The sequence below is a fragment of the Nycticebus coucang genome, chromosome 4 (genome assembly GCF_027406575.1).
Source record: "Nycticebus coucang isolate mNycCou1 chromosome 4, mNycCou1.pri, whole genome shotgun sequence".
NCBI classification, from domain to species: Eukaryota; Metazoa; Chordata; class Mammalia; order Primates; family Lorisidae; genus Nycticebus; species Nycticebus coucang.
Window position 1 is genome coordinate 67,489,076 of NC_069783.1, and position 489,826 is coordinate 67,978,901.

The 489,826-nt window shown below is 41.5% G+C and overlaps 5 protein-coding genes and 2 pseudogenes across 6 annotated transcripts; 4 read left to right on the plus strand and 3 right to left on the minus strand.

Annotated features, from left to right (window-relative positions):
- Nucleotides 1–32,448: 32,448 nt before the first annotated feature.
- On the minus strand, nt 32,449–42,704 carry BMP10 (bone morphogenetic protein 10). Its single transcript, XM_053588980.1, has 2 exons — nt 42,213–42,704; nt 32,449–37,729 (listed from the first exon to the last, which is right to left on the minus strand). The coding sequence occupies exons 1-2, from the start codon at nt 42,544–42,546 to the stop codon at nt 36,795–36,797; spliced, it is 1,269 nt and encodes a 422-aa protein (XP_053444955.1). The 5' UTR covers nt 42,547–42,704; the 3' UTR covers nt 32,449–36,794.
- A 32,558-nt stretch (nt 42,705–75,262) lies between these two features.
- LOC128584322 (gastrokine-3-like) lies at nt 75,263–83,762 on the plus strand. Its single transcript, XM_053589341.1, has 6 exons — nt 75,263–75,412; nt 79,226–79,273; nt 79,439–79,573; nt 81,128–81,235; nt 82,301–82,442; nt 83,668–83,762. The coding sequence occupies exons 1-6, from the start codon at nt 75,263–75,265 to the stop codon at nt 83,760–83,762; spliced, it is 678 nt and encodes a 225-aa protein (XP_053445316.1).
- A 2,158-nt stretch (nt 83,763–85,920) lies between these two features.
- Nucleotides 85,921–93,433, minus strand: GKN2 (gastrokine 2). The gene is made up of 6 exons (XM_053588983.1): nt 93,340–93,433; nt 91,330–91,383; nt 90,421–90,558; nt 88,413–88,523; nt 87,591–87,750; nt 85,921–86,140 (listed from the first exon to the last, which is right to left on the minus strand). The coding sequence occupies exons 1-6, from the start codon at nt 93,349–93,351 to the stop codon at nt 86,058–86,060; spliced, it is 558 nt and encodes a 185-aa protein (XP_053444958.1). The 5' UTR covers nt 93,352–93,433; the 3' UTR covers nt 85,921–86,057.
- Nucleotides 93,434–107,607: 14,174 nt separating this feature from the next.
- GKN1 (gastrokine 1) lies at nt 107,608–113,844 on the plus strand. Its single transcript, XM_053588981.1, has 6 exons — nt 107,608–107,722; nt 109,712–109,765; nt 109,854–109,991; nt 111,767–111,877; nt 112,800–112,947; nt 113,595–113,844. Exons 1-6 carry the CDS (start codon nt 107,711–107,713, stop codon nt 113,687–113,689), a joined length of 558 nt encoding a protein of 185 aa, XP_053444956.1. The 5' UTR covers nt 107,608–107,710; the 3' UTR covers nt 113,690–113,844.
- Nucleotides 113,845–135,999: 22,155 nt separating this feature from the next.
- On the minus strand, nt 136,000–136,829 carry LOC128584756 (replication protein A 32 kDa subunit-like; annotated as a pseudogene).
- Nucleotides 136,830–141,349: 4,520 nt separating this feature from the next.
- Nucleotides 141,350–406,494, plus strand: ANTXR1 (ANTXR cell adhesion molecule 1). Its single transcript, XM_053588536.1, has 18 exons — nt 141,350–141,893; nt 171,579–171,650; nt 179,354–179,425; nt 202,160–202,241; nt 203,012–203,045; nt 204,238–204,317; nt 212,517–212,585; nt 214,329–214,409; nt 227,606–227,666; nt 249,397–249,495; nt 276,205–276,274; nt 278,025–278,103; nt 306,511–306,606; nt 324,181–324,222; nt 335,272–335,367; nt 335,868–336,035; nt 345,819–345,899; nt 402,523–406,494. The coding sequence occupies exons 1-18, from the start codon at nt 141,742–141,744 to the stop codon at nt 402,781–402,783; spliced, it is 1,695 nt and encodes a 564-aa protein (XP_053444511.1). The 5' UTR covers nt 141,350–141,741; the 3' UTR covers nt 402,784–406,494.
- On the plus strand, nt 390,092–390,701 carry LOC128583893 (fatty acid-binding protein 5-like; annotated as a pseudogene). The gene has a single exon (XR_008379578.1). The product of XR_008379578.1 is annotated as a fatty acid-binding protein 5-like (transcript).
- Nucleotides 406,495–489,826: the final 83,332 nt, after the last annotated feature.

Genomic DNA, 489,826 nt, shown 5'->3' on the forward strand with positions numbered 1-489,826 from the left:
TAGAATAACAGAACAGGAAGATACTCTTGAGTTTATCCAATCCAACCTGTTCATTTAATGGACAGGGAAACTGAGGCCCAGACATGTAGACAGAACATCCACTGCTCACACAGCAATGAGGAAGAGCATTGAAGGAGGTGATTTTTGAGGGCTTCTTTAACCTACCAGTCAGTGATTCTTGGCTTCTTTTCAAGGGTTCTTTCCCCAAAACTGCAGCCATGGTGTGAAACCCATTGGACAACAGTCGCTGAGTGCTTCCAGAACAGAGCTTAAGACCCACCTACTATGATGCAGTTTTTCACCTGCTTTGTATTACTGATACTTTTCTAAGATAGTGGTTCTAAGTCTTGACAGCACAAAAGAATCACCTTAGCATCTATTAAAAAGTTCTGATGCTCACATCTCACTCCATATCAACTTGAATCAGTATTTCTGGTTAAGGGCTTAAGTATTGTTAAATACTTCTAGAACTGCTAAGTTTGGCATTGATTCTACCAGCTTCCCTTTCCTGTCTCCCGTGGACTCAGACAGTTAGGTCCTCTGGTCCTCTGTACATGCTGGTTTATCATGTGTTCATTCTTCAGGAAAAGCCACGCCGAAGAGACAGTGAATAGAGAGATATGTTATATGCCCATTTTTCAGATGGAGGAAAGTGAGCCCAAAGATGTTCCAAAATTCTCAATATAACAGTAGCTTAGTCATGAACAAGGCCAGGGATTTTGAGACTTCCTTAATACGTGGGAATACTGATAACTTGATTTAAGGGTTGACGCTATCTATAGGCAAAGATGGTAAGCACTCCAGTTCCTGATTTTATTAAAGAGCCCTAAGAATAGCTCTGATTAAAACCATCGTCCTTTTGAACTAGTATTAGATCAAGAAATCCCTGCCTGTTTCCCTTAGACTAAATAGTGGTATTTCTGGAAGATAATCATGAATGCCATCTTTACATTAGTTATCTGATCCCTAGCCAAGAGCAGCGTAATGAAGCATTGAGAGCCTGGCTGGATAAGTTGTGTTGTGGGTGGATAGAGCAAGAGTATGGATGGTGCCAAGGAGCATTGCAGTGTGAGGCGCTGGCCACCTGAGATGGAGTGAGGGGGCAGAGATCAGGCCTGAAAAGTTGCAAAGGGGATTCAGATTGCTGGATGGAAGAATGGTTTGTCCCCAGGCACACCTGCCACCTACCTGGTCAAAGTTCCTTTCTGCTCTCTCTTCTTTTTATCAATCCTTCCAGCGGCTGAGACCCACAGTGTTACACTTTATCCTTCATCCTTGATCAGTATCAGTATCAATGTCATAACAATCACCACCATTAATAAGCAACAAATATCATTTATTTTCTGTCAGGCACTCTGCCAAGCATTCTGTACCTGTCACCTTTATTAAATCTCAAATCAACTCTTCTGATCACAGTCAAACCCATTTTCCTGGGGTCTGAATGCAGCAGAGCTCTGGTTTGAAGAACAATCTGTCCAGTTTGTCCAAGGTTATGTTGACCTTGTCTTCATGCAGGGAAGGAACCAAAGGAACATAGAAAAAGTGTCTTAGTAGAGATAGACTAAAACAAAATTTACATGGACTTTTTTAAAGTAAAGAAGCTTTGTGAGGGTTCAGGCAAGAAGTGCTAATTGTGCCTTTTCTGACTCATTACCAAGGTGGAGAATAGCTACAGGCAGCCACCTTCCCTATAGCCCCGGGTTACACCCACCTGCATGCCCTGGGAGTGCTAAGAGGCCACATACTTATGTATCTCCAGGTTCTGGCCTGGAGTCAAGTCAGCACCCCATGTTATCAGCTCTGCCCTCAAAAGACTTCTTGGGAATAACTCTACAAAGATTGAGATCTCCCCCAAACCTCTGGTTCTCAAGTAGGCATGTTGGATAAGTTTGAAGGATGCTCTGGCCAGGAGACCTTTGAGAGAGCCCACACAGTGGACTCGGAGTGAAGGGCCCAGTGTTGGTGGGAGGCAATAGTGTCAGGCATTCCCGGTCCCTTCCTCATCTTGAGATATGGCCCTGCGGAGGCTCACAGCCTCAGACAGCCTGTCCTGACAGGGGGCTTGCAGCTTCTGAGTAGAGGGCATCGGAATATCTTCAGCTTGTTTCACCTGGTCTGTTTCCCAAACACTTCTGGAGGGTCAGCCAGCAGAGGACGAGTCTCCATGTGACCACTTCGGAAAGGCCCATCTCCTTAGACAGATGACCGATCTTGTCCTCTGCTTCTTGTGTTTTATCATTGCCCACTTTTGGGTAAAGATACAAACCCCTCTTTCTCTTAGAAGTAACCCCTTCCCGGGTGGCAAATGAGGGCAGTGGTTTTCCATGAGTCCCTTTTCTAGGGCAGAGCTAGATGAGCACAGAGCCCTGCTGGCCTGGGGCTGGGCACAAACACAGTCTGAGGGAACTTGAACTGGATCAGCAGGACACAGGTGATCAGGATTAGGTATTGCATCTGTTTTAGGGCTAGATGTTAACCTTCCATGAACAACCAATCCCAATCCAAAAAAAGCTAACCTCACACTTCGCATGATGAGTTTACTCACCTGTTGAAATGCTGGTTATTAAGCAAAACCAATACCCTCGGAGCTCCAGCTCTCACCTTTAAGTTTCTCATCTGGAATGTCATTGTATTGAGCCTAATTATGCACACTTCAGTGGTTTGGCTTGGTGATCGTGCGTCCCATTCACTCAGTGGCAGTCATCATTGTGTGCCTCCATGACTCTTCTAAAAGTACTGGAATACATTTCAGATTCCATTCAGATACACTGAAATACAACTCCCAGAGAATTCTAGAGTTATTGGAAAAATGAAAATCATATGGCAGCTGCCACGCCAATCTTGACATAATTATGTTATTTTTACTTAGTGCAAGTAGATTGCACCTAAGATACAGCAAAATGTTATAACACTGATTCCTCCTCCTACAGTTAATGGCATTATAGAAGAGCTACACTTGACGAAAGCCACTTTCATTTTATTCATCTATTTTTTATTGTCCTTTCCTGGGTAGACATTTTTAAAAAATGTCTTTTTTTTTTTTTGAGCACTTTCTATTCCTTAAGCGTGGTTTTCTCTTCTTTACCTGCAATATCTTAATTAATTCTCATAGCAAACTATGAGATAGTTGCTACTATCATCCCCATTTCACAGGTAAGGAAACCATTTACCCAGGATGATGGTTAGTACCCTATTTCTGAGAGACAATATTTTTTTCATGTCAATACTTTTGAAATCCATTATGTATTTTATAATTAACTGGTTCGTTTAAAATGGAACCAATTACAAATTGGTAGTTACTTAAAACTGAGAAAATATAATAAGTGACCAAAGCTAGCACGGAAACCTGATTCTATTTCTGGATCATCCGATCACAATGGCTTGAGTGCCAAAGGAAACAGTCACCTGATATCTGAGTAATGATCCTAAAAATAATAAACCAGGCCACGTTTGAATAGAGGATGATGACATCCAGTGTTCCTATGTGTTTGATACTATTTACTCTGTTAGAACCACTAACCAGTTTGGTCACTTCCATTAGATTGATGTATTTATTTTTTGTTGAGAATCATCAATTAAACCCAGCATCATTTACAAAACCTCTGGCTTTTTGTTTCTCCAGTGAGGTTTTTTCACGGCACATTTAAATAGTCAGGAGCTGAGACATCAGCTGTCCACACCCGGGAGAATCTGACATTCCCAGAAGTCTGAGTGCACAGGGCTCGGGCTCCTGCTGTGCTTCTAAGGAGAGGCACCAAGTCCGTTGCCTTGACTTTTGTCCGACTGGGGAGAGACTCTCCCTACGGGTTATTGGTAATGACAACATGTATCTAGCATGAGAATTTTCTGCCCTCTGATGATCCCCTCATATTCCTCATAGAAATGTTTCCAACCCTTATCCTCAGAAGGCTTTTCTTTATATAATAGACTCTTCAAACAATGGATTCCCTGCTCAAATAAGGTCGTAAAATCCTGCTCCCCTCAAAATTCTCGAGATGGGGCAGCCAAATCATATTTGTAGCCTAATTATATTTGTAGCCTAATTCTTAAGTCTGTAAGATGAAAATCCCCTGTCAAAATTACCCTCAAAAATCAACAAAAATTGCTTGTAAGAGCCATAATGTATAGCTCTATGTGTATACTCTGGTTACTAAGGTATAATTATAAGGCGAGGTAAATAATGGGATCACGTATACAGACCACTGCATTGGCCACAGTGATGGCTGTTTTCTTCTTCTGGCATCCCCATTTAAATTATTATTGTAATTTTTCATCTACTGCATAGTTTAATTTATAGAATTTAAATCCATATTAAAAATGAAAGTAGTAATTATTGTATTAATAACAATACAATAATAATCACTAACATTTGCTGGGGCTAACTACTGCCTGCCAGACTCTTCTAAGCTTGATTTGTATGAACTGACTTAAGCCTAACAAAAACCCCAGGGCTAGATCCTATACGCATTGCCTTTTTACACCAAAGTTACTTGCTTCTGCTTTTGCTCCTGCCTTTGGTAACACAGTGACGCTGCAAACTGTCCTGCTCCCGAAGGAACACATTTTTCTGGCAGCTTCTGGGGTTGGGGATGGAGCTAGAGCACATTTAGGGCACTTTAAAAAAATCTCCAGTAATTAGGTGAATCATTCGTCTGATAAAATGGCTTTTTGGCAAATTTGTCTGTTTTCACATATTAACAGCCAAGCTGGGCCAATTTGAAACGTAGGGATTTACTGGAAACCACAGCAAAGTGAGGAGAGAGACAACAGTGTAATTGAAGTTTGCACCTGCCAAGAAAAGAAAGAATACCAGGCAAAATGGAGGTGCTTCCCGGGCCACCCAACTGAAGGGCACAGCCGGCAGAGAGGCGGGGTGGCCAGCAGTTAGAAACCCCACAGAGAGGGTCAGAGAGAGGCGAGGCTGAAGGCAGAGGGGCACGCATTGCACGGTGCCAGCTGTGCACACTGATGGCTCACCCAGGGAAAGGAGGCTTTTCCCCCAGGCACAGCCAGTCTAGAGTGGGCACAGCTTTCAGCTCACACCCAAGAGCCTCTCTCACAGACGTCCCAGGATAGCAGAATGAGGAAGCTCAGGCACCAGGCACGCCACCTCAAAAACTCAGGGACAAGAGGAGTTTCAGGGACTCTTAGCTCTGCAGACATTTTCCAAAGAACCATCTTAGGAAAGCTCTTGATTAGTGAATGGAGCCGTGATAAGGATGATGAGGATAATGATGGTTACTTACAGCAGAGAAGATCTCTTTGTAGATAAAGAAGTCACCATCAAAAATAGTAATGGAGAGAACGAATAGGCTGCGAATTGGAAGTACAGACTTCCAATTCTAAACTAACTCCCTTTCTCTAGTCCAGGTGGTCGATGACACTGATTAAGTTTGAACACAGGTATCACCTTGAAAGAACTGCACCAAAGTTTTGAGTATTAGCCAACTTCGAAATATGCTGTCCCTGTAATGGAACCATTGCCCTTCTCTGCCTCCTAAGCCTTCACCTGCCTGTACAAGCTTAGATACCTTCAGTGGGTGCAGTGAGTTCCTGAGGATGATCCATCCAGAGGCCCTGTGTGGGACCTGAGCCCCTACCACATGCACATCTGCACTCTGTCCCCATGGGAGGTGCTGTGCTAGCTGAGCATGTTCCTCTGCCAACGATTTCTCTCCTTCCCTGCAGCCCCAGGACAAACGCCAAGACAGTGCAGTAGCAGGAGCCAGCACCAGCTGCTTTATAGAGTGCCTTTTCTGTGCGTATTTTTGTGCCATTACTTGACTGGCAATATAAGTGTCGTGAGGCAGAGTCTCACTATGTCACCCTCGGTAGAGTGCTGGGGCATCACAGCTCACAACAACCTCAAACTCTTGGGCTTAAGTGATTCTCTTGCCTCAGCCTCCCGAGTAGCTGGGACTACAAGTGCCCACCACAACACCTGGCTATTTTTTTGTTGCAGTTGTCATTGTTGTTTAGCTGGCTCGTGCGGGGCTCGAACCCACCAGCCTTGATGCATGTGGCCAGTGCTGTAATCACTGTGCTACAGGCGCCGAGCCTAATTTTTTTTTTTTTTTGAGACAAGAGCTTCACTGTGTTGCCCCAGGTTACAGTGCCATGATGTCAGCCTAGTTCACAGCAACCTCAAATTTCTGAGTTCAAGTGATCCTCCTGCCTCAGCCTCCCCCTCCCACATAGCTGGGATTATTAGGCATCTGTCACAATACCCACCTAATTTTTTCTGTTTTTAGTAGAGATGGAGTCTTGCTCTTGCTCAGGCTGGTCTCAAACTCCTGAGCTCAAGAGATCCCCCTGCCTCAGCCTCCCAGAATGCTAGGATTATAAGTGTGGGCCCAGAAAATTTCCGTCTTTTGATTATGAACACTCCTCAGAAGGAGAAAGTAGCAGGAGGAAGGGGAGAGATGGCGGTAGGAATGAGCTAACTATAAACATCCCTCCTACTAAATGAGGCTTTGGGTCAACAATGAGGAGCCTTTTATAGAGGGCTGGGGGCAGCCAATGTTCCCCAAAAGTCCACAGAAAATGTCCAGTGTTTGGAGAAATGTCCCCATAAAAGTGGAGAGAGCATTTTTGTATGCTTCTTGGGAATCCAAAGACCTGACTGTTAAACCCAATGTTAAGGGGAGAAAAGATGAGAAATGGTGGTGGCCCGCTCCTGCCACTAGTGGGCGCTCTAGGTTCATGCCTCTCCATCAACCCAAGGAAAGGCTAGATCAGAGGGTGAGGATATTTTGATGGGGTTTGGAGCTAACAGTAAAGAGGATGAGGTCCAAAGTCTCTTCCCCGCAATGTTATCTTTTGGGAGCCCTCTTAACTCCACACAGCTAGTTGGGCAAAAGAGGCTTGCAGCCTTCCCTCACTTCTTCGATCCCTTAAACATCGTGAGTTTGGAAAATGGATCCAGAGGCTCAGGAAGCCTGGCAGCCTACTTGTAGGTTGCAAGCTACAGCCTGCCTGAGACATGGACAAAACAGCCTACTTGTAGGTTGCAAGCTACAGCCTGCCTGGGACATGGACAAAAGGCATCCATCTTAAACGCCCCAGGGCTTCAACCAGGACCTATTCCTAGGATTTGTAGCAATGCTTTTTTGAAACAATGAAGTGCTCTTTCTCAGAGAGGCCCCACTAAATATCTTCCCTGAAAACCAGGGTAAAAGAGGATGGTTACACAGGATATGGGAATCCTCCACCCCAGCCAGATGTACCTGGTTAACATGAACCTTGTTGTTTTTAATTTGATGATTCTGTACATACCAGTTTTCTTCCCCATCCGAGTCATTATTTGAGGAAGAGTGATGTTGGGTAGAATTGGATGTTTGCATTTGCCAAAGGAAACACCTGCCAAGAACCAAATAAAGATACATTCCTCCCTCAGGCCTGAGAACAAGGCCCATTTGGCAACATCCTGGCTCAACTTCACTGCACTTACCATTGTTTGTGACCATGCATTTATTGGTAAGATCATTTTACTAATGTTAATCTCACCCACTAACCTGCAAAGCTCATGGAGCACAGCCTGTGTGCCTGTGGGATTCCCTGTGTTAGACCCTTGCTCAGGAGAGCTATCGGCACATGGTACTTGACTAGTCCAGTGGTTTCCAAACTGCGTGCCAAGGCACCCCACACCAGGAGCTGCTGCACAATCAATCACAAGGCCACTGTGATATTTTATATTGTTTGAGAGAAACACAGCAATCTTTAATATCCCAGAACCCAGAAGCTACTATAAGCTTGAAGTAGTTCACAGCTTCAGTGTTGGTTTGCCTGCACTGCTTTCAATCACCTCCAGGCTTTTGCTGTTCCTGTGGTGAAATGCAAGGGCTGCACAAAAATCCACATGGAACAGGAAAGGAGGGTCATGGGGTCCACTCTCCCAAGGTCTGAGAAACCATGCAGTATCCAACAAAATCATGTCTCATCTGTAATTGCATTTACTTACAAATTAAATGGAAAATGGTATTGTTTTTCTTTCGGTTTATATATATTTTTATCAAACCCTTCTAAGTTATTAAGACATTAGTGCTTGCTAGATTGTTTTGACTTTACTTAATAAATGGCACAATTAGGTATTTCTTTTGTCCCAGGGGCAACACGAAAGGCTTATTAAGAAACTGAGGACACTGTGAACTGTGAGGGATTGTGAATTTCTGGCTTAGTCAATAGTTGCAGATCGATTGATGGACTCAGGATCACATGCCTTCAAGTATGTGATCACTTTGCCCACAAAGTAATTCAAAGTCCACAGAAAAACACCCTTACCAAAAAAAAGCATTGCCAAATTTTTGTTTTTCCTGGCAGAGAAGAGAGCTCTACCACTGAGATCTCCTTCTGAACACTCACCATTTACTAGTTATTGAACACTGACAATTAGCCAGGCCTCAATTTATTTATTTTTAGCACACCTCTTTTAATCCTCCCTTTTTTAACCAAAAAGCAGCCTTTTGAGGGAGGTTATTATTCATATTTATATTGTAGGAAAATAACCCAAGAGGATATACAAGATTCAGAAGTAGCTATCATTTTAACTCATCACACATTTATTGCTATTGCTAAAGTTTAAGCTTTAGCAATGTGCCAAATGTTGTTACATAGCAGCATACATGGATTTCAGTTAACACAGTCCTAACAAACTTGGTAATATTAGGATAATGACGACATCTCTCTCACTAAACAAACAAACAACGGAGGTTTGGTGACATCACATGATTGGCCCCAAGTCTCACCACTATTGCCAGTGGAATCAGGTTTTGGGATGAGGATGACTGTGTTCCTTGCTAATAATGTGGCAAAATGTAAGGAACTATTGGGCAAAACTTGGTCACTAGACAGAGACATCACTGAGAGGCATGAACTGGTATGAAAAGTGAGGCTCATTAAATTCATTAGAGTTAAGGTGCGTTTTGGGCCAGGTTTTGTACTACAATCCTGAATGAGCTGGAAGTTTCCAGGCACAGAAAGCCAAACTTCTTTCTCTGAGAGTAAGTGCTCCATTTTAGAGGAGTTTTGTAGCCATCAGGGAGAAATTGGACCTCTCAAAGCCAGGGTATTTCTTCTAAGGAGAGACATAATTGCTTTAAGGGAGGGATTGGTGTTGAAGTGATGGGGTGACCAGGTGAGCAGTGGACCAGGAGCCCTCTGTACTCCACCCCATCCCACTTTCTCTTCTACAATCATCTATATAGTGTGCTAAAGACCAGGTATACCAAGAAACACCATACAGAGATGGTTGTGTCTTCTCCATGCCATGGTGACAAGCAATACAAGAAAACTTCACAAAGTTCATGGAAAATAGAATTAAAAGATAAAAATTATAAACTTTGTTTTTGTTTTTTTTCTTTTCTTTTTTTTTTTTTTTTTTTGAGACACAGTCTGACTTTGTTGCCTTTGGTAAAGTGCCATGGCGGCATAGCTCACAGTAACCTCAAACTCTTGGGCTCAAGCGATTCTCTTGCCTCAGCCTCCCGAGTAGCTGGGACTATAGGTGCCTGCCACAACACCCGGCTGGTCTCAATCCTCTGAGTTCAGGCAATCCACCCACCTCGGCCTCCCAGAGTGCTAGGATTACAGGCATGAGCCACCATGCCCAGCCCTTTGTTTCTTGACATAAGCTCTATCACATTCAAAACAATTTTAGAAGCAATGATACCAGCCATTTTGTCCTTCCCTAAAGAACTGAGAGTCCACATCAGTGCCGTCTTTTTTCTTCTGTTAACTGAGGAAAAATGAGTGCCCTTTAAAGTTTTTTGTTTGTTTGTTTGTTTGTTTTTTTAAGATTAGGAAAGAAAATGAAGTCAAAGGGAGCCAAATCAGGACTATAAATTGGATACCTAATGATTTCTCAGCAAAACTCTGTAAAACAAGAGCCCTGAGCAGAAGCATTGTCACAGTGGAGAAGGACTCTCTGGGGCAGCTTTCCTGGGTCTTTTTCTGCGTAAGCTTTGGCTAGCTTTCTCAGAGCACTCTTATAATAAGCAAATAGTATCATTATTTGGTCTTTTAGACAGTCAAGCAAAATGCATTGAGCATCAAAAAAAAAAAAAAAAAACCCAAAAACTGTTGCCCTGACCTTTGCTGTTGATCTGTTGTTTGCTTTTGCTTTTACTGAACCACATGCACCCCTTGGTAGCCATTTCTGTGATTGTGCTTTGTTCCCTGGGATGTACAGGTAAAGCCATTTTTCATCCCCTCTGGTCTGGTCCCTTCCCTGTTAACACCTACAAGGGAATGCTCAAGGGTGCTACCAATAGTTCCAAAAGAAGGGATTTTGAAAGAGAATATGCTTTGGCTCAAAGCTCATGAAGAACCTGAACTCCAGGGCAGTGCCTGTGGCTCAAGGAGTAAGCCACCGACCCTACCTACCAGAGGTGGCAGGTTCAAACCCGGCCCTGGCCAAAAATTGCAAAAAAAAAAAAAACAAGAACCCAAACTCCCAGAGAAATATGTAGTCATTGTCACAAGGAGACACCATCACATTGAAAATCCTTTTGCAAAAATGTAATTGAGCACATAAACAAACTAAAAAATAAAGACCATATCATTCTCTCAATTGATGCAGAAAAAGCTTTTGATAATATCCAGCATCCCTTCATGATCAGAACACTTAGAAAATTGGTATAGAAGGGATATTTCTTAAACCGATAGAGGCCATCTACAGCAAACCCACAGCCAATATCGTATTGAATGCAGTTAAATGGAAATCATTTCCACTTAGATCAGGAAGCAGGCAAGGTTGCCCATTGTCTCCATTGCTCTTTAACATTGTAATGGAAGTTTTAGCCATTGCAATTAGGGAAGAAAAGGCGATCAAGGATGTCCACATAGGGTCAGAAGAGATCAAACTTTCACTCTTCGCAGATGATATGATCGTATATCTGGAAAACACTAGGGCTTCTACTACAAAACTCTTAGAAGTGATCAAGGAATATAGCAATCTCTCAGGCTACAAAATCAACACCCATAAATCTGTAGCCTTTATGTATACCAACAATCTCCAAGTCAAAAAAACAGTCAAGGACTCTATTCCTTTCACAGTAGTGCCAAAAAAGATGAAATATTTGGGAGTTTTTCTAATAAAGAGCGTGAAAGATCTCTATAAAGAGAACTATGAAACTTTAAGAAAAGAAATAGCTGAAGATGTTAACAAATGGAAAAAATACCATGCTCATGGCTGGGAAGAATCAACATCATTAAAATGTCTATACTACCCAAAGCAATATATAATTTTAATTCAATTCCTATCAAAGCTCCATTGTCATATTTTAAAGACCTTGAAAAAATAATACTTCGTTTTGGGCAGCGCCTGTGGCTCAAGGAGTAGGGCGCCGGTCCCATATGCCAGAGGTGGTGGGTTCAAACCTAGCCCTGGCCAAAAACCAAAAAAAAAATAATAATAATACTTTGTTTTATATGGAATCAGAAAAAACCTCGAATAGCCAAAACATTACTCAGAAATAAAAACAAAGCAGGAGGAATCACGCTACCAGACCTGAGACTGTACTATAAATCAATAGTGATCAAAACAGCATGGTATTGGCACAAAAACAGAGAAGTGGATGTCTGGAACAGAATAGAGAACCAAGAGATGAATCCAGCTACTTACCGTTATTTGATCTTTGACAAGCCAGTTAAAAACATTCAGTGGGGAAAAGATTCCCTATTTAACAAATGGTGCTGGGTGAACTGGCTGGCGATCTGTAAAAGACTGAAACTGGACCCACACCTTTCACATTAACTAAGATAGACTCTGCATAAAAGATTTAAACTTAAGACATGAAACTATAAAAATACTTGAAGAAAGTGCAGGGAAAACTCTTGAAGGAATTGGCCTGGGTGAATATTTTAGGAGGAGGACTGCAATTGAAGCAGTGTCAAAAATACATTACTGGGACCTGATCAAACTAAAAAGCTTCTGCACAGCCAAGAACATAGTAAGTAAAGCAAGCAGACAGCCCTCAGAATGGGAGAAAATATTTGCAGGTTATACCTCCAATAAAGGTTTAATAACCAGAATCCACGGAGAACTCAAACGTATTAGCAAGAAAAAAACAAATGATCCCATCTCAGAGTGGGCAAAGGACTTGAAGAGAAACTTCTCTAAAGAAGACAGATGCACGATCTGTAGACACATGAAAAAAAGCTCATCATCCTTAATCATCAGAGAAATGCAAATCAAAACTACTCTGAGATATCACCTAACCCCAGTAAGAGTAGCCCACATAACAAAATCCTAAAACCAGAGATGTTGGCGTGGACGCGGAGAAAAGGGCACACTTCTACACTGCTGGTGGGAATGCACACTAATACGTTCCTTTTGGAAGGATGTTTGGAGAATACTTAGAGATCTAAAAATAGACCTGCCATTCAATCCTATAATTTCTTTACTAGGTTTATACCCAGAAGACCAAAAATCACAACGTAACAAAGACATCTGTACCAGAATGTTTATTGCAGCCCAAGTCATAATTGCTAAGTCATGGAAGAAGCCCAAGTGCCCATTGACCCACAAATGGACTAGCAAATTGTGGTACATGTATACCATGGAATATTATGCAGCCTTAAAGAAAGATGGAGACCTTACCTCTTTCATGTTTACATGGATGGAGGTGGAACATATTCTTCTTAGCAAAGTATCTCAGGAATGGAAGAAAAAGTATCCAAAGTACTCAGCCCTACTATGAAGCTAATTTATAGCTTTCGTATGAAGGCTATAACCCAACTATAGCACAAGAATATGGGGAAGGGCCAAGGAAGGGGAAGGGAGGGGGGAAGTCAGGGTGGAGAGAGGGTAATAGGTGGGGCCACACCTACGGGGCATCTTAGAATGGGTATAGGCGAAACTTACTAAATGCAGAATACAAATGTCTACATACAATAACTAAGGAAAAGCCATGAAGGCTATGTTGAACAGTTTGATGAGAATGTTTCAGATTCTATATGAAACCAGCACATTGTACCCCTTGATTGCACTAATGTACACAGCTATGATTTAACAATAAAAAAAAGAAAGAAAGAAAGAAAATAAAAAGTCCTGCTAAGAAGGAGAAAAAAATAAATTCAAAACAGATAAATAAAAGACCTGCAAATTGTGATTATGCTATCAAAGAAATAAGAGCCAGATGTAGTAACTCATGCCTGTAATCCTGGGAGGCCAAGGCAGGAGAATCCCTTGAGCACAGGACAGCGAGATCAGTCTAAGCAAGAGCAAGACCATCTCTCCTAAACAGAAAAATTAACCAGGTGTTGTGGTGGTTGCCAGTAATCCCAGCACTGGAGGGTAAGGTAGAGGGATCACTTGAACTCAGGAGTTTGAGGTTCCTGTGAGCTAAGCTAATGCCATGGCACTGTAGCCTGGGCAACAGAGAGAGCCTCTGTCTAAAAGAAAAAAGGACAGAAAAAGAGAGCAAAAGAAGGAGAGGAAAAAGGGAAGGGAAGGGAAAGAAGGTGAAAAGGAAGGAAGGAAGAAGAAAGGAAAAAGGGAGGGGGGCGGGAAGTCCCAGAAGAGGTGTCAGGATTTTATACTAATTGTTAGCAGTTCACATCTCTGAATAGAGCTGTTAAAGAGTTGTATGTCCCCTGTTCCAGCTCAAACTTTGAAAAATTTGCTGTTGAGCAGATTGGTACTATTCTGGAATTTAAGAACTTTTCTTTAATAAATATTTCACAGATTCACCTGGTGTCAGCTGCTTCTCATCCCTTCCTGTCTCAACTCCATTGTCATCCCTCCTCTTCATCCTGCTCTGCAGTGTGGCAGCCAAAAGAGTTATACAGTGAGACTAGGAACTGTGGAGAATAAATTATTACCCCAAAAGATTCATCTCTTGTACAGAAGCCATGGGGTCTTCATTATTTCATAATAACCTATAGCTCTGAGCCCATGTAGGCCACTCTGCTATTATTTGCAGACAAACACTCTTGACTGAATCAGGTCCTTACCATCCTTAGCCCCTTTTGTGGGAGAAACTAAGACCCAAAGAAGACAGGTGACTTTGCCTTTAAGGCTGGTCAGTGGGGCTGGAGTCTCATGGGAAATGCACGGTCTGAGCTCCAGGCATGCTTTCTGGGTTCTGTACAACTTCTCTTACAGTATAGTATCAAAGACTGGCTGGGGAAATCAGAACTTTTTTTTAAGAGAGGAATTCTTATATTTTACTTCTGTCTTAACACCTCCCAGAAATAACTTTATTTCCTATCTTTTGCATTCTACCCTCACTGGAGTCACAAAATCACTTTCTCCACTTTCACCACAAATGATCTGTTCATCAATGTGTTTGACCTTGATTTTTCTACCACTTCTATTTGCCATCTTTTCTTCAGTCTGTCTATCTTCTCTTACTTTGTCCTCTTCTTGTTACTTTTATCTGGTTCTCTTGCTTTACCTGTCATCCAACTTTGCTTTACAAAAGGCTAGTAACCTGGCAGGTGGAAACAGAACCCAGAAAGCAAATAACAGTACTCTGAACTAAGAGTGACCCACACAGTGAAGACAGGTGATTCTCTGTGCCGACAGGAAGTCTAGAGATACGCAGTCTGCATGCCGCAGGGCAGCTCCAAATTGTCCAGCAGACTTTTCCCCAGCTCCCCTGCCAGGACCTCTTCACCTTTTGGCTTATCTCATGCTGGTCACCTCATTATTCTAACATGACCCCTTCATTTCCAGCCATTTGACTACGTTCAAAGTCAAGGAATAGAGGACAAATGTCTTCCTCCTTTTGAACCACTGTCCTTTCCTCTGGAAAAGGAATCATTCCCAGGAAACCTCCCCTGATTTCCTTTTGCTCAGAACACAGGCATGGCTACCCCTTGTGGGAAAGGCAGCCAAGGACACGCATAGCTGGCAAAGCCGGGAAGAACACTGTGGATTGTTCAGATCAGTCATGAGCCTTGCGAGTTTAGGGTGTGAACTAAATTGGGGCTGGGGTTCTCTTAGCAAAGAAGCATGAGTAAACAGGGATCTGTTTTTACCCACTTCATGATGTTGTCATGAGGATTAGATGAGGTGACACCCTTGGAACACTGCCTGGCACTTAGTAAGAACTTAGTAAGTGTTAGCTACTATTTTTTATTTTTATCTTAATCATTTTTGATCCTGTCTCATCACTGCTTGCTGCATATAGCACCCAGGAGTCTTAGATGTAACCATTTCATGTTCACTCTTGGGTGTCCTGTACTCTGTGCAACATAGACAAAGAGACTAATTTTTATGGGTAGGAGTGGATGAGATCCGCAGGAAGGACAATGGGCCCAGAGCGTGGGAAGGGAGCAAAGGATTTGGGAGCACTCTTTAACCAAACAGGACAGGAAGACTGCTAGTGACACTTGAAAAAGATTTTTGGACAGTAATATGGTCTGGAGACTGTGATATTACAGAGAGTCTGCATCGATCTCTTGGCCCCGTGGTTTTCTCCAAAGGAGTCCGGGAGCAGGGGGTGAAGACACCAGGAAGTCACATAAATCCAGATTTGGAGTCTTGCTTTCTGGGTGAGCTGAGAAGACAAGGAGATGAGGTGACTCGAGGATACAAGCCAGAGAGTGGACAGACTGATGGACAGTGGGTCTGTGACAGACATGGTAGCAGAACTTGGAGGGGCTGACAAATTAGGACTAAATGAGGAGCGTGGTCAAGGGGCCTAGTGTCTTTTTAAGCCCAACATCTGGTACAGGCAGTGAGAGTGAGAAATAAAGAGCTAGAAGAGCAGAAGCGCCGCTGAGTGCTGGAGGTGATCCTATTTCTGAAATTATCTCTTACACCATCCTTACCCGAGATCAAGTGCTTGTACTTTCCCAAACCAGGCCTTTTCATCAATGTCCTTGATGCACATCTTCCCTCTAAAGCTCTCCACAAGGAAATCAGGCAACTCTGGGAATCAGTGACCTCGGTGGAAAAAAGATGGACAAAAGACCTGAGTCACAGCAAGTGCCACTGAATCTGAAGAGTCGGTGACTTGCAGCTATCTCAGCTCCAGGAAGTAGCTTAGAAAAGATATCTTCTACTACCTGGCAGAAAGTGAGCTGCTGATGTTCTGGAGGGCCAAGTACCACTGTTTATAGATTAAAGCAGGATCAGCTAAGCACCTCCAACTGCTACTCTGATTCACTCAGGAAATAAATTGTTTAATTAAATGCTATTTATTGAGAACTTACCTGTTCCAGGTCCTGGCCAAGGCAACAGAGAGAGCAGGCAATGAGGGAGACCAACATGAGCCACACCTGCGGAGGTAGTGCACAGTCCAGCTGGAAAGACAGATGTTAATCCAGAGTGCTGACTGTTAACCAAAAAGGGCAGGGTCCAGTGGAGGATATACCTGGAAGGCTTAACCTACTCTAAGGGTTCAGGGAAGCCCGCCCTGGGGAAATGATAAGAAAATAAGAGACAAGATTAGGCAGGTAGGGAGTATTCACAATAGGTGAGATAGGGAGGAACTAAAATGTTGTTCCAGAGAGAGAAACAAAAGGTCCAATTTTCTTACTGATCTAATTTCAAATGTTCAATCTATTTTATTGAAACTTGGAAATATGTAGAAAGATTTTCATATGACCACAGTATAAAATAACCGCTTCTTGGAGATCCCTGGTTGTACCACTACCATGTTTTTTTGAAATATTCTCCCGACATATCTCTAATGTGAGAAGAGCCCATTGCAAGCTAACCTTTTAGGAAAAACACATTTTAGTTTTAACACTCATTTATTCGATTACCCATGCCAGGCACTGCTCTGGGAGCTGGGGATGCAGACACACATGTGACAAGGACACTGTCTTAGTACCAGCCTTAGTGTAAAACGGAAGCTCTAGGAAGCCGCCGCAGGTTGTTTCCTGTAACGTTCATGTGCCTTGTGAACGTGGCCAATCCAGGGGAGAACGTGGACCCCGATTTTAAGAATTCTGAGGTAAGTAGTAGAAAGGGTTTGCGAGCTCTCAACCCTCTATCCCCTATTCTGAAAGCACTTTCTGATCTCAGAAGTTCATTTAACTTCTCTGGCCTCAGCTTTCCATGTGGAAAATAAGAGGGTTGAATTATCTGAATTCTAAGGCTATTTCCAGCTCTACAAATGTACATACAGATTTGAATTCTGAGGCCATTCCCAACTTTAAAAATGCATAGATTTGTACACTGACAGGTTGGAAGAGACCCTAAAGCTTTCTTGCCAGTTACCCATTGACTAAACTGGCCATTAGTAGAATCTTAAGGAAAGAGCAGCAAGCGTCAGGACCACTTAGGAAGAAAAATGAGAAACACAGACTAAGAAGGCCCACTGGAGAGTGTTCATTCAGAGACACACAAACATAAGGAAGCTTTGCCATGAGGTGACCGCCCCTTATCTCTGCAGTCCTGATGGAATATACACATCTGTCGGAATTGTTCTTCAGAATCCGCAAGTCGGCTGGAAGACAAGTCACAAATAGGTCTACAATTAACCCAAGAATTAAATTCCTTTGCTGCCTTATCTTCCTACCACCCTCGTTTCTCCAGTGATGTGAAAGTAAAAATTGTCTGGAGCTAAAAGGGAGCTTCAGCAAAGAGCAGAGTGCACAAATGTTAAGCCCACTCTTTCTTTCCAGAAGAGAAGAAAGAAGACATGGCTTTGGTGTGAGCTGCCAAATTTAGAAGAGGCAGCACTCCACCAAGATTCGCTTCCAGAGCTTTGCACATGCTTACTGTGGAAGCGTCTTGTCAAGGATGGTCTCTCTCTATTTGGATCTGGAATTTATTTCTCAGTGGTCACTGGAAAATTAAAAATCACGGGAATTTATTTTAGCCTGTTTCTATGGGACTTCCATTGCCAAAGAAGACAGTATCAGGCAAACTGTATTGAATAATGTGTGGTCAACCCTTCCAGTTTCTGGTGTGGCAGCTCTGTTGGCCTCAGGGAAATTTTTTTGCCTTCCCTGGGAAAAGACATCAGGAAGCTTCTTGAGAGCTCTTTGCTGAAGCCATGAGAGTTATACTATAACACTTCCCTCTTCCATAACTAACAACTAATGAGTACCCATAAAAGAAAGATAAAATCAACTTCAAGGTCAGTCTTATAAGAAAAGAACAGAAAAATATCACAGAGAAAAGTGAACATTCTGTAGAAGGTGGTCCGGGGTTGCCAGTGAAGCCTCCTGCTCTCACTTACTAATGCTTTGCGCTGACATTCATCCTTCCTTATCCAATGACACACACAGTCCCAAGTACTTTGAAGGCATTAATACCTTTAATCCTTAAAGTAAGTGTGTAAGGCCAAAGTTTTTATATTTTTCACTTGGTAAATGAGGGAACTTGGGCTTAAAGTGGTGAAGTAACTGTCTAAGGTAATGGAGCCACAAGTGGCAAAGCTGAAATTCACACCCAGGCGGCTGACCCCAGCACCCAGGCTTTTACCCACTGAGCCACACACACTGCTGCTTCAGGAGCAGAAAGGAGGTGGGGCTGACGGAGGAATACATGGCCGCCCATAGCCTCCAAAGCTTGCTGAGCTAGGCAGCCCTTCATGCAGGGATGGGGAGTCTTTCCATGTGGGAAGGCTGCATTAATGTAGCTAGAAAGAAATAAGTCTGCATTCAAGAAACTTCAGTTAGATATGTCATATACACAAAAATGTGCCCTATCTAGTAAAAATCTAACTACTATGTACTTAATTTTAAAAAATGAAAACTATTCATTAATTTTAACATTAAATAACCTCTTAATGACTTTGTTGTGTCTGCTTTTTGTTGAAAAGCATTTGAATATTTGGTTGCAGCATGGAGGTTGCAGTTTCGGTTGGTCCTCTGGATGAGCATCGGTGGTTTGTGACCTTAAGGACATCCTGACTAGGGTGTGGTAGGAGAATGCAGATTTTGCAGCAGTAAGTGATTGAAAGCAAAGCATTTGGGGGCATGTTGCTGAAGGTGTGCATATTCTACTGCATGTTTTTATATTGCAATTGGATCTCTCTTAACATCAAACACTGACTTTAAAATGTCATCTACTAAGAGCTCAATCAATCACATCTGTAGTTCTTTAGATCCCTTGGTGGTGTCAACTAGGCAAGGCTGACCTGCTAACTTGAGTGTGATGTCTTGATTCTCAAAGTCACTGAACCTTGCATCATCTTCTCCCATGAATAGGTTTATAATAGCTGCGTGTTCTTCAAATGGTTCTCATAGATCATCCTGCTTATCAATGACCTTTGCTAACTGGGGAAAACGTTCACACAAACTTTACTTTTGAAGAAGTGTTTTGAAAAAAAGTTGATTTTTCTAAATGCTTGAGTTTTTTGCCATGTAGATATAGACTTAGTTTTACCTTGAAAAGAAATATTCCTGTTGTTTTGATTTGACATGATGTCACATAGAAATGCTGTATTCCTATAGAAATCGTTTGGCTAATACCTGTCCCTGTGATAGCCAATGCACTTCAGAATTGTACAGCAAATCCACACTGAATGTCTCATCTTTCAACTTTAGCCTGTTAAAACTGAGGATGCTGTGTTGCATTTTCAGGAAGCCAACAATACCTATAACTTGTTGCAAAGTGTCATATAAAGTAGTAGCTCTAGCACAGAGATACTGCTGATGAAGCAAGATACAATGAAAAGAAATAAGAGCATCTGGATCTGTTAGTACTTTTTTTATCTGTGCAATAAACTCTTTATGTTTTCCTCTCATGAAAAGTGCACCTCTGCACATACACTCACTACACTTACCAAATTCAGTGCAAATCTGTGACAGTAATCTTGAAAGTTGTTGAAAATATCTATTCTGTGCTCTGTTTGCAAGAATGCTCAAAGCAAGTAACTCTTTGCATAGAATAGAAAATTTTCAGTTATGACCTGAATGAAGTATAAAACCCGTGGAAGTCAGTACTATCAGTTGATGCATCCAAAGCGATTGAATAATATCTTTTGCTTTTGAAGTATTCCATGAACTTGTTCTGGTAAGTTGAAGGCTAATTCATACTGTTGGTCAGTTATGGTTCTCCTTGAAGAGGCAGTTGTTTGTACTTTGAAACGTTATCAGGGTCTCAGCATCCTACAACCTTGACAATGCGTTCTTTCAACCCATTTCTACATCACTGAATGGCTTCCCTTTTTTCCCTAGTACATAAGCTTCTTTATAAGTTGTTTCCATGGCATTATTTCCAGGTCTTATTGCTGCTCAATAGAATTTTCTTTACTTTTGCTTTTCATCTTTTAATTTCTGCAAGACAACCTTTTGTGCCTCTCCCTCTAATTTAAAAGGTTTGTGGTCCTTATGAGTGTTACACTCTTAATGAGCATTGAATTTCTTTAATGTTGATTTGCAGTAACACAAAGCAAGCAAATCATCTTATCTTTAACAGACAGAAGATAATATTGCACTTACTAATCCTCATTAAAATACTCTTTTCTTCCTTTAGTGTTCTTTTTGTCTTCTTCACCATGATGTACTGTTAAGCAGACAGAATTAAAAAATACTGTTGAGCTGTGCAACTGTTCACAAATTTCACTTAAAACAAACATAGCACCATTGTCTAAAGCTAATGACAGACTGGAGTACTTGACCCCATAAACTCTCACCAGCCTCTTGCAGTAGTGGCACCAGTCAGTGGGGTGAAGTTAGAACTAAATCATGAGTGTAGCAGCTATCAGTTGAGCCTTAATGACTTACCGATGTTCTAATTATGCCCTCAATTTGGGAGGATTATTTTGTCGAAATTTATTCTATTCTTTGATATTTAAAATATGTTCATTTTAAAAATAAAATAGAAATATAAAAGATATACAAAAATAAGTATTAATATAAATTAGAAGATTTACTCTAAAAATTTGGATTTAGTCAAAAGTCCTCACTTAAGGACCCAGAAGTCCACATGTGGCCTTAAGGCTGCAGGTTCCCCACTCCTGCCTTTGTGCTTTCTTTCCACATCTCTGGTGAGCCAAACAAGGGAATGTGCAAAACACTATCAACTACTAAAGATCTCAAAAATCCTTAATTTGCAAAAATGTGTCCAGTGGAATGTAATTCTTCTATGACTGTTTTCTCCTTCCTGCCCCACCCCTAGCTCTACTAATTTTGTTACTTTCCATGTAGTCACAAACATTTGTCCAAATCCAATGTATTTAAGAAGAGCTACAACACTAAATAGATATACACAAATGTGTGCACATACCCCACCCCCCAAGAAAAGAGAATTTAGAAACACGTTTCGTATTTTTGGAAGTGGTCATTTTTCTATTTTTTAATAGATTTGAAAAGAAACTTAAAATTCATTTAGTGGATAGGTCTCCACTAGAGGCAATATCACCCTCTAAAAGATTCTCTCCAGGGCTTTGGGTTTTGACCATAGTTGACAGTGGGTGTGGTACTACTTGTATATCGTGGGAGAGACCAGAAATATTAAGTATCTTACAAGGTGAAGGACAGTACCTCACAACAACAGCTGCTTCTGCCTAAAATTCCAATCATGCTCCCATTGATAAACATTGACTCCAGTTCAAAACTTCCATTTTATGATTGGGAAACTGAGTCACAGAAAGATTAAAGAACCTTCCTTAATGTCAATTAGCTAGTTCATAGCACAGCCTGAAGTTGAATCTAGGGTTATATAGTTCTAGAAAGGGTTCTGTGGACCAGAAGGTCCACAGAGGTCAAAATTATGTTGTTAACAAGACATTATTCGATTTTGTCACTATCATTCTCTCATGGAGTATATTGTGGGCTTTTCCAGAGGCCACATGATATGTGATGACACTGTGTAATAAAATATGTCAACATTTAGAAGGTCTGTAAACAAATATTTTGCAAATGACAAATATATGATGTTACAGAACCATGCTTTGGTGAAAGATCCATTAAAAGTGTAAGAGGAATCAATGGATTTCAATATAACCAAATACAAAGACTCCATTGAAATGATTTCAGATTTCATTTTGCAGTTGACCTGTAAGAAACTATCATCATTGAATTTTTGGCATGGTTATCAAAGAAGAACATCCATAATTATCTGAACATATCTTCCTTTTCAACTACAAATTGATAGAAGGCCAAATTTTCTTCACACACTTCAACCAAAACAGCATAATACAGTGGTTTGGATCCAAAGGCAGACAGGAGAATCTGTATGTTTTCTCCCATTAAGTCAGACATTGCTGAGACTTGCAAAACTGTAAAACAATGCCAGTCTTCTCATAATACAAATTTTGATTTTTTAAGACATATTTATTATCCCCCAAATGTTATTTATATTAATGTGCTATGAATTTGTTAATTTTAAATGAATTAATAAATATATATGTAAAATTTGTTTTAATTTCAAGTTCTGATATGGTAAATATTGATACATGTAAGCCCGATAAATAGAAGCTCTTTGAGGCCAATAATTTTAGGGGACAAAGGATTCTGAGAATAAAGCGTTTGAGAAGCCCTGCTTAACACCATACTCGAATAGCTACACCCAGGGTTTAGAAAACAAGGGATCTATTTTTTTAATTACTCTTTAGAGAAATTAGCTTGCAAACCACTGAAACAGAGCACCTCTTTGTTGAAAAAAATCCCATTTTAGTGTTGAGCTGTAGGAACAGTGCTAAGGTCAAGGGAAGTTCCTAACAGGCCTGCCGGGGACTTCAAGGAAGCCGTTGCCTCTACATCAACAGCAGCAGCATGAAACCCCAGAACCAGGGTACAAGGAAGCATCTAACGCAACCCCTGATCAGTCTTAACCAAGGAAGGCAGCTGAGAGTCAAATGGGAGGATAAGCCTGAAAGGAAACAATTCCAGCTCTGGACACTGTTGGCAGAACTGTGGGCTTAGTAGCAAAAGCCATTGTCCCAGACAGGAGGAATGTGATTCCCCCAGTGCTGGTAGTAACCTCAAGGTCAGAGAGGGTAAAGAGGTAGCTTCTGAGCCAAACTTGACTCACAGACGTGCATTATTTGTACTTCCCAGAATGTAAAACTTTCTGGAATCAGATGGAAAAGTCAAAAACTCTGTAAGTTCTATATTTGTAGTTTATACTAAAAACTGGAAAATCTGGCACACCTGGGTTTGAATTCCAGTGTAATAACAATTGTCCAGAACGGCACAGCTGCTGGAGCCCTGAGCGGTTCACTGCCCCTGGGCCATGTTGCTGGTTTATATTGTCTAGTTCCTGGGGTTGCCGTCCTTGCTCTAGGGAGTTCAGTGAGAACTCTGGGACCCTTTGGGGGTCTAAGAAGAAGACAGGGTCTAGGGCTGTATCAGTGGAAAACAAGAGGCATACAAGCTCAGAGTGGCCTAGAAGAGCCTGTAATCTGGCATTGGGATGTCGGTTGGTCTAATTTGCTTGAATCACAAGGGTTAGGGGCAAACATATCTATCTTCCCATTATTGATTTTAAGTTATTTGGCCAGTAACAAGGCCACTAATGGCTCAAAAGGGCTCAACTTAGCTGTCAGTGGTTGGTTAACTGCACCTATTTACTGGATATCAGAGTTGAGAATAACCAATATTTTCCATTCAGCATCTTGTGGTGCTGTGACCAAGAAAGGAGCAGTTATAATAAACTTCATAATGTATTCTACATTGGAGTCTCTTGCTCTGTTGCTGACTTTCTTATTTGGTTTATCAAGTCAGTTAAGGAAAGCCACTTCCTCGAGTGTCAGCTGTGGATCCAAAAACATCTCCCAAAGATAAGTCGTTGTCATGGAAAAAAACAACAAACCCAAAGGTGATAGATCATGGGACTTGGTTACTGTACTTGCCGTGTGAATCCACACTGCCTTCAACCTTCACTTAACTCCACACGCAGCTTTTCAACACCGTGTCCTGGCTTGCATCAAAAGCACTTTGCTTCTCACTTTGCAACTCCTCGAGCGAATAACATTCTACCACCTCACATGGATACGGACTTATTAAATAATATTGTTTGGCAGTATTTATTTATCAAAATCTGGCTTTACTCATATGCATACATAACATTTAGAAAACTATAATTCCAGGTCTAGTAAGACCTGGGATTTGTTTATTTTCTGCTTCATTAAAACAAGAAAGATTGAGGCTAAACTTCACTGAAAACATCTTAGTTGTAAGATATTGAGTCTTGATACTAGAAGGTGAGAAAATCTATTTTTTATGATTTGTTTATTTTCTGCTTCATTAAAACAAGAAAGATTGAGGCTAAACTTCACTGAAACATCTTGGTTGTAAGATGTTGACTCTTGATACTAGAAGGTGAGAAAATCTATTTTTTGTGATTAATCCTTTCACTGATTGGTAAGATGATTTTAGTTAAGTTACTTAATTCTTTTGAGTTCTTTGTTCAAAGAGCAAGAATTCCAAATATAGCTTTAAAATATACTAATAAATAAAAATAACTAACAGAGACCTACAGCTCTAATTTGAATACATTGTGTACCCAACATGAATCATCAAGTTTTAAAATTCGATCATGTTGTGACTTAAGGAAAATTGTTCTACTGAGGATATATTTGACATGCCACAAATATTCTTCAAAACGTGATTTGGTTGACTACTAATTCACTTTGAATGAATCTTAATTTTCTTAGCCAAGCTCTGGATGCTGGAATTAAAGAGAAGGAGGTGTTACTTCCAAAGGTATGCCTCAGAGAATTCGATATACGTTTCTGACGTTGGGAGGTGGGAAGTGGGCATGGAAGACTCAAGTCCAAGCCCCAGCCAGCAAGTCTGAGGTCAAGAGGGGTCTATCGACACGGTCTGGAGGAGGAGTGAAGAAGAGTTACTGCCGAGCAGGGGCTGACTTGTGCTTCCAGTTCATCAGACGAGTAACACAGGCACATTCCCCATGGGCCCTGTACTGTGCACAGAAGAAATCCATTCCATTTAGAGGTTTCCTAGATCCCAGGTTGGGAGTTGGGGAGGGTGCCGCGCCCACGGCATATAGCCGTAGTGAGGCAGTGCTGTCCGCGTTATAGAACGACGGGAAGGTGGTTTGTGCTCCCCGGAGCTTTGCCCCCAGCGCCCCCAGTATGCACAGCATCAGAAATGTTGCCTAGCATGCTCAGTTACCCGCTTAAGTTTAAAGATTGTGGCGTCTACTCATGTGTTTGTCATCCTGTACCAGAAGTCTGTTTGTTCTAATAAATTGTCAATATGTGCTTTCCTAAGAATGAGCACAATGCACTACTAATCCAGATAGAGCACAGCCTTGTGAGCTGCTAAACTCAGTAGCACCAACAATGAACATATAAAGATGTTTTCCCACCAGTGAGCTAAGACGATAAGCCCAAGGACATGAAATACAAATTATCTACATAAGTTACAAAGTCACTGAAACACATCCACCCACCATAAAGTCCTGTTCAGAACACCTTATTTCACCAATTGTCACACATAATAAAAATCAATAGGAAAAATAATACTTGTCAAAGAATTTACTCTAAATCAAAATTATAATTATCAATAACAATAAGATCAAATAGTAAATGTAAAATTAGTCAAGCATTAAACATAAAGAAGATGTCAAGCTGTTCTAAAAAGATAATAAGAAACTGAGATAGGACAAAGTGGGCAGAGTTGACTAATAACCACCACCCTCCGGAAGCAGAACGTTAAAACATAACAATGCATGATAAATCACACTTGTAAACGCAAAGATAACCCACGCACGTAAGCAAAAAGATTGCATTATGTAAGCTCTGTAAAAATGTATAAATACCAACATGTGTACCCAATAAATTTGCAGCTGCATACTCCAACCCGTAGTGTGTCAGACTGTCTTTCCTGCGCCGACCTCTCAACTTTCCTCGTTCCTTCTCCCTGCACTCCCTCGGACTGAAGGCCACCGACAGGGCGGTCCGTTGCAGGAGGGCACGTTTAAAGAAGTCTGAAATTCTTCAACACACCTCCCATGATGAAGTGGAGTCTAATTTCCCTCGCCTTGAGTGTGCACTGGCCTTGGAGACTCACTCCCACCACACAGGATGGAGAGGAAGAGATGCTGCGCTCCTTCCAAGGCTAGATAACATGTGAGGAAGGCAACACAGTTTCTGCCTCCCTCTTTTCCTCTCCCAAGCTCTCTTTCTCCCTCTCTGCCTCTGAGCACTGTTACTCTGAGCCACATGGAAAGGCAGCATGGAGGAAACAGACAGAGACCCAAGAAACCTCAACCCAGATGCCTTTGAGACAATGACGCTACCACCACCATCTGACTGTATGAGATCTCAAGGAAAAATCTCCTCCCTAGGCCCAACCAACCCCCAGATTCATGATCAAAATAAATGATTATTATTGTTCAAAGCTCTGTTTGGGTATGGTTTGTTGCACGGTGATAGATAATGATAATTGGACCCCATCCAACAAGACAGCCTAGACCAGAGAGGAATGATGAGACATTTGCACCAAAGAGCCTGGCCTGCACTGCTGGCTCCCTAGATATTGCAGGAGTTGCGACCAGCACTTGGGTTGCGTGAACCACAGACTGAGAGGTTCTCAAAGAACTCACAAGAGGAAGTAAAGCTTTAAACTTCTCCCAGGCCCAGATGGTGAGAAATTAGCCCAGCTTAGTCTTAGGAATGCACATCTTTTCTTCTTCCTTTGGCTGTTGTTTTGGGCCAGGCCAAAAATGACAGTTACTTTGCCAACAAACCATTTTAATAATTTGAGATGGAAGAACTGTTTCTAACTATTTGATATGCAAAGCCAAAAACCCACAAAGAAAAAGACTGACAGATTTGGCTAAATAAAAATGTAGAAATTTTGAACGGCAAAATATTTTTTAAAACATAAATGCAAGCAACAAACTAGGAAAACCCTCAATAGCATATAACAAAGGATTAACTGTACAGAATTTCAACAAATTGAAAGAAACATATAAACAATTAAGTAAAAGACAGGAACAGTTTAGTAACAGATAAAGACAACAAAGAGTTAATGGTACTTAGTAGCATCTGTAATAGCTTCCTGGGACGTTGTAACAACATATTACAAACTAAGCGGCCTTATCAGCAGAAATGTGTTGTCTCACAGTTTTAAATGGTAGACGTTCTAGACTAGGGTGTCCTATCCATGGGCCACGTGCTGATTTTGTGAGGACTCTTTTTGCTTATTTGTCTTACCTGTGGTGTTGGATATCACGAAAAGTATGAATGGACCTTTTTCCTCATCAGCTTTTGTTAGTGTTTGTGTATTTAATGTGTGGCTCAACACCCCTGTTCTTGCAATGTGTGGCAGAGGAAAATAAAGGTTGGACACTCAGATCAAGATGTCCAGCCAGGCTGGCTCCTTCCGAGGGCCGTGAGGGAGAACTGTCTGCCCTGCGGCTTCTGGTGGTTTGGCGGCCATCTTTGGTTCTCTCGGACTTGTAGGAGCATCACCCGATCTCTGCCTTTGTGTTCAATGGTGTTCTCAATGTGTTCACATCTGTCTCTGCTTCTAAATTTGCCCTTTTCATAAGAACACCTGTCATATTGGATTCGAGTCTAACTTCATGAACTTATTTTAGCTTGGTTATCTCTGTGAGGATGCTATTTCCAAACAAGGTCACATTCTAAGGTATTGAGGGTTAGTGCTTCCGCATACCTTTTGGGGTGTGACATAATTCAACCTCTAACAACATCCTCTAAGATAAATAATAGTACTGAATGTTGAAAACTGTATAGAAACAGCACTCTTATACACAGCTCATGGATTATAATTTGGTATAAAGTATTAAAAAGTCATTTGATAGTGTCTGTCAGAATTGTGTGTTTTGAATCTGCATAGCCTTTTCTCCAACGATTTCTTTTTTTATTATTATTAAATCATAGCTGTGTACATTAATACGATCATGGGGCACCATACACTGGTTTTATAGACCGCTTGACACATCTTCATCACACTGGTTAACATAGCCTTCCTGGCATTTTCTTATTTATTGTGTTAAGACATTTACATTCTACATTTACTAAGTTTCACGTATACCCTTATTAAGATGCACTGCAGGTGTAATCCCACCACTCAACCTCCCTACTCAGAAATAAAAACAAGTAGAAGGAATTACGCTACCTGACCTCAGACTATACTACAAATCGATAGTGATTAAAACAGCATGGTACTGGCACAAAAACAGAGAAGTAGATGTCTGGAACAGAATAGAGAACCAAGAGATGAATCTAGCTACTTACCGTTATTTGATCTTTGACAAGCCAATTAAAAACATTCAGTGGGGAAAAGATTCCCTATTCAACAAATGGTGCTGGGTGAACTGGCTGGCAACCTATAGAAGACTGAAACTGGACCCACACCTTTCACCATTAACTAAGATAGACTCTCACTGGATTAAAGATTTAAACTTAAAACATGAAACTATAAAAATACTAGAAGAGAGTGCAGGAAAAACCCTTGAAGAAATCGGTGTGGGCGAGTATTTTATGAGGAGGACCCCCCAGGCAATTGAAGCAGCTTCAAAAATACACTACTGGGACCTGATCAAACTAAAAAGCTTCTGCACAGCCAAGAACACAGTAAGTAAAGTAAGCAAACAGCCATCAGAATGGGAGAAGATATTTGCAGGTTATGTCTTCAACGATTTCAACTTTATGAAATCTAAAGTAAGAAAAGTCAACATAAAAAATAAATAAATAAAATAGAACCTTTGTGGGTAAGATTTTTAAGGCTCGGAGTAGGAGGGACTCCCAGGAAGGGTAATAGAAATGTCAGCAAGATCAGTTGGGAATCTTCTGAAGTTCTGGGGAAATATGCCTCTTCCCAGTTGATGCCAAACAGAAGAGAAAACCATCTCAAGGCGGGAGCCAGGGAGAGGGATGGGAGAGAGAAAGTCTGCAAAGACACAGCTGGCCCGGACACTGGGGGAGCCTTTGGGGCACAGAGAGCCCGCCAGCAGGGTCAGCATGATTCATTCTGCTCTCACACCCAGCACCTTCTTGCCTCCTGGCCTTGAGAGAAACTTCTGGGCAACCCTGATGATTGGCCATCAAAAGACCAAAGAGTGCCCCAGAGTCTCTGCAGGGCTGCCCAGGCTGTGCATGTGACTCCAGACTGTCCTTTCCATCACTCCTTGTCTGTCTCTACACAGTTTTTAGTGGGCTCCTAACCATGTTGAGAAAGGGCAATAAGAAAGAACAAGGAGAAAATTCTCAAGGAGGGAGTAGTGAAGGGCAGCTCAGAGGAGGAAAAGAAATCAAGCTAGAGGAGCCCCTGGGGGACAGAACAGCCCAGGGAGGCCCTGCATGGGGCTGTGAAGGGCCCCAGGGCCCCAGGCAAGAGCCCTGCTTGGTGTCTCCTCGCTGAGGTGTGGGGATTTCCAGTTTGCTGACAGGCAGACTTCATAAGAAAATGGAAGTAAAAGTTTGGAACTTTTGTGGGCTTAAGTAGAAGGCCTCCAGGCTGTCATATCTTATGGTCTTAGGCAGTGGCTAAGGAGCTGCCTTGGTTCCAGTCCCATTCCACCTCTACTTGGTGGTATAATTTCTAGTATGTGCCTATTCCCACTGTGCCTCAGTTTCTTCACACATAAAATGGGGACGATGACTGTGAGGTATTACTACTATTTTGAGAATTAGCAGGTTATCATGGTCAGGTGGATTTTCTCAAATCTCAAAGCTGCTCTTTAATAATGACCCCTCTAGACTTGATGTGTGATCGTCTGAATCACCCTTTAGGATGGAGGAGCAAACTGCTCTATCTCTCTATGGCTCCTTCCCATTCGTGTAATCTGAGCAAGACTTGTCTTAGGCTGCCAGATTTAGCAAATAAAAACATCCGATTAAATGTGAATGTCAGATAGGCAATGAACATTGCTTAGTATAAGTATACCTGTGCAATATTTGAGACATATTTATACTAAACAAATTATCCTTTTTTGAGAGAGAGAGAGAGGGAGTCTTGCTCTGTCACCCTGGATAGAGTGCCATGGGGTCATCATACCTCACAGCAACTTCAAACGCTTGGGCTCAGGGGATCCTCTTGCCTCAGCCTCTCCAGTAGCTGAGATTATAGGCACCTGTCACAACCCCTGGCTGGTTATTTATTTATTTTTGAAATTATTCATTATTTATCTCAGATTCAAATTTTACGGGGCATCCTGTAGTTTCTCTGGCAACTTGATACTTGATCCCAACTGCATAGAGCAAGTGAGCCTGGCACTTGGAAGCTAGAACCCTATGATGTGATTCAGGCATTTTCTGTTGTGCTTTTGCAGGAAGTTTTTCAAAAAGCAAAAAACTTCAAAGAATAAAACATGTGACAGTTGCAGCAAAAGATGTAACAGGAGCTGGTCTCATGTAAATATTATGTTAATTAAAGCAGATGGGTCTGGAGCATAAACAAAGTGATGCAGGGGGCTGGTTTGTGTTCCAGCTGGGTTTCTTATTATAGTAACTTAGTTCCCATCCTGTTAGCACTCTTCCCTTATCAAACACTGAACTGGGGTATAAGGAAGTTTAAATTACCAGTGATTGGAGATCTGTTTTTTAAACACTTGAAGCAGATGGTTTATTGCCTGAAAAGCATCCTTCCTTTTGGGGAATAGAGAGTTGAGCTTGGTTATTTCAGGAAAATGTTTCATTGCAGCTCATTTTTTAACATCGGGATTGCCACAGTGATGAACGCTTCCCCTTTGCCTGGGTTCCTTCTGTTGATGTGCCTACTGAGCAAAGATCTCATCATTTCTAATGCTGCCAGTGCATCTTAGACACAGCATCAAACAAAAGCCTGGTTAGTCTCCATAGAACTATTCACAGCTTTTCAAAAAGAGCCAATATCTGCAGAAGATTTTTTAAAATGAATGTCATTTGAGAGTCTACAATGGATAAATTTGGACACTACTGTCCAAGCACAGGGAGTTTAACAAAAAGAGAATGTGCTTGTTGCCTGTTTGGGGGAGGAAAGGGCATCTAGCATCCAAATTCAGAATCATATGCTGCATTTAATTGTCACATCTCTTCAATCTATTACAGTTCCTTAATTTTTCTTTGCCTTCCGTTGACTTTTTATTTAAGTCCGTTTTATAGAATGTTCTTCAAATAGGTTCATATGATGTTCCTTTTGATTGGTAAGGTCGTGTTACACATTTCATCAGGAATACTATTATCATATAGGGTCAGAACTAGATTTTCTAACAACCTTCCATACTGTGCAAGGAAGTTGGTGTTCTGTTGGTGAAAATGTTCTACCAAATCCTGACTTGACAGTGATGCTTCAAGTCTCCCATCAAAGAATCTTAGTCTAAACCGAGTGGCCTAAATTTTTATAAGATTCTCACAATCATACTGAAGGGTAAAAATAGATTGAGGTGCCCATGTATTTCTGGGCCTTCTTCTGGGGAGGAGATGAGCCACTTTAGGTCTGTGTGAATGGTCTGAGCAAGGTTAAGAGAGGGCAGGAACTGTTTCTTGTAACCTGACAGTTTGGGAGAGTGAGTTGGGAGATAATCACATAATCCATTTATAACTACCCAAGTTAACAAGCTCTCACCTTCTCCAAATAGGCCCCTCATTTACAAATAGTCACTTCTGTGCAAAAGTGGGCTCTCATCTGTGTGACCAGAGTCACATGACATTATTTTCCCACAATTCCACAAAGATCCATTCATTTAGGAGTACTATTAGAACTTGTAACATATTCTTAAATGAGTAATATGAGCTTTGAAAATATATTTTTTCTCTTACTTTTTAAACAAACTACCCACCCGCCTGGGAATAACTTGCAGTCACGGGTCTGCCCATTGCTGTGTCAGTAGAGAAGAAACCCCAGAACAAGGCATCTGGTAGGCCAGGTCAGATCACATGTGGAGAGCAGTTCCAGATCTGGCACTGTGAGAGGCATTCATAAATGAAAGTATGCATAGGAGAGCATAGCAAGGTTACTAAAGAATTCAAATTCAAGTTACAAGAATGGTTTTTCAGGTCTCTTAACCCAGCCCTGCGCTAAGTCCCATTTGCATTCCATTCCTCCATGACTACAACTCCATCTCACCTTGCTGGTGCTGACCAGGGTCAAGGGCTGGACTTCCTGCCGCATTGCCAGGTACAGCTGGCCAGCGAGGACACTGGAGGATGCCACACTAAAGGGATGCAGGCCGATTATCTGATGGAAAGAGTCTTATGCTACCTACTGCTCTCCCAATGCCCTTCAAATCCCATGTTCTGCCATAAGAATGAACTTCCTTCCAGAACAGTTAGCAGGGTCTGTCTGCTAACCAAGCCTGTTGCCCCAACCTCCCTTATCTAGAATTCAAAGAAAAAATATTGTCCAGTTATTGACAATGAGAAGCCAGTTTAATTTTCTACATATGGGATTCACACCAAGTCATATGAAATGGGAGAACCACATGATGACCAAATCCCACTCTTGAGTGAGATCGCTTAGAAGCTCAAAATGACTTATTGTTCCTTCAGGCCACTCACGTCAGGTTTTATCCCATCTAGATATACTGTGAAGCAGAAACATAAAAAAGAGAGAGAGGTGCAAAAAGGATTTCATCTCAGGGAAAAATAACTTGCAAATAATTTTCACCAAAATAATTTTTCCATTTTATTCAACAAGACAACTTTGAATGTACATATTTAGCTTATGAACACAGGGTACAACATTTGTTTCCACTTTCCTTTTATTCCTGTAGTCACTACATCAATTTGGTGAAGAAAGAACAGGTTTTACCCAAGAACATGAACACACTTCAGCTGATTTGGTGTGTCCACAGTGAGTGGATTGTCCACGTCCGTGGATGCTTGGCAGGTGGGCAGAGTGGTCACCCCACCACTGTTGGGAGAGGCGCTCACAAAACCAGTGTTTGAGTGTGATAGAAACATGTGGGTCACAACCACCAGTCGTTCCTTGATAGGGTTATTACCTTATGAGCACAAGTCCACATGCAGGAACACCTTTGTATGCTGCCATGGTACTGTGCTGTCTACTTCCCTTCCATGTCATATAAAAACTCAAATGTCCTTTTTTAGAAGCAAAAAATGCAGAGTCAGAGTAGCATTTCCTCTTTCACCACATGTGAGCTTGCAGACCTACAAAGAGCTACAACCCACAATGACTCTGAAAAGGTCTACCATCCTTAAAAAGAACACTGTCCCTTCTGTGTTCGAAACAAATCGCGAATCCTTTTTGCCCAAACTGTGCTGTACTTTATGGTTTGTTGAAAATTTGGTAAGAAGTAACATGTGACATTCCTTTATATGAAAACATCTTTTACATGAAGACTGTAAATCCTAAAGAATACCGATACATTTCATAATCATTCTGGAAAAGGTTTATATCATTAATTTCCCAAACCAAAAATTATTCAACAGGAATAAATTAGGCACTTTGAGGCTGACTCTTCTGGTAATTGTAATTTAACATTTTTGACATTTATAGGGGAGTTAATCCAGATGCAAATAGTTTTGTCAAATTGAGTCTCTGAATTGGTGGGTTGGTGAAGGCCATAGGGGATGGCCCTTCTTTGGGATGAAAACAGTGAATTCAATACTGCCCCTGTTCATTGAGTAGCACTCATGTCCCCTCATAGCCCGACAATATTTGCCTATTCTGACAAACTGACAATGTCACTTCATGGAACGTCATGGCAATTCATTGGTTAAATAATTTCTGGAACATCAACACTTCAGTTAAAACTCTGCTATTTACAAATCAGTAAATATACTCAGGGGCTCACAGCATGCCTACAAGACACAAATATACAAAATTATGGCAAGCTTATGGCAGACTCCTTAGAGTAACAGAATATTTTGACGCAAAAAGAGAGAGGGCTGAAAATACAGACTACGTACTGTAAGTGAGCTGTACTCTAAGGAAAGATTCTATTTGAAAAGCACAGAAGACTACCCTATCCAAGAGGGAAGCAAAGACATAAAAATAAACTATTTAGTATTCCACATTATATTACAAAAATAAATACATCAATCAATAAATAGCAGGAAGCTTAGAAATGTTTACATGAATATTTAGGTTGTTGGCTGCCCAAGTCCTTCTGCGACAATTTTCCTCGAGGGTCATGTAGGTTTATCAACTTCAATGATGATAATTCTGCCATAAAAAGAAGATTAGTGCAGAACATAGCAGAAGGTCTACGGCCAGAGAAGATGTTAGTAAGTTCTACTTTTCTAAAGACCTGACAATTTTATAGCTTCCTGTCAATGCAGTGAAGTGGAGGTGGTGCAGGCATGCTGGCCGGGGGTGTGGGGAACAAGGAGAACTCTCCTGCTGGTTATGTCTTTTCCTTTTTGATAAAAAGAAGGCAAGAAAAGAAAAATACAACTACTGACCATTTGAATGACCAATATGTGACTTTCTGTACTCCTTTTTCTAAGGAAGAAAAAGATCATAGAAATGTGGTTTACTGGTAACAGAGAAACATCTATAATAGCTAGATTCAGCCTAGCACCCCTTTGACAGACGAGTGATTGTAAGTGCTTGAGACAAGGTTTCTCCAAGCAGGCTGGGAAAGCCAGCAGCATGCACGGTGGAAAGCCAGAGCTGGCCCGTCCTTAGCTTCTAAAGTGTGCTACTGTCAGCAGTGTGCTGGAGCTCGTACGTGGCTCCTGAGAGCTGACTAAGTTTTCAGGACTCTTGCAAGCCATTTGGCATCACACAGGAAGCTTGAAATGGACATTTACATCATCGAAATCCACGAATTGGGGCTTTTTCCCCCACCCCAAGTTGCTGGTTGCAAGGTATTTACCAGCATACCACTCTCTTACATATTTCAAACACAAAGAAAAATTTGATCTAGCCAGAGCTATCCTGGTCAGCTGAGGTCTTATTTTATACCCTTTAAGAAGGGTAGAATAAGAAGTACCATGGAGTCTGTGAATGTACATTGAGTAGCATGGAGTATACAGAATGCACCACATTCCAGTGAGGATACTGAGCGTGGCTATCCCAAACCAGCCACACGGACACACATGCCCTCAGCACTCACAGACATCATGTTAATTGGAGGCTTTTCCACAAATGAGTGTTCTGAGTTGCCTGACCTTCTCAAATGATCAGTCGTTGTTTACCCACTGATGATCAAAATATGACTCCTCCGTGGGCAATCCCTAGGATTTTCCCTCTGGACACCAGTGAATAATAAATGTATGGGACTGAGGTCCAAACTGGGCAATAAGTCTTCAAAATAGCTTTCCCCACCTCCACTGTCTAGTGCAACATGAGTTTATAACCTTAAGTAGTTCTTAAAGGGAAGCTGATAGTTTCCCGGACTTGTTAAGGAAGCTTTCCTAAGGTAAGTGGGGTGAATGGGGACAATGTACTGAAAATCACATTCCCAAGTCCAGTGTGAGCCATCCAAGTTGCTGCCTGGAGACGCCAGAGAGGTTTGGGAACTTCTCTGCTCTGGCTCCTCCTATACAAACCTGGGATGTGTTTGGGGAAGCAGGTAGGGGTTCAGCCTGGAGCCACAGTCAATATGTCCTTCCACCCTGCCACCTGCTGGGCAGACCCACCAGTCCATTCCTGGCGGGAACACTTCTCAGCCCCCCAGTCCTGGCCAGATGCAAAATGAGAAGATGGGAAGGTTACTGGGTTTCCACCATGGAGCAAACTTAATTTCAAAATTCAGGCTTACCTTTCAAGTCATTTGTTCAGGTCTTTTCATTACTTCACTTGTTTAAATGGGACTCTGTTTCTTTTTTTTTTTTCTAATACTTAAGTGTTTTTCGTGAACAAAACATTTCATAAAGCATATCGTTAAAATAACATCAAATTTAATATCTGGGGTAAATTTTAAAAGTAGAACACTAACTTCTTTTACCCTAAGAACACAAGCTTTTAGGAGTCTCTTTGCAGCCCAGAGTATGAGCAACGAGGGCCGAGGAAGACAGGGGTCACAGGAAGGGGAGGAGGACGTGAGGCACCAGGACAGAGAAGGAAGCGGGGAGAGGAAGACGGCAGTGAGGAGGCAGGGAGAAGACTAACAAGTGAAGAAAAATACTAAGAGGCGAAGAGCCCAACAAACAGGTCCCGTGTGCCTTTCCTCCTCTTGGATTTTGATAATATATTTTATTTTGTACCAACGATTTAATTCTCCATTTAGCACTGCTTCTGATTTTACAGCTGCATCTGGGGATAGCATCTGTGTCCTTTCCCTCTCTCTCCTTCGAGAACTGTGCCATCCCTCCACCCCTGGTAGCAGTAACAGGGGATACACACAGCCTTGCTGTCCTATTGTCTCTGGAACACCTCACATCCTGAAGTCCCTCCTGCTTTCCTGTCCTCACCAGGCACTGCCCTCTGGTCCTCCAAGGGTTCGTTCTTTGCTGTTGTACCTCTAAGGACTTTTGAAGCCGTTTGGCATCAAATAACCCCTCCCTTGAAGCGACCTTTACCAGGTCTGAGCAATGGCAAACTCAACTGACAAAAGCTACATTTACCTTTCCAGAGTGTTTAGGGAAAGTAATACTTCCTTGGATGGTTAAAGTCCTGATGCAAATTATCTGGTCATAATCCTACTCAGAAGAGGTGACTGAGAACGCACTGTTGATCTTTAACATGTGCACGTTGAGTGAGTCATGTATGTATGTGAATTTAATCCTCCCCTAAAGAACCAAAAGATTTGCTTAAGTTCATGTATGTGCACATACACATACATAATATGTGTCTTCTGACACTGCATTTTGCTTAGGGATTGTTGTTTCCAAAAGGACATGGAGTTGGAATTGCCAGGAAATGGCAAGAACAAAGAGAAACAGATTGGAAGGGACTAGAGCAGATAGTAAAGTATGTATTTCCTGCAAGAAACTAACCTGTCCTTTTCCCTACGGCAGCTAGCCTGTACTGTCTGTACACCCTTATTAAATAATCTCATTAAATAGGAACACCAAATATACACATTTACAAGTATTAAATAAGCCACAGGACTCCTATCTACAGCCACATTCAGAGACAGCCATGCCTTCATATTTAAACTTGTAGGTGACAACACCTTTGTCTAAATAGAGGATGGAGATGGGCTCTAGCTTTGTGGGCACACAACAGGCTTTGGAAGCCTTCTGGGAATTCTTGAGGTGGACCAAGGCCTGGATGATCGCATGCTTCGTGGGCGTGAGGTGCTCTGCCAGGGGGTAGTTGCAAACACCACGGCACTCGTAGGCTTCATATCCAGGCGGAGCAATAATCCAGGAGTCCCACCCAATCTCCTTGAAGTCGATGTAGAGTGGGGTCCTCTTGCAGTAGTTTCCTTTGGCGTTCCTTCTGATGCGGGCTGTGGAGTCATAGATGATGTTCGACCTCATCTGCAATAAAGCCTCTTCCCCAGGTCCGCTGGAAAAGCCATCCAGGCCCAGGTTGTCCAGCTCCGGAAGTTGTTCGTGGGCGATCATTTCATTCAATTCCTCTTTCCGCTCCTTTTCACTGCTCTGGTCATCAGAAAACACAATGAGCAAAGGGTTATGTTTATTCTGGGTGCTCGTGTCTATTTCCAGCTGTCCCCTGCTGGGGTCCTCGGCTTCGTCGTGTCTGCTCTCAATGTGGACCTCCAGCTGGTGGATGGATGAGCCTGACTTTTGCCAACGCCTGACGGCATCTGTGATGTCAAAAGCTTCCCACTCACTGTTGGTCCCATAGATCTCCCCTGACACTAAGACCAGCATGTTTCTTTCACCCTCGTCCCCTCTGCTCTCCAGTACTTCAAAAATGGTAATTTTCCGGTCCACACCATCGTACATCATGCGATCTCTTTGCACCAGCGTATACAGCCTTAGTTCAGCCATGACGACCTCCTCATGGTGAGGAATGGACACGTTGAAGAGGAGAGGGTATTTTCGGAGCCCATTAAAACTGGCTGGTTGGAACAGATCTGGAAAAACAAAATTTGCCGAGGTCGTATTTGCAGTATGACTCAGAGAAAAACAGATGCTCATTTATGTAACAAGGTAGCCTGTCCATGCAGAAAGCTTAATACAGAGAGAATGAGGGCAGAGAATCAATGAAAACACACACAGTGTCAGCCTTCTGTGACTTAGAAAACCCTGAAAGGTCAATGGTAGAATGCCCAACTGAGTTAAGCCGCCAAGACTAAAATGGAAAATGAGGGCTAATGACTGGGATAAAATTCAGGCAGCCTTGCCTGAGTAGCTTATCAGCCACAGAATTAGAGAACTGAGAAGAATCTTGGAGATTTTATGGGAAAGTCCCCAGTGCTCTAAGCAGTGAAGAGCCTTCAGATGGGACATGTGGAGATATTCAGGGATGAGGACTCCATGGCTTTTTATTTTTGTGTTTGTAATGAGTGGATGGCTGGAGATCCCACATAACCACTGGGGCACTGGTCTTCCCACAAGACTTCCTTTCAGGCCAGGACTTGGTAAACTATAGTTCATAGGTCAAATTGGGCCTGCCACCTGCTTTTGGAAATAAAGTTTTATTGTAACACAGCCCCGTTCATTTCTGTACTGTGTATGGCCTGATTAAATAGTCACAACAAAGAACAAACTGCCTACAAAGTCTGAAATATCTACTATCTGTCTGGCCCTCTACAGAAAAAGTTTGCTGACCTCTGCTCTAGATAACAAAGTCTGACAAGGACTTTGACAACTATAAACCAAAAGGAACATAGCAGTTGATTTCTGGTTGTGTGGTCTTCTATAAGGAGAAATGGAAGATAATAAATCCAGCTTGGTTGCCTCAGTTTTACACCCTCTGGCACCTGGCATGGAGTTTGGTGCATTCAAATCACTGAAAAATGTTTATGAAACAACTTTTGAAAGGTCGTTTAGTCTTAGTAAATGCTATCATGTTGACTTCCTATCTGAGGATTGTACAGTGAGCACCAAGCTCCTACACACTTGCCTCAGGCAAGGGAAAGCCCTGAGGGCATTCCCATCAGCCTATCAAAAGGTTTCATTACACCAAACATGCAGCTGGGTTCTCTGCCCTCTGTCATCACTGGCGGCATTTCCCCAACTGTATTCCTAACTGTATTAATGATTTCAGTGGAGCCCCTGTTTTAGATTATAATCTTTTAATATTTCTTTTAGCTTGATCTGATCATTTTATACTTACTACCTCTCTTAGACTTGTCCTAAGCAACATGATTCATGGAAGAGGGAGAGTTGATTTGATACTTATGTGCATTTTTTAAAATCTACATTAATAAAAACATAGAATGATTTCACATGATTCATAGCTTTCTCTGGGTGCCATCTAAAATCATCTTACACATTGACACATAAACTTCACTTACTGTCAAGTTTAACTCACTGTCAAGGCTCTCAAGACCAACTATGTACAGGTCTTAACCACCTGATCCAGCCTTCTATTCATCCTCTACAGTAATTGGAACATTCAATTGCTCACTTAATATTTGTTGAACAATTAAATGGTTTCATAAACCCTCCTGTTCTGAATATACTGATATATTTACCACTTGCCAAAACATTCCTTTTTTTCCTATACTTTCCCTCTTTGGATATGTTCTTCTGACTCTTGGAAAGTTCTCACCTCTCCTCTACCTTTCCAGCTTTGTTCCCTCCCTGTGAAATTCTCCCTTCCTCACCTCTCCTCCTGAAAATTCACTCCGGAGTCACTTGAGCACTTACTCCCTGTATCTCACCTTTGACCCTTATCATTATATCCTTGTGTTTCACTTGTCTTTCTATTAATGGATTTTCCCAAACAGATTGCCATCATCCTGGTGGCTATCACCAAGACTTACTTCCTTCTATGTCTCTGTCCTACTATGATGCCTTAAGCAGAGGCAATGCTTTAAACACATATTGATTAGGTGAAGATTCTGGGAACCAGACTAAATTGAGTTATGGGCATGGCACATATGCTTAATATATCATTGACCTCTTGGATAAGAAAAATGGCTTGGGAGTCCCCCCACCATAAAAGTCAAAGAGACTTGACTCTCCTTGGACAGGGAACATGAGAAGACCAAAAATGGGAGAGTGAGATGATTGCTCCATGCATGAGAAATGTGTAGAATAAAACCACGCTGTGGAGGGAGGAAGGGAGGAATTACAAAGGCAAACAGGGAAACTTCTGATGGTAATGGATATGTTCACTATCTTGATTGTGGTGATGGTTTCAGTGGATGGTTTTATATGTCAAAACCTATCAAATTGTACACTTTAAATATGTGTTACTTTATGTGTGTCAATTATACCTTAATAAAGCTAATTAAAAAAATAAGTTCACTGTGAAATTAGGTGCATGTGCAAATGCAGTAAGTAATAGATGGAGGAGTAATATTTCTGGGCAAGAAAACTGAATTTTGTGGACAAATTTCACATGGCAGGTACTTTGCAAAAGTGTGGTCTTATTTGGTTCTTGCAATGACCCGATACTGTAGGCACTGATTTCATTTTACACCAGAAGAAATTGGCCTTGATTTGGAGAACTGACTTCCCCATACACAAGGAGAAGATGAAGCTGTGCTAGGAATTGAGGGCACATTTTCCCACTTCAGAGGTGACATTTGTTTTCCCCAAATCAGTTAGATTTGGAGAATTTTTGGCCTTTATTGCCTAGGGAGCGTCACTGAGAAGGGTAAACAGGTCAGAAGAGAGACAATAGCAGGGCAAAATTAGTCCTCAGGCTGCCCATTTCCAGTGGCAGACGGCAGAAGTGTGGGCAGCTGGGTTGCCCACATGTTACTGGCTTCTGCTTTCAGGTAACAACAAGCACAGTGAACTCCACACTATGGTCCAGATCATCCAAATCCTCCATAAGAAAAGTGAGAACTGGAAATGGTTCTGTTTTCCCAGGGGACGAAAGCAACATTTTCCCACCCATGCCTGAGCCAGATGCTGAGGGCTCAGTGCTGAGAAGTCTGAGGGAGGGTTCCTACAGGAGGAGGTTGTTCATTTTTGACTCATCTTCAAAAAAACCTGTAATCTCAGTTTGCCACTTCCATTAGAAATATGTTACCAAATAGAAATTTTGGTAGTTAACCAAATTGTAAAGGCAAGTGCTATTTTATAGACTGAACACCTACTCAACATTTACACCAGTCCTAGAACACGAAGTAACTCATTAACAGTCACTAAAATTTGTCCAGCACTTCATGACAACTGGAGCCCTTTTTTATCAGTAACTTCTTTTGAACACTCTGCCATGTAGATATTATTACCTCCAGTTTACAGATAAGGAAATTGCAGCTCAGAGAAATAAAGCTAATTATCTCCAACCACTAAGTCAACCAGCTTCTGAAATTCCAAATCTTGAGCTATTTCTTCCACTGCCTTTCTGCTTTTCAATAACATCTGGCAAACATCAATTTAAAAAAAAAAACCTCCCAAGCGGCGCCTGTGGCTTAAAAGAGTAGGGCACCGGCCCCATATGCCAGAGGTGGTGGGTTCAAACTCAGCCCCGGCCAAAAACTGCAAAAAAGGAAAAAAAAAACTCTCTATATCAGGTTAATGATCATAAAAGCATAATTGATAAGTATTAAAGAATTCATTTCTTTGGACTCACAGCCTCTACTATAATCTAGATACCTGGTATAAGATTTTTTTTTTATTTTGCCTACTTGCATCATATTAAGTGAAGGATTAACTTGATAACTCATTGAATTTAGTTACTGAATTTAAAGATTATGGGGGCAGCAAACACACTTTCCTCACCAATAATTTAGTTTGTGCATTGCTCTTCAAAAAGACAGAAATGATAAGCTGGACTATTAAAATTTTATGCACATTTCCTATAAACAGTGCTTCAAGGAGGTACATGTCACATAAAACCCAACACAACTTTAGGAAGAATCTCTAAAATAGGTTTCCATCCTGTATGGACATTTCTCAAACAAGGCCACAAAACAGAAACTCATCCAAAATTTGAACAAAATACAAATGATTTGTATTTTGCAAGATAAACTGGCTGGTTTTTTTTTTTTTTAATCATTTTTATCATTTCATTCTGAGCAAAAGTTGATAAATATGTTAGTCAATTAACAGCCAAAATGGAAATCGAGGCCTATCTGGAAAAGGGCAAAGATACTGCAGCAGACCAACATTAATTCTTTATATTACATGGTGTCTAAATTAAAATTTTAAAAAGACCCAATTGTGATGTCAAAATGACAGACATTTTGTGACTTTGGTTTAAAGAGGTTTTTGAGTATCTTTTGAGTTTCTAAAGTGACCGTATAAATGACATGGACCAAACGTGCTTTGAATTTGTGCGTCTTTGTATGCATACACCCTTAAATAGACACACACATGCTTATATAGATACACATACACTGATCCAGGTATGTCATTCCCAGGCATTATAAGTTTACTCTTTAATAAAAAAAAAGGCCAAGACAAATTTCATCAGCGAAAATATAAACTAACCTTCATTCCTGAAACTCCTAATGATGTTGGCAGAGGGCATGGAGGTCCTATCTGTTGCGAATTTGTTGTAGAGTTCCAGCATGTACTCTGGTGGATCAACCTTGGCTGAATCCTGCATGGGGATGTCAGACAGGTTCAATGTCTTCAGAAACTCATCCTTCATGCTCTGTAGCAGAGTGTTAAAGTCAACACCATCTTGCTCTGAGAAGACATCGTCAAAGAGGGGCATATCTTCTTCCAGAGGCGACTGCTCAAGGCTCATGATGGGGCTGCCAGAAACCGAGTGAGCCACCAGGCAGAGAAGAGCGCACAGCCGTCCGACTGGGGAACCCATGACTCCGCTCAAGCCCCCAGGCCAACCCGGGGAGATCTAGCTTTCCTGGGCTCTAAGTGGCAGTTTTATCTTGCAGGGCGTAAATGTCTCTTGTCACTGGAGACAAGTTTGGAAACTCTTTCTCTCTCTCCCTCCCCTTACTCACTCTTCCTCTCCCCCCAAAAGTCAGGTTGCAGTAATTGGATAACAAAATCCCCTATAGGGGGCCTAGCCTTTCTTATCTCCCTAGTGTAAACTTGTGCACCAGATTTTGTTTCTATCTTGCAATTCCTATTTCTTTTAATGAGCATTTTGTAAACATTTCCACATTCTGACACTGCTTGAGAGATAGGAACAATTTTCTCCTTGCAAAGACTCTGCTTCCCTCCCTTTTAATTCACTTCCTTTCAGCAGGAATGCCCAAACTCTGCTTTTATGGGGTTCAGTTTCACACATGAACATAATAGGTGTTAAGAATCAACATAATATACATAGTGGTGACACATATTAAAGTGAGTGATAGGACTTACATCCTTAAATAAGCATTTTGGAAACAAACAAAATTTCCAACAACTCCAAGTTAATAGATATAAATTAGTTTCTATAAATTTTTAGAAGTGTACATTTTTAGAAACAGGAAAATACAAACATCATGATCAATAGCCTTTTTCCTACAGATTCGATCTGCCTCAAATGGCCTTTGGGAAACAGGGCAAGTGCTTAATTATAATGGCTACTAAGATATATTAGGTGCTTCCTATGAATAGGCACTGTGTTGTTTTCACATATTATCTAATGGGCTCCTATAATAACCCTATTATTATCCCCATCACATCTACGGATCATTGAGTTTCCCTAGTTTGCTGGAGATCACAAAGCCACAAAGTGATGAGCCAAATTTGAATCAAGGCAGTCAGACTCTTAAGAGAAAAACAATCATACAGCTCGGCGGCCGTAACTCTGTGGTTAGGGGTCCAGGCACATACACTGGGGCTGGCGGGTTTGAACCTGGCCTGGGCCTGAACAATAATAACAACAACAAAAAAAAATAGCCAGGCATTGTGGCAGTGCCTGTAGTCCTATCTACTTGGGAGGCTGAGGGAGGAGAATCGCTAAAGCCCAAGAGTTAGAGGTTGTTGTAAGCTATGACACCACAACACTCTACCAAGGGCAACATAGTTAGTGAGACTCTGTCTTTAAAAAAAAAAAACATGTTCAAACAACTTTTCTTCAGGACAAGGGCATGTACCGTGAGGCTGAAAGGCTTTATCCAGAGGCAGGAAGGCAGTTTTTTGCAGCTAGATGTAGACCTCAGGGTTTTTACCTGTACAACGAACTGTTAATATGACCAAGATCTCTGTCAAATTCACCTTTATGACTAAATCAGATTGGTCATTGAAAGTCTTCAGCAAAAGCTCAGCCAAAAACATTACTGAGCAGGTAAAAAATGCCAAATGCTTTGGTCTGAAAAAAGAATAATAGAATTGATTGTACCAGTTCAGGAAAGACAGATCAGGTTCATCACATTTCCCACCCGTATTAGTGTCAGTGGCAGCTCTGATGGGCTCTGTGTGACTCTGGACATGTTTTTCCCTCTGAGGCGGTGGTACTGATAATTCCCTGCCTTGGTCAGCAATTATTCAGGCATCCTGGCACTGTTCAGAGGGCTGTATGAAGATATTTGCTACACTAGAATATTCTTTCAGTTTGTAAGTAAAATTTTCCTTTATTCTTCCTCATTGGTTAGCTACAATATGTCCACTTAGCTTTTTCCACCAGGCTTCCCAAGGTTTCTAAACATCTTTTGATTCTTTCTCCTCTTCAAATATAAGACTTCACAGCAATTTTTTTTTTTATTTATCAGGGAAAGAATTATATTCTGTTTAGTACTTGTTAATTTTCCACTTATTTAGTAATTGTTGATTTCAATCAATGTTCTGATTCGATTCAAGCTTCTGCTGCTGTAGTAAGAAGATCCTTGTAGAGGGGTCATAGATTAAACCCTGGGCAAGTCCGCAAGTGAGCAAGTGGGCCGTGCCATTCTTCAGGTGGTACATTGTAACCTGAGGTCTCTGACAGCAGAGCTGCAAGGCCTGCGTCCTCACACACCTGTTTATCCTCACACACACGCAGATGTCAGCGTACACTCCAGAACTCTGAATGGCAGGCATGTGTGTGTAACTGCCACAGGACAGCCGTGTAAGTGGCAGTACTTACAGCCCCTGAGCGTACAGGTTTCAGGGGTCAGGAGCAGAGACAAGCTGCCCACACCACATTCCAGTTCTCTGCATTCTCAGGCATAAAACCATGGAACAGAGACTTTAATGGCCTCCCTATCCTTGGTAATAGAGAAACTATGGGGTTAATTATCTGGACCTGCTTCTCCATCAAAATGTTTATATTTTCGGCTGATTAATAGAATAGGAAAGTGACTATACCTATTTCTCAGTATCTACAACATCTCAAAATGCGTGCTTAGTAAAAGATTCAAACCCCACACCTGTGCTGGGTGGATGAGGAAGGCCTGGGACACCTCACATTTTAGCTGCAAAGTCTCTTTACTTTTTTTTATTTCAAAACTTTAAGGGGGTACAAATGTTTTTACTACATGGCTTGAGTCGAGGCTGTAAGTGTGCTTGTAATCCTAGTAGTGTTCACTGTACTTGTTAAATGAGTTTTTGCCCTCCCCTTCTCCTCCTGCCCCCAACTTAGTTTCCAAAGAAATGACTTTTACTTCCCACATGTGTGCCCATCAGTTAGTTCCAATTTATTAAACAGTACATGTAGTGTTTGTTTTTCCATTCTTAAGATACTTTGCTTATGATAATGATCCTTAATTCCTTCCAAATTGCTGCAAAAGGTATTAATTCATCCCTTTTATGACTGAGTAGTATTCCATGGTGTACATACCCCACATTTTATTAAGCAGTTCATGAAATGATGTAAAGTTGGGTTGAGTCCATATCTTTGCAATTGTGAATTGTGATGCAATAAATATTTGAGCACAGGTGTCTTTTTGAATAAATGACTTTTTTTCTTTTGGATAGATATTCAGTAGTAGGACTACTAGATCTAATGGCAGTCTACTTTTAGTTCCTTGAGAAATCTCTGCGTTGTTTTCCTTAGGGATGGCACTAATTTGCAGTCCTACAGACAGTGTAGACATAAAAGCAGTCCTCTGCATCCACACCAGCATGTTGCTTTTGGCTTTTTCTTTCTTTCTTTTTTTTTTTTTAGTGTCATAACCTCATCATACTCACAGCAACCTCAAACTCTTGGCATCAAGTAGTACTTGGGATCAAGCAGTTCTCCTACCTCAGCCTCCCAAATAGCTGGGACTACAGGTACCTGCCATGATATTCAACTAGTTTTTTCTATTTTTTAGTAGAAACGGGGTCTCACTATTGCTCAGGCTGGTCTCAAACTCCTGAGCTCAAGCAATCCATACACCTCAGTCCCCCAGAGTGCTAGGATTAAAGGCATGAGCCACCACACCTGGGCTGTTTTTGGACTTTGTAATAAAAGCCATTCTGACTGAGGTAAGGTGATATCTCATTTTGTTTGCATTTTCCTGGTGGTTAGTGACATTGAGAATTTTTTCATGTTTGTTGGCCATTTATTTATCTTCTTTTGAAAAACTTCTGTTCATGTCCTTTGCCACTTTTTGAGATGTTTTGTTTTTTTCTTGCTCCTTTGAGTTCTTTGTAAATTCTGGATATTAGCCCTTTACTGGATGTGTAGTTTGCAAATAATTTCTCCCATTCTATAGGTTGTCTATTTGCTCTGTTCATTGTTTTCTTAGCTATACAGAAGTTTTTAACTTCATCAAGTTCCATTTATTTATTTTTGTTGTTGCCGTGATTGCCACTGGAGTCTTTTTCATAAATTCTTTGTCTAGGTCAACATCTAGAAGAGTTTTCCCTCTATTTTCTTCTAGAATTCTTATGGTTTAATACCTTATATCTACGTCTTTTGTCCATCTTGAATTCCTTTTGTGAGTGGTGAGGATGGGGGTCCTAGCTGCAGAGTCTCTTTATCCCTGTGTTTTTCTCTAAAAGCTTTTCCTGATGACTCTCATCTGACTCTAGAAGGTCCAATTATCTCCACATGCCTCTTCCTATTTTGATCTTTCTGGATACAATCTATTCTATTATTTTGCACTGATCCCAGTATTTTGGATCTCACTCACTCGAAATGCATTACAATTTATTCAGAGTGCACTGAGAGTCACTTTGCTGAGCCAAAAATGTAAAAGAAGCCATACATGTTGAAAGCAAAATGTTAACTATACATCATGCTTTTCAACCCCACTGCAAAATGCTCCAAAGCTTCTACAAAGTTTTGGGCCCGTTTTTCAGATAATTTCCACAACTCTGCTAACTTGAAGGCTCTAACATTGAACTTCATTGGGGTCTCCCTCTATCCCTGGGAGCCCCCTTCAGCATTACATTACTCTTGCTTCCTACTCAGTTGTCAAGACTTTGGGGTACACCTTCTTAAACTGGTTGTGATAAAAATATTTTGCAAGCTATACAACAGGCTTTTCCTATTTTAACTTATATATAAATTGAATCCTATTGTAGGTTTTCTTGTGTGACTTGCTTTTTTGTGCTCAGAATGTTTTTCAGAGCACACATATTGGTGCATGTAGCTGTAGTTTGTTGATTTTTACTATTGAATAGTTTGTCAGCTTTATAAATACATAAGGGTTTATTTGTCTATTATACTATAGATAGACACTAGGATTGTTTCTTTTTTCTCATTACATACAATCTTACTGTTATTTTCTGTTTAATAAATCCTCTAGAAAGTGCTATCCAATAGAACTTTCTGTTACAATGGAAATATCCTCTATCTGAACTGTCTAATGTAGTGGTCACTGTAACTGCATGTAGATATTCAGTATTTGGAAAGTCGCTAGTAAAACTGGGAAATTGAATTTTTTTATTTTATTTAATTTTAATTTACATTTCAATAGCTGCAAGTGGTTAGTAACTACTATATTAGATAGTGCAGACCTAGAGTTTATTTAATAAGAATAAGTATCAGAATAGAATTGCTGGTTACTAGTCAATAAAAACTCTAAAAGACAATTTTATGTAATACCAAATTATTTTCCCAAATGATTTCCCCATTTCCACTCTTGCCAACAAGAGTTGTTGTTCCACATCCTTGCCGACACTTGTATTGGTTGACTTTGTGGACTGGGATTGAGCCTTGGGGGCTCCCTCTTCTGCTCTCTCTCCCACTCATTCCTGAGACCTGCAGCAGAGAATGTAGACAATCCCCTCAACCAAAGATAGTCTGGACTGGGAATCGTTGTTTGAAGGTATTGTGTTGGCTTCCAAACTCTATGTTACATGGTTCGACCTATGTAGAGCACAGTAACTAGGAGCAGAAAAGTTTTATTAAAGGACAGGAAAGGAGACCTACTTAAATATAGCAACATTCCCAGTTCATAAATAAGAAGACAATAGAATAAAGATGTCACTAATTCCTGAGTCAATATATAAATTTAAGAAAACTTTAACCACCGTCCTAACAGGACATTTTAGACAACTTGAAAAGATTATCCTAAAATTTGTATGTAGGAGCAGAAGATTCAGAGTAGCTGGGATACTCTTGGACAACAGGTCTCAACCTGTAGGTCACGACTCACAGAAACTGTATTAAAGGGTTGCAGCATTAGGAAAGTTGAGAACAACTGCTCTTGGAAAAGAATTAGATAAGAGGATTTTCTTCCCAAATATTAAGATCTACTAAAAATCAATAATGACCAAGATAATGTGGCAGTGTCTTAGCAAGAGACCCATAGAATAGAAGAGAGCCTAAAAGAATACTAACACAAATGCAAAAGTATTGACATAGAATAGCTGCCATCGTAGATCAGTGAGGGAAATATCGACAATTCCATAAGTGATGCTGGAATCAGTCATTGGAAATATTGATCACCAACTTCATACTGTATGCAAAAATCAAACCCTGGTGGATTAAGGGCTTCATAAGAAAGGACTATTTTGAAGCTTTTCCTGGGAAAAGTCCTGAGATGAGGCCAACTTTTCCCCAAGAACTGGTACCTCATATGTTATCTCTAATCCTAGAGAATAATAAGAACCTAAGTTATTATCCTGTCCCTATTTCTCAAAGAGAGAGAGAGAAAGACATCCCATATTTTAAAAAGTACATGCAATGCTATTATCTATCAAATTCCAAAGAATCAAGAGTATTATGATTATTATTATTATTAGCTTTAGAAAAAGCATCACTAAGAGTCCCTTAGAATAGCGACGTCCTCAGTAGCATTTAAATAAAGATTGTTTCACCTACTCTCCTTTCAGAAACACATTTATGGCAAAGAGTGAGGCAACTTTGACACATTACAGACAATTACATTATCTGTGTTTTAAGTAACATATTCATAGTTCCTGATGCTAACAAAGTCATTTTTGCATGTGCTTCTTAAGCAAAAAATGTTAAAAATGAAAATGCTCACTGGCCTGGGCTATCCCAGCAGTGGAAGAGACTGCTCATCAGGGCACTCTCAGAAGCACCAGAGGTGTTTGACAGCTGTGCTGGGCAACAACACAGAGGCACAGACAAAGGCGCAGACCCAGCCAGGGCTCCCTGCCACCAGCTGAGATAAGTCAAGCCCTTTAACACCAGAGGCTGCAAAGGGTTTATTCCACACTCTCAGCAAGATAAGCTGCCATTCACGCCTCACAAGACACTCAGAGCTGGAAAGCAGCTCAGAGGAAAAAGAAGAGATACAAATAAATTCAATTATTTCAGGGAAGAAAACCAGCAGACTTCAAGTTGCTGGATTCCAGTTCTATGAGGAATCTTGAAGAGCATGTTCCTCAAAACACTGGGTTTTCCAAGTGAGCTAATGTGGACTGGGGAGAGGATAACCCCAGGGCCCCACACTGAGATGCACTATGTGTCTGCCACCTCGCACTGACTATCTGTAAAGTGGCATGTCTCCATTTTACAAATGAACCTGAGGTACAATGGGTTACATGAAATTGCTCCAACTTCACACTGCTGGAGGAACTTGGATCCCAACTCACACTCTTGTCATTGCCATTTCCTAGTTCTCTAAATACCCTTTTTTAGTCATACAGTCCAATAGTTGAATTCTAAGAAGAGGGACAGAGCATACTATTCTGACTACATAAACCCTGGATTATACACATAAATAGGGCACACTGGTGCCCATTTCTTAAAGGCTGAATGAACACTCCAATGTTTTTAGATTCCCTAGGACACATTTAACTTCAAATGTTTTGTCCTATTTACCCAGAAAAACAGGCAGAAGATAAGTTCCCTTTCTTTTTTCTTTCATTAAGAAGACACAGTCACCTTTATGTAGAATTCAGTGTGCAGCATTGTGAAAGAAAACACACATGCCCTTTTTGAGTGATTACCACTAGAACCTTGCCTAGAGACCTGCAAGGTCAAGGCAAACCACATTCGTTGGACTTGGAAATTTTATGGTATTGAAACTTGGTATTGAACTTGGAAAATGACCACAAGGTGAGGAATAATCAGAAGAAAAAGAAATGTGGTTTCATAAAAAAGATTCATCTCTGCCAATTAAATCTGTGCATGTCAGTGTCATAGTCTGAGACTGTATAATCCTAAAGAATGTATAATAGGAAAGTATTCCCTTGCTCCCAGTTTCATGATCCACTGAATTAAGCTCCATGACTCACAATTATCAATACTCAAAGCTTCAATGACTACCAGAGGTCAACTTTGCTGGCCTCCAACACAGTGGGAAGAAAGAAGGAACGAGGGGGAAATAACCAGGATTTACCTTATCAATGGGCACCCACTTTTCTGACTACTTTCACTTGACCAGTATAGAAAGTCTCATGCCGAAAGGGCTTCATGGAGAAGCCCTTTGTATGAGAGTGACAGCCTAAGTGCGTCATGACAGACCTGTTGCTGAGTGTCATGCATTTCTTTGTGAAATTAGCATCTAGAAGTGACCGCTCTTCATTCAGTGCCTGCACTGAACAAAGGGGAAAAGGAACTTGAAGCCATGAACATCCTCCAATTTTAGGTATGTTGGAATGGCAAGTCTATTTACAGAAACAACCTTTTGATTCCTGAACAGAAAGAGATGGTCACTTCTGCCTTAAAAGGCTAAGTTACCCCCAAGAAAATCTCTTTTTCTGTCTTCCCTTCAATGGAAAAGGTCAGGTTACAAGAGTCAAGTTCCAGTCTAATCACATGATGTCATAAGACAGTAATTCTGCTTAAGCAACTCTTACAAAGCAATGTGAATATATATAACTGGAAATTGACAAAGCGAATTTTAGATAAGTGCCTTCAGTTAAGCACGTCCCAATGCAATTTACATTGTGTGAAAGTTCAGGAAACCAAAGGCATTTATATGGTCCTTCACATGCTCTGCAAAATTACTAGTGAGTTATCTGTTAGAGCTATGTGTTTAGGACTCACTGGTTAATTATCCCTGGGTATTTTGTGCAGTTAGGCTTGACAACAGCACCTCAAAGGGATTCTAGTGAAGGATAACAGGATTCTTTAAATAGCCAACCAATAGCTACCTGGACCTTGGGTGGGTGAGTTATGGAAAAATGTAGAGCTATTTTTCAGGAGATTTCTCAGTCACTTAGATTCTACCATCCTTGCCACATAGCAATCAATGGCTTAGCTAAGATGAAACACTCGAGTGAATTTTGTATGATAAAATGTATGATAAAAAGAATTCCAAAATCTGCATCCCCGAGCTGTTACTCCAGTCACAAGAATGGTCATTCTCTATTGCAGGGTTGACATACTTGTGAGTTGTATCAGCTTCCCTGAGATAAGGTTAGAATGTCTGTCTTCTCAAATGCCACAGACAACTTGAGGGCAGGGGCTATATTCCATTCACATATCCCTGGAACTCAGGCTAAGGCTTGATACATAGCACATGCTTAATGAACCAGTAAACAAAGGTGCATATTTGGGACATGGTGCTGTCACGTCTTCATCTGCTTTTGCTATTATACTCCACAGAGAATTAAGCTTAAATATGTCCAAGGGAATCTACATTTAAAATCAAGATACCAACCTTCCTAAATGTCATCATCTTCCTCAAAATCGCAGGTGCAATCAAATCCCTAAGGGTATTTGCATCTTGCCCTTGCCATGCATCTTATTCTCCTGACTCTCCTTCTTTGGGGTCTCTTTGGAAAATATTAGCGTTCTGTCTCTGGCTGTCTTTTTTGGATAATGTTCTAGGAATACTGGCCAGGGCTTGGCTCATGGGGATCCTGGTCCTCCAAGTGGCTGATGAGACAAGAAGGGTCAGGGCATCCTCCCCAGCTAGGAAAGACATATCCCCTCAACCCGACAGTCCCTCCCTGAAGCCTCAAAGGGATTGTAGTGGGAGGAATGTCTCTGGACTCCTTTTTTTCCCTTCTGTGATTACTTTAGAGCTATCTTTCTTCTTAAATGGATTGAAGCATTGCTCTAGGAGAAAGAGATAAGAAGACACCTACTGCCCGCAGGTTCCAAGTCTTGAACTTGCTTAACGTCAAAGCAAAAGTGTCCCTCTGCCTGGTGTAGTCCAGCTCATCAGGAGACTACATTAGGTTTGGGGTAAAATCCTTGTACAAATAAAGTGATTTTGCCCGGGGCGTCCCCCTTCTCACATAAATGTTGCTCTCTGGGACTTGCGGTGGTGATGTCAGGCAGCTCTGGGAGCCAAGAATCTTGAGCCCCAGCCAGAGGCGACTTATCCTGGCTAATGAGTCATCATCCACCATCACGGGAACAAGTGTTCATTAAGCACCTAACATGTGTAATGCACAGTGGCACTAGGCTGGCAGGGAAAGGTATGGGAAAGGTATTTTGGCACTAACCAAAATAAAAATCATGATGAGAAGCTACCATCTGTTCAGGTCCTACTCTGTGCCAGCCACTGAGCCCCAACTTTATGCTCATTATCTTATTTATTCTCCTCCAAACCCTACGACGTAGAGGCTATCATTATCTCCATTTCACAGACGAAGATGCTAACGGGAGAGACAGGAAGAACATCTAAGATGGACGCCAGTTCTGTTCGACGCCCAAATATAGTCGTTCCGCTAAACATGCTCTGCTTCCCCCAGGGGGCTGATTCATTGCAGGGAGGACATGGCAGACAGAAAACAGTTGGGAGGAAAAGGACAAAGCATAAGAAAAGAAAAATCTTCATCTATAACATAGAGAGAGGGGAAAAGATGAGATGACTCCACATTTGAAGTGGTAGGAAAAGAAGTTGAGAAAAATCTTACCAACATGCTTAATTTCCTCTGAGATTTAAGAGGTAAAGTCTTCTGGTTATAAAAAAAATAAGTGCAAAGATGGAGAGGGAGAGTAATAATGATGATGATAATGATAATAATAATAGCAGCAAGTATAGAGTTACTTTGTGTCTGACAACACATTAATGGATTTATATGAGCACTTTTGATTCTCACAATGCCATAGGTTAACATTATTTTGCACTTGAGGAAACTGAGGTTCAAAGATACGAAATGATATGCCCGTTGCAGAACACACACTAAATCGCCCATCTGGGATTTTAACCCAGGAAGTCTGAGCCCAGAGACCAAGCTGCTGAAAAAACAGTGAGCAAAACTGATTAGGAACATTGAAAACGTGGCCTTTAATTTAGTATTCATTTAAGAGATAAGAACTGGGAAATTTGTGGTCTAAGAGATGATTTGGAGGAAATTTTTAGCTTAGCACATTTAAACCGAAAATGGGACAGCAAAGTCAAAACGTCCAGGAAATAAATACACTAAATCTCAAGTTCAAAAGAGAAACAAGGCGTCCAGGTATTAATAGTAACAATACGTCACATATATTTATGGCTTATTATGAGGTTTAAGATTTTTAACTTAGTGGTTCAATTCAAGACATGTGTTAATATAAATCCCAACAATTATAAGTATCAGTAAAAGATATCATTTCCTCCTTTAAAATTTTAAGCAGCTTTAGAATTTTAACCAATCTCTACAAGTGGGACTAGAGCCATTTTGATAGTCACTGAAGTCAATTCCACTTTGCAATTCAGCATATTGTAAAGTTCAGTAGTAAAGTACACGGTGTCTGAAGAACTGAAGGGATGATAGCAAGTGTTATGGGCTGCTCAGAATGTAAGCCGAGGATCTGGACGAAGAAAATAAATAATGGCACAAGAAGGAGTCACAATACAGCAGGAAAAAAATTCCTGCAGGGACTTTGTCCACAAGGCTCTCAACAAACCTTTTGGGATTCTCCTCTGTAATATCATTAATATCACATACCCCAGCACCAAAGTGGTATTCCCACTTCAGCTATCAATTCAATCAGTAGATAAATTTCTATTATTTTTATTCCCTGGAATTAAGAAAAACCTTCGACATTTTTCTTTTCACATTCATAGCTTAAAAATATCATTTAAAATGTATTGCTAGAATCAGATACAAACTAGTCTCTGCCTGTTGCCTGTTGTTCAGAGGGTGACCTGTGGTCAGAAGACCTTGAACTTTTTTCTGAGTAGGTGATTTTCTTAACTCCTGGAAGCATTACCTCTGTCACTTGTAAAGCAGAGATAAGACAGCTTTACATAATAAAGTTTAGTGCTAATAATCATTATTATGAAGCTAGAGATCCAGTAAACCGAAATCATTCATTCTTCCTTTTAGATAAATCTTGTTTTCAAAGTTAACATTTTCTTTCTTTTTTTTTTTTTTTTATTAAATCATAGCTGTGTACATTAATGTGATCATGGGGCACCATACACTGGTTTTATATACTAGTTGACATATTTTCATCACACTGGATAACATAGCCTTCCTGGCATTTTCTTAGTTATTGTGTTAAGACATTTATATTCTACATTTAGTAAGTTTCACATGTACCCTTGTAAGATGCACCGTAGGTGTGTCTTTTATCATGTGCTAATCTGCAAGCGATTCATACTTCGGAAGACTGCCTAGAAAAGTTTTTAACGATTAAACAAAAACACAATTAACTTTCATTTAATGGAAGACTTTCATTCACTGGAATTGTTCACTTGATTTGTGCTGGTGAATGTAGCTATTAGAACACACTGTAAACCCCCAGCTTACAAACGAGTGGACTTCTGCACACTCATTTGTTAGCCATTTGTTTGGAATTTAGAATACATTTTCTCCTCACATCATTCTGTTGATGGTTGGAGCCTCAGGCCAGTTCACAAAAGCACATTTAAACTATAATGAGGTTGCAGCACACAATACCAATACCAGGACCAACTATAACTAGAAACTAACTAAGATTACTGAGGGTCACATGATGTCATATATTTGAAACATGCTATGTGTCAAAAAATTTACACATAAGTTTTAAACATTTTAACTTAAAATATAGTATTTAAGTTTTGTAAATAAAGCTTATATTTCTAAAGAAAGAGAAAGGGAGATAGAAAGAGAGACAGAGAGAAGGAAGAGAGAAAGAAAGAGGGAGGAAGGAAGGAAGAAAAGAAGAGAGGGAGGCAGGGACGGAACATGCCGTGTAGGTAAAGGTCAAACCCTGAATTCCAATTTTGAATAAGTTCCCCTGAGTAGTAATGTACTAATCTCTGAAGAGTTTATTTTCATGTCATCTGATCTTCACAGCAGGACAGGTAAAATTATCCTTTTTATATAAATAGGGAAGCCAAAACCTCAAAAAGTGAAATGGCTCTTCCCAGCTAAAGCCTTTGGCAAGCATCCCTAACAGTGGTCATGAAAACTGGGGCTCAGGTCTAACAGTTAAATTAGGTCTAAGTTAAAGTGAATTAGGAAATAGGCAAGGAATTGTTTTCAAGTAGAAAATAAGCTGGATAGCTTTAGAAGAATAAATACTAGTATAAGGGGAAGTTCATTCTCTCCTATACTTGAGAACTTGTTATGTATTCTGCTCCCCAGAATATACACTTTAAACATGAAGGAAGAAATAGTGCCCTCGACCTGTAAGAAAGCACAGCTCTGAGAACGTCCGTCTGTCTGAGAGTGGGGAGCCTCGTGATTTGAGCAGATCCTGGCAGGAGAGAAAAAGTGATTTGATATCTCAAAATTAGGAAAGGAAGAGACTAAGCACAATGCAACCATTCCATAGCGGTTTTAGCTGTATAGTATTTACACATATATTAATACATATCACATCACCTTTAAACATCACATTCAAACCCATCAAGAAAATCTCAGTATCCACGTGAGCTGTGTTTTGAGGCATTTAGCCCAGCTTCTAGACCTCATTTTCTTCATTTCTCAGACTTTTGCCACATCAGCCTTTCAACAGAATACTGATCCCAAGCCCAGATGCACATATGTATTTGTATAACATTAGCCGTTACTTTGCTTTCTCAGTTGTCCTGATGTGTATATTTATGACCTAAGATAACCACTTATTTTATTGCTTTTTAGTCTTTAAAAGACTTTTTTGGTGGGAAACGGGGGAAATACCATTCAGTGGTTGCAATTGGGAAGTCATTCTATCAGGAATACAAAATATGGATTAAATTTCTTTGCCTCTTTTTCTCTTTACCTGTTCAATCAGATGGACCTCACTAAATCTCCACCTGAGGTTGTGGAGGCTGATGTGTTTCCCAAGAAGGACTTCACTAGTCAAAAGGAAGTCACTGAGACAATTACAGCGTAAGACTTTGAAAGGCCTTGGGTATAAGGTGACCTCTCTTCTCCACAGGTGAACTCCAGGGGAAATCCTTGCCTTTCACTTGGGCCTACAGAACAGCTGGTCTCTGAAGCGTTTCACTCTCTGTGACTCCAGGAGAGGGTTTTTCCACTTGTGTTGAACAATTTAATTTCTGACCTTCTCAGAGAATAGGGCTGCCCACACGGGACTCTGGAGGCAGGAGAACTTCAAGTTAGGATGGAAATTTGTGAATGGGAGAGGTATCAACCTGCAAACATACTGCTGTCCATGTGCCACATGGCTTTACAAGGCTATAAAGCAGGCCTTGCTGCAGTATATGGCCACAGATCCCTCCCTGGCTGCTTTCTGGTGATAAGATTCCACAAAGTATCTGTTTGAAATGTTATACATTCATTCATTGCCAGAATTGCAGAGGCTTTTTTCAGAGCAGTTGACATTTAGACCTCTGAATGGGATTCTTTCAGAATGGACCATGTATGGGGAAAATATGGACGCTAACAGCTGTTCCAGAGAAGGCAGAAATGAGGATCTCAGATTGGAAACTAATTTTAGTTGCACATGTTCATGTTCACCCCCTCCCACACCTCTATCTCTCCCCACCCATTGAAGGCACGCTCATGCGGCACGCAGTGCCTGATAGCACTCGGGGCATCTTCACCATGATCTTTCCAGAATGTTTTGGAAAAACTTAGCATTGCCCTTTGGTACTAAAGACTTAACAAGAACGACTTGTATCGTTCCATTGATAGTTGCAGAAACAGTTGTCAGCACGCATTTTGGAAGCAAAACTTATAATAGGGTGGTGGATCACAATGACAGAACTTTGGGAAAGAGGATTCATCACAAGATGGAGTCAAGTGGTTCACACGCTGGCATTTCATCAGTTGGTGACTGTTGTTAGTAAACTGGGAGGTATCTTACCAGCAGGTCACCTCTATCCAAAGACTGCCGGAACGATAGATGCAATAGAATTCTGACTGGAATGTATTAGTCAGGACAGGACTCGTTCGTATTTCAAATATTTCTTCTACTGCTATTGATTTCATATTGCTATTCAGTTTATCTTCTAACTTGTTTATGGTTGGAAACTGGAACTGTTTGGGCCACATTGGAATGACAGGAACTTAATATGGAAATGAGATTCTTGTCCAATGAGCTGAAGATTCTTGATGGGAATCAGAGATGACTGACCAAAGGGAGATGAATGGGCCTCCATTTTCCCAGGAGATGGAGACCACTGGGAGATATTGCAACATAAGGTAGATTGTTCAGAACCCTCTTGAATACAAAAGAAGATGCAGAAAAAATTTCCTATTTTTTATTAGCATTAACCTTTCCCTTCTCCTCTCCAGCTCATATATTCCTCTGATGTTTTAAGCATACACTAGGTGCTAAAAACTTGAATAAGAGCTTCTTCCTTATTTTCTCTCCAATCCCTTCAATATTCTATTTAATACAGTGTTTAACTGCATAGGCTTTTTGTGTCACATGGGCCTTTCTGTGTATCACACAATAAAACTGCTTATTTACCATATGAACTTGAACTGATTATTAAATCTTTCTAAGATTCTGTTTTCTTATATGTAAAACGAAAATCAGAATGCTACCTATCTCATGGAGTTGTTGTGATATTAAATCAAATGATGCCTATACAATATTTTAAGCCCAATGCTGGTAAATTGAGAGTTGTTCTTTTTCCTACTACACTGAAGCATTTGAAATTACTATGTGTCAGAATGGTAGGATATTGGTAACTTCATATGGGTCAACTTAACGTATGCATTGTTTTCTAGATGGTTTGATGATGGTTGCCATCACAGATAAAGAGACTGATCTCCTTAATAACGTAAATGAGGAAGGAACATAGTGCCCAAAGACTGGAGAACCAGGCCTATGACTGTAAGTTTATTTAAGCCAGAATTATCCTTGATATAATTGAGCACTTAACTTGTGGCTGTCAACATAGGAGATGGCTAATAAATATTAGAGTAACAGCTGACTACGGTGGCTCACACTTAATCTCAGCACTTTGGGAGAGCCAGGAGTTTTAGACCTTCCTGGGCAACATAGCAAGACCCAGTATCTACAAATAATTTTTAAAAATTAGCCATTGTGGCGTGCACCTGTAGTCTCAGCTATGCAGGAGGCTAAAGTGAGAGGATCACTTCAGCCCAAGAGACTGAGGTTACAGGGAGCTATAATCACACCACTGCACTCAAGCACAGGCAACAAAGCAGAACACTGTCTCTAAATAAATAAATATTGGAATAATGAATTCATCTATATGAAATATTTAAATTTGAAGAAATAGGCAACCATTTTTTAAATCACTCCATTTTCCTTGGTCATAAAATCCCATTTCTGATACCTAAAGTTAAGTTGACACATTCATCTCCAAAACATGCATAGAAAATATTTATGACTTAAGTTGACCTGGTTTGGGAACTACATCTATTATCTATAAACCTTTTTACTTCAAACCAGTTATTCTTGATGAATAATAAGTCTGTGCAGATCATAGCATGGGAATGGGTGTAAGTGTGGGAGTTTCAATTATATCTCTGCCTCTCTTCAAAAAATGGAAAGAGATCTGAGATCAGAAACAAAAGGAGCTAGAAGTTACAAATCTCTCTCTCTACAGTCAGAGATGAGAGCACCTGAGAGGCCAAAGGAAGCTTGGGATACCCACACACTAAGTAGCATACTGCTGAGTCTAAAAACCACATGTAATGTAATGATGGTTGAAACTCAGGTTTCTGGCGTGGGTCCAGAGGAGGCAATTTAAGGATGCTTGTTTTGATGCATGATCATTAGAAGGGCTCTCAGGCAAATCCAGTGAAAAACAACCTTGAAAATAAATATTATTTTAAAATATAAATTAGGAGGATGTTTACAAATCTATAGAAACGTTGGATTGTTGGTTGCAAGGAGATGGAGGGGGTGAGGGCTAAAGGGTGCAAGGTTTCTTTATATGATAATGAAAATGTCCTAAACTTGACTGGTGATGGTTGCACAACTCTGAATATACTAAAACTCATGAAGGGGCCTTCAGCCCCTTGCCTTTTACCAAACGCCTTCCTGTGGGCGCTGGGATGGCAAAGCTAAGGCTCCGGGGGAGTCTTCCTTCCCCTAGTCAGACCAGGGGTGGCAAAGCTCAGAGTGAACACTCATATTGTTGGCCACTTAATACAGGGCTCTTTACACCAATAAGTTACCTGAATGAATGGATGGAATGCTTGATCAGCAAAGGGGTGGTGCTCTTTATAACGTTTGTAAATGAGCATAAGAGATGCTGTCCATTTTTATACGAAGTTTGACTTTGTCATCCTGGGCAGAGTCCCTTTCCTTATCATAGCTCACAGCAATCTTAGTCTTTTGGGCTCAAGCGATTCTCCTGCCTCAGCCCCACCCCACCCCCCACTCCCCCACCAACCAAGTAGCTGGGACTACAGGCTCGGCCACAACAGCCTGGCTAGTTTTTCTATTTTTAGTAGAGACGTGAGAGTCTGGCTCTTGCTCAGGCTAGTCTCAGAATCATGAGCTCAAGCAATCTACCTGCTTCAGCATCCCAGAGTGCTAGGATTACAGGCATGAGCCACCATGCCCGGCCAACTTTTAGCTTCTCTAAAACTAAGTCTTAAGGAAGGCCAGGTTGAAAGAATAAAGGGAAACAGATGTGAAACATTTGGGAAAGGGGAGCACGCTCTCCTAATCCGCTGCACGTTCTTCCTGGAGACTCTCTCTGGCCGGCTGCGCTCTGCAGGGATCACACCCTCTCCATCACGGTGAACCGGCCACCCTGACACGTCCTGGGATCTGCTTCTCCTTCTAGCCTTTCAGCACCAAATACTGGACACACATTCCTTAGAGCCTGAGGCGGCCGCTGCCTCGTGCACCAAGTGGCCACACATTGCAGACGCGCAGCACAGTCCACCAGAGTGGGGAACGGGTTATCTCAGATCACATTCCTGCGGCAGCCACTTCCTCTCCTTATCAGGGAATCGGGGGTTTTATGAGGGCGGGTGGATGTAAGCCCTTCCAGTGCGCCAGCCGTCCTAATAAGCATGACTTCTGGGCAGTGCATCAGTGCAGAGAGGGGGTGCTTCCCTTGAGGGAGGCCTGAGGACAGAGCCGCTCAGTCAGGCCTGCATTCCCCCTCAGAGGCCAGCTGGATGCCTGGGTCTGCCAGACTGGGCCTGGCACGGTGCACACGTAGAGCGAGGCCTGGTCCCTGCCCTCGGACGATGTGGTTAAGTGCACAGAGAGCTGTGGGGATCCTGAGCTGTCCGACTGTAAGAAGATCCAGGGATTATCAGGTCTGACTCACAAGGAGACTGACCCTCAGGGGGTTAAGAATTTCTACTGGTTCTCCATGAATGGGTTGTGCAGCAAAAATTACAAAGCAGAGTTGATTCTCAGCCCCCACCCCCGAGAGTGTGAAGGCGGAGGAACACATCACAAAGAGATTTTCACAGGGTCCTTATTTGCAGTCTTTGTCGTTGAGCGAAGATGATCTACTTGAGAAAACCTTTTGGTGCGAAACTTTCAGGGTATCATTCCCAGATTTAGTCTCATCAATTTTAAGCCAGTTCTAAATCATCACTATTAAGAATATTAAAGTAATATAGACTGGGGTAGAAAAGCTCTCCTCTCTTTTATTTTGCAAAAAATAAATAAATTTGCTCATTCTATTCTCTTTCCATCCCTTCCTGAACAACTTAATCATTTCCCTACATCCATTAGGTGAAGCACAGAGAAGTAGGCACCCATGCCGGGGAGGACAGAGTGAGAGTGGGAGTTATGGGAGCCCAGAACAGGGGATGAGGGCTCAGAGCACGCAGGGAAGTGGCCAGGGAGGGACCGGAGCCCGCGTGTGGGGAGAAGGGCGTCCACGTGGGGAAGGAGAGCTAATGGTGTGGGGGATTGGTTGCATGCGGGATGATCAAATAAGTAAAAATAGTAAGGATAAGGGGAGTCAGGATCTTCACTGTCAGAGAAGGGAGCTACAAATATGGAACATGAGAGACTAAAATGAATCCTGGTATTGCATTTAATATGAAGATACTGGTGTGAGCTATGGTCTTCAATACATGGAGACATGAATACGTGTAATGAATGAATAACTTATTGAGATATAGATATATAATGTGGTACCTTTACATCTCTGTCTCTACATGTTCCTAAATATGTATCTATGTCAGACATACATATATTTCCTAGCTCTGTCCACTGAGAAGGCCCAGAGCAGAGATACACATCTCAAGCACAGATCTTGACTTCTGAATACCATTCTCTAGGAAAAGGAACCATTGCCCTTTGAAGAAATGGCTGATTCCAAGATTAGGGGAGGGAAATTGCAAGATGAGCTTGGAACATTTTGTACCAGACAATAGGAATTGCTCAAAGAATGTTGGGGGCATGTCATGAGGACACAGAAGTCCGAGTGAAGCATTCCCTTGGCCAAATGAGGGACAATTTGAGCATCAAAATAAATGTTAGTAATGGATTACAATCCAGTGAATAAAATAGGGCACCAGAAGTCCATATTAATATAAAAAGTACACAAAATAAGGTGAATAGTGCATGAAAAATTAGGGATTTACCTTCTCAAGTGTCTCTCAGCAAAATTCTTATTAAGTATAAAGAGAAAGAGTGTAACTACAGAGGAAAATCTTGGCCACAGCCAACTTAATCAAGTGATCAAAGTGAGTGCCATCAATATTTAGAACAAAACAACACCACATCCTGCCTGAGTAATGAGAACACGGTGTCTCCACAGTGATGTTCCTGGCAAGCATGACTCCAACCATGACAATACACTGACTCAAGGATCAATTTAGGCTTCTACAAAATAACTGGCCTGTCATTGTCAAACGTGACAAGGTCATTAATGTGAGGGAAAGACTGAGGAAGTGTTCCAAACTGGAGGGAACTGAAGACACGTGGAAAGAAAATGGATCATTTTTCTGTAAAGAACATTAGTGGGATAATTGGCAAAACCTGAGTGGGGGCTTGAGGATGATATAGCAACAACGTACCAATGTTCACTTCCCAATTGCCCTTGATTGTTTCCTGGTTATCTAAAAAAAAAAAAAAAAAAGTCCTGGTTTGTGGGAAATACAAAAATGGATTTAGAGGTAATGGACCAGGGTGGCAATTGACACTCAAATGGATCAGGAAAATAAAGCTCTTCCCTCCTACTTGCAACTTTTATATAAGTTTGTAATTGGGTAAAAATAGAAATAAGTTATGCATAAATATTATATAACTGGTGCTCATTTATTGACAAAATATACAATGTATTCTTCTTTATCTATATTAGCATGAGATTACTCAGTTTCTACAAAATGAGATCATTAAGGTGTGATGTTAATTTATATAATCAATATTGCACTGTTACTCTGAACAATGAAAGAAAGTCTCTAATTGGTAAGCATTCTAGCACTTGTCTTATTAATAAAGGTATAAAAAGTGATGACTTAAGTTGACTAGCATACTGTTTGGTTTTTTGTTTTGCGGGGGGTTGAAACAGAGTTTCACTCTGTCACACTGGATAAAAGGCCATGGTGTCATAGCTCACGGGCTCTCAGCAACCTCAGACTCCTGGGCTCAAGTGTGATCCTCTTGCCTCAGCCTCCTGAGTACCTGGGACTACACATGTACACCACAACACCCAGCTTTTTAAAGAGAAGGAACTAGCTGCCCATACCCCTTCTCTTTTTAGTAGAGGTAGGTCTCACTCTTGCTCAGGCTGGTATAGAACTCTTGAGCTCAGGCAATCCACCTGCCTCAGCCTCCCAGAGTGCTAGGATTACAGGTATCAGCCACTGCACCTGACCACTGTTTGGTTTTTAAAAGTAGACACCCTAACAGAAGGTAACACCTAAGCTGCTCAATTTTTGTCTTAATTCAGTGAGAGAATTGAAATAGACCTCTTGATCCAGGTGACACCCTTGATATGGGAAGAGGCTGGAACTATTACTAGGCCCCTCGAGAATCTCTTTCTCTATTTCATCCAACATTGAAATCTGGGGGGTAAGGGGGTGCATGTGCACGATTGGGGCAAGGGAGGAAGGGGTGTTGTGGGGGGACCCCAGCAAGGGCAGGCATTTGATAATGTCTTCTAGCTCTAAGACTCTCGCTTCTCAATTGTTTTCTTGTGGAGTGAGATCTGAATTCCCACCTGCAAGATACGTAATGTAGCGGATCTCAGACTCAATTTCTGAGTTCCTAACATAATCTTATAATTTCATGATACTGACTTTTATAATACAACTAGATAGAATGGAAAACAGAATCAATCACAAAATGAGACTTACAGCAAGTTAAGAAATGTTACCTGGGGCGGTGCCTGTGGCTCAGTGGGTAGGGCACCAGCCCCATATATCGAGGGTGGCAGGTTCAAACCTAGCCCCAGCCAGCTAAAACAGCAATGACAACTGCAACAACAACAACAACAACAAAATAAAAGCCGGCCTTGTGGTGGGCACCTGTAGTCTCAGCTACATGGGCGGCTGAGACAAGAGAATCACTTAAGCCCAAGAGTTGGAGATTGCTATGAACTGTGATGTCATAGCCTCTACTGGGGGTGACAAAGTGAGACTCTGACAAAAAAAAAAAAGAAATGTTATCTGCATCTCAGTTTCCTCATCCTTCAATGAATAACAACAATAATTAGAATTAAATGAGATGATATATGGCAAGAGGTTAGCTAGAGGTTGGATTCATAGGAAACATTGCCTAAATTGTCAGTGTTAAGTTTATTATTTGGCTTGAAAGGGGGCATAGAAATAGTAGCTGTGTGGCCTTCAATTCTTGAATTCTTTTTTCTACACAAGAATAAAACATACTTAATATTCTTGAAAGCCATCGTCCTCTACTGATGGAGGTGGCTAAAGCCGTCACCTTGATAGCGTGGAGTTGAGGGTGTGGTGGAGTGGTTTATTCTCACACTCATTTTCTCCTCATTCTTTGTGGGTCAGTTGCTGCAGAAGAAGTTGAGATGCCATCCTTAAGTGAAAGGAACTGGACAAAGACGTGTGGACCAGATGCCGAATCCAGCCAGACCCAGGCCAGGCAGGTGTCTGAGATGAAAGGCTGGAAGTCTGTGTAGGCCCTGGGGCGAGTCTGACACTTCAAGAGATGCTGGAGAAACTTTCAGCCACCCAGTTCCTGCTCCTGAGGGCAAGGCCTAGAGGGGCACTTAGCAGAGCTGCCCTGGGCAGTGACCAAGGGTGGACATTGAAGGGGAGGCACAGAGCTTCCCCCACCTGTAGCAGACCCTGATAAACTTGAGGATGTTTCTGAGAGTTGGCAATTCTATCTCCAGAGGGTCAGACCTCTTCAATTACATATTTGTGTCCCCATTTTGGATTGCTAAGGTAGTTTGCTAAGGGATGGTGTAGGGAATTGGATGAATAACAACAGGGCTTTATTTTATTTTCAAAAAAAAATTTTTTTATTTTTTTTTTTTTTTGAGGCAAAATCTCAAGCTGTTGCCCTGGGTAGAGTGCCGTGGTGTCTGTCACAGCTCACAGCACCCTCAAACTCTTGGGTTTAAGTGATTCTCTTGTCTCAGCCTCCCAAGTAGCTGGGACTATAGGTGCCCACCACAACGTTCGGCTATTTTTTGTTTGCCATTGTCATTGTCGTTTAGCCGGCCCGGGCTGGGTTCAAACCTGCCAGCCTTAGTGTTTATGGCCAGCGCCCTACCCACTGAGCTATCGGTGCCCTCATATTTTCAGGGTTTTTTGATTAGCGTAAGAGTTCCTACATATTAGGTTATATTGTTTGTATTTGTTAGGAAAAGTCTGAGTTTATTTGAGTCCTTCAACCAGGAGGTGTGCCATATACCCCTATATTGTATCTATTAGGTGGGGGCTTATTGGGCCCCTTCCCCAGTTTCCCCTTTCCCTCTTTCTTAAATTTAATGATGTTTTTCCTCTCCTGGGGGCATGTAGTTGTTTTGTTTTCTTTTGGGGTTTTTTTTGGTTTTGGGGGGGGGGGGTTTGCAGTTTTTGGCCGGAGCTGGGTTTGAAACCGCCACCTCTGGCACATAGGGCCAGCGCCCTACTCCTTTGAGCCATAGGCACCGCTCAGGCATGTAGTTTTTATCTACTTGTTTCTTAGTACTGAGTACATGGGTGTTTCTTAGTACTGAGTACATGGGATGCTTGTTTTTCTATTCTTGAGCTACTTTGCTAAGGAGAGACAGAGGGCTTTAACACACCATAAGCAGCAGCCCCTAATCTCAGAGTTGAGGTCTTCTTTCAGAGGCACAGTTTATTCACAGCTGTATCCTGGAGGGTGGGAATAAACACCCACCACCACCACCACTAAATCGATCCAGGTGAATCCAGGTTCTGTGAGTTTAAGAAGAAAATTCATGAAAGACAAAGGAGTGTGTACGTTTGTGAGATGGGTGAAGGACTCCTGTCCCTGCTTGTGTGTGTGCCCGCGTGACTCAAAGTGTGCAAACCTCCTACTGGTGTGCTGCCACCTCTCGCTCTCCTCTGCAGGCCTCCCTGAGTCACAGCTCTTCCTTCCTAAAGAATTGCCCCAATTTGCCTTATAAGGCAACACTGGGGCTTCTAACTTCTCTTCTTAAGGCTATAGGAAGTTGAAACAGCAGGTGCTGAGAGGCAAGCCCTCCCCCTCTCCATTTCCACAATGACTCAGCAAGATTCACGTTGGTGATTCTGAGCCCAAGGTGTGCTCAGCCTCCAGCAGCTTGTCCGTGCCCTGTGCTGCCAAATGCTGGACCCCAACATCCTTGCCTGCTCTATGCTGCCGAACGCTGGACCCCAACATCCTTGCCTGCTCTGCCTGAGCCCTGTTGTCTGGGGTCAACAGACAATACTGCCCCCAAGAGAGGTGTGGACAGACATGTCCTTGATGTCTTGTTGGTCAACCCACCCAAATGTCCCCAGAAGGTCCAGCCTGCTTCTGAAGCCCCCCAATATCCCATCCAACCCCAGTCACGCCATCCTAGAAACAATAACAACTCTGTCTTCATTTTCCCCACCTCTGACTAGAACAATGATTACCACGGTGAAGGGGCTGAGCTGCAGGAGAAATCTGAGCTCAATGAAGATGATGACATCAGGAAGAGAGGAAGGATCCATGTGAAACATACCAAATGGGAAAACACACAGGTTCGGCAGCCACCTAAATGATGAATGGAGATGAGAGGTTCATAGAAGCCGGGGCCAAGATTTTGAACACAGGAATGAGGGATGGTCCTGCACACGCTTTCCTGCCTGTGCTTTGGATTTTAATTTCCACTTACATTTGTATTCCTTTGGGGTAGTGTAGAGAAGAGAAGTCAGGACATGGGCTCTGTGTCCTCCTTATAAAGATGTCGTTTCACCTCTCTGGGCTTTCCTTTGTCATACACAAAATTGGGAAAAAATCACCTTTTTCTCCTATTCCAAGGGAAATAATGAAAATAAAATGTAAGTGAGGCAAAATTAGCATTACGGTGTTATCTGCAGATCGTGGCAACCTCATTGCACCCAGCAGATACATTCTCCTTTGCCTCGTATCTCTTACCGGGTCTGTCAAAAAGCACCTTTAAGGCCTGTTTCACTTTCCTGGCCCCTACACCCACCTTGTGGCTGCTTTAGGAACGGCACGCTCCAGCTAAGGCATGGTAAGCAGAGAGGGGAAAAAGAGACTTGGCAAACGTACAAACAGAAAATGATTCGTCACTTCTCCCTCAAATTAGTTAATAAATCAATGCATTGCCAATCAAAAGCCCCTAGACGAGATGATTCTAAAATTGTATGAAAAATAATAACAAGAATAGGCAAGACAAAGTTGATAAATAATAGAAAGACGGGGAAGAAAGAAAAACAATATTATAAAGTTATAGTTATGAAAACCGTGGTATTGTCACAGGTTAGATAAATAGGTCCATGTAAAACAATGAGAAGCCTAGAAGCACATCTGCGTATATAGGGGTCTTGCATATAATGAGGTGATATTTCAAGTCAATTCAATAAATGACTATCCATTAACACCTAAATCACATTCACAAAACTGAATCCTAAATGAATTATAGATCTACAATTTAAATATGTAACTACATAATATTAAAGAAAATATTTTGCACATACAAAAGGCTTTTAAACAAAAACTTTTTAATGGTCTTAAATAAAATGATCAATACAATTGATTACATCAAAACAAGAAAATTCTGTGAAATAAAAGACCATAGATAAAATTAAAACACGAGTGAAAGTCTGAGAGGAAAATTTTGCAACAAAATTACAGTATATGAAGAAACCCTATAAATTAGTTTTTTAAATGGCCCAATGAAAAAGAAGCAAAGCATGAAATTAATCCTTGTGAGAAAAGTGAATGGTCAGTAAACCTATGAAAAAGATGTAAATAATCACTAACAATCAGGAAAATTCAAATTAAGCAATGATGGTGTTTTGATCAATCTGATTAACAAAGATCGAAAATGGTTTTATAATGATCAGTGAGAGTCTGGGGGAAAGCTCACTTTCATTTACTACTGGTGAATAGGGAAATTACTCAATAAACTATGTTATAGAATAGAGAATGAAGAAAGGTTAAATAGATCTCCGTGTATAATGTAGTACCATCTGTAAACACACTAAGTGAAAACCATGTTGAAGTAAAATTATACTATTTATATAAAAAGTAGAAACTCTGCCAGTTTTGCATGGTTATGCATCAGCATGCATGTCTGTACATGTGTATGTGTGCTTAATAGAGTTTCTGTTAGACACCTGTCAAACAGAACATGGTGATCACCTTACAGGGGAGACTGTGATTGAGGAGGATGTCAAAAGAGATTTCTTTTATTTAGCCTTGTCTTTCAGATTTTAATGTTTTACAAGGGTGCATTATTTGTGTAATTATAAATTTACTTGAGGAAGAAAATTATTAATATGACAGGCGGTATTGTCCAAAAGTAGCCACAACAATATCTCCAACATCATCTTCTCATGGCCATATGAGCGTTCCATGCCCCATTAGCTTTCAAACATCAGAGCCAGCATCTAAAGCCAGACAATCTGATGACATCCAAGCTCAAGCCCATGACTACAATCCAACGTTGTTCTGATTAATTATCCTCACAATAATCCTATTATTTACCTAATACTGCTGGTATCCACAGTGCAAAAAATAAGGAAGCTGAATACAAAAATTACAAATTGCACAAGAAAGAAAGAAAGGGAGGGAGGAAGGGAGGGAGGAGAGAAGGAAAGATCTTATGGAAAAACATTTGATCTCATCACTAATCTTGAAAATAAAATCAAAACAAAGCTAAGACATGATGTTGTACCAACTAAATTACAAAACCAAAAATTAAAAGATAATAGTTGTTACTGTAAAATTTGTATACTCATACACCATGAGTAAAGTAAAAATGAATACAATACTTGAAACAGCCATTTAGTGGTGATGATACACATATATTACACTGTGCTTAAATATTTTGATTCGGAGTTCATTTTAAGGAAATAAATTCAAAGTTGTTTTTGCTTCACACAAAGATGTTCATTGCAATGTTACATGTAAAACTAGAAAAAGTTACTTTTTTCCATCAGAATATGAATGATTAGATGAAATATACAATAATAAAAAATTCAGGACACACTTTCATTTATTGAAACTGTGTTAAAAGATGTATTTACACAGGAAAATACCAGAGAGATTATACAAGAATGATCACAGTTGTAAGAGTGCTAAGATCAACTTCATTTTCAAGATGCTTATTAATCTTATTTTTTATTTTTTATCTTTTTAGACAGAGTCTTACTCTGTCACTTGGGGTAGACTGCTAGGGCATCTTTGTAGCTCATGGCAACCTCATGCTCTTGGGCTCAAGAGAGTCTCTTGCCTTGTCTCCCAAGTAGCTGGGACCATAGGCATATGCCACCATGCCCAGCTAGTTTTTCGATTTTTAATAGAGAATGGATCTTGCTCTTGCTCAGTGTGGTCTCAAGCTCTTGAGCTCAAGCGATCCACCTCCCTCAGCCTCCCAGAGTGCTAAGATTACAAGGGTAAGCCACTGCACTCAGCCTGTTATTAATATTTAAAAATTTATTTTTATAAGGACAAAACTATTTTGATAATGCTCCTCTGCCTTCCAACCTCTTTCTAGATCATAGTTTTTGCCTCAAAGAATCAGATCCAGAAAATCCCATCTTATAATCTAGCACAAAACAAGTTTCTTACTGCCCATCTTAAGGTATGATGGCAGCCAGCGGTAAGTCATCCCGGGCCACCCAGAAGCTTATGGCACTGCTTCTGTGCTCACCACAAGAAGAGTCAGGCCTGGAGTGTCCAGGATCCCTGCTGTGGGTATCTGACATTCTTTGTCATCCAGGCCTATCTACTGGCAGCTGAGGTCCTTGACAGTTGGTTAATTCTCAGCAGAGTTTAAAGCCAAAGTCTGCAGCTGAATTATTCTGTTATCCAGATTGAGGATTAACACCTCTACTGATCTAATGTAGAAACTGATGCTCAGAAATCCTCCTTGACAAGCTCTCTCTTTATCAAGAAACCACTCCGATCTCACCTACTTAGCGATTTGCAGTTAAGTGCTGGTATTAACAGAAATTGGGCAGATCCAGAGCCTGTCCCCTCTGCCCAGCCCCCAGAGAAGAGGAAGCAATAACCCAACCTCTCAATCCCCCAGGGCCTGGGGTGAATCTGACTAGACTTCCATGAAACTCAAACCCTGTTCCATAATCCTCCTCACCCACACTTCACTCTTACTGGTCTCTGTTTTGTTTTCCATAGGAGAGCTTGAAATGCTCTTACCTAGACCCTCTAGTGGCCTCCAATTACACAGAAAACAGGAGACACCTCTACCTCAGCCTATAAGGCTCTGCCCAGCCTGGCCCCTGCAGCCTCTCCAGAGCATTCACACTTGTACCACCTGTGCTGGGGCACTATCATCCTCCTCCACCAGAGTGACCAATTCTTCCTGCTTTGCCTGCCACTTTTCTTTTAGTGCTGAAAGTCCCACATCCTGGGAAACCTCACTGCGCCCTGCAAAACAAAACAATGAATCAGGCTATTTCCTGTCTCCAACCCACACTCCCAGCCCTCCCCATGCTCCTGGAAGATCTAAGACAAAAACCGCTTCTTAGAGGCGTGCATCTCCCTACCACTCCCCCACACCTGAAGTGGGTCCTGATTACTATTCCTCATGGTACTCTTTTCTCAAGATGCTTCTTAATTATTTGCTCCTTCAGGTGAACTATCTCTACAAAGAGAACTCCTTAGTGTTATGGAACACTAAGGAAAGAAATAACAAATGACACGAATAGAAAAAATGTATCATGCTCACGAATCAGTAGAATCAGCATAGTTAAAATGCCCATACTACCCAAAGTGATCTACAAATTCAATGCAATCCCCATCAAAATATCAATGTCATATTTCACAGACTTAGAAATAATAATTCTATACTTCATTTAGAACCAGGAAAAAAACCTTTAACAGCTAAAGCAATCCTAAGTGGAAAAAAAAAAAAAAAGTTCTGAAAGCATCACATTACCAGACTTCAAGCTGTGCTACAAGGCTATAGTAACCAAAACAGCATGGTATTAACTCAAAAATAAAGACATAGACCAATGGGACAGAGAACCCAGGTATAAAACCATCCACATACAGCCAACTAATTTTAGACAAAACAGACAATATACATAGGGAAAAATAAGCCCTAATCAATAAATGTTGCTAGAAAAAATGGATAGCCACATGCAGAAGAATGGAACAGGATCCATATCTCACACCACTCAAAAATTAATTCAAGATAGATAAAAGACTTCAGTTTAAGTCATGAAATCATAATAATTTAGAAGAAAATGTGATAAAAGCTCTTCTAGATATTAGCCTAGGCAAAGCATTTATGAAAAAAACTCCAGTGGCAATGACAGCAACAACAAAAATAAATAAATGGAACTTGATTAAATTAAAATGCTTCTGTAGGGCTAACAGAATAATCAATCAAGCAAATACAAGACCTACAGAATGGAAGAAAATATTTGGAAGCTGTATATCTGATAAAGAGCTAATAACTGGAATCTACAAAGAACTCAAGCAAGTCAGCAAGAAAAAAACAAGTAAGTTAAAAATGGGCAAAAGATGTGTATGGGAGGTAGACAGGCTGATTTCTCTGCAAGCATTCCAATTCAGGATAAAGCACAAAAGCGGGCCATTCCTGCAGTTCCTTATCCAGAATACTGAAGATGAAAGGAGCCGGAGGCAGCCCAGACAGGGTAATGTCATCAAGACCATCTTTGCATGGAACATCAGAAGGAAGGCAGGCTGAGCCTTTTGAACCCCCATCAGCAGTTAGATTGAGGAAGATGGTTTGTCTGCCCTGTGGCGATGAAATTTATTTTCCCCTCTCCCTTTCTGAATGCATTATCAGGCCATTGTTGACAATTTATTACCCTATGTTCTTCTATTCAACCTTCAGGGGAATTGAGGGGGCTTGGGATTTTTTTCCTATTTTTGAATTTTGACACCTTTGCATTTTTTCACTAATACTTTGTCTTAGAGATCAATAAAAGCTTTTTCAGAAATTGGAGTATTGTTGCATTGCCTCAATCTGCCACTCAGTGCATGAGACTTTATACGTTAAGTTGGTGTGAAGTCTCCTTCAGCGCCATCTCCTTTGTCTGGGTTGGGGTGCCCCCAGAACCCTGACAGATGTGAATCGAAAATTTTCAAAAGAAGATAGACAAATGGCTAACATATGAAAAATGCTCAACATCACTAATCATCAGGGCAATGCAAATTAAAACTACAATGAGACATCACCTTACCCCAGTTAGAATGGCTTTTTTTTTTTTTTTTTGTAGAGACAGAGTCTCACTTTATGGCCCTCGGTAGAGTGCCGTGGCCTCACACAGCTCACAGCAACCTCCAACTCCTGGGCCCAAGCGATTCTCCTGCCTCAGCCTCCCGAGTAGCTGGGACTACAGGCACCTGCCACAACGCCCGGCTATTTTTTGGTTGCAGTTTGGCCGGGACCGGGTTTGAACCCGCCACCCTCGGTATATGGGGCCAGCGCCCTACCGACTGAGCCACAGGCGCCGCCCTAGAATGGCTTTTAATAAAAATTTCAAAAACAATAGATGCTGTCATGGATGTGGAGAGAAAAGAATGCTTATACTCTATAGGTGGAACTGCAAATTAGTACAACCTCTACAGAAAACAGTATGGAGATTCCTCAAAGAACTAAAAATATACCTACCATGTGATCTAACAATCCCAGTACTGGGTACTTACCCAAAGGAAAGAAGTCATTTTATCAAAAGGCATCTGCATATAAATGTTTATTGCAGTCCAATTCACAATTGCAAACATGTGTAATTAACCCAAGTGTCCATTAGTTCATGAGTGGGTTAACAAAATATGGCATATATCTACCATGGAATACTACTCACCCACAAAAGGATAAATTAATGCATTCTGTGACAATTTGGATGGAACCAGAGACCATTATTCTAAGTGAAGTATCTCAAGAATGGAAAAACGAACACCACATGCTCTCACTATTAAATTGGAACTGACTGATGAGCACGTATGTGTACAAAAAGAAGTAAAAGTCATTGGAAATTCAGCAGAGGAACAGGGAGGAGGAAAGAGGCAATAAATGGATGGTGAGCTCACTTACAGCCCTGACTCAAGCATTACAAAAGCAATTCATGTAACCAAAAATAGTTGTACCCCCATAATATTTTGAAATTAAAAAAATTATTTTCTGACTCGGCATCTGTAGCTCAGCGGCTAGGGCGCCAGCTGCATTCACTGAAGCTGGCAGGTTCAAACCCTGCCTGGGCCTTCCAAAAAAACAATGACAACTACAACCAAAAAATTTCCAGGCATTGTGGCAGGTGCCTGTAGTCCCAGCTACTTGGGAGGCTGAGGCTAGAAAATCACTTAACTCCGAGAGTCAAGGTTGCTGCGATCTGTCACACCACAGCACTCTACCAAGGATGACATGGTGAGACTCTGTCTCAAAAATAAAATTTTATTTTCTCCTTTATTCATAATTATTTCCTGAGTATCTCCTTGGTACTATGTGCTGTATTATGGGCTAGGGATAAAGCAGGAACCAAAGTAGACAAATATCTAATCTGTCTATATAATTAGATATAAGGATAGGATATAAATCTTCACAAAGCTTATATCCAATGAAAGAGATGGGTATCATCAAATGAGAACATAGGTAAAACACATAGTGTGTTCATTGTGAGGTTGTGGTTGGTGTGAGAGAGAAAGATAACTCAGAAACAGTGGTAGGAACACCCGAGGTGGGGATGCAATTTGCGATTTTAGACACCGAGCCCAGGGAAGGCCTGGTTGAGGTCAGTTTTGATAAAGACCTTACAGATAGGGAGCATGGAACAAGAATTTTTGAGGGGAAATGTTCCTGACAGATAACAGAATATGCAAAGATCCTGAGCAAAGAACAGCAAAGAAGCCAGGGTGTGAGGAGCTGAGGCAGGAGAGGAGAAGTAGCAGAAAGTGAAGGCAGAGGAGAAGTAGAGCTCTGAGCCTGAGGGCCTTGTAGGTCATGTGGCTCATGTGGCTTTTATGCTGAGTGAGATGAGAGGGGCTGTAGGTGGGTTTGGGGTGGGGTGGTGACATGATCTGCCTTAGGATTTAACAGGGGTGCTCAGGCAAGCACCTGTTAGGGGTTTCTCAAAATATTCTGGATCTAAGATGAGGGTGGCTTAAATAAAGGCAGTAGCAGTAGAGTTGATGAGTTTAATCCTGGGTATATTTTAAAAACAGAACTGGAAAATTTGCTAATATGTTGAATATGGGTGGGAAAGAGGTGTGATGACTCCAGAGTCACTGGCATGAGGGAGGAGGGGGAGGTTCTTCCATTCACCAAATGGGAAAGGCTGTGAACAGCAGGTCTTTGGGAAGAGTTCAGGTTTGGACAGGTTGATTTTTACATAATTAGACATCAAGAAGAGCTAGACCCAGGAATCTAGAAGTCAGGAAAGAGACCTTGGCTAGAGATTTAAATTGAAAGTTGTCAGAGTAGAGATTATATTTAAAGCCATGATACTGGATGAAATTATGGGCGAGCTAAATATAAACATACAAGAGGAAAGACTCAGAGGCTTTCATTTGAGGTTGGGGAGATGAAACACCGAATAGCTACATGGTAGAGTAAAAGCAGGTAAATGAGGGGTCCTAGAGTCCCATTGAAGAGGTGGTGAGGGCTCTATTGTGTAGAAAGCTCCTGGTTTGTCAAAGTAGCAGGAGGGCTTGGAATTTTGGAATTGAGCACTGCATTTAGTGTTGTGAAGGTCATTAGATTTGTTTGGGGTGGTTTCAGTGAAGTGTTTGAGATTAGGTCTGATAGAAATGGGCGCAAGGGAAACGGGAATAGGTAGTACGGACTGCTCTTTCAAGAGATTTTGGTGCAAATGGAAGGAGAGAAAAGAGGGTCATTCTTAAGATAAGAAGTATTGTTGTCAGGAGAAGAATTTCTTTTTTGTTTTATATCTGTTCTGGTGGGATTTTTAAATTTTGTTAAAATGTGGAGATATAACATCAAGTATTTTTGCTCATAAAAATAATCCAGAAGAGGAGTGAAAATAGATAATGCAGAAAAGAGAAATTGATGGAAATGTGCATGAGCTGGAGAGAAGTAGGATTAGAACTGGAGCAGAGGAGGGCCTGAGCTAGGAGCACTGACAGCCTATCCTTACATATAGGAGAGAAGTTAGAGTCTGCACACACAGATGCTGGAAAGTGGGTAGACACAGTGGCAGGAGGTCTGGGAGCTCTTTCCCAATAGCTTCTATGCTCCCATTGAAATAAGGAGCAAAGTTCATTAAACAGTGACTCATTTGAAAAACATGAAACATTCTCAAGCACAGAGATGTTTAATGGAAGGAATTGGCTGCAAAGGGTTGGCAGGGCTGGAGAAGCCAATGGGAGATGAGGTTTTATGTATGAAGACCACTGACTTGCAGGCCACACCTCTGCTAATGCTGAGCAGTCTCTCCCCTCTGCAGGAGCCGGAAATGCCAACATGGCTGGAACCTGCAGATGTCTTCAGGCCACTGCCACTGCCAGAGCCAGAATCAGAGTGGCCTCTTCCTCTCCCTGCTTTCTAATCTGTGTCAGTGCCCCCTATTCCAAGGACCTCGCTAAAATACAGCTGTCAACTGCCTGCGGAAATGTAGTTTTGAGACTTCCTGCTCCCTGAAATACAAAAAAAGATCTTTGAAGGGCAGGGATGAAGCTAAGTTTCACAAACCACCCAAAATCATCATCTGAGAATGAGAACGGGGGAGAGATACTGGAGGTTTGGAAAGAGACAAAAAAGGGTGTGGTCGTTGTCTGGCAGAGTGAGGGTGTGATTGGATTTGAAGATCGGACTTGAAGAAGATAATTTAAGTAGTACTGTGAGTTTCAAGGCCACACTAGAGGAAAGTGAATGTGAATTTAAAAAGTTAGATCCCTCAGCATAGCTGTATGTTCTCCTCCAGCCACCAAGTAGGCAAGTACATATATGGTTTAATCAAGAGAATTTACAGAAGCAAAAGCAGAGCAAGGGAGTTGAGGGTGTGTTCAAGGCAGTGATTATAATAGCGGTAGGTAATTGGCCATAGAATTTAAGTCAGAAAGAAGTGAAGACATTGGGGAGGAGTTGGATGACAGAAAGTTTTATGTACTACATTCCTACCTTCTCCACAAAGTGAGAATTCCTTGTCATCAAGGACCAGCTCTATCTAGCTTACTGCTATATTCCTAACACCTAGAATTCTGCACCCAGTAAGAATACAATAAATATTTTATTGGATAAATGACCAATTGAATGAATAGATGAATGTGTTCAATGCCATATCCCCATGTCCCCTACTAGGAGGCTGTCAGCCATGTCTAATGAGTCCAATTCTATCCCCTCAGGACTATCATTGTGCCTGGCACATTGTAGACACTTAAATACATTTGGTAAATTGAAGTGAATTGAATCCGTTTGAAAAGCAGTAAAGGAAACATAGCAAACAAATTACGTTATAAAAGATACATAGAAGACTGGGTAGGGACTATAGATTCCCACCAGAAGGAAGAGAAATAAAGTAAGCCCTTGTGGTAATCAACAAAGCCAATAAAATCCCAGGTTCAAGTTTGATGAGAGTAGATATGCAATTCCCAACCTATCCAAGTTGAAGGAATGAACAGTATGGCAGGAGCCATTCTTAGTGTGGGTTGAGACTGTGTCGATGGTGGGGCAAAATGAATGAAGCCTGAGCCACAGTCCAGGCTCAGGGTTTGGAATGAAGGGATGATGGGCAAAGACCACCAACGCTTTCTCCTACCAGCTCCCAACCTATTCCAAGCAGGTGTATTACCAACTAGACTATCCTGCGGAAGAAGGAGGCCAGGTCAGCCCAGGGGAGCCTGGATGTACTGACAGGTGAGGAAAAGATAGATGGGGGTGTAGCCAGTGTTCCCTTGTTCAGTCTGGGAAGGTATAGCCCCAGAAAAAAAATCATGAAGTTGACAATCTTGTTTCATGAACTCTTGAAAGCTTGGTTTCTGACTCCCACTGAAGTCTTAAATCTGCTTTCCTGAAGGTGAGATTAAGTCCTCTAGCACTTCCTCACCTACTCCTCAAAACTGCTTACAGTTGGAATCAATTACAAATTTATGCTAAGTTAAACATCTCATTTTCCCCAGTTGACAGAAAGCTATTTGGGAGGAAAGACTTTGTCTTTTTTATCTTTCAGATCTCTGCAACCCCCATAAACTATTCTGGAAGATGCTCAAGGAATATTTGTTCAAAGCCTGAGCAAATTACTAAGTTAATGACTGGGATGCTTCAGTGCATCATTCCTCCTGTGGACCAAATTCCTATCTTGATAGCTGATGTTTAAATAATTTGTTTCTTCATTAGTTAAATGCAACTTGAAACTACAGTGAAATACCATCTCACTCCAACCAGGATGGCTACAGTAAAAAAATCACAAATGTTGGTAATTACAGTTTGATGATTTCTCATAAGGTCAAACATAAAATTGCCATGTAACCCAGCAATTTCACTCCTATGTATATACCCAAAATAACTGAAAACAAGTACCCAAACATATACATGTACACAAGGGTTCCTAGCAACACTATTCGCAATAGCCAAAAGGTGTAAACAACCAAAATGTCTATCCACATATGGAAGAGTAAACAAAACGTGGTGTACACAGGCAAAGGAATATTATTCAGCCATAAAAAGGAACAAAGTACTGATAGATGTTACCATATGGATGAACCTTAAAAACATTATACTAAGTAAAAGAATCTACATACAAAAAGGTATATTGTATTATTCCATTTATATGAAATTTCCAGGATAGGTAAATCCATCTGGACAGAAAGCAGATGATTGCTAGGGGCTGACGAATGAGGAAATGGTAATAACTACTCAATGGATAGGAAGTTTCCTATTTGGGTGGTGAAAATGTTTTGGAACTAGATGGAAATACTACTTGGTAAGTATAATAAATGCCAAGGAATTGTCACTTCAAATTGTTAATTTTATATTACATGAATTTAACCTCAATTTAAAAAAAAAAAATCAGTTATCTCTTACTGCATAACAAATTGCCCAAAACATGAACACAATTGACATGTACTACATTCCACAGTTTTGGGGGGGCAGGAATCCAGAGGCCTTAACTGGATCACTCTAGTTTCATCAAGATGTCTGGAAAGAATAGAGAACCCAGAAATGGAGCCACATACCTACAGCCAACTGACTTTGAGAAGTCAACAAAAACATTTACAGGACAAATTGAACTTAATAAACTAAAACTTCTTCACAGCAAAAGAAATAATCAAGAGAATGAATAGACAACTTGCAAAATGGGAGAAAATATTTGCAAACTATGCATCTGACAGGGGATGGATATCCAGAATTTATGAGAAACTCAAATCAACAACAGCAACAATAACAACAGACAATAAGCAACCTCATTAAAAAGTGGGCAACAGACATGAATTGATATTTTTCAAAAGAAGTCATACAATCGGCCAATAAGCATGTGAAAAAAATGAATTTTAAGTAAAGTTTCAGATATATTTAATATGTGGAGCAACTCTCCATCTCATCAATTAGCCTTTCCACACCATGCTATCATTCACAGAGCAGCTGTTTTCTTTTCCTTTGAAGATGTAGCTCCCCTTTTATTGCTGTCATTGCCTGTAGAATATTACATGGGTCATTGTGGGGATGAGGGAGGAAGGTCGTTCCTCTCAACTCCAGCTTGGGTTTGAATGCACCCGAGCTGGGTAAGCCCGCAGCAGACCAGTGGGAGAGATTTGCTGCTGCATTCCTCATCCTGGTCTATTCCAGCTCCCACCAATCTCTTTCGCTTTCTCCCCAATGCTGGAAATTCCCTCAACAGGCAAGGCAGGGCACACTGAGAAGAAATAATTAACTGCAGATATGGCAAGAATGAGTCCCATTTAATTAAGCACAATCTATTTCAAAATAAGGTGTAAATAAGTGGTATGTGATCTTTTATTCTCGGGCAAAGTGGGAAAATTTAGAAGAGAGTAAATCAGAAGGATATCAGTTTCCAGAAGGACTAGGTGGTGGTCCCCAGTGGTGGATGGAGAGAGGAAGGTACAGAAAAAGAACAGGGAGAACCTGAATTCTCACTTATTTTACAATTTGGCCTGGGATGGTCCTTCCCATGTGCAGATGGAGGAGTTGGTCAGGTGGCTAATATTCAGCCTAGGCACTGACAACAGGAGCAGAGTGAAACAAACGGCATTCCTGAGTGAGCCACAAAGCTTTACTTCCGGAGTGACCAGCACATCCCACACCAGCCAGGCTGAGCAACAGTCTCCTGATACACATCAGGGCCCCAAGGGCAGGAGCCATGGCCCGAGTTAGAGGCTATTTAAGGGAGCCTCCAGCAGGGCTTTGGGCCCTGAGCGTCTGAGCTCATCTGAAGCTAAGGAGGCGCACTGATCCTCGTTTCCATTCCAGGCTGCGTCTTCCATCCTTGTGATCTTCTCCCTGACTCCGGTGCTGATGGTGAGTGGGGGTGGGAAAGGTTCATTCTGTCTGGTCCTCCTTTAGCAGAAGTATTTTAAAAGGTGGTAAGTAAGGGTAACCCTCTCGACTTTCCTGTGGATACTACTGAAACCTGCAGGATGTGGGCAAATGTCAATCAGCTATTCTCACTGTTGCTTTCTCCAGCACCTCAGCGACAGTTATCTTCTGGATGGATCAGTGGGCACTCAAAGCGTCCATGTCAATGTCTTCCGAGGTATAGTCAGCATCCGAGACAACAATGTTTTGAGTGAATGGGATGCACTCTTCGACTACATAAATGTAAGATGTGAAACACGTTCATTGTTATGCCAAAGAAAGCCTTGTTTGGTCTGAAATGTAGCTTTTCTAGAGAAAAGAGGACACTGTCTGTACTTGCCTTCTCCGAGTTTAGGCTCTCAGTGGGTATGGATGTCTCTAGGGACCAGCTTCCTACAGTTGAGGTGACTTCTTTCCAAGCCAGGAATGTGGGAGGAACCTCAGCTGGTCCACAGGGATCCAAATCCCCGTGTGTTCCTGTGAGGTGTTTGGCTCCACCAAAGGGAGCTAAGAAGGCTATTTGAAGAGCCCCCATTACTTGTAACAGGTGTGCACTCTAAAAGTTATTTAGAAATCTGGGAGCAAATTGACCATCTCTTTCAGTAGTAAGATCTGGCACAAAGATGCCAGACTGGGAGGAAGAGACCACTTGGGTCCTTGGCCTGCTTCTCTGATAGACAAGCACCCTAACCCCGGAAACATCACCCAGCCTTTGCTGGCCGCAGTTTACTTGCAAAATAGCATCAATAGCTGCCTTGCCTACCTGATAGGACTCTAGAGAAGTAAGTAAGAGCCCACACTCCTTGCTCTGGCCCAGAAGGCCCTCTGCCCCTCCCCCACCCATCTCCATGGCATTCTCTCCGGCCACACTGGACATCTTGGGACAGACACCTCAGATGCAGACTTTCTCTTTGCTCCCATCTGCACCTGGCACACTCCCTTCCCTGACCACCTCCTTTGCTCTTCACCTAACCTACTCCTGAGAAGCTCCCTGAATCCTGTTACCAAGCACACAGTCTACACATAATCTAAAGATTTCCAACTCTGCTCTGTGCCATAGAAACTCTCCTTCAAACAAAATACTTCACAGTAGTCCCCAATGTGGAACAGAAGTAGTCAGTACTTTGGCAGTCGTAGGGGGGAGCAGGTGGCCCTGGTGCTCAGTCAGACAGAGCCAGAGAACCATTGCTGCAATCCAAGCTGACAGAGACTCCAATACAGTGGAGGGGTGGTCAGTGGCAGACCCAGGGCTGGAATCTGAATCCAGAGGTCCTAACAACACTGCCCATTCAGAGAGTTCTAGGTAGCTTGCACAATGCTCTCGCACCCTCTCACAAGCACTTGATAGCTTATCTCATCGTCTTATCTTCAGGACATTCTATGGGAGAGAGCTGTTGTTATTCCTGCTTTACAGATGAGGAAGCTGATGATCATGGAGCCCACTAAGGACCATGATGGCTGCTAAGTGGCAGAGCAGAGCCTGAAAGTCAGCCGTATTATTAGAGCTAATCCCCTTCCCCTCCTGTCCCACTTGTCCAGTAGCGGTGTGCAGAAAACCCTGGGATTCCTACCCTTGCCAGCAGCAGGGGACAGAGCCATGGGGCCCTAAGGAGCAGCAGGGCTCTGCAAGTGTAGCCAGTTCTGACATTGACCTTGCCTCTGATGCCTGGGATGGCTTTCCCCTGGGGTGCCCTACAGCACAGTCAGAAGCACAGCTGTGTGCCTGGATCTGATGAACGGTAGGTTCATTGGCATTGCAATTGAATGAACTACATGTTTCTGCTGTATCACTTTAAGTCCCTCTTAGCAGCTAAGCTATTTGGCAAGATGGCCTGTGTCCTGGCCAAGATGGACCAAGCAGCCTTCCCAAGTTTGGATGACATTAGGAAGGCCCTGGACACACAGGTAAGTGAGCCCAGCTTACTATGGTTCCCGTCTAGCTTGATCTTTTTCAACTCTGCATCCAACCGCCTATGACAAGGTTGCGCACTCAGGGAGACTTAGGTCATGCTGGTTCTTAAAGACCACAAGTCCCACCTTTGTACCAAGGACTCCAGGTATAGAGAATTAAACATCATACTTACTACAACAGCCACAAATATCATAACTCATCTGAGGACACCAGGTCCAACCAATGGCCCATCCAAGTCAAATCATAATTAAATCAATAAAAATTCCATGCAATGACCTCATTGTGATGTACTCCAGAAGGAGTTGAGCTATGTGTTTGTAAATACAAACTGTGGCATATAAACATTAGAGTGAATTAATAGAGGATTCACACACCCCTATCTTGTCTCCTTCCCTGCCCAGTCCCCAGTGCATCCATATGTATTGTAATGTCTCTGGTTGAAGATAAGCCCAGGACAGCTGAAGTTCTCTTCCCTTCGGCCTATGAAATGATAAGAGTAGTCCTATTAGTTATAAAAACAAGCACAGCAGAAAGTCCTTGGCTAGTGGTTGAAATATGCTGAAGTTTGCTTAAGTAACCTACAAAGGATGTTTGAGCAGAACTGATGTCCATGGTAAGAGGGTTTGCTGACTCTTGGGGGGGGGGAAGCATAAAAATAAAACACCTTAATCATTTTTTTAAAGAGAAAAGCCTCAAGCATCCCACCCTTGTTTTATTTAACAAGTAAAAACATAGTGTACATGCAACAAATGATCTCTAAACTATTGTATATTTTCATTTGAGATGAGATGGCACCAAAGGCCCTACAAGTTGTGACGTTGTGACCCTTACACATGGGCGTAATATCTGGAGTAATGTTGCCACCTTGTGGCAAGTAGGATATTGCGGCTAGAGAAGTGACTGAAGGGCAAGTTTAAGTTCGGAGCTACTTTTGTCATTTGGATCACCTACCTGCCCTGTGAACTTACCTGTGGGCCAGGGCCCCAGGAATTCATTTTTTTCTGCTTGCCTGCCAACTCTATGTGCTGTCTCACGCTGTTATGTGCCACCTTTTCCAGGCTTCCAAGCAGTACCCATCCACCCATGGCCTGACCTACTCTGTTATACCCATCCGGGTCAAGAACTTAGCCCAGTATGGAATGCCCATCAAGCACATGTGCAGAGAAGTTCCCACTTACTTTGCCCAGCAGAAAAAAGAAGGTGTGTTAATAGTTTAAGTAGAAACCCGAGACTATGCGTGAGTCAAGAGCTATCATAGAATTTTAGGTCATTAACAAATTTTAATGACAATTGTTACGTTTATTCTACTTTGTAACTGGGTATAAAAATAACATGGCGGAGGACATATGCCTCCTCAGAGGCAGACATGCTTTCCTGACACCAGAGCTCATGGAGATGAAGAGCAAAGTTAACTTAGCTTGATCAGAAGGTCAAAGTCAGTTATCTCATCACTGGGATTTGACAGTTGCTGGACACCCTCCCCTGACACAGAACTTCATCACCCCTGCTCAAGCAACATGGTGCCCAGCATCCACCACCAGAGGCCCATGGCTTTGGAGTCTTCGCTCCCTTTTCTCAAAATTCCCAGAGGTTGGAAGGCCAGACCCTAATAGTTATAAGCCCCACTGGGAAAGGAACACCTGCTGGGGAACAGGTGGGGGACGGTGATGAGTAGTTTGAGAAGCTGTCATGATCAGTAGTGAGTAGTTTGAGCAGCAGCCTATTGGAGAGGGGTTACTGACTCTATCCTCTGCCTGCTAGTCCAGATAGAGGATAGAGTCAATAACCCCTCCCCAAAAGGCTGCTGCCAGTCATTTACTTAGTCCAAAAAGCAAGGCTTCTTCATAATGGAAGGACCCAGCAAGAAAACAGGGAGAAATCAAGCAGCTGGAGGATTAGGAGGATGGTTAAGGGTCAGTAAAACAGAGAAGAGGTGATGTGGGGCCAGTCACTGCCAGGGCAGAGGTGGGGCAGGATCTTCCATTTTAGTCACAGCATCCCTTGCTAGAAGAGCTGTCCTGAGCACTGCCTCTGGTTTAGGTGCAGCTCACAATATGGAAATTCTACTTTAGGGTCTGTTTTTTTTGTTTGTTTTTTTTTTTTCTGAGACAGAGTTTGACTCTGTTGCCCTGGGAAGAATGCCATGGCATCATAGCTCACAGCAAACTCAGACTCTTGGACTTGAGTGATCCTCTTGCCTCAGCCTCCTGAGTAGCTGGGATTATAGGTGTACACCACTACTACTAACTAGTTTTTCTATTTTTAGAAGAGATGGGTTCTCACTCATGCTCAGGCTGGTCTCCAACTCCTGAGCTCGAGCAATCTACCCACTTTGGCCTCCCAGAGTGCTAGGATTACATATGCCTGGCCTCACTTTGGGGTCTAACATGATCTTTTTTTATAAAATGTTTCTTTCTTTTTAAAGGTGCTGCCCTGGCGATTAACCCTGATTTCTGTTTTGAAGTCCAACTTCTCTCCTTTATGGGACTCTCCATCTGTGGTGAGATCCTTGGGCTCTGACCCTCCAGGTCTGTTATGTGGAGTCTGGAGCCTCCAGGCCTGAGACTGGTATGGGGATCTGGTCCTCCTTGTGCCTGTGGGAAGCTGCTCTTTTCTGCCCTCTACCTTCTGCCTTTGGACCCAACACTCAGCTCTGCAATCTGGAAGAGTGGGCACACCTTTTCTCTTTGGGTTGGAACAATAAAGCTTCTTGCCTCACTGGTCCAGCAGATGAGCTCTCCCTGCCTGTACTGTCCTCTCGACATTCCCAGCCAAGCACAGCCTGGGACCTTACACACTAGTGTGGTGTGAAGGAGGAAGAGCTTCTCCTTTAGAGTGTCCCTTGAGGAATCCCTTGAGAATTTTGACCCCCCTCAAAAATATTCGTCAATCAATCTGTCAAAAATTAACAATGGCACTAGCCACAGCACAAGCTTTACCATCTTGGGTCTGAGGCCACATCTCTGTCTCCTGATAATTAGCTCTGAGATTCTAAGGAAGCCTGTTCCCTGTGGTGTCCCAGCCTTGGAGATCCAAGTGAACCTTCTTTTGGAACTGGCTTAACCCCAGGCATCTCTCCCCATTGCAAATTTATAAGGGACCTGGATTCTCAGCACTTTCTCATTAACCATCCATCCTACAGCTGGGGGACAGGCCCCACCCAAACCACATGGGCCATTCTTGGCAACTCTTAAATCAAGAACAGGAATAAACAATAAAGAAGGGTTCAGACACAGATGTCCACAGAAGATCATGTTGGAGTCTGGAGCACTTTAACATTGGGTGGAGCTGGGTGGGGTTCTGTGTAGCGCATGTGCCCAACATGGAGGAGGCTCTGAGTGATGACGGTGCTGCTGAGGGCCTGGGGTCCTGGGGTTGTGTGCTTGCCTGAAGCCAGCAGGGCAAGGCAATTGTATAGCAAAGTCCAAGATAAACTCCTGACTGGGCTGACACGGGTGCAGCTGAGCAGGCCAGAGGCTTTGAACCTATGGATTGGTCACATCAGCTGGTGGAGGTGTGTATACAACCACATTCTGAGTGGAAGCATTCTATGTTACCTACCAAGGTTGACAAAGCCAGTCCACCCTTGACCTCTCTCCATCTTGTCCCTAAACACCCAGCGCCACCTCAGACTCCAGGTCTGGGAACCAGTCCCCTTCCTGTCATTCATGCCTGAGTCCCCAAGCCCTCTGTGGTATTGCAGAATCCTGTTCCCTACTGACCACGCTCCCCCTCCTTGAGCTTCTGAGCTTCAGCTGCTCCTGAATTTCCCATCACCCACAGTCCCCAACCAGTTATCACAACATCGCTGTTACTTCCAGGAGAAGCACCCCCTATACTCACCTCCCTCAGTGACCATCTGTCCCTGCAGACTCACAGTCTATCTTCTGGGGTGGTTTCCATGCAGGAACTCCAGATGTGAGGCCTACTGCCCTCCAGTGCAACTTATTTGAAATCTGGGAAATTGCTTTCCTGCTATATTGACATTCCTAGTTAGGCTTTCGCCCTGTGAAGACTTTCATCAGGTGCATCTTTTCGTGGGTGTTAGGTGTTCCTTCCTCCCTCCCTCCTTACCCCAGCACAATACATATCGCAATAGTGTTTATTAAAGTTAAGTCCACTGTTTTGGTGAGTTAAAAGATATTTCCCAAAAAGCACACGAATGGCCCTCAAAGCTGGGTGCTCTGTCAGAGGGGATGGCTTCCTTCAGCTGAGCAGTGATCGGCTTAACCCCAGGCATCTCTCCTCATTGCAAATGTATAAGGGACCTGGATTCTCAGCACTTGCTCATTAACTCTCCATCCTGTAGTTGGGTGACAGGCCAGGATGTCCTGGTCCCAAGCCCTCTAGGCCTTGCATCTAGACTTCCTTAGAATCTCAGAGCAAATTTTCAGGAGACAGATGTGGCCTCAGGCCCTCAAGTTGTTTGATAGAATCATACCATGTCCCTCCTCCTCATGGAGTCAAGGCTACCACCACTTGAGCCCCTGCTCCACCCAGGCTGCCCCCACGCCTTGGGACAGACAGATGGGCATCTGGTCTTGGGGGCAGATGGCAACGGGCACCCAGCTGATGACTCTACATGTGACCTTGGGAATTTCCACACAATTTTTCCATTCCATATAGTAACATCAGCATTGCTTGACTTCCCTTTACAAAAAAAGAAAAAACACCCAGATATCTGTAAATATAGCATTTATGTTTTACTACTGATGTCAAAATGAGTTGGAGCATTGGGAAAGAATTTAATTTGGCTTCCGAGTGGAAACAAGCAGAGTATTTCTTTGAAAAGATGAAGCCAGTGGGGAGATCATCCTAAATGTGAACATCTCCACAGATGGAAATTCCCAGAATGCCCAGGAGCCCAACCTTTGCACAGCCTCCTGCACCAACATTTCCTAGAAAGGGGAAGATGTTTTAAAGAAAGAGTGTTAAGAAATATGTTATTAGAATGCAATGAACCAATGCTTTTTGCAAATGCTTTGACTAAGGGAAGTACATGTAACTTCAGTATGATGTTAGCTCTATTTGCATTGTAAAGAATAATAATATATTCACTGAAATAAGACTGACAATTTCTAGAAGTGCTGGTTGGCTCAAAACCAATTGAGGTCATGACATTCTGTGTTGGTGGCATACCTATGTGACTTTGCTTACTTTACTAATGAGTACTTAATTTTTTTCTGGGCAGTAGAAAGGTAATAAATGTGCATTCTTCTTTACCTACCTTCCACTACCCTGAGGAATTTCTTTAGTGGTGTTCTTTACCTGTTGGTACTGCCGTCGTTCACTCTGGCTACTCGGCCACATTGAGAGGCTTTGTATAAACATATGACTGCCGTGTCATATGTTATTACCTGGATGAACTGGGCCTTTATTCCCTGTCTGTGCACTTTGCCTGCTCTGCCCTGAACCAATTCTATTCTAGAGTCTGAGAGCATTTCTCAGTGATTTCCCTCTTAGCATCTCCAAAAGATGCAACTTTAAGGATCCAGAAGACTTTTCCTACTTGAAGTCCTTGCATGTGGAAGAACAGAATCCAACAGTTTCTCCTTGGCACCCAGGAATCCTTTATTTCCTTCTCTCTTTTTACTCGCCAACCTCTCCTCTAGACTGTCAGTCCCTTGGAGGCAGCATTGCATTCATTTCTATAGCCCTAACATTTAAGGCAATTGTACACACAGTAGGTAGATAATTCCCAGGGAAAACTGAATTGAGTCATGTATTTATTTATTCGTATTTCACACAGAGTGCCTGGCACAGAGTAGCTTTCAGAAAGTATTAGGTGGCTCGGCGCCCATGGCTCAGTGGTTAGGATGCCTGCCACATACACTGGGGCTGGCAGGTTTGAAGCTGGCCAGGGCCTGCTGAACAACAATGACAACTGCAACAACAACAACAACAAAATACCCGGGGGCAGCACCTGTGTCTCAGGGAGTAGGGTGCCGGTCCCATGTACCAAGGGTGGCAGCCAAAACTGCAACAACAACAAAAAAAAAATAGCCAGGTGTAGTGGTGGGTGCCTGTAGTCCCAGCTCCTTGGGAGGCTGAGGCAGAAGAATCACTTAAGGCCAAGAGTTTGAGGTTGCTGTGAGCTGTAACGCTACGGTACCTTACCCAGGGCAACATAGTGAGACTCTGTCTCAAAAAAAAAAAAAAACGAAAGAGAAAGTATTTGGTGACTAATGGGCATATTGTAAGGGTATACAGCACACTATCTGGATATGAAGGGCTCAGCTACAACTTGAACTTTACCTTAGAAACACAAACAATGTAACCTAACCATTTGCACCCTCATATTAATCTGAATTTTAAAAAATCGGTGAATAAATGATCTATTGTACTCACCTGTCTGTTTTTCAACCACTTCCGCCTTATACAAGGGGATGTGTTTGCAGAGCTTCTCGATGGGTGACCCAAGCAGGAACCAGTCCACATCCTTGATCAGAGCCTCCAGAGGGTTATATTTGACCCAAGTGTACTTGTTGGAGAACATGTTTTTCAGAGCCTAGATCAGTATAACAAGGACAGCAAAAAATAAACTGACATTATCTGCCGTACCTTACTCTATGTTGTGAGTATTTTTCTCTTTCAGATTATTAAACAGAGGACATCCAGGAGTCTTAAGACATCATCTCTTCCTGACCACTCTGTCTGCAGAGAAACTTCATTATTATCAGTATGATTTTACTGCTGGTGGCATTGAAAAGAGACGGTAGGTCCCATGACAAAGGTATCGCACATGGGGAGTCATGGAGAGAGACTTAAAGCCCAGGTCTCTAGCCTCAGGGCAGTGTTCCCATGGGCTCACTATACTATATGGATCTTTGCATCTTCATGTCATAGGATATTCGCACTTTACTCATTTTTCTGCCTATCCCTGTTTCTTAGAGCCCAGCTCTGAGACGTGAGGCTGATCGGTCCCTTCTACAAAGACCCTGGAATGTATTATAAGTTCCTGTACTTAGAGCCATGTGATGGAAATCAAGCTGAGATGGACTCCCGCTCTCAAAAAATAAATAAATAAAAGCAAGAGCACTTTAGTGAGCTGAGTACTGTACTTATGGTAAATAACATTATGATCTTTGCCCTCACCCTCTTCATCTCTTGAGAGGCACCAGTATTGCCCAGATCAAGAACAAAGAATACTCAAGAGTACCCCAGTATTACCTGTTTCTCATAGATGTACCGTTGGAGTGCATCCAAAGCAGGGATGGCTTGATGGTTCATCTTCAGGATGAAGCAGGCTCTTCGGGAGAACACCCTGGAAGCGATGTAGCCCTGAGGAGCAATAACACAGTCACTGCCCCTCCCCAGCTTCCTGAGTACTGAACTTGGTGAGTGAGGGTGATGTCTGAGCCTGGGAAGAAAGACTTGAGCACAGATAGTGAGTAGATGACGAGATTGCTTTCCAATATGCAATCAATTCTATCTCCTAGATTTCATTGATATAGCATTTCTGTTTTCTCACTTGTCATTTCTACCCCTTTGAAAGTGTGCAAACCCAGGGCTTGTATTCTACTTTCCATGTGATGGAACAGGCTCTGCAATTTGGGGTCTGAAAGATTGAGAAGAAGCAGTTCCCTGTCTCTTTTTACTGGTTTTACTCTGACTCCTCCTCAATCTAGAGTAAATACAATATTCTTTAGAATTGTGCTGTCCTATATGATAGTTACTAGCCACATGTGGCTTTTAAAATTTAAATTCAAATTGAATGAAATTTAAATTGTACTTTCTTCATCACATATATTGAATGCTCAGTAGCCACAGTGGCTAGGGGCTTCTACTGGAAGTACAGATATAGAACCCTTCCACCACTGCAGGGACTTCTGCTGGACCATGCTGCTTTGGAAACTCCCCTAAGCATCCTCTCAGTCTCCCTAACCCCCCCACCCAAGTTTCATGTATTTTCCACTTCTTTACCTCCCCTTTCCATCTCCAGCTTTCTCTGTCCTTTCTCCACCTCAAACCCATGCCAGCTGGATGGGAGGGCAGGGAATGGCTTGAGGAAAATGGGATTGGAAGAGGAATGGAGGGTGAGGACCTTGGAGACAGAAGGGATCTAAGACCACTGAGTCTTCATCCACAGTAGAAATTGTCTCTGCAGAGTTCCAAAGAATTATATACCCTATAAGATTGTATCTGATAGGAATCCTTCTAGTTCCTATTTTTCAATTCCTACAAATTGCCAGTTCCTAAAATTCAAAAAAAAAGACTAAAGCAGAACCTGTTGATAAAGGAAGAAATTTAAAACAACTCCTCACCCCTCTAACCACTCTATTTTTTAAACACAGTTTTGAGATTTCCACATCAACTTCTTAGGTACAATTTTATTATCACTTTCTTTTAAATCTTATGTTTTAAAGACTCCATACTTTAAATGTGTCAAGGAACTGCCAACAGCTGTGGGGAAGATGGATGGGAGGAAGTTTCTAGAAGAAAATCAAGTTCAAATGTCCAGAAAGATGAGCTACAACCTACATATATCCACAGTGCATAGCTCTGAGTCTAGGTAAAGTCAGATTCACAATTAATGTCAATGGAACAAATGTAAAACAAATGCATAAATGGAATCAGGACAAGTTTTTAGAGCAGGTTTCTGAGACTTACTGTTAATACCAATAACTAAAACTTGGAAGTAGTTTGGTGCTTTTAGATGACATATTTTCCTTCTTACAGAAAAACCAGGGTCTATTGCCTATTCTATAGACATAATTAAATATGTATACTTGCTCTGAATTTCTGCTATTTTGTGGTTGCTTTGTGATTATCCTTTTTCTTTCTTTGCCTGGTGTTTTATATTAAAGCCCTAATTCATTTATTTATTCACTCGACACACATTTTTTGAGAGTGCCAGGAACCACTTTCGGCTTTGGTCTCTCTTTTATGCACTTTCTGAGCATGCAGTGGGGCAATATCACCACTCTTCTTTCCAATTTCCACCTAGAAAAGTCCACTAAATGCTTATGTTTCCTGTCATAAATTTTTCTTAGACATGGTTTGTTTGTTTCTTAATTGATTGCTTGATTATTTAAAGGGAAAAGTGGCAGTGAGGAAATTAACCTTAAAGAATTGGAAGGATGGATCTTAGAATACAAATATACATATAACAAGACGTTTTCCTTCTGCCCTTTAGAAAGCCCAGTCTTGGAAGTATAAAAATTAACTTTCTGCTTACATGTTTATAGTCAAATATTGTGGTAGAAGAGCACGTTCCTGCATGGACGTTAACAATGGCGACATTTTTTTCATTGTCAATTGACACTGTCTCCTGGACATTCACACCATTATTGCTTGGGCTGATGATGTTATAAACCTACATTGACAACAAAGACATAATAGTTTTTTCTTAAATTTTATGTATTTGAAAGGCAACCCTAATGAAACACAACTATAGCCTAGGATGAAGGAGGGAAGGGGAGGAACAGGGGAAGGGAGAGGGGTGGATTGATGTAGGGTTAGAAGGGGGACCACACCTATGGAGCATATTGCAAGTACAAGTTGGGTCTATCAGGTGTAGAACACAAATGCCTTAACTGTAATTGGGTAAATGAAGTGAAGGCTATGTTAATTAGTAGGATGTAAACACTCCAATGTATACAAATAATCAACACATTGAATCCCATAATGGCATAAATGTATTTATGATCTATGTACAAATGACTTAATAAAAAAAAAAAACTTCCAAGAAAAAAAAATGAAAGGCAACCCTTTCAACAAAATAAAGCTTCCTCCCTACTAGGAATAAGAGATTGAAGGTTAAAATCTCTCTACCACGATCCTGGTTCAAAAGCCCATGATACAATAAGAATGTAAAGATTTTCCTCATTGTCACTATACTATATATGGGAGGAGCAATGACATCACAGGAGAAATTACACTGACCACATTTTAAAGTAATGGGTTACATTTGGGATGTTATTACAACTGGAGGGAACTAGCCAACCCCACTGTTTCTGTTCTTGTTTTTGAGATTCCATCCCAAAGAGAGTTTATGAGCTTTCTTCTGTCCTTCAGATTATCTCTTATCTTCCTTTTTCCTCTCCCAACATCACTAAGAAATAAAGCCCATAAGCAACCACCTCACCTCAGATCCATGAGATTGTATCCCCAAGACAGCCAGCACCACCAGAAATGCCACCTGAAAAACATTGAGAGTGGGACAGGCGGGTACACTGGACAGGAAAAGCATGACTATCTCAGAAAACATACATTTAGAGACTCTGGGAGACCGTCAATCATGGGTGACCAACAGTCCATTTCCAGAGTGTGAACACACACATTCACTCATGGGACAGGCATTTGTTGAGTTCACACTATTTGTCAGATCCAAAGTTCTACCTTTGCCTCCCAAGTCCCAACTCTTTCCACGCTGTAACCATCAAGACAGGAGGGAAATCTGGGTGCAGGAGAGCAGTGAAGAAGGATTCGTTTTACTATGGAAATGCCCTGGCATTATTCACACTGGCTTTAGATCATGGTGGTTAAATTATGTCCTCTAGTCTAAAAAAAATATTTAATTCCTTAAAACTGAGAGCATAATACACATTTAAAATGGATTCATGGGTGATAAGATACAATGAATTTCAAAGGGAAACTATGAAAATAAAATTCTTGAGAGCATCATTAACTTTTAGAGCTAACATCAAGAAAACTCTTCATATGCTACACCCCAAGCCCTTGTAATGCTATCAGGCAAGTGCTGGGCCAGCAGGTCACAGATGACATTGAGGCAATTCTGATAGTTCACAGTTACGTGAGCATCCAATCCAGCATGCTAACCCCAGTTTGTGTGCTCTATTCTGAACATCATTGAAAACTACTGACAGAGGGAAGGGGTGGATGTTTATATTAATAAGAACCATCAGTGGACTTTTCTACTTCCCTTCCCATCCCATCATCTCTCTTCTGACTGGGAGTGGAGTGTCTAACAAGATGTAGATATTCAACCTGCTCACTTGCATAGCAACACCTCTTCTCTTACCCCAGGCCAGCTCTAGTAATCTCTGATGCTACTATGTATTTTATTTATTGGGTCTAAAACAGAGATTTGAACAAGTGGATGAAGGGCTCACCACCTTAATGGTGTGAGCTCAGGAATTGTCCTTCCTCCCCCAAATAACCTCCCATTTGACATCACGATGAATATGCCATGGTTAGAAGCTTGCATGTTAAGGTTAAAAAATCAAGAGACTCCCTAGGACAGGGAACTCTTTAAGCTGACAGCCCTTAACACCTTTTAGGGAGGTACTTAACATTTTGCTTTCTCCCTGAGCTGCTGAATGAAAATAAAGGACAGAGTCTCAGGGGGGAGGTTCCATTCTGGATCCCAACATAGTCCACCACCCATAGGATATGGCAAGGTGGAGCTATGGAAGCGAGGATCAGATGGTGGAGCTATGGAAGCGAGGATCAGATGGACGGCAGGAATTCTCTGTCTTAAGGGAAAATTTAAACATGATGGGTGGCCACTGAAGACTCTAGGCCACTTAAATTTTGCCATGATTGCTCCTGAAAATGGGGGCTAAAGTGGATAAATTGCATCCTAAATCCCACATTTACAGGGTTGAGAAAATCACATTGCTCTGTGCCTCAGTCTCCTTGTCCAGGGATAATACAACTTAACTCAGTTGTTATAATGCATGGATGAGATTATTCATGTGAAATGCTTAGCCTAGGGCTTAGTATGCATTGGGGATTTGAGAGCTACTATTATTACTATTACCGATATTATTTTTTCAATCACCATTTCTCTCTTAGATAGCAAATGCAGTTGTTTTAAATTGCCTATGATCCCTGCAAAGCTCCTAATAAGGAATTATTATTAAACATCCTCCAAGTCAAAATTGTCTAGATACAGATCTCCAAAAATGTCTTCTTTGTATTTTTTTAGTAAATATCTCAAGAAATAGACAATGGACAATTAAATTCCTGACTCGGTCAATGGTATTCCTGCCAAAGATGTCATCAATGCACTCACAGAAGCGTAGAAGTGCTCACAGCTTGTAAGACCCAGGACAGCCAGGACATATCAGATGGGAGCATTTTTTGCAAGCAGCCACCACAAGAATATCAAGAAGCACAAACAAATACTCACAAGGATTTTCATTTTGCCTGAAGGGAAAAGGTGCTGGAGCAAGTGAAAATGGTCAGCACAGCTTCTATTGCTTTTATATTGGGTTTAAGGTGTGGAAATCTCTTTCCTGAATGATCACTTTAGAAAAGACCGTGTCTGTATCTTTGACACACCCCAGCAAACTTCTTTATCAGGACTGAGACCCAACCGCATACCTGCTATCAATGAAGTTCATTTGTCAGTAGTGAAAATTCAGCACTTGGTCACTCTGTAAATATTCCCAGCTTATCTGTTCTGTGCTGCACTTGAGATGTAAATTTCCACCCTTAGTGCAAGAAGCTTGTTTCATGCATACATTTTATAGACACAGAAGGACATATTCCTAATATCTCCTCCTAAGGATAAAGTCCTTCCTTAAGTCCTGAGTTGGGCCCCCATCAATGTTTTGCCATCACTGTCCTGCTTGTTGAATGGACATGAGACTGGAGGGGGGGTGGTGGCCAGGAGCCCTGCTTTGAAAACAAAAACTTCATGACTTTATTTGTTCTTCCCTTTAGTTGTGGTGCCAATTTCAAGAAATTCATGAGGAACAAGGCTCAGGAAGCGTTCTGCCCAATTACCAGGGTTAACTAAGTTTTTACATTAAGCCTTGCCCAAAACTCCATGAAAACTATGAGTTACATATCTCTAGTTATCTTGAGGGGTGCCAAAGAATTCTCAGATTTGAAAGAGAGAGAGAATAAAGTTTAATTCATGTCATTTTTTAACATTATAATTAGAAATGGCTAGTGTCATGATCATGAACTCAGTGGGTAGGGAAATTAAAAAAATAAATACCGGGTGACTCTGGGGCTCAAAGGAGTAGGGCGCCAGCCCCATATACCAGAGTGGTGAGTTCAAACCCAGCCCCGGCCAAAAACTACAAAAAAATAAAAATAAAAAAATAAATACCTATAAATTGTAAAATCGTAAAGTACTGCGAAGCATCACAGCAAGCAGAAATAACATGAATAATGTCCTTATTCTACAGATGAAGCAAGTTTCTAACTAGTAGCTTTAAAAAAAAATGAGATTTTCATAAAGTGGACATTTGGGCAATTTGGGGGTTGCCTAGTTCACTGGAATTCCCTTACCTTGGCTGTTCTGCTGCAAAGAATTAATGTGCAACTTTATTAAGTCCTTCTGAGACAGCAGCAGCAGAAAGGATCCTAGTTCTGCAGTACATGTGCAAATTATCTCCCTTACCTGGTACCAGACATTCAAACGAGCAAGCCAGCAATGACCATAGTGAGTATAACGCCTTACTCTCTACTTTATCCCCCTCCTGTCCCCAGGAGTTCTGAGTTTATAGGTCTAATAATGATAATAGCCAGCATTTATGTAGCACTTAATAAGTTCTAGCACTGTCTAACACTTTGTATACATTGATGTTTGATCCCTCATAACAACCTCATAAGTTACCTTCTATCCTGTTCCATTTTACAGATAGGAAAACCAAGGTGCAGAGAAGCTAAGTCCCCCTCAGGGGTTGCACAGCTTCTAAAGGCAGGGGTTGGGATTTGAACCCAGTCTGACTCCAGAGTCCACACGCTTTACTACAGGAACCATACGGCCTCACTCTAACTAGTTGCTGGGTAAGAGTCACTTCCGGCCTTGCAAAGGTGGGGCCATTAAGAAGGGGAGGTCTGCTTTCAGAATGCTCCCTGGCTGAGAGACTTGGAAATTATCAGTTCTATCCACAACTTAAGAGTGAAATCTGAAATGGAAGGAATGAGAACCTGTGTTTGAAACCGTTGTTATGAATGAAATTCATATCCACGGTGCCCAGCTCCCTGCTGAGGGAGGGAACTTGCTGACCTGGAAGGGCCTGGTGCTGACCACACCCACACCTGGGGTGCTCTAAGGCAGTAGGTATGAAAAGGGGCGCAGGCATGGAGGGTTCTAAAACCTCCATGGGTCATCCAAACCTCTCACAAGGAGACCAAGACCCAGGCAGGTTAAGACATAGTGTCAAAGTTAGTGTCCCAGGGCCTTCTGACTTGTCCTATATTCATTGGCAGGTAAAACACTGAAACTTTTGAAGCAATACTTGATTGAATGAAGGCATCTCTATCGATTTAGCCACTGTACTTCTTGGGTCATTGCTTTGCTCATACAAACATTCCTGACACAGGTATTTTGGTGCATATTCAAGACTACCTTGGATTGTATGCCTTGCTTAGGTCATGGTGAGTGGGCAGAATCAGTTATTCTGGATAATACCAAGTCATTCTACAAAAAGGTTAACCTTAAATACACTTACCCTGGTGTTGCAAAGTGTTCAGTTTCTACCACATCTTGCCAAGAGTTGGTGTTGTTAAACTTTTAAAATTTTGATGGGCATGAAGTGATACATCATCATGGTGCAAATTTGTATTGACCTGATAACTACTGATATCGAGTATCTTCTTACCACTTGGACCATTCAGATTTCCTCCTCTATAATTTGCTGATTCATGTCCTTTTCCCATTTTTCTAATTTGTATCCATTTTTATTGTTATGTAGGGGATATATTCATACTGTGCATTAGAATTCTTTAATAGTCTAGTGTACAGTTCATCAGGTAAACTGATTTCCAAGACCTTTGATGTATTTTCCTATATTTTCTTAAAGATTGGTTTTTTACATTTAATTTTACTACGATTTTTAAGTATGGTATTAGATTGCAATCCATTTTGTTTTTCCATTTGGGTGTCAAGTTGTCCCAGCATGTACTACTGAATGGTTCAAACTTTCTCTGCTAATTTATACGGTCACATAGTTTCTGTGTGTGTCAGTCTGCTCATTGTGTTTCAGTTCTGTTGTCCTATTTATTCATCCAAATGACAATATCCCCCAATCTTAATTTCATTCTTTTTAAGCAAGTTTTGATATCTGGTAGAGCATATCTCTATCAGATTTTTAAAAATTATCTTGGCTATTCGTGTACGTTTTCTGTATTGCTTATTTGTTTTCCATTTTATCAATTTCTGTTCATTAGTTTTTTCTTTTACACTTCCTTCAGAATTACTCTGGTCTTATTATTCTAACGTCTTGAGCTGAATGCCACTTATTTATGTTTAATCTCTCTTGCTATTTTTTAAGGAAAGAATTCATAAATAATGAAAATACAAAAATGTATTCCCATTTTATTTGCATCCTACAATTGTTTTGATCAGTTCTTAATATTTTTTAATTTGCACTGTGATTTTCTCTTGAACCTGCAAGTCGTCAAGGAGAATATTTTTTAATTTCTTGAGGAAAGATTTTTTTCTCCTCTCTCTCTCCGTCTTTCTCTTCCTCTTTCTCTTTCATCATGTATATATATCCCAAAAATGTTTGAAATAAGTGTATATTCTCCACCTGATGATAACATTTGAAATGTATTTTCCATTAGGCCAAGCATGTTAATTTTACTTTTCAAATATTCTACATTATATCTTTTATTTTTAATTTTTTTAATTTCAGAATACTACAAGAGTACAAATGTTTTGATTGCATACCTTGCTTTTGTGCCATTTGGGTCAAAGTGTGCCCCTGACCCAGAGAGAGTGCACTGTACCCTCGAGTTGTGAATTTACCCAAGGGGGTGGGAAAATCTATGTAATTTCTGATTTTTCATCTATCTAATCTAACTAATTTTACAAGGGATTTAGTTTTTTAAAACTTTTATGATTGTGCTTCTGTCTGTTTCTATGTAATGCTTATGAGCTTTTGCTTCATGCCATTCACAGCAGTGCTTTTTGGTGCGTACAGGTCTGTCACCCATGCATTGCCTCGGAGAGCCATGTCTTTCTTTTTTGAGTAGTATGTCCCACTTTGCCTCTATTCATGTTCATTTGGCTTTGCCTTTAGTTGCTTTCTTTTGGTTCTTTGGGGGATACACTCCTCTGCTCATTTTATCTTTACGTTACCTTCGTGGTATTGTTTTAGATATTTCTCTAGCTTATAGCAGTTTACCAAGTTTTTTTATTCTATAGTCTGAAAAACCCTTTTCATAGGTGTCATCTGTTTTCTACAATTGTGATTACTAATAAATTTTAGATTTTCATTTTATTGTACACTTACTGCTTTCTTTCTTTGCATTCCTTTGTATTTTTCTTTTTTTGTATGGAGAAAGATATTGTATTCTTTTTCCCTTATCTTTCAGAAAGAAGTCTTCTTTATGATTTAGTGCTTCTGTTGAAATTTTAACATGCCTATTTAATTATTTATATTCCTATAAATACAAAAAAACAGCCTGTATTTTGACCTTCCCGGCAGAGACAAGGAGCTCAGTACTCTTTAAGTAATTATTGGTCATGCTTTCTACCCCAACATTGTTATAATTGTGTAGTTTTATCTTCACCTTTAAAAAATAACACAGACGTATTTAAGCTTATCATCAATAGATAATTAAATTTACTAAGATAATATTTTATCAATTTCTATGCTAATTCTCCTTTTTATATTCTGAATACGTCATTTTTTAAATTTTTGCTAAGTATATCTTTAAATAGTTTTTATAACTGGGAACCAGTTGATGCTAAAACCTCCTGTTTCTTTAATGTTTCAAAAGTCTGCACTTTTGAATAGCAGTTATAGAAGTTGACAGTTATTTTATTTCTAGTATTGTGAAAATACACATTACAAGTAAGTTCCCAAGTTACAAATATCTGATTGATACAGGATTTGCACTTATGAAGGGGGATATTACACTCCCATTTACCTATTACAGGTAACAAGTAAATACACCTGTTCCAACTTACAACTTCAAACCTTCCAAATTCAACCTAAGAACAAACCCCAGAACCTATCTTGTTCGCAGCCTGGGATCTGCCTGTATTCCCTCGCCTTCCAGCCCCTATAGCTACTGATGTGAAACCTGCTACCAGTGTGATTACACATTTCTAATGCATTTTTTTTCAAAGTAGTATGTTGTTTTATTTCAGCCTGTTTTGTTTCATTGTTTTTTTCTTGTATGTGTAGTAACTTTCGTACATACCCTCAAAGTTCTTAAAATAGTCTTATGTCTTCTTCTCACTACTTTTTATTCAAATCTAACAGTAAAATTCATTCCAGCTATTGATTTTGTTAGTTGTCTTTCTTGACAAGTAGGCCCATCTCAGACTCATTTTAACTATTACCTTTTGAATTACGAATCCTCTGTTTTTATTATCTCTTTTTCAGTTGTGGGCTCACTCTCTCTCCTCTCTCTCACTTTACTTCTGCAACTCTTTCTGTATTTCCCAGGCATCTGCAGGTAATGTAGTAGATCAAGGTCATTCTGCCTAACGTAGACCTAGCTGCATTCTTTCCCCAAAGCAGCTCTTTTTCGGGACATTATTGGTTCCGTTGACACTCTCTCCAGGTGATCGGGCGCTCCATGAAGTCATCCCTGATTCCTCTCTCATTTTTCCTCTGTGTTGCCTCCTCTATTGGTGTCTTTCTTTCCAATCCATCAACCCCAGCTCCATTCCCTCTTGTCACCACTGCACACTGTCCTCGTCACAATGAGTTTTCTTAGAATATTGGCACCAACTGCTGTAACAAGCAATTGCTCAAATCTCAGTGATTTGACAAAATAAATTTATATTTCTCGCGTAAGTTCTGGTGCCGAGGATGCTCACAGTGAGCAGCCGTCTGCCCGGGAGTGATTTGTGGATTCTGGCTTCTTCCTTATGCAACTTCCCCATCTTCAGTGTGTGGCTTCTTGCTTGTCCTGGCATCATCCCACAGGCAGGTGGAGGTTTGCACACATCGCACCAAGTTTTGCTTTAAAAAATTAACAATGTTCCATTCCATGCAGTTAGCTTTTATGTCTTTTTCTTATGATTTATTCCAATATTGTTAGGCTTAGAAAAGCCTTTGCATTGCCAAAATCAGATCAGAGTTTTCCTGTATCTTCTCCCAGTTTTTTAAATAGACTCTTTTACATCATATGCACTGTTTACATTTATTTCTAAAATTCATTTGAGGTTAATTTTGGTTATAGTAGGGTCTACATTAACTTTTCCTACATAACTACCTTTATCCTAGGCTCTTTCCTCAGCCCCACAGCAGTTTTTGAGCCTTTGCCGGAAGCCTGGCAGAAAATGACACAGTAATGGGTTCCTAGGCTGACCACACCATCTCAAAGTTAGGGTAAAGACAGTGGTGATACAGAGGATTTGGATAAACTTCCAAAAATTTGAACAGTTGCTGAAAGGAAGAGGGAAGAAGTTGACTATAGGCGAGGAAAGCTGAACTCTATGGACATTACCATAGGTCCAGGAAGAAATTGTTTTGAGTTAATATTCTTTTCTATTTTACCTCCCACCAAGAAAAGAGATGGGGGTTGCCTCTGGGAAATTAGCCTCTACTAGAATTGAGGAAAGTGGCCAACATTAGAAGAACCTTTTTTGCATCCATCTGAATTTCAGTTGAGATTATCCTTTATTGAATGTTAAACGGGAAGCAGGAGTATGCTGGACACAGGCCTATGAGTTCTGCTGCGAAGAACTCACAGCCTAATAAATATCTAGGAAGGCCAGCACATCTATACATGCATGCCGTAGATTTCAAGGTGAGTCAGGAAACTCCGAACAATAAAAGATATTTACATTTCCAAAACATACATACTTACTTACATATCTCCCTTTATACGTGCCTGATATTCCTTTACGAAGGGACTGCATCAAATTTAGAAGTGTGTCAATTATAAAAAATAGTTAAGTGATTACTATTTTAGAGAAACACCCATGGCCACCACCTAAAATATTATTTTATAGGGAGGAGCTCAAGGGTTGGAACAAAAAAAAAAAAAAAGCCTTCAAATACACAGGGAAGTGTTTGGGCCAAAGGGAGAGGCAAGTTTCGAATGCCTATTGGTGAAGATTAAATCCATATTATATCTTGTGCTCAGTATGTAGCAAGTTGTAGGTTCTTGATAAGTGAGATAATTCATACTCAATTTTTCTTTATCTAATTGTGATTAAATGAGACATGTAGTAACCATAAAGGTGAATCTGAGACATAAAGAATGCTATAGGTGGTCTCCTCACAGCCACTGGACCCAAGTTCACACCACCTGGCTGCCCCTCTTATCCAGAGTGGCCCGACCCTTCCCCCCGTGTGTCTATGTCAGTCTGTCCCACAAGACTCAACCAAGGTCCATCTGCTGCATGAAGCCTCTGTAACCACCATGGCTTGGAGGATCCTCATTCCTCTGAACGTCTGCCCTCTATTACTCATTTGGAGAAGCCGCAAGACACATAGAAAGAAGCATCATTCCATTCCTACCTGACATGTGACCTTGGATGGGTTACAAAGCCTTTCAGAACCTCGCCTTCTTCTCACCTTACTTGACACAGACTACGTGTGTGCCTTGCTTCCCGTTAGGGCCAGCTATGTAATTGGCAATGCCCAGCCAATGCAAAATTAAAAATATAGAATCCTTTCTTCAAAAAAATCAGAAAAAACAGCTTTTTCCTTTCATTTACAGGTTCTCTCTTTCTTTTAACCTGTGGTGGTGTTTTTTATTTGCTATTCATTGTCACACTCCCTTGGGCACAGAGATAATCATGAGTAAGTGCAAATCCTCAAAGGTATTGTGCACCCCATGATGTGCAAGCCTTGACATTCAGGGAAGTAGAGGAGTGGTTTCATCTTAGAGCCCCTCCAGGGAGCAAGAGAAACAGAACCACGTGAGAGCCAAGGCTCCAAGTACCCAGCACACGCTCCCTGGTCCCACTGGCTCCACTTAGAAAACACAAATTCAAAAATAAATTTACTAGCAATTTCAAATGGCAGCCGCAGAGCACTAAACCCAGGTGAAGGCCTCTTTTCCCAGCATGGGCCTTCTGCATGCATTAGTCTCATGTCCATGAAACTTGCCCCATCTCCTGTAGATCTTAGGAACACTGGTTATTTTAGATCTTCAAATCTTCGATAGCTCTTTTGGGGCATTGCATTACTGGAGCATAATTGCTACTAACTGGTTATTTACAACATGAGAAAATGAATAGAGTATTGTAGGCCAATAACCCATTGCTGAGAAGCAAATAGAAGAACTTCCCAGGCCTGGAGGAGGGAAGTGGTTTTTTTGTTTATTTGTTTTACAGCCTCAAGCTGTTGCCCTGGGTAGAGAGGGCTGTGACATCACAGCTCACAGCAACCTCAAACTCCTGGGCTTAAGCGATTCTCTTGCCTCAGCCTCCCAAGTAGCTGGGACTACAGGCGCCTGCCACAACACCTGGCTATTTTTTTTTTTATTGTAATTTTCATTGTATTTGGCAGGCCCAGGCTGGATTTGAACCCGCCAGCTCTCGTGTATGTGGCTGGTGCCTTAGCAGCTTGAGCTACAGGCACGGAGCCAGTGAAGTGGTTTTTATTGAAACCCAGAGGGACTGCTGAAGGAAAAGTGCTCTGCAGAATAAGTCTCGATGGATAACCTTTATTAAGCATTTCCAAGAACTGGCAAAGGGCAGTATAAGGAGCATAACAATATAGGTGGAAACTCAAACTTCCCCTGAGGACCTTGGAGGATCTGATGTCTTCCTCTGAGGAAGTGAAAAGACTGCACCTCTGTGTGCATGTTTTATTGGTGATGGAGAATCAGTGGTCCTGGAGTAAACTTGGTGATTCATTGTCAGTGGCCTTAGGGCAAGTCCTTTCCTTTGGCCCCTGCTGCTGGGTAGCAGTGGAAGACAGTGTGATGTAGGGACCACAGGGTCCTCACCAGGCGTGACTCTAGCAGACCTACCATGTGGGGTCTGCTTTGGAGCAGCTCTGTCCTTTCCGGTCCTGGCTGCCCCGACTGAGTGATGCGCCTTAAGCATGAGCACTTTACAGTTATTGCTAAACTGCTTCCATGGAAATGCTGCCCAAGGCACAGTGTTATTATTTCTGAATTAGCCATAACATAATTATAAAGTCATGAGTTCCTACAACTTGGAGATTTCTGTTACTCATCTGGGCTTATTATCGCCAAATCTTTTTCAGAACACACATGCTTAACCGGTTTGATTGTTCTTCATGATGAAGAAATAAGAAGTTATTGATCGGCGTTCTCTTCCTCACTGCTTTCACATATTTTATACCCACGATGAAATTACCCAGGAAATAATCCTTTAGCAAGATTTTTTAAAGCCTTTTGACACACTCTAACAGTCAAGGTGACGACTAATCTGAGGCATAGTATCTCATTGCTTGCCTCTGAGGGACCCAGAAGGTTTGGCAAATGCAACTGGACAGACAAATACGAGAAGCAGCAGAAAGCCAGAAGCACGTGTCTTTTGGAAGGCAATGGCCCCGGCGGAGACAACAAAAATAAAGAGCTCAGCGATGCCTCAGGAAAGTGATCCCTCCTCTCTGCTGTAATTCGGAAAGAATTTCTCTCTTATGCAAAAATAACTGTGTAATAACTTTGGATTTTCTGGTGTCACAAGCTTTCTAGCAATAGCTATTAAAACGTGCTTTTACATGTTCCTGTTGCTGTTGGTTTTATGTGTCATTCCCAGCCAAAAGTGCGTGGGGAGGATTCATGAGAGCGTATTACTGCAGGCAGGGGAGCCCCAACTAGCGCCTCAGCTACAGGCTGGTAGACTGAGACCACAGCGGGAGGCAGAAGCTTCCCAGAAATGAGGTCTGTTCAGGCTTCACACGAACCTGGCTTGGGAGCCACAGCAGGGACCATCAAACCAGTGCACGGATTGCTCAGAAAACAACAGTAAAGGCAAAGAGACTGAGAGAGCATCTCTGCACGAAGGGACTTCCACACGCAAATAAATTATAGTTTGAGGGCAAAAAGTCCCAAATATCAGAAAATGGGATAAGAATTAAAGGGAAGCCAAGATTACGAAGGGCTTCGCAAGTGGTCAGCCCATTAACAGGTCTATACAGGGGAGGGAATCTTGAGTGAGAACATTTAATGAGACAGGAGGGAGGATTGTTGTGCTCCCACCTCTTGGGCACCGTGTAAGGGTACATGGCACACCTCCTGGGTGAGGGGCACAAGTACAACGGGGACCTGACCTAACAAACGCAAACATTGTAACCTAATCGTTCGTACCCTCCTATCAATCTGAAAAGTTTTTTAAAGGAATGTTTAATGATAAAAACATGCTCTGAAAGTAAACATTCCCCTCTACTCAGAGAATAAAATAAAAGCCACACTATCATCTCACGCTCGTTAAAATGGACAAGAACTAACACTTGCTGCAAGGATGCAGAGAAAGGGAAACCCTCATACACTTGGTGGGAATGTGGGGAACAGGAGGGAGGCTCCTCAAAAACTAACACTAGAACTACCCTAAGTGTACCCTGATGGAGTGTTATTCAGCCAATAAGAAAATAATGAAATCCTGTCATGCAATAATGTGGGTGGAACCGCAGGACATTGTGGTAGGTGAAATTAGGCGCAGAAAGACAAATATAGCATGTTGTACTTCATATGTGGCAGCTGAAAAAAATTTGAGTTTATGGAGATGGAGAGTAGAATGATAGTCACGGGGGAATAGAAAGGGTAAGTGGGAAGGGGAGGATACAGAGGAGATGGCTCAAGGGTACAAAAATACAGTGAGATGGAAGGTGTGAGATCCAGGAGTTGGTAGTACAATAGGCTGACTATGGTTGACAACGATTATTGTGCATTTTCAAATAACCACAAGAGTGGAATCGGAATGTTCCTAACACATGTGCACACACAAAAAGCCACCAATAAATGCTTAAGGTGTTGGTTACCCCATCACCTGATTTGATTAGGTGACGTATGCCTGAGTCAAAATGCCACATGTACGGCTTGGCGCCTGTACTCAGTGGTTAGGGTGCTGGCCACATACACGGGAGCTGGTGGGTTTGAACCTGGCCCAGCCCTGCTAAACATCAATGATAACTATAACAAAAAAATAGCTGGGCATTGTACCAGTGCCAGTTACTTGGGAGGCTGAAGCAAGAGAATCTCTTAAGCCTAAGAGTTAGAGGTTGCTGTGAGCTGTGATGCCACAGCACTCTACCTAGGGTGACATAGTGAAACTCTGTCTCAAAAAAAAAAAGTCACATGTACCCTATAAACATGTAAAAATGGTCATATATCCCTAATAATTAAAAATTTATTTTAAAAAAGAAGAAATGAGGCCAGGAGCAGTAGCTCACACCCGTAATCTTAGCACTCTGGGAGGCTGAGTCGGGCGGATCACTTGAGCTCAGGAGTTATAGACCAGCTCAAGCAAAAGTGAGATCCCCGTCTTTACTAAAAATAGAAAAACTGAGGCAAGAGGATCACTTGAGCCCAAGAGTTTGAGGTTGCTGTGAACTATGATGATACCACAGTACTCTACCCAGGGCAACAAAGCAAGTCTCTGCCTCAAAAAATGAAAGAGAGGGGGGAAAGGAAAAGAAAGGAGGGAGGGAAGAAGGGAGAGAGGGAAAGAAGAAATGTGAGAAGTCAGCTTTCTGTAGGAGAGCTCCAGCTGTCCCCCCAGACGCATGGCAGGGGCATATTGCACGTGAGATGCATCCCACTCAGTCCACACAACGGGAACTTCCACCGAACTCGCCTGACAGATTGTGCAGCTTTGGGAAGCTTGGGTGTGTGCACTGGGAGATAAAACGGCAATAGGGGCGTGTTTCTTGATCTGGCCCAGCATCCACCTCTGTGTCAGGGCAGGCCCTATTGACCCACGGGCTGGTCGGCCCCGTACTAACCCCGAGGCCCTGAGGTCACACCATCACCTGGGACTCCCTGGATGTGTCACGACAGCCAGTGTAGGGAAGCACCTCCCCAGATGGCACCAAAAGTCACACAAGAATAAGAATATGCACTTTGTATCCTCTGGCTTGAACATCTCCTTTATGAAACTCAGATTTTTTTTAAGGGGTCTATTGAGCGTGATATATATGTCAGCACATTTTAGGTTCCATGGAGGTAACAAAAATCACTAACATGCTCCGTCTTCCTTTCTTGGGAAGAATGAAATCTAAACCCTAGATTTCAGGGCAAGAGGAAGCAAGAGACTTGCTAAGAAATCCGTGGAGAGAAATGGATGCCCCGTTGCTTCATCCTGATTTTTCTAAACTTAATTGACTACAGAACCTGATTGCATCCCCTTTTTCTTTTATTTATTTTCCTAACACTACTAACATCCCTAGGGGGGCACCTTCCTTAAGGAAATCACAACCACGCTGCCTCTGATGATGTATACTGGACTTGAAAATCCATTTGGGGAGCTTCTGGTTAGAACTGGGAACCAGGAAATCTAGATTCTATTCTTTCTTCTTGCAATGAGTTATTTACGCCCTTTCTCCTTTATACAATATTGTTAGTTTAATGACTCCAAAACCAGAAGAGCCTCTTCCGCCGTGCTTTGTGGGGTGGGTGTGTGTGTGTGTGTGTGTGTGTGTGTGTGTGTGTGTGTTGAAGGGGCAGTGAAACCCTCACCTCAAACCAGGTCTCATGCAAAGCCAAAAGTCCTGCATTCATTTCTCCCCTATGGATTTCTTAGCCCATTTGATAAGTGAATTGTCAGTCTCTAAGAGTGGAATTATTGTACCCTGAACTCTGTCTGTCTGTCTGTCTATCTATCTATCTATCTGTCTACTGTGGAACATCTTCCAGACCAGCTTTTCATAGGTCCACTGTAGAACCTCAAGTCCTTGGTATGACACACAAAAGTTGTACCGGGAAGTGCGTGGGTGCACCTAGATGTCTACCCAAGGATGAGTATAGGTAGAGACCACGCTGTCCATTCTTTCACTCCTGGGTGATATGAAGTTCCTAAAGCAGATGAGGACTTCTTCACACATGTCTGCACCTTACCCCAGGCTTACTCACCTTCTGTAAGTAAAAAGTGAGTTTGAAAGGAACTAGTAGGCACTTTAATCCTACTCCAGTGGGTCTAATCCTACTCCAGTGGGTCTAATCCACTCCTACCAACATTTTGGAAGAGATATTAATAGTAACTCAAACTCTGTAACCATGTAACCCCATGTTACACTTGCAGTCCATACATAGGAAGACAGCTGTGGACATAAAGTCTCCAAAGGGAAATTCTGTAGCTCAACAGTCAGTGAGATACAGTCAGTTTTCCTCTTCAGCAAATTAGATTTACTAACTTGTTATATAAGTGAAAGCAAGAGGAAAAAAAATAAAACTTAAATCACCTCCAAGACTGTTTTGACCATCTACGTTTTTCCCAAGTGACAGTTCTTACTCTGCTTTTGATTAAAACATCTTTTATTATTTTAACATAATTTCTGAATATTAAATTATTAGAAGCAAACAAAAGGATAGATATTTCTTTTCTAGCTCTAGGGATAAAACAAGCCATCTAGCAAATGGGGGAGAGATGATGAAGGAAATAATACGTAAGCTGGATCTTAACAAATGAACAGCAGTTTACCAAGGGGTTGGGGGAGGACTGGATGAAAGAGAGACACGTACAAAGGCATAAAGCCATGAAGCATCCTGAGCGCTCCAGAAATAGTGAGAACTCTGGCACAGCATGAATAGAGTTACACGACAGATCCAGCTGAGGAGGCTTTGGAAACTTTATTATAAAGGATTCTGGATGCTGTTCCAGTGAGTGTGAACTTTACCTTGTGAGCTGATGGTGAGAGACTAGAGTCAAGTCTATGCACCTACTTTAGAAAGGCAACCTTAGAGAAACTGGAGAGAATGCACTGGAATATAAGAAACCAGTGATCAGAATGATCAATCACTTTCTGTTGCAGAAGTGCTGTTGAGGGGAGCTGTGGGCAAGGTCAGAGTTGAGGGGCATTTCTGAGATAAAAGTACACAGTTCAGTAACTAACTGGACATAGGGCTGAAGAAAGGACAGCACCAGTGTAGGACACTGTCATCGAGAGTGTTCAGGATCACAGAAAAGGGGTTAGGTTTGGTGGGAGTTGCTCATAGCACATGTTCATTTTGGGCAAAACCATGACAATGGGCTTGTAAAGGTAAAAGAGGGAACCGTGTCCACATTTGTACAGGATCTGCTATCTGGAAGGGCTGGTGTACACACAGTTTCTCGTCTAGGGTTTTGTTTGGTTTTAGGGATTATATTTTTCTGAATCTGAGTAATGTCAATGTATTAAATACCCACACCCACGGCTTTTATTAGACAAGAAATTATCGTAAATCATATTGAGTTTGTTGTGGTACTTTAACTTCAACAGGTGATGAGTCAGACTAACTCCATGTCAAAGCACATTGCAAATGAGGTAGATATTCTGAAGGGCTTCCTGGCACACCAGGGTCATGGCACAGATATAGGGAATGGACAGAGATAAGTCTGCGGCCTCACCTGACCACACCTAGTTTGAGTAAAGCCGGTTAAGTACAAATGGGAGAAGGCTTCTCCTCCCGGTCCATGCCTCCCTGCTCCTGTGCTCTGTTGCTTTTGTGAAGACAAGATGAAGCTCACAGTGAGTAGATTTTTCCTTCTGAATTTATTACCATCTCACTGGAGAATGTTAGCACTCTGAGATAAGGGGGTTTTTCTTGTGGCCATAGCACTGCAATGGAAAACTTTGTAAAAAAAAAAAAAATTCTCTCGTTCCTTTTCATGGAAAACATCATTTATAATCATCTCTATGGAGAAATACCATTGTGCTGCTATTATATAGCTGTCTGCGCATCTTATACTGAGTTACCTTTAACAAAATCACTTACCGCATCACCTGATTCAGGTCCCTACCCAGGGAAAGCCCTAGAAAGTGCCTGATCTTCTTCATTCTTGAATTTCTCCTTTTACCAACATTTATGAGCATGTTCAGGCAGGATTAAAAGCTTATTATCAAAGCGAGTGGGTAGGAGACTTACTGCCCCATTCTTTTCTGTGGAATGGGCTGGATTTCCAAGAAAGAAAGATTTGCTTTGGGCCCTGTCATGAAGCAAGTGTAATTATCTCACCTGTGTTTCCGGGCAGAAGCTCAGAAGGGTAGGAGATGGACCACAAAATCCTCCCAAAGGAACCTGTAGCATTGGGTTTTTGGTAACAGGATGCAAAGGGTCTAGAATCAGATGAATATTTTTGTGTTTCCACATATTACACCTTAGAATATATTACAGCAGACTCTGCTTTAAAATAGAGTTTCAAATGTAAAATAATTATCAAGAAATAAGTCTTCGTAATAGGAACAAGATTTTATTTATTTATTTATTTTTATTAAATCATAGCTGTGTACATCAATATGATCACGGGGCACCATACACTTGTTTCATAGAATATTTGACACATTTTCATCTCATTAGTTGACATAGCCCTCCTGGCATTTTCTTAGTTACTTTGCCAAGACATTTACATTCCACATTTGCCAAGACTCACATGTACCCTTGTAAGATGCACCACAGGTGTGATCCTTTCAATCCCTCCCCCACCCCCCTCCCCACTCCTTCCCCATGCTTTCCCCCTTCCCCCTGTTCTTAGGTTGTAACTTGGTTATAGCTTTCATGTGAAAGTCCTAAGTTAGTTTCATAGTAGGGGTGAATACATTGGATATTTTTTCTTCCATTCTTGAGACACTAGGAACAAGATTTTTAAATAATCTGGGGAGCTCGCAGTATAAGGTAGAAGATCTGGTTTCCCTTCTAGCTCTGCGTGAACAAGAGGTACAATCTTGGTCGAGTCACTAACCTGTCAAGTTCAGCTGCTCATCTGTAAATGGATGGCATTGTTCTAGGCGTTCTCTAAAATTTCTTCCTTCCCCGACTTTTTAAGAGACCAAGTTTTTCACCCTATTAAGCATACATGAAAAAATTAAACCATTTTTTTAAAAATTACCTTGAGCCACCAGTATAGTTCTCAAACTATTTTGTCCCAGGTGAAGAAAATGAGCATAGTTACCCAGAATGGGGCTCCCTGCATAAAGCCCTATGTCTGATAAGCTACAGCACGTGACAAATAAGTAAACCATGTACCTTATCAAAAGGACAGCATCCCACATCAAGTAGGAAAATTAACTTACATAATTTTCAGATATGAATTTCACAACTTATAACCATTTTCATATCTTGCTATTTTTCATTTCAAAGTTTATTCTTCATCAGTTTTTCATTAAAAATTCTAAAGCTAGGGAGGCGCCTGTGGCTCAAAGGAGTAGGGCGCTGGCCCCATATACCGGAGATGGTGGGTTCAAACCCGGCCCTGGCCAAAAACTGCAAAAAAAAAAAAAAAAAAAAAAATTGAAGGCTATATATCACATTAATGAAATTACTTATAATTAGTCAACGATTCTACATCATCTTTAAAACATTTATGGTTAAGAAAATACAAGGTAAAAGAAGTCACACTGAACAAGAATGCAGCACATAGGTAAAAATTGGTAAATGTTTCCTCTAAGCTTGAATACAGAAAGAAAGGAGAGGACGTCCTTTTGTCACGTCACTCTAGCCAGTGTTATTTGTGATTTCAGATCGTCTTTGCTGGACTTCTTGGAATCTTCCTAGCACCTACTCTTGCTGACTATGTAAGTCCCACCTTTTAGAGTCTGTTAACAAAATGCATTTGGGAAGAAATGTGGTATTTAGTCACTCTCAACTCCTTATAAACTTCAGAATATCAACATCAGCGATGACAACAACGCCGCTGGCAGCGGGCAGCAGTCAGTGAGTGTCAACAACGAACACAACGTGGCCAACGTTGACAACGACAACGGGTGGGACTCCTGGAACGCCGTCTGGGATTATGAAAATGTAGGTAGTCACCATGTGATTTCTACTTCATTCTTTATAAATGCAATGCCTTTTTAACCAATAAAGTGCAAGCTAACCATAAAAATCTCTAAATAAATTCTAAATAAATAAGCACATAGTTATGTAAGTAAAAGTGCCTGTTTGCTTGCCCGATTTCATTCCCTGGATATAACTACTGCTCATAACTGTTGCATGATTAGTTAGAATTCAAATCAATGAACAGTTATTAGGATCCACTATGTTCAGGGATTATGGAGATTTAAGGCAAATACGAATACACTTTTGCCTTACCTACAGATCCCCTCAATCATAATGAAAGACCTATACCATATCACTGCTTCCAAGGCATAGTCCATTCCACTCTGTCTTCAATTTCCTTCTACAGAGATTGAGATTGACATTTCAACTCTAATTCGGAAGGACTAAAAGAAATAAAAATATTAATATTCATTGATAAGGGAGAAACAAAAAAGAAAAGAAACACGTGGCCCTGCTTAGGAGACCTGACTCTGCAATTAGCAACTCCATCTTTTTAAACAGCAAACTTTATTTTTTTAATTGAAAAACAATTTTTTCTCACTTTATTTTTTAAAATTTATTATTAAGTCATAGCTATGTACATTAATGCAATCATGGGGCACCAGACACTGGTTTTATATACCATTTAACATATTTTCATCACACTGGTTAACATAGCCTTTCTGGCTTTTTCTTAGTTATTGTGTTAAGACATTTATATTCTACATTTACTAAGTTTCACATGTACCCTTGTAAGATGCACCATAGGTGTGGTCCCACCAATCACCCTCCCTCCGCCCATCTTCCCCCCTCCCCTCCCCTCTCTCTCCTCCTTCCCCTTATTCTTAGGCTATAATTGGGTTATAGCTTTCATATGAAAGCCATAAATTAGTTTCATAGTAGGGCTGAGTACATTGGATACTTTTTCTTCCATTCTTGAGATACTTTACTAAGAAGAATATGTTCCAGCTCCATCCATGTAAACATGAATGAGGTAAAGTCTCCATCTTTCTTTAAGGCTGCATACTATTCCCTGTTGTACATATACCACAATTTATTAATCTATTCGTAGATCGATGGGTACACATCAGACTCTTTATTGTTTCAGTCTTTTTTTTTTTTTTTTTTTGTAGAGACAGAGTCTCACTTTACTGCCCTCAGTAGAGTGCCGTGACGTCACACGGCTCACAGCAACTTCCAGCTCCTGGGCTTATGTGATTCTCTTGCCTCAGCCTCCCGAGCAGCTGGGACTACAGGCACCCGCCACAAAGCCCGGCTATTTTTTTGTTGCAGTTTGGCCCGGGGCTGGGTTTGAACCCACCACCCTCGGTGTATGGGGCCGGCGCCCTACTCACTGAGCCACAGGTGCCGCCCTATTGTTTCAGTCTTAATCAATTAGAAAACTAATTTCTATCTTACTTGCTTTCTTGAAATGTTGTGAGAATTAAAGAAAACTAAAATGCGATGGCTTTTTAAAGTCTGTTTCAGTAAAATGGACATATGTAGAGAGGTTCTTGTCACACTAGAACCTGAAGATAAGGTGAATGAGTTAGTGAGTCACTGCCCTCACAGTTCTTGCGATCTGTCCTTGCAAATGTTAACCATAGATCTGATCGTCAGGCAGGACCAGATCCAATGCTCTTACCCCAGCTCACCACAATCTTGGAGGTCCATTTCTTCTGCTGGTAGAATTGACTTTTTATAGAGAAAAGCTCCTTGGAAAACACACACCTCACTATCTCCCATCTTCTTTAAAGGGCTTTGCTGCAACTAGACTCTTTCGGAAGAAGTCATGCATTGTGCACAAAATGAACAAGGATGCCATGCCCTCCCTTGAAGCCCTTGATGCACTGGTCAAAGAAAAGAAGGTAAAAGTAAACGTTTCTTTATTTTTGGTGAGGGGAGAGGTTTTATGACTCCAGTAAATAATGAGAAGATCGCAGTCGTTCCCTTTTGCTCAGAGTGTGTTGTAGTGTGCAGCACAAAGGGAGAAAGGAGGCAGTTTCCGCCCTGAAAGGAGGCAGTTTCCGCCCTGAAAGGAGGCAGTTTCCGCCCACCCCGTGCTGTGGCTCACACCTGCCTCTGCAGCAGCTGAGCAGAGCTTGTGGTAGCCTTGGCTGTTAGAGAGCGAAGCTCTCATCACACCCGTGGGAGCCCTCAGCACTTCCCAGTGACATTTTTCTGCAAGGGTAAGTTAGGGTTATCAAATGTAGCAAACAAAAATAGAGGCACCTAGTTACGTTTGAATTTTAGATAAATAATGGATCTTTTTTCATATAAAAAGATTCCTATGCAATATTGGGGATATATTCATATTGAAAAGTAATTGGTTGTTTACCTAAAATTTAAATGTGACTGGGCCACCCTAGTTGAGGTGGGTGGGAAGAGGAGTTTCATGGTTCTATAAAATGTTTGCCCGAGTTCATATTCCTACAACTGATCAAAGGGCGCCTTTCATTGACAAAGTAGAGAAAATACATAAACTGCATTCTCAGAAGAGATTATCATGTAGCTTAACGTGAGGAATCTATGCTGACCAATTGAGGCCCAAGTTTCAGAATAACTTAGCCTCATGCTTCTGCTGTCACGAGAAGCTGAGGTTTTACACTGGCTAAATCCCTTAGGACACTTAGAACTTCTGAGATACACAAGGATTTTCCTCATCTTTCTTATGGAAAAACTTTAGCCAAGCCACACCTGCTGGCCTTGCACTCCTCAAATGAACGAATCCCTGGGGTTGGCATCCATTCTCTCTCTTTCTCCCTATTAACCCGTCTTCTTCACACTCAGCTTCAGGGTGAGAGACCAGAGGGACCCCCTCCCAAGGGCCTCATGTACTCCATCAACCCTAACGAAGTTGATGACCTGAACAAGTTTGGAAAAAACATTGCTAGTATGTGCCGGGGGGTTCCAACCTACTTGGCTGAGGAGATACAAGGTGAGTAGCCTTCCCACTGTGCACTCCAAGTCAGCACAGGTGCAGTTGTCGGACATAGGTGTTTCCACAAAGGGCTCCAGTCATGTGGGGGCCGGGCACCAAACTGACACTGGTACAGGGCTTGCTCTGTGCTGGCCTCTGTCCTGTGTGCTTTAAGTGAATTATCTCTTTTGTTCTTCACAACAATCTTTTACTGTTGATTATTCCCATTTTATGGATGAGGAAACTGAGGCACAGAGCAAGGTCACAAAACCCTTGCCTGGGTCAATCCAAAGCCTTTTGGTTCTGGATTCTGCACTTTTAAACGTTCTTGAATAGTGTTTTTAAAGAGGGAATCCAGACTAAACTTAAGGCATATTCAAAAGATGCATGAATGGGTAAATGAAAGGAAAATACTAATAGAATCTATTGACTTTCTGTAGCTCAATCATTCAATTTCTAGGCATTCAGAGAACAGCAAAAACAACACAAAAACAAAGAGTGCACCCAGGAACTTGCACTAACAGTAATTTGGCAGAAATCTCTCAATTGATTCGCCTCATCTTGATAGATAGATAGATCTTGAAATTAATGCAAGTACGTGACACACTTCCTCAAGGAGTCCTGAAATGGACATTGATACAGACTTCTTCTTTTCTTTTTATCAGGAGCAAGCCTATTTTTTTACTCAGGAAAGTGCTTCAATACCAACATACTCTGGATTGTGAACATTTCCTTCTGTGGGAAAACAGTGGATAACTAAAACTACTTTTAAAAGCCAGTATGGATTTAGTCATCGGAGTATGCTATGAATAAAAATGTGGCTTCTGGTGGTTTTTATCCTGTCATTCTGAAAATTTTTTTTTCTGATAGTTATGTTTGGTTTCTTTAAGTTTCAATAAACCCATTTAGCATGAATTCAATTTACACTAACATTCCTTATGATTTCTATGTGGAATGCGCAGGATCAAAAGTACAATGTGGTGGTGGCAGGTTGACGCAGTGCATTAGACCCAACTGTTTGCCTATGTTTAAATCCTGACTCCCATAAAGAAATCCTTCAGATGCTTCAGATGCTGCTAACCACAGCCCAGACCATCCAACCCCTCTGAAGGTTGCTCTGTAGTTGGTGTGCACAGTAGCATTTTAAATCAGCAAGGACAGAAATTCATTCAAATTAGCCTAAATCAGTGTGTGTGTGTGTGTGGGGGGGGGGTTATTGCAAAAACATGGGAGTATCTAAAACAATCAAAGGGCAAGAAAAACAGTTGAGTATCAAAGAGACTGGAACCAGGAGCCCGAAAGATGCCAAAATCCTCCCTGAAATCATGTATCAGCTCTCCTTTCTCCCTCTCTAACTCAACTTTCCTCTTCTTTCCACTTTACAGATCTTTTTTTCTGTAATGTTGACATGTCTTTCTGGTTCAAGTGGTTACAGCTAATGTTGAACTCTCAATTTCAATTTTCCTTGAAGCTCTTGGTTCAAGAGTCCATGACCTCCATTCATTGGTGGCCAGGAGGGTGAAGACACGTGGTGCTAGACAGCACGGGGGTCTCCACTGAAGGAGAGAGATCTCAGAGCAAATAGACTCCAAATGTTGTGTATTACAGTTTTTTAAAGTTTCTCCCATACGTCGTTTTAAAATTTCTTAAAATGCCATAAGAAGATATTTAATCCATTCCCATATCTTCGGGTGAGATATTCCTAAATAACCCTAACAAATAAAACTAAAGACATTGATTTCTACCATTTAGGAAAAAATGACAGTATTTACCAGGTCTCATTAGGAGAAAATGATTATAATTTCCTTCATCCTGATGCAATTTCATTGCTAGTCACATGAAATATACCACCAGGTTAGTAGCAGAACTCCCAAAATACGCTGAAGTCCTGAGAGGTAGAAACCTGTCAAAGACCCACCGAAGGTTACAGGCTTAGGGTACTGCGAGTAAGAAAGAAAGAAAATTGTGACTCAGAAACTACACACTATGTTAGGTACCTGGATGTTGGGAACTGGTAAATCTCAGTTGTCTAGCCATTATTTTAGGATAAAAAAAATTAAATTCACGGGGAAGATATAAAAGTCCTAGATTATATATACCTATCAAAATACATAAAAGAAACCTAGACATGGAGGCTCACATCTATAAACCCAGCACTCTGGGAGGCCGAGGTGAGTAGATCACTTGAGCTCACAAGTTTGAAACCACCCTGAGCAAGAGTGAGACCTCATCTCTACTAAAATTAAAAAAACTAATCAGGCATTATGGCAGGCACCTATAGGCCCAACCACTTGAGAGGCTGAGCCAAGAGGATAGCTTCAGCCCAAGAGACAAAGGTTGCTGTGAACTATGATGATGCCACCCTACCAGGGCAATAGAATGAGACTCTGTCTCAAAAAAGTAAATAAATAAATAAACAAAGGCTGAGTTCTTAAAAAAATACATAAATGAAAAATTGTAAGACTTGCAAGGATAATACAATAATTTCACTAACCCAACAGAAGATTTTAACACATCTCTTTCAGTAACATAGATGAAGCAGTGAAGGATATAAAAAAAAAATTAAACACAATTAACAAGCTTATTTTAATGAGCATAGAGAGAGCACTTCAAAATACATATTCCTCTTAAGCATGCATGGGACATTTATAAATACTTGTTACCTGCTGAGGCAAAAGCTAAATCTGACAAATTTCAAAGGATTGGCATTATAAAAAACACACTTTTTCTGACATCACTTTAAGAAATATACAGCAAATATTCCCCTCGGAATAAAACAAAATAACTCCACTTGTTTTGAAATTGGGTAGCATACTTCTAAATAACAGAAGAGCTAGAGAAAAATTAATTATTTTTAGTACCCACTTGGAGCTGTGCAATGAGGAATACACTACATGTAATTCTGCATAGTACGGTAAGTAGCAGCTAAGGTAATGTGTAGTGGACAAGTGATAGCCATACATCTTTATCTTACAAAAAAAGAAAGGCTGAAGATTGAGTTAGGCTCTCGATTTTTAAGATGAGGGAAAAGCATAACATATCCAAAATAAGTAGAGGAAAAGAAATGATATTAACAACATCATAAATTAATAAAATGGAAAAGAAATGCACAAAAATGAGTTTCAACAAATTCAAAATTTGGTTCTTTGGGGGAAGGTACAAAATTGCCTAACTTTAGGTAAAATTGACCAGAAGTAAAAATAGATAAATAATAAAATAAGCAATGCTAGGAATAAAAAGGGAGACTAAGCTATAAATGCCACAGATATTAAGATGCTAATAAAATGGTACTGTGACCCACTTTTCAGCAATAAATTTGAAAGCTTAGGGCAATTGAATTCCTAGAAAAATAACTTACTAAAGCTGACTCCAGAAGAAATAAAAAGGCTGAATGGTTGTAGAACCAGTAAAGCAATAGGTTTAGAAGATTAAAAATGTCACACAAAAAATTTCAGAACCTTGTAAAGCCGGGGTGTATATGAATTGATACAACTGCTTTGGGAAACGATTCTGCATTGTCTAATAGAGTTGAAGCTGTGAATATCTTATGGCACAACAGCTGCAGTTATGTTATATCCCAGAGAAACTCTAGCATGTGGGCATCCAGAAACATGTACAAAAACATTCGTAGCAACAGTGTTTGAAACAGCAAAAAAGGCTCAGCTCCTGTGGCTCAAGTGGCTAAGGCTCCAGCCACATACACCTGAGCTGGGGGGTTCAAATCCAGCCCAGGCCCGCCAAACAACAATGATGGCTGCAACCAAAAAATAGCTGGGCGTTGTGGTGGGCGCCTGTAGTCCCAGCTACTTGGGAGGCGGAGGCAGGAGACTCGCTTGAGCCCAAGAGTTGGAGGTTACTGTGAGATGTGATGCTACAGCACTCTACCCAGGGTGACAGCTTCAGGTTCTGTCTCAAAAAAAGAAACAGCAAAAAACCAGAAACAATTCAAAAGTTTTCCAATAGTATGATAGATACATAAATCGTGTCTATTAGCAAGAACACTAAATACCAAAGAAAGAAAATCAAAATAATCACGTACACACAGCAACATGGATGACTCTCTGGAAAATAATTTGAGGGCCCAAAAAGCAAATTATAGAAGAAAACATACTGTATTTATAGAAAGTCCAAAAACATATAAAACCAAATGACCCATATGTTTTAGAAACACAAACATGTGGTATAAAACTATGACTAAAAGCAAGGTAATGGTAACATTGCGTGTATAAATAAATTGAGTGTCACTATTTACTTCTGAGAGGGGAGGATTTCTGGAGGAGCACAGGGAAGACTTCCAAGGTGTCGGTGATGTTCTCGCTCTCTCAGACCAGAAGGAAGGGGGGGGTGTTCATGGGTATGTGTTAGAATATTGTTATAATATTACACTTACATGTTTATAAAATAATCATTATACGTAATACTTAATTGCAATTTTAAATAGTTAAAAGCGCAATAAGTACGATCATGTTATGAAGCAGTAAGAAAGGAAACCTGTGTGGATGGAATGAAACTGCTCTTTCATTGCAACATGAGCCAGAGGCCCCTCTCATCTCTGGCTCAACTCAATGTTGGGTGGTTCCAAACATTCAGCCTTTGACCCATATCCCCAGAAGAGTGGTGTAAGTGAAAATGAGTTCATTCAGCACCAGGATGCAAGAGGTCTGCAGAGAGAAGCCACTGTTCCTGGGTCAAGTCCCTGCCAAGCCCTGCTCTCTCGGCAGGATTCTAAATCACTGCCTGGAAGCCTGCTGTGCACAGCCTCCCATTTGGAGTTTTGTTTGGCTTTGGGGATAACCTGAGTCAGTAATGCGAGGCCGAGGCCGTGGCTCACCTTATGCATTTAGCCCATAGTGGCCAGGGAGAGAGGGACAAAGCACACTGAGCTTAGCTGGCTTGCTTGCAGGGTCATCAGAAGTTTTGCTGACTTCATGACCCCAAGAGACACCAGAGAGGAGCAGATGATATCCTATTACAGGCCTAACTCTTTAAAGGGAAATGTTAACAAAAATATTTTAGGTAAGTCCTTGCCCATTATTACAGTATCTTTCTGGTTTCTTCTCAATTGCACTTCTGGCATAACTAAGTAGTTTAAACCAAACCTCCTGCAATTGGATCATTCCGGAACATTCGACTAATGAGTTTTAATCTATAGTCAATTTTTCCAAAATTCCTTTTAAACTGATGGGTACATATAACCGTTAACTGAGTATTACATTTCCCAAATATTCACCAGTTAGAAATAACCCATTAAGAATATCAAGAAGTACAACCCACCTAAAGCATAAGAGAAAATATGCCAAACCTTACATTTAAACAATTCCTGCTCAGGGTTCAGAGGGAGGGGGGCTTGGGGATTCAGCAAACTTGGAGTTGGTTTCTGTAGACATAATAATGTCTACAAATTTTTTTTTTTTTTTAATTTGGCCGGGGCTGGGTTTGAACCCGCCACCTCCGTCATATGGGACCGGCGCCCTACCCGCTGAGCCACAGGCACTGCCCCTAATGTCTACAAATTTGATCATGTACTTCCTTTCTACAATACATACTGCCTGTTCTTTCTTCCTTTCTCTTTCTTCCTCTCACTTTCTTTTGCTCTAACTATATCAGCTAAAACATTAAGAACAATGAAAACATAAAGTTGAGAGCAGATGTCCTTAGCTGACATCTCTTTTTTTACCATTAAACAGAATTGATTCACTAATCAGTTTGTTATAGACACACCGTAATATTTATTTTGTCTCATTTACCTAATAGTTGTTAGTTTATTTTAACTTGGAATAAGAGAAAGAAATTAATAAAAGAAACTCCTAAATGTTTATACTTGGAATGAAGTATTTTAACCAAAGTAGTTCTAGAGTTTATCAATTCTGCTGTTCTGTTTTATAATTCATCGGTGTATACTTCAATGTTGTTAATTCTTACTTTCCTTGAGCGTATTTTGTTACTTTTTCCCTAGCTTATTCAGTTGCTTAGTTTATGTTTTTCATTCAACTTTTTTGTTAAGTAATAAAAATCATTTACCATCATTAATTTCTTTATTGTTGTTGTTGTCGTCGTTGAGACAGAAGCTCACTCTGTTGCCCAGGCTAGAGTGCCGGTCTCTAGGGCTCACAGCAGCCTCAAAATCCTGGTTTGAAGTGATCCTCCTGCCTCAGCCTCCTAAGTAGCTGGGACTACAAGCACCCACCACGACATCTGATGAATTTTTCTATTTTTAGTGGAGATGGGATCCTGCACTTGCTTAGGCTGGTTTTGAACTCCTGAGCTCAAGTGATCCTCTTGCCAGAGTGCTAAGATTACAAGCCCGAGCCATCATGCCTAGCAGATCATCATTAATTTCTTTTATGTATGACTTGACTTCATTCCTTAATTTTTGACATACACATATTTTCATATTCTATTTCCTTATTAACAAAAAAATATTGTAGGACAGCATTGTGAGTTTCTATGTTTTTATGTTATTTATTATTTTAATATTAATTTATTGTTTTATTTCATTGTAGTTAACAAATGCAGCCTGTAAAATTTCTGCTAACCAGAACTTCCAGAGTCTTTTTTAAGCTTAAATCAGGGCTTGAAAACATTCCAAGGATGTTGAAAAAGAATGTGTGTCAGCTCCAAGATTCAACAAAAAATGTAAAATTACAGAAAGGGAGTTTGATTCCCTTCCTTAAGCGTGGGTTGGCCTCAGTGACTTTCTTCTAACAAAAAGAATAATAAAAAGGAAAAAATAGTGACTTTACCATGGAGCAAACTGGCTGACAACACCTAAGCAAGTGATCAAAGTAAAATCACCAATTTTAAGTCAGGTTAATATCCTGTATCCTCTCGTATGGTGTGACCTTCACCTCACTCACACTCTTCTCTCAAATCCATAGCCCCAGTATACTCATGAGGAAACATTGAACAAAATACAGACTAAGGGACATTTACAAAATAACTGATGGTACTTGTCAAAGTGTCAAGGTCATTGTATTTGTTTCTCAGGACTGCCATGACAAATTACCACAAACTCAGTGGCTTCAATGAACAGAAACTCATTTTCTCACAGTTCTGGAAACAAAAAGGTTGAAGTTATGATGTCGGCAGAGCCACATTTCATCCAAAGATTGTGGGGGAAATCCTGGTTTGCTTTTTCCAGCCTCTGGTGGTGTCTGGTGTCCCCTGGCTTATGGCAGTGTGACTATTTCTGCCTCCATCTTTCCATGGCCTTCTTACCTGCATGTCTCACACTCTTCTCCACTTTCTTATAAGGACACCAGTCATTGGGTTTAGGGCCTAATCCAAACCCAGGATGATATCCTGAGACGTAACTTCATTACATCTACAAAAGCCCTATTTCCAAATAAGATCATCCAAGGTACCAATGGTTGAGGCTTGGACACATCTTTTTGGAGGACCCAATTTAACCAGCTGTGGTCATGAAAGACAAGGACACTGAGGAACTGTCATAGACTGGGGAAAAGCAAGGGGACATGGTGACTGAAAACCATGTGGAATCCTGCACTGGACCCTGGAGCAGAAAGAGAAAATTCATGGGAGAAAAAAAACTGGGCTACAAAATCCAAATAAAATCCATATCTTGGTTAATAATCGTATATCAGTGTTAGTTTCTTAGCATTGTTTAGCATGGTTTCAACATTAATTTCAAAGTTTTGATCGTTGTGCCATGGCTATGTAAGACAATCATTCACATTAGAGCAATCTGGGTGAAAGGTATATAGAAACTCTCTGTACCATCTTTACAACTCCTCTATGAATCTAAAATTATTTCAAAATTCAAAATTTTAAGTTACTGGACTGAACCATTTTTTGAAAAGGTAAAGATCTGTGAAAAGGTAGAGATTTTGTTTAAAAATCCAGATAGTAGAAAAGACAAGACTAAAATGAAGAAACACTAATATGTAAAAAATAAAGAAAAGGGCTAGAAAAAATAAAGAAAAAATCAGCATCAGTGTATGGGTATTTTAAATAAATAATCAGAGGTGGTAATATTATTGTCAAAAATGTATAATTTGTGGTAAAATCAGTAAATGAAATAATCATTTATGATGATAAAACATGCAATCCACATTTAAGATCTAATAGTAATAAATTATATATATCAAATTATAGAGATACAGAGTATATAACACACACACCCCCTAAGAAATCCTAAGAGAACTAGCAAAGCTTCAAAAGGGGGAGATTTTTCCATGTCTGTCAGTTTTTGACAGATCAAATGCATGCAAATAGAATATGAAAAACTTCAATATTTAGATGTTTGCACCAGGACAGGAGGTGCAATCACCTTGAAAGGTGGCTCCTGTAAGCATCTGTTGTCAGTAGCTTAAGTATCCTGAGCTTTGTTGTGCTGATGACATGACTTTCCTGGACTGGCAAACAGTTCCCCATAGTGCTCTAAACAAAGGAAAGACTGTCTTCCCTCTTTTTACACATATCCCTGAAAAATGTTGTGCCTTTAGTAATTTACAAATATACAAATAAACTTCTTGTGTTTAAAGTAAATTAGTATCAAGTCTCAGAATATTATGAGACACAGGAAAAGTTTTCATGACACACAGCTGTAAACACAACTGAACAAAGTTAGCAGAGCTAGATCCCACCAAACAACTTTAATAGGTAGCGTACTCCCCCCAGGCCTCAATTTTGACAACTAAAATTCCCCTACAATTTCCTGGAATTTTTTACTTTGTTTGAGATGTGTTATATGTAAAGAGAAGGAGGGCACTCCAGAACAGGCCCCTTAGCGAAGTTGGCATGTCCCAACTGGGCACAAGGTTTTTACTTTGCGTAGTACTCCCTAAAGGTCCTTTCTCAGCATGCTTTACTTGGTTGTAACAAGCGTCAAAGCCCATCACACCCTGTGCACCTATCATTATTAAAAATCCTGACACTGCAAGCAGAGCAGGGCCTTGCCCTGCAGCAATGCCCTCAACTCCATCATCTTCTTTCTGAACATGGCAGTATTTGTGTTGGGACAGAGATCTGGCCAGAATCTGTCTCATGAATATTCCCACTGTGCCAAATGTTTCCTTTGTCAGGTCCTTCCTGGGACTGCTGAAGTTACCTCCGGTAAAACGGCCCCTTCCTGGCCCACAATGGCAATTCTCATAACAACCTTGATGTTGAAATGTCCTACAAGTCACCACAGTGAAACAGAAGCTGGGGCTGTAACTGAAGCTTCATTCAGCCACCCAGCACAGACCACAGTCATTTGTAGATTAGAGATTTGACTGCATCTGAACGCTTCCTCTCCCACCTTCACTTCCAGCTCCCTGGGGGATTTGCTCTATGTCCCACTAATGTCCTGATCAGGCAAAGTTTTCCTTCCCTTGCTTGAATCATGAGCTGGCTGGTGCTTTTCTAAGAGTAGTCCTTCATCACATGTTATGTAACAAAAACATCTTTGTTTCTGGCCTTTCAATAGCATCCTTCCATCGATTCTACTGCTGAGACACATTTTTACTCTATTTTTGCACTACATGTTCAATTCAAATGGAATATGGAAGAGGGGAGTTTATATATAGGCTTACAATGCAGCTGTGGACCAGGGTCTGGAGAGGGAGCTGAGCTCATGCTAGATTCCCCCCATCTCGGGCCTTGTCAAGGGGTTTTGAGGTCCTGTTAGTGGCCAGTGGGACCAGCACCTCTGGCAAGGCTGTGGTGACCCTGGAGGTGAGGAACGGGAGGGGAAATTGTTGGGCTGTTGATATCTCTGTCTGTAGGTCTTGGCCTGGCTTCAGTGGACAGTGGTCATGTTAGCCCTGATTCCAACAGAGGCAGACCCTATGTGTATTTTTCAAATGATAAAAGCAAAAAATTAAAAATCATCTTTCTAGTTTTGGAGATATGTGGATATTATAATTTATATTCCAGAAATACATGTATTTCCTCCCCTACTACCTGTTAGATGAAGATGCGTATTTCTCCATCAAGGCTCTTATCCACCCCTGACAGGGTGAGGCGGGGCAAAGAGATCCATCCAGAATCACCCTACTAGTAAGGACTGGAGGACAGCACTGGGCTTCAGGTTTGGCTCTCTCTGAGCCCACTGTTTTTCTCTCACACATTTATTCAAATAATACCATTCACTAAGGCTTACGGAAGAAAGCTTTAATTTGTATTGATATCAAAAGCTAAGTCTTAGATGAATGCTAAATCCTCTGTTCTCATTGTGAAGAGTATCAAACACCAGCCATTAAGGAACTCACACACACAAGCAGAGTTAATTTCGGTAAGAACAACGCCCTCCCAGGCCTTTTGAGTTCTTTGGCTAATCACGCAAGGCAGTCAGATCAACAATGCCGTCTTTCAAGCTTGAGAAATGTCGATGGGCCCTCCCTCCTCAGTTCTTCAGATCTTCAGTGGAAATGGCTCAGGAAATAGTGAAACTCAGTACAGTAACCTCCCTCCAGTCCACACACAGCACAAGATCAAAATTCTCGGCAATCTGTAAGAACTTCCAAGGGAAAAATTACAGAGAAAGGGCCTTCCCCCTTAGGTCCCTAAAAACCAGTCCACTCCAGCCCGATCCCATGCCATCCATTAGGGAAGGGTAGGAGCTTGGCCACATCCACCTTACCCATCTCTTATGTGCAGCAGACAGTGTAGGGTGGTAGATTAGGCAGAGCCGGTCCCTAGCTAAGTTAATTAGTGGCGCAGAGCCTTAGCAGGGAAAATTGAGCTAATAATGCCCTCCTGTATGAGTTAACTATTACAAACAACCACAGAATTCCGGTAGTATTCAATAAGCATTTCATATCAGTCTATGGTCAGCTAGCTGGGAACTGGCTGACAGAGGCTGGACTCTCTGCTTCAAGCTGTGAGTTCAGTTGGTTGCAGTCTGCTCCCTGTGTCTCATTCTGGGGTCCAAGTAGGGCAGGCAGCATCTGCTGGGGAAAGCCCCTCTCATGGTGAGCACAGAAGTGACAGAGAACATGGTCAACCCCATAAATCTCTCTTTGCATCACATTTGCTATTATCCCATGGGCCATAAGTCAGATGTTCAAGTCAAAGGTTACGGTGCAGGGACGTATCCCCTTGTGTACTTCTCATGGGAGAGGCACTAGACAGGTACACGGAACAGAGTGTGGACCTGGGCAGCAGTGAAGAACTAGAGCCGGAAGTGCTACACCACTCCATGTGGTTGAAAAGATTAAACAGAATAATGTGTGATATACAGTAAGCATTTAATAGCCATCTGCTTCATCCCATCACATACATTCCAGGCCCATTGCTGTCCTGCTCTGGCTGAAGACTTTTCAGGCTCTGGTCGACAGTCAAATATGGCCTCTACCAATTCCTTCCCACTACTGACATGATTTTCTTCACTCTACTGGCATGCTTTTTCTTGAATCGAAAAGTAGAGTCTCATTCTCTCCCTTCGAATCTAATCTGACTTCCCTCGACCAATAGAGAGAAGCGGAAGCGATGATCTAAGTTTTCCAAAGGTAACACATGAGAAGACTCACTGCCTCCGCCTGAGCCCCTGAAAGTGCTTGCTCTAGAAATACTCCCTTTGGGAGCCCAGTCACCAAACTGTAAAGATCTCAAGCCAAATGAGGGGCCCAGACACGAACATGTTAAAATTTTCAACCGTAGCTGAGCTCCCAGCATCAAATGCCAGCCACTTGGATATCCAGCCCAGCTGATTTGTAGCCCAGCTGATATCTTGCTACAACAACATGGTAGAGCTCAAATGAGAACTGCCCAGACGAGCCCCAGGAAGCCTATGAAACAATGGGAAATAATAATAAATCATTGTTTTAAATTATTCATTATGTTTTGGGGTGGTTTATTTTGCAGCAGTAGGTGACCAGAAGGCTGGCCAATGCCAATATCTCTATAGACCACAGAAGCCATCTGGGACCCTGCTGGACAGAAACTCTTCTCATCCTCAAACTCTCCAGAGCTCTCCCTTGGCATTGGCCCCGTGGCCCCCTTCCAGGGCTGCCAGTGCACTTTGACAAGGCTTTCAGGATTATTTCAGCTCCCTATCCAGCACTTTTCACCTAAAGAAGTGTAGGGCGTCCATGGTGTGAGAGGAAAACAGGATTAGTTTGGCCGCAACTCAGAATAAATGAACATATACAGAATCAAGTCTTCCCAGGGGCTAAAAAGGAATGGCTGTTTGGAGTTGGGATGCATGTACATTTCCCTGACTCTACTCCTTCAGAGAAATTGAGAATGACTCAGACTCAAGATGAATTGAATTGCTAGACTTTTGACTAGTAGATGATCTTTGTCTTTGACCCCAGATATTCTTGAAACCATATTCAAAAGGCATCTGAGAATCTGATTCCCCAGAACTCTGCACTTGATCTCTTAAGGGTTAGGGCAGGCCAGTGCAGCTGGAAAGCTCCTGTAAACTGCCCACCAGGCTCTGGTGGGTCTGGCAGCTCCCCCGGGATCTCCACCCATCAGAGTGTGCGGATGTCCACGGGAGCCCACCATCCTTCTCGGAAATGAAATGCAATTGTAACATTTTAGTCATGTGATCGGCCCCTGTCTTCTTGTTTGTACATCTGCTCTGCAGAGTAACTTTACAGTATATAAAGTCCCAGCCCCGTGTTTGAATTCAAGGATCTTTGGCTCTTAGGCAAGTCAAAGGAAGAAGGCTCAACATTCACTTAGTGAAACATGATAATTATATAATCATTTAGAGTATTCAAAGCCTTTAGATAAGCTGCAAATTGATGATACAAAAATCAACGTCCTGGCAGTAGAGCAAGGAAATGAAGCTAAGCACTATGTTATGAATGAAATACAGAAAATTTATTTCCCAGGCATCTTAGTAGCAAAAGAAAATTGCAAAAAAATAAATAATAAATAAAAAGGATGTCACATTGAAAAGTAATTCCTCACCTTCCCTCTTACAGACTTGTTGATACGCTTTCCTCTCCATCAAAGGTGGCATGGAGGAAGCAGCATCCCAGCTCGAGCCCTCCCAGGCACACAGATTTTAAACAAAAGTACAGTATTTGACTTCTCTGAGTCATGACTTTTTAATCTTAAAATGTGGATCATAATACCAAAATCACAGTTGTTGTGCTAAATGAAACATGCCCTTGTGTCCCTGGCAGAATTCCTGTACAGTCATTCATGTCTTTGGTCAGGGCTAACCTCTCTCTCTGTGCTCTGAATTCCGCTCTGCGTGTGAGGTGTGGGTGTCTGTCTGTCTCCCCCACACCCACATCTCTCTCTGCCTGTCAGCCTCTACATTTCCTTGGTTTCTCTTCCAGTCATGGATACCCACTTAACCATCTCCCAACTTAAAAAAAAAAAATCACACAAACAAGCAAACACAAAAACCTCCTTAAACCTGTGTCCCACCTCCAGGTCCATCGCCGCCATTGTCCACCTGGCAGTCTCACAGTTGCCTTTCACTGTCACTGTTTCCACTGCTGCCCCTACAACTTACTTGTTTTATTTCTAATACTATTTGACTTGTCAGATTTCCTTTTGAACTCTTATCTATGAACATTTTTTCCTAGTTGCCATCATCAGCTACCCATATCCTACCCATATTCCTCAGGTAATACTCCTCATGAACACTTGCTCATGGTTTACAGTCTCCACGTGCTTTATGTGTGACAGATACATGATATACCATTTTGTTACTGATCCAGAACCTTTTAAATCATTCTCCTAATTTTGGGCACTATTTTACATTTCAATAATGATTATTGGAGGGGGTTGTGTGCTCTGTATGTAAAATAAAGCATAGAGTAATTTATAAACAATGAAAGCAATATGTCATATATAAATATGATATTTAATGCTGCCTTCAATGTTTGTAAGTTAATTTGTGCTGTTTATTTTTCAATTTTTTTCATTTTTCAAAATTATTTTATAAACCTCTCCATATATGGATGTCTACTGATATCTTGTTCACATGACTGTCATTTTTAAAGATGACCTGACATTCCATTATAATAATAGCTAAATAGGATGAAACAGCTTAGCAAGATTTCTTAGCAGAATCTTTGGAAAAAATCTGAAGCCTCTCATTTAAAAATTTGTTGTAAATTGTTACTTCAAATAATAAACTGTCCCACAGTTTAAAGATCAAATTATCTAAAGATATTATAACAAAATGCTCCTATTTCCTGTCCCACCATTCTCCCTGTGCCATCCCCTTCCAAATATTTTAACTAATTCTTCTGTCATTCACACACATCTATGTTTCTAACTGTGTGCATATACTGATGTATTCTGATTTATCAATCTCAGACATTGCCCATTGATTTTCTACTTTAGAGGTGAGATTTAGTTCTTGAATGTCAATCACATTAAAGTAGTTATTAATTTCTCTTTTTTCTCTTGGAAGTGTGTTTTCAGGAGTCTTCACTCTTCTTCTGTCTGGACTGGCTGTTCCCTAAGCCATCTGCACAGCTGTCATTTTGGGATGGCCCCTTGCTGTCACCCCAACAATTCAATTCCCTTCACCTTTCTCCCGAGTTGGTATATTAGTCAGTCTCTCTGTCTCTCTGTCTCTCTCTCTTAGTATCTTTAGGGTTTTCTTTTTGGAATGACAAATTCCCAATAGAAAACATTTAAATCTCCTGTTTAGAAGGTAAAGGTCTGGCTGCCAGCACTCTGGAAGCCCCGTGGGGGAATAGGGCTGACGGGCAGAGGAGTCAGCATTTAGTATTCCTCCAGTCCCATAACTTCCCTATTGTCAGGAGGATACAGATGGCCTTAGCTATGCCTGGCATCCCTCAGTCCAGAAAACCTCTGTTTTATTATTATTATTAGAGTATAATATTCTAATCTTCTACTGAGGTTGAGGAAGAATGACCAGCCAGAGCATTTCTGGGACTCTATTTTTTTAACTGCTTTCAAATCACCTTCCATACTTTAGCTCCAAGCTCCCCACACCCATACCAGGGGGTTGGCAGTGCAGACTGGAAGCTTTCCAGCTTTTAGATTTGTATTGGCATCCTTCCCTCTTCCTCCTTGTCCCATCCTTGTGGGCTTATTGCTGTTGTTTACTACCCATGCTTTGGTTTCAGGAACATGCTGAGAGAGAGCAAACTTGGATGAGTGCGTTCCGACACAATCTTTACCTGGATGCCCCATACACTTTTCTGTTCATTGCGATATAAATTCTTTCCCACGTATCCACTAGGCCCCTTTCATGAAGATCACCAAAGACCTCCCAGATGCTAAACCTAAGGAACCCTTTTCAGTTATTATCTTCTCAACCTCTCTACCCAAATCGGTACTCATGACCATTCTCTCCTAAACGTACCTTGTCTCATGTCTTGTTTCCCCTTTCTCTGTCACACTCTGTACAGATGTTGGTGCTCCCCTGGGCTCCATCCTTGGCCCTAATGTCTCATTATTCTCTCCACTTGGCCCATGGTGGTATTTAGGTACAACCATGGCTTCAGCTCACTCATGTGTGACTTCCAAAGCTCTTCAACCCACCATTGTTCCTAACTGTAAAATTCCCATCAGTGTCTTCTGGATTATAGTTTCCTAAGAAAGCAGCTGTATTAAGAGCAAAGGATAATATATTGGAAATTTTAAAGGAAAGCTATAAAGAGACATCTCAGAGAGGAAGACTGCAATTCATGTATCCAAACTCTGGCAGCCACGGAGACTGTAAAATTGTAGTTAATTTTAATTGTATGTTAGGATAATATAATTTGTGGAGACCTATCAAAATGTGAGTAAATTCCAAAAATATCTACTACATATGTGTAAGTATTACTGTTTACTGGATATGGGTGTGTTTTTTCCCTTTTACTTCTCTTTCCCACAGTTCCTGAATTAACTTTATGATTAAAGACTGTGTTTTACCCTGACTCCATTGCTTATGGAGTTTTAACTAACTTCTCTCATACTTCCATTTTATAATTTTCTGTCCAGATAGCAAATTAAAAAGCCTTATCTATCTGCTGAGGTTTTCTTCCACTGCCTCTGAGAAAATCTGATTCCTGGAGAACATTATTCTGGGCATGGCTTTTATTTCTTCCTTGTCATCTCTACGGATTTCTGATCATTTCATTTTTGTTTTCTATTTCAACCCAAAATAATAATTCCCCTATGCTGTAGACCCCACTAATTTCTTTGGGTTAAATTCATCATTTAAGTACCTAAATTTATGACTATGGTTAAGGCTGCAAAGCAGATCATTCCTCCAACCCTGGATGAGAAATATGATAAGAAAGAAAAATAAAACCTGGGGCATCAACACCACCCTGCCTTGAGGGCATCCTATTTTGAGAGGAGTCTGTTCCAGCTTCAGGAATCAATCCCCATCTCAGGGCACATACGGAATGACATATAATTTGCTCCCTGTTACTTTGGCCACAGTAAGGGCAAATGCTTTGATATATGCAGTTCCAGGGTGAGCCAACCTCTTAGTCACCCATCTTGGACATTTCAGCCTGAAAACCTGTACCAGAAAGCTAACTCCGTTCTGACGGCTCCCAAACTTCTCCAAGGAGGGGTGCTCATCCGTGACATAACTTATCACTGGCTACAGTTCTGCCTTCCAGCACTTCTGTGCCCTGATAAGCCATGATGGATTGTGAATAGAGACATGCATTTTGGGATCCTTTTCACTCAGACTAGAGAAGCTTAATTAGCCTAAATCTCGAATTCATTGTCATGGGCTCCTTCTTGATCATTTCTGAATGTTCTTAGTGACAGATTATCTCATTACTGGTAGGAAGAGATATTTGTCATGCTTTAATTCATTCATTTTCTGGCACAAGTAATCCCAATGAGCTATAGTCCAACACTGCATAACTGAGGATTATATTATGTCATAACTAATTCCCCTGGGGATTGGCACACTGGAGTGGAAGAGACATGTTGAGTTTCCTCTAAAAGACAGGCTAACCACATTGTTATACCTATACCTCTCCATGCGTTTCTGTCTCCCAACTAAATTCAGTTAAGTGCCAGGTTATATTCATTTTGTATCATCGGTGTAAATACCAAGCCTGCCATGTAGTGTACATCCAAAAACTATTTCTGAATGAATGAATGAATAATGATGAGGAATATAATTGTTCTTTTCTATGGATCCCCAGATCTCAGAAACCAATATCAGAAAGAAGCATCACTGGTTATTATAATGTCCTCAGACATATCATTAGAGTTTAGTTAGCTAGCATTCTTGGCTAGCCCAAACACCATTGCTGCCAATAGATTATTAATATCCCCAAAGTGTGTTTTCTATTTGTTTTCTGCATGCATCCTAGGAAACCACCAAATCCCAGTAGTTCCTGGATGAGCTGAAATATTTATCTTTGTATTTCCCAAAGTTGATCATGTGAATGTCCATGGCAGAGAAACAGCTTTGGTTCACTGGTGAGCCACTCTGAAAGTAGTTCCTGTAAATATGTTTTTCTCCTTTCTACAAGAAATTCACATGCAATTTTCAAGAGTCCCCCAATAACAATAAAAGCCAATATCGAATGTGTGTTTCCTGAGGGCCACACACGGCATATGCTAGCTCACTGAAAATGCACAACAACCCATGCGATAAGTATTATTATAATACAACATCACCCCCACTTTACAGATAGGAAATTGTAGTATGGACAGGTCAAGTAACTCGCATGCTCACTCACACTCCGCCAGTTAGTACTGGCAGAGCTATGCTTTGCCCCAAATAGCCTGATGTGAGATTATGCTATTAATCAGTGTGTTATCTTGCCTAGGGCTCCAACGGTGTGTGGGAATCATCATTAATTCTACCTATTTCAATAGATTTCATCTGAGAGGAAGAGGGCATGAGGCAAGGAAGGAAACAAAATTGGCCACTGTATTTAACTATGTGTGTTCCTTAACCCCACACCCATTGATAGTCTACAGATATGTGTACCTTGAAAAAGCCCACTGGTTATTCCAGAATGAGCACAGCTCCTCACTCCAACCTTCACAGTGACCCCTTTCCCACATCCTCAGACATGCACACATACTCACACACTTTGAGAGCCACTAGTCCCTCTGGGTTGGGACTTGGATGGTGGCAAATGGCAGATGGATCAATGGGGTTATAGACTTGACAGATCTGGATAGATTTTTCCTGGTATCTTCAGTTGTAAATTGGGCTGATGTCTCCAAATAAGGCCCTAGTCTTAAATAAGCTTATTTTTGCCAGAGTTGATCTAGAACTAGGCAGAACTGTGCTGAGCTGGTCTTTCTGTGTAGCTTTGCACTGACTTTGATTTGCCTAATATGGGCTTCCATTGGGTATCTGTAATCTCTGGGCTTTTCAGGCCTCTGGACTGCACTGGTCCATTTCCACTTTGTCTTTACTTATGAGTTGGACTAGCCTGGTCTCTTCTGTAGGTGAAATTAACTTTTTGTTCAGCTGGGCTTTGGGTTCTTTGGAGGATCTGAGATGGACTTTATAGAAATTATGGATTATTTTCTTAACTGGGTTCTTTGTGAAAAATGTGCTCTTCAGAAGACTTAGGCTACGACTTAGGATGCACTGAGATGGTGTGTGGCCTTAGCTGAGCGGAGTTATGGGCCAGACTAAACAGTATCAGTCCCTGGGCTGATACTTACTGATTTAAAAAATGAGCTCATTTTTTGCAGGGCTCTGGATTGGTTAGAGTTGTGTTTGGCCTGGCTTGAATGGAATGGCTGTTAACAGAGTTTGGGGATGGGTTTTGGATTTCCCTAAACTGAATTGAGGGATGTACTGGACTGAATTTACTTTTAAGATAGATTTGGCTAGGCTTTGGCTAGAGCATGCATGGAATGTTAGTTTAACAAGGCTCTGACCATCTCTGGGCTAAAGTTGCAGATGGCCTATAGGACACTGTTAGGGCATCTGGCTCCAGCCTATGGCTCTGCCTCTGAGCTTAACTTTATCACTAGTAACTTTGTATTTCCTGTCACCAAAAGCCAATACTCAGCCAATTCAGATTCTTTAGAAACTTTGTTGTTCCAGATGATAAACAGCTTTTGAGAATATTCAAATTTTTCTGCAGATGATAGACTCAAGTACCAACAGAACCTCCAAGAACCTAGCAAAAATTGGACTTACTTGATTGACACAAAATTTAATGGAGAGTAACGAATTTTTCCATATTGTGGAAAATATTTCTTTTCTAAGGAAAAAATCCCCCAAATTTTCTTGGGCAATCTAGGTTATCTGCAGCCTTTTCCAGAACCTTTGTCAAGAACTCAGACAAAGGCCACTTAAGTGCCCAATGAGATTTTTGGAAGGTTATTAGTACAGTAAACTTTGTGTTTAACAGCTTGACAAAAGGGGCTCGATCACATGTGTTGGAGGATGGAAACAAGCAAGGGAGAGTGAGTCACCAAAAGACTGATAGATAGGCAGGTATTATCTCAGAGAAGGAAGGCTGGATGTGGTGGCTCATAGCTGTAATCCTAGTGCTTTGGGAGGCCAAGGCAAGAGGATTGCTTGAGATTTGGAGTTCAAGACCAGCCTGGTAACAGAGCAAAACTTCATTTCTATAAGAAATTAAAAATAAAAATAAATAAATAAAAAGAAGGAAGCCTAACATACTAATCCCAAGGACAAATGAAACCTTGGGATAATAAGTCTAGTCAGTCAAATTCTCCAGTTTTTTGGAAGGAAAGGAACTTGAAGTTCTTGGTATCCTTTATATCTTGGATTCTGCCTTCTGGAAAATAAAACATTTGGACATTCACAAGTTATTCCTTTATCCCCTTATCTTCTGGAAAGAGGTTTCCCCTTCCTAGTAACCTGGGTCAGTTTACCATCCCCTTACACTACTCCATAGGAAAGTTCCTTGGTGACACAGTGGCCCTCACATCAAATCAGTGGGGTTTTCTCAGAGCTTGTCCCCCTGACTTCTACAGCATATGGCACTACTGACTACTTCTTTCCCCAAGAAACTCTTCCTTGCCTTGGCTTCCAGGTTACTATTTAGATGCTTCCACGTGCCTGGTCCATTTTCTCCTGTACTTCTCCAACCCCAGAAATATCTATCCTGTCCATCACCATGTATATTGTTCTTCCCTTGACTTGAGTTTGAGAGGCAAAAGAGTTCCTATCTATCCATATCTTTGGACCTTGAGAAGGCTGATCAATCTCTTCCAGAACACTCTCAGACCAACCAGAAGACTTAGAATTACCTCAAAGGGTGGTAAGACTTGGGTAGGGGTATCTTGATACATTGACATATGTTGTGAAACTAATCTGAAAAATGATAGCAGGAACCCGTTTAGACTCTCCCTAAGTCCTCCTCTAGCCTCTGCTGACAGACCCCCATCTCCCACTTCTCTATATGTATTAATTATGAGGTTAATACTTCCCAACAACCAAAGGCAAAAGTTATTGCCAGTTTAGAGCCCTTAACAATGTCTCCTCTCCCCACAGAGCTAACGTGCTAGGATCACACAAGGGGCTTCATTCACCATTGTTATAGATTGTGGATGTCTTTGTTCATGTTCAGCCTTTCCTAAGAATAACCATATCTCCATAGCTCAACATCAAATTCACTTATTGGGAATGTCTGGAGGATACCACCCTACAGTGAGTAAGGCTGACAAAAAACCCTCTAGGTCCAAAGGGAAACCTAGACTGGATTTCCTTGGCCTAGAGTGAGAGAATGGTAGAGCCATTTTAACATCTAGAGATGGTCAACTTGTATTATAGATCTCTTTCTAGAATCTTGGAAGAGAGGCAGAGGCAGCTGGAACACTCATGCTCAAATATCTGAATCCCTCAGTGCTCTCAAAAGTACGATCTTCCTCCCAAGGGAATCTCTTCTATCCTCTCCCCTTCTCCTTAACTTTATTTCATATGGAATATCCTCCCACTCTGGGCGCTGTGCCCTTGCCTGCCTTGGTTAACGATGTCTCTAACTTTGAAGAGACAGAACACCTCCTGCTTCCATCCCAGCTGACTTCCTAAACTCTTCAGCCTGTTTTGTTTATCTTTTCAAAGAAACCAACTTTTTGTTTCACTGATCTTTTGTATATTGGGAGGTTTCAGTCTCATTTATTTCTGCTCTAATCTTTATTATTTCTTTTCTTCTATTACTTTTGAGGTTGGTTTGTTCTCATTTTTCTAATTTTTTGAGATAAAAAGGTTGCTACTTTTTTGACGTAGACATTTATTGCTATAAACTTTCCTCTAATTAGTGCTTTTTGCTGTATCCTATAGGATTTGGTATGTTGTGTTTTCATTTCTACTTGCTTTGAGAGATTTTTAATTTCTTTCTTAATCTCTTTATTGACCTACTGGTCATTCAGGAACATACTATTTAATTTCCATGTGATTATATATGTTCAAATGTTCCTCTCGTTATTGATTTCTAGTTTTATTCCATTGTGGTCAGAGAGTACTTGGTATAATTTCATTTTTTTTTAATTTTTTGAGACTTTTTTTTTTTTTTGTAGAGACAGAGTCTCACTTTATCGCCCTTGGTAGAGTGCCGTGGCGTCACACAGCTCACAGCAACCTCCAACTCCTAGGCTTAGGCGATTCTCTTGCCTCAGCCTCCCAAGTAGCTGGGATTACAGGCGCCCGCCACAACACCCGGCTATTTTTTTTTTGTTGTTGTTGCAGTTTGGCCGGGGCCGGGTTCGAACCCACCACCCTCGGCATGTGGGGCCGGCGCCCTACCCGCTGAGCCACAGGCGCCGCCCTTTGAGACTTTTTTTTGTGACCTAACATATGGTCCTCCTTGAGAATAATCTATGAACTGAAGAGAAGAATATGAATTCTGATCTTTGAACATGAACATGATCTTTTAGGTCCATTTGGTCTATGGTGAAGATTAAGTCCAATGATTCTTTATTGATTTTCTGTCTGGATGATCTGTCCAATGTGGAGAATGAGTGTCGAGGTCTCCATGATTATTGTATTGGGGTGTCTCTCTCTCTTTAGGTCTGATAACATTTGCTTTATGTATCTTGGTACTCTAGTGTTGCATGCATATCCTTAGAATTGTTATATTCTCTTGGTTATTTGATCCCTTTATCATTACATAATGACCTTTTTTGTCTCTCTGTACAATTTTTGTCTTTACCTCTATTTTATCGGATAAAAATATAGCTACTCCCTGCTTTTTTTTTTTGTTTCCATTTTCATGGACTATCTTCTTCCATCCCTTTATGTTCCATCTATGTGTATCTTTATAAAAGAAGTGCATTTCCTGCAGAGAACACAGTTAGCTCTGTTTTTTTGTTTTTTGTTTTTTGTTTTTTTTAAATCTAAGGAGTTACTACTTCCATCTTGTTATTTGATTTCTGGTTGTTTCATCGTCCTTCCTTCCTTTGTTAAAAGTAATTTTCTCAAATAGCATGTTTTAATTTTTTAGTTCCCATTTTTCATATATCTGTTATAGGTTTTTTGATTTGAGGTTACCATGAAGCTTGTAAAAAAACATTTTATTACCAATTATTTTAAACATATGAAAACTATGCTTAAAAACAGAAATCTAACAGATTTTTTTTTTTAGAACAGAACTCTTTTATTAAACATATGAATGCACTTACTTTGTACAAAATGCAGTGATACTTCTTCCTCTCCTCTGCCCGTGGGGGGCACCACCCTTGAACTTTATGTTCATATAAACATGCTATCATGACAAATAGCAATCATGACAAGCAGGTGAAGGAAAGTGCAATTCTGGAAGTAACACCACATAACCAAAGTGGGAAAGAAGAACAAGAAGAGGCCAGCGCACTTCTGAGCTAGTGCCCTGCCCACTGACCCTCATCTCATTCTTCTGCTTTCAGCGGGAAACATTTTAGGAACGGAAACACTCGAGCATTATTTGAGTACTCTTTTGGTAGCATCCTTCTTCATTCCATCTGTCTTGATGCTATAACTAGCTTATTTGTAACTTCTTCAAGAAATTTCACTTTGGGTTATAGCCCTGTAAATTACCCATAATACTTGGAGGTAAAAACAAACAAACAAACAAACAAACAACAACAACAACAAGAAAAGACAGAAGAGCAGTAAGTTTCAAAAGGGTGTCAGCTGAGACCTTTACAGATGAAACCTACTTCCTAGAAGTCACCTGGCCAAACATATGCACAGCTGTAGCCAAAGACTATGAAAATAGGTCCCCAATTTAGATCTGGTTATTCTGCATCTGTGGATTTAAAGTGTTCATTATCCACAGTAGAATAGATGTGCTCCTCATTGCTCAGAAAATTCACAGCTTGCTTAACTGAGGCTATAGTCATATGTTTAAGCTGGTTCTCGAGATCATGAAAGTTCAATCCCTTGGTCTTGGACAAGCCTTAATCAAATTCAGCAGCTGGTTTTGAGCCATAATGAGGCCATTTGCTGACAAGAAGCTAGTCCCACCAAAACTCCCTGCTTCACTCATTTTGGATTGCTGATGGGTGGTCTCCCCACTGGGGGCTAGCTGTTAGTTTTGGTCAGCGTCTTGTGTGTATTGACTACTTCCAGAATATGTGTGGTAAATTCATTCATATCCTCCAGGAGCATGACCTTAAAGGCCACCAGGCCCTTTTTGTTCTGAAAAGGTCTCAGGTGGCCTGCCACTTTCACATACGTTTCTGGAGGAACCACAGTGTTTTGACCACTGGTGTTATCTGTGTCAACCCACCAGCAAACATCCATGGGTGCAGCTGTCATGTCATCTATTTTGAAAACAAGGTTGGTTGGAGCCTTCTTTGCATGTCTAATTATCCCCCACAATAATGACCTGTGAAATCTCAACATTCCCAGTTTTGAACGCTTCATCAAAAGGGATAGCAGAAAGCAACTGAGATGTAATACAGGACACAAGATGCTGGGCTCAGGCTCTGGATTTCTTTTCAGACTGAGTAGAGGTCAGAGATCCAAAGCTTCCCAGGGACTGTGTGCAGCCACCGGCTCCCCTGTAGGCTGAGCTGCCTTAGTTATCAAATCCACCACTATTCCACATCTTGGTCAAGACTGCCTTGAGAAAGAGGCCCCAAAGGTGCTGGCCTGGTGGGTCCATAGAAAACCTGAGAATCTGGCTGCTGCATGGCGTTCTAGCTACTTTCTCTGGTGCCACAAACTCTTATTAAATTTCTCTGATAGGCTTCTGAATTCCTTCTCTGTGTTGTCTTGAAGCTCATTGAGCTTCTGCAGAACAGCTATTTTGTATTATTTGTCTAAATGATCACCTATTTCCATCATTCCAAGATTGGTCACTGGTACTTTATTTAGGTTGTTTGGTGGGGTTTTGACTTCCTGGATGTTTTTGATGGTTTTAGATGTTGGTTGATGTCTGAGCATTGAAGAGTTAGCATTTATTTTCTCACAATCTGGGACTATTTGAGCCCATCCTTCTTTTTTTTTTTTTTTATTAAATCATAGCTGTGTACATTAATGCGATTGAACCCATCCTTCTTGAGAAGGGTTTGAAAATAACTCAAATGGGATTAGTGATATGGTCTAAGTCTCTGGTCCCTGCAGCTGTATCAGCACTAGCAGTGCCCCACGCCCAGTAATGTGACTCTTGCAAACTCCTGGTGGTACCACCTTGGTGAGTTTGGTTAAGATACAAAAGAATTTCCTGGATTACCAGGCAAAGTCTCTTATTCTCTTCCTTCTCTCTCTATTCTGGGCTGTTGGAGTCGGGGGAAGAGTGACATGGGCACGGACTGATGGCTGTCAGCACCAGGTCACATGTGAAGCCAGCCTACTCTTACCCAAAGCCCATGGTGAGTGTTTCCTTGTTACTTCTGATGTTTATCCAAAGCCCAAGGGCTCTTTAGTCAGCAGGTAGTGAATCATGTCAGGACTGGGTCCTTCTCTTCAAGGCAGGATATTTCCTTCTGGCCCAGGATGAGTCCAGAAATGCTGCCCAGGACTCTTGGACTCAGAGGCCTCAAAAGTCTGGTTGGTACTTTATTTTACTGTGGCTGAGCTGGACAAGACAAAGTCCTCTGAGCTCTTTCCTTTTCTTTCTCCAAGTGAAGAAGACTCTCCCTGAGCCATGCTCCCGATAGTTAGAGAAGAAGTGATATAAGCACTGGCTTGGCTGTAGCTGCTGGTGTTCCACTGGGTCATGTGAAAGGATGGCCTTTCTAAAGTTACAGAAAAATATTAGTAAAGGAAAAGTTACCCAACTCATAGCTCTTGGGTAAGGGCTAAAATCAATCCCATTAACCCTCCCTCGCCTGTTGACAGGCACCCTGCAGGGCTTGTTTTCACATCTGAAAAGAGCTAAACAAAGAGAAGGGAAATGTAAATTTTGAGACCTGCCAACTAAAAATTGCCTTTTAGAATCTGCTTTTTACAGCCTTGGAGAGCTTCTGAATGGACAGTAGGGGGAGGGTGTGCGAGCTGTATCCTGCTCAAAAAACCGTATCTCTAGGGCAGAATTCCTGACGAGGTCACAATTACTTACTAGTGATCAACCTGTCTGCCACTTCTGTCATCAGCCTGCTGTAAGCAGAGAGAAAAAGGGATGCAAGAGTTTACAGTACTCTGTTAATTTGGCTTCAGCCACAAACCTTCTTCAGCCCCTTTATAGCCCCTAAATAAAAAGCCCAAGTACCTAATTCTCTCAGCCAACTCTGTCTTCATCTCTTTCATTTCGGTGTTGGCCCTTTTCTGTTTGGAAAGATAAATGTTTTCATCTTCCTATCCTAATCTTTGGAGAAATCTTTCTCAAAACCTGCATCCACTAGCTCACACCCTAAAATCATGTGCCCCATGTCCTCTGACTCTGAGCCACACAGCCACAGCAATTGCTCTAGGACTGCAGTCCTGTGGCACAACTGCCTTGCACATTTAGTCCAGGCCCTAGGCTGCTCTTTTCCTTCAGGAACTCAGGCTTTGGGGCAGAGGATTTCCTGCTGACTGAGCTGTTCAAAATGCTCCCTCTGTGGGCACTGGCAGAATTCTGTGCTGTGCTCCCCTGTGCCATGTGGCCCTGAGTTTCAATTTGAAACCTCATAAGCACTTCATGCTCCCTGCCCTGGGCACACAGATTCCCTCTCCACTCTGTGTGCTGGTGTGGCAGTGCCAGGGGACAGGACGGGGTGGCATAGGCAGTACAACACTATCTTTTCTGATCTCTTCAGTGCCTCTTTCCTTGATATAATGTTAAACACACACACACACACACACACACACACACACAAAAACAAGGTAGTGTGATCGCTTCCCTGATTTTTAGTTCTTTCTGAAGGTGCTGGCTTGCTTGGATAGTTTTGAATGAGGTGTTCAGGAGGAGGGACCATCACTGGAGGTATCTTTTCAGCCATCTTGCTCCATCCCTTTCCTGTGGGCTTTTCTTTCTCTTCCCAAAGGAATTTGGCACTAAATTCTTTTGCCTGTAAAGCTATCAAGACATATCACTCAGACTCTAACCTCAGAGTGCCCTGTGGGCATGAGGATGAAAGAAGGCATCTTAAAGCCTCTCTGATTCCTCCTGCCCCTCAATCCCTTTTCCATATTCAACCCCTTTCCTACTCCTCGCTAATCCTGAGAATGTTCTCCGTACCACCTTGTCCTATTTCCCATTCCTTCCTTCCCTCACCTCCCTGGTTTTCCTGCCTTCCTTTATCCATCTAATTTCTTTAGGTTTTCTTCTTTCTTGTCACAGAGCTGTGATGGGGCCAGAATGAGTTTTCAGTTTTGAAGAGGAGCAAGAAGGATGAAAGAGGAAGATCTGGACAAGTTGAAGTGTCTTAGGATTAAAATCTTAATTGATCCCCTCAATGGTACATTTTCCTGAGAGTAGTAATTCCCAAATTGTGAGTATAATAGGTGTTATCTGAAAAGAACAGTTTCAAAACAGTTAAACAATTTTTTTTCCTACAGAAATTCTTAAGGCGTGGGCGGCACCTGTGGCTCAATGGAGTAGGGTGCCAGCCCTATATGCTGGATGTGGTGGGTTTAAACCCAGCCCCAGCCAAAAACTGCAAAATAAAAAAAAAAGAAAAAGAAAAAAGAAATTCTTAAGGCTTTATTATGATAATTGGCATTTATTACTTTTCTATTATTGTATAATAAATTGTCCCCAAATATGAGCTTAAAAGACTAATAAACTTTATCTCATGATTTCTGTGGGTCAGGAATCAGAGAATGGCTTAGCAGGGTGGTCTGTTAGAAGGTGGTAGTCACGATGGCAGCCAAGGTTGCAGTCATGTGAAGGTTTCACAGGAGCTGGAGGATCTACCTCCAAAATGGGTCACTCACATGGTGGACATACGTTGATGCCAGCAGAGCATCTCAGTTTCTTGACATGCAGACTCTTATGGACTGCTTGAGTGTTCTTACGACATGGCATTGGGTTCCTGCAGAGTGAGTGATCCAGTATTGCTTATGGTCTAGACTCAGAAGTCATACAACGTGTTATTAATTACCTACAGGTCAGTCTTATTCAATATAGGAGAGGTGTAAAAATCAGGAGGAGAGGGACATGGGAAGGGGACTTCATTTTGGAGGCAGGCACCAGCAATGCATTATGAATCTTGGAGACTGATTCGACAGATGGAGCATTCTTAGACACTAGGATTCTATGGTACACATGTTGGGCGACAAGCACCATGGATTCTCACATTGAGGTGGGAAGGTCTCAGAGGCTCACAAGAGGAGAGCAAGGTGTGTGTCTGGAGGAAGAACCTGGAAAAATGGAGTTAAGCATACATTGAGGATTCATACAGTAAGAAGACATGGCTATCTAGAGCTGTGGTCCCACCTGGGACTGGGCTTCAGAAGCCACTCTAAAGAAGATTCTCCCATTTAGAAAGGCTAGCACATGACTTCCTGCAGTCCCAAACTGTCTGGACCATCTATACTTTTTGCTAGCTATTCACTTTCTCTGTTTCAAATCTAAGACAGAAAGAAAAGGTCAAAGTTCATAGGCTGAAAAGAAAAATTGTTATCACAGAACCTCCAAAATAAGGAGATGGCGAAAATCTAGAAGGCTGAGCTGTTCCGTGGTCAGAGCAGCCTAGAGTACCATCCTCCTTGGGATTGCTTGTTCTGCTTCCAGACTGGACTCCCAAGTCTCTTATATGATCTGCCCTAAGACTATGTAAGGTCACCCGGATGATTCAGATCACAAAGGCCCCGTTTTTCCCTATTCAATTTGCACAATGTCTTGTTTGCAAAGGTCTCAGTCTGGGGTCAAACAGTGCTTGGGGGAAGTAAGCTTTCATCAAACGTTTACAGGAACCATATCAACAGATGGAGGATAGGCAAGGAGGAGAAAGGATAAAAACGCTAAGGGAGAAGAGGTTATGGGAAAAAGAAAGGAAGGTGCGTGAGAACGAAACACGCCCAGCTTACACGAAAATGGTAAGGGGGGGAAAAATAAAAAAAAAAGTCGTGTCCGAAGCCTGGCGGTGACCCGGCCCGGCCGCTAGCCCCGCCACGCCGAAGAGTGCTCCCGCCGCCACTGGCCACCAGGTGGCATCCTTTGAACTTTCTTCCCCACGAAAATAAGGAAGCGGGGCAGAGAGGAGGGAGAGAAGGCAAAGCACTCCCCCAAGCAAGAACAATTGGAAAACCCACCCCATAATATTTAAGATCTGGGACAAAGAACAGTCCGAACGAACTGCTTCAATTGCAGGACCTCGGCGCGGCCTGGGGAGCGGCTCTGCGGCCGGAGCCCGGAGCAGCCCCTTTAAAAACGCAGAGTACAGTAGTGGGATTCGTGAAACCTGAAACCTAGAAACAGAATCGAAGCGGAAATCAGAGCGAAAACCTTGAACTCCTCCAGACAATCTCTTCCGGGGAGTTTAGAGGGAGCGAAGGGGAATCAAGGACCCGAGAGGAGGGGCCCTCGGATGGCGCGTCCCTGAGGGTCGCGGCGAGTTCGCGGAGCGTGGGAAGGAGAGGACCCTGCCTCTCCCCGGGCTGCGGTCATGGCCACGGCGGAGCAGAAAGCCCTGCGCACTGGCTTCAAGTGGCTCTCCTTGGCCACTCTCATGCTTATCTGCGCCGGGCAAGGGGGACGCAGGGAGGATGGAGGTCCAGCCTGCTATGGGGGATTTGACCTGTACTTCATTTTGGACAAGTAAGTGCCGTGGGTTGTTCCACGCCGGGCTAAGCGGGCTGTGGTCCTTTTTCCGCCGGCGGGGCTTGTTGGCGGGGTGGCTTTGGGACAGGCGCGCATCTCTGGGACCCCGCGGGACCCAGGAGGTGGCGGCGGCGAGCGCAGCGTCTTTGTTGGAGAGCACTCCTCCTGTCCTCCGCTACCCGGACCCGCAGGGGAGGCGACGCGGCTGGTTTGGGGGGAACACATTTCTTTTCTGCGACCGAGAAGTGTGCAAGGGACTTGGAAGATGCTATAGACTTACTAAGTTTCCGTGAATGCTTCCCATTTTGGTGAGAAAGGCTTGCTTACTAAAGGCAGAACTTGCAGACACTTCTGAAGTACGAAGCGTAAGCAATTTAAGGTCAATGTCTAATTAAAAAAAAACTCTGTCCCACAGAATCCACCGTGTTTGTTCCTGATAATATAATGCATGCTTTGACTGGGCAGTTGATGAAAATGTAAGGCAGGATTTCTCATCCTCGGCAATAGTGAGGTTCAAGCTTGGCGGTTCTTTGTTGTGGCCGCTGTCCTGTGCATCCTACGGTTCAGCAGCACCCTTGGCCTCTCTCCACTTCATGCCAGTCACACTCCTTTTTCCCCTTTAGTGGTGACAACCAGAAATGCTGTCAAATGCCCTCTCCTTCGGCTTGAGAACCCTAGATGTAGGGAATACAAGCTTTTGGCTATGTGGCTGGTGGGCTACCAGGGAGATGCAGGAACCCTGGTTCCCTTACTGAGACCGATGGTGTTTAGGCTTCAGGATTTGCTCAAGGGAGGGCCGAAGTCTAACCAATAAAACACTTCCCAAGTCTCCAAAGGTTTGCCAAGCCACAGTCATTCAAGGAAGCTTCGTGCTACCTCCTAAAAATCAGCTTCGGTAATAAAAAGCCCCTCGCGGAAGATCCACGATCATTAAATCGGTGTGAGCTCCCCAGTGCCAGGAGAGACGCTTGCTGTTACAGCGGTGGGGAGATGGATTTCACAGACTGGAAAGTATTTGGGAGTTGGAAAAAGAGTCCTGAAAAATAAACTGGCCAGCTAGACACCAAATGTGCTTTGCAGTTGCCTCTGGAGTTTGATTTTTCCGTAAAAGCTGTTTTGAACTCCAGATTCTTTGGATGAAAAGTGAGATTTTTTTTTTTTCAGATTTATGAGAAGGTGGATACTGAAAATATACTCCAATACTAAGATGTGGAATTTTTTTGTTACTTCTAGTGGCTGGGTGCACCAGCTCACAGGCTCAGAGATGGTGTCTAAAAAGAGTTAGAGATGCCTGTCATTTGTGCTTTTTAAAAAGCCTGTTCCAAAAGAGGGGTGGGAAAACTTGGGAAAAAGGGACAGAAACTACCAATCCCTGAATGTCTCAATACTGTAGAAAATCCGTTCTCCTCAGATTAATTTATAAATTGAATTAAACTTCTCAGTTGAAGTTTTGAGAGAATTTATTTTGATGGTGGGAATTGAACAACATAATTCTAGACTTATCTTAGAGAAAAAGCAGATTAAAAAATTTTTTTTGGAAAAAAATAATGAATATTTTCTCTCCAAATATTAAAATATAATAAAGGCAAATTGGAAAAACAGGACGGTAAAAATCAAAGAACAGGTGGACAGAACAGAAAATCTAGAAATATAAGTGCTTGTAGACCCAAGTACATGTAAGCATTGAGTGGAATTACAAATAAGTAAGTAGTGAATTCATTATTTTTTAAAAGTTCTTGGACAGGTGGTTATAACATGAAGAAAAAGGTTACATTTATACTGCCCACCACACACTAAAATAAGTTCCAGAAAGACTGAAAATTTAAGTGTTTAAAATAAAATGATCAAAGAACTAGAAAATAATTGATGAATATTATTGCAACCTTAGGTTTAAAGCTTTTAAAACATTACAAGGTAAGAACCATAAAGGAAAATATAAAGAGATTTGGTTAAAATTTTACACCTCTGTATGTAAAACAATGCCATAAATATAAGAAGTCACAGTAACTTTTGCAACATACATCACTCTCTAAAGAGTGATCTCTAAAGAGTGATCTAAGTACATAAAAGCAGTAAAAAAAAAAACCCTATAGCATAGGGTTATTGCATAATTCAGAAAAGAAAAATATATATGAAAGTCAATAAAAAAACAAAAAAGTTCACTAGTAGTCAAACAAACAAACAAAAAAATCAAACAACATAACTTGTTTTAAGTTGGCAAAGAATTTTAAGGAATTACAATATTAAGTATCGGACAGTTTGTGGGCGGTAGTCCTTTTCATAAATTACTAGTGAAACAATAAACTGGAACAGTCTTTCTAGACTTTTGCTCTCCAGTAGAACTTTCTAGGATGATGTTAATGTATCTGCGCTGTCCAGTGTGGTAGTTGCTGCCCATGTGTGACTGTTGAGCGCTTGCAATGTGGCTGGTGTGATGGAGGATTTGAATTTTTAATCTTGTTAAAATCAAATTAATTTAAGCTTAAAAAAGCCACATGTGACGGCTGTATCAGATAGTGAAGACAAGAAGATAATTTGGCAACATGTATCAAATACTTTTAAAAGATGAGGTGTCAGCCTTTTCATCTAGCAGTTCCATGTCCTAAACAAAAAATCTAAATAGTTGCAAACATGTACCTACATGTATGTATAAAGCTGAGAATTACGTGTATCCAACAATAGGACATTTACTATGTAAGGCACAACATATAGACAGCATGCAGTATGCCTGGCATTTTATTCATGCTTGTAAACTATTCTAGGAGAAATATATGTATAATGCTTATAATATTTTTAGGTGAAATTACCCAACATTGCATGCATTGTGATTCTACCTTTGTAAAAAAGTTAAACATGCCTGTGCATGTTTCTATTTACCGAATATGGTAATAGTGTTACTCTCTAGAAGATCAGATTTCTAAATTCTATTTTTACCTTTTATTGAATTTTCAAATTTCTCTGTAAAGAGTGTGTATTATTTTTATCAGCAACAAAAATAAGTTATTTTGAGTTTTTAAAAAATTATGTCAGGTGTAGAGAGGGTCTCCAACTAGCATGCTAAGTTCCAAGCTCCTCACTATTATAAAGAATGTTGCTTCTTTTATATTTAATTCTGGAGTAAATTTCTAAATGTCCCATGGGATCCTTTGAAGCACACTGGGGACCCAAAAAGTGCCCCAGGAAAAAAACTAGTGGGGGGTCTTTATAGGCATGTAGCTTTACGTTCAGATGGCTGCCTCTGGTTTCTTGTTGTGTTCCTATTGCTTTGGGAGGGGGATGCTTTTGTGCTAAATAAAAACCTTGCTAGCACTCTGTATGATATAGTGTTCACACCTCCAACTTGCCATCTTGATCCAGGCTAATTCATCAGTTTTTTTGAGGCCAGAGCTGGGGGATGGGTCAAAGGGGAGCCATCACAAGCCCCTGGGTTGTTTCTAAAGACAAGATCTCTTGTCCTAGAAAGAACTTCCTCAAACAGTGCTGTCCAGCACCCAACCACAGCAAAGTGGAAAGGGAAAGAATGCTGACTTGTTTTTTCTTTGGGCTTCTAAGATCCTTCAGTGGGCAAGACGCTATCTACAGGCTGAAACAAAGAGCTCGCAGGGGACGGGATCCACCATTCTTCTCCCCACCCCTGTGACTCCCTTTGCCCTTGTGACTGGTTCTCTTTTCCAGGACGTTAAATCTCATTTCATTTTAGCTTTAAGCAGGACGCATGTCTGGCCTGGAGGGAACCCAGATTATACATTTAATGGAACGTCATGTTTTCTCAACCAGGAGCAGAGACTTCATAATGATAACCTAGAAAATACCACAGTAACACAATAGGGCATTATTAGTGGCTTTGGCGACTGGTCTGATGGATTGGGCTGCACAAGGCTTTATACTGATGGAATTTCATGTTCACTTAAACATGCTTTTCTGGTTATAGTCAGGAAAAGTAGATTGCTGGGAATTCAATCACGGATTTGAAAAGTTAGATTTGGAAGGCCTCTGTCCAAAAAGGAAAAATAGCAATGGAGCAGGAGCCTCTTTTAAGTCTTCCAGGGGATCTTGTAAGATTAATGGATCCATTTGACCAACCCACACACATGAATGTGTCTTTCTCCTCTCCCAGGGTCCTTCTGTGTTTATAGCATACATTTATGTATCATGTATTGGTCTATTTTATATAGAGCTATTAGTCACTGAAATGGAGAAAGTGGATTTTGCATCATGAGTCTTAGGGAAGTGCTGGCTATGTTATATGGTACCCTAAAGACTTGACACGTATACGTGTTATATGTTAGATGTGGGGAAGAGACCTGGAGAGTGGGAGTAGATGCTGAGCAGCTTTATTTATAGGACCTTCCAGTGCCACAGCCTGCCATTTATTTCCTGTACCAAAGAAATCCTTGTGTTTGTAAAGGAACCCACAGGCTCACCATGTGCTCTTTCTCCATTAAAGATCTGACAGATCCCCTCTGTCATTTCTTTTCTGTTCAGTACCAGGGACTGATACCAGTCCCTTTACAAAGGGACTCCATCTTGCCAAGCCCCCAGACCTAAGCGCAGCGTGCACAGAGGATGTCCCTCAGTGGTATTGATTTGTAGGACTACTACTGGTTGTTGTTCTTCAGGGACAAGGTCATTAGACTAGGAACTTCACCACCAGGTATTGTATTTTCTGGGAAAATACTTTCTGGGTTCCTAGCTACTAGTGTACAAAAGAAACTTTGGAATCAGAACTTGTATGACTCTTGCAGACAGTTCTGCTCTCTCTGGAGGGCTCCAAAGACAACCTTGTTTGGTAGGTAAGGCAAGCACAATTGTTCCTGATTTGCAAATAAGAATACCTTTGTTCAATCCACTTGGTTAAGTGACCTGCCCAGGAACCCAGGATTAGATCATGACAGAGCCAAGATGATGTCTATGCCTGACTCCCAGCCCAAGTCTTTCTGTTCATCTCTGCCTTGTACAGTTGGGCCATAATGAGAAGCACATGGTAATACAACTAGAGGAACTGGGTGGATTCCAAACTCCTGCATCAGTGTTTCAGTAAATCACGGTGCATAAGGCAATTAAGGTTGCTTAACTAAGAGATACGGCTCCACTGTTAAATCAGCAGTGGTTAATTGGAAGTCTTAGGGACTAACAACCCCTGTAACCCAGAGAAATGCTTCAAAGATCTGAAGGTTTAATTGATGAATCAGTCCCTAAGGTATGTTCAGGACATCTTATTATGATGCATTTAAACGTCCGGTAAATTAGGAATTTGTTTAGACTGAATCTGATGGAAAAGGGGAAGTCTGTGGATGTGTTATAATGTACAGATGTAGCTCCCTTTCAGAAATACTTTAGAAAATGGCTTAGATTGTGCAAAATTGGTTCCATCTAAGGATACAAAGAGCCCATTAGAAGGTACCTTGACAGTACTATGATAATAATCTTAAAAGGCATCAGGAAAAAAATTATCAGGGGCCAAGAATTTCTTTTTCTCTCTCTCTCTTTTTTTTTTGGTGAGCTGAACTTTATTGTTGGCTTTAAAGCTTCCTCCAGTTAGGTTCCAGGTTTGGAGAGAGCATATCAGGCTAGGCAATAGGTGGTAGAGCTGCCTGAAAATTAGAAGGTTTGACATATGGATCAAAAATAAAAATAAGGCAAAAGTGATTTTGTTTTGTCTTATGTTTCTGTCTAGGTCAGCCAAGCAATTACTTCTACTTTCCTTAGCTATGGAGACCTGGTAAAACTCAGCATCAAGCTGAGACTAGAATCCAGGAGGGTTGGATGGAGGAAGACACCCTTCCCAATATAACCAGTAATCGTCTCCAAATGCTAAAGAACTCTGGTGGTCTGGGAACAAATTCTGGCATTCCAAGGGAGACTTGGCTGTCACATAAATGCAAATGGGATTTCATTTATGCTAATTTAAAAGGTGTGTCTATTTTTGGTATGCAGCCAAGAGACTGGATCTTGCTTCTCCGAGTGATGACTCTGTAGCAGAACTAAGAGAGGGTAGTTGGACATTCCCTGACACATTTTTCAGACATCTCGGGTTTTTACTGAAAAAATAATTAGATTTCTTCAATATGACTTAGCTTATTCTTTCATTCATTTGGCACACATGACATTCTTGCTTCTGATCACGTATGTACACCAGGAAAGGCATGGATAACGCGATGCCTGTTGCCAGTGATGTCCTGTCCTGAGAGGTACAAGGAATGTAAAATAAACAGGAAGTACTCCTAGACTGTTGGCTTTTTATGGAGGAAGATGTTAGAAGGATTCTAGGCAGCCCAAACTTAAGGCTACAATTGGGCAGGAGCCAGATAAGGTCAATTTTAGATCAATAAGACCAAATAATAACATTTACTGAGCACTTGCTACCTGCCAGGCACTTTGCCCATACAATACTGGTTAGTCGTTACAACCCGCATAAGGTCTTGTACAACCCGTACAGTTATAATCACCATTCCACACATGAGGAAACTGAGGTTTAGAGAGGTTAGCCAAGGTCACTCTAAGTGGCAAAGCTAAGCTTCCAGCTTATGCCTTTCTGACTCATGATCTACATACAAATATGAAAAAACTTTAAACGTGAAAGAACATCGAATCAGTCTGAGTAGGATAGATTATGCTGGGTAACAGTACCCAAAATCTCTAGTACACAAAACAACAAAGGTTTCTTGTCCGAGTTTACTGCACATCTGATAGGGTCAGTAGGGGCTCTACTCATAGTGGTCATTCTGGGAGCTGGACTGGTGGACAATCCTTTGTGACACCTGCTGCCACCATCGTGGCTACGAGGGAAAAGAATGCCAGAGGCTGTCTTCCTGGCTGTGAAATGCTTCAGGGGGAAGTGACATGCTCCCTTCCACTCAGCCTGTTAGGCTGCAATATGGACTCACCTTGTGGAAAGGGATAAGAAATTAGAAATCTAATTCTCCCACGTGTCTAGAAGGAAAGGAAAGCCAAATATTAGTCAGCAACAAGAGCTTTTACTGCAAACACCATAATTATACCTTGCTTTGGCCTGAGCGAGAAAGAAAGGAGTAGTTATTGAGAGAGGGTAAAGAGATAAGACTTCTGGGAAAAAGCCACTTTCGAACTATGTCCTGGGTATACCATATTCATCAACCTGAGTTACTGTGGGGCGTGATGTTTCACACACATAGGAGGCAATGGAGCCTCTTGCTCTCTTCCTTTCTATCCCTCCCCCCTTCTCCTTGTCCTTTAGATGAAACATGCAATATTCAGTTTAGTGAGCAAGGAATTAAATTAGATTAAATGGGAAGTAGAAATAGAGATTCAACCTGCTCCTTTGCCACCTACGTATTATAAGAATATACTTGAAAGATAAGAATCTCTTTTTCCACAGTTTTTGGAATACGAGGAGATTTAAAAGACTGGGAATAGAGCAACCAGTGGGACAGGGAACACTGCAGCAGCAGAGCTGGGAAGATGAGACAGCCCTATACTACAAGAGGCTGATTCAAAGTTTGAATCAAGAATGTCTGTGCTTCGGGTGGCACCTGTGGCTCAAAGGAGTGGGGTTCCGGCCCCATATGCCGGAGGTGGCGGGTTCAAACCCAGCCCTGGCCAAAAACTGCAAAAAAAAAAAAAGAATGTCTGTATTTCAACTAGTGTTTCTCAATGGGAGAGTGCTGTTGGCCTTTTGGGGGGCAGTCTTTTATTGTGAGGGCCAGTATGGTGCTTGGCATCCCTGCTCCTTGCTTTCAAAATGCTTTTCTTTCTATTGTGATAGCCTCTACATATATTTAGAGGAGTAGTACCATCCTGGTTGAGAACCCTTGACTAAAGGAATGCAGGCTAGCGTGAGACATGCTAATGATGTTGATTCCCAGCCCACAAGGGTCACCACTGAGCAGGAAGAGCATTCGTCTGGAGGAGTAAGTGGGGAGACTTCAGTGATGAGGGGACCAGTGGAAATTGCAGACCTTGGAAATGAGTATGTTAAACTAGAAGTTCTCAACCAAGGGCCAGATCAGAACTTCAAAGACCTGAGGCAGGCATGTGTATTTTGGAAAAGCTTCCCAGGTGATTCTGATGTGGGTCTCTCTCTCCCATAATATATCATAAGACTGAACAGGAAGACAGGAAAAGTTAACCCGTACTGCTGGCCTTTCTTCCCTGTGATGAGGATTCAGCTGAGGCAGCACACCTCTCAGAACTGGACCCCAAGCAGACTCTCACTTTACATGAGGGGAGAAGAACGCTCTAGTGATAGAGAGGAAGAAGAGCAAAGGTCACAGGGAGGCCCATGCTTTGTCTTTCAGTGTTGCCAGGTCTCACTGCATGCATGTACATTTAAGCTGAAGTGTTTGCTAGTCTTAGACAGTCCTCTGCTCCCTTTCTGTCAAGTCTCCATGCACAAAATGTGTTTCAGTGCTTCACAGAAGGAACAGAGGCTCAAATACAGGGGTTAAGAGGACCAACTGTGCAATCAGGCATCTTTGCCTTCAAATAATTGCTCAACCTTTTACCAAGTACTGTGACCTTGGGTAAATTATTTGGCCTCTCTGATTGTTAGTATTCTCGTTAATATAATAAGTATTAGCACTTCTGCTTCACATTTTTTTTTTTTTTAGAGACAGAGTCTCACTTTGTCGCCCTCGGTAGAGTGCTGTGGCATCACAGCTCACAGCACCCTCCAGCTCTTGGGCTTAGGTGATTCTCTTGCTTCAGCCTCCTAAGTAGCTGTGACTACAGGCACCTGCCACAACGCCCAGCTATTTTTTTTATTGCAGTTTGGCCAGGGCTGGGTTTGAACCTACCACCCTTGGTATATGGGGCCGGCGCCTTACTCACTGAGCCACAGGCACCGCCCAGCACTTCTGCTTCACATAAGTGTTATAAAGATTAAGTATGATTAAAACTTTTAACCAAGCATTTGGCACACGAGTGCCCAGATGCTAGATGGTGATGGTGGTAATGATAGTGGAGCTGATGGTGATGGGGATGATGATGGGCAGTGGTGACAGTGGTGACTGTGATGGTAATGATGGTAATGATGGTACTGGTGGTGGTGATGGTGGTTGTAGTGTTGATGGTGATTGTGGGGGTAGTGGAAGTGATGGTGGTAAGGATGGAGGTGATGGTAACGGTGATCATGAAAGTGATGATCATGATGGCATGATGGTAGTGGTGATAGTGATGGTAACCATGGTTATGATAATAGCGATGGCCGTGGAGATGGCAGTGATAGGAATGATGGTCATGGTGACGATAATGACAATGTAGGTGGTGGTGGTGGTAATTACCCCTAGAGAAAGAGGATGTGACCCTTTAACAAAGGACACCTCCCTAGATTCCAAGCAGGACTACCTGGCTAGGGTGAGGAATATATCAGTTCAATTCAATAGTTATCAAATTTTGGTAAACTTCTGGAATTGTGAAATGTCTAAGACATGCCACAGTTCTTCAAGGACTCTTGGTTAATAGAAGAGACTAAGCACTGGGGAAGCAGTTCATGAAATAATCAAGTTTGGTTGATATGCGATGGACTTAGGAGGCTTCACAGAGGAAGACTTTGGATCTGGAACTCGAAAGTTGAGCAGGATTTTGTCAGGAGACAAAGTAAAGAGAGGGGCAAGATATGGGAAAGAACAGTGACACATACTCTTTGTGATATGAATGTGACAGGGTTGAAATTGACAAGCTTGTGTGTGTGTTTTAGAAATATATATTTACCATCTATTCTTGTAGTGAGAATGAGGGAAAAAAGAATAAATGAAATTGGGTGCTTCTTTGTATTGAGGGAGCAACAAGATTGAACAAGCAATTTGCTGTGAGTGAACTGGAAAGAAGAGAGTAGGAACCATGAGGTGGAGGTGTCAGAGGAAAGAAAGGCTTGGTGTGGATGTGTGGAGTCTGAACGTGTGGGACATTTGCATGGAGATGTGGTATAGATGGTAGGATTGATACTCTGGAACTGAAACAAAAGGCTTGAATGTTATTAACCCCATGGTAGTAGTCGAAAATGTGGGTGTGGATAATAAATAACATGAAGATAACATCAGTATTTTATTTTATTTTATTTTATTTTATTTATTTATTTTTGTACAGACAGAGTCTCACTGTACCGCCCTCGGGTAGAGTGCTGTGGCGTCACACGGCTCACAGCAACCTCTAACTCTTGGGCTTACGCGATTCTCTTGCCTCAGCCTCTCGAGCAGCTGGGACTACAGGCGCCCGCCACAACACCCGGCTATTTTTTTTTTGTTGTTGCAGTTTGGCCGGGGCTGGGTTTGAACCCACCACCCTCGGCATATGGGGCCGGCGCCCTACTCACTGAGCCACAGGTGCCGCCCCCAACATCAGTATTTTAAAATGTCAAGAAGAGATGGAGTTGAAGAGGAAGATGGCCAGGGTCCATCCCAGAGGAATTGCCAACAGGCACTGTCTGGGCAAAAGAAGAAACAGAGCTGACAAGGAGTAGTCACAATAGTCCCAAGAGAACCAGCAAAGAATTGTACCACTGAGGCAAGGAGGGTCAGAATTTCAGTGGAGGGATGATGTTTTCCTCTGAAGTTATCTCTTCCTCTGTTTCTAGTCTTAGTGGATGATGGTGTCATCAGCCCAGCCATGTAAGCTAGAGAACTGGGAATAATCCTCTTTCTCACCCTCAGGGCCTGATGTCCATCTCTCATATCTTTCCTAAGTCTTTGCTGTTCTTTACCTTGATGGTGCCTTAGCTCAGGCCTTCACCATTTTCACCCAGTTCATGGAAACATTCAGTAAATTGGTCTCTTTGCCTCTTTTCTCTACCCTTCCCTCCACATGTATTCTTGTTTTATAAATTAATTTTTTAAAAAAAATTTCAGAATTTTAGGGGGTACACATTTTATTTACTTATTTTTTTATACAGATTGAGTCATAGTTATAATGCCCTTCACCCAGGTAATGTGCAATAGGTGTGAATTTGCCTATCCCTTCCCCCTCAGCTTGATTTTCATTGAGATTTACTTTCCTCTGTACACTTAAGTGTTAATCAATTAGTTCTAATTTGGTAGTGAGTACATGTGTTATTTCCTCTATTCTTGTGATGTTTCACTTAGAAGAACGGTTTCTAGTTCCATCTAACTTGTCACAAAATATACTAGATTGCCATTTTTTGTTTTTTGGGTTTTTTTTTAAAGGCTGAGTAGTACTCTGTGGTATGCATATACCACAATTTATTAATCTGTTCATTTATTGGTGGACACTGGGCTGTTTCCATGTCTTTGCAAGTTTTGAATTGTGCTACTAGAAATATTTCAGCGAAGATTTACTTTTTATAAAATGACCTCTTTTCCTTTGGGTATATGCCCAGCACTGGGATTAGTGGATCAAATGGCAGCTCTACTTTAAGTTCTTCCTTACAGCTTTCCATAGAGGTTCTACTAGTTTGCAGTCCCACCCATGGCATACGAAAGTTCCTTTCTCTCTGCATCTGTGCTAACATCTGTTTGGGGACTTTTTAATACAAGCCATTCTCATTGGAGTTAGGTGATATCTAAATGTGGATTTGATTTGCATTTCCCTAATGATTAGAGACAGTAAGCCTTTTTTTAATGAGTTTGTTGGCCGTTAGTATGTCTTCATTTGAAAGTTAGAGTTCATGTCTTCTGCTCACTTTTTAATGGGATTGTTTGGTTGTTGCATGATGATTTGCTTAAGTTCTTTGTAGACTCAGGTTATCAGTCTTTTATGAGATGTATTGCATGCAAATATTTTCTCCCATTCTGTGGGTTGTCTACTATTTGCTCTTTTGATTGTGTCCTTGGCTGTGCAGAAGCTTTTTGATTTGATTAGATCACATTTATTTGTTTTTGGTGTTGCTGTGATTGCTTTTGGAGTCTTCATGAATTATTTGCCTAGGCCAATATCTGTAAGAGTTTTTTAACATTTTCTTCTCAAATTCATGTAGTTTTATGCCTTAGGTTTTAAAGCTTTTATCTATCATGAGTTAATTTTTGTGAGTGGTGAGAGGTGTGAATCCTGTTTCATTCTTTTAATATGGCTATCCAGTTTTCCCAGCACTGTTTATTGAATAGGGAATCTTTTCCCCAGCATATGTTTTTATCTGTTTTGTCAAAAATCAGATGGGAATATGAGGATGATTTCATCTCTGGCTTCTCTATTCTGATCCATAGGTCTATGTCTCTGTTTTTGTGCCAGTACCATGCTGTTTTGGTTACTGTTGACGTGTAGTATAGCTTGAAGTCAAGTAAAATGATGTCTCCCACTTTAAGGTTGTATTGGGTATTCAGGGTCTTTTATGGTTCCATATAAAGTATAGAATTATTATTTTTTTTAGATCTGCAAAAAAATGGCATTGGCATTTTAATGGGGATTGCATTGAATATATAAATTACTTTGAGTAGTATACACATATTAACAATGTTGATTTGGCTGATCCATGAGCATGATATATTTTTCCACCTGTTTACATCCTCTGCACTTTCTTTCCTCAGTGTTTCATAACTCTTCCTATAGAAGTCTTTCACCTTGTTGTTAAGTATACTCCTAGGTATTTTCTTTGTTGCTTCTGAAAATGGTACTGAGTAATGCCCTATCTATACTAGTTTTGTTGAACATTCTTACTGTGAAAAGGTACTGAATTATGTCAAGTGCTTTTTCTGTGTCAATTGAAAAGATCATATGGTGTTTGTTTTTGCATCTATTTATGTGGTGAACTACATTTATAGATGAGCATATGTTGAGTCATCCTCAAACTCCTTGGCTAAAGCAATCTTTCTGCCTCAAGCTCCCAAGTAGCCAGGAGTACAGGTGCATGCCACCACACCTGGCCGAGATTCCTAATTTTTGAATCAAAGTAGTAATAATAGTGCAATTTGGTGATTTTCAAAAATCTCCTTAGGTAAAATGCTCACTCTCAGATTTTGCCTTTCTCCCTCCAATAGAATCTGGGTATTCACGGGAGACTGATTTGTCCTTGTAAGGAAGTCCTTTGATTTTGGACCAGCTGGTTTCATGGCAAGTTCTATCATATCTTTAAGGAATAGAAAATTTCAGTGCTAAACTCTTACAGAAAACAGGGAAGGAGAGAATTTTTACTTTAAGGAGCTAGTGTACATCTGATATCAATACCTACCAAAGGTAAGAACTTCATATGCAAAACTTCCTACCAACTTTTGAATAAAAACTTTAAATTCAAAATTAAATACATTAAAACAAAACTAACAGTGTAGCAAAAGAATAATATTCTAAGGCCAAGTAAAATTTATCCTGGGAATGCAAGGAGGCTTCAATATTTAAGAACTATATTAAAATAACTCACATTTATTTTGACCACCAAAGATAAAAACCATATTTTCTCAGCAGAATCTGAAAGACATCTCTTTGAATACTTAAGCATTCAAAAGATATGAAGGATATGAATAATAATTAATGAGGTTGATTTAATAAATATATTTCAAACCCTATACCCCACAGAAAATAAACTTTTCTTTCAAATCCATGCAATATTTATTAAGTCACAAAGAATGCCTTCATATATATCCCCAGGCACAATTTTTCCAGTTCACATTCTCAGCAATAAATAACAGGAAATGAATAGTGAACTATACCAAAACTTCTGCTATCGGGGAAAAATATATAGAATTTTATATTATCCTATTGTGAGAAAAACATAACAATGAATATAGGAACTAGAAAGAAACAAGACTGAGAAAAAGTGATTATCTAAAACAGAGGTTGGCAAACTATGGCCTGTAACCTGTTATTGTAAATAATTTTTTTTTTTTTTTTTGTAGAGAGAGTCTCACTTTATGGCCCTCGGCAGAGTGCTGTGGCCTCACACAGCTCACAGCAACCTCCAACTCCTGGGCTTAAGCGATTCTCTTGCCTCAGCCTCTCAAGTAGCTGGGACTACAGGTGCCTGCCACAATGCCCGGCTATTTTTTGGTTGCAGTTTGGCTGGGGCCAGGTTTGAACCCGCCACCCTCGGTATATGGGGCCGGCGCCTTACCGACTGAGCCACAGGTGCCGCCCTATTGTAAATAAAATTTTATTGAAGCACAGCCACACTCATTTTGTTCATGTAGTATCAATGACTGCTTTTGTACTATAAACAAGAGTTGAGCAGTTGCCATGGAGACCATATCCCCATCCCCACCCTGTTCAAAATTTTGTTTGTCCCTTCATAGAAAAAGTTTTCTGGCCTCTGGACTAAGAAAACATTTGCAACCCAGTAGAAAATGGGCAAAGAATATCGATACCAGGGTCAGGTTCATGGGCATGGACATGTGCAATCACCCAGGGCCACGCATGTAGAAGGGCCTGGCACTTGGTTTAATTCTCTGTTTTTGCTATCTTGAAATTCTTAATTTTTGAACAGGTGACCCTGCATTTTCATTTTGCAGTGGGTTCTGTAAATTATGTAGCTGGCCCTAATTGATACAAAGGAACTCAAATGAACAAAAAATATGGGAGAAAAGTTTGTGGTCTGTAATTATACGCATCCAAATTAAAACTATAATGAAATCAATCGATCCTTACTCTACCCACCCTCACTGCATAGCCTGTTTTACCTGGATACAGGGGCAGTTGTCAAGGCAATTGCCTCCTGGAAACTCAAACGTAAACCCCCATTTTTGGCTTCTATCCCTTTCTCTCTTTTCTGCGCATAAAACCCAGATAGCAAAAGCTTTCAATACTGCCATCATATTGTCTGCTCTAAGGCACAGATTTCCTCTTCACCAAAATAAATTATGTCTTCTTTTTTTGTGTGTTTGTGTGTGTTAAGACATTTATATTCTACATTTACTAAGTTTCACATGTACCCTTGTGAGATGCACCGCAGGTGTAGTCCTACCAATCACCCTCCCTCCGCCCATCCTCTGCCCTCCCTCCCCTCTCTTTCCCCCTTCCCCCTATTCTTAGGTTATAACTGGGTTACAGCTTTCATGTGAAAGCCATAAATAAGTTTCATATTAGGGCTGAGTACATTGGATACTTTTTCTTCCATTCTTGAGATACTTTACTAAGAAGAATATGTTCCAGCTCCATCCATGTAAACATGAAAGAGGTAAAGTCTCCATCTTTCTTTAAGGCTGCATAATATTCCATGGTGTACATATACCACAATTTTTTAATCCATTGGTGGATCGATGGGCACTTGGGCTTTTTTCCATGACTTAGCAATTATGAATTGGGCCGCAATAAACGTTCTGGTACAAATATCTTTGTTATAATGTGATTTTTGGTCTTCTGGGTATATACCTAGTAGAGGAATTATAGGATTGAATAGCAGATCTATTTTTAGATCTCTAAGTGTTCTCCAAACATCTTTCCAAAAGGAATGTATTAATTTGCATTCCCACCTGCAGTGTAGAAGTATTCCCTTTTCTCCACATCCACGCCAACATCTCTGGTCTTGGGATTTTGTGATATGGGGTAATCTTACTGGAGTTAGATGATATCTCAAAGTAGTTTTGATTTGCATTTCTCTGATGATTAAAAATGATGAGCATTTTTTCATATGTCTGTAGGCCGTGCACCTGTCTTCTTCAGAGAAGTTTCTCTTTAAGTCCTTTGCCCAGCCTGCAGTGGGATCACTTGTTCTTTTCTTGCTTATACGTTTGAGTTCTCTGTGGATTCTGGTTATTAAACCTTTGTCAGAGACATAACCTGCAAATATCTTCTCCCATTCTGAGGGCTGTCTGCTTGCTTTACTTACTGTGTTCTTGGCTGTGCAGAAGCTTTTTAGTTTGACCAGGTCCTAGTAGTGTATTTTTGAAGCTGCTTCAATTGCCCGGGGGGTGAGAGGGGTCCTCCTCATAAAATACTCACCCAGACCGATTTCGTCAAGAGTTTTCTCTCCACTCTCTTCTAGTATTTTTATAGTTTCATGTCTTAAGTTTAAATCTTTAATCCAGTGAGAGTCTATCTTAGATAACGGTGAAAGGTGTGGATCCAGTTTGAGTCTTCTACAGGTTGCCAGCCAGTTCACCCAGCACCATTTGTTAAATAGGGAATCTTTTCCCCACTGAATGTTTTTAATTGGCTTGTCAAAGATCATTCCCCACTGAATGTTTTTAATTGGCTTGTCAAAGATCAAATAATAGCTGGATTCATCTCTTGGTTCTCTATTCTGTTCCAGACATCTACTTCTCTGTTTTTATGCTGTTTTGATACTATCGATTTATACTATAATTTGAGGTCTGGTAGCGTGATTTCTCCTGCTTTGTTTTTATTTCTAAGTAATTTCTTGGCTATTCGAGGTTTTTTCTGATTCCATATAAAACGAAATATTATTTTTTCAAGATCTTTAAAACATGACAGTGAAGATTTAATAGGGATTGCATTAAAATTGTATATTGCTTTGGGTAGTATGGACATTTTAACAATGTTGATTCTTCCCAGCCATGAGCATGGTATGTTTTTCCATTTGTTAACATTTTCAGCTATTTTCTTTTCTTAAAGTTTCATAGTTCTCTTTATAGAGATCTTTCACGTCCTTTGTTAGATAACCTCCAAATATTTCATCTTCTTTGGCACTACTGTGAATGGAATAGAGTCCTTAACTGTCTTTTCAGCTTGACTATTGTTGGTATATATAAAGGCTACCAATTTATGAATGTTGATTTTGTAACCTGAGACACTGCTTTATTCCTTGATCACTTCTAAGAGTTTTGTAGTAGAATCCCTGGTGTTTTCCAGATGTACAATAATATCATCGCAAAGAGCGAAAGTTTGATCTCTTCTGACACTATATGGATACCCTTAATCACCTTTTCTTCCCTAATTGGGGTGGCTAAACCTTCCATTACAATGTTAAAGAGCAGTGGAGACAATGGGCAGCCTTGTCTGGTTCCTGATCTGAGTGGAAATGATTTCAATTTAACTCCATTCAATACGATATTGGCTGTGGGTTTGCTGTAGATGGCCTCTTATCAGTTTGAGAAATGTCCCTTCTATACTAATTTTCTTAAGTGTTCTGATCATGAAGGGGTGCTGGATATTATCAAAAGCTTTTTTTGCATCAATTGAGAGAATCATATGGTCTTTGTTTTTTAATTTGTTTATGTGCTGAATTATACTTACAGATTTACATATATTGAACCAACTTTGAGAGCCTGGGATAAAACCGACTTGGTCATGATGTATAATTTGTTTGATGTGTTGCTGGATTCTGTTTGTTAGGATCTTGTTGAATATTTTTGCATCTATATTCATTAATAATATTGGTCTATAATTTTCTTTTCTTGTTGGGTCTTTTCCTGGTTTGGGGATCAGAGTGATGTTTGCTTCATAGAATGAGTTGGGTAGTGCTCCTTCTTTTTCTACATTTTGGAACAGGTTGAGTAATATAGATACTAGTTCCTCTTTAAAGGTTTGGTAGAATTCTGACGTGAAGCCACCTGGTCCCGGGCTTTTGTTTTTAGGGAGATTTTGTATGGTTGATGCTATTTCAGAACTTGATATTGGCCTGTTCAACATTTCCACTTGATTCTGGCTGAGTCTTGGAAGGTGACGTGCTTCCAAGTATTGGTCAGTTTCCTTCAGATTTTCATATTTCTGAGAATAAAGTTTCTTGTAATATTTATTAAAGATTTTTTTAATTTCTGAGGACTCTGTTGTTATTTCATCTTTGTTGTTTCTGATTGATGAGATTAGAGATTTTACTCTTTTTTTTCCTGGTTAGGTTAGCCAAAGGTTTATCTATTTTATTTTCCTTTTCAAAAAACCAACTTTTTGATTTATTGATCTGTTGTATAATTCTTTTCTTTTCACTTTCATTTAATTCTGCTCTAATTTTGGTTATTTCTTTTCTTCTACTGGGTTTGGGGTTGGAATGTTCTTCCTTTTCCAGTTGCTTGAGATGTCCCATTAAGTTGTTAACTTCCTCTCTCTCCGTTCTCTTGAGGAAGGCTTGCAGTGCTATAAATTTCCCTCTTAGGACTGCCTTTGCGGTATCCCAGAGGTTCTGATAATTGGTGTCTTCATTATCGTTTTGTTCCAAAAATTTGGCAGTTTCCTTCTGAATCTCATCTCTGACCCAGCTATCATTCAGCATAAGGTTATTTAACTTCGATGTTTTTGTATGAGTATGCAGATTCCTGTTGTTACTGAGTTCAACTTTTATTTTATTCCATGGTGGTCCGAGGAGATGCAAGGAATAATTTCTATTCCTTTAAATTTACTGAGGTTAGACTTGTGACCTAAGATGTGATCAATTTTGGAGTATGTTCTGTGGGCTGATGAGAAGTATGTGTATTCAGTTTTGTTGGGATGAAATGTTCTGTAGATGTCTGCTAAATCCAAATGTTGACTGGTTAGGTTTAAATCCAAAATTTCTTTGCTCAGCTTATTGGAGGATCTATTCAACACTGCCAAAGGAGTGTTGAAATCTCTGACTATTATGGACCTGCAGGAAATCAAGTTGCTCATGCCTGTTAGAGTTTCTCTTATAAATTGAGGTGCATTCTGGTTGGGTGCATAAATATTCATAATTGAAATTTCATCATATTGAGTATTACCCTTAACAAATATGAAGTGACCATTCTTATCCTTCCTTACTTTTGTTTGTTTAAAGACTATTGTGTTTGCAAATAGAATTGCAACACCTGCTTTTTTATGATTATCATTTGCCTGAAATATGGACGACCATCCTTTCACCCTGAGTCTATATTTGTCTTTTAAGGTAAGATGTGACTCTTGTATGCAGCAAATATCTGGCCTGAGTTTTTGTATCCAGTCAGCTAACCTGTGCCTCTTTAGAGGACAGTTTAAGCCATTCACATTAATGGAGAATATTGGTAAGTCTGGTAAAATTTTGGGTATCGAGTTTTTCGAAAGTCCAGTGGACATTTTTAATCCTTTCACCACTGTGGACATTGGAGTTTGATCACAAGTTCCTGAGTGAGTTTACTTTTGTGGTAGAGGATTCGGCTGGTCATTATGGAGGATAGGTCTGAGAATATCCTGAAGAGCTGGTTTGGTTATGGCAAATTTCTTCAACATTTAATGAATGTCATTAAAGTATTTAATTTCTCCATCTTAAATGAAACTCAGTTTCAACCCTGGATACAGGATCCAGGGTTGAAACTTATTTTGCTTTAGGAGATTAAAAGTTGATGACCACCCTCTTCTGGCTTGAAAAGTTGCAGCAGAGAGATCTGCAGTCATTCTAATATTCTTCCCTTTGTAGGTAATGGATTTCTTACGTCTGGCTGCTTTCTGAATTTTCTCCTTCATATTAACTTTAGTGAAGTTAATTATGATATGCCTGGGGGATGTCTTATTCAGGTTGAGTCGTACTGGGGTTTTGAAACTGTCTGCTATCTGAATTTCAGAATCTCTTGGAATGTCTGGAAAATTCTCTTTCATAGTTTCATGGAGAAGGGCCTCTGTGCCTTGCAAGGCCACTTCATCATTTTCAGGGATCCCAATGAGGCGGATATTAGCCTTCTTCGAATTATCCCAGAGCTCTCTGAGAGAATGATGTTTTTGCTCTCCATTTCTTTTTCTTTTTTTTTTTTTGTGTGTGTGTTTTTTGGCCGAGCCTGGGTTTGAATCCGCCACCTCCAGCATATGGGACTGGCGCCCTACTCATTGAGCCACAGGTGCCACCCTTTGCTCTCCATTTCTATTCCTCTTTGAGAGTTTGGGAGCGTTCAAAGGCTTTTTTAATGTCAGAAATCCTTTCTTTTGCTTGCTCCACTCTGTTACTGAGGAATTCTACTGTATTTTTCAGATCTTTGAGGGTCTGCAAATTCTTGCTTCAGTGCTTCAAAATCTTTGGTGGTTTTGTCTTTAAATTCATTAAATTCTTGAGACAACTTTGAATTTCTCCTCAAATTTCTAATTCTGACTTTCGAATTGCTGCTCAAATTTCTAATTCCAAATTTTCCTCCATTCTATTAATCTTGTTTGCAATCCAAATTCTGAATTTGATTTCTGACATTTCGGCCAGCTATTTATGAATGGGATCTTCAGTTACGTCTGCCATATCTTTTCTTGGGTGGGGTTGATCTATTCTGGTTATTCATGTTACCAGAGTTTTTCTGGTGATTCCTCCCCATGATTGTTTTACACCATTTGATTTTTCCCCTGGAGCTTTGTTGAGGACCCGTACAGTGCTATGGCCTGAGAAACTGGGGACATGTTTGGTGTGGTGGGGCTAAGTGGTTGTGTCTTGTTTTCAGCTGGTCTCTGTTCAACCCTAGTGAAACAGTTACTCGGGTTGAAGTCTCAGGGAGCCTGTGTTTCCGTCCCAGATCTGTTCCGTGGTGGTTGCCACCTGAGAAGATGCCCGGCCTCCCCTGGTTGCCCAGGGAGAGGGAGACAGGGGTGTGGCTCAAAATTATGTCTTCGATACTATGACCTGAATCCACTACATTTGGCTCTTTAACTGCTAAAGGAATTTAGAAAATCTTTTCTTTTGACAAAGTCTTGCTTTCCAACCATTTATTTTCCTGCAAAAATTCTGGTTTAAACCTCAAATATTAACTTTTTCTTCCCTTTTCTTTGCATCCATGCTGGAAAAAGTCAATTCCCCACTTTTTTGCCATTGCCCCTTGCAGATGGATGCCTTAGACTGACTAGGGTGTGATAGGTAATTTTCTGTGCAAATGTCAATGAGAAAAGTACAGTAAAAATGTCAAAACAATGCCTCCGTTATATATATAAAGATATTGTTACAATAGTGCTCATCATAATGCTATTGTAATTGCAAAAAAAAAAAAAGTAGAAACAACCCTATGTACAAAAAAGGAATTATACCCATAATGATATGTCTGTGAAATAGAGAAAATGTAGATGTTATGAGTGATGCTGGGGAAGGTTATTTAATGAAATGAAATTTGTTCATAATCATAAATTAGGTGAAAAGAGCAGTGACCATAAGCTACAAATGCGCAATGCATATATACTTGGGGAATGTCTGAAGGTAGAGTCTCTGGTGTGGGCAATGATTATTTCTGAGATATGGAATAATAGGCAATTTTTTTTCTTCCATTTACCTGTTCTTCCCTGCCCTCCACCCCCAAATTTCCAACAATGAGCATTTTGCTTTTATAATACAATATTTTAATATTCTGTCCTTTGTTGCCCTCGTTCCGAGTCACTCCTTCCTAGTGACATCACCCGTAGCCACTCTTAGATGGTGCTGGCCTGTCATCCCCTTTGTATCTTTCTGAGGGATGCAAAGTGACTACTGGCATGTTGTCTGTGTGACTCTGGAGAGTGTGGAAAGTGGAGCCACAGCTGTGCATTTCAATTTTGGGCAGCAGCCAATTGTCTGTGTTCTCAACAGCAACAATGCTTTTGTGTTGAATTTACACCACACGTACCAATAATTGATATCAGAAAATATTTGCCTGTGGTGGTAGGGTAGTATTGGAGAAGGCAGAATGGAGGTGTAAGGAGGAGATATTTTGCTGCAATATCTTTTTGATCATGATCCATAAGAAAAAATTTGTATAACATCTTGATGCAGTATCTATACAATACTTACACATAATTGACCAGAAGTCTCAAGTAGCATTCTTTCTATTAATATATGCAATATATTCTGCTATTTCTTTAACAACTCTTTTTCTTTTTTTAATGCTGGAAACATCACAGCAAATTGATTTCCCAAATCATGAATAAATTGGATTCTCCAGCTTAAAAGTCATTGTTTTCATAGCCATCAGTTAGACTGACTAATGGGAAATTCATCACAAGTCATTCGGATGGGGATGGGCATCCTGGGCACGGGCTGGGTGGCCCCATTTCAAAATACAGTGCTCAATGAGTTGGTTTGGGTCCAAGCTGGTATCTAAAGAAGTTGGAGAAGAGTAAGAATCAGGTCAAGCTTTGTGAGCAGGAGGAAGATTTGGCTGTAATACTGACTGTGCAGGTCCCACATAATGGTGCCTGAGGCTACTGAACATATCTGTACTCTTCCGTGATTGATGGGGGACCTGAGTGGGTTACTAAGGACGTCAGTGACTTTAGTCTGGTGGGGCTAAGGAAAAGCAGGGATGGAAAGTTTTCTAATTCACATCCTTGGACTACTCTGCTGTTACAGTATTAAGAGACTTGCATGATGGTTCCAACTGCAAGCTTTCTTTTTCCCTTTAATTATATTCTAACTAATGTGCAAAAGAAGTGGGGACAATTTAAACTCAGTTTGGCCCACTGAGTTCTTTCTGACTCCAGCTGTATATGTGGCTAATGGAAAGAGCCTGTGTTTTCTAAAGAGCTTAACCACAGGGAGGTTTGGAAACTCACATAAACAGAAAAGAATGCATTTTGGAAAACAAATAAGAATGAGAGTTGGAGTTCTTATTTTGCTCCTACTCTTTGCATATTAGATCCTTGGAAATAATTGAATGGCAATCTGAGAACATTGCCAGGTTCCGTGCAAAATCCTGCACTGGGAACACCCACTGAGTGCAATGTCACAAAAATTTCTTGACTTCTTACCGCGTTCCAAACACTAGAGAAAGCACAGAGGAACAAAAAAGTAAGAAACTGCATCTGCCTTCAGCAGTGATCTTCTGGGATTAGTAATGAGGATAGTGGCTTTCCTTCCCATGGTCTGGTGATCCCTTCTTCAAAGCCCAGATGATAACATGGGAGGGCATTTACTCTGGTTTTGAGAGTACCCAAGTGTATTAAATAAATCTTAAAACAGAGTATTCTTTAAGACCGTCTTCAAGCAGAATTACTGGGAGACAACTTGCATTACAAATTTTGCTCAGATTTATACTTATGGAACAGAGGCACAAAATCCGAAAAAGGGGCCTGGCCCCTGTGTATGATCCTGATCCCAAGCTGACCCATAGATGCATTCAGGGGCTAGAACTGCATTTGCGTTAGAATTTAACTGTGTCAAATCAGGGGCCTTTCATATCCACTGCTTTCTAGAACCTGGCACTGCAACTATCTGTGACTATAGCTTGCCCAGCAATTACTTGTTAAAAGCAACTCTGGAAAATATAGTTTTGATACATGTTCATTATTATATATAACAGATATTGTGATATTCCTCTAAAACAGGGGTCCTCAGACTTTTTAAACAGGGGGCCAGTTCGCTGTCCCTCAGACCGTTGGAGGGCCGGAAAAAAAAAAAAAAAAAAGCAACTCTGGAAAAAAAAATCCACATCAGCATCTAATGTGTTATTTTGGGTTTGGAAGGAATTTTTTATTTCTACCTTGCAGTGATGGCTGGGTGAACCATACTGTGTGAAACTGTTATCAGGACTCTTAGCTAGGATTTAAGGTCATTATATTCTTAAATAGACTAGCATGATAAATGAGATATTCTACATGTTGTAGAGTGGAGAGAAGCAGGAATTGGATCCACTTTCTGCCATTTCCCCAACTTACACATGGCTTCTCCTGGTTGTGACCAGAAGTTCATTTAGGTCCCCAAAATTGAGAGGACAGCAAGGATCTGAATCACCACCCTGCATGGATTATTCTGGAAGTAGCCACTAAGGCAGTTTCCAAATCTGAAAATATGTCCCTATGGGAGAAGGGCAGGAGTCTGATTGCAGTCTCAGTAGTCAAGAGTAGGAAGTCCAGCTGTGGTCAGTGGTGGTGGTGAGACAGGGAGAGGGCTGTGGCATCAGGCAGGTGAGCCTTCTGCCACTGGGAATGTGGGTTAAAGAGATGTGAGGAGCACCCCTAACAAGCTCACTTCAATGCCAAAACCATAAGCAGCTGACACAAGACTCTTTCCTTTTGCAAGGATGATTTGATCTTGGTAGGACAGCGCCTGTGTGTGTAGGTCAAAAAGCCTCAGAGCAGAAGGAGTCCAAGGCACAGGTGCAGATAACCTCCTATTTCCTTCCCTTTTTAGTAGCTGAGGCCCCTTGGAATCCCAAGGTAATGCAGAGAAGACAAACTGGTTTGGTCCCATAGTCATAGAAGGTTATGTTTTTACCTTTGCTGCTTAAGGAAGCATGCTATGTACACCTCAAGTGTGGCTCAAAGGGGATATAGTTTGGCCAAGGCTTAAATAACTAACTGTGTAAAGAATATAATCATTTAAGTATATGAAACAATAAACTCCAGCCGTGCCAGGGCAGCTGTTAGCACAGATGGGATGAGAGAAGCAAACCTGCCAACACCTCCCTGCCTCCAGATTTGTTGTAGAGGTCTCATTTTACTTTCATCTTGAGAAAATTCCATGCCTGCCCATTAGTAAGAAAGTTTTTAATGGGTGTAGACTTTTCTCAACATCCAAGGATATTTTGCGGATCTTCCCTATTATCTAACATCAACAAATCAGGTAAATACTAAAATTGTATAAATGTTACTTTTCAGTAAGATAGAAGAATAGTGATGATGACGTGTGTTAAGGCAGAAGAAAGTGTGAATTATCATTGATGACCCTGTTTAATAAGTAAAAGAATGCAAGTTGACTTGTGGCTGTGAAATAGGGCCAAAATAAATAGTAATCCAAAAAGGTATACTTCAAACTCACGCTCCTGCAGCAGCAAGTCAGGAATAATCTTGCAAGTTTAGTTGAAGCTCCTGTTTCACCAACATTCAGCCTCTCCTCTCAGTGTAATTTCTTCACTGCAGAACTTCTCTATTGATGAGGAAATGGGTTGGAAGAGGTGTGGGGATTCCTCACTAGTCATTAGGCATCTTACCCTACCCCTCAGTAACCAAAGTTTCAGAGATTAATTGTCCTGGCTGTAAGGACCAAAAACAGTACTGTGTTTCAAAAGTAGTCACAGATGGCTGGTGTTCAAGGAAAACTCTTGATTCCAATATAGAGCATTATTGAATTCTGGATTGGACTATGGTTTACAGGCAGTCTGTGCTGCCTCTTCTGATGCGGGTAGACTGTATTGCATCATGTCTGCCATACTCTCACCCAAGAACCCAAGGGCCAGTGCATCTACCCCATGGACTAGTCTGTGAGACTTGAATTATACAAGTGATTCCTGTCCAGGAGGATGACTGAGTCCTAATGGAAGACGATTTCTAAGGCCTTGGAAGCCTAGACTTAGAGTATACAGTTCTGGTGAGCTTCTGGGAGATGCCAGATGCCATTGAGCTAAGAGATCTGCTGTTGATGATTACGTCACCAAGTAGCTATGCGCTAGAATTATTGACCCATCTGAGAAGGCTCCTTGGTTCACATAGGGTCATGGAGTTGGCTGAAGCCAAATGGATCCCAAACCTAGGATATTTATCCAAGCCCAGGAAGAACAGGTGGCATCCAATTGGCAGATGGTCATGAGGCTTCCATGAGCAATAGAGGCTTCTTCTTTCCATGTTCTTTCATTTAACAAACAGGTTGACCATTAGGTGGCAGAGACGTCTTTAAAACCTATTGCAACCCAATATCAGAGGGTACTGACAGCTGTTCAAGGAGTTCTGAGAGCACGACACAGAGAGTGAGTCCTGTCTGTGTTGGTCCAGAGCAACAAGGAGCGACTGAGCTGAATCTTATGAGGCAGAGTTGGCCAACATGGACAATGAGTGTCCCAAGCAGAGGGAATATGTATCAAGGCTGAGCTAGCAGAACTGGAAAGGGCTACGTTTGACAGGAGGGGGCCCTGCCCCTCTGCTCCCCTTTTCCTTCTGCATCTCCTCAGCTCCTTGCCCCTCCTCTCTGTGTTGAATGGTGCTGTCTCATGACACTGCTTGCTCTTCCCAAACAGCCTGCCCTGGCGTGCTCCACTGGTTTTCACTGAGGGTGCTCTTTCTCTTCTCTTTCCCACAAGTCTTTACCTGCCCTTCAAGATCCACATTAAAGACCATCCCCTTCAGAGCCCGTACAGGCAGAGCAAGCCATTCCTTTTCTTTGTTCCAAAAGCACAGACCTCACCTGCAGCACTTGTCATGACATATCACATTTCAATTCTTCTGTCTTCTCCAACTCCACTCTGAGTTCTGGAAGGAATCACTATTTCTTATTTATCTTTGCACCTTGGGCAGCTATGGTTAGTGCTGGGAGATAAGTTATTTTTCATTGTTAATAAGAAATATGAAATCCCTGATACAATTATCCTACTGTTGGTTATGCCAAATACTGTCTCAAATTAACCAAAGTAGGGTTTAAGATTAGCATATGAAAATAAAATAATTATAATTAATAGCTCTTATATGTGGGATGATCCAGGATTGAATCCATTTTTCAACTCCTTGTAGATGTACAGTGCCCTTTGTAAGATTCTATTTTCTTGTACAATCTATTTTCTTCAAAAAAGAACAAAAGATAATGAAAACCTATGAGTTCACGTAAAATGAGCAAATGTTAACACATTTTCACATTTTTTAAAGAAATGTGTGTGTGAATATATATCTACTGGTGTATTTTCAAATCCTTTATAATATTTTTCTTTAAAAGTAACAATGACCATCACTCTAAAAGATGCTGTGCATTTCCCCTTGATTATGTGGGAAAGTGTCCCAGAGGCATAATTGCTGGTCATAGGAAATGTTATCTTGAACCCCATTAGGTATTTTCAAATTGCTCTCCAAGGTAATTTCAGTTTCTACATCTACTAGCCATGTAGGAGCTGTCCTCCTTAGCCATATTCTTACCAATCCTTACTATTGTCAGACATTTTAATTTTTGCCAATCCGAAGGGTATAAAGTGGTATTTTACATTGTCAAGATAAGCATTCTATATTTACTGGAGGAGTGAAATATTCTTTCATATGCTGATTTACCATTTTTTAAGAGATTACCTATTTTGATCCTTTTGCTATTTTTCTGTTATTTGCCATTTTAATATTCACTTCTATCAATTTACATGTCCCAGACACTAATCCTTTGCCTTTTATATTTTTTGAGAGCATCTTCTGCCATTCTGTTCTTGCTTTTAACTTGATTATGGTATCCTTTTGTTGTTCAGAAATTTTGACACTTTAGGTAGTCAAAATTATTCTTTTCTTGAGAAACAATTACTATTTTCCAAATCTGTGTTAAGGATTTCACTGCCCTGAGGATATAAAATCATCTACAATTCATCCATGTGTTTTTCCCATTAGTCTTTGGAATACATCTAGGGTTACATTTGGTATGAAGTTACAATTAGACTTTTTCTCAGTTCAAAATCCAGTTGTCACATCAAGTGTTGAAGTGTTTGCTCTCCTTTCCCAATACGAATCATCTCTGACACTATGCAGCCATAGCTCATCTGTTATATCATGTATATAGGGTCATATAGGGTCATTATATCTGATAAGCAAGCTCTCTGGCTTTGTCTTCTTTTCCAGAATTGTCTTCATTACTTTTAGATCATTAATCTTTATTTCATTTTTAAAATCCCTTTTAAGTTTCTATTTATAAAAAAAAAATCCTTTCATAATTTTTTCTAGAATTTAAGTAATATACTAACTTGGGGAAAGCGAGAACTCTTTGTCATATAGTCTTTAACACAACATATTGTGTCAGTTTTGTTCAGGATGAACAAATAGATTATGTCTGGATATGGAACAGAAAAAAATAAATTCTCCTGGTAGAGATAGTATAAGCCCAACCAGAATGAGTAACTTTAGGGACATAGTATCATCAAAAGGAAGGCAAAAATATTTTCTCAAATACAGTAAAACTGCTCTAAGTTGTCCACTCAAGGTACTGTACCAAACTGGTCAACATGCAGAGGTGCTCACAGAGGTACTAGGCCTGTTGTACTGATACATACATGTCGTGCTTGCCAATTAGGTGAACTTCAGGAAGTGGTCAATGTCAGCAGTGATCAACTGTGGAGGTTCTACTATACTATGCATCTATGAAATGGTTTGAAACAAACAAAAAAATAGGAAAGATAACTCTTTGGAAGTTTAAATTGTAAATGAATGCATAAAAATAAAAGTAATCAGAAACCAGTGGAAAATGCTTGCAGGACAGAACGTCAGCATAGAAGAAGCAAACTCCAACCTCTATAGTGATTAGAATGGCAGACAGAAAGAAATGCAGAACTCTGCTGAGAGGGGGAGGCATCATAGCTACAGAAAAGAATAGGTTCAAATAGGAAGAATCTACTGGGGACCCACTGCTATGCTCTGAGTAGGAGCACTGTGGGAAATATTTACAAGCCGGATTGAAACTCTAGGAAATGGTACTAGTGACACAAGTAAAAGTTGGGAAATAACCCCCTTTCCAAGTCTAAAATTCTATGATTCCATGTGCGCTATGGAACAATTTCCCTCTTTTGTCAGTAAGAGGACTCTTTTTTAATATAATGAAAGGATGTGTAGTGTTTTTTCTTTTATTACTATGATTGATTATAACAGATTTCCTTAAATATTGAACTGTCCTTACCTTCCTGAAATAAACTCCACCAATTAATATTCTTTTAAATTTCTGCTGTATTATTTTCTCTTTTTTTAAAAAAGGAAATAACTATATTAAAATTGTTATGTTCGATATATACCAAGAACAAAAGATGACTACAAATCATGTTGAGCACCTCTTGTAATTGCAGAAGTCAAATGTCACTTGAGTATTACAAATATTATATATATAATCTCTTATTAGTTCTGTTTCTCTGGAAAACCTAATAGGTAGTAGTAGTAGTAGTAGTAGTAGTAGTAGCAGATTCAGTAGTAGTGCCAGATTCTGACATTCATGAATAGTTCACAGTCTTAGAGTAGCCAAGGGCAATGCCCAAGGTGAAGCTTGAGAACAGTGCTAGATGTCAGGTAACAGGTACAAAGAAAATTTGTAAATAGACCACAGAGTCCTGAGTTTCTTAGCTTTGGATTTTGTGGTCTATTTACAGATGTCTGCCTTTTGCTGACCTAAGTAAAGACTTTTACTATCTAGCTAAACCCTGGGCACCACATGCCTTTATACATCACCTTCCTCCTTTCCACCCTGGAGCCATCCCCCAGCTGTGGATGCTCTGGCCTGGTAAATGGATCCCAGGCAAATTGAGCAGAAAGAACCCCTCAGTACTGACAAAAAAGGCCACTTTTTCACATCATGCCTATTACACTTCCCTCTCCCCAGGTTTCCATGTATCTCCTACCTCAAAACCATATGTTTTAATACTGTGGTATTAGAACCTCACCCCAAGGTCTTTATCCTATAGACTGTTAAGTCATTAACTTAACTTCTTATGAGTTTCATTTAAGCTGCAATGACAAAGAGTGAGTTCTGCTTTGGAAAGCGCTTGAAGTTTTTTGGTTTTAAAAGGTACTCTTGAGAGTTTGAGCAGCAGTGGCAATGCACATCAATAGTGTTTGGCAGAAGCACTGTCTTCCTGATCTGCTGTATTATTTTTCCTAATATTTTATTTAGAGAGTTTTGCATCTATATTCACAAAGCAAGTTGGACACTGGCCGTGGAGGCTGTGTATCTTTGTCCATTTGTGCTTGGTGTGAAACTCAACCTGTGAATCTCTTGAGGTTTGCTTTTATTTTCATGTGTGGGATGGGAGGAATTTTCTTTTTTCTTTATTTTGACAACAATTTTAAGAATTCTAACAGAAAATCTGTAGGGGTTTTTTTTTTGGGGGGGGGCAGTTTTTGGCTGGGGCTGGGTTTGAACCCACGACCTCCAGCATATGGGGCCAGCGCCCTGCTCCTTTGAGCCACAGACACCACCCACAAAATCTATAGACTTTTGAACAATTTCCAAAGTTATAGGAGTTTCAGGTAATGAGTACAGTTAACAGGTGAAATGCAAAATAACAGAATGTGAAGAGAAATAATACAAGGTAAAGACAAATGAACGCATGAGTCAAGCAATATCTGCTTTTGTTTTCCTAGATCGGGAAGTGTGCTGCATCACTGGAATGAAATCTATTACTTTGTGGAACAATTGGCTCATAAATTCATCAGGTGAGAAATAATTGTGCATTTGCTTCACATGTAGTTCTCTGCTGTGAATAAAACCAACCCATGCTTGCAGTTCTACTGATTGCAAACTACTTTGGGGATGCTTTTCACAAGGTGGACTCTCAGATCCCAGAACAGAGAATACTTACTTCATTTTAACCTTACACAGGGACATCACTCTGAGGGCACAGTGAAGCAATGTTAGACTCCAGGAGCCATTGAAGAGGTTTGGAGCTGAGGAGAGCTAGCACAGAAGACAAGTGCTTGTGTGCAGGCAGGAGCCAGCTGACCGCCCCTCATGCAGTCTGAGGACAGGAAAGGGCTGTCCTGAAGTTTATTGATTTTGGACTAAACAGCTCCAGTGAGCAGTTTAAACTGCTTAAACAAGTGAGGAGATTAGAGCAGCATCTAGTGACCAAGATTAAATACCAGGAGGGGTGGATCTCCCATCATTTTGGCTGCTAACTGGGCACTGCCATTATGGGAAGGCCACACCAGAGGAACATTTTGCAAGGTCCTAGAGCATAGCTGGCTCTGGTGTGCTTTATAAGCTAAGACAACCATCGTTGGGGTGAGCTGAGTGGATCCTGCACCCCCAGAAATGCCACATTGTCAGGGGGCACTGTTTAACAGGCCTCCTAAGGAAGCTGGTGAGAGCTTTAGGACCCCAGTCACTCGAGGACTGAATGACAAAGTGACAAGGCCTTGATTGAGGGCAAATAAGTTGGGAAGGTAGGACCCAATCTCCTCTGCAACTAGAAAGTAGCTTCCAGCTTCCATTTTATACCATGACACCACCTAGTGTCCACCACATATTGTGATATGTATACACACATATATAAATTTCTTCCATTTTTGCTCCTTTTCACAATTTTTTCTTAATTATTTTTCCTTTTCTCTTTTTTGTTGTTATGGTTGTTTTTTGTTTTGTTTTGTTTTTTGTCTGGTTGTATTTTTATTTTTTCAGTTTTACTTTCTTCAATAGCAAGGGCTCCTCCATTTTTGTTGTGATTTTTTTTCAGCCCCCTTTATTCTTTTCTACTCTTTTACTTCTCTCCTTTTCCCCTCTCTTTTGGTAGAGATTTTTCTACTTTTCTCATCTTTCCCACATAAATTTCTCATACACAGCTAAGATATGTCCTTTTTTCTTTACCTTTTATAATTGTATTGTTAATTTTATTTCTTTTTATTTTTTATTATCTTTGTTCCTTTTCTCTGAGTGCTGCAGAGTCAAGGCTATTCATTTGGCTGGGGCATCATAGCTTTGGTCTGGCTCAAGGACATCATGAGCTCAGAGTCTAGGGTGTCCTAGCTTTGGTCTTTGGAAAGATGATATTAGGAGGTCCTCACTATGACATACTAATTTTTTTTTTCTTTTTCTTCTATATTAGGCACAGGTGGAATCTTGCTTTTCCCCAGGCTGATAAGGAACTCTTAACTTCAAGAGATCCACCCAGCCTAGTTCCCCAAAGGCTTAGATTTTCAGGAGTTTTCATAGCACCCTGCCAATCATCAGCATTTCTCCTGTTGCTCTCTTTCTTTCTTTCAGTCCTTCTCTCCTTCTCATCAATTCTTTTCTCTTACCCTCTTCTTTTTTTTCTCTTTCTCTTTTCTTTTTTTTCTCCCTTCTCATTCTTTACCCCTCTCTTCCTTTTGGTCTCATACCAAAAGGCCATTTCAACACCAAAGCTCTGAGACAAGGTAGTTTAAAGTGAAGGGGGGAGTAAGAAGGAAAAAAGTAGAGGGAAGGAAGTGAACAAGAAGATAACACACATGAGGAGGAACCAACACAAAAATTCTGGCAACATGAAGAACCAAAACACAGCAACTCCACCAAGGGATCATGAAGCAACCACCACAGAGGATTCCACCTATAAAGAATTAATGGAAATGACAGCAAGGGAATTTAAAATATGGACGGTAAAGGCAATAAAGACAATTGATGAGAAAGTGGAAAAATAGAACCAAAAAATGGATGAAAGATATGAAGACTATAGAAAGGATATAGTGGTGCTTAAGGAATTGAAGGAGTCAATTGGGGAACTTAAAGATGCAGTACAAAGTATCAATACTAGATCATCATGGAGAAGAAAGAATTTAAAGCTAGAATATAAAGCTCTTGAGCTAACCCAGGTAGTTAAAGAGGCAGAAAAGAAGAGAGAGAAAGTAGAATATTCTCTCAGAGAATTATAGGACTTCAGGAAGCATTCAAAGATATGAAATTATAGGTATCCCTGAAAGGAAAGAAGAACATCCCAAAGAAATGGAAGTCCTACTGTAGGATATTATAAATGAAAAGTTCCCAAGTTTCACAAAAGATTCTGAAACACTTCTTTGAGACGATATAGAACCCTGTGTCATCTGAACACAAACAGAGCATCTCCAAGACACATTGTAATGAACCTGTCCAAAGTCAAGATGTAATCTCCATTAAAATAACAACATCATACTTTGAAGAACTGGAAAAAATAGTTATTCATTTTGTATGGAATGAGGGAAAAAAACTATATAGCCAAGGCATTTCTTAGTAATAAAAATAAACCCAGAGGTATCACTCTAACAGACTTTAGGTTATGTTACAAGTCCACAGTGATCAAAACAGCATGGAATTGGTACAAAAATAGAGACATAGACATATGGAACCGAAAAGAAAACCAAGAGATGAAACCAGTCTCTTATAGCCATCTGATCTTTGATAAACAAAACAAAAGCATATACTGGGGGAAAGATTCCCTATTCAATAAATGGTACTGGGGGAACTGGATAACCACATGTAAAAAACTGAAATTGGACCCACATCTTTTACCACTTATAAAAATTGACTCAAGATGGATAAAAGATTTAAATCTAAGACATGAAATGATAAAAATCCTAGCAAAAAGTGTGAGAAAAATTCTTGAGGATGTCAGCCTGGAGAAAGATTTTATAAAGAAGAATTCACTGGTAATTGCAACAACAACAAAAATAAACAAATAGGACTTAATTAAACTGAAAAACTTCTGCACAGCTAAGGACACAACAATTAAAGCAAATAGAAAACCTTCAGAATGGGAAAAAATATTTGCATGTTACCAATTGGACAAAGGCTTGACAACTAGGCTCTATAGGGAACTCAAATTAATCAATAAAAAAATAAAAAGAGGAAACAATCCCATCTATCACTGGGCAAGAGACATGAACAGAACCTTCTCTGAAGAATATAGATGAATGGCTAACAAATATATGAAAAAATGCTACTCGTCCCTAATCGTCAAAGAAATGCAATTCAAAACCACCCTGAAATATCACCTAACCCCAGTAAGAGTAGCCCACATCTCTAATTCCCAAAGTTGCACATGCTGGTATGGATATAGAGAGAAGGGATCGCTTTCACACCGTTGGTGGGATTGCAAATTCATACAATCTCTTTGGAAAGAAGTATGGAGAATCCCCCCCAAAACTCAAATGAAACCTTCCATTTGCAAGCCCACTACTAGGCATCTACCAGAAGGAAAAAAAATTATTTTATCATAAAGACATTTGCGCTAGATTGTTATCACAGCTCAATTTACAATCGCCAAGATGTAGAAACAACCTGAATGCCCATCAACTCAGAAATGGATTAACAAACTGTAGGTATATGTACACCATGGAATACCATTCAACCATACAAAAAGATGGTGACTTTATATCTTTCATATTTACCTGGATGGAGTTGAAGCACATTCTTCTAAATAAAGTATTACAAGAATGGGAAAACAGATATCCAATGTACTCAATACTAAAATGAAGCCATTCCACATAGGAATAAAACTCAATTCAATTCAAGTTGGGGAGAGAGGAAATAGGAGATAGGGGAGAAGAGGGGGGGGGAATTGGTGTTTTCCCACTTAATGGGCACAAAGTAGGGGTATATGGCACATCTTCTGGGTGCGGGAGACAACTACAAGATGGACTCTACCTAACAAATTCAAATACTGTGACCTGGTTGGTTGTACCCTCACATTAACCTAAAATTAAAAAAAAAAAAAAAAAAAAAAAACATTAAAAAAATAAGAAATCAAGATGATTGGAAAAAGCAGATGCTAAGAGGAGAGAGGGGAGAAAAAAGTACAGGGAAAGGAAGGAAACATACATGGGTGGTGTAAAACATATTTAAGAGACTCATAGAAACTTGGACTTGAAAGGAACAACTTCCAAACCTATCCTAGGAGGCATTAAATAACCTTCAAGTTTAAATAGCTCTGGTAAGAAAGTGTTGGCTTTTGAGGCAAGCAGTCCAATCATTGGACAGTTCCAGTTTTCAGAGAAGTCTTTTTGTCTTTGAACCAAAACATGCTTTCTAGCACTCTCATCCTTTGGCTCTTTGGAGTGATATTAAACAAATCTGCCTCCACACCCTTAATGGTATCTACTGCTGTCTCTATTTGTTCTTCTTGTCTGTTCCCTCTGAAGGAAAGGAGTCAAGTGAAATAGACTTTGAAGTCAGGCAGATTTGGGTTTGAATCCAAGCTCCATTATGCAACCATAGCAATTTGCTTACCTTGGCTGAACTCTAGTTTACACATAAGGCCTGTAAGAGAAAACATGTGCAAACCAACTAGTCCAGAACCTGGTACAGAATGGGCACACAACATCTCTTTCCCAGTTCCCACAGCAGTGACAGACTCTTCACTATCTCAGAATCAAAGAAAGTTGAGGGCAGAGTGGATAGGGAGGGGACCAAGAAAGAACACTTAATCTAACCCCCTTGCTTTATAGATGAGGAAACTGAGGAACAGAGCAGTTGGCATGGCTTGATCCAGATCACGAGGCACCTTTCTCTGGTTGTCTCCTCTGGCCCCCCTTGGTGATGAACCCCCTCAAAGTGTGGGACCAACATATTACTCTCATGCACACTCCATTGAGGCAGGACCTATGTTCTGTTGTCTGCCACAGCCCAAGTGCCCATAACAGTGCCAGACATGTAGTACATGCTCTGTCAATATTTTTGAATGAATGACTGAATGGATGCTATTTATTTATTAAGTGAATTTACTTTAATAAATAGATGAAGGTAGTTGAGATTGCAGGGGGCAAATTCTTCAATGACAGTGGCTGGTGCCCGTACATGTGTATCGTTTCTAATCCTTGACATTTCAAATACTTTTATTTGTCTCTACTCTGACCTCTTATTTTCCTAATTATAATTCTAATTCTTTACATTTTCCTCAAGCCTTCATACTGCCTGCCCCTCATATTCATCACTCTCAGCAGGAAATCTTACCTCCTCCTTCACTAAGAATCCAGAGAGTAGCAGACAAGAGTTCAAGTTCCCATCGACTCCTAAAAGATGCACATATGTCCTGCCTGTCAGTCTTTTAGATCCAAGTGTCCCTCCTATTTAAGACCAACCTCTCCATTTTAGTCCTGTTTTATCCCATTGTCTCTAGTCTTCTCCTTATTTCTCTCTTGAATTTTCTGCTACTTTTTCCCTGGCCCATTCCTCAGAATCTACACACACAAACTGGTCTCTCTTGCCCCTGGTACCAGAAGAACGTCAACAATCAGTCACTTAATCTTGTCTTCCTATAGATACTACCCTTTCTTTTCTGGGTTCTCATTCACATATCTCTAAAGATTGCCTCTCTGCATATCCTTACTTTACATTCATTCCTTAATCTACTGCCATCTGGCCTTCATCCGCTATCCACCTGCTTGCTCTCACCAAGGTCACAAAGTGATGTCCTAGAGGACAAATCCAGGGAGTACCTTGCAGTCCTTCCTCAGCTGGGCAGAGTGGCTTCATGGGATGCAGACTTGTACTTCCTTGGACCTCTCCTCCTTGGTGCTGGGTCTCCTTTCATCTCACTGCTGTCAGCCAGCCCTTCCCACGTCAGTGTTGGTTCTGCACATGGCTGGCTTTCCTTCTCACTGCTGGCATAGTCTCTGAACAACTTTGCCTGCACACCAGAATGCTAATTACTCCCACATTATGCCTCTAGCTGAGATTCATATGCTGATGACCTGTTGGAGACATAAATTTCCCACATTTCAATTCTTTCCAGAGCTAAACTCAATAGAAAGGAAAGCAGTATAGTGCAATGGTTAAGAGCCCAAGTTCTAAAATCAGAACATTCGGTTTCAAGACCCAGGTCTGTCATTCCCCCACTATGTAAGTTTGAGGAGATTGCTTCATCTTTCAGGGCCTCAATTTCCTTTTGTGGAAAATAAAAATTATAACATTATCAATCTCATAAAGTTGTTCCAAGAGTAATGAGATCATACATCCAAACTGCCTATGATAGTGATTGGCACATAGTAAAGACTCAATAAGGGTGGCCATTATTATCCTATTATAGTCATTATGATTGGTATTATTGTCATTTAGGACACAGTGTCCTGCTGACCTGGCACTGGTGATGTAGTAACAGGCAGCACGGTGTCATGGACAGAGGACCAAGGTCTGTTTTAGGAGACCAATATTCAATTCATCAGATAATGCTTGGGCTCCTACCAAGTATTAAATACCATGTTAACGACTTCCAAAGATGTATCATACTGTGGTAATAAATGTAAGTTTATTCGGAGGCAGCAGGAGCACCTGGAAGTTTCACAGCAGATAAATGACAAGATCTGATTTAAATTGTAGGAGCAGTGTGAAGAGTGATGGTAAGCAAGACACAGCTAGGGAGCAATTGCAGTGGTCAGACAGCTGAGGCGAGGTCCTGACCTAAGAGACAGGAAAGGTGACGGGTTTGAGAAACATTTGGGGAAGTAGGAATTGTAATATTTGGAACCAGATCAGGTGTGGGAGGCTATTATATTGTGAAGAAATAGCTTAATACTATCCTGGGCAAGTAAGTTGACCTCACAGGAAGACAATTCATTGCTGAAGCCGCTGCAGTCAAATAGTCCACCCTGCATACTGAGAAACATGTTTGGTCCTCAGCTGAGAGTGGTTCTGTCTCTCAGCGTGTGAATTTTATATTAACAGTGCTCTCGAGCTCTGCCATATAGAAACCAAAACCATTTATGCATTAATAATGAGAAGTATGACAGCCAACTGGAATAGGTATTCTTGTGTCCAGTCACCACATTTTCTCCTCATAGGATAACCTCCTTCGCAAGCCAAGGAGAGAAATTAAAAGTTGATGGCCACCCCTCTTTCAGACCAAAGGGAGTTCGTTGTATGATGTTACTGGCGGATGGCATCAAGCTGCAACAGTCTGAGACACTCTTCATTATAGAATACACCCGACTACTGTCACATTTTGTCCACTGGACACCCCTTTTTATAGACACCACGCAGACCGGTCCCCTTTTAGGGAACTAACTCTGCAAACAGAACAGAGGACAACAGTGAATTTTATCTTTCTTTTTTTGCAGTTTTGGCCAGGGCGGGGCTTGAACCCACCACCCTTGCTATATGGGGCCAGCACCCTACTCCTTGAGCCACAGGCGCCGCCCCTCATTTTATCTTTCTTAATTGTAATCCAGACTTGCTGAGTGATGGTGTCAGATCCAAAGCAGCCTCCAGGATGACACAGCAGGTCTTTTCTCTGTCCACAGCTTCAAGTCAGCTGCTAGCTAATAAGTGCTTCAACACAGCCCTGGAGGCCCCCTTTCAGTTGAGGGTCTTTAGCTTTGGCACCTCTGATGGGAAGGGAAGAACAGGGAGGAAGCCCATAAGGGAATGGCATGCTATGGTCTCTATCAGCTTTAAAAGAGTTTCTTTTCCTTTCCAGTCCACAGCTAAGAATGTCCTTTATTGTCTTCTCTACTCGAGGAACAACCTTAATGAAACTGACAGAAGACAGGTAAGGATATTTCTCATCCCAGACATTAAGAAGTCCACCTCTTCCCAAGTAATCCTGAGACGTGCTCTAGTGCCAGCCTTAATTTGTCAATTATTTTAATCTAATATTTTCCTCTTTAAACCTAAGCCTTTGCAGATCACAAGTTCTATCTCTTCTGTAGGTGGTAGTTTCAACATCACTTCAATTTCTAAGGGATTTGCTAAACTCCTTTGTATCTGTCCAAAGTCCAGAGCTGCACAGGGAGAAGCCTGGAACTTACAAACTTTATATGTCTACACAGAATTAGGGGGATCCCCTTCTTCACCTCTCTTCTCTCCAGGATCCCCCTCATACTATCTGCCCCACTAAGACCCGCCTTTCCAAGTCCTCTAGCAAGAAACATGGAGTTTTTCTCTGAGGTTTGGCTATCTACACTGTTGCCACAAAGTTCTCCACCACCTTTGGGGCAAAGCCAGGAGTAATAAAAATGGGGATTCTCCCCACAGTCTTTGAACCACAGGGGCCCTTCTTCCCAGGACTTCCTAGAAATATGGGAATTTTCTTGGCCAGGGGATGGGGAACCTTTTCATGTTGGAAGACTGCATTAATTTAGCTGTAATCAAATAAAGTTGTGTTGAAGAAACTTCAGTTAGATATACTTTAAAATGTACATCATTTTGTAAAAATCTGGCTACAGTGTATTTAATAATTTCAGGATGTGAAAACTATTTGTTAATTTTAAAGTTAACTAACCTTTTGATGACTTTTTTTTGTGTCTGAATATTTGGTTGCAGCATGGAGGTCCGCAATTTCAATTGATCCTCCAGATGGGGGTCTGTCCTTTGTGACCTTAACAGTGTCTGATTTGGGCTGGGGAGGAGAATGTAGATTTACAGTTATCAGTGGATGAAAACCAAGAAAACATTTTCCAGGCATGTTGCCAAAGGCATGGGTATTCTACTGCATTTTTCCATATTTCAACTGGATCTTTCTTAGCATCAAACAATGACTTTAAAATGTCATTCACTGAGAGCTCAATCATTCCATCTGTAATTCTTTAGATGCCTTGGTGATATCAACTAAGCAGGGCTGAGATGCTAATTTGAATGTGATGTCATGATTCTCAAAGTCAGTGAACTTTCATTGTATTCTCTGATTAATAGGTCTATAACAGCTGCGTAGTCTTCATTTATTTGTATATATTATACTGTTCATCAGTGATTTTTGCTAACTGGGGAAAATGTTCATTCAAAATTTACTTTTAGGCGTGGCCCCTGTAGCTCTGTGGCTAGGGTGCCAGCCACATACATGAGGGGCTGGCAGGTTTGAACCCAGCTGGGTCTGGACAATGACAACTACAACAACAACAAAAAAATACCCAGGTGTTGTGGCGGGTGCCTGTAGTCCCAGCTACTTGGGAGGCTGAGGCAAGAGACTCTCTTAAGCCCAAGAGTTTGAGGTTGCTGTGAGCTGTGATGCCATGGCACTCTACCAAGGGCGACACGGTGAGACTCTGTGTCCAAAAAAAAAAAAAAAATTTCCTTTTGAAGAAGCATTTTGAAAAAAGATAGCTTTTTCTGAAAATAATTGGATTTGACTTGATAGCACACAGAATGCTGCCTTCCTATAGAAATCTTTAAATAATTCACATTGCTGATTCTGTTCTTCATAAAATTTGACTATCTGTTCTCACACAGATAAAATTTTGGCTAAAACCTGTCCCTGCAATAGCCAATGCACTTTAGAAAAATACAGCAAATCCACACTCAGTACCTCACCAGGCAACTTCATCATGTTATGAAACAGGTGATGCCATGTTACATTTGCATAAATATAGTTAACATTACTTACACAATACTTACTTATAACTTGTTAGAAAGTGTCACTTAAAATAGGAGCCTTGGCACAGAGATTTTCCTGATGTAAGATACAATGAAAAGAAATGAGAGCATCTGGATCTGCTTATACTTTTTTTAAAATCTGTGCAATAAATCATGTTTTCCTGTCATGGAAGGTGCACCCTTTGTATATATACTCACTAAATTTATCAAATTTAGTCCACCTTCACCACATTTATCTTAAAAGTTGTTAATGATATCTATTCCCTGAGTTCTGTTCACAAGAGTGTCCAAAGTGAGTAGGTAGCAAAGAAAATCTTCTGTTATGACCTGAATAAAGTATAAAATCTGAACCCAGTCAGGGGGTATCAGTTGATTCATCCAAAAAATGGAAGAACTGAATAATATACATTTTACTTTTGAAGTATGCATGAAGTTGTTCTGTAAAGTTGCAGGCTGATTCATGCTGCTGATCAGTTGTGGTTCTCCTTGAAAGAGGCAGTTGTTTGTATCTTGAAATGTTATCAGGGTCTAAGCATCCTACAACTTTGACAATGCATTCTTTCACAATTTCTGTATCACTGACCAGGTTCCCTTTTCCCCCCAAGTATATAAGCTACTATGTAAGTTGCTTCAGTGACATTATTAATAGGTCTTATTGCTGCTTGAAAGAATTGTCTTTGCTTTTGCTTGTCATCTTTTAATTTCTGCAATACAACCTTTTATGCCTCTCCCTCTAATTTAAAATATTTGTGGTCCTTATGAGTGGTATAATGCTGATGTGCACTGAATTTCTTTAATGTTAATATTGCAGTATCAAAAGCAAGCAAATAGTCTTTATCTTTAGCAGAAACAAGATAATATTCCCAATCTTCATTTAAAAATCTGCTTTCTTTCTTCAGCATTCTCTTGGTCATGTTTGACATCATGGGCTTTTGAGCAGACAGAATTAAAAAATACTATTGAGCTGTGTGACTATTCACAAACAAAAGCACAGTGCACCATTGTCAAAAGCTGATAACAGAGACTGGTGGATCTAACCCCCATAAACTCTTACCAAGTAGCCTTGTGTCAGGCAGGTGCAGTTAGAACTAAATCATGAAGTAGCGGCCATCAATTTAGCCCGTATGGCTTACTAATGTTCTTATGGTGCTGGTCATTCTGAGAGAATTATTTCATTGACACTTATTTTATTCTTTGGTATTTTAAGTATCACTTTAAAAATAAATATAGGAGACTAACAAAACATATTAGTAAAAATAAAAGGATATGCTCTATAAAATTTGGATTCAGTCCAAAGACTGAACAGTTTTCCCATCTCTGTTCTTGGCCTGAGGTGATTATCTCACTGTCATGTGACTAAGATCCATCCTCAGGTTAAAGCTGTAAGAAAAAAAGCGAAGGAAAATTCTACACCTCACCACTGTTTGGTTCTTAACTCTCCTCCCTGATCTGCCAGGGAAGCCCTTTCAGCCTTGACTTCATTGCTTTTTTATTTTATCCAAAGTTTTTTGGCGTAATCAGCAAGGTATAGGCAGTAACAAGTGCATTCTCTCTTGGCTGCTGTTACTTCCATTTTACAGATAAGGACAATGAGATTCAAAGAGTTTCGATAACTTGCTGAGATCAAAAAGCTAGTAATCAGCAGAACTAGTATTCTGCTTGTAGATTCAAAATTTGGTACAACACTTGCACTTTGCATTATATCATGTTCTTCCAAAATTTCTTAGCTTCATCAGTTTAAACAATTGAGAAATTGTAATAATTTTCTGGTCATTTCCTTAGTATAATAGAGTGTGTAATATCTATTTAAGTTCTGTTTAGAGTAATCTTATAAAATAATTATCAGCATATAAGATTCTCTGAAAACTCTAAGGATAGTCTTGTTCCCAGCATTAATTAAAATACTTTAAATGTGTCATTATTTGGAAATGAGATCACGTCAGGGATGTCCAACTATTCATTTAAAAGAAATCAGCAATAGAAGTTCAATTTAATCAAATGCATTCTGCCATCTATTAAGATGGTTCAGTTTTTTCTTTTACTCACTAGTACAGTGACATTCATTAAAAACATTTTTAACATTGGATTTTTTTTTATTTCTCATTGCACTGGTTATAAGATATCCTTTTAAGGCATACCTGAATTCTATTTTCCATATATTATTCAGCAATTTAATATCCCTTTTCATAATTGTGATTGAGTTGCCATTGTCCTTTTTGACCGACTTTATTTTTAATTTGTTTTTAGTTTAAATCAATACTTCTGGGGATGGTGCCTGTGGCTCAGTGAGTAGGGCGCTGGCCCCATATACCGACAGTGGCAGGTTCAAACCTGGCCCTAGCCAAACTGCAACAAAAAAATAGCTGGGTGTTGTGCCGGGTGCCTGTAGTCCCAGCTTCTCAGAAGGCTGAGGCAAGAGAATCGCCTAAGCCCAGGAGTTGGAGGCTGCTGTGAGCTATGATGCCGCAACACTCTACCAAGGTCGATAAAATAAAACACTGTCTCTAAAAAAAAAAAATCAATACTTCTGGAATTTATTATGTTGTAAAGAATAAGGCCAACATCTAACATTTTTATCCCTACCTATTGAGCCAGTTTTTCTAAAACCACTGTAGAATGGTCTTTTACCAATAACTTGAAAAAGTTGACAGACTTAGGTCCATTACTAAGTTGCCTCCATTCTGTTTTTATGTCTGTTTCTATGTGGACTAAGGATATTAAACAATAGACCATATTGTTTTAATTAATTTTAAAATCTGGAGGACCTATCTTTCCTCATTTTTAATCTTGGGCAAAAATCTCCTTGGTTGTTTTTGGATTTTTCCAGCCATGTACATTTTAAGTAATTTTTTATGCTCCAGAATGTCCTTAGGGTTTTCATTTGAATTGTATGAAAAGTATAAATTAAATCTAGCAACAATGACATTGCATTTTTACTATATTTGTTCTCTTATTTAAGAATCTATCACTTATCTTTTATGTTCCTCATTCAGATTTTAGTCTGTTCTGCAGGTTAGTTTTATGCAGTGTTTGTTAACTTTATTCCCAGGCATTTTAAAGTTTTTCTTCCATTGTGAATGAAATGTTTTTCTGTTGTATTTTTTAAATCGTTATTGTTCACTGTAGACCAGTGAACCTATAGTTTGTGGTCTATGGGATTTTAGTGAACTTTATGAAATTATTGACAAAAATTCGTGTGTCAGTGGATTTTCCATAGAAGAGAACATGTAATTTGCATCAGAAGAGGCCTACAATTCCTCCCCACCAAAAAAAAGAAAAAAAACTTAAAAAATATTGGTTTGGGAAAAACAATAGTTTTCCAACAGGTTTTGTAGATTTATTTCTTATTCTACCATTTTAATGAAACATAGTTCTAATACTTCCCCAGTTAATTTTGGAGTTGTTTTCCAATAAGATAATTATGGTATTTGTAACTAATGATAACCTCTGTCTTCTTTTCTAATATTTATTATATTAGTTATTAATATATTAATATAGTTATATTATTATACTATACTAATATTAATATAGTTATTAATATATTATATATTAATATTAAAATATAATAGTTTTTATATTTTCCTCTGTGTTTTCTTACAGTGGTTAAAACTCTCAGACTTTAATTCCCAGTTAGGTTTTACAATTATGTGCTTTATTAGATGTTGACTTTGTAGAGAAATTTTATTTACTATGTTAAGGTATAAGTCTTTAAACTTATAAGTCTTATAAGTTTATTAAAAAAGTTTTATCTGAAAGAGTTTATTTTTATGAAATATCCTTTTGACATATCGAACTATATATAGCAGGTGCTCAAAGTGGTTACCATTAGCATCCAGACACTTCTGATGGTGGTGAACTACTGCTTGAGCAATGCTGACTGAAAGACTTGTTGCTGTGTAAGGCCTCCCTCATCTTTCCCTGTCCACATCACACACAGTACCAAGCATCTCAAACTTACAAATGCATGCAGTTATCAGGCAGGTTGGAGGGTCTGTTGCATACTCACTCCTCCATTGTCATTGTACTTCCACAACTCTCTCAAATTTCAGATAACACTTTAAAATGGTCTTGTGCTCCTCAGCATTTTCTTTGTCCCTCCTACCTCTTGGTGACCCTAGCATTCATTTGATTGATACCATCGTTTGAGCAAACGTCACACTACACATTGCTACACATAATTCAGTTCAACTTTGAAAAGTAAGACCAAAATAATGTCTCTAAATGTGTATAGAGTTTTTTGGCACCCCTGGTATTTATTTTCTGTGTCAACAGAATACATATTTAAGTGTAAGTCTTTTCATTAGTTTTGTATAGTACTTTGTACAGTATTTCAGCCATCCAGCTTAAAAAATTTTTCTTATTCTTTTTATGATGACCTTTTTTTGTATGTTCATTAGATTCTTAAGTCTATTCAGCATCTCTTTTATACTCTAAGTATAATTTTTTACTCTTTCTGTCATTTCTCCTTGAGTTCTAGGAGAATATTTCTATTGTGTTCTGTAATTCACCCATCTTTTTATTGTGTCTTTTGTGTTCTGTTTTTGGAGTAGCCAGCTTACTTTTCACTAATTCTTTTGTATTTTTCAGCCAATCTTTCATCTTTATGAGTACTTCCCTATTCCTCCATTTTTTTCCAGGGGGTGGGGGCATGTGCGAGACAGACTTGCTATTATTTTAGAGATGGAACGTCTTCACTATAAATATTAATTAGAATTTGTTATATGTGTTCCTGTTTCTTATATGAATTTATTTCAAAGGGGGATAGCTCCCAAATTCTAACATTGGTCCTCTTCTTCCCTCCTGCTGAGAGTTTTCCTGAGTATAATGCTAGGTTTTTCAGTCTTGGGATTTGGAGTGAGTTCTGTTAGAGATCAGGCAAGATCCTGTAGAAAATGTTAAGATCTCAAACTAAGGAAAATGGGAAAGTGTATATCCAGTATAATTTTTTTCTTAGACAAATAGATCCTGCAGTCTTTCCAAGGTAAGGAGGAAGCTGAACCCAAAGGAAAATGGTCAGGTATACATGTTGGATCACTGTGCTAAGTAAGAACTTCTTCCCTCCACTTCCCTCTCCTCCCAGCCCCTCCCTGGTTTTCTGCATGTTCCTGGATTACAGGATGGTGAGTCCTTCCCTCATTCAGGTCTCATCAGCTCCTTGTCATGTAGGAATTCTAAGTTTATGGCCTGAGTATGGCACCCTTGCCTAATTTCCAGCAGTGAAAAAACATTTTCTCTATTATACTGGTTTAGCTATTTCTACAGCAGTTTGAAAGGGAAGAGAGAGTTACAATGTGTAGACCAAGATCACTGTCTTTGACTGGAAATTTCACCTTCCTTCCAAACTTTGCAAGATTAAAAAACAGAGCATAACAAAACAGTTATGGGTCAAAGAATTATTTTATCTTATCCAACCCACTGACCTCATTCACTGCTGAGGAAAATGATTCCCAGAGAGCTTGAATCATTTGCTGAAATACATTCATGTACTCAGTGGCAGCACAATTTTTTTTTAACTTACAAAACTAAAAATTTTGAATGTTATAATACATACCACAGTTACCCAGTACACACTGCTTCTGCATGTATGCCGCTGTCCTTGCTTCTTACCTCTGGATATTCCGATGGAAGCCACCACCATGTATATACGTGTGTGTTTACACAGAATGTTTTACTAAGGGGCTTTTATGTACCAATGCCTATAATAGTTTCCCCATCTATAATAAGGGAAAATAACAGGATTATTATGAGAATTACATTATTTATCATACGTATTATTATAGATGGAGATATTGAGGCAGAGAAGGTTCAAGGCCACTCTGATGTAAAAGTGTGGGAACCTGAATTTGAACCCAGGAAGCACGGCCTCAATATCCATGTTCTTAATTACTGTACCATAGGATAGTTGTGATGGATGTCTTACTTAGTTCAATGTAAGCATTTCACATTGTGTATTGAAGCAGTACCCTAAACCCCATAAATGCATCCATGTACAAAGTTATGATTTAATAAAAATCAATTAAAAAAAGAAACACAAAAACACATCCAAACATGCACAATTCACCACCCAAACCCCCTTCGACTTCTTAAGGAAAGTTTCCTAAAAGCCTGTGCCCTCTACACATTTTATTTTCATGGACTTTTGAAAACTGAAGCTGGGAAATACTTTTCACAAAGAGGTAAAGAGGTAGCATCAGCGTTTTACAGATGGGGTAAGAGGTTAAGCATCTTGCTTATTGCTTAAGGAGGTGGAGCGAAAGCCACAAACTCTTGGCTCAAACTGCTGAGTGGAAACCAGGAGGCCACACTTCTCTCTCTGCCTCTCAGTCATCCTTTGGTTTGGTTGAGAGTGCGGTTTTGCCATTAGTGTCACAGGAGAAAATGACATATTCTGAACACATCACTTGATTCCTGGAGCAGAATGATTACAGACTGCCATTACCAAGAGACGTAGTTCCAGAATCCTTTTCTAAATTTAAAATAATGGTAGAGAAAAAGAGTCTTCATACATTCAGTGCTTGAAAGGAACTTGGATTCTTTCCATTTTGAGTTATTTATTGAATTGTGAGAAGCTCTGATGGCATAATTAAGAGAAATGACAAGGGAGTGGGGCATTTATTTATTCTCGTGTCCTGCTGATTGAGAGACAGCATGTGGTCTGAGTTTATGGGCAAGTTTCTTACCTCTCTGTGCCTGTTTCTTTATCTGCAAAAGGAATAGAAGATGGTCCCCACCTCACAGAACTGTTGGAAGGATTAACAAGGCGGGCACATAGTAAGTGCTCAATAAACATTAGTTGTAACTATTGTTGTTTTTAAGGATTTTGATAAACAGCTAATAATCCTCCTGAATAAGCCCTGCCTCAGATAATCACAGCATGTCCAACAATTCAAAGAGTGGGTCCCCAACTCCCCCTGACACACGTCCTTCTGTGTATTATTAACATTCCCCAGTCTATACCTACATAGAGAGATACAGGTAGAAAATTCTGCCTGTAAAATATTACTGTTTCCTTTGTCAAATGGTTCCAACAAGATTTCTTCCAAACAAGTGCACAGGCAGTGTCTTTAGAGGATGTTTGTCTAAGGGCTCCCCAGGCTGAGTCATAACACCAGTAAAAGAACCCACCTTAGAGCAATTCAGCAGGTCTGGGAACGGACTGATTTGTGAGAGTAGTGTAGTCCAGTGCTTCTCAAACTCTTCCTCTGGAGTACCCCCATTAGTAGAATAAAGTAAAAGGGTACCCCTGGAGTCCTAAGGTATAGGTTGAAGTGGTTGATTAAAAGCAAGAAGTTTCTTCAAAGTTCTTTCACCTTAAAAATGCATGCACATTTTGTATTGTATTTCATAATATAATTCCATAATTCCATTTTATATTATGTTATGTAAAAATCGTGGTTCTCAAATTTGGGAGAACAATTTATGCTCCGGAATAAAAATTGTACATCTCTTGTGTTTTTATAAAATGTAAAAGTTACATACCGAGTTTGTGTTTAGTAGAGAAAATACGGACTCTAGACCAGGACCCAGTCTGTGCCCCACCACAGTGTGCACGTGACTGCACATCTCTGAGTCTGCTTTCTCACGCGTAAAATGAAGATAGTAATGCCCACCATATAAAGTGGTTATGAGCCTTTTGTGAATGCATGGAAAGTGTCCAGCAGAGACCCTGGCAAATTGTTCATACTACCCCCTCACCTATTACTCTCATAGGACAAATACAAATTAAGGGTAAAAACTGATACAAAAGGGATATAGAGAAGAACCTGAACAAAAAAGCCTTGCTAGGTTCCCTAGTTTTATAACCATCAAAGCATAACCACTTTGTCTAATCATACTTCTCCATGACTGGCCATTGCAAACTTCAGCACAAAAATACACTGTTTGGTCTTCATTTCTGAAGTCTCCTGTGCAGTAGTGGTCTGAGCCATGAACCTTACAATGGTACTTTTCTTCCCTACTAAAGCTTATTGACCAAGATGGAAAATATAATACTTTGGAAGTATTTTTTGTCTCAACAGAAGGTGTATGGGCAGGAGGAAGATGGTCTGATTTATTTGCACAATCACACAGGGAGCTCCTACAATACAAGTCTTGATGCACTGAGGGGGATGGTATAAAATGTACCATAAGACTTGGGGCTTACCTGGTTTTGCTGATATATTAAAATGGGTTGAAAGTCAGTACAATAAATGACTTGCTGCTCCATGAGCAATTTTGGGTATAAACAAACAAATAGAGCAGCATCCAGAAACATTTCTGTTGTCTGGATGATGACAGCAAGGCAAACTTCAGAAGTGGCCAATACAACCTAAGAACAGCAGTGTTCCCATATGCAAGCTAGCCAGCCACAGCCAACAAATTTCCTGTGGCCTACAAAAGCAATCCCACATCTAAAGTGACACTCCTGTCTGTCCTAAGTCTTAACTCCTTGTCTGCCAGCAGAGGTGATCTGCTGAACATATTGAACACCAAAGTCCTGGTTCTGACACCCCTTGATTGCCTCCTTATGAACCTCTGAGTTAATCTTTACTTTTCGCCTTTAACATATAATTCTCATCTCTTAAGTATTTGAAGTGTTAACAAAAGTATTAGGAAAAAAAAGCTAATGAACACCCATTATCTTCCATCATCCTCCATGAAGCTCGTGAAATAAAAGATACAGGCCACGTCCTGTGTGTGTATTTCTCCTTTCTCTTTCCGCATCACTATTTTGAATTTGGAGTTTATAATTTTAGAGGGTGCTGCACACTTTTAGATACCCATAAACAATATGCATATGTTAAAATTTATTTAAAATGGATATATTGTTTGAATTTTTCTTGAACTTGCTTTTTATCATTATGTTTTCTGTTGTAATAATGTCTCACACATATTAATCTGTAGCCTTATTCATGTCTATTCATGGACTTTGTTTCTAACTTTTTGCTATTATAAATAAGACCGCAGTGAACATCTTGTGCTCATCCTCTGTTGAGGGGTGTAGAAGCGAGAATTTCTTTATTTTATTACCCTTGTTTTATTGCTCTTCACTTTATTGCATGTCACAGATTTTGTATTTTTTACAAATTCAAGGTTTGTGCAAGCCTTTGAACAAGCCTATTTGTGCCATTTTTTCAACAGCATGTGCTTAGTTTGTGTCTCTGTCATATTTTGGTAATTCTCACAATATTAAAACGTCTATTATTTTTATGTCTCTTATGGTAATCAATGATCTTTCAAGTTAGTATTATTACTTGTGCTAAAAGAAACGCCCATATAAGACAATGAACTTAATCAGTAAATTGTGTGTGTTCTGACTGTTCTACCAAGCAGCATTTCCCCTGTCTCCCTCCTCCTCCCTATTCTCAGGCCTCCCTATTCCATGAGACAAAACAAGATATGACAAAACAACATTGAAATTGAGCCAATTCATAACCCTACATTAGCCTCTAACTGTTCAGGTGAAATAAAGAGTTGCACATCTCTCACTTTAAATCCAAAGCTAGAAATGATTAAGCTTATTGAAAAAGGCATGTTAAAAACCATAACAAGTGCAAACTAAGCCTCTTGTGCCAGTTAGCCAAGGAACTGAATGCAAAGGAAAAGGTCTTTAAAACAATTAAAAGTGCTACTCTGGTAAATATACAAATGTTTAGAAAGTGAAACAGCCTTATTGTTGATATGTGGAAAGTTTTTGTAGTGTGAATAGAAGACCAAACTAGCCACAACATTCCATCAAGCCAAAGCCTCATCCAGAGCAAGGCCCTAACTCTCTTCAGTTCTACAAAGGATGAGCAAAGTGAGGAAGCTATAGAAGAAACGTTTGAAGCTAGCAGAGGTTGGTTCATCAAGTTTAAGGAAGAAAGTCATCTCCGTAAGGTAAAAGTGGAAGGTGAAGCAGCAAGTGCTGACGTAGAAGTTGCAGCAAATTATCCAGAAGATCTAGCTAAGATCACTAATGAAGGTAGTTACACTAAACAACAGATTTTGAGTGCAGACTAAACACCTATGTATTGTAAGAAGATGCCACCTAGTACTTTCAAAGCTAGAAAGAAGTTAAAGCCTGGCTTCAAAGCATCAAAAGACAGGCTGACCCTGTTTTTAGGGGCTCATGTAGCCAATGACTTTAAGTTGAAGTTAATACTTATTTACCATTCCAAAAATCCTAGAGCCCTTAAGAATTATGTAGAAATCTACTGTGCCTATGTTGTATAAATGGAACAACAAAGCCTACATTTGTTCGCAGCTAGTTTATTGAATATTTTAAACCCACTGTTGAGATCTACTGCTTAAAAAAAAGATTCTTTTCAAAAGGAATCTCATTGACTGTTCTTTGATGGTGAATCTGTGCACTTGATCACCCAAGGGCTCTGATGGAGGCAAGACCCTCCATTGGCAAAAAGATTAGAACTTATTGAAAGCTCAGATTTTTGTTAACTTTTTTTTAGCAATAAAGTATTTTTTAAGTTAAGGTAAATTTTTTTTTAGAAATAATGCCTTTTCACACGTAATATAGTACAGTACAGTATAAACATAAATTTTATATGAAGTGGAAATCCAAAAAATTCATGTGACTCGCTCTATTGTAGTTATCACTTTATTGCAATATTCTGGAACCAAACTTATGATATCTCTGAATTATGCTGTATATAACCAGAGGTTGAATTACTAGGTCTTAGGACATGTGAATATGTAACTTCACTAGGTATTGTTTAATTGTTCTCCAAAGAAGATATGCCAATTTCCACTCCTATTGATTTGTGAGAGTTCTCATTATTCCATATCCTCCTGACACCTTGATATTGTTCTCCAACTTTTCTTCTCAAACTGATTGTACCCACAAATGACTTGAGGATTGGATTATCTGATGTGGACTGAGCATCCCCTTGCCCACTCCCACCTCTGGCTAACATTGCTCTAAAGTGTGACAGAGAAGCCTATCTTCAGTAGAGAACTGTAGCCTACACTAGCCTACAGTAAGTAGATGTGGCCTGATCAAAACAGAAAAAGACTCCTGCCTGTCATCTGCCTTAAAGCTGTGCACTTATAGCTTCCATTCCAGAAGATGACACAGGTCTCCAGAAGTCTCTGCTGCACAGAACATGGTAAAATGCCACTCTCTCCTGTGCCCTCCAAACACTTACTGTGGTCATTGACACTGAGCTAACTAAGTACATCATCTGGCCATTATAAATGCTTACCAGAAAGACCAGGAAAGACCCAGTCTCTACTGGACTAAGAAGAGCATGCAATGGAAGGTTCTCACAAAAGGAAGTTGAGTTCAGCAAGCCTGAAGATAGAGAGTCTTTCTTTCCACCACTCCCATATCCTGCAAAGTATGGTGCAGCTGGGGAAAAGGGTTAATGATTTTTAAATTTAATAGGGTTTGCTTCAAAAGCCCACTGGTGCTATAGAAAACCACAGGGTGAAAAACCACTGCATAAATGAGCAACCAACAAAAATAGAGCTATATAAAGAGGAGTTTGGACAAATTAATCATATTCTGTGATTAAACTGTTACTCCTATCTTTTATGTCAATTAAAGCTGTAACCTTTGGAAGTTCCTTGATGGGCTCCTCTCTTTGTCATCCTCAGTTACAAATCTGTACTAGACTCTGTTACGTCATGGACTACTTCTGTCTGCCACATGTGGTCTCTCCAGTTCCCAGCAGATACCTAGGTTCCATTTCTGCTGACTCTTTGGTCCCCAAATAAAATGAGATGTGGTATTCTGAACTGGAAGGGACCAGCTAGATCTGAGAGTTCCACACCTTCATTTTACAGTTAGGAAAACTAAAGTTCAGGGAGGTTATCTGACAAGCCTAGCACATGGCGGAACTGGATTTCAATCCCAAGTCTTTCCCTGATGTCCATGATCCATTGAATGGACTTCAGCACTGAAGTGATAGGAATTATGAGATGACCTTATAAAACAGTGTTGATATGAGGATGAGTATTCAGACTGAGTTTTAGAGTGCTCCAGTCTTTATAGCTCTAGAGGATAAGGAAAAGCTCACCTAGGAAGGTAAGGAAAGATAGCTGGTGAGATAGAAAGAGAGAGTACGGTGCAGTAGACATCAAGAGAAGAAAGCATTTTTAAATGAGAGAGCAGTCACCTGTGTCTGGGAACCAAAAAATTATACTGAAAGCAGTTGAGGAGGTTGAAGCCAAAGAAATGACCTTTGGATTGGCAACATGGGGGACCTTGCAGGAGCAATTTCAGCAGAGTTCTGGAGACACAAGTCAGAGCAGAATGGGCTAAAAGGGGAGGACTTCCAATTTTAAAATGAGAGGTAAAGGCACATTTGCTCCTTTCTCTCAACCCTCCTTCCACACTGGGAAAACATCAAACAAAAGCACAAAGCTCATCTTTGAGGAAACCAAGAAATACTTTAAATATAAAAACAATTCATCTGAGGACAGAAAGGAAAGGAAGGAAGAGTGGCAAATAATATAGCACTATGGAAAAAAGTCAAATATAATCTTTCAGAAGGATTTACCAAAGAGGAACAAGCTATGTAGCCTTGAAGAACCCTGGAAAGTTCAACATCTAGATCCTGCAGAAGTCAAGGAAGGGTAGAAGATGAAAGCTATAACATTGTTTAAAGGTTTATGTAGGAAGCAGTTCAATTTTCAGAACCACCCCTTGCTCCCAGTACAGTACAAAACTTACCCCATCTCCACTTCCACCAGAAAAGAGAAGTTTGTTATTTTCTGGCAAAATTGCATAAGAATGGTCTCATAGTCAGGGACACAAGGCACAGGGAGATTATGGAGACATCTGGAAAACAAATGTTGCTACTTCCAGCCTTCCCCCTTGTTCATGCTCAGATTTAAAACCTAAGGAAGAGTTTGAAAACCACTTCTCTTTAGGAATAAACGTCTCAAAGGGAAAAAAATGTATATACACCAATGTTTGAAGGTCTTCAGCAAAAACAACCTATTAACAAAACCTGGTCATCACCAATTGGCATGCTCCACCATGCACACACATTTTCCAGCAAGCCGTTTAGTCCCTTTCATCTGATATGAACAACCAAGGATCACTAACCATTTGAAGGACCCTCCTCCCCCCCAGGAAAAATGGGGTAAGGAAGCAAGTTTCAAGAAACTGTCCCCAAGAGAGACGCAAATAAGTATAAGCTATCACCTGATGGCTAGAGGGAGAGATGGGGTCAAAGAGGACTTTAAAAAAGAAAAAAAAAAATGAGAGATACTGGAGTATATTTCTATGCTAGCTATCAGCCTCTAGTATTTTTCTTCCTGATTTGAGACAAATATGTAGTCACAAACATTTAGGAAAGGCCTATAAAGTATGTCTTTGGTTAGGATATGGAGGGGATGTTAAAAACCTTCATTTCCATGGTCAACCAGAAAAGCCTGGACAAAATAAAATTCATATGTTTCCATGGGACTAGCAGAGACACAGGAAGCACTGGTGAACTGAATTAGAGAGAAACGAGCCCTTTATAGTAAGCAGAGATCCACAGAAGCTGCGTACTTGAGGGCGGATGCCTGGTCTGCGTCTGGGCAGTTGGAGGAATAAGTCTGCCATGGACAGAGGCTTCAGGGATGAGGAAAAGTCAGCTGAGCCTTCGACATCCATGTACCAGATGGGTGCAGTAGAATCGGAAATGAAAAAGAAATCTCTAAGCCTGACAGCTCTTCCCCCTCATCCACATTGCTCTAAGAAAGTAGCAGTGGAGGAGTTGCTGAAAAGTCAAGATAAATCACATAATCATGTGGGTTCTTGTGCTTGGATTCTGGAGCTCTACCAACACGGAATCCAAGGTCAAGCAAAAATATATGAAGCTGGACTTATCCCCCTCACTATTAGAGTACAAAAACGATTACAAAGGTAGGGCAGGGCATAGGACCAGGAGTTGAGCTAATGATAGGGAGCATTCTCCCACTAACGCTGCAGCCCAGTCCAAGCACAGTCTAACTCAAGAAGGAATCTAAGTGATCAGCCTTTCATCCTACTGTACAAAGAGTAAAAGGCTTACACTTTGCCTTTTGCTACTAAACAAAACAAATCAATATTACACCTAAGACTGTACTGCTTCTCTTCTATTCAGTGTCTGAAATATAAATTAAAAGATTATGAAACATGGGTAAAAAACAGGGAAATATGACCCATAGTAAAGAAAAAACACAGTAATAGAAACAAACCACAAATGACTCAATTTTGGAATTAGGAGACAGGGACTTCCAAGCAACTGTTATAAATATGTTGAAGAATTTACAGGAAAAGGTGAAATTAACAGGGGAAAGACATGGGTCATCAGAAACAAAAAAAAAAAAAAAAAGAAAGAAAGAAAGAAAGAAAGAAAAGAAGATTTAAAGAAAGAATCAAGTGAAAACTGTAGAAGTGAAAAATACAATATTTGAATTAAGAAATTCATTAGATAGGCTTAAAAGCAGATTAGACGCTTGCAGAAAAGGAATTAATGAACTTAAAAACATTTTTTTAAGAGAAAGAAAGGAAAAAGTTTGGGAGATGGAAAGAATGAACCAGGTCCTATGATTTGTAGGATAAACTTAAGTGATCTAATACTGTTTGATAATATGGATCTGTGAATGGAAATACCAAGAAAAGAATGTAGGAAAAGTGAAGCAAAGAACAGAAATGACAATTTGAAATCAAATAGCAAGATCATAGACTTCCAGCCGATTCTGTCTATACTTACGTATAAAATGAACTACAGATTCCAGTTAAAAGGCAGAGAATGTCACACTGGATAAAGAAGCACCATCAACACCTCATAAATACAATGCTGCATAAAAAACACCTCAAATATTAGTAGCTTGAAATATCTTATGATGGCTTCACCTGGACTTATTTATGCAGCCCCATTTATCTGTAAGATCAGCTAGTGATTAGACGGAGCTGGGAAATAAATATAATACATCTTTGACAGCCACAAATCTCTCTCACTCAATTCAGTCTTTCACTCTTATGGAGGCACAGCAGGCTTTCTGTCTTGATGACTGCAGCATCCCACAAGTCAAACCCCATAGTACAAGTGCTAATAGAACCTTGGCTTTTGTCAAGTTTATTGATGTCACATAGACTAAGCAAGTTACGTGGCCAAGTGCAGAGCCGATGTGGGAAGGGAATATACAAGAACAAGAATACCTAGGTGGGCTCGGCGCCTGTAGCTCAGCAGCTAAGGATGCCAACCACATACACTGGAGCTGGAGGGTTTGAACCCAGCCCAGGCCTGCCAAACAACAGTAACAACTACAACAAAAAAATAGCCAAGAGTTGTGGCAGTGCTGGTAATCCCAGCTACTTGGGAGGCTGAGGCAAGAGAATTGCTTAAGCCTAGGAGTTGGAGGTTTCTGTGAGCTGTAACGCCATGGCATTCTAACCAGGGCAACATAGTGAGACTCTGTCTAAAAAAATAATAATAATAATGATACCCAGGTGGGGGGGATCTCTGGGGGCATTAATGTAACAGTCTATCATACACAATTATAAATGGTTTATAAGGGACACATTTTAAATATAAACGTGGTGATAGGTTAAAAGTGAAAGAATGAACAAAGATAACACCAGGCAAACACTAATCATAAAAAAGTTGGAATAGCTATATTAATGGTGGGCACAGTAGACTAAAAGATAAACACTATTTACTGGAGGTAAAATGTAATCAAAGAAAAGCCATGGGTCAAAGAAAAGTCACAAAAGAAATTAGAAAATACTTACAACTGAATAATGAAAACCCAACATATCAACATTTATACAGCTTATGAAGTGCTTAGAGGGAAATGTATGGCTTTAAGTTTTTTTTCTTAAAAGATGAAAAGTTGCGAAAAAACTAAAAGGAAGAGCTTATAAACTCAAAGTAAGTAGGGACAGGAAAATAATAAAAAGGATATCAATAAAGTTGAAAATAGACAAAAAATGGAGGAAGACAGTAGAGAATATCACAAAGATCAGAGTTTGATGAAAAGTAATTAAGTCAATAAACTACTAGTAATACTGATTTTTTTCAAGGAGATAAAATGCAACTAACAAGTAACAGCAGAAAAGAGGGGGTGTTGCTATAGGTCTTATAGATGTTTGGAGATATTAAAGGAATATTATGAACAATTTTATAGAAATAATCCAACATTTATAAAGGAATTGAACAAATATCCAAGCACGTTACTATGTATACATTGTATCTCATTAAAAAAACACATAGAAAAAGAGCTTAAGTTAAGTTTGGCATGCATCTTGATTATGACCTATCTTTGGTAAAAGTCTCAAAGAGGCTATATATTTATATACATTATAACATCATATACATAATAAATAAATGATTATAGTTGATTGTGGAACTTCATGACTCCAGAAGTAACAGCAAAATGTCTTTATTAATCTGTCCTTCTCTGTTCACTACATTGTTTTTTGTAATGAACAACTGGAGCTATAAGGCCATCTGGAAATGTTGCAAGAGTAGCATTAGTTGTAATAAATAGTGATGTGATTTACCATATAAGTTAAGACTCCAGAGCCAACAACTGCAAGACATTTGAGAAGAATCCAATTCCACAGAAGCTGTTTTACCAGGAGACGAGGAAGTCGGGAATGCAGAGCTGATGTTGGGTTATTTACGGGTGGTAGTGGTGGAGGTTGTTTTTATAAAACAAAAACATGGTACACATTGCATAACCCAAGGGGGATTTTGCAGTGGGAACATCAGTAGGATTCTTGGGATAAAAGCTTTTGAAGCATTTCTTGACATGCAAATAAGTGCTCATACTTGAATATTTTCACTAGCAAAGATTGTCAAAATATCAGAATACAACCAGAATCCCCCATCCCCCCACCCCCCACCCCCGCCAAATAATCCTTATAAAACTAGGAAGTTTACAAGACACTGTGACTGATTGTCCCCACCTACTACACCTTACAAAACGGCGTGGTGCTGGGTGCGTGGTGTATGCTCAGTAGTAATAGTGGTCGTGCATGAATGCACCCAAACTGCTATTCAGTCAGCAGTCACCTACTCCATTCTCATCATTATGTGTTGTGGGAGTTGCAAACGAGCACAAGACATGCAAGCCTTGAGGCCTGAAAACTCTTAACTTCTAAGAAGGAACACTGGCAGACATGTGAAACCACCAAGGAAAACAGGAGCTCTTTAATAACAGCTTCTTGTCGTAGGATTCCCAGCCTCTCTCATTTCCCAGGAAGATAACATTTCATTTGGTAATAACTGAGCTCTCAGAGAGGTTCTTATCATCCTTTAAAAGTCCTTTCTCTCAATTTTCTTCAGTTTCTAGGAGAACATAAAGAATGTATCCTTATTACTAGTTCTGTTGTCCCAGAATTGAAACACACTCACGATTCCCATGAATCCATCTGTTTTGTTTGCTTGGAGGTTGTGGGTGCTTAGGGAGGTGGGGCCGTGTATTATTTGATCTTTTAAGAAGTAAGGGCAGTCTATCAGGGAGGTTGTGATTACCACTCACAAACAGTGAGTTCATGTCTTGCCAGACACAAAGCATCAAAGATAAGGACATTTTCCAAACCAGCTTTTGCTTTTTGTGGTACCAAAAAAAAAAAGGAAAGCTCAAGAAAATACTTGTTTAAAAAAAAAAAAAGGAATAGGCTTAGAGAAAATACCCTGGTTCTCAGACTTTATTTGGCAGGGAAAAAATAAAGTGAAGCCAAGTAAACTTTTCCACACCCCCAATATGCATTTTTTTCTCAGCCATCTTTTAAAATCTCCAGTCTTGACACAATATTCCAATCCATATCCTCACTAGTCTACAACCAAAGAATAATTAAGATCATATTTACCAAAAAAAAAAATCGTATTTACTTTTACTGCCCAGTCTTCTACCAAATTATCAGAAATTATCTCCCTTCCCTATAGCATCTCCCGCTATTATGACAGGTCCCATAGCCCCATCCCTGTGTGCTCAGAAACAGACCCTTCCTTTCCTGTCCCTCTCACATGACCTTGCTGCTGAGACCCTCACAAAACTACTGACCACAGGGCACAGCTGCCCCCACCAGGTGACACGTACTGTCCCCATTTGACACAATGGGGACACGGCTCAATCTTTATCCTTTCTTCTGATACCTGCTTTTGCTTTAACAAACAACAAAACTAAAATTACATTATGTCTTTTGGTGGGTTTTATTAACACATTGGAAGTAAGGTAAGAATCACAGCACAGAGAATAACTTTTAACCACTACATGGGCCCAGACCTGTGCTAGGTCCAATTAACCGGGTCAGCATCTGCCTGGCCTCCTTCCACATGGCCCAGTGAATTTCATCCCTGCTCCCAGTGTGACCTCTTCCTAGGATGATTGACAATGGGGACCCATTCCCTTCACTCATCTCTTGGGTAAATAATTGTTGAATGTCTGCTGTGTACCAGGCACTGCAGTAGACGCAGAAGATACAGTGGGGATCGAGACAGACATGGCCTCCAGGCCTCATGGAGTTTCAAGTGTAGGACTGAAACAAAACCTAGATAAATAATTACATAATCAAATGTTATTAGTTATACAATGACCTAGGTGCTATGAAGCAAAATGGTGGGGGTGCTAGGATAAAGGCTAATAGAAGGAGGCAAGTCAGATTAGGGAGGTCAAAGAAGGCTACTCTGAGCAGTTGACAGCTAACTTGGCACTGACAGCTGGGTAAGAATTAGCCTGGTACAGAGCTGCTTAGATAGTGTCCCCAGGCAGCCGTGATTGTTGACACCAAGCGCCTTTTGGAGAAAGGAGCTTGGGAAGACCTATGTGGCTGAAGTGAAGGGAATTGGGTGGGTAGTGATGAGAGATGAGGCTGGACAGGCAGGAGTCATCCAGGTAGGTGCTGCAAGGCTGGGGCAAGGGTTTGGAATGTTATCTCAAGTACCACGGGCTGTCATTGAAGAGTTTCAGCAAGAGAGAGAAGGGCAGGCATGATTTGTACCGTATTTTAACAACATTCTGACAGCCATGTGGAGAAAGAATGGAGGAGGAGCGAGAGGGCAGTCTGAAAACAACAGATGCCTGTTGCAGTGTCCTAAGCAAGAGATGATGGTGGCCCAGACTGGTGTTGGCAGAAGACATGGAGGGGCAGTCCATGCCCAGATATGTTTGGAATAGCACTAACAGAATTTGATGACAGAGTCTGTGGGGGCGCAGAAGGAGAGCTCAGGGTAAAGGTATGGTTCAGGGAGGGCTTCCAGGTTCTGACTTGTGCAACGGGGCATGTGCTGTGATATCTGGGCACCAGGAAGACAATCCAACAATAGCCAGGACATTTCCCGGAGTGTGTTACTTGATTTTAAGTAGTCCACCCAAGAAGCATCAGCAGACCAGAGACAGGCTGAGCCTAACCGCTTTTCAGTTTGCCTTTTAAAGTCTCCTGCAGCCTGGTGATCCAGCCTCACCCACGGCTGCCCCATCACATCAGTTTTTAAAAAGTTTCACTTTTTATTAGAATCCACCCCCCCAAGTAATTGCCAGGGTAAACTGGTAATAAATTTTGTTCATTGATGAGAAAGAGAGAGAAAAGGAAACAGTTTAGCACATTGATTGGAAGCAGAGCCCTTGGGATGAAATCCAACTTCTGCCACTTCTAGTGGAGGTGCCTTGTAGCCCCTCTGTGACTCAGTTACCTTATCTGTGAAATGGAGGTGTCAGTAGTATCTATCCCAAGAGCCATCTTCAGGCTTAAGCAGATCAATTACATTCCATTCTGTTTAGGACAGAGCCTGACATACCGTAAGCGCCCAGATCACATTAGAAGTGGCTGTTGCTCTTCACAGAAGCGAGTTCCCACTTTTACTTTTCCAACATTCTTCCGTACTAGGAGGCTGCTTTGCAGAGTAGAAAGCCTTTTTTGAGGTAGACAGATTTGACCTCCTTACCTCTTTGAGCTCAAGTTTTCTCACCTGTAATATGAGGACAATAAATAATACATACCTCAAGGGGTTATTGTGAGGATAAAATCAGAAATCTTTGAGCAGTGACTTGCATATAGTGAATACTCAAAAAATGACAGATTCTTCCCCTACTCAAAAGGAGTTTCCTTTGCTAATTTAAATAGTACATCTTCACCCTCTGCCCCTAAAGAGACCCCAGTGGGAGGAAAGACAATTTCAGACCCTTTCATAGGTTTACAGTTTATGAATAAGGTTATTTGTTTTTCTAGAAATTACCCTTTCTTGCCCGTTTCTGCACACTGTAGAGCTATTTGAAAGACTGGAACACGAATGCGGATGTCTTACATCCATCCCAGAAATAACAGTCCACAAGGCTTCCATTTGGCTGCAAACCATTCACGTTTTCCATTGCCAGTCCAGCTCCTTCCCAGTGCTGTATCTCACTTCTTCCTGCCCTCACCTTCACCTTGAACAACCAGAGTAAGAAAACACAGGCACCCGCCCACAGAAAACACTCTTGGTTGTCCTAGAAAGTGTAGACTCATTCCTAGGGCTTTTATTTTCAAAGCTGACAGCACCGTTTCCTTTGGCAGTTCTATGTGGATGGTGGAGTTTGCTCTGGACACCTCCCTCCTCCACCCACATCCTTGCAGTGACCTTCCATGGGCTCCTGGCATTTGCCTCTTTCTGGCTCACATGACCCATTTGCTTCTTCAGCGAGATTGCTGTGTATCCCCTCAGGAGCAGTTGCCTTTTAAGAATCATTTCCAATGTAGAATGAAAACCTTGTTCCTGTTAAGAGAAAGGAAAGCTTTTGCAAGCAGATGGAGGCTCCTGCAAAAGGGTCCTTTCCTTCAACCCTTGAAATCTCATATATTATATATTACTTTATAATGTAATATAGAGACTTTGCCTGTGCTAGGTTTCTGAGGGACTGTGGAGCAATACACCAGTATCCACAGAGCTGAGGAGAAGACCAGTCTATATATCTATCAACAGCAAAGTAAAAAGTGCTCTAATAAAACTAACAGAATGTCTTTGGATTTCAGGGAACAGATCCGTCAAGGCTTAGAAGAGCTCCAAAAAGTTCTGCCAGGAGGAGACACTTACATGCATGAAGGATTTGAAAGGGTAATTTTAAAACCGTTTTAAATTGCAAATATTAAGTGGAATATTGAAATACCCACATAGACATGGATTAGGAGCTAACGCACATGTATTAAGGGGGTTGAATAGCATTCAATGGTGAGAAAGTGCAGACTTTTTTCCCCATAAGCTTGTGTGCTGAGAATTCTACCCAAAAGGACTACAGAAATGAATCTCCTTTCTCTTTCTTGACATTGATGAAGGGTTTGTTAGCTGACGCACGGCTGGCGGTCATAAATCATGCCACACCCAAGTCCCTGCCATCCCCAAAGTGAATGTTCTGGCTCACATGGCTTCAGAGGATGAGGCAGAATTCCAGTGCCTTCAGCTTTAAGGAAAACAAGTGCTAGGGTATGAGAAATGAGACACTGAACCATGTTTACAATCCGGTTATACATCACTTAATGATGAGGATACATTTTGAGAAGTAGCTCATTAGGCGATTTTGTGCACACATCATAGTTTGTACGTACACAATCCTAGATGTTACTGCCTGCTACACACCTAGGTTATATTGTATGGCCTTTTCTTTCTAGGCGACAAACATGTACAGCATAACTGTATATTATTTAATGTGAGAGTAACTTTACATGGATATCATTCATCAGTACATGAGTGAAACCTGGTGAATTTCATAAAGATCAAGACTGAGCCCTGAGTGCATATCCAATACCAGAGCCCACCGCCCACTGTGGTATTTGGAGTGGCAAACAGTGGTTGTATGTCTGATGATGGTTCATTCATGTGTTTTTCAGGCCAGTGAGCAGATTTATTATGAAAACAGTCAAGGTAAGACGATAGTGTGAATTGCCATTACGAATTATTTAACATTTTTCTGCATTTGTTTCTGACTAAGTGCCTCAGAAATCCCATGTTTCAGAAGACATATGTGATATTGTCTCACTTCATCACAAAGAAGGAATGCATAGAAAGATGGCGCGTGCCAGGTCAAATGCCACAGTCCTGTTGGTGCCAAGAAAAGTTACATAAAAGTAATTAAGTTCCCATTATGGCCACAGTCTGTAATTCCCATGAACAGTTTTGCATGTTGAATTCATTACATTAGTAAATACTTGGATAGGTTAGCAAAGTCTTGGATTTTTATGTCAAATTTAATCTTCATGTCCCTTTTCTGAGCCCAAGGCTTCTTCATTACTGTGACTACATATGATACTAAGATCAAGACACCAGTTTGGTTTAAACTTCTCTTCATTTAAATGAATATGAGAGTGCCTAGCACACAGGAATAGTAATGATTATTATTTCAGCTATTATTACTTCTGCTTCTTTTGTGGATTGCATTTCTTTATATCTGGAAAATCTCTTAAAAGAGATTCAATATTACACTGCAGATTTTACTCCCAGGCCTGTAGAGGTGTCCACTTCCTTTTTCACACTAAACTATAGCAAATAGAACAAGCCAAATATCAACACCAAGTCTTACTAATGCAAATCAACATGAGCATTGTTACCAGAAGCCTAAAAATCACTGAAAGAATCTGGTGAGTTTTCCCGGCTGCTATAATTCTTCAGTCAACAAGTGAATCATTCAGACTATTGCTTTTTTGCCAAACTGTGGTCAAGGGATGGTGTATGTGGTCGACTATAACAGGTGGCTAAACGGCCCAAGTGAGAGTTTGCTCTCAGGCCTGGGTGACAGTCACATACTAATAGAAAATAAACACACTTGAGTCACTGGAGCTACTCCCAGATAATAGTTCAGTGACCATTTTACCAGATTTGTCCATTTTTTGAGATAAAGCTGAGAAACCCAGAAGCAAAACCTATTCCATCTATATATCCCTGTGGAAGATTCTTCTTTATACTGGAGTTGCTTCTAGTCCCAAAAGAAAAGTTGGTTTTCATAATATTGACTTCAGGTGGTCAGGCTTCTAAGAGATCAAATCTCGGGACTGAACGGAAGCTTTCCTGGGGGCGGGGGGGCAGGATGGACTGAGCCAGTCTGTGTTGTGTTAAACAGGATACAGGACAGCCAGCGTCATCATCGCTTTGACTGATGGAGAACTCCATGAAGATCTCTTCTTCTACTCAGAGAGGGAGGTAAGTGATGGCCTGCCTGGTTTTTAAACACATACATGGAAAATGGGGTTTCTTCTTTCTGAATTAGATGGCACTCTCTCCATGCAGGCAAACCAACAGGTGTTCTTTCTAAATCACTTAATGAAAGAGTGTTTCGTATGTAAAAATAATAATAATTCAATTTTTAAAGGGAATTCTCATAGCTCACACATGATAGAAATTTTAGCCTCTCTGAAAATGTTTGCATATCACTCTGTTTTGAAGGATAAAAATACCTACCATGACTTTGTTGAAGGTATAGCAGTTTTTAAAAAAAAAAACAGTTGTGCTATTTTTCCTACGTTTTCCCTCATATTTTCTACTAAAACGGGAGGAGGAGAAATTCTTACTTGAAATCTGTAAGAGCCAATATTGTTAGAATGTATTAATTGCTGAGATTTCTCACTCTAAGAACCAAAGGTGAACAGCAATTGGTAGCAAAGTTAATTAAAATCTCTCCATTGGGAGGGTGGGGCCTTGGTGGGTGTCACACTTTATGGGGGCAAGACATGATTGCAAGAGGGACTTTACCTAACAATTGCAATCAGTGTAACCTGGCTTATTGTACCCTCAATGAATCCCCAACAATAAAAAAAAAAAAGAAAAGAAAAGAAAATCTCTCCATTAGTGTATATTATCCTTTTCTTTATGTTCTCAAAAACTCTCCCTCAAGGCAAGTAAAGAAAATTCTGTAAATGAAGATTTCAGTTTTTAGAAAGAGACTTAGAACAAGAGAATTGAAAAGTAATGTTAACACTTAGAAAATTCTTTCACATTTTAGATTTGAGCTATATGGATAATTGGCATAATGCTGTATTGGCATAATTGGTATGAAAGGAAATAAGTTAACCACAGACATGTACTGAAGCCTCCTTAGGGACAAAGGCTCATTCAGGTGAAGGTAGAAAGAAACAGTAGTGACGGACAGGCAGTGAGGGAAGGAGGTTCTTGCCACAGCCGCGGAGTGAAGGGTAGCATTACATTTACTTCAAGCTCTTGACTACTGTCTAATTTAAAACCATCTCCTTGAGCAGGTGTGAAATACATGCTCATTCATTCATTCATTCAGTATTAACTGAGAGTGAGTGGAACACAGTAACCATGAAATAATGGTCAGCTTTTTGAAGGCTCCACTGGCAAAGGGCATAGGGAAATTATGTAGATAAACACTTTAATTTTCATCTCCTCCCACTAGTATGAAGGGGAAAGACGCAAGTTAATGTGGCAGATACTCCCTGAGCATTTGGAAAATGATACGTTTCTACCTTCTAAACTGGAAACTAACTATATGATGGGAATGCAAAATGACTTATTTGGGCACTAAATAACAGTCAAATAGAGTAAAAACCCTAATAAGGAAAGAACTGAAAGTTGGGTATCAGGGTCTTAAAATAGGGGTTAGTAGAAAGGAATTTTAGGTATGGCACATACAAATTTGGAAACATATTCAGAATACCATTGCCAATAGCAGGAGGCCTTCTGAAAAAGAAAGATAAAGCTTAAGATAGGGAGAAATGAAATCTTTCCATTCTTGATAGTTCTGTATTAAGGCCAGTTAGAGGAAAAGAGTTACAGAGTTGTTGCAGATAAGGTTGGGGCTAGACTGTGGTGTAAGAGTTTGTTTTATGCTGAAAGCAATGGAGAATACTTCTAACATTACAAAGACATGTGTTTGTCTTTCTGCTAGAATTCAGTGTTAGGCGCAAATGGGTTTGAATACTAATGGAGGGGGAAAGAAACAGACTTCAAAGTGATACGCATATATTACTGTATGTTTACTATCAATTATTTATTAAGCACCTACTGTATGAGCCAAGGATTTCCAGTTTTTTGGTTTTTTTTTCTCTTTCTTTCTTTTTTTTTTTTTTATTGTTGGGGATTCCTTGAGGGTACAATAAGCCAAGTTACACTGATTGCAATTGTTAGGTAAAGTCCCTCTTGCAATCATGTCTTGCCCCCATAAAGTGTGACACACACCAAGGCCCCACCCACCTCCCTCCTTCCCTCTTTCTGTTCCCCCCCCCATAACCATAATTGTCATTAATTGTCCTCATATCAAAATTAAGTACATAGGATTCATGCTTCTCCATTCTTGTGATGCTTTACTAAGAATAATGTCTTCCACGTCCATCCAGGTTAATACGAAGGATGTAAAGTCTCCATTTTTTTAATGGCTGAATAGTATTCCATGGTATACATATACCACAGCTTGTTAATCCATTCCTGGGTTGGTGGGCATTTAGGCTGTTTCCACATTTTGGCGATTGTAAATTGAGCTGCAATAAACAGTCTAGTACAAGTGTCCTTATGATAAAAGGATTTTTTTCCTTCTGGGTAGATGCCCAGTAATGGGATTGCAGGATCAAATGGGAGGTCTAGCTTGAGTGCTTTGAGGTTTCTCCATACTTCCTTCCAGAAAGGTTGTACTAGTTTGCAGTCCCACCAGCAGTGTAAAAGTGTTCCCTTCTCTCCACATCCACGCCAGCATCTGCAGTTTTGAGATTTTGTGATGTGGGCCATTCTCACTGGGGTTAGATGATATCTCAGGGTTGTTTTGATTTGCATTTCTCTAATATATAGAGATGATGAACATTTTTTCATGTGTTTGTTAGCCATTCGTCTGTCGTCTTTAGAGAAAGTTCTATTCATGTCCCTTGCCCATTGATATAAGGGATTGTTGGCTTTTTTCATGTGGATTAATTTGAGTTCTCTATAGATCCTAGTTATCAAGCTTTTGTCTGATTGAAAATATGCAAATATCCTTTCCCATTGTGTAGGTTGTCTCTTTGCTTTGGTTATTGTCTCCTTAGCTGTACAGAAGCTTTTCAGTTTAATGAAGTCTCATTTGTTTATTTTTGTTGTTGTTGCAATTGCCATGGCAGTCTTCTTCATGAAGTCTTTCCCCAGGCCAATATCTTCCAGTGTTTTTCCTATGCTTTCTTGGAGGATTTTTATTGTTTCATGCCTTAAATTTAAGTCCTTTATCCATCTTGAATCAATTTTTGTGAGTGGGGAAAGGTGTGGGTCCAGTTTCAGTCTTTTACATGTAGACATCCAGTTCTCCCAACACCATTTATTGAATAGGGGGTCTTTCCCCCAAGGTATGTTCTTGTTTGGTTTATCAAAGATTAGGTGGTTGTAAAATGTTAGTTTCATTTCTTGGTTTTCGATTCCATTCCAAGTGTCTATGTCTCTGTTTTTGTGCCAGTACCATGCTGTCTTAAGCACTATGGCTTTGTAGTACAGACTAAAATCTGGTATGCTGCTGCCCCCAGCTTTATTTTTGTTACAGAGAACTGCCTTAGCTATACGGGGTTTTTTCCGGTTCCATACAAAACGCAGAATCATTTTTTCCAAATCTTGAAAGTACGATGTTGGTATTTTGATAGGAATGGCATTGAATAGGTAGATTGCTTTGGGAAGTATAGGCATTTTAACAATGTTGATTCTTCCCATCCATGAGCATGGTATGTTCTTCCATTTGTTAATATCCTCTGCTATTTCCTTTCTGAGGAGTTCATAGTTTTCTTTATAGAGGTCCTTCACCTCCTTCGTTAGGTATACTCCTAGGTATTTCATTTTCTTTGAAACTATGGTGAAGGGAGCTGTGTCCTTAATTAGCTTCTCATCTTGACTGTTACTGGCGTACACAAAGGCTACTGACTTGTGGGCATTGATTTTATATCCTGAAACATTACTGTATTTTTTGATGGCTTCTAGGAGTCTTGTGGTTGAGTCTTTGGGGTTCTCTAAGTATAAGATCATGTCGTCAGCAAAGAGGGAGAGTTTGACCTCCTCTGCTCCCATTTGGATTCCCTTTATTTCCTTGTCTTGCCTAATTGTATTGGCTAGAACTTCCAGCACTACGTTGAATAGTAAAGGTGACAGAGGACAACCTTGTCTGGTTCCAGTTCTAAGAGGAAAAGCTTTGAGTTTTACTCCATTCAGTAAAATATTGGCTGTGGGTTTGTCATAGATAGCTTCAATCAGTTTTACAAATGTGCCACCTATGCCTATACTCTTCAGTGTTCTAATTAGAAAAGGATGCTGGATTTATCAAATGCTTTTTCTGCATCTATTGAGAGGATCATGTGATCTTTATTTTTGCCTCTGTTAATATGGTGGATAATGTTTATAGACTTGCGTATGTTAAACCAGCCTTGCATCCCTGGGATGAAGCCTACTTGATCATGATGAATGACTTTTTTGATGATAAGCTGTAATCTATTGGCTAGGATTTTGTTGAGAATTTTTCCATCTATATTCATGAGTGAGAGTGGTCTGAAATTCTTCTTTATGTTTGGGTCTTTTCCTGGTTTTGGTATCAGGGTGATGTTTGCTTCATAGAATGTGTTGGGGAAGATTCCTTCTTCCTCAATTTTTTGGAATAATTTCTGCAGTACAGGAATAAGCTCTTCCTTGAAGGTTTGATAGAATTCTGGAGTGAAGCCATCTGGACCAGGGCATTTTTTGGTTGGAAGATTTTTTATTGTTTCTTTGATCTGAGTGCCAGAAATTGGTCTGTTCAGGAGCTCTATTTCTTCCTGGCTGAGTCTAGGGAGAGGGTGTGATTCCAAATATTGATCCATTTCTTTCGCATTGTCAAATTTCTGGGCATAGAGTTTCTGGTAGTATTCAGAGATGATCTCTTGTATCTCTGTGGGATCAGTTGTTATTTCCCCTTTATCATTTCTGTGAGGTTACTAGAGATTTTACTTTTCTATTCCTCATTAGTCTGTCCAATGGTTTATCAATTTTATTTATTTTTTCAAAAAACCAACTCCTTGTTTCATTAATTTTCTGAATGATTCTTTTGTTTTCAATTTCATTGATCTCTGATTTGATTTTGGATATTTCTTTTCTTCTACTGAGTTTAGGCTTAGATTGTTCTTCTATTTCCAATTCCATAAGATCTCTTGTGAGATTGTTGATGTGCTCTCTTTCTGTTTTTCTAATGTAGGCATCTAAAGCGATGAATTTTCCTCTCAAAACTGCTTTTGCAGTATCCCACAGGTTTTGGTAGCTTGTGTCTTCATTGTTGTTATGCTCAAGGAAGTTAATGATTTCCTGTTTTATTTCTTCCTGCACCCATCTGTTATTCAACAGAAGATTGTTTAATTTCCATGCCTTTGGGTGGGGTCGAGCATTTTTGTTAGAGTTGAGTTCCACCTTTAGTGCCTTATGGTCTGAGAAGATACAAGGTAAAATTTCAATTCTTTTGATTCTGTTGATATTTGTTTTGTGTCCCAGGATATGATCAATTTTGGAGAATGTTCCATGGGGTGATGAGAAGAATGTATATTCTTTATCTTTGGGATGGAGTGTTCTATATGCGTCTATCAAGCACAGTTGTTCTAGGGTCTCATTTAAGTCTCTTATATCCTTGTTTAATTCTGTTTAGAGGATCTGTCCAGCTCTGTAAGAGGAGTGTTAAGGTCCCCTATTATTATGGTATTATCAGATATCATATTGCTCAGACTGAGTAAGGTCTGTTTCGAGAATCTGGGAGCATTTAAATTGGGTGCATAGATATTTAGAATTGAAATGTCTTCTTGTTGTATTTTTCCCTTGACCAATATAAAGTGACCATCTTTGTCTTTTTTGACTTTAGTTGCTTTAAATCCACATGTATCTGAAAATAAGATTGCAACTCCTCTTTTCTTCTGAATTCCATTTGCCTGAAAAATTGTCTTCCAACCCTTGACTCGGAGCTTTAATTTGTCTTTTGAAGCCAGGTGTGTTTCTTGCAGACAGCAAATGGATGGCTTGTGTTTTTTAATCCAGTCAACCAATCTATGTCTCTTCAGTGGGGAATTCAAGCCATTAACATTTATTGAGATAATTGATAAGTGTGGTAGTATTCTATTCGTCTTATTTTGTGAGAGTCCATTGCTTAGTTTTATCTTTTGCATCAGTGTGGAGGTTAGGTTCTGTCCTTTAATTTCTGAGTTCTTACTTTGCTGCTGATCCATTGTGGTGGTCAGTGTGCAGAACAGGTTGAAGTATTTCCGGTAGAGCTTGTCTTGTGGCGAATTTCCTCAATGTTTTTATATCCGTAAATAATTTGATTTCTCCGTCAATTTTGAAGCTTCGCTTAGCAGGGTACAAAATTCTGGGCTGAAAATTGTTCTGTTTAAGTAGATTAAAGGTAGATGACCATTGTCTTCTTGCTTGGAAAGTTTCATTAGAGAAGTCTGCGGTCACTCTGATGGATTTGCCCCTGTAGGTCAACTGGCGCTTACTCCTGGCAGCTTGCAGAATCTTTTCTTTTGTCTTGACTTTGGACAGGTTCATCACAATGTGTCTTGGAGAAGCTCGGTTAGAGTTGAGGCGACCTGGGGTCCGATAGCCCTCTGAAAGCAGTGTGTCAGAATCTTTGGTGATATTTGGGAAATTTTCTTTTATAATATTCTCTAGTATGGCTTTTATTCCTCTGGGGCATTCTTCTTCCCCTTCTGGAATTCCTATAACTCGTATGTTGGAACGCTTCATAAAGTCCCATAATTCTGACAGTGAATGTTCTGCTTTCTCTCTCTTCTTTTCTGCCTCTTTTACTATCTGAGTTATCTCAAAAACTTTGTCTTCTACCTCTGAAATTCTTTCTTCTGCATGGTCTAACCTGTTGCTGATACTTTCCATTGCATCTTTAAGTTCCCTGATTGACTGTTTCATTTCCTTCAGCTCTGCTATATCCTTTTTATATTCTTCGTATCATTCATCTCTGATTTGATTCTGTTTTTGGATTTCCTTTTGGTTATTTTCCACTTTATTAGCAGTTTCCTTCATTGTTTCCATCATTTCTTTCATTGTTTTCAACATGTGTATTCTAAATTCCCTTTCTGTCATTCCTAACATTTCTGTATAGGTGGAATCCTCTGCAGTAGCTACCTCATGGTCCCTTGGTGGGGTTGTTCTGGACTGGTTCTTCATGTTGCCTGGAGTTTTCTGCTGATTCTTCCTCATGAGTGATTTCTATTATCTGTTTCCTTGCCCTAATTTTCCTTTCACTTCCTCTTGCTCTTTAAGTTCTCGTGCCTGTGGAAGTTGCGGGCGGGTTTAGACGGATTGAACACATGGGACCACTTGCCGGTTTTCCACTGTTTTAGTCCTCCTCTTGGGGTCCAGAAGTCTCTCGCTGACTCCCTGTATCCTCTCAGGGGTGATGATAGGCAGATCCCACCAGCCAGAGATGCCTGGAGTCCTATCTCCCCAGACTCACGGTGCCCAGATGCAAGGAAGCTGTTATTCGGCTGCCATCTTGCTCCGCCCGCCCTGTGAACTGTTTCCGTGTTCTTGGACTTGGCACTCAGTTGAACTGCCTTGGGGAGAGCTTGAGCAGGAGTGTGGAGAACTTTGGGCAATGTCTGGGGCCCCAGACTGAGCCAGTGGTGCAGGAAGCCATTGTCGGATTTCCAGTTTTTATTTTATATTTTGAAACACCGGAAAGCAAATACAAGAGCCTTTAATAAATCAAATATTAAATTCTAGTCAAACCTGCATGATTTTATGTTGCACTCTCAATACTTAATTTTAGAGATGGTCCCGTGGGTTTACATATTTAAATATGGACCACGATTTCCAGATCATTAAACCAGTTTATTCCGTAGTAGTGAAAAAAGCCCTTTCCCAACTTGTGCTGACATTAATGAGTATCCACATTGTTCTAGACCTTGGGTGGGGAATTCTGCATATGTTTTCCCCTTTAATCCCCAGTACACTATACAGAACAAAGCCAGGTGTCAAACCCAGCTATATGGGGTTCCAAAGGCCGTATTCTTTCATGATACCATGCTGCAATTACAAGCAAACAAAAGTGTATGAATAAAAATCCATCAGAAGAATAGAAAAGGTAATCATTTCCCTATAATATTTGGCTTATCTTAGCCTGCAGTTTCCCTGTCCTCCCTTTATCTGTCAAAGCCCTTCACAAGGATTCTATTTCAGTCTATCTTTTTCAACCCTTCCCCGTCGAAGTAATTACTTCCCTCAGGTCCACCATTAGAATGTGGTGTCCACTGAAGTGTGAGCCTCTTGGAAACAGGGATTGCCGTCTGCTGTGTGACATTTGGCACACTGTAGCTGCTCATTAAATATCTTATTATTGAAGTTAATCAGGCAAATCCAAGAAGTGTCTGTTGGTCGCTGTTTCTCTTTCTAATTTCCTTTCTTTCCTTGACCCAGGCTAATAGATCCCGAGATCTTGGTGCCATCGTGTACTGTGTTGGTGTGAAAGATTTCAATGAAACACAGGTATGTCACGGATTTCCTGAGGTCTGGAGAAGGCTAAGTTTGTGAATGATGGAGAATATGTACAGTCAGGACAGAGGGTCCATCAGCAGGATAAATACCCATTTGATAAGTTATCTTTCTAGAAATGCTATGCAGGAGTTACTGGACGTGGAAAGATGTGAAGTCATTTGTTGATGCACTTGGGGTCTTCAATGTTAAATTGCCAAAATGTAAAAAAAGATCTGAACTAACATGGAAAACCTGTTTTATTTAAAAACTTAATTTGGTAAGTATTTTTTTAACCCTAACAACAAATCTTCCTTTTACACATTAAAAATGCGATGCATTTTGAAAGTAAAAATATGGAAAAAAATGGGACAAGTAGGCAAAAAGAAGTGTGTACAAAGCATACCTAAACAAATTGTAAAAACTTGCTAACAGCCTAAATAAGTGTTCCTCAATGTAGTTCATAATTTCATTTTGTTTTAATAGCATAGCAAAATGCTCAGGATATATTGTTAAGTGAATAAAATGGGATTACAAAGAAGTGAGAATAGCATGTGCCCACTTTTAAAATAAATATATGTGTACTTGTGTAGAAAAACTATGAAGATCGGTATCAATCAAATTGTTAATAAAGACAGATGGATGGATAATGAGTAATCTTTGTTTTCTTTTTACTTTAACTATCTTGGATTTTCCCAAATTTTTGCAAGAGTAAGTATCACTTTCTCAGTCAGCAAAAACAAACAAACAAACAAAAAAAGACATTATTTTTTGAACCTTACATTGCTGGCTCTGACTCTGACTATGGCAATCACAGAACTACACAGAGATTTGAGCATAATTAAGCTCAGAGATCAGCTTCTCCTTGCCCTTGGTCCTTAGCTCCTTATAGTAGCAGCAGCCCAACCAATGCAAAGCCCATTTTATTTTATTTTATTTTATTTTATTAAATCATACCTGTATACATTAATGCAATCATGGGGCACCATGTGCTGGTTTTATATACAATTTGAAATATTTTCATCAAACTGGTTAATATAGCCTTCCTGGCATTTTCTTAGTTATTGTGTTAAGACATTTATATTCTACATTTAGTAAGTTTCACATGTATCCTTGTAAGATGCACCACTCATTAAGAAAAGGGCCTTTAGCAGTGCCTGTGGCTCAGTGAGTAGGGTGTCGGCCCCATGTACTGAAGGTGGCAGGTTCCAACCCAGCCCTGGCCAAACTGCAAAAAAAAAAAAAAAAAGAAAAGGGCCTTTAGTAATCGGTGGGACCGAAGGCCCTTTTCTTAATGAGTTGTTTGGGTGATAGGTTAGGCTCCCACTCACTGGCCTTACCAAAGCTTGAATTTATTTTTAAAGTTGCTCTGAAAGGAAACTTGAGTCTGTTTGATTTGAATAAAGTTACCAATAGGAATTTGGGTGAATGGAAGAAAAATAAGCCAATGGCCTATCCCTAGATTTATAAGACTATCAACTCAGGCCAAACGTTCATCAGGCCGGGCCCGCTTAACCTCTCCTCCCAAAAAGAACAGTATTAAAACAAACATAAAAGCTGAAACTGACCCTCGGGGCCTGCTCTGGAGAGGCTGCTGGTAAGCTCATTGTTACTGAAGGCTTTTCCGAGAGGCCCCTGCGCCCAGTGAAGTCCTCCTGGTCCTTTGAGTTCTGGAAGGTTGAGTCCCCTGACCCCAGTGGCTTTCCTAAATTTCCCATGTCCAAGCCTGACACTTCCGTGTGTTCGCTGTGTTCTCAGCTGGCCCGGATCGCAGACAGTAAGGATCATGTGTTTCCTGTGAATGACGGCTTCCAGGCTCTGCAAGGCATCATCCACTCAGTGAGTAGAGCACTTTCTCTGAGACGGGACGTCCAGGCACCTTCTGCCTGCCCCGTCTGCTCCTAGTTCTCCAGTTCATCTCTCCAATGCTGGTGTTTTTCTACCTGAGAGAACATCTTTTCATATATCTTAGTGTTTGCCACGCCCGCCTCTCCCTTCTGCCTTTCATGCGTGTCTTTTCTCATTCTCATGTGCCATTTCTACCCTACAATGGAAAATTAAAACTTGAGTGGAACCTTGCTTTGCCAGTGGGCCAAACTTCAGACGGCCCTCTCAGGTTGCTTACGGGGCATACCATAGCAGCCTGTGTTCAGTCAGGCTGGGAAGGCTTCAACGACCTCCACTTTCCCGGCTACCTCTGAGCACAGGCTGCCTCCAGAGCATTTGCAGGCCAGACCTAGATCACTCCTATGGGAGGCACTTTAGACCAGGCACTCTTCTTCATAGCTTTGGAAAACACTGTCTGGTCTGTGATCTGGGAAGCAGCCTGGGCCTCAGGAATTTCTTAAATCTCCCCAGGTGAGTCTAATGTGGAGCCAAGGTTGAGAACACTACTTTAGATGGATAATCCCAAATGACGTGCTCCATTGTTCTTTGGAAAGTCACCAGCCCTCCTTTCCACACACAGGTAGCTTTTCTGGATGGTCAACAGGATGTTGGCTTCCAAGTCTCTCTTTTCTCCCTTCTACACAAAGGCCAGACCCTTGGAATATCAGATGCTGATCTTTAAAGCCTCAGCCGCAAGCCAGTGTACATACTATCTCTGTGATATCCTGAGGTGGTATGGCTTCCACCTTTAGGTTTCGTGACCAGGCAGGCATCCCACAGTCTTCCCTAGAAGCTCACCAGGCTCCAGACTTTGGGTCCAGGGTGCAAATTCAGAGCTCAAAGGATCACTGCCCTCTTATGATGTCAAGGGATCTTGACCCAAGGGTTAGGAGCTGGGGGCTCAGAATCTGCCAGCTTCCTCAGACAAACCTAGGAGACCTCTGGCATGGCTGGGCCTCCATGCTGCCTCTCCCTTTAAGGATTCCTGGGACCTGCGACAGGGTGGAAAGCAGAATGAGAAGAATCTCAGAGCTAGTTAGCACAGTGTTTAAATGCTGGCCTATGTATTTACCACTTACAGATCCTTGGACATTCTTTTCTTGTTTGGAAAAAGGGACTTATGATAAGATTTACATCATAGGCTTATTTGAGGATTACAAGGATTACTAATGAAAATACCTAGTATTTTTGCAGACATATGATAGGTACTTGAAGCATGTGAATAATTTTCTCTTCTGCTTCCCTTTTCTATCATATGATGGGCAATAATATCAGCTTCCATTGATCTTCTAAGTTGTGTGTGTGTGTGTGTGTGAATCATGTTTGCAATACCTAACCCCAAAAGATACTATTGCAGTCAGTTTGGGATGAGTTGAAAGAATCTGCCTATTTTAAATCTCTATTTTTTTAAAATAAATGTCCCAGGTATACTTTTAGAACATTGATATATGTGGCTTTAAGTTTTCAGAGTTGTAAAAAAGAATCTCAGCTCAGGTTGGGAATTCTTACCTTACATATGTACAGATATCAGTTGTCTCATTTAAGATGTGTTTGTTTGCAAAGAATAAAAACACACTCAAACTACCTTAGCCAGAAACTAGAAATTATTGATAGGTTAGGAAAGTATCAAATGCAATTATGGGTCCACAGATGAAGGGATCTTGCTCTAAACTATTTCTAGGGTCACTGTGGCAGACTTGACGATGTAAAAACAAGAACTATAATAACTACATAAAACAACAACCCAAGAAATGAAAAAACATGATTAGCAGCGGGATTTAGGGCTGATGAAGAATCCTTTAGAGACTCAGAGGGGGATTATTTTGAGCAGGAGCCTGCAAGGAACACCTTGAGTCATTGCAAGACCAGGGGAGGGTGGTGGGTAGCACCAAGGGAGAGATGACCTGTCCTCAGGCCACAGGCTGGAAAAGAGCAAAGCATGTTCAAGGGACAATAGCAATAACTATCTACCTGGAAGGACAGTTTGGGTAAAGGAGCAATAGTAAATAAGCCTGGACATAATCAGCATATGGGCAATGGGTATCATCGCTGAAACAAATGAGATTTAGGAAGATTGTCTGATGGCAGTGTCAGTGTACATAGGAAAGAGACTGGTGGCACCCAGAGGCAGTAGCCCAATCAAGAGGCGGTCATCCTGCCTTCACATGGCTGGATTCCCAACGGAGACAACTCTTAATCTGTTCAAAAATTCTTACGAGCCGTACACTTAACATCATCCAAGAGTTGGTTGCTACACAAATAATTATAATCTTTGCATCTGCATGAATCAGGTTGTCCTTGAATATTTCAACCTTAGCAACTCACTCAAATTGAACAGGAGTCCAGATGTTTGTAAAAGCCCCCCCAACCCCCAAATGGAAATAACTCCAAAGATGTTAAAGAAATTCTAGCAAAACAGTCTCCAACAAAGGGTAAAAAAAAAAATTGAGACTTAAAAGTCTCCAGACTTTTAGCTGAAGATAACATTCTTGCGAGCTTTTATCTGGGAGTTATGCTCGTGGTTTTGATCCTTCCAGTACTTGAAACCCATGTTTATGGTAGTTGTTCATTGGTTTCCCTGGACAGAGAAACAGGGATAAGCACAGCAGTCTCATCTTTCTCAAATCAGACAGAAGTGATTATGGCCTAAAAGTTGGCTATTTTTAAGAAGTAGGTTCATTTCCCCTTTTGGATACTGAAAATAAAGCTCTCAACCCCCCACCCCCATTTGAAGCATCTATTCCTGCTTGTTTCCCATGGATATTGTTTTGTTACTGGTTATTTTCTCATAAAATAGGACTGGGCTTAATTATCCAAAAACGATTGCAGAGCAGCCTCTAGAAGCTCAACAAGTTCATAAACTTTCCTGCCCATAGAGCCTATATCTTTTGCTGATATCTTTAAACTTCAGATCAAGATGCAGGAGCTAGTATTTATTCTTTAATCAAATACTCATTAAAAACCTTTTGCAGTGGGCTCTGTCCATTTGGTAATAACTAAAGCAGGTAGAGACCCTGTCCTGGGAGAGCTTATAATCTAGTGGGAGAGACACATAAAAACAAGTAAATAAATATATATATGTAATTAAAATTGTGATGAATTGTGTAAAAGAAATAATATGATCCTGACATTAAAAGGATTGACAAAGAATCCAGGCTCCTTTGAAGAGATGAACTGAAAGATGAAATGGGAGCGTGGATAGAGTGTTCTCAGCAGAGAATGGCTCTAAGATGGTGCATAGGAGAATGAAAGAGCAACGCTTAAGGTAAGAGTGGACAAAGATGAAGCAAAGAATTTGGCAGAGGCTACATCATCAGACCTTCGAAGGCCATGGTATTTACTCCCAGGACAATGCGGAGCTATGGCCAAATACAGAGTGACAACAGAGCAATCAGGCTTGAAATCAAGTCTTGGGAAACCTACACATCATGTCATTTTATCTATATCCTATATGGGTAATGAATGATTAAATGCTCAGAATCAGTAGGCCTATGAAGAAAAAAAACTACTGTGACTTACTGAGCATGTCTCCACCAGCTCTTCCAGTAGGCACTCCACTACCCCTCTCTGAAGAAGGATTTATTATTATTATTTTATAGGTGAAAAAGCTGAGGTGCAAGAAGGTTGGACTGGCTGCCCTCTCATAATGGTGGAGCGGGAATTCGAACACAGGTCTGGCTCCAGAACTCTTGTCCCTTCCATGACACTAGCCATTAATGTCAGGAAAAGGCAAAATCACTGAATTACCAAGGGCCGATTACTCCAGGCTTAGATTCACCAAGTCCCCAGATTCTCTGCTTCCTCAATCTAATACTTGCGGTTTGATGTTTTTACTGTTCTTCAATCCTCTCTCCACCAGGAAGAATTACTTATGTGTCTAGTTTGTGTAGTGTTTTATTTTTCCAAGTGCTCTCATTTGTTTTCCATTTTAGTTTTTCAACTGCAGAACATGGGGGGAAAGCTGAAGAAAATTTAACAGCTACTAGAGAACTTACTTGAGGACCAAACATTGCCCCTTTATGCCATTTAAAAATCATAACAATGCTGTGAAGTAAATATTGTTGTCTCCATTTCACACATAAAGAATCTGAAGCTCAGGTAACCTGCCTAAGACCACACAGCTCTAAGGAGGAATGCAGGATTGGAACCCAGTTCCATGACTCCAGAGCCCCTGCTGTCCCCTGCCCCTACAGACTTAGGAAGGTTAAAATAATAAAAGGCCACCATTTGGTGAGTTCTTACTATATGCAGGCACTGCACAAACGGTTTTACATGCTCATTTCCTCAAATCCTCAGAAGCTCCACTTGATATAGATATTATTATCCCTTTCTTACCTCTACTGTAGAGATTGACTACCTTGTCCAAGGCCACACTGCTTAGTGGTAGTGATCAGAGTAGACCCGGATCTGTCTAGAACACCCACAATGTGAATGGCCTCTGTGCTCTACTGAATAACGTGGACAGGCCAGAAGCAGCTGCATTCCAGAGAAGAAGACACTGAAGACCACAAATGTGAAATGCCTGATGCTTGATTGTAGCAGAGGCAAGACCAGAACCCGTGTGGCCTGATCTGAATGCATAGTGGGTAGGTGGGGGAGCTCTTTGTCTTTACTAGGGTGGAGAACACTGCCCAAAATTGCAATTACTGCTCAGTGTGTGAAGTGCCATCACCACAAGAAGCTGGCCACTTGACACAGGTTCAGAGGAACATCTTCCCTTCCACGCTTGTGTGGTACTCTATCTCCATGGACCATGATGGTTTTCCTGCTCAGTTTTGCACCATATAATGATAAAATTTTAAGAAAAACTATGGATGGTTAGAAGATTGTAACCCTGGAAGCTGGTACAACTGTAAAGGAGAAAACTACTCTTTTTGCCTTCTCTTAATGTGGCTTCTTCAGGGAATTTACACTGACCACAACTGGTGAATTTCATATCAGCCCTCAAGTGAAACCATGAAGCAAAGGTTCAGCAAGGGTCCTGGGTCTTTGCCTTTTCAGATGTGCTTCAGACAGTGAAACAGGAACCTACAGAAAACTGGATTCAGATAACCCTGAAACAGGTCAGCAGCAGTTTTGAATTCCCACACTTGGCCCGGTCTCAGTGATGCCAACTCCTCCTCCTAGCTGTCCCTACTTGCTGTGCAATTGAGGACAGTTTTGGGAACCAGGAACACTATCTATGAGGAGAGCCCACAGTTGCTGGCACCAAGTCAGCTCTGTGTAGGAGCATTTCCTTGGAATAAATACTGAAGCCTACTTTAGACTGCCTATTAATGAGAGGGTGAGTCAGCACTAGAGCTTTCTGCATGTTGGATCAACAATAAACAAGTATTGAGCAAACCCAACTATGTTTACAAGGATTTCTTGCAAGCTTTGCCATGAACATCCTTGTTATCAAGAATACTGTAAGAGTAATGAAACTGAGGAATAAATCCATTTCATGGCATATATAAATTTATTTTATTTATGGAAATCAGATCCTGTGCTGATTTCTCTCTTCCACTCACAGGAAGATGGAAGATACCTAACCCTCTCATCTAGCTCAGGCCAGAGCAAAGCTGTGACAAAAGGCAAAGTCAGTCTTCCAGGTTCCCCTTACACCCCCTCTTCCAAGACCCCACCTGGAACTAAGAGTTTCCTCCAATCACAATCTATGTCTTATTCCCACAGTCCTGGAAGAAAAGGGGGACTGACTTTATTCAACTAATTGTCTCATGCTAGGGCTTGTAGATGGCAAGGCACATTTCAGCCGCAGCAGCTCTTTTTCTTAAATCTGATTTACTAGTCATCAGAGGGAGCCCCCTTCCCTTCCTTTGCCCATCGGAACCTATCTGCAGGCCTGCCTCAATCTCAAGGCGTTGCTCAGAGTCCTGGTCTCCAAGGAGCCTGCCCTGCTCTCTCCTCCACCATGAGCTCTCCCTAGAGGCACCAATTACTGGAACCACTCACTTGGCACTTGGATTTCTTCCACGCTACATGCCATAGGTCAGATGCTCAGTTGTGCAGTCACAGAGACCGTCCCACATATCATGTTTCTTATGGTGTCCAGCACTGTGCTTTGCATACTTATCAATCATGAAGCAGCCAAAAGGACTGTACAGCCTCATGGGAGGCCTACTCTGTACGACACATGGGCAGTTTTGTGGCTCTGTTTCTTGTAAAATCCTCTCAGTCCTTCCCTCGCCCTCTCTTCCAAGGTTGGAACCTATAAAAGATGGCATTTGGGGCTCCGTTCACATTAGCAGGCCTAGACAGAAAACATAAATAGAATCAACTATAATTTCTGCAGTGAGCAGAAAATCTTTTTCAGAAAAATCATTTGCCTCAGCAGTCTTTAATTAGACTCAGACTTTGCAGATGTGCAGGCCAGGCATGATTTCTGTTCAGCTTATTAAAAAGTCCAAATGGAATAAAAATTACCATACCTCGAAAAGACTACAAAGATGACAGAGGGGCCTATTAAGTTAATCCCAGATCATCACTACTCCTCCTGCAGCTCCTTGTCCTGTGTCCAGGAATCTGGTGAGACCTATTATAAAAGCAACAGCAGAGTTTTGGAACAAAGTCAACTTCCACGGGGGGCCACTCACTTCATATGCAGGTTAGCATGTGAAGGTCAGCAAGCTCTTCTTACTAAATAACCACGTTTGGAGTTCACAGCTCTCTGAGCTTTTCTGCTGAAAACATGACAGAAAAGTGGTTTAGGAGGAGAAAAGTGAATTTCCTCACTCTCAGAACATTGTTTGGCCTACACTCCTTCAAACCAGATTCTCATTGAGTGTGAAACTAACAGAGGAGAGTAGCATCTATTTAAGCACTTTGGGTGCCCTCTCTCAGACAAAAACTTTGGCATGCTTTTAGGATAAGCTCTATTGTTTAAAAATCCAGAAACCCTTTTAAAATGTGCTTTTTTGCGTGTAAGAGTATTTACTAGGTATAATGTGTTAGTACACTTAAAATCACAATTGGATCCCAGAGAGATGTGTGTATAATACTCTATTCTTATTTTAAGGTGAGATTCTGTAACACGAGAATGGATCAAAGATAATGTCCCTTGTTCACAGTAGACATGCCTCTTGGTATGCCTGGTGGAATTAGTGAGAAAAGGAGACTTTTTAACATCTTATAAATATACTATAGATTAAATTGTCTCAAAAAATTCATGGGAGCGACATTGACCGTCTGGAAGGCTCAAATGAACTAGTTGTATGTCCCAAGCTGCCTCGCTGTTTCCAAAAGCAGTGGTCCCCAGGCTTATCCAATGTGCTTTTCAGTCAGCTGTAAGAAATGTGTGTGGCCCTGCAGTGGAAGCTGGAGCCCCACCCACCAAACACAGACCTCTGTGTATTTCCCGAGGAAAGAGGTCTTTTACAAAGCTGCTCAGCTCAGATCTTAGATGGGAGAAATGATGCACTTATGACATTATTGTTTTTTAAAAAATGGAAATGTTGAAATAGTTCTCTTGGGGAGGCAGTTCCCAAATATGGTGGTGCTTAAGAAGAAGAAGGAGGTGTTAATATTGTACAGAATATGGATTTGTATTCAAAAGACCCTGAGATTATATTTACAGGGGAAAAGGGAAGCTAGTATATAATATGCTATAATGTCAGCTTATTAAGTCACATGGGAAGTATGCCATTTATGCATTTATTTATCTAGTATTCATTTAATTCATACTATGTTCCAGGTTAGGCATTGTGAATATAGCCATGGGGGAAAAATAAATCCATTCCTTGCCCTGTAATGTTTATAATCCCAAAAGACAAAGACTAATCAATAATATACACACACAGACACACACATACAAACACACACACACACACATACCGTACTTATAGATGAGGATAAGTTCTATGAAAGATGGTAGTTTATTTTAAAATGTAGTTAGATTCAGAGATACTTCATTGTTCAAATCACTGGCACTTAGGTGGTGTAAGTCATCTTGGTTTTGGAGTGTGACAGAGAGAGAAGTTAAGGAAAACTGGTGGGTTTTAGCCTTAGAGAATTGGACAGATATAATTGACCAAATAGGTTTAACCACGCTTAGACCAGCCTACTTCACATTAAAATCAGAATGCGCCCTTCACAACAAATAAGACACCAAGGAACATGCTCTGGAGGGCTTTGTAAAAGATATGTAGAAGCAAAAAGCCCCTATACCATGGATGTATAAAGGAGACTGGTTTGTTATTAACACACACACACAGTCCTCTAGTAGGAAATGGCCAAATAAATACTGTTTATTTTTCTTTTAAGAAAAAGAAATTAGGTGTGCCTAAGGTAAGGAAAGGGTTCCTCATAACCCTGAACAAATGTTAACAATTCTTTAAGGGCCCTTGAGAAATCTCTGCACAAATTGAGAACTTTATGACAAAGGATATTAGAATTTTAGAATCCAAATAAACAAATGCATATACAATTAGGATTGGTCCACAGTGGTTTTCACTTTCTTTCTTTCTTTCTTTATTTTTGGATTTCATTTTAAATACAGTAGAACCTCCATAGTTAACTACCTCCCTACACTGACCACCTCCTTAAGTTGACCTAATTTTCATAAACTGGACAGGAGCCACATGTACGTATCTGTACAGTAGGCCAAGTTCCTTACATTGACTACCTCCTTATGTTGACCAGTTTGTTACATTCCCTTGAGGGGTCACCTTACAGAGGTTCTATTGTGTATTAAGTAGCTCTTGTCACTTGGCCGAGTTCTTGTACATCTATCTGTACCTCTTTTGCTTCCCCAGTAATATAGCAAGGTGTACACAAGTAATCCTACCAGTAACAACACATTGCATTTATTTAGTTCCTTCTGGATTTCAAACATGCTTTCTCAACTGTTTTCTCTTTGAAATCAGTCCAAAAGTTGGCAGGAAAATAGTACTAACTTGGTTCAGTTTCTTTCAGCAAATACGATGAAACCTGAGGCCAGGCTGGGGGAGGTGATGGAGTGCAAGCACATAAGAACTACAGCCTGTGCCCAAGAGCAGCAGCAGTGGCCCTCGCAATGACAGGCGTGATCCTCACAGGGCTGCTGTTGAATGTGCGTGAGACGTTCTCGAGTGCTTGACTGCTGAGGTCGTTTCTTGGTCCCTTATTTTCACGAAGTACATATGCTGGCTGGTGGCCCAAGGGGTGTTCACTAGCTATAGACCAGTCACATCTGTTCACACACAGTTCTGTCTGTGAGACAAAACCTTGTCAGTTTCCCTTGACCTAACTCTCTCTTTTACTCTCCAATCCAATATGAATTTTATCACTGTAGTCAAGTTGATTTTACAGACTAAGAATCTTTACATTCTGTTACTTCGTTTAACTATCATATAACCCTTTGATATTAGGGTTTTTCTTACCCCATTTTACAGAAGAGGAAGTTGAGATCCAGAAGTTTGATAACTTGCCCAAGTCCACGTGGCCAGCAAGGAATGAGTCAAAATCTATTTTATCTGATTTCAGAGGCCAACTTCTTGATGATAACAGCTACCATTAGTTGAGCGCTTATCAGGTTCCTGGCGCCGTGTGGTGGGCTCTGCCTGTATGACCTCATTTCATCTTCCCAACACAATTTTATGCTAGTAGTTTAGGTAGGGTGGGTACTATTGTTATCCCACTTTTATAAATGAGAAAACAGAGGTGCAGAAAGTTTATGGAACTTACTCAAGGACATAGTCGCTCAAGAGTGAGTTGACCAAAGCAATTTGATTCCAGATTTCAAGGTATTGCTCGAGATGTTAAAATACTTCCCAAAACTGGGATTCAGAAAATTTAGAACATTTGTTGAGGAACATAGGTCAGGTTAAGTACAGGACCATAGCCAAGACCTGACTCTTCACATCAGATTATATTTGAGTCATGCCATGGTCTTAGGCCTTTCTCTTCTACAGACCAATTATACCCTCCCCTCAAAGCCTGTCACCTCTGACATCTCCCCAACCCTGTGCGAGTCCCTGCCACTGCACCTGGTGCCCGTCAGCAATTCCCAATGCTATCTGGACCTTCTCCATGGCTGCTGCTGCCTGTGTGGGGAGGAAGCCTCCACCTCCCCTGCCACCCACACAGCTCCCAGTCCCTAAGATCTCCTGTCTGCTGCAGTTCAGACAAACTGATTACTGTACAGTCTGGGCTGCTAATAACCAAGGGATATTCACCCAGTGCCATAGTGACTTCCTACCTTTTGAAACCAGACATTTCAAACTAATAGAGCCACAGTCTCAGACAAATCCTGCCCATCCCCCTCACTGATAAATTCTACACTATTGGCTGTAATGCATTTCTTCCAGATGTTTTAAGTTAAGATTGGGAAAGCTGTGTTTTTACTGGATTGAATCACAGCACTTGGCTGACATGTTTTGGCCCTTCATATATGTCTTAGATTTATCAGCTAATTGCATACACTTTGAGAGAATAATACAGCGTGTGTGTATTGTGACATACTTTGTTAGTGTATCTTTGTGGTCAAAGATCCACTGATGTTTCCTTCACCCATCTCTGGTTAGGTATTAGAGTTGATTCAAAAAGGTTGGTTCAAACTCAGGAATTACGTGGATGAAAATTTTATGTATGTTTTTGGGGAATGGGAACAGTATTGGTCTAATAGCTCTTTTTTTATTCTTGGACTATTCTGAAATCTTTAGCTGTGCATGATAAAATTATTTATTAGATGTTGAATTCCTGAGGAATTGTATTTAAGACATCAAAAAATAACTATGTTGCTCTAAGGCCACCGTTGAATTAGGTTCTCCTTCTGGGTTAGTTCTGTTTCTTCACACGTGGCCTGTTTGCAGACTTGTGCCTGTGGACAATCACAGCAACCCCCGAAGTGTCCTTTTGGTGGGAAGAACATAATGGTAGCAGGTTGGTCAGGGTTGGGGGCTTGTGGGGAAAGATAGACAACCATCAGAGTCCAGGCAGGCAGTCTGAGATGAGTCCCCATGCACCAGGATCCTAGCAATCCCCAGTTCCAGCTCCCTGCTATGTGCTTAGGACACCAAAGAGACTAGATGGAGCATAGGAAAAGAGAGGGTGGAGAAGCCAGCAGGGAAACACGAGGGCCCAAGATGTATCCTGGGCGTCCCTGATCCCAAGTCAGACTGACAGTGAAAGGAAACCACGTGCTCAGTGTTGACACCAGGCGGCCAGAACAAGGTGTGTGAGGACCACTGACTGACAGATGGGCAAGGGATGTAGGAGTTTGGAATATTCTCTTCCTGCCACACTCAAGATAGGCTCAGGGACTAGTAAGGAAGAAGCGGCTGCTCCCGTGTCTGGCGGGTGGAGGTGTCTGGGTAAGCTCAAGGAAATAAAGCAAAAGCTGAAGGAACAATTTACTTCCAACTGTGGGATCAGGAGGAAGCTGAAAACAAATAAAAGTACAAAAATGCCATGAAATTGTATAGAGTAAAGAGAAAGTAGCTGGAAAAATCTGAATTTTAGAATTGTCAAAAGAAGAAATGCTACTTTTTATGACTTGCAGGTGTATAGAGTTACCTAAAATTCAGGGTTGTAAGACAACCCATTTCTATAAATAAATTATAATGTTTTGGCATCTGTATCTCAGATAAAGGTCTTCTTCAGCATGTTTTTTCATTTCCTTTCACAATGCTTCTCTATAAGGATGCCCAGATTTCTCTCTGGAATGGGTAAATATTATCTCTTCTGAGAAACTGGTTTGTTTTCATTTCACAGATTGAAAAGTTCATAAATATTGTCTGTCCTTTCCATTTGCTACTAGAAACCTTGGAAATAAGTCCACTGTTTGCAAGGAAATAAGCTCCTCACAGCATTTTTTTCTATGTTCTTCTTGCTCCTTACATCATCTTCTCCTGCTTTTCCCTTAATCTGTCCCTCCTGTTTTAAATTATTGCATCTTTTATTCGATTGTGTCTTCTGGTGTATGTGTTACTTAAGCTGGAACAAAGAAGCAGATATAAATACATACATCAATGCAAATGAATGGATGTTTCCCATTGCTAAAGGATGATTTGTTCTCTTACAGACTTTATATTTTATAATTACATCATTAGTTGCTTTAACAAATGCCCCTTTCATGAATACAGAAATGGTTTCCATTAGCCCTCTGAACCTTCTCAAATTCCAGATTAAGTAAGCCCCAAGTAAAGGCACTATATTTGGTTGTAAATTAACTCAGTGTCCTATACTTGTTTAAAATACCTGGCTCACATTCTAGAATCAATATGCAAGAGGCAGGATTCATAAATGGCAGAGCAAAGCTTGAACACTACCAATCAGTTGCCCTGCTCTGGCCAGAAGCCTTAGTTATTAACTTCCTGCACAGTCATGGGGTTCCCCAGACGCCATTAAACCTATAAGACTCTGGTGGACAGGAGTACAATGCCATTAATAAGGCTCCAGGGGTCCTCCTAGGAATGAGGCACAACATACAGTCTTCTAAACTCTTTTCCACAATATCCTTCCAGATCTTTCTTGCAGAAAAGGAGTAATCTGACTGTGCAGCTCCTGTGAAGAGTTGACTCTTTCCATTCTGTCTCCAGCTTTCTCTATTATAACTCTGTTATTTTTTACTTTTCAAGCTCCCTTTATTCCAGTTAAAGAAGTCTGTATGCATTTCTACTTTCTCACTTTGCTCATGTCTTACCCCACCTGGACCCCCACCTTCCCCTTACTCCCCTTCATTTGAACCCTCCCCTTAGCTCCCATATCTAACGTGAGTCCCTTCCAGGTGTACCTGACCCCAGTGATTTCGCCGTGAAATCCAGAGATCTACCATCTGCCCCTTTGCCCTTGAACGTACCACATATGACCAACCATTATCGTTTATCATTTCAAGTTCAAGTTCCATTTGCACAACTCTGTATTAAACCTCCATGAAACTAAGCCTGGCATATCTTAGGCTCAATAAATGTCTGCCAATGGAACAAATGAATGAATAATTCTATGGCTTTTAGTCACCCAACAGCATCTAGCACAATCTGGCTCATTAAATGTTTGGCATTGATGGTAGTAGTAAAGTTGTTACTCTCTCCCTTACACCTCCCCCTACTGCAATCCAATGTCTTGCACTTTCCTGCCTTCCTATGTCTATCTCAATAGCAATAGCAAAACCATAGTTCTCTCTTTCAACAAAATAAGTTGTGCATTGACTTTTTCATCTCCTCTCCTCCTAGATTTTGAAGAAGTCCTGCATTGAAATTCTAGCAGCTGAACCATCTACCATATGTGCAGGAGGTAAACTGAAATTAAATGCTAATCGCTTTCATACAAATTAATAATATTTTGAGTTCAAATCATGTTTGTTTCCTTGGTGGAGGGGTAAGGGAGTGGAGCAAGAAGGGAGAGGGTAAAAGGAGGAGTAGAAAAGGCTAATTAAATTTGTTTTTGGAAAAACAGAAAAGAAAGAAGCACATGTCCAATGTTTGAAAGTTTGAAAAACGTCCGTACAAATTCTCTCCCTTCATGGGACTTACAAGGGAAGTGTAGACATACTGGATTCCCACATCAATACTGAATACTGAGTCACCATCAATACCCTGCCTCTGGGTAGAAATGGAGTCATCCTTCATCCTCGTGACAGCTGTGCAGATAGGAGACAATCATAGTGTTTAAAAGCCACCCCTAAAATGTTCATATATTGAAGTAGAATTAGGTGGTCTGGCCTTTCTGCACAACTTATATATTGATCCTAACTGTATAATCTACCAGTCCTCACACAATGGTGTGGACATCTCCCAGTAGAGACCCCTCATAATTTTGTCATTAGTATGGGAAATCTCTACTGAATACAAAGAATCGGCCTTCTATGAGTCACAATATTTTCTCTAACTGATCAAAATTGGGGTCTTGCTCTTATTTTGTACTATCACTGACTGCCTAAAACGTCAAACATGCTAGCTCTCTCATATAATTTCTGACAAGTTTCCCATCACTCTTCTTTTGTTCATTTAAAAGGTATTGTTAAGTACTTGCCAGGCACTATGCAAGGTGCTGGAGATATGAAAAGAATAGACTTTGCATGAGTCCAGAAACTTACTGTTGAGAGTTCAATGTTGGTATCACCTTTTTGCCTCCCAATATTAATACCAGTTATTAATTTATCAACAGAAAACATGTTATACAACCCTGATAAGATAGTAAGCATTGAAGGAAGAACTTTCAGGCCTTTTCAGACACTATACATTTCAATGTTTATGGCATATTTTATTGGCATACATGAGAGAATCCCTTGAGGATTTCATCCCAGTTTTTTGGCTGTCTTTTAGAACAGCTGGAAGACTTTCAAGGAGTTAGATGCATTGAATAATCTGTGCCAAGAGCAAAACATTATGTATGTATGTAAATATATGCAGTTGTTAGCAACAGATGGTGACTATCGGAGACATGTATTAATTTCCCAAAGAAAGACAATCAAAAGAGATTACCTACTAACCTTCAAATAAATTGCTCCCTAGCAACAGAGATGACAGAGGTAAATCCAGAAAAATCTCTTTGAGAAAAAGAATTCAGAAATCATATGTTTGCAAAATTGACAGAAACATGCAACCACATGACCACAGTGCCAAGACCTGATAGGGGCCTATCAGTTAGGCTTCATACGCTTCAAGGCACCTCTGGGCTTTCTGCACTTCAGGTAGAGTAAATAAATGGGATATTTAGATTCATTAAATCTTGTGTAGCATTTATAAGTATAACACATTTTTAATAGCTACCTAATGTTAAAATAGTTAGAAAACAAGGAGTTCCTTAATTGTGCAATTATCCCATTCATGAAGAAAACCAAGACTTTCAATTTAGTAATCCTTTTGTGTGTGCTGCAACCTTGTAATGAATCAGAAAGTCTAAAGACACCATAATTTCTGTCACTTCACTAGCATGGTCAGTTCTAGATTTCTGGCACACAGAGAAGGAACTTTATTTCTCTCCACTTCCCACTGCCCAGTAGGGTATCTGGCACTTAAGAAGTGATCAGTAAACATTGACTGAATGTCTTGATACCATCAAAAAACAAAATTGCAGATGTTTGCCTCTTTGACCCTTCTTAACTCCTCTCACCTAACCACATGAAGTTAAAAATCATACCTTTGAGGACGGCGCCTATGGCTCAAAGGAGTAGGGTGCCCCATATGCCGGAGGTGGCAGGTTCAAGCCCAGCCCCAGCTAAATTGCAAAAAAAAAAAATCATAACTTTGAACTGTCTAATTAAAATAAGACAAAATTAGATATGAATAGCAAAAGATAGAACACAACCAAAAATAAAAATAAAAATCTTAACCACTTGGGCAATAGAAAAATTCTAGACTGAAAAAGTAAACTAAAGTCTCCTTTACATACCATTAAGAAGTTTGAGACAATTAAAACACCACATAGGTAAACTAAACGAACATAGCACAGAAATACCAGAGTTCATAAGATCTGGTCCTTATCATAGATATTTATATGTTTCTTATTAAATGAAAAATAAAAAGAAAGAATTAAGTAAAAGATTTTTTTAAAGCTAAGGAAAATATAAGAAAAGAAGATTAAAATGTATCAATAAGTTTAGACAAATTAAAGTAATTAAATTGATAAACTATTCCAAGGGCTATTTCTTTGGTGGAAATAAACAAATGTGATAAATCCAAGCTAAGGGATCTTTTCAGATATTCTTCAACTCTCTGGCTTATGTGCAATATTTCATACTCTATTTAAACAATAGTTTTCTGTACCAGAGTAAACTATCCAATTCTATTTCCTTTGTTTCTTATCAAGAAAAAATTAACACAAAATGCAATGATGGAAGAAGCTGGCCCTAGGTTTTGAAAAAGGCAGGTTCCTTTATCTCTTGAGTTAGAATCAGAAAGATTAAAATACACTGATCACAGAATAACATTACTAAGAAGAAAATGAAACTTGCAGAAGATAGCCTTACATCCTTCTGCACACAAAGTTACATCAAAAGTTCTCACATGCATTTCCTGCAAGGTCTATTGTTGACAATTCTCTGGGGATAAGCATGGCTTTCCTGAAGCATGAAAACCTATTTCATTTTCTGCACTACAAATGCCTGTTCAGTAGAGCAAGGCATAGCCCCTCTGTGATTTTCACTGGGCTACTTCAAGGATCCAGGGATTTTCCAGGGATTTAGATGAAAGTGCTTTGAAGAGCATAAATAATTTTGCAAAAACAAGATGCATTATTATCATCAGCATCACTTTAATAAAAATTAAAAGGCAAATTAGAATCATGATGCTGATAACATCATGTCTAGATGAGAAAAGCATGCCTGTGTGTTTCTTCACTGAAAGAAACTTGGGGAGGACATTGACAGAGTTCAGAGTATCTACAAAATGCTCAATTAACTCAGTGATTGAGGGAGACAAAAATCAAGCAAATAACCGATGGTTCACATCTCTGAAGTATAATGGTGGGATCAAGCCTTAGACAGATAGGTGAAGAAGGTAGAACTTGCTTTCATCAAAAACCTTGCCTCTCAGCCCCATCCCCTCATTGTCTGTGAATCGCTTACTTTGCTTGGCCCCCAGATTAGCCCCTGCTGTGGAACCCCACCCACGCCTGTCCTGCCCAAGACACTCTGCATGACCGTGTTCCCTTAAGACAGTGATCTCAGCTGGCTCTCACCACCAACTCAACACTAGCCACGGTTCTGACAGCAAACAGCTCTTAGCCAGGCAGCAAGATAAGGCACTGGGTAGGCAAGAGAACCAAAACCCAGCACAGCCCTTTGTATGCTGGGCTGTACATAACAAGGTGAAATTTAATGTGGCTAACATAAAGTATTGAACTTGAGTTCATACAGCCAATTTCATGTACAATCAGGTCTAGGGACACCTGACTTAGGATAGTTCATGCAGTGAGGAGGGCTGGGGCCGAAAGGAGTCCAATCATAGCTATCTTGGCAACCAACAAGAATGCCTCCCAACAATCATAACAAAAAAAAAAATGCAATCTCAGGATGCATCAGTAGCCAGCCAGTGTCTAAGTGAAGAGAGCTAATAGTCCTACTACTATATGTCAGAACACATTTTCCAACCCACATTTTCAGAACGACATGTCCTTAGGGGAAGAGCCAATGGATCTAGGAACCTTACTAATAATTTATTCACAGATTCGTTCCGTGTCTTCTTTTCTTGCTTGCTTTTTTTCTTTTCTTGTTTTCCTTCTTTCCCTATTTCTTTCTCCCTTTTTTCCTGCCTTCTTTCTTTTCAACCATTCTTACTGTCTTCTATGTACCAACCAATGTGAAAAGATTTGAGTACAAAAAAGCCCAACCTCCATGAAACTCAACGCCTGCTCTGGGAGATAGTCATATGTTCAAGCAAATTACAAAGCCATGCGTTAAGCATTATAGCCAAAGTCTTCTCAAAGTGCAGTGAGAGCACTAATGAGATTCTTGTGGAATGAGGAAAGACTGAAATAACCACAGAGATTGAGACAAAGAATTGAGATACAAGAACATCTGCAGTTATTTGGAAGATTCCCATGCAGAAAGGAATTATAAGGTTTAGTATGTATAGCTTCAGGGGACCACCATGGAGAGGTTAGGGAGGAATTCAGTGAGGCAAATTTTGGCTTAACACATGCCACTTTTATAACTAAAGCTTTCCAACAATGGCGTGATGGTCTGAACTCTCCACCCATAGAACCACGTGAGCCATGGTGAAAGGGCCATCTGTAACCAGATGCTATCTGGAGGAAACCTCCTTTGGGTCTTCTTTACTTTAGGTTTCTAAATGCATACTTCAGTTGCAGTTAAGGTATTAATGACTGATTTTCTGGAGTACTCCTGGAGCTATTTGCATTTTAACAGGAAGTCTTAGGAGGGAAAAGAAGTGAAGAGAATATCTAATCTGCTGTGATCAAAAAGAATTCCAGTGAATGTTGTGGGTGAAACTCTTTAGGGACAGGGAGGCTTCCCAGAGCTCCTCCACTCTCAGAGGTTATAAACTGCAGCCTACAGGGCATATCGAATCTGCACACTTGTTTTTAAATTTATTGCTAACATTTAAAAATCTGATTTCACCTAAAAATTCAGATTTTCACATTTTCTTGAAAAATCTGACAGCACTAGACCTGTATTTATTACAAGCTAATAATTATTAGGGACCGAATGACTTCCTTTAAAAGAAACATGCACTCTGTCCAGTTCACCATACTCTTTACCATTCTTTTTGTCACTCTATACCCAGCATATGGTTTCCATTTAGCTTTGTGCTATGGCACTGTTCTAAAACACGTCAGGAGTCACCTGCTGTGTGGAGAGCCTTTATGGCACCTTTGATATTACCTGCAGGTACGTAATATCAACTGTTTTCCTTTGAATGTAGACTTTTTATTACAAGTCTGCATATTTTAATTAAAAATCTTTGTAGATTACCCTCTGTGTAATTAGGAAAACTGATCCATGGTTAGTCTGGCCTGCCTAATTTAGCTCCTCTCTAGGAAATGCCCCCTGTGCCAGAGCATAGTCTTCCCCAAGCACAGTCATTTGGCTTCAAATTTGTGTAGTTCACAGCATGCTGTGTAAGCAAGTATTACGGGGAGGAACTAATTGGAATCAACTGTGCAACTTGCAAACTACTCTACATTCGAAGTTCTTGTACTGAGAACCAGAAGTAAGTTGTAATTAGCTCCTCATATTGTCCCTGCAGAAGCAGTTTATTACTCCTATTGTGTTTCCCACTGTTTCTGATAAAACTGAGTGAGGTAGCACAAAAGGAAGGTGAGTTGGGGCTTTACAGTCAGCATTTAGAAATTAGATGCTTAAAACTGACACATTCATGCAATACCAAATAGTGATTTCATTTCTCTCACTTTTCACAGTTTTTCAGAGCACTCATGCCTGGCCATTAGGCACTTCTGAATGGATTATTTAATTCTCTGATTGGTCTTTCCTTGTATTTAAAGATAATTTCTGTATGGGGGAAGGACCCTTTGTGTACTCTTGATGGGAGTTTAAAACAGCATAACTCTTTGAAAAAAGTTTCTTTAAAAATTAAATACATAGCTACCATATGACTTGGTTATTTACCCAAGAGAAAGGAAAATCTATGTCCAAAGACTCAAACGCACAAGTGTTCATATCAGCTCTTTCTTTAATAGCCAAAAACTGTAAACAGTTCATTAACATGTGAATGGATAAACAAATTTTGGTTTATCCATACAACAGAATAATACTCAGCAATAAGAAGCAGTAAACTAGGATGGGCAGAGGGAGGGTAATTGGTGGGATTACACCTATGGTGCATCTTACAAGGGTACATGTGAAACTTAGTAAATGTAGAATATAAATGTCTTAACACAATAACTAAGAAAATGCCAGGAAGGCTATGTTAACCAGTGTGATGAAAATATGTCAAATGGTCTATAAAACCAGTGTATGGTGCCCCATGATAGCATTAATGTACACAGCTATGATTTAATAAAAAAAAAAAAAGCAATAAACTAGGCATAAATCTCAAAATAAGTGTGGATAAAATAATTATTCTGAGTAAACGAAACCAGGCAAAAAAAATTACTTACTGTATGATCCCATTTACATTAAATTTTAGAAAATGCAAACTAATATACAGTTACAGAGATCAGTGGTTGCATAGGAGTGGAAGTGGGGAGGGGCAGGAGGAGAGATTACAAAGCTGCACAAGGAAATTTTGGGGGGTGTGGATGTGTTCACTGTCTTGACTGTGGTATTGTCTCATGATTGTGTACATATGTCAAAACCAGTCAGCTTGTACACTTTATGTGTAAGCTATTCTATTCAATTATATATCACTAAAGCAGTTATAAATTATTAGCTATAACAGAAAAAACTTCTGTAATAATTTAGGCATCAGAAAGCACTTGTTATACATCAGTCTCTGTATTGTAGATGGTATGTGCCCCATTAAGCATCTATTAGGGAGCAAATTCAGACTGACTCACAAGATGAAATATCACCAGGAATAATTTGGCACAAAAGTCTTGGGTGACCAGAGCAAGTAGAGAAAACACAGATCCACAGATGTTCTCATTTTCAGATACAAAGATGACGGGCGATCTTTATCGAGGTAATCTCAAAACTATGTGTTCCACATTTCCAAAAACGAAAAGGGAATAGAAAAGAGAAAAGCAAAGAAATAAAAGAGAGAATAGAATGGACCAAGATTATCAGACCACTCACTGACTTTACTTTTTACTCTTTTTTTTAAATTGAGCTGTAATTCATGTACTATAAAACTCATCCTTTTAGAAAGTACAATTCAGGCTCAGCGCCTGTGGCTCAAGGGGCTAACGCGCCAGCCACATACACCTGAGCTGGCAGGTTCGAATCCAGCCCGGGCTGCCAAACAATGATGGTTGCAACCAAAAAAATAGCCGGCGTTGTGGCGGGCGCCTGTAGTCCCAGCTACTTGGGAGAGGGAGGCAGGAGAATCACTTGAGCCCAGGAATTAGAGGTCCTGTGAGCTGTGATGTCACAGCACTACCCAGGGCAACAGCTTGAGGCTCTGTCTCAAAACAAAACAAAAAAAAAAAAGAGAAAGTACAATTCAGTGGCTTTTAATATATTACAAAATTGTACCACCACAACCACTATCTAATTCCAGAATGTTTTCACCGTCCCTAGAAGAAACCTCTGCCCATTAAGCAGTTACTCCGGAAGCTCCTAATCTACTTTCTGTCTCCCTAGATTTGCGAATCTGGACATTTCCTATTAGTGCAATCATGCAATATGTTGTCTTTTGTGTCTGGCTCCCTTCATTCAGCAAAATGTTTCTAAGGTTCATACCTATTGTAGCATGGATCAGAAGTTGAGTTCTTTTTATGGCTGAGTAATATTCCATTGTATGCACTTTTTGGCTATTAAGAAAAATGCTACTATGAACATTTATGCACAAGCTTTTGTGTGGAAGTGCGTTTTCATTTCTCTTGGGTATATATGTCTAGGAGTGGAATTTTCAGGTCAGGTGGCTGTGTTTAACTTTTTGAGGAACTGCTAAAGTATTCTTCGAAGAGGCTGTACCATTCTCCAGTCCCACGGGAAATGTGTGTGAGTTATAACTTCTTCACCAGCAGTTGGTATTGTCCATCTCTTTGATAATCGCCAGTCTAGTGGGTATGAAATAATATCCCAGTGTGGGTTTGATTTGCATGTTCCCTCATGACCAATGATATTGAGCATCTTTTCATTCATTGACCTTTTTAAGTCTCAGAAAATAAACCAAGATGAAACCTGACTAGCACCTGAATAAATGGCCACTTTGTCCTCCCCCTTTATTTCTTTTCTATGCCAACATATATTATTGATCATTCATTCAATGAGCTGATACTGAGGCCGAATTAGTCCTGGGTTAGACAAAGCCAAGCATTCAAAAGAAACAGAAATGCTGGCCTCTATCATCAGGAAGCTTTCATTCTAATTGGGAATAAAAGTGGCAAAAGAATCGTAATGAACCTTGAAGATACCTTAAAGGCTATGCACCTTTAAAGACTAAATCAAAGACCATTTTCAGGCAGATATTTCCCCACTAAAGCCCTACAGTCTCTAGACACTTCTTGTAGAAACTGTAACCAACATGCAAGTTACCTGAAAACGTTTAGATGTACAGATTTTGAAAGATGAGGTCAGGGCTTTGCAGGTAGCTTTGGTACTGGTATGTTCTGGTTTTCACTTGCTGGCAGATTCATTGGGCAGGGTTTGTTATGTAATGTCTATGTGCTGGTCAGACTGCTGGGTCAGATGTTTGGGCTCGTCAGATGGAACGTGGGCACTAACACAGACTCTACACCGGGCAGGATGGGCCCTCACCTCTGCTCTGCTATGCTTCCCCGAGTGTCAGTGCTTTCCTCCACTGTCTACCCAAGCCTAGGGGGTTAAATGGTTTCCACCATTGCCACATCATAGATTCCTGCTATCTTTCTTCCTAAACTCCCTGAGGTTGGGTCAAGCAGACACATGTGTAGCCTCTTTTATAGAGGATTTAGCAACTGAACTGGTAATGTTAGAACATGGTGTTAGAGAAGAGAGTTTGGCATATGGCCTGCATTTCCAGTCTCCTCTCCCTCTGCTGATCTTTGAGGAAACAAGAGAAGTAGGCATAGCAATGAGGGAGAAAACATATGGAATCAGCAAAAATATCAAATGGCAGATTTCTGTATGTCTGGCGTTCGAACTGGGAACAGAAATAGGTTTCGTAGGCTTAACTGAGCAAATAAGTTATAATAAGCTTCTTCCATAATACTGGGCACTCAATAAAATACAGCTTGCACCAACTGAGTGATCAGTCACATGCCTGACAGACATTTAACTAGTAAGTCCATCTTACTAAACTTAGCGATTGTATATAAGCATCAATATGTGTATATACAATCTAAATAGTCAGAGGACTTATGGTCCTGAAAAACTATATGCCTATAACCTTAATTAAGATTTAATAATTCAAAACTAAGGCATTGCATCCTTGGGTGTGAGGCCCGGTTTTGCTGCTTACTCATTACATGACTCTGGGCAAATCATTTTTCCTTATTGTTAAGGGTTCTTATATTCCAAAAAGCAATCCATTCCAATATGTGCGGCTGGTGGAACATGCAGGGCTTCTGGATTCTTTTACTTAGATTTCGGTTTCTTGCTTCGCATCTAGGCCAGCTGCACTTTTCTGCAAAATGAGCAAACCTGCCTAAAATTACAGCAAAATAAAGTAAACCTTAAAAAAAATCACAACGTCTGAATTACCCATCTATCATAGGACATGAGTATCCATTTTAGCATGGTGGGAAAGAGGATACTGCCTGAGTCCTAAAGGCGTGGCATCTGGTGTCTTGACAGGCCGGGTTCCAGTTCTAATTCTGACAGTTACTAGCTGTGTGATCTTGAACAAATCACTTAACTTCTCTAAGATCAGTTTTCTTAGCTGTACCTACCTGGGCTGTGGTTGTGGTAAGGTTTTTTTTTAATTATTAAATCATAGCTGTGTACATTAATGTGATCACGGGGCACCATACACTGGTTTTATAGATCATTTGACACATTTTCATCACACTGGTTAACATAGCCTTCCTGGCATTTTCTTAGTTATTGTGTTAAGACATTTATATTCTATATTTACTAAGTTTCACATGTACCCTTGTGAGATGCACCGCAGGTGTAATTCCACCAATCACCCTCCCTCTGCCCATCCTCCCCCCTCCCTCCCCACCCTCTCTCCTTTCCCCCTATTCTTAGGTTATAACTGGGTTATAGCTTTCATGTGAAAGCCATAAATTAGTTTCATAGTAGGGCTGAGTACATTGGATCCTTTTTCTTCCATTCTTGACATACTTTACTAAGAAGAATACGTTCCAGCTCCATCCATGTAAACATGAAGGAGGTAAAGTCTCCATCTTTCTTTAAGGCTGCATAATATTCCATGGTATACATATACCACAATTTATTAATCCATTCATGGATCGATGGGCACTTGGGCTTTTTCCATGACTTAGCAATTATGAATTGGGCTGCAATAAACATTCTGGTACAGATATCTTTATTATAATGTGATGTTTGGTCTTCTGGGTATATACCTAATAGAGGAATTATAGAATTGAATGGCAGATCTATTTTTAAATCTCTAAGTGTTCTCCAAACATCTTTCCAAAAGGAATGTATTAATTTGCATTCCCACCAGCAGTGTAGAAGTGTTCCCTTTTCTCCACATCCATGCCAACATCTCTGGTCTTGGGATTTTGTGATATGGGGTAATCTTACTAGAGTTAGATGATATCTCAAAATAGTTTTGATTTGCATTTCTCTGATGATTAAAGATGATGAGCATTTTTTCATATGTCTGTAGGTGGTGCACCTGTCCTCTTCAGAGAAGTTTCTCTTCCAGTCCCTTGCCCAGCCTGCAATGGGATCACTTGTTCTTTTCTTGCTTATACATTTGAGTTCTCTGTGGATTCTGGTCACCAAACCTTTGTCGGAGACATAACCTGCAAATATCTTCTCCTGTTTTAAGGGCTGTTTGCCTGCTTTACTTACTGTGTTCTTGGCTGTGCAGAAGCTTTTTCGTGTGATCAGGTCCCAGTAGTGTATTTTTGAAGCTGCTTCAATTGCCCAGGGGCTCCTCCTCATAAAATACTCGCCCACACCGATTTCTTCAAGGGTTTTCCCTACACTCTCTTCTAGTATTTTTGTAGTTTCATGTCTTAAGTTTAAATCTTTTATTCAGTCAGAGTCTATCTTAGTTAATGGTGAAAGGTGTGGGCCCAGTTTCAGTCTTCTACAGGTTGCCAGCCAGTTCACCCAGCACCATTTGTTAAATAGGGAATCTTTTCCCCACTGAATGTTTTTAATTGGCTTGTCAAAGATCAAATAACGGTAAGCAGCTGGATTCATCTCTTGGTTCTCTATTCTGTTCCAGACATCTACTTCTCTGTTTTTGTGCCAATACCATGCTGTTTTGATCACCATCGATTTATAGTATAGTCTGAGGTCTGGTAGCGTGATTCCTCCTGCTTTGTTTTTATTTCTGAGTAATGTCTTGGCTATTCGAGGTTTTTTCTGATTCCATATGAAATGAAGTATTATTTTTTTCAAGATCTTTAAAGTATAACAGTGGAGCTTTAATAGGGATTGCTTTAAAATTGTATATTGCTTTGGGTAGTATGGACATTTTAACAATGTTGATTCTTCCCAGCCATGAGCATGGAATGTTTTTCCATTTGCTGACATTTTTAGCTGTTTCTTTTCTTAGAGTTTCATAGTTCTCTTTATAGAGATCTTTCACGTCCTTTGTTAGATAAACTCCCAAATATTTCATCTTCTTTGGCACTACTGTGAATAGAATAGAGTCCTTAACTGTTTTTTCAGCTTGACTATTGTTGGTATATATAAAGGCTACCGATTTATGAATGTTGATTTTGTAACCTGAGAAGCTGCTGTATTCCTTGATCACTTCTAACAGTTTTGTTTTTTTTTTATATTTGGGGATTCATTAAGGGTACAATAAGCCAGGTTACACTGATTGCATTTGTTAGGTAACGTCCCTCTTGCAATCGTGTCTTGCCCCCCAAAGCTGTGGCACACAACAAGGCCCCCACCCCCTCCCTCCTTTCCGCTCTCTGCTCTTCCTTTCCCCACTCCTCCCTGCTTCTTTCTTTGCTCTCCCCTTCCCTCACCCCCACTGTGACCTTAATTGTCATTAATTGTCCTCATAACAAAATTGTGTACATAGGATTCATGCTTCTCCATTCTCGTTATGCTTTACTAAGAATAATGTCTTCCATTTCCATCCAGGTTAATACGAAGGCTTTAAAGTCTCCATTTTTTTAAATGGCTGAATAGTATTCCATGGTATACATATACCACAGCTTTTAATCCATTCCTGGGTTGGTGGCATTTAGGCTGTTTCCACATTTTGGTGATTGTAAATTGAGCTGCAATAAACAGTCTAGTACAGGTGTCCTTATTATAAAAGGATTTTTTTCCTTCTGGGTAGATGCCCAGTAATGGGATTGCAGGATCAAATGGGAGGTTTAGCTTGAGTGCTTTGAGATTTCTCCATACTTCCTTCCAAAAGGGTTGTACTAGTTTGCAGTCCCACCAGCAGTGTAAAAATGTTACCTTCTCTCCACATCCACGGCAGCATCTGCAGTTTTGAGATTTTGTGATGCGGGCCATTCTTGCTGGGGTTAGATGGTATCTCAGGGTGGTTTTGATTTGCATTTCTCTAATAGATAGAGATGATGAACATTTTTTTCATATGTTTGTTAGCCATTTGTCTGTCTTCTTTATAAAGAAGAGAAGTTTCTATTCATGTCTCTTGCCCATTGATATATGGGATTGTTGGCTTTTTTCATATGGATTAATTTGAGTTCTCTATAGATCCTAGTTATCAAGCTTTTGTCTGATTCAAAATATGCAAATATCATTTCCCATTGTGTAGGTTGTCTCTTTGCTTTGGTTATTGTCTCCTTAGCAGTACAGAAGCTTTTCAGTTTAATGAAGTCCCATTTGTTTATTTTTGTTGTTGTTGCAATTGCCATGGCAGTCTTCTTCATGAAGTCTTTCCCCAGGCCAATATCTTCCAGTGTTTTTCCTATGCTTTCTGTGAAGATTTTTATCATTTCATGCCTTAAATTTCAGTCCTTTATCCATCTTGAATCAATTTTTGTGAGTGGAGAAAGGTGTGGGTCCAGTTTCAGTCTTTTACATGTGGATATCCAGTTCTCCCAACACCATTTATTGAATATTTATTTCCCCCAAGGTATGTTCTTGTTTGGTTTATCAAAGATTAGGTGGTTATAAGATGTTAGTTTCATTTCCTGGTTTTCTATTCGATTCCAAGAGTCTATGTCTTTATTTTTGTGCCAGTACCATGCTGTCTTGACCACTATGTCTTTGTAGTACAGCCTAAAATCTGGTATGGTGATGCCCCCAGATTTATTTGTATTACTAAGAACTGTCTTAGCTATAAGGGGTTTTTTCCGGTTCCATACAAAATGCAGAATCATTTTTTCCAAATCTTGAAAGTACAATGTTGGTATTTTAATAGAAATGGCATTGAATAGGTAGATTGCGTTGGGAAGTATAGACATTTTAACAATGTTGATTCTTCCCATCCATGAGCCTAGTATGTTCTTCCATTTGTTAATATCCTCTGCTATTTCCTTTCTGAGGATTTCATAATTTTCTTTATAGAGGTCCTTCACCTCCTTCGTTAGATATATGCCTAGGTATTTCATTTTCTTTGAAACTATGGTGAAGGGAGTTGTGTCCTTAATTAGCTTCTCATATTCACTGTTATTGGTGTATACAAAGGCTACTGACTTGTGGACATTGATTTTATATCCTGAAACATTACTGTATTTTTTGATGACTTCTAGGAGTCTTGTGGTTGAGTCTTTGGGGTTCTCTAAGTATAAGATCATGTCATCAGCAAAGAGGGAGAGTTTGACTTCCTCTGCTCCCATTTGGATTCCCTTTATTTCCTTGTCTTGCCTAATTATATTGGCTAGAACTTCCAGCACTACGTTGAATAGTAAAGGTGACAGAGGACAACCTGGTCTGGTTACAGTTCTGAGAGGGAAAGCTTTCAGTTTTACTCCATTCAGTAAAATATTAGCTGTGAAAAATATATTAGCTGTTGGTTTGTCATAGATAGCTTCAATCAGTTTTAGAAATGTGCCACCTATGCCTATACTCTTCAGTGTTTTAATTAGAAATGGATGCTGGATTTTATCAAATGTTTTTTCTGCATCTATTGAGAGGATCATACAATCTTTATTTTTGCCTCTGTTAATACAGTGGATGACGTTTATGGACTTGCGTATAGTAAACCAGCCTTGCATCCCTGGGATAAAAACTACTTGATCATAATGTATGACTTTTTTGATGATAAGCTGTAATCTATTGGCTAGGATTTTGTTGAGAATTTTTGCATCTATATTCATGAGTGAGATTGGTCTGAAATTCTCCTTTTTGTTTGGGTCTTTTCCTGGTTTTGGTATCAGGGTGATGTTTGCTCATAGAACATGTTGGGGAAGATTCCTTCCTTCTCAATTTTTTGAAATTATTTCTGCAGTACAGGAATAAGCTCTTCCTTGAAAGTCTGATGGAATTCTGGTGTGAAGCCATCTGGACTAGGGCTTTTTTTTTGGTTGGAAGCTTTTTTATTGTTTCTTTAATCTCAGTGCTTGAAATTGGTCTGTTCAGGAGCTCTATTTCTTCCTGGCTAAGTCTAGAGAAGGTGTGATTCCAAATATTGATCCACTTCCTTCACATTGTCAAATTTCTGGCCATAGAGTTTCTGGTAGTATTCAGAGATGATCTCTTGTATCTCTGTGTCATCAGTTGTTATTTTCAATTTATCATTTCTGATTGAGGTTACGAGAGATTTTACTTTTCTATTTCTAGTTAGTCTGGCCAATGGTTTATCTAATTTATTTATTTTTTTCAAAAAACCAACTCCTTGTTTCATTAATTTTCTGAATGATTTCTCCATCAATTTTAAAGCTGAGCTTAGCAGTGTATAGAATTCTGGGGTGGAAATTGTTCTGTTTAAGGAGATTAAAGGTAGATGACCACTGTATTCTTCCTTGGAAAGTTTCGTTAGAGAAGTCTGCAGTCACTCTGATGGATTTGCCCCTGTAGGTCAACTGGCGTTTACTCCTGGAAGCGTGCAGAATCTTTTCTTTTGTCTTGACTTTGGACAGGTTCATCACAATGTGTCTTGTAGAAGCTCGGTTAGAGTTGAGGGGTCCAAGAAAACACCCAAAATTCTCAGGACTCCTGCTCAAGCTCTCCCCAAGGCAGTTCAACTAGGTGCCAAGTCCAATAACACTAAAACAGTTCACAGGTAAGGCCTTTCCAGTTTGCAGTCTCATTGCTGCTGTACTTACAGCTTCCGGCGGGATTAGACAGATTGAACACACGTAACCACTTACCAGTTTTCCAATTTTTGTCCTCCTCTTGAGATCCAGAAGTCTTTCGCTGACTCCTTGTATCCTCAAAGGGATGATTATAGGCAGATCCCACCAGCCAAAGATGCCTGGCATCTATCTCCCCAGACTCATGGTGCCCAGTTGCAGAGAAACTGTTACTCGGCTGCCATCTTACTCTCCACTTCTAAGAGTTCTATAGTAGAATCCCTGGTGTATTCCAGATATACAATCATATCATCTGCGAAGAGTGAAAGTTTGATCCCTTCTGACCCTATATGGATACCCTTGATCACCTTTTCTTCCCTAATTGCAGTGGCTAAAACTTCCTCCATTACAATGTTAAAGCACAGTGTAGACAATGGGCAGCCTTGTCTGGTTACTAATCTGAGTCAAAATGATTTCAATTTAACTCCATTGAATACGATATTTGCTGTGGGTTTGCAGTAGATGGCCTCTATCAGTTTAAGAAACGTCCCTTCTATACCAATTTTCTTAAGGATTCTGATCATGAAGGGATGCTGGATATTATCAAAAGCTTTTTCTGGATCAATTAAGAGAATCATATGGTCTTTGTTTTTTAATTTATGGGCTGAATTATACGTATAGATTTGCATATATTGAATCAGCCTTGAGACCCTGGGATAAAACCGACTTGGTCATGATGTATAATTTGTTTGATGTGTTGCTTGATTCTGTGTGTTAGGATCATGTTGAATATTTTTGCATCTATATTCATTGGTAATATTGGTCTATAATTTTCTTTTCTTGTTGCATCTTTTCCTGATTTGGGGATCAGGGTGATATTTGCTTCATAGAACGTGTTGGGTAGTCTTCCTTCTTTTTCTACCTTTTGGAACAGGAGTAATATAGGTACTAGTTCCTCATTAAAGGTTTGGTAGAATTCTGATGTGAAGCCATCTGGTCTTGAATTTTTCTTTTTAGGGAGATTTTGTATGATTGATGGTATTTCAGAACTTGATATGGGCCTGTTCAACATATCCACTAGATTCTGGCTGAGTCTTGGAAGGTGACGTGCTTCCAAGTATTGGTCAATTGCCTTCAGATTTTCATATTTCTGAGAATAAAGTTCCTTGTCATATTCGTTAAGGATTTTTTGAATTTCTGAAGAGTCTGTTGTTATTTCGTCTTTGTCGTTTCTGATTGATGAGATTAGAGATTTTATTCTTTTTTTCCTGGTTAGTTTAGCCAAAGGTTTATCTATTTTATTTTCCTTTTCAAAAAACCAACTTTTTTATTTATTGATCTGTTGTATAATTCTTTTGTTTTCAATTTCATTTAACTCTGCTGTAATTTTGGTTATTTCTTTTCTTCTACTGGGTTTGGGGTTGGAATGTTCTTCCTTTTCCAGTTGCTTGAGATGTCCCATTAAGTTGTTAACTTCCTCTTATCCGTTCTCTTGAGGAAGGCTTGCAGTGCTATAAATTTCCCTCTTAGGACTGCCTTTGCAGTATCCCAGAGGTTCTGATAATTGGTGTCTTCATTATCGTTTTGTTCCAAAAATTTGGCAGTTTCCTTCTGAATCCCATCTCTGACCTAGCTATCATTCAGCATAAGGTTATTTAACTTCAATGTTTTTGTATGAGTATGCAGATTCCTGTTGTTACTGAGTTCAACTTTTATTCCATGGTGGTTCGAGGAGATGCAAGGAATAATTTCTATTCCTTTAAATTTGCTGAGGTTAGACTTGTGACCTAAGATGTGATCGATTTTGGAGTATGTTCCGTGGGCTGATGAGAAGTATGTGTATTCAGTTTTGTTGGGATGAAATGTTCTGTAGATGTCTGCTAAATCCAAATGTTGGATGGTTAGGTTTAAATCTAAAATTTCTTTGCTCAGCTTCTTATTGGAGGATCTATCCAACACTGCCAAAGGAGTGTAGAAATCTCCGACTATTATGGAGCTGCAGGAAATCAAGTTGCTCATGTCTGTTAGAGTTTCTCTTATAAATTGAGGTGCATTCTGGTTGGGTCCATAAATATTCATAATTGAAATCTCATCATATTGAGTATTACCCTTAACAAATATGAAGTGACCATTCTTATCCTTCCTTACTTTTGTTGGTTTAAAGCCAATTGTGTCTGCAAATAGAATTGCAACATCTGCTTTTTTCTGATTACCATTTGCCTGAAATATGGATGACCATCCTTTTACCCTGAATCTATATTTGTCTTTTAAGGTAAGATGTGACTCTTGTATGCAGCAAATATCTGGCCTGAGTTTTTGTATCCAGTCAGCTAACCTGTGCCTCTTTAGAGGACAGTTTAAGCCGTTCACATTAATGGAGAATACTGATAAGTCTGGTAACATTTTGGATATTGAGTTTTTTGAAAGTCCAGTGGACATTTTTAATCCTTTCACCACTGTGGGCGTTGGAGTTTGATCAAAAGTTTCTGAGGGAGTTTACTTTTGTGGTGGAGCATTGGGCTGGTCATTATGGAGGATAGGTCTGAGAATATCCTCAAGAGTTTGTTTGGTTACGGCAAATTTCTTCAACATCTGAATGTCATTAAAGAATTTAAATTCTCCATCATAAATGAAACTTAGTTTAGCTGGATACAGGATCCGGGGTTGAAAGTTATTTTGTTTTAGGAGATGAAAAGTCTATGACCACCCTCTTTTGGCTTGAAAAGTTTCAGCAGAGAGATCTGCAGCCATTCTAATATTCTTCCCTTTGTTGGTAATGGATTTCTTACATCTGGCTGCTTTCAGAATTTTCTCCTTCATATTAACTTTAGTGAAGTTAATTATGATATGCCTGGGGGATGTCTTATTGGGATTGAGTTATGCTGGGGTTCTGAAACTGTTTGCTATCTGAATTTCAGAATGTCTTGGCATGTCTGGAAAATTCTCTTTCATAATTTCATGGAGAAGGGCCTCTGTGACTTACAGGCCACTTCATCACTTTTAGGGATTCCAATGAGGCGGATATTAGCCTTCTTTGAATTATCCCAGAGCTCTCTGAGAGAATGATCCGTTTTTGCTCTGCATTTCTATTCCTCTTTTAGAGTTTGGGAACTTTCAAAGGTTTTGTCTTCAATGTGAGAAATCCTTTCTTCTGCTTGCTCAACTCTATTACTGAGGGATTCTACTGTATTTTCCAGATCTTTGAGGGCTGCAAATTCTTGGTTCAGTGCGTCAAAATCTTTGGTTGTTTTGTCTTTAAATTCATTACATTCTTCAAACAACTTTTGAATTTCTCCTCGAATTTCTAATTCCGACTTTTGAATTGCTCCTGGAATTTCTAATTCCAAATTTTCCTCCATTTTGTTAATCTTGTTTGCAATCCAAATTATGAATTCAATTTCTGACATCTCAGCCAGTTTTTTATGAGTGGAATCTTCAGTTACATCATCCATATCTTTCCTTGGGGGTGGGCGGTTGATCTTTTCTGGTTATTCATATTACCAGAGTTTTTCCGCTGATTCCACCCCATGATTGTTTCCACCATTTGATTTTTCCCCTGGAGCTTTGTCACAGACCCGTACAGTGCTATGGCCTGAGAAACTGGGGACCTGTTTGGTGTGGCTGGGTAAGTGGTTCTGTCTCGTTTTCAGCTGGTCTCTGTTTGACCCTAGTGAAACAGTTACTCTGGGTTGAAGTCTCAGCTGTGGAGAAATACCAGCAATTAAGTCACCCCACCCCCCACAGGCAACAATTGGAAAAGGAAAATCAAACCTTCTTACAACCACACACCCAGGGCACCACTTGAATAGTCCTCGGGCAATTGGCTCAGTTGAAAAGGTCCAAATCAATTGTCTCAGTCAGCACCTGTCTCAGGTGGGAGAGTTTAAAAGGTCTCTGGCAACTGGATCGCAGGGGTCTGGTGACAACTCAGTTATGACTTGCTCCGGTGCTCCGTGAAGTCAGGAGGACATACACAGCAAATAGATTAGTCTGGGAAGGTTGATGGCGCCTTCTGCACCTTGCACCTCTGTCACGCCCAGTCACTGATAGCCCCCCAGGGCTGTGACCCAGTTGCCTCTAGTGAACAGATACTCTAGGTGTTTGCACCTGCCTGAATCACAAGGAAATCTATTTCTGCTCAGCCAGGCCACTGTGCTCTGCCTCTATGCAGCAGCAGGAGGTGAGTCCTGACAACCTTGGGCACTTGAAGGAGTCTGGGGCGTGTTCACTCAGTTCCAGGCCTGTCCCTGATTGATGTTACTGACAGAACAGAACAGAACAACTTTGCGGAAATTTGTTTCTGTCCCTGCTAAATTCCCCTGCAGAAGAGAAGCTATTTTGAGTTCCCAGAGTCTGCGCCTCAGGCCCTGTCTTTGCTTGTGCACGTTTGTATTGGATTGGCTGTCATTTATCGCCTCCTGCCTTCCTTTGTCTATAGGCTGACAATCCCCTGAGGGCTGGGTGCATCTTAGGCTCAGTATAGCGGTCCTCTAGGTCAGCCCCGCCCTGGGAATTTCCCGACTCTACATGTGCGTTTTCTAGTCCCCGCCCTCCACCCAGGCCAGTACCGCCTTAGGCAAACCCTTTACTCATAGGGCCTGCATTTCTGTCCTAGATCTGTTCCACAGTGGTTGCCACCTGAGAAGATGCCCGGCCTCCTCTGGTTGCCCAGGGAGACAGGGGGTGTGGCTTCAGAATATCCAGGAGTGACCCCTATTGTTGCCAAAAATGGCTCCTGCTCTCCACTTCAGGGCACCACTCCATTGGTGTCATGTGGTGTGGTTCTCTCTCAGCCGACCGTCCTCTCCTCACTCCCCTCCCTCCCATGCTGCAGAATCAGCACTGACCAGCTGCAGTCTAGGCCCTGTCCATACCCCTCAAGAAATCTCCCAAGAATCTGGACTCCTGAGGTACAGGCCTCCAGACCTCAGAGTGAGAGTGGAGGGGACTGCTGGAAGCTCAGAACTGCAGGTATAGTTTTATGCCTGGAAGGACAATGCCGTGGTACCCTAGTAGGGGAGGTAGATCCAGTTTTTAGAGCACCTCTCCCATGGAGTGTATTGGGAGGACCTTTGAAGTCTGCTCGTTTGTTTGTGGGTCACTCCAAACCATTCTCATGTGGGAGGGGACTCCCGTCCGCTTGGTGATGGATTTTGTACCTTTTGTTTGTATCCTTGGTGTCACAGCTCACCTTAGCGGGGCTGATGTGCGTTCTTCAACCTTCTCTCTTGGTGCAGCTCTAATCCACCAGGTTACTTGCTAAATTTCTGTCCTTTTACTCTCCTTCTGGACGGGAGCCTCTGTGGAAAGCCGGCTTCAGTCAGCCATCTTGTCTCTGCCCCACCTGTTGTAAGGTTTAAATTACTTCTGATGTGTACGTGGTTCAGTACAGGGCCTGGCACCATGGTTTACTATGATCTTGGCAAACATGACCTGTAAAAATTAATTTCCTGGGAATGAAGGTGACATTCACTCGTGATGTTTATTAAACTTTGAAAGAGCCCCGTATGCTAGTTTTCTCATTCCATGCTTCGAAGCCTCAACAGAAAGTCTACATTTGGATAGCAATTTACAGTTTAGGGTCCTTGTTCACAAGTACCACATTTTTCTTCTGACTTTTAGTCTGTTTCTTTTTTTGTATGCTCTAAAGGATTATCCCAGCCCAACTTTTATACACAAAAGAATGATAAAGTGGAAAGAAAGTAGAATATTGGCTATCAGGGGCCATCAAACTTAAGACATACGAAAACATTTAATTAATCATTGTTTTTTCTGTTTGTTAAAAATAAGGATTTTATTCATATGTATTCATTGAACGTACATCATGCCAATGCAAAATTTCTATGCAGGCTTGCAAGATATATTATCTCTTCTACTCAGAATGAAGTAAGTAGTACCTTGAAGGGATAGTGTCAAATGGAGGAGGTAATGCCTGATAGCTGATCACTGGCAAGCACGACTTTGATTTATTGCTAAATAAAATTAGTCCTCCATGACCCTGCACCACTACTGTGTGGCTAGCCGAAATGGGCATGCTGTGGCCGCATCAAACAACTCCCAACCCAAGGAGTGTTTTTCTGGATGAAGGGAGGAATGACAAAAGAACACCACCAGGCAGTGCATGGTGACCTGCTGCCTTGTTCAGTATAGGCTACAAATGCCAGAAAAGCAATGCTTTTGAAAAAGTTTAGGCAGCCTGAGCTATAAAGAAACCCATCAGTGGAATCCCTTATGTTAAACAGGCAAGAAGTTGAGATGGAGGAGGAAGCAGGGAGCCCCTCTCGTTGGGGCACGTACTGGCAGCCAAGTTGACAGGTTTAAAACTTTCTGGACTTGGAAAATGGGTAAGATTTGAATGGATGGAGATGAGGGAGGAAAGCATTTTGGGTGGGAGAACCAGTAAGCGTAAAGGAAAGGAAGTGGGAACCCAAATGAGGAGTCTCCCTTAGCCATGAACACCTGGTGAGAATGAGTTGGTAAGTGGTAAAAGGAATCCACTTGGTTGCTTTAAGGTTCTAACCTGAACTAATTTTTTTTATTTTAAGCCTAGTAAAAATAATTAACAAATGCTCTGAATCAGGGCAGATAAGAAGCTTAAGGCTAATGGTCAAGTAACAGGTCTTGTCATTATTCTTTTCTTCAGAGTCATTTCAAGTAGTTGTGAGAGGAAACGGCTTCCGACATGCCCGCAACGTGGACAGGGTCCTCTGCAGCTTCAAGATCAATGACTCCGTCACGCTCAGTAAGTCCTTGCAGAGTGTTGGGGTGTCTTTAGCCTGATTCAGGGAGGGGAATTCCCAGCTCTGGCTTCTAGCAAGGCCACACATCAAACTGACAGAGAAGAGTCTTCCCTGTGGGACAGGCCTCGAGCATAGCTAACCACTGCAGGCCCTCCCCGTAGGTACCCAGCCTGGTGAGTCCCCCACAGCCTATGCAGCCGTGAGCAGCAGCCCTGTGCTAGCTAGCCCTCAGTAGGCCATGGGGGGGTTCATTTCCTTGTCTGCCGGCTTCTGCTAAGGGATGCACTCTTACCTAGTTAGTAAGGGCTGGTGAAGCTTGAGGTTCCTTAATAAATTATTGAGGACTCTTAAGGGTCAGAGTGAAAAAGAGATGGTCTGCATTTATTAATCCTGAGCAAACCAAAAGCCACACTCTTAGACTTCCACATGTAGATTCTGTAGCTCTTTTTAACCTAGATGATTCTTCCTTGGAGTAGCCAAGAAACTCTCATCATGGTGAATACCTTATACAAAATATAGGAATGTGGGAGTAAACCTAAGTGCACGTCATGAGAAAAAGGAATTATCATAACATTTGGAGCAGTCAAGTTCCTCATTCAAAGGCATGTGTGATTCATGTGGTTGACCAGGAGAGATGGGAGGATGATTATGGGAGCCTTGCTTATTATTCGCATCTGGCATCCATCACACAGATATTGATTCCACATCTGCAATGACAAACAGCAGTCATAATGCCCTGCATTTTCCATCGTGCTGTATACTTTCTAAAAGCATCATGTCTTTTTACTACAACAGCCCTGACAGGTAGAAGAGCAAAGAGGAGGGCAGGACTCACATTTATTAACTAATCATGCACACTTCTTTCATAGTCCTGATAGCCCTTTGGAGAATATTGTCCTGTTTTTAAAGAGGAAAAATTCATTTTTTCTTCCTTGACATCTTAAAACCCAGTCAAATATTTGAACAGACACATGCAGTGGCTTCTCCACAAACATCTGGAATTTCTGATATTGGAGTAATTCCAAAGATTGCAGGTATTCAGTTTTCTTAATATTTGGAAATGCTCTCACATGCTACTTGAAAACATTTTAAAATAACTTTGGATAGTCTCAGTGTAAAAATTGGACATGTACTTCCTTTTTCTCCCCCTTTTAATTGTGATGTCACTTAAGTCCACCTTCCTTCTCTCTTTAACCAAAATTCCAAGTTGAAGATTGTAAACTTCTGCAGATTTCTTAAGAGACATTAGCACCTTCCAAGGAAGACTTCCCAGACAGCCGAGCTTCAGACCCCAACCTGTTTAAAGATAAATGGACATAGGATGGACATAGGATGGGGAGAGAGATAACCTACCCTGCCATTGCTTGAAAGGTTAAACAAGATGCTGTGTTAAGATAAGATGAAATGCATATTGATTATGGATTTGTATGGTCGCACACTGAAGGCCTATTTTTCAACTTCTCCATGAAATTTTATATTTGGGGGAACCAGTCCATTCCCCTTCTAACTCATCTCTTCTTTTCCTAATGCCAACTTGCTCAGGCTCACCACCTCATTCCTATTCAAAAAGCAATAAAGGCTGATGAGGGGTAGGGATTTGGCTTAAACCACAAACCTAGCCGTGATTCCACACAGCGCCATCATAACAGTTTGGAGAAGATGAAGAAAGTGAATTTATCATATTATGTGCTGCAAACAATACTCTAAAACTCAAACATATAATTATTAAAAATAGGCTAAGGGACATAATTAGAGTTTGAGGAAAACACTAGGCCTTTAATTATTAATTCACCTTTTCATTTTCATTCATTAGAGAATATGAATAAGAACCTGTGTTAAAAAAGCGGCATCTTCACACTGACATTTTTTTTTCCTAAATCATAGCTGTGTACATTAATGTGATCATGGGGCACCATACACTGGTTTTATAAACAGTTCGACTCATTTTCATCACACTGGTTAACATAGATGTTGGTGTGGATGTGGAGAAAAGGGAACACTTCTACACTGCTGGTAGGAATGCAAATTAATACATTCCTTTTGGAAAGATGTTTGGAGAACACTTAGAGATCTAAAAATAGATCTGCCATTCAATTCTATAATTCCTCTATTAGGTATATACCCAGAAGACCAAACATCACATTATAATAAAGATATCTGTACCAGAATGTTTATTGCAGCCCAATTCATAATTGCTAAGTCATGGAAAAAGCCCAAGTGCCCATCGATCCATTCCAATATGTGCGGCTGGTGGAACATGCAGGGCTTCTGGATTCTTTTACTTAGATTTCGGTTTCTTGCTTCGCATCTAGGCCAGCTGCACTTTTCTGCAAAATGAGCAAACCTGCCTAAAATTACAGCAAAATAAAGTAAACCTTAAAAAAAATCACAACGTCTGAATTACCCATCTATCATAGGACATGAGTATCCATTTTAGCATGGTGGGAAAAAGGATACTGCCTGAGTCCTAAAGGCGTGGCATCTGGTGTCTTGACAGGCCGGGTTCCAGTTCTAATTCTGACAGTTACTAGCTGTGTGATCTTGAACAAATCACTTAACTTCTCTAAGATCAGTTTTCTTAGCTGTACCTACCTGGGCTGTGGTTGTGGTAAGGTTTTTTTTTTATTATTAAATCATAGCTGTGTACATTAATGTGATCACGGGGCACCATACACTGGTTTTATAGATCATTTGACACATTTTCATCACACTGGTTAACATAGCCTTCCTGGCATTTTCTTAGTTATTTTGTTAAGACATTTACATTCTATATATACTAAGTTTCACAGGCACCCTTGTAAGATGCACCGCAGGTGTAATCCCACCAATCACCCTCCCTCCGCCTACCTTTCCCCTCCCTCCCCTCCTTTTACCCTTCCCCTATTCTTAGGTTATAACTGCACTATACCATTCATGTGAAAGCCATAAATTAGTTTCATAGTAGGGCTGAGTACATTGGATACTTTTTCTTCCATTCTTGAGATACTTTACTAAGAAGAATATGTTCCAGCTCCATCCATGTAAACATGAAGGAGGTAAAGTCTCCATCTTTCTTTAAGGCTGTATAATATTCCATGGTGTACATATAGCACAATTTATTAATCCATTCATGGATCAATGGGCACTTGGGCTTTTTCCATGACTTAGCAATTATGAATTGGGCTGCAATAAACATTCTGGTACAAATATATTTGTTATGATGTGATTTTTGGTCTTCTGGGTATATGCCTAGTAGAGGAATTATAGGATTGAATGGCAGATCTATTTTAGATCTCCAAACATCTTTCCAAAAGGAATGTATTAATTTGCATTCCTACCAGAAGTGTAGAAATGTTCCCTTTTCTCCACATCCACGCCAAAATCTCTGGTCTTGGGATTTTGTGATATGGGCCAGTCTTACTGGAGTTAGATGATATCTCAAAGTAGTTTTGATGAGCATTTTTTCATATGTCTGTAGGCTGTGCGCCTGTCTTCTTCAGAGAAGTTTCTCTTCAAGTCCCTTGCCAGGCCTGAGATGGGATCACTTCTTCTTTTCTTGCTTATACATTTGAATTCTCTGTGGATTCTGGTTATTAAACCTTTGTCAGAGACATAAACTGCAAATATCTTCTCACATTCTGAGGGCTGTTTGCTTGCTTTACTTACTGTGTTCTTGGTCCCAGTAGTGTATTTTTGAAGCTGCTTTAATTGCCCTGGCGGTGTGTGTGGGGGGGGTCCTCCTCATAAAATACTCACCCAGACCGATTTCTTCTCTTCTAGTATTTTTATAGTTTCATGTCTAAAGTTTGAATCTTTAATCCAGTGAGAGTCTATCTTACTTAATGGTGAAAGGTGTGAGTCCCGTTTCAGTCTTCTACAGGTTGCCACCCAGTTCACCCAGCACCATTTGTTAAATAGGGAATCTTTTCCTCACTGAATGTTTTTAATTGGCTTGTCAAAGAGCAAATAATGGTAAGTAGCTGGATTCATCTCTTGGTTCTCTATTCTGTTCCAGACATCTACTTCTCTGTTTTTGTGCCAGTACCATGCTGTTTTGATCACTATCAATTTGTAGTATAGTCTGAGGTCTGGTAGCATGAGTCCTCTTGCTTTGTTTTTATTTCTGAGTAATGTCTTGGCTATTCGAGGTTTTTTCTGATTCCATATAAAACGAAGTATTATTTTTTCAAGATCTGAAAAGTATGACAGTGAAGCTTTCATAGGGATTGCTTTAAAATTGTATATTGCTTTGGGTAGTATCGACATTTTAACAATGTTGATTCTTCCCAGCCATGAGCATGGTATGTTTTTTCATTTGTTAACATTTTCAGCTATTTCTTTTCTTAGAGTTTCATAGTTCTCTTTATAGAGATCTTTCACGTCCTTTGTTAGATAAACTCCCAAATATTTCTTCTTCTTTAGCACTACTGTGAATGGGATAGAGTCCTTAACTGTTTTTCAGCTTGACTTTTGTTGGTATATGTAAAGGCTACTGATTTATGAATGTTAATTTTGTAGCCTGACATGCTGCTGTATTCCTTGATCACTTCTAAGAGTTTTGTAGTAGAGCTGGTGTTTTCCAGCTCTACAATCATATCATCTGCGAAGAGCGAAAGTTTGATCTCTTCTGACCCTAAATGGATACCCTTGATCACCTTTTCTTTCCTAATTGTGGTGGATAAAACTCCATTACAATGTTAAAGAGCAGTGGATACAATGGGCAGCCTTGTCTGGTTCCTGATCTGAGTGGAAATGATTTCAATTTAACTCCATTCAATATGATATTAGCTGTGGGTTTGCTGTAGATGGCCTCTATCAGTTTAAGATATGTCCCTTCTATACCAATTTTCTTAAGTGTTCTGAACATGAAGGGATGCTGTATATTATCAAAAGCTTTTTCTGCATCAATTGAGAGAATAATATGGTCTTTGTTTTTAATTTATGTGCTGAATTATACTTATAGATTTACGGATATTGAACCAGCCTTGAGACCCTGGGATAAAACTGAGGTCATGAGGTATAATTTGTTTGATGTGTTGCTGGATTCCGTTTGTCAGGATCTTGTTGAATATTTTTGCATCTATATTCATTAGCGATATTGGTCTATAATTTTCTTTTCTTGTTGCATCTTTTCCTGATTTGGGGATCAGGGTGATATTTGTTCATAGAACGTGTTGGATAGTCTTCCTTCTTTTTGTACCTTTTGGAACAGGTTGAGTAATATAGGTACTAATTCCTCTTTTAAGGTTTGGTAGAATTCTGACGTGAAGCCATCTGGTCCCAGGCTTTTCTTTTTAGATAGGTTTTGTATGGTTGATGCTATTTCAGAACTTGATATGGGCCTGTTCAACATTTCCACTTGATTCTGGCTAAGTCTTGGAAGGTGACGTGCTTCCAAGTATTGGTCAATTTCCTTCAGATTTTCATATTTCTGAGAATAAATTTCCTTGTCATATTCATTAAGGATTTTTTGAATTTCTGAAGTCTGTTGTTATTTCATCTTTCTCATTTCTGATTGATGAGATTAGAGATTTTATTCTTTTTTTCCTGGTTAGTTTAGCCAAAGGTTTATCTATTTTATTTTCCTTTTCAAAAAACCAACTTTTTTATTTATTGATCTGTTGTATAATTCTTTTGTTTTCAATTTCATTTAATTGTGCTGTAATTTTGGTTATTTCTTTTTTTCTACTGGGTTTGGGGTTGGAATGTTCTTCCTTTTCCAGTTGCTTGAGATGTCCCATTAAGTTGTTAACTTCCTCTCTTTCCGTTCTCTTGAGGAAAGCTTGAAGTGTTATATAGTTCCCTCTTAGGACTTCCTTTGCGGTATCCCAGAGGTTCTGATAATTGGTGTCTTCATTATCGTTTTGTTCCAAAAATTTGGCAATTTCCTTCTTAATCTCCTCTCTGACCCAGCTATCATTCAGCATAAGGTTATTTAACTTCGATGTTTTTGTATGAGTATGCAGATTCCTGTTGTTACTGAGTTCAACTTTTTTTCCATGGTGGTCTGAGGAGATCAAGGAATAATTTCTATTCCTTTAAATTTACTGAGGTTAGACTTGTGACCTAAGATGTGATCGATTTTGGAGTATGTTCCGTGGGCTGATGAGAAGTATGTGTATTCAGTTTTGTTGGGATGAAATGTTCTGTAGATGTCTGCTAAATCCAAATGTTGGATGGTTAGGTTTAAATCTAAAATTTCTTTGCTCAGCTTCTTATTGGAGGATCTATCCAACACTGCCAAAGGAGTGTAGAAATCTCCGACTATTATGGAGCTGCAGGAAATCAAGTTGCTCATGTCTGTTAGAGTTTCTCTTATAAATTGAGGTGCATTCTGGTTGGGTCCATAAATATTCATAATTGAAATCTCATCATATTGAGTATTACCCTTAACAAATATGAAGTGACCATTCTTATCCTTCCTTACTTTTGTTGGTTTAAAGCCAATTGTGTCTGCAAATAGAATTGCAACATCTGCTTTTTTCTGATTACCATTTGCCTGAAATATGGATGACCATCCTTTTACCCTGAGTCTATATTTGTTTTTTAAGGTAAGATGTGACTCCTGTATGCAGCAAATATCTGGCCTGAGTTTTTGTATCCAGTCAGCTAACCTGTGCCTCTTTAGAGGATAGTTTAAGCCGTTCACATTAATGGAGAATATTGATAAGTCTCGTAAAGTTTTGGGTATCGAGTTTTTTGAAAGTCCAGTGGACATTTTTAATTCTTTCACCACTGTGGAAGTTGGAGTTTGATCAAAAGTTTCTGAGGGAGTTTACTTTTGTGGTGGAGCATTGGGCTGGTCATTATGGATGATAGGTCTAAGAATATCTTGAAGAGCTGGTTTGGTTATGGCAAATTTCTTCAACATATGAATGTCATTAAAGTATTTAATTTCTCCATCATAAATGAAAATCAGTTTAGCTGGATACAGGATCCGGGGTTGAAAGTTATTTTGCTTTAGGAGATGAAAAGTCGATGACCACCCTCTTCTGGCTTCAAAAGTTTCAGCAGAGAGATCTGCAGCCATTCTAATATTCTTCCCTATGTAGGTAATGGATTTCTTACATCTTGCTGCTTTCAGAATTTTCTCATTCATATTAACTTTAGTGAAGTTAATTATGATATGCCTGGGGGATGTCTTATTGGGATTGAGTCGTGCTGGGGTTCTGAAACTGTTTGCTATCTGAATTTCAGAATCTCTTGGCATGTCTGGTAAATTCTCTTCAATAATTCCATGGAGAAGGGCCTCTGTGCCTTAGGAGGCCACTTCATCACTTTCAGGGATTCCAATGAGGCGGATATTAGCCTTCTTTGAATTATCCCAGAGCTCTCTGAGAGAATGATTGGTTTTTGCTCTCCATTTCTATTCCTCTTTGAGATTTTGGGAGCGTTCAAAGGCTTTTTCTTCAATGTTAGAAATCCTTTCTTCTGCTTTGTCCACTGTGTTACTGGGGGATTCTACTGTATTTTTCTGATCTTTGAGGGCTGCAAATTCTTGGTTCAGTACGTCAAAATCTTTGGTTGTTTTGTCTTTAAATTCGTTAAATTCTTGAGACAACTGTTGAATTTCTCCTCGAATTTCTAATTCCGACTTTTGAATTGCTGCTCGAATTTCTAATTCCAAATTTTCCTCCATTTTATTAATCTTCTTTGCAATCCAAATTCTGAATTCTGACATCTCAGCCAGCTGTTTATGAATGAGATCTTCAGTTACATTTGCCATATGTTTCCTTGGGGAGTTTGATCTATTCTTTTTATTCATGTTACCAGATTTTTTTCCACTGATTCTGCCCCATGATTGTTTTACACCATTTGATTTTTCCCCTGGAGCTTTGTCAAGGACCCGTACAGTGCTATGGCCTGAGAAACTGGGGACCTGTTTGGTGTGGTTGGGTAAGTGGTTCTGTCTCGTTTTCAGGTGGTCTCTGTTTTATCCTAGTGAAACAGTTACTCTGGGTTGAAGTCTCAGCTGTGGAGAAATACCAGCAATTAAGTCACCCCACCCCCCACCGGCAACAATTGATAAAGGAAAATCAAACCTTTCTACAACCACACACCTAGGGCACCACTTGAATAGTCCTCGGGCGATTGTCTCAGTTGAAAAGGTCCAAATCAATTGTCTCAGTCATCTCCTGTCTCAGGTGGGAGAGTTTTAAAGGTCTCTGGCAACTGGATCGCAGGGGTCTGGTGACAACTCAGTTATAACTTGCTCCAGTGCTCCGTGAAGTCAGGAGGACGCACACAGCAAATAGATTAGTCTGGGAAGGTTGATGCCTCCTTCCCCACCTTGCACCTCTGTCACATCCAGTCACTGATAGCCCCACAGGGCTATGACCCTGTTGCCTCTAGTGAACAGATATTCCAGGGGTTTGCACCCGCCTGAATCACAAGGAAATCTATTTGTGCTCAGCCAGGCCACTGTGCTCTGCCTCTATGCAGCAGGGGGAGGTGAGGTCTGACAACTTTGGGTGCTTGATGGATGCTGGGGGTTGTTCACTCAGTTCCAACCCCGACCCTGATTGATGTTACTGACAGAAGAGAACAGAACAACTTTGTTGGAATTTGTTTCTGTCCCTGCTAAATTCCCCTGCAGAAGAGAAGCTGTTTTGAGTTCCCAGAGCCTGCGCCTCTGGCCCTGTCTTTGCTCGTGCAGGTTTGCATTAGATTAGCTGTCAGTTCTAGCCTCCTGCCTTCCTTTGTCTATAGGCTGACGATCCCCTGAGGGCCGGGTGCGTCTTAGGCTCAGTAAAGCAGTCCTCTGGGTCAGCCCCACACTGGGAACTTTCCGGCTCTGCACGTGCCTTTCTAGTCCCCGAGCTCCACACAGGCCAATACCGCCTTAGGCAAACTTTTTACTCACGGGGCCTGCATTTCTGTCCCAGATCTATCCCGTGGTGGTTACCACCTGAGTAGATGCCTGGCCTCCTCTGGTTGCCCAGGGAGACAGGGGGTGTGGCTTCAGAATATCCAGGAGTAAGCCCTATTGTTCCTAAAAGCCTGTTGGTGCTCTGCTCTGGTGTTGTTCCTTCTCAGCCGGCCGTCCTCTCCTCACTCCCATTCCGTAGAGTCAGCACTGACCAGCTGTAGTTTAGGCCCTGTCGACACCCCTTGAGAAATCACCCAAGAATCTGGACTGCTGGTGGACAGGCCTCCAGACCTCAGAGTAAGAGTGGAAGGGAGTGCTGGGAGCTCAGATTTGCAGGTAGAGAATATATACCATTTTATACAGTTTTATGCTTGGCAGGAGAATGCCGTGGCACCCTAGTAGGGGAGGTAGGTCCAATTTTTAGAGGTTCTCTCACGTTGAGTGTAGTGGGTGGGCCTTTGAACTCTGCTCGTTTGTTTGTGGGCACTCCGAGCCGTTCTTATGATGGAGGGAACTCCCATCTGCTTGGTGATGGATTTTTTACCTTTTGTTTGTATCCTTGGGGTCGCAGATCGCCTCAGCGAGGTTGATGTGCATTCTTCAACCTTCTCTGTTGGTGCAGCTCTAATCTACCAGGTTACTTGCTAAATTTCTGTCCTTTAACTCTCCTTCTGGACAGGAGCCTGTGTGTGGAAAGCTGGCTTCAGTCAACCATCCTGTCTCCGCCCCCACACTGACATTTTTTAATCAACCTTACAAACATCACAATCTCTCTTGATTCCTCCCTGTAAATAACATACATTTAGATTTCTTTACATTTCCCATTTTGTTTCTTTGTCTCCATACTCCATGTTTTAAAATGTTTTCATTGTTATTTATTTCTTTTTCAAATTTTTTTCCTAAATGCACTATTTCAGTTTGTAACAAAAAGAGAATATAAGTGCTATTTTTTTTTTTTTTACTTTTTGTTTTGTTTTGTTTTTTTGAGACAAGGGCTCATTCTGTGCCCTGAGTAGAGTAGAGTGCAGTGGTGTCATAGCTCACAGCAACCTCAAACTTTTGGGCTCAAGAGATCTTCTTGCCTCAGCCTCCCGAGTAGCTGGGACAACAGGCACCCACAACAATGATCCAGCTCATTTTGCTATTTTTAGTAGAGACGGGATCTCACTTTTGCTCAGTCTGGCAGTCTAGAACTCCTGAGCTCAGGCAATCCACTCCCCTTGGCCTCTCTGAGTCCTAGGATTATAGGCATGAACCACTGAGCCTGGCCTCTACAAATGCTATTTTTAATCAGAAAAAGATTAATTAAAACCTCATAGTGAAGCTATAATGTTTATGGCTCCATTCACTTTAAACGTGACATAGGCTTCAGGGTCTTCAACAAAAATAGTAGCAAATTATATGAAGTAAAGGCAGTTGAAAGAACACATAGAAAAATTATAGTAGGAGATATTAATGTGATTTTGCAAGTTTCTGAATAAACTCATTAATAAAACAATTAAAGGTATAGATTATATCTGTTATGCCTTCTTAAATTTCTAATAACAACCTTGCAAATTTATCATGCTAAGACCAAAAAAATGCCAACATAGTAAGGCGAAAAAGGAGAAATTGTTGAGATACATTCTTAGATGATCAAAATAACCAAAAATTTAAACCATAGGTTAATACCTTCTTCACTCACACTTTTCTTGCCTTTGCTTAAAAATAAAGTCAAACAATCAACTACTTAGAAATATCTGAGACAATTTCTGGAGTGTGGCCACTACAATAGATTCAGAAAGTCTGGATAAAATAGGGTTTAAAAGATGTGGTCTTAAAAGAAAGAAGGGGAAGTCCCCAAGTACAGGAAAGAATAAGGAAATGAAAACCTGAGCAGGAAGCAAAGCCATGGGAGCTCCTGGCCTGGAGGCTTTGATCAGATGCTAATGCAGATGTAGGACACCAGATCTCGGGCCTGTGCAAGAGCAGAGCCCCCTGGAGAAGTCCGGATGCAGAGGACTGCACCACACATGAAGTGGGGGGAGTAAGCAAGCCAAGGAACAGACTCTACAGGTGCAGTGATGTCATACCATTCACACGATACAGTAGCATTGAGTCAAGAAACCAGTCCCAAAATGTGTCCATGACCATCCCGATCCCTGTGGCCCTACAGAGGCTGTGTGCATCTACCCTGTAGGAGCCTCGTGCACAGCCACACCCATAGAACTCCTGCAGCAAACAGGCCCCTCTGAAGATGGGCTCACAGCACAAATTACAAACCTTATAAAGATGAGGGAAAGAAACAGGAGAACAAACGAGAGGATCAGAGAACAAATTTGAAAGAGAATGTAGAATAAACCCAATTAAAATGTGCAATGAGTTCAGAAGGATCATAGGAGAATAACACTCAAAAGGCAGATTTGCAGAAGACCTGAGTATGAATTATAGATCGAAAATTTTATTTATTCATTGAAATACAACTTCGTGGATGAATTGAAAAAATGTGGTCAGATACAGATGAGGATGAAATGCATGAACTAGAATGGAGAGAAGAGGAAATCTCACCCATAACCAAAGCACCAGACCCTGTTTTTTTTCACCCGAGCACTACCATATTTTAAGGGACCAATAACCTATATTTGATACATACTATTGAGAGGAAAGAAGAAAAAGCTTTTTAAATCTTTTTATGGTAACAATTTAATTTTTTTTTTCTTTAAGAAAACTGAGCAAGGGCACTAAAAGTAGAGAATATCTGAGATCAAGCTCACTGATTACAAACATCTAAATAAAATATTGGTACACAAAATCCAGCAATGTATTTAAAAAGGACCAAGATAGCTAAGACAATTTTGAAGAAAGAGAGGGAATTTGTCTCTTATATGGCAAAATATACTGATGCCAAAATGTATTAAAATTCATTGCCCATGCCTAATGATTTTTAAAAAACTTCTAGAAAACTAGGAATAGGACAAGACTTCTTAAACATAATAAAAGTACATCTAGATAAGCTGAATTCAAAACTCAGTATCCTCCTAATAATAAATCATTATTAGAGAAATTCACTTTAAAGTTAAGAAAATAAAAGCAGGCCAACCCATTTCACCACTATTATTTAACATTGATCTGAGAGTTCCAATAGCACCATCTAATATAACTTTCTGTGACAATGGACATTTTCTAATATGGTAGCCACAAACCACGCGTGGCTGTTGGACACTTTAAATATGGCTAGTTAGACTGAGGAACTGAATTTGTGATTTTATTTAATTTTTATTAACTGCCATGTCGGACAATGCCATAAGCATTAAAATAACACAGGAAAACTGATGAGAGCTGTAAATTCAGGAAGGGGGGCCAAGCATCATTATTCTAAAATAAATGGTTACATCTTCCTGGAAAACAAGAGAATCAAGGGAACTATTCTAAGAGGGTTATTAAAATGGATGATTTAGAAATATCTTGCTTATAAAAATCAATAGCTTTGCCAGAGTCTAGCAGTGATCAATTAGAAAACATCACAGGAAAAACATAGCAACAACAAATAAAATCTAGTAAGAACTCATTTTATCAAATTTGTAAAGACATATGAAGAAAGTTATGAAGCTTTGTGAAGGATGTAAAGAAAGTGTGAAGAGATGGAAAGACATAGACTCATGACACAATGCAGGCTTTGTAGCCAGCCTACCACGGAAAGGAACCCTGGCTCTCTTGTATCCAGCTGTGTGAACATGGCAGTATCTCCATGCCTCTGTTCTCTGCCTGTAAAAAGAGTATGGCAATAATAACACTTATATGGGGACTGTTATGAGGTTTAAATACCACAAGTAGGTTTTAGAAAAGCGCCTAGTGTATAGTAAGGAGCCAGTCAGTGTGGATTGCTGATACTACTTTATGATTATTGCTATTATTAAATATCACTGTAATTTAATGGAGTAGTAACTGGGTATTATAAAGATATCGATTGTCTTCAAATTGATATTTATAATATTTTTAATACAATCTCAGTGAAAATTCCAATGAGACTTTTTAATAAGTTAAAAAAATAATTCTAAAGGTTATATGGAAAAATAAACATACAAGAATAGCCAAGAAAAATGTGGAAACCTGCCCCAGCCAACTTTGAGATGTAAAAACAGCTGCAGTAATTGAAATAATGTATGACCAGCACCACAGCAGGCTGTAAACAGAGCCAACCACTTATACAAATTTATATAACATAAAGTAACTTTTCAAATAAGTGAGGAAAGCACGGCTTATTCAAAAAATGATGTTGAATTTGGAAAAAAAAATGATGTTGAGACAATTGGCTAACAACTTGGAAACAATAAAGTTTGATTTTTACCTCACACCTTACATCTAAATAAATTCGAGATGATCCAAAAAATTTGATGTGAGCATGAAGCTATAAAACTTCTAGAAGGAAACAAAAATATTTATATAATCTTCCATTGGGAAGGACTTTTTAAACATGAAGAGTCATATGATGAAGGAAAATTTTGATAGTTTGAATACATATTTTCAAATTCTTCTGCTACCCCCACACCTCCCAAAAGCAAAGAGGAAACAAAAGACTGGAAGAATTAATTACAAGACATATGACAAATATGGGATCAATAAACTTAGTATAAACACAGCTCCTAAAATCAGTTTTAAAAGGTAGGTGAACACATTCATGGGTAAAAGATAAGAAAGGGAAATTTATAAGAAAATAATGATCAATAAGCATATGGAAATGCTCAGGGTAACCAAAGAAATGCAAACTGAAACAATCAATTATCATTTTTATTCTCTCTAACTGGTGAAGATTAATAATACAAGGCCTAGTACTTTGGCATTAATGTTTCATTCATTATCAGTGAGAGACCATTTAATCTTTTGGAAGGCATTTTTTTAAATGAATTCATTGCTTTTGTACATTTTTGACCCAGAATTTTAATTTCAACTTCATCGAAAGGAAAGGATTGACAATGTTTACAAAGGCTTGGCTTTAAGGATGGTCATAACAGTATTGCTTATGATACCAAAAGAAAAATACAAAGAATGAAGGGAGGGAGGAAGGAGACAAAAAGAAAAACATCTAAATGGTAACAATATAAATGTTTAACAATAGGTTATTATAGAAATAATATTTCACTCCTAAATAATATTGTAGAAGAATAATTAAATGTGGGAAAATGCTAAAGATAGGACATCATGTATAAAAGATCAATGACAACACAGAACATCCATGCTATTTTTTATTTTTAAACACATTTATATACAGAAAGAGATTCAAAGACATACATGACAATTTTATCAGTGGTCCTCTCTGTATGAGATCACTGTTAATTTTTATTGTCTTCTTTCCATCTAGCTATGGTCTTCTAAGTTTTGTATAATCATATGTCCCATATAATAAGAAAAGAATCCATAAAAGTTATTTAAAATTTAATTGCAAAATTTTTGGTTATTATTTAGGCCTACCACACATCTTAACATTAGCATTTGGTTGGCTCCCCAGTCAACCAGGCTGAACTCACTGCTAGCCAAGAATATATCTTGGAAATCTTCACACAAACTGTATTTATTTATTCTGGCTGCACTTTTTCCTACTCCAGTATTCAGTGTACTATGCAAAGAAAAGATCTGCTTTCAATCTGAAATTCATTTGCAGGAAGAATACGATGCTAAAAAGAAGACACTGAGGTATGGACTGAGAAATTATCCATCTTATACAAAGTAAATAAAAAAATGAATGTGTTGCTAAGATAGTAATGAAAAACATGCTAGACTACCCTGGTGTTGCATGGTAACCCATGAGGTATTACTGTAAACAAAAGAAACCAATTTTGTAACACATTCACTAAAATTGAATTTGCAGGCCACAAGAGAAATCAATTTCACAGCTTTATAGGCACACTTTATTTTTTTTATTTTTTTAAATTTCTTATTAAATCATAATTGTGTATGTTGATGCATTTAGGAGGTACAATGTGCTGATTTGATATACAATGTGGAATGCTTACATCTAACTAATTAACATAACTATCTCCTCACTTACTAATTTGTTGTGGTTACTTATTCATACTCTATTCTTAATAGTTTAGAAATGTATCACAATTTTTTTCACAGATACAATAGGCTTTAAACCAACAAAAGTAAGGAAAGATAAGGATGGTCACTTCATATTTGTCAAGGGAAACACTCAACATAAAGAGATTTCAGTTGTTAACATTTATGCACCCTACCAGAATGCTCCTCAATTTATAAAGGAAACTCTAACAGACATGAACAATTTTATATCTTCCTGCACTATAATAGTTGGAGATTTTAACACCCCTTTGGCAGTTCTGGATAGATCCTCAAAAAAAAAAAAAAACTGAACAAAGAAATATTGGACTTAAACTTGTCCCTACAACAGACTAACAGACATGTACAGAACATTTCATCCTAATAAAACTGAACACACATTCTTCTCATCAGCCCATGGATCACCCTCCCAAATGGATCATATCCTAGGGCACAAGTCTAACCTCAGCAAATTTAGAAGAATAGAAATTATTCCTTGCATCTTCTCAGCACACTTTATTTTTTGATGCAAAATTCTATTTCTCAACTTGATCTTCAGTCCTATTTACCAAGCATGGCTGTGGTTCACTTTTGTATACTCTCCAAGGATCAAACTTTGCCCTCTGTGAAGATATTTTCCCAAACGGAGTATTAGTAATGAAAGCAGATCTAGGAGCTCCAAGAGGGGCTCAGCTTCCCCAAGGAAAGAGAGACAACACTCTTTCGAATGTAGAAATTCCAGGTGTTGTTTGTCAAAACCTGTCCGATTATCTGGAAACCATACATCATCTTAGAAAACCTCTGAGCCCCAGGGCTGCTGTGGGCACCTTACAGAGATTATCAGAATGCACCAATGGTGGCAAAGGGGATGGAGGACAGAGGGAAAGTATGAATTTCCCAAAGAAAAGCCAGTTGTTTGCTTTGTCACAGAGTATCACCTACGTGATCAAAGGTACTTAAAGCAATCTGAATACATCTCTAGGGATTTGTTATCCAGTGAAGATGATGAAATGTCACCTTGTATAACTCAGAGTGGAGAAACATAAGGGAGCATAGAGTCTCATGCATGGTTCCTGATTGGGATGCACATGAGAATGACGAGGGAGCTTCATCCAAATGACAGCAGCTTCTCATTGCTGAGTACTTGCTCTGCACCTGGTACTGCCCCCAGTGCCTCCCGTGTTATCTCTCTTCTGCAGTGCAGCAGCCCACTGAGGGAAACATTATCTGTGTCCCTGTTTTGCTGACAAGCTTAGAGAGACAAAGTGCCCAAGGTCACTCACCCAGATGGTCAGCAATGGAAATAATCTGAAGTCGGCAGTCTGACTCCAAAGGCTTTGGCACATGCCTCTACATTGCCACCGAACCATGAGTCTCCAGAGATCCCTCAAATATTCGGGAGATGGAGGTGTGCCTATTTCAGAGATGCCAGTTTCAACAGATCCCCCTTATTTTATAAACAGGAAACCTCAGCTCAGAGAGATTTAACTACTCACCCAAGGTCAAGAACATGCTAGTAGGGGGGTTGAGATGAGAACCCATGATCAAGAAAAAAAGGCCCTGGCGGCGCCTGTGGCTCAGTCGGTAGGGCGCCGGCCCCATATGCCGAGGGTGGCAGGTTCAAACCCGGCCCTGCCAAACTGCAGCCAAAAAATAGCCGGGCGTTGTGGTGGGCGCCTGTGGTCCCAGCTGCTCGGGAGGCTGAGGCAAGAGAGTCGCTTAAGCCCAGGAGTTGGAGGTTGCTGTGAGCTGCGTGAAGCCACGGCACTCTGCCGAGGGCCATAAAGTGAGACTCTGTCTCTGCAAAAAAAAAAAAAAGAAAAAAAGGCCCAGATGTGAGAAGGAAGAGCCTCAGACTTAGAGTGTCAGTGTCTGTAGCTTACTGTGTGACCACAGATGAGGCACCTCTCCTGGTTCTCCAAGAGAGAGTGGCCTCTTTTTCTCAAACTTTAGGAGTTTTTGGTGCATCCTGTGGCGTTAACCCCTTGCTATCTCTTAGAGCAAGAGAAAAGAACTTTGTGAGTTTTGGGGTGTCGTTTTATAGCACCTATTTAATTTTATGTTCAACAGAGGAGGAATATTCATAAGATTTCTGGGAAAGAGGTGGAGAGTTCCCAGAACTGAAGGTTCCTCCTCTTTTTAAATCATGTAGATCAACTTCCAGGTATACAGTTATAAGGTGTCACGGTGGGAGTTCCTTTTACTATGCTAATACCTTATAAGCAGGGTATAATGAGCAATGAGAGTAACCTGAGGTTGTTTTTTTTTTCATGGCCATTTGGGTTCTAGCTGGTTTTGGTCCATTTCTCCACCACCTTTGTCTTATCCGATCTTATGACTGGTTCAGATCTTATGACTCCGCCTGACAGTTGCTGATTCCCTGAGTGATGGAAGTTGGCATCCTCCTCTATTTCTGCACCAGGAGGCTGAGCATTCATGGACAGTGACAGCAGACGGTTCTCTTTCCCCATGCAATACTGCTCCTCTGTCATTTCAGTAAAATGATGGAAGAGAAGGTGACTAACACAGGGATGGGCCAGACTCCTGGGAACCCTTGGCAGCCTAGTAATCTGTGTCTTTTCAAACTGATCTTTAAATAGTTGTTACTATCCACTTACAGAAGTTGGGTGCTACTGAGGGAAAGAAAGAACAAGTGCTACTGATGGGTCTCTCCTCCATGCAATTCAGCTCTGGCCCCTAACTTGCATGCTACAGGGGCTTGGTGGCCATCCACTGTCACTCAAATGTGTGCTCAGGGTCTCTTTCCCACCTCTCCTCTGAGTTTCTGTGTAAATGTGTGTCCTTTAAGAGTAATCAATATTTGCCATAATCTGTGACCACAATTGTGTGGAAGGCTTTTGCCATTTTGTAGACTTGCCTCTTGATCCCAATTCCAAAGGTAAAAATCTTTATAAACCTTGCACTGCTGTAAGAGTTTGTGTGTCAGGAGACACATAAGTGCAGGAGTCCTGAATTTTCCAAGGGAAAGCAAAGCTTTTAAAAATATATTTATTCTTAGCAAATTAAAGCTGTTTGAAGTGTAGCAATTATTCTGACCTCAGGATTGCAAAATCTTTTTTAAAATCCTGATACTTTGCTTGGAAGATAATTTGTAAGTTTTCAATTTTTGCCAAAGAATACTTAGTAAGAGCCACACACCCCATATACTTCACTTTGTTTTCTAGCAATACCCCAAACCGCCCTATTAACTTCACATAGAGAAAAATGCCAAATACCACAAAATTATGTGTAGTATGGCCCCAATTATACTATACAAAAATGATATGCAAAGAAAAATTTCTGAAATAGTATACCCCAAGACGTTAATGATATTTGTCACTAGGCATTAGGATTATCAAGGATTTTGATTTATTTTTCATATAATTCTCTATATTTCCCAGATTTTTTTACACTAAACATGTATTACTTTCATAATTAATTTTTTAAAAACAATAAATATTTGCAAATAATAATTTGCATACTGAGATGCCAGACTAGCTGTGCTGACAACCAGTTCTCAACATGGGTGTGTCCAAAACTATGGTCACAGCCTTGTACAGGTCTGGGAGTGTGTGAGCCCGGAAAAGATAATCCGGAGACCAGCAGGGCTGCTGCATCTGTGCCTGCTTTCCTTTGGGAATGGACTCATGGTTTCTCTTCTTTTACTTCCTCTCTCTCTGGGGCCATGATGTAATCTTGATCTTTATGAACACAATAACCAAGACATAACCCACTTCATTTTTTTCCAAGACTGTCCTCAGCTCTGAGTCTTGTATTGATGAGAACATACAAGTACAGCCTTCCCACCCCAACATCTCAGAACCTTGGCAGCAACATATGTCCCATTTCTGGAGTGCCCCATTTACATTATAAAGCTTCACCATGCAGAGTGGCATGGGTGCGATTCTATCTACCACTATGAAAACCTGGACCCACCAAAGCCTCCAAGAAGGGATTTATCAAGAAACACTCTCTTCCTTACTCCAACCAAGATTTGTCTTCCCATATCCCTCCAGCTGTTATGCTCTCTCTCTCTCTTCTACTCATCACCTTATAACACCTCTGAACTTTTCTGGACATTGCACCAGTACCCTGGGGGCTATGAACCCCCAAGCTACATCTGTAGGCCGCACTATAATGAGCTAGAGAAGATATAAAACTATGTACAGCAGACATACCAAGTTTTCTAACCTCAGCACTATTGACACTTGGAGCTGGAGAATTCTTTGTTGGAGAGTAAGGTGCTGTTCTGTGCATTGTAGGATGTTCAGCATCATTCCTGGTCTGTGCCCACTAGATGCCAATACCACTGCCGTCCTTGGTGTGATGACCATTTGTCCCCTGCAGGGCAAAATCACTCACATTTGAGAACCACTGCACTATATACACGTACATGTCCACGGGTCCTATTTAGATAGAGGACTTACTTCTTGTCCCATATCTATCATATATCCCTGACGCAACCTGTTAGACAAGTAACAAGGCCTGCTCAATTTGCACAAATGTTCATACCTTGTCTTTTTTAGGTGCCTCAGAAAATGAGCTCAGCAATGCCCTACCTTTGTAATAACAAAGAATGGATGTGGAGTCCTTAGTAAGTTCTAAGCATTTAATAACATCATATTAAAATTTACAACAGCCTATGAAAAGAGTATTATTCCCATCTTATAAGTGACAACTCTGAGTTATGAATAGGATGAAAAAGCCTTGCCTGTAGCCAGTGAGTGGCAAGGCATGATGGATCTCCAGAGCCTGAGCTCTTAATCTCCTCATTATTCTACATCTTAACTCCAACCTGCCCCCAGAGAATAGGGTAGGAACCCAAAAGACATACCCTGGATACCTATAGTTTACAGGAACTGGTGAAATAGTTAGGTGTAGTAGACCCAGGAAAGTTTCCTGGAACCCATTGACCAAGCTCATCCTCTGATTTCATGGCAACTAGCCAGTGAGGGCTTCCAAGGAAACCTTGTGAAAACACCAGGCCTGGGAAAGGGTGGGTAGGGGAAATATGTGAGAAAAAGGATAATGGTGCCTCAGCGCCCATAGCACACTGGTTACGGCGCCAGCCACATACACCGAAGGTGGCAGTTCGAACCCAGCCCGGGCCAGTGAAACAACTGCAACAAAAAAATAGCCAGGTGTTGTGGCAGGCACCTGTAGTCCCAGCTACTTGGGAGGCTGAGGCAAGAGAATTGCTTAAGCCCAAGAGTCTGAGGTTGCCATGAGCTGTGACGCCACAGCATTCTACTGAGGGCAACATAGTGAGACTGTCACAAAAAAAAAAAAAAAGATGAAAACAAAAAACAGAAAAAGGATAGTGGCTATCTTGGTTCTGCCACCTTAACAGCATCCCTCTGGCTTCAGCTGAGCATCATAGGACATTACAGTGGGTGTTCAAGTTCTGAGGATGTTTCCCAACCTGGCCCAAAGCTCTTATACTCCCATTCTGTTTTGATTCTTCTCTTTTCTCTGACTTCACAACAATTATTCAGCCTTTCTAAATAGAAGCCACTCCAATTTCAGAATCTCTGCTCTGTCCCCTGATGTGTACTGTCTTCTATCAGAAGAATGCTTAGGTTTATTATCCTACCCATCTATAAAAACCTTCTAGCCCAGGGCCTGACACATAGTCCACAGCCAATAAATGTTAGTTCCTTTCTCTCTTAGTAGTGGGTCCCCTTTTGCTTTGCAGTAACACCCCCCCCCCACCATGTTTGTGAATTATCATTGAGACAGCCCCAACAGGACAGTCAATCATCTCCTTTCTGACTGGGGCTACAGAAAGCTCAACCCGGGTGGTTGGAATGTCACCAACTTGATGTCCTACTGAATATGATTTTATTTCAGAGTTTTTCACACAATTTTAGAGGTCTAACATTTTTCAAAGCTGGTTACTTTTAGACACAGTGAGAAGATAGAAATTCCAGCCTAACTCCAGCCTGTCTATTCTCCCTTCTTTTGGAGACATATTCCCAAACCAGCTGATAATTTGGTACTGAACAGTTATATTTGGCTCTAGGATGCCCTGAAAATGCACCCTAGGCCCAGGGGACACAGAGAAATAGCAGGGTGAACTCATTCAGTCCCTAACCTCTGCTGTTTTTCCCACTACCTAATGCAAATGTCACAGTAGGAATGTAAATTCTACTTTGGGGCTTACATCAGTCTTTGGACGGTTTGAACACACTCCCTCAGATAAAACTGAAGGTTATTTTTCTTTTCCTTTTTGCCAAAAATAAATATTTATATCAAGAAAAGATTGCCAAGACTCGGAAAGTATTTGAATTATTTAATCAGCCCTATAAAAGGACTCACTTGAATTGGCTAGTAAATTTTAATCCCAGTTTTATCCCAAATCCATTAGTCCCCAAATGCAAGGAAGAATTCTGAGAACTTCTTTGTCTGTCTGAAAAAGATTAATTACATTGCCCAAAAGTCAAAACCTGGGAATATACACATATGAGTGCCTGGTTCCGGGATGTGAGTTCATTTCAGTTAGATCAGGGCCTTTCAGAAGACACCTGAACTCATTGACTCTGGTTCTCTCTTCTGGAAGGCATGCCTCCATTGGGATTCAGCCTTGTGCACTGAAGGTCTTGACTATTTGCTTTCAAAGTGCTCAGTAGGAAGAGCTCTAGTTCCTGGTGTACTTCTGGCTACATTATATTTTGAGCTAGGATTACCTTGAGCAATTCATATCAACAAAATCTGGGTTTGAATTCCAGCTATGACTCTTACGAGTGGTGCAGCACTAATTCAATTTACTAATATCTCGGAGCCTCAGTTTCTCAAACTGTAAATAATAGTAATATCTCGCTCAGGTTTGTGGAAGCATCAGATGAAATCATGGATAGTCATGTGGTTTGGACAGTAAAAAAAAAAGAGATCATGGATAGTCTATACTGTGAGACAAAATTAGTATGTGTGTGTGTGTTTGTGTATATGTGTGTGTATAAATACAGTCACAAACATACTAAAGCTTTTTGTTTTCCTAGGAATTCCTAATGTCTAAGAAAATGTTAATTTAGCAGGTCAATATAATTAAACATACATGTTAAACGTTTTAATCTTCAACCTTCTGATTTGAGCCACATTTTCACATGGCCTATTTTAGAGGTGTGGATGCCTGTGTAACGAAGTGGAATAACATTTATCAAATGCTTATAAAGTTTCAAGTGTTGTGCTTTGTACTTCAGTACACTGTTATTTACTACCCCATACAACTCTGTGCAGTGATGTCATCAGCACTGTTTGTCCATGGAGAATTTGTCCTTGGTCACACCTTAGTAAGAGGAAGCCCTGGGATTCACCCCTGGGTATGCTCAACTCTGAAGTCTACTTGGCCCCCGTCTGTGCCTTCAGTACTCAGCTCTGGGGATGCCTGGCTCCTAAGTCTAGGGTGCTTGACAGTTTGACATAATGATACTCATTAATTCCCAAATCCTGAGTAAAATTAAGCTTATCAGGCTCCTGTAGACAAATGTTTTGGGTGAACTATGAGTTGGGTATGAACTTAGGTGTTGAGAGGGAATTCTGAAATATCTTTGGTAATGGAAAAGGAAATTTATATTTCAAGATTATTTGAAAATTATGTTTAACTTCTAGTTTCAAACTCCTGCCTCTCCCTAATTTTCTCTTCATTTGCAAACAAAAGCCAAGGAGGCCAATCCAAGCCCCTGATCTCCATTTCCCTTGCCCACTCAGTGCTGGTGAGCAGCAAAATGGCTGCCTGGCAGCCGGCAGGCAGGGGTCTCCATTGTCCTAGGAGCAGATTATGTCCCAGTAAATGTCACCACACCACACTGGCCTTGGCACAGGTCACAGTGAGGCTGGCATAGCCCCCAAGCCAACCGTGGCCCGGCCGGGGAGCAGCTGAGGAGGGTTTCGTGTTCTGCTTCCCCAGTGGATGTTCCAGGAAGAAGTCAGATGACCTGAGTTATGGAAACCAAATGGCCCTCCTTTGTTTAGAGAGAGGAAGAAAAAAAGTCACTCATTTTTGCGGTAAAGTGAAAACAGGCTCCAAACCAAACAATTCCTCTCAGAGCAGAAAATGCCAGCTCCTCAGAGCAGGCCCACAGCCTGGGAGGCTGATACACTCTGAGGGAAGGAGCCTGTTCTACAGCCTCAGCAAAACCTCCCCGACCCTCCCAGCAAGCTTTCCTCTGTTGTGCTCCAGCAATGCCTGGTCTCCCAAGCAGAACAGGGGAATGAAAGGAGGGGGAAAGTGAGAAGTGTCTTCCTGACTTGGGCTGTACTCATCCTCTCACTCCTTTCCAGCCAGGATGGAGGGACGAGGGAGGTGTTGAGAGCGGAAGTGAGGTCAGGCTGACACAGGAGCCAACGAGCCAGCCACCAGGCACTGCACTGTGCTACCTCGGACGCCCTCTTTGGTGTGACCCAGCTCTTCCCACAGAATGCAGCCAGGAGTCATGAGGCCTCCTGTGGCCTCTCTGTGGTTGCCCCATGGCTCTGTGGGCTGGCTCTGTGGGCAGGGATCTGCACTCCCAGGTACTGCTGATGCCTGTGCAACAGGGTAAGCCATGGCCATCAGATAAGTACAGGCTGGAGTCAGCCACGCCTGTCCCAAGGTCTGGCTGTTCTCTAACACGGCCTTTCCAAAAATGGAGAGTCTCTTAGTGAGAAACGAGTAATGCCGAATTCAATGCTAGCTTGGCTTTGCCTCAGACTTGCTGAACAATCATGGGTGGCTGTCACCTCTCTGAGCCTTTGTTTTGCATATGAAAAATGAGCCTAATGATTCCTGCCCTGCCTTAGCTTGCAAAGTCAAGGGACGGAAATGGAGAGCAGCTCTTATCAAGGATGTCGGTACAAACTACTGGATAAGCACGTGGACCATGTGTGTAAGCCAGACTGCCTAGGGGCAGACCCAAGCTTCCTGGGTAACACTGGGCAGGTTACTTAAAGCCTCTATGTTGCTTCCTCTAGGTCAGCAGTTCCCCCTTTGGTGGTCTCCTGCATATCAGATATTTACATTACGATTCATAACAGCAAAATTACAGTTATGAAGTAGGAACAAAAATAATTTTATGGTTGGGGGTCACCACAACATGAGGAACTGAATTAAAGGATCACGGCATTAGGAAGGTTGAGAACTACTGCCCTAGGTCATCATGAAACAAGTAATACCCCATCCCAGTAGCTTTGCTAGGAGGTTCAATTTGCTTAAGTGATACACATGAAGAGCTTGGAGGCACGCGTGCAGCATGCCTGAGCCTGGCTGTCCGTTCAGAGGCTCTATGACTTAAACAATGAGGTTACATCCTGATAAACCCACCATAAGTTGAAAACATCATCAGTCAAGCCTACCTTAAAAGTGCTTGGAATACTTATGTCACCCTACAGTTGAGCAAAATCATCTAACACAAAGCCTATTTTATAATAAAGGATTGAATGTCTATGTAATTATTGACTACTATGCTGAAAGTGAAAAACAGAATGGTCATGTAGGGGTATTCACCAGTAACATACACAGCTGAAAGCACCTTCATCAAGTCAGACAATCACATGTTGTTCCATCGTAAAATTGGGGACTTGCCCATTTGTGGGTATTATCACCTCGGATGGGAAAACACCTTAAAAACAAATGCTCAGTTCAGGCACTGCCTGAACCTGCACTATCATCAGCAACCTTAGAATTTTATTCAACACACCTTCAGCATTCCTGCAGCATTCCATAATCTGCCAGTGGCAGGTTCTAAATATGGGGGTAATGCCCAGCAGTTTCCTATTATTTTAGAAAAATCCCAGAAGCTTCTCCATGGTCTACCTGGCCTTGGTCATCCGGCCCTGCTGTTCTTCTAGCCTCCTTTTGAGCCACTGTCTGTCTCACTCAGATTCCACAGCCTCCATGGCCTTCTTTTAGCTCTCACAAGATTGAGCTCCTTCCTGCCCCAAGACCTTTGCTGTGCTGCCTCTTCTCCCAGCCCCCTTCTCACCTGACCTTCTGGTTTCAGCTTACATAGCCTTTACTCAGGAAAGTGTCTCTTGACCTCCCAGATGAACATGGCTACCCTCCTCCTCCCGTGTGCACAGCACAGTTACAATGAAATACTAATTTGAGCAAGGAGTTTCATCTGGTTCATTGCAAGCCCTTGCACAGTACCTGATACATGGTAGACACTCAAAGAATATACTTTATAATAATGTTGAATAACTATCTCTTCTGCAAAATTTCATAAAATTTGTGAAAGCAGGGACCATGTTTCTCTTCTCAAAGCCTGTATCTCTAGTATATAGTAGGCCTTCAGTAAATATGTGTTGAATGAACGAATGAACCAATGACTTGGAATAACCTCACTAACTTTACACCACTTAAAGATTTCCCTGGACTTCTTCTTCTCCCTCCTTCCAATAGGGACACAGTGTTTAGTGCTCTAAGATTAGTGCTCCCATCCTACATAACTCTGCTCCGTGAATCCAGGTATGAAGGGCACAAGACTTCCCAGTCTCCACCCAGGCAAGCTGTACTCTACAGTCACAACTTACAAATGTCATAAGAGACATGAGTTTTACAACAAAGGCCTGTAGCAGAATATCGTCCTTCAGTAGTATATGTATTTCTTTGTAATCTTCTAGTTAGAGGTATTTGTAGTCACCGTCACAAGTGGAACAAATTTTATTCACCTTCACTTCACTTACAGGCCCTACCGTAGTCTTTTGTACAACAGGTGTGCCCAATAAATGTGGAGACATGAAGGAATGACGATTATATACCAAGTATAATAACTTCTTAGCCATACCTCTGTCCTGGAGCACCATGTAGTTCTTAAGGAGCTGGAGACGAAAGCCTCTCAGAACTTTTCATGATATCCATAAGAACAAGAGCAAGAGCTCCCCCACCTCCAGAGCCCCCACCACATCTACTAAGGCAGTGGTTCTCAACCTTCCTAATGTCTCCTAATGCCGTGACCCTTTAATACGGTTCCTCATGTTGTGGTGACCCCCAACCATAAAATCATTTTTGTTGCTACTTCATAACTGTAATTTTGCTACTGTTATGAATTGTAATGTAAATATCTGATATGCCGGATGTATTTTCATGATGTATTTTCATTGTTACAAAGGGGTCGCGACCCACAGGTTCAGAACTGCTATACTATGACCTCCAAAATCACCACTTCAATTTTACTCAAAAAACCCACCAAAGTTCTTTTCATAAGTAATAGCACTTTATCCAAATCCCTCAGGCTCAAAGAACTTGGGCCAAACTTCTTTCTGCACTGATCTTTTAAAATCCTACTCATATTCCACCCTGGAACACACCTTTTGTGTGTCCTGTCCTTCGCACTATTCCTCTTACCAGGAATGCCTTTCCCCTCTCCCCACCAAAGCACAGCTCACGTCTGGCACTTTGCTGGGATCTGACCATGCACCCATGTAAGGGACTTGTCTTCTGAGGCCCAATGATATTTTGATTTAGTCACTTTTTATATTTGTCAGCAAACCTTTCCCACAAATCTGGCCTCTCTCTGTCTAACTAGACTTAAATGTGAAGCTCCTTCGCACCTGTCAAATGTTTTCCTGTTTCCTCAGTTTCCCTGTTCCCCTGCTCCTTCTAGGAGTGCACTCACTGTCTGCTCACCGGTTGGCCCAACCAGACGTAACAGGATGAGGAAACTGCTCTCCTGGCAGGAGCCCTTGAGTTCACTGCTAATAGATTTCACCACACAAGGGGAGTTTTTATCTGGAAAAGTTTTGGGTTTTAGTGGTGTCTGTCTGGGCTTAGCTGATGTTCTCTAGAAGTGAACTGAATTTGAAATTGTAAACTTGGCTCACTCCTGTTAATCTGGTGACTTCCTTTTTCCAGATGAGAAGCCCTTTGCTGTGGAAGATACTTATTTGCTGTGTCCAGCACCTATCTTAAAAGAAGTTGGCATGTAAGTTTTCCCCAGCAACTGAACCTCACAGCCAGTGGGGAGGGAGGAGGGAGAGGGAACAAAAAGAAAAGGAACTGTCTTTCTCCACTGTCACAGTGGAGCCATTCTCCCGACTCCTCCAGGGAATGATGAGGACAGTGTTGCCTGTGAGCCTGGCCCCAGAAGAAGTGTTCTACAGAGTATCTCACTTCACTCTCCCAACTTCCCCATAAACCAGATATTCCCACTACACCTGTACAGACACGGAGACTGGGGCCAAGAGAATTTAAGTAGCTTGTCCTTTGGTCCTATAGTGGCAAGTGGAAGAGTTTGGGCTCAAACCGATAACCTGTCTGGTTTAATCACAGCTTTGCTTCTACATTACACACATTACCTCGCCCTGTCATCATTATTGCCCTGATGGATGATTGTTAGCTCCTGTGTAGAGAAAAGGAAGTTATAGGAAGGTCAGGTGGGCCCACATATAGTTCATGGCAAACCAAGACCTCAGACTTAGACCTCTGACCTCACCCTCACTGTCCCTTCCTCTGCTCCTCCTCAGAGTTCGCTGAACTAATCTCTGGGGGAGAATCTTATGCTATAATAATAAGTGTGAATGAGATGTGATGAAATATTCAACAGAAGAAAGAGAATTAGCACCCTAAGCAAGAAAAGAAATACACAGAAAATCCAAGAGGGGATGTTGGTGCAGGAAACAAAGCAAACAAACGAAAAAAAAAGCAGCCTCTGCAAAATCATTTCTGTAACAAGCTGGAGGAAGAATGGCAGCTTTAAGGAAAAATGTTAAAATTCTTCATCTGAATTCTGCTTTTGATCATTTATTCATACTACAAAGACTTCCAATTCTGGTTTTCTAACATCAGCTTGTGATACTACTGATTTCACACATTAGTCCAGTGTCCATAGTGCAAAAGGCAACAAAACGTAAGCTGGAATTTCAGTGAGGCTGCTATAGATAGGAGGGGGCAGAGGCAGATTAGTTCATCCACTGCTTTACCTCTGTAAGTCTGCTGGATAGGTAGCAAAGCCGCCCCCATCAGATCACTGACAGTCCAGATAATGGTGATGGGATATCTAGCTTATAGTTTGTCCACTTTATCCTCATGGACTTGGACCATTTTTGAAGAATACTTTGTCCTACTACAATGGGACAAGTACATTCAATGGAGGCAGGCTTTACCCATTCGGTGCCATTTACTCCAACACAAGAAGGTCTGCGTGTACTGCCTTAATGTACCAGCCACGCATATCCTGGCAGCTCTATAAACTTAGAGAGGAGGATGGGCCATACAGACCATAGAGACCACGTTTTACAAAGGAGGAAACTCAGCCCCCCCCAGGAGAAGAGCCCAAGGCTGGGCGCAGTGGCTCATGTCTGTAATCCTAGCACTCTGGGAGGTCCAGACAGGAGGATTGCTTGAGGTCAGGAGTTTGAGGCCAGGCTGAGCAAGAGATAAACCCTCATTTCTACTAAAAATAGACAAATTAGCCAGATATTGTGACACGCACCTATAGTCTCAGCTATCAAGGAGGCTGAGGCAGGAGGATCAGTTGAGCCTGGGAGTTTAAAGTGGCAATGAGTTCTGATGACACCCCTGCACTCTAGCTCAGGTGACAGAGAGGGACTGTCTCAGAAAAAAGGAAAAGAAAAGAACAGAGCCCAGAGATGGTCTGTGTGTCTGGCAGCGCTGGGCCCATTGCTCACTGCACACTGTGCTGAGTGTCTCTGGTTCCCCTGTTGTCATTGCAGGAAAGCTGCACTCCAGGTCAGCATGAACGATGGCCTCTCTTTCATCTCCAGTTCTGTCATCATCACCACCACACACTGTGTAAGTCATAGCCCTTTCCTTTACTAAAGACCTCATTATTATCATCATCCACGTTGTTTAAGCACCAACCTTATCTGGATGTATTCCCAGAAAACTGTTCAGTTCTTCATTCTGGCACTGTAATACCAGCCATGGGCTGGACAGAGGTGTGATTTATCCTGGAGTATATCAGAAATGTCTGTGGGCTGGGTGTGGTGGCTCACGCCTGTAATCCTAGCACTCTGGGAGGCTGAGGCAGAAGGTTCTCCTGAGGTCAGGAGTTTAAGACTGGCCTGAGTAAGAATGAGACCCTGTCTCTACTAATAATAGGAAAATTAGGCGTTATGGTGGGTGCCTGTAGTCTCAGCTGTTTGGGAGGCTGAGGCAAGAGGATCCCTTGAACCCAGAAGTTTGAGATTGCTGTGAGCAAGGCTAATGTCACAGCACTCTAGCTTGGGCAACAGAGTCTGTCTCAAAAAAAAGAAAAAGAAAAGCCTATTTTGAGTCCAACTGATTCCCCATTTCTGTGGTTGGTGGGGGAGACCTGAACTCACAAATGGGAAGATGGGCTGTGTCTGTGCAGTGGTCAAGGTGGATGGCTGAACGAATGGACCTAAGAGAGACTGAACAGAAAGCAATCGGACAGCATATACAGAAAGTGTGTCTCCGGGAGTTTTTCTCCAAAGGAATGCAGGAAAATGGGCATTGGCTGGAGGAGCATGTGGAGTGTATAGCAGGCCTTTTATTTAAGATGGGAGAAATTGCAACACGCTTATGATTGTGGATATAATCCAGGAGAGAATAGAAAATGGATGAAGCAGGAGGAGAGGAAGGGGCAACTGGGCTCTCTCCGTCAGCTCCTCAGATGTTCCTTCTCTGGATCCATCGTGTCAGGTAGTTTTCATTTCTGGCTAAACATAAAATCACCCAGGGAGCTTTTTCAAAAGATGGATGCCCTGGCCTCATGCCAGGCTGATTGAACCAGAAACGCTGGCATGAGCCGTGGCTTTGGTGGTTCAGAACCTCCTGGCAGCTTGTCATGCACTGCTATGACAGGACACTTCAGCCTGTGCACTTGCTCCATCCCAGGGCCCAGCTGGGCAGGGGGCAGTCAGGGCTTACTTAGTTCATGCAAATATTTCAGTCTCTAATGTGAACATTTCCAAAATCATCCTTGTCCGAATATTCCATTTCTTTAACAAAATTAGCTTTTTCCATTAGCTCATTCTAGAAACTAATGTGATTCGCCTGATCATAGGGCTTAGGTAGTTAATGTGGGCACTTCCTGGCTGGCCTTTGGAAGATATATTGTTAGAAACCCTCAGTAATTGGGGCTGTGTCCTTAATCACGGGTGAACAAGTGATAGCAGGCTTGTGCTGAAGTCAGAGGAGATAAAAATGAGTCATCCTACATGAACTAGGAAGCCCATCTTCTCACTTTTCTTACCACCAATCTTCATCCTGTGTTAGGAGCAAACCAATTTTCTTAAAAACAGGTAAAGACAGTGTAATGGGCAGAGATGATGGAAATGTTTTACTTGACCAATGCGAAAGACTAGTGTTGCCACAGAAAAGTGTCACCACTGAGAAATGTCTGTCTCAGGTCTGCCCTCAAATCTGGAGGCCTGAGTAGGACACCACCAAATTTGAAAACTGTATGCAAAATTTCTTTAAGTGTTCCCTGCCTGATTTGGTTGGAAATCGACACTTTTGGAACCTACCAACCTGCCAGAACTGATCAAAATATCCCAAATCTTACAACTCCCTTCCAGATTCTTCCCAGCTTTTGAGTGATCTAGCAGTTTGGATCTGTATTTCTCATTATGTCTGACCATACCACAGAGAAGCAGCCGCTGCCCTGGAGACCACAAGGACAGGGAAGTGGGAAGGGAAAGCATCTCAGAAATAAACCCGTGATATGGCACATACAGGGCTACATATTCAAATCCCTGGCCTTTAAGTAAAGAAGAAAGGGTGACCTTACCAACATATTTATTGCAAAATCAAAAAAATTCCTGGAAAAGCCCACTACATCTTCCTGACTCACTCCAGCTGCCACTTACATCTCAGTATCTCCCTCATCTGAACATATGCCAGTAAATTTTCTCTTCAGTGGACCCTTGATCAGAACCCCCTCAAAATATAATGCACTCTTCCATTTTCACTTGAGAATTCCCAACAAAATTATAACAACCCTAAGATTTGAGATCCAAGTTCTTTCATTCACATATTCAACAAATATTCTTTGATCACAGTGTGCTGGGCACCACGTAGGGTGCTTGGGGTGCAGCTGGGGACACAATGGATCAAATGCTCTGCGTGGTGAGGGGAGAAGCAGACAAGGAATCATAAACACAATAAATAAGTTACAGACTATGTTAAAAGGCAACACGTGCTACTGGAAGAATAGAGCAAAGAAAGAGGGCTTAGTACTACTTGGGTGTGTGGTTCCAGTTGTGAATAGAGTAGTGGATACACTAAGAAGGTAGCATTTGGGTAGAGACCTGCATAGTAAGGAAGTTAACCATGAGGTAGTGGGAGGGTGGGCAAGGGTGAAACATTCCAAACCCAGAGCAGTAACCCTGAGGCCGGAGTCCCCCTGGTGCTCATGGAAGAGGAATAAGGCCTGTAATGGAGCATGAATGGGACAGCAGCCACCAGGAAGGTGCTGGGGGATGGAGCAGGTGGCCTTGGCTTTTGAACAGAGTAACAATTTGAGCTGATTTGCATTTGAGAGCTCACTCAGCCTTTGGGGGGACAAGGGGACCAGGAAGGAAGTAGTGTGACCAGTTAGGGGGGTTATGTCAGTATTTCTGGCCAAAGATGATGGTGGCTTGAATCAGGAGGTGGAAATGGAGATGGAGAGAAGTGGTCAGAGTTGGATTATACATATTCTGAAAGTAGGGCTAACCGATTCAAGGCATTGAATGTGGCCTTGAGAGAAGAATCAAAAATGGCCTCAAGGGTTTTAGCCTAAGAAACTGAAAGGATGGAGTTGCCAGCAGCTGGCAGAAAGGAGGAAGACCGCAGGAGGAAGGAGAGATTTGGGGAAGAGTAAGAAAAGAGTTCATGTTTCAGTTTCCTAATCGATAAAACTAAGAGAAGTAGCAGGTTTGTGAACAGTAAGTGGAATGATTCATGTCAAGTGCTTGGCAGAAGGCCTGCCAGGTGGTTTAAGTGCTAGGTAAATGTTAGCTGTTTATGATAGAAGATAGTCAACATTTTTAAGCTAATTGGAGAGTCTTCCTAGAGAGTTGGCTCCTTGATTCAGAGTCTCTTCTGAGATAAGATGTGTCCCTGGGAGTACATGTTTGTCACTCAGCCAAGCCCAGTGATTGAAAGAAGGCAGACAAGATGGCCATAATCATCCAGAAAAGGGATATGTCTGTATTCAGACATAAAACTCCAATCCTCCCCAGGTCCTAGAAGCTCGCATTAAAGACTAAAACCATTGCTGGGCAAAGTAGAGATGCAGGTGGAGCGTGTGTCATCCAGAATATGAAGTAAGGACTCGGAGTTGCATTGTGTCTTGGGCGGCTGGTTTGGAGGACAAGGTTTTTAGATCAGAAGTGATCTCTTAGGGCTGAGTAAAGGGTTAGTCTTGTCAGTGCCAGTCACAGCCTGCCCAGTCCATCACCTGGAACCAAAAATAATTCTAAAATATGTAGTTGAGACTTTTCTTTTCTCACTTTATTTGGTGCCCATTTGGACAACAGCATCACAAGTTTTCAAGACTGCAATGAATAACCGTTGCCCCAGCCAGAAGTAGAAATTCCATGAAGTTTTACGGGAAAGAGATGTTTTTCCATCCAAGAACTAAAAGATTCCTATACAAATGGTAAACTTTGTTGAGCTCCATGACTATAGAAAATGGTCAGACATCCAGAGTCCTCTCTCACCAGTGCATTGAAATATACCCACCTCTGTATTCTTCATGGCCTTCCTTTTCTTCTCCAGCCACTAGCCAAAGGATGAAAAAAAAAATCACTAATCTGGTGCTTCTTTAAAGGAAGTTTCAAAAGAGGTTTGTCCTTTGAAAACAAAGCAAGCGAATTTTAGAACCATAAAGAACTTTTCATGAAGAATGTCTCCTTCTAAATAAATACTTTAAAATTCTATTCATGAAGAGTGTCTCCTTTTACATAATTTAAAATTCTATTATTTCCCACCTAAAATTTACAAAAATTCAGGAATCATTCATGTGTTTCTGAACTCCTCCTGGGTTTCAAAGTTCCTTAAGGAGCTTAAAATCCACTTGGAGAAAGAGTCCAACAAGCATGTAGGAGAGTATATGATCGAGAACAAGGTTGTACAAGAGAAGGGAACAAGGTTCCCAGAGAAGGGAAGGATGAGTGAAGCCAGGAAGAGTCAAGGGAGCTTCATAGAGGAGATAATGACCAACCGGTGATTTGAAAAATGATGATTTTGGCTTGGAGCCTATAGCTCAAGTGGCTAAGGCACCAGCCACATATACCAGAGCTGGCAGGTTCCAATCTGGCCCAGGCCTGCCAAACAGTGATAACTACAACCAAAAAACAGCTGGGCCTTGTGGCGGGCACCGGTAGTCCCAGCTACTCCAGAGGCTGAGGCAAGAGAATCACTTAAGCCCAGGAGTTGGAAGTTGCTGTGAGCTGCGATGGCAAAGCACTCTACACAGGGCAATAGCTTGAGGCTCTGTCTCAAAAAAAGAAAAGGAAAATGATGATTTTAGGTGAAGACATGAGAAGAAGCCACATCCTAAAGAGAAACCAGCCTGAGAAAGGTCTACATATACCTCTGAGCATAGTTTGTTCATGGTCTGTCCCAGAAATGTGAGTTTGTTGTTTTGTTTTGTTTTTTCTTCCCATTTTGTTTCTGGTGCCTTTGGATTGGGGGCCATTTCTCAAGTTGCCAACTATCCTCCTAAGACGTACATTCTACACCCTTGATCTTGATTACCCAGTGTGTGCAGTCAGACCCAGCTGACTCTGATCAGGATATGATTTGCCTTGGGTGCCAGGTGGGAAAAATCACAATTTTTTAAAAAGGAAAGGAGACCTAAAGTTAGAGATGAGGTTCTAAAATCAATACTAAAGAAATAGCAAGCCCTGTCTTTCTCCACTAATTTATATGAAAAACAGTCTGGCTACAAGTGGCAGCAAGATTTAATAAATTTGGGAGGACTGAGGTCATATGACTGTTCAGAGAAATTCTTTTGAATGAAAATAAAAGCTCAGTAAACCCAAACCTGAAAGCATCAAGGCCAGAGCAACTGCTTTATAACTATACAGGAATTAAGAATATAGAGTATTAAGTCAAAAAGCCTAATTTCATATCGCAGTCCCTCCATCATCTAGGATGATCTTGAGCAAGTTAACCATGGGCCTGTGTCAGAACCCATCCTAAACGGTTGTAGTAAAAGTCAGGGATTTGATGTACGTCACAGTTAGTCAGGCAGTGACAGCTGTCTATTCATTTACCACCCTCATTCTCTTGTCTTGCCAAGTAAAGGTCTAATGCCCTGTCCCATTTAAGATTTGCAATATATGTCCTATGGCTAATAAACAGCTATTTTCCCCTGGTTAAGAAGCATACTCCCTTTGAATCCATGATAATCCTGGATTTTAGGAACAGGGTAGAAAAACTTTTGAAGATGTTGCCTGCAGAATAACTAAAGAAAAAAACACGAGTAATCAGATCTGGTGATAAGTCAAACAAAGCTGAGTTGCAGTCTGCCTCTTTGCTACTTTTGAAAAAAGTTTTTGCAATATATGAATCAAGCAAATAGTTGCATGAGGGTAATATTTAGACTACTTGGACACACGAATTAAAGCAAGTATTTAGTAAAGTTGATTTATTATTACCACATAGAAAATTCATAGTATCACTAAATTATTCTATCATGCCAAGCATACTTTGGAAGCATTTTAGCAGAGCAGGCACATTTTGTACAGATGAAATCTGCAACCTCAGGAAAGGTTGCACTACAGACTGGATTCTTCAGTGTCCCCAGAAAGTGGCCATGACTTACTGTGGTTTGGAGTATGGTTTGATTTCTGTGGGGATGGTCATGGTGCCAACTTATTTCCCACGGATTTTTTTTTTTTTTTTGTAGAGACAGAGTCTCACTTTATGGCCCTCGGTAGAGTGCCATGGCATCACACAGCTCACAGCAACCTCCAACTCCTGGGCCTAAGCAATTCTCTTGCCTCAGCCTCCCGAGTAGCTGGGACTACAGGCGCCCGCCACAATGCCCGGCTATTTTTTGGTTGCAGTTCAGCCAGGGCCGGGTTTGAACCCACCACCCTCGGTATATGGGGCCGGCGCCTTACCAACTGAGCCACAGGCGCCGCCCTCCCACGGATTTTTAACCATTTTATCCTTCAGATTTTCACAAACTTAGACATTTTTCTCCAAAGTAGTGGTATTTTTCTATAAATATTTGTTTTTGAAAGAAAAAGAGAGAGGGACCTTCTGTGCAAAGGACAACGTACACCCCTCCACTACAGAGAATTAGCTGATCCAAATGTCAACAGTGCTATGGTTGAAAAACTCTATTAGGAATTAGAATGGGGGAGGACGTGTGTGTATGCAGGATTTTGCATCTTAATAAACTTGCCAGATAAATCTTAAACACACAGGATTCTTACCTAACACTAATTTGTCCACCAAGCTTTAAAAAAAAAATGAAACCATAGTTAAAATCCATTTAAGAAAAATGAGTTATTCTTTTGATTTACTCATAATCCCATTCATTTAAGAATCCCAAGATTTTAAATTCAAAACCCATCCTATATGTTGCTCCTTATGGGCCCTATTTCCTGATATAACAGTAGGAATTCGCCTAAAAAATTAATTTTAGCCCAATATCACCAGTTTAGGGAACTTCTCACATTTGTGTTGCTGGACAAAGGCTGCAGCATTTTCTCTCTTTTCCACATTCCAAGTTGTGTCTTCATTTCCTCCTCTCACACCAAGGTCTGGTGAGCCACAGACTCATTATTTCAGGAAAAAAGAGCCCATTTAGCATCAGGATTGTTTTCAACACTTCTTGGCTCCTGATGTGTCTGTCACAGGAAGGTGGGCCTCCAACTCCCCTAGAAGAGATGGGTCATAACTTTGGAAACAGCTGGCAATTTGGTATAAAGAAAACACAGACATTGGAAAGAGAGTTGTCTCTCACACACAGTATATCCCATCTGCTCCCTGGGGAGAAACAAACTATGTCTAGTTCACCATTGCAAGCCAACATTGGCACGGGGTACGCACATTGTAGTTACTCAGTAAATGACTGATGGTTGAGAGCAGGAATGACGGTACCTGCTGATGGGAGAGGAAAGGAGCCAGAAGGAGGTAGGACTGCTTAGAACAGGGGGCTCTGGGCTAACTGGAGGGTAGCCTCCCAAAGAGGATGGCCAAAGATCCAATCTTCATATACAAAAAGCTTAAACATAATTTAAGAAATATAAAAACTTCCAGGTGAGAAACTACGAGCCACATTCCCAGGAAATCAAAGACTGCTTGATGAGAATACCAGTTCCGCTAGGAGCAAATCCCTGCTGGCATTGTAGACCTGGGGAAAGGGTCTAGAAATAGCCCACTCAACTGGATCAAGATTCAGGGAAGACCCCCTAGTCTGTTAGGGTCTGAGGCACAAGGCTGGAAGCTAGACAGAATACAGAGACTGGTAGACTCGAGGTCACTACAGAAAAGCTGTAACTCAGGGAATACTGGCATGGCCCGAGCTCACCCTGGAATACCAGAAACTTGGGCTACAGCAGTTCAGCTAATCTGGACACCGCCAGCCACAGCTGAGGTTGCATAGTCTGCCTTGGTGAGGGCTGGCTCAGAGGGTGATGTGCTGGCGCCCAGAGAGGGAGGCTGCAGTGGGTGTGGGCAAGAGGATGCAGAGGAGGGCAGCATCCACCCCAACACTGGGTGCAGAGTTCTGCCCTCAGCAACATCCTGGGTCCATTTTCTAACTCAGTTCAACTCTGTTACCAATCACTTTAAATTGACATGAAAATACAAATCCAGCCTGGTTTTGTAGTCAATACAGCTGTCTAGGTAAACAGACAGCTGGTGTGGCCACTCTTGCCAAAATTTCTTGAATTTAGCCAGACTGGTAGGGAGTGAATCCAGTAGCCTGTGCTGAGTGGCAATCTCGCCTTCCAACATAATAAAAAAATTATTGTGCACTTTTTAGAGAAAGTAGAAATCAGAGAAGACTTTTTTCCTGGTATTTCTTTTCTAAGGTCAGCAGTCTATCAATCAAAAATAGCTATAAGCATGTGGGTGTCTTCATTAAGGAAAGTGGTATAGGAAGGGGCTGGTGTTGACAAATGAGACCAAAGACATTATAACCACCAGGACCAATGTGTATTAAATCAGTACTGTGGACAAAATTCGAAGGGCTCAAAGAATAGTCAGTCCTTGCCCTCCAGAGGTCTACAACATACTTGCCAAGGCAGGATATATACTATCTAGGAGGTAAATACTATCTAGTTGGGGTTAAAAGGTCATTATCACAAAGATATCTGTCAAGTCTTTGTCTGTTCCAAAGACTCATGAGCCTTTGGGTAAGTTGACCGAGACAAGGATGGCCCCTTTTGAGTAGTGTCCCCTTAATAAGCCTGGTGGGTTACTTCCCAGGGACCCAAGAAGGCTTTTCATCCCTTCCTGCAAAAAAGGAGCGAGGCAAGTCATTCTGAATTCATTTGTAACATAGAAACAGCTCATGATTAGCTCAGCCCCCAAACTCTATCCCATGAGTGTTTTTTCCCCAACCAGACCCTCCCCAGACTGTTTCTTAATAGCAGGAAACAACCTCTGAAAAAGACAAGGCCCTTCCAAACAACCAATTCAAGAGGGCAAGACCATGGACCACACCCCGCCTTTCTCTCCCCTATGGGTTCCTTCACCCTAACATTATTCAACTTCCTTGCCCCTCTCCACTCTTTCAGTGGTGCATAACCTAGAAGAGAGTAAGTCAAGGCTGAGTTGGAGAGGAGTTAGGACACTGACTCTGAAGAGGGTTTGAATGACACAACTTGGAGTGTGGCCCATGAAAGACCATTCAAAGCAAACACAAAGCATTATTTTAGGAAGATTAATCCAGCATGTGTGTGCTTCAACATATTAACTAAAACAAAATGGCATTAATTTGGATGTCACTGATTTATAAATTTGGTCATTTGGAAAAGAAATAGACTCTAGTTTACTTTTTCATTATTTGAGCAAAAGAAACTTTGAACAAAGAGTGACCAATCCCCAGCAGTAGGCCTACAAGAGAATCATTAGAACCTTCTAACTCAGCCCTTGAACACCGATGGCCTTTTATGACTTTGTTATTGCTGTGATTGTAGGTAACACGTCCTTTGAAATATGTGACCTAACAAAACGTGAGAAAAGACTTAATTAGAGAGGAAAATGGCAACAAGCATGGGCTTTGGGATCAGATCAGTATGATGAGATGCTGGTTCTGCTACTTGCTGAGTATGTAACTTGAGACTGAGACAATATACTTAGAATAGCTGGCATGAGACGTGGTACACAGGAAATGCCCAGATTTTCCCCAGTCTGATTTTCTTGATTGATTTTCTTGCACTAGTGTCGTGGTCTCTATAAGAATTTGCACAGTGATGTGGTTTCCAAAGGCTCTGACATCCAGTTGCGTTAACGGAAGTATGGTATCTGAAACGAAGGAGGTGATGGGACCTCTCAACTTGGTGTTCAACACCAAAGACATGTCAAGGGAGAGCCTGGAGAAACTGAATGTGAGAAACATTACCAAATATGGTATACTATATAGAATATAAAGCTTAGGGCTCTTTAGGCTGGAGCTGTATTTAGCAGGAAGACAACATTCAAAGGGCTATTCTGAAAAAGGTCACCTGGACCTGTAGATTCTTAATTCTCCAGATTATTTATTGCACAGATCTAAGGGGAAGAATAGACTGAGAAACACTGTTTCTGGTTCAATTTTTAAAACGTCCTTCTAATTGGCTGCTTAGGTGGAATGAGCTCCCTATTATGGTTGTATCAAGCACAGGCAATGTGACAGCTTGGCAGAAATATGTAAATACCATTCATGTACCAGGTATGGGACTGGACTAGAAAAACTTTCAGACTCCTTCTAACACTGAGAGTCTGTGATTGTAGATCTAAAGGTATGTTAGTAAAGGACTAAGATAAATATTATCAGCCCTACACAGTATAACAAATGAGTTTGGCTTTTACATTTTAAAAATAAATGTGAGAGACCTTTGCTGATGATACTGGAGACAGTTTCCCTTAGAGCAATTCAGATTAGGGCCAACCTCCACCTAATACAAGGGAGATCATATTTCAAAACATTTTCAAAATCATATTTCAAAACTCCTCCTGGGAATAATCTGTTTCCAAGTAACCTCAACACACACCCTTTAATTTACAAACAATTGATCCACCAGTCAGAAATCAATCTCCTCTATTTATTAACCAGTCTCAATAAACCTGTATGTAATTTTAAGGTATTTTTTACAATGGCCTGGTATTTTTTGTTATTATTTTAAAAAGATAGCCTGTGGTTTTACATACTGTTATTAGAAAGGGGCAAAAGACCACAGGAATATCAGAATACAGAACTCAGATCTCAAATATTGTTCATGAACTGAAGTAGAAGCAGTTTGCCAACATCTCTATTTTGATAACCCTTGTATGCATAAAAATATCTTTTAAAATACGTTTTGGAGAATTCATGCAGATTTGTTTTTCTTGGATGTTTGAGCAATTGGCTTTCAATATTTTTAAATCAAAATATTTTAAAATGTGTTTGCCTAAGTTTGAAATGTCCCTGTTTTGAGAGTAAATGAGAAAAAAATATTTTCCTAATGTATGTTTTAGAAAACTCAGATAAGTGTGTAGTAAGATGGTAGAAATAAAAGTTAAATCCAAATAATCCATAAGCAAAATAAATGTAATAGACCAGACTCAGCAGTTGAAAAACAGATTGATATTTCCAACTTTTGGTAATGTATGATGAAAGCTACAGTCAACAAAATATAAGGACACAGAAAGGTTGAAAATTAGTATGGAAATGTACATTTTAGTACTTTTTAAAAAATAAATGTATGCTTAAAAAGGAATAGATATTTTCTGTTGGATGCAGATTTTCTATAAACAGTAAGCCATTCCCCAAAAGGGAAAGACTAGAGTTCTCATTTTCCACTGTGAATGGAGGTGGGTAGTGGAGAGGGAGTATGAAAAAGTATGAAAAAAAGCTTTATCAGGCAAATACCAAAAGAAAGCAATTGTAGCTATATTAATATGAAGAAAAGCATTATCGATGTAAAGATGACTGTTATATAATGTTGAAAGGAATAGTTAGCTTAGAAGCTATTGTAATTCTAATCTGCACTTAATAACATCCGCAGTGTATAAAACAAAAATTGATAGAATTGCAAAGAGAAATTGATAAATCCACCATTACAGGAATCAGGCATCTAAAAGATTTAATAAAATATAAATGATTTGAATAATGCAGTTAATCATAATCTAATGGATACCCAATAAGGCTCCAGCATAACTTTCTAAACAGGGTCTAAAAATTGTTGTTTGCAAAAAATGGAGGATTATGCAATTACAGCATTAATGACAAAAATATCATATTTCAGGCCACGCATGGTGGCTTATGGTCTGGGAGGACAAGATGGGTGAATTGTTTGAGCTCAGGAGTTCAAGACCAGCTTGAGCAAGAGTGAGACACTGTCTCTACTAAAAATAGAAAAATTAGCTGAGCATGGCAGCACATGCCTATAGTGTTAGCTATTTGGGAGTCTGAGGGAGGAAGATCACTTGAATCCAGGAGTTTGAGGTTGCTGGGTGCTATGATGCCAGTGCACTCTAGCCTAGGGTGAAAGAATGACAGTCTGTCTCAAAAAAATAAAATCTTATTTCATCAATTCTAAGACACTTTTTTACATTTTGATGTCTCTCAAATTGGGATGTTTCAGATCCCAATAATGTAAAAATACATTATTGATGATTTACTGGACAGTATTTTTCCCTAATAGCTCATAAAATAGTGAGGTATCCACTTTATGGGGGCAAGACATGATTGCAAGAGGGACTTTACCTAACAATTGCAATCAGTGTAACCTGGCTTATTGTACCCTCAATGAATCCCCAACAATAAAAAAAAAAGTTAAAAAAAAAATAGTGAGGTATCCTACAATGGATGCAGATGAAATTCAGTGAACTATTTTCCATCTGTCTTTACTGTACCAAAAGTAAAGATAATGAAACATATGCTGGACAAAACTAATCTGTTACTCCCTCTCCACCATCCACCTCCATTCACGTGGAAAATGAGACCTCCAGTCTTTCCCTTTTGGGGAATGGCTTCCTGTTTATAGGAAATCTGCATCCACCAGAGAATATTCCTTTTTTAAGCACACTTCTATTTTTTTTAAATGTACTAAAAAAAAAAAAGCCATAAGCCAAGTCTCAACAAATTTCAAAAAATGAATATCATAGATCAAATTCTGAAAAGAAAGAAAGAGGAAGGGTGGAAAGAGAGAGAAAGGAAAATTAAAAACCAATAACTAAACAAATTTCCAATCAGTTTTGAAAATCTCATATACTTGGGCTGGGCACCTGTGTAGCTCGGGCAGCTAAGGTGCCAGCCACATACACCAGAGCTGGCGTATTATTACAAAAATAATAAAGTAAGAACAGTATAAAGAACAAGATAGAGAGGTATCAAAGAAAACTGTTAGTTGGGCATAGAGAAGGTGAGAAAGAGAAAACAGACATGTACCCAAAAGACAGTGCATTGGTGCTGGTCAACCTTGATGGGAAGATGTGCTAAACTCACTGTTGTCACAGGTTCAGGAAGTGCTGGAGTTAAAACAACTGACCATGAGCTCTAAGAAATACACACTACTGAGTTCACCTTTCAACTACTCCTAAGTCTCTCATCCTAGGAAAGCCTTTGCACGCAAAATGGATGTCAAAATATTGTACAATATTTACAAGTTACTATTCTCCATCCATGCCACCAACTAAAATTTACCAAATTATCTAAACCTTCCGTTTGATCCTGCAGTCCCATTACTGGGCATCTATCCAGAAGGGGGAAAAAAAACTTATTATAAAGACACTTGTATAGACTGTTTATCGCAGCTCAATTTACAATCGCTAAAATATGGAAAACGCCAAAATACCCCTCAGGCCAGGAATGGATTGGCAAGCTGTGGTATATGTATACCATGGAATACTATTCAGCCATTAAAAAAATGGAGATTTTGCAGCATTTGTATTAACCTGGATGGAGGTGGAACACATTATTCTTAGTGAAGCATCACAGGAATGGAGAAGCATGAATCCTATGTATTCAACTTTGATATAAGGACAATCAATGACATGGTGCATGGTGGGGGTGGGGTGAGGGAAAGGAAAAGAAAAAAAAATAGTGACTAATTCTCACATAAATTGGATTTAATTTTGACCAAAGTATAATATTTGAACAATAATTTTTAATTCAGCTTGTTAATATTGCATCCTCATTTATAAGTGAAATCTGTTTGTAATTTCCCTTTATAATAATATACTTTTTCCAATTTTAATATCAGGTATATCCAGATGAAGTAGAATGAATTTGAAGTATTTCTTCTTTTTCTATTGTCTATAATATTTGGCATAATTTGTTTTTTGAAATTATCTTCTATATTTATTTGTAAATATTAGTGGTCTATTTTTTGAGACTTTGGAAAAAAATAAAAATTAAATTAAATAGAAAAAAAATTTGCATTTCCCTAACAATAAGGGATGGTGAGCACAAAATTTACCAAATTACTGTGAAATCCTCAATTTGTAAAGTAACAGTAAACCAGGAAGGATGAACACTTCATCCCTATAGTGTTCTCTGGTCATTGTTTTGGGGAGCTTTTGGTTTATTTGTTTTTGAAGTTCACGGTTCTACTGTTTCTGGTTGCTCACTTCTTGGTATTACACGTGTGTTTTCCAATCTAGATATTCCCCCCTTCACTTTCTAACTTGACAGTCTAAGCTTCTGGGTGTCTGGATATCATATAAACAAGATTACATAAATTATTTATAAAATAAGAATTTCTAGTCTGTGAATAGAACTTTGAGAAGTGTATAGCCTGAGAGCCTAAGATTTACCAAATGACCAATGTGTCCCCTATCCCTATTCCTGGGTTATTAGGACTATTCCAGATGGTTTGGTCTTTTGGGTTGAACATTCTAGATTAGGGAATCCATTCAAGAGAGACACAATGTAGATCTAGGAAGAAGTGCATGATTTTTAAAGAGTATCCAAGAAGTTGTCGGGAAGGAGGGACTAAAGAGACAGAAGGAGGAGGGGAAATAGGAGAGGGGAAAAGAGGACAGATTACAATTGATTACAGTTTGGGAACTAGGACCAAAAAGCAGAGAAAACCTGAGATCTTCTTTCTATCAACACTAAAGTAATTGCCAATTCTTAAGTGGTCCAAACAGGCAAAATCAGTGGACTGGGCTATTCTAGAATGGGAGGGAAGACAGCCTGATCCAATTCTTATTGCCCTAGTTGGTAATCTATAGTCACATTGCACCAACTCAGAAGTTGTCCTGGGATCCTTACGTGAATTTTCTAGTGAAGATAGTATTTGGGATTGACATGATTTGTATTGTTTACAGTCCCACAAAGCAGGCAAACTCTTCCTTTAATTCTCAACAGAATGACAAAAGCATAAAAACACCTTTCCTTTTGCAAAGCAGCCCTCTCCTGGCCTATTTGTTAGGACACCAAGGAAGTTCAAAAGTCAACCACTTAATCAATTTCTCCCTCGAAGAGCCAGTGTCACAAGTGATGCATAACTAGCATTCCTTTGGTGTTACCATGGCTGTTAGAACAGATGTTAGTTTAGTCAGTGTCCAAAGCAGTGGGCTTAATGTTTTGTTTCCTTTTTAATAAAAATTTTAAAAAGCACTTGAGTAAGTGACAACTAAAATATTCCTGGGTTTCTTTTCCAATCAACTCAGCATCCGGAAAACTGTTTCATTTTCAAGCCAAGAAAGTATGAAAGGTACAACTAAAGCAACTTTATTTTGCCTGCTTTACTCAAATTCACGGACTTAGAAAAGGTTTCTATAAAGCTCAAGGTTCTCGAGATTGTATATGAAAGGTGCAAATTCAGCCAAAATAAAAATCTGAAACATGCTGCTTCTAATAGAGTTTGACATGGCAGCCCTGAGTGACCCCTACTACTGGCCTTAAAATTTGTGAATATTCAGATCCCTAAAGATGTTTGATCATGATTCTGTATTTCACACCTCCAAACTCTAAATAAAATTGTGTCCATTCCTACAGAAGTGCCTTTGATCACATTCCATCTTCCTTTGGAATGCCCTCTCTTCCTTCCACCTATCCAGTCTCCCGGTGGCTGCAAGGACTGCCAAGTGCCGTGTGGGGCTGGGCCAGGGTGCCTCCCTGGCCTCTTAGACTCCCTCTACTCTGAGCCCAAACACTGTGGTTTGCAGCATCTTTTAAGGTTTAACTCTATGTAACCTGTGCTGCTCTCTAAGTCCTGAGAATCAGTACTGACTTTCTAACTGGACTGTGACAGCCTCTTTGAGGATCGGAAGCTGACTTTGGTCATCTTTCTGTGCCTCTTACTGCTGAGCACATGTTAGAAACCCAACAGAAAATGTTTTGTTGGTTTCTCAATCCCTTTTATTCAGTTTAACAAGATTGGTTTAAGGAACTGATCTTCATGGTCACCACTGGTAAACAGCTCTCTTTGTGAGGCACCCACCACACCCACCTTTCCTGGTTCATAATACAGAACAACAGCCAACAGTATATGGTATACAGTAGGTGATGTTTACTTATAAATAAGAGGCAATAATGATGCTGACATACAAGGGATGATGAATAATACCAATCGAGCATATACATTAGATAAATACCTTCACTAAAGATAAGACAAATTATTATACTTACCATATTTAATAGAATTAAAAAATGAAAACAAGAAATTAGCCCTTCTCTTCCAGTGTCAATATTTGAACATTACTAAGTACCTTCTCTGTAATCCTATTTCAACAGCCCACTCACAAGAATGAAGGCATTCTGAGAACTAACAAGCTACATCTTAACTGTATTATTCTCTGAGACTGGTTTTCATTAACATTCTCCATGCATTTTAAGGAGAGAAAGGAAAGTGCTGAATGAATCCAAGATTTATAAGAAGTAAATCTTGGATTCATAAGTAACACGAAATGTTGTTATTGTTTCAGAGTGATAGGAATACCACAAGAGTGTCCTTCCATGATAAGGACCTTAAAGCTTGATTTTGTAGGAATTAGGCCTCGATCTTCCCCTTAATTGCATATTAATTATGGCTTATCTAAGTCCTTCTAATATTATTCATATAAGGCATAAAGTGATAAGATTTATAGCATACTAGAATATACACATGCAAATAATTTCTACTCCTTCAAAGCATTTACCTTGGAAAACCATTATGCTTTCTCCAAAAAACACTTACTCTTCCAACTGTTTTCTGTACTCATGCTTTGGAATGGCCATCACTTCAAAGGTATTTGAATATCTTTAGTAGGGGAATGAGGCAACTTCAGTTTGGTGAATGGTGCATTACCAAGCTAGGGACCCCCTTAGTGAAAAGCAAAGCATGACTAAGAGGTTCTAAGATTTTCTTCTTGTGGCCTATAAATTGGTTTTAGAAACAGTTCTAAGGAAGGTGTTTCAGAATTGCTTTGAACTGTGGCTGCATCACTGGAGAGAGTCTTCACCTCCAAAACTGCTTGTTTGGAAGGAATTAGATTCATACGGATGTGGGAGTTCTGTTGTGTCCATTCACTGTGCAAACAGCCACACTGCTTTGTAGCCATGATTTTTTAAAAAAGCTCCACAAAGGCTTAGGTAATTCTCACTTAGTATTTTTTCTATATTGCCCCACTTCTTGGGTTAAGAAATATAAAATCTTCAGTGTCCATAATTGTAGTGCTGTTGCTAGCCAAATTACCACTCAGGTAGCAAGAATGAGTCTTGATGTTTCATTATGTTGCCCTTATTAATGTTTGATCAACTTTAATGAAGGCTATTAAATATACCATTGGAAAAATCCACCTAATTTTCCCTTTCTTTGATACTGGGATGACAATCTTAGGGGTTTGGGTTTCTATAACCTGGGACCACCCACTAAGACCATAGCTCCAGTCACAATTAGAATGAAGCCGTTCGCCGTTCACGGGAATCAAAGTCATTTACCATCCTGGGCTTATCACCAGGAACTTGGTCTGGGCCTGGAAACAAGGGAGAATGGAAGGGAAAGTCACACATTGAAGGATGGCCATGTGCCAGGACATCAATATACCTTATCAGTAATCATGGAGTGAACCCCAGGAAGTAGGAATTATCTTATTTTCACGTATGTACAGAAAAGGAAGGTCAAGAGAGCTTATGCAACTCATCCAAAGCCCACATACTAATAAGTGGAAGTGCTAGGATTTGGATCATCTTTTCTTGATTCCAAAGCTCAAGATCTTTGCAGGGAGAGTGGTACAGCTCTTCCCAGGGACAGGGGGAAGAGGCAACCTCCAGTGCCATTTCCACCACCCACTAGCTATCGAAGGCATTAGCTGGCTACGTTCTCCATTCTCTCAATCTAAGAAACAGATCAATGACTAGTTATTAAGTCATTCTATGTTTGAAACATTGTACTTATTTTAAAAGCACAAAGATGAGTGAAGTATATCAGTGTTATAGTTCAGTGGCAGAGGCAAGCATGTAATGATATCATTTCTATAACATATAGTAGAGCCTAAGATAGAGACAAAATTGGGATAAAATAAGAGCACAAATTCAGAGTTCAGTGGTATCTAAATGATCTGTGGTGTTTCCCACTCAAGTACAAGATCTGTGATTACAAAAACCATGCCGTCTTTTATGCCACTGTTCTCCATGCTTGGGGAGGGCCCAGCACATAGTAGATGTTCAATGAATGTGTTAGGTTTGCATGAATCCAGGGGTGCCTGAGCTAAGACTTAAAAGCGAAGCAACAAAAGTTAGAAAGTTGTCTCAGGAAGAAGAGAACATGAAAGAAGAGCAGGGTGTGTACAGGGAACTGTGCTAAACCATGCGGTTTACTTCTGTCAAAGCACAAAATGTGAGGCGGGTGATGGTGACAGAGGAGTCTGGAGAAATAAGAGAGGCCTGTGTGGACTTAGGACCCCAAATCTTGTATCTAGGGGTCTGCCCTTTAAAAGATTCCAGGGATTTGATGGGCCCCCTGAAATCGTGATCAAAAATTTTCTGAGCTTGTATGAAATATGAATGTGTATTTTCATGAGGAAAGGTTGTGTATCACTTTCAGCAAATTCTCAAATATTAGGAACTCTTATGGGCACTGAAGAGCTATTAAAAAGTTCATGGGCAGACAAAGTCATCATTTTAGATAAATGGCTTTAATTACAGTGTAGAGGATGGAATTCCTGGTGGTAATTACTAGTAGTGGAGAAACCAGTAAAGAGATTAATTGCAGCTGTCCAAAAAAGAAATAATGGGATTCTAAACCTGATCGGTGGTATTGGAGATGGAGTAGACGGAGGGACCTGAGAAGTATGTAGGTCAAAGGAGCATGAGGAGCATGGTGTACTGCTGGAGGGTATGATATTAGGGAAGGGAGAGAGAGAGGAAAAGAAGCCTGAGATTGGCTTCCAGGTCCCAGCTCGGGTTGATACGTGCCCCTAAATGACAGGGGGAGATCGGGCAGCTTCTGAGGAAAAACTGTGAGCTCAGTATGAACAGTTGAGTTTGAGGCATCCGTGGGACTAACGGGACAGTTGGATCGCCCTGAATATGACCCTGAAGCATGGGGAGAGAGATGAGCTAAAGATAAAGATTGAAGTTATCAACACCCAGATGAGGGATTAAACTCCAGAGGGAGATGGGACAGCCCATGGAGAGCATTTAGAAGAAAACCAGCAACAGACAAGAATGGCTCCCTGTCTGGCACAACATAGTGAATGGACTTTAATGCCACTGAATTATACACTTAAAAATTTGGTTAAAATAGGACATGTATTTCCATAATTTTTAAAAGTCGGGAAGGAAAGGATAGCTCCGTAGGGCATGCTGACATTTAAGAGGCTGCATACAAGGAGCAGCCCATGAGGAAGATGGGGAAGATGGACAGGAATAGTCAAAGGTAAGAAGGGGGGGGGGGGATACTGCTGCAGTTGGGGGATGGGCTGGAGAGGATGGATTTTCAGTAAAATGGAGGGCAGAGTGGGCAGATGAGTCAGATAATGGCTAAGGTGCCTACCAAAAATGACAAGAATACGTATGCTCTAGGAGAAAGAGTCTTCCCATCCAGAACTTCTCAGCAGCAATAAAATGACTTAAATTTCATCTTTCAAAATAAAACCTGCCCAACCTCTGCCAGTTTTGTCTGGGCAGGAAACAGAGCTGCTGCTGCTTCAGATGGTTCTAAATTCCACTTCAGAGCTCTGGAATGTGACGCCTTGGAGGCACCAGCCTAAGCCCCTCCCTGGTGCTCCTGGAGGAGGACAGCCAAGGTGGAGGGAAGCCTTCCAGCCCCGAACCCCCTGACTGTGCTCTGACTCTGCCATTAGGAGCAGAGCAAGACCAACATGTTCATAGCCCCTTGATCTGCCCATTTCCCTCTCACCAGAATGGTCTCTTTGGTATTTAGAACAAGCAGATTGTTCAGAAGTCACAAAGTCAATATATCAGAGCAGCCTCCACTAAAGGGTCTCTTTTCCTTGAAGTCCTTCCAACAGTGCTTCAAAGACACCCTCACTCTGTACCAGAGGAAGGGGCGTGAGGATGGAGGGAAGAGGACAGGAGAAAGGAGGGCAGGCCACTGGGGAACCTGGTGTCATCAAGTCATCAGCCACATCCCCGGGTGCCCTGGGAGGGGAGAATCCAGGGAAACAGCACTGCCAGCATTCAAGAAGCACTAATGGCTCCTCAGCTATTTTCCTGTCACATTCTTGGCAGAGATTGGCTAATATCTCTTCAATATGGCAGAATAAACCTTGCTACTTCATTCTTTCGTGTTAAGTGTTTACAAGGTAGCCTAACCTTGGGAAAGCCTCTGTGTATCTTCAGTGGCTTTAGGAGTTCAGTGTTGACACTCAAATCTACATGACCTACCAAACCACTGGCTCTTTGTTAATAAATTAACTATTCTGTGGTTGTCGAAATGTAGTTATTACAATTACCAGGACCCTTTATTAATAAATCGAATATCCTATTATTCTCTAAATGTAATCTTTACAACTACCAGGACTCACACTGGGGTTAGTTAAAAGAAAGAGATATTGGGAGGTCCCTGTGGGAGGGGCAATAAAGCCTGTCTCTTTCCTGCCTTGATTGTGAATCAACAGAAATGAGGCCAAAAACCAGTACATGAAAGCCTTAGGATTGATTGCTTTTGGTACTGTGAGTTGGAGACAGTAGCTGAGTGTGGCAGCAAATGGTCTGGAAACTGGAGCTCAGAATTAAATAGATTTACCAGCTTCGTCACAGGCATGGGAGGATGTCCAGGGAGGATGTGCAGTCAGGAGCAGAGTTACCCGGAGCTGGTTAGCTTAAGCGTTAAGGGCCATCATTGAACAAGTCCCTTCTAAGGCCCTAGGAGGGGTCCTTATAATTTTGCATTTGCATTTTTACATTATCTTTCTTAAAGAGCCTCCCTCCCAAAAATTGTATATGTGGCAGGCCCCACAAAACCTGCTTGCGTGGAATGGCAGAGAACACACCTGCTCCCTGTGGGCACACACTCCCCAGAAACGTGTTCATTCTGATCTTTCCTTAGTTACTGAATGAGTGAAAGGGAAGACACAGCCCTGGAGTTACATACACAGCGTCCCCAACACAGAAGGGGACATCAGGAGTGGGGAAGACACATTCCCCCTTTAATTAACATAGCTTTCCAAGCCCGAATGGAGGACGCGTTGTTGGCTACAGAATAACTCCATGCTGTGGATGTTAGGCAGAATCCTGACATTAGTCCAATAGAGGATTCTACAAGTTCCTTTACATTGACTTCCCCCAATTCCTCTCCATTCTGTCCTCTCTTCACTGTGGCAACGCACAAAACAAAACAGAAAGGAGCAGCAGTGTTTCTTGCTCTGTGGGCCAGGGGCCTGGTTCTGTCCTATTAGATTAGAAACAAGCCAGGCACGGTTCCTCTCTCCCACCCCATGCCATGCATTAGAAATCCAAAATTACCTACATTCCACCTACCAAGTAAGAGATGTTTTCATTATTCAAGTTTCCAAATCTATGTCTTTGAGAACAGTGCCTCCTTGTCTTAAAAGAGATGTCCTGATTTCGTGATCTGGGAACAGAAGAAATTAAAGCCATTATACAGAGATTTGGCCATTCAAACCAGGCAGCCTTCAGGGAATGTTCCTAATAAAGAATGATCAGCCAGAGGAAGGAGCAGGGCTGAGGCCTCCTGCCCTCCTTTAAATATTACTTGTCTGCGTGCTTAATGGCAGGCCTCTGTATGAAGGTTGGGAGGGCTTAAATGTATTCATGAAGGATCCCCCAAGAGGAAAAAGCACCCCCACAGTCTCTTGCCTGACTACACACTTCCACTCAGCTCTAATCACTCATCTGACAGCTCCCACACCACCTCCCACCAAAATTTTTAAAGGACCATGTTGATTTTTTGTACTTTATTTCCATGTTTTAAATAATAAGACTTTAATCTATTGTATGTTTAGGCTGTTGAGAAAATAACAGTGGTAATACTCAATCTCTTTGAGTCTTATCTCAAGCTGTTTATCTGCTGCTTTTTTCCCTCTGAAATCTCTTTCAAAGGTTTGTGGTGAAATGTATGCAGGGACTGCCCAGATTCCAAAGTTTGCTAGGCAGGTCAGCTTCTGTTCTCACTTGAGTCATAAAAAAATAAATAAAATAAAATGCACATCCCAGCCTCAGGCTCCCCTGCCCAGTGAGGACTCTTAGACTGAGCCTGCAGTGTGAGCCTGAACTTGTGAACATCAGTTCTCGGAAGCCACCTTGCCTCCTGCCAACTCCCATCTGAGAGCATGGACAGGCACAATTCTTTAAGAGCGACCTCACGCCCAAATGGTCCCACTCAGCCCCAGCATGGTGTTCAGCGGGGCCTGGGGTTTCTCCAGTCCTGGCCACCTTTGCGCTGGTGAAGGGGGAAGGCAGAGGCCAAGCCCTGAGTCAGCCTGTGAGCTGCAGTCAGCCCCCGACCCTCCTGGGCTCCAATCCAAGAAGAGGCTTTCAGGAGCAGGTGATGGTTAGCATGGGGAGAGCCAACAGGGACGCAGGAGGGCAAATCAGAGGCAGAGCCCAGGGAGCTGAGGCAGTCTGTCCCAGAGCAGGAGAACAGAGTGCAGAGCAGAGCCAGGCTTCGTGGCTGTCAGGCTGTACTTTGTGGGTTCTGGAATACCTCACATGCCTCCTGGCCACAGGCAGAGCCTGCTCCTTAGTACTTGGGTAGGGTGTCTTTATCTTGGGACTTGGTAAAGATGCAAAAGGACTGCTTTAGAATAACTGAACTAATTTTATGAACACCATTTACTAAACAGTGCAGATGTGTTTATATTTTTATTATTTCAATAGATTTACGGGGTGCATTTGTGTTTTCTCACAGTGTATTGTATAATGGTGAATTTGGGCTTTTAGTATACTTGAATATACAATACAATACACAATGTACAATGTACACCAGAAAAGTTTATACATTGCTCCCTTTGAGTAATTTTTAACCCGTCACCCTCCTCTGCCTTCCCCTTTTCTTAGTTGCCAGTGTTCACTTTATGACCATATCTACCCATCACTTCCGTTATAAGTGAGAACATGTGATATTTGTTTTTCCATTTCTGGGATGTTTCATTTAGGATGATGATCTCCAGTTATATCCAAGTTGCTGCAAAAGACATTATTTCATTGGTTTTTATAGCTGAGTAGTTCTCTGTGGTGTATATAAATACATACCACATTTTCTTTATCCAATCATTTGATGGAGATATGTGTATATTTCTATAGTACATGTTGATAATATATCCAACAGGCAATGTAAAATCTTACCTTAGTCAATCTCTCTTCACAGGGCTGTTGATTAAAACTCTCAGACAGCCGGGTGTGCTGGCTCACACTTATAATCCTAGTACTTTGAGAGCCAGGGTTGGAGGATCACTTGAGCCCAGGAGTTCAAGATCAGCCTGAGCAACATTGAGAGACTACTTATTCTTAGTAAAGCATCACAAGAATGGAGAAGCATGAATCCTATGTACTCAATTTTGATATGAGGACAATTAATGACATTTAAGGTTATGGTGGGGGGGGCAGAAAGAGGGACAGAGGGAGGGGGGTGGGACCTTGGTGTGTGTCACACTTTATGGGGGCAAGACATGATTGCAAGAGGGACTTTACCTAACAATTGCAATCAGTGTAACCTGGCTTATTGTACCCTCAATGAATCCCCAACAATAAAAAAAAAAAAAAAATAGAAAAATTAGCCAAGTATGCTGGTGCTTGCCTATGGTCCCACCTATTTGGGAGGCTGAGGCCAGGGGATCACTTGAAGCTAGGAGTTTGAGGCTGCAGCAAGCTAGCCTAGGTAACAGCCTGTCTCAAAAAAAAAAAAAATCTAAGGGGAAGTTAGGCAAGCTGTGCTGGGCCCTGTTTCTTTCTGGCTTTGTTTGGAAGCACACTTCAGCCATGCAGCCTGCCAGTCCATGCCGGGCCATGTGAGTGAACTGCTCTGTCAGAGGCGAGAGGGCAATCACATTGCAGTTATAATCACTGATGCAACTGCTTAAAATACAGTCTTAAACACAGTGATTATGCAGTTATAATCACTGATGCAACTACTTAAAGTACAGGTATTACCTAACTAAATTTTTAAAAATTTGTTATTATAGTGTAATGGTTAAGTGGGAGAGGGGCAAGATTCTAAAATCAGAACATGTGCATTCAAATCCCAGTTTTGCAGCTGGGCACCGTGGCGCATGCCTACAATCTTAGCTTGTTGGGAGGCCAAGGCAGGAGGAATGCTTGGGCCGGCAATTTGAGACCAGCCTGAACAACGTAGTGAGACCTTACAGAGAAAAATTAACTAGGCATGCTGGTATGTACCTATAGTCGCAGCTATTGGAGAGGCTGAGAAAAAGCAGCACTTGGGCTGAAGAGTTTAAGACAGTGCTTTTCAACCTTTTTTAATCTCATGGCACGCTTGAACCTATAGTTAAACTTCCATGGCACACTTATTTCATGTTGATCAAAAAGAAAAGTAAAAAAAGAATATACTTAATGTGCTTTGAACTTCTTTCAAAAATAATCTAATGATCTTTAAAATTTTTTGCAGCATACCTAAGATAGTCTCATGGTACACCAAAGGGCTGCAGCACACCACTTGAAAATATCTGGTTCAAGAGATCCTCATCTATAAAAAGAAAAAAAAAGTAGTCAACAATAACTGCTTCGTAGTGTGGCCAATTAGGGAAGGTGATATTTGTAAAGCATGTGGCCCATTGTTGAACACAGTAATGCTCAATCAATGGCAGATATTCTTTTTTTTTTTTTATTGTTTCAGATTTATTGCAGGTGCAAAGAATTAGGTTACACTGTTTGGATTTGTTAGGTAAAGTCCATCTTATAAATGTCCTGCCCCCAAGAGGTGTGCCATACACTGCAAACCCCATCCCCCTCCCCTCTCCCTCCTCTTTTGTTCCCCTCCCCCTACCTTGAATTGAATTGAGTTTTTCCTTTTATGAGGGAATGTATTAGAGTGTCCACTGGCTTCATATCAGAATTGAATACACTGGATTCTTGCTTCTCCATTCTTGTGATACTTTACTAAAAAGAATATGTTCCAATTCTATCTAGGTTAATACAAAAGATGTAAAGTCTCCATCTTTTTTAATGGTTGAGTAGTATTCTATGGTATATATATACCACAGCTTGTTAATCCATTTCTGAGTTGATAGGCATTTAGGTTGTTTCCATATCTTGGTGATTGTAAATTGAGCTGTGATAAAGTCTAGTGCAAATGTCCTTATGATAAAATGATTTGTTTTCTTCTGGGTAGATGCCTAGTAATGGGATTATAGGATCAAATGGGAGGTCTAATTTGAGTTCTTTGAGGATTCTCTATACTTCCTTCCAAAAAGGTTGTATTAGTTTGCAATACTACTACCAACAGAGTAAAAGTGTTCCCTTCTCTCCACATCCACGCCAGCATCTGCCGCTTTGAGACTTTGTGATGTGGTCCATTTTCACTGGGGTTAGGTGATTTCTCAGGGTGGTTTTGATTTGCATTCTTCTGACAGTTAGGGACAATAAGCATTTTTTCAAATGTTTGTTAGCCACTCATCTGTCTTCATCAGAGAAGGTTCTGTTCATATCTCTTACAATAGCAGATATTCTTAATGGTTATTTACTTTGGGCTGTTCTGTCTGTAGATGGTTAAGGAAATTGCTTTGTGTTAAAAGACTCCATCTTTACTCTGCTCACCATTTTTTTGTAGAGACCTTCAGTAAACCCCTGCTAAATGAATAAATGAAAGAACCTGTAGGGTTGCATGTACATGTTACCTCCTTCTAAGACATTAGCCGTAGGTCTAAGTTGATCAAAAAGTCTTTTGAACTGGGTCTGTAATGGTTTCTGAAAAATCTCAAAAAACCAGGCAATTCATTTAAAGGCTTTATCCCAGGGCTATCTCCAGAGCAGGAGAAAGCCCCTCTCGGAGCTTCTGTTCCTATGTGTTTTCACCCCGATCACCCACTCCCCTGAGCCCCACTGTTTTTCCCCAAGACCTCCATGGGGAACTGTGGCCGGTAAGAGGCAGGCCTAGCTTGGCTGGAGAAAAGCCATCACTCTCTTCCCCCAGTGTGGAAGCCTCTCCCCTCTGTACCAGGTTCTTCATCCTTACCGCTTCATGGAAAACCTTCCAGAAGGAAGTAAAAAAAGTTCCCCATAATTTGTCAGCCCTTCTGCTCCAGTTCATCTACCTAAAGTGAAAAAAGAAAATCAAGGACAGGGGAAATTGTGTATAATGTGAGCAGATGTAGTCTTTACTACAAGGCTGCTATTTTAAAAGCCTCTCTGTATCCCAAACCACTTGCCACTCCAAATGCAAACAGATTTATGGTCTGAAATGCTCACCGTATTCTGTTGTTGTGGAAAAAGAGGGAGAGTGAGTCACAGCTCAGTGTTTGATAAGACCACTTGCGTCAGACTGCCCAGCCGCAGCTGCTTGCGTCTTGTGGCTCATTTTATGCTCATGCTGCTGCGGTGAGGCAGGTGAGGTTTATTATCCCCATTTTATGGATGGAATGAAGAGACTGAGATTAAGAGGGCTGTGCTTGACTAACAATACATTTGGAAGATGTGATTTTTTTCTGAAACCATCCAGAGCCTCACCCGCTGCCGTGCTCACCTATAGAAACTGCAGGCCCACAGCATCCCTGCTTGGGGCCCTGTGCTCACTCCCTACCCCTGCGCTGGGTTGCCCAGCCCTGCACCTGCACTGGAGAGGCTGCAGCTCCCTTGGGGGCAATCTGACATTCCCAAGCTTTGGCTTAGTGGGGGCCAGGAGTGTTTAGTTCCCTGGCTTTTTGGTCAAAGACATTCCAGGGAGTTCAGGGAATAGGACTGCCTTTAAACAGCTTCCAGTAACCCCTCCTGAGCACTGAGAGTGGGAGTGTGCTCTGCCACTAACCTGTGGCTGTACCCTGGACCGGCCACCCAACCTCCCTTCTGTGCAAACAGGGGAGGGGAACAGCCTGAGACTGCTGTTACTGTGAGCTGTCTCCCAAAAGACGTGTGCGCTAACAACAATGGTGTTATTGCCAAAGGTCACAAGCTTCCATCCATCCATCTTGTACCCCATGTGTATTCACATAGCCCCTGGACAAGAACCCCTGGGCCCAGTGAGCTCTGACACCAAAGTGGGGAGCCCCAAAGACAGATGTTTAAAGAACAGCCTCGATAGTTTATTTTCTCATTATGAGGTTTTTTGTTTTGTTTTGTTTTGTTTTTTTGAGACAGAGTTTAATTATGTCGCCCTCAGTAGAATGCCAGGTGTCACAGCTCACAGCAACGTCAAACTCTTGGGCTTAAGCAATTCTCTTGCCTCAGCCTCCCAAGTAGCTGGGACTACAGGCACCTGCCACAGCACCCAGCTATTTTTCGTTGCAGTTGTCATTGTTGTTTAGCTGGCCCGGGCTGGGTTTGAACCCACCACCGTTGGTGTACGTGGCTGGCGCCGTAAACACTGTGCTACGGGCACTGATCCTATGAGATGTTTTTTAAAAAGTAGATTTATAAAGAAGTAGATTTTATAAAGATTTATAAAGAAAGATTTATAAAAGAAAAAAATTATCACAAACCCATTGCCAGCAAAACCATTGGTATTAATAATTTAGTAAATGCAAGTAAAAAGTTTACTGCATACCAGAGACAGTCTGCGTCCCTCACTTTTGATTCACGTATGATAAACTCACACTCATTGTACCAGCATGTTTTCCCATCTCATTTAATTATTATTTGACAATGGTATGTCTACATAGTCACTGATTGCATGAAAATTCTATAGCGCATTATTTAACTTCTCTAATTGTGAAACATTTATGTTGTTTTGTTTTTGATTATTATCTCTGCAGACATACCTGATTATTTTCTTAGACTAAAAGTGGAATGTCCAGAGGCTTCCAATACTTGTAACAATTCACCTCCTGCCCCCTAGAAAGTTGTGCGGATTTGCGCTCCCCATCACTGGTAGGGGGCAGGGTGGAGGGGATTACATTGGTGTTCTCTAGTGTTCTCCTTTAACCAGCAACCTCAGAATGCTGGTACCGAGTGGAGCCTGTTTGCTAAAAGTTTACACCATCTCGGGCCACGGCAACTGTTGTCTATTTTCAGGACAGCCCTAGGCATGTTTTGAAGTAGAAAACGTTGGTCTTGGGTACCTTCCTCCCTTCCTCACGCCCATGTACCCACTTGACCTGACTCAGAGCTGACTCAGCCACCACACCCCTCTCCTCCCAGGTGTAGCAGCTATTGCTGCCCCAACACCCCACCCTGAGATTCATCTGCCCTCCATGGCATCCCATCAGCACACGTTCTGTCCCAGCCTCACGAATCTGTTACAGCCCCAGCCAAAAACTGCAAAAAAATAAGAGAGAGAGAGAGAGAGAACAGCAGAGCCTCCCTAAAAAGACAAATCCATTTATCTTCAAACTTGGCTTTAAAAAGTGCATTACAGGGCCATGAGCCCCAGAATGATGGGCAGAGTTTCAACCAGCCTTTGCCTTTGCTTGCAAACTGTGTGCTTCTCTGCATATTGGTGATGGGAGCTTGGGGAGGGACGAGCACACGTGGTCCTGTCCCACCACTGACTGCCTCCCTCTTCCTTGGCCCTGCAGTCCGACGGCTCCATCCTGGCCATCGCCCTGCTGATCCTGTTCCTGCTGCTGGCCCTGGCCCTCCTCTGGTGGTTCTGGCCTCTCTGCTGCACCGTGGTAAGTGCCCCAAACCTCACCCATGCAAGGCAGAGGGTGAACAAAAGTTCACAAGGACCATGGGTGAGGAGAAACATTTAAAGTGTACGGAAGACAGATCTTGCAAAAATAAAAAAATAAGCAAGGAAATAAAAAAATATATATATATATAATTTATACAAAACTGGCACAACATTGATCAGTGGAACTTGGAGCCATTAGCAGTCAGTCTGGGTTGGGGTGTGAGACTGCCATGGGCACACCCTTGGGTGTGGCCCTTCTGGCTCTGGTGCTTAGGAAGCAGCCATGGGACACCCTTAAATGAGTGTTACTTGACATGCAGTGAACATATATGCCTGTGTTTATGGTACACACACATTCGTTGAGTTTCCCACCCTATGCTCTTCTAAGGCCACCTTGGTGTTAGCAATTAGTCTATCCATCTGAGAGACTGTCTGGGGCCTTTTTATTTCAACAATAAAGAAAGGCACCTCCCTTTATTCCTAAATTTCAGCTAACTTAAGACACACCTACCATGTGTCCAGCACGATGTCAGACTTTGGTTACAAGATCAGTCAGAGCCTACCTCCTTCTCATCATTCTCATCTGTAGTCACCACGTGGCTTCAACTAGTGTCTCCCCACGTGGCTTAGGGTCTGGAATAATTCACCACAATGATAATCTCGAGTGATATCTTTTTTTTGGTTAACTTCTATTCCCTGGCCCTTAGACTGAGAGAAACTCAAAGTAATATCCAAATAAAGGAAATAGCATGAGCTGTGATGTGTCTAGTTCTAGCATGTGCTCTGCCTTCGTGCAAATCAGTGAGGCCCAGATACGTTTGGAGTGGGCCCTGCTCTGCTGCCGTGCCATCCGCCATCCCCACATTTCTGTTCTGTGGAGCAGCTGGCCGGGGAAAGTAAACAGTATGCCTCTGCAGAAGGGGCTGCATCTTCATTTTATCTCTGAAACTCTAGCACTTAGCACACAGTACAAAGGAATTCACATCTGTATGTAGAACTGAACAAACAGAGCACTCAACTTGAAAAGGAGAGGAAAATGGCTTTGAATGGTATTTTAAAGAGGTGGCAATGATTGGAATGAGGAACTCTGCCAAGGTGTGGACCACGTGGCAGGGACTTCCAGAGAGGGATGACCTGCAGCAGACTAGAGCATGTGTGTGCAGGGAGGGACCCGAGACAGACGTGAGTCTCAGGTCTGTTAGTACCCTCCAAGCTGAACTAATTTCGCCGAAATTTTAAACAGATTCTTACCACAGCAGCTCAAAGAGTTATATGTTGTTTTAAATACTTAAATCTGCACAACCTTTTTATTCTGAGAGTAAAAAAATCCCCTATGAGTCAGCAGGAGCGCGTTTTATGGTGATTCAAAAGCAAGCATATTTTTAAGTAGAGAATTGTGAAGGAAAAAAATAAATCCTTTACAGTGGGCTCTTAAAGAAGGGGTTGCAGGGCTGGTGGCAGCAGGCAGTGCACACTGTTGTTCACCTAGTCCCTTTTATTACTGTCAATAATTACCCCTGGGTAGGAACGGCTCGGAGCACTGGAGCCGTTCCACCAACTACTAGTTGTGTGATCTAGGGCAAATTACTTAACCTCTCTGTGTCTCCATTTCCTCACTGCTATAATGAGAACACTAAGATCCCCCACCTCATAGTTAGATGGTAAAGATTAAAGGAGTTTATTATAGTCCTTAGAAAGTACCTAGCACATAGAAGTAGTGTGTATTATCATTATTAAAAAGTAGTTAACCATAATGGGAATCTGTTGGGATAGGAATACCATATGGCTTTCAATTTAATTGGTGGGAAATATGTCTCAAAATAAACCTTTCATTATTGGAAAGCCAATAATTGCTCAAAGCCAAATTGTTTTGCAATATTCAAAAATATTTTTCAATAAATTTATCTGGTTAAGTCCCTGTAGGCTTTGGAAGGCAGCCAGAATGTCTTAATGTGGTCTAACTTTTGTAAGTCCCAAAGGCTTTCTTTATGGGGATGCTCTTGGAAATTAGTTTTCCTGTTTATAGTGTCTATAAAAACTGCCCCCACCCCCTATTTCTGAAACCTGGCCTGGGTTCCAGTGCTTGGTGTAGCCCTGAAAGCTCCTGTTGATCACTTTGCTTCCTTGATGAGTGACAGTTTTCAAGTGGGACAGGGTAAAGCTATGTGTTTTCCAAACTGGGGTACGCAGAAAGGAGGGCAAACGCTGGCCTCCATTCAGGAGCCCCGCTCAGAGGATGCAGGGAAGTTTCCCTGCAGCAATCCTCCCCATGGTCTTCTAACAGGGGTCCTTGGAAACAGTGGTCCCCAAAACCTTCCTCTGTCACTCTCCCTGCGCCCCTCAAGGGTGAGACATGCTCCCTTGACATTTGGAGGAAAGCCAGAAAGTAGGCAGGACCTGCAAAATGTCGGGTGCGTGAGACCTGTTTCTGCCGTGTGCCTCCTTGTCCTTCTGCAATGTTCTTTCCAGGAATGACACTCGAGGTATTTAACAACCCGCAAGGCCCCCACCAAGGCTGAGTCAAACAGTAGCCCTGAATGGCTGGGTATGTTGTGGAGGGAGACAAACCCCTGCAGAGTGTGTAGAAGGACAGGCACTCGGGTGCCCAGTTACTAATCATAAACGGCATATTTACAAATGCTGACCAGGACGAGCAGACCAGGCACGGGGTTCCTGTCAGGCCTGCCCTCTGCTCTGCACCCTCTTGCTTCCTGCTGGTTCTGCCTGGAAGAAGAAACCTTCTTCTGGTTCCTTAAACACTCTCCTCTCCTGGCTCCTGGTGGGTGAGAGTGACTGGTGACGCCCACCCAGTGCATTGTACCTTTCCCAAAGAATCCCACTCCCATCAGGGCTCTTAAAGTCTACCTAAATGGAACCCAAGTTAACTTATTACATTCTGGGCTTATTTGCATTTTTAAAAGGGGAATTCAATGGGCTAATGTTTTACCAGAAGAAATAAATAAAGCCCCGTGTCAGTTCCACAAAGGGCATTGCCGGAAATCTTTAAGTCAGGCCACACCCATTCCACCTATGCAAACGTTTGATCCAATACTATTGCAATCCCTAAATCGAACTTTTAGAAGAAGACTAGGAAATCTGAATAAAAAGGGGATAATGAAAAAGAGAACTGAAGTTATTAGAAGAGTCAATGCTATGAACGGCTTGAACGTATAGAGAAAAAAAATCTTCCCTCACCCCAGCCGAAAGCCGGTGCGCTGGGAAACCTGCAGCCCAGCAAGGCTAGTAGCTTCACGCACACAGGCAAAGGCATCAGATGAGCCGGCCTGATCCTGTAGGGCCTGGCTCCTCCAGATCAGAACTCTGGAGGGAAGAACGAACGCCTGTCTGGAGTCTTACTCTGTTGGCCCGCCTTGACACTCTCAGGAGCACCCTCACATCCCCACCCCACGCTCCCTTGTTCTGCCGTCCCCGTATCTGGTCTGACCCCTGTGTGTCTTCTACCCTCCTACTCCCCAGATGCCCTCATGTATGAGCCCTTCAGCACTGCTTAATAAACTTTTACCTTATGTTTCTGGATAAAAATCCCTTCCAGACGGTCACTGTTCTGGAGATTCCTGTCCTACCTGTGGCCCTTTCACACTCAGTAGACAACCTGCTCTTCTATCTCCAGTGGAGAATTGGAGGCCGTACTGTGACACCACTGTGCGCTTGCTCTGACACCTCTTCTCCGCAGAAGGCCTCTGCCCTTCTCCTCTCTACTTGTGCAATTCATTTTGTCGCCTCTCACATCAGCTCTTCCTGTGGAGTCTCCATTCTTCCCTTTCCTTTCCACTGGCTTCCTCCCTCTGCCCCAAACGTATGTCAGCCATTTGCACCCTTTAAAAAGCATCTCAGACTTTATTTCTCCTTCAACTGCTCTCCTGCCTCCCTCCTTTGCCCCCACAAACTCGTTTGCAGAGCATAATCCACTGTCTGTAATTTCCCCCACCACAGCCTGGCCCTGGTCACTGTTATTCCTCTTGCAAGCCTATATCCCCCAGCCAGCGGTCTCTCTCATTTTTCATTCCTCTTTATCTCCTCCAGCGGCAGGTGCTGTTGACCTCTCTCTCCTTAAATGCTGTCCTCTCCTGCTCCCTCTGGCTCTTTTCCTACCTCTCTGTTCAGCTCTTCCCTGTCTTCCTCAGGGGCTTGTTCCCCAGGACTATCTCCAACCCTCTTCTCTACACAGAGTCCCCAGGCAATATCACCAACTCCCATGACTTCAGCTACTTAACGCATTCACCCATCACTGGCCTGGTCTTCAGAGGACCAGGCCCATATGATAAGGGCCAGTGGACATCTCAAATGCAACCATCTCACCCTCACCGTGCCCCAATTAAACTCATCACACTACCCCCCAAACCTGGTCTTGGTCTGTAGATGTCACTATCTCCAAGTTGCCCAAACTAGAGACTGCAGAGTGACCACCAGTGTCTCCTGCTGTCACACCTTGCCTTATCTCACTCCCAGGCACCCTTTTCTCTCACCCCTCGTCTTATCTGTCACATCCATCCACCCCCACACAAGCACAGACCTGGCATTCAGAGTTCTTAAGAAGTAGTTGTGAAATGAATGAATGAATGCTATTTTTTGCCCTACTCAAGGATTCTGCATCTCCCGCTAGAGTTATTTCAGTAACTTTCTAACTGTTCTTGTAATCTTCTTCACCTTCACTGGAGATTTTTCTCTTAAGGAAAAAAAAAAAGCTATCAAGTAATGGTCTTGCACACTTCCCTGCCCCAAATTCCCTTGACTGTTCAGTGGCCTTAAAATAGGTTTCTGGTTCCTTGATATGGGCTGTGTAGGGCTTTTCCAACCGGGCCTCAGTCCTTACCTCACAGCCTCACCTCGTACCTTCCTCTCCTCTGCATGGGCTCCCTCAGCACCCCGGCCTGCTTCTTTCATGCTGCTGTATCTAACCTCTTTCCCCAGAGTTAACATAGATGAAAAGTTCTGGAAATAAGTTGTTCTGGAAATAAGTGAGAATATACATAACGCTGTTGAACTGTACATTTATTCGGTTACTAAGTATAAAATGCCTAATTTCCTTAAGTACTAATTTGACATGTGATATCTCTGACGTATCACTTTGACACTTATTTTATATTTATTGTGAAGGTACATCCTCATTCCTTCAAATGCATGGTTGGGCTTGTGATTATGTATCAGATTTTTTAGAGCAACTTCTGTAAAATCACAGATAAGTCCAAAGTTCATGTTATTTTTAAATACAAGTTCCGTCATGGAATCAATGCTGCACAGGTAGCTCGAAATATCAATGCAGTGTTGGGAAGAATGTAGCTAATAAACACACAATAGGTCAATGGTTTGAGAAGTTTCCTTCCAATGATTTTAATCTTGAAAAAGAGCCATTTAAGTGACTGTGAACCAGGTGGATCATGATGAGCTGAAAGCTGTGGTAGAAGCAAATCCATCTCAAAATGTGCGAATTAGCAGCAACGAATAATAATAATATTATTATTCCAAAAATACTGGACCATTTGAAACAAATCTGCAAGGTGAAGAAGCTGGATAGATGGGTTCCACATGAATTAGACCACTGTCAGAAGAGAAGTCATCTCCAATCTTGACTTTCTTTGCTGTCATGACATAAAGGCAAACATTTCTATACTGGATTGATATGTGTGATGAAAAATGAATTTTTTTTGACAGTCACAAATGTTCAGCACAACAGTTAGATAAAGATGAAGTGCTGAACACAGTCAAAACCTAAATATTAGGCCAGGAGCGGTAGCTCACACCTGTAATCCTAAAACTCTGAGAGGCCAAGGCAGGTAGATTGCTCAGGAATTCAAGACCAGCCTGAACAAGAGCGTGACCCCATCTCTACTAAAAATAGAAAAACTGAGGCAAGAGGATTGCTTGAGCCCCAGAGTTGGAGGTTACTGTGCGCTATGATGTCACGCCATGGCACTCTACCCAGGGTGACAGCTCGAGACTCTGTCTCCAAAAAATAAATAAATAAATAAAAACTAAATATTCATCAAAAATATTGTCTGTTTGGTGGCCCAGTGCTGTTACTATCCACTACAGCTTCATGAAACCTAGCAAATCAATTACAGCAGATGTCTACTGCAACCAGTTGGATGAAATGATGAGGATGCTTGTGATTAAGCAGCCAAGCGTGGTTGACAGAGATAGGCCAGTCCTCTTGCAAGACAACACTCAACCACATGTCACACAAAGAAGGCTGCTCAAACTGCAGAAGCTAAACTTGGAAATGCTGTCATCTACCGTATTCACCAGACCTTGCACCAACTGGGTACCACTTCTTCCAGGCTTTGGACCACTTCTTGCAAGGAAAAATGTTTAACTTCTAAAAGCGGTAGAAAATGCCTCCAGGCTTCTTCCCTAGTGGCATACACAAGCTACTGTTAAGATGGCAAAACTGTGTCAATAGTTTAGGGGTATACTTTGATTAATTGTATTCTTCTTGTTCAAGATATAATAAAGTAAACTTTTGATTTGAAATCAGACATTTCTTTCTTTCTTTTTTTTTTTTTTTTTTTAGAGACAGTCTCACTTTGTTGCCCCAGTAGAGTGCTGTGGCATCACAACTCACAGCACCCTCCAGCTCTTGGGCTTAGGTGATTCCCTTGTCTCAGCCTCCTGGGTAGCTGGGACTACAGGCATCCGCCATAACACCCAGCTATTTTTTGTTGCAGTTCAGCTGGGGCGGGGTTCAAACCCATCACCCTATACACCCTTAGAGGTGTGGAGAACAGTATTTGGATACTTTAACAGTATTTGGTACTTTATCCAAATACTGTTCTCCACACCTCTGAGGGTGAGTATGGGGCCGGCGCCCTACTCACTGAGCCACAGGCCCATTTCGTATTTAACATTCTAACTGCTGTGTATGTTGTATGTAACTCATGCTAGTTTTGAGCCCAGGACCTCATGAACCATATATAACTCATGTGTCTTATTACCTTGGGAGCCGCAGGGGCCCCAAGGAAAAAAATTTCTTTCTAGTGTGGCAGTCAACATGTTAATGACCTACCATAAATAACCTAAAATAAAAATAGTTAAGATGGTAAATTCTATGTTATGTGTTTTCTACCACAATTAAAAAGAAAAAAATAATCCTCCTATATAGTTACATTTCTTCTGTAATCCAGTTAATTAAAGCACTGTGCTATTTAGGTCAAATCAAGTATATTTCTGTTCACATAACAGCAACTATTTTTGTTCAGTTTGCATACATTCAGAAGTCCTCCCTACGTAAACAAAAGGCTGTTCTCTTGTTTTTTTATTTTTCAGTGGCTTGTAGATGTTCATCTTTTAAAGAATTAAAAACTAGTTCATAGTCAACTTCATTGACTTTCAAAGGTAGTTTAACAAATAAGCTCTTTGGACCTCTCCAATGACAATTTGCAAGGAACAAAAATTAATCAAGAACTTGATAGGCCTTTAACTGAAAAAAATAAAATAAAATATCCAAATACTGTTCTCCACATCTCTAAGTATAATATTTCAGATGTAGGGCCAGACAACCAAGCCTAACATCACCAAAGGATTTAGTGACAGTTTAATAAAAATATGACTAGTACAAGCAGCTCCTTATCCAGGCATCTTGGCCCTAGATTGATTATGCTTTTTTGATCCCATTTCAGCCTCCACCCATCCCATCTGGACACATCTCACTCTGTAGTTGGCAAAAATTCTTTCTTACTAGCAAACAGAGCTCTGCCATGGCCTGCCCTCACCTCCAAAGCACTGCACACACACCTTACACCCTCTGTCCTTCCTCATCCCTGCTGGGCTGGGCTGGCCTCACTCCTTGCCTTATAACCCACCCACCCTGTCCTCATGCCTGCTGGCAAAATGGGAAGAGGCGAGCTGTCATTGAAGTCCACTGGGTTCCAAAGCCTCGTCGTCCTCTATGAGTTAAGGGATTGGACAGATTCTTTAACCTTAATCTCCCTGTGTGAAAAAATTAGAAAAGTGAAACAGTATTGCCTCTAAGGTTGCTTCTTCACATTCTTACCTTTTATAAGTGAATCTACTCCTCCCTTTTAAGATACCCCGGACTATGGATCTCAAACCTGCTTACATGTTGAAACCACCTGATGATTATATGATGCAAGAAATCAAGGGCACCATTTCCAAACTATGACAGGACAGTAATACTGCACCAGATGTAAAAAGCCACACTTCAGAACAAGAGGTTTTTAGATAGTACGTTTGAAAGACACCCTTAAACTAAGTTGAATAACTGTCCTATTGCAGGACTTTTCAGAATCTTTAATAGGAGAATTTGCATTTGAATCTCCAAACTTATTTTGACCCTGAAACTCTTTTTTTGGCCTATCCCTACCCATTCCCCTCCCCAACACCTGTTGCGATACTGACATCTGGAAGGACACTAGTATTCTGCCAAATACTATTTGGGAAACACAGTCCTAGAGAACGCTAACGCAGCAAAGAGAGCAGGTTTCCGGATTCTCGGTTGTAGCCTCTTTCCTGCCCTCCCTGGTGGCTGGGTCAGTACCAACAAGCTTGAGCATGCTGTGAACATCATCAACACATCCTGGTTCCCTGTGTGCCCCACTCAGGTCCCACTGGCACTGTAAGTGGCTGGAATTGGCTTGCCATAACCCAAGCAGAGGCCAGGGGCTCCTCCTCCCAGCCTCAGGAATCTGAGTTCATGGATTTATTTTACTGTTTCAGAGTTTTGCAGTGACACTGGTGCATCATCTGCTGGAGTACATGCACGGTCATTCTTTCACATTACCATGTAAGTCTCTTAGGACTTAACAACCGATGTGAAAATTCCCACTACAACTCTCATTGTAGATATTGATGATTTGGGCCTTTTAAATAGTCCCAGTCTTAAGGCTAAAAATTACTTAAAATTTGAGTTCCAAATGGAAAAAAAAAAAAAGGCTGAACTCTCTTGTTTGAAAACGCAGTCTGTGCTGCATTCCAGATCAACACCCTTGGCACCAGTTTTTGCCAAACATTTACAGTGTAAAATTACTGGATTCAGGCAGTACTTGGCCAACATGAACCCACCCAATCAGCTGTGAGGTCTCTCTTAAATTTATGCTGTCTGTTCAGTGGAAAGATTCTTTTCAGTGGAAAGATTTTTATCTGCTGTCCACTCACATCTCATCCTTCCTGGACATTTTTCACATCAAGTTGCCTTGGTTTCTCGACTTGAATTAGAAGAATACTTGTAATGTTTAGGGATCAGAATAGAATGCTAGAATATAAAAGGACAAGAGTTAGCATCCCCTTCTATCTATCATGTTAAAGCCTTCATTAAATAGCTTTTCAGATCTGAATTGGTGTTTCCTCCACACACAACTCTATTCTGATGGCTTCTCCTCACACAGATCTAAAGGCCAGGGAGGCGTAGCTGAGTTGGTTTTAAGAGATCAACCCAGAAGTCCCGGGATCTGCAGTGTTTTAAATTGAAAGCTCCAAAATATGTTTTTTATCCAAATGCAGGTATAACATGTATTTGAGCTAATCCCTCTCAGCAGGCAGGAGGTAACCTTTTGTGAAAAATCTTGACTGGCAATACAGTGGAATTCCATTGCAAAACAAGAACAAAAACACTCCCAGACAAAATATAGTAAAAGTTGTTTTAAATGCATAGCCAGGCTCATGAGAAAATAGGGCACATTTCCAGGACCAAAGTAAAGAAGGATCTAGAAATAAGATGGTCAGCTGACCCTAAAGCAGTGGCTGGCCTGAGGTAGATTTTCTGATCTCAGTAACCTAGAGGTTTTCATGGACCCATAAAAGTTTTGGAGTTGGGATTGAGTCTTCTGCCTAAGGCAGGGCCTTGAGTCAGAGGACAGGCTTCAGGTTTGATGTGTGTGTGTCCCTAAGAATTCATATCCATAATTTCTCAGAGTACTGGAGTTCAAATTTATTCCACTCAGGGTTCTTTAAATTGCAAACTGAGAAAAAGTGGTCCCAGTTGAGAAATGCTTACGGATCTTCAAGAGTAAACCTAAATCCTCTGGCAAGCTCTTTCCTCAACCCAGGCCTTACAGGATTCCCATAGATAAGTGCAAACTATACATGAGCTCACAATCTAAAATTACCAGAAACTTAAGGAATATTACTACCCAGTAAACCCCTAGAGGGTTTACTATACACATGGAAAGCACAAAAAGAAGTCAGGCCCTATCATCAGTTTTTCCCTTGCTCTCTCCAAAGTTCACAATAGTTGTTAAATAACATATACATGGAAGATTCTCTACATATCATTATTTCTCCTATAACATGAAGTGTGTTTCTAAAAATATCACTTCATTATGAAATTTTGACCCATGAAAGTAGCAGCACTAATGGAGGGAATAGGTCAGAGCAAACTATACAGTTATATAGAATTATGTATAATTAATAATAGTATAATAATTCACTAAAAAAATAAACTCAGTAAAAATTCTACCATTTTAAATGTTGTAAATCATATTTTAAAAAATACTGTGGTTAATATGGCTCTTTACCTTGATTTAAAAAAAATAAACACGTGGAGTTTCCTGGTGAAGATGAGTGTGTTGTAGCACTGTGGCTTGGAGTTACAGAGACCAGACAGAAGGGAGGACATTCTTAGGATCAAGTGTCACAACACCAGAGGTGAATGGCTGTGACTCATTGTCTTGTTATTCCTTCTGCACTGGCTTAAAATAGAAATTCATCTTTTGTTGTGTTGCCAGGTTGCTTATTTTATTTAAAAATTTTAAAAAAGCTATTTATGTGGTTCCAAAATAAGACTGAAAGCCATGAAAATACTGTTCTGCTGCTGTCAGCATTATGGCCTTTTCTTCCCTCCATGACACAAGTTTCTAATCCCCTGAAAGCAAATGATGGCTCCCAGGAGTTCCGTTCTCTTTACTTTGGTTTTTCTGCATGGTCCCAGATGATGCTTCCTTGGATTTCATTATACCCATCACTCTCACAGTATCTCATCTCTCATCCCTTCCAAAGCTTCTCTTCCGAGCTGAAGACTTTCTTCCTTCATTCAGTCCCCGCATTCTTATAACTCCACATGCCTGCCTATTGGCGATGCTATATGAAATGCTTTTATGAGGAAAAGTAGGCACGCTCACAAGCACAATATACACTTGCACTGCACAAAGGCGCTCAGAAGTGAGACAGCAGGTCAGGTGAGTGTGGGTTTTGTGTGTTCCTTCCCAGAACCCCACTGGCATCTGGCCAGCATTGTCACATTCACCTGATGGGACTCAGTGGTACCACATAAAATCACCCCACACTTTTAAATGTCTGATTGTTAATGTTTTGTGAATTTTACTGCAATCCGAAAAACACTAATACATATGCGCACATATATAAATACATATGTATGTATATATATTACCTTCTTTCCATTGTGAAAAATCATATTTTGAGCTAACATAATATCATAATTTAATGATTTTTATTGCCTATTTTACCTACCGTGTATGAACAAATTCACATTATCTATCTCTTATAACAACAGAGAGTCTGCATGTAGTTTTCAAATTCTCAGGAAGAAGAAATTAGTTTGCGACACAAAGCTGGAAAACGGGATCTTGTACCACAGGGCAAATGAATTTACTTGGAGGCTGGGTTTGGGGGATGGAATAGGGTATAAATGGTGACAGTAAAGTACGTATTAAGCGTAAGTCCACCCCACAACTCTAATGAGATTCTCATGATGCCTCTAAGTGTCACAACGCACTCTTGGTGACTGAGACTGTTAGCATCTTAGTTGACTAAAGAAACATTTATAAGAGAGTTAAATGATCAGAATTGAATCTGGTATCACTTATGTGCTTTTTTGAGAGGCTAGGAAGTTTGGAATCATCAGAAATGTTTCCTTTACCTTTTCCTGTATGCACACTCATTCGAGTAAGTAGCACTGAGCTGCGTATAAGGAGATAAAACTAAGTATGCTCATGTCTTCTAGAGGCTTAGAGTCCATTGTGGGTAGAAGAGATACAAATACAGTTCAGAAATTTAATTGCAATAGTGAAGGCAGTGAAAGATCAAATCCATGTTACTAATTCCCGGACCCTTCTGGGGGGGAGTGTTTCAGGGCTGGATCCAGGAACCCAGGCCCTGCCAGCTTTGTATGCCAGGCATGCTCACAGGAGGAAGCAAAGTGGTGCCTGCACGCACAGCTGAGTTTCCTACAGAAACAGCTCTGTGTCTTCCTCCACGCAAGATATCAGGAGCAATGGAGACCCCAGCATTCCTGACAGTAGAGCAGAGACGCAATCATTTTTTGAGTGAATCACTTTCAAGGGTCCTGTTTCTAATCAACCCTATTAGAGCAAAATATACCCTCTCAAATCTAATCAGGGTGTAGTGTTGTTAGAAATGAACTAATTCATGGTTTTCAAAGTGTGGTCCACATACCAGCAGGGCAAGAAAGCATCATTTGGGAACATGTTAGGAATGTAGTGGCCCAAATCCCAGACCTATGAATGAGAAACTCACAGGTGCAGCCCAGAAATCTATGTTTTAAGAAGCCCTCTGGGTAATTCTGATACGCCATAAAGCTTGAAACCACTGAGGTAATTACAATGAGAAGATAAGTGCCTAATGTTGTTGATAGAGTAGTTATCTTCAGCTGCTCTCTGAACTTCGTCTAGACAGCAGAGTTGCCTGTGTGTAAGGAATTTCCTTTGTCACAGAGGACTTGCAGGAGGCGTTCTGCATCTGGCTCATACTGGAGGGCACTGAGACACTAAGTGTAATTTAAAATAAGGGACCCAGAAAGAGTGTTCCCTGTTTGTCCCTCGTCTCATGCTACAAGACGAGCACCTGTCTAGCATGAGCTTGTACAACTTAGCCTATAGCCACCTCCTGTCCTAGCGTGAAGAGACAGGAAGGACGAAGGAGGGTATGAAGTTGTGCTGGAGGACTTCTCCACAAGGTGATAGAGACAAAACAGAGGACCATGGGGATTGCCAGCCCTGGAGTCCAAGTGCAGCGTGTGGACCCGACACATGACTTTAAGTGCAGTGCCTGGTGTGCGAGTGTGGCTGGCTTAAACTTAAGGCAGGAGGTGCCTGCCTTAAACTTGGGTAGATAGCGATCTGTGTTCCATTGCTTAAGACTATAACAGCAGACTTAGCAAGGGCCAACAAAGTGGCAAGGATCAAGACCTACACATAAGAGACAAAACTTCAATGCTTCTGGGGGAGGGGGAGCAAATTAAATTTACCAGGTGCTTTATTTCACCTTAACAATTGATAAAATAACTTGTAAAAGAGAGCTTTGCAGAGACTCAAATGGGTGAACTGAACTTGTAAAACCAGAATAATTAGATTTCCCAGGTGTCAAACAGGCCCTGGGCACATGAGGTCTTTCTACTCCATCCATACCATGCTAACATGTATTTCTACAGATTGTCTGTCATTAAGGTGCAGGTAAACTCTTGAATTTCTTTTGACTTGGTGAGGAGTTGCCAATTACATTTCAATTTGATGAGGTTCTACCTGGTCTTGGGTGACTTTCTTTCCTTTACCCATGCAGTAATCTTTGGCCCCACCTCATGTTGGGCTGAAAGAGACAGATAAAACATCAGAATTGAAATCACTCACATCTCCCAGCTCACAACCGACAGTTTGAAGAAATTCTTAGGTGGAAACACCAATAGTGTCCATTAGTTTCATGTTCCATCTCATATTTCTTATCCCCTTTACTTATTTATTCCAACAGTTAGTGCAAAAGGGACTCTAAATAGCTGTCCAAAGAGGCAAATGGTCACTTCCTGCCCCTACAAAGTAACCTAAAGATGGTGATGAGGGGCAGCAGTGCTGGCCTCCTGAGAGGAATTATGAAAAAATGTCCTCAGATTTACCCCCTGCACTGCCGTGCAGTCCTTCCGTGTCATGCTTATAAAGATGTTTGGTAAGGAGCATTCCTTTTAAATATTTTATTAAGGATCTCTCCAACCTTATCTGTCCTCTTTGTCCCTCTTAACGAAGGAGCTGAAGAGCCCACCCACAACCAAGAGAAACCTCCCCTGACCTGCAGAGAAGGGAATGGAGCCAAACCACACCTGACCTTGGTGGCTGATTCCAGCTTGCATACTAGTTAGAAATACTTTCTGGTGGTGCTAGTTGGAAACAAAAAAATATACAATTTATCTTTTTCAATTATGATTAAAAGTGCTATGAAAAACACAGGCACTGTGAGAGCCCACAGTGAGGATGTGGCTGCCCCGTGAGGGTCCAGGGAGGTGCCTTTTCTGGCGGTCTGTTCCATGAGGAGGTGCTAACCAGGGAGCATGCAGGGGTGTGGCCTGAGCGTGGGGAGGGTAGGTGGCATATGGGCTGAAGACGCTGCACGGGAGAAGCAGCAGAGCCCGAGGAAGGACAGGAAGGCACTGGGAGACTGAACATGGAAAGTGAAGGAGAGAGAAGAAGTAGGAAGGTGGAGAGGCCACAGCACGAGGCCTGGTGGGGTGGGGGCAGTTTGCATTTTATCCCATCAGCCCCAGAAAGCCATTTGTTGGGTGTGGGGTCTTAGAGTACATTGAGATTTGTATTTTGAAGCTCACACTTTGGGCAGCATTGCTGCCATAGTGCTGCAGGCTTGAAAGTGATGTAGGCTTTTGCCCAAACTGCTCTTCCAGGCAGCATGGGGTCTGGCTCTTTTGTGGGTGAGGGGTGCTGACAGGGCCAGCATGTCTCTATGCTCAGAGCACTCACTCCTTTGGGTGGCCCATGTGCTGGTCTAGGCAAGAGCAATTGGCCCACTCTCAGACAGCCCATCCAATCTCACCTTGGAATGAGGTGACTTCAAGCTTCACCTATCTGGATCAGAGTTTAGTAACCTCTCCTGGCATCCTGTGGGCCAACTGCTGCCCACCCCCAGGCACAGGCCAGCAGTGCATGGGGTCAAAGCGATGGGGAGACTTCTTCCTCATTCCTGTCAAACACAGCCAGACACCCAACCAATGAAGCCAGATTAGCCTGTTTATCTCAATAAGGTGACAATTTACCAAAAGCTCAGGTGCCCAACTTTCAGTGTATCAATGTGGAATCTGAATTATAAATTAGTCCCTTTTGGATAAATATTTTAATAAGTCACAGATTTTGGCATTGTCTTTTGAGTCTCCCTTAGGGTCTGGCATCTTCCAGGATATAAAATATACATTCAGTAAATGTCATACAGTAGAACCATAATTTGACCACCTAAGGGACTGTAACAAACTGGTCAACATATGGAGTTGGTCAACATAAGGAGTTAGGCCTCCTCTACTGATACATACATGTGCTACATGTCTGGTCTATGAAAATTAGGTCAATTTAGGGAGATGGTCAGTGTAGGGAGGTGGTCAGCTAGGGAGATTCTATTGTATTTAATAAATTAAGTTGAACAGCAGCCCCACAGATGGGCCGGGCCGAGTGGTGGGCCACCTGATGTCAGCACCTGGCCAAATAGTGTACTGACACATGTGTGGCCAAACACACTGCCACTGACTGTCCTGAACCTCCTGGCCACTGTCAGAACACCAGCCTCCTGTCTCACTCACTTTATGAAGCTCTGGCCTCTTAGCCCCTCCATCTAGAAATCGCCATGCATCATCTCAAATATTAAAGGTATAATAAAGGCAAGACACACAGACAACAAGGAAGGGAAAGGAGAGAGAACCTCCTGAGCACCTACTCTGTAGCAGATGTTTAACATCAGGACTCAGTTTCTGCAAGGTTGACGCTGCTGCCATTCTAATAGATGAGGACAGTGGAGTTCAGGTAGATTAAGGGACTTGTCAAATCCTGACAATCTATGATGATGACACCACTGCCCTCTAGCCAGGGGAATAGAATGAGAGTCTGTCTCAAAAAAAAAAAAAAGCCTGACAGTCAAGAGAAGGCTGGTCTGGGGTTCCTATTTGACGGCTACTCTGTGCTTCCCTGTGAGTGTAGCTTCCCTGTGAGGTGGGATGGACTCACAGCACCTTGAAGACAAAAGCCCACAGCTCCACCCGAGCTTCTTCACACCCACCATCCATGCCGCGCACACTGCCCATAGCACTCTTGTCAGCATCTGCCTGTTCCCCCAGCATCCTGTTCTCCTTCTTACACCCCCAGGAGAAAAGATGTGTTCCAAATCTTGGCCCCCAGCTCCTCGACCCTCCCTAAATTTTCCAGACATTTCCTGCTTTGACGTAATTGACTGCCTCTGGGAGGATGGGAAATCAGCATAGGCAGTAACGGCCCTCCCCGGAGATTTCCTTAAGGAGTTCTGAGCCAGGGTTGAGTGGGTGAGCAAAATCATGGCTCCGTGTTTTCCAGAGTCTTTCACCAGACTTCCCACAGCGGCCAGGAAGTGGAGGCAGATGAAATGATAGTTTGAAACCCCTGGAGGCCTTTGTCTCTGCTTCTTCAATTAATTGAATACCATACTTTCCAATGACTGGAATCTCAAGCAACTGCCTGGGTTAATGGAACCTGCCATCAGAAGCCTGTCTCATCACAGAGAGCTGACGTCACATGTAATGGTAGAGTAGGTGACAGCGTGGGGATTGGAGCCTTTACAGGGTCCCAGAATAATCATCAAATCAGAGATGTGTGCTGTTAGGGAGAGGTAAGGAAGTGCTTGATGCCAGCGAGGCAGCTCCCAGCTGGAAGATTAAAGAACTGATCCTGCAGACAGTGCCCGAGCACCCATCTACCAAGCTAAGGCATCAAGAGATATGTAAATGAGCTTTGTATCTACCAGAAGTCCTCAAAGGAAGTAGTCCCCAACCTTTTGGCACCAGGGAGCGGTTTCAGAGTGGACAGTTTTTCTAGTATGGGGAGGGAGATAAGGAGGAGCATTAAATTCTCACAACTTAGATCCCTCCCATGTGCAGGTTACAGTATGGTACTCACTGCTATGAGAATCTTAATGCTGCTGCTGATGTTATGGGAGCCGGAGCTCAGGCAGTGATGCGAGCAATGTGGAGCAGCTATAAATACGGATTAAACTTTGCTCACTCGCTTGCTGCTCACCTCCTATTGTGTGGCCCAGTTCCTAACAGACCACCATCCAGTACCAGTCTATGTCCCAGTAAAAGGACTCTAAGTAAAAAGACTCTGTAGAGGACCCAAAATTGTAATGATAAGCTCAAGATATAGTGGAGTCACAGTAAAAAAGAAAAAAAAATGGCCAAGTTGCTATATAAGAAACTCTAAGTCCAATTAACTACAAGAGCTTTCTTTTATAAGGGGAAGGGGCACAAGTTGGGGCCAGGAGTAAGGAAGGGTTATCGGCTGCTGCCTAGCTGTTCTCTTCCCTGTCCTCCTGTGAGTGAATAAATTTGCAGGATAGCTACCAGCATAAGAGATGGAGCTGTTACTGCAGAACATTACTTTCTCTATACAAAACTATAACAGACACAACTGAGATTGGAACCCTCAGCCTGGGTCATAGGCTGACTAACCAAGCTACTGGTTCAGAAAGACATGTCCTAGCACAGTTTAAAACCTGCTTTGTTTGACCTGTTACCATAATAATTATGGCTACACAACCAAGTCATCTCCTGAGACCAGACCTCTTGGAAAGCCAGAGCTTTTCACTGACCTGTTCTTTTTCTTCTTTTCAGATTATCAAGGAGGTCCCTCCACCCCCTGCTGAAGAGAGTGAGGTAAGTGACCAGAGCAGGGTACAGCCAGGTGGGTGGGGTAGCAGCCTGGGGCATAAGGGCTGACCTGATACTCTGACACTCAACCCCTTGCACAGCAGAGCTGAGTCAAGCCCCCAGCTGCAGGTGTGAAGCAGCAGGGAGGGAAGTCTTTGTCCCTTTCCCGGCAAGGAATGAACGGGAACTGAACTAACCTGACAGCCAGAGACAGAAGGGGTTTGGAGGGGTTTCTCCCTGCAGAGATAAAATTTGAGTTGCAAAGGTAAATGTTTTTATCAATACAATTATTTGGATCTTTGAGGTACTGCTTTGTCCTCTACAACAAATACTTTAGAGTTTCCCTGCAGAAACTTATGATTTATGTGTATACATCAGGCAGTTTGCCATGTTCTCCAATTATTGGTTCTAGGAACAGCTCGATGTCAAAGTATTACAGTTTCCTTTAATTGAAAACAATATTACCCAGAGATTTGCCAGGCAGTAATGAAAATATGCTGGAGATGGATATACTAATATCCTGGCTTTCCTCCCAAATCTTTATCATCTAAAGAAAGCAGAAATCTTGGGCTATAATTGGCCAGTAAGGAGTCCTGGCCTGTAAGCAGGCCAGGAGTAGAATACAGTGGAGGTGTTAAGGCTGATGGGGAGGAAGAGCATCCCTGGGTAGGAGTTCCTGGCAACTGGCTTGCCCAATCTTCTGACTCGGTAGAAGCAACACCCACCAACATAGAAGCCAGGGTACAGATCCCAATGCTTAGTGAAATGAAAAGATATATTGGTATAGTTTCAAGTTCTTGTCTGAAATCCCTAAGGTTCGTTGTGTGCAAACCAAGCACCACCTCCTCACCCTCCTCTTTCCAATGCCTTTGTCCAGTTTTCTACATACAGAAAGAATAATGATTAAATTTAAAATTCCATGTGGCTTTTATATCCTGAACCATATGCATGTAAGCCAAGGGGTTTAATAACTGCAATCAATTAAAACACATCTTATTGGAATGCTAACTTTCTGCCCAGAAATCAAGGGAGGAAATTACATAGCTGTGCAAAGCAAAGGGAGGAAAAAAACCCTCTTTACATCCACGAACGCCTTTCCTTCGTTCTTCAAGAGAAAGTACCGTGGCTAGTTCCACAGTGCCACCACGGCAGTTTGACTTTGTTTCTGCTGTGTTCAGCTGTCTCTTAGACTCCCAAAGACCCCTTTGATGGGGGCCACCTCGTTTGCCCCGAGGTGAAGAATGTCTCCTCCCTCCCTGTGTTGTGTTAGAGGAAATGTTGCTCTTCCTTCTGGTTCTTTCTCTTCATTGGCCTTTAGAAGGTGACGTGGCAGCTACCGTGGCCAAAGTACACTTGTGGGTGTAGGCAGAAGACTGTGGGGGTCTGCTTTCCCCCAGACCCCAGATCTAGAGCAGGACTCCACACACAGCACAAGCTCAATAAATACATGTAGAATGAAGTACCCCAAAGCACAATTTGGGAGCCAAGAAAAAAAAAGCCCAAAAGGAAGAGAAGTAGTTGAGTTTTTCCAGTTTCATGGAAGTTGTACTTTCTCTGAAGAAAACAGACCTGTTTCTGATGCAGAATGACAACCTCTGGATACTTGAAGTCTCAGGTGCTGTGTTAGGTTAAGGGAGCATCCTCGCCTGTGACTGCTCTCACCCCATCGCAGGTGTACCTCCTATGGCAGTTTTGTTACTTAGTCCCACTGCCTTGGCCAGACCGGGGCTGGACAGATGAGTGCATTCATTTGCTGATGAAAATCAAAAGCTTCTCTCCACCCCCTTCATCTCCCTTTGAAACCCTCTGGCTTAATCAATTAAATATAATATCAGAAATAAATCAAGAAACTACCCAAACTGGAGACCTGGACAATAAAACTTAAACATAGTGCATTTTAGCATCAGGCAGTTTTCAGCATGTGCTGATTGCCTGAACATGTGTGTTGGCCCTGAGGGTCCCTTAGCCGTGTAAGTTAGGCAGGCCTAATCTCCTTCCTAATGCGTTTTGGCAGAAAAAAAAAAATAGAAGAAGAAAGAAAGAAATCCCACAGAAACAGATAATTTAAGCCATGCAAAGCATTTTATACAATGCCCTAAAAATCATAGTCTCAATCTAGACAAGCTTCTCCACTCTAGCTCTCTGTGTTCAAATCCCACAACATCTGACACTCAATAGCGATCTGAAGTCAAACTCCCTCAGCTGTGCATGTGAAAAAGTTAAGCATTGATTATCCAAACTTTCATCAGGTCTATAACCATCATATCCAGAGGGAGGCATGTCTACTCTTTAAATAATGAACCTTCGAGACTGAAGACAACTTTATGAATCTTTATAATGAGTTCTCAGTGATCTTCTTTAATGGGTAACATGAACATTTATTATATAAAAAGACATGAATTTCTAAGATTCCATGTAACCAACAGCAATACTCTTGTACAGAGTACAAAGAAAAATTACTTGAAATTTGAAGAATTCAACAAAAGCAAGGAAGCTCAGTTTTAACAACTAAGAGGGGGCATTTCCTGGGTGAAGAGTCCTCTCCAAATGGCTCCAGAATGAGGATGTCTCATTAAGTCTTTAGTTATTCCAAATAATTGGCAGTTTATGGAAGAACGCAATAATGGAATACTTATATGATGGTTTCCTTGTAAATGCAATTAACGTCCATGGATTTTAGGGCCACATCTGAGTTTGTATCAGACCAATTCAAGCTAGTCCAGGAAGAAAGATCCCAGGTAGACTGAGGTGGGGGAAGAAACTGAGGCAGCTCCAGATGCCAGCCTCCTTGCTGGCACTTTCACCCTTGCTCCTGGAACTAATCCCTCGGCTTTCTCGTACTGGCCTCCTTCTGCCCTCCTAACTGTGGTTAGTACAGGCCCCTCTGTCCTGACTCTACCTGGTGGCATTCCCAGCCTTCATTTCGCCTGCTGTCCCCAGTGCTGACAGCCTGAAACAGTCTCAGTTTCTATCTTCCTGTTCCCAACAGGGCAGTACACTTGGTCCAGTTCATCTTTTCACTCCAGACCATAGATCATAAGTCACGGGTCACAGCCAACCAATAGACCGGCTGCCCTTGGGTCCAATGTGGCCAAAGAGAAGAGTCATGTGCTCCCTGACAGGCCACCTGAGCATAGTGTGAGGAATTTCCCTTAGGCGGAGGAGAGAGGCCTGGTGCAGGCACCATGGCCTCTCTGGAACAGTATGGTTCAATAAACTAAATTTCAGTCACATTCAATACTATCAGAATACAAACTATAGCCAGGAATCCACACTGTATCCTCCCACCTCCCATTCCTGTAGTTCCCCCATGATCCTCCTGTTCCCAGCTTCACACATCCCTGAGAGGAATATGTAGCAGGAAACCCCATGATAGAATAGGAAGTTGGTTACAGCTTAGCGCTAAGCAGTACTGTGTCTCGGACACACAGACCTACACATGAAGGGTCATGCTGGAGCAAAGAAGGTACTTCCCATGTCTTCCTGTCTCCTCTCTCCCTCTATCAAAGGTACAGCTCGTGAGCACCTGCAGTTTTCTTTCTTAATCACACTGCCTCAGCCAGCCCTGTGCTGGACAGAAGAGTGATACATTTCATTTGCTGATGAAAAATAAAACATTCCCTTCCTGGAACCTAGAGCTCCTCTCCACTACCTTCATTTCCCATTGAAAAACTCCAGCTTAATCAATTTAATATGATGCCAGAAATAAATCAAGAACTACCCAAACTGACAGCCTGGGCAACAAATGTTACAACATTATATTCTTTAGCATCAGGAAAATTAAGGCCGTAGGCTTTGACTTGAGGACATTGGAAAAGTCAGGATCGAGGTAAAAGGTATGTTAGTAGCCCTCATTTTTTTCTTTTTAGATATTTAAAATTCATATCCACTCAGCTACTCTAGAATGAGTGCCTGCTTCATGCTGTGATAGCAAGTCTGAGATTCCACACAGGACTGTCTTAAGAGAGGGTGTCATTGGAGATTAATAAGGTTGATGACCTAATCAATCTTAACAGGGGAGAAAGACCGAGATCCCAGCTAGACACTACATGTGAGTCTGTGAAAATTAATAACAATAATAATAATGTAGTAATTACTAGAGATAAATTTATGATTATCCAGGTGCAATGCCATTTTTATTTAATTACTCAACATCCCTGGAACAAATGTAAGCTAGCATGATCCCCTTTTTAAAGCTGAGGCATAAAATGATTGAAATACTATTTCACTTAAGATCACACAGTTATTAAGTGATGGTTCTGGGATTCGAACTTACACCTGAAAGGGAAGCATAAAGCAGTCCTTCCTCACTGGACCCAGAGGAATATGTAGCTCCTGCAACCAGCAGTAAAGCCTCCAGCTCTCCACAAGAGCATCACATGCTTTCTCGAGTGGCTTTGTCACCCACCCAGCCCCAGATGGCATTCATACAGGGCCTGCAGCAGCTCCTTTTCAGATTGATGTGAAGGTGGCTTCTCATTTTCTGTGGCTTCATGCGGTCCTGGTATCTAGCGATCCTCCTCAGACTCACATTTCCTGGCCTGTCTTCTCTTTCATGCTCCCACATCACCAGGTCTTGCTGTGAAGCTTTAGAATGTGTCTGTCTGCGTTAGTGTGTGTATGGGTGTGAGAGCAAGAGCGCAAATGGAGGGAAAGGGGTATGCATTGAAGGCATTGACACTGGGTGGGCGTCCAATGAACATGGCTTTGAATGATGAGCTTATTTCCAGATTTATTACTATGCTCACTGCTCTGAACAATTTCTCTGTGGCAAGAAATTTTTAGATAGGAAAACTGAGCTATAAAAATGCTCATCATCTTTAATCATCAGAGAAATGCAAATCAAAACTACATTGAGATACCATCTAACTCCAGTGAGACTAGCCTGTATCACAAAATCCCAAGACCAGAGATGTTGGCGTGGAGAAAAGGGAACACTTTTGCACTGCTGGTGGGAATGCAAATTAATACATTCCTTTTGGAAAGAGATATGGAGAACACTTAGAGATCTAAAAATAGATCTGCCATTCAATCCTGTAATCCCTCTACTGGGCATATACCCAGAAGACCAAAAATCACATCGTGACAAAGATATTTGTACCAGAATGTTTATTGCAGCCCAATTCATAATTGCTAAGTCGTGGAAAAAGCCCAACTGCCCATCGATCCATGAATGGATTAATAAATTGTGGTATATGTACACCACAGAATATTATGCAGCCTCAAAGAAAGATGGAGACTTTACCTCTTTCATGTTTACATAGATGGAGCTGGAACATATTCTTCTTAGTAAAGTATGTCAAGAATGGAAGAAAAAGTACCCAATGTACTCAGCCCTACTATGAAACTAATTTAGTGTTTTCACATGAAAGCTATAACCCAGTTACAACCTAAGAATAGGGGGAAGGGAGAAAGGGAGGGGAGGGAGGCGGGAGGTGGGTAGAAGGAAGGGGATTGGTGGGATTACACCAGCGGTGCATCTTACAAGGGTATATGTGAAACTTGGTAAACGGTCTGTGAAGCTAGTGAATGATGCCCCATGATCATATCAGTGTACACAGCTATGATTTAATTAAAAAAAAGAAAGAAAACTATACAACTTGTCTAGGGCCAGACAAGTTGAACTCCCTAATAGCAGCAGGTCGACCCTCCCCCAGCCCTGTTTACACAGACACCTGGAGTAAGCTCCATCCTGGAGGGATGAAAGGCCAAGCTGCTATTAGGCATCTTCTTGCCAGTGGACATTACATAGTCATTCTTACACGTGCTCTTACTCACACCTGTCCCTCTAAACAGAAGTCCTAGAACAGGTCCAGAATTTAATATTATATACTTCTATACTTTTCCTGAAAAAAAGAAAAAGGAACATTGCTACTAGGAAAATAAACACATTATTCTTTATTGAAGAATACAAGACCGACATCATGTCATCCTTAATCGTTGTGTGGATATGGACAGACACAGTGGTGCCGTAACGTTGTTAAATACAACTCCGAACCATGAAATCTTAAGTCCTTTGGAATTCTTTGTATTTGTGAACAGAAGTCTTGCTGGATTTTTCCGATTTGCCAATTCACTCCCAGGAGTTCACCTGTAAGACTGACATTGTGAAGGCTCTGCCTGCTTTATCTCTAAGGTCCAGATGAGATGGTCCAACCAGTTCTACTCTAGAGCCTTCCAGACCTGGGAGTTTCTACAGCCTTTGTCCTTAAATTCCAGTAATTGCCCTCGCACAATTTACTCCTCTATAAATGTAAACAATATTGTTGACAGCTGCAGTCTCTTGATTTTTGTTGAAATATAACACAGTGCCAGCAAGTGGTATGGGCTCAATGGCAGTTGCTTGAGTGATGAAGAAACAGACAACTACATGGCCTCAGTTGGGCATTATCTAGGGTTTATCATACAGGTTGAAGATATACTCCAATTCAGTGAATTTTAAAATTAATTCAAAAACTGATCAAAAACTATTGCCTTGGGCTCATTCTCTTTTTTCTGACTAGTTCCCATTGATACCCTCATGGAGGTCAAGAGCCCCTTGGGTCAAACTGGCCATCTGGCTCTTCCGGCAAGTGGATATCAGACAGGAAGGAATGTTAAAGAACTTGTGCCTGGATGCCCACCACGCACACAACTCCAGGGACCACTAGTCACATCAAGTCTGTAGAGTTGTCCAGTGCAGTCTCCATACAGGAGTGAGGCAGCCCCGGGGTATGAGACCCCTCCCCTTGTACCTGTCTGGTTGCTTAATAACTAGCAATTTAATATTGTTGAGTGAGTAGAGCTCAATACAAGGAGCTGTAGAAACACAGAGGGGAGCTCAAATGCTCTGTGGAACCAGAGAATCGGGGGCAGAATAGGTTACATTTGAACTACATCTTAAAGGACAGGTAGAAGAAGTGAGGGAAGGATTCCCAGGCACACGCAGCCCTGTTGAAGCATGGAGCTGTGCAAAAGCCTGGCATGTTGGGAAAGATGGAAAAGTTCAGGGTCTGAGGACAACACGGCAAGTCCAATTATGAGCTAACAAAGTAAGTGCACAGACTTCATACTCCACAGCTGATTCTTCCTCACTGGAACAGGACTGTGCCTGGGGGCACGCCCAGGTCTGCCTGAGGACAAGCAGGTCAGAAAGGGGGCCTCTGCCCTCTAAGGAATGTGCCACCACTTGTGTGACTCCAGCGCCAGCCAACTGGACGTCTGGGGCCACCACATCCTTTCAGATTTAAATATAACTTCCTCCTGATGGGAAGCCAACATCCCTCCCCAATCCCTGCGGTTTCTCCCAGGCACCACTGACTCCCACTCCCTGCTTCTGCGTTATCTCATCTTCTTGGTTTTGCTAGACACCATCTAGCACCATTGGCACAGGGCCACCTGCACAGCCACTTTGACTGCAGGTTTGAAAGTATAACAGGTAACTTCTTACCATCCTGTCATTCCCACTGCCAGGAGGTTCCAGCTGCCGCCAACTCAGGTGGGCCTGCAGTTTGCTGGGAGCTCAGTCCCACTCTGTTCTACATGCTCTGAATCCTGCCACTTTGCTCATACAAAGCAGTTTGCTCATCCAGCCTTGACCTCCAATAATGAAAAAGGGACGTCAAGGTTTGCATGCTGAAAGAGAGCTCTCTCACACTGAGGATTTCTACACTGGTGGTTTTCCACTCCCTGCTATGTCCTTGAAGGGCAATGAGGGGGAACTTCCCAAAAGCCCTCTACTTTAATCAGATATAGGAATTCACCCTCAGGTGCTGCCGAGTTTCTTGGTGGGCTAGCTGGGAAATGTGACTTTACTAAATCCATTTTGGGCCAAATGAAAAGACACATCAAAGATTCCTCTTTCTTCCTGGGGATTGCAAAACCCTCCCGTCTCCAGAATGCGTAAACAGAGCCTTGCTAACTGCAGGGGAAACTCTGACTGTCCCTTTGGTCAAACCCTGGGCCTTTGTGCTGCCTTTTGCTGTTGTTGTCTGAATTTGGCAGGCACTCTCGGGTCAGGGGACTAACTGACAGGCCTGGTGGACCAGGAGCATGTGGAGATTTCCTAAGTCTAGGCATTTCCTGTTGTGAGAAGGCGGGGCCTGGGCGTGCACCGTGGCAGGACTGCCCTTCTTCCCCAGGCTGCGGCTGCAGGTCCAGGGTGGAGAGGCCAGAGATGGGAGGGAGGGCTTGTGGGCGCCAGAGAGCCTGGAGAAGGCTGGAGACCAACAGCATGCATCTTATTATATCCTTAGCACTTGAGAAGTTTGCAAATTAAAGAAAGCTGATTGTAAATCCTTATCTTCAATTATCAGGGCAGGAAAAAAATCACTGGACAAGGCAACAGGAACCCAGAACTTCACCTTCAGCATTACTTCATTTCTTAGGATCTGGCTCCTCTTCTATGTAATGAAAAGCCATCAGTTAGATGATCTTTAATGTTTGCACTGCTGTCACTTAAAAAATTAGGAGGCTCATGAGACCATTTCAGTCCCCTGTTGAATAAAGCAGCTTTTATTCTTGGGGTTTCTTGCATTCTTAGAACTGCTGTGTTGAGTTTTAGAAGATAGAATTTCTGTTATCTCTTTTGGAAAACTGCCCTGGACCAGGAGTGCCCAAGCTTTTTGGAGCTGTATTTTGTGTATCTGTGTGCACAGACACTTAGACATATAGAATCAACCCAGACTCCGGTGGTAAAGTTTAACCATATGGACATGTGGAAGACACATAAGTTTCTCACTTTAACATCATAAGGTGAAAAAATGTTCTGTAATTAACTAAGGTGAAATAGTGTGAACTGTAGTAATTTATTGTTTGGGGGGGGGTTGTTTTATTTTCCCATGCTTTGCGATCATCAGTCATCAAAATTAGCAGGTACAAGGAGAGAGAGGCAGAAAATTAGCCTTTATTTCATGCCATACAATGACTGTCAAAGCTAAGTGCTAAGGGATAAAACCCAGAACCTGACAACACAGAGAAACAAGCAAACTGCGAATGACGCTGCCCAGGTTCAAATCCAGCTCTGCCACATACAAGCTGGATGACTTTACTCTCTACTCCTGGTCTCTAAAACACGGATTATAACACAAACTACCTCCCTGGCTGGTTATGAGATTAAAGGGCACAGATGCGCTGAAGGCTGAGGGAATTCAGTGGTGCGTTACCAGGAATTCAGTGTGTGTTTACTGAGCACCTGTGTGCACAGAGAATGCAGGGTTAGCAGAATCCACTCTGCCTTCAGGGGCACAGACCCCTAATGAAGAAGGACAGGTCTATTTTTAAAAGGGAGTGGAGGGAAACCTAACATCAGTTGCCAGAATGTTGCAAGTCCTCTAGTCTGCTATGATCACCCAGTCCTTTGAAATATATTAAAGTTTTTTAAAAGAAACATTCCCATCCCAAGCACTGCACCTAACTCAGGGAGTCTTAATGTGCCAACATGGTACTGTTGTTTTGTCACCTCTGCCCCTGATCTCTCTTGCCTTTGCTTTGTACTTTGCCTTCTGCATGAGAGGTCTGGTTCCAGGCAGTGGTGGCCCTGTGTGGAACCGGATGTCTCAGGACTCCACTCTGACTCTTTCACTCCCCAGATGCCACCAAAATGAAGCTGAGAGAAGGAGGCTTAAGCATTCCAAGCAACTATGCCCTCTCTGGCTCATTCCTCTGTTTTGCAGATCCCTTTTCCATCTTTCTTTCTCTACCCAGGAGAGAAATCATGCCACTTCATCTACTCCACCCGTGACTGTGAACAGTGACACTGTCCCCACACAGGAATGATTGTGATGCCAAGATGAGGAGCACTTGCTAATCCTCCTCTCTCCCATCCATGAAGTTACAAGTTCCTCTTGTTTTCTTCCTTCATCTAAAAAATATTATAAACACTAACTTCCTGTCACTAAGGCAGACACTGAGTTAACCACTTTATTTGAGTCACCTCATTTAATTTATTTATAAATTGAACAGAGAATCCTTGGGCATCTACCACATGCAAAGGAGTGCTTTTCTGAAAACTGGGAATACTCTGGTGAGCACAACAAACAAAAGCGAACATACATTCTAAAGAGGAGAAACAGACCATAAGTAAATTCGAGCCAGGACAAGGCCCATAACGAAATAAAAAAGATTGCTGAGTGTCCAGGGAAGGCCTGTCTGAGAAGAGATAAGTAAGATCCAGCCATGAGATGACAGGGTGGAGAGAGCTGAGGGGATTCCTGGACGAGAGGACAGTGTGTGCGAGGCCCCGAGGCAGGAATGTGCTCAGAATGTCTGAGCCCAGAGAGAGGGTAGGCGGGCTAATGTGCAGGGCGGAGGGGAGAGTGGTAAGGAGGAGGGCCAGAGAGGCGAGCTAAGGCCAGGGCATGCAGGGTGGAGCTGGGGTTTGGATTTACTCTGCTGCTTTGTGCAGAAAGGATTGTAGCGAGTTCAGACAGCAAGAGGCCAGTTAGGAAGCTACAGTGCGTGGTATCCAGGAAAAAGCACCTGGGGGCTAGGGCCCAGGGTGGTACAGGTAGAGATGGAGGTGGAGAGGTCAACAGATTTGGCATCTTTTAGAAGTAGGGACAACAGAACTGGCTGGCAAATTGAGATAAGTGAGGGTTGAAGTGCTGTGGGGGAAAGAGGATTCTGGAGTGACCCCCAGGCACCTGGGAGACAACGAGAGAAGCAGGTTTGAGTGAGGAGGTCAGAATGTCTCTTTGCTGTGATATCATTAGCCCTTAAGAGAAGATGTGAATGTCAAGTCAGCAGTTAGGGTTCAAAAGAGTGAGGGCTAAACCTGTAAATTCGCAAGTCACCAGCATGTAGATAGGATTCAATGAGGTCCCCTATAGAGGAGTAAAGCTTCAGGTGACAGGTCCCGAGTCTGTGCCACAGACTTACTGGGTAGTACTGCGTCGTTCCCGCCTTACAGAAAAGGTAGGTAGGTTAGATGATTGCCCAAGGTTTTAGACACAGTAGCACTGGGATTTGAGCCAGGCAGTCTGACTCTACGTTCCACTCCTGTGCACTTTCCTGTAATGGATGTATCCACATAGCCAGGGTGCTTTGCTTCCTTCACATGTCCCAATCTCTCTGCAGGAAGAAGATGATGATGGTCTGCCTAAGAAAAAGTGGCCTACGGTAGATGCCTCGTACTATGGTGGGAGAGGCGTTGGAGGCATTAAGAGGATGGAGGTAAGAGAACGGTGTCATGTACACTATCTGTGTATCGACTACTCCGTGACAGAAACACAAACCACTCTGTGAAAACTCATGCTCAGGGTCTGGTGGGGATGAAGACTGTTAAGACAGAAAGATGAGAGCTACAGCCTTTTCACTGTGCCCATACTTTGCCCACCAGGAATCAGGGCAGGTCATTCATCTGCTCAAACCTCTCCAGGGTTTCTTTTCTGACCAAAGAAAATCCAAAGTTCTTACCTGGGCCTGAAGGCCTTTGCAGGTGCCATCCCTGCTGCCCGGACAATTCATCCCCCTACATATCCGTCCACACGACTCCCTCTCCCCATTCCTTCAGCTCTCCCCCTTTCTCTGTTTCTATACTTCCCTTCCTCCCTGGCCCTCAAAACTCAGAAGAACTGAGGCTTAGGTAGCACTTGCCCTGCACATCACACATGTGGTTGTCATTCCCATATTTTATTTTGTCATCTTGTTTTATTGTATCTCATTATTTTTAGGTCCGTTGGGGAGAAAAGGGCTCCACAGAAGAAGGTGCTAAACTGGAAAAGGCAAAGAACGCGAGAGTCAAGATGCCAGAGCAAGAGTATGAATTCCCCGAGCCTCGCAACCTCAACAACAACATGCGGCGGCCCTCTTCCCCGCCGAAGTGGTACTCTCCAATCAAGGTGAGTCTCCCTGCCAAAACCCATCGTCAGTCCTGATGAAGCACTTACATAGTAAGAATCAGAGTCTTTGGACATGATAAAATCTCAGACAAAATCCAGCTTATCTCATCCTTCTCACGCCAGAAGAGTAAGAGGGAAAGGGTGCAGTCTGAGTGGCTTCTGTGATTGAGGAAAAAAATCCAACTTATTGCAGGGGAACAAATATGGACTTGAAAGGACGTGTGATTACTGTCTCAATTTCTATGTTATCAAAGTTGAAAACTTTTCAAAAATCACCATGGCGAAGTAGTGGAATAGGCCTATGCTATGAGTCGAGTGACTTGGGTTTTAACCCCAGAGGGTCACTGTAAATTTCCATAACCTTCAGTTTCATTGAGTAGAATCCGCTATCTGCCAAAAATGGCAGCATTCTCCTGGTGCTCGTCTCCACCCCCTTTGCTGTAACATGAGCCCATTCCGCTTCAATCAAGCCTCCCACCCATGTGTCAGGGCATACTGGTAAGTCACTCTGGCCACGGACCTAGGACTCACTCTTCCTAGCTGTGAGCAGATCTCCATTTTTTTTCACCGTCCCTCTTCTCTCTACAGCTCCAGAGTTTAATATCCTCTTTGACTTATTGGGGAGTATGAGCCAAGGGGGCAGTTGAAGCTTCCTGAAGGCCTCTTTTCTATTCCCTTTGTCTGCAAATGACTTTAATTCATGTCATTTAGTCAATACCTCTTTAGTCTCCCCCATACACATTTGCACTCTGCCAATGGTCAGAAACCACTAGAAAATCATAGCTGGAAAGACTCTAGACATCATCTGTCCCCATTCCCTCATCTCACACAGAACTCTGAGACAGGCCCAGTTCTTGCTCTGCCAAGGTCTGGAACCCAAGGCACCACATGACTTAAGACCTCAAGTGAAAGGCTCAGTATAAGAGCCAGCACCCATCACCACCTGGTAGACACACACACACACACACACACACACACACACACACACACACACACACACATATACATGCACAGCCTTGTCCCTCTTCCAATGGCAACAAAGATAATTTTCATCATTTACTGAGTTATGTGCTAATTTTGAAGCAGTTCTTCTACAAAATAAAAAGCAATACTGTTTCAAATAGTGTAGCGACCCTTTACTGGTTGTGGTCCTTTCTCAGCCAAGCTAGCTGTGGCTCCCACGGATTGCAATGCATTCCCATCTTGGGTTGCCATAAAGCAGTGAGGTTTTTTTTTTTTTTTTTAAGATAATCCCCCTGGGGCAATGGATTGAACTCTGAGATGATGTAAGCAAAACCCAGCTTGCTTGACTAACAGCTGTTTGCTTCTAATTATTTTCTAATGGGGAACATGCAGTGGCGTGCGGGCATGTGCAGACAGAAGGGAGCCAAGTAGAATCTCTGAGATGGAGAAGAAAGGAGATTTTCTATTACATCGCCTTTAGGAATCTGTACCTTGTGACTAACACAACATCTTTGCGTATAGCCAGGTTTCTATTTCTGTAATCTTGGGCATTGAGAAAACATTAATTCTGCTTGAAGAATTCAAGTTCTGCTTGAGAGCATGCTATTTTTCTGTCAACTGGTATTTAAGATGAGTTTCATGCAATAAATAAGAATATGGACACAGGCACTTGGAAATCTAAAAACATTCCGAACACTCAACTTGCAATTAGTCTCAATTCAGTGAGTAATTGTGGTGTACCTACTATGTGCCGGGCACTGTTGGATACTGAATATACAGAGATTCCCAGACCTGATTCTGAGAATCAAAATCACCTGGGAGCACTTTAAAAATACAAATTCCAAAGCCTGTTGACTCAGAATCTCATAAAAGACCTCCTAAAGCACACTGGCTCTCACAATTTGCCCACTTTTTCTCATTAAATGAAGTTCCTTTTATCCACGAGGCCTCCAAATTTTCACATCCCAACTACCCAAGCAATACTTCTGTGCTGCCCCAGTTGCCACCACCTGCACAGTGGGGCTCTTGAGCTCCCCCCTCAGTCTTTGTGTGAAACCAGTGGTTCTGGTCCCTGGGCCTGCAGTATAGCATCACCCAAGAACTTACTAGAAATGCACCTTCCTGGGGCCCAACCAACATCTACTAAATCAGAAAACTCTGGAGGTGGGGCCTTTAACAAGAAGTTGTCACCAAAGATTCCAGCCAGCATCCCATAGGAGGTTTCCAGAGGACAGAAACTGCGGTTGCCTGGATTACTAAAATCGGCAAAGAGGCCATGATCTTGCCTCAGTGATTTGTCAGAAGTCTCTGCAAGGAGACCTACACCAGGTTTCACACTTGGTCCATTTTTACTACAAACACAACTGCTGGATAAATACCCTGTTTCCCCGAAAATAAGACACCCTCAGAAAATAAGACCTACTTACAGGAAAGATAAGACATCCCCTGAAAATAAGACCTAGCGCATCTTTGGGAGCACATCTTAAAATAAGACACTGTCTTATTTTCGGGGAAACAGGGTAAGTGACTGGGACTCTGAATGTCATGCAGTCACCCTGCAGGCCAGACGGAGAAGATCTGCATCCCAGGAGGACTTGCTGAGTTTCTGAGCAGGGCTCCCTTGTTAGCACACAAGAAGCACGAATGCCTCTGTGACCTGGTGGACCAGCTAATGCCAGTGCTTCCTCAGCTTCTTCTGCTAGGGAGGAGGCGATGTGATTACTCATATTTATGCGTCTACTCTCTGCCAGATTTGACCCCCATTGTGCTTTGAATCCCCAATAGATAGCACTATACCTGGCACAGAGGAAGGACTCCACCATCTCTTAGTAAAGAGCTGAGGCATAAGATGTAATTATGAAACCACTCCCAGAGTGTCATGCCCAGCAGGCCACACAGATCGTGTTGGTACACTCTGTCCAGGAAGAGACCTTCTTCTTGCCACCTCTTTGAGGAGAGGAGAGGAAAAGAGGTAATCCTCAGGGTATCTGGCAGAGGGAAAGATGGGGACAAGGAGAATAGAAGACACAGAAAGGAACCCAGAAGTAGTGTATACTCTGTCCAGAATTTAGGCAGACTTGGTACCAGAACATCAGCATTCCCACCATTAAACCCAATACATGCTCTGTGGCAGGTCACGTTCTAGCCACTATGCCTGCAAAATTTGCTAGGCCTTGGGCAAAACATTTAGCCTTACATATGGCTATGAACTCTGCTCCCCTTTCCTGAACCCTCTCCCTGCATTTGTCAGGGTCCTGGTGAGAAACGAAAGGTGCCCTCGAAAAAGTGGTGGGCAGGGTTAAGGGAACGTAGAAAGATGGTGAGATGCCCGGAGACTAGCAGCAGGGAGAGTTCTTACCCTCCGAGGCTTGCAGGGTGGGGGGTGGGGTGAGTGGTGTTACTGGAGCCCAGAGAGAGCTATAGCCCTGGCAAAGGGACCACCCGCGGGAACTGTGGCCACAGAGTAGGAATCGGCACTCTAAACCCACCCCACCACCTGTTTTTATATGACCCACAAGCAAAGAACAGTTTTTACAATTTTTAGTGGTTATGTAAGTACCTGTATACCATCCTCAATTTTTCCTCTTGACCTGCAAAGCCTAAAATCTTTACTCTCTGGCCCTTTACAGAAAATGTGTGCAAGGATGCAGCCAAGACCAGAGGGAGGGAGAGGGGAAGAACAAATGCCCTGACTCTCATCTCCTCTGGTGCTGCCAAGGGAGGCCAGCTGATGCAGAGGCAGCTTCCAAGGCATGGTGGTAGGCAAGGAAATGCAGAGTGGATGGGGGCAGGCAGCTCAGGGAGAACCACCTGTCCTCTCTACCCACCTCCTTTCCCCACTATCAGCAGGAACAACACCTCTGCTGAGCACAAACTTTCACCAGGTACTGAGGAGTCTCCCACCTCCCCAGTGAATGTGGCCAAAACCATAGACATATTGGTATTGCGTTGAACTCACTTTTTTCATGCATTTCATGACATGGAGTTGAGAAGCAGGTGAGCACATTTGCCAAGCAAACCTGTGGGAACTCACAGAGCAAAGAGTGGGCTCTTCACCCACTTTCCCCTGTGTAATTTAAGGCACTAACCACATCAACCACATCTCCCCCCTTCCTCATTCCTGGCTCATGATCAGGAAATTTTCCCTAATATTCAGCCTGCATTTTCCTCTGCTTGGTTTTCACCCCCTGGGTTTACAGCACCCCAGACTTCTCATTAAATTGGGACTGACCATTTCAGACAAGTTAAGTCATGCCCAGATATATGGCCACCAGACAGATTAAAACCAGAGCTGTTTTCAGGTTTGCTGGAGGCCTGCAGCCTTCAGAGAAACAGTTTTTCTCCCTCTCCAGTAACTCCTCCCCTTGACTAGAAATGGCAGAAATGACAGCTGAAGAACAAAAGCCAGAATCCTCTTGCCATGCAGACCTCTGCTTTCTGCAAGAGAGCCAGGCTAACGGGGCGGGTTGGACTGTGCTATTTGCAAGGCTTAGGAGTAGGGAGGTCTTCTGTTCCTTTCCGGTCAGGCTTGCCTGTTCTTGGCCTTATCACCTTAACCTACACAGGATGCAGCCCTGAAACCATACTGGATGAGGCCGTGTGTAGCCAGGACAGGCTGGAGCATTAAGCACTGTCACATGTGCTGTTGATGTTGAACAGATTTTATCCTTCTCTGGCTACTTTGTAGAAAGGTTCCAAACTTTTCTTTAAAAATAAAAAGGGCAAAACAAAAATAACCCCCGTGGGTGTGCATGTTTAAGAAACAGCTGCAACTTTATCCATTAATGTACTTCATTCGAAGAGAAGCCTAAGTCACAATACACTATTCACCGTGTAGTTCAGAGTGTAAAAAGTCAGGTCTCTATCTACAGTGGCCGTGTCGGTCAAACCACTCTCACAGTTCTCCATCTCTGACTAACTTCCAACTAGCGACGGCAGACAAACCAGAAGAGAAGACACAGCTGTTGCCTGGCAAGAAAAAAAAAAGAGAGAGAGGAAACACAGACACCCATGCCCCAGGGCACTCGAATGCTGACGGCAGGATCTTTCCCGCACAACCTCTTTGTTTAGAAAGAAAGAAAAGTTGGAGTTTATGTGGAACTTCCACTTCATCCGCCTTTGTGGATTGGGAGTTATTGTCTGAGGCTAAGATATAGTTGGGGAGCCTGGAGTTAGTAAACTTCTCATTTTATGGTCAAAATGTGTGAACTTCATATGGGAGGAAGCTATTTTTAAATGTCAGCTAATACACTGTGGTGGAAGGCTCTGAGTGTCTTAAACCCATCCTGCGGAGAGGCTTGTGCATGAAGGACACCCAAACCTGAGAGAATTAAGGGGAGACAACCTAGAAGGCTCTTCCCAGACTTTAGGGAAAGCCAGGGATGGTTGGAAGAATGCCCCTGAGACACTTCTGGCCCCAGGGGGAGGTAGCCTGTTGTCTTTGGGGAGGTAGCCTGTTGTCTTTAATACATTCCCTGCCACACTAGAAAAAAGAAAAAAAAAATTGGGGGGCCATGGTGTTTATTAGGTCAAGATAGGTCAAGAGACATGTGAGTTATATATGCTTTACAAGGCTCCGGGCTCAAAACTAGCATAAGTTGACTACAACTCAACATGACAGTTAATAGTTAAATGACAGGCTGCTGCCCACATTGAGAAAATCAAGGCTCTAGAGCCTTTGTTTTACATTTCTCTTTTACTTTTGAGAGTTGTTTTTTCTCCTCATCTTAGTTGTAACTTTTTCCAAAAGTTTACATCAACTCTTATAAGAAAAGCCACTTGAGGGAGCAGTAGAAAGAAGCACAGGTTGTGTAGAATGCCCGGATGATTCTCTGTGCTACGGACGGGGACTTCGGGTTCATTTGTGGGACAGTAGAACTCAGAGTGCTCCTCAACATTCTGCCACCCTGGGACCGGCTGGTCTCACCTTGCTCAGAAGAGCCCAGGGACAGGAGCTCACCTGGATGAAGCAGGTGCCACAGTGAGGCACAATTCCAAATGCTCTCTGTGCACTAACACCTTTATTTCTCAGAACAGCCCTCAAAAGTAGAATCTACTGCTGCTCCCATTTTACAAATGGGAAAACTAAGGTACAGAGACATTGTCACTTGCCCAGATTCACAGTGGTAGTGGTTAAAGATGTTTCATGGTTCATTTTACGACTGCAGTGTGTCCATCTGGGTTAGCAATGAACTTCGTTCTTAATGAATAAATGGAGAGAGAACAGAGAGCCTGGAGGCAGGTGAAAGGCCAATCGAGAAACTCTTCATAGATGGAGCTACAGAGATTGAGCGTCTGGGCCAAGGCAGGGGCTGTGGAGATGCCGGGGCAGTGGGAGACAGGAAAGGCAGCAAGAGAGCTGTAACTGTAATATTTAATCAGACCCTATAACAAGTCTGTAGAGTAGATGGTGTAATTATCTCCATTTTAAAGATGATAAAAGTAAAAAAAAAAATTTAATAAAAAATTTTTTAAAAATTGATAAAGGTGGGCGGTGCCTGTGGCTCAGTGAGTAGGGCGCTGGCCCCATATGCCGAGGGTGGCGGGTTCAAACCCAGCCCCGGCCAAACTGCAACAAAAAAATAGCCGGGCGTTGTGGTGGGTGCCTGTAGTCCCAGCTGCTCGGGAGGCTGAGGCAAGAGAATCGCGTAAGCCCAAGAGTTAGAGGTTGCTGTGAGCCGTGTGACGCCACGGCACCCTACCGAGGGCGGTACAGTGAGACTCTGTCTCTACAAAAAAAAAAAAAAAAAAAATTGATAAAGGTAAGGATTAGAGATGATATAATTTGCCCAACCTGCAAAGCTAGTGAAGAGACCCAGAATGCAGCGCGCTGGCCCCAGTCACTTTGTGTGTGAACACTACGCTGTGTTCTTACCCATTCTCCTGACATTATACATCTAAGTGGTTTCTGCTCTTCTGCTATTCATGGAGCTTTAAATTTCTGCTGAATTAATTAACACCCTTCGACAGCCAAATTTTCTTCTTTTAGCCCCATCTCATTGCTCCTCATTTGTCAAGGAGTTGAGTTATTAGCACACAGCGTGCCGTGGGTGGGCTGATTTATAAAGCCAAATACTAGGGGTGCTCCCCATCCAAAAAGGGGGGGGGGGCAGGGGAAGAGAAAGAAAAAGAGGCATTCATCCAGGAAATCCACCTGGTTATATCCTGAAATATAAATGCTTATCCCAAAGAACCTTAAAGGAAAACATTTAGCTGATGATTGAAACGGTTTAATGCAAAAAACCACACTGCACACACCAGCAGTTCTAGCCAGCATTCTAAAGTCGTTTCAAAATATTTTTAAAGGCTTTGTACATTCCTTGCCAAAAGAGATGAGAAACACTACGCTTGGCAACACAAAGTTTAACCTGCAAGAACTCAAACAACAGTTGATAAAGATTCAAGAACACAGTTTTTTATATGATATAACCCACCAGAAAATAAAGAATATGACGTTTTCAAGATGATTCCTAAATTAACACTGCCGTTATAAATGGTTTGTGTCCCAGAACTTGAACTCTCTGGACTTCACCAGCCTTTCCAGCACTGTCATTCGAAGACATTTTGCAACATTCCTAAGAAATGCATGTTACATTTTGGCCCGGTATACTTATATGCACATATTCAGTCTGACAATTAAGTTCATGAACTGATCCTAGAAAAAGTATTACGTAACTAACTCATTGCTGAATGTCACTGCGGTCACCTTTGAAGTATTCCCCTTGGAAAGATATGCACTGACACCAGCATGTAGTCCGCACTCCAAAGAAATTTTGGAACTCTTTTTCTAAACTGTCATATTACCCTTGATGGCCTGAATGTCATCAAAATGTCTTTCTTCAATATTTCCTTTATCTTAGGGTAAAGAAAAATGTCATGGGGGGCCAGATCAGGTGAGGAGGGAGGGTGTTCCAATACAGTTATTTGTGTACTGGCTAAAAACTCCCTCACAGACAGTGATGTATGAGCTGGTGCATTGTCATGATGCAAGAGCCATGAGTTATTGGAGAGAAGTTCAGGCCGTTTTCATCTAACTTTTTCATGCAGCCTTGTCAGCACTTCCAAACAGTAAACTTGGTTAAAAGTTTATCCAATTGGTACCAATTCATAATGAACAATCCTTCTGATATCAAAAGGTTAGCAGCATCATTTAACTCCTACTTTGGACTGATGGAACATTTTGATCATGCAGAATTGTCTGAGTTCTATTTTGCACATTGTTTCAGGGTTGTATTGCACACCCACATTTCATTACCAGTAATAACAGAGCCCAAAACATTACCTTACTTTTCCAAAAGGTCTTAGCAAACTTCAACTCACATTTGCTTTTCTTCATCTGTGAGCTTCTTCAAGACCCATTTTTGCACACACATTTCTCATGCCAAGATTTTCAGTTAAGATTTTCCTAGTTTTTTCTCAATGTTTACTTGGTCTGCTATGCTTCTCACAGTCAACCAATGATTTTGATGAATTTTTGCAGTGTTTTTGTCAGTTCTGCTTGTTACTAGCCACTCGGATCTTTCTTTACCGGTGCCACTTTCTCTCCCCTTAAAAAAAAAAAAAAAAAATGCTTAATCCATTGGTACACTGCCGTTTTCTTCATGCCATTATCCTCGTAAACTTGGACTAACACGTACGTGATTTCACTTGCACTCTAGTCAGTTTAACAAGAAATTTAATGTTTGTTTGTTGCTCTCATTCACTCTCCAACATTCTCATGGTGGCACATGAAAACATGCACCAACAATAACAAATGCCACTCAGCAAGACACTGCCACATATCAACACAACACCACTGTGAGACACCGACATGAAATTTTACTGAGCTGTTTGTTCAGGGCTGACCATGTAGGCACATGGTGGAAAGAGGGAAACTTAATTGTCAGACACTGCATGCACACACACAGTCATATACCCACCCATACACATTTAACTGGAACAGATTTTTCACAAAACAGTACTTACCTTCACGATGTGCAATGAATATTTTCTTTTTTATTCTGTTTTATTTCTCAGGAATTCTGGTCCTAACATACAAAATTAGTTTCATGAAGGTTTAAAGAGTGGCAACCCACAGTTGACAAACCCTATACTAAAGGATCTAAATTAAATCACTTGCCATGGAAGGTAACATATTTACAGGAAGTCATCTCTAGGGGTGCCCTTGACCACAAACTGAAAACCTTGCCACTGGCTTATTCACTCTTCTCAATTTAGGCTGATTACATACAACCCCAAAGGGGCTGTGATTTTTGGTAATCTATGACACCACTATGTTTGATAATTTACCTGTCGAGCCTGTGCTCCTGAGCAAGCAGCTGAATGAGCCCAGCACACAACAGGGGGCTGCATCCCAGGGGGCTCTACTTGGTCTTGCCCTGTAAGCATTAATGTTTAGTTGTTTTCCCAAATTTGTCATTACTGAGAGCCTAGATTTATGGATTCTAGGCAACAAGGGGGAAGAAAATACTTTGAAAGTAGAAAAGATTAACTTGTGGTGGGAAGATATGCCCAGAAGTGTGATAAGGACAAAATCCAAGAGCATGAGTAAAGTTCATGTTTGCAAATGTGGGACTGCACTCGGGTCTCAGAGCAGATCCCTCTCCAGCGTCAGAGTCTCCTACTGTGTGTCTCTTCTCCTACGTTTATATACCCTGAATTCTGAACTTAGGGGCTAGACAGTCATGATCCCATCACAGCCCTATTCTGGGTGCTGTCTTATTCATATGACTGAAGAAGCATGGAAACCTCGACATGCCTACAGTGACTAAACACTGGTCTGGTTTCATGTGTAATCTGGATGTATTTGTTTTATTTCAGGGAAAACTCGATGCTTTGTGGGTCCTACTGAGAAAAGGATATGATCGTGTGTCTGTGATGCGTCCACAGCCAGGAGACACGGTAGGACTCAATTATGGTCATGCACACACATTCTTTTTCTCTCCTTCTGTCTTTGTAGAGCTAGAATAGCTCCAGAAGTACACATTCATATTATTTAATGGTGTTACAAATCAGATCCTAATTTTCAAAATTCTGGTTGTTAGAAGACCTTAAATTTTTGATTTGCTTTTCTGAAAAGGATTTTGATAGAGCTATGTTGAATTTAATGTCCTAGAACTTGAGCTTCTCAATTTATGGGCAAAGCCAGTGAATAAAGTAGCCTGAGCAGGTGGCCTGCTGGTCCTCAGCCACACTGCAGATGGTAAGGAACAGAGGGCCAGTGCTTCAAGGATGGGGCGAGGGAACCTGGGGCCGCAGGAAACTCCTTCCATCTTCCAGCGAGTATTGGGCCCAACTGGTCCAGGACCACAGAGGGTTGAGGATTTATCTAAGCACTGTCAGTGCTCAGCTTAGAGTGTCACCAGCCAAGAGGAGTTATAGCCAGTGAGACCTCAGAAACCATCAGAAACCATCCAGCCCATGCCTTCATTTCATAAATAAGAAAACGAAGGACAAGAGAAGTAGCTTTTTCTGGTCCAAGCAGTAAGTAACAATGCTGGAAACAACTTCAGTTCAGATGATGAATGACACCATCGCTGTTACTTCTTCTAAGAGCTAGTCTCTCTTCCGCCAGTTTATAGAGCACTTGGAACCAGATTCTCCCTCAACTACCAGCAACCTATATCTTCCATCTGGTTCCTTGGGAATCGGGCACTTTAACCAAAAAGCAAAACAAAGGTGTCTAATCTAGAACTCCTTTCAAATCAACCTTACTTCCTTCCTGGCTGGAAAACTCCAGGCAAGTCTCCTAAACTCTCTCCATGTCATCTTTATGAAGTAGCTGAAAGCCAGGCATGGTAAGGTGCACCTGTGGTCCCAGCTACTTGAGAGGCTGAGGCAGGAGGATCACTTGAGCCCAGGAATTTGAGACCAGTCTGGGAAAAATAGTAAGACCCCATCTCTTAAAACGCCTGTGGCTCAGTAAGTAGGGCGCCGGCCCCATATGCCGAGGGTGGCGGGTTCAAACCCAGCCCCGGCCAAACTGCAACAAAAAAATAGCCAGGCGTTGTGGTGGGCGCCTGTAGTCCCAGCTACTCAGGAGGCTGAGGCAAGAGAATCACGTAAGCCCAAGAGTTAGAGGTTGCTATGAGCCATGTGACGCCACGGCACTCTACCCAAGGGCGGTACAGTGAGACTCTGTCTCTACAAAAAAAAAAAAAAATATATATATATATATATATATATATATAAATTAGTTGACAATAACTATTTCACAGTGCAGCAGGTTGGGGAAGGTTATGTTTGTAAAACATGTAGTCCACTGTTAAACACTTAGTAATGCTCAATCACTGGAAAATAGTCTTCGTGATTATTTACTCTGGGCTGTTCTGTCTGTGCATGGTTAAGGCAATTGGTATGTGTTAGAGAGACCCCATCTTTGCTCACCCCTCAACATGGCACAACTAATAAACACCAGAGCAGAGCCTGGCAGACAAGCCCCATAACACCTCTCCCTTTGCACTTGGTAACAATGGGTGGTTTGTGGCTGAGGGGATTTGGTGTAAAGTTTTACAGCTTGTGCGAGCTACTGCCCAATTAGCTGTTGCTCCGAGTTATGGCAGGTACAGCAGGCAAGTACAAATGTGAAACCAGGTTATATAAATGCTGGCTTGACTTGGCCCTCAAGGCATATGGAATTTAACGTCTTTCTGTGACAGTCCACAAGTACAAATTTCTATACCAACTTTTAAAGTAAAAGCACCCCAGTTAACAGAAATGAGCGTAGGCCATTAAGTTAGTGCTCAGGGAGGTATTTGGTCTTAGAAATGATGTATCTGGTTTCTGTGGCAAATGAAGAAATTTTTTTAGTATGCATGAGACTCCTCTAACAGATTAAGAAAAAAATAACAAGATACATAAACTAGGACTCAATAGTTTTTTGTTTGTTTGTTTTTGGTGTGACAGAATGTGCTAGTATGGTATATAATCCCATTTTTTTCAGCGCTACTGAAAAACATCTCCACGAAAATATGTTAACAGTCCATTCTCCACTGAGCAGTTTGGCAGAAACAGATTCAAGAACTGGGTCAACCCAAGTGGGAGAGATATAAGAAAAAGGAAGGGTAGAAAGAAATATTATCATTTATAAGATATAAAAACACTGGAAGTAAAAGGCAGATTATACTTACGTATAATGGAATGAGAATTGATGGAATTTCCTCTAATAAATCACAACTAATTTGAATCTCTTCTTTACTAATTCTGAATGACAGTTTATATTAACATTTGGAGATGTTCCATATGTTTTTGAGAAACACAATACCACTTTGACCTTAATTCTCCAACCATGCAAAATAATAGATTTGAAGTACAGGAAATGTAAGGATTAGGATACCTTTGCATATATTCTCCTTGCTGTCACAAGTCATAATTGTTCAGTTTACTCTTAAATGGGCTTTCTTTATAGAAGTCTCGCTAAAATTATAAGGTACATGAGAGAAATGGATGCAGAGAATTTTGACCTTGTAGTCATGGTGACAACCACAGGCATTTTGATGTACATATGGAGTTACACGAGAAGTGTCACAGATTAAGTAAGAGCCAGATTCAGAGCTGCTGTGTGGCTACTCAGGAAAGAATTCCAGGGGGAAGGAATACAGGAGCGTAGCTTTGTCTACATGCTTTTTCTGTTTTGTCTTGCATAACCTTGGAAGACTGACTAGAGACCTGCACTGCTTGCACGGTGATGACTATAAGAATTCCTCAGCACTGATTTATGGGGTTGACCACATTTTCCATAAACTGAAAATGACTACATCTAGCCATGTGCTCGTGAACAAGAGTCACAGGTTCTGAATTTTTCCTTTAAAACAAAACAAAAACAAAAAGTCACCTAATTACATTCTCGGTTACATTCTGAATTGCTTCAAACACATGTTGACCTCACAGAAACCTGGCAATTCTTCCCCTGCAGTTCCTGCCTCCTCCATCCTCCCCGACCCCAGCCGACCCAACTGACCCACCCCAGTCCTGCAGATGCAGACACAAGCCCACCAACAGAGGCCCTGAGGCTGCTGAAGGCCCTGAGTCCCTTCAGCCTCCAGCAAGGAGCCACCGCCCTTCCCTGGGATTGGCACCTACCTCTGCAGAGCCGTCCAAGCCCCAGGTCAGAAAAAACATGATGGGTTGGCAACAGGGGATATGAATGCTTCCCATCTGCCATCACCCATCTTCCTCTTTCTGCCTGGGGTGGGCTCATGGCCCCATTGTTCCTGGGAGCTTGGGCCAACATAAAAGAGAAAATGCCAAAAGAAACCACTTTAGTCACAAACCAGCAACACATCTGATCCTAAGCTTGTCAAAGTTCACTAAGCATATGGTGTCCCCTGCTCCCAGTGTGCAGTCATCATAGTGCTCCTTCAAAAACATGGCTCTCAACACACCATGGCTCTGCTTCAGACTTGCAAAAACTAGGGAAAAGCCCAAATCCTGGCCTACCTTTCCATCTCATCTGCTGCTCACCCAGACCCTCATCACCTCCAAATAGGCTGAGCACATGAGACTAGTTACTCACTATGCCCCAAACATGCCAGGGCCTTTTGTGTCTCTGTGTGTTTGCTGGGTTCCTCTGCTTGGAATGCCTTTCCCATCCTCTCTACGTAGCTAACTTCTATTACTTTGGTGATATTGTTCATTATTCCCATGGTGTCCCTATAAATCCAAAAAGTTTCTGGCCAGACCCATGTCAAAGTAGAGTACTGTCAACAGAGACTAAGCAAAAATGTTTGGAAATTAGAACCAGTGTCCCATGAACATTTTCCTATATGATCCCCAAGGCTTCCTGCATACTTTGGCCACTCTCTGAGTTCAGAAAATTTGCTCATCTTTCAAGGACAAATGTTTGAAGCAATTTAGAGTGTTCAATCTGAGAGAATACTTGACCATTCAGGAGCTTTATGTGATGCATCCCATTTTGTAACCTATTTTTGATTACTTTGCTATATTCAAGGAATTATCTTTCCACGCCTCTACATAGCCTTACATAATCATTTTAATGACTGTATATCCACGTTTTGGATATTTTTTGCTAAAGATTTATGAGTATAAAAGAAGCTGCAATTACTGTCCCTGTTGCCAAACCATTGTGCACAGTCATGAATGTTTTCTTAGGACAGTGTTCGGCTTTCTGTTGGTTCAGATGATATGCAGAATTGTAAAGCTTTGACGCATATTACCAAAATGCCCTCATGACAAATTGTACAAATTAAACCTCACATCAGCATCATTGAAAAGCCCATCTCCCCTGACACTCACCAGTGTTACTGAACTTATTTATGTAATAGGTTCCAATTTAATTGGCATTTTTTATTGCCAATGTGAGGTGGAACTGTTTTTAAATGTTTATTTTCATACTTGTCAATTGCCTATACATGGTCTAGATCAGTGGTTCTCAACCTTCCTAATGCCGTAATGTATTTTCATTGTTAAAAAGGGGTCACGACCCATAGGTTGAGAACCACTGGTCTAGATCATTTTTCTTTTCTTTTTTTTTTTTTTATTAAATCATAACTGTGTACATTAATGCGATCATGGGGCACCATACATTGGTATAGACCATTTGACGTATTTTCATCACACTGGTTAACACAGCCTTCCTGGCATTTTCTTAGTTATTGTGTTAAGACATTTATATTCTACATTTAGTAAGTTTCACATGTACCCTTGTAAGATGCACCGTAGGTGTGGTCCCACTAATTACCGCCCCCGCCCATCCTCCCCCCCACCCTTCTTCCCCATATGCTTAGGTTATAACTGGGTTATAGCTTTCATATGAAAGCCATAAATTAGTTTCATAGTAGGGCTGAGTACATTGGATACTTTTTCTTCCATTTAGATCATTTTTCTACTGGATATTTTAGAGTTGATTTTTATATGGTCAGTTTCTTAACCCATCTTCATTCATACATTAATCAAATGATTTGAGAGTCTATTATGTGTCAGTTCGGTGCTAGGCATTTTGTATGTGGCACTTCCTCATGAAACTTAAAGTCTAACATTTTTATATATATATACACCTATACACACACACGGGGTGCCAAAAAATGTATACACATTTTAAGAAAGAACTCTATTAAAATTATAATACTCAAGTCATGTTTGACTTCCACAATTACAAGAGATACAATATACAAGATAACAAATGTTAACATTATATATTGCATATTACAATTTTGGTACAGTTTTTTTTCCTTTCTTAAAATGTCTATATTTTTTGGCAACCTCTGTGTGTGTGTGCATATACACACACATATATATGGCAGAAGTTTTTACTAGTTTGTCATTTACCTTGTAACTTCTTTAAAATACTCTGAAGTTATCTATAATTTCATAGTCAAATCTATAAATCTTTATAATTTCTGCCTTTGGTGTCCAATTTAGAACAGTCTTCCCTACTCCAAGAGAACATAAATTTTCACAAAAATGTCCTTCTACTCCCTCAATCTCTGTTTTTGGTGGTGAATTGTCACCTTTTCTGTGTATTTCTGGATATTTTAAAATAAATTTGAGAGAGATTCTGTGGGGGCTATGGGTTATATGTTTCATAAACTAGAAGTACTGGAATATTATCTTAAATTCTTTGAAGTGTAAAATGTGACTCGGGGCCATTCCAAATGGACAGAACTAATAGAAGCAACAAGGATGGGCTACCCCAAAGACTAATATTCCAGATAACTGATGTTACCAAAGAAGGATAAAACAGGTTAAACCACTAGGCCAGGGTATAGTAGGGGTTCCTATAGCAAATCAGTAGTTCTCAAATTTGAGCATCAGACCACCCATAAGGTTTGTTAAAACACAGCTTGCTGCACCCGTCCTCAGGGTTTCCGATTCAGGAGTCGTGGGTGGGGCCTGGGACTTGGCATTTCTAACAAGCTCCCAGATGTGCTGATGTTGCTGATCTGGGGCTCACACTTTGAGAAACAGTGAGATAAACTGAATTAGAGGAACCTCAGAGTCCTTGTGACCCTGAGAGCTTGAGATTCGAAGCCAACATTTCTACATTTATTTTGACCACCAAGCCACAACTTTTCTTTGCCCGCCTGTTGACACAATTGGGGAATAACTAGTCTAGCTTACGTCTAAATATGAAGCCCCAATCAGGGAAATCCTTCCCAGCTATAGGTAGTTCTGTTCCTAGATTACCAATTTCAAACACAGAAACGTGAGGGAATTCAGATATCGGAGTTCAGGGACTCCAGTGATTTTTGACCTGTTTACACATTGTGATCATCTGGGGAACTTTAAAGGACTGATGCTCAGGTCTTACCTGAAAGGTTCTGTTTAACTGTTCCGGGTTGAGGTCTGGACACTGGGACTATTAAAGCTCCCCAAGTGATGCTTATGGGCAGCTGGGGCTAAGAACCAATGAACTGGTCCAATTCCCTGTTTTTCCCCCCAAGGCAGTATCTTCTCTCTCCTTCTTGAAACAATTTAAAGGCATCTTGCCATGTGCCTTCAGAAACCCTAAGAGTCTGCCAGGAATAAGGGAAATGAATGATCATAATCTTCATGTGCTTTCAACAGCCCCTTTCCTACCAGGAAGATGGTTAACCAGAGCCGGGGTGCTGTATCATTATTACTGCGTAGGGCCAAGAGGATGGAAAAGAGAAAATAGAACTGTGTGCCTCCTATGTCTTTTCTGGGTGGGATTCAATCAATCCACCCACTAGCCTGAGCCCTCCCCATTTCTGCCCCGATTCGAACTCCACCCCCTTCACATGCTCCTGTAGGATGTTGTCTTTGTTTTCAGCTCCTTGGGTTTCTCTCACTTCTGGCATCAGGAGGCTGGTACATTCCATACTATCTCCAAGAACAAAATGCTAAGACTCGCTCAGTTTGTTTTGCAAGCCTGGGTCTCTTTGCAATCAGAAGAGACCCCAGGAAACACACACACAAATGCATGTAAACAGTGTTTGAAACTCATCTAAAGTGCAGCCCCAGAGGTTGTGAAATCCTCCCTGAGCTCCAGCACCACGGCTGCCGTCTGCACAGCTGTTTCCAATAAGGGCATGAGGCCCGTCACATGGGCACCATGTTGCCTTAATGTTGCAGAGAAGAGAACGGCCTGGACAGGTTGTCTTCCAGAGGAGAGAGAGCATCCGCCCCCTGCCCCTTCTAAAGCAGATGAGCTTCCTGCAACATAAGCAGACCTCAGAGAAAACTCCTGCACTCTTTCTCTCCTCTCTTCCTCCTTCACATTCCCTGCATCCCCTCTTTCTTCTTCCCCTGTCCTTTTAATATTTCCCCCATCACTGCCAATTTCTAAGGCCTGCCGTTGTTGCCTTCCCTGAAACAATCAAAGGTCTAGTGCACCCCACCTCCACCCCCGAAGAATCCACTTCTGCACTAAGCACGGAGAATGCCAATCGGAAGAGGACTAAACTCTGGCTTCCAGGAGTTCAGTGTAGAATGTGGACAAGAAGGGAGGGCCAAGGGTTGTATTAACCTCCCAGGAGGTCATGGCAACCTCAGCAGCCCAGGCTCGGTAGAATTTGGGGACAGGAGTGAAGCTTAGCAGAGAGTGGAAGGAGATAAATAAGTCAAGCCCTAATGAATTAATTTTCATTAATTAATGAAACAGAAGCACAAACCCACTCATGATGACTTTGAAGGTAACTGTGTTCTCCATTTTGCAAAGCAGAAATTGAGGCTTGGGGAAGGGTATTAACTTTTCCAAAGACCCGCAGCTGGTAAGTGGCAGGTATGGGCTTGAATTCAAGACTTTCAGTCACCCTGGGAGTGTCTGAACTCCTTCACAAATTTGATGGATACTCGTTGGGCAGAGGCACGGGAGTGCCGGCTGTGGAGCCTGGTCTGCCTAGTTTGGACTCCACTGTGACAGCAGTGAAGACTTACCACTAGAGTTTTAAGCAGGAACTATGGTGTGGATACAGGGACAGTGAGAGATGATGGCAGCCTGAATCACAGAACTGTGGGCCAGGAGGACAGAGCCTAGAGTTCAGAGATGTTGAGGATAAAGAATCAGTTCCCTGGTGACCACACAGGTGTGTAGGAGAACCTCCAGGGTTTGCCCAAGTGACAGAGAGTGGAAGGAGAGAAATAAGTCAAGCCCTAATGAATGAGGGCAAGGAGAGGAGAGTTTTGGGAGGCAAGATGAAGAAATTGCTTTTTAACATAGGTGCCAGGAAACATATGAGGAGAGAGCGCCAGCAGCAGGTCAGGACCAGGGTGAGGTGTGCAAGGCATCTAGGGCACGAACTCAAGGAGGTGCTCACTCTCGGGGGCATGCAAGTGCACACCTCGTGTGTCTCACCCCAGTCCCAACCTGTTTAGAGGACAGTTTCACTGTGGTGAGAGTTCTGGGCTGGAGACAAAGATTTGGGAGTCATCCACATGGCCTCTAAGACCAATGTGAATACAAGGAGAACTGGGGAGAGAGAGAGAGAGGAGAGAAATAAGTCAAGCCCTAAATCCAGAGGGTCACATCCTTTAAGTCAGGGTGTAGAAAGAAAAAGGAGAGCAAGAAGGATAGACCAGAGAAAGAGAGGTTGCAACAGGAGCATCGAGGGTCATTGAAGCCAAGGGAAGATAAGAATACATCACGCAGGACGGAGTCACCAGTGTGAAATGATGGAGTGACTAAGAGGCAAGAGCAGTCCTCTAATGAGATTAGTAGTAAGGAGGTCATGGCAACCTCGGCAGCCCAGGCTCACTGGAACCTGGGTACAGGAGTGAAGCTTAGCAGAGAGTGGAAGGGAGAGCCAGGGCAGCATCTGGGGGGGGGGGGGGTCTGGACCTGGATAGGACTCTTTGTCCTTGTAAGATGAGGAGACTCAAATGTGATCAACAGTTCATGACTGAGACCCAGCAGCCTAAGTAGTTTAAGAGAAGAGCACATTGATATAATGCAGAGCCCTTCGGGGGTTCAGAGATGAGAGGGAGGCCCCAGTCCTCCTCAGTGACGAGCCTGGATGTGGATGAGAGGGCAGAAGCAAGGGCAGCCCTGTGATGAGACTGGAGGAGTGGGCCAGCTGGGCTTGGAGCTGCCGGAAACAGCCACACCTTGGGAATCATTGCTCTTATCTGGGCAACACATCCTCAGGTTCCAGAGTGCATGTCTGAACTTCCCTCAGGAATATGGGTGTTGTCAGAATTAAATACAGTGACAGGTTTGAGTAATTCATATAGATGGGAGTTTATTCTCTTCCCTTTCTCTCTGAAAACTGATCTGAGAGAATTTTAGTTATGCCTCAACATGTACGAAAACCTTTTTTTCAGGATTAATTTATGTTTAAATCAGCAACAACTAAAAGAATCAAGTCATCTACAAATCACAGTTCTATGTGAAGGTCAAGTTTTTCTTGTACAATAAATAATAAGTTTATACGGGCTTTGAACCCTGAGTAAACAGAGATCTTCAGAATTTCTGTCAGTCTCTGACATCAGGCTATAAGGTCCCAGTAGATCTGGAGAGAAAGTCGATTTGCTGTCCTCTGACTCCTGACCTTTGATGAACTTTTATAAGCAGTGGATCGTTTAAGAAAAAGGGGAGAAAAAAGCAAATTATAGGAAATGTTCCTAGAGGGTGTGATTTATCTTGGCATAGCACCTTCCCTGGATGTTTGAATTCTCAGTAGTATTCATTTGGTCCTCACCCTTGGAAGTCTCTCTTTTGCTTATTGAAGGGGTACATGAGTACTTAGAATTCTTGGCTTAGTTCCCTGAATTTAAGAAAAGAAAAAGTTCAAAACATTCTGTCCACAGCAAAAACCAAACTGTATTCAAAACCTGCAAAGTTAACCTTTTCCAGAGTAGTTAAGCTCAAAATTGATGCTATAAAACATTCTATCTTGAGTTTTGCGGGGTGTGGGGTGGTTTGGGTTTTTTGGTTTTTTGGTTTTTGTTTTTTTGTTTTTGCATCAACTTCCTTCTCTCTGAGTAAATAAGTGTGAAGGCAATCAATGCGATTGGGGTCTGTCCCTCTCCCCTCTCCCTTTGCCTCTATCCCCTCCCCATTCTCCCCTCTCCCATTCACCTCTTCCAGTTTCCCCAATGTGACCCCTTTTTTCCCACAAGTGTACATATTCAACACTCAGATACACTTATTATCATCATCATCATCATCCTCTATTGGCTTCAACTTGTAGGATTTTCAATTTCAAATTGCCTCACCTCCCAAACAGCTGCAGTAACAGAAGGTCAAGTCCTAGTATCAAGTTGCAAACAGCAAGCAAGGGAGAAGTAAATGCTAAGGCTGAACAAGACAGGGATGGAGATAAAGCATCCCCCATTCAAATACTCTGACCTCATCGTTTTTTCCTTCCAAACAGACTCAGGATCAAGGGAGGTAGGGCTTGGCTCTAGGGTCAAAATTTCACCCAAGGGCATAACATTTTAGGAAGTTTGCTGCTTTGTCCAAACATGATGTTTGTGTCTAGCCACTCGGCTTCTCTGGGCCTATCCTCCAGCTGATTGCACTGGAAAAGCTCCCCCCTCGGGACATTCTATGGCTCTGTGATAGGCATCAATCAATTAAGCACCCGCATAACCCAGGCTGGTGGGAAGGTCTGTTCTGGCCTGAAAGTGTTGGATTGAATCCTAGATGGCAAATCTGACCTAGGAGTTAGGCTTCCGGAATTGACAGCCTGGGGAAGAGCCAGCCAGCTGTAAAACATCCGCACAAAGATGTTCCCTTGGCATTTCCATGACCACCCTGCCCCTACCTGACAGCCTTGGAAGTGGACAGGAAATTTCTCATAATCCCAGTCCCTTTGTTTTACAGGCATAGAAATTGCAGTCTGGAAAGGTGGTCTGGTGAGACTCCCCCAAGCACTCCCAGGTACCTCTACATCACCACCTTCCTTTACCCTCTTTTTGCATATAGGAAAGATGAGGCTCAGATAAGGCCCCTGGACTTTTCAAGGTCACAAAGGGTATTAGTGGAAGTGGCAAGGTTAGAACCCACCAGCCCTCCATGGCTTGGGTCCCCTTGAGTCCTCACCCCAGGCCAGAAAAGGAGGGTACAAGTCCAGATCAGACTTGATCTCTCGAAGAGATGGTAAGACCAACTTTGGAAGGCAGAGCTAGTCCTCGTTACCCATTCCCTTCCTGCCCTCCGGCCTTCTCCACTTCCCAGCACCTTTTCATTTTCATACCCTGCCCAAGACGCCTTGGGCGCTGGTAACCTCTGTGCAGAATGCTACATTCACCTTTACCTCTTGATCTTCTGCTCTCCCTGCCTCCCTGTTTACCACCAACACTGCACCTCAGACAGAGTACTCCCATTCATTCAATAAACAGATCTTGAGCTCCTCCTCTCCAGCAGGCACCAGGCTGGGCAGGCAGGATTTAGCATGAGAAAGGCAAGACCCTGGGCCTCGTGGAGTGTACATGGGAATGGTCAGAAAAGATTACTAAATTACAACTCCATGTGGCAAGTGGTATGAAGGGAACTGGGGGTTCCTCAGGAAGATGGAGCCAGGATATTTAACCCAGGTTGGTGGATCACTGAAAACTTCTAAAAAGAAGAGACCAGTTGCCCAAGACCTGAAAGATGAATTCTCCCAGTGAAGTGAGGCTTTCTGGTTGGTGGGCACAGCATATGTGAAAGCCCCAATGGGAGAGGAATGGAGAGAGGACGCATAGGCAGAGAGAGGACACACAGGCTGGCAACTGGGGACGGAGGGGAGAACAGCCACTCTCACCTGGCTCTGTGGCTCCAGCCTCTGCCTACCTCCTGCAGGCTCCCAGCGATGTCCCCTCCCCCAGTCACGGCTCCTCCTCCCTCTGCCTCCTTCCTTCTCTCCCACAGCACGGAGGACGCAGCTCCATTTGTTTCCTTGTCCCAGGGATTATGGCTTTTTCTGTGACTCCCAGGTCGCAGCTGTTAAACTTGTATGACACTCCATTCGCAGGCAGCTGCATTTTAGGAGTGGGCAAGGAGACAACTCCATAAAGCCTCTGTCTTCTAGGGGCATCTCCAGATAAAATGAGGCCGATTAGAGGTTGTTAAAACACTAAACTTTTATTACAATTGCTATTCATGCTTTTTTGGCATTGCCATCCATTTTTTAATAACTTTGACTTTTTAAAAGGTTTGTTTGGCTGGGCATAGTGAGTTAAGCCTGTAGTTCCATCTACTCAGGATGCTGAGGGGGGAGGATCCAGTGAGCCCCGAGTCCAGGGCAGCAGTGAGCTGTGATCATTCTGCTGCACTCAAGCCTGGGTGACAAAGCAAGACCTTGTCTCTAAAAATTAAAGTTTGTTTGAAAATAGAAAGTTAATAAAAAAATAACTCCCTCAGACGTTACCAATTAGGCCATTTGCTTAATGGGTAGTGTTTTTCCATTTTTTTTCTTTTTGGCTAGTATCACTGAGAGCAAAGTCACATTCAGAATCCACACTGATGACAGAGTTAGCTTTGGGCTGCGAGTTCCGTTCTTCTAGGCTTTGACACCTCTGTCCATTTCTGTGCTTGGCCCCAGCATGCTGAATGGTGTTGCCCAACCAGCTGACACCCAGGCTTTCGCCTCAGTGACTGGCACGCCTATATTTCAAGGACTCTATGGCTCCGACTTGGACACAAGACTTAAATGGGAATAAATCTTTGTAAGCTTTTCCATATACTCTCCTACATACTGAAGGTGAATTATAATGGGAAACTCCAAATGTCACAGAGTCTGGAAAATTGGACATAATAACGGGCAACCATTCCTCTTCCCAGTATAACTAGTAAAAGTGGGCGTGATGGAAAGTCCACTGTGGAATCATCCCTGCTGCCATGCAGGACAGAAGGTGTTCCTCTGCTTTTTCTTTCTAGCAGGGGAAATCATTCTGACCACAAGGTTGGGTTTCTTAGGCATCGTGGCAGAGAAAGGGAAAGGGGATGAGTCGAAGGAGCAAGCTGGCCAGAGACATGAGGCCTTGCCTCAACGCCCCACCACATGTGTCGGCTAAGGGATGCCACGGAGGCCTCCAGAGATAGCCATGGCAGCTGCAGAGCTGAGGCCACCTTCTGCACTTGTAAACAGTAAGCACAGTCCCCCAACACCAGGGATAAACCCCCAAGACCCCCTGATAGCTGATGGTCCCCATAGCACTTATCAACCACACTAGAACATTCTGTACTAGATCTTCTGTTGGAGACCCTAAGGTTGCAAATACGTTTGCTAATGGATCCAAACAAAATCTCCTCGCAAAAACTGAACCTTACAAGTAATTAGCATTAAGCCAGAAGCCTACATGGCTATGTCCCACAGCAGATCACTCATCAGTACAGTGGAAGTTTCCAGAAAGATTGCCCTGCCCATGTGAAAATGCCCATTTCATCCAGCGATATTGCTGTACTTTGTTATCTGTAGACTCCGACACTGGAATGAACATTCTGAGCCTCGGAGTGTCATTTGCAGCCAGACTGTGATATCTGTCCTTCATGAAACTCACCGATCCATGTCCAAAACTAGGCCAGCAATAGATGCATGCATCCAAGGAGAACACACAGTCTTTGGATAACTATTCCAAAATAATTCATTTGCTCTTTCAAGCTCATTTCTTGATAACACGCTTAGTTCTAATTCATTTCCAAGTCTGATTTTTTTAATGGCAACAATTTGATTATGGAAATACTTGAGCTTTGTAAACGATGGCACAAACTGTTCCTCCATAAAGAAACACAGCTTTCCATAAATCTTCCCACAGGAACACCAGGGTTAGAGGAGGGGAACATGATTTGACTTTAGTGAGTGATCTTCCTGATTATCACTTTCAGGAGAGAGAAAACGAGAAAGAAGGAGAAGATGTCATCTCCACTGCGGTTTTACACATCTTAAAGAGTTGGTGGAGAACAGACGATAAGGGTATTTTCATGATAAGAGTTTAAAGTCTGAAAAGACTTTTCTTTCAGGCTCTTCGCTGGATGAGCTGACCAGTATAGCTTCATAAAATATTGTGACCTCCTTTTGAACTCCACAAGTAGGAGAAGATGTTCTTAAATCCCAAATATCTCAAAAGTGAAGTCTAGAGTTGACTGCCCCAATAAGGCAACCACTAGCCACATACGGCTACCAAGCACTTGAATGAGGCTGGTGAAGAGATGTGCTATAAATGCAAAATACACCCTGGATTTTCAGTGATGTGAAACAAAGCATGTGTATATTTTATGAAACGTGAAAGTGATATGAAATGAAGGATGTTTATATGTTTAATAATGTTTATGTATTACAAGTTGAAACGATGGCATTCTGGATATACTGTGTTAAATATGATCTAAGAGCAAAATTAATTTCACCTATTTTTTTTTATGCTTTACAAACGTGGCTACCAGAAAACTTTGAAATGCCCAAGTGGCTCGTGTTGTGTTTCTGCTGGACAGCGCTGGTCCAGAGGATGAGGCTAGAAGACACTGGTGAGAAGGGAGATGACACAGTTCCCACGCAGCCCCCAAGTCCTCCAGGCATTTATATTTTGTGGAGACATTAAGAACTTCAGAAATTATGGGTCTCTGTCCTTCCTGGTTTTCTATCAGGTCAGCTGTGACAGCCTTTCTGGGCCATCTCATACTCCAGACTTCTTATTCTTAACCAGAAGTCTTGTATGCTCCAAACCAGCATGTTAGAGATTGTTTTCTTTTTTAAGCAAACAAGCAATTAAGGAAGAAGCAACTACTCCTTCCTCCAGAGAAGAAAGGGCTTGTAGCTTTGAAACCTTTTTCTGAGTCTTTGCATATTTGGAGGCTCAGATGCTCTATTTTATCCTTGAAAAACTCCTGGGAAGCATATAGCATTCCCACTTTACTAAAAAGAAAACTGACTTAAGTAGAGCAATAATGATGTAATTTACAATTATTTTCTAACTCGTTTCTTCTGATAAGCCTATGGTGTGGGTCCCAATTTTATAAATAAGGAAATTTTCTTTACAGAGAGCTCAAGAGCTAAGGCTTCACAGTGCTACTAGAGAAAAATAGCATTTATTCATTCAACATATGTTTATTTGTGCTGATGAACAAGGAGGATATGGTCCATTGATGGAGTTTGCATCCTAGGATTCACAGCACACAAAGGTTAAGTGCAATACTAAGAATTAAGATAGGTGGTGAGTAGAGAAGCCCTGAAATGCAAAATACATTTACAAAAATAGGTCCAGCACGGTGGCTCACACCTGTAATCCCAGCATTCTGGGAGTCTGAGGCAAGAGGATCACTTGAGGTTAGGAGCTGGATACCAGCCTGAGCAACAGCAAGACCCCATCTCTACTGAAAATAGAAAAAATCGCTGGGCATTGTGGCTGGTGCCTGTAGTCCCAACTACTCAGGAGGTTAAAGTAGAAGGATCACTTAAACCTAGGAATTTAAGGTTGCCGTGAGCTAGGCTGATGCCACAGCACTCTAACCTGGGCAACAGAGCCAGCCTCTGTCAAGAAAGAAGGAAGGGAGGAAAGAATGAAAAGAAAGACAAGGAGAGAGAGAGGAAAAGAAAAAGGGTGAGGAAAAAAGGAAGAGAAGGGAAGGGAAGGAAAGTAAGAAAGGAAGGAAGACCCTCTCCAAGGAGGTGACGTGAAAGGTGAGGTACGAAGGAAAAGAGGGTGTTACCGTATCAAGATGAAGAGACGGCAGCTGGCACAAAGCCTGCAAGGCTGGAAGGCACTCAGTATGTTGGAGGAACTCAAAGGAACTCAAGATAGGTGGACAGTGAGGTCAGAGAGGAAAGACAGGGACAGTGGCAGGAAAGGCTTGTAATCTGGGGAGAGGCATTTGGATTTTACTCTGGGTGTGACATGAAGGCTTCATGGTGTGGAAGGCTTAGCAAAGGGGAGAGATTATCTAATTAACATTCTACGAAGACCGCATTTGACACAGTGGGACAAATCGATTGCAAGTTGGCCATCTTGGAAGCCAGGACATGGGTGAAAAGGTTGTGCAGCTGTCCCAGGTGAGAGGCAGGGGTATGGACTGGCAGGGGCCTAGTAGAAATGACAAGAATTGTTTATTGCAGCCCAATTCATAATTGCTAAGTCATGGAAGAAGCCCAAGTGCCCATCGACCCACGAATGGACTAGCAAATTGTGGTACATTTATACCATGGAATATTATGCAGCCTTAAAGAAAGATGGAGACTTTACCTCTTTCATGTTTACATGGATGGAGCTGGAACATATTCTTCTTAGCAAAGTATCTCAGGAATGGAAGAAAAAGTATCCAATGTACTCAGCCCTACTATGAAGCTAAATTACAGTTTTCACATGAAGGCCATAACCCAACTATAGCACAAGACTATCAGGAAAGGGCCAAGGAAGGGGAAGGGACGGGGGAGGTTAGAGTGGAGGGAGAGTAATGGGTGGGGCCACACCTACAGTGCATCTTAGAATGGGTACAGGCGAAACTTAGTAAAGGCAGAATACAAATGTCTACATACAATAACTAAGAAAATGCCATGAAGGCTACGTTGAACAGTTTGATGAGAATATTTCAGATTGTATATGAAACCAGCACATTGTACCCCTTGATTGCACTAATGTCCACAGCTATGATTTAACAATAAAAAAAAAGAAAGAAAGGGAAAAAATGACAAGAATTGGATGGATTCTAAAAGTGTGATGGATATAAAGACTAGCTGGTGGATACCTCTCCCTCCTTATACGTGGCTGTTCCTCCTGCCCCCTTCACCTCCAGTAGTGTCCTTCTGAAAGGCTCTGCTCAAGGAAATCTAATTCCCCTTCTCCTGCCTAAGAGTAGTGTCCAAAAAGCAGAAAGGTGTTCCAACAGATTGTCATTATTACCCCTTTGTTGTGCTTTGTTAATTCATTGTCCTGCCTCACTGCTCGCCTCTTAATTGTTGGTGTTGACCTTTACAGACACATCCAAGATAAGGAGGCCTGGCTATATTCTAAGACACTTAAATGGGAATAAGAGTGAAGTGACTGTACTTTCAGTCTCTTTTTGGCTGGCAGGAAGATGAGCTGTTTGCTCTGCTACCGTTTGAAAACTGGAAAAGTCATGCCTGCTATTTATCAACACATGTCCCACCAGCCAGCATGGGGTAGGCATGCCTAAGGAGGGAATAGGGCAGGACAACTCTGTTTAAGAACCACATGGCATGTCACAAAGTAATTATCTGTATGCTGCTGACAGTAAGATAAAGAAGCTGGAGAGCTGGGTGGAGGGAGCAAGCAGAGGCCACTGCTGGTCTGAAAAGACTCCAAGGAGGAGGTGTGATTCCAGCTTTTCCTTAGAGGAGGCTCTCAGGCTCCGCCTAAATAAAGAAAAGCCAGGAGATCAGAACAGGTTGCCAATCAGCCAGGGCTTACATGTGCGTGCGTATGTATATGCAGCTCCTCCTCCAGCCAGTGAAAACATTTTCTTGGCATGTGCGTTGAGCTTAATACTCAAGGGCAATAAATGCTCTCAGTGCTGAGGAATGAGAACGCGCCCTTCTTCACTTATGAGCACAGTCTCTTCCCAGGGACACTGATGGGGGTCAGGGGTCAGCGTGGCAGCAGGTGTTGGGCACATCTGCATGGACTCCACACCCTCTGACGTGAGGGAGGTTCTGTCCTTCACACCAAGGAACTACCCTCCCTCAGAAGCTTTCACTAGCTCCCGCTGCCTGCTCAAACAAGGTGTGTTTTGTGGAACACTTACTCTACAGCTGCTCATGGGTATCATGTAAGTTTGGTAAATGCTGCACTTAACAATGTTAAAGAGGCTTTAATAAGCCAGTGTGCGCTGGGAACCTCCAAAGGGAGGATATACATATCACATGTCCCAAATTTGTAAATTACCGATCTGTTTTCACCGAGCAGCTCTTGGTACTAATGTTCTGTGAAAGGCACTTTGAGAAATGCTGGCTTTCCTCTCATACCCTCCAGTCGGCCAGCCTGCCTACCTCTCAGGAGTCCCGCACAGAGCAGACGGCGCCCATGCCGCTGTTGCCACCTGTACACCTGTGTGTTCCACCCCTAGACCGCTGCCCAAAGTACCCTGCCCCCTCCTCTCCTCTCACTGTAACTCAGGCCAAGTCCTTTCCTCTCTGGAAAGCTTCGCTGTGGCCTCTCAAGCTGGAGATGCCTTCTGTCTCAGACGGTCATTACATTGCTTTACACAGGGCCGGGCGCAGTGGCTCACACTTGTAATTCTAGCACTCTGGGAGACAGAAGCAGGTGGATTGCTTGAGCTCAGGAGTTTGAGACCAGCCTGAGCAAGAGCAAGACCCCATCTCTACCAAAAAAAAAAAGTAGAAAAACTAGCTGGGCGTGGTGGCTTGGGAGGCTGAGGCAAGAGAATCACTTGAGGCCAGGAGTTTTGAAATTGCTGTGAGCTATGATGATGCCATGGGACTCTACCCAGGGCGACAGAGTGAGGCTCTATCTCAGAAAGAAAAAAATAAAAAAAAACATTGCTTTACATCCCACTCGGTTAGCATTGGATAGCTGTTTTCTACCCCCTCCTGTCTCTGGTACCTCGCCCGTGGTAGACACTCAGTGAATTCTCTATTAAAGAAGAAAAGCAGGAAGGAGGTAGAGGAGGAGAAACCCAAAGAAAAGGGTAGGGGAGGAGGATGGGAGTAAGGAGAGCAGGCAGGGGACAAACGGAAAGAAAATTTCACAGGATCTTAGATGGGGTACTTTTGTTGAGTGTAGGTGGGAGGCAAAGCCTAGACAAGGCGGCTTTGTCTACTGAGTGGGAAAGATCCAGGAGCCTCTCTCCTCTAACCAGGCACAGTGGCTCTCAGGAGGTGCACTCCGCTCCGTGCTGCATCTGCTCAAGGGCAGGGTCCATTTGTGGGGCCTCAGCTCTTAACTGGCGGGTGCAATACCTGAGAGTGAGCACAGACCCCTTTAACCTAACCTGTGTTTTATAATAAACAGTTTTTTATTATAAAATATTTTTGCACTATTCAGAAAACAGCACCTGCCTAAACCAGATAGTACAATATATAGTTAGTATTAAATGTTAAACAAAATTAATAACCTACAAAGTGCAATTTAAATAGCCCTAAAGCAAAGCCTGTAAGAGGGCTCCGACTAAAGCCAGTGCCCTTTTCACAAAGGCGGGGCCTGAAGCCCACAGAGCAGCTGGAGCCAGGCTTGAACCTCGAGTTCGTAGCCCAGAGCACACACTAGCGGACCATCCCATGCTCTGCTTCTCACACTGGGCAGTCTGTCCTAATCTCATCCTTGGTCAAATGGCCACAGCCTGACATGGAGTTAAAAGAAACTCTCGAATCTGCTTCATGCTTCTAATTCACACAAAATGGCCACTTCATATACCTGTTGTTTTTTTTTTAAGGGACCAGAGCTGCTTTGTTTTTCCTGTACATTTAAAAAATACCAAACAAAATATCATACGCTGTCAACAGGGTGAAACAGACAATTTCCAAAAGAGCACCTTCTTGGTAAACTGTCAGTCCAAGTGGATCTGTTGACTGTTACCTTCCTCAAGGGCCAGCGGTCTGCCAGAGCCCCAACCTCGGAGAGCCCATCGTATGGAAGCCAGCTTGGCCGGCTCTCCAGACTCTTGTCTCTCGCACTCCGTTAAATGCCCAGATGTATTACTTCTTGCTTGTGCAGAAATTCCATTTCAACACCTAAGTCCATCATCTCCCAAATGTGGTTTGTGGAACGAGCCAGGGCCTGGGCACCAGGAGGCCTGGGTTCCAGTCAGCGTTCCCTCTGACGTTTACGATGACTGTGCCCCGGCAGCCAGGGCATATAGGTGGGGGCTCTGAACAAGGAGCATCACGTCCTGGTGTGTGGTGTGGGAGAGAAGTCAGCCCAACCTCTTGGTCCCTCTGCCAGCCACCAGGGCAACCCACAGCCAGATGGGCTCATCCAGAGTGGGACTGGACCCAGGGTGGGAGCCCAGTCCCCATACCAAGTCAGAGCCAGCCTTGTGTAAGAGAAATGTGGGTGAGGAACTGAGTGTCTGTAGGGCCTTGTCTGGGAGGGCATATCTGGGGCTTATGAGGAGGAAGAAGGGAAAAGAGACTAGAGTCCCCAGGTTCAGGGAGATGAAGCTATTCCCTGCCCCTCAGGCAGCATCACGTTCTTTGTCACCAGCTCCCAGGTAAGTGTGTTTCTCTCCTTCTGAGCATAGGTGTCTAATATATGGGACAAGAAGATGTGTGTCATGCAAAATAAAGCTTTGGTTTATGCTTCCCTCTACACTTCATTAACTCCATTCATTGAGAAAGATTTTTCTCCTACCACCAGACATAGATATGGCAGGCCCTGTAACTGTTCAGCCACCCTTAAGCTATAGGCAGGTTAACCCTCAATAACACAGAGTTCAATTGTAGCAAGTCCAATCTGAGAGATTAATCAAAACCTCCAACTTGAATCAGCATTAAATCTTCCCTGCTCTCCTGTAGAAAGGGGGGATGTAGTTGTCTCTCACTTCCCTCTTCTCCTAGTCCCCACCCGAGCCTGGCAGCCAATTTCTGAAACCTCCTTGGCAGAAGCAGGTGAGCAGAAGTAGGAGAAAATGTAGATCTCCCTCCATCTGGGCTCGTTACAAGCTGGCTTTGTGCTCTGCGGGCCCAGCCTGTGTGTAATGCTGACTCTTTTTCCCATGGGATCTTCTTTGAAGCTTCCTTTGGGACCCTCCTTCCTGCAGTTCCCTTGTCATGGGAAGATGTTTATTCCCAGTGTTTGCCTGTGGCTGCTTCTGTAGCCTCTGAGTTTGGCAGTCACCTCCAGCCTCTGGCTGCTGAAGTCCCTCATTCCTACTAAAGGGCCCTTTGGACATGATCCAAGGCAACTCCGCTCTGGACGCCCTTGGCAGGGCCCACAACTGGTTCATGAGAGATGCTCCTCCAACACATGGAGGGACGAACCCCGTTGCACCCAGCTCTTTGCTGCTGCCTCAGACGTGAGTGCTCTGTCCACAGTCTTCAGGGAGCTCATTTGTGAGCTCTGCAAGTGGCCCTGTGAGGACAGCCCTCACTGCACTTGAGGTGAATGCCCTAGAGCCCTTGATGGACACTCGGATGGGAGGGCTGCGAAGGACACAGCACAGCAACTCTCCTCTCCAAGAAATCCCTTTCAACTCCTACTCTGGGAGAGATTAAAGATGGTGGCCGAGTAACAGCTTCCCTGCAACTGGGAACAGTGAGTCTGGGGAGACAAGACTCCAGGCATCTCTGTCCGGTGGGATCTGCCTATAATCATCTCTTGGAGGATACAGGGAGCCAGCAAGGGACTTCTGGACCCCAAGAGGAGGACAAAAACAGTGGAAAACTGGCAAGTGGTTGCATGTGTTCGATCGACCTAATCACGCCGGCAACCATAAGTGCAAGCAGCAGTGAGACTGCAAACCGGAAAGGCCTTACCTATGAACTGTTTCGGTGTTCTTGGACTTGGCACTCAGTTGAACTTTCTTGGGGAGAGCTTGAGCAGGAGTGTGGAGAACTTTGGACATTGTCTGGGGCCCCAGACTGAGCCACTGAGCTGGGCGCAGGAAGCCATTGTGAAAGAACTGCCCCGGCAAGCTCCACCCTCAGGGTCTCAGAGCAAGGATTGTGCGGGTCAAAGTAACCTAGTGACTGAGCAGCCTAAAGGCGGGGACTGAGCTGCCTTACAGCCTTAATCCTTAGGGGCACGGTGAGACAGTTTTGGCACACTAGAGCCTTGGGCTGTTGCCCTGGGTAGAGTGCCGTGACATCACAGCTCATAGCAACCTCAAACTCCTGGGCTTGGTGCCGCCCAGACCTCCGTAAGAGCTGTGCAGCAACCCCCGACCCATGACCCGCACCCACAGGGCCTCCGCATTCCCTGACCAGGAACTGTGGGAGCCATGCAACCCTCCGTCCTCCCTTCTGTGTCCTCCCAGCTTCCACACTAGCCCATTCAGCTGGACAGAGACTCTGGTAGCTGCATGCCCTTTGGAGCCCTCCCTCCCTCTGCACAGAGCTCTTCTCCTGGCCAGAGACTGCTGGAGCCTTGGGCTCTCTGTGCCAAAGTCATTGGGCACCTGGCACTCCCAGAACTGTGCGCACCACCCCCAGCCCTGTTGCTGGATCCAGGTGTGTCACAAACCAGAGCTGCTTCCACAACCAGAACTCCCTAGCTAGAACAGCCCCAGAGGAACTACACAGGGTCACTCCCTACAAAGATCCAGCAACAATAGAGTGATCCCGCTGGGGTCTAATCTTGGAGAGACACCTCCCCAACTCTGAGGACAGCCAGAGGCAACGGTGAAAAAAAATCATGAGGCGAAATCAACAGAAAAACTGGCAATATGAATAATCAGAGTAGATTAACTCCCCCAAGGATCAATGGGGCAGAAACAGCACAAGACCCCATGCACAAACAAATGGCTGAGATGTCAGAAATTGAATTCAGGATCTGGATAGCAAATAAGATCGAATTAGAATTCCAAAAGTTATCTCAAGAATTCAACGGATTCAAAGACCAAATGACCAAAGATTTTGACACATTGAGACAAGAAGTTGCATCCCTCAAAGATCTGAGAAACACAGTAGAATCCCTCGGTAACAGAATGGAGCAAGCAGAAGAAAGGATTTCTGACATTGAAGACAAAGCTTTCGAATGCTCCCAAACCCTCAAAGAAGAAGAGAAATGGAGAGCAAAAACAGACCACTCTCTCAGAGAGCTCGCGGATAATTTGAAGAAAACCAATATTCGTCTTATAGGGATCCCCGAAAGTGATGAAGTGGCTTCACAAGGCACAGAGTCTCTTCTTCATGAGATTATGAAGGAGAACTTTCCAGACATGCCAAGAGATTCTGAAATTCAGATAGCAGACAGTTTCAGAACTCCACCATGACTCAATCCAAATAAGACATCCCCCAGACACATCATAATCAATTTCACTAAAGTTAATATGAAGGAGAAAATTCTGAAAGCTGCCAGACGAAAGAAAACCATTACCTACAAGGGGAAGAATATCAGAAAAACTGCAGATCTCTCTGCTGAAACCTTTCAAGCTAGAAGAGGATGGTCATCGACTTTTAATCTCCTAAAACAAAATAACTTTCAACCCAGGATCCTGTACCCAGCTAAACTGAGCTTCATTTATGATGGAGAAATTAAATACTTCAACGACATTCACATGTTGAAGAAATTTGCCACAACTAAACCAGGACATTCTTAGACCTATCCTCCATAAAGACCAGTGTAATTCTCCACCACAAAAGTAAACCCACCCAAAAAATTTTTGATCAAATTCCAACTTTCACAGTTGCAAAAGGATTAAAAATGTCCACTGGTCTCTCAAAAGGCTTATCAATACTCTCAATTAATGTGAATGGTTTAAATTGTCCTCTAAAGAGGCATAGGTTGGCGGACTGGATACAAAAACTCAAGCCAGATATCTGCTGCATCCAAGAATCGCATCTTAAAAGACAGATATAGACTCAAGGTGAAGGTATGGTCTTCTATATTCCAGGCAAATGGAAAGCAGAAAAAAGCAGGCGTTGCAATCCTGTTTGCAGACGCAATAGGCTTTAAACCAACCAAAATAATTAAGGATAAGGATGGACACTTCATATTTGTTAAAGGTAATACTCAATATGATGAGATCTCAATTATTAATATTTATGCACCCAACTACAACGCACCTCAATTTATAAGAGAAACTCTAACAGACATGAGCAACTCGATTTCCTCCACTTCCATAGTAGTTGGAGATTTCAACTCCTACTCCTGCCTGGCCCTTTTTACTTCGTCTGGCTGAGGCGTCCAAGCATCTTAGAGCCAGTGTACAGATATGTCCTTGGAAATCCACGTTGGTTAGTTAGACATCTCATTAGAATATCTTACATCTTGGAGCACAGTCCATACTTCTGTATTAGCATTCATTTCACACTTATTTTAGATTTTAATTATCCACTCACTTAAAATAAGCGCCACATGGACATGCACTTCATCTGGCTCATTCACCACTGCATCCCGGCATATGGTAGGCGGTTGGTGAATATTGCCAAATTAACTTTTAAGTAAAGTAGTCTCCTCCCTCAAATCTATGAGCTTTATGAGAGTAGGGACTGAGATTGTGTCTACTCAACATTTCTTCCCAGTGTCTAGGAGAGTGCCAGCCCACAGCAGGTACATAAAAGATAGTTTTGAGGGAATTAATGATCCTGGGCAAAAGGCCCCATTTCTATAGGTAGCATTCAGGTAGACTCTGCTGACCTAAGCTGCTCTCAAATCCTTCCTCAAATACTTCAGTTGGCTACACTGATTAAAATTCTACCAATCAGGCCAGGTGTGGTGGCTCACGCCTACAATCCTTGCATTCTGGGAAACTGAGGCAGGAGGATCTCTTGAGCTCAGGAGTTCAAGACCAGCCTGAGCAACAGTGAGACGCCATGTCTACTAAAAGTAGAAAAATTAGCCTGGCATGGTGGCAGGTACCTATAGTCCCAGCTACTTGGGCTGTGGCAAGAGCATCACTTGAGCCCAGGAGTTTGAGGTTACGGTAAGCTAGGCTGAGGTCACGGCACTCTAGACCAGGTGGTAGAACAAGATTTTATCTCGGGGGGGGTCGGGGGCAGGGAATCTCTACCAATCAGTGGTTCTCTCTATCTGTTTGAGCCATTTTTAACAACACAGGTATCTCCACTGGGAAAATGGATGCTGTCAGTCATTTATACTTCAGAAGACAATTTGATATGAGGAACACACAGAAAGACTAGGAGGAGAGCGTACTTACAGGAAAGGAGATGGCAGTCCTGAGGTGAGCAAATGGACACACTTTCAGAGGGGAGCCAAGGAGGCCGAGAGTAGCAGGAGGGGAGAGGGAGATAAGGCCAGTATTTTTTTAGAGCTTGCCTCTAGCACGCCTTCCTCCCACATGATTTTTAAAAGCCCGTTAATTTTTAGAGCCAGAAAGAAGTTTAGACATTACTGGGTTCTGTGGCTTTCAGACATTTTTGAGCCCCACCCCACCCCACCAAAAAAATCTGTCTTTAAATGAAATCTTACCAGAAGCCCAGTATGAAGAACAGGTAAGCAGAGATGATTTGGTTCAAGATGGGCAGTGGGCCAGGAAAGCAAACACACACACATACACACACACACATACATATACGCACACAGTATTTACACATACAAACACACACATACACACAACATGCACACACACAGTCTTCACACAAACACACATACACACTTATGCACACAGTATGTACACATACACATGTACAAACTTATACACACATGCACACACAGACATAATTTTTCCACATTAGTCACCAAATCTTCCCCTAGAATCCCTAAGTGCTCGTGAAATGCAGTACATTCAAGCATAGTAAAAGACCCATGGCTGTCCCCAACCATCACCATGTCCAAGAATCTGAGTTCTAATTCTCAAAAGAGAATGGACAACACTAGACCCCACTTCTGCCTCCCTTGATCAAGGACCAGACCTTGTCTCCTCCACTTCCTAAACTTTTTATCTATTCTGTAAATGTCTGCTAAATCAGAGAAAGACCCCTTTCATGGGTCACTAAAGCTGCCCCCAGGAGTGTACTACTACCAACAAATATTTACTCAGTACTAGTTATATCCTTGACCTTGTGTTTGGCACTCAGAACAAATGGCCATTGTCATAGCTACACTAACCGATACTCTTTGAGTGCTGTTTGTTCTGCCTTCTCTGAGCCATCTAATTGCAATTAAATAGTCAACCCACATCTTTCCTCTGAATGTGTTTTGAGACACTATGTGAACTGATTTGCTGAAATGCAGATAAACTACATCTGTCAGCCCCCATCTATGAATCTAGTAAGACTTGCAAAAAAATGAGGTTTGACATAATTCGCTCTCTGCAAACCTTTGCTCACAGGGATGACCACTGTTTCCTGTCTCTGGAACTCATAAGCCATCTGTTTAATAATCTGTTCTAGCTTCCTGCCAAGGGTTGACGTACGTTCATTAGTCAGCAGTTCCCACCAAAAGTGCTCAGGGCCTCAGGGCCTCCCATCCTGCTGCTGGGTAGTGTCCAGGTCACAGAAGTGGCTCCCTCATCCCTAGTCCACCTAGGCTTTGCTGGAGAAGATGGGCTGCTAGCCAATTGCAAGAGCAGAGTGTGAAGCTTGAAGAATTCAGTTTAGTGTAACTATTTCTGTGTCAACAATACCAATTTAAGACCACTTAGTTGAGAGTGTAAAAACAAAGGTTTGAAATCCAGCCCTACCACTCGCCATGTGGATTGGCTAATTACCCCCTCTAAACCTATAAAATGAGCTGATGAGAGCCCATGATTATGAAGATTAAATGCAATGTTGTTCATAAGGTACTTAGCACAATGGCTGGTTTACTGTTATATAATAAAATGACATTGGTGTTGATCAACTACTTGAAGGTCAGGAGTAGAAATGGAGCAAGTGTGGGTGGGAGGGGGATACCATAGATACACAATTCAGTTCTTTACTTTTTACTTTTTTAAATAAAGACAGGGTCTCCTCTGTCACCCAGAGTTAAAGTACAGTGGCATCATCATAGCTCACAGTAACTTAGAACTCCTGGGCTCAAGTGATCCTCCTGCCTCAGCCTCCCAAAGTAGTTGAGACTACAAGCATGCAATACCATGCCCAGCTAAGTTTTCTATTTTTTTGTAGAGATGGGATCTCGCTCTCTCTCTCAGACTGGTCTCAAACTCTTGACCTCAAGCAATTCCCCTGCCTAAGCCTCCTAGATAGCACATATCTATAGGTGTGCACCATCATATCCAGCTAATTTTTCTGTAGAGATGGGCTCTCTATGTTGCCCAGGCTAGCCTCAAACTCTTGGCCTCAAGCAGTCTCCCAACTCGGCCTCCCAAAAGCACTGGGATTATAGATGTGAGCCACCATGCCTGGCCCAATTCTATTTCTAGGCATTAGGAGGTATACAGGAGAGGTCTTCTTCCCTATTTAGCCTGGATTTCCCCTGGTTTGTGAATTTACTGCCCCCAGGTCATATCAAGACCCTAGAGGACTGTTCCTGGGCTGGTTTCTGGAGGAAGCTACTTTTCAGGTGGGCAGGTTCTTCAGGGTGGCTCCTACGTGCTCCCCTTGTGTACTCTTAAGGAGACAGAGAGGAGCTGGGTGGGAGGCCCCTCAAAAGAATGAGGTTGACCATGGAAGTAAACGTTATTACAGTTCCTGCTCCCGGGCCTCATGTAAATATTGCAAAAAGTCCTGCATGCCTTTGTTGATTAAAACTAAGCCAGCCAGATTCAGCCACAGTGGGTTTTAGATGTTCTGGGTCATCTTCTAAAGCCAATTTCTTTTGAAAGGACTTAAGCTAAGGACAATAGTACTAAAGGACAGCTGGGAATTATGAGTTTTATTTTTAGTTCTGAAAAAAATAAGGGGGTTGGAGATCCTATTATAGTTCCATACAGAGGATAAGTCAGCAGGAAGATCCCATGGTGTTTGTCAGTCCAAAAGTAATCAACTCAGTGTGCCATCGTCACAGATTCAAACTGCTTAGAAAATTCAGGAGAATTTAGCCCTCACTGGATGATACATTAGGTGGTGATACCAATAGGTTAAGATCAAAAAGCTACTGGGAAGATCTTGGGAAAGGGCAAGGGTGCCTGCCAAGTGCCTACTTTATAAAGCTCCTATTTCCATCCAGGTGAGCCTGGGCTGTTCAAGAGGGGTAGAACTTCCTGCTTTAACATTAACAGCTTTCAGCAGGACTCAGAAATCACCCTGGGAACAAAACCACGACAGCCAGGAACTCAGCACCAGAAGGTGAAACCCAGCCCAGAGCATCTGGCCTTTATAACTTACAGCATTAATAAAAGGCTTACAGAAAACCAAAGACCTATTAAATATCTCTGCCCCACCTAGACTCACCACTTAATTGGGGTGGGGACCCTGAAGGCAGAAGGGATATAAGTGGTTCCAAAGGCTGGAGTCACTTTGGTCTGAGGGGCCCAGGTCCAATTAAAACAAGCCAGGAGCCTTAATAGCTGCTCTGTTTTGACATATGGAAACCCATTCTAAGTTCTGCTAATAGCTATGATGTAGAGATGTTTTTTTCTTTTATTTCATGCATTTAATTAATGCTCAAAAAATAAATTAAACCATAATAAGTCCCAGGGTCACAGCTTTCTCCTCTACCACAATGGACAGTTTTGCCCAGAGCCAGGCTCTTACTGGGAAGCAGTCCCCAGACTCCTTATCAGCGTTCTGGTGGCCCTGCTATTAGACTTGGGGTTAATTTAGAGCATGCACAAGCCAAATGGGCTGTAGGCCTTTGCTGTGGTTATGTAAAGACTTCATCGTGTGTTACGTCCTCAACCTACCCACCAGAAATTCCCCAAAAGGAGAACGGTTAATTCCTTTGACTTCAGGACTTCGAACCTAGTTAGCATGCCAACGTTCACCACACGGAGAAAACACATATACACACACACACACACACACACACACTCGTCCCCTTGATGAAAATGAGGGTATCCATCTCCCTTAACCAACTGGCTAAGAGTAGATCTTGTTCTTTGATCCATTTATCATTTTTTGTAAATAATGACAATAGGGTCCTTCACCGTGAGCCAGGTACTGTATCATATGCTAAAGAAATTCATTGTCTCCACACACCACAAACCTTTCTGATTATAAGAACCACTTCTGGTGTGTATTAAAATGACAGATTCTCTTCGCAGTCCTGACTCAGTAGGTGCAGGGTAGGGTGCTGGCATCTGTTTTTAATGAATGAACCACATGAGGCTAATGATCTACCTGCTCTCCTGGGTTTGCTTAGGGTCCTCTCTTAACTAGGTGCCCCCAGGGCCTGCAAGTGCCATCTCACCACTGAGGGCAGAATGGGGCAGGCTGGCCACCTAAGGGAGGGACACTGACCTCCCACTGTGGCCTGAGGCCTGTTGCCTTCCTCTGGCAGCTGCCTCATGTTGACCAGATGATCTGGAACCCTCAGCTAACTGGGCCAGAGGGTCCCCTGTGCTGAATTGTTGTGCCTGTTCAAAGGATTTTCTTCACCTGAGTATTAGACATAGCTGTTGATGCTGAGGACTATCTTATGTACCTGAGTCTCTTGTTGCAGCTTGTCTACTTTGCATCAGCATCTGACTACAGTCTCCCATGCATCAGGTACCCCTGCCAGCCAGGAGTCATCAGTCCCCATGGTGTAAAGTGCCCATGACCCTGTTGCTCATCTCAGGCAGGAGCTGCAACAGACCAGTGGCTCTGAACTTGGCCACAGACACCTCCACGATCAGGAGGATCCCCTTTTGTGCTGAGCCTTTCCATAAGCATCTGTCTTTCCTGTGTGCTCTTTTTCAACAGGCTCTTAGCTGTTGAAAAGCAAGGAAATACATCGTAAGGAAATGTTTATTAGAGAGAAACTGTCTCAAACTATGCACAATGCCTTTCTGCATTTTGCAAAACCTGTGGAGTTAGAGGCATGATTTAAAGAAATGGGGGTACTGTAACTTGAAGCCCGTTTTAGGTAGTTAACATTTATGTTATTGCTGGTGCCACCTATTCCAAAGAGAAAATTATTTAACAGAAATATTCATATAGAGAGCCATGGCAGTCTTCCTGGCTACAAAAAAACCTGGGGGCTGTGCCCTAAAACCTTCTTCTGGGGGCTCAGTTTTTTATACATACAAGGGAGCTGATTCTTCCTGCTTCCTCTTCTTCACACAGAGCTACTGACAGGATCCGGAAGGGAAGGCTGTGCTGGACTTTGACTTTTTTGGGGCAAAATTGAACAGTTACAATTAGAGGGTAACCCCTCTCTGAAAGTCAACTTTCATTAGTGCCTGCAGTGATAAGAAATGCCTAAGTGGAGTTAAATAAACCAGTGGTTTTCAACCTTTCTTATGCCAGGGCACATTTGAACCCATAGTTAATCTTCCATGGCACACTTAAATTATGCTGAGCCAAAGAAAGAGTAAAAAAAAAGAGTATACTTACTGTGCTTTGAATTTCTTTTGAAGATACTTTAATTAATGATCTTTAAAAACTTTCATGGCACACCAGGTGAAAATCACTGAAATAGACAAAAAGTTAACTGAGTTTTCCCAGGTGTTGTCATTGCTTTGAAATCTCTGGGTTTGTGACACTAACATTACAGCTTACACATGTATAGAACATAGAAGTATTCTTTGTATCATGAAATAATCAAAAATTATGATAATTGCTCTTAAAGCAAGTGTGTACATATTGTTCTTTATTTGTTTAAAACAATATTTCTTTTTTTTTTTTCTTTTTTTTGAGACGGAGTCTCACTCAGTTGCCCTTGGTAGAGTGGCTGGCATCACAGCTCACTGCAACCTCAAACTCTTGGGCTCAAGTGATTCTCTTGCCTCAGCCTCCTGAATAGCTAGGACTACATGTGCTCACCACAACACCTGACTTCTTTTAGAGACAGAGTCTCACTCTTGCTCAGGCTGGTCTTGAACTCCTGAGCTTAGGCAATCTGCCCACCCCCAGCCTCCCAGAGTGCTAGGATTACAGGCGTGAGCCACCACTTCTGGCCTTAAAATGACATTTCTTAAGTCACAGCTTAAGTTGCATGTACTTTTAGAATGCATTTATGTAGCAAGTCAACGCTCCTCTGCTGGGTTGTACAAACCGGGTCAGTTATCTTCCTTCTGAACAGAGATTTTTGGGGTCAAATCCTAGCTAATTACAAAACTAAAGGATGAAGCAGTTGACCCCTGGAGGTCCCTATGCTCCAATGATTCTTCTCCCTGTATCAAATTCACTTTGAGACTCTAAAAGAGATCATCATTACCTCAAATATAAAGGGTATTTTATTTGATGTTCTAGGGAACGTGAACCATCATGATAAACTAAAAGTTTATTAAATAAAACATCATTTAAGGAACAGAGGAAATGGCTGAGATGTCACAGAAAAGACTTAAGCAATATTCATTTATACACTGAGAAGTGGAAACATAAAGGCATTTTTTTCAACAATGTGGGGCTCTTACATGACACTATACCTTTGTAACAGTGGCCTGTTGTCCAGGAGCTATCGAGGGGCCGTCTAATTACAGTGGACAAGAACCCACTGGATGCTGCTCCCAAAAAAACTCACCTCCCCTTGAGACCTACTTAAAGATACCTTTGAAATGGCATCTGTACAATCTTACACATTTAAAATACTGTAAAATCTCACATAAGGAGATATCAGAGTTTAGGGGTTTTATTAGCCCATATGCCAGTTCTCCAGATAAAACCCCAATTTGTCCCATGAATTCAACTTTTAATGTGAGAGTAAAAGGGAGACTTAAGAGTAAAGTAAAAAGCGATTCCATGGGGTCCAACACTACTGGTCACAGGACAACTCACCCACGAGAGACTCTCAATGAGTCAATTAGATTGTGCCTGGATTTGGTTTTCCCTGCTACCTTTAAAAATAAGTATATATATCCCTGGTTCCTGTTGTATCACCTAAAAATAAGGTATCCATTGAAATGTGAAGATGGTGAAAAGTGGAAATAAACATAAGTTTCCAAATAATGAACAGTGGCTTTGGGGGGAAATGAGCCTTGGATTTTCTTTTCTCTTTTTTCCACAAAAGTTTTAGCACTCCATTGTTTTCATTTAAAAACAAAGAAACAAAAGAAGTGGTAATTAAGAGAAAAGAGATGAAGGAGGAGATGGGAGCTTTAAGGAATGACTTTTTTTTTTTTAATTTATTTTGAGATAGATTCTGTTGCCCCAGATAAAGTGCTGTGGCATGGTCATAGCTTACCACAGCCTTGAACTCCTGGGCTACAAGTGATCCTTCTGCCTCCTAAATAGCTGGAACTTCAGACATGGGCCTCCAAACCTGGCTCAATTTTCTAGTAGAGATGGGGTCTCATTCTTGCCCAGGCTGGACTCAATCTCCTAACCTCAAGGGATCCTCCCACTGCAGCCTCCCAGAATGCTAGGATTACAGGTATGAACCACTGTGCCCAGCCTAAGGGACTGTGCCCAGCCTAGGGGATGACTTTAGAACCGTATCTGTTACGTCTGAGCTAAACTCCCTGGCTGGTGTGTGAGAAAATGTTCCAGCCCATTACTTTTAAGACCAAGTGAGGAAGTATGAGTGTATGGTTACACCGGGACACAGCGATTCTCTATGGTGGCCACTTCTGCTCACATTACCTCCACTACCACCTTCACTTCTGTGGCCCATGCCTCCCAGGACACTCATTTGTGAGCTCACCATTGTTAATAATCATTCTCTGGTCTTGTCATTCTCCTGTCTAAAGATCCCCTAAGGTTTTTGGAGTCAGAGCTTTGGTATGAAGTTCAATCTCCATTTAATTTATGATTTGTTTCTTTACCCCCCAGTGACAGAGACAATGAGGTAATGTTTTCTGGAAGACTAGCCTAAGATTTGAAGCTTTAAAAGCACAAAACATCGACAGCTAAAAGCCATTGTTTAGTATTTCTTCAGTGGTCTTGAGTGGATGGTGATATTTTCTCAGATGTTAATTCCAGAGACAGAACCACCCTTGTCTTCACCTGTCCCTACTGTGAAGTTGTCAGTCATTCTCTATAACAATAATTATGAACACTATAGTTCAAACAACCAAGAAAACTTTCTTTTCCCACAGAGACCAGTAAAGAGGCTATTCTAATATTCAGGCAGAATCACAGCAGAACAGAAGAGGATAGGGAATGACCCTGGAGTCTCTGAATGGTGAAGAAGGGGCGAGAGTCAAAAGATGCTGGGCGAGAAGGCGTCATTGTCTAGGTTTCCTTAGACTCTCTTGGGTTGGACTTGTGACCCAGCCCCAACATATCAGGTTGCAAAGAGGATTCTTCTCATTCACAAGGCAGTGATGGGACTCCAACATGTGTGGTCTCTAAACCACTTTTGCATGGCCTAGAATTTTCTGTGAGCTTGCATTTTGCAAAAATTACAATTTTATGATCACTTTTTATAATTGCTCCTTTTTATGCTCTTTAATGCACATATAGATATGTGGAGGGAGTGGCATCCTTTTATTTATCTACAAAATATGTGTCTTGTAATTCGCTTTCAGAAATAGCCCCTTGACTATCAGCATGGGTCACATGTTGGTAGTCCTACATTTCCAGTGCAGAGAAGCAAGGAAAGGGCTCTCCCCCAGCCTGGAGCAGCTCTGAGCCAGCATCAGGTCACCTCTACTGAAAAGGCCCTAGGGGGTCTGTGCAGATTAGAAGGTGGCTCAGGACCTGAGATCACTTCAAGGGCATGGATAAAGAGGACACCTGTGCACCCTCATGTGAATAACAGCATGGATGTTAGCAGACCAGAGGAAATGCTATGCCTTGCTCAGAGCTAATTCCTTGTCTTTAGATCAGAACAGAAATGACATCTTTGCTGTGTCACTCTCACCCATATAGACAACCACACCTTATCACCTGGATGCCCAGCTGACTTCCTCTCCAAATCCCCTATGGTCTTCCTCCCATTTTGCTCTTCCTCTTGGTCGGTTTTCCTTCCTACTAATTTACCAAGCTGGAGAGATGAACGTTCTGAGTTTTCCCGCTTCATTATTACTGAAATGGAAGTATAAGGAAGGCTGTCCTAGGAAGGGGAACACTCGGTACTGGAGCAAAGCAAGTCAGAATTGTTTCCTTCAGTTCCAGTAAGGCTGATCCAAAGCTGGGGGTCACCGTTGACACTTAGATCACACAAGAGCCAGTCCTTGGGAAAACATGATTATCACCTTCAACATCATCATCACCGTTGTCACCCAAATAACCAGAAATGTTTCAAATTTTGAAGAGGTTTGCTTAAATTGAAAAAAGTTTTAATATTTTCATTGTGTATTAGATCCTTTAAATCAGCATACTTAAACCAGAGCATTATAAGAAAGAATGCCTGAAAATTAAACAAGATCTTGCCTAGGGAAACATGAATTGCCAGTAGGAGGAAATGGCTGAAAATTAGATTGTTTAATCTCAGATATGATGAGTGTATACCAATTTAGTTAACTTTATGGTATGTAGTAAGCAAATCTGCACCTTCATCCTTCCCCTTCAAGTGTGAAAACTATGGTCTGTTCTCCACTTCATCCTGGAAAGTTGGGTGCTGTCTACCATACCAATATAGCCAGGGCCCTGAGTATCATTGGAGATAGTAAAAACCATTTACCATGTCAATAGCCTTTGAGAGATGGCCTGTATCAATATAGATTCCAATTATCTCTTGAATGAGCAAGCCACCCCCACCAAAAAAAAATTGTATATCTTCAGAAGGGACTTTGAAGTTGAAAATTCTTTGAGAATTTTCCTTTTATCCTTATAAAAGCTATTATCCTTGTCAGTTGTCAGACTGTGTATAACTGACTATTACACATATTTTGGAGACTCAAATAAGAAGTAGTGTTTATATGACTGTCAACCTCCTTGAAAGCAGTAGGTTGAACTTGCCGTTGGTTTTTATTGACGGAAGATTGTGTCAACATTTTGAAAGTGGGCTAAAGCTAACAGAGACAGTAATTGGCCATAAATTGTCCTGTTCGTAGAAGAGTGGAGTCCTGTGTCCTTCTGCTGTTCTTCTCTTTCGTTTTATCACCTTTTTCACTCCTTATTCCTCCTTGCCCCCAAATCCCTACCTACCCAATAAATGCCCTACTTCAAATTTTCAGAACATGGGCTCGTGTTCCATTCCTCTAGAAAAAGCCTGCAGTGCCCCCACCATGGCCCAGCGCTCTCTTCACGTAAAGGATTGTCCTGGCACCATCCGGCATAGTAATCCTCAGATACAGCTGCTTTTCCATCCCCAGACACATAAATCTGGGGTTTCTGACAGCTCTGAAAATTACACAAGAAGCAGAGGAGTTCAACTCCGTTCTTTGTTATGAACGTATTCCCAAAATATTAAAAACTTTTCAGTTGGTCCAGGTTATACCATGTGACTAACATATGGAGAAATTTCCTTGGAGATTAAGCGAGTCTTTCTTGGGCTCCTTGTGCAATTTGAGATACTTCAAGAAAAGGAAATTTTATAGTTCTTCTCAGCTTGCTCCCAGAGGCCTGAATATCCGGGGTAGGGGAGGATGGGAGGAGATGGGAGGAAAGCGAGAGTGAGCTCAGAACAACACTGACAGTGCAGACCCCCAAGCTCCCTCTCTGACTTCACAACTGTTCACTAGTCCCTTCAGAAAATGTGTTTACTGACATGTAGCAAGTGTCTCAGGCTATTAGACCAAATAATATAACAAAATCCTTGCCTTTCAAGAAAGGAGGCTGGAAAACATGAAAGGAGCAGGTGACAGTTGTGACAGCCAGCCAGAAGGCAAGGAGTGCTGCTAATGTTCTTGGGCTTTTGTTTATTTAAACTTTTGCCAGCTAAAACTCTCAGAAAATGAGGAGAGTTGTTCAGAATTGTGGTGTGTCCTCACACTGCCTCACAATTGCATCCCTCTGCCTCCATCCCAGCCACATCTCTCAGCCTCAAGAATCCTCTTCTTTAGTGAACTGGGAAGGGGTGGGTGGCTATAGCTCCAGAAGGAGGAGTGGACCAAACCGGTAGTACCCCCCACTCATGGCAAGGTCTTTGGAAACTGAACAAAGACTGCTCTTACTAATCATGAGGTCACCTTTCCTGGACTGTCTGGATTCACAGAGTTTGTTTGGGTTCTCTGGCTGAGCTCTGTGAGCAGGCTTCAGGGCCCAGCTTGGGGAGGCCCCCCCATGGCCTAAGCCCCATCCCTGTGCAGTGGGGCCTGCTTGAAGACCAGTCAACTGGGGATGAACATGGATCAGTCTTGAGGGTAGGGGAGACTAAGGTCAAGCTAGTTCCAAAGGTCACATTGGTAAGAATGGGAGAGGCTGGGGGCCCAAAAAGTGTTTAACAAACAAGAAATGCTGAAAGCCAAGAGCAGAAACATAACCAGAGAGGAAGCTGAGGAAAATTCTGGAGTCAGAGATGCATTTGGGTACCTGAAGTGACTTTGCTATCCTGACAGGGGTTTGTTCACTGGGAGGGACGATTCACCTAGACAGTGAAGAGAATGAGGTCACTGGTGTTCCCTCCAAGTGGAGCTTTCTGCTGAGCCCATTCTTTTTTCTTTTTCTTTCTTTTCCTTTTTTGGGGGGAGTGTGTGTGAGAGAGAGAGACAGACAGGGTCTCACTTTGTTGCCCTGGAGTGGGCATGGTGCAATCACAGCTCACTGCTCCCTTGAACGCCTAGACTCTAGTGTGAGACCACTTTTAATTAAAAAAAAAAATCATGGGTAATTAGCAATATTCTTTATAATTCAGGTGCTGAAATCCCCCAAAACTTTACTATAGTTTATATTCTTCATCTTTCCAAAAGATTTAAGGTATATATATTTTTCCTATTAAAGATTCTTCCTACAGTCTCACTAAATATGAGTCTGACAAGCCGTTTCTTCCCAGATCACACGGCACACAATCACAGACATCTAATGCCTAGAGGCTGCATCAGTGAGGTATTTCCTGCGCTGTGGAAGTGAGGCCTTAGGGTGCTGGGTCGTGTCTCCTTTCAGATCCCACTCTACGCGGTCTTGTAATTAGGAAGAGTACTGGAGCCATGGAAACTGAAAAACAGTTTTCAGACTGGATAACTTAAATTAATGCTTTATACTCCTAAATGAATCCCAGATTTTAAGTGCTGTAAGTTTTCCGTTTCTCTGCCTCACCGATCACAAACATCAGCCATGATATTTCAGGGCTTTGACTACTGTGTTTGGTTTCAATTCTTAAGAGACAGTGGAAGGATCATGGCAGCCCTTACCTGACAAGCTGATGAGTCCAGAAAATAGTCAAAAGGCCCCTTGGAGCCAGCTGGGCAGGGGTCGCCTCTCTAAAGTTGAAACGGGCAATCAACTCCATAGTCAAATGAGACATCCAAAGCCCAGTCTGCTCCCAAAAGATCCCACAAGAACCTGCCACAGCCCCCAAATACCCAGAATTGGGCTACTCCCTTAGAGTAAAATGCTCTCTTCAGGAGGCTCCTTTCCTGAGTTATAGTTCCCATATTTAGGTTAGAGACTCAATTGACCTAGCAAAAGGCAAAAAAGTATACAAGCCTAAACAAGGTAGACCTTTCTTCTCTCACATGTAACCCTCTGGGAATAAGCTATCCAGGGTTGATATAGCAAGTCCTTGCTGTCAGGGGCCCAGGCTCCTTCCGTCTTGTTTCTCCACTACCCCTAGAGTGTGGCCCTTGTCTGCAAAGTCCAGGAATGGAAAGGGGAAGGTACCTCTTCCTTTTAAGGGACGCATCACTTCTGCTCACACACATCTGGCCAGAGGATAGGTTACATGGCCACCCTTGGCACATAGGAGGCCACCCTCCTCTGCTATTCATGCACCCCACTAGGTCCAGTATCACTTACTGCCTCTCAAACCAATTTATGCAAAGAAAGCTAAGAATTATAAGTCATAGCTAGACGGCCATGTGCTCAGGGAATCTCAGGGGTTCTGTGACTGAAGAAAGAAAGTGAAAAATTCATGTGGGAGATAGTTATCTGTCTCTGTCACAGTATGTTTTGTGTCTGTGAAAAGACAGAGCCTATTAATAAATTAACCACTAGAGTGGACCCATGAGCTGAACAATTAGGGATTTGTTCCTTAAAAAGCACAGAGAAGGCTTGTAAGGGAGAAGCACACATGGGACAAAAAAGTTTTGATTAGAAGGAGGGATAGGGATACACAAGGCTCTTCTCCAGAAGGGGTAGCCAGAGGGCTCTGAAATTTGGAGGAAGGAAGAAATTGAGACATGGAAAGCTGGAAGCAAATGGTGGGAGTGGGGCAGTATTGAGACCCAAGGCAAATTCTCAAATGGATAATATTACTGGTGGCCAACTCTGTTAATGGCTGTGCCTTTTGATTCATTCTGCCCTAGATTTATGCCAATCTAAAAGCACATGTGGCTCAAAAGAAAGAGCACAGAGTTTTAGTAAGGGAATTTTGCTTAAGGGAGCGTGGGTTATTCAGGCTCTTTTCTGGTTCCATACAAATGGTAGAATTATTTTTTCTCTATAAAAATTGACATTGGTATTTCAATGGGGATTACACTGAATCTGTAGATCACTTTGGATAGTATGGACATTTTAACAATGCTGATTCTGCTGATCCATCATCAGTTTAAACAGACCTGGATTTACATCTCCAACTGGTCCCTCATTTACAGACAGACCCTGACCAAATAACTTACTTAGCCTTTCTTAGCCATGTCTACATTTTTGAATCAGGTTAAAAATATTAACCAGCAATGCTGTTAGAAGGCGCAATGTTAGTACTCAGTGGATAGTAGACGTGATTAACATGAAACTTCGCGAGCAGGAAGCTCGGCCCAGTGTGACAAAGCCATGGGATAGGAAAGTGGTACGCGTGTGAGCTGCTGAGAATCTCTAGTTAGGGTGCCTCTCAGTTTGCTCACACAGAACAACATACTACGAACTGCGTGACTTAAACAACAGAAATGTATATTCTCAGAGTCTTTGAGGCTGGAATTCCAAGTTCAGGGTGCCAGCACGGTCAGGGTCTAGTGAAAACCTCTTCTGGGCCATGTGCTCACTTCTTTCCTCAGTGGCGCCTGCACAGGGGAAAGACAGCAAGCTCTCCGGCATCTCTTCTAGGGCAGTGGTTCTCAACCTTCCTAATGCCACGACCCTTTAATACAGCTCCTGTGGGTCGTGACACACAGGACAACCGCTGGGTTGAGAACCGCTGTCCTAGGAGCACAAATCTCATCATGGGGGCTCCACCCTCATGACCTCATCTAACCCTAATGACCACCCAAAGGCTTCCATCTTCATACAGCATCCCATTGGGGGTTGGAGTTCAACTTATTAATTTAGGGAGTCACACACATTCAGTCCATAAGAGCAGCCCTCACTGGCCACAATATGGAAACCATGAAAGCAAAGTTGCTTAATTTTTTTTTTAGAAGTTATATATTTTTTAATGATATATAATTATTGTACATATTTATCAGGTATTATTTTGATACATGTATGCAATGTGTAATGATCAAATCAGGGTAACTCGGATATCCATCACTTCAAATGTTTATCATTATTTTTGTGTTGAGAACTTTTTTAACTTAATTTTTTATTAAATCATAACTGTGTACATTGATGCATTTATGGCGTTCAGTGTACTGATTTGCTATACAATGTGAAATGTTACATTGAACTGATTAACACATCCATCACCTCGCTTACTTGTTTGTTGTGGTAAGACAATTATACTCTTTTCTTAATAGTTTTGAAAGGTACCACTGCATCATGCACATTAGGTGAGGACCCCCCCAAAAACCCTCCCTTCTCCACTCTCCCTTTCCTTCCCTTCTACTTTCTGGGCTATAGTTATGTTTTACCATACATATAAATTTGTAGGTGATTATATATCGATTTCACAGTAATATTGAGTACATTAGATACTTTTTTTTCCATTCTTGAGATACTTTACTAAGAAGACTATGTTCCAGCTCCATCCAGGTAATCATAAAAGATGTGAAATCTTCACCTTTTTATAGCTGCATAGTATTCCATAATGTACATATACCACAATTTCTTAATCCATTCATGGGTGGATGGGCATCTGGAATGTTTCCATGTCTTGGCAATTATGAATTGGGCTGCAATAAACATTCTGGTGCAAATGTCTATCATTACCCTACTATGCTATCAAACACTAGAACTGACCCCTTCTAACTGTATTTTTGTGCCTATAAACCATCTTCTCTTCCTCCCATCTCCTTCCCCTCCTTAGCCTCTAGTAACCATCATTCTGCTCTCTACCTCCATGACATCAGCCTTTATAGTTCACACATGTGAATGAGCCCGGGCAACATTTGTCTTTTTCATGCCTGCCTTGTTCCACTTAAAATAATGTTCTTTAGGCTCATCCATGTTGCTGCAAATGACAAGATTTCATTTTCTTTATGGCTAAATAATATTTTATTATGTATATATACCACATTTTCCTTAGCTATTTATACTTTGATGGATACTTAGGTTGATTCCACATTGTGGCTATTGGGAATAGTGCTGTAATAAATGTGGGTATGCAGCTATCTCTTTGATACACTGATTTCCTTTCTTTTGGCTATATACCCAGCAGTTGGATTTCTGGATCATGTGGTAGTCCCATTTATTCTTTTTAAGAATGTCTGTACTCTTTTTCACATTGCTATATGAATTTACATTCCCATCAACAGTATATGACAGTATCTCTCTACATCCTTGCTAGCATCTGTTACTTTTTGTCTTTTTGATAAAAGCTATTATAACTGAAGAGAAATGATATTGCCTTGTGGCCTTCATTTACATTTGCATTTGACAATTATTGATGTGAAGCATTTCTTTATACACTGGTTGGCCCTCTCTATGTCTTCTTTTGAGAAATTTCTATTCAGATCATTTGTTCATTTTTTAATTAGATTATTTTATTTTATTTTTTTGCTATTGAATTGATTGAATCTGATTCCTTGCCAGATTGAGAGTTTACAAATATTTCCTCCCATTCTGTAAATTGCCTTTTTATTATGTTGATTGTTTCCTTTGTTGTGCAGGAGCTTCTTGGCTAGGTATAATTTCTTTTGTGTATTTTTACTTTTGTTACCTATACTCTTCAGGGTTGTTTGTTTGTTTGTTTGTTTTGTTTAATTTTTTTAAATCAATATTCTCTCCACTTTGGAGAAAACACTTTGACAGGTGGAGGAAAAGAAATCATCCTGAAAATGGCATCCCTCGTAGTGTGCAAACCCTCATCCCTAAGCTAGTAAACATGGAGCAGGAATGAGGCCAGAGCTGTGCACCAGATGAATAAGCAACTTCACCATTTTACATGTTCACATCCAAGCTAAATAATGCTTTTGGCCAAGCAAGCTCAGTCGGTTTATCTTCTGGCACCAATTTTTAAGGCAAATACCTCAACATAAACAAAATAATAGACTACACTAATGATGACTCTAAGTAGAGTCATTTAACAGGGACACGGATAAGGACAGGAGAAAATGTCCTCAAGATTATTAATGGGGAGAGATGGAAAGGGAGAGAAGGAAGACTCTGAATAATATCAGTTTATCCTGGGTCAGACTTTCACTCACTCAGCAGGACCAGGCCACAGTGTTTTTTTTAAATCTTAGAAAAGTGCATTAAAAGAACAGTATTACTGAGATACATCCAAAATGCTAATTAAAGCCAGGCTCTCTAAAGAAGTATTGCTACCCTGCTGGTGGGACCCAGGAGCACACACTGGACTGGGTGCCACCGATGAAGAGAAGACGGTCAATGGGTTTTGGAGGAGCAAAGTTAAGAGACAACGTTTAGGGTGTGCTACACTGGGTCACCATTCAGCATGATTTGCTCCCTCTGGAACCAACAAATGTTACCGACTTACTCCTCTGAAGTGTACTACCTGTGGTGTCTCAATGAGTTTTTGTCTTGCTACCCTGGAAGGTCTGACATTTTAGAGCCACTCCCTGTTCAGTGACAGGACTTTGGTCACTTTGGTTTTTTTTTAGATTTGTCAGAACTAAACAGGTACATACATAACATGCCATGGTTTTATATAACAATGAGATTTAAAGAAGGAATTTCAGCATCAGAAGGGAGGTTTTATTTGTAAAAAGAATTCCTTATGACCTCCAGTGCTTTTCTGCTTTCCTTGGCTGCAATGGCTTATTGGCCTTCCTCGGGGGCCATCAGAGCACGTGCTTCTCAATTCAGACTTACAAGTTCGTTCATTTGTAAGACAAGTAATTAATAGTAACTTAGGCATAGCTTGGACCGTAGTACCCATAGGTACTTAAAAGCTTTTTATATAAGCTTAGAACAGAGTTCACCCATCCCCACTGGGATGGCAGAACTACTTTATCTCACTGTGTTTCCTCTCTCTCAAATTTTTATTAACGGTTTTTTAAAGACTTTCAGTTCAAAATGATGATTTGAGCACATGTATTTAACCTGACTGCAGAATCAAGGTGGATTTTTCAACCTTGAGCTACCCACTACCCACTGGAGCATGAGTGACAGAACATGACAGGCCTACCTTACACAAGTAGCTTGCATGAGTGTCTAAATAGGGAAAACCCATTCAATATTGTGACATCTTTCCCAGTTCTCTCTCAGTTCAGCCTTTTCTTGTCACCATGACAGGCTACATTTCAAAATGAACAACAGGGCAATATCAAGAGAAGAGAAAGGGGAATTTGTGATGGTTTTCTTTGGGGTTATAGGTCTCTTTTCATCCAGTGATTTTTTTTTTTTATTGTTGGGGATTCATTGAGGGTACAATAAGCCAGGTTACACTGATTCATCCAGTGATTTTATTTTTCTCCTGAGGGGCCTTAGATCCCAGTGGTGTAAAGTCCCAGCCAATCAGCACAAATCCGGATCCCTAGCACCTTTGGGAATAGAACCAAGTTCCAAGTCCAGAAACATGGAAACCCATACTCAGCTTCCACAAACCACAAATAGCTCTACTACCCACAGAGATGAGTTGCTGTTTGTTTCAGTCTTGTCCCATAGCAAACTACTCCAAAACACAGTGAGTTAAACCACGGTTCACTACTTTTTCTCATGGCTCTGTGAGTCAACTGGGCTCAGCTGGGTAGTTCTCATTTGGTGTCTTTCCTGCAGTTGTGGTCAGATGGTGGTAGGCTGGAGTCTCTGGAGGGTTGCTTGGGCTTACATCCAACAGGGCTCCTTCACTCTCTCCTCTGCCCTTCATTGTGCCTCCACAGGCCTCTCTCTACCATGCTGTACATGGGGGTTCAGGGCTCCAAAAACAGGAAGCAGAAGCTGCTGGGTCACCTAGAGTCAGGCTCAAAGCTAGCACAATATCATTTCTGTTATATCCCATTATTTAAAACTATCACAAGCCAGCTCAGATTCAAGGGAATAGAGGCATAGACTCCTCCTTACCATGGGAGAGTGGCATGTACAAACTGCAGGTGGGAAGTGATGGCAGCCACCTTGCAGACAAACTATCACCACCAAAAACAAGAAGTGAGAATTGTTTGGAACACAAGAAATTCCCACTGGCCAGAGAGAGGCCCCCTCCCTGCTACTCTTGAGTGGCCCAGTGTCTGAAGGAGCAAAGTCAAATTTGAGCAGATACAAGTGTGTAAAAATACCGAGGAAAAAACTTAACAAACCTATACCACCTTTGGAGTTAAATAATCAAGCAGATGAAAAATAAATAAAATATATACATTAATCTAATCAAAATACAACTAGCACTCTTCAAATAGAGAATTTTGTGTGTGTGTTTGTGGAACTTTCAGGCATAAGCAATTCTCTTGCCTCAGCCTCCCAAGTAACTGGGACTACAGGCACCCACCACAATGCCCAGCTATTTTTTGTTGCAGTTGCCACTGCTGTTTTAACTAGCCGGGGTTGGTTTTGAACCTGCCATCCTCAGTATATGGGGCTGGTGCCCTACCCACTGAGCCACAGGCACTGCCCAGAATTGTTATTCTTCAAACATATAAGAATTGACTATAACTTAGGCACAAAGAAAACCTTTAAAAAGGATAATATAATTTTTATACCCCACATTTTTCCAACATACCACCCAAAAAAAAAAAAAAAGCTTTAAGCAATAAAGTATTGAATCCTTGTTTTAAAAAAGCACTTAGAAGGTTGGTTGGTTTGTTTGTTTTTGAGACAGAGCCTCAAGCTATCACCCTGGGTAGAGTGCCGGGGCATTACAGCTCACAGCAACCTCCAACTCCTGGGTTCAAGCAATTCTCTTGCCTCTGCCTCCCAACTAGCTGGGACTACAGGCGCCCATCACAACACCCGGCTATGTTTTGGTTATAGTCATCTTTGTTGTTTGGCAAGCTTGGGCTGGATTCAAACCCGCCAGCGCAGGTGTATGTGGCTGGTGCCTCAGCCACTTGAGCCACAGGCTCCGAGCCAGCACTTAGAAGTTTTGAAACACTAATATAAATTACTGCTGGGTCTAAGAGGAAATCAAAATTGCAATTTAATGGGATTCTAGAAAGTAATGACAATTAGAACACCACATTAAGAATTTAGGGATTTGGAAAAAAATAGCCTTAAATTCTTTCATTATTAAATAAGGAAAAAATGAAAACAAATGAGGTAAGCATTAGTCAAAACTTAGAAATGAATATGAGACAAATCTACAGAAAGCAAAAAGAAGGAATTCATGAATATAAGAACAAATAAGGCCCCACGCCAGTCCCTCCTCTGCTCGCGCCGCCCATGCCCACCATGGCCACCGTTCAGCAGCTTGTAGGAAGATGGCACCTCGTGGACAGCAAAGGCTTTGATGAATACTTGAAGGAACTAGGAGTGGAGGCAAGCTCTACAAAAAATGGGTACAATGGCCAAACCAGATTGTATCATCACTTTAAGACAGCAAAAACCTCACCATAAAAACTGAAAGCACTTTGAAAACAACACAGTTTTCTTGTGTCTTGGGAGAGAAGTTTGAAGAAAATACAGCTGATGGCAGAAAAACTCAGACTGTCTGCAACTATACAGATGGCGCATTGGTTCAACATCAAGAAGGGGATGGGAAAGAAAGCACAATAACAAGAAAATTGACACATGGGAAATTAGTGGTAGAATGCATCATGAACAATGTCACCTGTACTCGGGTCTATGAAAAAGTAGAATAAAAATTCCATCATCACTCTTGGCAGGAATTAGTCATGAGAATGAACAAGCTCAGTTCAATGAGCAAGCCTCCATACTGCTTTTCTTTTTTCATTACTGTATCCAATTATCTTTATCACAGATATTTTACATGCAACTATTTCAAAGTGTTGGTTTAATTAGGTTCCTCTCTTTGGTTAATAAATAAAAATGTTCGTGCTAGTAAAAAAAAAAAAAAAAAGAACAAATAAATGAAAACTAAGCAAAATCAGTAGAAATGAGAAATCTTTAAAAGTTTTTTTGGAAATACTAATATCATTGATGAATCTTTAAAAAATAAATCAAAAAAAGTCAGAACATGTAAATAGGCATATTATTAAGAATGCCAAAAGGAGTATCACTACCAATAAGGAGACTTGTTTACACAGAATTTCCTGTGTAATAAGTACAAATCTATACAAATGCTTTGAAAATCTTGGTGAAGGCTCAGCACCCATAGCTCAGTGCTTAGGGCTCCTGCCACATTCCCACAGGACTGGTGGGTTTGAACCCAGCCCAGGCCTGTTGAAACAACAATGACAACTACAACAAAAAAACAGCTGGACATTGTGGTGGGTGCCTGTAGTCCCAGCTACTTGGGAAGCTGAGGCAAGAAAATCACTTAAGCCCAAGAGTTTGAGGTTGCTATGAGCTGTGAAGCCACAGCACTCTACTGAGGGTGACATAGTGAGACTCTGTCTCAAAAAAAAAAAAAAAACTTGGTGACATGGATGATTTTCTAAGAAAGAATAAATTACAGGAACCAACTCAAGAAAAAATACAAAACCTGAATAGGTCAGTACTTGTGGCAAAAATTTTTAAAGGCATCAACAAATTACACTTTTAAAAAACAAAATGTCCAGAAAATTTTTGAGAGAATTCTCCATGCTTTCAATGAATAAGAAATTCCTATGCTAATTCAGAAATACTACGTACGGGACATATCAAAAGATGACAATCTCCTCAATTTATTTTGGTAACATAATCTTCGTGGTAAAACAACATACAACAAAAGAAAAATAACCAAACTCACCTATGAAACTGGGTGCAAAAATCCTAAATCGAAGATTAACAGTTGATTTCAGAACTTTTCAGGAATTTACTTTTCAGAAATGTGTCATTTTTATTAGAGAAAAGTGTATAAAATTTATTACATTAGTAAGTAAAAATATAAAAATAACATGATGATTTTGGTTGATGCCAAGAAGATATTTAATGAATTTTTAGATATTATTTTTAAATACTATCAACTATGACTAGGACATTATTTTCTTAAAATGAGTAAAAATATGGTTCTTAATTTATATCAAAAGGATTTTTCTTTTTATCATTCTCTTTTTTTGTTGAGACGGAGTCTCACTACGTCACCCTCAATACAGTGCTGCGACGTTGCAGCTCACAGCAACCTCAAACTCTTGGGCTTAAGTGATTCTCTTGCCTCAGCCTCCCAAGTAGCTGGGACTACAGGTGCCCACCACAACACCTGGCTATTTTTTGGTTGCAGTTGTCATTGTTGTTTGGCAGGCCCAGGCCAGGTTCGAACCCACCAGCTCCTGTCTATGTGGCTGGTCCCCTAGCTGCTGAGCTACAAGTGCAAAACCAAAAAGGATTTTTCTTAAAAAATGTTTTAAACTCTTAACAAACTAGGAATTTAAATTTTTTTTTTTTTTTTTTTTTTTTTGCAGTTTTTGGCCGGGGCTGGGTTTGAACCCGCCACCTCCAGCATATGGGGCCGGCGCCCTACTCCGTTGAGCCACGGGTGCTGCCCTGAAAAAAATATTTTTAATGCAAGAAAGTGTATCTAAACTATTTTGTTTATGAAATATTGGAGGCATTCTCACTAAAGACTAGAATAAAGACACCTGATATCACTTCTATTGTAAACAATATTTTGGACATTCTAATCTTGGCAATAAGGCAAGAAAAAGTAATAAGAGATAAATATTAGAAATAAAACAATTAAATCATACCAATAGAAAAAACGGTAAGAGAATTCAGTAAAATATTTACATACAAAGTAAATCTACTAAGAGTAGGATACTGAAGCAGAAAAAAGTTAAACTTTACTATAGTAACAATGAAAGAATTCTAGGAATAAATTTTTAAACCAGGCTGGACCTTTTATAGAAAATCACAAATCTTTCCCTGAATGTTCTATTTATGGATTAGAAAACATAAAAAATGTAACAGTTCATTTTTACCAACTTAATTCATGAATTACATTATTCTAATGACCAGTTTATTGGGAGAATGAACAGATAAGAATAGTGCAAGTAATCTTGAAAAGGAAAAATAATAAAGGAATACTTATAATACCAATCTAAAAATATACTGTGAAACTATAATAATGAAACTCTGCTGCTATAAATATGGATGGACACATGAGAAAAATGGAACAGAGATCCCGGAAACAAATGAGAATCTACTATCTGATATGGGTAGCATTAAATCAATTGGAAGTTTTGTTAGATTAGTTAGATTACTTAATAAATGGTATTGGCACACAGGTAACCATTTAGAAAAAGATGAAATAAATTTGAACTTGTACCCCACACCTTATACCAAAATGTATTCCAGATGATAATAGTTAACATTTACTGAGTACTTATATGTGTTAGACACTGTTCAGAGTTATTTATAATTTCAATCCTCATAATAATCCCACAAGACTAATTATTTAATCCCATTTTATATTGTATGATAATCCCATTATACAAGATAATACAATAAGTTGCTGAACCAGGCTTTGAATCCTGGTATTTTGGCTCTAGAGTCCACATTCTATAAATGTAGGAAAGTGAAGCTATAAAATAAATTACAAAATAACTAGAAAAGAAGAATAATGACCTTTCTAATACATATGAAAAATGCACTCTATAAATTGATATAATCTGCCACCCACAAAAAAAATGTTTAACTTCTATACATGAAGAAATACCAAAAGTGGCCAGACATGATAGTTCATGCCCGTAATTCTAGCACTCAGGGAGGCCAGGGTGAGAGGATCCCTTGAGCTTGGGAGTTTGAGACCAGCCTGAGCAAGAATGTGACACTGTCTCTACTAAAAACAGGAAAAAATTAGCCAGGTATGGTGGCGGGCACTTGTAGTCCCAGCTACTTGGAAGGCTTAGGCAAGATGATCCTTGAGCCCGGGAGTTTGAAGTTGCTGTGAGGTAAGCTGATGCCATGTCGGCATCAGCCCGGGCAACAGAGTGAGACTCTGTCTCCAGAAAACAAAAGAAAAGAAAAAGAAAAATATACCATAAGCAAAATTAAAAGGCAAATGACAAAATAAAGAAAACGTAGCTAATACAGTGTATCATCACCACTCTATAAAAAGCTCTTACAAGGGCGGCGCCTGTGGCTCAAAGGAGTGGGACGCCGGTCCCATATAATGGAGGTGGCGAGTTCAAACACGGCCCTGGCCAAAAACTGCAAAAATAAAAAAAAAAGAAAAGAAAAGCTCTTACAAATCAGTAAGAAAAGATCAAAACCTCAATAGAAAAATGGGAAAAGTGTATAAACAGGAAAGTCATTAAAGGTGACATACAAAGGGCTAATATACATAAACTCTTTTATCTCACAAGTAATAAAACAATGAATATGAAAATGATAGTATCATTCCATCTGACAAATTAGCAAACTTCATAACCAACACTCTGTAATCAAAAGTATAGGGAAATAGAAATTCTCATAAAATAGAATGGGGACTACAAATGGATGTCACTTTTTCTAGAAGACCATTTTAGAGTGTATTATCAAAAACTGTTAAAACATACCTAAGCTTTGACCCACCAATTCTACCTCAAACAATTCATTCTAATACAAGTGATGAATGTATGAAAAAAAACTTCTGGATGAGAAATTTTGTCACAGCGTTGTTTATAATAGAGACAAATTAAATAGATAATAATACCCAGCAATAAAGGATTTAATAACTGCATGTAGTGATCTCATGTTGATAGATGATAATGTTCCGTTGAAAAAATGGCCGGGGAAGTATGGTCACAGCATATTATTTTAAAACTTATACAGATGATCCCCTTTGTGCAAATATATGCACTACTATGTGTGTGTGTTCTGAAAAGACAGAAAATGTTAACTCTGAGTCGTGTAACTTAACATGCCCTTCCCCCTTCCTCTTCTTCCTCCTTCCTTTGTGCATTTCCCAAATTCTCAACAGAGAAAACAGAACTTTGTAATGAGATGAAAAGGGGATTATATTGTTAAGCCACATATCAATATCAATTCTTGACAAAGCTTATGTTTGCATGTGTTCTGCTAAAGATACGCCATTTTTATTTCTACCCTTTCCTTCATCTTTCTGGTTTCCTCATGTTACCAAATATTTCCTTCATGCTTTCATCTTACCGTCGGTTTTGGCATCCAAGGACATTATTATGGAGAGTGTGCCAGGGTGTGTGTCAGCAAAATGAATCAAATAACTGAAAGAATTGACCTTGGATCCCTTTCCATGAACGGCACATAAAAGGCCGCCTATTTTATGAGATTTATAGGCAGGGCTAAGTTTGAGGTGGGGAAACGGGAGCCAGGCAGGCTCTGAGCGTTACCACCCACAGCACGCCCTGCTCGGCACCCTCGCCTCCAGCTTCCGGGAAGGGGAAGGAGCAAGACAGAAGTCCGGGCCCTCTTGCTTCTGCCGTGGCACTGGGCCTGTGAAATGAATGCTGTCAGGAGAGGAGTGAGAGTACGGTGGCTTCATTTCAAATGCTGGACCGAAGCTGAGGTGTGGGGTTGAAAGAAAAGGAAGTGGAGCAGCAGAGGGAAGCGCGAAGGCAACAGGGGCCTGTGTGTGCCGAGGAACTCGGATGTTATGGTGTAGAAGGTGGGGAGGTGTTGAAGGGTTTATGCAGGAACGTAACTTTGAATGTGCGTCCACGGACATGCACAGTTTTCTATGTACAGGTATATATGCATGCATGCACATGTGCATATACGCACTTTTTTATGGGTATGTGTGTGGGTGTGCCTGTGCATACAATGTATATGGAAACCAAAACATCAATGTGAAAGAGAAAGGTTAAAGTCAGGAAAACCAGTTTACTTGGTGGCCTAGTTATAGGAGATGAGAGAAGAGAGAATGGGGAGGAGTAAATGGGTGTGCAGGATCTTTAAGAAATAGAATCCAGACTTTCTCTGCCTCTCCCTGGCTGTGGCCAGTTCCTACTCACATTCCCTCTCTTCAGAGGATCAGTTCTAACTGCCTGCCTGCTTGTTGGTCAATGGTCATTCCAGATTCCCACGAGAGAGAATCCTGCTGGCCTAGCTCAGGTTAGGCGGCTACCTCTGATCCAACCAGCTGTGACCAAGATCAGGACCACAGGTCACAAATATGGTTGCTGGGGTCCATCTGTTTGTGGGGTCACTTGACTCCTGTCTGTCTTTACCTCTGGACTATATTCTTCATGGGAGCAGGAACCTCAGCACTTGCTCAATACTCTGTGCAGTACCTCATGAGCTGTTCAAGTCCCAGTCAGCACCCAAAAGCCACTTGTCAAAAGGATGGCTGCACAAATGAATGAACAAAACGAGTCATAGCCAGTAGAAGGCACTATGAAGTCATTCATTGTCAAGGCGTCTGATTCATCGCTAGAGCACCACCTTCAGCAGGGTCACTTACCTTCAAATACGCAGTGAGCTTTTATGGTCTAGCCTGAGAACCACCATCCATTTACAAGAGTGATTTAAGTTAGAGACTAGGCTCCTAGTTCCAAACAGCTAACTTCTAAACTTCAGAAACCGAATCCATTTGCAACCTGAGCAATGCCTATAGTCCTCCAAACAGGACAACCAATGGAAGAAGTAGGTCAGAGAGAAAAGGTATTTGTCAGAGGAAACTTGGAATATATGTCATATATTTTTTCCATCTGATTATTTTAGTATTCTTCCTGTGAAATCCAATTTCCTTAGATGACCTATGTTTATAGGAAACTATTTGGTTTAATCTGTGGGAGCTGTAGCGTATTTTTAAGCATTCTGAAGGCCAGCTTCCTCTCCACTGAGTGTGCCTGGTGCCCAAACAGATGTTTTACAACACTCAACACATATGACCTCACCACTGGCAAGTCTTTTGCACACAATCAGCCCACACCTCTTCTCCCATCTCTCTTGACATCCTAGAAACCTAAATTCAGAACTTACAGGCAAGCTTGAATCCTCACCATAATAACAGAAGAGCAGAGGGTAGAGCCTTCAATTTTGAATTCATAATTTATTGATATTTTTAAAAATCTAATGACTAACCAGAAAATATGCAATACATAGAGTTAGCCAAACTAGCATAAAAAAAATGTGCCAACTGGCTGCCCCAAGAGAATTCAGAGAAAAGCATCCAACTGAAGGATTTCAAAGCAACTCCTATTTTGATGGAATCAAAATATTAGGGTTGGAAGGCCCTTGGACGTCATCTGGCTAATGCAAGAGCTTTGTTGCAGAGATGAAGAAACTGAGATCCATAGAGAGAAAATGATGTGTCCCAGGTTTTAGTGAGTGTGTTAGTAGGAAGACTGGAAGTACAACTCTGCCTCCTGCCTCCGGCCCACAAGACAGACCAGCGCCCCACACCACCTGTTTCCTTTATTGCCTTCCTTGGACCATCAGTGTCTGCAGTTCAATTCTGGGACAAGCCAGAACCTGGTCCATAATTGTTTCAGACTGTGTCACCTTTAGTTTAGGCAGAAGGTTTTGTTGAAGGACAATTTTCTTTTGATAAAATGACCAAAAGTAACCTAGAAAGTATTTCTAAAAGTAATATGTTAACATTTCAATGTGGAAACCAAGGGAAACACACAGAATTCTTGCCATCCCCTCCCCCAAGACCTCAGAAATGTCCAAAGAGGCCATGCGAGGTGACTAAGAAGCCCTAAATGTGTAGCCATGTTACTGGACCCTTGACCTTCCCAAAATCTAAACTTAGGGGGAAATCTGAGCTTTCTGAGAGGTCTTGCTATACCTCAGAGACCCTCAGGGATATTAGCAGTATTGGTTGAGTACCAACTGAAACTTGAACCTGGAGATCTTTATAGCAGCTCTAGGTTGAAAAGAGGCCCTGATGCTGCCCCAGATACGTTCAGTGACCAGTTGCGGAGCAGTGTTTATATTGGGAAATGTTCATAGAAGAGCAAGTGGCACTTTACATTCTTTACTGAACAGTTGCTTGTGGAGGGCTTAGGATGGGCCTGGCTGGACATCCTGGAATAAAAGAGTAAGAAATTAAGTAAAGGATATAAGCAAGGACCAGATCACAAAGGGCTGCCTATGCACTGGAGGCATTTGGATTTTATTATAAAGGTGATAGGGAATCACTGCAGAAGTTTGAGCTGGAGAATGAACTGACCAGGCTTAGGTTCTGAAAAAAAATCTCCTGACAGCTATGGTCAAGGGCTACCATGTGTGATGCCATCTACAAGTCCTTCAAGTCCTACAACAACAACAAAAAAAAAAAAAAAAAAAGCTGGGCGTTGTGGTGGGCACCTGTAGTCCCACCTACTCAGGTGGCTGAGGCAAGAGAATTGCCTAAGCCCAAGAGGTGGAGGTTGCTGTGAGCTGTGACACTATGGCACTCTACAGAGGGCGACAAAGTGAGACTCTGTCTCTTAAAAAAAAATTAATAAATTACACTTTTCATCTATATTCAGTAAAAAGAGATTGAGTACCCAAGGCAAACACAGCTAGATTTTAATCCCACTCTGCTACTTACTGGCTGTGTAGTCTTGAGCATGTTATTCACATAAATCTGAGGCCTCAGCTTCTTTTCTGTGTGATAAAAATAATGATACTCAGCTCACAGAGTTTTGGTAATAAATAAAGAAGATGATGTGCCCGGCCGTTTCTAATAATCCTCCCAACACAACTAGATACAGCCAAGTCAAAATGGCATTTCCAAGCCTCAGAAGAAAGCCATCTAGCATCCTGATAAGCCACCAGTTAGCATGAGTTAATTGTTGCATTTTCTTCTTAGAATTTAATCTCAGTTTTTTTCTGGCTAATGTGTGAAAATATTTGGGATTGTTCCTATGAATGAGGAAGCCAAGGTAAACTGAGGTGAAAGCCAAATCTGGGATCTGAATCAAACCATCCAAAAACAGTACTGTAGAAAATTAAACTGGGTTAGCAAGAGACCAGGGCTATGCAGTATGAGCTCCTATTGTCCTAGCAACCTTTTAACCAAACACTGGTGCAGATTTGTTGGCATTCATGACGCTGAGAACATCTGGCCTTTCTATTATCCTCTCCCAAGCAAAAAATGATGTCGTGTAAACTGATCTGTAGGCCAATTGTATGGTCTAAGGGTTATTAGTGTGTTTGTGTTGGCGCCTCGGGCCCCAGATTTTAAGAAGTTAATTTGTAGCCACACCCCTCTTATGAAGACGTGGATCTTACTGTAAATTACCCCGGGGATTTGTTTATGCAGAGTCTGTACCTTTCTCAGAAGGATAAGTACATGTAAATGCATCACAGAGTAACCCTGTGCACAGTGCACTGTGGGAGGCCCTGGAAGAAGTGAGTTACAGGAGCTACGTGGCAATGGGAAGAGGGGAGAGGGGGCTATAAGGGAGCCAGCTCCAGGGCTGCTTTGGACACATCCAATACTACGTTTTTTCCTATCTGCCAATTTTATTATAGAAGCCAGGTGTGGAATATAGAAGCTCTAGTCGCAGCTCACCCAGAAGTTGTAAACTAGGAGTCTGAATACCTGATGCTACCTCCACATGGGCTTTCCACCATAGACCCGGTCATTATTACGTCTGATCATCAGATAGCATTAGAATCTGCTTCATTCACCAAATGTGACGTGCCAGGCACAGTCCCAAGCCCTTCACAACACTGCTTAGGTGAATTCTCTTAATGCCTGCGAGTGCCAGGCCTGTGATTACCCCACCCACGTCACACTGTGGAGGGTGAGGCAGAGGCTATGAACGCGGCCCCTCCCCTCTGGCTGCTTACCAAGAACGCTGGACCTTTGGGCTTAGCTCTAATGGCCCAAAGGTCTGTAATGAACCACCCCATGGCTCTAGAAGAGACCACCTGTGGGGTGTTACTGCCCATAGGAAGTGGGGTTCCTTGGCTCTTCCCCACTCGGTCCTGCCCCCATTCACCTGCTGCTCTGGATAAGACTGTGGCCCCAGCTAGAGGGGCTGCCCTAGAGAGGTCTTCCTTCCCACCTCCAGTCCTCCCCCATCCCATCTTCTCAGACCTCTTTGAAAACATTCAGGAGTCCTAATATGAGTTATGAACAGACATATTGGTAGAAGAAGGCTGGTAGCTCCTGATTTTATCTCTGGATAAAACAACCTCTAGTATGGTAGAGAATAGTAGAGTCACAATTGCAGGAAATAAGTAAATGGGCTTCTGCATGAATTAGCCTCCTCTCTTGCCCCAGCCTTGTGGTCAGCTCTAGCAAAATCTGAAGCCAGACAGGGACTTGACCCCCAGCACCAGCAGCTCTTTGCCCAGGATCAGAATTTTCCTTCCCCTTTAAAGGAGATGAGTCTTTCGAGCTTCCCAGTCTGACTTAGCATGTTTAGGAAGGAAGGGCAGAATAGATAGCACAGTAAATCCCAGTTCTGAGTTGTCCTCACAGGAATTCACCACAGATGGCAATCATTAGGACCCTCACATTTAAAGGGAAGAGCTTTGTGCAGAATCATAAATAAACTGTAACAAATGCTTAGATTTATAAATCTATAAAAGAGGGCTGCTTGGACAACCAGGAATGTACAGTACTGGGTTACAAAATCAGCGTAATGGACGGGGGCTGGGAGCTCTGGGCAATGCAACAAGGCAGTAACTTGTGTCTGCAGTTCGTGGACCCCCGGGCAGAACCTAACGAGGTTAGCGCCTGTTTAATCACACGAAATGCAAGCTCAGAGAAGCCCGGCTACTGGCATCGACACATAGCACTGTACTCCTAAACAATCGCAGTCCAGTCAAGCTTGGCCTGTCCTCACCAGGATTCTCTCCAGCTAATGCCGTGTCTTGTGAGGGAATTTTCAGTTTATTGCTAATGTTGTCCTAAGCCCCTACTTTCGTCCCAAGCGGCCTCAAATGACTCTTTTGACAGAGTCCCTACCATGCAGAGCACCCCATGAGGCTTTGGGTTTCAGAGCAGTGAAGTGAAAAACAAGGCCACACCCTTCCAGAACTTTCTCATCTGGTCAGGAAAACAAGGCGTTTGCACCTAAGACATTCATGATATGTGGGCTGCAGCATGGCTATAAACTGTAACCAGAGAACTCGAAAAAGCAAAGGGAAGTGAAGGCTGGAGTCATCAAGGGAGGACGTGTGCTTGTTTCTGACTTGAAGGCTGAGTGGTGCTGGCCATAGGTGAGGGAAGGTTTCTGGGCCTCCCTGGGCCCCACAAGCTGGCTTGTCCCTGCTGTGACTCACCCTGAGCCGGTCTCAGCCAGCACACCCTTATGTTTCCCTATTGTCCTGGAGGCAGCCTCCTTGAATTCCTCACCTCACCATCTTCATTCCCCCCAGAGTCATGGAAAGTGAAACGCTGGGTTCTCTGAACACATCCCGTGTGGGTTGGACACCGCAGGATGAGTGTCCGTCCTGGAGCACGAGGCCGGGGACATCCACATGCCCCAACTACAGGCTCGGCATGGCACTGTGTCCATCACTGGATTCAAACTAACAGAAGGGGAAAGGAGAAAGGAGAGGGGAAGCCCCAGAGAGGTGTGATGCCATCTCAGCATCCATGGAGAGGGGTTCTGCAAGCGTCCAGGGAACGTCAGGAGGGAGGACCACTCTCTGGGCCCACGCAGGGCAGGAGGAGGGTCTTACAGGCAAAGTGAAGGGCAGTCACCCCCAGCCGGGGACCATAGTGAGCAGGAGAGCCCCTTTTCTCTCCTTGCAGAGCCGAGTGTTGCAGGGAGGTTCCTGAGTGCCAGTGGAAACGAGGGTGTGCCTCCGGCTCTGAGGGCAGAGAGGGAGGCAGCACAGGGGAGACAGGGCTCCTCGGGGCTGGCTCCAGACTCTCACTTTTAAGGGCTCCCCAGTGTCCACTCTGTGCTGCCCATTTGAGTCCCTGGGAAGGATGAGGGAAAGCAGAACTCAGGGCGTATACCTGCCTGGCAATAAAATATCTCCATATTGTATTTCTGAAGAACCTAAGAGTGCCTGGGAAGGTGCAGCCACATCCAGAAGAAGGAATCCCATAACCAGACCAGGGCAGGGCAACTGTTCATTAGTTACTAGTGCTTTGGGGAAGGCAGGGCACAGATAGGAAAGCTGCACTGATTCCTGGCTTTCTTGCAGCAGTAGGGATGGCTCCATCCCTCATTGACTACCCAGCACCAGCAGCTGAGGGGAGCACAAGGGCCAAAGGGAAGCAAATCACCAGGGACTCTGCGGACCACCCCATTTGCCACATTCGTGACAACTCACATCCCAGATTAATTGCACACGCCTGAATGACATTGTAGGAAAAGTGCACATTGTTAACATTTTGCTGCTTCCAGTAAGATAACTGAAATGAATCAGAATAAGTTACTTTGGTTTATAATATGTGGGTGCCCTTCTTTAGAAGGGATGGAGCAGGAAGAATAGCTCTAGAGCAGCGGTTCTCAACCTGTGAGTCGCAACCCCTTTGTAACAATGAAAATACGTCACGGCATTAGAAAGGTTGAGAACCACTGTTCTAGAGTATTTAGGGTTAGAATTATCAACCCCACCTCCTCCAGTTGTGTGGCCTTAAGAAAGTGACTTAGCTTTTCTGAGCCTTGATTTCTTCATCTCCTTCTCCCCCTTGAGGCAGAGACGGAAGGGAAGAGCTTTGTGCAGAATCCCTCCAGGAAAAAAATGAATTTTAACAAATTGTTTTGCAACACAGTCTGCCTAGACAAGGAATCAGGAGCTAATTTGTTGTCAAGTTCTACTACATGTCAGCAGAGCATTGTCACCAACGGTTGTCTGTTTTCCAGCCACCAAACCCAAGGCCACCTACTAACATTTGCTTCTCTCTGATTCTATTCTAGGGACGCTGTATCAACTTCACCAGAGTCAAGAACAACCAGCCAGCCAAGTACCCCCTCAACAACGCCTACCACACCACCTCGCCGCCTCCTGCCCCCATCTACACCCCACCACCCCCAGCTCCCCACTGCCCTCCCCCACCCCCCAATGCCCCCACCCCTCCCATCCCATCCCCACCTTCAGCCCTTCCCCCCCCTCCCCAGGCTCCACCTCCTAACAGGGCACCACCCCCCTCCCGACCTCCTCCGAGGCCTTCTGTCTAGAACCCGATGTTCTGCTCTGAGCTCACTCAGAAACTTCGGGGAGGAGGCTCCTCTGTGGTGTTAGAACAAGTCTTTCCAGTTAGAGGAGGTGAGTGGTGATAAAGCCCACTGATGTTCACACACTTTAAAATTTGGTTGGCAATGCCAATATATCAACAATTGTGATCAGTGGAAAGAAATAGAAATTTTGAATTGCCTGAAAACAAAGGATGAGGCAACTACAGTCACATTTATAGCCAGCCGTCTATCACCTCTAGAAGGTTCCAGAGACAGTGAAACTGCCAAGATGCTCTCACCGGGATTATGTCTCATGAAGACCAGTAAGAAATTCATTTCTCTAAGACTGCAACACAGAGTTGGATAACAAATAACATTGCTGGGTTTTTAATACTGCCCTCCTGCCTCCACTCCAACTCTACCCCTACACCCTGGACCCTTGGCCTAGGAGCCAAGGAACCTTCAACCCTGTGCCCAAGAAGGAGGAAACCTTTGCTTGCAACTTGGGAAAATCTTGGGATCCCCAGAGTGGCAAGAAACTCAATAGGTGTCCAAAAGGATATTCTCCTGAGATTTGCAGGTGAATGAAAACGTATACCTTCTTTTCCTTTCAAATTCTCCCAGTTTGCAAATGAGGAAGGGAGCAGGTGCTTAATGATGGAAAAGGTATGTTGCCATGTTGATGTGTAAGTGAAATCAGTTGTGTGTAATAGACAAGGTAGTATTGATGGGAGCATCAGACAGTTTCTAAAACCCACAGGCCATCAGAAGCTAGAGGTGACTGGCTTTGGCCAGACATGGTCCCCTAAATCAACAGACAATAGCATTGTCCAAGAGCAACCTGTTAGTGATTCATAGTAAAAATCAAGATCTGGCTTCAGTTTAAATCACTTAAGATATGAAGAAGTGATGGGTCTTGTTTTCCAAGGACAGACATGAGTTGATCTTCCCAAAATAGCATTTTTAGCTTGTATCACACCAGATCACTGATTTTTTTCTCCATCATGGTAAAGTTGTGCACCAGAGACTTCTGGGTAGAGCTGAGTGAGAGACAATGTTCCTGACATAATATAGGTTCTTTGATTAACCCTGAAGGAGGTATGCGTGTGTGGATGCAAGTGTATTTCTCCTTGGCTTTTCAACATACAATCTTATCAGCTGTTGACCAGGGGGAAATACACCGGATGTGCAACACAGAAAGGCTCTGCCTGAAATTCCCACCATGCCTGCGACCCACCCATTCCACCAAGTCTTCCTCAATCTGTTTAATCAGTAAGCCAAATAATCACTGGCTAAACACTGGGCTTCATCACACCAAGGTAAAAATGTAGTTCTTTGTTAAGAGTCTCCCACACCAGGCTGTTCAAAATTATCTCTTCCTCCAACTTTCCACAGGTCCTAAAATTCCTGTGCCCAACCACTCAAATTCTTCAATCTTTTCTAGAACAAAACAGACTATAAAATAAACATAAACTTGGTGCTTTTGGTTGTGGTCTCCAAAGATCCCTGAAGAATACTTCAAGCCATCCTCATTCTCTCACTTTACTTCGCACAGAGACATAAGTCCCTGGCATGCATTTCATAGACACCAATCCTTATGCCAATGACAGACATTCTTAATCAATCACAGAACTATTTCTTATTAAGGCCAATGATTTCTTTAAAATCTTTCTCAAATTACAACTCCAAAGAGCTACTACCCATCAGTGAGAATTGAGAGAGATTAACCCTACTTTGCATCTCTACCTTATAAAGTGAAAATCAACAGGGGTTTGAAGGGGACTAGGGAAGTCCAGGCACATAAAAGGTAGAGTCAGAGGAAAATAGATCCAGGCAGAGTGCCTAGTGGGGGACATAGGCCCTGAATCTGCAGGGCCAATGCCAAGTGGACATGTCTCCAAGCGTACCTCAGACCCTACCCTTCTCCCATAGCTGAAACTTAACGCAGAATCTCACAGCTTTCTCAGAGAGCTAAAATCAGAGATGGTTTTTTGGACTCATGAAAGCAACCTCCGTCCCCCTTACCCAACCTTGCTGCATTGCCTGTTTTTTAGAACAGTAGGCTTCTTTAGTATAATCCTTCATAAGTAGGGGCCAGAATGTCTCAGCTACCTGCAGTGACATTGCAGGACCCCAGAAAACCATTCCATAGGAGAATGGGTTCCCAGGCTCACGGTGTGGAAACGCTGAGCCCACAGCAACTGTTTTGACTGCTGGCAGTCCAAAACGGTCCACCCCACTCCACTGCCGCCACTGCTGCGGCCATCAGAAAGTTCAAGCCAAGTTATTGATGTTGCTGAGCAACAAGACGAAGGGCATCGGGTGAGTGTGACATTCGCGACCTCAACAGCACATCCACCCAATGCCCTGTGCAGTTACAAGGTGTTGTTTTGGTGAAGTGTTTTGATGAAATGGGGAACTGCAAACATAGGATGATTTTGAAAAGGATTAGAAGGGTTTGTCCTTAAAAGTGACTCAACATGCCATCCCTGGTCATTTAGAATTACAGTTAAGAAGGAGAAACTTCTATACACTGTATGAATGAAGTGATATTTTCAAAGTGGGCTATGACAGGCAGGAATTCTTTAACTGGTTTACAAAATCCATCAGTACTGTGTCATTCCCTGTAAAAGGCAGAAGACATATGATTGTGATCAGGAAACTGCACGAAATTATTTTTCAACCCCCTTGTTATTGTCCCTATGAATTTTTTAATTAAAGCCAAATTTTTGTTGTATATATTCGTATTCCATGTGTTAGATGGAAGCATTTCCTGTCCAGTGTGAATAAAAAGAACAGTTGTAGTAAATTATTATAAAGCCAATGATATTTCATGGCAGGTTATTCTACCAAGCTGTGCTTGTTTGTTTTTCCCATGACTGTATTGCTTTTATAAATGTACAAATAGTACTGAAATGACGAGACCCTTGTTTGCACAGCATTAATAAATAAGAACCATGGTCCTCTCTGTTGACAACCAGCTCCCAAACAACTTCTTGCTTAAAGCTTGGTGCACACTCCAGTGAGACACAAGGTCTCCTTTTTACCAAGGTCAAGAACAGAGCTGGTGGACAAATTAATTAATGGTCTTGGATATCAGGCCATGGGTAACCTGGCTGCAGATACCATTAGAATGGGCAGAGACATTCTCAAAGTGTCATATCCATATACACTAAAGTCCAAACACCATGTCAAGTGGGGGGAAATCCATCAGAGAAATAGAAAAAAAATAATAATTAGGAGATAATGAGCAGCAGTTTCAACTCAATAAAAAATAAAAATTAGGAGATAACGAGCCCAGTGTCAACTCAATAAAAAAATAAATTAATGCTGTGTAAAATGGGTTGAATTAATTTGCAAACTATATAAAGGTATACGCAGTAAAAGTCGTTGATGCACACCAGGTGGGAATAGAGTGTTCTGGTCAATCGCCTTTTCTAATTATCTGAGCTCTGCTATGTTATCATACTCAGATAACCAATGTAAAAGAACTAGAATATGACTTTTTTAAATACACTTAACATTAAACTCTTCCTCTCTTTCTTCTTTCTGTGATAATTCAGAAGACAGTTAAAGATCTTCAGTGCCTCTGAGTCATTGTTATTAAAAAATCAGTTATCACTGTACCATGCTATAGGAGACTGGGCTCAATCTACATAATGACAAACCCTGGAAGTTGCTTTTTTAAAAAAAATAATAAATTCCTAAAATCAACTCTTTTTCTTGGTTATTTGTCTGTTTATTATAAAAAGATAGTGTAGGGGGGCGCCTGTACCGGGTAGGACACCAGCCACATACACTCAGGCTGGCGGGTTCAAACCCGGCCCAGGCCAGCTAAACAACAATCACAACTGCAACAACAATTAAAAAAAATAGCCGGGTGTTGTGGCGGGTGCCTGTAGTCCCAGCTACTTGGGAGGCTGAGGCAAGAGAATCGCTCAAGCCCAAGAGTTTGAGGTTGCTATGAGCTGTAATGCCACCGCACTCTACTGAAGGTGACAAAGTGAGACTCTATCTCAAAAAAAAAAAAGATAGTGTAACTTGTTCAAGAGCTCAACATCCTGACCATAATAAAATGGCTGCCGTTCTGTACAATAAATGACCTTAAATAATTTCTCAAATTACTTGGTGCCTTCCACTAAAATCCCTCAATTACTGTCATTTCTTCTTTAGTTGTCTGACATTCAAAATATTCCTTATTTCTAGTAATAATTTCTAAATTAAAAGAGTAATCTGTGCTAACGGAAAAAAAAATAAATGAAGACAAAGCAACACACAGAAAAAGTATACTGTGTCAGGTCGGATTACCTTTGGCTACAGTTATGATATTCACTGAGGTTTGCAGCCACCCAAGAAGCCAGGCAGCATTATGGATAGTATTGCAATAAGCACCTTTCTGTACGTACATCACAAAATATTTTTATTGTTTCTGCGTTTCTAATACAAGTCACTTTATTCCTCTTAGCAGTTTCAGTTTGTTTGTGTGTTTTCAGACAGAATCTCACTCTGTTGCCCTGGACAGAGTGCAGTGGTGTCAGCCTAACTCATAGCAACCTCAAACTCCTAGGCTCAAGCAATCCTCCCACCTCAGGCTCCTGGGTAGCTGAGGCTACAGGTGTGCACCAGAACACCTGGCAGATTTTTCTATTTTTTGTAGAGACAGGGTCTCACTCTGTTGCTCAGGCTATTCTCAAACTCCTGGCCTCAAGCAATCCTCCCATCTCGACCCGAAATGTATTTCTTTATAAGCCTTGAATTTGTCCTAATTGAAATAAAACCATCTACAAACAAAAAGTCATGCCACAATTTTTTTCCAAGTTTCATTGGTATTTACTTTTTAATAGCTTTGGGAACATGCACGTTTTTAATTACATCCTTAGTAAATGGTTTTGAGATAATAGGCCAGCAATTTGAAAGGAAAAAGAAAAACTGGAGCCCTGACTCCTTTCACTGAAACAAATTTCAATTATCTTTGATTTGTGTAACAAATAAACCATGAAAGAATTAGAAGTGCAAAAAAGTATTTCCTGTATTGTATAAAGAATTTTAAAATCCTATTTATTGCTTGCATGATCAATCAACTTCTTCATGAAATTTCTTCAAATACCCCGAGTAGTGCTCCAGTCCATCAAGTTGACAAATCTAAGGAACCACTAATGACCGGAATAAGATCACTTCTCATGTGCTGACTGTGAACATGGCTTGAGATCCACAATTGTTCACTAAATCTCATTTTCTGTCTTCAGATCTTGTGTTTCATGGAGTATCACTTTGGTATACAACAATCAGAATAACATTTTGTCCATCTAAATACATTGTAAACAAGATTGAAGTCATAATTATTAAATATATAGAGCTGCCATATGCAAAACAGATTGTTTTTATTCTGTTTGCAGTTGTATTATAACTTTATTTTGACTACAATTATACTATGTTTCTTTGAACCACCACACCCCCATCCTAAAGTTACCATATTCAAACAAATTAGAAGCCTTATAATTCCACGAGATATAATCTTTGATTCTCTCCTTTCAACATTCAAATGGTTACTCAGTTATATAGATTCACCTTCTCTCTTTAAGTTGGACATTTTATTTTAATTTTTGGAGTCTGAAACCCTGCAATATCTCCTTGATTTTGTCTCACATGCCACTTCTCAGTTTATAAAGCAACAGCAGCAGTCAACAAAATTTTTGAGTCACTTGAAAGCTCAAAGCAAAGCTCTGTTAAAAGATGTTCAGTAAGGTTGGGCACAGTGGCTTGTCATTGTAATCCTAGCATTTTGGGAGGCCAAAGCAGGAGGATCACTTGAAGGCAAGAGTTTGAGACCAGCCTGAGAAATATTACAAGACCCCATCTCTACAAAAATTAAAAAATCATCCGGTGTAGTGGCATGTGCCTGTAGTCCTAGCTACTGAGGAGTTTTGAGCCCACAAATTTGAGGTTGCATTGAGCTATATTGACGCCACTCCAACACAGGCAATAGAGCAGACCTTGTCTCAAGAAGGAAAAGAACAAGTTCAATTAATTGTGCACATTCAGTACCTTAGCCAGCATCTTCAGTTGGGAGTTTCTTGTAAACTTTAAAGTGGATGCAATTCAAAGTTTTTTGCAGTGAAATAGTTTGCAATTCTTGTAGAATTTCAGTAAATGTTGGTTGTGAGTTCTCAAGTGCAGAAAACATTTCATGGCTTGGCACCTGTAGTTCAGTGGTTAGGCCACATACACCAGGGCTGGCAGGTTCAAACCCAGCCCGGGCCTGCTAAACAACAATGACAACTACAACAAAAAAATAGCTGGGTGTTGTGGCAGGCGCCTGTAGTCCCAGCTACTTGGGAGGCTGAGGCAAGAGAATCTCTCAAGCCCAAGAATTTGAGGTTGCTGTGAACTGTGATGCCATGGCACTCTACTGAGGGCAACATAGTGAGACTCTGTCTCAAAAAAAAGAACCACAACTATGGAGTACATTGCAAGTTGGTTCTATCATGTGTAGAACACAAATGTCCTAATGCTATAATTGGGTAAATAGATGAAAGCTATGCTAATTAGTACGATGTAAGCACTCCAATTTGTACAAATAATCAACACACTGAAATGGGCATAAATGTATTTATGATCTATGTATAAAAGACAATAAAAAATTAATTAATTAATAAAAGAAAAGAAAACATTTCACTGTCTCCTGAGAAGTCTCAAGATAAGTCCCAACTCCCATGATTAGCCCCTTCCAAAAATATACAGGAGTAGCCATGAAAGCCTACACAATGCCTTATCTTCACATTTAAAAAAAAAATACAAGCACTTTGACCGCAAGTTTATGGGGTACAGAGACTATATCTTTTTGTTTAGTTTTACTCTCATTATTATTTATAAGACATCTACAAATGCTGTTGAAGACTGGTTTAAAATTAGTGATAATCTGCATTTCCAACCAAGCTCTTGCAGAGGTAACCAAGCTCTTCCAACCAAATCCAAAGAGCGATTCCTAGATAAGATGATGCACAAGCATTTACGTTCATCTGAAATTACAGGAACAGGCTTCTCTCTGGCTGGGGTGGACCCTGTTTGATTCTCTTGTTCCAAATGGTGGCAATGATGGTGGACATCAAGTCCTTAAAAGGAGCAATGTGAGACCCAGTCATATATCCATGAAGAGGATTTTTTCCTCTGCTTCAAACAAAGCATGTAAGTATTTGCTACAAATAATCCTTTCTAAAGCCATACCCTAGATTGACTTCACATCAGGTAGAACTGGATGTAATGAGCATTTCTTGGCCATTTGGGCCATTGGGCCAGTTTCTGTGTTATATCTGCCCCAGTGATGCAAGCACTGTGAGCTCCAGTGCAGAGCTCTACTGCAGAGCTCCAGTGGAATTTGATTCCAGCTCCTATGCTTGTCAGACATTTTTATTTGCCCCAGCAATACTACCAAAACAAATGCTCACTCTTCAACAGGCCCTAGCCACTCTACATTATTTGCTGTGACTATTGGTTCTTGCAGTGTTCCACTGTTTAGATCAGCATTTTTACAGGCTCTTTCGATATTCGCTTTTAGGAGATCGGAAAGGATCATTATCGTTATTTAATCCTGGAGCATTAGTAAAAACAGAAGGGGATCCTGTATAGCACTATGTAATTGATTTTTTTTTTTTTTAATTTTAAGCCAGGTGCAGTAGCTCCCACCTGTAATCCTAGCACTGGGGGAGGTCCAAGTGGGAGGATTGCTTGAGCTCAGGAATTTAAGACCTGCCTGAGCAAAAGCAAGACCCCTGTCTCTACTAAAAATAGAAAAACTAGCCAGGTATTGTGATGTACACATGAAGCTTCTGAGACTGAAGCAAGAAGATTGCTTGAGCCTGGGAGTTTGAGGTTTTAGTGAGCTACAACACCACTGCAGTCTACTTAGGCAACAAAGCTATAAAGACTCTATCTCAAAAAAAAAAAATTAACTTTCTTAGAAAGCTAAGAATGGGGGGGGTACCTTTCTTAACCTTAACTTGATGAAAGAAGTCTACCAGAAACCTACAGCAAACATTTACTTCAGTGTTAAAATATTGAAAGTGTTTTCTTTAATATCAAAAACAAGGATTCCAACCATCACGTTTATTTGTCCACTTTGGTCCTCGCCAGTGCTATAAAACAACCAAAACTTAAAAGTAATTATAACTATCAGTAAGAAAAAACAATGCCATTATTTGGAGATAATATATTTGACTACCTAAAAATCCAAGGGGAATCAACTTGAAAATTATTAGAACTAATAAAGTAGGCCAGTGAGTTGGCCGGGTACATTGTCAACACCAGCAATAATCAGTTAAAAAACAAGAGAAAGTTATCCATTCATAATAGGAAAAAATCTATATATAAATCAGCTAGAAATAAATCTAACAAAAAAATGTGCAAAACCTATAGGAAGACATATCCTTAATAAAGAGAGAACTATTCTACATACCTGAATGGAAAGACTTAATATTGAAAAGACGCCAGTTCTTTCCCAAAGTAATCTTAAATTCAAATCAGTCTCAATAAAAATCTAAAAATATTTTTCAAGAAATTTCAAATGCTGAGTCTAAATTTTAATCAGAAAAGAAAAGAAGCAACTATATCCAGTACACGGCAATAGAACAATTTTCAGAAGCAGACCTAACTACACAACTTCTGTAAGTTGACCACCCAAAGGAATGTAACAAACCGGGTTCCATACAGAGGTGGTCAACATAAGGAACTAGGCCTACTGTACTGATACATACATGTGGCACATGTCCAGTCTATGAAAATTATGTCAACTTAAGGAGGTGTCAATGTAGGGAGGTGGTCAACTATGGAGGTTCTACTGAATATAATAATGGTGGCATTTCCAAGGACTAATTCTTTAATAACTAGCTATCTATTAATAATTGGGAAAACCAAGATGAAATTTCTATCTCTGCTATATAAAGAAATAAATTCCAGATAGATTAAACAAAAGAAAATTCAAGTAAGTTTTCTTGCTTCTAATCAATAGTGTGTCCCTTAGGCATACTGTCCTATGAGTGGAAGGTTCTTATAATCTTGTCAATCAAACAGGTCTCATTGCCTGAAAAAGAGCAAGAAAAGAATAGAGAAAGAAGTAGAAGGGCAGGAAAAAGTTTTCTTCCCTACTGTTGAGGCAGGAATAAGGAGAAAAAAAGGAAAAGGGTCCTTGCACCACCCACATTCTGGTACTACAGGAGGACATATTAATATATGTAACCTCTCTACTAAAGATTTTATACATATGGTACCTGTTCCATAGTAGTTATTTAATCAGTGTTAGTCAACTGAATAAACTTATAAATGAAGACTCTCAACATTTCCAAATGTTCAAGCAAATCAACAATCAATATGGAAGCTTTGTCTGGGACAACGTTGTCTTTTAAGAGCCAGCAGTAATAAACATGTTCTCATTTCCCTCTTGCCTTTGAGCAAATATTCAAAGTGCAGCCACTTACTGGGTGGTATTGAATGAATTTCTCTGAAAACTCATTAACTTTGTCAACTTACTGGATTACTTTTCAATGCATACACATTCTTCCACAATCTAAGTCAATTGAGGTCAAGTACTTTGTGCGTTTGGCTTGGGAGCAAAAATAAGAGTGGATGCCAGGAACTTGGGGTAGGTGCCAGAAGAAAAAAAAACAGTGCCAGCACTGGCAATCCTCAGAAGACTAGGCTCAAATTTGCCTCATTTGTTTATCAAATGTCCTGTCACAAGACTAGACTCTCTGCCATTCTTATGAATGTATAGAGCAAGATTCCACAATTGTATCGTGGCTCATTAAGGAAATAGCAAGAATCCAGAACCAGAGTCAAGCTGTTGTGATGCCTATTAACACATCCATAAACAAAGCAGCTGCCTATTTGTAGATTTATGTTCTGATATTTCACAGCTACCCGAAAGGGCTCTGTTTTGTCTCTAACAAGAAGGTCTCCTCTGCTGTGCTTGCTGAACATAGCATCTGCTAAATTCAATCACAATTACTGCTAATGTTGTCACTGGTGGATTACAGAAACTGATGCTTACTTTTATTCTTTTTCTTAATTAATGGACTTTTTAAAAGAACATTATTTGGTTTACAGAAAAATTGAAAAGAGAATGTAGAGTTCCCTTAGACAGTAGAACCTCTGTAAGTTGACCACCCAAAAGACTGTAACAAACTTGTTGACCTACAGAGGTGGTTGACATAAGGAACTAGGCCTGCTGTACTGATATGTACATGTGGTGCGTGTCTGGTCTACAAAAAAATATGTCAACTTAAGGAGGTAGTCAATGTAGGGAGGTGGTCAGCCATGGAGGTTCTACCACGTCTGTTCTTCCCTGCATACAGTTTCTGTATTTTTTTAACTGAGACAAGGTCTTGCTATGTTGCCCAGGTTAGTCTCAAACTCTTGGGCTCCAGTGATCCTCTCTCATCAGCCTTCCAAGTAGGAGTGCCTGGCTTTCCCTATCGTTAACATATTCTGTTAGAGTAGTACAATTGTTATAATTGGTGAATCAATACTAATGTGTCATTATTTATGAAAGACTATAGTTTACATTAGCGTTCACTCTCTATGGGTTCTAATACATACATGTATCCACCATGTGTCATACATGTTCATTCAGAAGTTCCAGCCCCCTAAAAATCCACTTTTGTTCACCTATTCATCCCTCTTCCCTTCCCCTGTTAGAAACTGCTGATTTTTTTTTTTTTTTTTTTGCCTCCATAGTTTGCCTTTTCCAGAATTCTATATTCATACAGAATAAAGAGTTTTCAGGTCATATTTCACTTAGAAATGCATTTACATTTCTCTTTTAATCACTGAATAATATCCCCTTATCTGGATGTATCTCAGCTTGTTTATCTAGTCACCCCCTACTGAGGAACAAGTGGGGTGGTTTTATGATTTCAATAAAGTATGCTAAAGTTTTTTGTGTGTTTATAAGATACAAGTTGTGAGGGGTAGGTAATGAAAGTTATTCATTGTCCCAGCACCAAAGCAAAACCTTTTAAACATTAAAATTACCTTCTAGTCATTTTTGTGTGTGCCCATTTTATCATATTAATAAAGTATATTAACATTATTCCATAAACACGATTTTCTGTCTTGTATATTTTTATTTAATATGAAATTTTGTAGTGGACAGTAGAGTACTTAGCCCTGACCCCTTCTTCACACACCCACCCTGGGAACAGCCGCTTCTGGCAGCTCACAGGTGCACCCTCACTAGGACTTGCCCTTGGCCTTCAGAGTTATGCCCTCTTCCAGGCTGAGCCCTTGACCAGGGACTGGCTGGTGCTTAAACAAAGGGTTGTCCCCCTTGTACCAAATTGGGGAATACTCAGAAGAGCCGTGACAGCTCCAGAGATACTTGTAGGATCCTCCAAGCCTTCAGTTGTCACTGTACTGCAAATCAGCTTGTCCTCTGCCTAATCCTTCCTTCTTTAATTCTAATCTCCTGAGCACATTCCTCAGTACAACTTGCCAGAGAGCCTCCTCTGCAGAAGAGAGACTAACCAGGCAGGCAGGGTGACTCAGCCACCTGGTGCTGGCACATGAGATCGTGAGTGGAGAATCCCACAGCAGTAGGGCTGGGGACTGGGTGTGGGCTCAGCAGCATGGGCTCCCATTTCCTAAAGCTGCTCTAGCTACTGCCGCTGCCCAAAGTTCAACCCATCAGCAGCAGACACCAACATTGTGCCTCTGATCTGACAACATTCCTTGAGGAGAATAGTCAGCCACTGGTGGCAAGTTGACCATGCTGGACCCTTTTACCATGGAAAAGACAGCCATTTATCAATTGGTATGGAATTGTTATATATTTGGGGTATGGGTTTACCTTTCCTGTCTATAGGGCCTCAGCCAGCACTACTATCCAAAGAACCAGGTATCTGATCCACCAATACAGCGTCCTGTATGACACTGTCTTGAACCAAGGAGCATTCCACTATGAAAGTGTAATCCACTGGTTCTATCAGATACCACACCACTCAGAACCCACAGGCCTGGAAGAGGAGAGGAATGGCCTCTTAAAGATGCAGATGAGGCTCCAGCTTAAAAATGAGTTTGCAGAAACACGACACCATCCTCCAGAACCCAACACTCACCCTATATAATTAGGATATGTGAGTCCGGAAATAAGGGCTAGAGTCAGAAGTGACCCCAGTTACCTGGTTTCCAGGGACACACTTGCATTCTACCTCCACCACTAAGCTCTGTGAGCTCCAAGGTCCTGATTCCCAGAGAGCAAACACTTCCACCATCGAGCACAAAAAGGACCCTGCTGAGAATGAAGCTCTGGCCACTCTCACGCCAAGAGACCAGCAGGCAAAGAAAGGAGTCACCATCCTGGCAGGGGGTAGTTGCTCCAGGTCCTCAGGAGACGGTGGGCTCCTTCCCACTACACATCTCTTGGTGCTTCTATATCCAGTTTTAGCAGTAAGTGGGCAAGAAAAACAGCCATAGTCTAAGAAATGGGGATCAGAGCCCACAGGGATAAGATCTGGGTCATCTCAGCAGGCAAGCCACATTGACCAGCAGAGATGCTGCCTAGGACAAAACCCCTTATTTTTAAACAGTATTAATTTAGTTAATTGTTGTCTACAAGTAAATAATGATAAAGTTAACTTCTGCATTACAAATGTAAGAATATCATGTCTATAATCCCAGCACTTGGGAGGCCAAGGCAGGTGGATTGCCTGAGCTCACCAGTTCAAGACCAGCCTGAGCAAGAGTGAGACCCCATCTCTAAAAAATAGCTGGGCATTGTGGCGGGTGCCTATAGTCCCAGTCACTTGGGAGGATGAGGCAAGAGAATCGCTTAAGCCGAAGAGTTAGAGGTTGCTGTGGGCTGTAACATCATGGCACTCTACTGAGGGCAACATAGTGAGACTGTCTTAAAAAAAAAAAAAATTGTAAGAATAAAACCTTACAACAATAATTAGATTGGAAAGGAGGATGTTTAGTAATCATTAAACATGATAAAGTCCTTACCTTGGTTAGAAACATGAGACTAATACCAAGTACCTTTAGAAGTCTTAAAATAATTTAAACTTAAAAATTAAGGTACTCACTGAAAGAATAGAAATGTAATCAGCTCCCAGATTGGCACCAAAAAAAGAGACTACAGATGATTTTATGTGTCTAACAGAAGGCAGGAAAGGGGATTGGAAGAAGAGAAAAGTAGACTATTTCTAGTTAGAGACACTGGAATGCTGAAGACAGAATTCCTCCACCTCTTTCAGGTATGGGGGCACACACCTATAGTCCCAGCTCCTTGGGAGGCTAAGGCAGGAGATCACTGGAGCCTAACAGTTCAGTTCAAGGCTGCTGTGACCTATGATTGTGCCACTGCACTCCAGCCATAACCTGTCTCTAAAAATAACAACAATAATAATAATAATTTTTCAATCTCCTCTGAGGCTAAGATTCCATAAACAAATTAAATTACACATCTGCTTATACAAATTGAAGAATTAGAAGAGTACATGAGGCAGACGCCATGTTCCTACAAACGCCTTGGCTGTGACTAACAAGCAGAGCTGTGGCAATGACAGGCTTGACTTCAGCAGTTTCCTATGCTTATTCTCCAGCTTCTTGGGTCTGGAGAGGGTATTGGTTCAGCAGGGGTGACTTCTTGAATTTGGCACAGCTAAGACGGTGGCCTCAGAGATATTGGTCCTCAGTTTAACCAGTTTTATATTCCTCAGGAAATCACTTGAAGATGTCTAGAACCACATCCTTCAGCTGTGCCAGCAATCTCAGAGTATCTTTTTCCCTATGTCTTCCTGTTTAAGACACTTAGAACATAATCAGTTTCCTTCACAACATCCTGAAAACTATCTCTCAAGGCAATATAAAAACCACGATAAGTTTGTAGCCTATAAAATATCATATACTTGAAGTACATAGAGAAAAAATATGGGGTTCTCTATTTGATAATTTCTCAATAAAACCACAAAAATGACTGGAGACTTTTAACTTATTTCTTTTAGAAACCAATTATTCAGGGTACAGAAAACTTGAATAACATAAGTAAGTAAGCCTGATCTATCAGAGCTACATCAAATCACACAATTAACAAATACAGAATACATATTCTTTTCCAGGAAATATTTACAAAAATCTGCCACATTCTAAGTGTCAAAGGAATTCTCAGCCAATTTCATAATATAGGCAACTGTTCCCCCGCTACAGTGCAATTAAGTTATAAATTAAGAATAAAATCATGGATTTTTTAAAAATGTTGTGCTTGGAAAATTTTATATGAACTCTTAAGCAATTCAACAGTAAAGTAGGAAACTACAAAATACGATACTGAGAAATTATCAAAATAAAGAACCACATATCAAAATCTGTAAGATGAAGCTAATTTTGTAGCAACAAATACATTTATTATAAGACATCAATGATAGAAATTGATAAATGGCTACAAAATGAGCTCCACCACACAAATCAGGCCTCCAGTTTCTCAGGCCATAGCACTGTATGGTTCCTTGGCAAAGCTCTAGGAAAAAAGGTACAGATACCAGTCCCAGCTTTTGGGTTAATGGCACAGACACCAGTCCCAGCTTTTGGAGCCCCCAACCCAACTTCTCCTTATCTGCTCATCTAGCCAATGGGTGTAAAATAACCATGAGGTGAAATCAGCAGAAAAACTCTGGTAACATGAATAACCAGAATAGATCAATCTCCCAAGGAAAGATATGGCAGACACAACTGAAGATCCCATTCATAAAAACATGGCTGAGATGTCAGAAATCGAATTCAGAATTTGGATTGCAAAAAAAGATTCATGGAATAGAGGTAAAGTTGGAATTAGAAATTCCAGGAGAATTTCAAAAGTTGTCTCAAGAATTCAATGAATTTTGCAGCCCTCAAAGATCTGAAAACTACAGTAGAATCCCTCAGTAAAAGAATGGAGCAAGCAGAAGAAAGGATTTCTGACATTAAAGACAAAGCTTTTGAACACTCCCAAACTCTCAGAAAGGAAGAGAAATGGAGAGCAAAAATGGATCATTCTCTCAGAGAGTTCTGGGATAATTCAAAGAAAACTAATATTCACCTCATAGGAATCTCTGAAGGCGATTAACTGGCTTTGCAAGGCACAGAGGCTCTTCTTCATAAAATTATGAAAAAGAATTTTCCAGACATACCCAAAGATACTGAAATCCAGATAGCAGACAGTTTCAGAATCCCAGCACAACTCAACCTGAATAAGACATCCCCCAGGCACATCATAATTAACTTCACTAAAGTTAATATGAAGGAGAAAATTCTGAAAGCAGCCACACATAAGAAAAAGAGTTAAGGACTCTATTCCATTCACAGTCGTGCCAAAGAAGATGAAATATTTGCAAGCTTATCTAACAAAGGATGTGAAAGATCTCTATAAAGAGAACTATGAAACTCTAAGGAAAGGAATAGCTGAAGATGTTAACAAATGGAAAAACATACCATGCTCATGGCTCAGAAGAATCAACATTGTTAAAATGTCCATATTACCCAAAGCAATATACAACTGTAATGCAATCCCTATTAAAGCTCCACTGTCACACATAAAGATCTCAAAAAAATAATATTTCAGGAGAAGGCTGAAGAACGCACATCAACACCGCTGAGGCAAGTTGTGATCACAAGGACGCAAACAAAAGAACGCTCACTTCTGGATATTCTGAGGCCACACCCCCTGTCTCCCTGGGCAACCAGAGGAGGCCACCGGTGACACGGCTCACAAACCCGGAAGCCTCCAGGGCGGGGCCGACCCAGAGAGGTGTTCAGACGCAATTCTCCAGCAGCAAAGACGTTTGAACTCAAAACAGCCCGTCTCCTGTAGGTGACGACAGGAACAGAGACAGAACCTCACAAAGTTGTCTGTTCTGTTCTGTTCTGTTAGCAGCATGCATCAGGGATGGGGCTAAGCCTGAGTGAACACCTCCTTCCCATCACCTGCATTAAACACTCAAAGATGTCAGGCCCCATCTCCTCCTGCTAGATAGCGGCAGTCTGCGGGGGCCTGGCAGACTTCCTTGCGATTCAGGCAGGTGCAAACCCCTGGAGTGTCTGTTCACTGCAGGCAACTGGGTTAGCCATCTGCAGAGATACCAGTGACTGGGTCCAACGGAGGGGCAAAGTGGGGAAGGAGACGTCAACCTTCCCAGACTGCTCTGTTTGCTGGGTGGCTCCTCCTGACTCCACGCTGCACTGGGGTGAGCTGTGTCAGAGGAGTCACCAGGCCCCTGTGATCCAGTTCCCAGAGACCTCTTGAACCCTTCCACCCGAGACAAGTGCCGATTGAGACAGTTGATTCGGACCTTTTGAACTGGGCTAATAGACTGAGGACTCTTCAGGCGGTGCCCTGGGTGTGCGATTGTAGGAAGGTTTGATTCTCCTTTTCCAACTGGGGCCAGAGGTGGGCAGGCGGGGTGACTTAATTGCTGATTTTTCCAGACAGCTGAGACTTCAAGCCAGAGTAGAAGTTGCAATAGGATCGAACAGAAACCAGCTGAAAACAAGACAGAACCACTTTGCTCCACCACACCAGACAGGGCCCCAGTTTCTCAGGCCACAACACTGTACGGGCCCTCGATAAAACCCCAGGGGAAAAACCAAAGGGAGTAAACCATGGGGTGGAATCAGCGGAAAAACTCTGGTAACATGAATAACCAGAATAGATCAACCCCCCCAAGAAAAGATACGGCAGATGTGATTGAAGATCCCATTCATAAACAACTGGCTGAGATGTCAGAAGTCGAATTCAGAATTTGGTTTGCAGACAAGATTAATAAAATGGAATTAGGAATTCGAGGAGAAATTCAAAAATTGTCTCAAGAATTTAACGAATTTAAAGACAAAACCACCGAAGACTTAGACACACTGAAACAAGAACTTACAGCACTCAAAGATATGAAAAATACAGTAGAATCCCTCAGTAACAGAATGGAGCAAGCAGAAGAAAGGATTTCTGACATTGAAGATAAAGTCTTCGAACGCTCCCAATCTCTCAAAGAGGAAGAGAAATGGAGAGCAAAAACGGATCACTCACTCAGAGAGCTCTCAGATAATTCGAAAAAAAAACAACATAAGGGTTATAGGAATTTCGGAGAATGATGAAGTGGCTGCCAAGGACACAGAGGCCCTTCTACATGAAATTATGAAAGAAAATTTTCCAGACATGCCTAGAGAATCTGAAATTCAGATAGCAGACAGCTTCAGAACCCCAGCACGATTCAACCCCAATAAGCCATCTCCCAGACATATCATAATTAGCTTCACTAAAGTTAACATGAAAGAGAAGATTCTCAAAGCAGCCGGGCAAAAGAAAACTATAACATACAAAGGTAAGAATATTAGAATAACTGCAGATCTCTCTGCTGAAACTTTTCAAGCAAGAAGAGGCTGGTCATCAACTTTTAATCTCCTAAAGCAAAAAAACTTTCAACCCAGGATCTTGTATCCAGCTAAACTGAGTTTCATCTATGATGGAGAAATTAAATACTTCAATGACATTCATATGTTGAAAAAATTTGCCATAAGTAAACCAGCTCTTCAGGATGTTCTCAGACCTATCCTCCACAATGACCAACCCAATCCTATACCACAAAAGTAAACTCACTCAGAAACTTCAGATCAAACTCCAACTTCCACACTGGCGAAAGGATTAAAAATGTCCACTGGACCTTTGAAAAACTCGATACCCAAAATTCCACCAGACTTATCAATACTCTCCATCAATGTGAATGGCTTAAACTGTCCTCTAAAGAGGCATAGGTTAGCTGACTGGATACAAAAACTCAAGCCAGATATTTGTTGCATACAAGAGTCACATCTCAACTTAAAAGACAAATACAGACTCAGGGTGAAAGGATGGTCATCCATATTTCAGGCAAATGGTAATCAGAAAAAAGCAGGTGTTGCAATTTTATTTGCAGATACAGTAGGCTTTAAACCATCAAAAGTAAGGAAGGACAAGAATGGTCACTTCATATTTGTTAAGGGTAATACTCAATATGACGAGATCTCAATTATTAATATCTATGCACCCAACCAGAATGCACCTCAATTTATAAGAGAAACTCTAACAGACATGAGTAACTTGATTTCCTCCAGCTCCATAATCGTTGGAGATTTCAACACTCCCTTGGCAGTGTTGGATTGATCCTCCAGAAAGAAGCTGAGCAAAGAAATCTTAGATTTAAACCTAACCATCCAATATTTAGATTTAGCAGACATCTACAGAACATTTCATCCCAACAAAACTGAATACACATACTTCTCGTCAGCCCACAGAACTTACTCCAAAATTGATCACATTTTAGGTCACAAGTCTAACCTCAGTAAATTTAAAGGAATAGAAATTATTCCATGCATCTTCTCGGACCATCATGGAATAAAACTTGAATTGAGTAACAACAGGAATCTGCATACCCATACAAAAACATGGAAGTTAAATAACCTTATGCTGAATGATAGCTGGGTCAGAGATGAGATTAAGAAAGAAATCACCAATTTTTTGGAACAAAATGACAATGAAGACACAAGCTATCAGAACCTCTGGGACACTGCAAAGGCAGTTCTAAGAGGGAAATTTATAGCACTGCAAGCCTTCCTCAAGAGAACGGAAAGAGAGGAAGTTAACAACTTAATGGGACATCTCACGCAACTGGAAAAGGAAGAACATTCCAACCCCAAACCCAGTAGAAGAAAAGAAATAACCAAAATTAGAGCAGAATTAAAAGAAATTGAAAACAAAAGAATAATACAACAGATCAATAAATCAAAAAGCTGGTTTTTTGAAAAGCTCAATAAAATAGATAAACCTCTGGCCAACCTAATCAGGAAAAAAAGAGTAAAATCTCTAATATCATCAATCAGAAACAACAAAGACGAAATAACCACAGACTCATCAGAAATCCAAAAAATCCTTAATGAATATTACAAGAAACTTTATTCTCAGAAATATGAAAATCTGAAGGAAATAGACCAATACTTGGAAGCACACCACCTTCCAAGACTTAACCAGAATCAAGTGGAAATGTTGAACAGACCCATATCAAGTTCAGAAATAGCATCAACTATACAAAACCTCCCTAAAAAGAAAAGCCCGGGACCAGATGGTTTCACATCAGAATTCTACCAAACCTTTAAAGAGGAATTAGTACCTATATTACTCAACCTGTTCCAAAATGTAGAAAAAGAAGGAAGACTACCCAACACGTTCTATGAAGCAAACATCACCCTGATCCCCAAACCAGGAAAAGACCCAACAAGAAAAGAAAATTATAGACCAATATCACTAATGAATATAGATGCAAAAATATTCAACAAGATCCTAACAAACAGAATCCAGCAACACAGCAAACAAATTATACATCATGACCAAGTTGGTTTTATCCCAGGGTCTCAAGGCTGGTTCAATATACGTAAATCTATAAATGTAATTCAGCACATAAACAAATTAAAAAACAAAGACCATATGATTCTCTCAATTGATGCAGAAAAAGCTTTTGATAATATCCAGCATCCCTTCATGATCAGAACACTCAAGAAAATTGGTCTAGAAGGGACTTTTCTTAAACTGATAGAGGCTATCTACAGCAAACCCACAGCCAATATCATATTGAATGGAGTTAAATTGGAATCATTTCCACTCAGATCAGGAACCAGACAAGGCTGCCCATTGTCTCCATTGCTTTTCAACATTGTAATGGAAGTTTTAGCCACCGCAATTAGGGAAGAAAAGGCGATCAAGGGTATCCATATAGGGTCAGAAGAGATCAAACTCTCGCTCTTTGCAGATGATACGATTGTGTATCTGGAAAACACTAGGGACTCTACTACAAAACTCCTAGAAGTGATCAAGGAATACAGCAGCGTCTCAGGTTACAAAATCAACATTCATAAATCGGTAGCCTTTATATACACCAACAACAGTCAAATTGAAAAAGCAGTTAAGGACTCTATCCCATTCACAGTAGTGCCAAAGAAGATGAAATATTTGGGAATTTACCTAACAAAAGACGTGGAAGATCTCTATAAAGAGAACTATGAAACTCTAAGAAAAGAAATAGCTGAAAATGTTAACAAATGGAAAAACATACCATGCTCATGGCTAGGAAGAATCAACATTATCAAAATGTCCATACTACCCAAAGCAATATATAATTTCAACGCACTCCCTATTAAAGCTCCACTGTCATATTTTAAAGATCTTGAAAAAACATTACTTCGTTTTATATGGAATTAGAAAAAACCTTGAATAGCCAAGACATTACTCAGAAATAAAAACAAAACAGGAGGAATCACACTACCAGACCTCAGACTTTACTACAAATCGATAGTGATCAAAACAGCATGGTATTGGCACAAAAACAGAGAAGTAGATATCTGGAATAGAATAGAGAACCAAGAGATGAATCCAGCTACTTACCGCTATTTGATTTTTGACAAGCCAATTAAAAACATTCAGTGGGGAAAAGATTCCCTATTTAACAAATGGTGCTGGGTGAACTGGCTGGCAACCTGCAGAAGACTGAAATTGGACCCACACCTTTCACCATTAACTAAGATAGACTCTCATTGGATTAAAGATTTAAACTTAAGACATGAAATATAAAAATACTAGAGGAGAATGCAGGGAAAACCCTTGAAGAAATTGGTCTGGGTGAGTATTTCATGAGGAGAACCCCCCGGGCAATTGAAGCAGCTTCAAAAATACACTACTGGGACTTGATCAAACTAAAAAGCTTCTGCACAGCTAAGAACACAGTAAGCAGAGCAAGCAGACAGCCCTCAGAATGGGAGAAGATATTTGCAGGGTATAACTCTGACAAAGGTTTAATAACCAGAATCCACAGAGAACTCAAACGCATCAGCAAGAAAAAAACAAGGGATCCCATCGCAGGCTGGGCAAGGGATTTGAAGAGAAACTTCTCTGAAGAAGACAGGCGCACGGCCTTCAGACATATGAAAGAATGCTCATCATCTTTAATCATCAGAGAAATGCAAATCAAAACTACTTTGAAATATCATCTAACTCCAATGAGACTAGCCTATATCACAAAATCTCAAGACCAGAGATGTTGGCGTGGATGCGGAGAAAAGGGAACACTTCTGCACTGCTGGTGGGAATGCAAATTAATACATTCCTTTTGGAAAGATATATGGAGAACACTCAGAGATCTAAAAATAGATCTGCCATTCAATCCTGTAATTCCTCTGCTGGGCATATACCCAGAAGACCAAAAATCACAACATAACAAAGATATTTGTACCAGAATGTTTATTGCAGCCCAATTCATAATAGCTAAGTCATGGAAAAAGCCCAAGTGCCCATCGATCCACGAATGGATTAATAAATTGTGGTATATGTATACCATGGAATACTATGCAGCCTTAAAGAAAGATGGAGACTTTACCTCTTTCATGTTTACATGGATGGAGCTGGAACATATTCTTCTTAGTAAAGTATCCCAAGAATGGAAGAAAAAATACCCCATGTACACAGCCCTACTATGAAACTAATTTGGGACTCTCACATGAAAGCTATAACCCAGCTACAACTTAACAATAGGGGGAAGTGGGAAAGGGGGGGGTAGAGGGAGGGGAATCGGTGGGATCACACCTGTGGTGCATATTACAGGGGTATTTGCGAAACTTGGTAAATGTAGAATGTAAATGTTTTGGCACAGTAACTGAGATAACGCCGGAAAGGCTATGTTAACCACTGTGATAAAAATGTGTCAAATGGTTTATGAAGTGAGTGTATGATGCCCCATAATCATATCATTGTATACAGTTATGATTTAATAAAAAAATTAAAAAAAAATAATATTTCATTTTATATGGAATCAGAAAAAAATCTTGACTAGCCAAGACATTACTCAGAAATAAAAACAAAGCAGGAGGAATCATGCTACCAGACCTCAGACTATACTATAAATCGATGGTGATCAAAACAGCATGGTACTGGCACAAAAACAGAGAGGTAGATGTATGGAACAGAATAGAGAACCAAAGATGAATCCAGCTACTTACCGTTATTTGATCTTTGAAAAGCCAATTAAAAACATTCAGTGAGGAAAAGATACCCTATTTAACAAATGGTACTGGGTGAACTGACTGGTGACCTGTAGAAGACTGAAACTGGACCCACACTTTTCACCATTAACTAAGATAGACTCTCACTGGATTAAAGATTTAAACTTCAGGCATGAAACTATAAAAATACTTGAAGAAAGTGCAGGGAAATCTCTTGAAGAAATCGGCCTGGGCAAATATTTTATGACAAGGATGCCCCAGGCAATTGAAGCTGCTTCAAAAATACACTACTGGGGGGACATGATAAAACTAAAAAGCTTCTGCACAGCCAAGAACACAGTAAGTAAAGCAAGCAGACAGCAGTCAGAATGGGAGAAGATATTTGCAGGTTATGTCTCTGACAAAGGTTTAATAACAAGAATCCACAGAGAACTCGAACATATTAGTAAGAAAAGAACAAGTGATCCCATCTCAGGCTGGGCAAGGGACTTGAAGAGAAACTACTTTGAAGAAGCCAGCCCCATGGTCTACAGACATATGAAAAAATGCTCATCATCCTTAATCATCAGAGAAATGCAAATCAAAACTACTTTGAGATATCATCTAACTCCAGTAAGATTACCCCATATCACAAAATCCCAAGACCAGAGATGTTGGCATGGATGTGGAGAAAAGGGAACACTTCTACACTGCTGGTGGGAATGCAAATTAATACATTCCTTTTGGAAAGATGTGTGGAGAACACTTAGAGATCTAAAAATATATCTGCCATTCAATCCTATAATTCCTCTACTAGGTATATACCCAGAAGACCAAAAATCACATTATAACAAAGATATTTGTACCAGAAGGTTTATTGCAGCCCAATTCATAATTGCTAAGTCGTGGAAAAAGCCCAACTGCCCATCGATCCACGAATGGATTAAAAAATTGTGGTATATGTATACCATGGAATATTATGCAGCCTTAAAGAAAGATGGAGACTTTACCTCTTTCATGTTCCCATGGATGAAGCTGGAACATATTCTTCTTAGTAAAGTATCTCAAGAATGGAAGAAAATGTATCCAATGTACTCAGCTCTACTATGAAACTAATTTATGGCTTTCATATGAAAGCTATAACCCAGTTATAAGCTAAGAATATGGGGAAGGGAAAGAGGGAGCAGTGGGAGTGGGGAGGATGGGTGGAGGGAGGTTGATTGGTGGAATTACACCTGCCATGCATCTTACAAGGGTACATGTGAAACTTAGTAAATGCAGAATATAAATGTCTTAACACAATAACTAAAAAAATGCCAGGAAGGCTATGTTAACCAGTGTGATGAAAATGTGTCAAACGGTCTATGAAACCAGTGTATGGTGCCCCATGATTGCATTAATGTACACAGCTATAATTTATTTTAAAAAATATGTCAAATTGTCTATAAAACCAGTGTATGGTGTCCCTTGATCACATTAATGTACACAGCTATGATTTAATAATAAAATTTTTAAATAAAATTAATTTTGATAGTATTCTATTTAAACCAATATATCCAAAATATTACCATTTCAACTTGTAATCAATATTTTAAAATAAATGTGAATGAAATATTTTAAATTGTTTTTCATACTAAATCTGGAAAATTCACTGTGTACTTTAACACTTACAGGACATTTCAGTGCAGTCTGGACACTTTTCATGGACCCAGTGACCACATGTGGCTAGTGGCTACTATGTTACACAACACAACAGCTGAGTATGTGCCAAAAAGTAGAATTGTGGGTTGTAAAATATGCACATTTTCAACATCAGTTAATAATGACAAATTTTTTCCATTTATCATGCCAATTTACACTCTGATCAGAAGTCTTTAAGAATTCCTGTTATTGCATACCCTTGTCAACAACTGGTGTTTTCAGATCCAATGACTTTTACCAATCTTATTAGAACACACTGACAAGTTGCATTGCTCTGGTTTCTCATGAGATCTACAAACTTTTTGAGTGTTTATTGGTTATTTGTGTTCCCATTCTATGCCACCACGTCTATCAAATATTTTACTCATTTGTTGATTGGGTTGTTCATCTTTTTCATGTCAATTTTTTTTTTTTTGAGACAAAGTCTCACTATGTCACCTCAGTAGAGTGCCATCGTGTCACAGCTCACAGCAACCTCAAACTCTTGGGCTTAAGCAATTCTCCTGCCTCAGCCTCCCAAGTAGCTGGGACTATAGGCACCCACCACAACACCCGGCTATTTTTTTATTGTAGTTGTCATTGTTTGGCAGGCCTGGGCTGGGTTCAAACTCACAAGCTCTAGTGTATGTAGCTGGCACCATAGCCGCTGAGCTACAGGCATCTAGCTTCATGTCAATTTTTAAGAGAGCTTCTATGTTCTGGATACTAATCCTCTCACAGTTACAGGTGCTGCACATATTTTTTTCTATTATATAATCTTTCTTTCTTCCTGAGCTCAAGATATCCACCTGCCTTGGCCTCCCAAAATGCTAGGGTTACAGGTGTGAGCCACCACGCCTGGCCTTATGGGATTTTTATTTTTCCTGTCTTTAAGATGTTTCTGATAAACAAAAGTTCTTGATTTTAAATGTAATCAAATGGATTAATCTTTTCCTAGATCAGTCGTTCTGAACCTTCCTAATGCCCTTTAATACAGTTCCTGTGGGTCAAGACCCACAGGTTGAGAACCGCTGTCCTAGATGGATTGTAGGTTTTGCTTATGCAGAAAAAGCTTTTGATAATATCCAGCATCCCTTCATGATCAGAACACTTAAGAAAATTTGTATAGAAGGGACATTTCTTAAACTAATAGAGGCTATCTACAGCAAACCCACAGCCAATATCATATCGAATGGAGTTAAATTGAAATCATTTCCACTTAGATCAGGAACCAGGCAAGGTTGCCCATTATCTCCATTGCTCTTTAACATTGTAATGGAAGTTTTAGCCCTTGCAACTAGGGAAGAAAAGCCGATCAAGGGTATCCACATAGGGTCAGAAGAGATCAAACTTTCACTCTTCACAGATGATATGATCGTATATCTGGAAAACACTAGGGATTCTACTACAAAACTTTTAGAAGTGATCAAGGAATACAGCAATGTCTCAGGCTACAAAATCAACACCCATAAATCTGTAGCCTTTATATATACCAACAACAACCAAGCCTAAAAAGCAGTCAAGGACTCTATTCCTTCCACAGTAGCCCCAAAGAAGATGAAATACTTTGGAGTATACCTAACAAAGAACATGAAAGATCTCTACAAAGAGAACTATGAAACTTTAAGAAAAGAAATAGCTGAAGATATTAACAGATGGAAAAACATACCATGCTCATGGATGGGAAGAATCAACTTGTTCAATTGTCCATACTACCCAAAGCAATATATAATTTTAATGCAATTCCTATTAAAGCTCCATTGTCATATTTTAAAGATCTTGAAAAATAAAACTTTGTTTTATATGGAATCAGAAAAAAACTCGAATAGCCAAAACATTACTCAGCAATAAAAACAAAGCAGGAGGAATCACACTACCAGACCTGAGACTGTAATATAAATTGATAGTGATCAAAACAGCATGGTACTGGCACAAAAGCAGAGAAGTAAATGTCTGGAACAGAATAGAGAACCAAGAGATGAATCCAGCTACTTATCGTTATTTGATCTTTGACAAGCCAATTAAAAACATTCAGTGGGGAAAAGATTCGCTAATTAACAAATGGTGCTGGGTGAACTGGCTGGCAACCTGTAGAAGAGTGAAACTGGACCCACACCTTTCACCATTAACTAAGATAGACTCTCACTGGATAAAAGATTTAAACTTATGACATGAAACTATAACAATACTTGAAGAAAGTGTAGGGAAAACCCTTGAAGGAATTGGCCTGGGTAAATAGTTTATGAGGAGGACTCCCCAGGCAACTGAAGCAGTATCAAAAATATACTACTGGGACCTCATCAAACTAAAAAGCTTCTACACAGCCAAGAACATTGTAAGTAAAACAAGCAGATAGCCCTCAGAATGGGAGAAAATATTTGCAGGTTATACCTCCGATAAAGGTCTAATAACCAGAATCCACAGAGAACTCAAATGTATTAGCAAGAAAAGAACATGTGACCCCATCTCAGGGTGGGCAAGGGATTTGAAGAGAAACTTCTCTAAAGAAGACAGATGCACAATCTACAAACAAATGAAAAAAAGCTCTTCATCCTTAATCATCAGAGAAATGCAAATCAAAACTACTTTGAGATATCACCTAACCCCAGTAAGAGTAGCCCACATGACAAAATCCCAAAACCAGAGATGTTGGTGTGGATGTGGAGAAAAGGGCACACTTCTACACTGCTGGTGGGAATGCACACTAATATGTTCCTTCTGGAAGGATGTTTGGAGAATATTTAGAGACCTAAAGATAGACCTGCCATTGGATCCTGTAATTCCTTTACTAGGTTTATACCCAGAAGACCAAAAGTCACAATATAAAAAAGACATCTGTACCAGAATGTTTATTGCAGCCCAATTCATAATTGCTAAGTCATGGAAGAAGCCCAAGTATCCATCGACCCACAAATGGACTAGCAAATTGTGGTACATTTATACCATGGAATATTATGCAGCCTTAAAGAAAGATGGAGACTTTACCTCTTTCATGTTTACATGGATGGAGCTGGAACATATTCTTCTTAGCAAAGTATCTCAGGAATGGAAGAAAAAGTATCCAATATACTCAGCTCTACTATGACGCTAAATTATAGCTTTCACATGAAGGCTATAACCCAACTATAGTACAAGACTATGGGGAAAGGGCCAAGGAAGGGGAAGGGAGGGGGGAGGTTTTGGTTGAGGGAGGGTAATGGGTGAGGCCACACCTACAGTGCATCTTAGAATGGGTACAGGCGAAACTTACTAAAGGCAGAATACAAATGTCTACATACAGTAACTGAGAAAATGCCATGAAGGCTACGTTGAACAGTTTGATGAGAATATTTCAGATTGTATATGAAACCAGCACATTGTACCCCTTGATTGCAGTAATGTACACAGCTATGATTTAACAATAAAAATAAATTAATTAAAAAAATTCATTTCCTATCCAAAATTATAAAGATATCCTTCTGTATTTTCCTCTAAAATCTTCCTACATTTCCAGATTCACAGTTATTTTCTCTCAGAATGTTGAAGGAATTCCACTGTCTTCTGGATGCCATTTTGCTGTAGGAAAGAGAACTGTTGAGTGCTCTCTTTCCTATAGTTCCTTTGTATTAACACTTCTTTCTGGTTATATTTCAGACTTTCCTGTAGTCTCTGGTATTCTTCAGTGTCACCACTAAGAAAGAATTTGTTTATAGTGTTATAAATTTACTGGGCTTCCTGAACCTTTTTTCACGAATTTTTCACCAATTCTGAAAAATTCTCTCATTATCTCTTCAGAAATTACCTCTCTCCCCTCCCCTTCAAGAACTCCAAGGAGGCACATGTTAAACACCTCATCCATTGATGTGTGGTCAGCTGGCTGTGTACTGGCTAAGCTTCTCCTTGGCCAGTCCATCTTTCCTGGGGACAGTGGGGTAGACCAGCTGGTGGAGATGATCAAAGTGCTGGGAACACCAACCAGGGAATAAATCTGAGAGATGAACCCCAATTGCATGGAGTTCAAGTTTCCCCAAATCAAAGCTCATCCCTGGACAAAGGTGTTCAAATCTCAAATGCTGCCAGAGGCCATCATGCTCTGCTCTAGCTTGCTGGAGTATAAGCCATCCTCAAGGCTCTCCCCACTAGAGATCTGTGCCCGCAGCTTCATTGATGAACTGCGATGTCTTGGAACCAGCTCCCCAACAACCACCCCCTCCCTCCCCTCTTCAATTTCAGTCCTGGTGAACTCTCCATCCAACCATCTCTCAACACCATTCTCATCCCTCCTTACTTGAGGTCTGCAGCGGGCACTCCTACCCTCACCCAGTCCTCACAAGCTTTAACTAAGACTCAGACCAGCTCAGATTGGCAGTCGCCCGAAGCTACACCTTCTCTCACTAACTCTTCCTGAGGGCCCCACCAACCACCCTTTCACTTCCATCTGGGAGCCCTACATGGGGCTGGGAGGGGGCCATACCCCATCAAGCTCTTGCCCTGGCTGGGCCCCTAGACTAAAGGGCAGAGGTAAATGAGTCCCTGTCCCCACCTCCAGTCCCTCCCTTACCAGCCTACCCCTGTGGTGGGCTTTTTAAGAGGATTTTAACTGGTTGTGGGGAGAGAAGAGAAGGAAGGAAGGACAGGGGGATTGGAGCACGAGGACATCCTACCTCCTTTGCCCCCGTCCTCCCACCTGTCCTCCACCTCCTTCAACCTCCTCCCCTCCTTGTGTCCCTTGTAAATAGGACCAGCCCAGCCCCCACCTCCTTTTCCCTTCCCTGGCCCCCAGGTGTAAACAGATTGTTACAATTTTTTTCTTAAAGAAAACGTGGATTCTCACCGTCCAATCCCACTCCTCCCCTTCCTACAGCTGTATCTCCCCTTCTGTCCCTGCTCCCAAGGTCTCCTCCCTCCTCACCCCACCCTGGAGCACTGGAGGAGTGGGGAGAGCTCCTGATGTCTTAGTTTCCACAGTAAGGTTTGCCTATGTACAGACCTCCATTCAATAAATTATTGGCATAAAAACCTGAAAAAAAAAAAAGAGTCCCTTCAAGGACTCTAAGGCAATGGACTCACTCTGTCTCTGTCTCTCCACCTTTCATATTTCTACCACTTTGTCTGTCTGTATACATTCTGGATAATTTCTTCAGCTCTATATTCCTGTTCATAGATTTATCAACTCTACCTAATTTTGTCTTTAAACCATCATGATGACTCATCTCCCAAAATGAGACAGTGATGGAGCAGAGGGTGGTTAAGAGAAGCCTGAAATTAAAGGTGTCAGAACAAATGGACCTGGGGAGTAATGTTGCAGACTGAGTGAGCTATGAGGTGAGAGACAAGGTCCTATAATGGGGAGCAGGCAGGTGCCACGGATACCTGGTGCTCATCAACACCAACAAGATCACAAGGATGTGCTGACTGCAAACAACAGGTTAATAGAGCTCTTGGAGAAACGATACTCTGAACAATAGAGCTGTGATCCCCAACCCCCAGGCTGCAGACTGGTACTGGTCATGGCCTACGGACTGGACTGCACGGGAGGTGAGCATCGGAGGAGCAAGCAAAGCTTCATCTGTATACACAACTACTCCCCATCAATCGCATCACTGCCCAAGCTCTTCCTCCTGTCAGATCAGCTATGGCATTAGATTCTCATAGGAGCAGGAGCCCTGCTGTACACTGTGCATGGGAGGAAGCTAGGTTGCACACTCCTTATGAGAATCTAATGCCTGATGATCTGAGATAAATGGAATGCTCTTGAATCTTTCTAAAACCACAACTCCCCAGGTCCATGGAAAAATTGTCTTCCATGAAACCAGTCCCTGATGCCAAAAAGGTTGTGGACTGCTGCAATGGTGTATCATGAGCAAGCACAGCAGTCCACACTGCCCGGTTTCTTATACTAATTTTAGACAAGGGTAAGAAAGAGCAAATAAATCAATTGCAATTTAATGTGCACTTTGGATTTTTAAAGACTTGTTGAAACTCCACCAATATGTATTGAGATAAATCCTTCCACACAGTAATCACTAGCTATGTATGAATGGCTATTCTTTTTTTTTTTTAACCATATGGCTATTCTAATTAAATTATATAAATTTAAAATTCCATTCCTCAGTCACACTAGTCATACTTCAAGTGCTCAGTAGCCTAATGTTCTCCATGGCTAACAACTGCTGAACTACACAACACAGATATAAAACATTTTGATCTTTGCGGAAAATTGTGGACATTGTAAAATTCTGCGGAAAACCCTGAACATCACTGTTCTTGATGCTGAAGAGCTCATAACTGATGAAGATAACTGTAACTTCTGAGTTCATCCTCTTTGACGCAGGGAAAATATCAGGCAAATCATAAGAAATAGCCCACAATAAAACCCACGCATCCGTCTTCCTGTTGGGTTCAATGCCAGGAGAATTCTGTGAGCCAAATGGGAGAGATTCATTTGGAAGAAAAAGGAGTAGAAAGAACCTTGGGATTGTTGCAGACATTGCCCAGAAGTCCTGATATTCTTATGTCCTCTGACTTTAGCTCCATGGTTAATCCGTATTTTCCACAACCCTCTACCCCACCTCTGCACTGTGGAAAATTTAGTTCATGTTTCATTCATTATATGAAATGGTTTGGCAAGAACAAAGCTTGACTAAGACAAACTTCCAATAATAAAGCCTGTAATGTTACCCCAGGAAGTGAGGAAACTGACCTAAACATCCATATGAGGAACTGAAGGAGTCAGAGCTTTGAGTTATCACAGTCGTGAGACACAACTTTCAGGCCTTCCAATCCCTTCATGTCAGAGTTGACAAAGTTTGAATGTTCAATGCAAGCTGAAGTTAACATTGTCTATAATCGCCAATGAATATCCTAGATATACATAAGTTGAATAAACAATTTTTCAGAGTTTGATTCCATTTATGCAGCATTTAAAAGCATGCAGAATACTATGATGGGTTGGTTTTTGTTTGTTTTTTTGTTTTTAGACAATCTCATTTCTCACCCTTGGTAGAGTGCTGTGGCATCATAGCTCACAGCAACCTCAAACTCTTGGGCTCAAGTAATTCTCTTGCCTCAGCCTCCCAAGTAGCTGGGACTACAGGCGCCTGCCACAATGCCCAGCTATTTTTAGAGATAAGGTCTTGCTCTGGCTCAGGCTGGTCTCGAACCTATGACCTCAGGTGATCCACCAACCTCAGCCTCCCAGAGTGCTAGGATTATAGGCATCATGATGGATGTTTTGTTTGAGGCAGAGTCTCACTATGTTGCCCTTGGTAGAGTGCCGCAGTATCACAGCTCACAGCAACCTCAAACTCCTGGGCTCAAGAGATTCTCTTGCCTCAGCCTCCCAAGTAACTGGGACTACTGGCGCCCACCACAATGCCTGGCCATTCTTTTTGTTGCAGTTGTCATTTTTGTTTAGCTGGCCCAGGCCAGGTTCAAATCCACCACCCTCAGTGTATGTGGCCGGCCCCACCATGCTAGGGGTACCAAGCCAATGATGCATTGTTTTTAATATAGCATGTTTAATAACAATAAAAACATTTGCATGGTAATAGTAGGTCAAATAGTAGTGACCTGTGAAGAGAGCGAGAGAGGAGATAGATCAGGAAGGCAGACATAGAGTTTCAACTGTGTATGTTAATATTTCATTTTCTTGGCCAGGTGCGGTGGCTCATGCCTGTAATCCCAGCACTCTGGGAGACCACGGCTAGAGGATCACTTTAGCTCAGAAGTTCAAGATCAGCTTGAACAGGAGCAAGCCTCCATCTCTATCAAAAATAGAAAAAATGAGCCCAGCACTGTGGTGGGTACCTGTAGTCCCAGCTACTCAGGAGGCTGAGGCAGGAAGATCACTTGAACCCAGGAGTTTGAGGTTGCAGTGAAGTGTGAGGATGCCACTGCACTGTACTCAGAACAATAGAGTGAGGCTCTGTCCAAAAAAAAAAAAAAAGAAAGAAACAGAAAATTTTGTTTATTTTAAGAAGTCTGATGCAGGGATAGCTTCACGTTAGAATCTTGTAGAGCTATTGGTGGGTACAGAGGTGTCAGTTACATTATTCTTTGAATGTTTCTGTTTGAACTATTTTATAATAAAGGAAAAGTTTTATAATAGAAATTCTACTTCTTCCACTTAGTATCTGTGTGATCTCAATCTTCCTTTGTTTCTAGCTACAAACAGATTAATATAATACCTACTAGATGAGTTAGTGAGAACTTCAAGCAAGGTGTACCATACGCAGAAGACACTCGGAAACCAAACAAGACACCCTCAAGGAGTCAGCCTGCTGGAAGGAGGCCTCAGGTTTAGCAGGGGCACCAGGAAGTGTGGTGGTCTAGACCAGCCAATCAGACATGTGGCGTGCAGACATCATGCTTTGCTCTAAAATGCAAGGCCAGGGGTGGCCCATTTTCCTTTGGACTGGAATAGATTGAGGAATGAAGCTGGTTTCTGAAGTTCCAATTAAAACAGAAGGAGGGTTTGGATCTGTAAGCCTCTCTGCTTATTTTGGCTGGCCAGCCTTCCTATTTCCACATCTGTCCGCAGGTCAGGGGAAGCAAAATATGTGGATGTAAACGTTCACAGTGGTTCTTACACATCAGCACTTCGGGAGGCAAGATTTAGCCCTGCAGATCTGTATGGGCTGACCCCACCTGCACAGACAAGCAGCCCCTGAGGGAGTGGCCTCTTGGAGGCAGCACCTATGGCTCAGTGAGTAGGGCACCAGCCCCATATACTGAGGGTGGTGGGTTCAAACCCAGCCCCAGCCAAACTGCAACAAAAACAAAATAGCTGAGATAAATCCTTCCACACAGTAATCACTAGCTATGTATGATTGTGGCAGGTGCCTGTGGTCTCAGCTACTCGGGAGGCTGAGGCAAGAGAATTACCAAAGGCCAAGAGCTGGAAGTTGCTGTGAGCTGCAATGCCACAGCACTCTACTGAGGGCGACAAAGTAAAACTCTGTCTCTAAAAAAAAAAAAAAAGAGAGAGGCCACTTAGGAGTGGCTCCTACCTCCCCCTCACTCACTCCCAGGCTGTCCTCAGACACTCCACCCCAATGCGTCCCCTGCCTGCTGCCGTCCCTGCCCCCTTTCCTCTGTTCCCCTGGATCCCTCCTTTCTGGGAAGACTTCTCCCTCTGTCACTGCTTCCCCACAGGCCTCCTCTTCTTGCCCTTCTGAGACCTGGTTCTCCCTGTGGCGGGCTCCCTGACAGCCTCAGCCCCACATCCTCCCACCCCACCCCCACACCCTTCACCCTCCTCTACTCTTCAGGTTCAGCCCCATGGATTCCAGGGCTTCCCAGGCCTCTGTGCTTGGCTCTCTTTTCATGCCACATAGTCTCTTCACATCTACTCCCATGTTCTCAGTTTCCCTGATGAAACTGTCACTCCCAAATCTGTACCCCCAACACGATGTCTCCCCAATATTCCAGACACATCTTTCCAACCAGTCCCCTATGAGACTACTTGGATATTGTACAGTCACCTCAATTGCACCACGTTCAACACTGACTCATTCTCCTTCTCTCCTCTCTCCCCTCTCCCAAATGTGCTTATCTTGTACTTTCAGATTTAGCAAACAAGCTACCAGAGGCTCAACAACTAATCCTGACCGCCCCCCTCCACTCCCCACTCCTACATCTAGATGGTGACCAAGTTCCATTGATTCTACCTCTGAAATAACTCTCATAATGCCTCTCCTGTGCAGCCCCATTTCCACTTCTACACTTAGTAGTTGTCATCTATTGTCTGATATGTGGTATGATCATTCCCAACCCTGCTGTCTAGCTCTCTAACACCCTACCAAATGATGGCTCCAGAGTTACGTCTCCAAAACACAGCATTGCTCACTTACCTAAAGCCCAAACTCCTCACCAAAACCTTTATCATCATCTTTCGCTAATCATCAGAGAAATGCAAATCAAAAACACCGAGAGATATTACCTCATGCCATAAAATGGGTTGTATCAAAAAAAAGGAGATAATGAATGCTGGTAAGGATGTGGAGAATTAGGAAGCCTATACACTGTTGGTAGGAATGTAAATTAGTACAGCCACTAAGGAAAAAAGCATGGAGATTCCTCAAAAAACTAAAATTAGTTTACATGACCCACGAACCCCACTACTGGGTATATATGCAAAAGAAAGGAAATCAATATATTAAAGGAATACCTGCACTCCCATGTTTACTGTAGCACTCTTCACAATAACCAAGATATGGAATCCATCTAAGAGCCCGTCAGTGGATAAAGAAAACGTGGACTGTATACAGAATGGAATATCATTCATCCAGAAAAAAAGAAAGAAATCTTGTCATTTGCAGCTACATGAATGGAACTGGAGGTCATTATGCTAAGTGAATTAAGCCAGGCACAGTAAGACAAATATGACATGTTCTCATTCATATGTGGGAGCTAAAATAGTGGATCTCATGGAAAGTAAAGGATGGGGAGTGCAGGAAGGAGATGAAGATATGTTGATTAATGTCTACGTTTTCTTCCTTAGAAGAAATAAGACCTAGTGTTCAACAAATCAGTAGGGTAACTATAGTAAATAAGAACCTAATCAGTGTTTCAAAGTAAATAGAAGTGAATGATTGGAACGTTCCCAGCATTTAACATTTAAGGTAATATATATTCAAATTACTCTGATTTAAAAATTAAACATATGAATGTTTCGAAATATCACATGCACCCCCAAAACATGTACATCTATTATGTACCAATATAAATAAAACTTTATCATCTAATTCCTGAACCAAAAGAATGAGCTCCAGAGCCAGACTACCAGGAATCAGATCCTAGCTCCCCACTTATCAACTGAGGGTCCTTAAGACCATGCCTTGGTTTCTTCATCTGTAAATGTGAATAGAGATTGTACACGGGAGACATGTTAGCTGCCATAATTAGCTCTCCATTCCTCCACAAGTACACTGTGCTCTACCCAGTTATTATTAATGGATGCTCTCTAAAATCACCAAGTCCTGACGTGACACCACTCTTAGGTCCTTGCTAGTCCCTTAGCGTGAATGCCTTCCCTCCCCATTATAAATCTGAAGACCTCTGATTTAAGCTTAGATATGACTTTCTATGTGAAACCTTCCCTGATGTCACTCTCTTCTATTCTTGTATATCACCTGTCATGTAGTTCTGTCATAACATTCACCATAAAATCTTATTCTCTATCCAAACCTCACACTAACTAGCTGACAGGGAAGGACAATAATTTAGCCCTCTTAATTTCTCTAAATTTTAGCGCAGAACCATGTAATGGCAGATTTATAACAGATGATGTGTAAATGGCTTAAAAGTGAGGAACTGGGGGCTCAGTTGAATAGTTTAGCTAACTGTTCTTGATGCTTCTCTAATCTTCCACATAGTAGTGATGCAACAGGTATGAGGAAAGATGAAGCATAAAAATGCCTTGACTATATAACTAGAACCAAGAGTCATCAATGAACCCAAGATCCTTGCACTACACCCATTGAAAGTAACAGAGTTTCAAATCAAGATATATTAGCACACTGCCTTACAGGACCCCTCTAAAATGACAGTAAAAATATTTAAAAGTCCATCACAATGAAGAAAGTGGGAGTGGCCATCAATAGATGATAGATATCAACAAACTTCTGAAAAACAGGAAATACTACTTAGAAACTGGCAATAGATAAAGCAAGGTGAAGCATGCTGCGGCCTACACAACTCACAGTTTGGGAGTGGAGATCTCTGCTATGAACAGCCCCAGACAAGCTCTTGACTCAGAAAGGCCAGGTGTTAGAGAGTGTGGGTAGAAGGAAGGGCTGGAAACAAGGAAACTGATGGAAAGTCTGTACAGGGAGCAGGTCTCCCCCACTCATCTCTTGCCTCTGTGTGCAGGATTCCTACCAGTATGATGTTCTCTGATAACCCCCTCCCTGCTCTAAACAAAGCAGGGGGTTCTTCTCTCTTAGGAGAGAAAAAACTGGGAAATATTAGATGAGCCATTGTAGGACATTTGGAGTTTCCTTATTAATGTTCAAATGTTCTGCCCACTCTCCTAAAAGCAAAGCCTAACAGTTGACAAGCTCTGACCAACACACACAGACCTGACAACCACTTTTTCCTGTTGCCTCACGCTTAAATATAACCAAACAACTAGAAACTCACTAAACATTTAAGGGAGGTTCATACTGTGAAAGAAAAAGACCAATGTAAACATTAAGAAATGGGTCATTTGGGAACAGAGGAGAACGCTAACTAGCATCCTCAGAGAGATTTGAAACGTTGTCACACAAAATTAAAAACAAAAGACTGTGAATAAAAGAAATAATCTAAGAAGAAAGTAAAAAAATCATCAGAATTATTGAGAAATAAAGTTAAAATTTCCTAGCAAGGAGAATGAAAGAAAAGGAAATATAAAATAAGGGAAAAAAGTTATGAGACATAGAGAATCAATCCAGAAATTTCATCATCTGACTAGCAGAAGTTCCGGGGGGGGGGGGTTGGGGAGGAGAAGAAAGACTATATAAACAAAGGAAAGAGAATTGCTTTTAAAATAACAGTAAATAGTAATAATAATACTTTTTAAAATAGTACCCCCATATCCCTGAGTCAAAAGACACAAGTCTTTAGATTGAAAAATCACCTAAGTGTACTGCACAAAAGAATAGATAGGTAAGTACATAGATAAATAGAGACAGACAGATGAACAAATAGATAGAAAGATACATAGATAGATAATAAAATTTCAAGACACTCGGCAGCGCCTGTGGCTCAGTGAGTAGGGTGCCGGTCCCATATACCGAGGGTGGCAGGTTCAAACCCAGCCCCAGCCAAACTGCAACAAAAAAAATAGCCGGGCATTGTGGCGGGTGCCTGTAGTTCCAGCTACTTGGGAGGCTGAGGCAAGAGAATCGTGTAAGCCCAAGAGTAAGAGGTTGCTGTGAGCTGTGTGATGCCACAGCACTCTACCAAGGGCGGTACAGTGAGACTCTGTCTCTACAAAAAAAAAAAAATTTCAAGACACCCAAAGATAAAGCCTTCAAATTTCTGAGGAAAAAAAAAAATTAGTTTCAAAGTAGAATTCTATACCCTGCCAAACTATCAATCAAGAGCAAAATTAGGACAAAGATATTTTCAGACCTGGAAGGAATTAAACATTTGCTATCTTTTAATGAATACACTTGACGATATACTCCAGCAAGATAGGAGAGTGAAGAAGAAAAAAAAAAAAAAAAATATATATATATATATATATATGACCTAGGATTCAGGAAATAATAGATACACCTAGGAGGTTAAAGTTCCAGGATAAAAGCTCTTCAGCACAGAGAGAGAGGAATCAGTCCAGACTGAAGAAGGGTTAACAGAGGCCTCCAGAGAAGAAAACTAAGGAAAAGAGTACGTTCTATAGATTTAGGACTTTTTCTTTGTTGGTTAGAAGATCCTAAGCTTACAATTCAAGAAAAAAAGAAAAGTAGTTTAAAATTCCAGGAAAAAATTAAAACTGAACAAGAAATGAAATGCAATCAGAAAGCTCTACTTGAATAGTCAATGAAAATATTTTTATATATCATATAAAAACTTTCTTGTTCTTGACTTTTAGCTTTTGAATCAAGGCAAGGCATGAAACTTAATTATGGTTACAGTAATGAATATATTATAAGACTAAAGAATATAAAAGAAAAATTACAAATGACAAGCTGGGAGAGGAAAATGAAGAAGAGGTATAAAGGAAAGAGAAAAGAAGTAAATATCCTCATAAAACAAAACATGGCTGGGCGGCACCTGTGGCTCAAGGAGTAGGGCGCTGGTCCCATATGCCGGAGGTGGCGGGTTCAAACCTAGCCCTGGCCAAAATAAAAAACAAACAAACAAACAAACAAAACAAAACATAGCTAAATCTTCATCTCTTACAAGAAGCCATTGGATAATGTCCAAAGTTAGACAAGAAATAATGATAAAATCAAGAAATAATGATAAAAAGATATTATTTAACAATAGGGATACTCACCAAAGGAACTGAAAACAGAAGGTCTGGTAAAAGATAACAGATTGAAAACATATGTAAGCGCCACTACCTCCTGAAATCCACTAAATATACAGTAAAGGAATTTTTAAGGCATAACTACATAAAGAAAAGGAAATGAAAATGTTCTAAAATTGATTGCAGTGATGGGTGCCCAACAGCCACTGTGCACTTTAAATGGGTAATTGTTATGGTATGTGAGTTATAAACTCAATAACTGTTTCAAAAAAGAAAAAGAGAGTGTAAGATGAGAACATAGCAAGAAAAATTCAGAAATTAGACAGTAGATGAACAAGAATAAATAATAACCTAAGAAGCCCCCCTCTTGAAAAAAGAAAACCTGAATTCCAAGCCCACAATGAAGAAAGCATCAATGAAACATCATTTATAAGGCCAGGAGTGGTGGCTCACACCTATAATCCCAGAACTTTTGGAGGCCAAGGTAGGTGATTGCTTGAACTCAGGAGTTCAGGACCAGCCTGAGCAAGAGTGGGAGAGATCCTATCTCTACTAAAAATAGAAAAAATTAGCTGGCCATTGTGGTAGGTGCCTATAGTCCCAGCTACTTGAGAAACTGAGGCAAGAGCATCACTTGAGTCCAAGAGTTTGAGGTTGCTATGAACTATGATGATGTCACGGCACTCAACCCCAGGGTGACGGAGTGAAACTCTGTCTCAAAATAAAAAAAAAAGGAAACATCATTTATACTTTGGATGACACAGAAGATTTGGGAATCCAGCAATGTCTGGAAGTGGGAATAAGAAAGGAGAAAAGATAGGAAGTTGATGAATTAAAAGTCAGTTAAACGGGGACCGGGCATGGTGGCTCACACCTGTAATCCTAGCACTCTGGGAGACAGAGGTGGAAGGATCACTTCAGGTTAGGAGTTCAAGACCAGCATGAACAGAGCAAGACCCCATCTCTACCAAAAAAAATAAAAACTAGCTGGGTGTTGTGGCTAGGCTAATGCCACAGCATGCTAGCCTGGGCAACGGGGAGACTCTGTCTCCAAAAATAAAAAATAAAAAGAAAAGAATCAGTTAAACCTTTGGATGCCCTCCTCCAAGCCACACGACTGGGCAGCTGCCAATGTGCTAATGATGCTTTTGTTGTCACTGAAATAGAAACACAGAACACTGAGCTGACCAAAACACTCATAACACCATATGAGAAAGATGTGGTATGGGAAGTGTGCATTTGGTATGATGCAGGCCAAGGCGAGGGATATGAAAGTTAAACCCTCATCTTTCTTTTTAATGCAAAGTCAGTAGTAAATGTCTAAAACTGAGTAATCAAAAAATAGCATTCCAAGCAAATTACTTAACAACGTGAAAGAAAATATTACATGAATTGAAAATGATTGAAAAGAAGTGAGAGAATGGTGGGAGATAGGAAGGCAGTGGTCAGGAGAGGGACTTGGATGGGATTTAGTATCCCCCTCCTTTTCTAACAGCTTTCTTGAGATATAACTTACATGCCATGAGGTTCACTCATTTAAAGTGTACTAATAAGTGGGCTTTAGTATAGTCAGAAGTCTGCAAACATCACTACAATCTTGTTTTCTTTTCTTTTCTTTTCAGACAGAATCTCACTCTGTTGCCCAGGCTAGAGTGCCATAGTGTCAGCCTAACACACAACAACCTCAGACTCCTGGGTTCAAGGGATCCTCCTGCCTCAGCCTCCCGAGTAGCTGTGACTATGAGCACCCGCCACAACGCCCAGCTGATTTTTCTACTTTTAGTAGAGATGGGGGTCTCGCTTTGCTCAGGCTGATCTCAAGCTCCTGACTCCTGAGTTCCTGGCTCCCAAATCAGCCTCCCAGAGTGAGACAGGATTATAGTCATGAGCCACTGTGCCCAGCTACAATCTAGCTTTAGATCATTTTCATCCTCCTGAAAAGAAACCAGACACTTCTGTTTTATTAACAAGCCTCATAGAACTATTTCATTAGTTAAACCATGCCAGAATAAAATACGTGAATTAAAAGAAAGAAACCATAAAAGTGGTTTCCTCTAGGAGGGAGAGTGCAGGGTGGGTTGGCGATGGCAGGGGTGAAGGGGAAGGAGCTTCTCATTGTCTGCCCCTCAGTAACATTTTCTGCTTTTTAAAAACCTGTTATATGTATTGTTTTCATTTATAAATATAATAAGCCAGGCACAGTGATTCATGTCTGTAATCCTAGTTCTTTGGGACCCAGAGGATTTCTTGAGCCCAGAAATTCAGCCTGGGCAATAGCGAGACCCCATCTCTACAAAAAATTAGAAAACTAGGTGGGCATGGTGGCACAGGCCTGTAGTCCCAGCTTCTCAGCAGGCTGAGGCAGGAGGATCACTTCAGCCCAAGGGTTTGAGGTTGCAGTGAGCTGTGATGACACCACTGCCCTCTATTGGAGGTGACAAAGGACTCTGTCTCATTAAAAAATAATAATAATAACAGTCCCTTAAACATGAACTTAATGGAAAGTGAGGTATTAAATTTGTAGCAAGGATTTGCAAAAGCCCTTTGGAAGTCTAAAGTGCTCTGTAGATTTGAGGAATTGTCATTCTGGCATCACAGGAGAACTGGGCAAAAAGAGACTTTGCAAGGTCAGCATCTTAGGGACCACCTGCTAAATGAGGGGCTGTCAACTAGAAGATGGGGCTCCACCGCAATTAAAGCACTTTTGGGAGATCCTTGGGGCACAAACGTCTGTGAGTTGGTCTTTGGGGAGGTTAAGGCAGAGGGTCACCATCAGGATATGAGCATGGCCTGTCCAGGACCAGAGACCAAGGCCAGGGCTTGTGATGCTGAAAGGTGAGTGTCACTGACCCAGGTAAAAAGAGAACCAAGGCAGCCATCATCCCAGCCAGAACCACCCTTCCCCAAACAGCAGGTTCCACTTCCTTAAAAAAGTGGCCTTTTTTATAGTATTTTACATTTTCCTTCACTTTTCAGAAAAATGCCCCCAAGTGGGACTGCCTTGTTTTTTGTTTGTTTGTTTTTGTTTTTTTAATACCAAGGAGTGGCACTGGCCACGTCAGCGCTGTTCTCGCCTCTGTTTCTCAGCTGGCTGCTGAGTGATGTGGCTGTTACTCTACCAGCAAAATGTCTCTGGGAAGAAAGGAATGGAAAATGTGAGAAAATTTCCTTCCAAAATCCCAAAGAATCCTCTCTCAGCACAACCAGTGAGAATTAACAGCACAAAGAACCACACTGGAAAAAAAGAAAAGAAAAAACCAGGATGGTAATTCCTCAGTGCCTGAGGACATTCAAACTCACAGCAAGATCTTTCTCTGTGGACCCCAAAGATGTTGCCATGTGGTGGGAGGGCTTCCCAAATGTGACTGAAGAAATGAGTCTCCTGGGTGAGGACCCTTGTCGGAGGATCGTGATAGAGAAACGGGACTGCCACCCTGGAACCTAAGTGAGGAATTTGAAGACTTGGATTTGAGGGTGGAGGTGGTAAGAGTGTTCTCAACCTTCAAACCCTGACCAAGCCTGCCCAGTAGTGACCGCTTCCCAGGCTATCAGAAGGGCAGCCTTTAGGAAACTGCCAGGGAAAACACATATGCTACAGCTAAGCGTGTCTCATTATTTTAACCAGGACAAGTGAGTGACAGCTGTTATGAGAATGGGACACAGGATAGACAAGTTCTGATTAGGAGGAAAGGAAAACACGGTAAGAGACCTTACAAGGAGGGCAGCCCTGATAAGGACATGCGGATCCTGGCTTCGGGCATTCTAAGGTGGAAGAAATGCCAAGGGAAATGGAGCGTAAGTGAATCAATGCAACAAACACGTGATAGGAAAAATAAAAGACGAGAAAATGAGGCAATGATTTATAGCTCATTTTTCCTTTATTTCACTTCATTCATTGACAGCATTTTACTTGAAAATAATAAAATGTATGCACCGTGCAAATATGTAACTGAGGACAATTTTTAGAACATTCTTTGTATATAAATATGCCTGGGGGAGCCTCTTCTTTGAACAGAACCTTGAATTATAAATTTCTCTCTCCAGTTATCTTTAGTCAAAGAACACATGGTGCAAAAGTTTTGGAATCAGGCACATCTGGATTGAAGTCCTGAATCTGCCATTCATTGGCTGTGTGACCCTAGGAAAGTTACTCAGCCTCTAGTGGAGTTCCAGTCTCTCAATCTGACTCATGCCAGTAGTAATAAGAGGCAACACTTTAATGATCATTTTCTTTCTTTTTTTTTTTTTTGAGACAGAGTCTAAAGTGCCATGGCATCATAGATCATAACAACCTCCAACACGTGGGCTTGAGCAATTCTTTTGCCTCAGCCTCCCAAGTAGCTGGAACTACAGGTGCCTGCCACAGGCCTGGCTAGTTTTTCTATTAGTAGAAATGGGAACTTGCTCTTGCTCAGGCTGGTCTCCTGAGCTCAAGGAATCCACCTGCCTGGGCCTCCCAAAGTGCTGGGATTATAGGTGTGAGCCACTGCACCTGTCCTTATTGAATCATTTTCTATGTACCAATATCTTAAGCCCTCTACATATATTAACTCTTTTCATCCTCCTGACAAACGTTTCTTGTATATTGTCATAAGCCAAATTGTATTTTCGATACATTCACATGTTGAAGTCTTAACCCCCAGTACACTAAAATGTGATCTTATTTGAAAATAGCATTGTTGCAGAAATAAATAATTTAAGATGACATTCTAGCTGGGCCCAGCAGCTCATACCTATAATCCTAGTACTCTGCGAGGCCTAGGGGGGTGGATTGGCTGAGCTCAGGAATTTGGGACCAGCCTGAGCAACAGTGAGACCTGCCTCTACAAAATAGAAAAGCTATCCAAAGAGGCTGTATTAGCCTGCATTCCCACCAGCAGTGTAGAAATGTTCCCTTCTCTCCGCATCCATGCCAACATCTATAGTTTGGGGATTTTGTGATGTGGGCTAATCTTACTGAAGTTAGATGATATCTCAAAGTGGTTTTGATTTGCATTTCTCTAATGATGAAAGATGATGAGCATTTTTTCACGTTTGTAGGCCATCCACTTGTCTTCCTCAGAGAAGTTTCTTTTGGCAGTTTTTTTGGCCAGGGCTGGGTTTGAACCCACCACCTCTGGCATATGGGGCTGGCGCCCTACTCCTTTGAGCCTCAGGCACTGCCCCCCTCAGAGAAGTTTCTGTTCAAGTCTCTTGCTCACATAGAAATGGGGTTATTTGTTCTTTTCTTACTGATAGCTTGAGTTCTCTGGATTCTAGTTATCAGACGTTTGTTGGAAGCATAACCTGCATAAACTTTCTCCCATTCTGAAGGTTGTCTATTTGCTTTACTTACTGTGCTCTTGGCTGTGCAGAAGCTTTTTAGTTTGATCAGATCCCAGTAATGTATTTTTGATGTTGCTTCAATTGCCCAGAGGGTCCTCCTCATAAAATATTCTCCCAGGACTATTTCTTCAAATGTTTTCCCAAGTATTTTTATAGTTTCATGTCTTAAGTGTAAATCTTTCATTCAGTGAGAATCAATTTTTGTTAATGGTGAAAGGTGGGGGTCCAGTTTCAGTTTTCTACAGGTCGCCAGCCAATTCATCCAGCACCATTTGTTAAATAGGGAATCTTTTCCCCATTGAATGTTTTTTATAGATTTATTCAAAGATCAAATGACAATAAATAGCTGGTTTCTTCTCTTGGTTCTCTATTCTGTTCCATAAATTAACCTCTGTTTTTATGCCTGTACCATGCTGTTTTGATCACTATAGATTTGTGGTATAGCCTGAAGTCTGGTAATGTTATATTTGAGGTTTTTTTCTGATTCCATATAAAATGAAGCACTATTTTTTTCAAGCTGTTTAGAATATGACAATGGTGCTTTAATAGGAATTGCATTAAATCTGTATATTGCTTTGGGTAGTATGGACATTTTAACAATGTTGTTCTTTCCCAGCCATGAGCATGGTATGTTTTTCCATTTGTTAACATTTTCAGCTATTTCTTTTCTCAGAGTTTCATAGTTCTCTTTATAGAGATTTTTCACATCCTTTGTTAGGTAAATTCCCAGATATTTCATCTTCTTTGGCACTACTGTAAAAGGAATAGAGTCCTTGACTATATTTTCAGCTTGACTGTTATTGGCATATATAAAAGCTACTGACTTGTAAGTATTGATTTTGTATCCTGAGACGCTTCTGTATTCCTTGATTGCTTCTAAGAGTTTTGTAGTTGAGTCCCTGAGATTTTCCAGGTATAGGATCATATCATCAGCAAAGAATGAGAGTTTCATCTCCTCTGACTCTAGTTGGATACCCTTGATGTCCTTCTCTTGCCTGATTGCAATGGCTAAAACTTCCATTACTATGTTGAATAACAGTGGAGACAGTGGGCATCCTCGCCTTGTTCCTGATCTGAGTGGAAATGTTTTCAATTTTACACAATTCAATATGATATTGGCTGTGGGTTTGCTGTAGATGGCTCCTATCATTTTAAGGAATGACCCTTCTAAGCCTATTTTCTTAAGTGTTCTGATCATGAAAGGATGATAGATATTATCAAAAGCTTTTTCTGCATCAATTGAGAGAATCATATGGTCTTTGTTTTTTATTTTATTTATGTGATATATTATATTTATAGATTTACATGTGTTGAACCAACCTTGTAACCCTGGAATAAAACCAACTTGATCATGGTGTATAATTTTTTTGATGTGTTGTTGAATTCTGTTTGCTAAGATCTTATTGAATATTTTTGATAAAACATAAATATAGTCCAGAAAGTAGGAGGGAAGATTAGAGAGGGGGGAGGGAAGGGAGGAAGCTGGGAGGACGAAGAGCATTTGGAGGGAATTCACCTAATGTGTATAATGCAATGGTACATTTCAAAACTATTAAGAAAAGAGTATAATTGTCTTACCACAACAAATAAGTAAGCAAGGTAATGAATGTGTTAATCAGTCCGATGTAAGCATTGTACATTGTATATCAAATCAGTACACTGAACCCCATAAGTACATCAATATACAAAGTTATGATTTAATAAAAAAATAAAAAGACAAAAATAAAATAATAAAAATAGAAAAATAGAAAAACTAGCCAGGCGTTGTGGTGGGCACCTGTGGTCCCACCTACTCCAGAGGCTGAGACAAGAGGATCACTTGAGCCCAAGAGTTTGATGTTGCTGTGAGCTATGACACACAGCACACTACCCGGGATGACTGAGACTCTATCTTATAAATAAATAAATATTAAATTTTATTTTAAAAAACATGACATTCCGCTGTATCAGAATGGGCCCCTAATTCAACATGACAGGTATCCTTTACAAAAAGGGGAAATTTGGATCCAGAGACACATATATAGGGAGAACACTATATGAAGATTGGAATTATGTTGCTAGATGCCAAGGAACTCCAAGAAACTAATAGGGAGGCCTGGAATAGATCCTTCCCTAGTGCTGTCAGAGGGAGGATAACCCTGTGAACACCTTCGTCTTAGACTTCTAGCTCACAGAACTAAAACAGTATTTTTTTTTAAATGAAATTTCGCTCTCTTTTTTTTTTTTGAGACAAAGTCTCACTATGTTGCCCTCAGTAGAGTGCTGTGGTATCACAGCTCACAGCAACCTCAAATTCTGAGGCTAAAGTGATTCTCCTCCCTCAGCCTCCCAAGTAGCTGGGACTACAGGTGCTCACCACAATGCCTGACTATTTTTTTGTTGTGGTTGTTTAGCTTGCCCAGGCTGGGTTCAAACCTGCCACTCTTAGTGTATGTAGCTGGCTTTGTAACCACTGTGCTGTGGGTGCCGAGCCAAATTTCATTCTCTTGCCCAGGCTAGGATATGGTGGCATCACCATAGCTTACTGCAATCTCAAACTTCTGAACTCAAGTGATATTTCTGCCTCAGCCTCCCAAGAAACTGAGATTACAGGCACTTGCCACCACACCCAGCTGATTTTTCTATATTTTTGTAGAGATGGTGTCTTACTCTTGCTCAGGCTAGTCTCAAACTCCTGACCTCAGCTCAGACTCCCAAAACTCTAGGATTATCGCTGTGAGGCACTGTGTCCAGCCAACAATAACTTCTGTTGTATAGCCATTCAGTTTGTGGCATTTTGTTATAGCAGCCCTAGCCAACATACACATTCATGCACCACATAACAATGTTTTTGTCAACAACAAACCTCATACTCAATGGCCCCCATGTAAATAATATCATATTTTTACTATACCTTTTTTGTGCTTAAATATGTTTAGATATACGAATGCTTCCCATTGTGTTATAATTGCCTATTGTATTCAGCACAGCAACATACGCTGTACAGATTTGTAGCCTAGAAGCAATAGGCTGTGCCATGTAACCTAGTGTGCAGTAGGCTATACCATCTAGGTTTGTGTAGGTATACTCTATGAGGTGGGCACAATGAAACAAATGCCTAACCATCCATTTCTCAGAATGTATACCCATTGTTAAGCGACCCATGACTATTCATAAATATAGTTGGCACTCTGTGTGCACAGTTCCATATTCATGATTCAACCAACCACAAATTGAAAATATTCAGGAATAGAAAGCAACAATAAAAAAAATAAAAACTTGAAAAACAATACAGTATAACAACTATTTATAGAGCATTCGTATTATATTAAGTACTATAAATAATCTAGAGATTATTTCAAATATACAAGAGTCCAAGGAAAGAGACACAAACCCACAAACTCAGCTACATGTAAGGCTAAAGTGAGAGAATCCCTTGAGCTCAAGAGTTAAAGACCAACCTGGCAACATAGCAATACACTTTCTCTCTCAAATAAATAAATAAAACCATAATAATAAAGCATATGAACAATGTGCATTGGTTATATTCAAATATTATACCCTTTTATATGAGGGACTTGAGCATTCATGAATTTTGATATCCACAGGTCTTGTAATTAATCCCTTTACAGATACCAAGGGACTGTATATACACACAGTTATTGAATTTCCATTTTACAAATGAGAAAACCAAAACACAAGAGCTTAAGGTCACACAGTACACAGATAAGCTGAGAATGAAAACCAATCAAAACCTTTACCTTAACCCCTACATTACCATGGCAGTAGTACTTAACTTCATAGGATTGTCATAAGGACCAAGTGAAATAATTCATGTAAAACTTTTAGCTCTGTGACTAGAACTAATTAAGAGCTCAAGAAAATAAGCTACTATTATTTATTATGATTACTCTATATTCAGCATTATGCAAATTCTTCAATTGCATTATCATCCCCACATTATAGATAAAGAAACTAAGACTCAGAATTAGTGATGTGACTGGGATTTCAAAACCAGTTCTTGTTCCAAAGAACTGTCTTGCTCCAAAATCTGAATTAAACCACCCCCACTTTTTATGTATTAATCTCTATCGAACTCTATTCCAGAAAAGACTTCGGATAAGCCCTTGTTGAAAAAATTCCTGCCAAGCTCACTGACTACATTATGGCAGTGGTTTTGGAGGATTATGATGAGAGACAGGTGAAGATTGCTCCACCCCTGAGATGAGATGGATCTGGGCAGCCTTGATGGTGCTTGGAGGATCTCTGCAGGCCTAAGTACTAGTTTACGTGGATTGTTATAGAACAAGACCTGGCTGATAGACTCTACCAAAGGATTTAAACTAAAACCCCTTATGCCACAAAAAATAAACTACTAGAACTGAGTCAGAGAAAAATCTCTCCATTCAAAAGGGCTTGGTGAAATTCTAACAAAAGTTCTTACAAAAAAAAAGATCCAAAAGCCACAGAAATAAGGAAAAGATTAGCAAATGTGACTTCATTAGAAATTTTAAATACTTTTAAGCAGAGGAAACTGTAACAAAAAGAAAAGTCAAGTCCCACCCAAACGTTGCATCTATAATAAATATAACCAAGAACTGGTATCCACAAAGCATCTTTAAAACTCCTGCAACTGAGTAAAAAATAAGAAAAGTAGCCAGTCAGGAAAAATTGGGCCCTATAATGATATGGAGGGTCTGCGTTTCACACTGTTACCCAAAAAAATGTGGCCACCTTCCAACTGAACACAAGCCCGAAAGAAGCTCTTACATGTGCTCCAGGAGACATGAGCCAGAATGTTTCTGATACATTATTTGTAATACTAAAAAAAAAAAAAAAGTCCACCTAGGTGGATTGGAAAATGAATTGAGTTAGTGGTAGCAATGTAGATAAATCTCATAAACATAATAGGGAGTTAAAAAAAGCAAGTTATTCTTGTGGGGGGAACACATTTATAAGAGGGACTTTGCCTGAAAAAGGCAATCAGTGTAACCTGGATCTTTGTACCCTCAATGAATCCCCAACAATAAAAAAAAAAGCACGTTATAGAAATACATATGCAACATGTATTACACCATTAACAGTACATAATGTTTATAAACCTGCAAAACAATGCTAGGCATTGCGTAGAACTAAAAGCATATGCAATAAATCTATGGCAATTCTTTTGGAAGATTATGACAGAGAATTTGTCTGACAATTAAGTTCACAAACTAATCCTAGAAAAAGTGTTGTGTACCTCATTGCTGAATATCATCACTATGGTCACCTTCCAAGTACTCCCCCTGGGAAGTTATGCACCAATGCCAGCACCCAGTCCACCCTTTGAAGCAATTTTGGAACTCTTTTTCTGGAATTGACCATCTAAGCAATCATTGTACAACGTCTGACAATTGAGTTCACGAACTTGCCACCATTCATTTACATTGGCAACACTGTACAAACAACTCAGTAAGGTTTCACAACCTTGGTATGTCAGTGTCCCACAGCTGTGCTTGTATCAATGTGTGGCAGTATCTTGTTGAGTGACATTCATTATTTTTGTTAAATATTTTTGTGTGTTGTACAACAACAGCCCAGATGGTCATTCCAGAGGTTGCAAAATTGCTTTGAAGAGTGAACCAGGCTCTGGCATCAGTGCATAGCTTCCCCAGGGGAATAACTCAAAGGTGACCATGGTGATATTTAGCAATGTGGTATGTAGCACTTTTTCTAGGTTGGGTTTGTGAACTTCATTGTCAGGCCCCAGGGCAGTGTAAACACCAACCTCAAACTAGAGAGGAGGGCAAGTAATGGGATGGGAAGGGAACACATGAAGTTTCATATGCATGATTTTTTAATTTCTTAAGCTGCATGGGTGGGTGCATGGGCATCTATTAAGTTATTCTCTAAACTTTTTTTTTATTTTTGCAGATTTTTTGGCTGGGGCTGGGTTTGAACCCGCAACCTCCAGCCGGTGCCCTACTCCTTTGAGCCACAGGTGCCACCCAAAATAAAGATTTAGGGTTTTTTTGCTTTTTTTTTTATTTTGGCCGGGGCCAGGTTTGAACCTGCCACCTCCAGTATATAGGGCTGGCGCCCTACTCCTTGAGCCACAGGCGCCACTCTATTCTCTAAACTTTTAATAAGTCTGAAATTTTTCATAATAACAAAAATAGCAAAACTTTTCTAATAAGAATTCTAGGGCCAGAGGAACAGTAGCTTCCTGGAAAAAGGAGGTTACATAAACAGCAAGCAGCAACATTTTCCTGCATTAGGGCTTTCTTCAGCCCTGCCAAGAACCTGAAACTGAAGAGAGTGATGAAAACTTTAAGGCCCGTTGCTGCCCCCAGATGGCTTGTGATCTAACTGGAATAGAATAAAAGCCTCAGCAATGCCAGCAGGAAGGAGGCAACAGCAGTGAGGCCACATCAGTATGTGGCCCTGGGCTCCCTAACCACTGGTCCACGGGCCCAGAACCTGCTGGGACATTTGGCCACAGAGAAGTGCACACAACTGGTCCCTGAGCTGTCTCTCAGAGCCATCTGACCCCTCCTCACCCACATCCCCATTCCTTTAATAGTCAGTTAAACTTCAAGCATATGGAAAGGTATAACTAATACTGTGGTGGATGCTCATGGACACCGTAGGCTTAACCGGTGTTAGCATCACCATCATTTGCATTTTTGTTTCCAGTATCTTTTGTAATATACCAACATAGATGGAGCAAAATCCTCACACCCTGACCCCCCACCCCTACCCCTTCCTTTTCCCTCCCACTCCAAAGGGAAACACTTTCTCTCTCCCATAGTACTTTTAGATCTGTAAACACAGAATATTGTTTTGCATTATAATGTACATAAAACAATGTGCTTAAAAATTTCTTTACCACACCTAATCTAACGTGCCCCATAAATGCACACGCACAGGCAGATATATATACACACACACACATACATATGCCCATGTGTGAGCACATATAAATCTGAGACAAAATTCTTATAAATAACATTTACTGTTAATTACTTGCAGCACATTTTTATATTTTCTTTTCATTCTAGTTTTATTTTGTAATGCTGGTAATATCCCTCTAAACTGATTTCACAACCTACAGATAGGTTGTAATCAATACTTTGAACGAAAATTAGTATGCCATGTTAATATCATTTTACAACTTAGTTTTTTTGCTCCTTATAATTTTGGGAGTTATCCATTTTGATGCCAGGAAATCTAGTTCATTTATTCTGGTATACACATGTTATTCAATACTTTCACTTATTCTCTTATTTACAGATAATTGGATTGGATCCATATTTTCACTATTCCAAAGTGTTCACAGTGAATTTTCTTACGCATAAATACAAAAGTTTCTCTGGGAGTTTTTCTCGAGTTAAAGCTTGTACCTCTTTAATAGTAGTAAATAGTGTTACATTTTCCTAGAAATTGAGATATGAATTTACATCATATTAAAAAGTTTTTTTATTTCCCAACATCCAACAATAATTTAGGGTTATTAGACTTTAAATTTTTATCAGTCTGATAGTGTGAAATGATTTCTTTTTTAATTTTGTATTCCCTCATTAACGATTCTTTTCATCTGGCCATCACCCAATCTTCTTTTATGTTTGAATTGCCAATTAGATTGCCTATGTTTATTATTAGTTTTTATATATTCTACACACCAATTTTTATTTGCTACATATGTTGCAAATATCTTCTCATTTTTATGCAATCAAATGTATCAAACTTTTCTCTACCTTTTTGGTCTATTTTGTCCTGCTTAGAAACATTTTCCATACCCTGAAATAATAACTTTTCTGGCTGAGCTCAGTGGCTCTTGCCTCTAATCCTAACACTCTAGGAGGCTGAGGTGGGAGGAACAATTGAACTTAAGCTTTGAGATCAGCCTGAGCAAGAAAGAGACCCCCATCTCTACTAAAAATAGAAAAAAAATAGAACTATGATCACACCACTGTGCTTTAGCCCACATGACTAAGTAAGATCTGTCTCAAAATAATTTTTTTCTATATTTTCTTCTTTACATTTTAAAATTTTATAGTCCATGCTTAGATTATAGTCCATCTGGCATTGTGTTTGTGTATGTGTGGGCAAATCCCCGTGTGTCGCTGCAAAGTGGAAATCCTATTTTATCTTTTTTCATATTTAATTGTCCAAGATTAATTTATTTAATAGTCTATTCTTTCCCTACTGCTTTTGTCTTAAAGCAAATTCTCAATATACATAAGAGTGTTTTTACAATCTCCATTCTGTTCCAGTGGTAGATTTCTCTTTCCCTGGATTGGATCCATAATTTTACTATTCCAAAGTGTCCTACAGTGAATTTTCTTGCACATAAATACAAAAGTTTCTTTAGGATACATACCTGGGGATGAAATCACTTGAGGCAAAGCTTGTACCTCTTTAAGAGTAGTAGATACTGTCACATTTTCCTAGAAATTGAGGTCTGAGTTTACATTGCTACCAGCTATCACACTATTCAAATGACTACAGCTTTGTTTTTGAAATCTGATAAGGCATATCTCTCATCATTATTATTAGGATTATTTAAGTTTTTTGAATATTTTTTACTGTTTTCTCTTTTATATGAATTTTTGGATCTATTTTGTCAAGTCCTGTAAAAAACTCTCTTAGGAATTTTTATTGGAAAATTTGAACAAAAATTGACATATTTTATTTAAATCAAGTCTTTCCGTGAATATGGTATTTTGTCTCCAACTTCTTTATCTCATTTTATGTCTTTCAAAAAAAGTTTTTATTTTTTTCATAAAGGTCTTATATTTACTTCTAGAGGTTTGTAGGTTTTTTTTCTTTTTTTATTGTTAAAACATAGCTGTGTACATTAGTGCAATCAAGGGGTACACGTGCTGGTTTCATATACAATCTGAAATATTCCCATCAAACTGTTCAACGTAGCCCTCATGGCTTTCTCTTAGTTATTGTATGTAGACATTTGTATTCTGCCTTTAGTAAGTTTCATCCATACCCATTCTAAGATGCACTGTAGGTGTGTTTTTATTTTATTTTTATTGATACATAATAAATGTGCCTATTCATAGTTTTTGTTATTGCTATTGTTAGTGTAAATATATATATATATATTTTTTTTTTTTTTTGAGACAGAGTCTCACTTTGTCGCCCTCAGTAGAGTGCTGTGGTGTCACAGCTCACAGCAACCTCTAGCTCTTGGACTTAGGTAATTCTCTTGCCTCAGCTGAACAGCTGGGACTACAGGCACCCGCTACAATGTCTGGCTATATTTTGTTGTTGTTGTTGCAGTTTGGCCAGGGCCGGTTCCAACCCGCCACCTTCCATACATGGGGCCGGTGCCCTACTCACTGAGCCACAGGCACTGCCCAGTGTAAATATATTTTAATTCAATTTTCTAAAATTTGTTACCAATTATTTTGTATGCTAGTCTTGTTTCCAGCAACCTTGCTAAACTCTCTTGTTATTTCTAATATTTTTCCTACAAATTCTCATAGATGTTTCATCTTGGCCATTATATAATCTCAAATAATGATCGTTCTCTTTTCTTTCCAACTTTCTCCTCTTTTTTCTGCAATTATAATAATTCCAACCCAGCTCATAGATGCTAACAAGAGAGTAGACTCTACTGTTGCTATAGCAAAACTATAGTGAAGGAGACAAAATTAACCCTGAGTCATTACATCAATTGTGCTGATCATTAGACATGCTCAGTACCCAAGTTATCCAAAATATATCCTTGAATGTACGCACTATACAATTTTTTTACAACGTCTTTTTTCCATCTCATGACTCCATCCAAATTCTCCTTTTTTTATCTCCCACTCAATGGTCTATGGAGCTGCTCAGCCAGGAAGCCTACTTGTCCAGTATTTCCAATTCCTTCCACTATCATGTCATTATAATTTTAAGATTATTTCAGTGTCCTGGACAACTAAATTTGATGTCTGCATGGTCTTTCCTTCATGATAATCCTAATGCTAGCTGGCATATTTTGCAAGTCTATATAAACCATACTAAGTTCAGTAGCTTGAATTATGCAAGGACAAGATGTGAACATCCTGTTTTCTCTTTTAGGGGTATTGAGTTGCTGGTGTTTTGCTTTTATTTTGGTGGCAGCCTATTTTTCTCAATTTTAGTCTACTTATTTCTAAAATCTGAACATGAACACAAATATTTTTACAGTCAGTTACTCACATTCCTTTTCATAATGTATTATTTTTTCATTGTGGCTTTTATAGTTTTTCCTGTTATCTCCAGTCATTTAAACACTTCTATCCTTTATGATCTCTTTCAGATTGTTTTCCTGTGATCTCAAGTTTGAGGCTGCTGACCCTCCTGCTTGGTGTGTCTGCAAACTCTTGTTCGTGGTGGAACTTTCTACTGGGTGTTTTATAATTTTTTACTGAAAGCACATCTTCAACTGTGCTTGATTTTTCAATGGAAACCTCTTATGACCAGAGTAATTTTCCATCTGTGTCAAAATGTATCCTAGAAGTGCATTTCTTAATTTATAATGTCTACAACTCATGGATGGTATAAACTCAGTCTTCAAAACCTCTCAAAGCATAAGCTTGGAATTTCACTTTCTTACAAAATACTTATATTTTTTTTCACCCAGAACCTAGGCACGTACAAACTTTCTTAGCATCTTCCTGATTCAATGGGTGAATTTTTTTTTCCTAGTCTCCTTTTCACTGACAGTTCAGTCCTGTAGTTGCCCCAACTTGTTGCTTTCCTATTTAAACTCCTACATGGCACTAGCCCAATCCCCTAGCTCTCATCTCTGTGTCGGTCTTATACCAACCTAATAACAGCACAGACAGACACACCCACACCCCGGGCCTGCTACAGCACTGCTCACCACTTCCAGCCATGTTTTTCCATTCCCTCTTCATTTCCAGCAACTGGACTAATTGAATCTCCTTTTATCCTTCTTGTCTGTTTGTAGCAAAAGAGTTCCACATTAGTCTGCTCCTCCTGAGCCCCCTTTCCCTCCACAGAGGCCCTTGAAACCCATTAGGCTTTAAACCCTCTGATAGAAGCCAAAATCAGATGCCTGTGGAGTCTAGGGTAAACCCTGCCTGCAGAAAGTATCTCCAGAATTTGGCCAGAATCTTTCTGGGAAGAAGAAACTGGGCTTGTCTGATAGTTGACTGGATAATTTCTGCTTAACAACCACCTTTCTGTTCTTATGCTGGAACAGAATCAGAATACTTCTTCCCTGCCAATTTCAGGGGATGAGATCATCTTTTCAAGGTCCTTGGAGAAAGATTAAGTCAGGAGTCTTTTAAAAAAGAATTGCATGTGGCATGTGAGACTCGAAGAAATTCAGCAGTGGGTCCTCTCCTTAAAGAAAAAAAAAAAACCAATGGGATTTTGTCATTATTGTTTTGGAAAGAAAGCTTCCTAGGGTTTTGCTTTTGTTTTTGTTTTTAAATAAAAATAGCAATAAGCCAGGGAGTTTGGCCTTTTAAATGGAAGAAACATATACCTTCATGGGTAAGCAGGCTATAGGGTCACAGCTGAACATTCTTCTTCTTTTTTTTTTTTTTAGATTTTATTTTATTTATTTATTTATTGTGGTTTTTTTTTTTTTTTTTTTTTTTTGGCCGGGGCTGGGTTTGAACCCACCACCTCCGGCATATGGGACTGGTGCCCTTCCCCTTTGAGCCACAGGCGCCGCCCACAGCTGAACATTCTGACTGTTTAAAATTGTCTCTTAACATAGAACTAGTTTGCAAATTCAAAAGGAAAGTTAATGCATATCTCAGGAAAGGAAAGTCAGGGAAAACAGAGCCCATATTTTAAAGTCCATGACAGAGACATACACCTTACAAACATTCCAAGTGATGGCTTTCTTTTATGTTGATATAAATGTTTAAATGCCAGTAGGCACCATGCCTATATACTCAGGCTTGAGAATAATCAGCCCAAGGCTAAGAGTACAGAAATCTCCTTAATAGAATTCCTGGCCTTTAGATTTACTGATATCTTTCTACCATGGTATTTCCTTTACTACCTTCTTCAAAGCTCGATACTTTTCTTAGAGTCAGAACTTGCACGGAGGAAAAGTTTGGATAGTCTGTCATCCACACTTTAGTGTGAATTTAACCCAATATATTATCCATGCAGAGTTGTTGATTCTTAAAGATTATAATCCAAGAGAGATAAAGATTTTTCTAAAATTATATGTGCAGGACCCATCAAATCCAAATTCTAAGTTCTTTCCTTACGATGAATGGGGTGAAGCCTCTTCTCTGGGCTGTGAGGTCCAGCCAGGCCAGTGGTCTTATGCTTTCTTTGCCTGTAGTTATAGCCATTCTGAGCAAGCAGTGATGATGAACATACCCAGGTTCTATTTCTGCCGCTCAGCCTCTGAATTCACTTCTCCCATCAGTCAGATCTGTCTGCTGAGATCATAAAGAAACTAGAAACCATGAGAAAATTCATGTCTTTCCTCTTAGGAAGTTCTACCTTATGATGAAGTATTTGGGGGGAGGTGGGGCAGGGTTTAATGGCTATTCCTTGCTATCTCTTAGGGATTTTTCAGCATCTCAGAGAAACAATGAAAAGAAATTTTCCTGAAACAATTTCAGTGACATCAATCCAAAACCCAACGTACTAAACTCTTTTAATGGTGTTAATCTCACTGAGACCCTCTTCTATAAAGTTTCTTGACTATCATCCACAGTTTCTGCTGATGGACATATCTGTGTGCTCATGTTTATAACTGAAACATGAGTGGAGACCTGGCTGAGGAGAAACTAACCCATTAGTTGGGCTGATCCCATTAGATTCTCCTACTCAAAAGAGAGGCCTAGAGGATAAATGGAATTATGCATGGGATCTGTAATTCTAGTCCATGCTAGAGCTGGACCATGGTGAGCTGGGCCAAATGCAAGATGCAGATAGATGCTTGCAGACCTGGGCAGGTGGGCTGCACCTTCAGCCTGAGTTCAGCCAGAGCAGGCAAGCAAACCACATAAAGATCTGTGCGCTTCACCCTGCATGCAGACACCAGGGTGGAACAGAGGAGGATGGAAGAGAAATCCTGAAGGACAAGCAGTTACCCCACAAAGGCATAAGACTGTACAATTATAATGCATTTGCAATGCCACAGAAATGGTCGTGAGGGTAGGGAGAATAAGCAAATGCATGAAGTGTGGCTGCTCAGGGAACAATTAACAACCACGTAATGTGGGGTCTCAGTCCATTTGGGCTGCTATAACAAAGTATCTCAGACTGGGTAATTCATAAACAACAGAAATTTGTTATTCACAGTTTTGGAGACTGGGAAGTCCAAGATCAAGGCACCAGCAGATGTGGTGTCTGCTGAGAGCTTGCTCTCCTCTTAAAACAGGCGTCCTCAAACTTTTTAAACAGGGGGCCAATTCACTGTCCCTCAGACCATTGGAGGGCCAGGCTATAGTTTAAAAAAAAAAACTATGAACAAATTCCTATGCACGCTGCACATATCTTATTTTGAAGTAAAAAACAAAACGGCAACAAATACAATTCACACCGCTTCTTGTGGCCCGCGGGCCGCAGTTTGAGGACGCCTGTCTTGAAAGATGGCACCTTATTACTGCATCCTCGAATCACAGAAGGGGCAAGGCAGCTCCCTCCAATATTCAGGCCATAGCATGTGGAAAAGCCACCTGGCTGTTATCTCAACTTCCATTGTTCTCCAGGTGTTTCTGGTCTCCCTCCTTATGGCAGCGTTTTCTAAACTTTTCCCCCTGCTGCCCATTTACTTTCAGGTAGAGACTGCCTTTTCTATCAGTGAAAATATCGGTCACCCAAGAGGAGTCCAGCTGGTGCCCCTCACTCTGGTAAGTCCTTGCTTCACCACCCGACACCCCCTCTTTCTTATCTGTTACAAAGGAAACATGCCTCCTCCTCTACAAAGCCACATCTCCGAAGTATTGTGTTGTTCGTGGGGCCTGGGACCCCTCTATCCATCATCCACTCTCTCTTTTGGGTCTTCAGTCTCTCTGTCTCTGACAGTGCCTTACTCTCTGCCTGGAAATGTACTCCAGGGTCTCTAATCCTAAATCTCCTTCATCATCCCCAGTATTCATTCTAGCTTTTCTGTCCAGCTTCCCGCATTCTCTTCATACACAAACTTTTTGCAGGAGTATTCTAATACTTTTCCAAGTCTCATTCACCCCTCCACTCACTATGCCATCATATTGAGATTACTATGGGAATTGCTTTGGGGAAACAAGGAGAGGTCTCAATTACAAAATCTGATGTCCTGGTTCCAAGTTCTCCTCTCGAAAAAACTAGCATTGCTGACCATGACCTCTCTTTTGGTCCAAACAGAGTACAGACAGTACATGCAAGTTGGGTTGCTTTGCCTAAATCAGCCCATACATCTATAAACAGTCCCTGTACTAACAAGGAACGGTGCCATATACTGGAGTTAGTGCCAGAGAGAACAGACAGAAGAATCAAAACGAGTGAGCCATGTGGGGGGCACCTGCAGCTGAGGGTAAGAATCAGGGAAATACACCCCCCAGCACACTCTCCCCCTTCCCAACAACCTCCTGCAGGGACCCCCATTGGCTTGGACCCAACCAGAGTCCAGAAGGCAAGAGAGCCCACTGCTGACAGTCCCGAGCTCCTCCCAGGGTGCACAGCGTAGTGAAGAGAGCTGGAGTGCTAGATCTGGGGGGTAAATAGAAGGACCCAACACTTCCTCTCTACTCTTCTCGCTTGGTTGCTGTGACCATGACTCTTGGAAAACTCTGAGTGCCTCAAATACGAAACTGATTTTCCTCTACTTCCAACTCTTGCCCACATTTCTAACTTTCATTAACTGCAGGTGCCTCTGACTTCTTCATTTCTTGCTTTTCACATCTAAAACCTTGCATTAGGGACACCCACTGGAAGCTTGTTAGAAATGCAGAATCTCAGGCCCTTCTCAGACCCACTGGACAATAATCTACATTTTAATAAGATCCCCAAGTGACCCATGTACACATTAAAATTTAGAAGTGCTAGTCTACAGTATACTTTACAACCAGTCCTGTGTCAGACTTAGAGGCTTAATATTAAAACAGAAAGAAAAAAACTCATAGGGACCCTGTAAAATTCTCTACTACCCCCATTCATGGTTTTGAACTTTGGCCTCAGGGGGGATAGTGTGCTTGTAGACTTTACCTCGCACCTTCTTATTGTTTTAAGAAAACCTTACTTTAGTGTTTTTCAACCTTTTTTTTTATCTCACAGCACAATTGAACCTAAAGTCAAACATCTGCAGGCACACTTATGTTGATCAAAGAAAAAGGTTAAAGAAAAAAAAAGAATATACTTACTGTGCTTTGTACATTTTTTGAAAATAACTAATAATAAAAATTTTTGTGGCACACTAGTTGAAAATCACTGCCTTACTTGTTCACTGGATCCTTCTTGCCTACACACTAGGAGGATTATGAAAGGAATTCATGAATAATAGGGCAATAAGGATTGCCCTTATTCTGTTTTTGTTTTTTTTTTTTTAAAGAAGAAGAAGAAGACAACTGTGGGTGTGCAAAATGAGAAGCCCATCATCTGAGAACATTTCAGGTGATGTTAGCCCTGTAGAAACACGCCACCCAGTTCAATCTTGTCAGAATTCGTATCTCCCTGAGCCTCGCTTTCCTCCTCTATAAAATGGAGAGATGACGGTAACTCCTTTATAAATTTCTGTAAGGCTTAAATGTGGCAAAATATGTAAAACACGCCCTCTAAATGGACAGAGTTTAAACACTCACTGAATGAAAGAAAGGTATTGACCATATTTGGGCTTCACTTTACTGCCGTGCCAAGTTCAGTAAATGTTACCCCCCAGGCTGCTCTCTCGTGGCCTCCCACAGCTCCCCACACACGCACACATTCCCAACACACACCCCCCACACCAACAGTAGCAGGAGCCCTGCTTCCTCCTGCTGCCTCCTCCCCTTAACCTCAGAGCCTCGCCCAGCGGCCGCCCGCTGTCCAGGCCCCTCCCACCCTCTGTCCCCACCAGCCCCAGGGATCTTTCTAAAATACCAGCCTGCTTGTTTCAGGCCTGCTTGAAACTCCCCCGGCAGCCGGGCCAGACTCACTCCACACCCCCAAACACCGTGCAGCTTTGTCCATCCGAGCCTTGGAACACACCAAGTCACCCTCTGTGGAAGAGTCTCTTCTCCAGCCAACTGCCTCCTATTTGTCCCGGGCCCCCTCCAGCTTTCCCTGGTGCCTTCCTCCCGGACTCCCTCCTCTGTGCGCAGGGCTCCACCCCAAAGCGTGGAGCACAGCGGGCGCTCTGTAAGCGCTGGGCTGAATGCGGGTTGCAGGGGAGCATGAGGAACGCTGCTCCCCACCCCACCCCCAGAATCAGTGGCACCCACGGTGTCCAGGGCTCACAAGAGACTCGAGTTCCTCCAGAAGGAGCCCATCATCTCCTGTTCCCAGTGGCAAACAGGGGCACCAGGACATTTGAGTTTGGGACTGCAGAGCAGGGCACACAGTCCGCGGTGTGGTCCTGCCAGGCGCGGCCCCGGTGTCCCCAGAAGCCCTTGACTGCCCCCGCCCGCAGCCAGAGCTCCTCCCCGCGGATCTCACGCGCATTTTCTTTCCCCTTCCTTTAAAGCAGAAAAGCAACTGCACTTTGCAGAAGGCAGGACTCCAGTGTGGAGGGGGGATTGCTAGCCCAGAAAGAGAGATCCAGACCCCCCTTTCCCCACAGGCAGCACTGCTGGCCGCCCCGCGGAGAGGGAGTCTGACCCAGATGCCCTGCAGGTGCCAGCATGGCGGGGTCCCAGGAGTGGACGGGCAAGGATGGTGACGGTGGCAGAGCTCTGGACACAGCAGCGCTGTCTGCAGGAAGAGGCTACAGCCCTCTCCTCTCCATCAGCTTCTATCTGAGTGGTCCCATCTATGCAAATGCTGGGACACCAACATGTAATTTACATTTTTTTAGGGGAAGCCAGCTGTGACCAGGCCATGAGCAAGAGGCTTGAGGGAGGAGGAGGCAGCTGTGGAGACAGGCTCCAAATATAAGGCCTGACCAGGCCCCCAAATATCTATGAGCTTTACGCAGAGCTGGGTACCATGGTGGGTGTGAAAGAATTAGGCAACAGTCCTTGCCCTGGAGATGCTTACCCTTCCCTGGAGGCAGGACATGAACGGTGCCTGAGGGCAAAGCACCCCACAAGGCGGGAGGTACTCAGGAGCTAAACTGCAGGCACAGACATTACCTGCTCAGATTTCAGAGGAGAAAGGGAAAGAGCTGTGCAGACAGGAGTAGCCAGGAGGGTTCATGAAGGGCACCTGGAAGGATGGGTGCAGGGAGGAAAAGCATTTCAGCTGGGGCAACAGCATGTGCAAAGGCACAGAAGCCAGATTTCCCATAGTGTGCGTCTGCAGAAAGACAGAGCATCCCTGCTGATGCAGACTTGTGCTCATGACGTCAGTTAGAGCTGATTGTGGTTGATGATCCGTTTTGAAGTCAGCCCTGACAGGGCTCCATGTGGCTTCGGGGCCTGAGAACATTAAGTCATCCCCCTTGTTCAGCCAGCCAGGTAAACAAACCACAGAGCAAGGCCAAACCCCTGGAGCAGGTCAGAATGAGGAGAGGAAAGGTGGCGGAGAGCCACTGCTCTTTCCCCCCCTTCACAGTCTAAGGAGAAGACCTGGTCCTTAGAACCCATGTCGAACACAGGTTGGTGTTTAAAAAGGCTGAAATCCAAGCTAGTGGGAAAGGTGGGAGAAACTGCCTAAACATTTGTCAGCTATTTTCCACCTCCCAACCTTTGATTGATTTGCCCTTTTGATCAAAGTTCCTTGCAAGATGAAATTGCCCACCCAAAAGAGAACTCAGCGGTCACTTGGCAGCTGTGGTGTGGTGGGAAGCTCCCCACCTCTTGGCATCCATGCCCCGACCTTGCCTGAGGGTTGGAGGGTTAGATTTGTGAATAAATGGATAAATGAGTAGCTGCTCTGACAAAGGAGAAAAGGAGCAGTACATAGGAGAGGTAGACCTAGCTACCTGCTTCTCATTAAGAGAATACTAAATACCGATGGGGTGTAAAAGCTGAAGCCAGCTGTCCTGCAGACAGACCCAGATGGCGGCAGCTAAGGGTGGCCTCTTACCAATAGCCAGTGATGTCAGCATCCTGTGAGTGTCCTGGGAGATGGATCTTGACAGCTGAACCTAGAAATGACCATAGCCCCGGCTAAGACCTTGAGCACAGCTTGCAAGACCCTAAGCCAAAGGACCAACCAAGCCATTCCATATTCCTGACCCACAGAAACTGTGAGATAATAAATGTTGTCTCGAGCCACTGAGTTTGGGGTCATTTGTTGCACAGTAGTAGATGACTAATACACTCCCAACTGGGTGATCACATATGTGCCTGACTAACCCTATAGAAATGTCTCCTGAATCTCAGTCCCTTCCCTCCTCCTCCCTGTTAACTAGCATGTCTCCCCGTGAGTTCAGCACAAGGTTTTCAGGTTGTTCAACTTGAGAACTGCCTTATTTTTTGTGTGTAGTAGTGCTGAGTGAAGCAGAAATTTTTGCATTACACCAGACTCTTTCATACATAGGCAGATACTTCAAGTTCCTTTGGAGGGAAACTTTCTTCTCATAGGAGTCAGTAGACCACTTGCAAAAGTTCAAAGAGGCTCCCCTAGTGCTAGACCAGGTAATAGCCAACATAATTAACAACAGCTGATTAAGATGAATGCAGGCTGAAACACTCTGCCCCAGGGAAGCCCTGGTCCTGAGGAGGGCTGTGCCACAACTCTGGGATGCTGCTTGACAAGGTTTTCCCCTCCCTGAGATTCCTGGACAAGCAGGGCTCCAGCAAAGGGCAGAGCTGTGTGCTAAAGGAGAGCCCAATTCCTAGTCCCAAACCTGGCAATGTGGACAGGATGGTCTTCACTAAAGATCAAATCAGGAAAAGACACCTCGAACTCCAAAGAGGAACTCATCTGGGGGAAGGAGGAAGGAGTTTTTGGTTTGATTTTAGAGGGGTGGGGGATGGCAATCTTAATTTGGTTGAAGAAGCTGGGGGGAATGGAGGAGCCTGGGTTGAGGCAGCAATCTCCACAGACTTCTCCCATCTCCCAGTGACGGGAGCTCTGGACCCTCCGGACCCTCCCATCCTGGTATCCTGGTGCAGGGTGAAGCTTTGCAGGCCAGTGACTAAGCCTGTGAATGCGACCTCAGAAAGCTGAAACTTAAGAGCCCAGAGTGGGACTTCATGAGTTCAATTCTGAGCATACTGCTTAAGGTGACATACCCAGTGCATCAATAGACAAGTCTTGACCTCCTTCCAGGGGCTGGAGCTTGGGGAATCCCTCTGAGGAGAGGTCTGAGAAGCAAGCATTCTGCCTGCCAGGTTGGGCAAGAATGGAGCGGGGACCAGACTGAAGGCAAGATGTTATTTCCAGGTGGAAGATGGAATAAAGAGCCTGGCAAGTCTCGTTTTGAGAGATGGGGCTAAGAGTGGAGAAGGAAGGCAATTGGTTTGTGTTGGCAACATCTGGTATGCTCTTCTCTGCCTGTGCCTCGCACCTTCTGTTCCCGCTGCCAGGAATCTGCACGTGCCCATTCGTCCTCTCCCATTTCCTCTGTGATGCCCTCTCTAGCTAAAGTTGCCATCACCCCTCTCCTCCAGCCTCATTTCCTTATCATTATTTTTTTCATCTGGAAACAAGCCTCTATTGGGTGACAGCACCGTGTGCTGAGATTACAAGTGAGAATACCTTGCAGTGCCTGTGCCAGAATTAGTTTGATCCTTCCAGTCTCCTCCTTTTCTCCTTTGTCAGAGCAGCTGCTCGCCTGTTCATTTATTCACAAGTCTATATTAAGCACCTTCTATTTTGCCAAGCATTGCTGTAGAAGCTGGGGATACAGTGGATGGTGGGAGAGACAATAAAATGAATAAATAATATTAATGAACAAGAAAAAAACAAGTCTTGAAAGTTTGAGAGTTCAAAACTGAGGACAGTGATTTTTTTTTTTTTACCACGGCAAGATAGATGTAAAATGTATCATTTTAATCCAAGAATTGTGGCCTGTGCCAGTAGTTCCTGCTACTCAAGGCGAAACTCACTTAAGCCCAGGTGTTTAAAACCAGCCTGGGCAATGTAGCAAGAACCCAGAGACCTTCTCTCAAAAAAACTTGCCATTTTAACCATTTGTAAGTGCACGGTTCAGTAGTGCTGAGTATATTCACGGTATCCCGTGATCATCACCACCCATCTCCAGGACTCTTTTTATCTTGCAAGACTGAAACTCTGTACCTATGAACATCTCCCCACCCCCCTCCCTTCAGCCCCCAGTAGCCTCTGTTCTACGTTAGTCTCTATGAATTTGTTGTACGAATTTGTTGTACGGGCTGTATTTGTCTTTTTGTGTCTAATTTATTTCACAGAGCAGCAACCTCCCCAGACCCGCTTCTCCAAGTGACTAGCGCTCTGGACCCTCCTGGCTTTTTGAGGCTGAACAGTATCGCACTATATGTATGTACCACCTTTTGTTTATCCATTCATTTGTTAATAGACATTTAAGTTGTTTCCACCTTTCAGCTATTATGAATAATGCCACTAAGAACACGCAAATACTGTGCAAGTCCCTGCTTTCAATTCTCTGCCTGAAAAACCTAGAGGAGGAATTGGTGAAGGAAGTGCCATACCGGTTGTCAAAGCAGCTGAAGACCATTTTGCATTCCCACCAACAGTGCAGAAGGGTTCCCGTCTCTCCGCATGATTTTGTTTTTTTAATAATAGCCACTGTAATGCACGTGAGCAGGTTTTTACTCACATTTCCTTAGTGACTAGTGTTTAGCATTGTTTCGTGTGCTTATTGGCCATTTGTATAAAAGATATGGATTTTTGAGTTAGCAAAAGATAGATGCTAATTAAAGTCATTGGCCACTGCTGCTTTCCCTCACACTATTTACCTTTTCTTTCCTTCTTCCTTTCTTTTTTTTTGACAGTGTCACTTGGTAGCCCTGGGTAGAGTGCCGTGGCATCATAGCTCACCTCAACTCTTGGGCTCAAGAGATCCTCTTGCCTCGCCTCCCAAGTAGCTGGACTACAGGTGCCCACCACAATGCCCGGATATTTTTTAGAGACGGGCTCTCACTTTTGCTCAGGCTAATCTGGAACTCCTGAGCTCAGGCAATCCACCTGCCTTGGCCTCCCAGTGTGCTAGGGTTACAGGCGTGAGCCACTGCTCCTGGCTTTCTTTTTCTTTCTTATTAACACCTCTCAGTTTTGTTCTGGTCTAAATCACTCTTTTCCTATGACACTCTGATAGGGCAGGCCATGGGAACTTATTCTGAAATGGGAGTGGAAGGCACTGAGGGGACACCTAAGATACCCTTCAAAAAATGTAATCTACTCAGTTGGCATGCTCCTTTTGCTTTCTAACCTTTCTCCTCCCTTTCTTCCTGCTTGGAATGAAGATGTGATGCCTGAGGATGTGGCAGCCATCTTGCACTGTAAGGAAAGGAGCCACACGCTAAGGATGGCAAAGCAGACCTACTGAAGGGCCCTAGTCAGCTCTGTACTGATGGCTCGCCCTCACCTGCCCTGTTACATGAGAAAGAGTAACCCTTTGCCTGCATTGGCCACTATTAGTTGAGTTTCTATTGTGTGCGGGCAAACCCAATTCTAATTGACTTACCATGGAAGTGAATCCTCTCAGGATGAGTGTACAGGGTAGAAAGAGAAAAGAGTAAAAGAGAGGACCCTGGGAAATAGTGAGAGATCATAGAAGGCAGAAAAGAGTCACTCACAGCAGGGCTGACTAGGAGTGACTGAGATGAATGTGGAAAACAGATTATAAAAGCAGATAAATGTGGGTCAGCACCTGTAGCTCAGTGGCTAGGGCGCCAGCCACATACACTGGAGCTGGTGGGTTTGAACACATCCTGGGTCTACCAAACAACAATGCCAACTACAATCAAAGTAGCCGGGCATTGTGGCAGGCGCCTATAGTCCCAGCTACTTGGGAAGCTGAGGCACGAGAATTCCTTAAGCCCGAGAGTTGGAGGTTGCTGTGAGCTGTGATGCCACAGCACTCTACAAGAGAGACATGGTGAAACTCTGTCCCGAAAAAAAAAATCAGATAAATGAAAGAAACAGAAGATTCTGGAGAGAGGGTCAATGTGTCTTCTCTACTGCAGAGACATCCAGTAAGGAAACAACTAGAAAGCATGAATTCAACAAAAAAGGAGGGGAGGAGACAAGGTGCTAACGAGGAGCGTGTGGCATGTACAGTCAAAGGAGGTATTATGAGAAGTATTTGAAATGCTGGACAGATAAACCCAGAAGAGAGGAGAGGCTGAGGCTGACAATTAAGAAGGACGTATATGCTGTCTCCTTCTTTTGATTAATAATAGCACCCCTCCTCCCCCATCCTTTAACTAGGCCTTTGGTCAACCAACTACAATCTACCTTTCCCAGACTCCATACAATTAGTTTGGTCATATGACTTGTGTTGAGCCAATGACATCTCAGCAAAAATTAGGTGCAAAGTTTCTGGGTTATTTCCTCAAAGACACCTACTGTTTACACATTCTCTCCCTTCCCCACTGGCTGGGAAACTGCAGCAAGTACTTTGGATCCTCAAATTTAAAACAGATAAATTGTAGGAAAATACCTTAATTTAAAAATAATTAAAATGAAACTGATCTTTTGTTTATGAAAATAATAAAGAAATTAAAGAGTGGTGGTCTTATTTTGTAAAGACAGAGTCTCACTTTATTGCCGTCTGTAGAGTGCTGTAGCGTCACAGCTCATAGCAACCTCCAACTCCTGGGCTTAGGTGATTCTCTTGCCTCAGCTTCCCAAGTAGCTGGGACTACAGGTGCCCGCCACAATGCCCAGCTATTTTTTTGTTGCAGTTTGGCTGGGGCCAGGTTCGAACCCACTACTCCCGGTATATGGGGCCAGTGCCCTACCCACTGAGCCACAGGTGCTGCCCAGTGGTCCTATTTTGATACCTATTTTGCAAAATAAAAAGGTGACATATGAATCCCCACATTTTTCAAAGCTTAGAAATTAACAAGTCTGAGAGCATTTGTACTAGTTATCTATATTTATGTAATAAATCATTCCCAAATTTAGCTGTTGAAAATAATAAACAATTATTTTTTCACAGTTCATATGAATTAGAAATCTGGACTGGTGTGGCTGGGTCATCTGGCTCAGGGTGTCTGATAAGGCTGCAATGAACATTTCATCTGGGACTGCAATCTCATCAGAAGACTCAACTGAGGAAGGAGGGTTCACTTCCATGCTCACTCACATATTATTGGCAGGATTTAGTTCTTTACAGGCTGTCAAACTGGGGAACTCAGTTCCTTGCCTTGTGGGTTACTCCATGGTAGCCAGCTTCCAGCAGTGAGCAGTCAAAGAGTAAGAGAGGGTAAGCAAGATGGAAGCCAGAGTCTTTGCAGCAGCAGCTGCCCACATAGCCATCATCTAGAATATGGGACAGCCAGGTTTGGTAGGTTGGTGAGCCTTCTCCAGTATGAGAGGAGAAAGGGACAGACTGGGAGCCACCATGCCTACCTACACAGGTGAGCTGATGGGAAGCTGAGGGATGGTGGACTGCTGGCTTCCATCTTCTCCCTGAAGTAGGACAACCACCCAGAATTGAGGGCAAGAGATATGAGGGAAGATTTGAGGGGAATGAGGGGCTTTCAAAGAGTTGGTGTGAGCTGGACATGGTGGCTCACACCTGCAATCCCAGCACTTTGGGAAACTGAGGTGAGAAGATCACTTGAGGCCAGGAGTTAGAGAACATCCTGGACATCATAGGGAGACCTGACTCTACCTGTACGAGAAATTTCTTTAAAAATTAGCCTGGTATGGTGGCATGGGCCTGTAGTCCCACCTACTTAGGAGGCTGAAGCGGGAAGATTGCTTGAGCCTTAGGAGTTTAGGCTGCAGTAATCTATGATCATGCCACTGCACTCCAGCTTGAGTAACAGAGAGATTGTCTCTAGAACAATAAAAATGAATAAAAAGTGATGCTCTAGCTAGGAACTGAGGCAGGAGTTTTTTTTAAACTATGCAAAGCTGCACTTCAAGGCACTAAGCAGTTTATATCCATAAGGAGTTGACATTTAAATCCACCCCAGAGTCCTATTTTCCTTTTTCTGGGAAAACCATTTTGAATGAAGCAAACACCCAAATTTTATCCCTGAAGGGAGCTGTGAAGCCCAGAAACCTGAATGTAGATATTCTGGACAAGCTCTGCCTCATCTGAGGGGAGGTGGAGGGAAGGAGCTGGATTATTCTCTTGACTTCCTACTGCACAGATGTTACCAAATTACGTGGATGCTGGCTGCATCTCTGAGGAGCCCAGCCTCCAAGGCTAGGGAGCAGGGCTACGGCTGAGGGTGGCGACGCTGTCCTTTTCTGGAATTGGATGAGCAACCCCACTGTCAAGTGTCCTAGGTAATGGCCAATCCTGGCACAGGAAATAAGAGGATCTGAGTCCTGGGCTATATTAAAAAGGCATTCCCTCTTCTCTCTGGGCCTGGGAACAAATAAAGTCTGTTCCAAAGATGAATGAAAGTCTGTCCTCTCTCTCATTTAGGAAACTTGGTATAGAGAGTGTCGATAGAGCACTTTCTTTGGGGGAAGTTACAACTCTGCAGAGGAGGCATATCCAGAAAGATGATCCTGTAGCCCTAACAGCCACCTCATTGGATAGGTGGACACTCTGCATCTCCCTGCCCTTCCCTTTTCCAAGCCTCTACAACAGTCCTACTTAACAGTTCAGCCTAATCTCAGCTGCATTGCAGGGCCTTAAAAGAAAAGCTTACCTACCTCTGCATGGAATAGCAGAGGGAAAGCAGTCTCCCTTTGAACCAGGAGGGGAAGCCACACACTGACCTTATACAAAGGCCAGAGCCCAGGACCACAGGGACCAGTTCTAAGCTGAGTAAGGCTGGAGAGTTGCACACTGAGGTTGGGGTGGAGATGAGGGCCCTGCATGGGCAAGGCCAGGTGAAGTTGACTGGAGCGTGGGTTTGTAACAGAAGGTGACTGCTGAGAGTCACACATACTGGTCAGGGACAGGCATTTGTGGGTTTGGTGTGGGCAGTGCTCCCCACCCATCTCCTAGCCCAGCTTTCAGAATAGCTCTCCCGCCAGACCTCAGATGGTGCCAGTGCAGATTCACCAGAGACCTGGCCACCTGAGAGGCTGTACCTCTTCCCTTGCCCCCACCAGGGCCATCACTCCTGGGGCATGAAGTGGGAACTAGGGTTCCAAAGCTACCTTGACACCAGGGAATTCAAAATGGCTTTGAATAACCAGCGTCTAATTCAATGTAAAATCCCACCCACCTGGGACGCTGGTCTTAGCTCGGCCCTTGTCACCCCCAGCCAAAGTCCCTAAGGCAACAGCATGCTTACCTTAGAGACACCAACACTCTTTCCTGGTCCCTAATCTGCTGTGGACTGGGAAATGTCCCAACCACCCTGACCTCAGCTGTGTTCCTTGTGCCAAAAAGGGGTAGAAGCCAAAAAGAAAAGAGGCATGAGAGAACAAACTTTAAGGGGAAAGATATTTGCAGATAGGCTCACTTTGCTTTCAATCCCCGAGCTATATATAAAGCCTTGGGAAGTTGCAGTTTGCAACCGAATGTCAGACACACAACCTCTGGCTGGGGATGCAGTCGTGCCAGCTTCCTCAATTCTCTTCTCAAAATCGGCTCCACAGGGATTTAAAGTGGTGGGCATGAGATGGGCTTTATCCACCACAAAGCAAGAAAAAGCGAAAGCACGAGCTGGGCACCACTGTACCGGCAGGCCTTGTGTGCGTGGGCCCAGCGGCCGGGAGCCCTCCCCCAGGCTGCTCAGCCTCACACGGGAAGTCAGGATTCTGGGCCCAGCTCTCTCAGACGACAGCCCGTCGTGACTCCAGTTACGGAAGCAGAAAGCGAAGCCACAGAAAGGTAAACTGAGCTCCTGGCGTGGGTGCAGACGGCCCTGCTGATGCCGAGGGCTTCCCGGCCCTGGGTGGGAGGCCAGGTGGCCGGGTTTTGCAGGTGAAGTCTCAGTGCCATGCGCACTGCCGGCAGTGAGCTGAGCGAATCCGAGGTACGGACTGGTCCAGAGGAACGCCCTGCTTGCCCTGCTATTGTGGTCTCTTCGCGGTCCCAGAGACACCGCTTGGAACCCGTGACCACCGCTCCAGTGTGCCTGCGACGCCCCCTTGTGCCCACTGCCCTCCCAGCAGCTTCACGTCCCCGCCCGTCTTATCCCAGCCACACCCCGGGTGCGGCAGGCTAAAGTCTCAAGGCCGGAGCCCCTCTGATTCCAAAGGCTGGTCTGCGGCTACTGCAGCGTCTTCCGCGCCGGGCTCGGGCTGCTGGGTCTGGGACCCCCCGCCCCCCACAGGCGGGGGCGGGGGCCATGTGGGGGAGCTGCAGGGACACCACTCCAGAGGGCTCCTCCGCTCCAGAGGGCCCCGGACAGCTGTGCCCAGGCCCTAGAAGAGTGCCTGCACCCCAGGAGCCACTTGCTAAGGGAGGCGAGACCCACGAATGGGAGAGCGGGCGACGGGCCGAAGGGATGTAGGGGACCAGCCCAGCCGCCTAAGCAGAGCGTCCGCGGGGTCCTGCTCTAGACGGCGCTGGGTGGATGCTGGAATACCACACCTCCGGGCCTCGCAGGGCCATTCGCACCCCACTTTTGCAGCATAGTGCGGCTGCCGGGCAGAGAAAGATAAAGGAGGATAACCGGCCCCGAAGCGGGCACGCTCCGCTCTGCACCGCCTCCCGCGGGATTTCGGCCCGGGAACGCCGACAGACCGGGGAGGCGCTGCCCCCGTGTGGCCGTGCGCGTCGTCGCAGCTGTTGAGATGCGGGCACTAGGCTGTTGTGCGAGTCGCCCCTCCGTCCGTCCGTGTCGCCCTGGGCTCCCAGCGGTCATCCCTATTGGTGGATGCAAGAGGTTCACAACACCACAAAATAGCTTTCTTTCGGTTCGGCCCCACGTGGAGAACTGTGGATTCCAACCAGTTACTCAAAAAAGCGTAACGGTCACCATTCCCCTTGCCGAGGTGACCCTCTAGACGGGTTGTTTTCTCTGTTTTCCCAGCACTCTGTTCTGAGCCCCTGCAAAAGACCCCCGGACACAGCGTCCTCCTGCTCCTTACGTTTTGATCCCCGCCAGGCTCAAAGCTGCCCTTGCCCCTCAGGGCGGCGCTGTCCGCAGGGGCCGCTCTCCTGCAGGTAAGCCTCCTTGCCCCTCCGCTCTCCCTCAAGGTTCTCAAAACAAATTCCCAAACTAAAGCCTCTGCTGTTTACAAGATGATTTTGTTTTACATTTTTGAGCAAATGGATATCATTATTATTGCCAGAGCAAGTGTTGATTGGATATAAAAGAAAAAGCAGAGAATGGGACATTTAGCTCACAGCCCGGGTGTTCACCTTCCTGCTCCCTGACACTTGGGGTCTCTGTGCTTCATTGGTGATGTGTTAAAATAGCGAGTGGTGCAGCTAGAAGCCTATGGTGTTCAAGGCAAGAGAGGATCTCAAGGAGGATTTTCCAGTGCAGAAGAAACTTTAGTGAAAAGGACACATTGGAGCCATGACTGAGAGAGTGGCTCCTGGTCCCAGCTCTGGCCAGCTCCATGAACTGGGCCCTGTAGCACCGCAAGGATCAGCGACTTTGAAGTGACCAGCTCATGGAAGCAGGCTTGGGCCCAGAGGAGAGGACACTATAGGTATAAAGGATGTCCACCCAAACCTGGCAGAGGATGTAATGCATTTGTTCCCAAACTCCTGGGGACTTTCAGAAGTGCCCATGGCATTCAGCTGGGTCTGTAGTTATGAGGGACCTGTGTTGGGGAAATGAAGCCAGTATCTGAAGCCTCAGATGGACCCACAGAATGGTGGCAGTTGGGGAGAGCCAGGGACATCATAGGGACTCTGGGATCACTGTAATCCTGGTGCTGTGTATACTACATCATGCACATTTGACATTTTCTTGGAATAAAACCAGTCTCTTCTAACCCTGGAAGTGGCATCAGGAGAGAACTCTGGTGCTTGCAACTGGAGAGGGTCTCTTGGTGCTCCCTGCTGGCTCTGGAGACCCCAGAGGGCAGCAATGAGGCAACAACCAAAGACTCTCCTGCATTGCTCTGAGCTCGCTGGGGGTGTCTGGAGTAGGTTCCTGCATGTTCAGGAGGGAGAAGACTGCAAACAACTTTTCCCACATCTGCTGAGATTTCTGATCGTCTAGGTTCCCAGAGAAAAATGCCTGAAAGCACGCTAAGTTTCTCACCTCAAATATGAAATGCCTAAAAGGACCAAGTCTTCCTAGAGACTCTGAAGACAGAGGGTTGTAGAGAGCAGGAGGAACATCAGATGTGTGAGCACCTGGGACGCTCTGACATGGGCACATAACCTGGATCCAGCGGTTCCTGAAGCCAGACTATGCCTGCCTTTCCAGTTACATGATCCTATAATAAATTCCCTTTTGTGCTTCAGTTTTCTTCCTCATAACCATATGAGTCCTCTTACAATTCTTCACAAATAATTAGGTATGAGCTAACAAAAAGAGTGACATCTCAGGCAGTGGCAATAATGAAAGCTGCGGTGGGGAGACCCAGTTAGGTGGGTGCAATGCAGGTTTGACGGGGATGAATTAAAGTAGCCATCTGTACTTCAGAATGCTCAGTGTGGGCCGGGCAGGCAGACTGTGGATCAGTACGAAGGCTGTTTTGCATTTTCACACACAGGATCATCACTTTTACAATCCCTAAAGCACCTCTTACCCTGCACTTCAAGGCCTCAGTACTGAACACTTAATGTTGTGTATGGGTGTTGAAAAACATACACAAAAATAGAACTCTCTCCCCAATTCCAAGTGGCATGAACTAGCTACACACAAAGAGAGGGAAGAGGCCCCTGTGGGTTGAGGATTATTAAATATGAGGCATGTTTGTCAGGAAAAAAAAAAAACCTTTGTTTATATAAATAGTAGAAGTGCCACCATGGTAACTGCTTGGTTTGCTCTGCAGCCCCAAAAACCCTCATAGCCAAATCACCACCTCCTTTTTCATTGCTAGACTACATTTAAAAAAAAAAAAAATATCCAGCCAAAATTCCATGATTTGCCTGCTTGGTTTCTAGGCTCAGAAAACAACATTTAGAAAGGACTTGGGACCCAGATAAAACCACTGCCAAAGCTTCTAAAAGAAAGTTCATTACACACACACACACACACACCCCGGCTCTGTTTACCAAACTACAGCATGCTTTTCCTTTTTCATGTACACACACACACACACACACACACACACACATACATCCCGGCTCTGTTTACCAAACTACAGCATGCTTTTCCTTTTTCATGTAACCCAAGTTTCCTTGGGCTTCACAAGCCTGCAGGCCAATGACATGACATTCACATGTGACCAACAGTAACCTGTATCTATGCACTCTGAGTGTTTCTCCCATTGCTCACAAAGGCTGTGAGCCTCCTTAAGTGCTCCTGAGTCCTGCAGGGAGTGTGCTTAGATGTGGCCCTAAGCAAACCCACTGCCAGATGTAGGGCCTGTCTCTACAGTGTCCATGGACCTCCCCCATCTGAGCTCTCTCTGGATGTCAGGGCACTCGGTAATGTGTGAGGAAGCCAAGGAGAACCCCTCACTTCCCTTTATGTTACACTCAATTGATACATCCCAGATCTTAAGAGTTTATTCACAGTCCCCTGTCATCCAAAGAACCCAGCCACAAGTCCAAGGCTGGTGCAAGTGGTGGCGTGTGGCTCTTCTCAGGACTCCATCCCCTTCCAGTGGCTGAGGGCAAACTCATGCCACCCGCCCCAGCAGGCCCTCACTCAAGGAGCCCTCTAGGCGGCCCATCCACCCCAGTAAGGCACGTCCAAACATGTCTGTTCCCACTTAGCCTCAAGTACAGACCTTTACCTATCTGACAGAGAACATAGCAATGAGAGTCCTCCTCTCCATGTGGCCCCGGGGCAGCTGAGAAGCCAAGCTGGGCCCAAGGTCTAGGGAAAGAATTGCTCCACTCCAGGGGAAAAATAAATTGACATCAGATCATTTTCCTACAGCTTTTCCCATATCTTAATATTTGCCACATTGCATTCCACATTCCAATTTCCAAAAGGACAGGAACATTTAATAATATAAAAGAAAAGTGGAATTAACTGGAATGGAGAATGTTCATTATTGACAAGTGTATAAAGCATGGGATCTGTGGCCAAGCATCAAGGCTGGCTTTGCCCTGAAACGTTCTAGAAATACCAAAGGAAAAGCCTGGCATGGAATGAGACCTGCAGAGATGCAGTGATGCTGCAATAAATCAAGTCAAAGTTATTTAGCAAGTTTGGACAGTTTCGGATTTGTTTTTCTTACGTGGCTTGTTATAGTTTGCTAACTTTTTAAAGTTTGTAAGTCCCTCATGCAATACCTTGTAAGAGTAAGTAGTACCTTTTCTCTCTTGGCAACCTTGTTCTCATTCATATTTCTGATGAGTTTTACCTCATATTACACACGTCACAACATTAACAGCCCTTTATAGACTTTTTTTCCTCAGTAATATGGGTTTAAGAGCTTCAAGGTCCCAATTCATTATCATTTTTTTCACTTTCAACTCAGACTTCAATTCATACATACATTTCCAACTCAACCTAAGATAGGTAATAATTAAAAATGACTTTGAAGACAACCAAATTGGCTTATCCTGATGTTTTAATCCAAGCATCATTATGCTAAGAAAATGATGACTGACTTTAGCTCTAGCACCAACTAAGGATCAGGGAGAGAGAGGATAATGTTTTATCACAAATCAGTACTTTTACATCACTATTTTCTTCAGAGTGTAAATTGCTGAGCAACTATGTGCAAAGTACTTTTGCTCTCATCTCACTGAGCCAGGTCTGCGTAGGCACACTACTCTCTTCCACACCAAGGTTCAAACAACAGATTTAAGTAGATCTGTCCACGTATATAAAAGGATAAGTGGTCCTTGACCATTTTAATGAACAATTTCCCCTCCAGGAAGACACAAAGTTGATGAAGCTATACAATGGACCCAATGAAACTATGAGATGCCAAGATGGTAACGCTGAAAGTGTGCACCTCTGCTATCTAGATCCAGATCATCTTTGGTGATTATTAAAAAGGCAAGTTCCTAGGCTGCAGTTCCACCCACTGAATCATAAGCTCTTCTGTCGGTGGAAGAATCTTAGCTTTTTACTAGGCTTTTCAGGCACATTAAAAGTTCAAAATTATTTCACCAAAGCCTAAAATGAAACTAAGAGAGATTAAGTACTAGTCTCTTTTTGTAAGGTAATACTCTGCTGGGAAACAGTAATGAACAAGATAACAATCAGGTCCTTTGAGAGTTAGAGTTATGCAGATTTAAGCCCCAAATTCACATGGATAGACAATACAAAACTACATCAGACCATCAATGCAGAAAGTAACTATGGACTAGTAGAATCTTAGGCACCTCACAGAAACAAATGGAAATTCTCTCTAGAGCAGCGGTTCTCAACCTGTGGGTCGTGACCCACAGGCACTGTATTAAAGGGGTTGAGAACCACTGCTCTAGAGAAAGGCATCTTCAACCTAGTCCTCAAAGAATTCAGGAAAGTAATTTTCCAAGGAACTCACTGTTAAAACTAACAAAGCACACAAACAATGCACGAGGAGTAAATGTCAACAGAAGCAAAAGATAATTCAGATATTAGAAATATTAGATACAGACTTAAATATAATTCTGCAAATCCTGTGTAAAGAAGTAAAAGATAAGCTTGATATAACTTCAAAAAGGAGAAAATAAATAACTGAAGTTGCATATAACCAAAAAGAACTCAGTAAAAAGGTATGTAATGCAGGGCTCGGTGGCTCAGGTCTGTAATTCTAGCAACTCTGGGAGGCTGGGACAGGTGGATTGCTTGAGCTCAAGAGTTCAAGAGCAGCCTGAGCAAGAGTGAGACCTTATCTCTACTAAAAATAGAAAAACTAGCTGGGCATGGAGATGGGTACCCTGTAGTCTCAGCTACTCAGGGTACTGGGGCAAGAGGATTGCTAAAACCCTAAGTTTGAGGTTGCTGTGAGCTATGACTCCACGGCACTCTACCAAGGGCAACAGAGTGAGACTCTTTCTCAAAAAAATTTAAAAGCCAGTGCACTGACTGCAATCAAGCACAAAAGAATTTTCTGAAGTGATGCAAAAATCCTATAACTGAATTACGGTGATTGCTGTGCAACTCTATAAATTCACTAATACTTAATGAACTGTATAATGAAAATGGTCAAAGTTTATGATATATGAAGCATTCCTCAACAGAACTATTTTTTTTAAATAAACTCAAAAATAATAAAAATAAATATAATGGTGGCTTTAACAACAAATTAGATACAGCTAAAAGTAAACTAGTGAACTAGAAGATAGATTAGAAGAAATCATCCAGAACAAAGCACAGCAAGACAAAAGGATGAAAAATATGCGTGGGGGTTAGCAAGCATGGATGATGGGTGAGATGATCTAATATATGGCTAATCATGGTACCAGAAGAGAAAAGAGACTAAATGGGGAAGGGCAAATATCCAGAGTCAATAGAGGCAAATATCCAAAGAGTCAATTTCCAATGCAAAATCCTTAAGCCCAGTGAGCCCCAAAGAGGGTAAAAAAAAAAAATGTGCACTTAGAAACAACAAAGCGAAGCTCTAGGCCACGAAAACCAAGGAGAAGATCCTAAAAGGCATCACTATGAAATAACAGATTCCTTCTAAAGAGGAAAAATTGGTCTGACATCTCAATCACCATGGTGGAAATCAGGAGATAATGCGCTAAGAGAAAATAACTGGCAACCTAGAATTCTGTGCTCAGAAAATAAAGACATATTCAGACAAACCGAAATAGAGTTTGCCTCCAGCAGTTGGTCACTAAGGAAAATCCAAAGGCAGAGCTCCCAGGGCCGGGCACGGTGGTTCCTAGCACTCTGGGAGGCAGAGGCAGAGGCCAGAGGATCACTGGAACTCAGGGGTTGGTGAGACCCCATCTCTACTAAAAATAGAAAAAAAATTAGCCAGGCACTGTGGTGGGCACATGTAGTCCCAGCTACTTGGGAAGCTGAGACAAAAGGATCACTTGAACCCAGGAGTTTGAGGTTGCTGTGAACTAGGCTGACCCCATGGCACTCTATCCTAGGGAACAGGTACTCTGTCTCAAAAAAAAAAAAAAAAAAGAAAGAAAGAAAGAAAACATCATCCAAAGGAAGTACTCCCAGATGCGAGGCATGAGAAGAAAGAATATAGACAAATATGGATAAATCTAAATGAACACTGACTATATAAAACAAAAATAATTTCATTTCATATGTTTAATAAAAATTAAAATATAGGTATATGCTAATAATAACGTATGAGTAAGGAGGGGGAAAATAAAATATCCTGCAGTCCTTCCATAACCTAGAATAACAACGTTAGACTTTGACTTCTTATGTATGAATACTATAATTCTATAGTAATCCCGAAAAGAACTGAAACAAGGTATAACATCCAAAAACCATCAGGGAAAAATAGGATGATGAAAGTATTTAATCCAATAAAAGGTTAAAAAAAAAAAGAAGAGAAAAAAGACTGGCAACACAAAAACAGGTGACAGATACGAAACAAAATTTTTTAATGTAAATGAACAAACGTTCCCAAATTGGATTTTTTTTTTTTTTTTTTTTTTTTTGTAGAGACAGAGTCTCACTTTACCGCCCTCGGTAGAGTGCCATGACGTCACACGGCTCACAGCAACCTCCAGCTTTTGGGCTTACACGATTCTCTTGTCTCAGCCTCCCGAGCAGCTGGGACGACAGGCGCCCACCACAATGCCTGGCTACCCAAATTGGATTTTTTTAATCTAATTATATGCTGTTTATAAGAGCTTATATCTAAAACATAGGATTAAAAAAAGTTGGATAAAAAAGTATTATGTAAATATTAAAAGGAGGACATGGGCATGACCATATTCTTATCCAGCAAACTAAATTTTAAAGTAGGGCGGCGCCTATGGCTCAGTCGGTAAGGCGCCGGCCCCATATACTGAGGGTGGCGGGTTCAAACCCGGCCCTGGCCAAACTGCAACCATAAAATAGCCGGGCGTTGTGGCGGGCGCCTGTAGTCCCAGCTACTCGGGAGGCTGAGGCAAGAGAATCGCTTAAGCCCAGGAGTTGGAGGTTGCTGTGAGCTGTGTGAGGCCACGGCACTCTACCAAGGGCCATAAAGTGAAACTCTGTCTCTACAAAAAAAAAAAATAAATAAATAAAATAAATTTTAAAGTAAAAATTATGATTAGAGGATAGAGTGCATAAGAAAAAAATTTCAATTCATCAATAACAACTTTAAATGTGTAGCTAACTATTATATAATATCAAAATACATAAAGCAAACATATGAGAAAATACATAAAGCAGTAATATAAAAAATGAGATAATTCCACAATCATATTCGGTATTAATACAATCTCCCAGTAACTGATAGAAGCAGCAAAAAATATATACATAAATGAGGATGTGTATGATTTGAACAACACCATTTGACAAATGACCTATTGGACACATATAGACTACTACACCTAACATCCGCAAAATAACTTACATTCCAGTACATACAGACACCTGAAAAACTGACCATATACCACACTGAAAGTATCCAAGAAATTTAAAAGATGAAAATAATTCAGAGCACATTCTCTGACCATGCCAGATATCAGTAGCAAAAGCTAACATAAAACTGTCTGAAAAGAACACTTTATATAACCCATGAGTCAAAGAAGAACCCATAATAGAAGTTAGATCATGCAGGATGTGGTTAGGAAAAAAAAGTTAAAAAAAAAATAGAAAATATTTTGAGCTGAATAACCCAAATATTAATCACAACATAAAGCAGGTCATAGAGGGAAATTTACAGTCTAAAAATAACCAAATCGAGTTTATCCCAGGAAGGCAACATAATCCAATTCATTAACACATTAAAGAGAAAGTGTGATCATCTCAATAAATGTAGAAAAGGTGATTTATTTGAGACAGGGTCTTGCTTGGTTGCCTTCGTTAGAGTGCAGCTGTATCATCATAGCTCACTGAAACTTCAAACTCCTGGACTCAAGTCATCCTCCTGCCTCAGCCCTCTGAAGTAGCTGGGACTACAGGTGTGTACCACTGTGCTGGCTAACATTTTTATTTTTAGTAGAAACAGGATGTCACTCTTGTTCAGGCTGGTCTTTAATTCTTGACCTCAAGTAATCCTCCCACCTCCACCTCCCCAGAGGCTTTGTAATACTTAAACTCTGTTCATCCACTCCCAAGTTATAATTTGTTATGGATTACTTGATAGCATTTAAAAAAGTTATCATTACCGTTTTGGAGAGTTAAGCTTTAGATTTACCCTCATTTAAAAGTTTTTTGCTCACCATCCTTTTATTTTTTAAGAGACAGGGTCTCAGTATGTTGCTTAACCAGCTGGAGTACAGTGGCTATTCATAGGCACGAGCATTGAACTCCTGTGCTCAACTGGTCCTCCCACCCTGGCCCAGATACAGCTGGGATTACAGGTGAACACCACTGTGCCTGGCCACCATTCACTTGATTTGCCCTCAAGCCTTTGTGGGATCATTTTTAATCATCATAGCATTTATCCTTAGAAGATCCCTTACTAAGAGTCTGCTTTTGTTTATCAGATAGTACATTTTCCCATCATTGTTGAAAATTTCAACTTTCACAAGTTATTTTCTCACCACTTTAAAATTATTCCATTTTTGCAGTTTGGAAATTAGCTGTTTAACATTTGACTTTTTTTTTGAGTGTCTTATCTCTGGCTTTTCAGATCTTTCAATGATGTGCCTAAGAATGAAATTTCATCTCTTTGAGATCTGCTGGGCACCCTGAATTTTAGGATTTGCCTTTAATCTGGTCTGGATAATTCTCTACAAAGGCAGTTTCTCATTTTCTATCACTCTCTATGGCAGTATTTTTCAACCTTTATATTTTGGCACACTTGAACTTACAAACTTTCACGGCATATTTAAATTATAATTATCAAAAAAAGTAAAACAAAAAAGATTTACTTATTCTGCTTTGAACTTCTAAAATAATTTAACTAATGATCTTTAAATATTTTCACAGCATACTAAGAGCCTCTCATAGGACACCAATGTGCCGTAGCACACCAGTTGAAAATCATTGCTGAGCGGCTCGGTGCCCATAGCACAGTGGTTACAGTGCTGGCCACATGCACTGAGAGTGGCGGGTTCAAAACTGGCCCAGGCTAGCAATGACAACTGCAACAACAAAATAGCTGGGTGCTGTGGTGGGAGCCTGTAGTCCCAGCTACTTGGGAGGCTAAGACAAGAGAATTGCTTGAGCCCAAGAGTTGGAGGTTGCTGTTGAGCTGTGATGCCACAGCACTCTACCCAGGGTGACATACGAGAGACTGTCTCAAAAAGAAAAAAAAGAAAAAAAGAAAATCATTGCTGTATGGTAAATACTTTATTCTGGGTTACTTCTTCAGATCATTCTATTTACTAATTCTCTTCAATGAGGTGTAATCTGTTTATCCAGTCTTAATTATTATACATTATATAATTATTATACATTTTTAGTTCTTGAAATCAGCTGTCATATTTTATTGTTTCTCATTCCTTTGTTATATATTTGATTCCTCCTTCTGCTTAGGATATAGTCAGCAGGGCTGGGCGTGGTGGCTCACACCTGTAATCCCAGCTCTCTGGGAGGCCAAGGCAGGTGGATCGTCTGAGTGCATAGGTTTGAGACCAGGCTGAGCAAGAGCAAGACCCCATCTCTAAAAAATAGCCAGGCGTTTTGGTGGGTACCTATAGTCTCAGCCACTCGGGAGGCTGACGCAAGAGAATCGCTTGAGCCCAAGAGTTTGAGGTTGCTGTGAGAATGCCAGGGTACTGAGGGCAATAAGTGAGACTGTCTCAAAAAAAAAAAAAAAAAAAAAAAGATATAGTCAGCCCTCCATATCCACAGTTCAGCATATATAGACACAACCAACCATGGGTAGGTACAAAATATTTTTTAAAAAACCAGTAAAATATTCTAATACAAATTAAAAATATAGTGTAACAACTATTTGCATGTTATTTACATTGTATTAAGTATTACAAGATCGTGATTGGGGGAGGATGGAGACAACGCTTCCCTTCTGCACTCTGAAGGCAGTGGCTCTCAACCCTCCTAATGCCGCAGCCCTTTAATAGTTTCTGTGGGTCGCAACCCACAGGTTAAGAACAGCTGCTCTGAAGGTTTGCTGAAATAGGCTTGGTAAAAGCTTAACAGGAGAAAAGGCACACGAATTTCTTTACATGCACATAAGAGTGCCACAAATGTTAAGACTCAAAGGAGGGCCAGAAGGCTGAAGCTTAAATACCCTCTTTATAAGGCAGAGGGAAAGGGGGTGCTGTAGGCAATCTTAGAAGGCAGTAAATAGTTTTTAGGGGAAATGAATGAACCTGAGAGGCAGACGTTACTTTTAAATGATTCTCTTAGAAAACCAAATGGAATCGGCAAATTATGGGAAGGTGAACTACCATCATGTACAAAGGTTGTCTTGTTATACAAAGAAATTCTCCCAAGAAATCTCTCAGAATAGATGAAGGTCTCCCTGGGTATGATGACAACTTTCAGTCTCTTTTCTCCAATGGTTTATCTTTCCTGGATGTTTGAGAAGATTCCTAGAGATGGGCATCTTAAGTCAAATAAGAAGATTCCAGGGAGTCCCACCCTGCTCTTTGGATTCCAGAGGGAGAAACAAGAGAAGGCTGGAAAGTTCTTGGTTCTGAGGTGACTTCTAAGACTTTCTATTCTTTTTTTGACACAGTCTCATTCTATTGCCATGAGTAGAGTACAGTGGCACCATCAGAGTTCACAACTTCAAACTTGTGGGCTCAAGATATCCTCTCCACTCAGCCTACCAAGTAACTGAGATGACAGGTGCGTGCCACTGCCTCCAGGCTATTTTTTTCTATTTTTCTAGAGATGGGGTCTCACTCTTGCTGAGGCTGGTCTCCTGCCTCAAGCAATCCTCCCACTTCAGCCTCCCAGAGGGCTAGAACTTTCTATTTCTTTAAATTCAAAGTGTTTAGGTTGGGCGCAATAGCTCACACCTATAATCCTAGCACTCTGAGGTTCCACAGTGGACGGACTGCTTGAGTTCAAGAGGTCAAGACCAGCTCAAGCAAGAGCAAGACCCTGTTATCTACTGAAAATAGAAAAATTAGCTGGGCATTGTGGTGGGTCCCTGTAGTCCCAGCCACTCAGGATGCTCAGGCATGAGGATCTCTTGAGCCCAAGAGTTTGAGGTTGCTGTGAGCTATGACACCATAGCACTCTACCCACAGTGATAGAGTGAGACTGTCTCAAAAAAAAAAAAAAAAAAAAAAAAAAAAAGAATTGGTCCCCATGCCAAGCACCACACTTTGGGGTATTCTTTGTGCCCCAACAAGATGACTGAAAGTATACAAGAAGATATGCATAGTTTATATACAAATATACTATATAATATTTTATGTAAAGGACTTGAGCATCCATAAATTTTGGTATCCATGAAAGGCCCTGGAACCAATTGGATATTAAGGGACTTAGAATTTTTGCAGTCTTTGCAAATTTGATCTACCATTTGTCATTTCTTTCTTTTTTTAGAGACACAGTCTCACTTTATCACCCTTGGTAGAGTGCTATGACATCATAGTTCACAGCAACCTCCAACTTCTGGGTTTAGGCGATTCTCTTGCCTCAGCTTCCCCAGTATCTGGGAGTACAGGAACCTGCCACAACGCCTGGCTACTTTTTTGTTGCAGTTTGGCCCGGGGCCGGGTTTGAACACACCTCCATCGGTATATGGGGCTGGTGCCCTGCTCACTGAGCCACAGGCGCCGCCCTACCATTTGCATTTCTTGTCTCACTTATGATGACATGTTTCTAATTTTGGATGTTGAGTTTACATTTCTTAGAATATTTGTGGGACTGTTTAAAGGCTCACATTTAAAGTACATTCCTCCTGGTCAGGAGTAGTGACTCATGCCTTTAATCCCAGCACTTTGGGAAGGTGAGGCATGAGGATTCCTTGAAGCCACAAATTTAAGACCAGGCAACATAGTCCCCATCTCTATAAAAAAATTTAAAAATTAGCCAGGTGTTGCGGTGCATACCCTGTTTCCCCAAAAATAAGACATCCTCCGAAAATAAGACCTACTTGCAGGAAAGATAAGACATCCCCTGAAAATAAGACTTAGCACATCTTTGGGAGCACACCTTAAAATAAGACACTGTCTTATTTGGGGGGAAACAGGGTACCTACAGTCCTAGCTACAAGAGAGGCTGAGGTGGGAGGATATTTGAGCCCATGACAGAGTGAGATGCTATCTCATAAACAAACAAACAACCATTCCTCCAGAGAGGATTTGGGTTTGTTTTTGCAAGAAGCATGGCAGCAATATTATCTCAGAATCACAGTAAAGTAAATACTCAATTTGAGACTTTTTCAGGACATACACCCAGGGCGAACTTCTACACAAAACATCCATGAGAACAAGCTGTGTTGAAGAATTCTCATGGAAGTCTTTCTCCCATCCACCAGAATTAAGGCTGAGCCCTGCATTTTCCCTTAATATATCATTCTGATGTTTTATTTCCTTGTTTACTCTTTTGCCAAGAGTGAAAATTTTCTACTGTCCTGACTTCCTTTCTCCAGCCCATGTCTGTCCCCTTTGTGTAGCTTGTTAAAATTGAAAGATCTAGTCTGTGAGACTAACAGATGCCCCCATCCAGTATAACCATCAGCTTCAGCACTTGTTACTTCTCTAACTTAAGCATTTTCCTACTTGTTGCTTCTGAGAATTGCTTTCTTGACAATTCATCTATGTAATTAAAGAGAAGGTTTTTTTTTTTCCCCCCACATTTTCATCCAGCATTTTTCTCTGTCCTAGGAATTTCCAAAGGTTATCTGGTCTACTGAATTGCCAGAAATTCCTACTACAGTTTGTGTATAAATAGTTTATGTTCCACCGGTTTATGTGTAAGAATAAAGGAGAGGTAGGTAGGTGCCTCAATCTTACTAAAAGAGAGAGGAGAAGCAAAGAGTTCTGGCAGTGAATTATAATAATTGGATGCTGGCTGATGGCAAAGGGAACATAAAATGGATAATGAAAGAGAAAAATGTACACATGTACACACACATATATACAAGCATATACTTGGTTTATGTGCATATACACATCTCTATAAACATTTATACGGACACTTGATAAACCAAAGTCTTAGTAGCAATGAATAATTCTCTTTCCTTATCCAACATGTACACATTTTTATATTATCAACTTTTCCTCTCTCCCTTTCCAATTACTCCAACACTAAAGTAGTCCATCTTTATCGGTAGTTTCACTTTCTAGTTTCAGTGGTCAACCAGTCTGAAAATATTAAATGGCAAATTCAGAAGTAAATAATTTGTAAGTTTGAAGTTGCACACCATTCTGAATAGCCTAATAAAATCTTTCTCCATCCTGATCCATCCCACTCAGGATACACATCATCCCTTTATCTAGTGTATCCAAGCTCCATATACTACTCACCTATTAGCATTCTTGGTTATCAGATCAAAAAAACCAAGTATGTATAGAGATTGGTACTATCCAGGGTTTGAGATATCCACTGGGGGTCTTGGAATGTATCCCCTATAGACAAGGGTAGGGATTACTGAGTCAAGGGAGACTGTGAATAAGCACAAGGAATCACACCACACAGTGATAGATTAATTTGTGAAACTTTTTGTCTCTTCTTGGGAAGAAGGCAAAGGTGTCTTCATTTCAACAGGGATGGCTAGTTACTGCATGCAGTCAAAATCATGATATTCTTTTTGTTCTTCTTTGGATATTTAAACATAAGCATGAGTGCAGATGCTGTGCATTGCAAAGGGTGAACTGTGCTGGACAGTATCTGTAGAATATTACAGAATATCTTCTGAATACTTACCCACAGTGGTCCAATTAGATTTTGGCTATGAAACCCGTCTGTACACAACTGGAAGGGAAGAAAAGGTGAAAGTGTTCTCCAGTGGCAACCACAATTAGGTTCATGGGCATTAGCAAACTGGAATCACTCAGAATCACCGTACAGCTTCCAGGCATCTTTCTGAAAATCACTCACCCTGGTGCTACAGGTAGCCAAGATCACCAACAGTAGCTCCCTGCGACTCCTACCCTTGCAGGGTTCACAGTGGCCTCCCTGATCTGCATTTCTTCAGGCCTCCTAAGGGCTCAATAAACCTAATTCCCCATATTAAAGCCTTTTCTGGCCCAGCATTTTGGGAGGATGAGGCAGGGAGGATCATTTGAGGCCAAGAGTTTGAGACAAGCCTAAATATAGCAAGACCCCATCTCTACAAAAAATTAAACAAATTAGCCGAGATTAATGGCACACACCCGTAGTCCCAGCTTCACTGAAGGACTGCTTGAGGCCAGGAGTTTGAGGTTGCAATGAGCTATGAACATGAACATGGCACACACTCTAGCCTGGACAGCAGAGGGAGACCCTAGCTCAAAAAAAAAAAAAAAAAAAAAATCCTTTCCTACTGAAAATGCCAACTGATTTCTGATTTTATGATCAAACTCTAACTTAGCAGGTAAAGGCACTAACATAAAAAACAGAAATAAAAACGCTATTCACAGTGTAACTTAAGCCAGCAAGTATCTTATTAAGCAACTACCATGGTGAAATCATTGTGCTTAGGCACTGAGAAATACACAAGATTGTTCATAAGCAGAGTCCATTTTACCACAGGTACTTCTCATATGACCTGTGTACCCCATACAATGGACCACAAGGTAAGAGAGTGGAAAAGCAAGAATTAGCTGTTATAGCTAATGAAGGGTTTATCCAGTTAAGCAATGATCCAATTTTGAAGCATGCCATTTGGGTACAAGCCAAGCCATGGTTAGGTTAACTTTATTTTATTTATTTATTTTAGAGACAGTCTCATTTTGTCACTCTCAATAGAGTACCATGGCATCACAGCTCACAGTGACCTCCAGCTCTTGGGCTTAGGTGATTCTCTTGCCTCAGCCTCCCAAGTAGCTGGGACCACAGGCACCTGCCACAACGCCTGGCAATTTTTTGTTGTTGTTGCAGTTTGGCAGGGGCTGGGTTCGAACCCGCCACCCTCGGTATATGGGGCCGGCACCCTACTCACTGAGCCACAGGCACCGCCCTAGGTTACTTTAAAAATAATAAAAATCAGCCCTATCTTCTCATTGAATGAGCCCTTACTTATTGTCAGCATGTTAAGGCTAAAGAAACCTTGGAATATCACACTGTTTGGACGGTCAAATGTGTCAGCAGGGTTTACTCTGAACCAGGAAGCCGCAAGCACTCTCCTTTATTCCTGTGTCCTATCCTAGGAAGAACCAGGAAGGTGTAAACAAATTTATATAAATCTGTCCCTGCTGAGAGAAGAAAATACTCAAGTTACTAATGCTGTGTCAGTAAAGTCAATTCTGCATTCAAAAGCCAGCATATTTCTCCACTTTACTTAAAGCACCAATAAGACAAGTTTTAAAATTAATATTTTTCAAATAAAGAATTGCTTTAAACTTTGTAATACCACACAGGTTCAAGCTAACAACCAAGAACAGAAATTTCCCATAGTTCCTAGATCTCTACATAGCAGCAATGAAAGTAAATAAAATCCATATTGGGTTGACATTTTATTCAAAGTATAATACAAAATTAATAAAACAAGAGATAAAGTTCAAAAAATATGCTTGGTATTTCAAAACAATTCTACATACAAAGTATACTAGGAAAAAAAAAAACCCAAAGTTCTCTTAAATCAAACTGGCTAGACACATTCAAATCTAACAGAAAGAAAACTCAAAACGTAATGCAACATTATTTCTTTTGTCTAGAAAATAAGCCTTTACCATCTCAGATAACTTACAGCTCATTACTTGAAAACAATAATGCCTCATGCTTTCTAATGAGTTCATCTCACATTGAACTTGCCAAAGGAATACACCAATGACTGACTTACACTAGAATGAGGACAACGATGTCACTGAAAGGGAGACAGAAACAAGTGATTGTGACACACAGAGACCTTTGTGGTATGACAATCTAAAATTCATGAATATCAACCTTAAGTCTCACAAAGGAAGAATTTATTAGTGAAGAATCAAGAGGCGATACCCAGCTTACGACAATGTTTCCTTCATTTGTTCTTTACTGTAATGAATATGGAATTCTCTGTATTATGTATTTTACTTCCAGGACCTCACTGTATTCATTTCTATTTCAAAACATACAAAGTAATGTACAGAGACAAAAAACTAAGCCCTAAAGAGCCCATGATGTAACTTACTTGCTGGTTCTGGGTTTTGTATTGTTGGATGTTTCTAAATCACTCAGTACATTGGACAGATTAACAGCATACAAAAATATGCGAAATGCTTTCAACTTAATAAACATCAATAACTTTATACAAGTACATAGAGAAGCAGACTGATAAATGAATGAGAAGGAAAATAACCATAATTCTACTGAAAGAACATTTCTCTAATTGCTTACAAGCTCTATTTTAGAATCCATATCTTCAATTACACATCCATATTCACACTCAGTATCTCCTGAAGTATAAAAAGAGAAATATGGCTATATAACATTCTCTATGAGAAAATACATCAATGGATCTTAAAATTTGAATCAATCGTGTTGGTATGAAGTTCATAAATGTGCCTTTTTAACCTTGAAAATAACCAAAAAAAGAACAATAAAATTATCTTATTACGTATATGCTATGTGGGAAGGGGTCAGCTGATTTAAATAATTTATAATCTGGTAACTTTTCTGTGTATTACCACAAGATTAGTTCCTAACTCCAGGATGCTTGTTAAGCTAATGAATCTTCATCTTCTAAAAAACAATGGAAACTATTAACTTTCACTTCAATGAGGAAAAAACTGAACCTTTATTGCTTTCCCTCATCCGTTAAATAATTAATTTTTCTCTAAATGCCACTCCAATGAAAAACAGCCTGTTAAGTTTTAGGGAAATCATTTCTTGGCCTTCA

Coding starts and splice junctions, on each gene's coding strand:
- BMP10 (XM_053588980.1), bottom strand. CDS start 42,546: ATGGGTTCCCCAGTCGGACGGCTGTGCGCTCTTCTCTGCCTGGTGGCT. Junction 37,730..42,212: donor TAGGAGTTTCAGGAATGAAG/GTTAGTTTATAT, acceptor TTGTTTTTCCAG/ATCTGTTCCAACCAGCCAGT.
- LOC128584322 (XM_053589341.1), top strand. CDS start 75,263: ATGGCTGGAACCTGCAGATGTCTTCAGGCCACTGCCACTGCCAGAGCC. Junction 75,413..79,225: donor TGTCAACTGCCTGCGGAAAT/GTAGTTTTGAGA, acceptor TTTCCATTCCAG/GCTGCGTCTTCCATCCTTGT. Junction 79,574..81,127: donor CACTCTTCGACTACATAAAT/GTAAGATGTGAA, acceptor TATCACTTTAAG/TCCCTCTTAGCAGCTAAGCT.
- GKN2 (XM_053588983.1), bottom strand. Junction 90,559..91,329: donor TACAATCTCATGGATCTGAG/GTGAGGTGGTTG, acceptor TTGTCAATGTAG/GTTTATAACATCATCAGCCC. Junction 86,141..87,590: donor AGTGGTTGAAAAACAGACAG/GTGAGTACAATA, acceptor TCCCCTTTCTAG/GAAATGTTGGTGCAGGAGGC.
- GKN1 (XM_053588981.1), top strand. Junction 111,878..112,799: donor CACTGGTCAAAGAAAAGAAG/GTAAAAGTAAAC, acceptor CTTCACACTCAG/CTTCAGGGTGAGAGACCAGA. Junction 112,948..113,594: donor CTTGGCTGAGGAGATACAAG/GTGAGTAGCCTT, acceptor TCTTTTTATCAG/GAGCAAGCCTATTTTTTTAC.
- ANTXR1 (XM_053588536.1), top strand. CDS start 141,742: ATGGCCACGGCGGAGCAGAAAGCCCTGCGCACTGGCTTCAAGTGGCTC. Junction 335,368..335,867: donor GAGGCATTAAGAGGATGGAG/GTAAGAGAACGG, acceptor CATTATTTTTAG/GTCCGTTGGGGAGAAAAGGG. Junction 336,036..345,818: donor AGTGGTACTCTCCAATCAAG/GTGAGTCTCCCT, acceptor GTTTTATTTCAG/GGAAAACTCGATGCTTTGTG.